This window comes from Lynx rufus, unplaced genomic scaffold (assembly GCF_022079265.1).
Source record: "Lynx rufus isolate CCGP_SWC_20201006 ecotype Redwood Valley unplaced genomic scaffold, mLynRuf1.p SCAF_9, whole genome shotgun sequence".
Classification (NCBI taxonomy): Eukaryota; Metazoa; Chordata; class Mammalia; order Carnivora; family Felidae; genus Lynx; species Lynx rufus.
Genome location: NW_025814897.1, coordinates 5,457,664 through 6,034,379, shown reverse-complemented (window position 1 = coordinate 6,034,379; position 576,716 = coordinate 5,457,664). Strand labels below are relative to the sequence as shown.

General features: G+C 38.9%; 1 protein-coding gene, 1 non-coding gene and 1 pseudogene across 2 annotated transcripts; 2 read left to right on the top strand and 1 right to left on the bottom strand.

Annotated features, from left to right (window-relative positions):
* Positions 1 to 128,589: 128,589 nt before the first annotated feature.
* On the top strand, positions 128,590 to 129,190 carry LOC124505041 (UPF0538 protein C2orf76-like; annotated as a pseudogene).
* Positions 129,191 to 193,546: 64,356 nt separating this feature from the next.
* Positions 193,547 to 528,584, top strand: GUCY1A2 (guanylate cyclase 1 soluble subunit alpha 2). The gene is made up of 8 exons (XM_047072151.1): positions 193,547 to 193,861; positions 230,374 to 230,435; positions 239,169 to 239,290; positions 277,598 to 278,316; positions 402,927 to 403,412; positions 432,155 to 432,298; positions 484,681 to 484,835; positions 528,377 to 528,584. Exons 1-8 carry the CDS (start codon positions 193,547 to 193,549, stop codon positions 528,582 to 528,584), a joined length of 2,211 nt encoding a protein of 736 aa, XP_046928107.1.
* Positions 270,242 to 270,361, bottom strand: LOC124506596 (small Cajal body-specific RNA 7). Its single transcript, XR_006960843.1, has one exon. It is a non-coding gene; the product is annotated as a small Cajal body-specific RNA 7 (non-coding RNA).
* Positions 528,585 to 576,716: the final 48,132 nt, after the last annotated feature.

The window sequence follows — 576,716 nt, the reverse complement described above, 5'->3', positions numbered from 1 at the left end:
TCACTGAAGGGGCTGGTGGAACCTGTACTTCAAGCCGGCCGGAAGTGGGCTAGCTTGCCCGGGAGAGGGGAGTGCTGTCAGGCTGGATAAGAGAGAGCTGGTTAAAATGGGGGAGTCTTTTGTTACTAGCAGTTGATGCCCCCACGTGGAGAGACAGGGCCCTATGCTGCTGTGATGGCTTTTAGAAAAGCTGGAGAAGGTGATGGCTTGTACACAACAAGCGAGTCATTTTCATTGTAGAAAACTTAGGAAAAAAAGTATTAAAAAAAAGTCCCCCTAAATCACTCTTTGTCCTTTGCTCTGAAGATAAGTGCTATTAATATTCTGATATATTCCATCCCATACCTTTTTCTCTGTGCACATGTGAACACTCACACATCAAAAACCCACTATAAATATTGAGATGACACTGTATAGAAAGTGTTTTTAATCCTGTTTTTTAATTTTTAATTTTTATTTATTGTTTTAATTTTTAATGTTTATTTTTGAGAGAGAGAACACGAGCTGGGGAGGAGCAGAGAGAGAGGGAGACACAGAATCTGAAGCAGGCTCCAGGCTCTGAGCTGTCACAACGGAGCCAGACACAGAGCTTGAACCCAGGAACTGTGAGATCATGACCTGAGCCAAAGCTACGAAGTCGAAGCTTAATGGACTAAGCTACCCAGGTGCCCCAATCCTGTTTTGTTTTTTTTTTTAAGAAATTAACATTACATTGTAAGTATATTCCCCCAAACACTAATACTCCTGGAGAATGATACTTTTAATTTTAGCAAAGTATTCCATTATGTGATGTTAGGTTCACCGTGGTTGACTGCCCAACACTTGGTTCAATGAGTTGCAGTTAGAAAGCTTGGGGACTTGACTCCAGCACCAACAATTGGTTCCTGGGTGGGAAGCAGGATGCAATTTGGGCCAGTGAGGCGCAAGGAGAGGTGCATAGGTGGGTTCTGGGTGGGTGGGAAGGGGCATTACTCCTCTGGCAGCTGACTTACGGCATGAGAGGAATCAGAACAAGGAAACAATCTGACATATGGAAATGGGCCAAACCAGGAGAAATACCAGAAATCAAGTCAGAGCCCCAGATAAGGTGTCTAAAGCCCATCCTACTTTTGGGCTTCCAGTTATGTGAGTCAGTAAAACTCATTGTTGGAGCTAGTTTGAGTTATTTTCAGCTGAAAGCATTTAGAGAATACGTATGGAGTCCAGAGTTGGCCTTCAGACTTGCTGACTCAGTTCTGATTTTCGAACACAGCAAACCTAGTTCTGGTAAGTAGAGCTTCATAGTAAAGCTCAGACTTAGGAATCAGAAGTGCATGGGTTTGACTCCTTACTCGGCTACTGACATCTGATCTGGGGCAAGTTATTTGTAGCCTCTGAGTTTCATCATCTGTAAAACAAAAATAGTTATTTCACAGAATCTTCATCTAATGAAACTAATTATTGTTATCAAAGGAAGGTGGAGAGAAGATAAACTCTATCCCTAGCTATAAAAATAGCCTGCAGAGGGGCGCCTGCGTGTCTCAGTTGGTTGGGCATCCGGCTTCAGCTCAGGTCATGATCTCGCGGTTTGTGAGTTCCAGCCCTGCGTTGGGCACTGTGCTGACAGCTCAGAGCCTGGAGCCTGTTTCGGATTCTGTGTCTCCCTCTCTCTCTGCTCCTCCCCTGCTCGTGCTCTGTTTCTCTCTGTCTCTCAAAAACAAATAAACATTAAAAAAAATTTAAAAAAACCAGCCTGCAGACTGCCCTGCCAGTGTGGAGCCTTCTTGGGATACTCTCTCTCCCTCTATCTCTCTGCCCCTCCCCCACATGCTCTGTCTCTCTTAAAAGAAATAAATAAACTTCAAAAAAAAAAATAGCCTGCAAAGGGTCTGTATGGTCTTAGAGTCAGTCTTTTATATTTTATATTTTTATTTTTTATTAAAAATTTTTAAAAAATGTATATTCTTGAAAGAGAGAGAGAGAGAGAGAGAGAGAGCACAAGCAGGTAGGGGCAGAGAGAGACGGACACACAGAATCCGAAGCAGCCTCCAGGCTCTGAGCTGTGAGCACAGAGCCCATCGTGGGGCGTGAGCTCATGAACCATGAGATCATGCCCTGGGCCCAAGTCGATGCTCAACCAACTGAACCACTCAGGTGCCCCTTGGTATTAATATTTGTAAATGGGACATTTTTTCTATAAAAGTAGTAATTTCTTATTTAAAAATTCTGGAAAGTATTGAAAAAGAAAAAAATTACTCATAATCCCACTTTGCTGAGCAACCAGCATAGCAATCAGCCTCCCTGTTAAGCGGTGCCCATAAAGCAGACAACCAGAGTTGTTTGTCTAACTCTGTCTGCGTTACTTCTACAATATCAGCCAAGGCACTCCACCTCTCTGTGCCCTGGGGAATGCCGACTTCCACAGGAGGAAACAAAGAGCTTCCTACCTAATCGTGGAGGGCAGGCATCTAGCAATTTCCCATGTCTACAGGTCTAGAGAGATTTTTTCCCCCTAGAGTGTTTTATGTATACCAGTCCAGGAGAATAGAATCCCGTTTATACAATTAGAACCAATTCATAGGTGTCCAAAGGGAACATAGGCAGGGGCTCACTGCATTAATTTTCAGGCAGGCAGATGAAGTGATCTCTCTCTCTGTCTTTTTCCCTTTGGCTTATTGGTTTGCCAGCAAAATGCAAGCAGTGTCTCCTATTTAATTCTGTGGGAACAATCTGATGCGGGAGGACACACATCCTGACCCTGAATTGTCTGCCTCTGAATGAGAATCCTCGGTGGTTTCAAAAGGCAATTCAATTTGAGGTTGTTCCAGATTTTTAAAGCATAGAAACCAACAAGTACAGATACATATGGAAGAGGCATTCTGGGCATGAATTACCACTTACATGAAAGAGGTGAAGAGACCAGTTATCTGCCAAGGGATCGCAATTCCAGTGAATGGATGGGCACCTTTTCCAGAGCAAAGACCTACTTAATCTCCCAAACATGTTAAATTGAGTACAGAACCAACCTGAACAGCCTGAGTGGCTGTATACCGGAACATTCTCCAAATTAGATATTGCCTTGCCTACCTAGATGGCCTTCTCTTGTACCAATCTCACTTCCTCTTAATCTTACTGGATAGAATTTAACAACCCTCCTCCACACACCCTGTTAACTTTTGTTCTTCCCACATGCTAGTGTTACTACTCTGCCCTAGAATGTTCTTCTTTCCCTTCTTTGCCTTGTCAAATCCTCCCTGATCTTTGAGCTTCATCTTCTGTGTGACAAACACGGTGGGGGCAGCTGTCTCAAGCCCTTCAGACAAGGTTGGATCTTCTGTTTTATATTCCTAGAGCTTCCTGAACTTCCTGTTTGGGAGCATGGTTACACATTTCATCACCTGCCTCAGTGGGAGACTGTCTTTTTAAAAAATATATACACTTGAGGGAAGGGCTATTGAACCCAGAAAGAGCCTTTTTAAAATTTAAAGCAGAAATGATTGAATTGATGTTGAACTGTAAGATTTGGTTTTCTGCCGTTAGTGAAAGTGAGATCTTGGAAACTAAGCAAAGTCCAATGATTAAAAAAAAAAGTAAGTTCTATTCTTGCAAATGGCAGCCCTTCATTACGTGAAAGTCATACTCTGAAAAAATGTTCTCTTTACAACCTGCATGTTTACACATGTTTGTTGTTGGGTATCCAGCAAATGGGTGTTGGTCCTGTGGTTTGTTGTGTTTTTACTGCAGGTGCTGAGAGAGGACTTTGTGACACTAAATGAGAGAACTAGGTCAGGCTGCTTGTTCAGAGTGAATGCCAAGATTAAGTCAGAATTTGGCTTTTCCTTATCCTGAGGCTTTGGAAGGAGAGACAGAAGACACTTTTTTTTTATGGGATTTAGAAACATGATGTACGAATTCTTTCCCCAGGTATCTGTTGTCTTTATCAGTTTTAAGAAAACCTATTACATGAAGAAGAAGGAGAAGGACAGGGAGAAGAAGTCAGACTCTAAGAGGAACAGAAGAAGACAGAGGATTCACAATTTGAATTAGAAGATAATTCTTGGCAGTACAAAAGCAGTTCTTTTCTTTCCTGAAGTTCTCATTTATGGATCATTAGCCACTTGGCAAGAAAGATTGGGAGAAAACAAACTAGCAGCTAAAGCACTAAGGACGAATAGCCATTGGAAGATCAATCATAAATGAAAGAGAGCCTGTTGGTAATTGCCATTCTCTGGGAAAATGTAATTCGATTTACAAAGTTATCGATTTAAATTCATCTTCTGGAGCGTGGCAGGAGGGTGACCTTTCAGTAATACCACATATTTCTTGCTTTGAAATTTCATCCAAAAATGTAGGAAAATCTCTCTACTATGGTAGTCTAGGGATCTGGCAACATCTCCCCAGCTGGCCATGTAACCATCACTTGGTCAGTATCACCCTGGAGATGGAGATATGGAGTTCTACAAGGGTCATATTTGTTATAACTAAGGTTCTGTCCCCCCCTCCATTGAATTGCAGTAATATTTCTGCAGCCTGGAGCTTGTCCCTGTCTTGGGTTTCAGCCGTGTCTTCACGGGTATGGTTCCCAGGTCTTACACTGGTTTCTCTGTGCCCATGTGAGGTGCAGGCTTATGCCACAGTGGAGTTCTGAGGACCCAATGAAACAGCATGCATCACTCACTCTCTCCTCCATCTCCTCCTCCATACTCTCCCTCCCCACAAAGGTGCCTCCACTAAGCAGAAGGCACTTGTCTCTCTGCACGGGGAGACACAACCTCTCCTTCAGGGGGAGCTCAGTCAGAGACCTCAGTGTATTTTGGAAGTCAGAGGAAGGAGTCTGAAGACGAGGGAGACTGAAGGGAGAAGAAAGGAGGCTATTAGTGGAAAAAGTCTTGAAGGAGGTGATGGAGTGGGGAGAGGAAGGGGAGGGGACAGAAGAAGTGTCTAGAACACAGAGGAATGTGTTACCTTTAAATAGGAGAAAGGGTGAATTTTCCCTTTAGATGAGGTGGCCAGTTAAAGAGGGTAGATGTTGGTCTGGGCATTTTGACATGGTGATTGACACAGTGATTTTTACAAAGCTGGAAGACATTTTGATAAATCTCCAAGGACCCAAACTCATTCCTGCTGAATATCACCACCTGTCTGTGTGGGGAGCATAGGGCTCTGCACCTGCCACCATTACTCCACGGGCATTACTGGTCCCACTGACAGACAAAGGCAGTGGCACTTGGAGCCTCTGCTATGACCCAGCTATTGTACAGGTGAACCTCAAGAAAATAAAATGATTTCGGCTCCTTGTTCTAGAGGTAACCTTTAGGTTTATATGGTCTCACTTGTGGGGGGACCATATGGGGTCTCATATGTGAGGGGTTAAGAGTTTTGAAGACATTTTAAAGGACCTTTGGAATCTCATTTGGCAAAATGTACCCAGTGAAATGTGACTCTTTTCAGTCCTAATTATTCTGACTCAATGAAACTTGTCTGCACAAGTTTGAAGAGGAAAATACAGTGCTTCATGACATGGCTTCTCAGGTATGCTGTGCTTGTGGGCACGTGGCTTTGCCCTGGAGAGCCCTAGAGAGGCCCACAGTTCTCAGGCCGGAAGTAGAAGCGGGTAGTGCTAGATTTGCAAATCCAGCTATGTAATGGATGTTGTGATTCTATCTGAGGCATGACAAACTGTGCTTAGATATTTTTCCCTCTGGAAAAAAACTGAATCTACTGAATCAGGAGAGCATGCAAATGCATAGGGATCCAAAAATCTAAACCATAGTATTTGTCAAAGGCAAAATCTGATGGCATTGAAGTCTATTTTGGGGGTGTCTCAATTTGCCTTTCTTGTGTTCCCTTTTTCTTTGCTGGACCCCCACCCCCTACTTCACATCTGGCATCATTTTTTTTTTTTGAGAGACAAAAAAGAGAGCATGAGTGAGGGAGGGGCAGAGAGAGAGGGAGACACAGAATCTGAAACAGGCTGTCAGTACAGAGCCCGACGTGGGGCTTGAATTCATGAACCGTGAGATCATAACCTGAGCTGAGGTTGGACACCCAACGGCCTGAGCCACCCAGGCGCCCCACATCTAGCATCCTTATACTGACACTTTCTGCTCCCTCATCTAATGTTTGCCTTCATAGGCACCATGACTGCAATAATCATATATTTTAGACAAAAATTACACCCCATGGTTTAACAAGAAATTTGCAAATGTATTTATGCGAAAGTCATAAAATTATAATTAATTATAACTATAGTTGTAATAATATATAAATTCTGACTCAAAATGACCTCCCTTCCCATCACCTCCCTCCAACCAGTGACATTCTTCTTCAGTCCACTACTCTCACCTAAAATTGCTTTGGTGAAATAATAGACTTTCAAGTGATGTTGGCTGAAATATACTGATTGTGGATGTTAATGATTTGTGTGTGTGTGTGTGTGTGTGTGTGTGTCCAGGACATCTTTCTTCTTTTGAGAATCTCACTTTCTTCCTGTTAGTGACTCACATCTCTACTCCCCACAGTCACAGGAAATGGATGAGAGTCTATATTTTCTAATGACCCCACCTCCCTGGCAACAGTGATTGGTTCAGGGATAAAATCTAATCTGAACTGGCCAGGATCCTTCGCTAGGAAGTTTTGTTTTTTAAACTACCAGGGAGGTAATAGTCTCTTCCCTGTCTGATTTTTGAGGGTCAAAAGATAGAAGGCAATAACGAGTAGTGTCCCGGTCTTCGGTGGTAGAGACTTCATTCACAATAAACAGCCGACACATTTGAGAGAGTCCTACAGACGTCAAGCCTCTGCTTCATTTTGTCTTGGCCCTACCTCTGCCTTGCTGTTCCTGCAATTGGCTCTTATTACTCAAGAAATGTCTACTCCTCCTTGTCCTTTTCCTCCTCTGTTTTCCTCTTAAATATTAGGAGGAGCTCCGGGGTGCCTGGGTGACTCGGTCGGTGAAGCGTCCGACTTCCACTCCGGTCATGATCTCGCAGTCGGTGGGTTGGAGCCCCCGCGTCAGCCTCTGTGCTGACAGTCAGAGCCTGGAGCCTGTTTCACATTCTGTGTCTTCCTCTTTCTCTCTCCTCCCCCGCTCAGGCTCTGTCTCTCTCTTCTCAATAAATAAATAAATAAATAAATAAATAAACGTTAAACAAAATATTAGGAGGACCTCTATTACCATTCCATAATGAACAAACTCAACCGAGGAAATCTTTACTTTTCAGGAGGACATGGTCACTAGCATTTATAAAGTTCGTCTGGTGGTGGTTCAGGCAGTGTGACAAGTGGAAGGGAAGGGGTTTGGAGCAGAGGGTCTACTTCCAACACACCACTGCTGGTCTGTGCCTCTCACCAAAAATGCTACTTTTGCCATAGAGCTTTTGGGGGGCTTAGAGGTGTCCAGCCACCTCCCGAGTGCTCTGAAACAACCTAGAAAGAGAGAAGGTAAGCCTGCCCTGCGCAGTGCTTCTCCCGTTCTGCCCTGTGATCTGAGCTCTCTAACAGCTATGTCTGCGCTTTGATGCCACTGACTGCATGTGACGGGCGCCTGGGAACAGTCTGCACTGTCATAGAGGATGTGACTGTGGGCCAGCGATGCCGGGGATTTCCTGGGAACCATATGGCTTTTCAGCTGAGCTGAGTAATTTTTTTTTTCTGTTTCTAAAAGGAACCTCAGCTGGCCGGTTGTCCAGAAAATTCTCAAGCTTGGGGCCAAGGTTTCTGGGAACCACAAAATCTCTTTTTGCCCCTGAGTCTTTGAAGTTCTCAGCTTTGGCCCTGGAGGGATGGGAGACAGTTTACTGCTAAGCAGATTCTCTTGGAACCATGTTTAAAATTGTGAAGAGAGTTGGTGAGTATGTTCCTTGATCTTCCTGCCTGAGAGCCTGTTGAGTGTGTCTGCCTTTGAAATATCCTCTGGAGTCTATGTTGACAACACATGGAAGGATATCTGCCTTTGTTCATGGTGGGGACGAGCCTCACGGAGCATAACAAAGAGTCTCCCCAAAGTCCTTGTCAAGCTGTCTAAGAGTGGTCATGGTTGTGGTTATGTTCTCTAGGAGCAGTATAGTGTGCAATTAAAGCTCTCTGTGGGGGTGAAGTGTTAGCGTCCCAGTATTTAGCATGCGTTCCTAAGAGAATAGTAATGGCAATGTACCTTTCATTGAGTACCTGTTATGTGCTAGGTGCTCTTCTACCCATGTTACATGTATGACTCCACTTAATTCTGACAAGAAATCCATCAAGTAAGCACCCTTATCACCTCCATTTTATTGATGGAGAAAATGAAGCACAAAGAATTGAAATAAATGCCCATGGTTACTATGGTAGCTTGTCTCCAAAGTTGAGCCTTCTAATGAACCACGTGCCATGATATCTTGAATCTCTCTTGGCCACCATGACTCACCTTTGACCAAGAAATATGGCACGAGTGATGTTACATGAACTCCAGGGATAGTTCATAAGTAACCTTACAGATTCTACCTAGTTTTTGGGGAACACTTGGTCTTGGGATCTCCCTTTTGGAAACACAAAAGCTAATAATAAATTTTATTTTTTAAATTTATTTTTATATTTAATTAATTTATTTAAAAATATTTATTTTGAGAGAGAGAGAGCTCAAGCGGAGAAGGGGCAGAGAGAGAGGGAGAGAGAATCCCAAGCAGGCTCCACACTGTCAGCACAGAGCCTGATGCAGAGCTCAAACTCATGAACCGTGAGATTGTGACCTGAGCTGAAACCAAGAGCCAGACACTTAACTCACTGATCCACCCAGGCACCTGTATTTTTTTTAATTTTTTAAGTTTATTTATTTACTTTGAGAGTGAGAGAGAGACAGAATATGAACAAAAGGAGCCAAGAGAGAGAGAGGGAGGGAGAGAGAGAATCCCAAGCAGACTTCGTGCTGTCAGTGCACAGCCCAACACAGGGCTTGAACTCATGAACCGCGAGATCATGACCTGAGCCGAAATCAAGAGTTAGACACTTAACCAGCTGAGTCACCCAGGTGACTCTAAATTATTTTTTTAAAACATGAAATTTTAGGGTCGTTTAGTATACAACAATAGACAACCAGAACACTTACAGAGCAGGTAAATGGCAGGGCTGGGATTGAAACCCAGGGAGCTTGGCTTTAGATCCCTTGCTCTCAAGCTGTCTGTCTCTGTTTCCCTCTCTTTCTCCGATGCTTGCCCTTGGGACCCGGGCACCATGTTTTGAGGAAGCACAAGCCACATTTGGGTGTTCCAGCTGATGAAGCTTTCAGCTCTAGCTAGGACCCCAGTTGAAAGCCAGCATGTACTGTCAGACATATGAGTGCTTGAGACTGCAGATGATTCTCGTCCCCTGTCTCACTAAACCTTAAACCAAACTTCGTCTTTTGTACCCCAGAGATTGAAATGTTTGTGTTTGCAGTATTTCCCACTGTACAGCAGACAAATCAAGAACATGGTATGGTCATCGCCTAAGCCAAGACCACACTTGTACACTAATCATGTAGGAGTTAGTGTGTCTCCTGAGAGTCTGATTGTAACAAACGTGGTGACGTTTTTCAACTTTCTACTCAATGCTTCCGTAATTAACCTGAAGGAAACTGTGATGGGAATCCCTGCAAAATTCTCATGTGCAAACAAGCAGTGGAAAGAGAAGACAGGAGAAGTATAGATAGCCAGGGTCCCATTTCACAATTGCTGTATCTCTGTTCTACAGAGAACTTGATTGCTAGAATCCATCGGGACTATCTGTTGCTGTATAGTAAATCACCCCGTACTCTCATAACTTAAAAACAACAATCAAACATTACCACTCATGGCTTCTGTGGCTCAGGAGTTCAGATAAAGCGCAATGAGGATGACAGACCTCTGCTTCACATGTGTGAGGGCTTGGCCAGAACACTTGAAGGCTGGGGACGAGAATCATCTGCAGTCTCAAGCACTCATATGTCTGACAGTACATGCTGGCTTTCAACTGGGGTCCTAGCTAGAGCTGAAAGCTTCATCAGCTGGAACACCCAAATGTGGCTTGTGCTTCCTCAAAACATGGTGCCCGGGTCCCAAGGGCAAGCATCGGAGAAAGAGAGGGAAACAGAGACAGACAGATGGAAGTCATCATGCCTTTTTATGACCTAACCTTAGAAGCCAAGTAGCATCCCTTTTGCCATGTTTGATTGGTTAAGATCAGCCCAAATTTAAGGAGGAGGAAAAGGGGGGTAGGGATAGGTCCTACTTCCCAAAGAAAAGGTGTCAGTGTCACTGTGTAAGAAAAGTATCTGGGGGGCACCTGGGGGGCTCGGTCAGTTAGGCGTCTGACTTCGGCTCAGGTCATGATCTCATGGTTCGTGAGTTTGAGCCCCGCCGTCGGGCTCTGTGCTGACAGCTCAGAACCTGGAGCCTGCTTCGGATTCTGTGTCTCCCTCTCTCTCTGTCCCATGCCTGCTTGAGCTCTGTCTTCCTCTTTCTCTCAAAAATGAATAAACATTTAAAAAAATTTTTAAAAAGACGAGTATTTGGAATGGGATGTGTGTGTGTGTGTGTGTGTGTGTGTGAACGCATATGTGTATGTATATACAGTCTTCTTTGACAAATACCATCTCTCCCCCACCCCCCCACCAAGTTTGAAGTAAGTTTTTTGCTAGGTCCCACAGAAGTACCCTCAAGCCTTATCTGCTTCCAGGGTCTGTCCCATAACACCAGCCTGGATGGCTGAACAGTTGGGGCCACAGCAGCTCAAATGATGGAAGGGGCCAGGTCTCTCAAATCCTGAGCTTTGGCAACAAGCAGAATGTATGAAAGACTGTGTGAACTGAGGGGCACCTGGGTGGCGCAGTCGGTTAAGCGTCCGACTTCAGCCAGGTCACGATCTCGCGGTCTGTGAGTTCGAGCCCCGCGTCGGGCTCTGGGCTGATGGCTCAGAGCCTGGAGCCTGTTTCCGATTCTGTGTCTCCCTCTCTCTCTGCCCCTCCCCCGTTCATGCTCTGTCTCTCTCTGTCCCAAAAAAAATAAATAAACGTTGGAAAAAAAAAAAAAAAGACTGTGTGAACTGAGGGAAGAAAGCATCCAGGATTCAGTACACCAAAAGACAGCATTTCAGTGGCCAAGAGAACTTTTTATCTTCAAAACCAGGGCAGACCTGGAAGATGTCTTTCTAGATCTCTCACAACATTCCCTTTTTCATTTGATCTCCGGCTGGTTAAGGGCCAGAGAGAATGCCCAACTGGATCACAACACAGGAGAGCCTCCAATTTTGGCATATCTAAGAGGATAGGAACGAGTCAGAGGAGCTCACATACATCAAAGTCAAACATGTGATAGATTGGACACTTTGCTTCATTTTTATTTTCTGTTAGCCGTGCATGTGCAGAGAGTGTCCCACACTTTCTAACCACCTGTGCACGAAAACATTTTTAGTTTTGTTGTTAAACTCTTGTTTGAAATCCCCATTTTTAAAAATCCAGTGAAATTTTCTATGAGGTAGGGAAAAGTTGGGGTTGTGAGCTGGACAGAGAGGAGTTTGCATCCTGACTCTGCTCTACATTATCTGCTTGATTTGGGGTAAGCTCTTAAAACTCTCAGGAAGATCAAGAAGAACACGCAAACAAAATACGGATGGTGCCAAAGTCAGACACATAGTTGGAAGCCAGCTGAATGTCACAGAAGTCTCAAGGAAGATGCCAAGAATTATGCTGTGCAGAAGCTGTTGGCATTTGCCCTCCTTGCACTGATGAAGTCGTCTCCAGAAAGTCATCGGTAAATGAAGTGTGCCACAACCTGGGAGGGGCTGAAGGTGGTGTGGGGGGATCCCTCTGGAGGGGGGCGGGGGTTGAATTATGACTCCCTTGCGAGGGTGTCACCACGGATGGCTGAAAGGAGAAAAATGTTGAGACTGACTGAGAACTTCCTGGGCATTGAGCAAGTCCACCGTGCTGCCTGGGGCTGAGCCAGTGTGAATACACTTCGTGTCTCATTGTCCCAGTTGCCTTGCCTCCTGAAGCTGTTGTCACCACTAAGAAAGGGTGTCTTATCTGAAAGATGGGGGGGGGGGACTCTGTATCAATTGGCTGGAACTTTGAGCGGTTTCTAGCAGCCTGACCTTCACTATGCACTGTCCTTGCTGCTGCTGGAGAGGGCATTTCTTGAGGTGGTGGGATGTTGGGAAGTCAACTGTTCTTGGTAACGATGACAATGTGATCACATGAAGAGATTCTTTTTTTAAATTTTTTTTTTATGAGAGAGAGAGAGAGCATGAGCTGGGGAGGGGAAGACACACACACACACACACACACACACACACACACACACAAAATCTTAAGCAGGGTCCACGCTCATCACGGAGCCTGACATGGGGCTTGATCTCACAACCCTGGGATCATGACCTGAGCCAAAATCAGAGTCAGACGCTCAACTTACAGAGCCACCCAGGCACCCCCATCTTGAACTTCATAATTTCTGAGTAGGATGCATGTCTCTTTATTTTCCTAAGCTAAACTTATTATTCCTGCTAGCCATTCGTTTATTCGTGCACTTGTGGTGCTGAGAAAAATTATCCAAAAGTTGGAAATGAGAAAGAAAGAAAATATGAGCACTTAACATTCACAAGATATTCTGGCATTTGCAAGCTAGGCCATGTTACTCTCCAATTAGGTGTAAACAACCTGACAATTTCAACTTCAGACAAGGTCTCTCATAGATAAATGAGACCGAGTTTACTCTGATAAAATGAGACAAAACAGGACCACTTTTTTTTTTTCTTTTGAAGCACAAACACAAGGTCACTGTGCCATTTACAAAAGAGCAAATCTCTCTCTCTTTTTTTTTTTTGATAAAATGAGTGCCTGCTGTTCTTTTACTGATCATAGCTCTATCCTTGTTCTAGTTTCCCTCCCTGTAGATAAGATTTAATGAGACCCCCGATCACAGAATTGCCCCTGCCCAGCAGATGCTCAACCCAAACCCAAATCCCATAAAGGGTTCTTTCTCGTGCCCTATTACTGAGGCACCGCACGGTTGTCCGCGGTGTCCACAGTGAGCATTCTCTCTAGCTGCAACGAGAAATGAACGCTGTTCAACTGTAGATGTGTTCTTGGTGGACTTTGGCTGAAGGGTGTGGATAGAACTGAGGCACAACGGTGATTATGTGAGGTTTTAATACCACACAAAGAGCATTGTCTAGTGGGTCTTAAAATGCCCTTTGGCTCTTCAGGAGCATAAACTCTGCACAATTCATCAAACAGTTCTGCAAACTAGTAAGATACACATGTTAATTTTAGATAACTTCCCCTCCCCCGCTGTGCTGTAGAAAAGAGCGCTGAAGGTTCCGGTTACATTGTGCTGAAGGATGTTAACTGGTTTTGTAGCTGACATGGCTCGTTGGTTCCAGTGTTCTTTCCCACCCCCCACCCCCCACTTATGATAAAAAAAAATCTTAGTTTTTCAAATTCCCTTGGAATCAACTTTGTTATTGTTTTGGTACAGGCATTAATGCTCACTCTCTGTATGAAAATGATGTTTCTAACGTTTTGAGACTTCTATTTTGCCAGTTTGGACCATAAGGTGGAATGTTGAAATATGAGATGTCTTGGGGGGAAACATCTGAAATGTTTCTTGTGCCTCACCTGTCAACACAGGCTTGTGAGGTGGGGAGTGGAGGGGGCCTTGAGGGTGGTAGTGAGACAGAGGAGTTGACTTTTGATGAATTTAAGTGCTCCCTGATCCCATTTAGCAACCCTAGGGCTACATCCCCACTGTGCCCAGCCCGTGGGTCCTGACTCCAGCCCAGTGATTGGATGTCTCATAGGCTGCCACTAAATCACACTTAGACTTTTCTTCTGCGCTCTGAATAATGTAGGAACTCATCAAATATGAATCCACATTTACACATCTGGGACATCGTGCTGAGGTTTTAAAAAATGATTATAGAAATGATGTGACTCACAGTGATTCTTGACCAAAAGCAATAAAATCTCAGATGAGTTGATAATGGAGACAATTTGGAGCTTTATTCCCCAAGGACAGGGTACAGTCCTGGTGTCTTACTATGTAGAACAGGAACGAATCCAAACGCACCATGGCTTCCCTGCAGAAAATAAGTGAGACACACACACACACACACACACACACACACACACACACAGCAGAGGTATAAAACATCCAAGTGCATCCTGAGAAGTTTCACTTAAGAAATGGTTTAGATCTTGTTGTTGTGAAACGAGCAGTTTGTTATTCAGATTAACAACAGAGAAATGCCGTGTAGATTGGATTCATCTGAATGAGTGGCCCCCTTACTTTCCTGTGAATAATGACTCTGTCTAAAGCAGATCTTCTTATCATCCTGGAATTTCAGAGCTGTGTCTCTCATCCGGGAACCTTTATGGTACCGAGGACAAGAGCCCAAAAGCTTTAGGTCCTGAGTCTGAAAAACAAGTTGAAGTTCTTTGTTTCGTGTGTGAGATCTTTTTTTCTTTTTTTCTCTTGTCTGAGTGGGACTGAAACAGATGATCTCATTATAAACCAGGCTGTCGCCATTCTGTATCTTGTATAATTTGCCCGGGTCCTGGAGATAACACAGGCCAGCTGCAGATTGCCGTGAGACACATTGTTATTTGCCTTTTCATTGATTTAACACATGTTTTTTGGACCTCACTATGTGTTAGGCTTTGGGCTAGGTAATGCGAAACATCGGTAACTGAGACTAGCCATTTACCACCCTCTTGGAGATTATGGAGAAATAATGAAGCGGTCCAGGGCACCGACCCAACTCTAGGGACCAATTACCTGGGTTCTTATACCAATTTCACCCCCTCCTGTTGTATGACCTGTGCAAATCACTTAGTCTCTGTGTTGTATTTTTTTTAAATTTATTTATTAGCTATTTTGAGATAGCACGAACAAGGGAGGCACAGAGAGACAGAGAGAGAATCCGAAGCAGGCTCCATGCTGTCAGGACAGAGCCTGATGTGAAACTCGAACTCGTGAACCATGAGATCATGACCTGAGCTGAAATCAAGAGTCAGATGCTTGACCGACTGAGCCACCCAGGCACCCTAGTCTCTGTGTGTTTCAGACCATTTGGGTCAGTATAACAGAACACCACAGACTGGGTGACTTATAGACATCAGAAAAAAATTTCTTTGTCACAGTTCTGGAGGCTGGGAAGTCTAAGATCAAGGCCCCAGAAGATGTGGCACCTGGTGAGGACAGTCCAGCTGGTTCATAGGTGGCTGTCATCTCTCTGTGTGGCCAAATGGTGGAAAGGACATCAGAGCTCACTGGGTCTCTTGTATAGGGCATCAATCCCTCTTTTATATGTCTTTTAAATATCTTTTGTAATCTTTTAAATGTTTATTTATTTTTGAGAAAGAGAGAGAGAGGGAGAGAGAGAGAGAGAGACAGAGCATGATCAGGGGAGGGCAGAGAGAGAGGGAGACACAGAATCCAAAGCAGGTTCCAGGCTCCGAGGCGTCAGCACAGAGCCGGACGTGGAGTTCGGACCCACAAATAGTGAGATCATGACCTGAGCCGAAGCAGTATGCTCAACCTACTGTACCACCCAGGTGCCCCTTTTTTGTAACCTTTACATGGACTCCACTCTCTTGGTTTCATCATCCCAAAGTCCCTCTCCCTGGTACCATCGCGCTGGGAGCTAGGATTTCACCGTATGAATTTGGGGTGACACGGCATTCAGTCCACAACAGCGTATATGAAGGGAGTGATTTGGTGAATTGACCAGAAAGGGGCCGGCGGTGACTGTAATAGCATAAAACAAGGACTTAGGCTTGAGATAGGCATTCAGAGAGGCTTTTTGTAGAAGGCGACGGCAAGGCTGTGTGGTCTGTGGTAACCGTGTGATATCCAGGCCAAGTGGTGGTAAAGAGAGTGGAAGTGAGGCTGTTGGAGTCTGCTAGTTGTCTCTCTGTCCATCTTCCCCTTCTCTTACAGCCACGAAGTGTAGGGTTTTAGCGAAGCACACGCTACCCGAGGCAGAAAATGCGGTTCTTAGCGTCTCTTACAGTCAGATGCCGCCTGTCACCACTTTCTGGTCGATGACTTGTAAGCGCCAGCAGTGGGAGCCTCTTCCAGGAAGTCCTCCTAAAGGAAAGGGACATGCGCTTCTCACCCTCACGTTTCTTGCCTCCTCAGTGCAATGCAGTTGTGATGACTGGAGCTGCAGCAACCCTTTTAGACCTTAGAGGAAACTGAGGCATGGAGGCTGTACAGAGCAGAAGAAGCCCTCCCACCTCATTACTGTTTCCGCAGCAGCTCTCCACGGCGACTTGAATATGTGAGCAGGAAATCAACTGTCACGTGTAAGTCATTGTCGCTGGCGACAGACTCAATTCTAACTAGATGACAGGTAGAAAAGAAAGGCCGTTACAACACCTGAAGGTGAGCGGGAGTGTGGTGCCTTCTCAGAACCAGAAATATTTGAGAATGGCCGAAGCGTAGGGCAGCACTGAGTGCACACAGAGGAAGGGGTGTGGATGGGGAAGGCCTTGTCGGCCTGGATGAGGACAATGGCAGGTACTGTCTTATTCTGAGAATACAAGGTACTGTTGAAGGGGTGCAAGCGGAGAACTGACCTGACCACAGTTATCATCAGGAAGAAAGAGGGGTGCCTGGGTGGCTCAGTCAGTTAAGTGCCAGACTCCCGAATTTGGCTCAGGTCGTGATCTCACGGTTCGAGGGTTCGAGCCCTGCATCAGGCTCTGTGCTGACAGCTCGGAGCCTGGAGCCTGCTTCGGATTCTGTGTCTCCCTTTCTCACTGCCCCTCCCTCACTCTCTTTCTCTTTCAAAATAAATAAATAAACTTAAAAAATAAAAAAATAAAAGGAAGAATGGGTTGGCGGTACTGTGCTGAAGGGATGCCACCCAGGACTCCTGGAGGGCAGTCAGAGCTGGCACAGAAGGGGGGGACAGGCTGGCACAGGTGGGGACCTGCCTTGCTGGCTTGAGGGACAGAACATGGCGGCAGAGGAAGAGAGAACAGGGACCACTGGCCTTTATTCAGTCCCTGTCGCCTCGTCTCCACGTCTCTCCACCTCAAATAAGACTTCATTCATGGATCTGTGGATGTTTCCATTGCCCTTTGTTATGGACCCTCCTTCCCGTCTCTTTACAATTAGAGGGAGGTATTTACGGACTTGAGGAGAATTTCTGTCATCCACCCTCCCCCTCCCGCCCCCTTTTCCTCCGCCAGGTACCCAACTGCACACAATTTAACTCCTACACAATAGCCTGTTCATTACTGTATTCGTTAATTTAACAGTATGATTAGCTTAGAGCCTTGTTCAGTTATTCCAAGCTGGATTCTTACAAAATGGTTGTTTATTTATAACCCCCCCCGACACGGGGCTCGAACCCACACACTGTGAGATCTTGACCTGAGCTAAAGCCAGACGTTTAGCAAGACCAAGGCACCCAGGTGCCCCCAAGGTGGATTTTTAAGAATGACAACTAAAATTTGTGCCGTGTACCCCTTGCTTGTTTGTTCATTTGTTTGTTTGACAGATAGCTGTGGTTATAACTAGTTTTATTAAAAGCACTTTAAGCAGAGCCAAATGACAGGCAGGTGAAGGAGGCAACTGGCTCCTTTTATAAGGGATTAATTTGTTAATTTATAATTTATCAGGGGCAATAATTTATTTACTTATAAGAGATTTATAGGTCCATTTACAGGGGTTACTAAGGTATTACTACAAGTATAGGAGATCGAGCGCAGTAGAAACGTTTAGTCAGAACTTTCCTCAGGTGTGTGTGGTATGCTGTTGGCATTAATTCTTCGTCAAGCTCACTTGGTTGAGGTGGAATAAGCTTCCCCATGTGCTGGCTTGTGATGGTTAGTTTTATATGTCAGGTGGACTGGGCCCGTGGGGTGCCCAGAAGTTTGCTCAAGCGTTGTTCTGTGGGTTTCCGTGAGGGTGTTTGGGGATGAAATCAACATTTAAAACAATAGACTGACTACTGGTTTGCACTCTGGCCCCTGTCCCTGGAGGGAGAGAGACCAAGGGAAGAGGCAGACGCTCCAGGTTGCTGGGAAGCGGGTTTAAGGAGCAAGGAACTGGTCTATGAGGCTTGTCTTGGGTGGTCACAGATGACTAGATCTCTGCACCTGACCACCAGAATCTTAACAAGCCTCTATATAAACAGGTGGTCTCAACAACACCTCGCTCTCTCAAGGTGATTTCTTACAAATGATGCCAGCTGTGGGAACGGTGGGCGGAAAGTACATTCCAGGGACGGGAGCAGGTGAGGAGGCTCCCCTTGCCCAGTCCTGTTCAGGCTCAACCAGCGGTGGTGCCCCTCAACCACCTTCTCCAACGTGGACGGAAGCAGACTGCTCTCTCCCGATCAGCTGAAGGCCCAAACAGAGCGGGAAGACCTTTCCTGTGCAACATAGAATTCTTTCCAGCCTTGATCACTGGCTTTTTTTTACCTGAACTGAAACATTGACTCTTCCTGGATCTCCAGCCTGCTGGCCTTCCAACGGGAACCAAACCTTTGGTTCCTCTGGTTCTCAGGCCTTTGGACTCGGACTGGAACTAACCCATAAGCTCGCCTGGGTCTCTGGCTTGCTGACTCAACTGCAGATTTGGGACCTCATTGCCTCCATCGGTACGTAGGTCCATCCCTAACGCTGTCTCTTTCTCTGTATGCACATACATATACGTATGTCTCCCTGGAGAACCCTGACAGATAAAATACTCAACTGGCCAGAGATGATGCACAAAGTGTCTTCTAAGGATGAGAGGCAGGAGCATTGTTTTGTTGAATAGACCATGTAAACTGGGGCTGGACCCGGAATGTTTGGTATAATAGAGGGAAGACTAGGCTTCTTTTTCTACTTGTATCCGTTCGGATGCTTTAAAAGAAAGTTAGAGAAAGCCTTTCTCAAACTATTTCAAGGAATAATGAAATCTGTCACAGCCCCAGGTCCTCAGGTGGGGTTGGCTTTGCCGTTGGCTGATTTAGTTATCAAGACAGCTGTGGCATCCAGAACCCGGGTTGTTTTCTGCTCCTCAGTCCACCATCCGCAGAGCTGGTGCTGTTGCAAGCACACTTCCTTTCATAGTAATAATGTGGTTCCACTATTAACTACATGCTGCCTATGTCAGAGAGCAAGAGGGTGGGGGTGGGGAAGAGATGGGGGAGGACAAAGAAAGCTATAGGGATGGACGGAGTCACTTTTGGGGCCAATTTAGATCCCGAGCCTAACTCTGGACTCCTAGCTTACACTGGAGAGATGCCCTGAGCTGACTATCTGTGGCTCAGTTCCTGGGGTTGGCAGGGTTGGCACAGACCAGTCGTTCTCATTGAAAGGACACTGTTCACCTCGGGGGAATTTGGAAACGTGTAGGGAAATCTTGTGGTTGCCATAATGATTGGGATGCACATTGGCATTTAGTAGGAAAATGGCAAAAGATGACAAAAATTCTCTAAGTCCAGGATGATTTCTCACGGTGAAAATTGTTTCATATTCCAAGCTATTTTAAATGCCGTGAAACACTAAGTCCACTCTAAATATAACTCTTGGTAGTATTTTTAGTACATATGATGAGCAATTTTTAGCAAAATTACTTGAAATATGAAAAAACAGGTTTTTATGGAGAGAGAAGATTCGATGACGTACAGAACAGCTGAGATGGAGGGGCTTGTGGCAGACAAGTAGTTTCACTGAGAATAACTGAACAAGGTAAAGTGAAGGGAAAACAGTGTGTTTGAAGGCAGTGGAGAGTTGCTGAGGAAGTCAGAATTTGAGGACTTGATCCCAGAAATAAAGTGGGCAGATGTCCTTTATGTCGCTTCTCCCCTCAGACCATTTCCTGATTCTTGGCTTGGGGGCGACAGGCTGGGGATCTGGACAGAAATTGAAGCCCTCTTTCACTGCTTGTGGAAAAAGGATTTCTGGGTTTCCATTATAACCTTAGCTAGTGGGACTCGGGCCTGTCATTTTCTTTCTTCGGTGATCAGTGGCACCTAAGAGCAGCCTACCAACCCCATGCTGCTTAAAATGACCATATATATGACCTGCTGGAGAGGTTGCACAGGCCGGTGTGTGTCCTTGAACCTGTATCCCATCCCACGGACGACAGCCTTCGTAATTGTGATCCTGCAGCATTGTAGACATCACCAAAAGCCCAGCGTGGAGTCTGGGTTGTAATGTGGCCTTGGGTGATCCAGTTCCTGAGGTTCTTCTTAGGAATACTTCTACTACTAAGCGTTTCAGATTTGGTTCCCAACAGTGGGTCTTACTAAGCCATCCATGTTTTCAGCAACTAGAGCTTTATCTCATGGAGAAGCTGTGGAAAAAGAACACAGCACATGTTTTAGTATTATGTCACCAAAGGGGAAGGAGCTGGGTATTTCTGCATCAACTCCTAAGAGTTGTTTGTGGGGAGATACTTCTCTGGGTGGTAATTTCCTCTTCCTTCCGGACTGCCATGCAAATATAGGCAGATCAGCCGGCTGCAGTTCCAGAAAACCTCCTCATGCAGAGAGGAGAGGACGAAGCTAGTTAGAAGTTGGCCAGACAACAGTGACATGGCACAGACAATGTCTGCAACACCTGTGGAAGCCATAGTGGGCACTTAGGCTCTGACTTTAAGATTTGGGTGGGGGGCGCCTGGGTGGCTCAGTCAGTTAAGTGTCCGACTTCAGCTCAGGTCACGATCTCACGGTCCGTGAGTTTGAGCCCCACGTCAGGCTCTGTGCTGACCACTCAGAGCCTGGAGCCTGTTTCCGATTCTGTGTCTCCCTCTCTTTCTGACCCTCCCCCATTCATGCTCTGTCTCTCTCTCAAAAATAAATAAACGTTAAAAGATTTGGGGGGGGGAGAAAAATATGAGTCAGAGTATTCTATCCAAGTTTGTGGGGGTGAGTAATGGGTTTAAAGTGGAATAAAGATACTTCCACACCTTCTTCTCTTAGGAAAACAAAAAAACCCCCCAAAATTTAAGTCAAATCAAGGAAGACAAGAAATGGAGGCATCTGAACCAGCATATGAGGATGAGAGGCAGATGGAGAAAGGGTAAGGAAGGCAGGGAGGAAGTCAAGCTTAGGGGTGGAGAGGACACTGATAAGACTAAGCCAACATGCTCAGGTGGTCCCCAGAAAATCTTGTAATTGGATGCTCCAGGTGCCAAAAATATGTGAGGCTAACAGTAGAGAATGAGTCAGGAGTGGCTATTGGAAAGTAGAGAGTGTAGAGAGTGCGGGTCCTCACTTGGCATAGCGACTGTCTTTTCTCACCCCTCTGCTTAGCTGAGCTTCTGGGACACCAGCTGAGCAGGAACAAGGCATCAGATGTAAAATTGAGGGCTTATATTAAAGTTCAAAACCAGAAAGATAAGGCTCCAGCCTATGTCCCCAGGCAGCTCTGGAACATGAAAGACCAAGTCCAAAATAATAGTAAAAAAGCCAAGAATAGAAGAAGTGATAGGCTATAATTAATAGCTTCAGAGAGATGAGACTTTTTTAAATTCAGTACTCCTAAGTAAGTTTTAGGATGCTATGAGATAATAAAAAAAAACAGGAAAGAACTCTTAAAAATAAAAAGTAACATTTAAAACTTGAACAGATTTCCCAGAGCTGAGACTTAAAAAAAAATCAGAGAATAAACAATAAGGGAGAAGAGTAAAGGAAATTTGAAGAACAATTCCATTTTGGAGTCACAGAAAGGAAAAACGGGGTAACAGGGATGGGACTACCAAAACATGAGAAGTTTCCCAGAACATGGAATAAGAGTCACAATTTCTAGCACAGCTGGTGGATGAGCTGAGCTCTAGAATCAACACGAAAGGCTCCAGAAGACAAGCCAGAGGGAAGAAGGGAGTTCATCTAGTCATGTTACAATTTCTGTAAAACTGAAAGATAGGAATTTGTTGATGGAAAATACCTGTTGAGTACCCAGCAAAATGAATGAAAAGGTGTCACCCCAGGGCATAGAATCATGCCCTTTTGCAACATAGAGATTAAAAGGAGATTCCAGAAACTGGAGAGAGAAGAAAGGAAGGAACACATATACAGGACCAGGAATCAGAATGACATTGCTCAAAACAGAGTCTGAATGTCAGAAGACAGTGGAATAGGTTTTCAACAATGTGAAGGAACATGATTTCCAGCACAGAATTCTTAACCAAGCAAAATGATTAGTCTAGTCCGCAGCAGAATAAAAAGATTTCAGGTACGCATGATTTCACAAATACGTCTGCCAAGAGCTCTATTTAAAGATCCCGGAAGAGGTCCTCTCTTCAATGGAAGGCTAATGCAAGAAAGAGGAAGACAATGGACCCCGAAAACAGAATCCATCACGGGAGAGAGGCCGGGAGGGGTCCAAGTGGACACAGGGGTTGGGGGCCACCCAGTCCAGACTAGATTGGGAAAAAGGAGGACTCCAGGAAGAATGTCTCTGGGAGAGCAATGGACTTAGTAGATTATCTGACAGGTTTGAGCAAGAGGAAATTTGTATTAAGCAGCATTTTACTGAGCTTTCAGAGGAGGTGTAAAAAAAATTAAGAAATGAAGAAAATTAAATTAATCACAAAATGGGGTAATTATTAACTCTAGGAGCAAAAAAAAAAAAGTTGTTCAGAAACAACGATAATCCTAGTTGCTACTTGGCTCAGCATAAACAATTAAAAAAATTTTTTTCAATGTTTATCTTTGAGAGAGAGCATGAGCAGGGGAGGGGCAGAGAGAGAGGGAGACACAGAATCCGAAACAGGCTCCAGGCTCTGAGCTGTCAGCACAGAGCCTGACGTGGGGCCCAAACCCACGAACTGGAAGATCATGACTGAGCTGAAGTCAGACGCTTCACCGACAGAGCCACCCAGGTGTCCCTCAGCACAATTTTAACATAGTCAAATAGTGACTAAAATTTGTGACTCAAAAATATTGAACACATAGTAAGAGAACTTTAGTTTTCTAAGGGCAACACAGTAGACACTATAAGTCAAGAGATAATAGTACACATACGTTAGTTAGGAATATGGTTATAACGTAGTTCACCTGCAGTATTGATTGGATAGGCTGAGAAAGCAGATGATGTGTTCAGGGTTCGCAAACTTGGCCAGCGAAGGCATGGAGACCAGAGTGATCCCTGCTCATTTGGAAGATGTATGGAGACCAAGCTGCTAAGAGGGAGGAGAGCAGCTGGGAGAGGCTAGGCGGGACAGTCAGGTGCGTGGAGTAAAGGCAAAGGCAACTCTCAGTCCTGGCCTGCTGAAAGTGAACAGGATGCGAGAACACGCTTGAACTGCTGGAAAGTCTTCCCGAGTCTGATGCACCCCTATTCCCACGATTCCTGTTGTTAACAGCGATGCTAGACCATGATTGCTTCAACATGGTGGCAGTTCAAGGTGTCTGCTGGAGTGTGACCTGCTCGAGACTGCGCACCCGTTTTCGGGGGAGTTTTGTTCCCGGAAACACCAGCAATCACACTGAAACACCGCTTGCCTTGAGATGGGAACTGTAATGAGGCTTCCGCATAATCCGAGCTGATTTAGCATCTTCTAAAGTATCTCAAACAAGACAGGGTAGCCGAGGCTTGGTGTAGAAGAAACCTTGCTTGACATGTTTATGTTAGAGGTTTTGAAGGCATTTTTTCCAGGGCACACCTTCCTTTTACGTCTTTAGGAAAAGATTTGGAAGGAAAGGCACATGTAAAGACAGGAAATGGAAGGGAGTGACTTGTCACTTCCCAGCCTTTGGTCGTTTATCTGCTCTTAGGGGGTTGTGTGGCCACATTGCGTGTCGTCCTCGCCCGCTTTATGAAACAGTAGAATCTTCTCTTGAAGATTGTACCCCCTTGAAATGAGCATGTGTGAGGCAAGAATTGTTTGGATCCCAAGTTTGCTAAGGAGTATGTAAATACTTAAGGGAAAGTGGTTTCTAATACGTCAGGCCTTGATTCTGTGACTAGTAGACAAAGAACCAATAACAGGAAATCAATGATATTTTCTTGCCATATCAAAAAAATTTTTTTCTTCCATAAACGGAGGCAAACTCTGTCATCAAATCTATGCTTCTTTCTTTATGTCTAGTTATCTTGCAGCAGAAAGAGCTGTCCTGGGTAGTTCTGCCTGGCACATAGTGAGCCCTCACAACATGGTAATTTTATTCTTACAGCTTTGTCAGATTCTAGCCCTGGCTGTTTCCCTGGGGTAGATGAGGGATCACAGAAAGCCTCTTAAGCTCTTTAGACATGAGACTGTTCATCTATAAATGAGGATGTTAGATAAAAATTGTCCTTTTAAATTTATTTATTTATTATTTATTTATTCAGAGAGTGGGGAGGGTAGTGGAAGAGGGGGAGAGAGGGAGAGGGAGAGGAAGGGAGTGAGAGGGGGGAGGGGGAGGGGGAAAAGGAGAGAGGGGGAGAGAGAGAGACAATCTTAAGTAGGCTCCATGCTCAGCGAGGGACCCCATTCCATGACTATGAGATGTTGACCTGAGCCAAAATCAACAGTCAGATACTCATCTGACAGCCACCCAGATGCCCCAGGTAAAAATTGTTCTTAAGATTCCTTCAGCACTAAAGTTTTGTGATTTAATAATGTTAAGAGGCAGAGACTATGGTTTCCGTGGCAAAGATTTTCCAAAGATTATGTCTAATGGCATGAACTTTAACTTCTAGGTATGATAAATATATTGCTTTTTTATGACCGGTAAGTAGGGAAACAGAGTTATGAATTGGAGGTAACTGGCCTTGGTGACAAAATATTCAGCGCTGCACCGATCTGTAATTACTGCCGATCCTGGAGCAGAGTCCAGCTCCCTTGTCCAAACCCTGCCCGTAAGTCCATGGATTGAAAAGACGGGCCTCCTCTCCCTTCACAGCAATTTACTTTGACAGTAGTGAATGAAATCACCTTTTATTAAAATTTTGGTTTTAAGTTTCAAAGTATATATTTGACCCTGTGAATCCAGATACCTAGTTTAATGATATTTTCCCTTTAACAAACATTAGTTAGGCATCTGCTATGCTCTGGGTGTCTCTATGCATTTCCAGAAGAGACTGAGTGTTCTCTATCATTATCTTCACAGGACCTACAGATACAGAGGATGCATGATAGGCAAAACATAGGGAAATCGAACATCCTTTTGAAGAATGTCTAAAGATATTTTCTCAATTCATATTCACGGTAATCCCCATAACTCGTAGGGTCTCTGGTTTATAAAAGCAAAGAGCCAATTTAAAAAAAAAATCAGGCATTCACTTGAGAATTTTAAATATGGCATTTCACTCAGTAATGCCAACTGGCATTTGATGAACCCTTTCTTTATATCACCTCCCGCACTTTCTCTTTTTATCTTCAACACAGGTACTGTTCCCATTTCTGCTTTACAAATTCGGGAACCAACATATGTAACCAAAATGTATAAATGTTAAGTATTTTGTCCAAGACCACACTAGTTAGGGGTGGACTTAGAACTTGAAGCTGGATCTTTTTTTTTTTTATAAAAATTTTTTTAATGTTTATTTATTCTTGAGACAGAGACAGAGCATGTACAGGGGCAGGAGCAGAGAGAGAGGGAGACACAGAATCTGAAACAGGCTCCAGGCTCTGAGCTGTCAGCAGCTGTCTGAAGCTGGGGTCCTGTCCCCAAATTTCTGCTGGTCGCAGTCCCACACAGCTCAGTAGGCATCAGGTGGAACTGTTGAGGCCTTTGGTTCTCTGGTTTCCTAGCATTTGGATGTTCACCCTCAGAGCACAATGGCCTGCAAAGAGTGACAGCTCTTATAAGTGCCACCAGAAACACCTGTATATACAACAATACGTCTCATTGTCAGCCATGCCATCAATTAATCAACAAATGTTGGCTAGGTGCTCAGACACTGCTCATTACTTTTCACTGCCTGTCCTGAGCTTTGAGAATCAGGAACAACCCAGCTACAATATTGTGGTCCCCTTTACTTTGTGTGGTAATCAGGTCTGGCTAAAAGATGTTACCCATTTTATGGAGACTTTTTCTAGTCCTCAGATCTGTAGGCTCTTGGTTCAAAGATACAGAGATAAGGTAAAAGAATAGATAAACTACTTTGTCATTAGGGTTAATGTCCAACTTCTATTTCTTTGCAACTCACTGTCTATGCGATGCTCTTAAGACACTACAATGAATGGAACTTACTCACATGCGAAACATTAGATGTTCAGGCACTATTCTTTTGTTGTATCCAGATGGTATCTAGTTTGCAAACATGCAGTCAATAAGAATTAATATCAGTGCTAAAATTTTGTATAGTTTTTTATGGCATGTAAAATAGATTATAAAATCATTACAAGTCCCCTCTGAAGTGGGGATTATCTCCAATTTTGTAGAGATGGAACAAAGATTCCGAGGAGTTACATCATTAATTAATTATTTATTTAGTAACATGCAGAGTAGCATAGTTTCAGGATCACAGGATTTGGAATCACACCAAACTTTTCATTCAATTTCTGGCCCATTTATTAGCCACGTGATGCTGGCCAAGTTTTCTAGCCCTACTAAACTTCAGCTTTCTTATGTGTGTTTTGGGGCTACTCAAAATATACACTCATAGGGACGCAGTGAGAAATTAAATATGGTAATGCATGTAAAATATGAAACACAGTATTTGGAGCATAGCTGTTGCTCCATAAAAGTGGTGGCCGATGTTGTCATATTAATATGACTGCTTTTTCATCTATGTTCTGGGCACTGTGATAGGTGCTGGAGACAGAACTGTAAAAGATAGTCTGGCGTACTTGCATAAATATTTACAACTAGTAGGTAGAAGAGACTGCACACATTTTCTGCTTCTTAATCTTTAAACCAATTTAGTTTTAATTTTTTTAAACATTTATTCATTTTTGAAAGGCGGAGAGAGACCGAACGCGAATGGGGAAGGGGCAGAGAGAGAGGGAGACACAGAAGCAGAAGCAGGCTCCAGGCTCCCAGCTATCAGCACAGAGTCTGATGTGGGGTTTGAACTCACGGACCGCAAGATCATGACCTGATCCGAAGTCGGCCACTCAGCCGACTGAGCCACCCAGGCGGCCCTAAACCAATTTAGTTTTAAACGCATTAATGCCTTTGGGGTGAAGAAAAGTTAAAAAGTCTGAGAAATGCAAATAAAAGCTAGTTAGGAAAATGCCGTTATCTCATGAGTTGTTCAAAGTAAAGATGTTATCCCTGGGTTCTGGGCAGAAGCCCCTTTCCTGGAAGTGAAGGCCATTCTGATTTGCAGTGTGTGAACCTGGGTGCAGTGGCCAGCTGATTCTTTTCTAATATGGTCCTCACAGATATAGCGTTTTCTCAGCAGATGTTGAAATCCAGATTGAAAAAATTTTTCAAGGATGGATTGCAAAAACTATCATTTCAAATAAGATACCATGTTGCAGACGGTCTTGTTTAACAGGCTTACGGAGTAGTTATGGTTTCCATAGAAACAAGTCTAAATCCTTCCTTTAATACAATCCTGGAGGTCTCAGCAGACCTGCAAAATATGCCATGAACTGTCAAAGCCCTGCTTCTGCTGACACATGGGAGCGGCATTGTTGGTTCGCCAACGCTGTCCCTGCATGGCACGATGCACTGGAAATTTCAGTTAAGATTCTGATTTTTACAAAGGAAACACGTCTTCCTCAAATGTTCTACTTTTTCACTGCAGTGTTCAACAGGACAATAAGACAAAGATTTAAATCCGGACCTCTCTCATATAGTGTGCTTGCAGTTTCTAATAGAAGAGCTCTCACGTGCAGATTCACCTGCTGCAGTTTCCTCATAGTTGACTTGTCATCTCATAGTAATTACACTTTTTCCTCAGCCTACAAGCTAGGTCATGTCACTCAGTTTTGATCTGCTGGAAAGAGACAGCAGACTCTTGGGAATTTTAACCATCACGCTCCCAGAAAGTGCTTGGACTCAATTCATTTATAATTCTTTCATTGTCAAGAAGGGTAAAGATATTGATTGATCCACACCATAGGGAAGCTCTGAAACAGAGAAGTAACTTCAAAGGTTGCAAAAAAAAAATATTTCATGCTTCAGCATTCTGTTTTTAGACCAAGTTGGAAGGGATGATCCATTGGAAATGGTAGATGACTACGGACAAGTAATAATAAATTCTCAGTGATGTGATTATAGTGTGAGACCAGCTCTTACGGTAACCAAAGTGGACATAGAAGGAAGGTAGAGAGATAATCAGCTAGAGAAAGCAGAAATGTTAACAATATGGAATTACAGTATAATTTTCAAAAGTTTATTTGTGTAATAGCCACTTCTGGAGTAGGCCAATGACATCTTTGTGAATATTGTTTCCCTTTTATTACTATTTTTTTCTCTTTACATTTGACCATTTGGCTGTTGGCCATCAAATGAATGTTATTCCCTTTTTTGCTGTTGATAAAGGAAGCACATATGTATTGCCAAAAGATGTAGTGAAATCCAGTAAATTACAAAGAAGAAAGCAAAAGCCAAATGTAATCTGATTAGTAAAAGGCTGTTACCACTTTGGTGGGCATTTTCTCAGAACTTGTTCATATATATTCATCGAAATACATAAACATTTTAAAGACAAAAATAAGTACCATATTGTTTTGTCATCATTTCTCATTTAGTATAAATGGGTTTTTAAATTTTTAAAAAAATTTTTGTAAAAATATTTTTAATTTTTGTTTTGAAAGAGAGAGAGAAACAGAGAGAGAATGAGTGGGGGAGAGGCAGAGAGAGAGGGAGACACAGAATCTGAAGCAGGCTCCAGGCTCTGAGCTGTCAGCACAGAGCCTGATACGGGGCTCGAACTCATGAACTGTGAGATCATGACCTGAGCCGAAGTTGGATGCTTAACTGACTTAGTTGCCCAGGAGCCCATTTATTTGGGTTTCTATATCAATAAATTGGGGCCTATATGTTTTGATGGATAAAAACATTCCATTCATGCAGTCACTCACTTAACAAGTAATTATTGAGTCCCTGGGTAGTCTGAGACACTGTGATAGACAAGAATAAGGATCCCTAACTTATTTAGCCATTCTCTTACCAGTGGCTAATCAGATTGTTCTGCCATCTTTAAATGGACTTTTGTTCTTGTCTGGAACACTTGATAACTGGCAGAGGAATTGGGAAGAGGGTAACTTTCTTTTGGAAAGCTCTCCCAATATTAGGGTTTGGGGCAAAACCTCTAGACGAGCCTTTGCTATCTTTCAGAATATTCAAATAAAATACTGTCTCTCTATATCCGTTACAACAATAATAACAACAGCAGGCACTTCATGAGTGCAGTATAAATTCATTCTGTTGATAGCTTTTAGTCCTCACAACAACCCTATGAAGTAGGTAAAATTAACTGGTTGTATTATGATTCCTACTTTAATAGCTGAAGGAAGAGAGGAGCAGTAAATGCCTAAAATAACAAAGTAAATAAATAGAAGGATGGGGATTTGAGCCTGATGGCCTGACTCCAGAACCTTTACTCTAAGCTCCTCTTATTCATACTGAACTCCAAGCATGTACAGTGCTATAGTAATACACTACATAACTGTGTTATTGAAGCATTGTCTGTGTCATAATTCTTTGTCATGTCTGACTCCTAAATATGAGTGTGAGCTTCTTGACGGTCGAGGTCATGTCTTTAATTTTTTTTTTAATAATTTAACTTTATTTTTTATTTTTAAAACTTACTTCCAAATTAGTATATAGTGAAGCAATGATTTCAGGCGTAGATTCCTTAATGCCCCTTACCCATTTAGCCCATCCCCCCTCCCACAACTCCTCAAGCAACACTCAGTTTGTTCTCCATATTTAGGAGTCTCTTTTGTTTTGTCCCTTTCCCTGTTTTTATATTATTTTTGTTTCCCTTCCCTTATGTTCATCGTGTTGTCTCTTAAAGTCCTTATATGAGTGATGTCATATGATTTTTGCCTTTCTCTGACTGACTAATTTCAATTAGCATAATACCCTCCAGTTCCATCCACATAGTTGTAAATGGCAAGATTTCATTCTTTTTGATTGCCGAGTAATACTCCATTGTGTGTGTGTGTGTGTGTGTGTGTGTGTGTGTGTGTGTGTGTGTATACACACACACATACTTTGGCTATTGTTGATACTGCTGCTATAAACATTGGGGTGCATGTGTCCCTTTGAAACAGCACACCTGTATCCCGTGGATAAATACCTAGCAGTGCAATTGCTGGGTCGTGGGGCAGTTCTATTTTTAGTTTTTTGAGAAACCTCCATACTGTTTTCCAGAGTGGCTGCATCAGCTTGCATTCCCACCAACAATGCAAAAGAGATCCTCTTTCTCCACATCCTCGCCAACATCTGTTGTTGCCTGAGTTGTTCATGTTAGCCATTCTGACAGGTGTGAGGTGGTATCTCATTGTGGTTTTGATTTATATTTCCCTGATGACGAATGATGTTGAGCATGTTTTCATGTGTCAGTTGGCCATCTGGATGTCTTCTTTGGAGAAGTGTCTATTCATGTCTTTTGACCATTTCTTCACTGGATTATTTCTTTTTTTGGGTGTTGAGTTTGATAAGTTCTTTGTAGATTTTGGATACTAACCCTTTATCTGACATGTCATTTTCAAATATCTTCTCCCATTCTGTAGGTTGCCTTTTAGTGTTGTTGATTGTTTCCTTCGCTGTGCAGAAGCTTTTTATTTTGATGAGGTCCCAGTAGTTCATTTTTGCTTTTGTTTCCCTCGCCTCCAGAGATGTATTAAGAAATTGCTGTGGGCAAGATCAAAGAGGTTTTTACCTGCTTTCTCCTCGAGGATTTTGATGGCTTCCTGTCTTACATTGAGGTCTTTCATCCACTTTGAGTTTATTTTTGTGTATGGTGTAAGAAAGTGGTCCAGGTTCATTCTTCTGCATGTCACTGTCCAGTTTTCCCAGCACCACTTGCTGAAAAGACTGTCTTTCTTCCAATGGATATTCTTTCTTGCTTTGTGAAAGATTAGTTGCCCATACATTTGTGGGTCCATCTCTGGGTTCTCTGTTCCATTGATCTGAGTGTCTGTTCTTGTGCCAGTACCATACTGTCTTGATGATTACAGCTTTGTAGTATAGCTTGAAGTCTGGGATTGTGATGCCGCCTGCGTTGGTTTTTTTTTTCAAGATTGCTTTGGCTATTCTGGGTCTTTTCTGGTTCCATACAAATTTTAAGATTGTTTGTTCTAGCTCTGTGAAGAATGCTGGTGTTACTTTGATAGGGATTGCATTGAATATGTAGATTGCTTTGGGTAGTATCGACATTTTAACGATATTTGTTCTTCCTATCCAGGAGCACGGAATCTTTCCATTTCTTTGTGTCTTCTTCAGTTTCTTTCATAAGCTTTCTATAGTTTTCAGTGTATAGATTTTTCACTTCCTTGGTTAGATTTATTCCTAGGTATTTTATGGTTTTTGGTGCAACTGTAAATGGGATTGATTCCTTGATTTCTCTGTTGCTTCATTGTTGGTGTATAGGAATGCAACCGATTTCTGTGCATTGATTTTATATCCTGCAACTTTGCTGAATTCATGAATCAGTTCTAGCAGTTTTTTGGTGGAATCTTTTGGGTTTTCATATAGAGTATCATGTCATCTGTGAAGAGTGAAAGTTTGACTTCCTCCTGGCCAATTTGGACGCCTTTTATCTTTTTGTGTTCTCTGCTGAGGCTAAGATTTCCAATACTATGAACTCCTTGATTATGATATAATGTCCTTCTGCATCTCTTGATACAGTCTTTATTTTAAAGTCTAGCTTGTCTGATATAAGTATGGGTACTCCGGCTTTCTTTTTTTGACCATTAGCATGACAGATGGTTCTCCATCCCCTTACTTTGAATCTGTAGGTGTCTTTAGGTCTAAAGTGGGTCTCTTGTAAACAGATGGGTCTTGTTTTCTTATCCATTCTGTTACCCTATGTCTTTTGATTGGAGCATTGAGTCCATTGATGTTTAGAGTGAGTACTGAAAGATATGAATTTATTGCCATTATGATGCTTGTAGAGTTCGAGTTTGTGGTGGTGGTCTCTGGTCCTTTCTAATCTTTTGTTGCTTTTGGTATATATATATATATATATATATATATATATATATATATATATATATTTTTTTTTTTTTTTTTTTTTTTTTTTTTTTTGGTCATGTTTTCTCCCCTCAGAGAGCCCCCTTAAAATTTCTTGCAGGGCTGGTTTAGTGGTCACAAACTCCTTTAAGTTTTGTTTGTCTGGGAAAATTTTTATCTCTCCTTCTATTGTGAATGACATCCTTGCTGGATAAAGAATTCTTGGCTGCATATTTTTCTGATTCAGCACACTGAATATATCCCACCACTCCTTTCTGGCCTGCCAAGTTTCTGTGGATAGGTCTGCTGCAAACCTGATCTGTCTTCCCTTGTAGGTTAGGGACTTTTTTTTCCCCTTGTTGCTTTCATGATTCTCTCCTTGTCTGACTATTTTGTGAATTTGACTATGATAAGCTTTTTTGATGGTCGGTTTTTGTTGAATCTAATGGGGGTCCTCTGTACTTCCTGGATTTTGATGTCTGTGTCTTTGCCCAGGTTAGTAAAGTTTTCTGCTATGATTTGCTCACATAACCTTTCTACCCCTATTCTCTCTCTTCCTCCTCTGGGACCCCTATGATTCTGATGTTGTTCCTTTTTAATGAGTCACTGATTTCTCTAACTCTTAAATCGTGCTCTTTTGCTTTTATCTCCCTCTTTTATTCTGCTTCTTTATTCTCTATGTTTGTCCTCTGTATCACTGATTCTCTGTTCTGCCTCGTCCATCCTTGCCACGGCTGCATCCATCCGTGATTGCAGCTCAGTTATAGCATTTTTAATTTCATTATGGCCATTTTTTACTTCTTTTATCTCTGCAGAAAGGGATTCTAATCTATTTTTGACTCCAGCTAGTATTCTTATTATCGTGATTTTAAATTCTGGTTCAGACATCTTGCTTGTGTCTGTGTTGATTAAGTCCCTGGCTGTCGTTTCTTTGTGCTCTTTCTTTTGGGGTGAATTCCTTTGTTTTGTCATTTTGAAGGGAGAAAAGGAATTAATGAGGTAGAAAAATTGAAATTAAAAATGAAAATTAAAAAAATATTAAAATTAAAAATTAAACACACACACACATACACAAATCGAATAGATGATGCTAGATCCTAGGTGTGTTTTGGTCTGGGTGTAGAAAGTGGTTTGACAGATTAGAGAAATAAAAGGAAAGGGCGGGAGAGAAAAAAAAAAGGAAATCGTTTGAAAATTTGAAAAAATGAATACACTAAAGTAGACTAAAATACACAAAAGTAGAGAATATAGTAGAAAAAATTATAGAAAAATATTTTTAATAAAAATTAAAAAGAAATGAATTTTTCCTTTTCTGTATTTAAGAAAAAAGAAGCGAAAAAGATAAAAAAGATAAAAAGATAAAAAAAAGAAAAAAGAAAAGACAAAAAAAAGAAATTGCTTGAAAATTTGAAAAAGTGAATACACTGTAGTAGACTGAAATAAAATAATGGGAGTAATATAGAATTTGAAAAAGTTTACATAAAAGCAAAAAATATAGTAATAAAAATTAAATAAAAATATTTTTAAAAGAAATTGAAAGTAAAAATGAAGGTTTTTCTCTTCATTCAAGAAAAAAGAAATGAAAAAGAGAAAAAAAAGAAAAAGGAAAAAAAGGAAATTGAAAATTTGAAAAGGTGACTACAGTGAAGTATACTAAAATAAAATGATGGAAGTAAAGTAGAACTTGAAAAAATTTACACAAAAGTAAAAAATATAGTAATAAAAATTAAAGACAGATATTTTTAATAATAATTGAAAATAAAAATGAGTTTTTTCTCTTTCTGTATTCAAGAAAAAGAAAATTGTGAGAGAAAGGAGAAAGAGAGAGAGAGAAAAAAAAAATTGAATATAGATGAACCTGCTAACAGATTGAAGTAGGAATGAAATTGCTTCATTTTCCCCTAGAAGTCAGTCTATGTAGCTCTTTACAGTCCATAAATTAAGCCGGCAGTGAGGTTTGTGTTCTTGAGGAGCGAAGTTGGCCCAGTTGGGTGGGGCTCGGTGTAACAGCTCCGCTCTCCACTAGATGGCGCTGCTAGCCTACTGGGGTGGATTGTTGCGGTGCTCGTTGGTGCACGTGCGCATGTGCGGGAGCGGTGAAAAATGGCGCTACTTACCCACCCAGTGTGTTCTCCCAGATCAGCAATTGGGCACCCGTCATCGTCTTCAGCTCTCTTTCACTCTCCGTGACCAGGCCCCAGGCAGTACCTCTTTCAAGTTTTGTCTCAGATGCAGCTGTTTTCCCCAGCCCCTTACTTCTGAAGGCCTGCGGCTTTGACCCGTTCCGCCCCTCTGTGGGAGGGTCTCACCGAGCGATGGCCAAATGAGCAATGGCCGAATATCGGCTGTACCCAGGAACGCCCACTGGACCCTGCTGTTGCCGGTGCCCCGAGACTGCGGCCAGGTGCCAGCCCGCCCCCCCAAAAAATCGCGAGACAGTGTAGCCTCAGCGTTTCAGGGACCATGGAAAATCGCAACACACATCTGGCACCAGGCTTCACCCTCAACCACCTTGCCCCAGCACCAGCGAATGTGGCTGCCTTCCGGGGTCTGCTGGGACCAGGTGGCTTCAACAGTCTCTACCAAATGTCCTTCCAGCAGTGGAACCGCTTTTCCCCGTGTGGCCCGAGGACCTCCCGGACCCCACCCTGTTCCTGGGGCTTCGCCCTTCGCACCAGAGCGCGGCCAGGTATCGAGCTGCGGAGTTGCAGCCTTTGTGCTCCCCTTGTTCATAGTCTTAATGGAATTTAAACCCTCTCCTTTTTCCCTTTTTAGTTTAGTCCCTGCGGCTGTTTCCAATTTTCCGCTTTCTCTCCAGCTGCTTTTGGGGAGGGGTGATTTTCCTGTTTTCTCCCCCTCTCCCCAGTCTCAGTCCTCTCTCTGCCAGCAAAAGTGGTTCCCTACCTTTCGGGGCTTCTTGCTCCCCAAGTTCAGCTCTTCGTGTCGCGTACCTGCTGAATCCTGTGGTTCAGGTTGTGCAGATTGTTGTGTTAATCCTCCAATCAGTTTTCTAGGTGTGCAGGATGGTCTAGTGTTGGTCTGGCTGTATTTCATGGATGCGAGACACACAAAAAGCTTCCATGCTGTTCCCCCATCTTGGCTCCTCCCACCCATGTCTTTAATTTTTATGTAACTGGAAGAGTGACTGGTTTGTAAGGGGTACTGAGTAAATTCTGAAGAAGGAAAGAATGAACAAATGAATGAATGCTATCCTGTAAATGTAACATAACTCAAAAGAAGGTAAGGTTATGTTGGTGAATAGGTGTTCAGAAAACATAACAAAAATGTCAACTTCTTACAAAAGCAATCTTTGCATGTATAGGAAGCATATCTAGTCCAGGATCATATGTGTCCTTACCAGCATCAGACTCAGATTTCTACTATGGTTATGTGGCTGTCCATTATCTAGATGTTTGATGAAAGGCCTGTATTAGGAAATACTCAATGTTCCATGTCCTCACAACCCTGGTTTTACTGGGGGAAGTTTTACTTTTCATCCTGAGATTTTCATGCACTATTAACACTTTTTAAAACTTGTTCAGGGCTGATGGATGAAATCAACTTAGAAGTTACAGCAAAAGCACCAACTTGTGGGTGATGTTGAGTGTCTTTCCTTGTGAAATGGAGCCTCTTCCCAAGGATGGCAGAATTAACCTCTCAGTTTCAAAAATGGTTATGGGCAGGCCAGCAAGATCAGTGGTTCTTTACAGAGCCTGGAAGGGCCTTCAGAAAATTCTTGGGAGGATTTGATGGTCACATCTGCTGCTGGCATTGCAGAGATCTGACCCAGGAAAGCTAGACAGCTAGACAAACCCCCATCACATTGGGGGTTTGTACAACAGAGATCTGTCCCACATCCCATTTGATTTTTAAATATTAAAAAGGTATTATTTTATTATAAAATACTTCCTTTGATATATGTGCAGGTGGTATACATAGACAGACTCTCTTTGAATTTCTTTTTTTTGTCTAGAGAGTTAGTGGACTTTAGAGAGCATTTGTTTTAAAAGGGGAGCATCAGGTCTCCAAGAACCACATCACCCACCTCCAGAGGAAAAGCTTTCCGAGTCATTGTAGTATTTCATTTTTCTCAGAATTCAGTTTTTTAGAAATTGAATTCAATGTGAAGTATAGTAGGGCAAGATGTTTTGTAAATATCCAGAGAGTCTTCTTGAGTTAATGCTTGAGACTAGAGTCTACCACACCTTAAGTCTCCACTTCCCCAAGTCCCCCATGTCTGATGTGTTCTCTCCTCTCTCCCCAGTGAACGTGACAGCATCTGGGGTAGGGAGGATTTTTCTAAATGCAATTGGAAGGAAGTGGACTGTGCAGCCTAGAAGCTTCCTCGCTTCATGTCTGATGTGCTCAGATCTTTTCTTGAGAAAGATAAATCCGGCAGCAGGATTTTCAGATAAGAAAAATCACACCTCCCAGACTGGGTCACTCACTCTAGAGGCAAGTAAAAATAAGTAACATTTGTCACATTTCCTTATACTTACAGATCCTTCTTTTTCCCTCTGATTATGCTTCCTCGATTCTCCAGGCTCTTTTCATCTCCTCCTCTGAAATTTCAGAGGAGAGGAATCGGCTGCACACGGGGATTATAGGGGTCACACAGTTGAACAGGTGATTGTCGAGAACGGCCCCCAGTCTTGGCTTATCTTACTTTCTCAACCTGCCCTAGAGAGCGAATATAATCTTGTTTCTTTGCTTTCTGGGCTAACTCCTCTTTGGAGCCTGACTCCTTGGTGCTGTGTGAAAATAAAATTTTATAGCTAGTGACTTCAGGACCTTAACTGTTATCCTATTAGGATGTTTTGGAAACCACTCTCCTTGAGAAGAAGTCAGCCTAAGCTTCACCTTACATCACCTCTGTCCCTTTTTGTTCCCCAAAAGCTATGTCCTATGTTTTCTGTGGAGGAAACTGGGTGGATAACGAATCGATTCTAATTTACTCCTCATTATGTAATAGTTTTCAATAAGCGTGGTATACTTCAGAGTGCTATAATAGGAAAGCTGGGCAAACATGGATCGCATCAATGATTAAAATCCTAAGCTACGCTTCTCTGTCCACAGGGACAGATTCCTCACTGATCTCTTCATGATGTTTGGTCTCCTCTTCGGTCCTGTTTACAGGAAGGTAGACTTTATTTATGAATATGTTTAACAAATGTGTTCCTGTGAATTTTTGTGGTGGCATTTGTTTTGTTTCTGCAAAAGCAAAACCAAACCAAGATCACCACCATGTAGGTGAGAACATTTCGACCATGAGCGGAAGGTCAGAGAGTAGAGGGGGCAGAGGGCTCCCCAGGTGGGTTGGGAATCCAGTGTTAAGTGAAACCAATGTCCCTAATGACCTTTTCTGTCACGTTACAAAACATCTGGAGGCCTCTCAGTATGTTAAGGTTTTAAACCTAGGTGGTTGAGCCCGCGTTAAGCGACCATATGGTTCTACCTCCTGATTTACCATTGGGTCAAAAATTACCTCCGAGGGATGAGAAAAGGTCCACAGGTGAGCGCTGCTGGGAGGACAGGTGGGGTCATCAGGGAACTGCCTGAGGCCCTGACTCTGGGATGGGAGGCAGGAGTACTTGGAAGGCCCCAGGACTAGATGAACAAAGGAGTCATGAAGGGCGCAGGGGTAAACTTCTCCTGTGTGCATGTGCTGGAAATGGCCTGTCCTATAGTCACTGCAGCCTTCCGGGACATGCGACGGATGCTTGGTGCTCTCGGCCCTCCTGGTTGGTCAGCTCTAAGATGCAGGGTGGTGTGGGCACTGCTGTCCTCCCTACTCTGCGTCCCACATGCTGGAGCCTCGGTCCAGGCTGCCTAGCAGCTCCCTGGTTGTGTGTGCCTCAGTGTCACCATCCTCCCTGCCATCTTGCCATCCCCTAACATGAGTTCTTTTTTTAATTTTTAATTTTGTATTTATTTTTATTTTTTTATTTTTAGAGAGCATGAGTGGGGAGAGGGGCAGAGAGAGAGAGAGAGAGAGAGAGAGAGAGAGAGAGAGAGAATCTCAGGCAGGCTCCATGCTCAGCTCAAAGTCCTACGTGGGGCTGGATCCCACCAACCTGTGATCATGACCTGAGTCAAAATCAAGAGTAGAGGCTCACCCAACGAAGCCAGCCACCCAGGTGCCCCCATGCATTCTTGTGTCAGAGCCAGAGACACACTCTTTTTATGATCACTGCACGGAGCTCTGTACGTATTACATAAGCCTGATTTTGCATCAACTTGTCTCAAATATTCTCAGATTATTTTACCCTAAGTGACTTATTCTTGCAAAAAACACCAAGGTTGAAGCTCAGATATTAAAAATAAAGCTGTCTTCCTTAAGAAATGCAGCTTAGAAATCTCCAAAATTTACTTTGGGAGGGCAGTTTCCTGGTGGACCTGCCCAGCCCTCTGTCCTAATTTCACTTCCCTGAGTGGTTCCTTCTCCTGTCGGGCACCAGCTCACCAGATGAGTTTGGATATCCCTGGTACATAATAAACTTAAGATTCAGAGAATCTTTTGACAGTTGATGAGCAAAAAGATGAGAATCCATAAGAGTTCTAATTCCAGATCTCGCCTAAAAGTATTCGTCCACCTTTTGGAAAATCAGTAATTCTCTGAGTCACTAGAAATGGAGACTAACAGTGCTTCCTCTTTCACCCTAAGGGATTTCTCAGAGGACGAGACCAGAGGTGTCTGTTTAAGTGCCTGTTTATGGGTGAGTTGCCCAATGCCCAGGATGGGGAGCTGCAATTTCCCACCCGGGTTGGGTTGAGGCAGAATGGGAAAACACTAGGTTACACTTGGTTTGGGAAGTCTCTGCTCTGTGCAGCCATCTATTTGTATGCTCTTGGACTTTTCTTTGCTTTTCACTTTCCCATTAATTTGGGAGAAGATCCCAACTTGCCTTGCTTCATTAGGCCAAGAGGAAATAATTTTTCTATTCATGCCTCCTAGTCAGTTCTTGGCCACATTCTAGGAAATTGTGGGGATTCATTACCAAAATTCTTTTCTTCTTTAAAAAAAACGTTTTTAATGTTTATTTTTGAAGGGGAGAGAGAGAGAGAGAGAGAGAGAGAGAGAGAGCGAGCATGAGCAGGGGAGGGGCAGAGAGAGAGAGAGGGAGACACAGAATCCAAAGCAGGCTCCAGGCTCTGAGCTGTCGGCACAGAGCCCGATGTGGGGCTTGAACTCAAGAACCGAGAGATCATGATCTGAGCCGAAGTCAGACACTTGACTGAGCCACCTAGTTGCCCTAACAAAACTCTTTTCTTGTGAGTTAAAGCAGTTCTCTTTCCATTCTCCCTCCACCTTCATCTCCCCCCCTCCTCCCCATTGTCTTATTCCTTTTCCTGGGTGTGGGTTAGAATCATAGTCTACACACTTTGGATAATCTCTTGTTTGTAAAATGTAATGGCCCCCTCGTAATGAAAGAGCAAAATGGGAATATTCTGTGGGAGGTGGGAAAGGGTGTTTTTCTTACCAGTTTCTACCATACTGAAAAATAGTATGCACATAACTTAAGAGCCCCTGTGTGGACGAACTTACCCCTTTTCTTCTGGAGGCAGATAAGATAGCACATTTCATTTTGCTTTCTACAAGTGTCCCAGTGGGACTAGGGGCTCTAATTATTAGTTAGCAAAGTGATTCTATAGGGCTCTATTGGAAGCATCTTCTCTTGTGTCATCAGCTTTTAAATTGCTTCTCTTCTGTTACCAGTTTTAAATTGTGTCTTTTCTGTTATCAGTTTTTAATAATCTAGTGAGGGGGCAGGCAGAAATTTATCCAGTGTCAGATTTTGTTATACATTGCAGAAATGTTAACGTTCTGTCCTTTTGATGTGGTGGGTGCATTCTACACAAAACAGGAGTCAACAAGGTAACTTCGGTGGGGCGTGCTTATCAAGATAGAAGAGAAAATCATGTTTACCAATCAAAGAATGGTGAGAAACACTCCAACTGGCCTTGTCCCATTTTCATGAAGAATGCTGGCATTGTCCCAACTTTGTCTGGGTATCATTTTTTTTTTTTTAATTTGTAAGACATGGTATGGAAAGTAACCTGTCTCACACACACACACACACACACCTGGAGAGGGAGGGAGGGAGGGAGGGAGAGAGAGAAAGAGAGAGAGAGAGAGAGAGAGAGAGAGAGAGAGAAATGGGAAAAGCAAGAAAAATCATGTTCAACGAAACAACGTATCACATGGGCTTCAGTTTACCTGGCTTCAGGTTGGCAGAGTCTATCGGCTCTCCTTCTGCCATCTGTTACTGTTGTTTCTGGTGACGTTACCCGGCCAACATTAGCCAGGGAGGCTGGGCAGATACTACATCGTGTGAGGGCAGAGCAAATTGGCACAGCCACGTGGGCTGAGTGAGGTGCAGCTCATTCTTAAATATTTCTTCTTCTTTTGATTTATTTGTTAATCTTTACTTATTTTTGAGAGAGAGAAAAAGAGAGAGAGGGAGAGAGACACAGACAGGGAGACAGGGAATCCAAAGCAGGCTCCAGGCTCTGAGCTGCCCGCACAGAGCCCGACGGGGGGCTCCAACCCACAAACTGTGAGTTCATGACCTGAGCCGAAGTCAGATGCTTAGTGGACTGAGTCACCCAGATGCCCCTACGTGCAGCTCATTCTCGAAGGGCTCTTGTTTCCTGATCCAGGCTCCTCAGTGTTCTGTGGGAGGCAAGACTTTGCTTTTAATGTTTGGCTTCAGCCAGAGCTACTCTCTTTTGTGTGTGTGTTTTACACATTGAGATCCTATAAAATATTTGGTTTGAAGGAAAGGTTTCTGCTCCCAAAACACACATGTCTCCCACTGCTATAGGGAGGAATGTCTAATTTAAAAATAGCATGTAAGTTAATTTGTTTTCTGAAAAGCAACACACTTAAATTCTGGAAGGGAACTCATTATTTCAAGATAACCTCTTTATTCTTCTGAGAAGCAGAGTAGTTTTGTAAGCTTAATGATAATTGCTTTTTTTCCCCCTGAAAATCCAGATCTTTCTTTATATGCTAAATTTGCCTAAAGGAGGTATGTCTTTAAAGGTACAACAGAGAAATTATGTATGTCTCCAACCCTCTTCCTTTTCCCAGGTCTTCATGTTTGTCTACAACTCTAGCCTTTGCTTATGTTCCTCTGATTTTCTGAAATGCTGGTGGACCTCCTCTGTCTTTTCACACCCACCTTTCTTCAGGGGCCAGCTAGAAATCAACTTCTTTAATGAGTATCTCCCACTGACAGTCATCTTTTTGCCTGTCCTTTTTAAATTTGGTTAAACAGTGGATAGTGTGTATGTGAGCTTAAGCCCTTGTTTGTGGCTTCTAGTATACTGTGCTGTTATGTATTACTCAACATCTCCACCCACACAGGGAAGAGAATGAAATCGTCCTCAGAGAGGAAGGAATGAGTCATCAGGGAGGGAGTGCCTCCTCAGCTCTAGGCTGCGTGTTCGATGCCTACCCATGCACGGACTCTGTGCTGGGTACTTTTGTGAACCCTGGGGTTAGAACCTGAGCTTGAAGATTGGCTCTTTGGTGTGCTAGCTCTGTGGCTCTGGACACACTTTTTTGTGTTTTAGTTATTATTTTATCTGTAAATTGGAGCTAATTATAACCTATTTGGTTGTTGTAAGGATTAAGTTAGATTCTAGATGTCTAAGACTTAGAGTACTTGGCATACTGTAAGCCTTCAAAGTATGTTAAATATTTTTGTTTTTTAAAGTTTGCTTATTTATTTATTGAGAGAAAGAGAGAATGCACAGGAGGGGTGAGAGAGAGTGGAGACAGAGAATCTCAAGCAGGCTCCATGCCATCAGTGCAGAGCCTGATGTGGGGCTCGATCCCACAACTGTGAGATCATGACCTGAGCTGAAATCAAGAGTTGGTCGCCCAACTGAGCCACTAATGCACCCCTGTTAAATCTTTTTATTAGCCCAATGAGACATCCTATGAGGTAGACATTCTCTCCATCTTGAGGTGAAAAGCCTGAGGCTGACAGGTTAAAGAAATTGCCTAAATTTATATTCATCCCTGACAGGATCGACATCGGTAAACATACGTCTCTTAACCCAGAGCTCTGGCTAAGAAGATGCTAATGACATCGTTCCCTTCATATTTGTGTAGAATGAACTATGCCCTGTTACTTCTACACGTTCCTCTCGCACTGCCTATAGCAGCCAGCTTAGTGGCAGCATATTGGTAAAGGTCAGTAAATACTTGGCAATTAGATGAAGTCGTGAATGTGAAAGCATCTGGCAAAGTGCTTAAAACTTTCTCTTTCAGACACTGTTAAATACCCTTGCTGGGAAAGGCCCACACAAGCATAATAAACTCGCAGTGCCTGGCACGCTCCTTCCAGTTATGAATAGTACAGTGGGAAAACTGAGGAATTTTCAGAGTGAGATCAGAGGGAAGGAATGTTGAATTATAAGGGATCTAGGTAACTGAGTGGTTTTCAAATATTTTTTAGTCATGGAACCTTGATTTTGGATTACGTTAAATCTTTCCCATAAATCCAATCAATAACAAAATAAGTCAAGGTGAAGTTCTTTTTTCTTTTTTTTCTTTGAGAGAGAGAGAGAGACAGAACATGAGTAGGGGAGGCACAGACAGAGAGGGAGCCACAGAATCAGAAGCAGGCTCCAGGATCTGAGCTGTCAGCACAGAGCCTGATGCAGGGCTCAAACTCACATATCGTCAGATCGTGACTTGAGCCAAAGCCAGACGCTCAACCAACTGAGCCACCTAGCTATCCCCAAGTTGAAGGTCTTCTGATTGGAGCTAAAAGGAGGGACCACATCATTGCTGGGTTTGGTCACCCCCCTCCTCCTTTGAGGTACTGCCTCTGAGTCATGGGGGGTTTCAGGACTCAATCTTCTGTTTTGTGTTTTACTGTGCAGTCAACAGGGCTGAATGAGGTGAAGTTACTGGCCCAAGGCAGGAAGTAATACAAGCCCAAGAACTTGTTTTTTTTCATCCTGTCATTATGCCTCAAGGAGTCATGTGGTCACCTCTTGGACTTTTCCTTGACTAGATTTCTTTGACTGTTCCTGACACTCGGCATAATGGAGAACGAAAGTTCCCTGTCTTCTAACCCCAGTAAGACAACAGAAAGGCCACCTCTACCCACACCTGTCAGAAACAAAGTGCCTCAGACCGTTTGCAGGCACTAAATTACCAACGCCGAAGTTTTCAAAGGAGACCATGTGCTTGAAAGCTTTTCATTTGAATGACTATGTGTATAAAAAATAATAAAATGGATATCTGAATTTTTTCTTTTTAAATAATATAACGCATTTCAAGGATTTGAAGCATAAGCTGGTAGGAATGATAGGGAAGGTGGCTGAGACATCTCAAGTTTTAGTGGTCCACATCTGAGCATTGTACTTCATTCACATTAATCACCTGTTTTTGATGCCACATTTGTAAGAGATTCAAGGATATACAGTAACTTTAAGGGAAAATACAATATAGAAATACCTTGAGATACTTCAGGGTTCCAGACCACCACAGTAAAGCAGAGATCGCAATAAAGCCAGTCAAATGAATCTTTCGTGCACATAAAAGTTACGTTTACTGTAAGTTTACCCTAAGTTACTTAATAGACTATGTTGTAGTCTATTAGGTGGCAATAGCATTATGTCTAAAAAAACAATGTCCACGCCTTAATTTAAGAATACTTGATTGCTAAAAAATTCTAACCAGCACTTGAGCTTTGAGTGAGTGGCAATCATCTTGCTGATGGAGGTCCTGCCTCAGTGTAGATGGCTGCTGACTGATCAGAGTGGCTGTGGCTCAAGGCTGGGGTGGTGGAGACAGTTTGTCAAAATAAGACAATAAAGCTTGCTACATGGATTGATTCCCTTTCAGGAGTGATTGCTCTAAAGCACGCAGTGCTATTTGATAGCATTTTGCCCTCCGTAGATCTTCTTTCGAAACTGGAGTCAATCCTCTCAAACCCTGCTGCTGACTTATCAGCTAAATTTGTCATGTTCTCAACCCTCTTTTGTCATCTACAAAGAGCCTAGCATTGGGGATTTAAAGATGAATAGAATCATGGTCCCTGCCCTGAAAGAGCCCAGTCTCCGATAATACTTGTGTCAGTCTCCAAATTTTACACCCTGGAGATGAAGTGGAAATGCATGATTCGAGCCGACACTAGGGTGCAGGCTTTGGAGAGAGAACGTGTGTGGGCTTGCACAGTGTTGTTGGGGGACACAGTGGAAATGTATGTGAGAAGAAGATGGGGCCTTTGATTGGGGGACTGTGCTCATCCCTTATTGATTTCATGACTTTGGACAACAGGCCTAGCTTCCCTGGGCATCACTTTCCTGGCCTGTAAAACAGGACTAATACTAATACCATTTTTATAAGTTACTGTGGAGACTAATCCGATTATAAATAGGAAAGTGCTGTGTGAACTATTTTAGTCCAGACACCAGTTGGGACTTTTTCAACCTTGCTCTTCAGCAGCCCTTCTAAGTGCCCCTTGTGGCTGCAGCACTGACCCACATGTGTGATGAAATGGAAGGAAATGTCTTGGTGACTTCCTCCCCAAAGAAGTTACCAGCACTGGCATTTCATGTGGTCATGGAGACGGGTCAAAATACACTCTCATAAACATCTGGCCATTTTATTGTTTTTCATCTGCGTGTCCTGGGTTTCTTCTAGGAGCTCCAACTCCTTTGCCTTCGATGACACAAAATAACTTTCTTCATTTTGGGAGATACTGGTGCCAAGCCAACACGAAATTCCCCTCCCAAACAACAAGGCATCTTTCTTCCTCAGATGAATGCAGCTCAGACCCTATAAAGTATTGAAACACATTTTAGTTCTTAACTAAAACAAGTTTTTCCAACAAGGCATCTTTCTTCCTCAGATGAATGCAGCTCAGACCCTATAAAGTATTGAAACACATTTTAGTTCTTAAGGTGTTACAATTTTTATTGTGGCAGAAACACATACCATAAAATTTACCATCTTTACCATTTTTAAGGGTACAGTTTAGCAGTATTGAGTATATTACTGTGAAACCGATCTGCATAACTTTTCATCTTGTAGTGGAACTCTGTACCCATTAAGCTACAACTCTTTCTTTCATCTTTCTCTATCACAGCTATTTAAAAACATTTCAAGGGCACTGGGGATGGTTTAGTCGGTTAAGTGTCCAACTCTTGATCTTGGATCAGGTCATGATCTCACAGTTGGTGAGACAGAGCCCCATGTCAGGCACTGCGCTGATAGCACAGAGCCTTCTTGGGATTCTTTCTCCCTCTCTCTCTGCCCCTCCCCTGCTCACACTCTCTTTCTCAAAATAAATAAACTTAAAAAAAAATTGAGTGCAAGAGCAACACTTGGAATTTCTTTTTAAATAAAAATGATGTGACCAAGCAGGTATGTTAAGTGAGTTTGAGGACGATGTGAAAAGTTGTGAGGTAATAATTTGGATGAATGAATGAGTACATAATGAATGATGCATTCGATTCTTTTCATTTGGATCAGTGCCGTCCCAAGAAGAAATGTAATATGAAGTCAAATGTATTCATTAACACAAGTAATCCGAATGCATAAATTAAACCAGAACCAGATTTCCATGTTACATCCAATTTATAAGTGAATTATGGCAGAATATCTAGTTTCACATTAATCTTTTCTTTAGAGGCAGGTGACCTCTTACAGAAATCAAATGATCCTAGGAATTTTGGATGACAGTTCTCTTACTTGCAAGACATATACATTTACTCCAGAGTCTCTTAATTACAAAAAGAGAACTTGAGCATCTTGTAAGGTTTCTTCCATGAAATAGCTAAGATGCCCTCTGGCAGCTATATTTTACATGGTCCCATAGGCTTATGATCTCTGAAGGAGAGAAATTTCTTCTCAGCCTGTATCAGTGTTCAATAGAGGATCATCATTGTCTAGCTTGAGCCGTGAGCCTACGCTCTGGGCCAATCATTATTTCCAGAAGGATGGGGTACTTAGGTTAGACAGCCTGGGTCTTGACTGAAGGGACAGTCTTCAGTTATGGTGGGGGGCACAGGATAATGGATATTCCTGTCAGGGAGGACTAGGCAGTTCCTTAAATGACAGGGAATGAATAAAAGAAGGAAGAGGTAATAATGCATAGGCAAGAACGGCAGATGTAAGATTTTGTAAAATTTAAAAACCTTTCAATCATTTGAAGGGTTGTAGAGGATGCAGCCGTGGCCCGAATCCTTGGAAATTCCACTCAAGTGCCCAGTACACTCATGAATCCCTACTTTGCTATGTATGTGGAAGTCACACGGCTCTGTTTGACTGAATTTTTTTCTATCACGTGATAAGTTTTGAAAGATCATTATTTTAAAGGATGATGATGATCATTACTATTAATTATAAATAGGAGTTTTGTATTTCAAGCACAGTATCTCTGTCAATGTTTCTTTCCTTTGGGAAGCTCTGGTTCGATGGTGTCCATCAAAGGAGGTTTTAGTATCTAAAAGTATCTCCTGAGTCATCTGCATTTATGAGGGAGATATTAGAGGTTTGGAAAGGAGAATACCTTTGGTTTGTGGCTCTAGCCACAACCCGAACATCTTTATACAGTATCCCCTAAGACCTCCCAAACAGGTCCAGTGTGATTCTCAGGTTCAGTAATTGTTACTCCTCCCTTCCGTCCTAAACCCGGCAGCTTGGACACGGGAGATTTATCAGGTGTATTAAATTAGCCCCAATTAGGTTTTTGCCTCTCCGCTTGTTGATTGTGCTTTATACTGTCAGGCCTGGGGGCGCCTGGGTGGCTCGGTCGGTTAAGCGTCCGACTTCAGCTCAGGTCACGATCTCACAGTCTGTGAGTTCGAGCCCCGCGTTGGGCTCTGGGCCGATGGCCCAGAGCCTGGAGCCTGCTTCCGATTCTGTGTGTCTGCCTCTCCCCCGTTCATGCTCTGTCTCTCTCTGTCTCAAAAATAAATAAACGTTAAAAAATTTTTTATACTGTCAGGCCTGATTCTGATAACTAAATTCAGCCCTGCAGTTCTCTCTGTTCCAGAGTGCCCATTAGAAATTCAAGATTAGTTACCTGAGGGACCAGTTAATTCAGTTTGGAGCTCCAAGCCGCTCAGGCCGTTTGCATGCAGTTTCATCTAAAGCGAAGTGGTTACCAGCTGCTTCTTGCTGCCTGGACACAGACCTGGAAAAGTTAGGCTCTGGTAGGAAGCGTGGCAGGATAAGGGGTATATTCATTGGCTATAATCGGGCACAAGCGCACAGATACATGAACGTGGATTTTCACTAAAACATTGTTTTTAAAAGTCAAAGATTGGAAACAATTTGACAGTTGGAATTTCCAATGGTAGAGGATTGGCTCAGTAAATTACGATAGTGCTGTGTTCACCCAACAAAACCGTTAAAAAGTGAAAAATTAAAAATAAGGAAGTAGATGTGTGTTTAAATATATATCAGCCTAAAATATGATTATTTTTTCTTTTTCTTTTTTAAATATAATTTATTGTCAATTTAGTCAACATGTAGTGTATATAGTCTGTCCTTGGCTTTGGGAGTAGATTCCAGTGATGCATCACTGACATACAACACCCACTGATCATCCCAACAAGTGCCCTCCTCAATGCCCATCACCCGTTTTCCTGCCCCTGCACTCCCTCATCAACCCTCAGTTTGTTCTCTGTATTCCAGAGTCTTGTATGATTTGTCTCCCTCTCTGTTTGAAACTATTTTGTCCCCTTCCCTTCCCCCATGGTCTTCTATTAAGTTTCTCAAGTTCCACATATGAGTGAAAACATGATATTTGTCTTTCTCTGACTGACTTATTTCACTTAGCATAATACCCTCCAGTTCCATACCACTTTGCTGCAAATGGCCATATTTCATTTTTTCTCATTGCCGAGTAGTACTCCATTGTATATATAAACCACATCTTCTTTATCCATTCATCAATTGATGGACATTTGGGCTTCTTCCATACTTTGGCTATCGTAAATAGTGTTGCCTTAAACATTGGGGTACATGGGTTCCTATGAATCAGCACTCCTCTATCCTTTGGATAAATTCCAAGTAGTGCTATTGCTGGGTTGTAGGGTAGTTCTATTTTTAATTTTTTGAGGAGGCTTCACACTGTTTTCCATGTGATTGAGTTATTGATCATCATTAACATAGATAAGGTGATATGTATAATACAACTTCATTTTTATGCAAATGGTTTATTTGTATAAATAGCGTAGAGGTAAGAGGTGATGATATATGGTCAGGTATGCAGGAATGCCAAGTTTCTGCCATGCTGATTGTGTATCTTTCTCAGGTCTTATCAACCAAGCAAGTGCTATTCAAGGAGCAACAGGAGATGGTATTGTTTCCTAATACCTGGATAAGCATTTAGTCCACCTGGGAACTCTGAGTTAAAAGATCAGTAGAAGCACAAGGAGAAAATACTTAAATCCAGAGATCTTTAAGTGAGGCTTTCTGAAGGAAAGATGGCTAATTTAGCTATTTAGTTATAGATAGGACACACACACTAACCCCTTGCAGTCCTTGCTGCTATCATCACAAGTCATAGAAAGAGGTGAGCCAAAGGAGAGAGCTTGTGGTCTTTAAGGTGTTAATAGCTTGGTCCGCTGGTTAAATCTGGCACAATAGCCATCCTGAACTCTGGCCAATAAAATGACGAACTAGGAGATGTTTGAGTGGAGATGTATTTGGAGTTAATAAGATGGGCAGAAGATGTATTTTTACCAGAACGTGTGTGTACAGAAGAAAGACTGGAACCTTTCATATAAAAGGCCATAGCGCTTTTGTTCTGGGTAGGAGGACTGGAAACGATTGTGACTTTTATAAGTTAATGATTGTACTTCCTGGGTTACATGGATTCTTTCTGTGCAGCAAGCACACATAGAACTTTGGCTTTATTGTCATTTTAAGTAAACACTGTACCCCCACCTCGGCCAAACATTCATGTTCTAATTACCAAGGCATTTTGCCTCTAATCATCTGGAGGCATTTTAAAGAAATGGGCCCCTTTCTTTTTCACTGTTAGGTTGCTCAGTGGGTGGCCCATGTTTCACACCAGGCATGGGTGAATTCTCATGAGCTCCAACAGAACCTCTACGAAATGCCCATCACATTGGCTGCCCTGGATATGCCTGAGCTGTAAGCACATTCAAGGAGATTAGAACTTGACTAGAAGCTTCAAAGGAAGGCACTGGGGGAAAGAAAAGCAATAATAATGATGATAATAAAAGTTAACACCGCACTAGGGATTGCTTTGTCCCAAGGTTTGTTAAAAGCCTTAGTTAACCCATTTGGTCCCCACAACTCCTTTAATTAGAAACTATTATAATTCTCATTTTACAGATACAACCCCAAGGGGCCAAATGATTTGCCAAAGCTCACTCAGCTAATGGCTGGCAGAGCTGGGATCCAACCCCAGGCAGTCAGCCACCGTGTCCAGATGTCTGCCACTCTGTAGTACGTTGGTGGTGGCAGGTGGGGAGTCTTACTCTTTGGTGAACTCCTGGTGTTCTTCAGGCTAGCCACAATCCCCTCAACTCAGCTGGGGGGCTCCCAAATTTTATTCATGATGTCTCAAGCATTGTTAAACTGAGTTGTGTTTTCATTTGTTTTTTTTTTTTAAATTTTTTTATTAAAAAAAATTTTTTTTTTCAACGTTTATTTATTTTTGGGACAGAGAGAGACAGAGCATGAACGGGGAAGGGGCAGAGAGAGAGGGAGACACAGAATCGGAAACAGGCTCCAGGCTCTGAGCCATCAGCCCAGAGCCCGTCGCGGGGCTCGAACTCACGCACCGCGAGATCGTGACCTGGCTGAAGTCGGACGCTTCATTTGTTTGTTTTTTAAAGCACTCTCTTCCTTCTTCTAGCCTGTGAGATTCTTGAAGATAGGGTCATGTCTTAGCATTGTCTCCCTGGAAATTACTTTATTGTCTGACTCCTAGAATATGTTCAATCAACATTAGTGAATAGTTGGTTATCCTGGTATCGTGGGCACACAAACTCTACAAAGTGCAAAGTTCCACTGAATATATACCCAAGGGATAGATTAGTTTCTTCCAGTGATGTGACTGTATAGGTAAAGTGTCTTCTTCAGGAACTGTCTCACTGAGTTGCTCATATGCATGGTCCTGGGCTTAGTTACATGGAAAAGTAATTACATGAAACCTCTACTTTCTAATAATTTATAGTCTAGGGAGCCAGATATGAAATTGCCATCATATGTTGTCTATAAAGCCAAAAGCACTTTTGTTCTGGGTTGAATATCGTGCTTGGAATTTTGTGGGCTAGAGAAGGAAATAAGGGAACATAGCCCCAATGTTAAAAAGAAATTATGATGATGATGATTTTTAAATGTTTATTTGAGGGAGAGTGGGGGAGAGGCAGAGAGAGAGGGAGAGAGAGAATCTCAAGCAGTCTCTATGCTGTCAGTGCAGAGCCCGATCAGGGCTTGATCCCACAAACCATGAGATCATGGCCTGAGCCAAAATGAAGAGTCAGATGCTTAACTGACTGAGGCTCAGATACCCCAAGAAATTATGATTATTATGTAAAAAACCCCCATACAGCCGTTGCTTTGCTTTTTTCTTTGTAATTCACTAAATTACACAAAAATGATTTTGTGATTTATGTGATAACAACAGTAATGATTATAGTTAGTATTTCTTGTCAATGATTTTATTAATTTAGCTTATTTATATTTAAATGTATAACATATCTTGCCTTACTTAGTCCTTACAGTAACTCTCTGAGGCAGATACTATTATTATCCCCCATGTTATAGATGTGACTTCAGAGTTTTCCAAAGTACACAATTCATTTATTTTAATGACTTTAATTGACAAAATAATAGGATCATATTTCAGAATTTTGTAAAATAAAATATGGGATAAGTAACTCATTGTATTCCAAATCCATCACAGTAACATATTATTACCAAGTGCATTACTCAGTTTTTCTTTCTACATTTAAACAGTGTGACGTTGTTTCTAAGCACTAAGAAGTTCAGAAGGGGACATTTCTTGGAGGAAATGTCTTTAAGTTAGTCCCTGAAAGATTTTTATTTAAAAGGCAAGTTTAATGTTTTTTTTTTAAAAAAGCTTATTTATTTATTTTTGAGAGAGACAGTGACAGCATGAACAGGGGAGGGGTGAAGAGAGAGGGTGAGAGAGAGAATACCAAACAGGCTCTGCACTGTCAACGCAGAACCTGATGTGGGGCTTGACCCCACTAACTGTGAGATCATGACTTGAGCCGAAAACAAGAGTCAGACACTTAACTGGCTGAGCCACCCAGGCGTCCCGCAAGTTTAATGTTTCTTAAAATACATTTGATTTTCAACTTTTAAAAAGTCTGTTGTTGTACACTCCTTTGTTCCTTCCTCATTGCTGACTACACATGGGCAAAGGATTCTGTGCAAGGGGACTTACTTCTGCATAGGCTATTACATTTATTATTTCCCAAGGTTGTCTTCCATCACTGAGAATCAGGACATCACTCCCACAAATATGGGTTTTATCATGAATCTTCCCTAATACTCTTATTACATACCTAAACATAAAGGCAAAGCAGGTAGAGAATTTGTATTTAGTGACTGTCAGGAGGAGAGGTAGAAAAAAGGAAACATTGAAACACACACTAGTTCTATTACAAGTGATCATTGGGAATTCTAAGGCAATATGGTGCTGTCTTATCCACATTTTCCTTTAAAATATTTTTGAAGATGTACACATTTTTCATTGCTTTGGAAATCAATGGTAAGAGTGTAATATAGGTTAGCATTCAAGGTCAGTGTCTATGAAATGAAAAACTGATTGGGTTCGACTGAGAAATACTTCCTTACATTATGCATGCTGACTCTTCACCTGAGAAGGTTTTGTCTCATTTTGTGTGTCTTCCTCTAGCTCAGGTACAGAAGGGGTATACTAATCAGGCAATTGATCCCCATGCTACATAGGAACTATTTTACCATTGTCCCAGAATTTTCCCTCCCTCTGTAACCCAAACAAGTAAATTATCTCATTCTACATCTGCAGCTTCCAGGACACACGAGGGGAGAGGAAGATGTACATTAATCTTTGCATCCTGGGACATGTATTTAATTAGCTAACATGGAGAGTCTAATAGCAAAGGAGAATATTTTAGAGCCACAAGGGATGAATACTTGGCATATCCCATAAATTGGATTAGGGGTATACTTACTGTGTTCCTAACTTTAGATTTGAAATAAACCATCTAATGTTCCAAATGCCCAACAAAGAGACACTTGAAGACTCACAATTTACCATGTTTTTTGGCAACACTAGATTTTAACAAATCTCAATTCAGTCAATCATACATATTTTAAAAAGGCAAGACAAAAAAGCAAAATAATTTGGTTTATGAACTATTCTATAGCACCAAAAAAGAAATGATGTTAACCTGAAGGTTCAATGCAGGGTAGACCTCTAAATATATTTATGATGAGAAATAGAAGAATATTTAGATAATCTATTTAGTGTTCTCAATGAAAGATTTGAATGTATGACCTTTAAGAAGTACGAGTAACTAATAGTAAAGAGACAATGATCTGAGATAAAGGACAATTTGAAATGGAAGATAGTAGTTATGAGGATAAGAATGCAAGGAATGTAGAAAGGAAATAAAGAGATAGAAAACAAAACAGCAAAAGTTGATAAATGGAGAGTTTAAAAATTTTAAGTGTTTCAAAATAAGATCAAGACATATAGATCACAAAAATTAATACACACTAAAATAGAGGTAGGATTTTTAGTTTTCTCTAAAGGGATAACTGTTTTATATGTAATATTAATAGTAATACATCTATAATGAGGCATGATAGAAGTATTTTTCAATTTCAAGAGTAATGGGGAAAAACTCATGACCATTAAGGGGAAAAATAAAATCTAACTTTTTGCAAAAAGATCACGAAGTGGGCTTACTTCATACTTTTTAAATATTACCATCTTTTAATATTGCCATTAAAAAAAGGGCAACATAAACAGAAAGTACCCAGTAGAACTGCCTTTTGTGATCATACATTAAGGCAACGGGTAGATTTTCAATTCAGTCAGAGCTTTAGAATATGCCAGTTATGTAAGCTGCATGAAGAATAATTACTCAAAGGCATTCTTTGATTGAAAGATTCTTTTGATTATGAGATGAATTATTCAAACCCAGAAATTGAAAAAAATGGAAAAATAATTAGGTGAGTTTTGAAACAGTATAAATATAGAGGTTGGAATCAAAACATTTTAAATAGAATAACAATTCAAATGTTTAAAATTTCTTGAATACTCATAGAAATAAGCAATATTATAATACTCATCTGAAACATGAACACCTTATTATAGGAAATTTGGTTCTAGTCACAAATGAATTATCTAGTATTGGACTTAATATCCTGTAGTAAACAACTATAAAGTGGGAAACACATATGAAACAACATTTTCAAGCATTAAAGAGTGGACAACATGGGGTCACAATCTTTGAGATAATAGAAGCATATGAGGTGAGATCTACATCCACTCAGGCTTCCTTTCAGGGGGCATTTTCCAAAATGCAGCAGTGAAATGGAGCCCAAGCATAGAATATTAACCTCACTGGGCAGAAAAAAAAATGGAGTTTGTGTTTGCTAAAGCAGTTGATTTCAAATGGCAGAGTTCCAGAGAAGAAGATGCAAATAATATTTAGAAATTTGTATAGGGATTCCTTTTGGGTTCTTGACAAATTCTACTAGGACAAGACTCTTGAGGTATAGCAGAGAACAGAGGTTGGGATAGAAGAGAGATCACACAGTACTGAAGAGATATTGGTGTTCTGACACAGCCAGAGTAGGCAGATCTTAGTGTACATCCTGATCACATTTAAGACTTCAGAAAGGTCCTGCTTTAGGAATAGGTATCACATTCTAAGAGTAAGTGTTATTTTAGTTTTGAACTTACATTTAGATGTCCAAGACATCTTAGACATCTAAGTTTAAAACTAAAATATGCCAAACCTAAAAAAAAACCCTAAAATTAAATATCTGTAGGATCAAAGTGATCCCCCAGTTACTTGTTGTCCACCAGACAAGATACCGCCTTCACTCAAGGAAGATAACATAATCCAGAGTGTCTTATTTACAATGCCCATCATACAATAAAAAATCACTAGAGATGCAAAGGGAAGGAAACCGTGGCCCATAACCAAGAGAAAAATCAGTCAATGAAAGAATATCCAGAGATGACCGCAATGTGGAAATTTGCAAAGATTTGAAAATTACCATTGTAGAAACATTATCTAAATGTAATTTAGAACAGATAATAGATAAATATAGTTACACTGATGTGGCATTTTAGTAGAGAGATGGAAACTCTACAAAGAAGCAAACGAAAATTTTAGAACTAAAAAACATTGCAATATCCAAAATAAGCATAAGACACAAAACAGAGGGTGTAGGGCCTGTGGCACAAAACAAATGGTTTAATATATGTGTATTTGGAATCTTATGAGGAGAGAAGGGATATAATGTGGTAGAATAAATGAATACAATTTTTCTACAATTGATAAAAGATATCAACCCCAAAATTCATATCCCGAGCAAAATAACTACAAAGAGAGCCATATTCATCATGTTCTAGATAAACTACTGAAAACCAAAGATAAAGTGAAATTCTGAAAGCAGCCAGAGAAAAGGGATGCAGTGTGTTTAATAAGACAACTGACTTCTAATTAAAAACAAGAAAGATAGAAGGATAGAATGTGATCTTGAAAATCCTGAGAAAAAAATAATATCACCAGAAATTCTACATGATGTAAACATGTTCCTTAAAAATAAAGATAAAATTTAAAAATTTTCAGATAAACAGAAAAACTGGGACAATTCACTGCTATCAGAGACAAACCGCAGGGAATAGAGAAAGAAGTTCTTTAGGCTGAAGAGAAATGATTCCAGATGAAAGCAGAGCACAACAAGTGGTAAATATCTTCATTAAAAAGTCCATTAAAATATTAGAGATTAGTGGGGTGTCTGGGTGGCTCAGTTGGTTGAGTGCTGAACTCTTGATTTTGGCTCAGGTCATGATCCCAGGGCTGTGGGATTGAGCCTTGTATGAGGCTGGATCCTAATTAGGATTTTTTTCTCTCTCTCCCTTTGCACCTCTCCCCTGCTCACACATGCCCTCTCTCTCTCAAAACAAAAGAATTTTGGCTGTTTAAAATAGAAATAATAAAAATGTATGGTAGGGACACTTGGGTGGTTCAGTGGGTTGGGCATCTGACTCTGATTTCGGCTCAGGTCATGATCTCACAGTTCATGGGATTGAGCCACAGGTTGGGCTCTGTGTTGTCAGTGGAGCTGCTTGGGATTCTCTGTCCCTCTTTCTGTGCCCATCCCCTGTTTATGCACTCTCTCTCTCTCTCTCTCTCTCTCTGCCTGTCTCTCTTAAAATAAATAAAATTTAAAAAACGTATGGTAGAGTTTATGGTGTACTTAGACGTAAAATCTGTATGACAAAAGTGACATAGAGGACAAGGAAAATTAAAAGGAATTTTACTGTTAAAGGTTCTTACATTTTATGTAAAGTGGAAGGACATTAATTCAGTGTAAACCATGCACTTTAATTTCCCCTATTGTTTGATTTCTGCCCTTTCTTTTGATTCCTTCTTCTTTCTTTGTATTTAATTTGCTGTTTTTCCTAACTTTTTGAAGTAAATCTCCTATCACATTGTGATTGTGAAAGATTAAAAATTCGCATTACAATATTTAGAGCAATTACCAAAGAAAACACAAAGAGGTATAGATACAAGACTAACAAAAAAGTTAAAGTAGGATACTAAAAGTATTAATTAACCTACCTATATCAGTAATCACATGGAATGTAAATGGATTAACACTCCATGTAAAAGACAGATATCGTCAGACTATATATTTTTTAAAAATCCAATTATTTTTTGTTTGCAAGAATTGTCATCTTAAAAGGACACAGATAAGGTGAACATGAAAAAATGGAAAAAATGAAAAAAACATATATCATTACAAATATTAACCTTAAGAACGATAATGTGGCTTTATTAATTTCAGACAAAATAGATTTCAAGACAAAAGTATTACCAGATAAAAAGACGAATTTTTCGTAATGGTAATATATTAAATTTCATCTAAAAGATATAAAATTTTAGACATCTGATTTTAAAATGTAGCTTCAAAATGCATGAAGAGAAAAATGACAGAACTGAAAGAAGATATAGACAAAATAATTGGAGATTTTAAAACTCCTTTGTCAGTGATTATTTGAACAAGCAGACAAGTCTTTTTTTTAAAACTTCTTTTTACATTTTATTTATTTTTGAGAGAGAGAGAGAGAGAGAGAGAGGAGAGACAGGGAGACACAGAATCTGAAGCCAGCTCCAGGCTCTGAGCTGTCAGCACAGAGCCCGATGTGGGGCTTAAACTCACAAACTGTGAGATCATGACCTGAGCTGAAGTTGGACGCTTAAGCGATTGAGCCACCCAGGCACCCCCAAAGAAGAGTCTTGAGAACATAAATTTAAACACTATAAACTAGCTTGATATAATGAACAATTATAGATAACTATACACCAAATAACCATGCATTATATGTTCTTTTTCAGTGCACATAGATTATTCACCAAAATATGGTCCATATGATGGGGCATAAATAGATTTTAACAAATATCAAAGGATGGAATTTGTACTGCATATGGCCACAGACAACAGTGGAATTTTCTAGAAATCCATATATTAAAAGATAACAAGAAAATCTCCAAATACTTGGAAATTTAATAGCATACATCTAAATAACCCATGGAAATTAACAAACATTTTTACTGTAAACATAATGTATGTGCAACATTTCCAAATTTGTGGGACATAGGTAAATTACTGCTTTATTTTATTGCTTTTATTTATTGCTTTAAGTTTACATATTAGAAGGAAAAGAAAGACTTAAAATCAGTGATAGGAGATTTACTTCAAGAAGTTAGGAAAAATAGGGGCCGCCTGGGTGGCTCAGTCGGTTGAACATATGACTTCAGCTCAGGTCATGATCTCACACTCCATGAGTTGGAGCCCCACGTCAGCTCTGTGCTGACAGCTCAGAACCTGGAGTCTGCTTCAGATTCTGTGTCTCCCCCTCTCTCTGCCCCTCCCCTGCTCATTCTTTGTCTCTCTCTGTCTCAAAAATAAATAAAAACATTAAAAAAAATTAAAAATAAAAAAAAGAAGTTAGGAAAAATAGCAAATTAAATACAAAGAAAGAAGAGGGAATCAAAAGAAAGGGCAGAAATCAAACAATAGGGGAAATTAACAAAGCCCACAATTTCGCCTTTGAAAAGATTTATAAAATTGAAAGAAATAAAACATACAAATCGGTAATGAAAATGAGAACATCCTTATAAATTTTACAGTCCTATAAACAAACTTTAAACCAATAATTTTAACACCTTAGGAAATTCCTTAAAAGACCTAATTTTCCCAAACAGACACAACCAGTATAAAATATGAACACTTGTAGATTTGTTAAGGAAATTGAATTTCTGATTGAAAACCTTCTCTAATCCCAGATTACTTTACTGGTGAATTCTCCCAAAGACTTAAGATATAATATCAATCATATAAAATTTTTCAGAGAAAAGAAAATGAATGCTTTCTAATTCATTTTATAGGACCAACACAATATTGTTTCAATAATCTGACAGATAGCAAATTACAGAACCAGCATCTTTATGAAGCTGCTTTATAGATGCAAAAACACTTATAAAAATTTATATGTATATGAGTGTACTTTTATATTGTTCTCATTATTTATTGTAGTTGTGTTCTGTTAAGTCACTGGATGCTTTGACCTCGCCAAAATTCTGTCATTGTTCCCAGAGGACATACAGGACATACATTCCTGTGAGTCTCTGGTCACAATATTTTCATCAACCAATAAATATATAACTTACTCTTTAAAAAATATATATGGTAGGGGCGCCTGGGTGGCTCAGTCGGTTGAGTGTCCGACTTCAGTTCAGGTCATGGTCTCGGGGTCTGTGAGTTCGAGCCCCGCATCGGGCTCTGCGCTGACAGCTCAGAGCCTGGAGCCTGCTTTGGATTCTGTGTCTCCCTTTCTCTCTGCCCCTTTCCTGCTCATGCTCTGTCTCTCTCTGTCAAAAATAAATAAAACATTTAAAATAAAAAAGTATATATATGGTTGATGTATATGTATATATATGTATATATATGCATATAGCATATATCATATACATATCATTAACACTGACCTAGAGCCAACAGCATTATAATTCATGCCTGAATGAAGCAAACATATTTTCTCCATAAGGGACATTGCAGCCTCTTGTGCTTTGGAACACTTGACAGCACTGCATCACTATGGATGGTGCCATTTTAAACAGAAAAATCCCTGGGTCACCTCGGTGACTGCCTTTGGCTTGGGTCATGATATTGTGGTTTGTGAATCTGAACCCCACCTCAGCCTCTGTGCTGACAGCTCAGAGCCTGGAGCCTGCTTCACATTCTGTGTCTCCCTCTCTCTGCCCCTCCCCTGCTTGTGCTTGCTCTCTCTCTTTCAAAAATAAATAAACATTCAAAAAAACCTTTTAAAGAGTGAAATCCCTGAAAAAAGTACAAAAATGCCAAAAAAAGAAGTGACACAAAATAGACCATAAAAGGGACGCCTTTTCCCAGTTTGAGACTGAAACAGGAGGACACAGAATCTCTTTGTTTGGCCTCAGCTGGGAATGTGTCTCTTGGCACCTTCAAATCAATTTTTTTCCTGCTCTGCACGTGTCTGCCAATGACGATGAAGACACTGGGAGCATGGCTTTGGGGGTTATAAATAAATTTTAGTGAGTAGGTACATTCAGAATCCACGAATAATGAAGATCAGTTCTATCATCTATCTACCTGTCCGTTTTTTTCTTGGCAAATCTCATCAGGAGATCAAAGGCCCTTTTACAAACATGTAGAATGAAGTTCAAAAACAAAATTAGGGATAAGCTCTAAGAAAGGTAAAATATTGGAATTATATTACTTTGCAGTGATACTTTTCATAATCTTGAAGGAACTGATCATTTTCTGGTAAAATATAAAACACTGAAATTGACTCAGAAGTGGAACAGCTGAATAACCATGAAATACATTGAAAGTGTTTCCAAAGGCTTACACCCCTAAAGTTTTTTAAGCAAGATGACTTTGTCTCTTCCTATGTCAAAAATCTTCCTGGGGCGCCTGGGTGGCGCAGTCGGTTAAGCGTCCGACTTCAGCCAGGTCACGATCTCGCGGTCCGTGAGTTCGAGCCCCGCATCGGGCTCTGGGCTAATGGCTCAGAGCCTGGAGCCTGTTTCCGATTCTGTGTCTCCCTCTCTCTCTGCCCCTCCCCCGTTCATGCTCTGTCTCTCTCTGTCCCAAAAATAAAATAAACGTTGAAAAAAAAATTAAAAAAAAAAGTTTTCATTAAATTTAATAATAGTTTCTGATTTTCAAAATAAACTCTTGGAAATTGGGCATATATATTTCTGTGGAACGAGATCATGAACTTAAAGTCAATAGTATGTTTAGTCATGAAATATTACAGGCATTGCTGTGTAGGTGAGAAGCAAACTAAGAATGCTGATTGTTACAACACATGCTAAAAATATCTTTGAATTTCTAGTCAATTTAAGATGACCTGAAACAGACTATGCATATACATATATGAAAAGAGAAGACAGAATTATTAGAATTTCCAGATAATATTTGTACATCTTATTTGGAAATCCAAGAGAATCAACCTAGAAATTATTAAACTAAAAAAGTTTTTTTTTTCCCCTGGCCCCACACTAAAAAACTTTTTGAGGTAGTTATGTATAAAATAAATATTAAGAAATCCTTCAATTTTCTTATACCAGAAAAAAATTATGTTAACATGTAAAAATGATGCCACAAAAATGGAATAATATAAGAAAATTAGGTATGATGTAAATGAAGAAAAACATGAGATTTTATTGAGTGGCACACAAAAAATCCAAATTGAGTTGGAAGACTGAATATTTTAGCCGTCGTTTTAATCCAAAGTAATCTAAGGGTTTGATGCAATTGGATCTCTTTTTTAACTTTCTCAATTTTCTGAAGTTAATTTTGAAGAATAAATAAATAAGAATACCTAAGATAATAATGAAATAAGTAATGAAAATTGATGAGTAGCTGAGATGCAATTCCTCATGTTGACTAGATGCATAGAACTTCTGCTAAAGCAGCCTCACAAGTCAGTGGGGAAAGGAGAAATTATTCAAGAAGTGGTGCTGGGCAGTTAATACTGATTTTCACCTCATACTGCATTTCATAACTTGAGGTTTAGAAAGAGCCAATTTTACAAATTAAAAAATAATAGGAGACCAGAATACAGAAAGAGTACTTATAATTTAATGATGTAGCAATAAGCAGAGGACCTGATTGTTTTTCAAAAATGGTAAGATATTTGAATAGACCCTTCATTATGAAGACATATGAATGGAAAATGAGCAAAGGAAGAGATGCTCAACCACATTAATTATCTGCAAAATGCAAATTTAAATGATAGGGAGAGAACTCTACCTACACACTAATGCGTACTCAGTGGAAAGATCAGAAGACTGGTCTGAGAACAGCATAAAATCAGTGGGGTTTTACAGGTTGCATTTGTGAGTATGTTCAAGAAGGTAGTAGTTAGGTCAGTACATGCTGAGTCTGGTCCCACAAAGCAGGGTTTGGCAAACCTTGGGCCAAAGGACAAATCTATTTCACAGCCTAATTTTGAGTGGCCTGCAGATCAAGAATTTTTATTTATTACAATTTTAAAGGATTGCAAAAAAATATTACACATACCTAAAAAATACCTTGTCAGAGATCACATGTGGCACACATTGCAGAAAATCTGCAATATTTATTACCTAGTCTTAAAAAAAAAGTATATATTCCTACTTGAAACACGTGAAACTAACTAAAGCAATCTACACTAAGATCCCTGGCCAAGAGGAACTTGTACAAAGTAGAATGTAAATTGAGCAGAAGAACAATAGGAACTAAAGCAAAAGATGGTTTTAGATAAGATTCAAACAGGAGAACATAGCAGGTCTTTGGAAAATGTTAACTGCATATGCATTTTTCAACACTTTGGGGACAACATGAGCAGAGAGATCTGGAACCAAGCATCCAGGAAAGTCATTCTGGACTGCTCTCTCATATTAAAAGTGGAAGAAATTTAAATTAAATGTGAGACCAGAAGAGCAGTGTATTCATTACTATTTAAAGCCATAAAGTTGGGGCGCCTGGGTGGCGCAGTCGGTTAAGCGTCCGACTTCAGCCAGGTCACGATCTCGCGGTCCGTGAGTTCGAGCCCCGCGTCAGGCTCTGGGCTGATGGCTCGGAGCCTGGAGCCTGTTTCCAATTCTGTGTCTCCCTCTCTCTCTGCCCCTCCCCCGTTCATGCTCTGTCTCTCTCTGTCCCAAAAATAAATAAACGTTGAAAAAAAAAATTTAAAGCCATAAAGTTATTTCCAGAAAAAAGTGAGAAACAGAATAAAATTCTTAGAGACAATGCTCATAGAAATAAAGGAAAAATTTTCACCTAATGTTTCAAAGTAAGCTTAAAGGAATTAAGAGATCACGGGAAACTACAAAAGAAAATGATGCAAACTACATTAGAATACAAGAATACAAAAGAAAACAATAAAGCTATAAACTAAAAATAACTCCAAAATGAAGGCTAATCTAGAAGGAACAAAAAGTAAACATACACAATGCATTATGTCCAAACAGCAATGTAAGTTTGAAAAAAAGGAAAAATTTCTGTGGTGCCTGGGTGGCTCAGTTGGTTAAGCGTCTGACTTCAGCTCGGGTCATGATCTCATACTTGGTGATTTCAAGCCCTGCATTTGGCTCTGTGCTGACAGCATGGAGCCTGCTTAGGATGCTGTCTCCCTTTCTCTCTGCCCCTCCCCTGCTTGCTCTCTCTCTCCCTCTCAAAATAAATAAAAAATAAACTAAAAAAATTTTTTTAAAAAAGTAAAAGAAAAAATTTTAAATGAATTAGAATTGAAGAAAGAGATTATATATATTTGAGAGAAAGTAACAGGTAGAGAAGACAAAGACGATCCACAGCTCGAATCCAAACCCTGAAAAATCAGCCAAAGGAATGAAGCAGAAAAAAAAAAAAGTGTGTGTGTGATCATAATAATCCAAGAGAAATTTTCTGAAATAGATTTTTTAAAAAAATTTTTAACGTTTATTTATTTTTGAGATAGAGAGAGACAGAGCACAAGTGGGGGAGAGGCAGAGAGAGAGGGAAACACAGAATCCAAAGCAGGCCCCAGGGTCTGAGCCATCAGCCCAGAGCCTGACGCGGGGCTCGAACTCACGGACCGTGAGATCATGACCTGAGTTGAAGTCGGACGCTTAACTGACTGAGCCACCCAGGCGCCCCTGAAATAGATTTTTAAAAATTAACAAAATAAAGAAAAGATAAAGATTTGTTCTTAGTCAAAACTTAGAAATAGGACAAAATTAGAAATGTAAAGGACAATCATTAATACGTAAAATTACAGAATCAAGAGTATCTTATGAAAATCTGAAAACAGAGAAATTGATAATTTTCTAAAATATACAGTCTTACAAAATTGACTCTTCCTAGAGGCAGAAAGTGAAATAGGCTATTTATGCTATAGAGTAAAAGATCTACTGTGAAGTGTCCACACACACAAAAATATCAGACCAGATATTTTTATAGGGAAATTAACAAATTTTCTTGCTTTTCATGACCCTGACAGTTTTGAGGAGTCTTGGTCAGATATTTTGTAGATGCGCCTCTACTAGAACTTCTCTCATGTTTTTCCTCATGATTAGAATAGAATTATGGGTTTGGGGGAAGAAGATCACAGAGATAAAGTGCCATTTTCATCACTTCACATCTAGGATTTATGGCATAATTTAATTTACTGCTGCCTATGTTAAAAATTTTTTTTAATGTTTATTATTTTTGAGAGAGAGAGAGAGACAGAGAGCAAGCAGGGAAGGGGCAGAGAGAGAGGGAGACAGAATTGGAATCAGGCTCCAGGCTCTGAGCTGTCAGCACAGAGCCAGATGCGGGGCTTGAACCCACAGACTGTGAGATTGTGACCTGAGCTGTAGTGGGCTGCCCAACCGACTGAGCCACCCAGGTACCCCTACTGCTGCCTATGTTGACCTTGACCATTACTTGCCTAAAGTAGTGTTTCTCAGGTTTCTTCACTATGAAGTTACTCTTTCTGCCCATTTCTACAGAATATTCTTTGGAAGGAAATGGCTACACACTGCCCACGCTTAAGGAGTTGGGAGTTATGCTCCATTTTTTTAAAAAGCAGAGTATCTGGGGCGCCTGGGTGGCGCAGTCGGTTGAGCGTCCGACTTCAGCCAGGTCACGATCTCGCGGTCCGTGAGTTCGAGCCCCACGTCAGGCTCTGGGCTGATGGCTCAGAGCCTGGAGCCTGCTTCCAGTTCTGTGTCTCCCTCTCTCTCTCTGCCCCTCCCCCGTTCATGCTCTGTCTCTCTCTGTCCCAAAAATAAATAAACGTTGAAAAAAAAATTAAAAAAAAAAAAAGCAGAGTATCAACATAAATGATTTGGAATTCTTCTGTATGAGAGATTTGTCTCTTTCCCCCAATTTATCTACTTTTAATATCAATATAGATGCATAGATATTTTATACTTCAGGTTATAATCTAATACTATATTTTGTTGCTCAAATTGTTCTAGGTTTGGCCATTAGGAGCTCTTTGAGTTATGTCCCTTTGACATACTTACTACCATAAATGGTAATTAAAATTTTTTTTATTACAGTGGCACTATAAGTTGCTCCAATCTCATCTTGTATATTTTCTGCTCTAATGTAGTCCTGGAATCAGCCATTTTCCAAGGAACCCTGGTTACTTTTATTGGACAATAGTATTAGAAGCCAAGATGTGAGCACTAACTGGACTCACTGTTACTGAGGTATTCCTCTTTTAGGCTCTCTCAGCTGACCTAACAAGGAATTAGACACGTGTATACTAACACATGTATGTACACATATCTATAAATATTTTTATTTATTGATTAGATGTTTATTTATTTTGAGTGACAGCACACAAGAGTGGGGGAGGGGCGGAGGGAGAGGAAGAGAGGGAATCCCAAGCAGGCTCTGTGATGTCAGTGCAGAGCTTGACACGGGGTCCATCTCATGAATCATGAGATCATGACCTGAGCTGAAATCAAGAGTTGGACGTTTAACTGACTGAGCCACCCAAGCACCCCAGTAATATTTTTTGATGTGACTATTTGTATATATATTAAGAAAAATAAGAGTTTATTCTGCCATTTCCAACTCTAATCCATTACTCCAGCCTCCTCTCCCTGCTGTCTGTAAATTCCTAATTCAGCAGTGGGAAGCCTGACTCCCATCATCTACCCTCCATTTACTCAATTCCGGTATATCTTAGAACAGTATCACAATTGTTAAGCCACATCATCGTGGAGAATAACCTCATCAGGTAGAATACAGTTCCTGTGAGCAATTACTTTTGACTTTTGTCTTTTAGAATCCACTGAATTCCAAAGTTACTTAGGTCAGCATCATTTCCCCATCCAGTGAGGTGGATTTATACATTTGTTACACAGTTAGGTTCTCTTGTCGCTGTCTGCATTCCTTTCTGGGATCCTCTGACTTCCTAAATGATTTTCAAAAGTTTGCATACCTTAACATTGAAGCTCTTTATGCTCTAAAGTTTTATGGGTTTGACAAATGCAAAATGTCACATACCTCCCATTTACTGATAATTGGTAGGTAAGAAGGGAAGAATACTGCATGTCACCTCTGAACAGACAGTTTTACGTTAAAAAAAATTTTTTTTAATGTTATTTATTTTTGAGAGAGAGACAAAGTGCAAACAGGAGAGGGGCAGAGAGAGAGGGAGACACAGAATCTGAAGCAGGCTCCAGGCTCTGAGCTGTCAGCACAGAGCCCGACGCGGGGCTTGAACCCATGAACCATGAGATCATGACCAGAGCCGAAGTCGGACACTCAACTGACTGAGCCACCCAGGCGCCCCTGAACAGTTTTATTTTTTCTTCCTAATCTGTATGTAGGAAACACTGAGATTAAAAGTATTTTTCCAGAAATGGCAGGAACCATCTTTGTCGTACTTATCAATTGCGGTTTTCTTTGGTTTTATCATACGCTGTTCCCTTCCCTTTTCTGTGTCCCAAAAGTTTCAAAGAGAAGATTTTTGTTTTTCAGCATAAAGTGGATTTTGTTACAAAAGAAGTCCATTTGGAACAATAAAACTCTCTTTCAGATCCACTATTTAAGAAGGGGAAAACCCCCTCAAATCCCATCCTTTTAGTTCAGCCTCATATGGTTGAATAATGGACATAACGCAATCCTGTGGTGAAATTTGGGATTTCCAGGTGAGAAATTGGCTAGTGTCACTGACGATTAATATACCACAGGAAAAGGTCACAGTCACCATAAACAGGGTCTTTGTCTTTGACGAATCCAAGGATCAGTGAGTACATGATTCTGAGTTTGTAAAGGGTGTTCTATCTCAGATGTTTTGCCCCTACAGAAGAGCAAAGAAGAAAACTTCCTACCCAGGCAGAGCTTGGGTTTGTCAGGTGTGATTTATGGCTATTTATTTTAGTTGCTATATGAGTAATCATTTTTTTCCCTTGACAGTCTATTCTACTATTTAGTTTTGCCAAGTTTTTAATAATGAAAAGAACTAGATTTGAAAATTGAAATGCCTCCAGCAGTATATGTGAATGTGCCCGGAAAGATATAAAGGAAAGGAAGGGAGTTCTATGAAGGAGGTGGTTGTGTCTGTTTTGACTTTGTATTTCCCTTGAGGCATAATAAGTGCTGAAAAAATGCCATTCGATAAGTGAAAGAGTACATCACCTGGTGTCATTTTTGCAGAATGGTACTGGGAATGGAGATGCACCAATACATACCCATCGCAATTATTTGATAATTCAGAAATGGGATCATTGGAGGTCTCACAACTTTTCTACCCCGATAATAGCTCTTCTCTCTGCAAACTCAGGGTTCTTTGGTTGTAGGTGGCAAAAACATGTTCATTGTAGGCAAAAAAGTAGATTAGTTACTGCTGTGGACTGAATGTTTGTGTACCCCCCAAATTTATATGTTGAAGCCATAAAACTCAGTGGGACCGTATGTAGAGATAGAGCTTTTGTAAAAGTAATTAACTCATAAGGGTAGGGCTCCGATCTGATAGGATGAGTGTCCTTATAAGAAGAGGAAGAAAGGCCAGGTCTCACCCTCTCTCTGCATGCAAGGAGGAAAGACCATGTGAACACACAGTGAGCAGGCAGCTCCCTGTTCCAAGCCAGGAAGAGAGATCTCACCAGAAACCAGACTGGCCTGTAGCTTGATCTTAAACCTCCAGCCTCTAGAGCTATGGAAAATAAATTTCTGTTGTTTTCAAGCCTCTCAGTCTATGGAATTACGTTATAGCAGCCCAAGCAGATGAATACAGCCACTCATCTGATAGAATAGATAATGGCATAACTCACAGGCTTAAAGGAAGAGATGTCTAGGAAGGAAGGAAGGAAGGAAGTCTAGCCTCAGGGAGAGCCACCAACACTTGCTCACTCATGCTCTCCCTCTTTTGTGTGTGCTTTTGTCCGCTTGACTGATTTGAAAGACTTTTCCTGTTGAAAGACTCTTCACGTGCAGAAAAAACCACTCACACTCAGATTTACACTCTCGTAGTGCAGCAACCTAAACGGGAAGTTCTGTTTTTCATGTCTGAAAATCAGCCCTGGAGAAGGACTCTGATTGGCCCTGTTTATAACACAGGCTCACACCTTAGGGTAAATCTCTCTTATTGGGAAGATAATTAGTTATCATTGACAAGGTCGCATGCCCATTACTGTCACCGTGAAGAAGAGAAGAGCCAGGTGCCACCCCATAAAAACCACGCTTAATGGGTTAATGGTGATTCTTTAAAGGAGAGGATGCATTAATATGAAGGACATATGCTCCCTCCATAGAGGCTGGGCATATCTGTGATTTGGGGAAATTTAAGCATCTCAAAATTAATACTCAGAGATTCAGAATCAAGCCATATTTTGACTCGTACAGCTCTGATGGTACTAAAATGGTGTTTCTCATTTTCAGAAATTAGGCTTCTTTCTAGTTCCTGAGACCAAGCTGTTGCCAAGTCCTTGGGTTCTGAGTATTTTAACACTGTTTTGTCCCTATTTCCACAGGCTACGCCATGATATAATCTCTAGCATTTCTAGTTCCTCTTGACCTGAAATTAGTCAGGAAGTAGATAACTCTGTGGTTGGATCTACTCCTTTGAGATCAATTTTCTCCCTTTTCGATTCCCAAACGTTATTTGCTTCTGGATTTTATATTGCCATGCTATGTCTACAGTGTGCTTATTATAAAAACCCATTTTCCTCATGTTAGACTCTGTGAGGTTGGTTGATATCCTGGAGTAATGCTTACTACCTATATCTGACCAGGCTGGAGGAGGACTCTGGAAGTAGTCCGGTGGCAGTCCTCCTGCTCTTCTTACAGACCACTGTCAGTGGGTGCAGACTTCAGTTTCCTCCCCTATGATAGCTTTACCTGAGAGAGAAGGCATACCATTTACAGCTTTTACATTATATATACCATAACTTTTGATATTCACATTTTATGTAGTTTCCTCTGGTATTAATTCTGGGCTTTGGCCAATGGGACACGAGCAAACATGACACAAGCAGAGGTTTGAAAATCACTTGCATACTGGGGTGTTGTACTCTTAGAATGTTCAATCTTGGACTCCTGAGGCACTAAGTAAAGATGTCTGGCTGCACTATTGGAGAGACCATGTGGAGAGAGGGAGAGAGGGAAAGAGGGAGAGAGGCAGAGAAAGAGAAAGAGTAAGAGAAAGAGAAAGAAAGGCTAGGAACAGCTCCAATGGTTCCATCCATCCTAACTAAGGTACCATACAGGTGAAAGAAGTTATCTTGGATAATCCAGCCCCACTAGAAGAAATGCCAAGTAAAGCTTACCTAGACTGCGAAATTGTGAGAAATAATGAAGCATTATTATTTTAAGCCACCAAGTCTTGCCAATGGTTTGTCATCCATAATAGATAATGAAACACACTACTTTTTGTCAAATTCGGAGGTGCCATCAATGTTTTGTCCTTGCACAGCCTTGCTTCCAGTCCAGAAGTCAATGTGAGTGCTTAGTTATCAGGAGATGTTCCTGCCCCATTTCTGGTTCAGTAAGAAGGTAGCATGTCAATCTATCAAGAACCTTCACTCTGCAGTGGAGCTGGGAAAATCCCAGTCTGTTTTCTGTCCAGTGGTGGTGATGTGTGTGCATGATGTTTTGTAAGCTGAGAGGTGTTGGCTTTTACATCTTTAGTTCTTTCATATGGTGGCTGAGAGAATTTAATGTATATACAGCATCAGGCTAAGACTTGATAATCCATCCATAGCAGCTGTCATGCTTATCAATCTTTCTTCTTTCTTCTCAGGTTTCATAGACTGTTGAATTTTCTCTGTGGCCTCCAGAATGCAGATTCTTGACAAGGGGTTTGCAGTTGTAATGAGGCTCCATCTCTAACTTACTGGAAATTTCAGTCTTCTGTGTCTCACTTTGAGTGCACAATATTTCTAGAAGGATTTGTCAAGGAAACTATTTTCTTTCCACCTAATTTCTCTCCACACTTCTGAAACCACACTCCCAGTATGTTCTCATGGATGCACTCTTCCCTTAGGCTTCCACTGCCTGTTCAGTAATCAAAGTGAATCCCTGATTCCCATGTCTGGACTTCATCTTTTATTAGCCAACAAATCATTACCATGTGGTTTTGGCTATTTTCCCAGCTTTACTTGTTTAGCTAGGGCTGTGACAGTCAGCCATATGACAAGTTACCCATGGAAATTGATTATGTCATTCAACGGCCTAACTCTCATTTAAAATATAATTTTTGACAGATCCATCCATAGCTCTGAAATATGTTGTGGAAAGATAATTGGCTAATGCCCATGTAATAGCTATCTCTTCTTTGGGGATTAGGCATTGAGAATATTTGAAAGAAATGAGCTGGCTAATGCACAGTATTATTAAACTTTTCTCCAAAGGTTATACTAGTTGAATACGCAATCTCAAATAGTATTTAATTAAAAGTTAGAATTTCTAGTTCATGGTTTTTGGAGCAGCAGAATTTTTAATTAAACTTATCTTTGCACTGGTATATCTTATTTTTTTTTTAAAGTTTACTTATTTTGAGAAAGAGAGATGGTGGGGGCAGGGAAGAGAGTGAGTGCATGCAAGCAGGGAAGGGGCAGAGAGGGAAACTCAAGCAGGCTCTATACTGTCAGCATGGAGCCTGAAGTGGGGCTCGACGTGGGGGCTTGAACCCATGAACTGTGAGATCATGACCTGAGCCGAAATCAAGAGTTGGTTACTCAATTCACACAAGAGCCCCTGCACTTGTATAACTCAAGGGATATTAACCAACAATACAATTTTTAAAAAACCTGATTTTTCAATCAAGACACTAACATTGTGCCTTTAAATAGGTCATTTAACTTCTCTGAGCTTCAGTCTTATCACTTAGAAAAGAATAGGTTACATATACCCATACATTTGGATAAAATCCTAAAAAATTAAAACTTAAAAAGAAAGCCTTGATACTTTTATAACCATCATATTTGTCTGCTGAGGGTTCTATAACAAAATACCATAGACTGGGTTGGTTAAACAACAGAAATTAATTTTCTCAAAATTCTGGAGGCTGGGAAGTCCATGTTAAAAGTGCTGGACAGTTTGGTTCCCAGGAAGAATCCTTCCTGGCTTGCAGATAGCTGCTTTCCCACTGTATTTTCACATGGCACAAAAAAAGAGGTAGCTGTCTAGCAGCTCTTACAAGAACACATCCTTTAGGATGAGAGTTCCATCCTTATGACATCATTTAACCCTGATTACTTCCTTACTCCAAATACAGGCACACTGGTGGCTAGGTCTTTTCAACATATACATTTGGAGCAGATATAATTCACTTCATAGCAATTATTAAATAAATCACCAGGACCTTTTCATTAAGAAAACAGAAGGAAAATATGGTTTCTGTGAAACTTTAAATGAAAAGATCATTAAAAAAATTTTTTTAATGTTTATTTTTGACAGAGAGAGAGAGAGAGAGATAGAGCATGAGCAGGGGGAGGGGCAGAGAAAGAGGGAGACACAGAATCCAAAGCAAGCTCCAGGCTCAGAGCTGTCAGTACAGAGCCCAATGCAGGGCTCGAACTCCTGGACCACGAGATCGTGCCCTGAGTTGAAGTCGGACGCTCAACCTACCAAGGCGCCCCTAAATGAAAAGTTCATTTAAAACTTACAGGAACTCTTTCAGAGTCTAGATAAGGAGTGAATATTTCCCAAATCATTTTATGCAGCTAAATAGAACCTTGATTGCAAAACCAACTGAGGACAACCTGAGCAAAAAAATTACCTGCAAATCTCCCTTGTGAATATAAATGTATAAATTGTAAAAGAAAATTATTAGCAAACCAAATCGAACAGTATATGATCATAAACAAGTTTAGTTTAATACTGAAATCCAAGAATAGTTTACTGTCGGAAAATCTACAAATGTTATTTATCTCATTAACAGATGAAAGGAGAAAGATAATATATAATCACCTGAAAAGATGCAGATAACTTATTTTTTAAAAATCAGCATCCTTTCATGAGAAATACTTTTAGTGAAATATGACTATAAACAAACTTTCTTAACTTAATACAATATATCTAGCAAAATTCAGTGCAAATATTATTCATGGAAAATTGTTGGAAATATTTATTTTAAAACTAGGAATAAGACACAAATGCCCATATCATCTTTTCTGGAGGGCCTACCTAGAATAACAAAATCTATTGGACAAACTACCTGAGAATTGGAACTAACAAACCTGTCAATACACAGAGTTGCTCTGATTGAATACATAGAAAATGCAAAAGAATCTATAGTGAAATTATTAAAAGCAATGCAGGTGTTGATCTAAAAGTAGAATCTGAGAAAGGAACTAGGATGCATGGCTTTTATTTGAGAGGTTAGCTCAGAGAAGTAGCAGTGAGGTGGCTGGAAGAATGGGACAGGGAGTAAGAAAAGCCAATCCATGATGTGTTATTGAGTTGGTTACTGCCAAGGGCATCTGCAGTTTAGTACCACTGGTGACTTTGTGAAGGTCTGTGTAGATAGAATGTGGCTTAGAACTGTCCCTCCAAACATGGGACACTGGGGAAGAGGCACCAAAGCATATACTTGAGGAGGACACTGGCAGTATGTACATCAAATGCCCACCACTGTTGTGCTAAAATTGGAAGTAGGGTGACAAAATGTGGTGCAGGGCATCTGAGCATCTGCTGCAGTGACTGGATATAAGACCACTATAAAAATAAAATGAATTTCTATATACCAGAAATAAACAGAAAACATAATTTAAAAAATGTGTTAGACATGTATGGAGAAAGTTATAAAAATTATACACTTCCTTGGAAGTCATTATATATGGCTAAATAAGTGGAAAGATTTACCATTTTCATGGAAAATAAGTCAGTGTATTGTAAAGTTATAAATTCTCCCCAAATTTATTCCTAGAAGTGAAATCCAATCAATATCATCTTTGAGTTTTTCTAAAAATACTTCATATGGATTTTTCTCGTCTTCCCAAGAATAATGAATGACAAGGAATTTATATCAAAGCAACGTGATAAGGTGGAAAGAACATGCACTTTGGAGTAAAGCTAAACATTATTTTTAATGCTGTTTTGAGAAAATACTTAACCTCAGAGAAATCATTTCTTTAATTTTATGCAAGAAGGGTAATGCCTAAACTCAAAGAATTATGAGGACTAAATGAAAAAAAAAAACAGCAATTAAGTGAGAATGTAAAGAAAGTGCCTGGCACATAGTAGGTATTCAGGAAGTGTTCATTCTCTTCTTTTTTCCTTGAAGACAGCCTTCCACTTTTATTTATTTATTTATTTTTAAAATTAAATTTATTTTTTAAATTTACATCCAAATTAGTTAGCATATAGTGCAACAATGATTTCAGGGGTAGATTCCTTAATGACTGTTACCCATTTAGCCCGCCCCCCCCAACACTTCCAGGAACCCTCTGTTTGTTCTCCATATTTAAGAGTCTCTTATGTTCTGTCCCCCTCCCTGTTTTTGTATTATTTATGCTTCCTTTCCCTTATTTTCATCTGTTTTGTATCTTAAAGTTCTCATATGTGTGAAGTCATGTGATACTTGTCTTTCTCTGACTGATTTCACTTAGCATAATACCCTCTACTTCCATCCACGTAGTTGCAAATGGCAAGATTTCATTCTTTTTGGTTGCCAAGTAATACTCCATTGTATATATATATATCACATCTTATTTATGCATTCATCCATTGATGGACATTTGGGTTCTTTCCATACTTTGGCTATTGTTGATAGTGCTGCTATAAACATTGTGGTGCAAGTGTCCCTTCGAAAGAGCACATCTGTATCCCTTGGATAAATAACTAGTAGTGCAATTGCTGGGTCATAAGGTAGTTCTATTTTCAGTTTTGTGAGGAACCTACATGCTGTTTTCCAGAGTGGCTGCACCAGTTTGCATTCCCACCAGCAGTGCAAAAGAGATCCTCTTTCTCCACATCCTTGCCAACCTCTATTGTTGCCTGAGTGGTTAAGATTAGCCATTCTGACAGGTGTGAGGTGGTATCTCATTGTGGTTTTGATTGTATTTCCTGGATGATGAGTGATGTTGAGCAGTTTTTCATGTGTCAGTTGGCCATCTGGATGTCTTCTTTGGAGAAGTGTCTATTCATGTCTTTGGCCCATTTCTTCACTGGATTATTTGTCTTTTGGTTGTTGAGTTTGATAAGTTCTTTATACATTTTGGATACTAACCCTTTATCTGATGTGTAGTTTGCAAATATCCTCTCCCATTCTGATGGTTGCCTTTTAGTTTTGCTGATTGTTTCCTTTGACATGCAACAGATTTTTATTTTGATGAAGTTCTAATAGTTGATTTTTGCTTTTTTTTCCCTGGCCTCCGGGGACATATTGAGTAAGAATTTGCTGAGGCCAAGGTCAGAGAGGTTTTTGCCCACTTTCTCCTTGAGGATTTTGATGGCTTCCTAGCTTACATTTAGGTCTTTCATCCATTAAAAAAATTTTTTTTTCAACGTTTATTTATTTTTGGGACAGAGAGAGACAGAGCATGAACGGGGGAGGGGCAGAGAGAGAGGGAGACACAGAATCGGAAACAGGCTCCAGGCTCTGAGCCATCAGCCCAGAGCCTGACGCGGGGCTCGAACTCCCGGACTGCGAGATCGTGACCTGGCTGAAGTCGGACGCTTAACCGACTGCGCCACCCAGGCGCCCCCTTTCATCCATTTTGAGTGTCTTTTTGTGTATGGTGTGAGAAAGTGGTCCAGGCTCATTCTTCTGCATGTTGCTATCCGTTTTCCCAGCACCACTTGCTGAAGAGACTGTCTTTAATCCATTGGAAATTCTTTCCTGCTTTGTCAAAGATTAGTTGGCCATATGTCTGTGGGTCCATTTCTGGGTTCTCTATTCTGGTCCATTGATCTGAGTGTCTGTTCTTGTGCCAGTACCATACTGTCTTGATGATTACAGCTTTGTAATACAGCTTGAAGTCCGTGATTGTGATGCCTCCTGCTTTGGTTTTCTTTTTCAAGATTGCTTTGGCTATTCAGAGTCTTTTCTGGTTGCATACACATTGTAGGATGGTTTGTTGTAGCTCTGTGAAGAATGCTTGTGTTATTTTGATAGGGATTGCATTGAATATGTAGATTGCTTTGGGTACTCTTGACATTTTAACAATATTTGTTCTTCCTATCCAGGAACATGGAATCTTTTCCATTTTTTTGTGTCTTCTTCAATTTCTTTCATAAGCTTTCCATATTGTTCAGTGCAAGGATTTTTCACCTCTTTGGTTAGATTTATTCCTAGGTATTTTATGGTTTTGGTGCAATTGTAAATGGAATTAATTGATTCCTTGATTTCTCTTTCTGTTGCTTCATTGTTGGTGAATAGGAAAGCAACAGATTTCTGTGCATTGATTTTATATCCACTTTGCTGAATTCATGGATCAGTTCTAGCAGTTTTTTGGTGGAATCTTTTGGGTTTTCCATTTAGAGTTTCATGCCATCTGCGAAGAGTAAAAATTTGACTTCCTCCTGGCCAATTTGGATGCCTTTTATTTCTTTGTGTTGTCTGATTGCAGAGGCTAAGACTTCCAATACTATGTTGAATAACAGTGGCAAGAGTGGTCATCCCTGTCTTCATCCTGACCTTAGTGGGAAAGCTCTCAGTTTATCCCCATTGAGGATGACATTAGCTTCGGGTCTTTCGTATATGGCTTTTATTTTCTCAAGGTATAATCCTTGTATCCCTACCTTCTTGAGGGTTTTTATCAAGAAAGGATGCTGTATTTTGTCAAATGCTTTCCCTGCATTTATTGAGAGGATCGTGTGGGTCTTGTTCTTTCTTTTATTGATGTGATGAACCATGTTGATTGTTTTGTGGATTTTGGACCAGCCCTGCATCCCAGGTATAAATCCCACTTGGTGGTGGTGAATAATTTTCTTAATGTATTGTTGGATGTGGTTGGCTAATACCTTGTTGAGGATTTTTGCATCCATGTTCATCAGGGAAATTGGTCTATAGTTCTGTTTTCTGGTGGGGTCTTTGTCTGGTTTTGGAATCATGGTAATTCTGGCCTCATAGAAAGAGTTTGGAAATTTTCCTTCCATTTCTATTTTTTGGAACAGCTTCAAGAGAATAGGTGTTAACTCTTCCTTAAATGTTTGGTAGAATTCCCTTGGAAATCCATCTGGCCCTGGACTCTTTTCTGGGGGGGAGATTTTTGATTACTAATTGAATTTCTTTACTGATTATGAGTCTGTTCAAATTTTCTATTTCTTTCAGTTTTCAGTTTTGGTAGTGTATATGTTTCTAGGAATTTGTCCGTTTATTGCAGATTACCCATTTCACTGGCATATAATTGCTCATAATATTCTCTTATTATTGTTTTTATTTCTGCTGTGTTGGTTGTGATCTCTCCTCTTTCATTCTTGATTTTATTTATTTGCATCCTTTCCTTTTTCTTTTTGATCAAACTGGCTAGTGGTTTATCAAGTGAGTTGATTCTTTTAAAGAACCAGCTTCTGGTTTCTTTGATCTATTGTACTTTTTTTTTTCCTCTTGGTTTCAATAGCATTGCTTCCTGCTCTAATCTTTATTGTTTCCTGTCTTCTGCTGGTTTTGTGTTTTATTTGCTTTTCTTTTTCCAGCTCTTTAAGGTTTAAGGTTAGGTTGTGTATCTGAGACCTTTCTTCCTTCTTTAGGAAGGCCTGGAGTGCTATATACTTTCCTCTTATGACTGCCTTTCCTGCATCCCAGGGGTTTTGGATTGTGGTGTTATCATTTTCATTGGCTTCCATGTCCTTTTTAATGTCTTTAATTTCTTGGTTATCTCATTCATTCTTTAGTAGAATTCTCTTTAGTCTCCAAATATGTGTTACCTTTCCAAATTTTTTCTTGTGATTGGCTTCAAGTTTCATAGCATTGTGGTCTGAAAATATGCACAGTATGATCTTGATCTTTTTGTACTTGTCGAGGGCTGATTTGTGTCTCAGTATGTGATCTATTCTGGAGAATATTCCATGTGCACTGGGGAGGAATGTATATTCAGCTGCTTTAGGATGAAATATTCTGAATATATCTGTTAGGTCCATCTGGTCTGGTGTGTCATTCAAAGCTACTGTTCCCTTGTTTATTTTCTGTTTAGATTATCTTTGCATTGTTTAAATTGGGAGTTGAAATCCCCCACTATTATGGTATTACTATCGATGAGTTTCTTGATGTTTGTGATTAATTGATTTATATATTTGGGTGCTGTCACATTTGGTGCACAAATGTTTACAATTGTTAGGTCTTCCTGGTGGATAGACCCCTTAATTATGATATAACGCCCTTCTCCGTCTCTTGTTACAGTCTTTATTTTAAAGTCTAGATTGTCTGATATAAGTATGGCTACTCTGGCTCTCTTTTGCTGACCATTAGCATGATAGATAGTTCTTCATCCCCTTACTTTCAATCTGAAGGTGTCTTTAGGTCTAAAGTGGGTCTCTTGTAAACAGAATATAGATGGATCTTGTTTTCTTATCCATTCTGTTACCTTATGTCTTTTGATTGGAGTGTTTAGTCCATTGATGTTTAGAGTGAGTACTGAAAGATATGAATTTAGTACCATTATGTGTCTTGTAGAGTTGGAGTTTCTGGTGTGTTCGCTGGTCCTTTCTAATCTTTGTTGCTTTTGGTATTTTTTTCCCTTCTTTTCTCCCCTCAGAGAGACCCCCTTAGAATTTCTTGCAGGGCTGGTTCAGTGGTCATGAATTTCTTTAATTCTTGTTTGGGAAACTTAATCTCCCCTATTTTCAATGACAGCCTTGCTGGATAAAGAATTCTTGGCTGCATATTTTTCCAACTCAGCACAATGAATATATCCTGCGACTCCTTTCTGGCCTGCCAAGTTTCTCTGGATAGGTCTGCTGCAAACCTGATCTGTCTTCCTTTGTAGGTTAAGGAGTTTTTTTCCCTTGCTGTTTTCATGATTTCTTCCTTGCCTGAGTACATGGCATATCATAGTCAAATTCACAAAGTACTCAAATCTAATGGGAATCCTCTCTGCTTCCTGGATTTTGATGTCTATGTCTTTCTCCAGGTTAGGAAAGCTTTCCTCTATGATTTGCTCACATAACCCTTCTACCGCTTTTTCTCTCTCTTCATCTTCTGGGACCCCTGTGATTCTGATGTTGTTCCTTTTTAATGAGTTACTGATTTCTCTAATTCTTAAATCATGCTCTTTTGCCTTAGTCTCTGTCTTTTTTTCCTGCTTCTTTTTTCTCCATAAATTTGTCCTCTGTATTGCTAAGTCTCTTCTCTACCTCATCCATTTGAGATTGCAGCTCAGTTATAGCTTTTTTTATTTCATCCTGCCTAGATTTTACTTCTTTTATCTCTGCAGAAAGGGATTCTAATCTATTTTGGACTCCAGCTAGTATTCTTATTATCATGATTCTAAATTTTGGTTCAGACATCTTGCTTGTATCTTTGTTGATTAAGCCCCTGGCTGTCATTTTTCCTGCTCTTTATTTTGGAGTGAATTCCTTTGTTTCATCATTTTGAAGCAAGAAAAGGAATTAATAAGGTAAAAAAAATTAAAATTAAAAAATTAAGAATAACACACACACACACACACACACACACAAATCAAATAAACGATGCCAGATCCTAGGTGTGTTTTGATCTGGGTGTTGAAAGGAGCTTGATAGGTTAGAGAAAAAAGGTGGGGGGGGGGGGAAGGAAAACGTTTGAAAATTTGAAAACAATGAATACATTTACATATAATGAAATGATTGAGGTAAAATAGAATTTGAAAAATTTACAAAAAAGTAAAAAATATAGTAGAAAAAAATTAAAGAATATTTTTAATAATCGACAATAAAAATATATTTTTCTTTTATTCAAGGAAAGGAAAATAAATGAAAAAGAAACAAAAAGCAAATTGAACAGATGGAGCAGTGAACAGACTGAAATACAATTGAAATTACATCGTCTTCCCCTAGAAGTCAAACTATGAAGCGCTTTATAGTCTGTAAGCTAAGCAGGTGGAGAGACTTGTGTTATTCCTGAAGAGTGAGGTTGGCATAGTTGGGCAGAGCTTAGTGTAACAGCTCTGTTCTCCACTAGATGGTGCTGCTTAGCTTGCTGGGGTAAATCATTATGGCGCTTGTAGGTGTGTATGTGCATGTGCGGGAGGGGTGAAAATAGCGTCACACAGCTACCCAGTCTTTAGTATCAGAACTCTGTTCTCCCCAATCAGCAATTGCCCACCTATCCTTGGTCTCTGACTTCCATCCACTCCTACTTTTACACTATCTGTGACCAAGCCATCAGGTTGCCAGGAAGCACCTCCCTCCTGAGTTTTATCTGAGATGTGGCTGTGTTTCCCAACCCCTCATTTCTGAGGGACTGTGGCTTTGACCTGTTCTGGGTCACCAAGCAATGGCTGGGTGCCAGCTGTGCCCAGGAACATTCACGGGATCATGCTGCTGCCGATGCCCAGATACTGTGGCTGGGTACCAACCTGCCCCAGAAAAAGTTCACGTGATTGTGTAGCAGCAATGTTTCAGGGATTATGGAAAATCACAACACACATCTGGCACAAGGCTTCACCCTTAATGACCTTGTTCCAGCACCAGTGAGTGTGGTTGTTCTCTGGGGTCCACTGGGGACTTTGCCTGTGGCGGGGGCGAGGGGGCGGGCACACAGCCTGTATCCGACATCCGATGTCCTCCCAGCAGTGGAACTGCCTCTTCCCGTGTGGTCCGAAGACTCCCAGACTTCACTCTACTCCTGGGGATTTGCCCTTTCCACCAGAGCACTGCCAGGTATCGAGCTGCAGAGTTGCAGACTCTGTGCTCCCCCTGTTTATAGAGTCTTAATGGAATTTAAACCTTCTCCTTTATCCCTTTCAGTCCCTGTGGCTATTTCCACTTTTCCACTTTCTCCCCAGCTACTTTTGGTGGGTTGCTTTTCCTGTACTTTCACCCTGTCTCCATCCTCTCTGCACAAGCAAAAACAGCTCCCTGCCCTCCATGGTTTCTCTCTCCCCCAGTTCACCTCTCTGTGCCATGTACCTGCTGAGTTCTATGGTTCAGGTTGTGCAGATTGTTTTGTTAATCCTCAAATCAGTTTTCTAGGTGTGCGGAATTGTTTAGTGTCGATCTGGCTGTATTTCATGGATGCGAGACACACAAAAAAACTTACATGCAGTTCTGCCATCTTGGATGGTTTGATAGGCTTCCAGTTTTAAAGATTTTAGTATTTCCATTCTGTGATCTTTGAACTCACAAAAGAAGAATAGAATGTTATCAGCTGTTAAACTTTTTGGAGAATAGAGAAATACACATCAAGTGAAAAAGTATTAGTTTGAAATGTCAGTATTCCTTTGACAAATGGACCTCTTTTTCTTCTTTTACTACCATCTAAATCACTGTTGTTCCTCACTTTCTTTATGATGTTTTTTTAGACATTCTTGATTTTAAAGTAACCAATTCCAGCAATATTTTTTTAAATTTTTAATGTTTATTTTTGAGAAAGAGAGAGATAGACAGAGTGTGATTGCGGTGGGGGGGGGGGTGTGGAGAGAGAGGGAGAATCTGAAGCAGACTCCAGACTCTGAGCTTTCAGCACAGAGCCCGACATGGGGCTCGAACCCACAAGCCATGAGATCATGACCTGAGCTGAAGTCAGATGCTTAACTGAGTGAGCCACCCAGTTGCCACCTAGCAATTTTTTTCTTATGCTTAGTGCCTTTTTGTTTCTTATTCAATAAATATATTAATTATTATAGCTTTATAACAAATTTTGATGTGTAGGAGAACAAGTCTCCTGTATTATTCTTCTCAAACACACTTGGGCCTTGGTTCTTTCCTGCTAATTTTTTAATCAGTTTATGAAATTGCTCAACTAACTATGTTTGGATTTTGATTGATATTACATTATTCTCTAGATTAAGTTGAATTTACATTTTTTAGAATATTGAGCTTTTCTGTGAATACAGAACATATCTAATTTATTCAGTCTTATTTAACTTTTTTTTTCACTTTTATTTTTTTAAAAGTTGAGTGTTTAGTTCGTGGGTGTGAATTTGGGATTATGCTTCATAACTTAAATATATGCATTATGTATCCAACATAACATAATCTTTTTAAAAATGTGGAAATATGCTTTAAGTGGAATATAGCTATTCAAAGTGATGGTACAATTACTGATATGAAAAGATCCAGCACCTTAATAAGTCATGCCTTTTTCATAATAGCATATGTTTAGGTAAATGCCATTCATTTAAATGCATGTGAAAGTATGAGTGTAGAATAAAGAGAGATATTTGAAAATCTACTAAAAATGCAGAATTGAGTGCAAGAGTCAGATAGAGGAGCACTTCTAGGATGGTGGAGTAAGAACCCCTGAAAATCCCCTCCTCTTTGTAGAAAAGCAACAAGAACACTGACAAAAAATGTCAAAATTAAAATGTTCAGAACTCTGGAAGCTACAGGATTGCAACATTTGAGGAGCATCTGTTCAAGAAAGTCAGCTGGATCATGGTAAGAACATTGAGCTCTGTGGTGTCGTAAGTTGCTATCATCTCTTGCTATTTTTTTAGATCTGTAGTAACCTTGAACACTGACACTTTGACAACTACCGTAGCTGTAATAACCAGCAAACTAGTGGCTATTGGAGGGCCTGGTATGGTTTTGGAGCTCTCTAAAATCCCACAACCCAGACATGTGACATTATTTGACCCGTTTGGTAGCTCACTAAAGATTTCCATTCCCAGGCTTGTCTTTATTTGACTTCAGAACTCACTCTGTGTCAATAGCCCTATCCCTGGAGAATTTGTCAAAAATAATTGTTTAACCCTGCTGAGTGTAGTAAGGGTGAAAAAAGGCAGACTATACCACTTAAAAGGAAAAAGCTGGGAATGAGATGTCTGCATGGAGCTTTGAAAAGCTCCAACATATCCTGGGAATTTAGAAGGCCACATGCATGTACACGGATGTGCACATGCCTAGGAAAGGCCTGAAAAGTCTCTAAACTCTCTGTGACCTTGAGGCTGTTGCAAGCAGGACCTGAGGCCTAAGAAAGAGTTATAAACAGCCTGCCAGAGCATTGAAGGTGTTCCCCAATACCCACACAGAGCCCCTCAGAAAAGACTGAGACACTTACTGGTTCAAGGAATTTACAAAAATCTCTGTCCAGTCTTTAGCTGATCATTAAGTTGATCAATCAGAGACTTTAGGGGCCATATACAACAAAGAATACAGACTTAACAGTATTAATTCATAAAAGTAACTAAACAACAACATCAACAAACCTTGGGAAGGAGAATCAGATTTTTATTAAGTTAAGGAAGTATATCATTTAAACAAGTTTTTAATGAAAATTAAGATACATTCATAGAAATAAGCATGACCTATAAACAGAAAAAAATGTAGTCACTAGATGCTACCCCTAGAAAAACCAAACATACTCACTACACAAAAAATTTAAATAAATTATTTTAAATATGTTCAAAGAGCCAAAGGGACAAATGATAATGAGGTCTTGCCAAATAGTGAATATCAATAAAGGGAGAGAAAGTATCAAAAAGAACCAAATAGAAATTCTGCAGTTGAATAGTACAATAAATGAAATGTTAAATTCACTGCAGGGGTTCCATAGCATATTGAATAGGAAGAAGAATGAAGCAGAGAACTTGAAGATAGATAGGTAGAGATTATGTAGTCTGAGCAACAGAAAGTACAAAAGAATGAAGAAAAATGAACAGACCTTCAGAGGTGTGTGTGACACCACCATATACATAATGGAAGCCCCCAAAAGAGAGAAGAGACAGAATGGGAAAGAAAGAATTTTTGAAGAAACAATGATTAAAAACTGTCAAGCTTCTGAAATCCAAAAAACAGAGAAGCCTGAAAGCATTAGGAGAAGAGTGATTCATCACGTATGAAGCATTATCAATAATAGTATCAGCTGATTTTTTCTCCTCAGAAACCATGGACACCAGAAAGCAGTGTAATGACATATTTAAGTCCTCAGAGAAAAAAGACTGTTAACCAAGATTTCAATATCCAGCAACACTGTGATTCAAAAATGAAGGATAAATTAAGGCATTTCCAGATAAACAAAAGCTGAATTTGTTGCTAGCAGATCTTTCCTACAACAAATACTAAAGAGTGTACATCAGACTGAAACAAAAGCATAATAGATTGTATTATGAAATTAACAAGAATTAACAAGAGTTGTAAATTAACAAGAATATATAAAGAATACAAGTAAAGATAACCATGTAGGTAAATATAAAAGATAGTATAAGTGTATTTGTAATTCCTTTTTTTCTCCTATTGGATTTTAAAAAGAACTGCATATTGAGTTTCTCAGGATCCACATACGAGTGAAACCATATGGTATCTGTCTTTCTCTGTATGGCTTATTTCACTTAGCCTCACACTCTCCAGTTCCATCCACGCTGCTACAAAAGGCCATATTTCATTTTTTCTCATTGCCACGTAGTATTCCATTGTGTATATAAACCACAATTTCTTTATCCATTCATCAGTTGATGGACATTTAGGCTCTTTCCATAATTTGGCTATTGTTGAGAGTGCTGCTATGAACATTGGGTATTGAGGAGGGCACCTTTTGGGATGAGCACTGGGTGTTGTATGGAAACCAATTTGTCAATAAATTTCATATACTTAAAAAAAAAGAACTGCATAAAGCAATAATTATAATATTGTGTTGATGGGCTTATAACGCATAAAGATGTAGTTTGTGTGGCAATAACAGCACAAAGGAAATGAGGTAAAAGCTCTGTTGCAGCAAAGCTTTTGTATACTATGGAAATGAAGTTGTGCGTATCTAATAGAAGCTTTTAAGTTGAGAACTTAATTTTAGCACTCCAGGTTACCCGCTAATATCACTCAAAAAATCATAAAAGAAACAAGAGAATTGAAATGGTATACTAGAAAAATATCTGTTAAACAAAGTAGAAGCAGTGATGGTGGAAAAAAAGACAGACTTACAGGAAACAAATAGTAAAATGACAGAAACGTATCTTGCCTCATCAATAAGTATATTAAATGTAAGTGGACTAAACACTCCAGTCAAAAGTCACAGGTTGGCAGAAATGAATAAAAATATAATCCAGCTGTCATCTCTGTATAAGAGGCACACTTTGGGCATTAGTATCAAACAGATTGAAAATAAGAGCATAAGAAAAGATAGCATGCAAACAGTTCCCAAAAGGTAGTTGAAGGGCCTTATACTAATACCAGCAAAATAAATTTTAACAACAGAAAAATGCGACTAGGGAAAAGAAGTTTGCCTTATTGCCCTTTATAAGAGGGAAAGTCCATACTAAAATCATTGGAGTGCAGGAAAATCAGTGCTTAAATGAATTTATAGGTTTGAGTGTAAATTTATAGCTAAAAATTAATAAATGAGTCAGCAATGTGGCAGGGTATAATATCAGCATAGAGAAATCAACCGTATTTCTATACACCAGCAATGAATAATTCAAAACAAAATTAAGAAAAGCAATGAAGATATAAGAAAATGAAGGCTATTCCATTTACAATAGAATAAAAAAGAATGAAATCCTTAGGAATAAATTTAACAAAAGAAGTATAGGGTTTAAGAATATATTTTTTCTTTCTTTTTTTTTTTTTTTTGTAACTGTATGAGATGATGGATGGTAACTAAACTTACTATGGTCGTCATTTCACAATACATGTAAGTCAAATGATTCATTTCACAATACACGTAAGTCAAATGATTACATTGTACACCTTATCCCTGTACAGTGCTGTATGTCCATTATATTTCAATAAAACTAGAAAAAAGCAGTCTAACACAAATACATTGTAAACCGGAAGTATTGTTATAAGAAGTATTGGTGAGAATGTGGAGAAATTGCAATCCTCATACATTGAAAAATAGTTTGTAGTTCCTCAAAAAGTTAAATATATGATTACCATATTATCTAGCAATCCCACTTCTAAGTATATATCAAAGAGCATTGAAACATATATCCATACTAACTTGTACACAAGTGTTCATACCTGGGTTATAACACTAAACATACGGCAACAATTCCTATGAATGGAGGAACACAATGTTTTATATTCATACAAAGGAATATTATTCAGCTGTAGAAACAAAGTACTGATACCACGTGGATAAGCCTTGAAGGCATTAGGGTCAGTGAAAAAAAAGCCAGTCATAAATGCATATTATATTGTATAACATTGGTTAGTCCCCATTTATATGAAATGTCCAGAGTATGCAAATTCTTAGAGACATAAGGTACATTAGTTGTTTCCATGGGCTGGAGAGAGAGGAACACAAGGAATGGCTGAGAGGTATAGGGTTTCTTTTGGGGTTGGTTAAATTTTCTTGAATTAGATAGTGGTGATGGTTGCACGACTCTGTGGATGTACTAAAAACCACTGACTTGTACATATGAAAAAGTTGAATTTTGTGTTACATAAATTTTGTCTTAATAAATTTGTGATTAAAAAAAGCAATGCATTCCAAGGTCCTTTTCAGTTCTGATACTTTCTTTTAAGGCACACAACTGAATCATAACAAGTAGCTATAGCAAACCTAAAAAATCACAGACTCATCCCTGAAAGGACTGTTTTTCCTTAGTGCCGTACCCACAGAGAATTCTTTGCAGATATTTCACCTGTACACAACCTGTTTGAGAGTGGCTCAAAGGGAAGTCCCCCACTGCCAAACCGGGCCAAGGGAGTGACTGCACTTGGTGGACCTGTCTCATTACATGGTCCCAGATTTGGAAAATCACCTTCTCTGCCTGGTAGAAGTGAGAGTGTTGCCTCGTCTTAAAAAATGTACAGATTCCATATCCCTCATTATGCTGAAGTTCACCTCTGCTCAACCGGGCAGCTTCCTGTGGTCGCATCTGCCAGCTCAGGATCCTAGGCTGCCTGGTCTACTGAACAGGGGACAGTTCTTTTTTTATAAATTTTTTTTTTCAACGTTTATTTATTTTTGGGACAGAGAGACACAGAGCATGAACGGGGGAGGGGCAGAGAGAGAGGGAGACACAGAATCGGAAACAGGCTCCAGGCTCCGAGCCATCAGCCCAGAGCCCGACGCGGGGCTCGAACTCACGGACCGCGAGATCGTGACCTGGCTGAAGTCAGACGCTTAACCGACTGCGCCACCCAGGCGCCCCGAACAGGGGACAGTTCTTACAGGAAAGCATCAGAAACTTAAATGATGCAATATGAAAATGTACAGTCTTTTAAAACAGCAATTGATTATATTAAAATTTATTATTTTAATTATATTTAATTATATATAATATATATCATATATAGTGGTTATATATTATATATAATATATGGTATATGTTACATATATATGATAAATTTAATTATATTAAAAATTATGTGGGGGTACCTGGATGTCTCAGTCGGTTAATCATCGGACTCTTGATTTTGGCTCAAGTCACGATCTCATAGTTCGCAGGTTTGAGCCCCGCATTGGGCTCTGTGCTGGTAGTGTGGAGCCAGCTTGGGATTCTGTCCCTCTCTGCCCTTCCACTGCTCACCTTTCCTCTGTCTCTCAAAATAAATAAATAAACATTAAAAAATTTATTATGTTGAAAATTATATGTGTACTTAAAAAAAAATGTTGATTCATTTTCTGGGCGGTGGGGGGGTGGAAGTGCAGAGAGAGAAGGAAGCACAGATTCTGAAGCAGGCTCCAGGCTCTGAGTTGTCAGCACAGAGCCTGAGGCAGGACTTGAACTGATCAACCGTGATATCATGACCTGAGCCGAGGTCCAACGCTGAGGGGTCCACCCAGGGGCCCCAATATGTCTACTTTTAAGAATATTCAACAAGAACAGAAGAAGAGTCTTCCTTTGTCACCAAACCCACATATCACTCCCAAGAGGTAACCACAGTGAAGGAGCTAGTATGTTATTCTGCCGATCATCTGTGTATTTGCCCTCAGATCCTGTCTCTCCTCTGTTCTGTGTTACCAAGAACTCACTTCCCATCCTCTGCTTTATCCTCAGGTTTCCAGGAAGGTTCAGTTGATGGAATACACTGGTGGGAGACTGAATGGTACTGTGGCATTTCTAAGGCAAGTGTATCTCATCTGTGACCCCGTGTCCCTCTCCGGGGCCCATCATGGTTCATGTTTCTCTTGCGTGGCTCCAGCACCTGGGATTTGGTGACACTGCCTCCCTGTGTTCTTCCAGCCGAGGGATCTTAGTGACTTCCTGATTTTGCTAAATTCTGTGGACGCCTCAGGTTTTTCTTCGTCTGTTCCACAGCTGTGTTAAGTTCTTCTTTTTGAAATATCTAGGGTAGTGTGTTCTCTGTCTTGACACTGACTGATAAGCAATGTTCTTCTGGAAATTTTCTGTGATTATATATTCATATACATAAATATTCTTTTTTATGTAAGTGAGATTTTAATATTTATATGTTGCCTTTCTATTTTATGATATAGCCTGGAGATCTTTCCTATTAGCCTGTGTAGATTGACAGCTGTATGTTAAATAGCTGCATATTATTCCATCCTAGGGACGTACCATGGTGTATTTGTTGACCAGTGTTCTATTGGTGGAACTTGAAGTTGCCTCCAGTTTTATGTATTAATAACACTGACACATAGATAAGTCTTTGTATATATGGGAACTTTTGGAAAGTTGAGAGAAATTGCCAGATTGGTTTTTGAAGAGATTATTCAAATTTCTACTCCAAGCCAATGTATATAAGTACTTGTTTCCTCATATTCTTATTCATTCCGTGTATTATCAAACCTTCAATTCTTTCCAATGTGATAGAGGCAGAAAAGGCAATATCTCATTGTTTTAAGGGCAGTTTTCAAATAATGGACATGATTAAGAGGACCAGTGTCCTTCTGTAGAGAAGTCCCGGGGCATGACCTGGAAATCAGAGATTGAAAAAAGGAAGAGACTGTCATAGCCAGCATAAAAATGGGAAGCCAGAGCTAGGGCCTGTGCAGAGGATAGAGATAATCTTTCTTCAGTCTGGGTCTAGAGCAAACTGATTCTCAGGACAAATGCCTGTCTTATGGATGGATGATGTAGGGTGCGTGCTGGTGTGTTGGCATGCTTCTGTTGTATGGGATTTAATGTTTATTACCTAGAACACAAGGAAGAGCCTTCATCTGACACCTCACACTGACCTGCACAGTCAAAGCCCACCCTAGACCTTCTTCTTGAAGATTTTCTGTGGAGTCAGCCTTAAGTAGCTTAGACTTCCAGAAGAATCAACTGCTGAAGATTAACTCCTAGAACAACATCCCCTAAGTAAGACTGTGGTTTTTAGGGACCCAATCAGTGGGGTTTTTCTTTATGGGATTGAGAGCCCCATACTGAAGCCTCATTGAAGGAGTTACTGTCTCAAAGGAGAGTAGGTGCCAGGAAAGGAGACCAAGACTTGGACTGGACTTGTGGCCCAAGAGTTCCAGGTTGTGCCTGGTAATGAAGTGGGCAGTGGAGGGTGGATGTAGGGGTAGAAGAGCTTGGAATGCAGGGAAGAAGTTTCCAGAAGGACAATCCAGAAGTAGATGTTGGGGAAAGAATCTACTTGAGGGAGGCTGATCTATGCCACCCCAACATAGCCTTTTCCACTGGTGGTGCCCCCACAGGTAGATTGGCCAGAGGAGGGAGACAACAATCAAGTAAAGATGGAAGGGTAATTTTCTGAAGTTTACAGTTGCCCACTTCATAGATTTACCCTTGCTCCTGCAACAGGACCCTTTTAGTGTTTCTCCATTTTACGTTTTTTTTTTTTTTTGTTTTGTTTTTTTTTAACGTCTTAGCACAGAGTTCATTCTTTGCCTTATGCGTGCTCCTCCAGTTAGCTTAAATGGGGGTGGGGCGGGGAGGAAGGGGGAAGAGACTGGAAAAAAGAAGAGGTGTGGGTGGTAGGGAAAGAGGAAGGAGAGGAAGAGAAGGTGGAGGAACTAACGCCCCCATGGGTCTCTTACCTAAGGTTAACCCCTATCTAATTATTTTTCAATCTATTTCCCTGTCAGTCCAAGTCATGTAGATGGGGTCTCTTTTATTCCTCAGCTACTGTTCATCTTAAGCGGTCTCTGATTTTGGGCAAAACTCTCTTTCCTGGGTGTTAAAAGTGGAATTGCTTCTTTGTTGTCTACATAGATAAAACTGTTCCTGAATATCTAAAATCTATGCATTCGGAGAGAAACTGCTACTTTCCCAAGCACTCTCTCCCCCTTACGGAATTAACTAACTATGAAAACTGCCCAGCTTTTCAAGAGGTGCCCACTGGTCTTGGACTGTCCATTGACCTTGGAGTTTTGGAAGCCGGAGGTAAACAGCCCCCCTCATCACCTTTACTCCACAAGGATCTTGCAGGAGGGAAGCATTCATAGCTTGCTAAATGGAACAGGCTAAAACTGGAAAGGAAATAAATGGTATTTTCCTGCTTCTAGGAGCATATTACAAAAATAGAAGCTGAAAGTAAAAAAAAAAAAAAGAAAAGGAAGAAGAACAAGAATTCTCAGCTGTACTGTGATGCACAGAATTGAAATTCCCTTAAGAATTTTGGTTTAGGAAAAGCATTCCTGCAACTTTTCACAACATTCTGAGTGTGGGATATTAAGATCCTTAATAAATATCATTGTTAATTTAGGAAAGCTGAGTCAACAAATGTGACTATCACTCATGATTTACTCCTCCTTGCCATCTTGTAAGAGGAATTTTTAGCGAGGCCCCCTGAAAATGGGGGCAATTGCCTTGGTCTCTGCTAGATATTGCCTGACTGGATAGCATGCCATTTCAAATATTTTGCATACACGCCTACAAGTTATTCACAAATAAAAGCATTCAAACAAGCCAACCTATGACCCCTGCTATTGCTAGGAGAAAACACAGCTGCTGTGGGAAGCACATGAATTTCCATCTATGCCATTTTCACGGGTGCAAGAAACAGCGAATTTCCCTGCTGGAGCTGGGACCAGTCAGACACGAGGAAGTTTGACTGTCAGGGATTCAGAGGTAATAGGATGGCTGAGAAGCAGGGACATGCTCCTCATGCCAGGGGACTGTGTGCAGCTGGAGTTAACACACATCAGATGAGATGTCACACTTTTGGGAGCACTGGAGAGGCATTTAACTCAGGCCAGATCTCTGCTGTGTGAGCTCCCTTTCCCCAGTTGGCATGCTGTGTGTAAGAGCTGAATTTATAAAACACCACAGTGAAGCTGGCAGGCTGACAGCCAGTGGGAATTGGAAAGAGAATAGGTGAGATTGTCTGTGTTATTGGGACCTGGTGGACGTGAGTTTGGCTTCATCTTCCCATTGCATTAAGGTAATGTGTTAGGACGGAAGTACTCAGGACTTTGATTACTCAGTGTTGCCTGTATGCAGAGAGGGTCCTGTGGCTGGCTCTGAGCAAAACATAGACTACAAAGATGCTAAAAGGCTAGATATCCCTGGATACCATGTTTTAACAGTGGGCTTTCAAAGGTACTCTTTATAGGTTTGCTGCCCAGCCTGGAAAGTGACACATAGTGGAGATTTCAGGCAAGAAAATACAGGATACGATATTCACGCAGAGAGAGATAATTGACCAGGCCCCCAGTTTTGTCGTTCTTGTGGCCTCCATTGCTCTCTGTAGGGTAATCCTTTATCACTTGCTTTACTATCACAATAACCATTAAACTTGTTCCTGTCTCAGGTTTTTCCTTATTCCATGCTCCCTGCTGCATGTGGCACACACAGTGCTCTGTGCTGGGGATACATATAGAGATGCATTCTCTTTCCTTAAGGGTTTATGGTGTGTGGGGAAACAACCAGGCAAGAGACCAATTAAGTGCAATTCTAGAAGAGTTGCCAAAGACAAAGAACAAAGTTCTGGGAGAGTGTCAAGCATTTTTTTTTTCTTTCTGGAAAGCCCCTTAAGGTTATTAACTGTTGATTTTTAAATAAAGAAAGGTAGTTTCTGTCTCCGCAAATAGCCAGTTACAGTCTTTCGGTAGGAAAAGTGGGGTTTATGGTCACCCATAGACAGTGGTAAATAAAAATAGTCCTCTCTAATTTATAAACTGGAAGCAAGGCATTCAAGTTCATGTATCAAAAAAGAAATCATAAATGTACAAGCATGTATCACTCACCATAAACAAATACATTTCCAGAGCTTAATAGAGGAATTCTAACTTAAAATTTCTTTTAAACCTTTCTATTTAGACTAATATCAAGTCAATTCTTGCCTTAGACTCATGGTTCCCTTAAACTTAACACATATCTACTAACTATGTACTAGGTGCAAATTTCCATGCCAGGCACCAGCAGCAAATGGAAGAGAGAGGGAGAACAGGCCAGGAGGACCCGTGGCTGCTTAGCTGTGGCGAGGAAACCAGAGCTTCAGTTTTGATGTTGGTCAGTTCTCATTCTAGCCTTTCTATTAGGATCTGATGAATCCTTTAAATGCATTTTTCATCAGACACCCAGATAACCAGAAGACATATGGTGCTAACGTTTCACTGGCATTTATGAACAGAAGCAGCTGGTAAGCAGATTGGAAAAATTTTAAAAAAGGAACAAGTGAGCCTAAGGGGATCAAAATTGTTATCAATCAGCCCTGAGTTCTTCGGCATTCATGTGTGTCTTTAACTAGCCAGAAGGGGTTGAAAGAATACACGAACTGGCTTTGCTTTGAAGAGCCTGGTTGGGAATGTGTCACCTGTGACAGGAACAGATGTGATCCTCTTCGGGCCCATGGGCCTCCATCATGACAAGAGATATGAACAGGTCCTGTTTCCAGAGGCATAGAGCCGTCCAGGCGGCTCCAGGGAAGATGGAGGGAGGCTCACTGGCCGTGTAGGTCCTGGGACAGGGTGGTGGAGGCTGGTAGGGATTTCTCAGACTGCCCTTGTGTTGCTTTCTTCGTTCTCATTTGTAAATTAAAACCACAATGTCTAAATTTTGGAATAAGCCCAATCAACCAGCCAGAATGAATCACATTCTCCTTAAGAGTTCGTTTGTTTCTCAACCAACTAACTTCAAATTATTAGACTCCATTTCTATACCTTATTTTCCTCCCATTTTAGGGAAAATTTTCAAAGACTGATGGGACCATCGCTGCTTTATTTGAATCCCATATTATGATAAACATATTGTTTATTGAATGTTGAGCATGTACTAAGTGTTGCGTTGGGTGTTTGGCATTCACTGTCCAATCTGACTTGGAAAGAACATACGGCCCTTCCAGAGATAAGGAAAGTAAGACTCAGAGGAGGTAAACAATCTGCCTGAAGATTTGCCAAGCCAATAGGTAGCAGAACCAGGATTCTAATCCCCATTTCTCTCTCTCCAAAGCCATTCTCTGACTCTTGCCATTCAGTACTAGAGAAGTCACAATTGCTGGGGTCTTTCCATGACCCCAATGTGATGGTCCACAAAGATCACCAGAGATGGTGTATTCCAATGCTGAAAAGGAAGAGGATGAATTGTATAAAGGGTTATGTAACCCTCAAAGGATTCAGTGTGAGCTTTGACCTGAATTTTGTGTCTTTGGCAGTGGGGAGTCAGGGTAACGCTGGCTTAGGGCTCCTGAAAGTTTGGCTGCCGGGAACAAGGGCACAGACACCAAGGCTGGCTTGGAGTACATTCTTTGACTTGAGTTCTGCAGCGAAATGAGGAAACTTACTGCCAAAGCTCCATGTCCTCCATGCTCTGGAAAATGTTTCATTCTCCTCAAAGCTAGATTTTAAACATGAGGTGAGTGGTCCCAAAGAGGAAGATACAGCAAACGTTCTTTAGAAAGGAATGAAGATTTCAACATCCACTGACAAAAATATGCTTCATTAAGTAGCTGAGATAAATACAACTGTCAGCTGATTTCCTTATAAATTGTTCAAGACAGCGCTGCCATCTTGGTGCTCTTCATCTAAAGGTCCAGACGTCACGATCTCGCGGTCCGTGAGTTCGAGCCCCGCGTCAGGCTCTGGGCTGATGGCTCGGAGCCTGGAGCCTGTTTCCGATTCTGTGTCTCCCTCTCTCTCTGCCCCTCCCCCGTTCATGCTCTGTCTCTCTCTGTCCCAAAATAAATTTAAAAAAACGTTGAAAAAAAAATTAAAAAAAATAAATAAATAAAGGTCCAGACGAGCAACCCTGCTTCATTTCCCAGTATTTCCTAGGAGGAGAGGAGATTAACAGGAGTGATGCCCATCAGAAGCAGGGGAAAGAGTCCCACTCTCCCAAGCCCTGTCTTTAAAAGTGCAGGTTTAGACCTATAGTCTCTACATTTCCTGCTACTTGACTTTGAGAACAAGTCACCCTGCTGACAACATCTGACACACTTTGTCCATTCATGGAAGCGATCACAGGGCTTTTTTCTTGCTGAGGGTCCAGTTTCCCGTGATGACTCACGTCTCACCCCTTTATATTCCCATGTCTCTAAATGCTTCCAAGCGCACTATCTCATTAATTCCTCACATTTGCTCCACAGGGTAGATGTTATCATCCTCAGATGTTGAAACTAAGGCTCAAGGTCATAGAGCTTGTAAGAGGCAGAGCTGGACTGCAAACTCAGGACTATCTGTCCCCAAAGCCTGGGCCTCCTAACCATTATGCTATGCTTGTCTTTTACAGAGATGGGAATTGGGGCTTGGAAAGATGTGGCAGCCTGCTTAGGGCAGAACCAGTAAGAAGACACACAACCAGTTCTTGTTTTTCGTTACAACTCTCTGCCTTAAAAAAGAAGGTGATTGATTGATGATTGATTCCTTTCAAACATAACCTTATTTTTTAATAGAAGTTCTAGATATACAGAAAAATTATGAAGATGATACAGAGAATTCCTGAATACCTGTTGCCCAGTTTCCCCCATTATTAACATTTTATGAGTATGGCACATTTGTTACCACTGATGAGCAAATATTGGTGCGTTAGCATTAACTGATGTCTGTATTTTATTCAGGTTTCCTTAGTTTTTACCTAATGTCCTTTTTTCCATTTCAGGATCTCACCAAGATACCATATTACCTTCACTTACCATGACTCTGTAGGCTCCTCTTGGCTGTGATGGTTTCCTAGACTTTCCTTGGTTTTGATGACCTTGACGATTTTGAGGAATGCTGGTCAGGTGTGTTGTAGGATGTCTTTCTGTTTGGATTTGTCTGATGTTTTTCTCAGACTAGTCTGTTATGGATTTTTGGAAGGAAGGCCACCAAAATAAAGTGCCATTGTCATCACATCATATCAGGGATAGATACTTTCAATATAAATTATTGCTGTGGATATTGATTTTTATCACCTGGCTGAGGTGGTTTATGTCAGTTTTCTCCATTGTAAAGTAATTCTTTCTCCCCCCTTATTGTACTCTTTACAAAGAAGTCACTGCACAGCCCATGTTTAAAGGGGTGAGGGGTTAAGTTCCATTTCTTTGAAGGTGGAATATCTACAAAAATAATTTGAAATTTTTCTGTGCAGGGGATTTGTCCCCCGCCCCCCCCCATTTATTTATTTATATCAGTATAGATCTATGGATATGCATTTATTTTTGACATTAAAGTTTATCTAGTCTACTGCAACAATAAGAAAGTAATTTAGGACAGCCCCTATTGCTCTAGTTAAGTAGTAAAAGTTTCTGTTTATTCTAAAGAGGTAGTGGTGTATCTGGAGGCATAGTCTATCTGTAGGCTGTTTATTGACTCTTGAAATGTTGGTGCTGGAATGTATCGTTGGTATCCTTTATTTACTGATTAGGAAATGTCCTATAACTACTATGACACCAATGGCCCAGTTTATTTCTCACCCTACTCCATCTATACCCATTCCACCCCCACCCCCACCCCCTGGGCCAGATACCAAGGGAGCCTAGTAGCTTCTCTGTGACTCAGAGAGCTGTGTCCATTCCTAACCTCAGTTAAGAAGAGCAGTTTAGGGGCGCCTGGGTGGCGCAGTCGGTTGAGCGTCCGGCTTCAGCCAGGTCACGATCTCGCGGTCCGTGAGTTCGAGCCCCGCATCGGGCTCTGGGCTGATGGCTCGGAGCCTGGAGCCTGTTTCTGATTCTGTGTCTCCCTCTCTCTCTGCCTCTCCCCCGTTCATGCTCTGTCTCTGTCTGTCCCAAAAATAAATAAACGTTGAAAAAAAAAAAAAAAAAAGAAGAGCAGTTTACACCTCACAGCACCTACCCCAGTGAGAGTGCTGTCAATTTTGCAACATACGGAGGACAAGCAAGCCAACATCTTTGCTTTTCAAGCACAGAGGAAAGAACTAGGTAATCTTTGATGTCTTGAATCTCCTTGAGGAGTGAGAAGGATATGGTATTTTTGTTTTCCCTTAAGTACTTATTGGGTTTTGTAGAGCCCATTTTGGTAAGAGGAGCCAGATATACCTGGGCAGTAAACTTTAGTGTGTTTTGTGCAGATCTTCAAATTGAAATGATAAAACCTCGAAATTTGCACCAGCCCAGCATGGAAGAAACCAATTAGTAAACCTTGGTAGCAGGAGTGACCTATTATCCACCTACCCATGACGTCCATATTAATCATCTCTGCCACATACTGTCAAGAACGAAGGTCTCCTCAGCATGCCCTGACACTTACCAGCACAGGGTGGAGTGGAACACTTCCCTTCTCTGTCTCCCAAGGCTTTAGCAGAGAAAAGTAGTTAGAAACAGGCTGCCTCTCCTTTGGAAAATCTCCATATGTATGTAATTCTTTTTTTTTTTTTTTAATTTTTTTTTCAACGTTTATTTATTTTTGGGACAGAGAGAGACAGAGCATGAACGGGGGAGGGGCAGAGAGAGAGGGAGACACAGAATCGGAAACAGGCTCCAGGCTCTGAGCCATCAGCCCAGAGCCTGACGCGGGGCTCGAACTCCCGGACCGCGAGATCGTGACCTGGCTGAAGTCGGACGCTTAACCGACTGCGCCACCCAGGCGCCCCAGTATGTAATTCTTACAAGAGTAGTCTTGGCTTTCAAGCATCATCATTTGCGTAAGCTCACCCTGCTGACCTGGAGCTTCCCTAGGATGTCAGAGATTCCAACCATATTTCCTTTCTTGCCTGGTGTGCTCCACGAGTGAAATTGTTTTGTATCTTTATTTAAATGACATGCTCTCCCTTTCTGGGACACAAAAAGTACAGTCTGGTCCAGTGATGCAGTCAGTCCTGTAGAGGCAGAAAGCTGGCAAATAATACTTGGTCTCTTGGTGAAAGGCTGACCTTCAAAGAATGACCTGGGGCTACCTCAGTCAACATGCCCACGGGGAATGGATGGCAGTGTAGACTGACATATAAATCAAAGAAATTTGAGTTGCAATTCTGCTCTGTCCCTTATCAGCCAAATGACCTTGGGCAGTACTTAACCTCTGAGAACTTCTGTTTTGAAATACCTGCCTTGTGTGATTTCTATGTGGATTACATGAGACAAGGTATATCAAGGACCTGAAGCATAGTAGGGAACCATATATGATACTTGTCATTCTCATCATCAAATTGTTGATGCTATATTCTCTATGATTATAATTCCAAGATTCTGAAGTCTCCATGCATATTCCAACTCCTCTCACTTTGGGCTTGGCTTTAATAAGAAATTTCACAAAGGAAAATGTCTCTTCTGACGTATCACTACAGCATCATTTTGAATTATTTTCCACGGTAGGCTAATTTGTTCAGACACATTCTCTCCCTCTCCCTTTCCTGATTTTATGTTCAGCAATGAACATCTATAAGATCACTGGCCCTGGGTATGATGTATTCACAGCTCAAATAAAGAAATGGGTATTGGTACCAGGGAGTGAAACCAGGACTGTGACTTCACAACTTGGAGCACAGCTAAATGATCATTGCAGGTATTGGCTTGTGCTGGCAGAATGCCTCTGAGCCTCTAGAAGGTTCACTTACTTTCACACCTTGGTGTGCTTCCTTTTCCTCCGTCTCCCCATGAGCAAAACAAACTCACGTGTTCTTACTGATGTATCATTTCTATTGGACAGAGGTCAAAACAGTTTGAAGGTCCTACCTGATACATACATACAACCACAGACTCTCAAGGCTAGTCAAGAGCTCACTAGTACTTCAGTCCTAACCGGCCCTATAATAATTTGGGGATCACATGTGGCCGGCCTGGTATGTTTCTACCTTTCTGCTGGGTTAGGCTACATGCCATACAAATGTTTTTGACTTTCATCTAACACAACATTTCTTACCAGCTTCTTCATATTTCTGGCTAGGGGCCTTCACGTCATGAAAACTTTTCTTTGACCTCCAAACTTTTCAAGCGAGTAGACACTCTGCTTGTTCACTCCTATGCCATCCACACACTGCCTCTTGTCTGCACCATGATTCTGAAGTTGCTCACTGTGGGGCCACATTCTTAGTTGTCTCCTGGTGCCCCAGCAAATTCCCTCCCCCAAGCCCATCTTGCTTCCTGGTGTATGTGAAACTCTGCATCATCCTTCTCTTCCTGCAATGGCTTGCCCGACTTCTAATATTTTCTGCTACTTGTCAGATTGTTCCTCTGTCTGCTAGGCTGATGTTTCCTTCTTTGCCCACCTTAGAAATGTAGGCATTCCCCAAAGGCCTGTTCTTACCTGTGTTATTTCATCTTCCTGCCCACCCCTTTTCTCAATCATCTTGTCCACTACCACGGCCTCAAATACACCTTCTCGCCAATGGCTCTCAAATCTTAATCCACATCTTAACTCTCTCCCAATCTCCTGTTCTCTGTTCACTTGCTTGTTGTTTTCACCTGTGGATCTTTGGGTACCTCAAAAGCAAAATATCTAATCTGAATTTATCATTCATAGGTTTTTTTTTTTAGTTTTATTTTAATTGTTTTATTAATTATTTTAATGTTTGTTTATTTTTTAGAGAGAGAGAGTGTGTGTGCGAGTGGGGAAGGGTCAGAGAGAGGCAGAGACACAGAATCTGAAGCAGGCTCCAGGCTCTGAGCTGTCAGCACAGAGCCCGACATGGGGCTCAAACTCAGGAACTGTGAGATCATGACCTAAGCCGAAGTCAGATGCTTAACCAACTGAGCCACCCAGGTGCCCCAGTTTTATTTTAATTTAAAAAAATTTTAATTCCAGTGTATTTAATATACAGTGTTACATTTACTTCAACTGTACAATATAGTGATTCAACAATCCCATCATAGGTTTTTGAGTTGGGTTTTCCTGATCCCTAGGGTTCATGAAAATGCCTTACATGCTAACTGGAGGTAGGGCTAGTGGCCATGAGAATGAGGGCCCCAGTTCTCCGGTTCAACTAACTGAAGCACTTTTTGTTCTTCTCTTTGATATGTGGGACCTCCAAATGTGATTTCATTTTTCTCAAGAGTTATGACGTTGAAAAAGTGTTTGGAAACCACTAAGTTACCCTGAGCTAGTTAGTATCCTGAGCTACTTCCTTCTACTCGTGGCTTATTAATTTCCATTGTTGTTACTAGGACCTACAAACATATGTCTACAGGGGCCAGGTACAAAATGTAAATGAGTGAAATTCCCTGAGTCGAAGACAAAAGAGAGTAGTGGCAATTGTGATGTTCTGAAGATAACATAACCATGACTAAAATCCTTCTAAGCAAAAAGTTAACTCAGAGTAGGAGCCACAAAATCCTTATCTGTAAGTGACACTTTCCCAGGGGTTATACATTACTAGTATCCTAGTTACCCAGGCTGGACATCTTGGAGGAGTTTCTGTCCTTCCCTCCCCCTGCCCCCTACCCCCTACCCCCATCATTAATTTTCTTCCTGTCATTTCATTCGTGACCAAATGTAAGGCTTCTTCTGTCTCAGTAGTTTCCTCTTCCGTCCGTTTTCATCTTATTCTTATTGATCTTGTTTTAGATCCCTTACCAGATTATTCATGGACTATTTCTTTGCTCCTTCCTCTGAGCTCTTCTGCATCGTCTGTTCAAAACGTGTCCACATTGTCTATAGTGAGAAGCCAAATACCTCAGCTTAGTTTTTGAGGCCATTTACCTTTCTGCCTTATCTTTGCCTTTCCAAGAAGCTAGTTATAGTCACCCTCTGATATTTTCTGATTTCTGTATCTTCTATCTTTTACTATAGTTATTTATATGTATGTTTCATTCATCCTGCTAGATTGTGAACTTCTACTATTTTATTTAATGTAGGCATGCATTCTTTAGTAACTATCATCTCAAACAGGTACTGTTTTCGGTGCTTTGGACATAGTCTTTATCGTCAAAGATGAGGCATGAAGACAGTCATGCAAACAAATAATTAAAATATGAAATAATTAAGGCATGTAGTAAAGATCTGTCCAAAATGGTATGGGAATGCAGAAAGGGGACTAGTTAATTCTGAAGGAGTTGTAGGTTAAGTGAAGGATCCTGGAGGGTGACACACATGCAGGACTTAGAACGAGGTCTCCTTGATGTAGGAGATACCAGGATGGAGAAAAGACCAGGAAAAATAACTGTAGACATTCCACATGGCTGAAACAGAATCTTGGAAGTAATGTAATATAAGGAAATGTGGGAGGTATTAGTGCTGTTTGCCTGGAGAACATTTGAAGAGAAAATGGACTCTTCCCTAGGAAATAATAAGGACTAATATGTGGAATTTATAGAAAGAAATTTTGGATTCAATGTGATAAAGATCTTTTCTGTAATTAAAGGCCCTGACCTTGGGCATGGGTTGGTCCCGTAGTATACTCTGTGTCAGGTGGAGGCTGAATGAGCATCAGAAACTATAGAAGGATGGATTACAAAATGGAAAGTTTGACCACAGTATACTTTTAAAATATGTTTTAAGGGTGTTTTTGTATCAGCCAGTGTGACTATTTTGGCCAAACTGATTACAGCATTATCAGATGAATTAAATGTATTGGTTCTGTCTACACTGCTTAGCACAGGAAAGGCTCTTTATAAATGTGGAATCAAATCCAAGTGGATGAATAAACTATCTGTGATCAATAGACTGGCTTCTAAATAGGAGCTTTGTAGAATATTTTCAGTGACTCTGCTTTCAAAAACTTTCTGCAGGCCATTGGGAAATGGGCACTTTTTTCCTCTGCTTCTGGAAATAGCAATTAGCACCACCTTTCTGCAGGGTAATTTGGCTTTACACATAAAGAGCTTCAGCACATTCCTATCTTTTGACCTAATACTTCTACGTGAAGTAGCTCCCACTAAGGCAATTAGTATAGATTGTCAAAGTTTTACCTATAAAAATGCTCATCACAGAAGTATTAATAATAGGAAAAATTGGAAATAATTAAATGTGCATCACTGTGTAATTGGATAAATCATGGTACATCTGTTCAATGAAATATTATTCACCCACTGAAAATAACATTATAAAAGAACACTTAACAAGGACAACACCTTCACAACCATTTGTTAACTTTTTAAAATTTTATTTATGTATTTATTTATTTATTTATTTATTTATTTATTTATTTATTTATTTTAGAGAGAAAGAGAGAGCAGGGGAGAGGGACAGAGAGAGAAGGAATCCCAGGCAGGCTTCATGCTCAGTGTAGAGCCCACCATGGGGCTTGATCCCACAACCTTAGTGTCATGACCTGAGCCAAATTCAAGACTTGGATGCTCGACCAAGTGAGCCAACCAGTTTCCCCCTTTTTGTTAACTTTGAAAAGCAAATTTCCTAAGTACTATAATTCTACTTTTATCTTCCATATACATTGATTACTGAGTTGTGTGGTTATGGAAGATTTTAATTTTTTCTGCTTACTTATTTGTAGTAAACATTTTTCTACAATAAAAATATGCTTGTGTAATCATTTAAAAGGGCATTTTTTTTTGAGAGGGAGACAGAGCATGAGCAGGGGAGGGGCAGAGGGAGAAGGAGAGAGAGGATCCCAAGCAGGCTCCATGTCCAGTGTGGAGCCTGACACGGGACTGAATTTCATGAGCTGAAATCAAGAGTCTGAGGCTTAACTGGCTGAACTACCGAGGTGCCCCTAAAAGGGTATTTTCAAAAAGCCCTCAAACCTGTGTACGTGGCTGTCCTTGCTCCCTTGGAGTTAAAACCATCACACCTACAATATGGAAGCCACAGGCGTGTAAAACCCAGAAACCAGGCCAAGCTGGAGGGGCAGAGGGGTCCTCAAGTTGGGTTCAGTGTCTCTGGCCAGGAGGATGGATACCCCCTCTCTTGAGCATCAAAGGCTGTCTTCCTCCTCTGCATTGTACTGGCCACAAATTCAAATGAGGAATTGTCCTTTGTTTCAACTTTTCCCCCTACAAGACTTACCTCATTTGCACTTCCTGAAGCCTTTCTGTGCTTTCCCTCTTCTACTCTTCTCACAAGTCCTGGTTGTCTCACTGTGTCCAGTGCTAGGCAGTAATTGAATGAACAGATAATTAAAGAAGGCACTCTCATGGGATAAATGTAAAGAATAACCCATTTGCTCTCTTGGGGGTCAGGACCTGAGCTTCTATAGCTTTTCCTACTGAAGTGAGCCTTCTGGCTTCAGACCTTTGTACCTGCTGTCTCACGGATGTAGGAAGGGACAAGAGTGTCACACAGGAACAAGTGCCTGGTGTGAGAAGATGAATTGGGCCCCCATCTGCCTCCATGAGAAGGTGACAAGCACATAGAGGCCTGCCGGGACAAGCTAAGGTGGTTTCATTCTTTTCCTGGTGGCTGAGATTTGGACAATGTTACTTCCCTGCCCTGAGTTTATGTGATTTCCTGGTGATTATGTTCTTTTCTCCTTTACTGGAAACAGAGGTCACAGTCAATATAAATGACTTTATTTTAACTTTAACACTACATTCAGGGAGGAACTTCAGTTTTGGGATCACATGTTTGTTGGTGTATTTATTTATTTAAAATATGAACCACATAATGGGCCATGGTGGCATGCTAGGGCAGCAGCAGCAAAGAGCCTCAGAGCTTATAGGAAAGATGCTGTGTGGCAACTGTTCCGACATTTATTCAACAAAAATCTACACAGGCACTTTTGGGCCATGGGAAGACAACGAAGATGGAGTCATCATTTCTTCCCATAAGTAGAGGAAAGAGGCGTTTCTAGATGATTCAAGATTATTACAGTCTGTGTGAAATGCAGGGGCAGAGGAATGCACGCAACTTGCAGGAGTGTGGGGTGCTGGTGGAGGAAGAAGGGTAAGGTTTGGGGACGAGGGAAGGCCTGAACTGATTGTACAGGATGAAAGGAAATAGGCAAACCCAGAGGAACGTGGGAGATGTTCCAGACAGAACGCCACATGAACAAAGGAACAAGGTGTGAAAATGCGTAATGTGTTCAGGGATTAGAACGTGACATGATGAAGTCTTTGGGAAGGACGTGAGACTGCAGACCTGAACATAACCAGGTATTAGAGGACTTTGTGTGCTTTTTGTTGTGCATCTGGACTTATTTTGTAGGCAGTGGGGAACCATTACTGAGTTTTAAGCAAGGAAGCGCTATAATTGTATTTGAGCTTGAAAAAGCTCATTTGGTTGAAATGGCGTTCAGTGGAAGGAGAGAGGATTAAGGGCCACTTAGGAAGTAGTTGTTATAGCTCAGGGCGGGATGGAAAAGAAAAGCTTTAATGAAGGCAAAGGTGGCTAGTAGTTTGGAGAAATATTGAGGAAATAAAACTAACAGGATTTGGGAATTAATTGGATATGTATGCATGATAGCACAAAATTGGGAATCAAAGAAACAACCTGCATTTCAGGTGACCATTGCTGTGTGGAATGACAGTCACATGCTTCTGTGGGCTCCATTTTGCAATGGGCAGTTATTCCAGTCACAGTCTGTCTGGGTGTCCGTCTGTTTGGCTTGATATTAGGATAGAATGATTGAAGGCATTTTCTTGAAAGAATATGAGGCAAACATTTTTCATCTGAATTTTGTCTTTCTTTCTTTTTTTAAATGAAGGTTGGGGGAAAATAAAAAGGGAGAAAAAGAATCCCTAATTTTTTATGAAAAGAGATACATTAAAGAGGTTTTTTTTTGAATAGAATTATAGTCTCCTTGGTATCAAAGTATTAGGGATTAATGGTCCAGATCAGCTTTAATTTTGGATGTGAAGAATTAAATTGTTGGCAAGCAAAATATCTGTTACCAGAGGAGCAATTTGAATGCCTAAATAGGTAAAACCCAAGGTAGTTAATCAGACTAAGTACTGCTGGGGACGGCTTTCCTTCAGAGTATTGCCAGGAAGGATGATTAAGGATTTAGAAAAATTAATTTTGCATCCAGGGGAAGGTGAAAGACACCCAATGATTCATCCAGTGGCTGTTAAGGACGATCTGGCATCTGAGCTATAAAACAAAATGCTGTCTTTGTGTGAATTATGTTTCCCTAGTGCTTCCCTGGTGGACACTGCTATGCCCAGGGCTTACCTTTCTGTCCACGTGTTCTTTCAGTGTCAGGGTGGAGGGGATGTAGGGGGAAGGATTTCAGATAAATGAGAAAGGGCTGGGGAAGCTGTACTTATTTTAGGGATCTCTTTGGAGGGTAATACCCCCTTTTTCCTTAATGGTGCTTTACATCATCATGAGATCATGCTCCTAATATCTTCATTTTTCTCCTTTTTCCTTTCTGTTCTCACCTCTCTCCTCTATATCCTCTCCTTCAACCTCTTTCCCCTCTTTTTCCATAAACTCAAATACTGTCTTATAAACTCAACACATTGAACAGTACAAAAACCAATTTATTGTACAATTATACAAGGTAAAGGGGGCACAATCTGGCAGTTTGGGGCTCAAGAGCCCTGTGTACTTAGCTATGCACCTTTCAGCAAGGTAATTTTTTCTCTTAAATTCAGGGAGTTCTGACAATATTTTTTTGTTACTAAACCAAAATGTCTGTGTGGTTATGCTTGTTATATGTTAACTTTACAAAGATATTGAAAAGTACCCTAGAGAGTAAGCTCACATTGATAACTTCTGACTGTAAAAGTAGAATGTTTACTGTTTCAAATTCTCATGATTTCGGAGTAATTTCTCTAAACAAATGCAATTAGAAAATGATACTAATATGTCAACAGGACAATAGGTCTTTGAGTTCAGAAAAACTGCAACACCACGACAGTGTCAGTGTTTAGTTCACAAACACATTTCCGATGCCTCTGAATGCCAATTAGTGTGATGTAGGAATTGGTGATGCGTATGAGGGGTGTAAATGTCAACATCATTAATTACCTCTAGCTGTTAATTACCCAGTAGATGCATTACTAGAAAAACTCAGAATGTCCTAAATCTGTTAAATGGATGTTAAATAAGCTTTCATGTCCCCATTTTGATTTAGTAGTGGAACTGCCAGTGAAAAGACACAATGGTTCAAAGGAACAGAAATTTTATTATTTTTTTCTCTATGGATCCAATTAGTCATTTTGTTATTTTGGTTGACTAATATCCATTTCCCTTACCTAAAAGCATCCTAATTTACTTTTAGAAAATAACCTCATTTTCATTGGATATAATTTGATTGTAATGTTAAACTTGTGCCTTGACCTTTCTAGCCAGAAAACTAGGCATTTGACATTTAAGTCTGTGATCTATTTTGAATTAATTACTGTGAAGGAGGGAAGAATGTTTGCATGCAGATGTCCAGTTGTTCCTGCACCATTTGCTGAAAAGACTATCTTTTCTCCATTGTATTGCCTTTAGCTTTTGTCAAAGATTAGTTGACTGTATTTATGTGGGTCTACTTCTGAGCTCTCTGTTCTGCTCCATTGATTTATTCATCTATTCTTTCACCAGTATCACACTGTCTTGATTACTGTAGCTTTAAGGTAAGTCTTTTTAAAAAATTTATTTATTTATTTTGAGAGTGAGCATGAGCGAGGGAGGGGCAGAGAGAGAGGGAGTGAGAGAATCCCAAGCAGGGTCTGCACATCAGTGGCGCAGCCTGATGTGGGGCTCGATCTCATGAACCATGACATCATGCCTAGAGCCAAAATCAAGTCATACACTTAACTGACTGAGCCACCCAGGCAACCCTTTGGTAAGTCTTGAAGTTGGGCAGTGTCAGTCGTCCACCTTTTTTCTTCTCCTTCACTACTGTGTTTGCTACTCTGGGTCTTTTGTCACCCCCACCCAAAGCCCCTCAAGTCTTAACCCGTCACAGCAACAACTTTTACTACATTTTATTACATTGATTCTCAGTTCTCCTGGTTTAAGCCACCATCATTTCTTGCCTGGATTATTGCCGTATGTCCTTACTGGGTTCTTCACTTCTGCCATTGCATCTGTGAAATTGATCCAGAACACAGCATCCAGAACGTTTTTTTAAAAATGTTAAATCAGATCACATCTCAAAATTCTCCGCTGGTTTCCCATCTCATTCTCTAAAAAAATTGAATTCGTATAACTCTCCTCTTACTACAATATTTGGCTCCTGTTACCACTGTGACCCCCTCTCCTCTTACTCTCCCCCTTACCTTCTCTACTACAGTCCTACTGGTCTCTTTGTTGTTCTGTAGCATTCTGTGAACACTTGTGTGCTCAAATGTATTGGTCAAGGAGGAAGAACAGTCAGCCTCCAGTATTGACTATACTGCACTAGCTTGCATCTCTGGTCATTGCCTCATCTTCAGAGAGGTTGTCCTTGACCATCCCGTAAAAATTAACCCATGTCCCAATCGCCCTTTTCCCCATTAACTTATTTTGCTTTTTTTCTTCATTGCATTTACTACTATCTGCTATTATCTCATGTAATTCTGTTTTCTCTCTCCACTGTCAGAAAAGTAAGCTTTGTAGTGGCAGGTTTCTTTCTTTCTTTCTTTCTTTCTTTCTTTCTTTCTTTCTTTCTCTCTCTCTCTCTCTCTCTCTCTCTCTCCCTCTATTTCTTTCCCCTCCTTCTCTACCTTCGCCTTCCTCCCTCTCTTTCTTTCCTCCTCCTTCTTCTTATTCTCCTCCTTTTCCTCCTCCTCCCCCTCCTCCCTTCCCTCCCTCCCTCCCTCCCTTCCTCCTTCTCCTCCACTTCCTCCTCCTCCTTCTTCTTCTCTATCCCTTCCTCCCTCCTTGTATTACAAGCATCTAGAATAATAGGTGGCACACAAAAGGTACTCAGTAAACATTTGCTGCATGAATACCTACACATTATGTGATTGAATTCCACAATCATTTACCTACAATTACATATCTGCTGATATATTTAGTCTTTTGCCATTAACATCCTTGTTCATTTATCTTGGCACAAATGTGCAAACCTGGTGTTAGGGACAATTCTTAAGGAATATGTGCTTTGGAAATTGTAAAAGATATTACCAAATTTTCTTCAAAGAGGTTGCAATGATTACATCCCCCTAATAATACATGAAAATTTTCAGTTTTCCATACCTTAAACTACATAGAATGATCTTTACAATCGATAGGTAAAAAATTATTTGTTATTTTAGTTTATACTTCTTTTTTATATTAAATATAATTTATTGTCAGATTGGTTTCCATACAACACCCAGTGCTCATCCCAGCAGGTGCCCTCCTCAATGACCATCACCCACTTTCCCCTCTCCCCCACACCCCATCAACCCTCAATTTGTTCTCAGTATTTAAGTCTCTTATAATTTCCCTCCCTCCCTCTCTGTAACTTCCCCGCCCTTCCCTCCCCTATAGTTCTCTGTTAAGTTTCTCAGGATCCGCATATGAGTGAAAACTTATGGTAACTGCCTTTCTCTGCCTGACGAATGGATAAAGAAGATGTGGTTTATATATAATGGAATACTACTTGGCAATGAGAAAGAATGAAATCTGGCCATTTGTAGTTTATACTTCTTTAATTACGGATGAGGTTGGAGACATCTTCATGTCCATATATTCTTAAATCATTTTGACTTATTTTTTCTGTGTGGGGTTGTTGGCATTTTTCTTTATTCATCAAAGGTTTTTGAGAGTGTTATGTTCTAGACACTTTTTGAAGTGCTAAAAGTATAGCAGAGAACAAAAGAGACCAAAAATTTGCCCTCACAAAGCTTGCACTCTAGCGGGGAGAAGCAGATATATAAGTAAATATACATACCAGGTGAACAAAAAGGAGGAAAGAAAGACAGGAGGTACTGGGAGTAGGGTATGTTTGTGATTTTAAACAAGAATAATCAGGGAAGGCCTTACTGAAAAGGCATTTGAACACAGGCTTAAAGAAGGTGAGAGCACAATCCATAAGGTATTTTGAGAGACAGAACACCAGACAGGGACGGCAAATACAGAGGTGACATATGCCGGTGAAGTTCAAGACCAGCAATTAGACCAATGTGGCTCGAGCAGAGTGAGTAAGGGAAGTAGGAGATATGGAAGCCATATTGTTTAGGGACTCAAACCATTTTCTTTTTATTCTGAAAAAAGATATGAAAACCATTTGAATGAGAAGCCTTTGGAGACTTGTGAGAAGAAGAGCGAATTGACACAGTTTTAACTGGATCACATTAGCTACTGTTTGAGAATAGTTTGAAAGGAAGCAAGGGCAGAGAGAGAGAAACACTAGCTGGGGGGATGTTGCAATCATCCAGGTGAGCTATGATGGTGACAGGACATGGATGCCACCATGCAGGTAATGAGAAATGCTCAGATGCCAGCTGTATGTTGGAAGTAGAGCCAACAGGGTTTGGTAACACATTTGATATGGAATTTGAAAGTTATTTCTATAATAAAATCAAGTCTTTGTCAAATGTGTTGGCTATTTTTATAGTATGTTGTTATATATTTCTTATTTTTCACCATTAACACATTTCAAATTTTTATGTGGTCTATTTGATTAATTTCTTCCTTTGTGATTTTGGGTTGTGTGTGCTGTCTGTAAAAGCTACCCTCTTTTTCAAATCACATAAAATATCCACTCTTTTTATTCCATCTGGGATTTAATATAGTGTTGGGAGTTAATACTGTATTTTTAATTCCTCCTTAAATGGTCATCGTAACCATCCACTGAACAATCATATATTTACCCAATTAGATGTGATTGCCTACCACCTTACACCTGTAAGAATGGCTAACATTAACAACTCAGGCAACAACAAATGTTGGCGAGGATGCGGAGAAAGACGATCTCTTTTGCATTGTTGGTGAGAATGCAAGCTGGTGCACCCACTCTGGAAAATAGTATGGAGGTTCCTCAAAAAACTAAAAATAGAACTACCCTATGACCCAGCAATCGCACTACTAGGTATTTATCCAAGGGATATGGGTGTGCTGTTTCGAAGGGACACATGTACCCCTATGTTTATGGCAGTACTATCAACAATAGCCAAAGTATGGAAAGAGCCCAAATGTTCACCAATGGATGAATGGATAAAGAAGATGTGGTGTATATATACAATGGAGTATTACTCAGCAATCAAAAAGAATGAAATCTTGCCATTTGCAACTACGTGGATGGAACTGGAGGGTATTATGCTAAGAAAAATTAGTAGAGAAAGACAAATATCATATGACTTCACTCATATGAGGACTTTAAGAGACAAAACAGGTGAACATAATGGAAGGGAAACAAAAGTAATATAAAAAAAGGGAGGGGGACAAAGCATAAGAGACTCATAAATATGGAGAACAAACAGAGGGTTACTGGAGGGGGTGTGGGAGGGGGGATGGGCTAAATGTGTAAGCGGCATTAAGGAATCTACTCCTGAAATCGTTGCACTGTATGCTAACTAATTTGGATGTAAATTTAAAAAATTAAAATTATAAAATAAAAAAGAAAGAAATGTAAGAGAGGGGCACCTTGGTGGCTCAGTTTGTTGAGCATCCGACTTAGGCTCAGGTCATGATCTCACGGCTTGTGGGTTCGAGCTCCACATCGGGCTCTGTGCTGACAGCTCAGAGACTGGAGACTGCTTTAGATTCTGTGTCTCCCTCTCTCTCTGCCCCTCCACAGTTTGCTTTGTCTCTCTCACAAAAATAAATAAACATTAAAAAAAGAAATGTAATAGAAAAATAATTATAAAGATAAAAGTAAATTGAAGCCATAAAAAGGAGAATAGATATAGTTAGGTCCAGCACATGGTGAACAATATTGTAAAATAGATGAAAGTGAAATTTAAAATTATTTAATATAATAAATAAAGAATACATATATAAGCCAGCAAATGCCTAGTGGGTGTTCCTGAAGACAAGAATAGAATAAATGGAACACAAAATAAAATATTCAAGGATACAATAGCAGGAAACTTTTCTGAAATAAATGAAAACTTGAATCTGCTGATTGAAAGGACATACCGTGGCTAATGTAAGAGGGAGCAAATTAAACAGAAAAGTATATAGCAAGATATTTCTGAGTTAAGAAAATTATTGGACTTCAACTTTAAAATTTAATATTTAGGGGACTTCTTAGCAACATATAAGCAAGAAGATGGTGAAAGAATATCTTTAAAATCTTCTGTTAAAATAATCCAACCTTTTACTTTTTAAAGTATAAATGCAGTAATATTCCAGGAGAAATGTTGTGATGAGGTATTCTTTTAAAAAAATTATTCAGTTATGAAATCCAGCCATCCAAAAGATGGATGGAGAAACAAATGTAAAGGGATTGATGGGAACACCTATGTCTGCCCAAGACAGAAGAGGCTGGATTTATTCTCCCTTTTCAGGGAAAAAACCCAAAAGGACAAAATATATGAAACAGTTTTCATGTCACTAGACATCAAGTAATAAAAGGCAGTAATCCCTTAGAAAAAAAGAAACAAATAAAACCTACAATTGTCCTAGTGTAATGCCTAAAAGGTCCAGGTTACTGTGCAAGGATAGAGAACACAGATGGAGGCAGAAGATGCTGTATGTTGAGGAGATGGGACTGAGAGTACAGGAGATTAAAACAACTGGTGTGTGTAAGACAAAGAATGAAAGGAGAAATTGTTGGAGAGAGAGAGAGAGCCCCAGACAACTACACTAGATCCGTCTCTAATATTCAACAGAATGCTGATAGAGCATTCACGTAATGAAACTACCTGAAGCCCAGGAAAATTATCCAACATATTACAGAACAGTGCCTGATTCTCACATGGGACCCAGAATAGTGCTATTTTATAGCAAGATTGGAAGAAAAAAAAACCCTCATACTCACAAGATAATATTAGGTAAAATCCTCAGGGAGGTCTTGCCTCGATAGTAGGGAATAATTAATTCTAGCTTGAGTACAACCCCAGACCTACAAAACACATCATTCAAAAAAGATACAGAAGAATCACACTATTTCCAAGTAAATTAACTGCATCATGGGACAAAGACGAGAATATTTATGAGAATTAAAACATCTATCAACCAACAAAATAAAATTCACGTGTTTTACTTCTAAGTGAATATTACCAGGCATGCAAAAAAGCAGAAAAGCATGATCCATAATGAGAAAAATTAATCAAAACTCACTAGGCACTGTCACAGTTATTAAAATTAGCAGACAAGGACATTAAATCTTAATTATCGTACATTAAGATATGATAATATATTACCCTTGCTTCCACCATAAGAAAGTAGAAAAAGAAGAGTAAATTAAAGCCAAAGTAAGAAGAAGAAAATAATATAGGTAAAATAATGAATGAAATATAAAGTAGAAAAACTATATGAGAAATCAACAAAACCATAGTTGATTCTTTGAGAAGATCAGTAAAATTGGTAAACTTTTGGCCATACTGTTAGGAAAAAAAAGACAAACTACCAATATCAAGAATGAGAAGGATGACATCACTATAGACTCTACAGAAATTAAAAGGATATGGGACTACAGTGCCTAAGCATTTAAAAACTTTGACGAAATGGGAAAATTCTTTGAAAGGCAAAACTCACTTAAGAATAAATATACAACATGAATAGCCCTATATCTAGTAATTATATTTGTAATTAAAAGCTTCTCCACAAAGAAAACTCCAGGCCCAGATGATTTCACTGGTAACTACACCAAACACTTAAAGAATATAAGTTTTCATAAACTCTTTCAGAAAGTTGAAAAAAAAGAGGAAACTTTTCATTCATTGAGTCAAACATTTGCCTGATATCAAAACTAAACACATTACCAAAAACAAAGAAAAAACTCTAAGCCAATAGGCCTTATGAATATAACTGCATTTTTAAAAATTTTAGCAAATCTAATTATACAAAATATTGAATAATGTAGGGTTGGTTTGACATTAGAAAATGAACTAATGCAATGTAAAACTGTAAAATGTAAAACCAATGTAAAAACGGCAGTATCATCTCAATAGATGGAGAAAAAAGCATTTAAGAAAATCCTGTATCTATCCCTCATAGAATCTCTTAGCGAACTAGAAATATGAAGGAACTTCATCAACCTGATGAAGGTGATCTATAAATAATGGCTTATATCATACTTAATGATAAAAGACTAAATGCTTTCCCCTTTAGATCATGAACAGGACAAGAATGTCCACCCTTATCACTCTTATTCAACATTGTACTGGAGTTTCTGGTTGTGCAATCAGCAAGAAAAGGAAGTAAAAGGCATCCATATTAGAGAGGAGAAAACTATTTGCAGATGACATGTTAAGTTTATGTAGAAAAGTCAATGGAATCTAAAAAAGAAGCTACAGGGGCACATGGATGGCTCAGTTGGTTGAACATCTGACAATTTCACCTCAGGCCATGATCCCAAAGTTGTGGGATCAAGCCCCACATTGAGTTCCAGGCTGCTGAGCATGGAGCCTGCTTAAGATTCTCTTTTTCTCTCCTTCTGCCCCTCTCCTCTGCCTATGCTTTCTTTCCTATAAAAATAAAATAAGCACAAAAACAGACACATAGGTCAACAAAACAGAATAGAGAACCCAGAAATGAACCCAGAAATGTATGGCCAACAAATCTTTGACAAAGCAGGAAAGAGTATCCAACGGAAAAAAGATAGTCTCTTTAGCAAATGATGCTGGGAAAACTGGACAGCGACATGCAGAAGAATGAACCTGGACCCCTTTCTTACACCATATACAAGAATAAACACAAAATGGATGAAAGACCTAAATGTAAGACAGGAAGCCATCAAAATCCTAGAAGAGAAAACAGGCAACAACCTCTTTGATGTCAGGTGCAGCAACTTCTTACTAGAAATGTCTTCAGAGGCAAGGGAAACAAAAGCAAAAATGAACTATTGGGACCTCATCAAAATAAAAAGCTTCTGCACAGTGAAGGAAACAATCAACAAAACTAAAAGGCAACCGATGAAATGGGAAAAGATATCTGCAAATGACATATCAGATAAAGAGTTAGTATCCAAAATATATAAAGAACGTATCAAATTCAACACCCAAAAGACAAATAATCCAGTGAAGAAATGAGCAAAAGACATGAACAGACACTTTTCCAAAGAAGACATGCAGATGGTAACAGACACATAAAAAAATGCTCAGCATCTCTCATCATCAGGAAAATACAAGTCAAAACCACATTGAGATGCTACCTCACACCTGTCAGAATGGCTAAAATTAACAACTAGGGAAACAACAGACATTGGCAGGAATGAGGAGAAAGGGGAACCTTTTGCACTGCTGGTGGGAATGTAAACTGGCTCAGCCAGTCTGGAAAACAGTATGGAGGTCCTTCAAACCTCCAACCTATGACCCAGCAATTACACTACTAAATAGTTATCCAAAGGCCACAAAAATGCTGATTTGAAAAGTCACATGCACACCAGTGTATATAGCAGCACTATCAACAATAGCCAAATTTTGGAAAGAAGCCAAATGTCCAACAACTGACAAATAGATAAGATGTGGTATATACATACAATGGAATATTACTTGGTGATCAAAAAGAATGAAATATTGCCATTTGCAACAAAGTGAATGAAACTAAAATGTATTATGCTAAGCAAAATAAGTAAGGCAGAGGAAGATTAGTATATGAGCTCACTCATATGTGGAATTAAAAAAACCCAAAACAGATGAAAAGACAGGAAGGGAAGGAAAAATCAAGATAAAAACAGAGAGGGAGGCAAACCATAAGATCCTCTTAACTACAGAGAACAAACGGAGGGCTGCTGAAGGGGTGTTGGGTGGGGGAATGGACTAAATGGGTGATGGACATTAAAGAGGACACTTGTTAGGATGAGCACTAGGCGTTGTACATAAGTGATGAATCACTGGATTCTACTCCTGAAACCATTATTACACTATATGTTAACTAATTTGAATTTACATAAACAATTTTTAAAAGATTAAATCAAAACAGAAAAGTATAAACAAATAAAATAAATTAATAAGCTACAGAATTAATAAGTGAATTTAGTAAAGTTTCAGGATAGAAGATAAATATACGACCATGTAATGTATTTCTATATACTAGCAATAAAAAATCAGAAATTGAAATTAAGTAAATAAGCCCACTTAAGCATCCAAATTGCAAATCCTTATGAATAAATCTCCCAAAGACATGTAAAACTTATATACTGAAAACATGTACATAAATGAATCTCAAATAATTATATGTTGAATGATGGGAAATAGACACGACTATCTACTGAATGGTTTAATTTATTTAAAATTCTAGAAAATGCACACTAATTTATAGTGCCAGGAAGCAGATGAGTAGTTGACTGCAGATGCTGGGGTGGGGGATGTGGGAGCAGGCCATAAAAAGAAGAATTTATAAAAAGTCTTGAGGGAATTTTAGGAGTAATGAATATATTAACTTGACTGTGGCTATGGTTTCAGGTATATATCATATGTCAATACTTATCAAATTATATGCTTTAAATAGATGGACTTTATTGGAATAACATACCTCTATAAATTGGAGAAAAGAAGAGATATGCTGGGTATGTGGCTTTTAAAGTTTGTAAAACATATTTTAGATAATTTTATAAACAGCTAAAATATAATATTTTGATAACTCATTACTATATGTATAGTTGCTCATTTCAGATGCAAGAGAATTCATTGCAAATATTTTATTTTCCTCTCTCCTCTTTTTGCCTTGGATTAAGCCCTGTTTGACATGCCTATAAAAATTCAGAGTAACTTCTGGTCGTTGAGATAAGTTTTATAATTAGTGATCTCCGCTGCAGCTGTTTATGACAATCTGAATTAAACAGAAGAACTTCTGACAATTTCAAAATCTAAAGCCAACACAAATTCTCATTTTTTCCAAAATACAACAGCCCAAGATCACATATATGTCATAATGAAAATGAGAAAAACTGAACTATTAAAGGGATAACACTGTCAAGACTGGGTCCCCAGAAAGTCTGATATTTTCTGTCCATAAGAAATACATTTGCAGCAAAGTTATTTAGAAAGTTTTTAAGTTTTTAAAAAGTGGGCCGAATATTATGAGGAAAACACACATACACACTAGCACACAAGCAAACTGGATATTAATACAGGATTAGTTAGATGTTAGAATCACACAGGGTTAAAAAATGAATAAAGAAGGGCAATTGATAAAGCATAAATTTTTATAAATTTTGTTGCATCAAATATCATAGTATCATTTCAAAATGCCAACCAAAACAACTATAACAAAAAGAATAATATTAAGGTAATTTTCATCCACCTCTCTCAGCTCATAAAAAATTAACCCTATGACCCAGCAACCTATGACCCATAGGGTTAAAAAATTAACCCTATGACCCAGCAGTAGCACTGGTAGGAATTTACCAGGGATACAGGAGTACTGATGCATAGGGGCACTTGTACACCTATGTTTATAGCAGCACTCTCAACAATAGCCAAATTATGGAAAGAGCCTAAATGTCCATCAACTGATGAATGGATAAAGAAATTGTGGTTTATATACACAATAGAGTACTACGTGGCAATGAGAAAGAATGAAATAAGGCCCTTTGTAGCAACGTGGATGGAACTGGAGAGTGTGATGCTAAGTGAAATAAGCCATACAGAGAAAGACAGATACCATATGGTTTCACTCGTATGTGGATCCTGAGAAACTTAACAGAAACCCATGGGGGAGAGGAAGGAAAAAAAAAAAAAGAGGTTAGAGTGGGAGAGAGCCAAAGCATAAGAGACTCTTAAAAACTGAGAACAAACTGAGGGTTGATGGGGGGTGAGAGGGAGGGGAGGGTGGGTGATGGGTATTGAGGAGGGCACCTTTTGGGATGAGCACTGGGTGTTGTATGGAAACCAACTTGGCAATAAATTTCATATATTAAAAAAATAAAAAAAATTAAGTGCATAATACAAATAAGTAACAATATAGAGAAGACTTTCTCTGAGTATGTTCCAAGGATTACTTGCAGCAAACTCTGCCAGGAATCTTATAAAATAGAGTATATTCCAAGACCCTACTCCACCATACAGCCTTAGACTAATATATTGATGTATAGATATACACTAAACAGAATATACAATTTGTAATCAAATGACCACAGAGTATTTACAAAAATTAACCAGAAAGTGCCATGAAATAAAAAATATATATATAGAAACAATAAGAACACACTTCTTTCAAGAATTAAAAAATAGAAAAGCTAGAAATTAATGTTTTTGAAAGAGAAATTACATCTTGACTAGTTGAAAATTTAAAACTCTCTCTCAAACAATGTGAGCCAAAGAGAAATATCTAAATATTGCAGAAAGTTGACAAAGTAAAATGATAACGGTGTACACATCAGAACCTATGGAATACAATTTAAAAGAGTTTGAGAGATATTCACATCCCAAAATGCTTAATTACTGAGCAAGATAGAAAAATGATAAATAGGTAGTTCCTCTCAAAAATTAGAAGTGTAAAAAAAAATACAGTCAATGAAAAGAGAAGTAATTAATACAAATAGTTAATGGATTGAATATGAATCCTACTATACATAACACATAATAAACACTAGATTTGTTTCTTAAAAGTAATAAAATAAATACTGAATATATTAATAAATAAAAATGAAAATAAATAATCAAAAACAAAAGGTTACATATAATTCCATTTATAAGAAATTTATAGAAAAGGCAAAACTATAGAAACAGCACATCAATTATTCCCTGAAACTGGAGGTGGGCACAGGAATTGATGGCAAATGGGCATGAGGGAACTTTGTGGGGTCATGACTGCACAAAGTATAAATCTATTAAAAATCAAACTGTATACTTACAATGAATAAATTTTATGTTTAATGTTACAGTTATGCTTTAATAAAAGTGCTAAAAAATATGTTGATAAAATATCTCACTTACTGTAGCAATTGAAAAACGGAATACCTGAAAACATGAAGGTAGTATTTTTTGAGGGAAATTAACTAAGACTTAGATGAATAAAGAGATATGATTTGTTCTTGGAAAAACAAAGGATGTAAAATATGCCTGAATTTATCTACACATTTAACTCAATCTCAACAAAAATATAAAACTGTAGTTAGACAATCCCATTATTTTTTTATTTGGAAAAATGTCATTTTTTAAAAATTTATTTTCTTTAAAAATTTTTTTTCTTTTTTTAAGAAATTTACATCCAAATTAGTAAGCATATAGTGCAACAATGATTTCAGGAGTAGATTCCTTAATGCCGCTTACACATTTAGCCCATCCCCCCTCCCACACGCCCTCCAGTAACCCTCTGTTTTTTTCTCCATATTTTTGAGTCTCTTATGTTCTGTCCCTCTCCCTGTTTTTATATTATTTTTGTTTCCCTTCCCTTATGTTCATCTGTTTTGTCTCTTAAAGTCCTCATATGAGTGAAGTCATATTTGTCTTTCTTTGACTAATTTTGCTTAGCATAATACCCTCCAGTTCCATCCACGTAGTTGCAAATGGCAAGATTTCATTCTTTTTGATTGCTGAGTAATACTCCATTGTATATATACACCACATCTTCTTTATCCATTCATCCATTGGTGAACATTTGGGCTCTTTCCATACTTTGGCTATTGTTGATAGTGCTTCTATAAACATTGGGGGTGTATGTGTCCCTTCGAAAGAGCACACCCATATCCCTTGGATAAATACCTAGCAGTGCAGTTGCTGGGACAAAGGGTAGTTCTATTTTTAGTTTTTTGAGGAACCTCCATACTGTTTTCCAGAGTGGATGCACCAGCTTGCATTCCCACCAACAATGCACAAGAGATCCTCTTTCTCTGCATCCTCGACAACTTCTGTTGTCGTTTGCAAATATCGTCTCCCATTCTGTCAGTTGCCATTTAATTTTGCTGATTGTTTATTTCGCTGTGCAGAAGCCTTTTATTTTGATGAGGTCCCAATAGTTCATTTTTGCTTTTGTTTCCCTTGCTTCTGGAGACGTGTTGACTAAGAAATTGCTGCGGCCAAGATCGTAGAGGTTTTTGTCTGCTTTCTCCTCAAGGATTTTGGTGGCTTCCCATCTTACATTTAGATCTTTCATCCATTTTGAGTTTATTTTTGTGTATGGTGTAAGAAAGTGGTCCAGGCTCATTCTTCTGCATGTCGCTGTCCAGTGTTCCCAGCACCACTTGCTGAAGACACTGTCTTTATTCCATTGGATATTCTTTCCTGCTTTGTCAAAGATTAGTTGGCCATACAGTTGTGGGTCCATTTCTGGGTTCTCTATTCTGTTCCATTGATCTGAGTGTCTGTTCTTGTGCCAGTACCATACTGTCTTGATGATTACAGCTTTGTAATACAGCTTGAAGTCCGTGATTGTGATGCTTCCTGCTTTGGTTTACTTTTTCAAGATCGCTTTGGCTATTCAGGGTCTTTTCTAGTTCCATACAAATTTTAGGATTGTTCTAGCTCTGTGAAGAATGCTGGTGTTACTTTGATAGGAATTGCATTGAATATGTAGATTACTTTGGGTAGTATCAACATTTTAACAATATGTGTTCTTCCTATCCAGGGGCATGGAATCTTTTTCCATTTTTTTGTGTCTTCTTCAATTTCTTTCATAAACTTTCTATAGATTTCAGTGTATAGATTTTCCACCTCTTTGGTTAGATTTATTCCTAGGTATTTTATGGGTTTTGGTACAATTGTAAATGAAATTGATTCCTTGATTTCTCTTTCTGTTGCTTCATTGTTGGTGAATAGGAATGCAACAGATTTCTGTGCATTGATTTTATCTCCTGCCACTTTGCTGAATTCATGGATCAGTTCTAGCAGTTTTTTGGTGGAATCTTTTGGGTTTTCCATATAGAGTTTCATACCATCTGCGAGGAGTGAAAGTTTGACCTCCTTCTGGCCGATTTGGATGCCTTTTATTTCTTTGTGTTGTCTGATTGCAGAGGCTAAGACTTCCAATACTATGTTGAATAACAGTGACAAGAGTGGACATCCCTGTCTTGTTTCTGACCTTAGGGGGACAGCTCTCAGTTTTTGTCCATTGAGGATGGTTTTAGTGTCTAGTCATTCATATATGGCTTTTATGATCTTGAGGTGTGATCCTTCTATCCCTACCTTCTTGGGGTTTTTATCAAGAAAGGATGCTGTACTTTGTCAAATGCTTTCTCTGCATCTATTGAGAGGATCATATGGTTCTTGTCCTTTATTTTATTGATGTGATGAATCATATTAATTGTTTTGTGGATATTGAACCAGCCCTGCATCCCAGGTATAAATCCCACTTGGTGGTAGTGAATAAGTTAAAAAAATTTTTTTAAAATGTTTATTTATTTTTGACAGAGAGAGAGACAGAGCATGAGTGGGGGAAAGGCAGAGAGAGAGAGGGAGACACAGAATCCGAATCAGGCTCCAGGCTCTGAGCTGTCAGCACACAGCCCGATGCAGGGCTCAAACCCACAGACTGCGAGATCATGACCTGAGCTGAAGTCAGATACTCAACCACCTGAGCCACCCAGGCGCCCCGGTAGTGAATAATTTTTTTAATGTATTGTTGGATGCGGTTGGCTAATATCTTGTTGAGGATTTTTGCATCCATGTTCATCAGGGAAATTGGGCAATAGTTCTCCTTTTTAGTGGGGTCTCTGTCTGGTTTTGGAATCAAGGTAATTCTGGCTTCATAGAGTTTGGAAGTTTTCCTTCTATTTCTATTTTTTGGGACAGCTTCAAGAGAATAGGTGTTAACTCTTCCTTAAATGTTTGATAGAATTCCCCTGGAAATCCATCTGGCCCTGGACTCTTTTTTGGGGGGGGGAGATTTTTGATTACTAATTCAATTTATTTACTGGTTATGGGTCTGTTCAAATTTTCTTTATCTTCCCGTTTCAATTTTGGTAGTGTATATGTTTGTAGGAATTTGTCCATTTCTTCCAGGTTGCCCATTTTGTTGGTGTATAATTCCTCATAATACTCTCTTATTATTGTTTTTATTTCTGCTATGTTGGTTGTGATCTCTCCTCTTCATTCTTGATTTTATTTATTTGGATCCTTTCCTTTTTCTTTTTGATCAAACTGGCTAGTGTTTTATCAATTTTGTTAATTCTTTCAAAAAACCAGCTTCTGGTTTCGTTGATCTGCTCTCCTTTTTTTTTTTTTTTTTTTTTTGGTTGATAACATTAATGCCTGCTCTAATCTTTATTATTTCCTATCTTCTTCTGGTTTTGGGTTTTATTTGCTGTTCTTTTTCCAGCTCTTTAAGGAATAAGGTGTGTCTGAGACCTTTCTTCCTTCTTTAGGAAGGCTAGAGTGCTATATATTTTCCTCTTATGACCGCCTTTGTTTTGTCCCAGAGGTTTTGGGTTGTGGTGTTATCATTTTCACTGGCTTCCCTATACTTTTTAATTTCCTGTTTAATTTCTTGGTATCCCATTCATTCTTTAGTTGAATTCTCTTTAGTCTCCAAGTATTTGTTACCTTTCCATATTTTTTCTTGTGGTTGATTTGGAGTTTCATAGCATTGTGGTCTGAAAATATGCACGGTATGATGTCAATCTTTTTGTACTTGCTGAGGGCTGATTTGTGTCCCAGTATGTGGTGTATTCTGGAGAACGTTCCGTGTGTACTGGAGAAGAATGTATATTCTGCTGCTTTAGGATGAAATGTTCTGAATATATCTGTTAAGTCCATCTGGTCCAGTGTGTCATTCAAAGCCATTGTTTCCTTGTTGATTTTTTGATTAGATGATCTGTCCATTGCTGTGAGTGGGGTGTTGAAGTCTCCTACTATGATGGTATTACTATCAATGAGTTTCTTGATGTTTGTGATTAATTGATTTATATATTTGGGTGCTCTCCCATTTGGCACATAAATGTTTACAATTGTTAGGTCTTCTTGGTCTATAGACCCCTTGATTATGATATAATGCCCTTCTGCATCTCTTGATACAGTCTTTATTTTAAAGTCTAGATTGTCTGATATAAGTATGGCTACTCTGGCTTTCTTTTGTTGGCCATTAGCATGATAGATGGTTCTCCATCCCCTTATTTTCAATCTGTAGGTGTCTTTAGGTCTAAAGTGGGTCTCTTGTAAACAGAACATAGATGGATCTTGTTTTCTTATCCATTCTGTTACCTTATGTCTTTTGATTGGAGCATTGAGTCCATTGATGTTTAGAGTGAGTAGTGAAAGATATGAATTTATTGCCATAATGTTTCTTGTAGAGTTGGAGTTTCTGGTGTGTTCTCTGGTCCTTTCTAATCTTTGTTGCTTTTGGTATTTATTCACTCATTCATTCATTCATTCATTCATTCATCTTTTCTCCCCTCAGAGAGTCCCCCTTAAAATTTCTTGCAGGGCTGGCTTAGTGGTCACAAACTCCTTTAATTTTTATTTATCTGGGAAACTTTTTATTTCTTCTTCTATTTTGAATGACAGCCTTGCTGGATAAAGAATTCTTGGATGCCTATTTTTTCCAACTCAGAACATTGAATATATCCTGCCACTCCTTTCTGGCCTGCCAAGTTTCTGTGGATAGGTCTGCTGCAAACCTGATCTGTCTTCCCTTGTAGGTTAAGGACTTTTTTTTCCCTTTCTGCTTTTATGATTCTCTCCTTTCCTGAGAATTTTGTGAATTTGACCAAGATATGCCTTGTTGATGGTCAGTTTTTTTAATATAACTGGAGTCCTCTGTGCTTCCTGGATTTTGATGTCTGTCTTTTCCCAGGTTAGTAAAGTTTTCTGCTATGATTTGCTCACATAACACTTCTACCTCTATTTCTCTCTCTTCCTCTTCTGGGACCCCTATGATTCTGCTGTTGTTCCTTTTTAATGCATCACTGATTTCTCTAATTTTCAAATTGTTCTCTTTTGCCTTAGCCTCCCTCTTTTTTTCTGCTTCATTGTTCTCCATAAGTTTGTCCTCTATATTGTTGGTTCTCTGTTCTGCCTCATCCATCCTTGCCACCACAGCATCCATTCGAGATTACAGCTCAGTTATAGCATTTTTTATTTCATCCTGACAAGCTTTTACTTCTTTTGTCTCCACAGAAAGGGATTCTAATCTATTTTTGACTCCAGATAATATTCTTATTATTGTGATTCTAAATTCTTGTTCAGACATGTTGCTTGTATCTGTGTTGGTTACGTTCCTGGCTGTCGTTTCTTCTGCTCTTTTGGGGTGAATTACTTCATTTTGTCATTTTGAAGGGAGAAAAGGAATTAATGAAGGAGAAAAAAATAAATTAAAAAAATTAAAGTTAAAAAATTAAAACAAACACACACACACAAATTGAGTAAATGATGCTAGATACTAGATATCTTTTGGTCTGGGTGTTGAAAGTGGCTTGATAGAGAAAAAAGGGGGGAAAAAGAAAAAAAAAGAAAATCCTTTGAAAATTTGAAAAACATGAATACACTGAAGTAGACTAAAATGAAATGATGGAAGTAAAATAGAATTTGAAAAAATTTACACAAAAGTAGAAAATATAAGAAAAATTAAAGAAAAATATTTTTAATAAAAATTGAAAATAAAAATGAATTTTTTCTCTTTCTCTATTCAAGAAAAAAAGAGAAAGAAACAAAAAAGAGGAAAAAAAGAAAAAAAAAGAAAATTGAATAGTTGGACCAGCTAACAGACTGACATAAGACTGAAATTACTTTGATTTCCCCTAGAAGTCAAACTATGAATTACTTTATATTCCATAAACTAAGCAGGTGGTGAGACTTGGGTTCTTGAAGAGTGAAGTTGGCCCAGTTGGGCAGGACTTAGTGTAATGGCTCCATTCTCCAATAGATGGAGCTCCTAGCCTACTAGGGTGGATTGTTGTGGCGCATGTAGGTGTGCATGCGCGGGAGCGGTGAAAATGGTGGCACCCAGCTACCTGGTCTCTAGTGTCAGACCTCTGTTCTCCCCGATCAACAATCATGCACCTATCCTTTGTCTTGGCTTCTGTCCACTCCCCACTTCCACACTGTCCGTAACCAAGCCCCAGGTAGTACCTCTCTCCTGAGTTTTTTCTCAGATGTGGCTGCCTTCCCCTGCCCCCCACTTCTGAGGGACTGTGGCTTTGACCTGCTCCGCCCCTCTGCAGAGGGTCTCTTGGAGCAATGGCGGGGTGCTGGCTGCACCCAGGAGCATTCGTGGGATGGTGCTGCTGCCGATGCATCACAACACATATCTGGCACCAGGCTTTACCCACAATGACCTTATTCCAGCACCAACAAATGTGGCCATTCTCTGGGGTCTGCTGGGCCCAGGTGGCCTCACAGCCTCTACCAAATGTGCTTCCAGCAGTGGAACCGCTTCTCCCCATGTGTCCCGAGAACCTCCTGGACCCCACTCTGCTCTTGGGGATTTGCTCTTCCCACCAGAGCACACCCAGGTGTCCAGCTGTGGAGTTTCAGACTGCACTCCCCCTGTTTACCGTCTGAATGGAATCTAAACCCTCTCCTTTCTCCCTTTTTAGTCCAGTCACTGTGGCTGTTTCCAATTTTCCACTTTCTCTCCAGCTGCTTTTATGGAGGGGTGCTTTTCCTGTATTCTCCTCTCTGTCCCTGTCTCCATCTTCACTCTGCATGCAAAAGTGGTTCCTTGCCCTCTGCAGCTTCTCTCTCCCCAAGTTCACCTCTCCACGCTGTGTACCTGCTGAATTCTATGGTTCAGGTTGTGCAGATTGTTGTGTTAATCCTCAGATCAGTTTTCTAGGTGTGCAGGATGGTTTACTATTGGTCTGGCTGTATTTCATGGATGTGAGACACACAAAAAACTTCCATGCTGTTCTGCCATCTTGGCTTCTCCCCTCTTACATTTCTTATTCGAGTTTATAGCATCTCACTTTGAATCTACTTTGATAGATTATTATCTCTTTGAAATCTTTTTTCCAGAAAGACAGTGTTTTGTTTAATTCATGGGAGATGGTTATGCAAAGTTTTTCTATCTTTTTAATACTTTTAACTTTTGCTTATTTTTATCTCTTTGCTTTTATTTTCTTAAATATTTCTTATACTATATATGTTAAAATATGTATTATTTCTTTTTCCATGTTTCAGACATCAATGATCTTTAAACAGGGGCCACTTTTTCTATGCCTGATATTTAAAGAAAAACAATGTAAGGGAAAGATTAAAGGAAAAATCTAGAGCAGAAAGCAACTTTAATTATTAGGTGCATTGGTGTTGAGGTCTCTCAGTTACATCTCTGCTCTGACTGACCAGATCTGCCTGGCTAATAGCAAAACTATGCATCTTATCAGCCCTTGATATATCAGACAGTTGGGCACTGCCTTCTCTATACATTGCAGGACTGATTGCCACTCACTCCTCTTCAACTCTGTCTCACTAACAGTATATTTCTTTGAAAGAAGGCAAGTCTGAATGAATCTTCTTTGTGCCTTGTATCTTCTACTGCATGGCTCAGGAACCTTCCATCTTCATAGGCTCCTAGATCTTGCTACTTCAAGCAGTGGATCATTGGTTCATTACATTATTTTTGCCACCCACTTTGGATGGATTTGGGGCACTAACAGAGTTGTACAGAGACATTTCCTTTCTCAGCATCTTTCCTGGACTTAGCTGAAATTATACTGTATGTAGAATATATACCACTCTTCATAGATTGTGACTTGGAGCTGTACCTTTTTTCTAGTTATAACAGAGATGGATCAGTGTTTTTTTGTTTGTTTGTTTTTTGGGGGTTTTATTTTTTCTTTCTTTCTTTCCTTCCTTCCTTCCTTCCTTCCTTCCTTCCTTCCTTCCTTCCTTCTTTTTTCTTTGCTTCTCATTCTTTTTACTACTTTTGGTTTTAGAAAGAACACTGTAAAAAGACAAAGACCAGAAAATAAAACCTTTATTAGTTAACTATAAGATGTTGAAACCATCTTTCTCTCTTCCTGTCTGTGTCAGTGTATGTTTGAGAGATAGGAGGGCTAAGACATAGGAAAAAGACTTTGTTACGAAGAATTTTTCAGGAATCTGTGTTCTACCTGGACGGGCTTTGTCTATGTGGATCCCTGCAAAGATCACCAAACATTACGTCTTGTCAAACAGCTTGTCTCTAAGCTAGCTGAGATAAAGAGGACTACAAATTCCCAAGGAAGATAGACTTACAAAGTTAGAACTGACCAGTTTCCAGGAGCCCTCCTTATTGCAGCTATAATGCAGCAGTGTTCATTGTCCATTTAGCATAGATCATTTCGGGCTCTCATTCTTTATTTATTTTTTTTATATGAAGTTTATTGACAAATTGGTTTCCATACAACACCCAGTGCTCATCCCAAAAGGTGCCCTCCTCAATACCCATCACCCACCCGCCCCTCCCTCCCACCCCCCATCAACCCTCAGTTTGTTCTCAGTTTTTAGTCTTGGTATGGACCTGGTACACATTTGCTTTACAGCACTCCACCTGAGCACCAGCAATTATTTTATATACAGTGTGAAGAAACTGAAGTTCAGAGAGGTTAAGTGACATATTCAAAGACATTAATCAGACATTTCAGAGGTAAGATTAAAACCCACCTTTTCAGACCCCAGGTGCTTTTATTTTATTTTAAAAATCATCATCTCTAGTAACTGTCCTAGGAGGATTTTATTATTTCTGCAGGAACTGCATCAGAGAATACGAGTCACTTGCCTTGGGCCATAGAGATGATAATGGGAGAGCTGATCTGGGACTCAGATCTTCTGACCTACATCCAGGGTACTTTCTACTGCAAAAGGCTGCAGTCTGATTATGCTGATTAATCAGTGTTTTCTTCCTCTCTCAATATAGCAGCTCCAAGCCCACTTCCCTGGCTATATCACTATATTTTAAAGTCTTGTGTATGCTATATGCAACCCTCTAAGAATTTCTTGAATAAGTCAAGATGGAGTAGTTCAGTTTTTTTCTCTATTATGTCCCCAGGCTCTGGAATACTGTGCCTGCTGCCAGTGAGTATTTAAAACTTTTTCCTTTTTGCTCATACTAAGGCAGTTTCAGACTTTGAATGAAGTCAATGGGGGAAATCTGTGCTTATTTATAAATGCTTTATTGATACTGCTCTAAAAAGCCATCAAGGAGTAGAGATTTGGAAAGTTCCCACTGTAACCAGGATGTGTTAATTATCCAGCTGTGAGATACTGAGTTAGAGGCTCCGGAAGTTAATAGTCTTGTGTTGTAAAGATTGCAGTGCTGAGTTTAATTTTCTGAACTTGTTTCAATTTTCGCCCTACCTTGAGAAAGACTGGGTACTACTGGGATGGTAAAATATCCATGAATTATTGGGAGTACTATGCTGTATCCAGTAGGTAGGGAGATTATTTCCTTGAGATCTTTCGAAGGTATCTTTGAGATATTTGGAGATATTAAAAAGATGTTTCATTAATAATGAAATAATATTTCATGAAAGTCAGCTGATTTTAGGTCAGTAGTTGGGACAGATGTCAAACTGTACTAGAGAATATAGGGATGAGCGGTTTAAATAACCATCTTTAAAAAATTTTTAATGTTTTATTTATTCTTAGAGAGAGAGAGAAAGAGAGAGAGAGAGAGCATGAGTGAGGGAGGGGCAGAGTGAGAGACGGACACAGAATCTGAAGCAGACTCCAGGCTCTGAGCTGTCAGCACAGAGCCTGACCTGGGTCTCGAACCCACAAACCATGAGATCATGACCTGAGCTGAAGTTGGACGCTCAACCAACTGAGTCACCCAGGCACCCCTTAAATAACCATCTTAAAGCAAATTCTACCATATTTAGTTAGATAAATCTTGAATCATTCTGTCTAAAGCATCTTCATTTGTTATTTTTACATGTGAGTTGATTTCAGCCTTAAAGGAAGTGTTATTGTTTTTTAATTTCACTTAGAGTTGTATGATTGCAATGTCATTTGGGAAGAATATTATCTTTCTGCTTTTAAAAAAGGAGCACATATGTGGATGGTAACTAGTGATTTTAAAATCTGTAACACATGAATGGCGGATGCAATTTGGCTAAATGTGCTCTTTCTATTCCTGTCTAAACAAGACTCATTTTCCAGAGGGTATACACTAATGGAAAGCCAAAACATTAAGATTCATATCAGATTTTGTGTTTTTGTTTTGTCAAAGCACGAGTGCCTCGTTTAAGTGTGTTTCTGGCCCTGATAGTATTCTGGATTTGTCATGCAGCCTTTCTGGTAACTTCTAGTCTAGTAATGTTTAAAGGGCTTTAGATATCTCTCTAAAACTGAGCACATATAAATGATAAATCAATTGCCTGTGAATGGTGTTTGCCACAGTGTCTGATATTTGATTGTGTCTGTTTTTTTTTTCATTTTGGGTTTCAAACTGGACAATGCATGGAATTACAATTGTTTGCCGTGTCACAATCCCCTTTTGGAAAAGTAACCCCAGGTAGTTGCTTGCTAAGAAATTGTTAGGCTTTGGGGCAAACGATCCTGTTCTCTTGGCCATAACACATTTATTGGAGGATCTGTGCCTTAATCAAAGTAAACATCTGAGTGATTCCTAGCCTGAGGTCTGCAAATGGATTTCAGGGACATTTGTGCAAATATATTTGAAAAGGTCTATAGTTTTAATGCATTTTTGAAGGCAGAATTTCCTAAAATGTAGCTAATGTACAACTCAGAATCCTTGTAAGACTATAGAGCACTTAACAGGCCCTTGGCAATTTTAGAAAAAAGTTCACACAAATACATTATACATGTGAAATGTAAGTTTGATCATATTTGCAGAGAAATACATTATTCTTTATTTTAATCATTATGTCCTTGGAGACACTGAATGATTTAGGACTGCATTCATCAGTCTTTTAAAATATTCATTAATCAAGTTGAAGTTTAAAATGGTTAACCTATTTTTACATCATTTGTATGCTTTTGTTGTACCTGCTGAATTTACCTTTTTGCTGCTATATTATATGAATTGCATTACATAAACAATTCACAAAAGATAAACCTGTATCTCAAATTGACAGTAGTTTAAATATTATAACTTTAAAGAATATTCCAAATGTACAAAGTGAACAAGGCTCCACTGCCAATATGGAGTGTGAAGGTTTATGAGCTTGAATAACAGAATATAGCATGATAACTTTCTTAAGGATTAGAAAAAGAAAAGAGTACAAATAAGGAATTGTCTGAAAGCAGCTGGCCCTGCACCTATCTTACAAAATTTTGAAAAACATCGCATGAACCCTGAGAGGTTTTCATGTCATTTTCAAAGAAAGCACAGCGACCTCTCCAGTAAAATCAAATTTTTCCAAAATAAGAATAACATAATGCTTCCAGTATGAAATTGATACATTTTGATATTAAAGGCAGAGAAGAAGCCAAAACAAAACAATAGATCATAAATGAAGTTATACTCTGCATTCCTTGAAAAGGGATACATGTTTTGGTATGGCCAAGGAAGTTATAAAACAAGCTGCAAATGTAAGTGAAATAATTTTCCCCACACAGTAGAATGAAGCCATATCCCATTTTATGGGATCATCAAGTAACTCCAGGTTTTGAAAAGTAAATTGGAAAAAACTCTCAGCACACCTTCCTTGGAAGTTGAAGTATAGCTTTGTTTTTATTCACCCTCTCAAGAATCCAATAAAGGTAGAAAAAACTCACCCTTAAGAAAAACTTTCTAGCTCATGGAAGACACAGGTATAAGTTTATATTTAATTACACATAATGCAAATATACCAAATTGAGAAACAACATAGAACTACTGAGAAGCTTTCCTCATTTGGTGAAGATGGAGTAATCAGGACAAGATTTATGCTGAAACTTCTGAAAATAGACAAAATATCAGAATCAAAGGTTTTCAAGACACTGGGCATCAGGCAGTTAAGAATGTTGATCTTTTTTTTTTTTAATTTTTTTTTCAACGTTTATTTATTTTTGGGACAGAGAGAGACAGAGCATGAACAGGGGAGGGGCAGAGAGAGAGGGAGACACAGAATCAGAAACAGGCTCCAGGCTCTGAGCCATCAGCCCAGAGCCCGACGCGGGGCTCGAACTCACGGACCGCGAGATCGTGACCTGGCTGAAGTCGGACGCTTAACCGACTGCGCCACCCAGGCGCCCCAAGAATGTTGATCTTTAGATATGAGAAATAAGTTAAGTGAGCCCTATGATTGCCCTAGCTTATTGCCCGGACAAGGCTTAGGGCAGGGAGCCTCCTCCCTAAGTTGAGAGACAGATGTGGTCGTTTGGAGAGGCTAAGACAGCTAGAGTTTACAGGACTGAATAACAGAGAAGAAAACTGCACAGAGACAAGACTTCAGAAATCAGCAGAGACACTCTTTCAAATATGCAGTACAGTAATGATCAGTACATGAATTTGAGGAAATGACTCAAAGTGTGGGGAAGAAATACGCCAAATGAGAGGAGGGAATTACCTAGAAAGTCACATATGACTGGGAATATTGCCAACAGAGTGAAAAACTTAGTAACTAATGATGTCAGTAGTGGGAAAAATTAACTCTAGATTAAATGTTGCTTTGTCCCCATGTAACAAAGCTTAAAAGTCACATCTAAAAGGATAAGTTTTTAAATCACTTAATTATGTTCCAGAATGAAGCTCAAAAATATTTATAGGAATGAAAAAGTACTAGCACCCAACAAGGTATAAAGCACAAGGTCTAGCATCCAAGTGAAATTACCAAACATGCAAAGACATAGGAAAATGCAACCCTTAATGAGAAAAATCAATGCAAATGAAACTAGAAATGACACAAATGGTAAATTTAGTAGAAGGGACATTAAAAGGTTCATTATGATCATATTTTATATGTTCAAAAAGCTGGAGGAAAGACTCAGCAAATCAAACTTCAAATGATAAAATTATGATTTCTGAGATCAAAAATACACTGTATAGGATTACTAGAAGATTAAATAATAAAGCACAAAATACATATTAATAAACTTGAAGACATAGCAATAGAAAATACCCATAATGAAACACAGAGAAAAAAATACTTAAAAATGAAAAAGCATTAGTGACCTTTAAGACAAATTTAAGGAGCTAAATATACAAATAATTAGAGTCCCCTAAGAAGAGGATAGAGAGGGGGAACTTAAAAAACATTTGAAGAAAAAGTAGCTAAAATATATCCAAATTCAGTGAAAATTACAAGCATGTAAATCCAAAAGTTCAAAGAACCTTAGGTACAAGAAAGATGAAGGAAACTATACCAAGTCATTTATTAATCAAATTGCTTAAAACCAGTAATAAAATCTCAAAATCACTTAGAAAATATATTCCTTATGTTCAGAAAAACAAAGGTATAGATGACAGATTTCTCACTAGAAACAATAGAAGAAAAAAATAGAGGTGCAACATCTTTAAAGTATTGAAAGAAAAAAAAATATATCAGTCTAGAATAACTTTACCATCAAAAATATTCTTCAAATAGAAGAATATTGGAGGTGTCTGGGTGGCTCAGTTAGTTAAGCGTCAAGGTCTCAGTTTCACCTCAGGTCATGATCTTGTGGTTTTGTGAGTTTGAGCCCCGTGTCGGTGTCTGTGCTGAAGGTGCGGATCCTGCTTGGGATTCTCTCTCTTCTCCCTCTCTCTCTGCTCTTCCCCTGCTCATGCTGTCTCTGTCTCTCTCTAAATAAATAAATAAACTTAAAAAAAAAAAAGAATATTGGGATACCAATTTTGACTAATCACAGGCTTCACTTGCCGAATGTCCAGTAAAACCAAATGGGCAAAATATATTAGCAGAGTTTTCCTTGTTTTTGTATGTGAGAGATTCCCTAGGGAGCCTACATGTGAAAAAAATTTTGGATCAAAAGAATTTCTTCACATGATTTCTGGAGAGGTGACCATTATAGTTTGCCTCATTTCATTCATTTGAGCATTATAATTACAAACCTGTAGTATATCATGGAATTAATTTGGACCAAACTGTAGAGAAATTTATAGTATTTCTTTTTTTAAATAAAAAAAAAGTTTCATTATTTGTTTTTGAGAGAGTGAGAGAGCACAGGAGAGGGGCAGAGAGAGAGGGAGACACAAAATCCAAAGCAAGCTTCAGGCTCTGAGCATCAACACATAGCCTGATACAGGGCTCGAACTCACAAACTGTGAGATCATGACCTGAGCTGAAGTGGGACACTTGACCAACTGAGCCACCCAGTCCCCCTGTTGTATTTCTAAAGCAAGAGGTCTCTTTAAGGGCCAGTCTGACACCACCATTCATTAATTATACATATGACAAACTGAAGGTAATTCATCAAGCTCATAAATCAAACGCAAATAAACTTGTGTTGAATTTGGAAACTGGGAGACCCCTGGTAAAAGAAGGTAGCATTCTGGAAGCTGCTAGAATTAGCAATGAAACTGAAATTGCATCCTTCCATGAAGAGGATTATGAGAACTGCAAAGCTAATCCCATTTCATCCTAGTGAAAACCTCATGGGGTTTCCTTTTTTGTGTGCCTGTATTAAATTCTTTTATTCCACTAGTGAGGTTTTTGAAATTAACAAACTTAAAAATTTTTTTAAAAGACTTGTTTTGGAAAATTACATTTTCTTCATGCATACACAAGTTGCAATGATTCTTAACACAGAGACCTGCAGTGCGAGACGTGTTAAGAGAAGTCCTTCACGTAGATGTAAATTATATCATATAGAAACCTTGATCTACACACAGAAAGGGAAAACAACAGAAACTAACTACACGGGTAAATATAAGAACTTTCCTTTTTTACTTTGAACAATTTTCTTGAAAATATAATTAACTCTTTAAAAATTTTTTTTGACATTTATTTATTTTTGAGAGACAGAGAGAGACAGAGCATGAGCAGGGGAGGGGCAGAGAGAAAGGGAGACACAGAATCTGAAGCAGGCTCCAGGCTCTGAGCTGTCAGCACAGAGCCCAACACGAGGCTTGAACCCACGAAATGTGAGATCATGACCTGAGCCAAAGTCAGACGCTTAACCGACTGAGCCACCCAGGCACCCCTAAAAAATATAATTAACTCTTAAATAAAAAGTGATAATGTGTTGGAATTATAACATTCATAAATAAAATGTATGAAAGAAAAGCATAAAACCTTGTGGAAGAGAATTAGAACTTCTCCTTTAAATAAATTTTGTAAAGAAATTCTGTAATTTTCTTATAAAAGAATTGATAAAGTATCATCTAAAAGCAAACTGTGATAAATTTTTAAAGAGTATGATATATACCCTAAAGTAACAACTAAAATAGCATAACAAGAATTTGTAGCTGTTAAACCAAAAAGGAGATAAAATGAAATAATAAAAAAATGCTCATTTAGTCTCAAGGCAGAAAAAGAGGAAAAGGCAATCAAAGAACAGATGGAGTATATAGAACAAAACTAACAAGATGGTCTGTTTAAACCCAAAGATATTTAAAAAATCACATTAAATATAAGTGGTCTAAACAGCCTAATCAAAAAGTACAGATTGTCAAATTAAAATTTGTTTAATGTTTATTTATTTTTGAGAGAGCGAGCAGGGGAGGGGCAGAGAGAGAGAGAGAGAGAGAGAGAACAGAATTCCAAGCAGGCTCTGTGCCTTTTGCACAGAGCTGGATGTGGGGCTTGAACCCACAAACCATGAGATCATGACCTGAGACGAAACCAAGAGTTGGATGCTTAACCAACTGAGCCACCCAGGCGTCCCCAGGTTGTCAAATTAGATTAAAAGAAAAGCAGTATATTATTATATGCTGCCTATAAGAAACTTGCAAGAAACTTGAAAGACACAGCTAGGTTAAAAATGAAAGGATGGCTATAATATATATGCCATAATAACTTCAAGCAAAAGCAAGCTGGGGTGGTTATTTTCATTTTAGACAAAATAGATTTCATAGCAAAGAATATAACCTGGGATAAAGAGGATAATTTCATAATGTTACAAAGGATAAATTTATCAAGAGGAAATAAGATTTCTAAGCATTTGTGTACCTAATAACAGAGTTCTAAAATAAAGCAAAACTGATAGAAAATATTTGGCAAATCCACAGTTATTGAATATTTTAATACCGTATCTCAATAACTAATGAAACCAGTAGACAGAAAATAAGTAAGTATATAAAGACTTGAACAGTAGTGTTGACCAACTTGATCTGTGTCATTTATAAAATTTCCCACCAAACAACAGGTACTTTTTAAGTGAATAAGTAAAAGTAAGCATTTATTAAGATAGACCACATTTTTGGCCATCAAAAAAATCTGAATACAATTTAAAGGAGTCAAGTCAAACTACATAATGTTCTTTGAACAAAATTAAATTTTAAGTAAGTAGCCAATAACAAAGATATCAGGAAAAACCACAATATTTAAAAACTAAAAAAAAAATCAGATTAAAAATCTAAAAAAAAAAAACAAACAAAAACCAGAGCTCATGGGTGTAAAGAGCAGAATGAGGTGGCTGCCTGAGGTGGAGAGTGGAGGACGGGCAAAATGGGTGTGAGGGTTTCAAAAGGTACAAATTTCCAATTGCAAAATGTATAAATCATGGGGATCTATAGTGTGGTGACTATAGTTAAGAATACTGTATTGCATATTTGAAAGTAGCTAGGAGAATGGATGTTGAAAGTTCTCATGAGAAAAAAAAATTGTAATTATGTATGGTGATGGATATTAATGGGACTTACTATGGTGGTCATTTTGCAGCATATACAAATATCAGTATGTTGTACACCTGAACTAATATAACATTATGTCCATTATACCTCAATTAAAAAATTAACATACTTATAATCCAAGATTTAAGGAAACATTAAAAAATTGAAAATGTGTTGAACTACATGGAAATTAACTTATCAAAATATGTGGGATGTGGCTAAAATAGTAGTTCAGAAGATAATAAAATTGTGAAATAAAATCTCTAGCCAAAATAGTCAGGAAACAGAAAACACACAAATCATTATGATGAGAAATGAGATAGGTGACATAATTACAGATTCTACAAATATTAAAGATATTAAGGGAATATATAATAAACTTAATGACAATGAATATGACAAATTGATCATATTCCTGAAAACACAAACTTTCACAGCTCACAAAAGGAAAAAAACCCCCATAAAACCGGAATAGCTCTCTTTATATTGAATAAATTAAATTTTGGTTAAAATCTTCAGTTAACCTTTCTGTAGACATCCAGTTTCCACTCGGACATGTACTGAGCATGGAAGTTACCATTCCCATTCTCAGAAAAAGCTGGACAAATGGAAAATTAACAACTTGTCTTGCACCTTGTAGCAAGGTAAAATCTCGGGGCAAACTGCTACCTTTAAATATGGAGAGACGGCACCCGAAAAACAAATAACCCAGTGAAGAAATGGGCAGAAAACATGAATAGACACTTCTCTAAAGAAGACATCCGGATGGCCAACAGGCACATGAAAAGATGCTCAACATCGCTCCTTATCAGGGTAATACAAATCAAAACCACACTCAGATATCACCTCACGCCAGTCAGAGTGGCCAAAGTGAACAAATCAGGAGACTATAGATGCTGGAGAGGATGTGGAGAAACGGGAACCCTCTTGCACTGTTGGTGGGAATGCAAATTGGCGCAGCCACTCTGGAAAACAGTGTGGAGGTTCCTCAAAAAATTAAAAATAGACCTACCCTATGACCCAGCAATAGCACTGCTAGGAATTTACCCAAGGGATGCAGGAGTACTGATGCATAGAGGCACTTGTACCCCAATGTTTATAGCAGCACTCTCAACAATAGCCAAATTATGGAAAGAGCCTAAATGTCCATCAACTGATGAATGGATAAAGAAATTGTGGTTTATATACACAATGGAGTACTACGTGGCAATGAGAAAGAATGAGATATGCCCTTTGTAGCTTCGTGGATGGAACTGGAGAGTGTGATGCTAAGTGAAATAAGCCATACAGAGAAAGACAGATACCATATGGTTTCACTCTTATGCGGATCCTGAGAAACTTAACAGAAACCCATGGGGGAGGGGAAGGAAAAAAAAAAAGAGGTTAGAGTGGGAGAGAGCCAAAGCATAAGAGACTCTTAAAAACTGAGAACAAACTGAGGGCTGATGGGGGGTGGGAGGGAGGGGAGGGTGGGTGATGGGTATTGAGGAGGACACCTTTTGGGACGAGCACTGGGTGTTGTATGGAAACCAATTTGACAATAAATTTCATATATTGAAAATAAAATAGAATAAAATATATAAAAAAAAATAAATGTGGAGAGACGGACATGTCCAGAGAGATACAGAAATCAAAATCTGCTTACCCGGAGAAGAAACCACTAGAGCCTTCAACTCTGATAGAAACACTTGCATGTAATTTTGATGGGTTGCTGAGACTGTGTGACTTGAGTAAGAGGAAGAAATTCTTGGGGTCACAGCAGTAGGGGTTCTCCATGCTTATAGTTAGTCCTTTGGGAAATGGAAATTAGAACCACAATAGGATACATGATACAGTTATTAGGCTTTCTATAATTAAAATGAATTGATGAATATGTGAGTAAATTGGAACCATTATAAACTGTTAGCAAGGATGTATAATTGTACAACCACTTGGAAAACAGGTTGGAAATTTAAAAAAAATGTAGATATATGCCTTCTATATTACCTCAACACTTCATTCCTAATATTTTGTTCAATGTAAGAATCAAATCAACAAAGAGTACATAATTTATTATTCCATTTGTACAAGGATCTAGAAAATGCAAACTAATCTATCGTGGTGGAGACAGCTCAGTGGTTACGTGGGGAGGAGGAGGTGGGATGCAGTGTGGGTCAGGAGAAATGGATTACAAATGGCACCAGAAACTCTTTTAGGTGATGAATATGTTAACAATTTTGATTACAGTAATAATTTCGTGAGTGCCTAAATATGTCAAAATTTATCATATTGTATACTTTATTCATGTAGATTTTATTTTTATGTCAATTATACTTATATGTCAATTATAATTATATGTCAATTATACCTGTTAAAAATTGCTAATCTAGGACTAGTGAAACCTTTGGGGCTTTTGCAGTAGAAATGCAGAACTTTAGTGTGGCTGCTTTTCTACAATCCAGAATACTTGTCCAGGACAAAACAGCCCTACAAGCACAGCTCACAATAACAAAACAATTATAAACCACTCTGTATGTTGTATGGAAGTGTTGACTCGCTAATATTACACTGTATGTTAACTAACTAGAATGTAAATTAAAAAAAAGAGTGACTATATTAAGCAGTAAATTAGATATAATTAAACAGAGAATTAAGGTAAAAATGACACTAAAAGAAGTCATTTAGAGAACAGAATAAAGTGACTGAAAGTATTAAAGAGTGATTGAGAGACATGGAAAACATTTTGGAATAAATACAAGAGAGATAATATAGAATGAAGAAATGGGTAAGAGTGTTCCAGAAAGCAAGAATTCATTAGATAAAGAAAAATAAATAGAAACCTGGGCACATAGTGAACTTGCATTACCTCAAGGAACAAGATACTATTTAAAAAGCTACCAGAGGGGCACCTGGGTGGCTCAGTTGGTTGAGCGTCCAACTTCGGCTCAGGTCATGATCTTGTGGTTTGTGGTTTGAGTCCCACGTCAGGCTCTGTCGCTCTCTCTTTCAAAAATAAATAAACATTAAAAAATAAGTAAAAAGCCACCAGAAAAAAGACAAGTCATCTGAAAGGAGTACCGGTTAGACTGACAGTAGTTGTTATCAGAAACAAGAGTGGCATAATGGAATTAGGCATAATTAGGCATATTTAGGGCATAGTAGAGTAATATATTGAAGATGCTGAGCATAAAATAACTATCAACTGTGGACTCTGTATATGTCTATACTACTTTCAAGAATAATAGTGAAAAAAGACAAAAACTGAGAGCTTACTAATCACAGATTAATCATCATTGAAAAATCCATTAAAAGTGTACCTCAGGGGCTCCTGGGTGTCTCAGTTGGTTAAGTGTCTGACTTTGGCTCAGGTCATGATCTCATGTCTCATGGGTTCAAGCCCCTCATCGGGCTCTGTGCTGACAGCTCAGAGCCTGGAGGCTGCTTTGGACCCTGTGTCTCCCTCTCTCTGCCCCTCCCCTACTCACACTCAGTCAGTCTCTCTCTCTCTCTCTCTCTCAAAAATAAACATAAAAAAAAAGTTTACCTCAGGATGAAGAAAATTGAATCAAGAAAGGAATACAAAAGTTTCCAGGTGAGTAAAGAAATTAATCAAAATATGGTTAAGACTAAATTAACACTGTGGAAAACAATCTTTAATACCGATTAATTAGAGAATTTTAAACATAAGGTAGAGATAAAATTCTGGACAAATATAACATGGAATTTTTGGAGCAGCAAAGCAAGAATTTCAATGTCAGAAAAATTTATTTTATTTGCCTAGTTTAACCACATGAAAGAAGAAAAATTATGACTGTTTCAGTGGATACAGGCATTTTATTTTTTATTTGTAAAAATATTTTTTAATGCTTATTTTTGAGAGTGTGTGCAGAAAGTCTGAGCAAGGGTGGGGCAGAGAGAGAGAAGGAGACACAGAATCCGAAGCAGGTTCCATGTTCTGAGCTGTCAGCACAGAGCCTGATGTGGGGCTTGAACTCACAAACTGTGAGATCATAACCTGAGCCTAAGTCGGACACTTAACTGACTAAGACACCCAGACACCCCATCATCATTTAAAAACTCAAATTAATATCTTCTGGAATCCACAGTTTCTGAGTCCATATTCCATCTTAAGAGACAAAATTATCTGGAAAAGAAAGGCACTACGCACTCCCTGCTATTCCCGGTATTATTTGGAGTTTGTATTTTTAATTTTGTAGAAGCAAAAACTAAGAAAAGAAACTTCCTGGGTAAGAAACAACCCATGGTGCATGCTCTCAGTGGTCTGTATAAAAACATATTATCTCACCTTTTACTGAAACAAACTAATATTATTAGTATCATAATATTAATATATAAAAAGTTATGCTTTCATTATTTAAATGTATTATGATTCTCATACATTTTTTTTTACCTAAAGTTGTTATTGGAGGCATATATACAAATGTCCATCTAATGACCCAAAGATATTACAATTTTGAGAAACATTCTTTTGGTTTCTTGTGGCCCATGAGAGAGTAAGATCCACTCAACTGAAGATTGTGTTAAAGGTCTACAGGGTGTCTTGATGGAAGAATTGTCCTCAGTAGGGTGTACCATCATGGATGAAGACATTCTTACCCACTACGACTCTGTCCTTGGGGAAGGTGAAGTCCACACAGAGGAAAGGCAACAGGCAGTGTTAGATGCAGGGATAGCTGGCAGTAGAAGTGAGCACACACAGAGAAAAAGATAAAACTATGACACAGAGCAGAAACACCAGGATATGGAGTAACCGCTTGTTCCTGACAAATGACACGTTCACTGGGGCAGAGCTCTGTAGGCTCACCAGAGTGATCTAGGTGTTCTGAGGGATATTGAATGATGTTCTCTTCCCACTGCCCCGTCCCCCGCAGTCGAGAGCACGAGTGCTGGAATGGCTTCTTGTCTTACGGTTGTGACTTTATGAAATTAACATCTGTAGACTAGAGCCCCGGTGTATCTCATGGATTTAACAAAGGGCCACAGGGGAATTAAAATAGAGAAGTTTATTACTCCCAAGTCCTGGAGGAGGTACAGGGTGTGCCTGGAGGGATCACACGGGGAGGTCAAGGCAGCACGCAGGCAGTGAGAGCCCAGCAGGATCTGGAGTTCGTGCCTTTATGACAGTCCAAGAGTGAGGGGCTTTCGGGTTCCCTGGCTGAGGCCAGAGTGGCCAATACAAACCAAAAAGTGCTGGCTTTTGGTGAACTGCTCAGGGGTCTTCTCTATGGGGCACACCAAGGGAAGGCCCTAGGAGACAGGGAGAATGCTTTTTTTGGGGGCCTCAGGGGAGGTCACTTCAGGAGATCACATTTGCTCGTGACTCTGTGGGCATGTTCTGGGGGCAGGGAGCAGACGGTGTCAGTTCTGCCGGCCCCCCTTGCCCACACAGAATGGAGGCCCAGGCGGCAACAGGTACGGAGCCTTTTAGCTAAATTCTCAACATTCGATTCACCGTTTAACATCTCAGTATTCCCATTACTTGAGAGTGGCTGCTCCTTGCAATTAAATAAAGCCTACTTGATACAGAATAACTCTGACGATTAAAGTCGTTCTCTTAAAATCGTCATCTTGTGATGAAGCATGCCATATTTGCAAACTTCGTTTTCTTCCCATTTTTTCATTCCTCATTAATAATGTTCAGAATTTCACTTTTATCCAGTAAAATCACTTGTCATTCTAGTGAGCTAGGGAAGCGCTGAATTTATCTAAAATTAAAGATTGGAGTTTAAACAAACAGCTGAGGAACCTGAATCCAAAGGAGATTTTGTACAGAACAATGCTATGAATTAGCCTGTGTCGGATTAACCACATTCCTGTGTAAAATGGCCCAGGGCAGAAGATGGATAGACTTAAAACATCATGAGCTAATAAGACATTGCCATTTATAACAATAAATATATTATGTCTAGTTTGCTATGGAAGGAGTTTTAGAGCAAGGTGCTGTTATCAGACCTGATCTTTGATCAGAATGTGAAAGCTGAAAGCAATTATTAAAAGCTACATACTTGCGTCCTTTCCCTTTGTGAACTCAGCTTGGAGATAACTCACAGACACATTACAATGTAAACAATATATGAAAGGTGCCATTCCAGAGTAATGTGAGTTTCGGAGGAGAAATATTTTCTTTTTCCCAGTATGATTTCCAGAAATACTGGAAGCACAACAAAGCGACCCGAGACACTTTGAGGCTCTTCGCGGATCGGGCTGTTTTGGGAAGAAGTAAAATGCTGTCTTCTCACGGAAGCCACAAGTCAAACATTTCTGACATGTATTCAGATCGTCACTTCCTGGCCTTCCCATCACAGAAAAACACTTAGGGAAACCCCCACCCTAGACAAGAAGAAGATCGGAGATAGATGATTCAGTGCCCAGGAACAACTCTGGGCAACATGGAGCCCTTTGTTAGAGGGGTCTCATGTCACAGGAAATATAGAGAGTGAAACCATCAAGCAAAACTTGGGTTTACCAAAGACATGGGAGACGATGTTGTAGGTTCATACGAATTTAAGACACATCTTTGGGAGGGGGAGAAGGGAACTTACATCTCTTGGCTACTTGCTTTCTGTATCCTATCACATGTAACATCCAGGTTCCCTGTTTTCCATATGATGACAGGTGACGGTTTTGGCTTAGCTGCCCTAAGGAAATTTGGTCTTCACAAAGCATCAAAGACTTGCTAGTAATCACGAATGATTATGCTCATAACCGTTTACATGCTCATCTCCTGGGCTACACTGTTTAGCTCTTTTTACAGTCAGAGCCATGATGTGTTTTCACTGTGGTATTCAATAATTTTGCAAGTTGTCTGATACAAAGCATTCATTTAGTAAATGTATGCTGAAAGACTGAACATACAGGAAAGCGGGCTGCCTCAGGTGGTGATGATGTTTATTATCAACCTGTCAAATTATCCGTACGGGGATTCCTCCCGCAGTAGAATATTTGGGTCTACTATTAGAGAAAGCCAGATCACTCCACCAACCTAGGAGATGGTTATTATTTTTTTTTTTGAATTTTTTTTCAACATTTATTTATTTTTGGGACAGAGAGAGACAGAGCATGAACGGGGGAGGGGCAGAGAGAGAGGGAGACACAGAATCGGAAACAGGCTCCAGGCTCCGAGCCATCCGCCCAGAGCCCGACGCGGGGCTCGAACTCACGGACCGCGAGATCGTGACCTGGCTGAAGTCGGACGCTTAACCGACTGCGCCACCCAGGCGCCCCGTAGGAGATGGTAATTATTATCCATCTTTTGTAGATGAGGAAACCCACCTGCAGAAGGGGAAAGACATTTTCCCAAGGCAACTCAATCACTAGTAAGTGATTGAGCTAGGATTCAATTGAAGCCTTCCATTGTATTCTTTGGCTTCTTGAAATTTGAACTCCTAAGGCCTCTCAAGGAACCGTTTTCCAGATTGGGGGTAGGGTGTGGGGGCACAGGCAGTGAGTGCTGTTTCTGTTGTGTGTAAGGATAAACACCACCCAGATCTTTGGGAACTTTCCTGTCCTCCGGGAACAAAACGCCTCTCTGAGTTACTTCGTTAATATCAGCCTTTGATCCAGATACAAGTTCTTTTTGGCCTTCTCTGCAGTTCTCATTTGCCAGGACAGAATACTCCAGAAACTGCACTTTGGGATTCAGAATTTGTTTTTCGAATTGTGTTGTTTTGCCATTGTCTTCAGCTCCTGAGTCCCAGTGTAATGCGGGCTCTTCTCTGCCCCTAAGAGGCAGGTCACTGAAGGCCAGCATTTCCGAGTTGCATTCTTCTCCACAACTGACTTCAAGCACAGGGTTCCTCTCGTCCATCGCTGTCATGTCAGGAGTGTGAGAAGAAATATGGAGAATTATTCTCGTGGTTCCCACAATTCCAGCTTCTTCCCTTTATTTCCCAGTCATGCCAGAGCTACTTCCTGTATTTGCTTACTTCCAGGTTATCTTTGGTCACTTTCTGCCTTTCCACTTCTTCAGTGCCTAACTGATCATTCTCTACATTAAATTCTCTCCGTTTAAGTAACTGGCGTGGGTTTTGTCTCATGACTGAATACTGACTCACACAAGGATTCAGCAGCGGCAGATTATGGACCTCCTTCTTTTTCATCTAGAGGAGAGCTATCACAGTTATCAGAAACTTTGTGACCCTGCGTTTTATTTTTTCATGTGTTCAGGACAGACTGACTGATGTGTGTCAGGGGTCTACTCTGGGATCAGTCAACTTTGGTAAATAGGAAAGAATCATGTAGTTAAAACATGTTTCACTGGGGGCAGTGCCTGGGTGGCTCAGTTGGTTAAGCATCCGACGCTTGGTTTCAGCTCAGGTCATGATCTCACAGTTCATTAATTTGAGACCCACATTGGGCTCTGATGCTGATGGTGAAGAGCCTGCTTGGTATTTTCTCTCTCCCTCTCTCTCTCTGCCCCTCCCCTCCTCATGTGTGCTCCCTCTCCCCACAAAATAAATAAATCTGTCCTCTCTCTCTCAAAATAAATAAATTAAAAAAAATGTTTCACTAGGACCAGAGAAAGAGGAACTGAACAAAGGGCATCCACTATATAATTATCATTTTGGGTTACTTAACAGTCCTAAGGGACTCAGAGTCCTTCTAAATCACAAAAGGAAGACAATGGTATTTTCTGCTGACTTAATATTACTTCTGTTACACCATGTTCTATTTTTTTAATTGATAATATATGTAACAACATAGTCATTGACAGGAAGAAATTGTAGAGAAAGAAAGAGGAGGATGCGAGGAGGAAGGGAGAGAGAGAGGGAACATGAACAATTTAGTTAAGAGAAACTTGGTTTTTGTTTTAATGTGTGTATTTTCAGGACACAAAGAAACCATGAGTAACTCATGGATTTTACTCACAAACAATTATCTCTGCAGTGCTCACACTCAGAAATGTAGTCATACTGCTACCTAGTGAGTTCTTTGAAGGGAAAATTTACAGGAAGTCTTGGAATGCATTAGTCCAAAGTCATAGAACTTGAAAGCTGGAAAAAATCTTATGATTTAGGTCAATTCCTTCATTTCAAAAATAGAAAAACTGTTATTTGAAAAAGTTAGCTGGCTTAAGGCCATCCAATTTGCTGGTGGGGATGAAAGATGACATAGAATCTTGTCAAAGTAAGCTGAACATTTGATAAATATTTGTTTTGCCTTGTGCTGTATCTATTTAAAAACATTAATGATATTTCAAAAACGTAAATGCAGAGAGAATAGCCTACTGAACACTTTTGTGCCTATCACCCACCTTCAATAACACATGCTCATTATAATTCATAAATAGCCCTTTATTCTTTCTTGAGTGAGTTTTGGTAGTTGGTATATTTCAAGGAATTTGTCTTTTTTTCCTCTTATTCTTTGACTAGATGGAAGATCCATAGTGATGTATCTCTCATTCCTGGTATTGGTAATGTGTGAATTCTCTCTCTCTCTCTCTCTCTCACTATATTGATCTCACTAGAGATTTATCTGTTTTTATTGATCTTTTCAAAGTATGAGTCCTCCAACTTTGTTCTTCTTTTTCAATATTGTTTGGCTATCCTGGGTCCCATGCATTTCCATCTAAATTTTAGGATAAGCATTTTTGTTTTATGCCAGCTGGGCAACTGATTTCTTTATGTTGATTTTGTATCCTGCAGCTTTACTAAATTTGTTTTTGGTAGAGCCTTTAGGATTTTGTATATGTGAGATCATATCATCTGCAAATAAAGACGGTTTTACTTCTAGCTTTCTGATCTGGATGTCTTATATTTCTTTTTCTTTCCTGATTGCTCTGGCTGGGACTTCTGTGTCAAACAGGAGTTGTGAGAGTGGACACCCTTGTTTTGTTTCTGATCTTAGAGGAAAACCTCTGCATCTTTCACCACTGAGTATGTTAGCTGTGAGCTTGTCATATGTGCTCTTTGTTATGCTGAGATATGTTCTTTCTACACACAATTTGTTGAGAGTTTTTTATCATGAGAGGGTGTTGTGTTTTGTCAAATTCTTTTTCTGCATTCATTGAGTTTATCATATGGTTTTTATCTTTTCTTCTATTAATGTGGTGAATCACATTTATTGATTTATGTATGTTAAACATTCTTGCATCCCAGTGATAAATCATGCTTGATCATGGTGATGACCCTCTTAATGCGATGTTGAATTCAGTTTGCTAATATTTTGTTGCAAATTTTTGCATCTGTGGTCATCAGAGACATTGGCCTGTACTTTTCTTTTCCAGCCGTGTCCTTATCTGGCTTTGTTATTTGAGTAATGATGGCCTCAAAAAAGGTTTGTGAGTATTCTCCCCTCTTAAAGTTTTTGGAAGAGTTGGAGAAGGATTGGTGCTAATTCTTTATTTTCTCTTAAATGCTTATATTTATTTATTTTGAGAGAGAAAGATAGAGTGTGAGCCAGGAGGGGCAGAGAGAGAGGGAGACAGAGAACCCCCAACAGATTCTGTGCTTTCAGCACAGAGCTCAGTGTGGGACCTCAACCCATGAACCATGAGATCATGACCTGAGCCAAGATCAAGAGTCTGACGCTTAATCGACTGAGCCACCCAGGTACCCAGTGGTAACTCTTTAAATGTTAGGAACAAAAGTTTTAAACAGTGGGAAGAGACTTAGGGTACTAATTAGAATCAATCTTATAATAGGGCCTATGCTCCTGGCTGACCTCGGACCTTGCAGAGGCAGTGTGAGCAAGAGAGCTGGCCACAAGGTGAAAGGGGATAGGGGAGCCAAAGGGAGTTGGTGCAAAGGGATTTTGTGGGTGTCTGTTCACTCACCTGTCATATCTGTGTAACTGCCTGCTCCATATTATCACAATTTCTCCTTTATTCTTAAATCTGATTCCTCCAACCCTTTATTTTTACCACTGTGTCCAAATACTTTCCAATTTTCTCTTCCATATGCATTCTCCACTCTGTCTTTGCCCCAGAATGCTGACCCATAGCAACAGGCTTCCTGTTCCTCAAACATCAAGCTGGACTTGGCTGAAGGAGAATCGCAGGAGTTGGGGTGGTGGTGAAGTCAGGGTATTTATTCCCCTGGTTCCCTCTCTCCAGGGTCACCTTGGGCTTGTTGCTTCCTCCTTGAATGATGAAAGGCCATAGTGACTTCCACGTGAAACCCTCCTCACAGTTCTGTTTCCAGGTTCTAGCTACGTCTCCATCCCTCACCATCATCATTCTTCATGACTTCCCTGATACCTGCTCAAACCTTTGTACATGATCTGTTTTTTTAAACCCTCTTCAGATTCTTCCATGTGAGCGTGCCGACTGTTTCCTGCTGGGGCCCTGGCTAATCACTTTGCTCACCATATTCCCATCTTCCTCATTCTATTAGCCGTTCTTTATTTGAAGGAAACAGAGGTTGAATGCCTTTTCCTTACAACAGCATATGTTTTAGTTAGGTTTTTTGTTGTTGTTGTTGGCTTGTTTTTAGGTTTCAAGGAGTTGAGACACACTCATGCTCCCTTAAATAATGAGTTTATTATGAAGACATCAACAGAAATAAATAAAATAGTAATTTCTATCATGAAATTAGACTTTAAGAAGAGCTGATATTGCACAAAACTAGATCTCAAGGCAACTAGCAGGCAGTCCAGTTTCTTTTAGGTCAAAATCCTGACAGAGCATAAGGGAGTTCTATACACATTTTTCTAGGTTCTCTCTTGATCTTAACTCTCTTTTGTAGGTCCAGGGTTCATACTCATACCCTTTGGAACCAATAAATTCAAGGCCATACTCTTAGTGGCTAGGTGTTCTGGATCTAGCATCTGGTGTCCCTGGCTTGAGTTTTGACTTTACTAACTGGCTGTGTGCCTTGGGGCAAGCTGCTTCATATTTTCTTAGGCTCAGTTAGGCCACGTGTAAAATGGGAATAATGACCAATCTTTATTTGGTTCTTGGGACAATTCAATCCTAAGAAAGATGGGCTGGGTAAAGAATAAGTGCGCACTGAATGTAAGGGCCTGCTACTATCATTTTCATTAGCAGCAAAATTGTTTTGCCAACAACTTACGGGAAAAATCACTGAACCTCTAGGTGAGCTATCAGCTCAAGGCAATAGATAAACCTCTGGTGCTTGCGTGTTGTGATCAAAGGAGTTGTGTGGATAAGGACTGTGTACAAAGTTGCTGAAATGGCATAACCAGGGTCAAGATCAACTCTTGTTAGGATGCCTTGGGAGACTTGTTACAGCATCAGCTGAACAGTGAGCACTGGTTAACCTTGTGTCTCAGTGCTAGCTGGGGCTCATTAACTCCTCCCTGGAGTTGAATTGGAATAGTCTTTCAGTTCCAGAGAGCAGATCTTCTCATTCATCTCTCATGGCAGGGATTCTAGGTTCTCTCCTTTAGTGTGATAGCAGCCTCTCACTTTGCTATATTCTGGGTGTCGTAGGTTAGCCCCTGGGCCTTCCATTCTGAATGTCTCATGATTGGACTCTCTCAGACAAATACGTGATCGCTACAGGTGGTTATGATCCTCTCTGCTGGGAAAAATTTTCTTGTTAACTTATCTCATGGGCCCAGGGATACCTGTGGACTGGCTGCCTTTGGGTCTGGGGTCCATTCTTTATTAAATGAGCTAATTCATAATTTGTGGTGTAATGTGACGGTAGCATGGTGACTTGTGTGAAAGTAGTTAAGAAGGAGCCCTTAGACAGGAGTCCCTGAGAAGGAGCTTTGCGCCTAATAGTTCTTTCAGAGATTTGGCCCACCTAGTAAAGAATTAAATTCTACCACCCAGATGAATATTATGTCATGTAAATTATACCCACATAAAGCTGTTTGATGGGAGTGGAGCAGAAAAGACAGATGATGCTGAGTGGAGTGTGTGCAATGACTGTTCAGGGCATCATCAACACCAAATATTTGTTGACATGTACTATGTGTCAAATACCATACTAGCTGTTGAATATAAAATTTAAATAGATCTATTCCCTGCTTTTGTTGAAATAATACTTGGGTATTATACTAGGGTATTAATATTTCACTTCAAGGTAGAATTACAGTGTAGATGGCACTGTGGTATAGATTTTGTTTCTCAGGGCATAGACAAAAAGCCCTATTTCTGTATCTTGTCTGTTAAGTACAAAAATATTTATGGAGTGACACAGAGTGCCTCATGGAAAATTATGTTTCTGATCAGGCAAACTTTTTATCTGAGCCATCACTTCAGATATTGAGTAGAATTATAATTTTGGTAACTCAATATCTAACTGACAATATGAAACTAACCGTACATATTTTTTTCATTTCCTGGAGACATCAAAAAATAGTTCTTACCCTCATGACAATGGAAATAATTTTAAAGCTGCTATTGTCATAGGTATATAACATAATTATTTTCATGGTCTTGAAGCAATCTGTCTAGCCTACGATTCTCCATGTCTCCTTCCTACCTCCCCCCCCTCCCCTCCCTTTCTCCCTCCTTCCCTCCCTACTTTCCTTTCCTCCCTCCTTCCTTCCCTTCCTTCAGATCTGAGTAGGAAATGGTTGGAGAACATATAAGAAATGGCTGTTTGGTTTTCCTAAAGGAGAATTTCCAGCTCCCACTGTCAAGCAAAGATAGTCATTATCTCTTTTTCCTTATACAGGTGTACATAATTGATACTTTACCATATTTACACATTGCTTAACAGCGATTCATTTATCTGCTCAGCAAACATGTTTTTAGTACTTTCTTTGTGTCAGGCTGTGGTCTTGCTACTGGATATAAAATGCAAACTATTGTCTTTTATAAAAAGAAATGACTGGGGCGCCTGGGTGGCTCAGTCGTGAAGCCTCTGACTTTGTCTTAGGTCATAATCTCGTGGTTCAAGAGTTTGAGCCCTGAGTCGGGCTCTGTGCTGGCAGCTGAGATCCTGGAGCCTGCTTCGGATTCTGTGTGTCCCTCTCTCTCTGCCCCTCCCCCTTTCGTGCTCTGTCTCTCTCAAAACAAAAACAAAACCAAAAAGACATGACTGTCCATTGAGTGGCAGACAGCATCCTGAAAGTGGTCTTCCCTTTAAATGTTCTCAATACCTATGTGTCACAGTGTTTCAAAACGGGGAAATAAAAATTTAATTCACAAAAATCAGTCACTCTTTCACAAAGAGTATTCACTGTCCTAGGAAACTTATCACCCTGCTTGAGTTTATGACATACCAGACTCAGCTGTTTCCTCACTATGGTACTTTAGATCCAGAAACTCAGGGACAAAAAGTATCAGAGTTAAATTTTGGTAGGTTATGTCAAATTGTCCCCCAATACTATTATAATAATTTGTATTCTTCCTTACAGTGCACACTTCTCATAAACTTGCCAATCCTGGATATTATCAGTTTTGTGTGACATTTTAAGCTAAGCTCACTGTGCACAACAGATGTAGGCTGTGAGCTGTGACTGAAATGAAATCCCGGTTGGGGAGGGCCACCGCCCTGTCTAGTCAGCTTCCCCTCTCCCTGCCCTGGGGGTCCTCAGTGGCATCTCTCAGGAATTGCAGAACTCCATTAAACATGGTTTGAAAATCATGGTTTATGAGTTTGCCTTCATTGCTCTATTTGGTTGGTATTTGGCTTTCAAATTAACAGTGTGTTTCTTTTGTTGGTAATCTTTGAGTTGTAGTAGTATTTAAATATTATTTCTAGTTCTCTAGACACAAAATAGTCATTGTGGGCCTGTTCGTTGTTTGAAAAAACTACTAACCAAGATTTCAGTAGGATGCCAATATAAAGAGCTTTATTATCATCAGTGTTCAAGTGGTACCCTCATTACAAGATAAGCTGTGTATGTCACATTAACTCTTTCAGGTCACAAGAGAAATGTTTAGCAAACTCCAAGAGTAGCAGCTCTAAATTTAATGCATTAGTGTATTCCATTGTGGCCTGAAAGACTTTCCAAAGGATTGAACTAAAGTCTTTGTAAGTATTCAGGCTTAGGTTGGAAGGCTTATGATACCAGGACAGTCCATGGAATGCATAGGGTTTTAACCGCACTGCATTAGTTTGGTGAAGGGTGGGATTTGGAAAGATATGCTGGTGAGAGTGATTCTTTTGGATCATGTTCCCCACTTCGTTTTTCTGTGAAGGCATGCTCTGAAACTGCATTAAGCATGCATTGGCTATAAACATGGTCTGAAGTGGGGTGCCTGGGTGGCTCAGTCGGTTGAGCATCCGACTTCGGCTCAGGTCATGATCTCACGTTCCGTGAGTTCGAGCCCCGCGTCGGGCTCTGTGCTGACAGCTCAGAGCCTGGAGCCAGTTTCAGATTCTGTGTCTCCCTCTCTCCGACCCTCCCCTGTTCATGCTCTGTCTCTCCCTGTCTCAAAAATAAATAAAACATTAAAAAAATTTTTAAACATGGTCTGAAGCACCAGGATGTATTTACTGGATGGGGACTCTCCTAAAAGGGGGTGGGTTTCCAGTTCTTCCATACTTGGAAGAAAAATAGAGGAGAGAGCCATGTTGTCCTGCCAATTCAGGAACTCAACAAAGTGGCTCCCGTCACAGAGGAGTCAGCTAGACTTGTTTTCAGCAATTGTGTCAGTGACTACATGGGAGGTAGCTCCCAGTGACCCCTGCTGCTGGGCCTTTATACCACTGTGTCATTTCCGCTCAGGGACTGCGGGCTGGACTGAGGGACTTAGTTCTAATGAACAGAGTATGGCAGATTGTGAGCTGTCTTCTGTGAGATGAGGTTGTAAAAAGACTGCACTTCTACCTTGGGTACTCTCTCTCTTTTTCTCCCTCTTAGATTGCTTGTCCTGGGGAATAGCCCTCGTGGTGAAAGACAGCCTTCTCAATAATTAGGTGAATGGGATTGGAAGTGGACTCCCTCAGTCATTTTCCCATCAAGTGTTCAGATCAGATCACAGCCTCAGTTTACTGTTTGAGAAGCCCTGAGACAGAGGGCCCCCAGCTAAGCTCTTCCTGGATTTCCCAACCCAAACAAATTGCTTTGTTGTTGCTATTTTAAGCTTTCATATTTTTGTGTTCATTTTTACATGGCAATTAACAAATGGATTGTTTAAAAAATACAAATTCATTGTACAACATCTTGAACAGCGTAAAAGTAAAGAAAGGTCTGTGCTAAGTGGTCCTCTGTTAGTAAAACTTCAGGTACCTTATCTTTGATGATAACTCATCGAACAGAGAGGCAATTCACTTGGTCAATGGCATTGTTAGCCCACATTTCAGTACAGCCACCATGACTGCTGATTTTACACATGTTTAACTGACATTGTCCTAAGTCATATTTAAGACCAGGGTCCCAGGAGGTCACCTAGAGATTTACAACTTCCTCTGGTTTAGAGTTTAGACGCTGGTAGCACCGTACTAGGGATGTCCTACACACTAGACTATTTCACCTTCACAGGAACAGTGTGAAAGAAGTATCCTCACCATTATTTTAAAGATGAGGCAAATTCAGAGATGTTAATAGGCCGATCAAGGAATCATAGGTAGAAAACACTGCAGAGAGATTTGGGATTCGGGGCTGCCTGGTTCCAAAGCCAGAGCCCTTTCCACTTTCTTATTCCTCCTTCACATGCCGGTTTAAAGCCTAAGGTGAGAAGGACAAACATGGAAAAGGTTATTACAGATGTGGAGGACCCTGAAGAGGTGTGCAGATTTGAGCTGACGTGTGGTGCTGGAACCCAAGAGGCCTGCGGGAGGGAAGCATGCACTTCAAGAGAGACAGGATGGAGCACTGGGAATTCATGGGTCCTGTTAAGAAAGGAAGTCAACCGAATCCATTGCTCATATGCTCTGACACAGCTCGGCTAAGATAAAATGAACTGCCACCTGTTCTCAGGTGGCCTCTTACTATTCCTAATTTATTGTCCCCAAGGAGGGGCCCTGTGAAGCAGAAAGTTGTCACAAATCTAAAAATACAGCATTTTTATGGAAAACCATTCATTTACACTAAATGCACTTACGTACAGGGTGTAGCCCATTCTAGTTTGTTGCATTTTGTTAGCCAAAATTATCAGTGACAGTTCTCGTAATTATTTTCCTTTTTTTCCCCCAAGCAGTTACAATCTTTATGAAATTGGATTTAAATAATTACATCCTTCTGGGATTTCTTTTTTAAAACGCGTTGTGTGTAAGGCTAAATTTGGGATGCTTCATTTAACATTGCTGAAGGAAAGAACAGATACTAAAATATTTTGAGCTGGAGCTTTACATAGACAAAGAGAAACTTCAAATACTGATTGCTAATGACATTTGTATTTTGCACACCAAAACGCAGGAGCAGTTGCAAATATATTTGACAAGTTTCAAACTGTGGCAGTAACTCCCTTGTAGAATTTTTAAAATTTGAAGCTGATTTTGGGGGTGGGGTGGGTAGTAAGAGTCCCAGCAGGTGAATCCCAGTCTGACAGTCTCGATGGCAGTTGGATGTGTCTGATTTCATATCATGGATATTTCATGATCTTAAAAACAGCCTTCAGCTTCCATCTTGTGCTGTCACTAAGAGGTGCCTGCAGATGCTCACACTATCATTCCATCCAGACCCTTCCCCTACCTCTGCCCATGGCATCACTGTAGATAGCCTGTCTTTGACTTTCACCCCAGTCTCAGGACATGACTCCTATCTCCCCAGGAGGAGGGAGGGCTCCTTTTCACATGTAGTACTTTGTATTAAAAAAAACCCCAAAACTATAATTGCTTATTTCTTAGGGTCACGTTAAAATGTAAAAATGTGGCTCTGTCACATTGGCTTGCGAGAACATCGTGTATCTGCAGCTGCTAAGAAAAGGCTCTCATGTGTCAGTACAGGGTGCACAGGCAGCACCGAGAAAGCCAAATGGTTTCCCAGGGAGAGTGAGTCATTGATTGTCACCTCTCCCCCCACCTTCCCTCACTCCCTCCCCCATACCCCACATCACCACGTGAGGTTGGTGTGGGAGTCGTGCTGGTCCCTTGTGGAGGCGTGGGATGAAAACAGAGAGAGTCTGGAAGGGGCTAACATTTGTTGAATATGGAATGTATGCAGGTGCACATGCTAGTTGCTATTTGAGTCCCGCTTAATCCTTGCAAGACCCCACCTGTTCCATTGGCATTGACCTCATTTGGAAAGATTAAAATGGAGGGAGAAAGACTAAATAATTTTGTGATTATTGTGTGAGCCTAGTTTAAACTTGGGTTCATCCAACTCATGCTTATCGTCTCAGAATTTGTGAAGGGATATGGCTGTCCCCTGGAAATGTTTGGGCATCCTTGATTTCCAGGAATCATGCTCTTACAGGCTACCTTTTTCTTTTTTAAAGTTTTTATTTAATTTTTTTGAAAGAGAGACAAATCACGAGCAGGGGAGGGGCAGAGAAAGAGGAAGCAGAGAGGATCCCAAGCAGGCTCCCCACCATCGGCATGGAGCTGGACGTGGAGCTCAAACCCACAAATCATGAGATCATTACCTGAGGTGAGGTCAGACGCTTAACCAACTGAGCCACCCTTGTAGCCAGCCAAAGGCTCCCCTTGTAGGCTACCTTATATTCTGTGTGTGTGTGTGTGTGTGTGTGTGTGTGTTTGGATGCACATGCATGTGTAATAGGTTTGATAAATAGAGCTCCGGTGTATTGTAGGGGGCTGAGTTCTTTAATATGATCATGTCAGATATGTACTGATTTGTAATCTATTCTGGTTGAACAGTAGAAAATAAAATCGATGCTCATTAACTTAGTTATCACAACTTAAAGGGTAATTGGCACTGTATTTAACTGCTTTCTGATTTCTGACTTGAGAAAGCCCTGCTCTAAGTCAGGAATGTTTCATTGAGGACTGTTTGCATGGTATTATTTTTCAGTCAAGTGCAGTAAAAGGGTAGTGATTAGAATGGAGGAGAATTATACTTTGAGGTAGATCATATAGATTAGTTAGCTGAACTAAATTTGAAGGCCAACCCCAAAGGAAAACTAGAACTCTTGTCACTGTTGCTCACGTACAGCAAGAACGCGAAACAACAGCCCGAAGGGAGGAGAGGAGGAGATCAGGAAACAACTTCTGAAAACAAATTCTAATAGTTGCTTATTTTGAGCAGTCTCTCCTTTTCTGACAGATCTTTAAGCTTTTCAGTATTAATAGTCATTCATGCAGTTTTCAAAATGTGTCCTTAATAGGGTAAACATATTTCTAAGTTTTTTAGGATTCTCCTGGTTATACTTGTGAGTGTGGAAAAATTTTTAGGCTCCCCCCTTCTTTCTCACAAGCGTCCCTGCTTGAGTGATCAGTTCCATGGTTACTCTGCGGAACACCCACCATATGGTAGGATCTGGAGAGAGACACAGAAGCAAACAAAACAAACATGGTTCCCTATTTTCAAGGAGCTAATGTTCTAGTGGAAGGGCCATCCCACCCCTCAAAAAAAAAAAAAAAAAGAGTCACAGAAAAGGTAAGCAAAAATTTACAGAGTAATGTGAAGGAATCAAACCAGGACCTGAGATAATAATTGCAAACGAGAGACCATCCTTAGAGAAACTAGAAAAAGAACTTCTGAAGAGGTATCATTTAGGCCAGGACCTAAGAGATGAGGAGTTAGCCATACAAAGCCAGGGGCAGAATATCTCTGGCAGATGCAAAGGCCCTGAGACTTTGTACTATGGCATATTTGAGAAATTGAAAGAATGCAGTGAGGATGTTGTTTAATATCAGAGAAGAGTAGTACACAAGGCTCAGATCATGAGCCTCACGAACTGTGATACCATGACCTGAGCTGAAGTTGGACGCTTAACTGACTGAGCTACCCAGGTGCCCCAAAAGTTTTGTTTTTATACATTTAAATATATAGGCATATATGTTTCTCTCTCTTACTCTGATGCTCTTGTCCTTTCCTCAAGGACAGTCGCTATTAAAATGTCTTGTGTTTCCTTCAAAATTTTATTCAAATACCTGAATATTTGTATGTTTGAAAAACAAAGGGATCATGTTTACATCATGTTCTGTACTTATCTTTTCACTGAATAATATATCGACACCTCGAAAACCTCATTCTTATAAAAAGCTACATAATATTCTGGCTTATGAATTCATGGTCTTTTTTTTTCACCAATTACTTATCGATAGATATTTTTGTAGCTTTCCTTTCATTTTTGTTTTGTCATAGCAAACAATACTTCCCTCAGAATCTTTGATCATAAATCTTGGAGCTCTTTTGCAAGCTTAATTATTAAGTAACATTACTATGTGCTTTTCAACTTTTGAAAGATAGTGCTGAATTGTCCTTCCAGAATGATTTCACCAATTTAAAACAGCTCCCTTCAAATATATGAGTGTGCCTGTTTTCCTACACCTTCCTGAACACTGGATAATATTAAGTTTTTAAGCAATTTTTTTCATGTTTATGTATTTGAGACACGGAGAGAGTGCAAGCAGGGAGGGGCAGAGAGAGAGGAAGAGAGAGAATCCAAAGTAGGCTCCACACTGTCAGTGCAGAGCTTGACACAGGGCTTAAACTACAAACTGTGAGATCATGACCTGAGCTGAAATCAAGAGTCCAATGCTCAACCGACTGAGCCACCCAGCACCCCTATCATTAAATATTTTTATTTTAAGTTTTGCCTACTTGGTAAGTAGGAAATGGTATCTCCATGTCTTTTGAATTTTTTTTTTTCAACGTTTATTTATTTTTAGGACAGAGAGAGACAGAGCATGAACGGGGGAGGGGCAGAGAGAGAGGGAGACACAGAATCGGAAACAGGCTCCAGGCTCTGAGCCATCAGCCCAGAGCCCGACGCGGGGCTCGAACTCACGGACCGCGAGATCGTGACCTGGCTGAAGTCGGACGCTTAACCGACTGCACCACCCAGGCGCCCCTCTCCATGTCTTTTGAAATGACATTTTAAAAATCATGAATAGAATTGAGTTTTTCTTATGTCTATAAGTTTTTCATGTTTGTGTCTTTTCATACATTTTAATCACCTTTCTCGTGGGTCCTTCTTTTCATTATGGATTTATTTGAGTTCCTTGTGAAATAATTAATTTGTAATTGAGGAAAGGATGCCTGGTGATACTGTAACAAATATATTTTCCTAGCTTGATATTTTGCGATCCCGAGTTTTGATTTTTGAGCAGTCAAGTTTGTCAAGTTGTTCTTTATGGTGCCTAGATTTAAACCATGTTTAAAAGAATTTTTCCACTTCCAGATCATAAATACATTACAGATAAATTCAACTGTATTTTCATCTGCAACTATCATTTTGAATAGTTTCAAGCAAGCTGGTGATATATTTTGATTTGTATTTTAGTTTTAATATGTAATTAATTAATTAATTAATTTTTAAAGTTTATTTACTTAGAGAGAGAGAGAGAGAGAATCCCAAGCACTGACAGTGCAGAGCCTGATATGGGGCTTGAACTCATGAACTGTGAGATCATGACCTGAGCTGAAATCAAGAGTTGGACCCTCAACCAACTGGCCCACCCAGGCGCCCCTTGATTTGTATCTTAAAAGCTCATTTTTGGTGCTGTGTGGTGTGTGGACTGGAGGAGAGCAGGGGTGGGTATGGAGAGATGAGCTGGGTGGCCGATGGGTGGAAGGAGATTGTGAAGGCTGGCTTAATGGGGTAGTGGGAGAGCTCTAGGGAAGAGGAACAGCAAGATAATTTTGGAGATCATGTTGATAGGACTTAATTATGTACTGGATATGTGCACTGCTGGATAAGGAAGAATCTGGACCAGCTTCTAGGGTTTTTGACTTCTGAAGTTGGGTGGATGTCATATTACTCACTGAAATGACGATGGTTGGTGTTGGCATAAGGGGTGTTTTGGGAGACAAAAGTCTCATTCTAGTTTCGGCATGTAAAGTTTGACATCTCTGAGCGACGTCCGGCTAGCTGTAGCTTTTCACTGTTAGGTGGGTAACTGAACCATTGGGAGCTGAGAGGTAAGGTGTTTTTCACATGGTGTTTCAGTCACTGAGATTCAGCAGGGATGAATCAGAGAAGCTCTGACTCAGGTCAGGATAAAGGGCAAAGAGCCAACAAAGGAGTCTGGGAAGGGATGGCTGGAAAGAGAGGGGAAAATCCTGGAAGGAATGATATTGCTGAAGCCAAGAGAGGGGTTCTGTGAGGTAGGGAGAAGTCAAGTCTACAAACTGCTAGTGAGAGCGGGCACACGAGGACTGGATTTGGCCCACGGGCATCACTGGCCATCTTCAGGGAAACTCCCAGCAGGATTTGGGGCAGAAGCTTGATTGGATGGATTAAATTGGATGGTGAGTATATACTGATTGTATGTCCATCGTCCAGCCTTCCCCGTGTCATCACAGCACTCCTTGCTCTTCATGTATAGGAATAACCTTCTGATGAGGACTATCCATGTCACGTCTTTATTAGGGCCCTGGTTCCCTGTTGTGTTCTTATTCTTGTTCTCAGATTATCGTAACTACCTGTGCATCTCCTATTACACACTTGCTTCTCCTGCCTCTTCAACTCCTCAATTCCTTCCACTGCACCCTCTGGAAATCACAATGTGTTGTTTCCAGAAGTCTCTGTATCTTAGTCATTTCTCTGAACACCCCTCTTTGCTTGCTGCTCTCACTGACATCTGGCCTCTCCAAGGGTCCTGCTTTCCCTACAGCGATCCCCAGTGGTAGTTGCTTTTGCTCTCATTGCCTTAACAACCTGGCGATGGGAAGGAGCCCTGTTTGCCCTCCACTTTTGTTTGCAGACCATGCTCACTCTTCCCCTTCTACAGAAGTCCATCTTGGAGTCTCACAACATTGGATTATTTTACCCACCACCACTCACGGTTCCTTTGCTCTTCCTTCTCCTGAAGCATTTCCCTTACATTTCCCATCATTTTAGCTCCTGCCTAACTGGAACTGTCTCGTATGGCTTATCATAATTCTTGTTTTTTCTTCAATATTTTTTAAATACTCATTCCCTGCACACTCATTCCTTGAAGTTATCTCCTCCAAGGCTCTGGCCTCTGTACTGAGCAGCTTGTTTTTCAAGTGCATGACCTGGAGCTTGTGAACAGTGGTAGCTGCAACCCCTCCCTCATTTTTCTTTCTGCTTCACTGCTGTTAGTACTCCAAGTCCAGCAATTGGTTAGTCCCACTAAGATCACCAATTTGTTGCTTGATTTTTACCTCCTTTTCAGGTGAACCCCCCCACCTTTGTTTTTTTTTTTTTTTTTTTTGAGAGAGAGAGAGAGAGAGAGAGAGAGAGAGAGAGAGAGAATCATAAGAAGACTCCATGCTCAGTGTGGAGCCTGAGATGGGGCTCAATCTCATGATCCTAGGATTATGACCTGAGCCAAAATCAAGAGTCAGATGCTCAACCAGCTCAGCCACCCGCATGCCCTGATCTTCACCCCCTTGAGGTCCTCTTTCCCCCCTCTTTGCTCAGCTTACGCTTTATGGTCAGTTGTTATAATCACTCCCTTCTGTGCTCGTTGACTCTCAACACTCTTGTTAAACTCACATCCAGCAACCCCAAGCATTCCCTTAGTGCTGCTCCACACTCTTTCCCCTCTATACTGCCACCTTCATACTCTTTAGACAATTATTTCAGACCTTTTCTCTACTTAAACATCCAACGTCATCTTCTCCAAACTACCCTAAGCTTATGAAATTTCCCACTTCCCTGAAAAATGAAAGCACTCAGACAGGATCTTACCCTAACTACCATTCCCACATTTATCCCCCCTCCCTAAACCTGCATCCACGTTTTCTGTTCTGTGCCTTGTTACCATCCATGGCCTAGTCATAGTCTTATTGAAAATCAGTCTTGCCATTTGATGACTACTGTCCTCCCCTCTCACCTACTCAGAGATACTACTCCAGCAACTCCCCTTCTTTCCTACATGATGAACTGTCTCCTGCACCAGAACATTCTCATCAGCATGCAAACATATTGCTATTTCTTCTTTCATAAAAGAACTGGAAAGGAAACAGAACACCTCTTCAGACTTACTTATTTACAACTCCTTCCTAGGAACTCCTCACGATATTTGTTTGCACTCACAATTTCTGCTATTTGTTTGTTTCTTTTTAATGTTTGTTTGTTGGTATTTATTTATTTATTTATTTATTTATTTATTTATTTATTGTTGAATTGGTTTCCATACAACGCCCAGTGTTCATCCCAAAAGGTGCCCTCCTCAATACCCATCACCCACTTTCCCCTCCCCCCCACTCCCCATCAACCCTCAGTTTATTCTCAGTTTTTAAGAATCTCTTATGATTTGGCTTCCCCCCTTTCTAAGTTTTTTTCCCTCTCCCCCATGGTCTTCTGTTAAGTTTCTCAGGATCCACATAAGAGTGAAAACATATGGTATCTGTCTTTGTATGATTTATTTCACTTAGCATAACACTCTCCAGTTCCATCCACATTGCTGCAAATGGCCATATTTCATTCTTTCTCATTGTCAAGTAGTATTCCATTGTGTATATAAACCACATCTTCTTTATCCATTCATCAGTTGATGGACATTTAGGCTCTTTCCATAATTTGGCTATTGTTGAAAGTGCTCCTATAAACATTGGGGTACAAGTGCCCCTATGCATCAGTGCTCCTGTATCCCTTGGGTAAATTCCGAGCAGTGCTATTGCTGGGTCATAGGGTAGATCTATTTTTTAATTTTTTGAGGAACCTCCACACTGTTTCCAGAGTAACTACACCAGTTTGCATTCCCACCAACAGTGCAAGAGGGTTCCCGTTTCTCCACATCCTCTCCAGCATCTATAGTCTCCTGATTTGTTCATTTTAACCACTCTGACTGGCATGAGGTGGTATCTTAGTGTGGTTTTGATTTGTATTTCCCTGATGAGGAGTGACGTTGGCCATCTGGATGTCTTTGTTAGAGAAGTGTGTATTCATGTCCTCTGCCCATTTCTTCACTGGATTATTTGTTTTTCGGGTGTGGAGTTTGGTGAACTCTTTATAGATTTTGGGTACTAGCCCTTTGTCTGATATGTCATTTGCAAATACCTTTTCCCATTCCGTTGGCTGCCTTTTAGTTTTGTTCATTGTTTCCTTTGCAGTACAGAAGCTTTTTATCTTCATGAGATCCCAATAGTTCATTGTTGCTTTTAATTCCCTTGCCTTTGGAGATGTGTCAAGTAAGAGATTGCTGCGGCTGAGGTCAGAGAGGTTTTTTTCCTGCTTTCTCCTCTAGGGTTTTGATGGTTTCTTGTCTCACATTCAGGTCCTTTATCCATTTTGAGTTTATTTTTGTGAGTGGTATAAGAAAGTGGTCTAGTTTCATTCTTCTGCCTGTTGCTGTCCAGTTCTCCCAGCACCATTTGTTAAAGAGACTGTCCTTTTTCCATTGGATATTCTTTCTTGGTTTGTCAAAGATTAGTTCACCATACTTTTGTAAGTCCAATTCTGGAGTCTCTATTCTATTCCATTGGTCTATGTGTCTATTTTTGTGCCACTACTATGCTGTCTTGATGATTACAGCTTTGTAGTAGAGGCTAAAGTCTGGGATTATGATGCTTCTTGCTTTGGTCTTCTTCAATATTACTTTGGCTATTCGGGGTCTTTTGTGGTTCCATATAAATTTTAGGATTGCTTGTTCTATCTTCGAGAAGAATGCTGGTGCGATTTTGATTGGAATTGCATTGAATGTGTAGATAGCTTTGGGTAGTACTGACTTTTGAAGGAGAGAGAGACAGAGTGTGAGCAGGGGAGGGGCAGAGGGAGGGAGACAGAATCCAAAGCAGGCTCCAGGCTCTGAGCTGTCAGCACAGAGCCCAACGTGGGGCTCAAACCCATGAACCGTGAGATCATGACCTGAGTTGAAGTCAGATGCTTAACCAACAGAACCACTCAGGCACCCAAATTTCCACTGTTTCCAGTTACTCTCTTTGTCTCTTAAGCCAATTGCAATTATTCTTTCACCTTCACTACTTTGCTTCAGTTACTCTTGTCAGTGTCACCAACAACCTTCATGTTGATGATTTCAGTGGCCTATTCTCAGTCCTCATTTTAGCTGAATTTTTATCAGCACTTGGAATTGTTCACTCTGTTCTGTGTGCAAAGCACACACCTTGTTTGGCCTCTAGCACAATGCACTGTCCTGGTTTTCTTTCTACCTTGAAAGTCACTCCTTTTTTTTTTTTTTAATGTTTGTTTGTTTTTGAGAGAGAGACAGAATGCAAGCAGAGGAGGGGCAGAGAGAGAGGGAGCCACAGAATCCTTAGCAGACTCCAATCTCTGAGCTGTCAGCACAGAGCCGGACCCAGGGCTTGAGCTCACGAACCTTGAGATCATGACCTGAGCCGAAGCTGGATGTTTAACCTACTGAGCCACCCAGGCACCCCTCAAGTCACTCCTTTATAGTGTTTGTGGAATCGTCCTTTACTTCTTCACCTCTTAATATTGGACTCTGTTGTGGCTTATGTCCTCTTTATTTTCCTTCATGCAATGACTCCTTTGGTGACCACTTCATGACAGTGATTTACAACTGTGTACCTCCATCCTAGGCTCCTCCCAAACTCCAGACGAATGTATCCAACTACCTTAGAGACCTCCAATTCAGTGTGACCCTAAACCAAGCTGTCCTCCCGAAACTGCTCCACCTTAAACATTTCCCTTTTCAACTGGTGGCCACAATATTTTTTCATGCAGCTACTCAAGCCAGATGGAGTTATTCATGATTCTTTTCTTCCTCTTAACCCCCATATCCAATCTCTCAGATAATCTTTTTGATTCTACCTTCAAAATACATTTGAGATTAGACTGTATCTCCCTATCCCTAGTGCTGTTACTTTTGTGTTTCTGCAGATTATTGAAATATTCTCCTAACAGATCTGTTTCCATTCATCCCAGTCCCCTCCCCCAGTCCATCCTTAAAACAGAACCCAAAGTAATCCTTCCCAACATTAGTCAGATTGTCACTCCTCTGTGCAAAAGCATACATTGAGCCATTCTGTCACTATTTTACCCAGATATAATTCATAATGTCTTCCAAGACCCTACATGATCTGTACACCCAACTACCCCTCTACCTTTTTGTTGCCCTTTCCTTACTGCGTGGCACTGAGCTCACACTAACTGAAATGGTTTCTTTGATGTTCCTTGAACTTCCAGACATGGCTAAATCTCTCACCTCGTTCACTTTTTTGTTTGAATGTCAATAAAGCCTACCCCAACCACTCTATTAAAATGAAAACCCCCTCATCTTACTATCCCTCTTATCCTACTCTATATTTTCTCCCCCCATTACACTCAAGACTCTAACATGCCATGGATAGTTTTCTCTTTATTTTAACTATTATTTATTTTCTCTTCCCATTAGAATATAAGCTCCAAAAAGATTTTAGATCTTTACTGGATCTCAAGCACATAAATGGTGCCTAGAGCATTGTCAATACTCAGTAAATATTTTTGAATGATTGAATAACATGTTTGGGTGAACAAATAAATAGTTCCAAAGTTACTAGTCACTTGGCAGAGTGAGTGTCCCATCCTTTCAGGCTGGTACTCTGTAGGCTGACCTCTTTCTTATTCAGCCAGTTTCACTTTCTTTCAAAGCCTGTATGAGACAGAGGAGATGTTGCATGTACAAAGGCAAAGGAAATTGGCTCAGACACTTATTACTCTCTAAGACATGACCAAATGGGCCTACTTATCATTCATAAAATCTCTAAAATCTATTAGGCTCTCTAGGGTCTGTTTACTGAAATCAATACGACAAACCACATTATTAAAGAATTATGATGGCAAAATTGAGTGCTTGAGTGCTTTTGGTATACAGCCAAAGATATAGGCAAGCGAAGCCAGAAGAATACTCACTGTCTGCCTTTAATCTTTATGACTGGTTAAGTGTGATTAGGGAATGCGAGTTCTTCCTAAAATATTTTGTTAACTAGGAAGGGAGAAAAATGCATGGTGTCCAACACTGTGAGTCTGTGATTGAACTGCCCCAAATGGTTCTGGACGGTTATGTAGACTAGATGATACTCTTTTCTACTTACCTTTCAAGAGGTAATGATGATGATAGTGACAAGGAAAGTGACAACTATATTAATAGCTATTAAGGAATAATTCAGTTCTTCTTTTTAGTTAGGTATCTAGATACAATGGAATATTTAACTACTTCTCACTGCCAAGAAAGACTGTTTTCTTTCCACACTGTCCTTGTAGATTAGACAGTGATTTGTTATTATAAAAACAAATTTGGCCACATTTTAGAAATGGACAACTTTTCCAAATTAATTCCTAAGATTCTAATCCCTCTTCTTCGAACAACGTGGGTGGGTGTGTATTTCTGTGTGATGGAGGATGTGGCATATGGGTGGGTGGTATCCGTTGATTGTCGAATACACTTGCTATCATCCTTTTTCCAAAATACCTGATGATCCACTAATTAATATTTATGAATTCATATGCTCCTCTGTGGGTAAATTTTTGGTAGTTTTTCACAGTATACTTGCCCTTACTGAGATATTCACCTAGCTGGAGGGCTGAAAGGCTGTGTGTGTGTGTGTGTGTGTGTGTTCATGTGTGTGTGCAGGTGTGTGGGGGAAAAGATGTTGAAGCTCATGTTTGGGACTTAGAACATCTCAGGGAGAAGAAATCTGGATGAAGCCCTATAAATAGGTCTTTAAAATCACCCTAAGATTAGCTGGTGGTATTGGGAGGGGGTGCCAGTGATGGAAGGTTCTAGAGTTTTGGATGTGGGAAAGGAAGAAAGAAAAGATGTTTAATAAATATGTGTTGAATAGTTTGTGTATCAATAAAAGAATGAGTGATTGGATGTTCTCTGAGTCCAGAAGGTGATAATAAAAATTATCTGACACATTTCACAGGCTGTTTGTGGGTGTTTCAGAGATCACTGGTGATCAAAGAGTCTCTTTTGGGGAGTGAACAGAGCATTTTCAAAAACGTAGGTTTGCCTCTTTTCTTCACCCTCAAGTCTAACAGAAACCATTTTGCTTGTTCTTATGGCTTTTCCCTGAAGAGAATTTCTCTTTGATAAAACTTTCAAACTTTTCCTTCTTCCTGACTTGTGAATCAGAAAGACAGACGGCCAAGACCTAGTCATTTTAAGTTGACCTTCCTTGCAGGCAGTAGAGAGGAAAGAAGATGACTTTAAAGCACCCCCCTCTCTAGGTTTTAAAAAGTTGTTCCTTGTCTTTACCAAAGGTGACTTGGTGCTTTGAGGCTCCTTATAGAACCAATTTAGTGTTTTTTCCTCTCTGGATGTGGACATTTTAAAACGTTGCTTCTAGTTAATGTTTATGTTGGTATTGTGGGTTTTCTCTTTCTCTCTTGTTCTCTCACGTATGTGTGCTGTCTCTCTCTCTCTCAAACTGAGAACCAAATATACTTGCTACCATCCCTTTTCTAAAATACCTCATAATCCACTAATTAATATTTAAGAATTCACATATGTATGTGTGTGTAAATATAGATATAGATTAGATATAGATATAGATATAGATATGGATACATTTTTTAACCTCTGCTGTTCCACTGGGATAGGGAATGGGGATAAATTCTTAAGGTTTGTTCCTGAAGAAAGCAAAGACCAGGGCTTACTCAGTTTGTTGCTTTGAACAACTTCCAAAGCTGAGGTTTATCTTAGAATATTCATGAGCTTGTGTCTGGTTATGACACTCCATTTGAAATATTTTGAGGGCCTTGCTATGGGTAAAATGAAATGGAAGCCTGGAACTTGAATAGAACTCCATCAAATCCTGACAAATCTACCATGGTTCTTTTTCAGGGCTCTTGATGCATCCAGAACCTTACTGACCCCAGAACTGTGGCATTCTATTTCCATCTTAGTTACCAATACCACTGCTTCTTCAATAAGGCAGATTTCAGTTTACATTTGAGGACGTTTCAATCTGTTTTACAAAGCATCTTGACGGAAGGGTGTATTAGTCAGGGTTTTCCAGAGAAACAGAACCAGTAGAGTGTGCGTATATATTTTTACATATATAAAGAAATTTGTTTTAAAGAAGTAGCTCATGTAATTATGGAGGCTGACAAATTGCAAGATGCACATTTGGCAAGCTGGAGACTCAGGACAGCTGACGGTATAATTCCGGTCTGAAAGTGGGCAGGTTTGAGACACAGGAGGAGCAGATGTTACATTTCAAGTCTGAAGGCAGGAAAAAAAAAAAAGTGTCTAAGCTTGAAGTCAGTCAGACAAGAGGAATTGCCCTTTCTTTTCAGAAGAGGGTCAGCTTTTTGTTCTATTCAGGCCTTCACCTGATTGGATGGGGCCCACCTACATTAGGAAAGGCAATCTGCATACTCAGTTCACCAAATTACATGTTAAACTCATCCAAAAACATCATTAGAGAAACATTCAGAATAATGTTTGACCAAATATCTGGGCATTCAGCAGCCCCAATTTGGCACCCATACACCTGTCCTTAAACCATACTTAATCTCCAGGCACAGATAATAGCAAGGTCATAATTCTGCCTAACACAATACAACCATCCTGCATATGGATGAAATGTTATGGACTGAATCCACATGTTAAATCCCCATCTCCAGCATGGCTATATTTGAGAGTAGGGCTTCTAATGAAGTAATTAAGGTGAAACGAAGTCCTAAGGGTGGTGCCTTGATCTGATAGGATTAGTGTCCTTAGTAGAAGAGGCACTAGATTGCTCTCTTGAGCTCTGTCTCTCTGAATGCACACACCAAGGAAAGGCTGTGTGAGCAGATAGCAAGAAGCCGGCCATCCACAGGCTAGGAAATGGCCCTCACTAGAAACCAAATGGGTGAGAACCTTGATCTTGGACTGTCAGCCTCTGGAGCTGTAACAAGTTCAATTTCTGTTGTTTAGGCTACCCGGTCTTTGGTATTTTGTTATGGCAGCCTGAGCACAGTAAGGCACAGGAAAACTTGTGGACAGAGTAAATCTGTTCTTCAGGCTTCTTGCTATCAGGGACTTTTTTTTTTTTAAGACAACATTCACTGCTGGATTTATGACACGTTAGGAAATGACGGAAGTCATTACGACTCAGAAATGAGGAATCGAGAGATCTTTTTGAGAAGTGTTGTTGCTGCTGTACTTTGAACAAAATAGTAAGTTATAAACATTTCTTGGATAAATGAGCGAATCATCGAAAATGAATATTGAGCATTTATAAATAAAATGATTCACATGAAAGCATTAAAAGTTACATTCTTATATATGTTTCTTACATTACTCTAAAGAAGGATACTGCAGAAACAACTTTAATTGTCTACCAGAAGAGGGGAGTTCCATAATTTATGGCTCATCTACTCAGTGGAATCTTATATGATAATCAAATGTGATCATTGTGAATCCCACTTGGGAAAATGGTTATCATATGTGTTAATGAAAAATAGAAAATGCATTCTACTATATTATACTTAAAATTATGCATGCATATGGACAAGACCGCTCTTTTGTTTGTTTTATAGTAATTCTATATGACAATAATGTTTAAAAGGATGGATATTTATTTAATGACAGAAGTGCCCCAGAGCTGCCCATATCTGTCATGCTGTGCAGCCTTCCTCACATCTGCATGGGACAGACATCCTCTGGCTTGGATGAGCCAGATGGCATACAAACAGCAGAGAGAACTGAGCTCGACATCCATTTGAGTCACACTAAATGTGTGTTTGGTACATGTTTTTCTTTCTGGAAGTCATTCGCATTAAGTACTCTCCAAAGAGCACAGCTTTCCTTTTTCCCTCCACAGAGGGACAGGTTCTCTTGAGGGAGAAAGACTGCAGACTAAAATGGTTAAGGCATCCAGGTGGGAGAAAGCTTTGAAGAGTTGAAACTATATTTGGAATCACAATCCTTATTGTTTAAGGGACAGTTTTCAACTTTAGCATTAGATTTTTGCTTTTTACCAAATGGTTCCCCCCACACTACCCTTCATCCTGACTCACAGTTTCTTTTAAGGGGTTCTAAATGGCTCACCATGTTCTTTGAGTTTATAGACTGCAGTATTTAAAAGGGGCTGACGTATCTTTTACGGCCATTCTAGACCCTTCTCACATGCCTTGTTCTTAATGTTCATTTATTTTTGAGAGAGAGAGAGAGAGAGAGAGAGAGAGAGAGAGAATGAATGAATGAATGAGTGGGGGAGAGGCAGAGAGAGAGGGAGACTCAGAATCAGAAGCAAGCTCCAGGCTCAGCCCTCTCAGCACAGAGCCCGATGCAGGGCTGGAACTCATGAACTGTGAGATCAAGACCTGACGCTCAGCTACCCAGGCACCTCTTGTCACATGCCTTCTGTGACTTTCTCAACCAGGAGGTGACTTGCCTCCTGACACTGGCTTCAGGCCGCTGTTGCCACAGGGATCTTTGGGATAAAGCTGAGGGAGGTGTGCTTGTCTGACTGGACGTGGAGCTTGGGTTGGAGGGTTAGAGAGGACACAACTCTACACGAATTCAGCTCGTGAATGTGCCAAGTACACATTGATCTTATGGTCTTTAATGTTTGTTTTATGTAACCAGAAAATATTCCGCATGCCTAAAAACGAAGCTGGAAAGTCCCTGAAGGAAAAGGTCAAGAATTTTTGGCCTCACTGCTCAGAATTTTCATAATTTCTATAAGATATTGGTTATCAAAACTATGAAGGTTTCTGACCTATTTTTTTTTTTTTTGGCAAAATTTCCTCATCGGGAACATTCTCTTTCAGATATTCTGACTTTTCTCTATTGGACATTCATTCAGTTGATCATTCAGAGTTCAGTGAAGATCCCTTACTGACAGTTGCTAGGTACTAATCTAGGCCTGGAAAGAATAGGTAACAACCCCTCTTTGCAGAACATACATGTTTTCATGGATTACATAGATAATTTAATCCTCAGGAAAGACCTATTAAGTCATCATTATTATCTACATTTTATAAAGAGGGAACCAAGGCTGTGAGAGATTAAGTACTCTGCAGCAAGGTCATGTAGTTGGAAGAACCAAGATTCAGTCCTCAGTCTGAGGAGGGGTCTTTTTTGCGCTTGGCCTGCACAGGAGTTTTCAGTGCCTGAAATGGTGAAGAGTTGCATGGATGGCCTTCCTGAGAGCAGCTAATACGAAGATCAATGAGCATCAATGCAACCAATGTCTAATAAAATTCTATTATGTTCCAGGCACTGCACTAGAGCTGGGGACGCAGTGATGGGCATGACAAGACAGGACCAGATTGCAGGGGTGGGGAGGAATGCAAACAAGAAACAAAGGAACATGTGCATTTTATTATAATGTGTTATAACATGTGACGTAATTTTAGGTAGTGATGAAGACTGTAAAAAGTAAGTAAGGTACAGGGACATCCACTGACATGGCGGGAGGTGTTTTTATGTGGATGCAAATAGAAGACCTCTTTAAAAAGGACATATTTGGGCAGACACCTGTATGAAGTATGCAATCAGGCTATGAAATTGCAGGCGGTGGTATTTTGCAGAAGGATCCTCTAATAAAGGTGCTTTTCACCAGGAAACTCTGACCAGCTCCAACTAGATCCTTGCCAGATAACTGAGCCCTTTCCCAAAGTGCTTCCTAGAATAATTGGGAGGTAGCCAATCTCAAAAGCTTTTTCAGGGTTTAATAGAAGAAAACACGACCAAAGGATTGAACAATAAACTTTCCTGAGAGGAAAGTTTGAAGACTTTTTTTCCTGCCACATCAAGACGCAGTTGACATCTATCATTGTAGAAGTGCAAGGTGTACATTGGGATGATTTGACACACTTATATATTGCAAAATGCTTGCCCCCAGAGCATTAGCTAGCATCTCCATCACACCACATCATTACCATTTCTTTTTTGGGATAAGAACATTTAAGGTTTACCTCTTAGCAACTTTCAAGTATGTGACACGGTATTATTAACTATAACCACCAAGCTGTGCAATAGATCCCCAGAACCTATTAATCTCGTAACTGGTAGTTTGTACCCTTTGGCCAATGTCTCCCCGCTTCCCTCACCCCCCCCCCCCCCAGCTGCTGGTAACCACCATGCTGCTCTGTCTCTATAGGTTTGGACTTTTTAGATTCCACATGGAAGTGATATACAGGATTTTTTTTTCTCTGACTTATTTCACTTGGCTTTCTCCTCAAGGTCCGCTTATGTTGTTGCAGATGGCAGGATTTCCTTGTTTCTCATAGCTTTCTCACACCACATCTTCTTTATCCTTTCATGCATTGGTGGAAACTTAGATTATTTCCATAAATAGTGGGGAATAATGCTGCACAGGCTTTAAGTTTTTACTTCCTAATAAAAATGGGAGGAAGTTTCTGCAGGAGCATCTGTGGATAGGCATGGTAGCGAAGCCAGAATGGAATCTTTCCCTTTGTGTGCTGTGCTTGGCCCAATGGTCAGATTCTACGGAGCAAGAGCTCTAAGCAGATGCTACAGAAGCTCTTTCAACAAAGGGATCAAAATGTGGGGATAAAAGCAGTGCTTCTGCCCAGACGGGTGGTATTGGTGCCTAGCTCTGGAGAATTTGGTGAACGCAAGTGTGAATATCCTTGGGGTGCTTTCCAGAGGTATTGCCAGCCTGGGTTGGGGCAACCCGTGATGAAGATTATTGTTGATGTGCTTTCCTCTGGAGGCAGACAGGTGGATGAGACCTGGAAACAATTAAACCTAAGTGAGATACTTCCTCATTTCAACCTCAATTCTAAGGTGTGATACTTACTTATTAACAGCTGCTACAAGGGCTTTAGGGAGGGGCAAGTTCACACCGCCATATTAGATGTTCACACCGCCATATTAGATGTCCACACCAATTTTAAGAGATATCCTGATTTCAGAAACTTGAAAATGTGGAGGAAACACTGTTCCTGAGAGCCAAGCCGGTGAGCCATAGAAGACCGTGTTATGTTATAATGTGGTATACCAAATATAATGGCCTATTTCACTGCGCTAGGCTCCGTTCAGTCACTTTGCAGCAAAAGCTTTGGAGTCAAAGAAACCTGACTTTGTATCTTGGCTCTTCAACTGCTGTAAGTTACTTAAGGATTTATTTAAGCTCCCTGCACCTCACTTTGCTTTCTGGTAAACTGAGGTAATGATTGATTGAGCATCATAAGGGATCATTCTTGTAAAGCACTTAGCATACTGAATGGCACACGTAAGGGATCTATACTCTTGTGATTTATAATAAGAAATATATGTGTGGTCTTTGTTTCTGGCACAGAGCTCCTAAAACCTTTGGCATTTCCTAAGTAATGAGAGCCACAAAGGTGTCTTTTGTTAATTAGTTGACTTCTGGATCCCCTGTAAGGATGAGGCCGACTGCCAGGAAAACCAAGCTCGCAGGCGATTAGAGCATTGGGACTTTGAGCTTCATGCTCACCTCCCCGCCTCCAGAGAGGGGAGAGGCTGGAGGTCAAATCAGTTGCCAATGGCCAGTGACTTCATCAGCCAAACCTATGCAATGAAACCTCCATAAAAACCCACAAGGGATGGGTTCAGAGAGCTTCTGGGTTGATGCCCTTGCAGAGATTTGCAAGGAAGTGGTGTTCCTGGAGGAAGTGGTTGATCATCTCCCTTTCCCCATGACTTGCCCTAGGCATCTTTTATGTCTGACCACCTCTCGGGTATATCCTTTTATAGTAAACTGGCGATCGAGTATGTAACAAAATGTTTCTCCGAGTTCTGGAAGCTGCTCTGGCAAATTAAGGGAACTGAAGGAGGGCGTCGTGAGAACCTCTTGTTTATAGCCAGTCTGCCAGGTAACAACCTAGACTTGCAGCTGGCATCTGGTGGGGGCTTGCTGGAGTCCCCCAGTCTATAGCCAGGTGGTCAGATGCACAGGTGACAGCCTGGGCTTGTGACTGGTGTCTGAAGTCGTGGAGGGCAGTGCTGTAGGAGTGAACCCTCCCCTGTGGCTCCTGATTGCTCTCTGCAGGTGGATACTGTCAGAATTGAGTTGAATTCTCCTTGAACACCTTCTGGCGTCCCTGAACCATTTGTTGGTGTGGTGGGAACCTTGCCTCCCCTACCCCCAAACATTAGAATTGATTCCAGGTACCCAAAAGAGCCTCAAAAAAGGGTGGTTATTGTTACTGTTTTGTTTTTGTATAGTAGAAAAGTAAAGTTTTACAAAATATCAAATCACAATTTAAAAGGAACATTAATGTTTGTAGAAAGATAGCCAGGCTGGGGAAGGACCTGTTAACCAAATAAGACAAATAATTGTTGAGAAAGTGGGAATGATTTGCTGTGAATTAAGCAGGAGGTGGACTGGTAAAGAAAAAAAGCCTAATTGTTAGCTGCAAAGGTGAAGAATTGTCATATATGTAAAATGGAGAACAGATCCGTGGTGTAAAAATCTAGGTGTTGAGAAGATAAGCACTCTTGTGCATTAATGGCTGGGAATTGTAAAAATGTACCAAACTTTCTGTGTTCTTACTCAGACCAGGCCCTGTTGGCTTAGGTCTGGTCACTGCTGCTTTTTCGGGCAGAACATACACTACTCCTATTTGCTCTTACTTATTTTCAGCTTTGGTCTGTATGGCTTGGGGCAATAGTAAGGCCATCTGAGGTCAGTGCCTTGGACATTTGAAACTGTCGTAAGGGCAGAATGATTAGCGCCTTGGTGGTTTCACTGGCTTTTCTCAGTCTTTTGTGTTGGGCCTTTTATGTAGTGACAGTTTGGGAGGAGGTTGAGGGGGTCTCTGGAAGACAACACTGAGTGGTGGCCAAAAGACCGGCTGAGTTTTCATTCTTGTGTTCACCACAAATAGAAGCTGAGAAAATTCCCTCTATTCTCTCACACTCCAAGCTCCTTGTGTGTAGAAAGAAATGTCTAAAACACAGTGCTAGGGACTCCTGTGAAAGAGCTGTTTTCAGGTAAGTCTTAGGAGTTCGCCTCGCATTCCTACACGAGTAGCCGTGAAGGAGGACACCCTGGAGCTCGAGTGTGCATGTCCTGGTGCGAAGATTACTGGTGTCTCTCACGTGGCCTTCAGCGTAGAGTTACCACTCGTGATGGGGTGACGGCCCGTGAATACTGAATCTCACTCTTCAAATGCAAACCACGGGCCTGCACATGCTCTGTGGCAGAGCTCTGACTCAGTTTGCCTCTTTCATTAAGCCTGGCCCAAATGAGGCATTAATAAAGTGTTCTCTGTGAAACTGACCGAGAGTAGTTTCCAGATAGTTGTGTGTCCCCCTCGATCACATTAACGATCACGTTAATGACTACGTTCAGTCAGTAGGCTGGTATGTAGGTATTGCATTCCTGTGTTGGGAACAGGTGCAGGTTTAAGGAGCTTGCAGAACAAAAACAAAGGCAAACACAAAAGCGAGAGAGAAGCATTACCAACCTCGAGCCCGGGGCCGGGAAGCTTCACTGTCAAATCCACGGCCCTGCTTCTGTGTTTTTGGCCAGGCGAATTTCATTGCTATTGGCAAGTAGCTAGATCATTCTGTGGTGGGTGTTTGTTCCATTGCTGACCTGTCACGTTTGCAGGAGCGCAAGGACGCATAATGCGGATGAGGGGCTGAGGGTGATTTTGTATGTGCCAGATGGGAGCCTGTGATATGGTCTCCCCTGATGGTGGAAGCAACTGGCTTAGAATGTTCTTGAGCTGCAAAAGCATCTCCTCATTACTGTGTACAATTAATTACATGCCACCAGCTTATTGTTTGCTATAAATAGCCACACATTTGTCTTCATTTACATTTTAGAAGGCGTACTCTCTGCCCAACAAAGCATCACTTTTCACAGGAGCCTGTTGGAGAGATGTCTAAGGGAGATGTGGCAAACCCCTGGTGGGTCTCCAGTATTTTTAAAATAGTAACTCTAGAGGGGTGCCTGGGTGGCTCAGTGGGTTGAGTATCCGACTTTGGCTCAGGTCACAATCTCACAGTTTGTGGGTTTGAGCCCCGTGTTGGGCTCTGTGCTGATAGCTCAGAGCCTGGAACCTGCTTCAGATTCTGTGTCTCCCACCCTTTCCGCGCCTCCCTAACTCACAGTCTGTCTCTGTCTCTGTCTCTCTCAAAAATAAATAAAAACATAAAAAAAAACCCAGTAACTTGATTATAAAGGGTTTCTTTTATTTTAATCATTAGGAATTGTTTTTATTTCTCGTCTCCATCAAGCATACCATTTTCTGAGAAGTGTTGTCTATCAAACACTTTCTTCCCATTTTAATTAAAAACAGCAGCCATAATTCATAAGTTCTAATCAGGTAATAAAATTATAGCTAAGAAAGAAAAAAAGAGTGATGTTTTAGTTAGGCTTTTGTTGACTTTTTAGAGATAGTAAATGCAATTCCCATTAATTATTCTTTAAAAAATAGTGACAAATAGTGAAATAGTGAAAGCTCTCCAGCTTTTATTAATGCCTTCCTGGGCATGGGGGTCCAGGCATCTTAGACCAGGCAACTCACAATTGCCAGTGTTCTAGCATTACATAGGTGTTATATTATGATTGATGGTCATTACACTTACAATTTATATTTTTATATAAGAATTTTCTTGTATTATTTAAGTAATCAGAGTAGTTCCCTCAGGTAAAATTCTTAAAAATTTGTTTGTTTATTTAGAGAGTTGCAAGCAGGGGAGGGGCAGAGAGAGAGGGAGGGGGAGAATCCCAAGCAGGCTCCACGCTTTCAGCACAGAGCCCAGTGTGGGGCTGGAACTCATAAACTGTGAGATCATGACCTGAGCAGAGACCAGAGTGGGACACTTAACTGACCAAGCCACCCAGGTGCCCCCTTCATGAACCCACAAACCCATGAACCCATGAACCATGAGATCTGGACCTGAGCAGAAGTTGGACGCTTAAGCGACTGAGCCACCCAGGCTCCCCAAAGAAAGGAATTAAAAACAGAGAAGAGAGATGCAGGAAAAGAAAGAATCAGAAGATGGATAAAGAGACAAGAGAGTGGACACAAGGGGCCAGGGGAAAGGAAGAGGGATGTTACTATATATTTAGGGAGGAGGGAACTGTGGAAGTGATAGGGAAATATCTGTTATAGGATGGCCCACAGGGCTGATAGCGCAACTCCAGTCCCTGTCTGAAGACACCCTTGCCGGTTCTCCTTCCCACCTTGCTTGCCACGCGCACCAAATTACCACTAATCAGGAATGCTGAAGTAACAGACTATACACTGTCCCCTCTGCTTATGTTTGGGGTGCAGACCGGTGGAGAATGATCTCCTCTGATCCCACCGGTGTAAAATAAACCTCCTGCCTTCCAAGATCTCCGAGTGCTGCTTGGTTCTTCTGCTGGGTGATCCAGACCAGTTTCCGTAACAAGAAGAATCACACCTACCAGCAAAATGGAAGTCAGTGGGCACACACACACACACACACACACACACACACATACACACACAATTTCAAAAATGCCTAAAATGTATAAATAAAAAGTCTCATTCATTTATTAAAACATGGAAAGCTTTACTTTTTATTGCTTTATTGAAATAAGTCATGTACCGTACGATTCACTTATACTGTTCAGCCCTAAAAGACCTTGTACCCATAAGCAGTCCGTCCCATTGCCCTCCCAACCCCAGTCTTAAGCAATACTAATCTACTTTCTCTCTGTCTAAATTTGCCTGTTTTGGACACTTTCTCTAAATGCATTCATACAATACCTGGTCTTCTGTGATGCGCTTCTTTTTTTCCTTCCCACTCTACTGAGGTTATAATCGACAAGAGAAACTTTGTATATTTAAGGTAATGTTCTGACATGCATATGCATTGTAAAATGATTACCACAATCAAGTTGGTAAACATATCCGTCACCTCACAGAGTTAAGGTTTTCTGTTTGTTTGTTTTGTCACGTGTGACAGGAAAACTTAAGATCAACTCTTGTAGAACATTGCAAGTATATGACACAGTATTATTAGCTATAGTTACCACACTGTTCATCAGATCTCCAGAACAACCCTTAGTCGATCGATTAATCTATGGAAGTGACTGTCCACTAGTATTATGAGGGATAAAATTTAGTGATGAGAAGTTTATGGGAATTATATCATCTAGTGGAAAAGAAGTGTTAGGAGCTGTACAACTTTGTGTTTATGATTTGTCTTGTTTTAAGAAATCCTACAGGGGCGCCTGGGTGGCGCAGTCGGTTAAGCGTCCGACTTCAGCCAGGTCACGATCTCGCGGTGCGTGAGTTCGAGCCCCGCGTCGGGCTCTGGGCTGATGGCTCGGAGCCTGGAGCCTGTTTCCGATTCTGTGTCTCCCTCTCTCTCTGCCCCTCCCCCGTTCATGCTCTGTCTCTCTCTGTCCCAAAAAAAATAAATAAACGTTGAACAAAAAAATTAAAAAAAAAAAAGAAATCCTACAAAGGAAAATGAAATGCATCAAGCTGGTAGAGTAAGAAGAATCTTTATATTCCAAAACTATTCTTTTTTCAGCAAAGTATGTTTGGTGGGTATCTTTTGAAGTAGAGATGCTTGGTACATTTACATGTGAACTGTGATCAGTCAGAAATAAGACATCTGGGAAGATGTGTGATTACATACGTCATTTCGTTCAATATGAAGTTATTACCCAAACTACAAAGTAATTGGGTGTATTTTAAGAACCTATTTTATCAGGGTTAAATGAAAGTATCTCTGCTTCTCCCAAGTTATGTCATTTACAGTTAGCTACATATGTTTCCTTTTAAAGTTAAGTGAGATGAAAAAAAAAAATAAAGTTAAGTGAGATGGTAATATATGAGATGGGTTCTTGGACTGTGTGGTATTATATCCTATCAGTGGTGCAGTAAATCAAGTCTGGGCAATATTACTTGAAGTATGTTCATAATTCACATTATATTCATGCTTGAATTTGCAGGCCACCTTGACACAGATCCAAATATAAATATTTTTGTAAATAACTGAAGTACCTAATTCAATCACATTCACTTAGATGGTCATGTATGAGTAGTTCTCATTCTGATAATTATATATGAGTAATCATGATATTCAGAATCATAGTGTGGTTAACTATCTAAATTAGATAGAAAGAAATATCTATTTTGGACTGTGTAGAACAAGTTTCATTTAGCACTGAAAGGTCAGGCTGAAGACATTTTTAAATGGCACTTCCAAAAACTGCTTTTATTGCCAAAAGACAGCAAAAAATGCATTTCTCCACGTAATTTCGAATGTAAAAAGGAAATCAAAGAAATAAATTTCAGTGTCATCTTTTATCTTTTAGCTGAATGTCACTGATCAGCATGAATCTTTGCCAAAATGTCTTCATTAATAGCTTTGGAAACTGTCATTTACTCCAAAGTTATCATGGTTGTAGAGATGACAGGACAACGTGTTTGCGTTCTTTTTGAATGGTTTCACTTCCCCTGTGGGTTCCCAGAGATGCCTTTTCAGATTTCTGACTTTTGTTTTGCTGAGGTAGAAAACAAAAAGTTACGTGAAGACTTGTTTTGAGAATGCCCTTCTGTGAAAACAGTTACCCTGTGAGAAGTGGTTTGTTTAAGGAACCCACAGTAGTTCATAGACACCTGTGAATGTCTGTATCAAGTAGCTAAGGAGAAGGTACGTAGCTTCAGTCACTGGCCATGTCTGTCTTTTAGCCCAGTTTCTTTTGGCCAAGAAAGGTATTAGCAGAGCTAGGAATAGTATCATTTATGCCTACGGTTTCAAAAACACAATAGGACAGGGAGAGCCTTTAGCCACAGTTTGCTAGACTACCACAAGATGGGGCTAAATTATAAATAAGACAGCTAATTTTGGGACCTATGAGAGCAAGCAGTTACCTAGTTTTATTTTTGCTATTGTTGCTGCTGTTGGGAACGGGCATGAGTTTGTAGCAATATAACGCTTACAAATTTTAGCTAGCATTTGAAATATTTTAAAACAATTCTGGAAGAAGCATTTCTTCTTCCTAAATGATCTTAATTTTAGTGGATGTGTATAATTTTTTCTTGCCAAATAGTGAGTTTGAGTTCTTGCCTTGAATTCTTGTACTGACTATGTATCTGCATGTATAACATAAAATGGTACTTCTAAAGAGATTTTTATAGCATTCCTTAACATACAATAACTCTTCCTAGCCTTCCTTTCTTTCCCCATTCCTTCTCCTTCTCTTTCCTTCTTCTCCCTTCCCATCCCTCCTCCTCCTCCTCCTCCTTCTTTTTCTGTCTCCTTTTCCATCTGTCTCCCATTTTTACCAGATGACTAATATGCTAAGGATGTTTTTTCATTTCCTATATCTCCTCCCACAACTGTGAATGAGAAGGCTAAGCTAGACATGCTTAGATAGAACTGAAGGGATTTTCTGGGTTGTATGTATCCGAAGGATTTGGGATCTGCTCTTATGTGTCAAATGTCGATGAAAATCAAATTGTATCAATAATCATTCATTAATCAACCACCCATCAAACACCAACTCTGAACTAGGTATTATCCTGTATATTAAATATCATTAGTTACTAAGTGTTAAGTGTGTATTACTTAATTATAGCTATTAAGTATACGTTAAGTTAATAAGACAGACATGAATTCTTTAAAATCAAGTTTTTGTAAATGCACAGATAAATTTTCAGTTTGATGGCTTCTGACAAATATATTTACCTATAGGAGTAACCTTCAAGTCCAGATATAAGACATTTTCATCACCCTAGAAAGTCCCCTCACGTCCCTTCCATTGATTTCAAGGCAGTTCCCCCTGAGCACCCCCTACCTGCAGCACCCATTCTGATTTCTATCCCTATAGATTAATCTGGCTTCTTCTTGAACTTCATATAAATAGAATGCGATTTTTTATGTGTGACTTGTTTCACTCAGCATAGCATTTTTGAAGTTTATCCATGTTGTTGGGTGAGTCAATAATGTGGTTTTTTTTATTGTGAGTAATATTCTATCATATAAATGTACCACGAATTGCTTGTGCATTCTACTATTGATGGATGCTTCAGTTGCTTGTATTTGACTACCATGAATAAGGATGCTATGACCATTCTTGTACACATTTTTTGCAGACATATAGTTTCATTTCTTTTGGATATATACCTAAAAATGGAATGGCTGGGTTCTAGTATAGATGTATTTTTAACTCTACAAGGAATTGCCAAATAGTTTTCCAAGGTGTTTATACTATTTTATACTCCTGACAATAATAGAAGAAGTTTCAAGTTGCTCTACATCTTTAGCAACATCTAGTACAGCCAATGGTAGTTTGAAGCATGCTAGGGGTGCAAAGTCGTATTTCATTGTGAAGATGTGCACCTGACTCAGTTGTCAACAATGCCCTGGTAATAGCCCTGGAGGGCATGGTGGGAAAACTTGGGAGATCGGGTGTGAAAAGAGGAATCTTGGAGAGAAAAAAAAACCAAAGTGACATTGGGAAGAGATTTTGTGCTAAAAGCAGACAGGTGATCAGAGGCTTTCATTTTAGCCAGCTAAGTAAGAGAGGTAAGAGCCATTTAAAAGTGCAGGTGGGAGCCCATACCTCAGGTATGCAGTGCATTTAGCTCTGTGCAGCCCAATTGATAGTTGAAACTTTACAAATTGTCTACATGATAGTGGGATGTTGAATTAGAACAGCCCAGAACCTATTCTTGGTCTTATTCTTATGGTACCATAACATACTGGTCATAGTCTGTTAGAGTAATTAAACCCGCTTGTAGAAGGCACTTCATCCTGAAGAGTTTTCTGATATTAAATATACTATTCACACTTCACCCCTTTACAGAGACTCACTTGTGGATGGGATCTTCTCTTTTGAAATCATCTTTTATCATAGCTGGGAAGGGGGCTTTCTGTAGATCTTCTCATGGTAAGGTGAATATAATTTATACTTAAAAGAGAATATAGAATTTATTGCTACCATAGATCATCAAAACATCTTGGTGGACTTTTATTGGTCATAGATATGATGGAACTAGTATATTTAGATCTTGGCATTAAAAAAATCACTCATCACTGTACTTATATTTCACAATCTTAAATGTTAAATTCTGAGTTTTAAAATGTGCCAACCAACTTTATAAAAAATAAACATTTAATTTGGGATAATTTTAGATTTATAGGAAAGTTATGAGGATAACACAAGGGTCCCATACACCCTTCACCCATGTTTCCCTAATGTTAACAATGTACATGGTGCATTTGTTAAAACTAAGAAATAAAAAAAAAAACTAAGAAATAATACTGATATATTACTGCTAATAAACATAAGATTTTATTTGGATTTTGCCAGTTTTTCTACTAACGTCCTTTTTTTTTTTTTTTTTTTGGTTCCAGGACCCAATCCAGGATATCACATTGTACTTAGTTGTCATGTACCCTTAGATACCCTAGATTGGTGACAATTTCTTAATCTTTTCTGGTTTTTCAGGATCTTGATAACTTTGATGAGTCCTGATCAAATGTTTTGTAGAACATCCCTCAATTTGCGTCGTCTGATGCTTTTCAAGTGATTAGACAGGAATTATGGTTTTAGGTTACAAATACCACAGAAGTGGAGGGTCTTCATCATATCTTTTCAGAGATAGATGATATCAACATAACTTATCACTGGTGATATTGAGCTTGGTCACTCGGACAAGATGCTACCTGTCATATTTAACCACATGAAGTTACTGTTTCTCCCTTTTCATTCTCTGTTCTTTGGAAGTGGGTCATTAACTCAGTCCACATTCATCATATGTGTACCTATAGTAGAGGTTGGGGGAGGATGGAGATTGTTTCATGTTTTGGAGCGAGGAAATATCTACTTATATTATTTGGAATTTTTCTGTAAAGAAGATGTATTTTCTATTTATTATCTATCTATCTATCTATCTATCTACCTAACCATCCATCCATCCATCCATGGACTAATGGATATTCATAACTTTATAAACTTTCGGTTATAGTCTAATAATACATTTTTCTTCAAATTCATCTAGTGTTGACCACTGGAAGCTATTTTAGGTTGGCTCCAGTGTTCTTTTGACATACATACCCACTATTTATTTATTTCCTTCCTTTTCAGTGTTTCTTTATTTTTTGGCACTGGAAGATGCTCTAGAGTTGTCTCGTTTTTTCCCTGTGCCAGCCCTAGAATTAGCCCTTTCTCCAAGGATCCCTAGCTCCTTTATTGGAAAATTGTGTATAGAACACCAAGATCAGAGCAGTGAGTGTGCTTATTGATACTGGGGTGTCATTACCTCCAGGCTCTCTCTGAGAACAAAGCTAGGAAATATGTGTACATACACTAAAATATGTATAAACACCTATCCATAATCAGTCTGTCTGTCTGTCTGTCTGTCTGTCTATCTATCTATCTATCTATCTATCTATCTATCTCCATCGATCTATCAATCTATCATCTATCTGTCCATCCATCCGACCATCCAAAACATGAGTTCATACTTGATGTCGCTGACTCTAATCAAGTACCACAGAGTTTAGCTTAGACTCTTCCCCTTGCTGTTTGTAATTTCTTTTTCTGATAGTAAGAAACCTAGATCCTATTTACCTAACATTTATTCACTTAATGTTTTCAATCCTAGTGGACATGTAAAATAATTTCAGAATGTTAACTGATACTCCTATGGGAAACAAATTTACTAACTTGCATACCGTGTTTATACACAGTTCTTTTTGTCTCTAGTCTGATTTTCAGTGAAAACACCATTTTACTGTCACTTAGGTAAACCCCTTTTACCCCTACTACCTTCAGTGAGGTTATTCATACATTTTTATTTTAAATAAATTCATTATGCCAGTCATCTGTGTATCAAAATGCTTATTATTTTATCTGCCGCTATTCTTTTGTTTAGTACTCTGTTATATAGTAGATATGTACCCTTTATATTTTCAAGAGATTTTAGTAGAATAGCTAGATATGAATTTGAGGACTGACTCACCTACTTAAAATTCTCTGTGAAATTTAAGTTGTAATATGGACTTTTTCTTCACAGAAGCAGAATGTTTCACAATGGCTTGGGAAATACCTTGGCTTGAATTACCATGGGAAATGCCAATGTTACGAAAGTCTTGAGATGGATGGGAAATATATACGCTCTGTCCAATCCTCCTGTAGTATTTCTTTCGATGGACATGGGTTCTATGGATTTGGCAAATCATTGAAAGAGCATCGGACTAATTTTTCAAATGACTGAATTATATTTTGATGTTTACCTTTTCAAAATAGAATGTATTACTTTAAAACTTTTTGTTTTATTATTTATTTTGAGAGAGAGCGCGTGAGCAGGGGAGACAGACAGAGGGGAGCAGAGGATCTGAAGCCGGCTCTGCACTGACAGCACGGAATCCGATGCGGGGCTTGAACTCAGGAACTGTGAGATCCTGACCTGAGCTGATGTCAGACACTCAACCGACTGGGCCACCCCGGTGCCCCAGAATTTATTACTTTTAATTTCTCATTCTCCTTCAGTATTTTAAACTGAAAACTACCCCTACCACAAGTACTTCTTCCACGAATGTTTAGGCTCTTCCTAGATTATTTGCCATCTTTTATCTTTTTTTTTTAATGCTTCCGTAATGGACTATTTTAATAAGTCCTAATATTTTCACCACTAAAAAAACTCATAGAATAAAGCTATAACGGAAACCTGACTTACATACTCCAAACTATTTTCCACTTTCCACCAACTACCAATCTACCTGGTTAAACCAGATTATAGTTCCCCGATCTTGCTCTAGCATTGCCTGTTTTCCTCCTGTGATGTTTACTAATGTTGAGGCCTTTGAGACATGCGTTTATTTTTTCCTCTCCTTTCATCATTAACTTTGGGCATCTGGGGGAGGAGGGTTGGTTCTTATTTCCTATCAGTTATTTTTTGTTGTTGTTGCTGGTTAATTTTTTTTCTATGCATTTCTCTATACTGTAGGGCTTTGTTCTTGTTTTTTGTTTTTGCTCTTTCTTCACAGATTCTTATCCTGCACATGTCCAGTGTCCTCTGCCATCCTGTGGTCTCTAACTGGATACCCAGGACCTTTGTTTGTTGAGTATCACTTGCCAGAGTAGTTGGGCGATATACATTTGTCCATATAAAAAAGTTATTAGTAGACCCCTCTGCCATGTTTGACTACATCACCCTCCATTCCTAAAATTCTTTGACTTGACATTCTCCTAATTTTTTCTGGTCCTTTTCTGATCGATTTTCCTCTTTCTCCTCTGAGAGTTGTTCTTAGAATTTGGTGTTGCTCAAATATTTTTGTTTCTATTTTCATGATAGTCTCTCTGTGTGTCGGTTTGCTATTGCTGATGTAATAAATTAACTACAAATTTAGCGCCTTAAAACAGCACAAATTCATTCTCTTGAAGTTCTGGGGGTCAGAAGTCCAAAATCAGTTTCTCTGGACTAAAGCCTAGGTATCATGAGGGCTTGTTCCTTCCGGGGGTTTTTAGGGGAATATATACTCTCTTGTCTCTTCTATCTTCCAGCTGCTACCTGTACTCTTCTGTATTCTTCAGCTTGCAGCCTCTTTGTTCATTTTCAAAGTATATCACTCAAATCTGTGTTCCTGTCATCACTTGGCTTTCTTTCCTAGCTCTGATTCTTCCTGCATTCTTACAAGGACCCCGTGATTACATTGCATTTACCCAGATAATCTAGAATAATCTCCCCTGTCTCAAATTCCTTATCTTAATCACATCTGTAAATTATCTTTTGCCATTTAAAGTAACATAGTCATAAATTCCAGTGATTAGGCTATGGAGGTCCTTGAGGAGGGCATTATTCAGCCTATCACACTTTTATCAGTCTCTCTTATTCTTTTTTTTTAAGTTTATTTGTTTGTTTTTGTTTTTTCTTTTCTTTTCTTTTGAGAGAAAACGAGAGAAAGACGGAGAGAGAGGGGAAGAGAGAATTCCAAGCAGGCTGAATGCTGTCAGTGCAGAGCCTGACGCAGCGCTCAGTCTCACCAAGAGTTAGATCATGGCCTGAGCTAAAATCAAGAGACAAGGCTTAACCACCCAGGCACCCTAAGTCTCCTTTATTCTTATGGTTTTGATTAAAACCCAAATGCTAATAATTTCCGTATCCACATGTCCTATCCAGTTCCCTTTCCTGCATTCAAGGTCCATACATCTCACTGCTTGCTAGACATTTTCATCTGAATCTATTTCAAATTCAATTATAAGAAAGAGACCTTATCATCTTCACCAGACCGTGTCCTTTTCCTGTGTTCTTTATATCAGTTGACAGTCTCCAAAACTGAAACATGGGGTCATTCTTAAATCTCAACTCTCTCTCAGTTCCTGTATTAAATCAGCCACTGTGTCCTCCTAACTTAGATTCTCTACACTTGTCTAATCTTTCTCCTTTAATTTATCTTTATTTTCAATTATCATTTTCCTCATTTGCAAAATGGTGTGATAGTGTATAATTCTTGTAAGCATTATTATGCCAACTTTACAGATAAAGAAATTGAAGCATAGGGAGATGAGGGCCCGTGTATGGTTACCTAGTGAGGGAGTTGGGATTTAACTGTGGTGTCCACTGTGAAACTCAGTTTAGACATCTTTATCTCCAAGAAGGTCTTTGGACCTTCTTTTTGTCCTAAGTTGTATTAGGTACCTCTTTGTAAATCCTGTGTGATCTCCATTATTAAACCTACCATTAAAAGATGTTTATCATAGGGCATCTGGGTGGCTCAGTCGGTTAAGTGTCTGACTTCAGCTCAAGTCATGATCTCAGAGTTGGTGAGTTTGAGCCCCACGTCGGGCTCTGTGCTGACAGCTCAGAGCCTGGAGCCTGCTTTGGATTCTGTGTCTCCCTCTCTTTCTCTACCCCTCCCCTGCTCATTCTCTGTTTCTCTCTGTCTCTCAAAAATAAATACACATTAAAAAAAAATGTTTATCAGTTTGTGTGTCTGTTTCTTCCAAGGGGATTTTTTTTTTTAAAAAAACTGTATTGCTGGGTCCTTGAATAAAAAGACTGTTTTATACTCCTTTTTGTTTACAACACCAAGTACAGTGCATGACACAACGTATTACTCAATAAATGCTTGCAGATGAAGGAATGAATTAGCAAATATATGTTGGTTTTATTATTTTTTCTCAATAAAACCAGAAACATTCTTTGTGTTTTCTGCATGACGCCATTATCTCTAAGTCTTTAAGTAATAATCATAATAGAGGTAATTACCATGCTGGAGAAAAGACAACTTAATTCCATCCTTGATATGGATTCCTGTTTGTGTGAGGAATTGTTTTATACAAAATAATAAAAATAAAATAAATCATGAAATTAATGTTAAATAGAACAATGCTTTCATTACCCTTAAGAAAGCATTTTCTACTTTTTTCCTGGTTTAAGTAAGCTGCAAGTATAATGTAGAGTAAATGTAAAAAATCTTTATTCACATAATTTAAATTCCTCAGAACTAACTAATGGTAGAAATGAATTCTTTTTCTGTTTGTGTTGGTATCCATTCAAGCATGAATGCATCTATAATTTGTTCTCAGTTATCAATTTACGTAACAGGAATATGTCTCTTTTGTAGCTTAGAAACTGGGTAGCAAATACCTTGGAAAAAAAAGATTATTTTTATTTGTGAAAAAAATGTATAGCTTTACCTCAGAACATTGGAACTCACCACAGTAGAACACCAGCGTGTCACTGATTGCTGTATGCCAGTGAATTTGAGTGACAGTCTGACTTTGCCAGTGCTGACGCTTACTTAATTCCCAAGTGTATGAAGACTATTATGATCTCTTTTATAAATTGACACTTTTTTAGTGATTAATATTGAATTCCCTTTAAATCTGGCCAGATTGCACAGAAATTATGTCATTTGTATAATAAGAAAACGTTTTTTTTTTTTTTTTTTTTTTGCTAATGGAAAACTACCAACAGAAAGCAAACAGCAAAAAGCAAAGGTGTTCATTTTCGAAATAGGACACCAAATAGAGCAGGAACAACTGAGGAAGAAATTCTGCTAAGATAACTGGAAATCAAGGACACTGAGAATCTATGACCTCATCAGTCTGGAGACAATTAATTTTATTATGGTTCATTACATAACCTCCTAAAGAAACAACCACCTTATAAACTAAGACAAATGAAGGAGCAGTTGAGAGCTACAGATAGAGAACAAGTTGAACATTTTCCTTTAGTAGCTTTAATGCTATTTTGGTTTTTGCAAATACTTTAGTTATCCTGTGAAAAGAACACTTTAGAAGCAATTAAGTATGATATTTGGATGGGACATTTGCATTTAAACTTTAATCAAATCTTTGAGGCACTTCTGAACAAAGTTACAAATGGTGGTTACTGTCTTATAAAAATGGACAGTGTTTATGGGAAATTTGGGAGATGACTCTTGTTTTCTTGTCAAAGTAGTGAACACTCTCAGTTTTGCTGTCTCTGAGTGAGGATCCCATTTGCTCATTAATGGGTGGCTCAGTCTCTTGAGCATCTGAATCTTGATTTCGGCTCAGGTCATGATCTCATGGTCATGGGATCCAGCCCCACATCAGGCTCTGTGCTCAATGTGGAGCCTGCTTGAGATTCTCTCTATCCTTCTCTCTCTCTCTCTCTCTCTCTCTCTCTCAAAAAGAAAAGTCTGGTAATTTCAGATACCTGTTTGCTCCTGTTTGGTCCATCTTCACTCCTCTTTGGCCAATATTTGTTGTAGAATTGTATATGTTGATCCCATGATATCCTCCTCCTCTCCCCCAGTTATCCTATAGTCACCATGACAATGATCAGTATTCACACAGCCATCTTCCTATCTCTCTCTCTCCTCCTCCCTGCCTCTAGAATCTCCAGGTCCTGGCTGATGGTGCTTCCAAAGTATAATCTGCACTGGCTCGCTAACTGACAAGAAATGCCTGGAAGCCAATCCTTTCAGTTTGTGTGGATGAACATTCGCTTTCAGCTGAGATACCAAAGGGAGCAATCTCACAGTCTTTCTTTCACAGGAAAGGGTGCTGTATTAGATAGAATGTAAGGGTACAATGTATTTGGTATGAGTCAAGGTGAGATGATTTTCTTGACCAAAGTGGTTTAGGATCCTTTTCACTGAGTCAACTGCATGACTGTCTTAGGACACTAAAGGAAGGATTTTTGTGTCTGTCTGTTAAGTACAAGACATACCACTGATCCTAACACACAAGTGGTAATTACTGGGTCTTTGGGGGGGGTTCCATATTTTAAACAAGTGGTTTCTGTAGAAGGTAACTCTTCTTCCTACTGCTTTATTATGACCGATGTGCTTTGCGAATCGGTCATTTTAGACACTAAGAAAGCTGAAATGGAAAGGTGATGTCCTTTATGGATTTGGATTATATTCTTGGATAATATCATAGGCAGATAATACATAGCAAGTATGCCCCAAATTTGAATGAGATTAAAGAAAGTGGTTGTGTGTGTGTATGTGTGTATGTGTGTGTGTGTGTGTGTGTGTGTGTGTGCATGCGGAGGAGGGAACATCATGAAGAGGCAGCATACTGTAGTTTTAATCATATGCAGCCAATTTCTTGGACAACTGAGGCAGTTTTGCTGATTTATGTTCTTGGAAATAATGGGTTGTAGAGATGAAAGGGTAGCTTTTTTCACATGTCTAATACAGTCTTAATGTCACCTGCCAGGTAAAAAAATTAGAATAATTTTTTTTTTCAATGCTTGCCAGAACAATTGGGATAGTAAGGCCTATCCCAATCTGGTCTTTATTTTCTTATTAAACTTCCCACAATCCCTCAGTATTTATTCTTTGACCCTGTTTGGATTGCGTGCACTGTATTTCTGAACACAAAATACCCTCTCTTCCATGTCCAATTTATTCATTTACATCTTTTCAACTATTACCCATTTTTCAAAGGCCCATTTGGGTCTCATTCCCTTCACATGGAAACAGGGTTTATCTTTCTTTATTTTCTAAAATATTACAACTTATTTTCCATAGGACAGCTAATCTGGTGTATTTTGTAGGGCCATTTAGGTATTGATATTATTTAAGTTTTCCTTATGCTTTTTAGAGTGTAAATTCTCCAAAAGTGGAGACCATATTTTGTATTTATAATGTCCACTGTTCTTGGCTTAATAATATACTTTTCAAATATGCATTAAGATGAATGGACATGGATGAATTAATTTCTCCATAATGGTCATGTGTAAGGGGATTAATGCAAGTCTATTCTTACTATCTGAGAAAACAACCAAATAATATTCTTTACAAATAATGAGCTAAACTTTTTTTCCTTTCCCAAGGGAGTCTTTCTTAGAAACAGTATTCTACTATAGAACTATGAAATGAGATTTTGCAGTGCTAAGAGCTCTACCTGTGATTAACTATGTGCCGTTGAACCATGGACAGGTCTTTCAATCTCTGAACGCCTTTGTTTCTCTATCAACAAATGCCATAAAGTTCTTTCTTTCCCCTGCGTGGCAGTAGATGTTATAGGGAATAATGAGCCCTACCTTTGCCTTTCCTGGCCTTATCAACAAAGAATACTTACCAAGATTTCAGGGTCAGTTTTTACAAGAAAAAACATAAAAAAATCTTTAACAAGTATTTCATGAGGTAATACTGTTCTGCTACACTATTGGCATACACAGTCTTTGGTAAAAAAGATTATATGTATAAGAAATATCAAAAGCAAATATTTTATGTGTCTTTCCAAATTATTTAATTTCTTACTAGGCATTCAAAGCTTTAGTTGATAGACAATTAATGAGTTAAACTATGAAACATTTTTAAATCATAGAATAATGCACTGTTAATCATACTTAAGGTAATATTCTGTACACAAATTTATTACATTAGCAAATGGAATTAAAATGCATAACTTTCTTTTTTTTAATATGAAATTTATTGTCAAATTGGTTTCCATACAACACCCAGTGCTCCCTCCAACAGGTGCCCTCCTCAATGTCCATCACCCACTTTTCCCTCTCTTCCCCTCATCTACCCTCAGTTTGTTCTCAGTTTTTAAGAGTCTCCTATGGTTTGGCTCCCTCCCTCTCCAACTTTTTTTTTTCCTTCCCCTCCCCAAGGTCTTCTAAGTTTCTCAGGATCCACATAAGAGTGAAAACATATGGTATCTGTCTTTCATATTTTCATTTTACACTTGTAAGCTCTTAATGTCTATTTACTCAGAGTCTGTAATCAAGATAACGGGCAAGCTTTTTTGAGAACTTTGGAAGGGCTGAGCAACCACGGTCATAGTTCCCAAGTTGTGCAGCAACAGATTCCTGGGATGCTGTTGTGAATGCACAGGGGTGCGGAGACAGAGTTTAAAAACCCAAGGGAAAAATGCCTATACTTAACATCTGTTAAAAACTGACCAGACTGTTAGCTTTAAGTAGTTTACGGTTTTAATACTGGATTGTGCTACATCATTTCGATCACTTCATACATTTGTGAGGCTGGGTTTTTGGGAAGTTGCTGTGATAAAAAAGTGAAAAGCACAGGAAAATCAGTGTGGAACAGGGTATGAGGGTGGCACCGTTGTCTCCTCACTGGGTTTGAGAAGGTGTGCAGTGCTCAACCTCATTTATTAGTTAGTTTAAAAATGAATTAAATAATTAAAATTACTTAAGAAATATTTTTTTGTTCATGTTACACATGTTTTTAAGTGCTACCAGATTGTTAAGATGTGAATGCTTATTAAATTGTTTGGGTGCAGCTACCTTACAAATTGAATTGTTGCGTATTTCTTTTGGTCTAGGGTGCTATTGAAATTACTTAGAAAAGCTAAAAACCAAGAAAATTTGGGACTTCTGTTCTTTGAGATCAAAGTGCAAAGGCTTTTGGATCGAGCAAGGATAGGTCCAGTTTACGTGTGTATAACCTGGACGGAGACACAGAGTCACTTGTGGGGTCTTAGGACAGAGGACGTGTGCATACACAGTTACATGGTTCTTGTTTGGCAACAAGGATTTCTCTGTATTTGGCCCTGATAAGACTTACTGTGAGTTAGAGAAATGGAACGTTTTCTAGTTCACGGTGGTGGTATGGATGCCCATTGATTTTGGTCCACCAAAAAGAGGAATTAATGCAGCCACTCTAAGGCGAACTGTCGGGAATGAGTAAACATATGTTTTATTTGAAAAGTTTCAATTCTTCTGGTGGGGAAGTGTTTGAGAATTATTTTACCACTGTTTTTTATGCTTGAAGTGATCTGTTCATTGCGGAGGTCACTCATTGCAAAATCAACCTTGAAATGTTTTTCAGAAATGATAATAGCATGAGTATAAATTGTGATTTCTTAATTTCTTAAACAGTTTGTTCCTATTAATTATTTTAAGGGATCTAAGTACATTGCCATTTAACCATTGATAGTGATATTTTGCAACTATTTACTTTATATCTTGTGACAAGGGTACAACATTTCATTCTTAATGCTAATACTTTTAAGAATTCTGATATTTATATAAAAATTGGATTTTAAAAGAATAGAGTCTTTGTTTTAAGATACTGATTAAATAACAGATTGCATAATCATGACAAATTGGGCATATTTAAGTAAATGTCTGTTAACATTAACAAGGTTATATCAAGATACTCTTACTGATAATTCATACTTATTATTGCTAGCTGTCAAGCTTAATAAGTTGCAGACAGGAAGATATGATTCCTTTCTATAATATAATAAAGCAGACAGAAGAATTAGGTTATGAAAAGACAGGGAGACGGTGAACATCTAACCAAATACAATTGAGATGAAAATTTTTTTTTATCCATTTAATCCTGTGGACCATGTTCACGGCAGCTTTGTATAAGGAGAAGATCTTAGGCAGTTACGGAAGGGATTTGCTGAGGAATTGCATTCTCAGAAAGCATACAGTGGGGAGGAAGAATAGAAGATGGCCTTATGATGTGCAAGGAGAAATTTTTCTAGGCACAGGGTATGTCTGGAGTGAAAATGAGTAACTACACAAGTAGAAACATTATAAAATACTGGGGATTGATCATAGCCTGGAGAGTTTAATCGAGAGGTGAGGGGTCTGATCCCAGGGAGGTTAAGCAAACTTGCTTGTGGCTAGTTATTAGCAGAGCAGCTTCTAGAACGTGGAGATGCTGCACCCATCAGTGGTTTTCCATGACACTTTGTGCCAGGGAATAATTCCAACATGTTAATTGTGTATGCAGTATTTATTTGTAATGCAATAAACCACTCACATTGTGATTTTAATGCATCAGATTTGTTTTTCTCTGTGTTTTTAGGACATTTGAGGACACTTACAAGAAGCAGTCAGGAAACGTGTTTCAGTAGAGAAAGCACAGGCTTAGGAGTCAGGGCTGGAATTATGACTAATATTTATCAGCTCCATGACCCTGGGGAAGACATTTAAAGTCTCTGTGCAAGAATTTTCATATCTGGGAGTACCTGGGTGGCTCAGTTGGTGAAGTGTCCAGTTTTTGGTTTCGGCTCAGGTCATGATCTCACGGTTCATGAGTTTGGCCCCCGCATTGGGCTTCACCCTGGCAGTGCGCAGCCTGCTTGGGATCTGTCTCTCTTCCCCCCTCCCTTGCTCATGTTCTCTCTCTCTCTCTCTCTCTCTCTCTCTCTCTCTCTCTCTCTGTCTCAAAATAAATAAACTAAAAAAAAAAGAATTTTTATATATGTGAAAGTGGGATGATACATCCTAGTGTGGCACTGAAAAAAATTACATGAAGCTATTGAAGAGATCCTGGTCCTTAACAGGTCCTCAACAAATGTTAATTCACCTTTGCTTATATAGATCTGGAAAGCAAAGGTTTGGAAATAATTTGGAAGGTAAAGGTATGGGTACAAGGTGGAAAGAGGTATTTGGGAAAATTTTTAAAGGCTACAGTGGACCACAATAGAATCATTAGTGAGAAAATATTGCTCTTATTAGACCTATAAGGGCAATACTGTGGTCTACAAAAACATGTAGGCAAGGGCACACTAATCTTAAAATGTAGTCTTCACTTAGTATCTGAAAAAGAATCTCAGCTTAAGTAAAGTGTGCAGAGAGCTAATGGTGCTGAAGACACAGAGGCTGGGAATTATAGGAGGCGTTGACTTATAGGGTCTTTCCTTAGCAGAAGATAGGTTTCTGCAAGGCATGATGGAGAATGCAAAACCACTTAGAGCCACTTAGGAAAGAGAGCGTAGTCTGCCAGAGGCACCAAAAGACACTGCTTTCTTTCCCTTTTCTTGCTTTCTTGGAAATGGTAGCATCAAAAAGTAGCCATCCCACTCATAACTCATGAGTATCTTTCTGGAACAAATTCTACTAAACATTGCATTGATTTTATTTCTTGCCTTCTACCTCCCCCCACTGCACGCCCCCCCTCCCCCACCTTTTCTTTTTTTGAGTATCGAGTGCTTTATCCCTTAGGGATGGTTTCATAATGAAATGGAACCGTAGGATGATGGATTGCATTGTCTTCCATGCGTCTATGTATGAACAAAGCAGATGGTTCTTCTCAATTTGATATTATCCTTAATATTTAGTTTTACTTGCAAAGTTATGCAAAACTATGAAGTATCGTATCTCCACTCTTATTTGTTCACAAACTTGCAAGAAAGTATGTTTGCTCTTTTAAAAAGGAACGTATGAGAAAGTGGGAGGTATAGACAGATCTCATTCAGGAAGATCTGTACCTAGGGTTAAAACTACAGGGATTGAGTGTGTGTGTGTGTGTGTGTGTGTGTGTGTGTGTGTGTGTAATTTTCTAGGTTAGGGATCCAGAAATGCTTGCCCTAGTTAAGAATTCAGCAGCTACTATATTTCATTAGAGAACTTGCTTTAATGTTACATGTACAGTTCCTCTGAGGCACCAGATTTATGTAAAGACCGACTCCAGGGAGAGATTTCATCAGACTTCTGATAGTAGGGAAGAGATCTGCTCCAGGGAACACTTATGCAGATGTTACAGGTTTTCTTGCTGGAGACTTAGATGGATGAAAAGAAATTAAGAAAGAGTTTGAGGTTCAAAAAGCAAAGAATTTGGGGAGCAAGGACTGATTGTAGTTTTTATTTGAATTTGACAGACGTGAGTTTTTAAAAAATTAAAAAAAAATTTTAATGTTTATTAACTTTTGAGGGACAGAGAGAGACAGAGTGTGAACAGGGCAGGGGCAGAGAGAGAGGGAGACACAAGGTCCAAAGCAGGCTCCAGGCTCTAAGCCGTCAGCACAGAGCTGGATGCAGGGCTCAACTCATGAACCTGAGATAATGACCTGGCTGAAGTCAGGTGCTTAACCGACTGAGCCACCCAGGCGCCCCAGATGTGACTTTTTAAAACTACTTCTCTAGGAAGGATGAACATCAAATTAAATGGAAAATGTAAGTGAAAGGAGTTTATAAATGGCAATGCTGTATATGAAGGTAAGGCATACACAACAGTTTTATGTTTAAAGGGGGGAAGAGTCACTATCTTAATTAAGGTGGAGAATCTGCTTGCTTTTAAAAAATATTTTGGAGCATTCTTCCCTTTTTTAAATTGAGGTACAATTTATATATGACATATTAGTTTCAGGGGTACAAGCTAATAATTTGAGTTTTGTATGCATTACAAAGTGATCATCACAATAACTCTAGTTACCATCCATCACCACACATTTGACCCCCTTCACCCATTTTACCCACTCCCACCTACCTCCCCTTCTGATAACCTCCAATCTGTCCTCTGTATCTATGAGATTTGTTCTTTCCCTTTGTTTTGTTTTTTAGATTCCACATATAAGTGAAATGATAAAGTATTTCTCTTTCTTTGTTGGACTTATTTCACTTAGCATAATATCCTCAAGGGCCATTCATGTTGTTGCAAATGGCAAGATTTCATTATTTTTTATGGCAGAGTAGTATTCAAGTATATAACTGTCTATAACTCTATCACATATTCTTTATTCACTCATCCTTTGGTGGACACTTGGGTAGCTCCCATATCTTGGCTATTGTAAATAAAACTGCAGTGAACATAGGGGTGTATGCATCTTTTCATATTAGTATTTTTGTTTTCATTGGATAAATATCCAGAAATGGATTAGCTGGACCATATGGTAATTCTACTTCTGGTTTTTTTGAGGAACCTCCATACTGTTTTCCATAGTGGCTGCAACATTTTGTATTTCCACCAACAGTGTACAAGGGTCTCTTTCTCCAAATCCTCTCCAACACCTGTTGTTTCTTGTCTACTTTGATAATACCCATGCTTAATAACAGGTATGAGGTGATAACTCACTGTGGTTTTGATTTGCATTGTCATGATAATGAGTGATGTTGAGCATCTTTTCATGTGTTGGCCATCTGGACGTCTTCTTTGGGAAAATGGTTCTTTAGGTCCTATGCCCATTTTTAATTGGATTGTTTTGTTTTGGCTATTAGATGCTAATCTCTTGGTAGATATATGATTTACAAATATTTTCTCCCATTTAGTAAGTTGCCTTTTCATTTTGTTGATGGTTTTCTTTGCTCTGAAAAAGGTTTTCAGTTTGATGTAGTCCCACTTGTTTGCTTTTGGTTTTGTTATCCTTGCTTATAGAGTTAGATCCAAAAATTCATTGGTAAGACCCATGTCAAGGAACTCACTGCCTATGTTTACTTTGAAAAGTTTTATGGTTTCAGGTCTTATATTCATGTCTAATCTGTTTAGAGTTAATTGTTGTGTATGGTGTAAGAGAGCAGTCTAGTTTCATTCTTTTGCATGTGGCTGTCCAGTTTTCCCAACACCATTTAAATGTCCATTCCGCATTGTGTATTCTTGCCTCCTCTGTTGTAAATTAGTTGACCAGGAGAATCTGCTTTCTTAAGGAGTGTTTTCCAATGCTTCAATCTGAAACGAGTCCTTGGGTGCCCTCGCCAGCCTCATAAACAAACCAAGTATATTCCTGTATTTCCCTTTCCAACGGGAAATGATGCTTTAAGGAGTTTATTGAAGCACAGTGTATCCAGCAGGACTGGATTTGTGGGTATGAGTCTTTGAAAAAAAATCAGAGCACAAACTCTTCATTTTCAGTAGACTACTCTTTCCTAAAGTGTTTGGATTCCTTACACTAGGCCTAAGCCTTAAAAAACATTTTATGAGAATCGATTATGTTTCCTTTAAAAATGTTAATTCAACTATAGAACACAGAATTCTGAATCCTACTCCTGAACAGAAATACAAAGGAAACTGTTGAAAGTAATGGAGATGATCTATTGTCTATATTTAGGCCTCCATTTGTTTATAGTTTAAAGATCAGTGGGAAAATCATGATGAAAGGCAGGGTAATTTATACAGAAAATCGTAAGACCCCTTCATCTGGCTAGGTTCTGTAAAGAGTCTTTGATTCAAATGGTTCACACAAAGCGGAAATGTTCCAGTGGTTCAAAGTTCTTTCTGGCAATAAACTTGTAAACAGGAAGACTACTTAGGCCTCTTGTGAATTTTAGAAACAGAAGACACTTATTGCTTTGCACCCAGTCATTTTTACTTTGCACCACGAGTTGGAATGTTTAGTAAAAGTTCTGGTTTTAAGTTCAGTGCAAAGGTATTTCCCTTAGCGTAGAAATACGTGTGTGTGTGTGTGTGTGTGTGTGTGTGTGTGTGTGTGTGTGCGCGCACTCGCTCAAAGCAGTACTTGGTTAAAAGAATGAAGGGCATATGCCATTTAGCATCCTTAATGGAAGCTCTAAAATCCTGTGACTCTGAAGAACTGGCCAATTACTTCATTAGTACTAAAGAATTAAGAACTACAACTTGTGCTGTGATGGATACCGCACAGAAGATTATGAAACAGTTTCTCCCAAGTTGGAATAATGTACTTTTCAAAGGCACCATCCGTTGTATTTCATGGGAAAAACAAGGACTAGAGAAGCTTTTTAGCAAAACTGATGACTATTCTTTATGATAGAAGGTATAATTTGTGTCTCATTTCCAGTGGAAACAAATACATATAAGATTAAATGAGGTAATGGGAAAATCAACAGTAGATGCACCACACGATCAAATTAAAAATAATTATATGTAATAATTACTATAATGATAATCATCATTATTGTTTTATTTATTTTTTACCAGTTTTTATTTATATATATTTTGAGAGAGAGAGCATGACTGGGCCAGAGGGGCAGAGAAAGAGAGAGAGAGAGAGGGAGGGCGAAAGAGAAAGAATCTCAAGCAGGCTCCTAGCTGTCAGTGGACAGCCCAATGCAGGGCTTTATCTCGCGATCTCACCAACCTTGAGATCATGACCTGAGCAGAAATCAAGGGTCAGAAGCTTAACCAACTGAGCCACCCAGGCCCATATTATTATTTTAAAAGCAAGACCTGAATTTCCTGTACTAAGATAACCTATGCAGTTAGGAACTTATTCAGCAGGTTCAGAAAGAATACATATATTTTTGAAGGCGAGCATGTGAGAGTACACACTTTTTATAACTTTAACGTCTACTTAAAATCTGAGAAGAAGGGATGTCTCTGAATTAGTTGAGTGGATTTTCCCAAAATATAAAAGGAGACCTTGAATAGCATTTATACTTATTTGGGTCCTCATAAACAACTGGGAAGATTTAGAGTTAAAATCAAATTGGGGTTGGACATATAGCAAAGGTTTTTTTGTCGTGTGTGTGTGTGTGTGTGTGTGTGCCTGTGTGTGTGTTTCAATACACAAACAGCCCACAAATTCATCTGCCTTCACCTCGGAAGGGCCAGTCCTTTAAACAAAAACACCACCAAAAGCACTTTGGCATGTGCACCCTTGAGGAGCTAAAGCTAGAGCCCCCGAACTTTTCTTTCCAGGCGAGTGGAGGTGGGGAGCGTGCTCACCTGCTCTGTCGCACGGGGAAGCACAGCCCGGGACCCCTCTTTTTGGTGACTCTCTTATTTGCCCTTTTTTACCCCCATCTCTTCCCTAATGTCCGAACAAGTCCGACGCTTTTCAGGAGCTAACAAGCAGGCGCAATGGGGCCAGGCTCTGAGGGCGGCTGCTGGTTTGCCACGAGGCAAGCTTTGGAAGGAAACAGCTCCACCGCAAACTCGCGGCAAGAGATGTGCTCGCGCCCTGGCCGGTCTGCTCCTGGGCTTTGAAAGGCCTTTCTCTCCATCCTCCCTCAGCTTTCCGAGCAGCATGCCAAGTGCACAGAGATCGCATGTTTGGCGCAAAGAGCAGGGAGACTGCGGGGCCTGGAATCACTCCCCGGTGTCCCCCGGCCGGGTCCTAGGTAGTGGAGTGTGCAGAAAACTGTCCCCCCGGTCCGCGACGCCGGCGCGCGCGGCTGCAGGTGGCAGGCGGAGCTGTCCAGCACTCGTGCGGAGCCGGCGGGAGCCCGGAGCCCCGCGCGCCCCAGCCCCGCGGACGCGCAGCAACAGGGCTCTCGCCCGGCAGAACCTTGTCCCCGTTAGCTGCCTCCCGGCCCTGGGCCCGCTCCGAGGCCCCGCGGCCTCGACCGAGGCGAGCACTCCGCCCCGCGAGCTGCTCCGGCGGGCTGGGTGCCAGCACGTTGCCCCTTCCCTCCCCTTGGAAGCGTCTTCTCTGGAGCCGGCGGGCTGCGCCGACCGGCCTTTCCCCTTCGCCTCAGAACTTAAATAAACTCGGAGGAAGGCAGGGGAAGGACGGCTCTGGACCCCCGCTCTTCCAGTTGGCGCCCCCAGGCTGCCCCGAGGTGGCTCCACAGGGACGTCTCCCACGCTCGGCCCCCCGCGCGGTCCGTCCGCTCCCGGGCTGGCCCCCCGCGGTCGAGGGCCGGGGGCGCTCGGGGTCTGTCTGGGCCCTGCGGTCCGATCCGGCCCGCCGTGCGCTCCTCCTCGGAGGAGGGGAGGGTGGGAGCGGGGAGGGCGCACAGAGGACGGCGACCAAGTGTCCTCGTTGCTCCTGAAACGTGGCGACGGGCGAGGCTGGGACTCGCAACGAGTATGATGGCGACACGTGATACCGGCGGAGGGAGCGCACGGGGGGGGGGCTGATAAAGGGAGAAGGAGGGAGGCGGGCGGCGAGGGGCGGGCGGAGAGAGGGGAAGGGGGGAGCGATCGGCGCGCGGGCGGCAGAAGCTCAGCCTCCCGGACCGCTCGGGGCCGCAGCGCCGCCGCCCCGCCGCCCGCGGCCGCACTCTCGCAGCCTCCCCGCGAGCGGGAGCGGGAGCGCGGCGCACCGCCAGGCGGCCGGGCGAGCGCAGAGGCGGCGCGGCGCGAGCAGCGGCGGAGGCGGCGGCGGCGGCCCCCTAGCGCAGCCTGGCGTCGCCGCCGCGCCCGGGCCCCAAGTTCCCGCCATGAGCGGCCGCCCGCGCGGGCTCCGCGGCTCCGGGGACTCCCGCCCGGCCGGGCGCGCCCGTACAGCCCCGCGACCCCGACGCGCCTAACGCCGCCGCCCGCGGGTCCCGCCGCCGCCGCCGCCACCGCGGCCGCCGCCCGCGTCCCCGCCGCCGCCGCCGCCGCCTCGGCCGCCGCAGGGCCGCCCGCAGCATGTCTCGGAGGAAGATCTCGTCCGAGTCCTTCAGCTCCCTGGGCTCCGACTACCTGGAGACCAGTCCCGAGGACGAGGGCGAGTGCCCCCTGTCCCGGCTCTGCTGGAACGGCAGCCGGAGCCCGCCCGGGCCGCCCGAGCCCCGCGCGGCCGCCGCCGTCGCCCCGGCCCCTGCCGCCGCCGCCTCCTCCTCAGCCTCAGCCGCCGCCGCCGCCGCCGCCGCCGCCACGGCCGGGGCCCGGAGGGCGCAGCGCCGGAGGCGGGTCAACCTGGACTCGCTGGGCGAGAGCATCAGCCGCCTGACGGCGCCCTCGGTGAGCCCGGGGGGTGGGGGGCGGAGGACCCGGGTGGGGAAAGTTGGCGCCGGGAGAGCGCGGGCGTGCGCGCCGAGCCCGGCCTCTGGGGGGCGAGCCGGCTGCGGTCCCCGGGCCGCCCCCGCCCCCTGCGCCCGGCCGGAGGGGGGCGTCGGCGCGCGCGGCGGCGGGGCGAGGCTTCGCACGTGGGGTGTCGGGGTTCTACGCGGGGGAGGGGGGGGTGTGGTGGCCCGGACGCTCCCCGCCTAGCCGTGCACTCCTGCTCGCTCTCGGTCACCCCGGCGCCCCCTTCACACCCACCTGTTCTGCTCTCCCTAAACTTTCCCAGGCCCAGTGTCGTGCAGCTCCCCTTTCCCGGGCCTGCCTCACTGTTCCCCAGGATCCCAAAGGAGCCCCTGCCCCTTCCAGGAAACTCTTCCTCTCTTTTTTTCCCACACTCTCTTGGGCTCCGCGTGACCTTTTCTGACATCTCTGAATTCCACAGGCTTTCTGCCTTCTGTGTTGCATCCCTTTTCTCAAGAATTTCAGGAACTGGCTGTCAGATGCTTTTCCGAGTTGCCTTCTAATGATCTCTGGTTTTTTTCCCCACCCGCTGCCCTCCCCCTCCCCCCCCCCCCCTTATTCCCTGAGCATTTACTGGCTCAACTTTCTTCTCTGGGGGAGCCTGGTGTCTGCTTTTCTAAACCTCCCTGGTGTTTCTTGCACACCTACCTCAACCTTCACTCCCTTTACCCTGCATTCTTCAGTGCTTTCTCCCTCATTTTGTCCTGGCTGCCTTGTATTGGACGCTTTATACTGATCTGTTGAATTACTAAATGCCTTCCTAGCCTTCTCTTAAACTTGTGCTCACCCGGGATGTCTGCGTCAGCATTTCGGGGTGTGCTCCAGACTCCTCCACGTTCTAGACATTTTTCCAGTGGCTTCTGCCTCATTCCTGTTCAGGCTGTTCAGCTACCCTTGACTTTTACCGACCGCAGGAATGCCAGACCTCTGTTCCAGTCTTTCTGTGACAGATGAGCTAGCTCTGTTTTGAAGGAATCCGCTCCAGTGCAGACGGAATCCTAGGGAGATTCTGTGTCAAATCTCCTGAGAAACCTTTTATTCTCATCCTGGTCTTGGGTGCAGGGGCTTCCACTCGGGACAGAACTTTAAGCTTTGCACCCCTGGGTGCACCCCTGCACTCTTCCTTTTCTCAAAGTTTGTGAAATGAATCTGAACAGCCATCTTATTTGACCATTCTGGAATCTCACTTTTGAAAGCACTCTTGCAAATGATGATAGGAGGCACCTGTGAAAGCGTGGGATCCGGAGGGACAGGGTATTAGTACCAGGCAGTCCTACAAATATCCCTGTGGCCCTGGCATTAGTGAAGAAGGACCTTTTCTGTCTCTGACAACCAAACTACTCCCAGTCCTCTTCCTTTCCTTGAGTATTTTCCCTTCAGCGTCCCTTCCTTCCTTTCACGTCTTCCATTGATAACATACAAACAGATCTCAGAATGGGTTGGCAACTGTTTGCTATTCTTTACTGCAAATACTTCCCAAGACGCATCATCTTAGGAACTATGTGATGTTGCAAATTGTTGAAGTTAGAAGCCTTTATAAAAGGAGGCCAGTAATCTCCAGGTCTGTAGTTTTGTGTTAGTACCTAGAGCAACATTTGTGCATTGTAGTAATTGGTCAGTACAACAGATTTGTATCTGATACAGTGATTTTACTGAAGGAAATGACTAGCTTTGGGGGGTGTTTTTTTTTTTTAATCATTTTGGAGTTTTCTTTTTGCCTTCGAATCAGAATTTACAAATCTCTAAAAAGTCATGGCAATGCCTCCGGTAATGCCGATTTAACTGAAGGCTGTTCTCGACCGCTTAGTTGAGAGGTGCATAAAATAAACTGAACTCAAGTATTTACTGCCAGAATAAGAGGGAAGGAAGGAATAGCTTCTGATTTTTACCTTTATAGGTCAAATTTGAATGACACTAGCTTTCTGATGGATAAAAAGCATGTGCCCAGATAATAGTTTTCAGCAAAGAAATTTGCAAATCATTGCAATGATCATATATAGGTAACAGCTCTGTCTGCTTCCCATGCTACAGTTCTTTTCCATTTGGAAATTAGCCTATTAGCTACAATGCTGACAGCATACAGGTGAGTATGGTATAAATATTTTCAACATCGTAAGGCACATAGGAGCAGATTTTCTTTGGCTAACCATATCACCTGTAGACTTGGTAACACAAAACCAACAGAAAGATTTTATTTCAAAGCGGTGACTTATTTCTGTGTTCTCCACCCTCCCCCCCCCTTTTTTTTTGGCAGTCTAGAACTCTGCTTCAAGAAGTTTCTGTAGATTCATTTTCTTATGTTGTCAGCATTCTAAGTTTCTCTGAAAACACTTGGGGAAACAAATTATGTCTTCTCCATTCTCTTTCATTAGCACCAAGTGACTATTTTTGAAAGAAGTAATTTAATAAAGAGTAGTTATAACCAAAGCATTCTTAGATGGCAGTTTCCAGCTGTTTTGTGTTGGGAACCCTTTTTTATATTCTGTCACAGCGTACCTTAGGAGAAGCTGTCTTTGCTGTGGAAGTTTCTGCCTTCTTCGTGGCCTTGCCATGGAATGTTGTCTCAGCCACAGCGGACTGGCTCTTTATTCAGAATAACTCGCAAGTAGGAAATGAATTTAATAAGCCCAAGGCTATGGCCAAGTGATTCAGCTAGCTGTTGGATCATTGGAATAGTCACACCCAGGTTTTTGACATTTTGATAGGCATTGTTAGATGCATTGATGTTGGCTGTAAATATTGTAATGCTTGACAACCATTTTAATGATAAAAGTAAACTGAATTGGTGAAAGTGAAAAAATTCCAGAATTCATGAGGCCTGGTTCTCATTCACTGGACCTTGGACAACTAACTACTTATCTATCCCTGTGCATGTTACTTTAACCCTTTAGGAGCCCCCTCGTCTGTATGGTGCGACACTTAGGGTTCCCAGGATCCTTCCCTGTTCTTGCAACCTATGAAGACATATTTTCAAGCTTTTGATAAGCTCTTATAAAGGCATGTCAGAGAAAAGCAGGCATCTATAAGTTTTAAAACTTTGAAGAAAGTAGATTACTTTCTGAAGTAGGGACATTTATTCCGCGCGGTTATTTAAAAATATTTGAAATATTTGTGGATCTAGTGTGTGGTAAGTATTGTGCAAAGTACTGGCAATACATATTCCAAACAAAACATTCCCGGTCCTTGACCTCATGGAACTTCTTTAATTATAGCCTTTATTTTAAGGAAGCTGTGCTGAGGGAAAACATAAGAACTCCGATTGTCTCGGAGCTGTCCACGGGAAGTTGATTTACCATTCGCTGTGGATAATTTTGTTCATTGTGAATCTCTGGGGCACAGCCATAGCAATAAAAATAATCCTAAAGACCTGGCTGAAGATGCATAAATCACTTATCACATTATTGATTTTGAAATCATTTACTTGGGAACACATATGGAGAAACAGCTGGGGATTTTACATCAAGGGTGAATTTAGTAACTCATGTATTGCTATTTTGTTCTTATAAATGAGAGTTGTTGAGAACCCTATCACTTAGAACCCTATCACTTACCGGGCTTGGGATTGCTAATGTCAGCCTGTCAGTGAAGATATTCCAAGGGACCTGTTTAAGGTCATGGCTTCGCTGGTTTTCTTGTCGGAGAACTGTTGGCTGTCACAGCATCGCAGGTGGCTCTCAAGGCCCCAGAAGCTTTGGAGAGCCGAGTGGCAGGAAGAAAAGTAACTGGAAGGGTGGCAAATAAGGGGAGGAAAGCTACTGACAGAGAGTAGTCCAAGAAAATGAGAGAACAGCGAGGAAAGGAAATGGAAGGGAAGCCTACATTCAAGCAGAAAAAAAAAAAAAACAAAAAACAAAAAACAAAAATTGCTTCATTATTAGTGGAAAGGAAATTGTATTGGTACATGTCTAGGAAAAAGTGGAAGAACATGAAAAAATACACATTTAGCCTTCCCTGATATTAAATAAAATGAGCTCTCTGCCCTGTGTAAACCCTTAAAAAAAAAAAATCCCTTAGAATGTGACAGTGGTACTAATATGGAAATAATGAAAAATGAGTATGGTATATTCATGAGAGAGGATACTTCATCAATTTATATATCTTATTGATGATTTCAAGATTTGGGGCTCAATTTGGCTAATAAGTTCTGAGCAACACATCCATTAAAATTAAAAAGTTAGACAAAAGGTATTCTAGTAGATCCATATTTTTATATCTGTAGTAATTAGATGCTGGAATCTGAAATCAGAATTTGATGGCCATCTGTCGCATTTCCCTACCTCATCCCTAGTCATTGAGAAGCATCATGGCAGAGCTGAAGGAAGGCGGATTTGGAATTGGACAGCTGTGGGTTTGAGTAACTCCCTGCTGAGCCCCTTACTAAGTGTGGGACCCTGGAAAGGTGACTCCTCCCTTCTCAGAGCCTTGGTTTCCTATTTTGTGAAATAGGAATAATAGCTACCTTGTGGATTTGTTGTGAAAGAGGGCACTATTCTTTGTGACACTCCTGCAACACAGTAAAACATTAGCTTCAGACTGCGATCCATCAATTTCAACTGAATTCGAATGTCTCCAAATGATTGAAAATTTTTCTACATAAAAATTTTCTTTTTTCTTTTACTTTTTTTTTTGCAATAATTACTTGCTAGTAACCTTATTGAAGGAGTTTATGGGTTAACTGATGTCATGTCCTCAGAAAAAAAGGTGATAAGAAGGAATTAATTTTGTTGGCCTTGCCCAGCCAATCCATTAAAAAAATTAAAACTGGAGTCCCTTTTTGGCTTCCCGGCTAGGAAGTGAGCACGAGCATGTGTAATCATCGCAGATTCAAACATTTCCAGCAAACTGCTGAATGCTATGTGGCATTATGAAAACCAGTCTTGTCAATTCTCTAAAAATACAAGGGTGTGTATATTTGGTAGAATGTGGGTATTTTCCAATAAGTCAGTTTTAGATTAAGAAGAAAATTAGAGAGGTGATAGAGAAATTGCTTATTTTTATTGCCTGAGAATTTCAAGCATTCCCCATCTAACTAATTCCCCATTCAAACGAATTTGTACGGCTGTTCAAGGGCTTAGGCTGTGATGTCCAGTAGTTACCCAGCTAGTGGCATTTATGTTTCATGTACAGTGCTCTATCCTTGTTTGGCTACTGGCTCAGTTGTTAAGTCTTTATTTTGAAGTTGATTTTTGACAATGAGAAATGCCATCAGTGATTCTTAGTTTGTAGGCCGAGGTGATAAGTGATTATACATTCCTTTTTAGTATGTGATTTATCTACCTCGAAATACTCTGGGAAATGTGGGGAGAGTACTTGAGTACTGTTACGTGTTTTCCATCTATATCATCATTGCTCTTTTATTTACCTTTTTTTTTTTTTGGACTTGTTCCATCATGTAGAGCTGAAGGTAGAAATTGAAAAAGACACGTATTTCATTGCATATGGTAGTAAAATAAATGCATTGATTGTATCGAGGTATATACATCATTCGCTGTGAGTTAGAAGACAGAATGATCCCTTTTGGAATTTCACACATATCTAGGAAGGAAAAAGGATCAGCTGATATTAGCAGGGAGAATATTTGCTAGGGCTGTCTGGTTTCCCTTACTTGACGCATGAGCTAGTATTTAGCTCAAAATTTAAAGTTCCTCTTTTTAAATTCTGACTCTTACCTTGATACTCTTATGTTGGTCTCATATTTAGCACAGTACCTGGTACCTGATGGGTGATTCAGTAAAATACTCAGAATAAATGAGTGGATGTTCTTTGTTCAGTTGTCAAATTCCATTATTTCTTTTGTGTTTGAGGTTTCTTGTATTATGTGTGGTTCAAACAAAGTATTTATATTTTGTGCCCAGTCTGTGAGAGATACTTTCAAGTATGTGAACCTGTTTGAATTTTACTTACACCTGCCATTAAAATTTTTTTTTAAGTTTATTTATTTATTTGAGAGAGAGAGAGAGAGAGAGAGAGAGCAGAGACAATCCCAAGCAGACGCCACACTATCAGCACAGAGCCCAATGCGGGGCTTGAACCCACAAACCGTGAGATCATGACCCGAGCTGAAACCAAGAGTCAGATGCTTAACTGACTGAGCCACCCAGGCACCCCCTACACCTGCCTTTTAAAGCAAAACTTCAGAATGCAGTCATGTTCAAAGAGAGCAGATGGAGTAGTTTCCTCCTCCTGGAAACTTAGCGAGTGGCCCATTTGTATTTTAAGAAGTTAGGTAAATGTGATGACTCTCCTCCAGTTTCCTTATATTTTCTTAGTTTTTTTTTTATATATATACAATTCCCTCCCAAATGAGAGAAATATGTTTGTCAGCAAGTGGGATCCTGCTGCCAGAAATGCACTCTTAAGAGCTGGAATGACATAATTCTGCTCTTCAAATATCACTTCAGGACGGGCTCTGAAGACCTAGAATTATGTGCTGCAAACTCAGAGTATCTCATAAAATTGACAATTCCAGACTAGAGTGATTTAGGAAGTAGGGGAGCTGGAAATATCTCTGAAGCCGGGAGATCTGTTGAGCTGTGGTGGGGAATTGAGAAAGAGTGAACATTCTTATAAATAGAACAGTGAAAAGTCACTATCAGTACAGGCTTTATCTGAGGCTTATTAAACAGGTCTTCCTTTAAGCTAGTGGTTTATCAGACCTCGTTGAACATAAGAAGTACCTGAAGAAAGTTGTGAAAATGCAGATTCTCGGGCCTCCTCCTCAGAAAGTCTAGTTTGTAGCCCTAGGGAGGGGCATGGGCTCTAACTTTTAAGTCACACTCCAGGTGATTGCTAGGCACACCGAAAGTGACTGAATTCCATACTGTCAGAATCGTGGATCCAGGCTCACTGAGCTCTGCAGACTGAATTTTTTGGACAGAATAGATCTGGAAGTGACTCCTTTGGGGTGAATACATGTCAAGCAATTACTGACCAACAGGGACAGAATAAAGGCGGTGACTTGGAGCCATGTCTCATATGGTATCCTTTGTGTTCAAAATAACCTGGTTGGTTGTGTGGCAGAAGGTGTCTGAGATTTCACTGTTTGTGGTTTCAATTATTTATGACCCTCTTCCCATTTTTGCTGAGGATGCCTTGTTAGCTTCCCGAAGTTTCTGTTCAATAGGTCACATGTCGTTGCCGTCAGTGTTCTGTGGCCTCTTTCCTCTGATTCAAGAAACAGCTATTCAAAAAACGTTGGGGAGAGTAGAGGAGAAGGGAGAAGGGTTGTTGTGAGGGTCCACTTGACATTGCATTCCGAGTTTGGTTTTCAGAGTGAGACTGCCATGGCATTTCTCAAATGTTCCTTCTACTGGTTCCTTTTGGAGCAATGACTTGTTTGTATGCCAATACATTTTTTTTTAAGGTGAAGGGAGAAAGAAACATCTGGATGCCAGAAAAAAATGATCTTCCGAGAAAAGAAGCAATAGGACATTCAGATAGCAGACATGTAGAACCAGCCTTCAAACCCTACCAAAACATGACAAATACAATACCGGTTGCTAATATCTCCATCTGTAGCCAATTAGTCTTTCTCTCATTTTGTGGTTGAGCTGGGTAAGAGTCCAGTTGAACTGTCCAGATAAATGGTGATCCAACATTTAAAGAAATTTGCATTTGCAGAGAACTCTAGAACCATTCTGTCATGAGAGGAGGCTGTCCCTGTGGAAATCCTGATGTTATCTTACTTGTAAGTCCTTGAAGTCACCTTTGCCTCCTTTTCCTTTCACCGTAGTTTGTTATGTGTGAGTCTGCTGTGCCTGGTGGAGGAAATAAAAATGTTCTGGAATATGCTTCCATTTCTTGTTGCTTTATGCCTATACTTCTTCATGCATAAACCCTCCAACTTAATATTGGGAGAGAATGGTTTTTTTAATTGGTATTGTGCACACACAACTAGAGACGGACCGACAGGCAAACATACACACACACACACACACACACACACACACACACACACATCCATCCATCTTGTTTCCGGTCACTGCATTATTTTCCCTATGGACTACTAAGTTATCTTTCACATCTCTAGTATAGTACTTACTGTGTTGTAATGTGATTTTGGTTTATTCTGCCTCCTTAAGGCAGAGATCTATATATGTTCATGCCTAGTAGAAAGTCATTTACCTATTTATTTACTTATTTATTTATTTTAACGTTTATTTATTTCTTTTGAGAGAGACAGAGACAGACAGTGAAAGTGGGGGAAGGGCAGACAGAGAGGGAGACAGAGGATCCCAAGCAGGCTCTGTACTGCCAGCACAGAGCCCAACGTGGGGCTCAAACCCAGGAAACTGTGAGATCATGACCTGAGCCAACACCAAGAGTCAGACACTTAACCGACTGAGCCACCCAGGTGCCCCTAGAAAGTCTGATTTATAAAGACCCTCAGTAAATGTTAGGAGAACAAATAAATGTTGAATAAATCCTTGTGTAAATTGTGGTGTATCTGGTAATGCTTTGTAGGCTCCCATTATTTTATGCTGCCATGTTTCAGTTCTGCTTCATGAAGTGTTCTGTTTGTACCTTTTGCTCAATCACAAATAGGAGTAAGTATAGTTATAACATGTTGTACAGTGCTTTAAAATTTTCACGACACTCTGTATTGGGTATTTTATTGTAGCTTCACAATAATCTATAGATTTTATGCCAATTATCTTTAACTTTGCTTAGTATGATTATCGTAAATGCCTAGAGACACAGTAATGGGGGGGCATATGTATTCTCACTTAGAGGTGTTTGTGTCTTTTCTGCGAAAGGGAGAGATGGTATCCCGCTATGCTCTTTTATTCAGTGTTATCTCAATGTATAAGAAATCCTGTGTTATCAAACATTCTACTAAACAAAATCTTCACAAACTAGCACATCCACAGTGACCATTATAGACATAATAATGGTGCTGGAGGGATGGAGTCTTCAGGAAAGTGGTAAAGTTAGAAATTATTGACTTAAGGAATGGAAAAGAAAACTGACCAGGAATAGGTAGATGTATTATTGGGTAATTTTTGAGGGCCCAGCTGAGGCTGAACATAATGAATTTGTAGCCTAAACTGAGCAGGTGATTACAACTAGGAGAGACAGAAAGTTGTTAAGGTATATGTGTTGTATATTAAAAGGTCTATATGTCAGTTGAGTTTGAGGTGTTTGAGAGCAACCCATTGAAGTAGAGGGTTTTGCCTTGGGAAATAATGAGAATGAATATCACAGGGGGCAGACTAATATTCAAAGGCATTTCTAGTCATCCTCTATTGGACGCAGATCTGATGTTAAGCTTATTTAATTTATATCTCGGTCTTATTGTTTTCGCTATTGAAATCATTCTCTTAGAATAGCTGATTCCCCCAGGTGGCCTTCCCTCTCCACTACACCATCCCCAAACCAGAACTGGTAACTCATAATTAGTGATTGAAAAACTCAGTTCTATCTGCTTGATTAGTATTTACATGATGTTTTCAAAGTTAGAATTAATCCTTGAAAAATATGAGAATATTCAGTTACATCATTCAATGCGCTATTTATGGTCCTTAGTTGTTACACAATGAGGTTTCCTTGGCTCAGACTTGATACACTGCTTCTTGAGTATGAGAAGTAATGTGTATGTGGAGTATGTGGAGTTTAGAGTAATGGTGGCTACCAACATATTTCCTCTTGTATTGGAGAGCACATTTCTTTCTTTCTTCCTTCCTCTCTCTCTCTTTCTCTCTCTTCCCTTCCTCCCTTCCTCCCTTCCTTCTTTCCTTCTTTCTTTCCCTTTCCTTCCTTCCTTCCTTCCTTCCTTCCTTCCTTCCTTCCTTCCTTCCTTCTTTCCTTCCTTCCTTCCTTTTTCCCCAGCAGATATTTTCTTACCTGAAAAGTTAAGAAAATAGTTTTGGGGAACCAAACATTCTAAGTAAACTGTTACATATGCAATATCAATTTGTCAGTGGATGAAATTCAATAAAACACACTTGAGGTTTAAGCAATTTTCGTTGTATTAATCAGTCTTTGATAATCCCAGAGACTGGCTGTGGGTTTCAGTACCTCAGTGTCATCATTATGCGTCATAATTACCACTGTGCTGTAGGTGTGTGGACATTCTCATAAGTGGAATATCTTAGATAATCAGATGCTTATGAACAGGACATTTCTTCTAAATGGAAACACTGAAGAACTATAAGGTTCTTGTGGCCTCAGAGAGTTAATATGCGTTTACTTAGTTTCTCACACTCCAGCAGGAGGCAAGGGGAGGCAAGTTAGGAGTGGATTTTAAAAGAAGTTTTAATTTGGGGTGCCTGGGTGGCTCAGTTGGTTAAGCATCTGACTTTGGCTCAAGTCATGATCTCATGGTTCAGTTCATGAGTTGGAGCCATGTGTCAGGCTCTGTGCTGACAGCTTAGAGTCTGGAGCCTGCTTGGGATTCTGTCTCTCTTTCTCTCTCTCTGCCCCTCCCCCACTCATTCTCTCTCTCGCTGTCTCTCTCTCTCAAAAATAAATGAACATTAAAAAAATTAAAAGAAGTTTTAACTTTTACAGTCCTCTTTATAATTTGGCTAATGTGCATGTGTGTGCCTTGTTTTCTTGAAACATGCCTGTGTGTGTATGTGTGTATGTTTGTGTGTTTGTGCAGAAGCTACAATTCAATACATGCTGCATTCTGATTTTTGTTGTTTTAATTTGACTTTGGGGAAATAACTCCTGTCTCTCTTTCCCCATCTCTGAAATCATATATGATAATACGAATCTCTTACTTAAGTGTAAATATGTAATGAAATGTGAATGGTGAATTGAAGACGTTGTGTTTAACTATTATGGATTACTTCATTGTGCTGCTATGCTGATTTTTTGAGGACCACGGCATTGGTTCAGATTCTTTTGCTCCCTGCACTCTGGGAAGAGAACAGGCTGTGGAGTCAATCACTGACTCTGGCCATTATTTTGTGTGTTCTTGGCTAAGCCTCTTTGAGGCTCAGTTTCTTGTCTATAAAATGAAGGTGATGAGTGGATGGTTAGCTCCGTGGGTTCGAGCCTGGTGCTGATAAGATGAAGGTAATAATTTATAGGATTATGAAAATCAGAAGTATAATGACAGCATAGTATTTTGAATCCAGTAAATAATCCGTGTTGCTGCCTCTACCCAACCCCTTCCTGACGGCCATTTTACCGGTCGGCATATTGTTAATCACATCTCCTGATAACCTTCCTTCCCCTCCAGCCACAAGTTTTGGCAAAACCTGTAGGTGCTCCCCTTTGTTAGAGGGGTATCTTGTTCAGCCTTCTTGTGCTTTTTATGGGAAACATTTCCACCATTTTCTGGGCATGCAACCTTTCAGGGTTATGAACACTTCCAAAAGTTCTGTCCTAGAAATCTAAAAACCACATGTGATTCTGGTCTCTTGTTCATTTGTGCATTCCCCTACCTCTCATTTTCATTCATTCATAGAGCATTTATTTAGCAAATGAGCATTCAGTGATTCATTCAGCACGCGCACCATGTGCCTGAAGCAACATGACTGAAGTAGGACGTTCAGACAGAAATGGGATGTGGTCCTTTTGGATTTAGAAAACGTAAAACCACCTTAAAAAAATTACTGAGTATTGTACATGACAGCTGCTTCTACCCCTCCTTCTGTCTTTCCTCTCCGTCTTACCCCAACTTTTCTTTATTAGGCATGACACTGGGGATATAGGGACAAAAAAGGGTTTGTATGCAAAAGACCTTTTGAAACTGCAACAATAATGACGATGATAGTAATAACAATGGTGTTGATTTATCAAGCCCTCACCATGCCTCAGGCGTCGTGCTAAGTGCTGTACGCATTTTATTTAATGAGCTACTCCTAACAGTAATGGGGAGTGATACCTTACCTTGGTCTACATGACAGGGAAGAGCCTACCTTTCTGACCTCACCTCGTGAGGTCTAACCTACACTCACGGTTCTACAGTAGCTCCCTGAACATTCCAGGCAAGGACCATCTTGCCTCTGGACTTCGGTCCTAATCCCCAGGTCAGAAATGCCCCCTGGCTCCAGTTGTCCACGTGACTGGCCCTTTCTTGGTTTTCACGTTCCAGCTCCTCAATGACACCTTGTTGTGGAAAACCCACCTCTACGTGAAGACAGAGTCTGGGGATAAACAGGGTCAATAGCTTTCTTGCTTTGGGGGACAAAAGAGGCTGCAGGAGGCCTAGGTCTTCAAACTGCAAGCCCACCGAGAGGAAGGAGCTGGGGGTTTTAGCGGGAGATACAGGACCTCATGGGTTTCGGGACAGGGAGTGTGTATGTGCTGCCTTTGTCGTGTTTTTAGGGTGGCGCTGGTTCCTGAAAGAAAGGGCTAAGGAAGGAGGAGGGAAGGTTTGCAGAAGAGACACGAAAGGGGCTACTTAGTGTAACATCGAGCCTCGCTGAAGCATCGGGCAGCCATTTTGTTTTCGCTCAGCCTTCTCCTCTCAGGAGGTTTCAGCCTCAGCAGCAGGCAGCCCTTTGTCACCCAGCCCCTGTCACCTGGCTGTTTACTGCCATCACAGCCCTCACCATCACAAGTTACTCTTTATCTCCTTGTCTTCCTGTGTGTTCTCTGTCTTCCCTGCTGTACTTCCGGCTCCTCCAGGGCAGAGGCCTTGTCCGGGTGCACACGATGGTGTTCGCTGTGCCCAGAGCAGGCCTGGTCGGCACGTGGTGCTCGCTGCATCCTCACTGACTCGATGAGCAAGTGTCATTTTGGAAGAAGTCACAGCACTTGGGAGAGAAAGAGCAGAGTTCTAAACAACAACACCACCAACTTAGAGGGTGGAAGAAGGCAATTAACCTGTGTAAGGCATTTAAATGTTTCCCCAATTGTGTCTGTGACTTTTAAAAATAATCTTATCAGAGATTCAGAGAAGTTGAGCAACTTGCCTAGGATCACAATTCGTTACTGATAGAGATTAGAATTTTGGTGTGTTTAGCTCCAAGCGCTGTATTCCTTCCACCCTGTGGTATATTTTGAGCCTCAGTGCGCATGGTGGACATTGTGATGCAGTGTCTAGATGCCCCTTTAGAAATGAAGGACTTATTCCCCTGGATGCTAGCCATGATGTGAATTCTCACCCTCCATTGTCAGTACCTTGGATGCATTGCCCAGAGTGAAAAGAGCCGCCTTGTACAAGGTCTTGCCCCCTTCCAGTAACTAGTGAGCATGAAGCTATGAAGGCTTGATCTTCTTGCCCTCATCTAGCCAACTCTGAAGGGACATCTTCATGTAGGGTAAACTGAGGCCTCCCCTGAGACTGCATCACCCTCCATCTCCTCCTTTCCTCTTGTTCTGCCTCCTTCTGTGCTGTTTCATGGGTATTGATCCCAAGAATACCCCCTAATAAGCTTTCTACATGCTGATCTTCTCAGAGTGTGCTTCCCAGGGAGCCCAGCCTGTGCCTGCGTTTGAAAACAGTGATAGACACAGGTAGTAATGGGGAGATGGCATGTGGGAGAAATATAATGATAACCTTGTTTGCACTTGGATTAAAAATTTTTTTTAATGCTTATTTATTTTTGAGGGAAAGAGAGAGAGAGAGCGAGAGCGAGCGAGCAAGCAGGGGAAGGGCAGAGATAAAGAGACACAGAATGTGAAGTAGGCTCCAGGTTCTGAGCTGTCAGCCAGAGCCGGATGTGGGCCTCACATTCACGGACCATGAGATCATGACCTGAGCCGAAGTTAGACGCTCAACCAACTGAGCCACCCAGGTGCCCCCTTTTGTAAGAAAATTTTTAATGTTTATTTTTCAGAGAGAGAGAGAGAAAGAAAGAACGAGCAGGGGAAGGGCAGAGAGAAGGAGAAAAAGAATCCAAAGCAGTGGATGTTTTGAATTTAGGTGCAAATGGTTGGCTGTGCCATGTGCATTCTTTCAGGGCTTGGCATGGCTGGATCACCAGCCTCAGCACAGTCAGTGCCTGTCACGTTGCAGGCAATGTACCCAGTAAATGGAGATTTGGGATTGGGTTTTGACAAGAGCTTGTGGACGTAGTCGCTAATATCTTGAAAACTGATGAGCTCTCTGAGTGACAGAGAGAGAGACAAAAATCCTAAGAGAGCATTGAGACTAGCATACAAAGAGAAGCCGAAGAATGTAGGTGCCGGGGTGCTGTTTTGTTTGTCTGCCTGTGGAGGTGGGAGGTGGCTGGGAGCATCTGAGAGCAAGGGCTGCGGTGGTTGACATTTGTGAAATGACCATTTGTGAAATGACAGGAATTTAAGGGTGTGCTCAGTGTGAATGAAGCGGCTGGGGGCCTTAGAAAAGTGATGTCAAACCTGCTTCGGAGATAGAAACCTATTTACAGAGGGAATGTGCGGTGAGTAAACAAAGGATATCATACGCATCAATTTATCACCCGAGACATTTGGCAATAAAAGTAAAAAGCGAGACAGAGCTGACAGGGCCTGTGAGGCCAAATAAAAGTTTATTAAAGAAGTGGAGATTGTGTTTGAAGGTAACAGTCAAAAAAAGTTGGAGATGGATGAGATAAATAGGCTTCAGAAAAAAATGGGATTGATCTAGAGACGGTCTTGAGTCCCTTGGCCAAGCATGAGGATATTTTCTCTGTGCCCAAGGGGAAAGTAATATGGCGCACTAGGGGTGCGATGCAAAGGCAGCTGGCAAAGTTTGGTTTTATTTACACCTGTTTTATTATGATCTCATCCTGATTTTATAACTCTGTGATCGGCCGATAATTTTGTATACCTAATGAGTGTTACGTGTAACTTGTGCTATTTGCAGTTCCCAAGATCTAGTTCAACTGTGGTAGCTGCACTGACCATGGGATGTCAGTTGAGGCCAGAAATGTCACTAATGCATCCTTCAGAAATTTTATACTCAAATCAGGAAGTACATTTAAAATTTTTTTTAATGTTTATTTTTAAGAGAGAGAGAGAGAGAGAGAGCACATGAGCAGGGGAAAGGCAGAGAGAGAGAGGGAGAGACAGAATCTGAAGCAGGCTCCAGGCTCTGAGCTGTCAGCACAGAGCTTGATGTGGGCCTCGAACTCACAAACTGCGAGATCATGATTTGAGCCAAAGTTGGATGCTTAACGGAATGAGCCACCAAGGTGCCCCAGGAAGTACATGTTTTTATTTGTATATTATACTGCATATAACTTTTGGATTGTTTTTATCAGTGTGAACACTTCAGATTTTTTTTTTATCCTTCTAAAGATGGAATTTGGTAAGCCTAATAACATGTGGCGGGAACTGTTTTTTTTGATTTGTGCTTGTATTAGTGTGCTCTCTTTCAGTTTTAAAAGTAATTTGAGATATATATTTTATATATATAACCCCTGTTCTTACCCTTGCCATGTCTGATATGACTTTGTTTAGTGTTAGAGCTCTTTTTGACCCTGATGGAAAGGTCCCTAATGGAAGGAACTCTCCAGGGATTAGGGGCCAAGTGCATGGGACTGTACTTTGTTGTTATATTGAATGTGTTTCACACAGTTGAAAGGAGGTGTGTAAGGTCAGATAAGGCCAGTCAGGGCATACACAATCAAATATAGCTCATTGGCCCTCTCCTTTTCCTTTTCTAGATAAATTTTGCTCAATTTCAACAAGCAAGGATTTTTGTCTCTTTTATATACTGCCAAATACCAAGTTTTTCAGGGTCTAGCACAAAGTAGCTGGTCAATAAATATTTGTCAAATGAATAAATTTAGAGTGAATATAAGAATATTTATTTTCACTATACCATACAAATGTTGTGAGAAAAAAAATGAACTGATAAATGCTAATGTACTTTAGGGTTAAAATCGGTAACAATAGCCAAAACAAAATAAAACATAATATATAGATCTAAGCAATTATTTTGTCCTGCTGTTTTTATTCTTTCATCATATGTTTACTATATGCCCACTGTGCATGCTTGACTTTATTGTGTCATGAGCCAAAACACAAGATCTATGGAGAAGAAAATGGTGCTAGTAATATGCAGAGTTGAAAACCAAAGTGTTGAATTAGACTAGGAAGATGGCGGCGTAGGAGGACGCTGGGCTCACCGCGCGTCCTGCTGATCACTTAGATTCCACCTACACCTGCCTAAATAACCCAGAAAACCGCCAGAGGATTAGCAGAACAGAGTCACCGGACCCAAGTGCAGACGAGAGGCCCACGGAAGAGGGTAGGAAGGGCGGCGAGGCGGTGCGCGCTCCACGGACTGGCGGGAGGGAGCCGGGGCGGAGGGGCGGCTCGCCGGCCAAGCAGAGCCCCCGAGTCCGGCTTGCAAAAGCGGAGGGGCCTGACGGACTGTGTTCCGACAGCAAGCGCGACTTAGCGTCTGGGAGGTCATAAGTTAACAGCTCTGCTCCGAAAGCGGGAAGGCTGGAGGACAAAGGGAGGGTGAGCTGCGGAGCCCCCGGACGACAGAGCTCAGTTTGGCGGGGAACAAAGGCGCTCTCCAGCGCCATCTCCCCCGCCCATCCCCCAGCCAAAATCCCAAAGGAAACCGGCTCCGGCCAGGGAAATTGCTCGCTCCGCGCGAACACCCAACTCTGTGCTTCTGCGGAGCCAAACCTCCGGCAGCGATCTGACTCCCTCCGGCTGCACAGGGCCCCTCCTGAAGTGGACCACCTAAGGAGAAGCGAGCTAAGCCTGCCCCCCCTGCCGCCGTGCACCTTGCCTTCCCACCCCAGCTAATACGCCAGATCCCCAGCATCACAAGCCTGGCAGTGTGCAAGTAGCCCAGACGGGCCACGCCACCCCACAGTGAATCCCGCCCCTAGGAGAGGGGAAGAGAAGGCACACACCAGTCTGACTGTGGCCCCAGCGGTGGGCTGGGGGCAGACATCAGGTCGGACTGCGGCCCCGCCCACCAACTCCAGTTATACACCACAGCACAGGGGAAGTGCCCTGCAGGCCCTCAACACACCAGGGACTATCCAAAATGACCAAGCGGAAGAATTCCCCCCAGAAGAATCTCCAGGAAATAACAACAGCTAATGAGCTGATCAAAAAGGATTTAAATAATATAACAGAAAGTGAATTTAGAATAATAGTTATAAAATTAATCGCTGGGCTGGAAAACAGCATACAGGACAGCAGAGAATCTCTTGCTACAGACATCAGGGGACTAATGAACAGTCACGAGGAGCTGAAAAACGCTTTAAAGGAAATGGAAAACAAAATGCAAACCACCACAGCTCGGATGGAAGAGGCAGAGGAGAGAATAGGTGAACTAGAAGATAAAGTTATGGAAAAAGAGGAAGCTGAGAAAAAGAGAGATAAAAAAATCCAGGAGTATGAGGGGAAAATTAGAGAACTAAGTGATACACTAAAAAGAAATAATTTACGCATAATTGGTATCCCAGAGGAGGAAGAGAGAGGGAAAGGTGCTGAAGGGGTACTTGAAGAAATAATAGCTGAGAACTTCCCTGAACTGGGGAAGGAAAAAGGCATTGAAATCCAAGAGGCACAGAGAACTCCCTTCAGACGTAACTTGAATCGATCTTCTGCACGACATATCATAGTGAAACTGGCAAAATACAAGGATAAAGAGAAAATTCTGAAAGCAGCAAGGGGTAAACGTGCCCTCACATATAAAGGGAGACCTATAAGACTCGTGACTGATCTCTCTTTTGAAACTTGGCAGGCCAGAAAGAATTGGCACGAGATTTTCAGGGTGCTAGACAGCAAAAATATGCAGCCGAGAATCCTTTATCCAGCAAGTCTGTCATTTAGAATAGAAGGAGAGATAAAGGTCTTCCCAAACAAACAAAAACTGAAGGAATTTGTCACCACTAAACCAGCCCTACAAGAGATCCTAAGGGGGACCCTGTGAGACAAAGTACCAGAGACATCACTACAAGCATAAAACATACAGACATCACAATGACTCTAAACCCGTATCTTTCTATAATAACACTGAATGTAAATGGATTAAATGCGCCAACCAAAAGACATAGGGTATCAGAATGGATAAAAAAACAAGACCCATCTATTTGCTGTCTACAAGAGACTCATTTTAGACCTGAGGACACCTTTAGATTGAGAGTGAGGGGATGGAGAACTATTTATCATGCTACTGGAAGCCAGAAGAAAGCTGGAGTAGCCATACTTATATCAGACAAACTAGACTTTAAATTAAAGGCTGTAACAAGAGATGAAGAAGGACATTATATAATAGTTACAGGGTCTATCCATCAGGAAGAGCTAACAATTATAAATGTCTATGCGCCGAATACCGGAGCCCCCAAATATATAAAACAATTACTCATAAACATAAGCAACCTTATTGATAAGAATGTGGTAATTGCTGGGGACTTTAACACCCCACTTACAGAAATGGATAGATCATCTAGACACACGGTCAATAAAGAAACAAGGGCCCTGAATGAGACACTGGATCAGATGGACTTGACAGATATATTTAGAACTCTGCATCCCAAAGCAACAGAATATACTTTCTTCTCGAGTGCACATGGAACATTCTCCAAGATAGATCATATACTGGGTCACAAATCAGCCCTTCATAAGTTTACAAGAATTGAAATTATACCATGCATACTTTCAGACCACAATGCTATGAAGCTTGAAGTCAACCACAGGAAAAAGTCTGGAAAACCTCCAAAAGCATGGAGGTTAAAGAACACCCTACTCACGAATGAGTGGGTCAACCAGGCAATTAGAGAAGAAATCAAAAAATATATGGAAACAAACGAAAATGAAAATACAACAATCCAAACGCTTTGGGACGCAGCGAAGGCAGTCCTGAGAGGAAAATACATCGCAATCCAGGCCTATCTCAAGAAACAAGAAAAATCCCAAATACAAAATCTAACAGCACACCTAAAGGAAATAGAAGCAGAACTGCAAAGGCAGCCTAAACCCAGCAGAAGAAGAGAAATAATAAAGATCAGAGCAGAAATAAACAATATAGAATCTAAAAAAACTGTAGAGCAGATCAACGAAACCAAGAGTTGGTTTTTTGAAAAAATAAACAAAATTGACAAACCTCTAGCCAGGCTTCTCAAAAAGAAAAGGGAGATGACCCAAATAGATAAAATCATGAATGAAAATGGAATTATTACAACCAATCCCTCAGAGATACAAACAATTATCAGGGAATACTATGAAAAATTATATGCCAACAAATTGGACAACCTGGAAGAAATGGACAAATTCCTGAACACCCACACTCTTCCAAAACTCAATCAGGAGGAAATAGAAAGCTTGAACAGACCCATAACCAGCGAAGAAATTGAATCGGTTATCAAAAATCTCCCAACAAATAAGAGTCCAGGACCAGATGGCTTCCCAGGGGAGTTCTACCAGACGTTTAAAGCAGAGATAATACCTATCCTTCTCAAGCTATTCCAAGAAATAGAAAGGGAAGGAAAACTTCCAGACTCATTCTATGAAGCCAGTATTACTTTGATTCCTAAACCAGACAGAGACCCAGTCAAAAAAGAGAACTACAGGCCAATATCCCTGATGAATATGGATGCCAAAATTCTCAATAAGATACTAGCAAATCGAATTCAACAGCATATAAAAAGAATTATTCACCATGATCAAGTGGGATTCATTCCTGGGATGCAGGGCTGGTTCAACATTCGCAAATCAATCAACGTGATACATCACATTAACAAAAAAAAAGAGAAGAACCATATGATCCTGTCAATCGATGCAGAAAAGGCCTTTGATAAAATCCAGCACCCTTTCTTAATAAAAACCCTTGAGAAAGTCGGGATAGAAGGAACATACTTAAAGATCATAAAAGCCATTTATGAAAAGCCCACAGCTAACATCATCCTCAACGGGGAAAAACTGAGAGCTTTTTCCCTGAGATCAGGAACACGACAGGGATGCCCACTCTCACCGTTGTTATTTAACATAGTGCTGGAAGTTCTAGCATCAGCAATCAGACAACAAAAGGAAATCAAAGGCATCAAAATTGGCAAAGATGAAGTCAAGCTTTCGCTTTTTGCAGATGACATGATATTATACATGGAAAATCCGATAGACTCCACCAAAAGTCTGCTAGAACTGATACATGAATTCAGCAAAGTTGCAGGATACAAAATCAATGTACAGAAATCAGTTGCATTCTTATACACTAACAATGAAGCAACAGAAAGACAAATAAAGAAACTGATCCCATTCACAATTGCACCAAAAAGCATAAAATACCTAGGAATAAATCTAACCAAAGATGTAAAGGATCTGTATGCTGAAAACTATAGAAAGCTTATGAAGGTAATTGAAGAAGATTTAAAGAAATGGAAAGACATCCCCTGCTCATGGATTGGAAAAATAAATATTGTCAAAATGTCAATACTACCCAAAGCTATCTACACATTCAATGCAATCCCAATCAAAATTGCACCAGCATTCTTCTCGAAACTAGAACAAGCAATCCTAAAATTCATATGGAACCACAAAAGGCCCCGAATAGCCAAAGGAATTTTGAAGAAGAAGACCAAAGCAGGAGGCATCACAATCCCAGACTTCAGCCTCTACTACAAAGCTGTCATCATCAAGACAGCATGGTATTGGCACAAAAACAGACACACAGACCAATGGAATAGAATAGAAACCCCAGAACTAGACCCACAAACATATGGCCAACTCATCTTTGACAAAGCAGGAAAGAACATCCAATGGAAAAAAGACAGCCTCTTTAACAAATGGTGCTGGGAGAACTGGACAGCAACATGCAGAAGGTTGAAACTAGACCACTTTCTCACACCATTTACAAAAATAAACTCAAAATGGATAAAGGACCTAAATGTGAGACAGGAAACCATCAGAACCTTAGAGGAGAAAGCAGGAAAAGACCTCTCTGACCTCAGCCGTAGCAATCTCTTACTCGACACATCCCCAAAGGCAAGGGAATTAAAAGCAAAAGTGAATTACTGGGACCTTATGAAGATAAAAAGCTTCTGCACAGCAAAGGAAACAACCAACAAAACTAAAAGACAACCAACGGAATGGGAAAAGATATTTGCAAATGACATATCGGACAAAGGGCTAGTATCTAAAATCTATAAAGAGCTCACCAAACTCCACACCCGAAAAACAAATAACCCAGTGAAGAAATGGGCAGAAAACATGAATAGACACTTCTCTAAAGAAGACATCCAGATGGCCAACAGGCACATGAAAAGATGTTCAGCGTCGCTCCTTATCAGGGAAATACAAATCAAAACCACACTCAGGTATCACCTCACGCCAGTCAGAGTGGCCAAAATGAACAAATCAGGAGACTATAGATGCTGGAGAGGATGTGGAGAAACGGGAACCCTCTTGCACTGTTGGTGGGAATGCAAATTGGTGCAGCCGCTCTGGAAAACAGTGTGGAGGTTCCTCAGAAAATTAAAAATAGACCTACCCTATGACCCAGCAATAGCACTGCTAGGAATCTACCCAAGGGATACAGGAGTACTGATGCATAGGGGCACTTGTACCCCAATGTTCATAGCAGCACTCTCAACAATAGCCAAATTATGGAAAGAGCCTAAATGTCCATCAACTGATGAATGGATAAAGAAATTGTGGTTTATATACACAATGGAATACTACGTGGCAATGAGAAAAAATGAAATATGGCCTTTTGTAGCAACGTGGATGGAACTGGAGAGTGTGATGCTAAGTGAAATAAGCCATACAGAGAAAGACAGATACCATATGGTTTCACTCTTATGTGGATCCTGAGAAACTCAACAGGAACCCATGGGGGAGGGGAAGGGAGAAAAAAAAAAAAGACGTTAGAGTGGGAGAGAGCCAAAGCATAAGAGACTGTTAAAAACTGAGAACAAACTGAGGGTTGATGGGGGGTGGGAGGGAGGGGCGGGTGGGTGATGGGTATTGAGGAGGGCACCTTTTGGGATGAGCACTGGGTGTTGTATGGAAACCAATTTGTCAATAAACTTCATAAAAAAAAAAAAAAAAAAAAGAAAACCAAAGTGTTGGGTTTTCCTTAAATACTCTTGTAATCTACTATACCACTCAATTTACATCATGTACAAGGAGGAAGAAATAAGTTTTTGCTATGTGATCAAACCATATTTAAAAAAAAATTCAACTCCAGTTCATTAAACAGATAACCGTTGTTGGCTTTTTCTGTGCCAACAATTGGCTATGTCATAGTTACATGGGAAAAATTACAACCCCCCCTTTCCGACCCCATTTTTTTCTTATGATTCTGTTGCAAACATTTCAGGATTAAAGCATGAAAAAGATTTTATCTTTCTTCCAACCTATTTCTTGTATAAAGTCTTCCCGAGGGAAAGCAAAAACTCTTGGAAGAAAAACTCACATCACCCCAACAGCACATTTAAGGAGAATCTGCCGCTGCCCTGGTGAGAAGCCTGTCATCCTAATTCGTAACCTTATGGAGATCTCAACGAAAGAAAAAGTGTCGTGTTTAAAAATGCCTGTTGACCAGATTCTCCCAGTGCAGGGTCACTCTGTCTTCTAATTTCACATATTCATGTGTGATTGGTTTAATTTGTGTATAAGAGATGTCTTGATTTTCTTTTTTTTTTTTTATAAAAGTTTTTATTTACTTATTTTGAGAGAGAGAGAGACAGAGAGCAAGCAGGGAAGGGACAGAGAGGGGGGAGAGAGAGAATCCCAAGCAGGCTCTGTGCTGTCAGTGCAGATCCTGATGTGGGGCTCTATCACCCGAACTGTGAGATCATGACCTGAGCTGAAATCAAGAGTCAGACGCTTAACTGACTGAACAACCCAGGTGCCTGGAGATGTCTTGATTTTCAAAAGTTGTGTCAGGAAATATTTGGTTTTTAACTTAAGGAATTTATTTCTTTATTTGTTTTTCACTGAGGAAAGGGTTCAGAGATTATTACAAACTGTGTTTTCATCATGGTATTTACATATATAAACATGAGTTTATTTTAATAGCATTTTTGATATTTACCTATTTATCTACGTATATGTCATTCATGTGTGTATGTATGCATGTATCTGTCTTTCTATCTACTGTTGATTATGCAGGGCAGAAAGGAAATGACTCTGTCTTTGGATTCTGAATTAAAAAATGCCACTCAGTAGAAATCTGGAGTAGGTATAATTACTATCATTGTGTTTTTTTAATAATTTGCCACGAGTAGTGAAAATGTCTTTTATCTCCTTAACAAAAGAATCTGCCTCTAAAGGCATTTATTACAAGGAGTGATAATGATGAAGTAACTGTGTTGTAATGGAAATGGAACAAAGATTGGGGGAAAGAGTAAATTGTAGCTACTGACTATTGTGATTCCATCTGAAGCTTCAGACACACAGGAGGGAGTTTCTGGTGTGGATGCTGGAGAAGAGAGGTTTATTGTTTCCTCCTGATAATAGCGATCAATAAGCACTTTGTGGACCTGACAGTGTTTGCAAGCTAGAAAGTCTCCTTTTTTCCCCTCTCTCCCTCTTGTGTAAACTTACTGCCATTATAAACACATTTCAAAGAAAACCAGTCTTTCCTTTTGTTCTGAATGAAATTCTTTCTCTAAGAGTTTGCTTGCAAAAAGTATGAACTCAGCCTTCGTGCTGAAGGAGAATGGCTGGGACCCACAGCTCTCAAGGACCTAACTGTGTAAGTCTGGTATATGAGGCTGCTGCCTGCTGGTATTTTAAGCACTTGGTCAGTTCATTCCTTATTCAACTACATTCTAGGGATGGGAGTAGGGGGAAGATGGAGGAAATCAAATACTAAGTTAAATTGTAAGTGTAATTTTCCACCATTAGCCTTGCATTCTTGACTATTGAGAAAAACCTAGGTCTCAGATATCTAGTTAACACAGATATCCAATTATTTTGATTATAGCAGTGGGATAAATCGTCTTAATCAATAGCATTCATGATGACAGTAATGACAGAAATTACCAATTCCATCGGGTATATAATTGGAAAAAGCATTTTACTACAAGTTACTCCAAGACACATGATAATTTTTCAAAGAAAAATTGAGTAAGACACTTTCAAGTACGGGTCAATAAAAATGTTACCATTGTAGAACTATAACATACGAGGCTTAAAATGTGAATCTAAAAATAAGATCTGACCAATGGTTCTTGGCCATTAAATAAGGTATTCAGCTACTTTCTGTGATTTATAAATCAAATCAAGATACGCCTGCCTGGAAACATCTTAAAAACCTAAAATAACAAAGTTTATTATTTTGTTCTTCCAGAGTCACTAACAGGAATGAAAGCAAGGGTTTATCATGTATGCTTTACGTTAAGAGTATCAAAGTTTCTGCCTTGATGTTAAACTCTCATATGTTATGATTTAAGGTTGAAAAAAAATTGTGAAGCAGGGGACATTTACTTCTGGTTGTCCCTGTTCTCTCTCTCTCTCTCTCTCTTTTCTCTCACTCTCTTTCTCACTGCTGTCACTCTTTATTATCAAAACCTCATGCTGCAAAAATCTGCCATGAGTCTCTCCCATCAGACAAATTGGACTTAACGTTAAATTCTTGGTTGAAAAGTACCTCTCTTGATTTTAAGAACCTTAAAGGAGTGGAAAGTAAGTTTTGGCCGGGGAGGATTGGGAATGGATGGCATGAAGATAGTTCTCTTGGTGCTCCTAAAATCCTGAAATCAAACTTGGTGTCGGTTCCCACAAAGCTCTGACATACATTGATGGCTATAGAAGTGGGTATATCTCGCTGCTTCTCAGGCCACCTTCTAGAGCCCTCTGGAACTGCAGTAAACTATCTAATGTTCTTGGTCTGTAGGAATCAACTATGTGTGTATATATAATATATGGGAGACATAATATGGGATAATATATATTCCTTGGTCTGTAGGTATCAAGTATATATATATATATATTTATATATATATGTATATATATATGTGTGTATGTATGTGTATATACACACATATATGATGGGATATATATAACATAGGAAATATAATATGGGATAATATGTAATATACAGGAGATTATATATAATATATATATACATCTATATAAAACTTTGATTATATGCTGTTACAGTTATTAATTTTGTATCATAAACTATTATGTGTTTTTTAAAGAGCTGTTACTGCTACTTCAGGGTTCATTTGAAATAAAGCTCGCAGGACTGATGTTGTCCTTATGTTTTATAATGCTCAGAGATTCTGGAGATTTGGCTACTGAAATGAGTAAATTTTGGGTTAATATGTATTGTGCCAATTATGGATGCCCTTGCACTGGGTTTGCCTTGGAAACTCCAGTTCAGAGCCCTTGTACGTGCAAGGAAATTAAATTGTTTTTAAAGCTGGAAAGCAGTGGATGATATCCCATCAGGATCTTGTTCCCAAGCATCATTTCATGATAATTCTCTGTTGTTTGGTGTAAATGTGTACATGTGACTTGTGTGGGTCCACATTTGAATGACATTTGTAAAGCTGAGTGGCAGAGTAAGGTATTTAAAACTCATGTAGTATTCTAGGAAGAATGTGAAAAAATAATACTGCACCAGAAACATTTCTCCTCTTCTGTAGGCAGCTTTTCCCAGTATCCCTTTCTTACTCACATCCTTTTACCCCGCCCCTTTTCCCAGTTACTAATTTTCCATTAGGTAATGAGGCAAGCAAATGGCTAAGAATTACCACATAGTTAAAAGTTTGGTTCTAATGTGAGCGAGCTTCGATGGCTTTTGTTGGAATTCATCTCAAATGACCACAACAATTCTTATTATCATGGCCATTTTAGGTGATAAATGGCTTATTTTGATTAGTTTTTAGTGTAAGCCGATTTGAAGAGGAGTTTGAAAAATCAAGGGCTTTTGCTGACTGTATTTTTTTTTTTTTAGCACTCAGGAACACAAAGCCTTAGTGACATTTTTTTTCCCCTTCTTAATTTAACCCCCTTCAGGACTGTGAGGGAATGATGTGCTGACCCACACTTTCCATCCAGAAAAGCCTCTAGCAGTGAGTGCCATCACTGGAGTTTACAAGGCATGTTTCGTGCAGGACGTGTATGACGTAGGCAGGACCACGATTAGTGTTAACTCCAATTTAAGGAAGAGGAAACCAAAGCTCAGAGAAGAGCAGTAACTTGCCCAAAGTGAAGATGCCAGCAACCACCTGCATTTTAGTGTCCAGCCTCCTGTTTGTAGCCCTAGCTCTTTCCATCATGATGTGGACATCTGTCTACCCGGCCACGAATTGTTTCATCCTCCACATACAGTGTAGGCTCCCTGTTTCGTCTCTCACATGTTTCCTAAGTGTGACTTGCTGAGGGATGGCTGGTAGCCACTTCCTGTTGGTTTTCCTGAACCTGACCATTCCTTGCCAGTTGCGTAGTTCCTGACTGTGCTTGGAGTCCCCAGTCGACCTGTGTTAGAAACCACAAGGACTCTTTCTTCATCAGGGCTCTGCCTCCAGGCTGACCTAGTTTGCCTGTCCACTGTCATGTCTGTGTGCTCTGGGCTCCCATAGGCGAGGCAGCTCTGAACAGACTGACAAAAGCCATCATCACTGACAGTAGTTTAGCTTACGCCGCAGTCTGGGAAGAGCAATGATGTTACTTGTGGTTTGGTTTCTGAATGTAAAAGAAGTCATGATTATCATAGAAATAGTTATGTAAGCGAGGGTTTATATTTCTCCTCATAGGTTGCGTATAATTGTGCATACCCAGACATACACAGATCTTGGCGTAATTAAATACTTTGTGGGAAGGAGTGGGGAAACAGTGTAATAATGGAGTGATCCCTAGAGTAAAAAAATGGGCTCACATAGAGTCGAATGAAAGAAAGTAAGGCTTTTCACGTCATGCAGGGTTAGCGTTCTCTTTGCCTGCATGTTTTTTCCAGAATGAAGTGTGATTATTCCATGCCTCAGCCTAGGAACGTGATGCATCATAAACACTGATGACGTAGGTGCCATTATCTGCCTAGTAAGCACGCTTCTGTCTGTCTGGATCATCAGATTGTAGTTAACACTAGATAGGACTATATTTAGGCCCTTGTTGAGTTTTATCTTCCAAGAGAGGTGGGAGCAGCAGAGCTGGGCAGGACCCTGGGTAGGATTTGGACGGTTGTCCATGTTTCAGCAACCGAGACTTTTAAACTGCAGGGACCTGTTCTAGTCAGTATCCTGAAGCCATCAGACCTTCAGCCTCCGACTGACTGAACAAAACAACCTGTGTCACTCTAGGTGTGGCATCTGCATGACAATTTACTTATTGACAGTGAGCAGTAAGTGTGAAGTGAGGCTTATTGCCTGAAGTCTGTGTGGTCAGCACATTTCTTACCTGTTCAGGCTACATGATGAGCCAAGTCATAATTAAAAGTTTGCTTTAGTGGCGTCTGGGTGGCTCAGTCGGTTAAGCGTCTGACTTTGGCTCAGTCCGCGATCTCACGGTTTGTGGGTTCGGACTCCACGTTGCGCTCTGTGCTGACGGCTCAGAGCCTGGAGCCCCCTTCGGATTCTGTGTCTCCCTCTCTCTCTGCCCCTCCCCTGCTTGTGCTCTGTCTGTCTCTGTCTCTCAGAAATAAACATCAACAAAAAAACTTTTTTTAAAGTTTGCTTTAATCCACTTGGAGTCAAAGCAAAATGAAATTTCAAGCCGAGTGATTCACTCCGGTTTAAGGAGCTATTGGGTTCGATCTCGTTAATGAGACCTGATGCCCATGGCTGTTGATAAGAATCCCTCTGGTTAAGGTGGTTGGGCAATTTTTTGTTTAGGAATAATCTTTCTGCATGTGACGGAGGGCAGTCTACCCTGAACGCTGTTAGATGTAATGTTTCATAAACTGTCCCCCTTCCTTCTCTGCCCTGTGGGTTGCTCTCTGTTAACCTCACCTTCTATCCCCATGCCCTGTTTGCATCCTCTCGACCTTTGTTGTATCTGTTGCTCAGTGGCCCATTTTGCCTGGAGCTGTACTTTGGGCTTGATGATTGGAGGTAAATCTCCATCACCCATTTACAAATTATCTTTGAAGCTGGTGCATTTGGAGTTGACAAAACATTTCCCCGTTTTGTGGGTTAATTTTGTAATTTAACTGTCAGGAAATCCTACTTCCCTCATCTCCAGGCTCTTGTTGGGAAAACCCCTTGCTGTGGCTCCCAAGTACTAGAAACAATAGAGAATTCTTTGGGAATGCCCAAGTGCAGGCTGCAAAGAAAAGTAAGGGGCTACAAATGATTTCCTGACACGAGGGCCATTGCTCTCCAGTAGCATATTCAGGAGTTGAAATGATACCAATTAGCTTTGCAGCATCTAATTGGCATCTTTGGGCTGTGAGGCATGTCTGGCAACAGTCCTAGATGTTAGACATGGTCAGTTTAGTTCAATTTAACAATTTTTTGACTACCTCCTCATCAAGAGATTTTTTTTTTATGGAATCATGATATAACACATATATGTATCATATTGTAGTTTAATTTCATTTTGACCTCATAACAACCCTGAGAAGTAGCTATGCTAGAAATTTCTGTTTTATAAAAAAGGAAGCTGAGGTTCAGAAAAATAAAATGCTGTATTCAAAATCACACAATCTAGCCAAGAGTTAATTCCTTTCTTTTTATTATTTATTTATATATTTATTAAATTTTTTTTAATGGTTATTTTTGAGAAAGAGAGAGACAGAGTGTGAGTAAGGGAGGGAAGGCAGAGAGAGGGAGACACAGAATCTGAAGCAGGCTCCAGGCTCTGAGCTGTCAGTACAGAGCCCAATGTGGGGCTCGAACTCATAAGCCATGAGATCATGACTTGAGCCAAAGACGGATGCTTAACCGACTGAGCCACCCAGGTGCCCCGAGAGTCAATTCCTTTCAACTGTAACCTTTTCTGCCTTGAAGATTCAAGAATGTGTTTCAGTGTAGAAAAACAGATTAAAAGCTTGGCCGTTTGGAGGCAGTCACATGTAGAGGAGACACATATGTAGACTTAGACACTTAGTACCTACGTGACTTTGGGCATGTTTTTTAATTTGTCTGGGATTAGTTTTCACATTTATGAAGTAGCATAATACTTCTTCTAGGGTTTCTGTGAGGAGTAAATGAGTTGCTCCACGTAACTACGGTGTTTAATCAGGAAAACTTAGCATTATTTCTCTTCGTAGACTGAGTCAGCCTTGTACCATCTGTGAGATGCTTTTTGGTTGGAGGGTTCAGGACTGGAGCCATATCCTCTAAAGGTTTGTAGTGCAGCATGATCCATTGCCCTGAGAAGATGTCTAGAACCAGTACCGTCCTGTCTCAACATTTTTATTCGGACAGCATTTTTATTCGGACAGCCAAGTTGGCCACGATGGTGCCCAGTGAAGCACGTTTCTCCTAAAGCTTCCCAATTAAGAAGTTAACGATCACACCAGAACTATTTAAATAACAATAACAACATTTATGAATTTGGGGAAACGATTTTACAACATTGTTTTCAAAGCCATTAAAAGTGAATAAAAGGAAATTAGGGATTCCAGTTAGATACATGGAAGGATATTTCAATCCTCAACAGAGTGAAAGCAGCTTGTGGGAGAAAAATTGTAGGAGACCCAAGTCCTTGTCCTGTTGGTGGCTCTTTCCCTCTGGGTAGCTGAGGCAAAGCACTGTGACCTCTCTGGATCTCAGTGTTTGCATCTGTACAACGTGGATAATTACATCGGAGACTCACAAGGTTGTTGTGAATGTCTAATGAGGTGAAAGAAAAGAAAGTGGTAAGCTGTGAAGTGTTTTACAAACTTAAAGTGGTGTTGTTATTCTCCGGAGTTTGTTGAAAACATCCAAAATTCTTGGATAACTTAAATGTATTCTTGCTGGAAGGAAGGATAGGACTAAATAAATCACCTCTTGGATCTCTTTCAGTTTAAGGAACGAGTGCTTCCAGCTTAAATTGGTATTGTTGATATTGGGTCTTGTATTAAATTGGAACTCAATGGGTATATTTGGAAGGGCATTAAAATAAAAACAGAGGGAAATGCTTGGAAAGGAAACGTACTTTGTATAGGAAGACTTAAGTATACCGTTGATTTGGGGCTAAGTATATTCAGTTACAATCAATAATTACAATGATGGTAACCACTGTGCTTTGCTAATTAGAGCATATCTCTAATAAGGCCAAGGTGATCAGTTTGAATCCTTGTATGGGTCAATTAGCATCATGTCAGCCTCCACCCTAAGCTCTCATGGGGTCATTCAGGTGTGTACTTGTGTTCACAAGGAGAATAAAATGGAGATTGGATGAAATCATGCAGATCTTCAACCAGTACAGGGAGAAGAAGCCTACCTTCTAATGCATTCGTAGCTTTATTTATTTATTTTTTTCTTTTAGCACACTTACCTCTTTTGCTTTTTGTGATTAATTATCTGGACTACCACAGTTTTGTTGAGCAAATTACTGGTGTCATCCACTTGAAATGGTACTGCCGAGCTTCCCAAGAGATGGTTGATCTCCGGTCTGGTCCGACCCTCTGTTTTCAAGTGCTTAACTTTGCAATGCTTTACTTCAAATGACCCTGAGAACTAGGAACTTCTTGCAAGTGTTTTTCAGATGGGAAAATGGAAGCATCTTTTTCCCCAAGGTTTCCTACTCCCAGGTGAAGAGATGTTGGCTAATTTTATAAAAAGGTCAGTAGCACAGCTGGGCTTGAAATACAGAGGTCCTGACTCAAAGTTCTATATTTAATTTGCCATCTATTTTCTCTCTCTCTCTTGCTCTCTCTCTCTCTTTTTTTTTTTTTTTTTTGGTTTATATGTAGTAAGTTTAGTCAGAGGCTGGGAAAGTGAATATTTTGTCTTCATATTTAGCAAGATTGATGAATACTGCAATCACATATCTTTCAGAAGCAGTTAAGCTGGTTGTTGGAAGTGACTTATTGTTTTGACTTATTGTTTTGACTAGTTTTATTAATAATATCAATCATATCATTTGGTCCATTGGCGTCTATAGGCTTAGCCGTAAAGATAGGGTATCTCACATTATGATTTTGGTCACGTTAAATGATAGAATTTGGCATATCATGTCCTAGTACATGAAATAATCTTGTGGAGAACATGGAGGTCCCTGTGGTGTGATTTAGAGGATGAGAAGTGGTCTCTGCCCCCAGTTTGTCTCTCACTGATAAGCCTATTTACCACAATTCCACTATTACTGGTCAGACCATATTTTATAATGTAGGGAAGCTCCTTTTTTATCATCCTCTACCTTAGGACCAGGGATCGAGTTTTTGAGGAAATGGAGGTATGACTCCTGAGCACCATCTGAGATGAGAGCACTAAAGGCATTTAAAATTTTGATGAGAAAAGGAAGTAGAATATGCAATGATGATTACTGGAGACGTGTTTAGGGAGTTTACATGATGATGGTAGCGATTGAGCCTATCAGAATGCAGCATGAAGATATTCGATGCCCAGGGTGTGAGGAAGGGGTGAGCCAGAGGAGGACACAGAGTTGAGAGAGGAGGAGTGGAAACGTGTGTCCAAGGCAAGACTTTATTCCTGATTTTGCCTCTGTCTTTCTTTGTCTATACAGGTTTGGTGTCAAGAATTTTAAATGTGTCCTCAAGAAGCAGACAATTTGAATCCACGTGATTCTTTAATTGTGCGTTGACATTAAAAAAATTCTTGCTTACTGGAAACACTTTCTAAGGGGAGAGATGCTCTGTTTGCAAAAGAGGACTTGTAACATCTCTAACTTTGGTTCCTTTTCCGTCAAATGGTGATAATAACACCAGCCTGACTATTTCCCTGGAGGCCCCTGTGACTGGTGGAAGATCCACTGGCACAGCAAGCGTTAAAAAAACATGAATTGTCGGGGCGCCTGGGTGGCGCAGTCGGTGAAGCGTCCGACTTCAGCCAGGTCACGATCTCGCGGTCCGGGAGTTCGAGCCCCGCGTCGGGCTCTGGGCTGATGGCTCGGAGCCTGGAGCCTGTTTCCGATTCTGTGTCTCCCTCTCTCTCTGCCCCTCCCCCGTTCATGCTCTGTCTCTCTCTGTCCCAAAAATAAATAAACGTTGAAAAAAAAAACACCATGAACTGTAAAGTGTGCAACCAGATCCAAAGTCTTAAGTGTAATGTGCAGGGGAGGTTGGAGGCTTTGTGCCTGGACTCTGGCTCAGATTACCTACTCTTCGGTACTGGTTTTGCCTCTTTTTACCTGTGTGACATAGGGCAGCTTCAGTTTTGTGTGTCTCAGTTCTCTTATCTGTAAAATAATAACACCCATGTCTATGTCATGCTGTTGATGTGACGAACAAAGGAGTTCGTGTGCAGGGAGCTTACAGCAGTGCCTCTCATAGAGGGAGGGTCATACTAGCTGTTATGTTGTATGTATGTGTCCCAGCATTGCTGACATAAGTGCCCGGGACTGAGTTATATGGAAATTTTAAACATCCTTTATTTATGCCTCAACCAATATAGCGCTTTGTTTATGTAAGAAATTCACTTTAATTATCAGCCATTAGTGACAGTTAATAAATGGAACTGTGTTGAACTTGGCAGTTAAGTATGAACACCTCCCAGAAGCTTACTTCTCTTGATATTTGAATAAAGAATCTGTTCTCATTAAGGTAGACTTAGTTCAGGTAAGGTTCAAAGAGTATTATTGGTCTTGATCATCAATGTTTATACCATAAACGAAAGGTTTACAACCCATGACTGCACATTAGAAGCACCTGGGTCTCTCAGACCAGTTGAATTGGAAAATTTGGAGGTGGAACTCAGGCATTGGTATTTTTAGAGTTCCCCAAGGTGATTTTAATGTACAGACAGAATAGAAAACCACTGGCCTAGAGAGTTAGTAATTAAGTGTATATCTCTATCATTTAATTGCTGACATTGATATGTAATTTCCTCATATTTAAGTAAATAAAATGACATGGCTATTTACAGATATTTCTTTAAAGGAGGACCTAGGGTTTCCATTAATTCTGTAGCCTATCGGTGTGTGCCGTAAAGCAGAAATGAGAATCTTGTTTTAAAATTATCAAGGTCACCTGGGTGGCTCAGGTGGTTAAGTGTCCTACCTCGGCTCAGGTCATGGTCTCACGGTTTGTGAGTTTGAGCCCCGTGTCAGACTCTGTGCTGACAGCTCAGAGCCTACAACCAGCTTCCTATTCTATGCCTCTCTCTGCCCCTCCCCCACTCATGCTCTGTCTCTGTCTCTCTCTCTCTCTCAAAACTAAATAAACATTAAAAAACAAAAATTAGCTATGAAGTTTTGTTTTTGGAAGGATGAAGTGCTGTCAATATTAGCAAACAATATAGAAATCCCAGAATGTTAAAGATGAGAGGGACCCTCAAGGCATCTCATAGAAAGAGGGGTACACTTTGAAGCCAGTCCTGGCTTTTAGTGGCTTATTCACTTCCTACCTTTGGGATCTTGGGTTCTTTACTTAACCAATCCGAGCCTCAACTTCTTGATCTGTAAAATCGAGGTGAGCATGTGCTTTATATGATGACGAGTGTGTTTCCTGGGCACACACACTCATGTCTTGCTTCCCTGCCTCCTACCTGATCCCTAGATCCATCTGGTGCAGATGTCCATGGCAGGGACTGCGTTGCAGCCTCTGCAGAGCCAGCTGCTGGGAACCGCTTCCTCCCACTCCTCGGGGACCACTTCTCTGGCTCTGTTGGGACTGTTTCATGGCTGGATGTTTGGATCCCATGACCTTAAGTGAGCATAACATTTAGTGTGCAAGGGTCAGTACTGCTGGCGAAGCAGGGTGAAGCTTTTCATGAGACAGGAGATGAAGGAGATCTTGTGGCCATGTGATGGCAGCCTTTGAGTACCTTCTGTCTGCCCCAGTTGATCTGTGTGCAGGACCCAGATGGCTGCCTTGTGTCTCCAACTATATGCTTTTAGCCATTGCTTCTTGGGGTTGAACAGGAACAATGAGAGGTCACTATCTCTATCTTAGCTTGGGGTAAGCACAGAAGAATCATAGACCTCTTTGATTGTTGTGGTTGTTGTTTTTATGATAGGAATACTGGATTTCATCTTTTTCCCCACCCTTGTCTCTCAGATCCTTCAGCATTTGGCTATAAAATGATTAGGCCAACTGGTTCTCCTGTTGCCCATTCTTTGTGTCCTAGGAAGGAGATTCATGGTTTCTTATTCTTTGTAAATTTTAAGGCCTCAGGTCTTGATCTCAACTATGGGGCTTCAGTGTCCTTCCCATTTGTAAGCCTGCTTTCTAGGACTATCCTCAATCTTAATTTTCAGAATTCTGCTTCTATAACCATCTCTGGACTGATACGAAGTTTTCATTGGAAATGAAACTGCCATTTTTCTGTTTCCTTTGTCTACTGGAATCAGCACCCTCTTATGATTAACAGTAGTAGGAGCTGTATTGAATTTTTAGGTGGTAAGGATCTCAAAACATCACACTTGTGGGCTGGGTGGTGTGACTTAAATCTTGTGCCCCTCCACTAGATTATGAGACTATTGAGGGTAGAAGCCATGTTTTACAGCCGAGTATCATTGTAACTATCATTTATTATGTATCTACTGTGCACTGAAGGCTTTTCTTTATTTCAATTAATCTCCATAAAAATAATGTACACATGAGGAATCTTAGAGAGCTTAAGTAAACTGCCCAAGGTCATGTGGCTTGTGAGTGGATTTTTGAACTCACTTTGATATTAAACCCTGTGTTCTAAAATCATGTTTCTAAATTCCCTCTGAAAGGAAGGAGCAGATACAGGTAAGAAGAATGGGATCTTGGCCTATAGAATGTTGGATGACCTCTTGAGTTGGGGTCAGGTATGGAGGTGTATTCTTAGAGGAGGAGAGAAGGTCTGCATATCTTCAAAGCCCCTGTTTTTCCCATTAATGTACTGACCGGCATTGCTGATGTACGTGGACTAAGAATGGACCCTATGACTCTCAAGGCAGAAGTCACCCCCGTGGACGGCTTTGGCCCACACGTGGCTTTTTTATTCAGGTCAAGAGAGACCCCAAGATTACGTGAAGACATCTCTCACTGATAAGAGCCATTGGGTGAGCAATCAGGCAAACTCTGAAGAGGACTCTATGAATCCATGGTGATGAGATGTTCTGTGCTGAAGTCAGCTTTGGCTTGCTGATGATGAGGAGATAGTCTGTAGTCACCTGCTGTGTTTGGAGTTTAGACCATCAGAACGTGCCTACCAGCTCTGGTGAGCGACAGGAAGTATATAAATGCTTTCTGGCATTGGAGCTCTGTCGGATATTCCCAGAGAACGTTTCCCTTTTAATGTATTTGGAAACTATAAATTTAACTCCTGCTGGGGGAAAAAAAAGTAATGGTTTCACAAAAGAAAAAAAGCTCTTTAAAAGGCTTAACTCCTGTCACAAACATGTGCTTTTTAATAAATGGGAAATTCCTGGTGCAGGGAAAAAATGCCCTTTTGTACAAATGAGGTCATTCTGGTCTTAACTGGCCCTATGCACTCTAGTTCCTGCGCTCTGTTCCACGTTTTGTGACCAGAGGTTATTGGAAGGGTAATCCCTGTGTGCATAGTCACTGCTTTTAGGGCATGTTGCCAAAGAGAAAGTTATCTTAGCTCACAAGCTTCCAAGCCAGTGCAAGAGGCCCAGCTCCCAGGGGTACCCGGCCAGTGACTGATAATGACTTGGTTTAGCTTGGCTGTGGGTTGAGTTTTTAAAGCACACTTTTCTTGTGCACTGGGATTTTTGTGTCTGCTGCTTCTTTAGATTTCTCAACAGCTCCATTGCTTCTCGATTCAGGAGTGATTTTTCTTGCTTGGGCACATTCTATCTAGTGTGCTTTCATTCCGTCCCGAAGAAACATCAGTGCCAGATTGAGGCTTCCTGTTCATCTTCTTCACCTGGTGTATATGAAAAACAGCTGTTGAAGGCATTTGCCCTGTACCCATTTCCTTGCACACTTGGAGGCTGATTCCTCCAAAAATTAATTTCTGATTTGGTTCTTACCCCAATTTCTTAATAAAATCTATGGTCAGGGAACTTTGTGGCTACCTGGGTCAGAAACTCCAAGCCTAGGCTCTGTTGCCTAAATAGGTCTAAAAAAATTTTGTTGACCTGGGAGTAAGAAACTATCTTCAGCTCTCCCAGAGAGGCAAGGATTACATGATTCGGCTGGGAACTACTTATGTGTTTGCTGCAGACCCCATTTTGTTGCCCAGAGCACCTGTGGCCCCTCTTGGAGGCCTCAGCATCCTTGCTTGAAATCTCTTGGGTCCTTGAGGAGGTGAGTCTTGATCTGGGCATGGCCCTTGTTTCTTGAGTCCACCTCCCCTCCACTGCCCTCAAGGCCTCGGTTTGTTGTAGACAACCACAATAAATATTGAACCTAAGGGCTGGTGCAAAAGAATTGGAAAAAATATGGCTAGGAAATGCTATCACCCTTGAAATGCTGGGAAATTCGGGGTAATTGCTGAGTGCCTCATATTAGTTCCTCTGGAGAAAATACATGGCAAAATGCATAATGGGTTAATATTATAAAGTGAAAACTCGTAGAAGATAAATCAGAAGCCCCATATCTGCCTCTGATGCTCAGAAGGGGAAAGGCACTGATTTGCTGATAATATATTTTTATTTTTCTTCTTCTCCAGCCTCAGACGATACAGCAGACTCTCCAGAGGACACTGCAGTATTATGAGCACCAAGTTATTGGGTAAGTAAAATAGATTTTGGTCATTATTTGGGGAAAATTAAAGATAATTACTCAAACACAGCTGTTGAGCATGCGCTTTCCTGCCACCCAAGTCAGTCTTTACCAGTGGCTGTGGGGCAGAGATTCCTTGGGACCCCTGGACTGACTTCCTTTGCTTTATTTTTGTGTAATCCTTTTAAATGAAATTCCCTTTTGGTATTGCCTTTCCTTTTCAACTTTTCTTCTTCTTGTGTTCTTTCCATCTTCTCCGCCGAATCTCCTAATTGTGCTTTTTTTTTTTTTTAATTTTTTCAACGTTTTTATTTATTTTTGGGACAGAGAGAGACAGAACATGAATTGGGGAGGGGCAGAGAGAGAGGGAGACACAGAATCGGAAACAGACTCCAGGCTCTGAGCCATCAGCCCAGAGCCTGACGCGGGGCTCGAACTCACGGACCGCGAGATCGTGACCTGGCTGAAGTCGGACGCTTAACCGACTGCGCCACCCAGGCGCCCCCTAATTGTGCTTTAGTAATACAGTCAGGTTTAATGGTACCAACTGAGAGGCTTTAAATGGGATTTTAGAATCCTTTAGGAAAGTCGACTCAGAGTCAATACAAGCCTGATACAGTTCAAGGAGAGGTATTGCTTTAGTTAGTTTAGTTAGTTCTATGTTCCATATTTGTCTTGAATCTTTCTTGACATCATTGGGATATGGTTTAATGTAAGAAGACAAAATCAAGGAACGGGAACTCCAGCCCTCACCAGCACATAGAACTTTAAAGTTACTTTAATCTGTTTTGTAAGGGAGGATGACGATGGTAACAGCTAATTGAAGATTAGATGCTGTGGGTAAATGAGATAATTTCAGTGGGAGTATTCTGTAAATAGAAAGCTCCAGATAAGTGTAAGGTATACTTATGACTGGCTATGGCAGAAAGCAATTGGAAATACAGAAGCCTCAATTCACTTTCTGATGCAGACTACCTTAAAATGAAGAAGTTGAAGTCATTGACACGAGAGGCAGTGCATATTTGTAATTCACATAGTTAATTTCTCTGAGCTGCCATCATTTATTTGTGTAAGATTGTGAGCACTTTTGAGGAGCTAAGATTCAAATCCTAGTACCTTTTGAAAGGCCATCAAGCATCATTTAACATTTGGGGCCAATAGTCATTGCCCTGGGGATCGAGACTATGTTTGTGGCTAGTAGGCTACACTGTGATTATTTTTTTAAACAAAAACAGAAGAAAAGAAGATTTAGTGGAAACATAATCTCGGTACCTAGTACAATGCCATATACTTTAAGTGCTGGATAATTATGTTAATTGTCATTTCAGAGGGAATTGCTTTGAAACTTTGTCACATGAGTCCTCAAAACTGTGGTACTAGGAGAAACATATTATTTAAACTCGTGAGATGGCTTTTAGTTTGAGGCCATTAGTGACTTTAAATGGTTTACCCTAATGGAGGCAAATGATGTCAAATTAATCTCTCCCCACATATTCTAAAATAAAACTTAATCACTCTCATTGGATTTGCTGCTTCCAAAGTGTGGTATTTGGATCAAATTAGTCAATATACTTGGCACGGTTTCTTGTGTGTGGTGAGCACTGCAACCTGTTTGCTCTTGTGTTTAGTGTCATTATTATTTTTTAAATTTTATTTCATTAAAATTTTTTTTAAAGTTTGTCTTTGAGAGGGAGAGAGAGTGTGTGCACGAGCGGGAAAGGGGCAGAGAGAGAGGGAGCATCCAAAGGAGGCTCCAGGCTCTGAGTTGTCAGCACAGATCCTGACACAGGGCTCGAACCCGTGAACCGTGAGATCATGACCTGAGCCAAAGTTGGTCACCTAACCGACTGAGCCACCCAGGCGCCCCTATTTTTAACATTTTATTTATTTATTTATTTATTTATTTATTTATTTATTTATTTAATGAAATTTATTGTCACATTGGTTTCCATACAACACCCAGTGCTCATCCCAACAGGTGCCCTCCTCAATGCCCATCACCCACTTTCCCCGCCCTTCCACCCCCCATCAACCCTCAGTTTATTCTCAGTTTCTAAGTCTCTTATGGTTTGGCTCCCTCCCTCCTTTTTTTTTTTTTTTTCCTTCCCCTCCCCCATGGTCTTCTGTTAAGTTTCTCAGGATCCACATAAGAGTGAAAACATATGGTATCTGACTTTCTCTGTATGGCTTATTTCACTTAGCATCACACTCTCCAGTTCCATCCACGTTGCTACAAAAGGCCATATTTCATTCAAAACCACACTGAGATGTCACCTCACGCCAGTCAGAGTGGCTGAAATGAACAAATCAGGAGACTATAGATGCTGGCGAGGATGTGGAGAAAGGGGAACCCCCTTGCACTGTTGGTGGGAATGCAAACTGGTCCAGCCGCTCTGGAAAACAGTGTGGGCGTTCCTCAAAAAATTAAAAATAGATCTCCCCTATGACCCAGGAATAGCACTGCTAGGAATTTACACCAGGGATACAGGACTGCCGATGCTTAGGGGCACTTGTACCCCAGTGTTTATAGCCACACATTCAACAACGGCCAAATTATGGAAAGAGCCTAAATGTCCATCAAGTGATGAATGGACAAAGAAGGTGTGGTTTATATACACAATGGAATACTACTTGGCAATGAGTATTTTTAATATTTTAAAGACAATACCAGTAACCAAAAAACAAATCATTTCCTGGAATTGCAAATGCCCTCTCTTTTGAAATGAAATGGTGACTGATGAAAGGCTCATTTGTGAACTGAACTTATGTCCTCAGGGCAGATCGGAGCAGGAGTCTTGCAACTGTGATCAGAGTAGTTACCTAGACTATGTTACCGTATTCAGGAGAAAATTCTTTTTTCCATTAGTAAGAGGGAGTTCTCTTTTATATCAGCCATTGCCTCAACTCTCCTGCTCCCTCTTTCCTTGTAGACCTAGCCTGTGGTGATTCTTGGCCTCCAAATAGTCTTTGGTAGTTCTGTTTCTTAGAGACAGTGTAAGGAAAACCGTGCATGTGACTCCGATAAAGAGGCATCCTGATGTCCAGCTGTCTCCAAAGAGACCTGTTAACACATTTTCACCTGAGTGGGGGCTGCCTTTTGAGGACTTGGAAGTACCAGTGCCCACTGCCTTTATTCGTGGGCACGCAAACAGAGAGGAGATGTTGGTGGCAGTATCGTGACATTGGCCTTTCTTGACTTTGTCTTCCCTCTTCCCTTGGCCCCAGTGTCCCCACCCATCTCTCTCTCTTTCTTCCTATTTCTCTTTAATAGTGAAAAAGGAGAGCATCTATTATGACTAACATTTGAATTCAGTATTCACACCTGCCTGTTGTACCTCTTTCAAAGACACAATTAAAGGCTTTTTATCTCTAACTGAAAAGGAGTGTGTTTCTTCCAGTTAAAGGGATTTCAGGCAATTGGTAAAAATTGCTGAGTATTAGTTTACATGTTTCCGGCAGAGGGTGAGGGTGGGAGAGCGATGGTTTTCCAAAACTCTAAAATAGGGCTTTGCCCAAGGTTTGTCTTGAAATAATTCAGCTTTAAGGAGCCTTGAGTTGGGAGGATGAATTGGGATGAATGGTAAGGAGTATAAGCTAGCCCTCCTGGGGTTTCTTTTTTTCAAAATTGTAATTGCAGTGCAGTTAACATACAGTGTTATGTTAGCTTCAGGTGTAGAATATGGTTATTCTTCACTTCCATACATCACCCTGTGCTCATCACAAGTGCACCCTTCACCTGTTTCATTCATCCCCCACCCACCTCCCCTTGGGGGACCACCAGTGTGTCAGAGTATTCTCTGTAGTCAAGAGTCTATTTCTTGGTTTGTCTCTCTTGTTTTTCCTTTTGCTCATTTGTTTTGTTTCTTAAATCCCACATATGAGTGACATGATATAGTATCTGTCTTTCTCTGACTGATTTCATTCAGCATAACTTTCTAGCTCCATCCATGTCGAGAAGGGTCCCAGCCCTTCTGTTGTGAATTTCTTAAGTCCCCTCTAACCACTGGCCTCCCAGCCTCCCTTTCTTGTCCTTTAAAACTGCCCTTGGACCTGCTTTATTTATCAGAACTTCAGGACTGTCTGCTGGTCCTTGATGAATTCTTACAAGTAGTTCACAGAAACTCTCTCAGGCTTTTTAAGTCTCCGAGATGGAGACATGAATGCAGGGAGCAGCTGTTGAAAGGCTCACACAGATGGAGGACGGAAGGGAGGAGCTCGCGAGCCTCTGTCGGGGAGACAGCCTCTCTGTGCCCCAGGAACTTCATCTTCAAACATTTGTTCTAGTCCTCAGCTTGTCCATTCTCTGGTTCACACAGTTATTCACAGAGACCGTTCAGGCTGGAAAAAGGAGGGCGAAAATTATTCATGCCGTGTGGAAAAGCCTCTGCATCCCCACTGTTGCCGTGGCGGCTTCTGGCCTGGACACTTACTCTTGTGCCTCAATGTTGTGTCCACCACAGAAAGGTGACTAATCAGATTAGATTATGTCCCCTTCTCATTTCAGCCCAATGGTTCTCCCTTGTTAAGGTGCATCAGAATCACCTGCGGGCTTGTTAAAACCAAGGGGGCTGGACCTCACCTGCAGGACTCTGACCCTGTGTCTTCCATGCACTCTCGGGGCGTTTCTAGTGAGTTTCCAGATAATTCTGCTGATGCTCCTGGGCCAGATATTAAACTGTGAAATCCTTGCTTTACACCATTTAATGGCTTCCTGTGATAGAGTAAAATCTGAACTTTGCCTGTGATCTGGGCTCTGCTTACCTCTCTGATTCCATCTTCTTCCACTCCCCCTTGTCACTCCCCACCCTCCCTGCCAGACGTCTGTGGGCTTCTCAACTCCTGCTTAGCCTCAGGACCTTTGCGCATACCATCCCACTTTCCTGAAATGGCCTGTCCCCAGATAGGTACATGGATTACTTTTTTTTTTTTTTTTTTTTTTTTTACATGTTCAGGTCTCTTTTTAAACATCGTTATCTTCAGAAAAACGTGCCATGGCCACCCAATCTAGAGAAGCCCTCCATCCCCTCCTTACATCTCCAACCCAGATATTTTGTATTCTATTCCTCTCTGGTATTCCTTTTCATACAATTCATCATAGCCGATGTTATCTTGTTTATTTATCTAAATTACTTTCTTCTATGTTTCTATGCCTTTGTAATTCCTTGGTACATAGGAGGGACTAACATGTTTTTTGGGGGGCTTGGGGAAGTGTGAATAAATGAGAAAGTTGCTCCCTGGAGGTATATACATAGAAGTATGTGTCTAGTGGATAAAAGAGTAGATTATGCTTGGAAGGGGGCTTAAAATGAGGGGTAGAAATAATCTCCAGGGTCGATTACAGTTGTAGTATCCAAGAGCCTTTCCTGCATAGCATAAATTTTACTGATTTATTTGCTTAGTTTCTCCTTTATGCTTAATGCTCTACCTCTGTGTGTCAGGCTGACTTTGTGGTAAGTTTATTTTTAAATTTTTTTGTATAAACTCTGCACAAGCACACTCACCTGTCCATACAGCACAGTCTTCTTCCCTCAATATGAGGAAAAGGGGCACTGAGTGTACATCTTTGTGTTAGTCTTTCTGTAACTCAAGCTTCCAGGGGCTGGACTTGCTTCTTGGACAGTGTGGTGGAAGGAACAATCAGAACCAGAAGGGGTAAGTAGGGGACAGGCCGGGATCGCTGTCAGAATTGAAAGGCACCCCGGATTGAGGAAAGTCTGCTTTGTGATGACTTTCTCCCTCTGATGTCATTGTTGCCATTATGTTGTGTCCCTCCTGGTCTCTGAGCAGAGGGCTGAGAAAATGCTTTGGGAGGAGACCTACCACATACCAGGTTTCCTAGATTTAAAGTGATTCTTTAATCACTTTAAAGTGCTTTAGGGCACATTAGGTAACAAAAACGAGCCTCAGTTTTCTCATTTTTAAACTGGTAACAACATACTGACGTCCAGAGTGCCACTCCCAGACTGTCCTCACGTTTGTGCTTCATGACTCCCCCTGGTCTGTAGCTCACCAAAGTGGATTACCACGACGGTGCAGACAGAGAGTTCTTTAAACCCATGATTGGAAAACACGCGATGATCCATCTTCCTGAGACGGAATGTTCAATCGTTACATATTTTAAAAGCTGAAGCCTGAAGAAATGTATATTCAGAACACTGCCACTCACTTCGAGCCTTTTTTGGCCAGAAGAAGCATCATTGTGCTAATATCGCGGGTGGGGCCACTGCCAAGCTCTTTTATTATTTGGGACAACTTTTCCTATCGTCATCTAAAATTAAATTCTCTCATTCCCTTTATCACTGCAGGCCTCATGTTTGTTTTGTATTGCCAACCTTCTTTCTTCTTTTGACAGTCGAATAGGGATTAATAAACTAAGTAATTTCCATAGAACATTAGAAGTAGGTGAACCCTGGATATTCTGGGACACAAACCTTAATGTTATTACTTAGGCTGTCATGGTGAGATTTTGTGGCTATCCGTCATTATATCTAAAAAGTGATAAAGCTTCCTTTTCATATATTTACAAAGAATATGTGAATGGATAAACACAATGTTAGATAAAAGCTATTATCTTTTCTCGTGGGTGGATGGCCCAGTGCGTTAAGCAATCTACTCATGATTTCAGTTCAGGTCATGATCTCACAGTTCCTGAGTTCGAGCCCTGAGTTGGGCTCTGCACGGACAGTGTGGAGTCTGCTTGGAATTCTGTCTCCTTCCCTCTCCTCCCCTGTCCTGCTCACACACACACTCTCTCTCTCAAAATAAATAAACTTAAAAAAATAAAAAAATAAAAAATAAAAGCTATTATCTATTAATTGATTACTCTTTTTGAGGCTTTACATCTCTTATTTTATGGGATATTGACCATCTGTTTCATAAGATTATTGCATAAAGCTCATTTTGTAGAGGATCAGTCCAATTAAAGTGAGAGAGCCTGATTTTACAAACAATCCTGTATTTGTCTGTTTTTGATGACCGTGTTCCCCATTCTACCTTTTACGAGTGATTCCTGCATCCTGGAAACTGTAATGAGCATTTTGCCAAACTGGTTTGTTGGGATCTGATCTTAGGGAAGTGTGCAAGCCTGAGGCCATCTTATGTTTTCTCTCAGTTGCTTCAAACATGCAAGGATGGGTCCGCTGTGATATTGGGTGGATTGCCCTGATTTTCAAGAACTTCCAGGGAGTCTGTAGTCTACTCCAGATGAGTTCACATGTCAATCCCATATCCATTCTCCCCATTCCATCCCTCTCTGGCTGTGTCAGAATGCAAGTAGAGGGGTATCCTGGGGCATTTCACTCCTGTGGTCCAGGCCAATCCTTTCTACGTCCCTTTCTCTTATGTATCAGGTGGGAGTAAAATGGAAGATAGGGGCAGCCTTTTTAAATTCACTGATGACTGTGACAGTCCTGTCTTGGCTAGGAGACCCTCAGTAAGGTATTTCAGATGCCCCACTCTTGCCCCTGAGAAGTATACTTCATGGTCTTTCTGGTGGGATCTCTCTCCTGCTGGGAGTCTCTGGCTGGGGAAGGCAGTAAGAGGGGACAACCCAAGTGTTCTTCTCTTTCCTGGCATCTCCCCGACCCATGGGAAATGCCTAATTTTTGCCTTGCCAAATGGAGGTATGGTAGGTGGCTCCTATTTTGCCTCTCTTTCTTTTCCCTGTTAATAAGTCTTTCTGGAACCTTCTCCCTCCACTCAGTCAGGCACCAAGGGATGATCAGGAATTATACCACCTCAGCAGACGTTCACAGTGGAATGTGGTACCCAGCGCCCCATCTTGACCAGGGGCGGACCCCTCTCTCCCCAACTGGGCTTCTGCAGAAAACCTGTCCTTTCTCTTTTTCTTGTAGGGCAAGGGAAGAATAACAACAGTGTTCTCCTCCTAGGCCAGTTACTTTTTCTTCCGAGGATTTGCTTTCAATTTTTTTTTTTTTTATTCCTTTGCTTCTGTGAGCTGGCGATGGCGGGGCCTCCAGTCATTTCTTAAGTGCTGAAGGGAATTGCTACTTTTGTGGAATGTGGGAGCATCAGGCCTCTGGTGTCTTCAGCTCTGGTGCCTTCGCTCTAATCTAGAGGCAACTGGAGAAGTTCCAGGCATCACCTGATTACACAGGCATTTTGTAATTCTGTCCTCACGAGAACTCTGGTGGGAGAGCGGATCTCCATTTTAAGAGGGGGGCGAGTTAGACTCAAAGAGATGAAGTTACTTGCTCAAAGCCCCACAGATAGAAAATGGTAAGAGCATGATTCAAATTCTGTCAGACTCCAAATGGTTCGTTAGCTAATTTGTTATCCATGCGCCACACTGCTGCGTCCTGGGCTGTGATAGAGGTTAGGACGTGTTGACTTTTCACAAAGTACCAGTGCACCAAGTAAGTACCATTAATTATTTTTATTGCCAGGCTTCTTCCTTACAGAAACCGATTACCAGCAGCTCTGAAGCACTCAGATAAGGAAACCACTAGCTGTACAAACTGATACATGTTCTGGTTCTCCTCGTGTATTTTTTTTTTCCACACACAGCTGTCTTATTAATGATGGCCTCTGGTTCCTGATGCACACAGCTCATGCTGATGTTAATGGCGGGTTATGCCAGAAGTGGTGTCTGAAACCCTGAGTTATTTTAAAATGCAGTTATTTTTAAAAGCACAGAGTACGTGTGCTTGTGTGTACATATATGAGTGCATTCGCAGATGGTTTAAAAATTTGCTCTGTATGCTAATTTTGTTTTCTTCTTAGTTACAGGGACGCAGAAAGGAATTTCCACAATATCTCTAACAGATGCTCCTATGCAGACCATTCCAACAAAGAGGGTATTGAAGACGTCTCAGGAATCCTTCAATGCACTGCTAATATACTCGGTATATTAACTATATGTTTATAGGTTGAGAGAGAATGAGGGGAGAAGGGAAAGTCAAGTATAAATGTTTCATTTTCTACTGATGGGGGGTTTGGAGACTAAGGCAAATGAAGACTAGGACCTTGTCTTCAAGTGATTTAATTTCGACACTCCTGGAGATGTGTAAGTGCAAATTACGTGCACGCCGTTTCCTTGGAGGTAGAAAAACATTATAATAAGAATACTCACGTGCCAGGGAAACCCAGAATTTGTATGTTGGTATCAGCCTCCTGTAATCCATATTTCTCTGGTTCTTAACTTCGACTGAAGTTGGGGATCTTCCTGTCCAAGCCCACACTCTATTATTGGCATAACAGTATTTGTGAGAGGCCTTGGTGGGAGCTGGAGGGTGGCTCACATGTAGCCATAGTGGACTCTACACTCAGAGGTGGTGGCAGGTCATCTACTGAGGTCTTTGTCCGTGTGTGTGTGTGTGTGTGTGTGTCCACCTTGAAGATGCTAGGAGTATGGCGGCAGGACTGTTTTTGAAGGAGGAGTGTTAGCACACTAAATCATGCTGCCTTCAGGCACCATAAATGAGCCGTGCTCTCTTACTATATGATGTTCTTGGTGTGTGAGAGCTACCTTGTATTATATGCACAGTAGATATCAGAGCAGAAATACTTTTTTTTGCCGTAATGTCTTTTGTAGGGTTGTAGTAAAAAAAATAGCTCTTGGAATTTTTTGGGAATTCTCCTTTTTCCTTACTACTCAGGGATCCATAGAGTGTTGGGGAGGGGTGGTAGGGAACAACAAATCTTAGTGACAGACTCCATATAGAACTCAGAATCTCCTCTCTCTCAGAATCAGATGGATAAAGACTGGGGCAAACTTGTTTGGCTGACTTTGTTTCCTGTTAGAGTAGGTGCTTTCTCTGGAGACATCTGAGTCCCTTCTACAGATAGATTCCAGGTGACCTCAAACCATGACTCTACCAGATTTTTCTAAACATATCTGACTCCCAGAGGTGGATCCGGCTTTTACATTCAAGCTGTGATGCTACCTACCTACTGATAAGATTTTCATCCTAGGTAAACACAGATTATTAAGAACATGGACCTTTTTGTGAGGGGTGCTTTGTCTATTATGCATGTAAGAGAGTGATGGACAGTGAGAAGAACCCAAGGACTGACTGTCCTCAATCTTAGTACAGGTGCAGGGATGTCTTACTACCCCAGTAAACTTAATTATTGTGGAAGAGAAGGGATGAGAATAACTGGGAAGAGGGGCCAGTCATTACCCAAAACCAAACAGTTTTCTGATTTTTTATTTTTAAGAATTGTCCATCAGTTAAAAAAAAACCCAAATAAAGTTGGTGAACTTGGCCAAGTAAGGATAATTTGTTAAAGTGATCATGTTGTAACATCACCGTTTCATAAAAAAGGGACATTTTAACTTTTCCCAAAATAGGAAAGTCTAATCTCCAATAAAAGATGGGCATTTAAATGGAATAAATTTAGCTGGATGACAAAAAAAGAAAAAATCCAACTCCATCAGTAACATTTATTTCTCTTGAGACCTTGTGATTTTCCAGGGGTGGCGTGAGATGATGCCCCACTAAGGGATGTATTAGAGTCTTGGCAAGGGACGTTTATGATTTTGAAAGCTGCTCTTACTCAGTTTCTAAGTAAGGGGCTCTTACTCACGCCCCTCACATTGTCGTGTCATATGCTCCCCACCTTGCCCCTCACGGAGTGAGAGCAGGGAGGAAATGTTGAGGATAAATCTATGCAGGTGCTCAAGGCATGTCAACAGACTTGAAGGTGGGTGTGCCCAAGTCCCACACACTTGAGGTCAGACAGTTTGACAGGGTAACCACCAGGGGGCACTGTTGGCCCAGCACAGCTCAGTTGCTCTCCTGGAGTTGCCTTGAGTTGCAGCTCACGTAGGGCATGAAAAGAGCTGCAGGCAGGATGCTTGCTACCTGAGGATATCAATGACAGAGTGTTTTTAAGTGAGGTGCTTATGATTTAGAAGGTGACTGTACAACAGGGTTTGGATTTCATAAATACCAAGTTTTTCTACACACGAGATACTAGATTTTTTTTCCCTCTTAGTAACAGTGGGTTGTTCTTCAAATCTAAAAATCACAATCTTGTAAAATTTAAATGTCTGAAGAATAAAATGAAATGCCTGCCATCTGTCGACCAGATACTGGCGTGGATCCAACAGGTGATTATGTGTCTAAGACGTAGCTGTTCTCTTTTGGGTAATGTCTTTTCATAACTCTTGCAATACAGGCTATCCGAGGACGAAGGTAACAGCTTTACCTTTACTGGTCAGAGTCAGTGAGAGCTTTGTTTTCAACAGGTCACTTCACTATGACTGGCCTTGGCTTGCTTAGATTTCCTCTTTTTAAATTACATTTAAATTCCACAGTGCAATCATTTTTTAATATTAAATATAATTTATCATCAAATTGGTTTCCATACAACACCTAGTGCTCATCCCAACAGGTGCCCTCCTCAATGTCCATTACCCACTTTCCCCTCTCCCCCATCCCCCATCAACCCTCAGTTTGTTCTCAGTATTTAAGAGTCTCTTAGGGTTCATTTATGAGAATGTAAGAGTTGATCAACTCCTTGAACAGAAAAACACTGTATGAGAAAGGAAGTTATCTTCTGAGTGGGGGAGTTTAGCATGGGAGTGGAGAGTCTCAACCAGGTTCAGAGGAATTTTGATTGCTGGAATCCTCAAATCCTACCAGAGGGCGATTTTCCAACAGTATGATTCATGTTCATTGATTTTGGGGAGCATGGTTAGAATATGGGTGGATTGCGATGGAGAAACACCTACTTCTCTCACCTTCTTAACCAACAAGGACGTTGTGGTAGAGACGAGAAATGTGTTTGTTCGCTCATCTGTAGGTGACTTACACTTCCTCTTCTCAAGAAAGATTTAAATTCCTAGGTCAGAAAATAAGACTAGAGAAGCCAATTTTTCTCCTTTCAAAATAACCCTATCAACTAAGCATGGCCTCCTTTGGATGGTTTGATCATTTGCTGGTTTTTAGGTTGAAGTTTGAGTTGAGTGGTTGGCCTGCAGTAAAAAGAAGGACGTGAGGGGTCTGCAAGATCTTGCTGCAGAAAACCAGTTTGGCCTCTGCCATGCGTTTGTTTCGTCCCTGCTTTCCTAGGACTCCCTGGAAATGCATGTGCATTAGAGAGTGGTTCACGCCCCTACGAGTAATGGGACAGAACTGTTTCCAGATCAACATTTTCTCACTTACTTCTCTTCTCTTGGCTTAGAAACTGGTTGTTGCTGTCTTTTGTCTCATCATTTACAAATTAGGAATATTAAGTACAGGCTGCTCATACTCATCCATCGCCTCATATTGGTGCTCCAGCAGTCCCTGTGCTAATTCAGGACAGCACCCCAAAGGGGCTTTTAAACTCTGAGAAAGGCTCTCCAAAGAAAGATAGTTGTGAACTATGCCCTCCCTGCTGGAGGCTTTTTGTGTTAAATTTACTGCTTTATTTGGAATATGTCTTTTGCTCACCGAAATGATCTAATTTTAGTTGTCTGAAAAATTATGGCTTTTCCAGCCGTAGTCAGCAAGGCCCATTTTTAGCTCCAATTAAGTAGTAAAATGTATTGATATTCTTAGGTGTGGCATTGAGTATTTCTCGGAAATTGGAATGCTTGAATGGTACAAAGGAGCATCTGTGATAAAGCCCTGACTGAGTAGGGAGAGCTAAGGGAGAGGCAGTCTAAATGGCATAACTTCCTCACATAAGGCAATGTAAAATAAATGAGGGTTATGGCTGTTCCAGTTGTTTTTATCCTTTTGGATTTTCCTGATCAACCCAAGCAGAGTCTTGGACATTCAGGCTACCCTTAACGACAGAAGGACGGACACCCAGACTACTCTGTGTGCTCGATTGTTTCCTTACAACAAGGTAACCATCCCTGTTCAGAAGGGCATCCATGGTGTATCTGCCTAAATATGTAGGCTGACCAGTCTTTCATCAAGCCAGAGCAGAGCCTTCCCCACAGCTCCCTTTTAGCTTTGCAGATAGAAAAACAGTGTTAACGTGGCATTAAGTTTGGTCCCATACTTTGGTGTGGCTGTTGCAGCTCTGACCAGTTTTAGTTGTGTTGGGGGGGCTGGGGATGTGTTGGTTGGAGAGCATCTGGTGCCCTGAGGTGGAGGTGATGGTGGTGTCGGAAAAAGTCCTCGCGCAGTAGGATAGAAATCAGAGATGGGCGCTCTAGGGAATTCACTTCCTAACGACCTGGAGCAAACTTGAGGTTGCTGTTTCAGTAAGCACCAGTTATTTACTGGGTGTTCACAAAGTAGAGTTTCATGCTGCTTTTGCTAAGTGCATTTCTTCTCAATATAATCACAAGGACATGAATAGTGAAAGAATATTCGTTTAAGTTGTCTCTCTTTTTATTTTATTTTATTTCATTTTTTTTCATTTTTTTTTTTTTACATTTATTTCTTTTTGAGAGACAGAGAGAGACAGAGGGTGAGCAGGGGAGGGGCAGAGAGAGAGGGAGACACAGAATCAGAAGCAGGCTTCAGGCTCCGAGCTGTCAGCAAAGAGCCCGACGTGGGGCTCAAACCCACGAACCGTGAGATCATGACCTGAGCCAAAGTCGGACGCTTAACCGACTGAGCCACCCAGGTGCCCCAAGTTGTCTCTCTTTTTAAAGGTTGTCTGTTAGAGTGGGGCTTTATTATCTTCACAAAACTTAGCACATGTTAGGTCAGAATCAAAGTGAGGTCATGGGGATATTTGTTGGGAAGGAGCTCATGAGGAGGATGAAGGAGATGGCCTTTGGGGCTTACACATTACAGCTTTTTCTTAATCTTGGGGACTCAGAAATACTCTGAATGCAGAGCTCACTGTAAAGTGCTCCCCATTCCAGAATCATTAGCTGATATGGACCCTTTTATTTTTTATAAGCAATAATTTGTTTATATGTTAACTGTTAGGTTGGTTTTCTTGTGACTCGGAATGTGCGTTTTAGCAGCCTTGCTAATTGACCATAAAACTGTGAAGGATTAGTTAGCCTTACTTAGGGTTAAGATTACTTTGGGGGTTTTCTTGGAATAACTCTTATACATTCTCCCATTCACTGAACAATTCTTTGATTAACATATATGGAATCTTGGAGAACTCGCTGGTGCAATAATCACTTAACATTTTTATTGATGAATTAAGATAGACAGTAACAGATAAATTCTAATATAGTTCTTGTTACTGTCACTTAGTAATGGATAATTTTTCTCTTTCATTAAGTAAGTCATGTCAGTATGTAAAGAAATGGATTAGAAAGAAGGTGGTTGGAGGAGACTTGATTTATTAATTGTTTTAATAATGGTATTCTAATATACTAACGGTTTAGGGCAAAAATAAACCAGACTACTTGGGTTGAACATGCAGCTTACCTACTTAGTGGCTGTGTGAGCCGGAACGAGTTACCCAGCCTTTCTGTACTCTATTGTTCCCCTTTTGTAAAATGATGGTAATATAACCACGTATCTCCTCCAGTTGTTAGGAAGAGTAAACAAGTTAATTTATATAAAGTGCTTGAAGCAGCCTGATGCATGACAAGCGCTACACAAAACAAAAGTTTGCATCAGCCCTGGGAGACTCCATTGCTCGCTCTTGCAGGTGAGGAAATGGATATTTGGAGATGTTAACTTGTTAGGTTCCTTTGTCAGGGACGAAAGGCCACAGGAGCAGGATTTAAAGGCGGGTCAGTCTGATTCGAACCCCAGGGCTTTCTTTCCAGGGCTTTGTGCGGTCTTCCAGAATCCCGACCAAAATGGGCTTTATGTCACTTCTCTAGCGCGAATTGCACAAGTCTCTCTGAATTGTGCGAATTGTACTTAGTTCACCGCTTTTCGCTATGTGCTTGCACGTGACCTGTAGTCTCCACCACGTTCCCCACTGGGGTTGAGGAGAGTGCAGTTTCTTTACAATGTGGACCCTTGTCGGTTTAGGAGCAGTGTTTGTCTAGATTTCAGGTGTTGACAGTGCGAAAGAAGGCTGATGCGTTTGTCCTCAAGACACAGACAAGGCCTCACAGTTAAACTGTAGTGAACGACTTGCCAGTTCCGCTGGCTGCAAGATTTCAAGCCGATCTTGGTATCTTAAGAGGCTTAACTTAGTATGTTAGACATCACTGGTGGGGCACAAAGCCTCTAGAAGTTGTGTTTCTTAGGCCATTGATTGTGTTTTAGTGGGTGCTGCCTATTAAAGTTTAGGAACATGGTCACAGTATCTCACTGGGAAAGTTGTTACATTATCTCATTTAATGACATGAATTAATTAACACAATTTAAAAAAAATTTAAAAAAAAATTTAGCATTTATTTATTTTTGAGAGAGAGAGTACAAGCGGCGAAGGGCAGAGGGAGAGGGAGACACAGAATCTGAAGCAGGCTCCAGGCTCTGAGCTGTCAGCACAGAGCCTGACATGGAGCTCAAACTCACAAACTGTTTACTTTTCTTTTTTCTTTCTTTTTAAACACAGTTTTTAAAAATGTTTAGTTTTGAGAGGAAGAGACTGCACGCAGGGGAGGGGCAGAGAGAGAGGGAGGGACAGAGTCCCAAGCATACTCCTCACAGCACAGAGCTCGACGCAGGGCCCTATCATGACCTGGGCCAGAATCAAGAGTCGGACGCTTAACCGATGGAGCCACCCAGGCGACCCAAATTAATAACACAATTTAATTCCTAACAGAGATCTTGAATAGTGGGTCTATGTAAATTGGAAGGAACCTGTGTTTTTCACTTTCTGCGTGCATACTTTACATGAAGTGATGAGATGTGGCAGGTCGGTCTGAAAAGGAGGAAGACTGCTGAGGGTGGACACTGGCTCCTGCCTGTAAAATAAACACTAATAACTGAATCTTCATTCATGCACATCACTTTTAGAAGATACAGGCGTATCCACAGAGATGGGGAGGCTTTCTCTCTTCCTGTAGATCATCTGTTTTATTTTAGGAACATTTTTTTTCTGTATCTTATAACTGGTCTTTTCCCATTGTCCTGCTGGATTTCTCCATACTTAGCTTCTCTTCCTTACTGGAAAAACCTGACTTGTCATTTTTCTTCCCCCTTTTCTGGGGGGTCTTTGTTTTTCTCTATTACGTTGTCTCATTGTCATCACCAGCTTTCTGTCTGGCACTTCCTTGTATGGGAGGGCAACTTCTCACATCGTGGAGTCCTCCAACTATTGTTCTCTGTCCTGAAATTTTCAGTAGGTAGGTCTTTGGTTTTCTTTTCTAACCTTTATATTTTTAAAAATTCTTAATTTCAGTATAGTTCGATATTTATAGAAGAGTTATCACATATTCCAAACTTCTCTCTTGTATTATTGATGTCTTATATTCATATGGTACTTTGGTCCCAATTAAGGAACTGATATTCATACATTATTAGTGACTAAATTCCACACTTTATTCAGATATCCTTGGCTTTTACCTGTTCGGTTCCGGACTTGCATGTAAGATACTGTATTACACTTAGTTGTTGTATCTCCTTAGACTCCTTCATCTGACAGTTTCTGAGATTTTCATTGTTTTTGATGACTTTAACAGTTTTGAAGAGTACTGGTCAGGTCTTGCAATTGTCTGCTGTGTACTTGGACATATGCCCATCACTGTGTGTGTGTGTGTGTGTGTGTGTGTGTGTGTGTGTGTGTTGAACAGTTCCTCACTTGATAGCACTACAAGATGCTCCAGGCTCATCGTGTGTATTTTCTGCCTCGGGCCTAGAATCAGCTGTTAATCCCAGGAGTCCTTTGATTGGAGAATGGTGTTAGAAACCCAAATCTGGGCCCTCGGAGTACTTACTGCGGTTGGGATATTCTTCCTTTCAGGCCCCCTCAGCTGAAAGAGCAGGAAAATACATATGTGTGTACTAATTCCTGTATATATGCCTCTCTGTCAGTGTTTCTGTGTGCATCATCTCTGTATTATGCTAAATGTGAGTCCATAGTGATCCAACCGCATGGAATGTTTTAGCTCATTCCCCTTGCTTGTCTGTAACCTCTTACTGCAACAGCGGGAAACTTGGCTCTCCTTAGGCATTCCATCCACTTAATTGTTCACTTGCAGCTTACATGTACAGTTGTTTCAGTTGTTTCAGAATTGTTCATACACACTCTTGTGGGGAAAATGTTTTATCAACCAGAGTGTAGTGTTGTGCATTTTTGGAGTATGAAGTTATGTATGGAGTTTTAGACTCTACTCATTTCCCATGTTACTTAGGTCAGCACCTTAACCCCCTACCACCTCCAGTGAGGAGTTTTTCCTCCATTTATAATACAGTTCCATTATTTAATCACATTCTTAATTTTGTCATGTGATTCTTGGATCTGTGTGTGTGTGTGTGTGTGTGTGTGTGCACGTGTGTGTATGTGTGTATTTTTAAATTGGCATGCATTAAAGTTCACATTTCGTGCTGGAAAATCGTATCAGTATTGATAAGTGCAGTGTCATGTATCCACCCACCATCCACCATTACAGTATCATACGGAATACTTTAACTGTTAGAAAAAAAATCCCCTGCACTTCACCCATTCAGCCCTGCCCTCCTCCTTGCACCAAATCCCTGGCAAATACTGATATGTTTGTTTCTCTGTAGTTTTTGTCTGTTTTAGGGTGTCTTCTAAAAGGAATCGCACGAAATTTAACATTTTTACATTTTTTTTTGTTAACAGTATGCATTTAGGATTAATAGATGTCTTTGTGTGCCTCGATAGTTCATTCCTTTTGATCTCTGAAGAGTATTTCATCATACACATAGACCACAGGTGGCATCTCTGTTCATCTCTTGAAGGACAGCTTGGTTGATTCTGTGTTTGGAAATTATGAATAAACCTGCTACAAACATTCAATCACAGGTTTTTGTGGAGACATAAGTTTTCAAACTAGTTAGGTAAATACCCAGGAATGTGATTTCTGCACTTTGTTTAGCTGTGTAAGAAACTACTAAGGTGTCTTCCAAAGTGGCTGTACCATTTGCTACACATCCTATACAGAAATTGGTATTGTTAGATTTTTTAAAAAATTTTATTCCTTCTAATTGATGTGCCTTTTCTCTTGAAGTTTTATTTTTATATTTTAAAAATACTTATTTATTTTGAGCAAGAGAGAGCACGAGCAGGGAAGGGGCAGAGAGAGAGGGAGAGTGAAATCCCAAGCAGGTTCTGCACTGTCAGCACAGAGCCTGATGCAGGGCTTGATCTCATGAACTCTGAGATCATGGCCTGAACTGAGATCAAGAGTCAGATGCCCAACTGACTGAGCCACCAAGGTGCCCCTCCCTTGAAGTTTTAATAAACAAAACCGCCCCTGCTGTCTTCTTACAATTTCAACATCAACAAAAGAGAAAAGAATTTTGCCTCCTGTTTTGTCATCCTTAGTGCTTTTTCAAGATTTTATGACTGAATGGAGAAACTGCTTGGAAATTCTCAATCATAGCAGAAATTGCCCATGGTACTAATGGGTAGACTCTTTATCTTTGCTTTGGTAAAAAATAAGTCTCTAAAATGGAGCTAGCCAGCATTACACAGTGGGAAATGAAATGAAATTAGGAATTTGGGTGTAAATTCTAGGTGACATCACTCGTAATCCTATTCGTTGGAGGTGTTCAAATTTGAAGATACCCACAAGCAGTCTTGATCAATGTCCCTATGCACCCCTAGCCCCCAGAGGGCGGTAATTTGAATTCCTTTCAACACCATCCGGACCAGTGAGTCATTCACTTCACTAAACCTCCTATTACTCTGGTCATTGTTCTGAGCAGGTTTCTCAATCCTCTTCAACAACCTCCCGTCCCTCTTCTCAGGAGATGGTATCACTTCCACTTAATATCTGCAACATTCAAGAAAGGAAGAAAGAAAGAAAGAGGGAGGGAGGAAGAAGGAATGAAGGAAGGAAAGAAAGGAAGGAAAAAATAAAGAACGAAAGAATGAATGAACTGGAGGAAGGAAGATGGAAAGGAAGGAAGAAAAGAAGCTAGGTCTGACTTAGAACAGAAGAAATCACACAGATAGGCCAGGCTGCTTGCAGAGGTTCACACATGAGCTCGTGGGGATGGCGACGCTGAGGCTCACATGTGAGAGTCTCCAGATTTGTTGATTGACCCCTCAACTGCTCTACTGCAAAAGACTAATGGCTATTTTTGTTTTTTTCTCTGAGTTAGAAGGAATTCTGATTCTTTCCTTACTATGTGAGAAAGAGGTGCGTGAGCCTGTATCGTTTCATATGTCAGACTTGGATCTCATTTTTGTGAAGCGAGTTCATCATGATTTGGCACATTTCCTTTTTTAATGTAAATACTATTTTTTGAATCTTTTATTTTTATTTACTTATTTTTAATGTTTATTTTTGATAGAGAGCATGAGAGGGGGGGAGGGGCAGAGAGGGAGGGGGACAGAGGATCTGAAGCAGACTCCATGCTGAGAACAGTAAGCCTGATGCTGGTCTTGAACTCAGGAGCTGTGAGATCATGACCTGAGCCCAAGTCAGATGCTCAACTGACTGAGCAACCCAGGTGCCCCTATTTTTTTGGGTCTTTTAAACTCAAATGAACACACTGCCTCTCCTTCTCTCTTCACTTTTTCCTTTTTATTTGATGACTTTTATTTATCAGATTCATCATTTCTACCTGTAGGTGTACTTTTTCTTTTTTATTTGGTACCTTGTTTTCTGTTTTCATTGCTCTTTGCTACAGAACTCTGACTTTGACTCAACTGTGCATTTTTATAACATGCAATTTAATTATCCTGAAAATTAATGAAAATTGACAAAGATTAGAGTTAAATTCAAGCATCCTAGGTTCTATGCTAGATGAGTTGTCATTCTTATTTGCCATGAGTTCAGATTTTCAGTCAGCTTTAAGTGTTTTTGACAGCATTTCTATCAGCTGTTTAAATTAATTTGGTGAGTAGAGTTTTATGAGTCACAATAAAAATGTTACTTAAATTAGGGCTTTTTATGTATGGCACATTCCTTTTATTATCTCACTGTTAGTCTGTATTCAAAAAGCAAAATATTACTCTCTTGTTTTTCATGAGCCTGCTCAGCTAAAGATTCCCATATGCTCTATTTTCCATGTGGGGATCTAGGGAGGATTCTGTATCCTGGATGAATTCTCTAGATGCTTTAGAATCCTACCTACCTATTTCTGTTACCCCTAATGATAGGTAGTGTGTGTGAGAGGAGATTCATTTCAGACATAGCATGACTGAACCCCAAATTCCAATTTTTTTCCCTATCATGTTTTTTACCCTAGATTTCCACCAACTCTGGTCTTAGCTTTGAAATAAGAAACGGTAATTTCTGGGGATGCCTGGGTGGCTCAGTCAGTTGAACATCGACTTTGGCTCAGGTTGTGATCTCATGGTTCGTGAGTTCGAGTCCTGCCTCGGGCTTTCTGCTGTCAGCCCAGAGCCTGCTTGGGATTCTCCGTACCCCACCTCTACCTCTCCTCCTCTCTCTGCCCCTCCCCCACTCATGTGAGAATGCATTCTCTCTTGCTCTCACTCTCTCTCGCTCTCTCTCTCTCAAAAATAAATATTAAAAGAAATGGTAAATTTTCTGTGTGGAAGGAGAAGATGTAGACCTGGAAATACTAGCAGCCTGTGATACAAGTGAATTTTATTGTAGTCTTCATAGGCAGGTGGTACACTGTTTCCCACCAGTGTGCCGTCTGGATCTGGTTGGGTAGGTTGTTGGGAGAGACAGTGGTTGGGGACATGAAGGATCGGGCTTCACTTACCACACAGAAAATGGGAGTCAGAAGAACCACAGTGGTGAGTCCCCCATGAAAGAGGTGTATCATGGATGGTACGGGTAGAACGTTATTTAAGGTAAGGGAAGTGTTGGTAAAAGATGCAAAAAGGAACCGGTGGAGCCCTGACAGGAGGCAGTTGAAGAAGAAACAGATGTGATTTTCTTTTTTTTTTTTTTTAATTTTTTTTTAACGTTTATTTATTTTTTGAGACAGAGAGAGACAGAGTATGAATGGGGGAGGGTCAGAGAGAGGGAGACACAGAATCCGAAACAGGTTCCAGGCTCTGAGCCATCAGCACAGAGCCCGACGTGGGGCTCGAACTCACGGACCGCGAGGTCATGACCTGAGCTGAAGTCGGCTGCTTAACCGACTGAACCACCCAGGCGCCCCTGTGATTTCCAAACGCAAGGAAGCTGAGGTAATTCCTGACTCAGACACACTGGTCAAGTTGAATATTGTCCAGAGCCAGATGAGGGGAAAAAAGAGGAAAAGCCAACTCCAAAAATTTCTATTTTTATTTTAACATTAATGAATTTATGTTTTCGCCTTTGCTAGGGAGATGTGTTTTGCATTATTGATTTGAATGCTAATCCCACAAGTGATCATTTCTACTCCAGAGTCTAAAACAGTGGATTCTTCTAGTGATGGTTCAGTAGGATCATCTGGAGACGTTAACAAGAACAACAACAACAATAACAATAACAACAACAACAACAACAAAAGACAGAATAAAACCAAACTCAAAAACCAACCTGCAGCCACCATATATTCTGTAAACTAGATACTCTGTAAACAACAGATCCTCTGATTGATCATGTCTAGGATGGGGACCAAGAATTTGTTTAAAAATCAGCTCCCAAGAGAGCCCTGGTGCGCAGGCATGTCTTGATACTTGAATTCCAAGGCTAACCCTGCTCTTGGCCAGGTGTGCTTAGGACAGTTCATTGAATTCATAGGGAATTTGGTACCAAGTTACAATTCTGCTACCCGAGGTTCTAGAATCTGGGATTCTCTTTCTGTCTTCTTTTTGAGAGTGGGTTGCTGCCTTGGACAACTTTCAGTTCCTTTGACTTACTCTACTTCTGCCTATGACTTTCAACTCAGCTTTTGAACCCTAAGCAGGACCTGGGGCCCGGCTTCCCTTCTATGCCCTTTGCCTTCCAGATAAAGGTTTAATGCCTCTTGCTAGATGCTCTCTGCTATAGCCAGGCTTTCTCTTTTCTCTTTGCCAGATATCTTCGATGCTGAGCACTGCTGACTTCGACTGCCCATCTTCATCATACATTTATGATATCATGTTGCTTTTTTTTCCCCGATTTTCTCTCATCCCTGCATAAATGGATATATGAGTTATGGGTCAGTTCTCCCTTTCTCTATCCTATGTCATTAACTTTGCAAAGACATATGGTAGGTGGTTCATCCAACATCAGAAATTGTTGGTCATAGTTTTAGTAAAATGATAGCTTTATTAACATTTTTATCCCCCATAATATCAGGACTGGAATTCTAGTACTCACCAGAGGACAGTTAGCCTAGGGGGAAATTAAGTGGGCAGTAGAGTGAGTTTGCAGTTGCCATGGGAAAGAGAAGTTGATACTGGTCTGTGAGATTTCATTGAACGGAGTGATTTTGGGGTCTTTACAAAGGCGAGACCAAGAGGGATTTCACCCTGAGGACATGCAGAGCACTGAAAAATGATCCTGATTCTTAAGAGTTATTGTACTGACTAGTGCCCAGAAACATTTTGACTGAAAATACCCTTGGTTGCCTTCAATTTTCTTTTTCTTTTTTTTTTTTTTAATATTAAAAACATTTTTTTTTTAATATTTATTTATTTTTGAGACAGAGAGAGACAGAGCATGAACGGGGGAAGGTCACAGAGAGAAGGAGACACAGAATCTGAAACAGGCTCCAGGCTCTGAGCTGTCAGCACAGAGCCCGACACGGGGCTCGAACCCACGGACCGTGAGATCATGACCTGAGCTGAAGTCGGACGCTTAACCGACTGAGCCACCCAGGCGCCCCACTCAGGTTTTCTTTTTAATAAAACATTTTTATTAAGGCAAATGTTTTACAAATATCATTGAAGACATTTCTAATTTCTCTTAAAATATTTACTTATGTGCTTCTCCTAGGGGACACACACACACACAGACACTATGTATGTATGTGTGTATGTATGTATGTATTTATGTATGTAAGCTTCATGCCCAGCGTGGAGCCCAATGCAAGGCTTGAGCTCACAGCCCTGAGATCAAGACCTGAGCCGAAATTAAGAGTCAGATGCTTAACCGACTGAGCCACCTAGGTGCCCCCTCACCAAATATTTTTTTTAACAGTTTTATATTAACAGAAAAGTTGGATAAAAAGTACAGAAACTCCCCACGTAAACCATAACCACCTTTCCCTATTATTAACATCTTACCTGATGGGTCTATTTTCACAATTAATGAATCAATATTAATACAATATATAAAGTCCATTCTTTACTCAGATTCTCTTAGTTTTATCTAATGTTCTTTTTCTGTTCCAGGATCCCATTCAGAATACCACATTATATTTATTTATTTATTTATTTATTTTTTTTTTTATATGAAGTTTATTGACAAATTGGTTTCCATACAACACCCAGTGCTCATCCCAAAAGGTGCCCTCCTCAATACCCATCACCCACCCGCCCCTCCCTCCCACCCCCCATCAACCCTCAGTTTGTTCTCAGTTTTTAACAGTCTCTTATGCTTTGGCTCTCTCCCACTCTAACGTCCTTTTTTTTTTTTTTTTTTCCTTCCCCTCCCCCATGGGTTCCTGTTAAGTTTCTCAGGATTAAAAACATTTTTTTTTAACATTTATTCATTTTTGAGAGACAGAGACAGAGCATGAGTGGGGAAGGGGCAGAGAGAGAGGGAGACACAGAATCCAAAGCAGGCTCCAGGCTCTGAGCTGTCAGCACAGAGACTGATGCGGGGCTCAAACCCACAAACTGCGAGATCATAACCTGAGCCAAAGTCGGACTCTTAACTGACTAAGCCACCCAGGTGCCCCAATTTTCTACTTTTCGTTCTGTTTCTCCACATTCTGTGTACTTCTTGCCACATCTGACCACTGGTCACTTCTTTACTCACGTCTGGGGCTTCATACTCTTGTTCATTTATTTTTATGCTTTCATACCCTTTCTTTTTCACTATTCTGATTCTCAGTCCTACATATCAGTGAAAAGGAATAAGGAAAATCTGCATTTAAAAATTGGCTTCTCTTAGTTTGTCATTACTTTTTGCTTGCGTGCCACATGGAAACTTACTGTTTTAGATGGGGACTGATTAATCAGGAGACCCTAACTTGTTACAAATCTATAAAACTTCTTTAGTTTAAGGTTCTACATGATCATTGGGGTTTTAGTTGTATTAAATACAGGAAACATTTATTAATCTAGTGATATGTGTATTATGTATGTGTGTGTGTGTGTGTGTGTGTGTGTGTGTGTGTGTGTATATATATATATATAATATTGTAGGCAGTGTCTTATAAAAGAATTTTCAAATACTTTGTTCTGTCAGTACAAATATTTACTGAATATCTACTTTCTTGAGGTACCATTCTAGGTGTTGGTGATGAGCAGGGAGATAAACAAATTGGGGAGACAGACAACAAAAAATCACAAATAACAAAAACAGTGACTTGAGAGTGATAGGTACTGAGAAGAAAAATAAGACCATGGAACGTAAAAGCAGGTGGGAAGGGCTTAACTAATTAATTGTGTTAGTGATAATAGTTTTTAATTCTTTTTTTTTTTTTTAATTTTTTTCTCAACGTTTATTTATTTTTGGGACAGAGAGAGACAGAGCATGAACGGGGGAGGGGCAGAGAGAGAGGGAGACACAGAATTGGAAACAGGCTCCAGGCTCCGAGCCATCAGCCCAGAGCCTGACGCGGGGCTCGAACTCCCGGACCGCGAGATCGTGACCTGGCTGAAGTCGGACGCTTAACCGACTGCGCCACCCAGGCGCCCCAGTTTTTAATTCTTTTAAACAATTCTAATGGAATTTCTACAGGACTATGGTGTTTCAATGGTATTTCTGGATTCACAGTTTCAAGAATGAACTTCCTTCTTCCCTTCCTTCTTCCCTTTCTTCTTTCCTTCCTTCCTTCTTTCCTTCCTTCTTCCCTTCCTTCTTTCCTTCCTTCCTTCCTTCCTTCCTTCCTTCCTTCCTTCCTTCCTTCCTTCCTTCCTTCCTTCCTTTTATTATTTACCCTAATGTTGAGGCAGTTGATAAAAGTTCAGGTTTCTCCGCTCATGTCTCAGTAGCGATTGCCTCAAGAAGAAGGCAGTGATGCTGTGTTATGGTATTTTGGACAAGAAAAGGTCCCAACTGGTATTCCCCATACCACAGACATTTGGTGAGTACTCTCAACCTATCAGGCCTCTGCTGGTTCTAGAGATCTGACAGTGACTCAGGCAAACATAATCTCTGCTGTCCTGGCGTTGCTAGTTTTCAGAAGCTCATGGGAAAACCACATGACGTGAAGAATAGAACTTCTGTACTTAATGAGGAGAATGGAAGACAGCCATTTTAAGAGAAGTGGGAACACCATCCCCAAATAGGCTGAGAAATTTGGGATTCAAAATTCCTCTATGTGGTAATCGGGAGAACTGTGTTTTTAAAAAATCCTAAATCAAATGCATCCTTGGCTTTCTCCCTCTCATTCTCATGCTCTGTCTAATGCACACACACACCTATGTACATAAGTATATCTGTGGACGTGTATATAGACACACATCTATAAATTACATAGTGCTTTACTATTTATAAAAACTTGAATGTATATTATTTTGTACTCTGTTAAACATTAACCTCTATGGTTAACTGTTGTCATTCCATTTTATGGATGAACTCATTAAAGCCCACATTGTGACTTACGCAAGATCACTTAGCTAATAAATGATTGAGGCTTGTTTGAATATACTTTTCTAACTATAGAAAAAGAAACATAGTTCTTTTTACCAGGTCACATTTTTTTGTGTCTGAAGATAGTAATTTTAACACATCTCCTATTTAAAAGAACCATCCCTGTTTCTTAAAAAAGAAAAGAAAAGAAAAACCAACTTGGTGTGTGTGCATGTATTACCATAAACTACTGTATGTGTGTGTGCACACACACACACTGTTTGTGTATATACTGTATTATGTACATAAAATACTCCTTATTCATATACATACACACACACACACACACACACACACACACACACACACACACTTTGGCCAGTTCCTTGAACTAAAAGACATTTTACAAATAACTTTTGCTAATGACGATTTTGGCTATACAGGTATTCTATGAAGATAGAAAAAAATAAGGATCTAGAGAGCAAGGGTTTTGAACTGGTAAAGGTGGGAGGAATCTGCTTATCCTTCTATTAAAGCACATTTCATGGTGTGCTTCCTGATTGTCTCCAGGTCTTTCTCTCCACCTTGACTGTGGGTACCTAGTGGTTAGGTGCTGTATTAATCCTTTGTAACCACACCAACAATGCAGGGGGCCTGGAAGAGTAGGTGTCTGAGAAGTACTGTTGGAAGGACAAAGGCTGAGGAACTGTTTCAGAGGAAGGAAAGCTAAAGACACTAGATAAATGCAGCGAATAATCCCATATTGGATCCTGTGCTAGGAAAGAGCCATGAAGAACATTATTGGGCCATTAAACGAATTTGGAATATGGACTGTGGATTAGGTAATATTGTCCAAAGTTAAATTTCCTCATCTTCAAAATTGTACTGTGGTTATGTAAGGGAACATCTTTGTTCTTAGGAAATATGCATTGGAGTATTTAGGGGTAAAGGAAAGGACCTGTGCCACTTAATTCTCAAGTGTGTGTGTGTGTGTGTGTGTGTGTGTGTGTGTGTGTGTGTGAGAGAGAGGGAGGGAGGGAGGGAGGGAGGGAGAGAGAGAGAGAGAGAGAGAATGAGAATAAAACAGATGAGATAAATTGTTAACAAATTGGTGAATCTTTATAAAAGAAAAAGGGAGTTTTGGTACTATTCTTGCAACTTTCCTCTAAGTTTGAGATTATATCAAAATCAAATATTTCTAAAAGCTGTTGAATAAAATTATAATTAAGTTAGATAAGTCCAAAGGGACTTTGTATTTCTACTTGGTTGTAGCCCCAGTTAAAAAAAATCCAAACCCAAACTAAAACACATGAATAAGAGCCTGTAGTCTATTTTTATACTCAAGTGTGTTTTTTCCCCTAACCTCACTCATGAAAGCACCAAATTTTATACATGTAATCAGTGTCCAGAGTAGAGCCCATCTATGGGGTGCATTTCCTCTAGTTCTGGTCTTGCTTATTGACCTAATGTACCACTAAGGACCTTGAAGATGAAATTAGAATAGTGTCTGAACATAATCCTACTCTATTTTTCTAATATTGCAGGGAATTGGTCTCAGAACAGGTGATTCATGCCTCTACGTTCCAGATCATCTTATTGTTTTCCCTGTAGAAAAATATGCAGGAATGAGAGCACGTGTTTCCACACCATGAAAATGATAAAACTGCTGACTGCTTGTATTGCTTGTTAATCTCCTGATGCTCTCGTAAATGACAGGTACACTCCACATACAGCTTCCTTCTTGTAATCCCTTTACTCTTAGGACAGTTTTGGACTTCCCAAATACGTTCATGGAATTCAGAAGCCTCATCAATCATTGACATAATCTCTCCTGTAGACTGTGATTTTTTTGATTGCTTCCCTGACATTTTAAATACCGAGGGTAAATGATTTTTCACAGTCTGTCATCAGTCATTAGATACTATTGCAATGTACTATTAAAGTGTTTCTATGTTTGGGGTGCCTGGGTGGCTCAGTCGGTTGAGCGTCCGACTTCAGCTCAGGTCATGATCTCACGGTCCGTGGGTTCGAGCCCCGCGTCGGGCTCTGTGCTGACAGCTCAGAGCCTGGAGCCTGCTTCAGATTCTGTGTCTCCCTCTCTCTCTTCCCCTCCCCTGCTCATGCTCTGTCTGTCTCTGTCTCAAAAATAAATAAAAACATTAAAAATAATAATAATAAAAAAATAAAGTGTTTCTATGTTTAGTAGCAGTGCTTTCTGCCTCTGTCTATAGCAGTGTGTACAGTTAAACAGAATCTTCACCTTAAGCAGGACATCACGCTAAGTAGCTGTTTAGTATTTCAACTGAGCTAGAAGGAGTTCAAAGTGAACTATTTAGAGGTGATGAAAAACCCTCTGACTGAAACTATATATGGTTAAAATGACCTAGGCTCAGTCGTTGCAATTCCTAGAGGGTCAGAGCATCTGGCACATGCTAGATATACTAATTTTCTTTCTTGTTGTACAGATGAATACTTTTCAAGAACATATCCATTTTTTTTTTAATTTTTTTTTCAACATTTATTTATTTTTGGGACAGACAGAGACAGAGCATGAATGGGGGAGGGGCAGAGAGAGAGGGAGACACAGAATCGGAAACAGGCTCCAGGCTCTGAGCCATCAGCCCAGAGCCCGACGTGGGGCTCGAACTCACGGACCGCGAGATCGTGACCTGGCCGAAGTCGGACGCTTAACCGACTGCGCCACCCAGGCGCCCCCATATCCATTTTTTTAATGTTTATTTTATTTTTGAGAGAGAGAGAGAGAGACAGACAGACAGACAGTATGAATGGGGGAGGGGCAGAGAGAGGGAGACAAAGAATCTGAAGCAGGCTCCAGGCTCTGAGCTGCCAGCACAGAGCCCAACGTGGTTCTCAAACTCAAGAACTGCGAGATCATGACCTGAGCCTAAGTCGGACACTTAACTGACTGAGCCACCCAGGCGCCCAAAGAACCATATCCATTTTAAATGCATGTCTGTGTAATTCTTGAAAACCTTAACTGTTGTATAGAAATAACGGGATTTAAGTGAATTATACTCAAATTTCAAACTTGTTTAGGATCAGAAGCCAACATACAAGGCAGATAAATGTCATTTCATGTCTCCCTACGTATTCTTAATCACCCCCCTCCAATCTGACGTCCAGACATGCATTTTCATGCTGTTACATACTTGACAATCTTGATCCTTAGGGGGCACAATTTTTAATTAAATGGTGGGCTGAATCTAGTTACTGATGGGAGGCAGAAATTTAAGTAACAGCGGTATTCACAAACCGCTGTGGCTGCTTCCACTTTAGTACGCAAGGAAAATAGGGATTTGGGGGATAGATTCTATCTTAGTACTACTGTTACCACAAACAGGCTTGCCTGCCCTTGGTTTCATTCTTGTCTTATTTATCTACATATTTGGATCATTCTGATAAGTGAAACAGGGATGTTAGTAAGCTTCACTGTTGGCTCAGTTCTGCTGGCAGCAGAACTGTAGTTTATTGGTTCACTGTTTTAAAAGAAGATCGCCCATATTGCAAGGTTTGCACTTGGAACAAGGTTACCATGGTCACAAAGCTAAAAAAAAAAAAATCTGTGTCTTTGCCTTCTAGGGCACCAGGCCAACCACTTCATTGTCACTGGGATAGAAAAAGCAAACTCTGTTGACCATTGGCATCCTTCTGGAAGCTAGAAAGGAAATAGCAATATTCTGGCAAGTCCTGGGAATGGACTGAGGAGAGAAAAGCCATTTTTAAAAAATTTTGCTTTTAATTATGAATTTCTCTACCGCGCATTAAAGAAGTGCTTTGGAAAGCATGTGGCATCTTTTGTTGACTGAAAGTTCAAGATCTTACAGCTCTGTAACATCTTCTTCCTGTCAAGTACTAGATTTGGGTGACCTTCGGAAAATGCTTTTTTGTTTGCTTTCGAAGATTAAGAAAGATTTCTCATAGAACCTTTGTTTTCTTTAGGAGTTAAGGAGTGGTAGGGCGGGGATAAATGTTTATATGAGAATGAAGAACTCTGAATCCAGATATTTTTGTTTTACATCTCCTTTGGGTCACGTGGCCCGTAAACTGACCTATTAAGCTGTCTATAAGAAGAAACTAAGCCTTTGGTGTTTTCTTCCTCTTGCACCTTCTTTGTCCCATAGTTTTTCCTCCCTCCCCTCTGTAACAAGTAGAGTGTTTTCTTCTTTGTCCTCCTCTGCTTACTTGTGATGACCGTAGGGAGGGTCTGAGTGATAGGACACCAGTTGGAGAGTAGGACGTGCTCGCAAGGCACTGATGAAGTCAGCCTAATTTGAGAAATGACTCTTGTTCGGACATTTTAAGAGAAGAGAACAGGAGGTGATTCTTAGGTTAAGTCTCCAGGATCTGCCAGCGCATCTCAGAGGTAGACTGTGCTCAGCTTACTGTCTTCATTCCTCATCTGCCCCGAATTTAAAGTTTGGGGTTTTCACTAAAATCCAGTCTTTGGCATTCTTTTGCATGAATTTGTTGTATGTGTCCTATTGTGATAATGACAAACTTGGCTTACTGGTTTTTGGTTGACAGAGTGCTTTTATTAGCAATTATTTTATTCCTCCTTAAATTCTCCTCGTTGGTCCCCCTGCTAAGTTGTGCATAAAAGAGGATCTAACACGTACCCATGTGGGCTCTCCCTGTTACCACCACCACCACTTTTGCTTTGGAATGGGAATAATTTAAGAAGTTAAAGCCACGGACTTATTAGTATCCAGTCCATATTTTCTGCATTATCTACATTTCTATATTAATGAGCCCCCTCATGCTTCAGTTAAAATTTAAAGCAACCTAAATATTCATTTATTCATTCACACATCTACTGAACAAATATATGTTGTACACTGGGTACCTTGTGTAGGCTCTGATTTACTCAGCCAAGTATAATGGAATGCTATATAAGTTCATTATAGAGCATTCTGTTCTCTTTTTCTCTTTGGGCTTCTGAAGCATCCTGTTCCAAGCCTTCGGTCAAAGACACTATAATGCAGAACATAATCTGCCCTGATTCCTTAGTATATCTTCCTATTAGACTTAGTTGTGCCATATAACAACCTATAAACCTTTAGTATCAGTAGATTGAAACCTTCCCATTCTCTTGGTAATGGCCCACACCTTAGATTTTTTTGAAGAAATAATTCAAAACAAGAAGAATCTTTAAATAATGGCTCGATGGTGTTTATTGAATACTCTTTATAATGACAAAATATTGGCAACAACCAACCGTCTTACTGTGAGGAAATGGTCAATTAAAATATGATCTGCTTCCGAGGACATAAAGCAGCTGTTGCAATGAGAACGGTGTAGCAAGATTACACTGTGGCGTGGGAGAATGTTGATGATGTTGTGATAGCCTGATTTCCCCAGGAAACAGACTCAGATGAAGATTTGTGAGGCTCAGGAACCCTTAGTTAGGACCGATGACACACCAGGCAAACCCCTGTAGATATCAAGTCCTGAGAATAACGCTTTGTGGCTCACAATTCCACCCTCCAATCATCCCTTTTTCTGAAAGTTAGGTAGCACGTGTTTACAGCTTTGTAGTTTCACCAGACTACTTTCTTGTGAGGATGTGAAGAAAGGAGAGGGGCTGTCACAGGAAAGGACTCTGCTCAGCTTTTCACAGTTGCCCTCCATGGAGACCAGGAAGCCTCATCTTTGCATTGCAGTGCATGTCTTTGGATGCAGGCTGCCCTGGGGAGGGGACAGGACATTGGGCCAGGCAGTCTTATTTAGCTGAAGGCAATTTCTAGAGCAAGACTTGGTTGAGCACCGACAGCCACAAATAACCCCAGCATCTGTTAGAGATAAATGATTACACAAAAAGAAAAATAGACAGAAACCAAGTGTTTTTGTGTCCATTGTGAATCCAGCTTTGTAAAATATGTGTATGGATATGTACAGAAACTGGAAGGGGACACAGAAAAAAATGAGCACAGCTATGTCACAAAAGCAAAAGAAGTCATCAGGGCATAACTCTTTCCCCAAAGAAACCGTGAATCCAAACAGATCGTAGGTTCCTTTGCAGTAACAGAGGAGCTCAGGTGTATATGGTCTCCTCTCCTGATTTAAAAACATGGCCATTTTTGTTAATTCTTGTGTGTCTCAGGCTTGCCTTTGCGTTCTATTCGTGGAATATGTCCGGATGTGGTGTGACGAACGTAGCTCAGAGTTCCTGTCAGATTCCCGCGGAAATGGTAACACGCATGCACAGTCTCTGTTCATCTGTTCATACAGTGGCCTTACCCATGATGGAGAAGACATAGAGGATATTCATTCAGTCCATGTGTGTGTCATCGGTACTGTTTTTCTATAGTCCTCACTTGCTTCCCTACCTGGCCTAGCATCCTCCATATGTATGATCTAAAGGGAACGGAGTATGAAAAGTGTGGATGGGGTCAGGGCAAATAAATCAAATAGGACACTGGAAAACAGTTTGAAGTGTATACTCTAGTGAGGATGAATAAATACAGACATCTCTTTTCCCCAGTTAGAACACATATACACACAGGGCTGAAACCTGGCGTCAAAGCATCTCGCATTAGCTCCTCTTATCTGAAATAGACCTCCTCTCTTTCTGCTGCTTTCTTGTTCCCTTCCTCCTCATAATTTGTAATGTCCTTCCAAAACACACATGCCCTGTATCTTTTTTCTCATGTACTCTTGCCTTTCACATCCATTTAAGATCATTCTTTTGAGCTGCCTTTAATGGATTTTGAATTAGTTCTTTGAAAATAAGATGAGAAGACAAAGGAGAGCCTGTGAGCTATTTTCAGGGACTTTAAAGGATTTTTGTGGGGGAGAGCAGAGGGTATAATAGAACCAGTGAGCCAAAGTGTTAGGAATAGATTGTTTCTCTGTGGAAGAAGGAAGGAACTATGTGATCACTAGAGATAGTATTGGGAGAGCATGCTTCAGGCATTCCTCATCACGGGTGGTGTAGAAGTAGACGAAGGATGACTATTTATGAGGAATACTATATATTTTTAAGTTTATTTATTTATTTTGAGACAGAGCACAAGCTGGGGAGGAACAGAGAGAGAGAGAGAGAGAGAGAGAGAGAGAGAGAGAGAGAGAGAGATTCCCAAGCAGGCTTCACACTGTCAGTGCAGAGCCTGATGCAGGGCTCGAACCCACGAACCATGAGATCATGACTTGAGCTGAAATCAGTAGTTGGACACGTAACTGACTGAACCACCTAGGTGCCTGAGGACTACTGTATTTTGACAGAGGTTAGACTGGCTAATGCAGTTCCAGGGCATCTGATAACTTCGTGTCACTGATATTGTGTGAAACAGTGTACCTACAAATGCTCTTTTAAATAAACATGCACATAGTCCCATGCTGTTGTCCTCCAGAAGGACATAAGTACTAGGATTGGTTCTTTGTAAATTCTGTAAAGGCTGCCATGTGCTAACTGTAATAGCCACATCATGGATGTATGATGTACTAATTTCTGTCACACTTAAAATCTGATGCTATTGGATAAGGAAACACATAGATTTAGTCTTTGGCTAATTTCTACCTAATTCATTTGGAAAGTGGTAAAAATTTTCAGATTCTCCTCAATTTTATTTCTTTAATGTAACACAACTTTCATTCCAAAACCTAATCGTTCCTGTACAAGTTCGTCAGACACGTAGCTCCCAAGACGTTCAGGAGGGTGAATCACACAGCTGAACAATTGTAGAGGCGTAGCAATCAAAGAGGCATTAGCAGTGATTAATGGCTCCAAGTAAACCCTCTGAGGATCTGTCCTTGTGGAAATGAAACTCTCCTGCCATCGCTACGGTGGCCTCCAATTTGAACAGGGCCAGCCGTCATCAACGGAAGCCAGAGTCCGTGCATATTTGCACTGTGATTCCCTCTCCAACCTTCTTAGCCACCAGGTGAAAGATTGGGAGAGGTACAGGCATGAGAAATGATGAGAGCAGGTCTCTGTGGGAAGATGCCAAAGGCTGTGAGCCATTGCCCTATTTACACAATACAAAAATGCAGGTTTTGGGTTCTGGGCTGAAGCAGGTGCTTGGCCAGCTCCTCTTTGTAATTAGATTGTGTGTGTGTGTGTGTGTATGTGTGTGTGTGTTCTTTGAATCTGCACCACACTGCTGCTGGGCTTTTGGCTTAGTATCTTCCACAGCAGCGTGCCAGGGTGCGGGGGAAGGAAGGCTGGAAAGTGTGAGGAGCCCTTTGTCACCAGACAGGTGGCCCACGAGCATAGCACAGGCTCTGATAAGGCCACTTCATTGATCCATGTGCTGCCCTGAGTCTGTCCATTTCTTAGTTCTCACCTGTGGCTATGTTTTGGTAAAGGAAGAAGAATTCATCAGATAAGCATTTACACCTATTAAACTGGTCATTTGGTAGAACTTTTCCATGCTTGTGTAAAAAGACTGCCATTAAGTATTGAAGGGTCTGAAAAACAGCAAGGGAAAAATTATATATCAACAACATACTCCAGTATACCTACTATATATATTATACAATACATACATCCTATACATTAAACATGAACAGTTACACACAGCTGTATTTGTTAACATATTATTGATTCTTCTGTTTACCCAGAAAATCCACTATGGGCAAGTCAGTGTGCCAGTGATTAGGGTTACAGCCATGGTCTTAGCTTCTCTAAAACTCCGTGTTTCTCTTCCAGGACCTTTACATAATGTTCTTTTGTTCTGGAATGGTTTTCTGTCTGTTCCTTCTTGGCTGCTTAGATGACTTGTATTTATCCTTCACTTTTTAAAGGATGCTTTCTTTGACCCAATAGATTATATTATGTCCCTGTTACATGCCCTCAAGTACTATGCCCTTGTCATTTTAACACTAACATCATGTGTCTTATTTTGGATTATTGTTGTATTACGTGTTCAGTTAGTGGATTATTCATTCTTTCCTGTAGCTCAGTAAGAGTAAGAGCCATGTCTGTTCTCATCAGTAGAGTATTGCCAGTACTCAGCACGGAGACTCAACCAGAGCAGGTGTTCCTTCATTTGCTTTAATTTCTATAAAGCAGTGAATACATGTTAAATAAGATGTAACTCTTGTCTTCAGAGAGGTCAAGTCTGGTGAGGGGGTGCCCAAACCAGCAAGTATCATGGGATAAATTCTGGGGGGTAATCACAGTGTGCTTGAGAAGCCCAAAGATCAGAGGCAGCTCAGCCTGAGTGTCAAGGAAAGCGTTCCAGAGGAATTTTGGTGTGTGGATCTGCAAGGTGACTAGCTAAGCAGATGACTAGCTAAGTGGGTTAGGAGAACAGAATTCCAGTAAAGAAATAAAACAGAACAAAACAGAAAGTGAGCATATGCAGGAGCCTGTACACGAGGGAGAGGTTGTTGAGCATGTTTGGGAAACTCCCAAGTGGTTCCTTCTGGCTTGTGCAGAGATGTGACACGGGGAAATTGGCAAAGGTGAGGACGGACCCAAAGGGAAAGCCGTGTCAAACTTTGCTGGGTTTGTATTTTATTCTAAAGGCAGTGGACAGTCATGGGGGGGAGGGGCTTTAAGCAGAGAAACGATATGGAAGATTTGTGGTTTCGAAGAGTGCATAGAAAATGGATTGCAGAGAGACTGGAAAGCAGAAAAGTTAGTTAGGAAGCTGTTGAAATAATTCTAGACTATTAATCATGGCGGCCTAAACAAAGTGGTATTTAGGGCAGAGAGACTGACAGACTATCGGGAGGTATAGCGTGCACATGCAGACAGACACATGCACACACCCACACGTGAACTTTTACGAAAATAAAATTGTACCTTACACATTATTCTGACAGTTGTATTTATTTTATTAAAATTTTTTTATTTATTTACTTTATTTATTTAAATTTAGATCTTTTACAAACTCAAATACGTCTTGATGTCTGTTTGTATGTTTGCCACTTTTGATTAAGAGATACATGTACTGTCCTAGATTTTCTTCTATAGTATTTATTGTTTTGTCTTTTACATTTTAAGCTTCTAAGTGATCTACAGTTTGCTTTTGTGTGTGATCTGAGATAGGATTTACTTTTGTTTTCCACATGGCTAGTGCCATTTATTAGGTAAACCATTCTTTCCCCCATTGAATTAAAATACTATTTTGTGCTGCATTAAAACTTGTCATATACACAGTTTTACTTCTGAATTCTCTATTCTGACTCAGTGATCTCTCTATTTGTCCCTATGGAAATAACAAATTTAACTGTGGTCTTTTTCATTTATTCTAGTGTCTGTTTGCTCCCCAGTATTCCTATTCAAGGATTCTGCGCTATTCTAGATACTTATTCTTACATAGGAATTTTAAAATTACTATACTGGCAAGAAGTCTTGTTGAGACTATAACTGGAAATGCATTAAACGTCTACATTAATTTTGGGGGAATATATAGTTTCACAATAGTATGTCTTTATATTCTAAAATACAGAATATTTTCCCATTCGTTAGGTTTTGTTTGCTGTGTTAAGATTTAATACTTTTCTTAATATAAGTTCTATGCCTTTCTCATGTAGTCATGTTGACTACGGTTTTTTATTTCTACTTAGAATATTTTCCCATTTCTACTTCTAGTTTCTTATTGCTAATACAGAGAAAAGCTATTGATTCTAAACTTATTTTATATTCAGCTACTTTAGCACAGTTTTAAAATACTAGTCTTTTTTTTTTAATAAAATGTATGTTGTAAAGAAATCTAGTAAGCAAGAAAGAGCCTCCAATCAGAAGACTTTGTACGTCTTCTTCATTAGCAAAAAGATAATTTTACTCTTTTTTCCAGTGTGTATACTCATTATCTCCTAGCATGTGCTGGAAACTCCAACCTACCTTGAATAGCAAAGACGATGCCAAGCCCACTCATCTAATCTCTGACTTTAGTGGACATGTGTTTAGTGTTTTATCCTTTGAACAAAAGTTTTACTTCCAGTTTTTGGAAAGCAGCATTTAATTATATTGGAGCAGTTTCTTTATATCCCAATTTTACTCAAAATTATTAAGACCATTAAATTTCAGACTCATCAGAAACTACTGATAGAATTTTACTGTTTTCTCATTTAATTTTATTCATGTAGATGATATTTTTTTGTTGCTAGATTTTCTGCCATTGATCTGTGTTTTTATTTCTGATATAAATACTATTTGGTCAGAATGTATTATTCTACAAATTTATAGATTCATTTTGCTACTATTCTAGTAAATATTCATAAGAGAAATTGGTTTTACTATACTATGTCAAGTTTTGGTATTACAGTTGTGTGGTCTTTTTTTTTTTTTTTTAATTTTTTTTAACGTTTATTTATTTTTGAGACAGAGAGAGACAGAGCATGAACGGGGGGAGGGGCAGAGAGAGAGGGAGACACAGAATCAGAAACAGGCTCCAGGCTCCGAGCCATCAGCCCAGAGCCTGATGCGGGGCTCGAACTCACGGACCGCGAGATCGTGACCTGGCTGAGGTCGGACGCTTAACCGACTGCGCCACCCAGGCGCCCCAGTTGTGTGGTCTTAATAAAAATAATTGAGTGATTTTAATATTTTTTTCTGTGGCCTGGAAATATTTAAATAACTGGAATTATTTATTTTAACGACTAGTCAGAACTCATATTGCCCATTTCTTGGTGAATTTTGATCATTTCTATTTTGCCATAAAATTATCTATTTAACATTACATTTACACATGCAATTGTATGTGGCAAACATTGCAATTTTTTTTGATTCCTGTGTTTCTTCTTAATATGTGTCTATGTCTTCTTTCTCATTCCTAAATTAGTATATTTTTCTCTCAATTTCTCTTTATAATTTTTCTATATAATTTCTCTTAATTTTTACCTATTAACTTTTTAAAACCTTGGAGCGCCTGATTGGCTCAGTGGGTTAAGCGGTCAACTCTGGTCCAGGTCATGATCTCACGGTTCGTGAGTTCAAGTGCTGTGTTGGGCTCTGTGCTGACAGCTCAGAGCCTGGAGCTGCTTTGGATTCTGTGTCTCCCTCTCTCTCTGCCCCTCCCCTGCTCATGCTCTTTCTATCTCAAAAATAAACTTAAAAAAATTAAAAAAACAACACAGTTTTCTTAATTTCAAAGTTTTTATTTGCTTACTTCTTGCTGGAAACATTGATTACATTTTTGAGTACAGTTTTTGCTGTGCCTCAGGATTTGTATGAAGTAGTCTTCTTTTCATTGCTTTCTACATGTTATAATCCCAATTTTGATTGTCTCTTTAATTCAACAGAGTATTGCTCACCTTCTAAATAGATAGGACTTTTGGTTATCTTTTTATTATTTACAAATATTTATTATTTTTATTACTATTATAAAATGTCATCTGCAAAATCTTTACTTAAAAATATATTATGGGAATTTTCTGACCAAGTATTTGAGGAATTTTTATAATTCTTCCTATGTATGCAAACACATATATGAAAGCACATGCATATATGTGTGTGTGTGTGTGTTTGTGTGTGTATACTTATGCATATATGTGTTTGGTCTTTGCTTGTGTTATTTTAATTTCATTTTTCCATTGACCTTACTTTTTGATCAGTTTTTACTTTTTATTGCTGATATGTATTTAATTAATCATTGACTTTGCTTTTTTAATCTTTGATCTTTTTGATTCTGAAAAAGGCACATTAAAGTTTCCCACTATAATTTTATTTTTATTAAGTTCATTTATTGTTATGCTGTATATGTTATTTAATTTCTCTATGATTTTGCTTTTCTGTTAGATGCATATGATCCTGAGAGATCTATATTAAAGTTTCCCATGAGAATTGTATAGGATTCCTTCTTAATTTTTAAATATATGAGCTTTTTTGAAATATAATTCACATACCTTATAATTTAAACATACCCATTTAAAGTGTATTCTTCAGGGTTTTTAGTTGTACAACCATCACTAAATCAATTTTAAAACATCACTCCATAAAAAAAAAAAATGTATCCATTAGCAATTAGTTCCTAATGGTTTTTACTTTGTGTATTTAACGGCAATGTTGATTGGTTTAAGTCTTCTTTATATTTTGTGGTTTTGTTATATAATGTCTCTCTTTATCCTGATTTACATTTTTAGCTTATATTCTGCCTGGCTTGATATTAATCTTGCTCCTTGCTTATTTTTCTTGTAGTTTTCTGGAAGTCATTGCCTAATGATTTATTTTTAAATCACTTTTTATAAGTGCCCCTCTTGTGGATGAAAAGAGAGTTCCTGCCTTTTGACGGGAGGTTTTGCTTATACTTACAGAAATGCATAATTTACTTGATTTTCTTTCTTCTGTCCTGATTTCTGATTATTTTCCAACCTCTTTCCTTATCATTTTCTGTATTGATGAAGTTGAATCAACATATGTGCAGGGGTGTGTCGGTGGCTCAGTTGTTTGAGTGTCTGACTCGATTTTGGCTCAGGTCATGATCTCACAGTTGGTGAGTATGAGCCCCACATGGGGCTCTGTGCTTACAGCTCAGAGCCTGCTTGGGATTCTGTCTCTCCCTCTTCCTCTCCCTCTCCATCTCCCTGCTTCTCCCCTGCTGGTGTGCATGCTTACTCTTTCTCTCTCTGAAAATAAACTTAAATATAAACATATGTTTTTACCTTCATAATTTGAAAGTTCTACTGTGCTTGCCCATAACTGATTACCTTCATTTGCTGTTACTCAAATTGGACCCACGTTTGTCTCATGGTCTTAAAACAAATTATTACCTGTTTTCCTAGTAAGACTGTATTTTGTCTCTCCTCACCCTGATTCCATTGAGAAGAGACTTTTAGAATGCTGATAATGCCTTTGTTCCCAACCTCCCAACTCCTGGATTTTACTCTGATTGCTTAGCTCCAGATTATGGATAAAATACATCTTGGAGGAGTCAATAGTTTCTCTTTGCCCTTATTTCATGAATTCTTATTTAACACTTATCAATTTGCGGATAATCTGTCATTATCCTGTATCCCATTATCCCGTGTGTTAGTGTGTGTGTGTGTGTGTTTGTGTGCATGCGCGTGTGCCCTTATTAAATCTGGCTGGAACTTGTGCCTTTCCATCTAAAGATTCAGGATTTTCTACAGCTCAGGGGGAAATTCTATTTTGGGTTTATATTTCTTCCTCCATTGGTTTTTTTCTTCTCAGTCTAGATCAGAGGTTGTACTTTTCATGAATTGTCCTACTAAATCTGTTTTACAGTCAACAGAGGAATCCAGACAAATATATATAATACAAGGGGATATCTGGTATTTTATAAGAAAGGCACACAGATAGGCTTTGCTGTTTGAAAGGGAAGAGAAACAACTGATAATATTGGAGTGTAATTTTATGATGCTCTTTTTTTAAAACTTAGATTAATCTCTTAACTTACATATTAAAAATTTCCAATCATACAACATTTGACGCCCAGTTATCTCTATTTCATCATTTCCATAGGATGTGCTGCTTTTTAGATTTAGTTTCTTGGTGAAAAATGTATCCCAGACTGTAAATGTAGCCCAGATTATAGAGTCTGGCTTCACCTCTATTATGCCATATTTCTCACTATTAAAATTTATATCCTATGCATATTTTAAAGTATATCTTAGCATATTCTCCAACTTAAAAACTTTAAACTTAACCATCACAAATGTCCCTGAAGCACTTAATATGCTTTTGATAATACCTACTTCTTTGGGTATTCAGTAATTAATCTTAAATATATTAGAGAGTTCCCTGTTGTTAGCAAATTCTTTGTTAGCTCAGAGGTGTTAAAACCCTATTTTTTTTTTTAAGAATCTGACTGTATGCTCTGTTTTCTTTAAGTGTATCATAAAATTTGAAACAATTAATTTTGGTTCACTTATATTTAAAAGTAAATATATGACATAGTTGTGTTCCTTTTGGAGAGGGGCAGAGATGCCACAAATGCAGTAAAACAAAAATGATTTGCTTCTAAAATAGTAGAAACTCATTGTTTAACTCTTCACAGATTAAGGCCAAGATTGATAAGGATCTTTCTTTTCACTATTATACGTATACTGTTACTTACTTAACTCCAGAATATCCTGAAACTACAAAGGTTTTATATCATCAAACAGAGATTCAAATGAAACTGTATTGATACATCAGATTGAAAACAGTTTTCTTTAAAATTACAATTGAGGCAATGGCACTTCTTTTTTTTTTCTCATGAATATAATTTATTGTCAACTTGGCTTCCATACAGCACCAGTGTTCCTCCCAACAAGTGCCCTCCTCAATGCCCGTCACCCATTTCCCCCTCTCCCCTTGCGCCCCATCCACCCTTAGTTTGTTCTCTGTATTTAATAGTCTCTTGTGGTTTGCCTCCCTCCCTCTCTGTTTGTATCTATTTTTCCCCCTTCCCTTCCCCCATGGTCTTCTGTTCAATTTCTCAAGATCCACATACGAGTGAAAACCTATGATATCTGTCATTCTCTGACTGATTTATTTCCCTCAGCATAATACCTTCCACTTCCAGTGGCATTTCTTTTGAGGCTTTCTCCTTTGTTATTATTTAGACATATGCATATAGTATTTACCGGTAAGCCTCCCCTGGGAGGCCGAGACCAACTTCAGTCATTTCTTTATAGATTGGCAAGACACTAGAATAATATTTTTATTAAAGTGTCATCTGGGTTTCAAACTAGCTGACAAAAACCTTAGGGTCTTCCTGATAAAAGTATTGTTTCTGGACAAATACTATATGCTGTCACTTCTATGTGGAATCTAAAAACTGCCAAATTCACAGAATGGCGATTCCCAGGGTCTGGGAGGTGGGGGATTGGGGAGATGTTAGTCAAAGGGTACAAACTTCCATTTAGAAGATGAATATGTTCTTGGGACCTATTGCACAGCTTTGTGAGCATTGTTAACAATGATGTATTATATGCTTGCATGTTCAGAGAGTAGATCTTAAATGTTCTCACTACCAAAAACAAATAAAAAAAAGTAATTATGTGGCATAATGAAAGTGTTAGCTAACACTATGAGGGTAATCATTTTGCAATATATGAATGTATCAAAAGAACACTTTGTACACCTTAAAGTTATACAATATTATATGTCAGTTATAGTGGAGGAAGGAAAGCTGAAAAAATGGTTTCTCTAAGAGGATGATTATCTCCTTAAAATATTGGAAACTCTTTACGGTTTGGACTGGAGATATAGTTGTGCTTGAGGGACATTATTTAAAATTAGAAAAAATTTTTTTAACGTTTATTTATTTTTGAGACAGAGAGAGACAGAGCTTGAACGGGGGAGGGTCAGAGAGAGGGAGACACAGAATCTGAAACAGGCTCCAGGCTCTGAGCTGTCAGCACAGAGCCCAACGCGGGGCTCAAACTCACGGACCGCAAGATCATGACCTGAGCCTAAGTCGGCCGCTCAACCGACTGAGCCACCCAGGTGCCCCGAGGGACATTACTTAGATGCAAATTTGATGGAGCCTAAATAATTAAAAGATAATTATGGGGCATCTGCAGCTCACAGAAGTGAGTAGCTGGTAGGTATTCACCTCCTCAGTTGATATTTGGTCCACGTAAGGATACACTTGCTGCTTTGGTGTTTTCCTGTGTTAATGGAGACCAGTGCCCTTTCTGGGTGATAAGGATGGTCTCTGGATCTAAAAAAAACACTAATTGCACTCTTTTATTGATACATCTTCCCCTAGAGGATCCAGGACCCCAAATGTACAATGCTGTGTATTTGGTGCTCTCTCTCTCTCTAATTACTTAGTTCTCAACGAAGGTAATATTTCCTTTTCCAAGTATAGTGGTCAGATTTGTTACAGTTTTATTATAAAGGAAGTAATTTTAGCTCTCCAATAATATTAATTCAGCTGAAAACTTTTTGTTTCTTTACTTGTCACACACTCCTTAACCCCTTACACCCAGTAGTCTGCCCCACTCCTCCACTAAAACTGCTGTCAAAGGTCCCCAAAGTGCTGACCAATCCATTTTGCAGTTTTCTGTCTTTCTTTTACTTGACTTCACTGTGACATTTGATAGCTGTTGACTGCTTTTTATAACTGCTTTCTGTTGACTTCAGTGATACATTAATTCATTTGACCATCCAGCTAATATGTATTAAGCATCTCCTAAATGACAGGCAAAATGCTAGGTATTGATTAAATAACAGTGGGCAAGACGTGCATTTCTTCCCTCGCACACATGTTTTCCTCTGTGTTTATTTCACAAGATGTGGTATCAGACAGACTTCACCTTGAGACCTACCTTTGCTACGTATAGTTGTGTGAACTTGGGGAAATGTCTTAACATTTTTCACCTGTAAAATGAAGACAATTAAAAATATCTACTTGATGAGAATTTTTTAAAGTGTAAAGTGATCTATGAAAATATTTGGCACATTGCTTAATATTCTTCTCACTGGGACCTCTCTAGTTCAGTCAATGTAGGCTTTTAAAGACATTATAGCATCTCTCTGGCTGGTGCCTTTGACTCTGGTCTTGGTGCTCAAAAGTCCAGGCTCGGTGTTGCCCATCAGTTAACAGCTCACCCCTCATTCCTATTCCCCAGATGCTATCCACTTACCATTTGCCCATCCCTGACCAGGCTGGGCTCTCCCACTTCTCTGGTTCATTACTGTATTCATTCTCTGTATTCCATTACTGTCCATCTGTCAGCGTGACTGTGCCTTCCTTGTTGGGTTTTTGAACACCCACTTTTATTCAAGTTCTTCTTCAGACACTATCAGAGGCATGGGGCTCAAACCCATGCCTCTAACAGAGGCAAACAGGAAAACCTGTGGAGGAGAGGGTCACACATTCTTTTCTCCATTGTCCGTAAGTATTCCCGTTTGCCTCTGTCACAGCCTAATCACACTGTGACTTAATTATCCCTAGAGGCTCATATCAGAAAAGAAAGTGTCTAGTTGTCTAGGTACCCTTAAATGTGGTACGACTGTGGTTTTAGATACTTTTTAAATTTTTACTTAATTTTTTATTTTTTATGTTTATTTTTGAGAGAGGGAGAGAGAGGAAGGGAAGGAGGGGGAGGGCCAGCGAGAGAGGGAGACAGAGGATCTGAGGCAAGCTCCATGCTGACTGCAGAGAGCCCCAATGTGGGCCTCGAAGTCACAAACCAGGAGATGGTGACCTGAGCCGAAGTCGGACACTTAACCACCTAAGCCACCCAGGTGCCCCAACAGTAATTTAAAATTTTAACTTGTTAATGAAAGCACATTTATTGTAAGTTTTGCCTCTAGAGGAACATATTCTTATAGACCCAAAGGTCAAGCTGTCCTAGCATCTTCTGACATGAACACATGAGCATGGTCTGTATGTTTTATGTGATTTGCTGTAAGTAGGGGGTTTGCATCCTCGTAAGTGGGATATTGGAAGTGAGAACTGTACCACTTGTCTGAGCTGAACTACTTTCTCTGTGCTTTCTGAATTTTGAGATAAGGTTTAAAATGGAACTATTTGTAAAAGTTACAGTGATCTTTCCCTAGTTTTACATGTTTCCAACTTGAAGAACTTCTTTTATGATCCTGTAAAGTTTAATAATTGTGAAAACAAAAGTCTTTTTTTTTTAATGTTTATTGAGAGAGAGACAGAGAGATTGACATGGAGGGGAGGGGCAGAGAGAGAGAGTGAGAATGAGAGAGAGAGAATCCTAAGCAGGCTCTGTGCTGCCATCACAGAGCCTGATGTGGGACTGGAGCCCACAAACCATAAGACCATGACCTGAACCAGAATCAGGAGTTGAACGCTTAACTGACTGTGCTACCCAGGTGCCCCCAAAATCTTAATTAGTTAATTGAGTACTGTGATTTTATAGAATTACCATGTATGGTATTTGGGTGTGATAGTAGAAATATTCTAGCTTTTCTTTATTGGTACAAGTGACTCTAGTGTCCGGGCAGGCCTCGGTGTCTTTATTTGAGAATGAACAGCCCTTGTACCCTCAGGTAGAGAAGTGCTTTGTAAGATAGCAGGGATTCCTAGCAGATAGAACGCTGTACTCACAGAGTAGTTTTTATTTTGTGCTCCTGGTGAATTTACTTGTTATTTTCTGGATGATTTTTTGGGATTCTGGCAATGAAAATAGAACATAAGCTTACTATATTATGTTTAATCTCTGTTCTTAATAACTCTGAGGGCGTTTTCAATGTTATAAAAAAAAGCAAGTTAGAAGAAATTCTTTTTTTCTTTTTTGTGCATAAAGACTCTGAGTCCTTTTAAGATAGAACTCTTCAAAATATAGAAGCAATTCATGGGATGTTTTAGTGACCCATGGAATTTTGTTGTTCAGGGAGTATAATCAGCTTATAGGAATTTTTATTTATTTTGAATTTAGTTTTAATTAGAATGTTGTAATTGAAAAATTTAATAGCAACCAAGAAGGGATAAACATTTGAAGGGATATACATTTAATTTGTATTAGGACTTTTTAGTTATATATCGATGGTGATAAAGAGATTTGGTGTAGGAAGACATTTTAGGGAACGAGTCTTCAGACAGTCAGTAATCAAACCAATGGTATATTTTTAGAAGCCAAGAGAAGGGAGATTTAGGAGGATGAGATGATGAGTACAGTCAGATTAAAAGAAAAACAACAAACCAGGTTAACTAAGGTAGGGATGAAACAGTATGTATTGCTTTAAGCAATTGGAAAAGTAGTTTCAGTGGAGCCATTGGGACAGGAACCAAATTGCAGTGAGTGTCGTCCACCTTTTTTTTCCACACTGGAGCACTGGACAGATAAATGCTATTATCATCAGTTGAGCTGGTCTTACTGCTCGTGGTTGCAGCCTACGTTGAAGGGCAATCTTGTACCATGACCATGTAAGATGTGCGCTCATGTTTTTATCTTGATAGGTGACTTTGTCAGCTTGACTTGAATGTCAAACCTATGAAAGTAAAATTAATATGAAATTCTTCTTAATAAAAGGACTCTTTTTCTCTTAGGTTTTCTACTTTTTTTTCATTTCACGTTGATTTTCACGTTCATTTCACTTTTTTTGTCCAACTGACTACTTCACTTGGCTGTCACAAAGTTTATACTCTCTAATACTCTCTCAAAAAATATTTGATGTCTTTTGACTGTGTTTTTCAAATAGTAGTGTTGACTCTGCTTTGTTCCCTGATTTCTGCATGGGGAGAACCCTTAGGGAATAATAAAGGTAGGAATAGATAGCAAACCGAGCCATAGACAGCCCAGATGGCTCTGCCCTTGGACAGGACACTGGCAGAGTGACCTTCTGTTTTTTTCCCAGTCTGGCCTTATCTTCAGGACCTCCTTATGAGATGGAGTAGACGGGGCAAGAAAATATGAATATATGAACTTACATGTGTTGATTTCAGCCAAAGTCAAAGGAAGCAACAGACTGACTCTGTATAGAAGTTTCCTTTAGTGTACACACTCAATCATACACGGGTGTTGTATCCTTCCTGTATGGACCGTAAATTCCCTCCATATTTTCCCTCAGATCGTCCTTAATGGTGGATCTAACTAGATCACATGTGACTGGTTCTAATTTCTACATAGTGCATTGCATTGTGTGTGTGTGTGTGTGTGTGTGTGTGTGTGTGTGTGTGTGTTTACCATTCATTATCCTCCATTATTATAAGATAGAGTTCCTCTTGCCATGGCAGGTGGGAGTGAATGTGAACTGGGAAGACAAAGACTTTTAACTCTTTCTTTTGAGATTACAGACTCTTGGTTACTCTCAGTTTTGTGGGTGAAAGAATGCAAATCCATCCACCGTTCTGCCATTTTTAGTTTCTTGTTTTGTCCCTCTCTCCCTAGTGTCTCACTTCATTCTTTCTGTTCACACTAGATAATCCATTGCCTTTCTCTGCTCAAGTACGATAAATTCCCTCTCTGGTTGACATTTCCCGCTTAACGTAAGAATTTTGATAAGTCAAATAGTAATAGTGGATGGGCCCGATAGAGAAACAAGCTGATAGCTGCTTCTGAAAAGTTTCTTTACCGATGAGGGAAACCATTAAGAAAAAGATCTTGTCTGTGATAATTATAGCAAATGGAAAACAAACTGTTGCAGCTAAATTAGCAGCATTTAGAAAGTTTGTGCTACAGGGGGTTGAGGTAAGGGGGGAGGCATGAACAGGCAGAGCACAGAGGATTTCTAGAGCAGCAAAACTACTCTGTGTGATGCTGTAATGGTGGACACATATCCCTACACATTTGTCCAAGCCCAAAGACATACAACACCAAGAGTGAACCCTACTGTAAACTAACGACTGAGTGATGGTGTTGTGTCATTATAGTTCATTGACTGTAACAGATGCACCACTGTAGTGCATGTCTGATTGTATGTGTGGGGTGGGGTGGGGAGGTTGTACGTTTGTGGAAAGAGGGTTCTATGGAAAATGTCTGTACTTTGTGCTCACTTTTGCTGTGAATCTCAAACTGCTCTAAAAAATAAAGTCTACTTAAAAACAAAAGCAAACAAACATAAAGGAAGCTTATGCCCATCAACATCTTAGAAGCCCCCAGAAGATGGATTGAAATTTTCTTTCTCTAATTCAAAATGAATTAATCTCTCTGGGAATCTGTGGGCCCAAGGGAAATACCTCTCCAGCTTCACTGCCTAGTTATCTCATTTGATGAGCATTAAAAAAAAAGCTATAAATTCGATTATTTTATTGCACTTGAGTAACATTTGCTTCCCATTTACCTCTAGGTTTGAAGTTCGAGGAACTTCAAGAAAGATTTGGTGAGGAGTTCTTTAATATATGCTTTGATGAGAATGAGAGAGTCCTTCGAGCTGTAGGTGGCACTTTGCAGGACTTTTTTAATGGCTTTGATGCTTTGTTGGAACACATCAGAACTTCCTTTGGGAAACAGGCCACGCTGGAGTCCCCATCGTTCCTGTGCAAGGAGCTCCCCGAGGGTGCCCTTCTGCTTCACTACTTCCGTCCTCACCACGTTGTGGGCTTTGCAATGCTGGGCATGATCAAGGCTGCGGGAAAGAAGATCTACCGGCTGGACGTGAGCGTGGAGCAGGTGGCCAATGAGAAACTGTGCTCCGATGGTTCGAACCCAGGCAACTGTAGCTGTCTTACCTTCCTCATCAAAGAATGTGACAATACTGATGCCATGAAGAACCTTCCCCGGGGAGCCTCCCGAGTCCCTGCCGACCTCAGAATCAGCATCAGCACCTTCTGCAGGGCCTTCCCTTTCCACTTGATGTTCGACGCCCACATGTCCGTCCTGCAGCTGGGGGAAGGCCTGCGGAAGCAGCTGCGTTGCGACAGCCACAAAGTGCTTAGGTTTGAGGACTGCTTCGAGATCGTTTCTCCAAAGGTCAGTGCCGCCTTTGAGAGGGTGCTGTTGCGACTGTCCACCCCGTTTGTGATCAGGACCAAGCCTGAGGCTTCTGGCACTGAAAATAAAGACAAGGTGAGTGGCCATGGGCTTGAGATGGGTGATGGGGACTGGAAGAGTGCATAATTATTTCTGTAAATTACATGCCGGCGGTACTTGTAATTATTTAGGCGAGAGAGCTTAAAGTGCCATTTAGAAAATTACTGGTCCCTGGATGTATGGAAAAGGATTTGGCCTTATTCCCAGCCATTTTGCATAGTGTCTGCCTCTTTCATTAATTTATTTCAGCATATAAAAAGAAGACACTTATTAATACCAGCCACAGTAATTACAAAAATGATAGGACTCACCAAGAACCTGATCCTGTAAACCCATGAATATTTCTACCAACTGAAGGCAAACAGGAGAGAAATGGAAAGGTGGATTCCAACAGTGTGGGGCCTGCTCGCCTTCTCCTTAAATAACTATGGGTGGAAAGCTAGCTCCACTTTGAATATGCTCTGTTCTAAATGTCATAATTTAGGAACGTCTTGGTTGCATCCTATTTTTGTCTCAGTATGCAGAATAATGGATTTTCTAAGAGTTGGAAATTAAGTGGCTACCTCAAGAGTGCTTTTCTCAATAGATTGTAGCATTGACACAGAGACTCATTCCTTTAGAACAGGCTCACTGCTTGGAGAACAGCATCAACACTAGGAATTGTTATTAATTTCTTGGAATCCCTGTTTGGGAAATATGGGTTATTAAGAAATGAAAAGATAAAAGAAGAATCTTAAATAGTTGACACAAATATGTGCCCTCGGGTAAAGCTTCTTTTTTTTTTTTTTTAGAGGAAGTCAACATTAAAATAGAAGTGTGAAGAAAAGTTAGTCATTACTGTTTTAAACACAAAAATAAATGATATAAATGATATTCTTCTGCAGTGGACCTTTGTGTGTATCAACTTCCAGTAGAGCTTTTTGGTATTTTGTGACAAGGAAAGTATGGGGCGCCTGGGTGGCTCAGTCAGTTAAGCATCTGACTTCGGCTCAGGTCATGATCTCGCAGTCCGTGGGTTCAAGCCCTGCATTGGGCTCTGTGCTGACAGTTCAGAGTCTGAGCCTGCTTCAGATTCTGTGTCCCCCCTCACTCTTTGCCCTCCCCTGCTCATGCTCTGTCTCTCTCTCTCTCTCAAAAATAAATAAAATGTTAAAAAAATTTAAAAAAAAAAGTGAACTTCTTCTATGTGATTCAGCTTGTTCACAAGCATTTTAGGGAAAGCTGTTGACTTTTGGAAATGAACAGGCTCCTGTGGGCTAAAGGAAAGATGAGTTGTAGAGACAATTAAAAACTCAGTGAATGAGTACTCACGTATTCTGACATGCCTGCCATGATAAATAAATGAGAGACTAGCCCCCTGAAAGCAGAGCCAAAGACTTCTTTGAGGATTTTCTGTAGCATTCGTTTTAGAACTGCTTTTTATAATTTTGAAATTCAATGGAAACATTTTAAGCAAAACACTTGGGAAATAGGGAAAGATGCCCATTTATTCAGGATAACTGGATCCCATGATTTAGGAAACTCATACAAGCGCTGTTTTCATCATTTAGATTCAGTGATTCGAAAGCTTCTAAGGATAAACTTGAAAATTCCAACTTGGCATGCTTGGGTATTTTAGTCTGAATGAATTGTTATTATTTCTGTTTGATTACACATGGTGTTTTAAATAATATTTTTCACATATATATTATATGTATTTATATGTTCAGTGATTGCTACCCCTTCTTTTTTTTTTTTTTTAAATTTTTTTTTTCAACGTTTATTTATTTTTGGGACAGAGAGAGACAGAGCATGAACGGGGGAGGGGCAGAGAGAGAGGGAGACACAGAATCGGAAACAGGCTCCAGGCTCTGAGCCATCAGCCCAGAGCCTGACGCGGGGCTCGAACTCCCGGACCGCGAGATCGTGACCTGGCTGAAGTCGGACGCTTAACCAACTGCGCCACCCAGGCGCCCCTGATTGCTACCCCTTCTTGAAGCTTGTTGCAAAAGAATGAAGTTGTTTAGTGTATGTTTTTGTCCGTATTTGTAGGTGATTTGAATTTGAAATTATTCTGTCCTTTTAATTTAGAGAATATTAAAACTGTCAGTTCTGTTTTACAGAAGTGAAGTGTTTGGCTAGAAGGGTGTGAGCAGTGTTGGCCTTTAAAATTGAAGTTTATATTTTTGAAAATGTGCCTGCAGTAGAATATGTTATTACCAGTGTTAATTGCTTTATATATTTTGTAGATTTGAGAAAAATTAATTCAATTTATAGTTATTGCTACAGATTTTCCCCCTTTATTTCATCTGGCTTGTATTTATTTCATTTGTGTACCATGGTGAGAAATAGACATAATGAAATGACAACTCACAGGTCAAGGCCCCCTGCCAATCAGTAATAGGAAAATGTGCTCATTGAGAAGATGCCATTGTAACTTAAACATGGCAGTGATAGCTTAAAAATAAAGACTTGCATCTTTAGGTCATTCAAAATAGGGCAGGATTTTTTCTTAGAATAGGACAGCAATCCTCTCATCCTTAGGCTTACAGTTCTGCTTATTCACCTGGGTTTGCCAGAAGGGGTCATTTGGGAAGTTCTTCTTGGCCCCAATTGGAACTGTGGTCAGTAACATTATGTCATGGAGTCTTAACCAGAGGAATAACATTTTTGAATTACTGTTTCCAAATCCCAAGTTTGTATTTTCTTAACACATGGAAAGAGGAAAGAAAACCAAGGTTAAAAATTAGGATTCTCTTGATAAATTTGACCTTATTATTCATTATTTTCCCCATAATAGCTGTTCTTATCAATGAATAACTCCATGTTGTCTAAAGTTTCTAATTTTTTATGGGGCTTTGATAAGAAAGTGCTAGTTTCATTTCTTTTTTACTTATTAAAAAAATTTTTTTAATGTTTTATATATTCTTGAGAGAGAGACCATGAGCCAGGGAGGGGCAGAGTGAGAGAGGGAGACACAGAATCCAAAGCAGGCCCCAGGCTCTGAGCTGTCAGCACAGAGCGTGATGTGGGGCTTTAACTCACAAGCCGTGAGATCATGACCTGAGCCGAAGTCAGATGCTCAACCGACTGAGCCACCCAGGCACCCCAAGAAAGTGCTATTTTAAAATAATTTAGGATATTCCTTGGTCCAACGGTGAAGGCTTTCATGATAATTTAACTGTTTTGGCTGTGCACTTAATACCTGCCATCCAAAAAAACAAAACAAAACGCCAAATACCCGAGAAACGAAAACCAAGAGCTGATTGTGGAGCTGAATGACAGTAAATCGTTTGCGGAATGAATTGTAATGCTTCTGCTAAACAGGATCTTTGTCATTTTGTGTTATCAGTCAGTCACTAGTTAACCATGTGATTAGAGGGAGAACATGCTTGTGAGCAGTTTGGTAAATACTAATGGATCAGAAAGCCATCATCCTAGTTCCAGAGAACTTGTATCATGATTGTGCAGTAATGAGTTATTGAGACCAGAAGGGAGAATGTCACCGAGAGGCATCATATGCAGTCATCAGTGGCAGGCTTCAATTCAGCAGACTTTAGAGGTCAGGAGGGACTCTTCCAGGTGGATTGACCCAACTTTGAGTCCCTCTGTTTGGCTCCATCTGCATCTTCTTCTTCTTCTTTTTTTTTTTTTTTAACATTTATTTACTTTTGAGACAGAGAGAGACAGAGCATGAACAGGGGAGGGTCAGAGAGAGGAAGACACAGAATCTGAAACAGGCTCCAGGCTCTGAGCTGTCAGCACAGAGCCCTATGTGGGGCTCGAACTCACGGACTGCGAGATCATGACCTGAGCCGAAGTCGGCCGCTCAACCGACTGAGCCACCCCATAGTCTCCTCTCTCTCTTTTCTTCTCCTCCCATGTGGCATTTCTGTGTTTTTATCTTTCCTTAAAGCTCACCTTCTTTTCATCACGTTTCTTTATCAGATGTCAGGCATTAAATATGAATGAATTAGTTCATTATTTAAAAAAGAACAGATTCGGCATTGGGAATTAACGGTGAATTATGAATCTCTTAATTTGTACTTGCATCTTTAGGTCATTCAAATCTAACTATTTGGAGAATTTGGAAGTTTGTCACATCAGTCTTTGGAGGCATTGTGGTGAGTTTTAGAGGAAATTTGTTGCAGTACAATGTGCAGCTTGGGGCGTTACATCTAGTCCTATGAATCTAATGTATTGACATAGATTCCAAAGCCTCTTTGTATGGAGGGGCCATGTGTGTAAAGAGGGCTGTTAGAAACTGGACGAATGGCCCATGGCTTCCTTCTCCACGTTATAAGGTGATAGTGTGTGGGAAAGTGGAGGTAGCCTGGGCGAGAGGCGTCTCAGACCCGTGATTTTAGTAAATCCCTGTAATCTGAGCCTCAGGTTAATTCATCTGGACATTAAGAAACCCAGATGAATAATTAGTATTTATACTCCTTATTAAGTCATCTTTAACATGTGTAAATTTATAGGAAGTCCGTGGGTCATGAAAGTTGCTATCATCCCTTTGATTCAATGAATTCAGGCAATTTCAAAGAGAAGCAGAGGGGAATCTGACTTTTCAACCATGAAGAGTCATCCTCTTATCAGGACCGACTTAAAGTAATTCTCTGACAGCTTAGGCTGCCTACCTCAAACACTTTTTTGTAAGGATTAAATGACAATCCATGTAAAATTTTTCTATCTTCAGCTTCAGTGTAAGCCATGATTATTACTTTTGTTCTTCACACTTGTAACCTCCTTCCTATCCATTCTTCTCCTCATTTATGGCTTTAGAAAAGAAGGTACTGGACATTAGTAGGCTTAATAATTTTAGAGAAATATGAAACCTGCTGGTATAACATCTCCCTAAAATATGACTTGGGGATCTGCTCTTTTCTTTATAGACTCTTGTTTTAAAATCCTGAGTCTCCTTTTCAGAGTCACTGGAGTTTGGAATCAAGTTTTTACTACCTGGGTCTACTAATATCTTTTATATACACATGTGATAGTGCTCTGCTGTGCCAATGGCTTCCAAGATAAAACGAACTTGTTAGCTTAGGCACAACCTGAAATAGCAGTGGATTTGAGAAACAATAAATAACATGAGTTCTTTTGATATTTTTTTTCTTAGCAGCAACACTTCAAAGAACTTTAATAATACTGTGGAAGGAGTCCAGGTTTTGAAATACATCATCCCCACAGCAGAGCAATGGCTCTGAGATTGGTTGAAATGGTTACTCATTTTCACTTGTGTTCTCAGAGTTGGAACTGAGGAAAAGCATGAACAATAACAACACATTTCTTTTTCAATCCCTAGAAATATCCCCAGGTCTGTCTTATTCTCCCCCCCGCCCACCCCAGGTCTGTCTTATTAACTAGAAGCCACAAAACAAATGCTAGGAAATAATTTTAAAAGAATACAGAATTAACCTCTGATTTTCTGTGGTCAGATCAGCTTCCAGACTCCTTTATTTTTCCTAGACATGTGCCCATTTTCTCCTGACAACGATGATTGAAAAGTTGAAAATATATTTATTAATCTTACTATGCCATAATGACAGCGTTGAAAGACAAATTTCACCTGGCTGTCAAGAGTACATCATTTGACTTCAACTTCAGTTCAGTTTAGTGTGGGAAAATGTGAGTGTTTTTTCTCTCTTCAGACTGAAACATTCTGCTAGAGAATTATATTGAACGATAATTTTAGTGATGGACAAAATGCCATTAGGGCTTTCTCTATAAATTAGCATTATAGAACATAGTCATAACTCAAGTCACAACTATCTGGAGTTTGCTTTGCTCTTGTAGTTATAAATGAGATGTCTAATTTTTGTGGGTTTTTTTTTTTTGTTTTTGTTTGTTTGTTTGTCTTTTCTCTGGAACTGCTTCCTGACCATAAACTGCCTTTTAAAGTGTGTTGGACAAATTCGGATTCTGACACCAGTATTGCTGAGGCTCATTCCGGGTCTTTCAATCTTTAAATGCCTATAACGTTAAAATGTCTGCATAGTGCTATGCTACCGTCCAGTTACTGTATTCTGTAGAGAGGACAAGGTATTTGTTACTTGGTGAATTATATATTCATTATAGTGACCTCCATGCCTCAAGTGCCCATTTACCACGTTTTTATTTTTGTTAGCAGGAAAGATTGCACCTGAACTAACAAAAGGTGTCTCCTACCATAGATGAGATACCATTGACTGCTAGAGTGGTACCTTCTTGGAGGGGAGGGGGAATTGGCCCTTTGAGTTACAAATTGTTCAGAATCTTTCTTTAATTGATCCTTTTGTTTTAGCTGGTAGCTTTCAGTCTCAGTTAAATTAAAAGCTGAAGAGCTGTTTGGAATTCATTGCCCACCTCCTCAGTTTTAAAGATGCTCTTAATTCATATTAACATTTTTCATAAGTATACAGCATAGTAATTTTTAGTTAGTGTATGTGCAACTATCACAACAGTAGAGTTTTAGAACACTTTATTGCCTCCCCCCGCCCCAAACAAAGTTTCCTGTGCCCATTTGTGGTCAATCTTTGCTCCTACTCCTGATCCCAGGCAACCACTGGCCTACATACATCTATATAGATTTGTCGTTTCTTGACCTTTCTTAAAAACGTAATCATACAAATATGTAGTCTTTTTTGGTTGGCATAATGTTTTTGAAGTTTATCCATGTTGTTGCGTGTATGAGTAATTTGGTCATTTTTAGTTCAGTGTTCCATTGCACATATATACTGTGGTTCTTGTTTTGTTTTTTTCCGTTTACTAGTTGATAGACACTGGAAACAAAGTCTGTTTTCAGACTTTGGCTGTCGTGAATAATGTTGCAATGAACATCTGCATATAAGTGATTGTGTTGGATATATTTCCAGTTCTCCTTGGTAGATTCCTAGCAGAGGAATTGCCATGTCATATACTAAGTATATGTTTCACTTTTTAAAGAATTGCTGTGCTGTTGAACAAAGAGGCTATGTTATCTCACATTTGACCAACATATGAGGCTTCACGCTTCTTCACGTTCTCAGCAACACTAGGTATTGGCATTCTTTTTGATCATGACCATCCTGGTGGATGTAAAGTAGTATCTTGGGTTTTAGTTCACATTTCCCCGATGACTGGTGATGTTAAGCATCTTCTCTTGTGCTTATTAGCCATTGGTATAATTTCTTTGGTTAAATGTCTAATCAAATGTTTTGCCCATATTGGTGTTGTTTGTCTTCCTACTGAATTAAAAAAATATATAAATTCTAGATACTGACTTCAAAAATTACTGTCTTTTGAAGCACAATGGTACTGTGATGGTACCATTATTTTCTTTTAGGAAGCGTGCTTTTAGTATGGTATCTCACAAATCTTTATATAACTGAAGGCCACAGATTTTCTCCTTTGTTTTCTTCTAGATGTTTTATGGTTTTAATCTTAATTTGTGATTCATTTTGAGGTGTATTTTGTGTATGCCACGTGGGCCCAAGTTTTTGTTTTTATTTTTTTATTTTTTTGCAGGTAGATTTCCGGTTGTCTCTGCTCAGTTTTTGAGAAAACGATCTTTTCACCATTGAATTGCCTTTGCAACTTTGTCAAAAATCAATTGACTGTACATTTTTTCTTGCCTTTCTGTTCTTTTTCATTTTTTTTAAAGATACCTAACTGTATGGTGATAACACAGTGTCTTGATTACTGGATCAAAATAAGTTTTGCAATTGGGTATTTTAAGTCTTCCAAGTTTGCTCTTTTTCAAAGTTGTGTTGGCTATTCTTGGTCCTTTGTATTTCCACATAAAGTTTAGGATACCCTTGTCAATTTCCAAAATAGCTTCTAGTATTTTGATAGGGATTTTACTGAATCTGTAGGTTTATTTAGAAAGAAGAGCTGTCTTAAAATACTGAGTCTTCCATTCCATGAAGTTATCTCTCTCAGTTAATTTAGATCTTCTTTAACTTTTGTCAACATTTTGTTTGTTTCTTGATACAACAAAGACAATGTTTTTAAATGGTATTTTTGTATAGAAATACAAATCATTTTTGTATATTGATCTTGAGTCCTATGGTCTTACTAAACTCAGAATAGTTTACTATTACAGAATAGGAAAAATGCTATTTGGGGGGGGAGGGGGGTATTTAGGATTTTTTACATAGGAGGTCATGTAGTCTGAGAGTTAGGATAGTTACCCTTCTTTCTTTTTAATTTGTCTTTCTTTGTCTATCTCCCTCCCTGTATTTCTCCCTCCCTACTTCTTTCTCTCTCTCTCCCTACCTTTGCCCTGGTTAGAACCTTCAGTACAGTGTTGAATAGAAGTGGTGATAGTGGATATCCTTGCCTTTTTCTGAACTTAAAAAGTAAAGCATTCAGTCTTTTACCCTACGTGTGATGTTAGCTGTAGGGTATTTATGTTCTTAACCCAGATGGAGGAAATTCCTTTCTATTCCTAGTTTGTTGAGACTTTTTATCATGAATAGGTGTTAGATTGTGTACCATCTATTTTCTTTTATCTATTGAGATGATCGTGTGGTTTTGCCTTTCTCTTAATATGAGATACTAATTATTTCCAGATGTTGAACTCAAAATCTTGAGATAAATCCCACTTGGTCATATTTATATGTTATAAACCTTTTTATATGTTGCTAAATTTGGTTTGCTGATGTTTTGTTAAGGGTTTTTGCATCTTTGTTCATGAGAGATATTGGTCTTTAGATTTTGTCATTCCTTCCTTCCTTTCTTTCTTTCTTTCTTTCTTTCTTTCTTTCTTTCTTTCTTTCTTTCTTTCTCTTTTTTGCAGTGTCTTTGGCCTCAGAGAATGAGTTGGGAAGTGTTTGCTATTATTCATTTTCTGAAAGACTTAGTGTAGGATAATTAATATTTGTTTTTGAATGTTTCATAAATAGATACTGTTTGCATGGTATATCTTTTTTTTTAATCTTTTCACTTTCAACCTGTGTTTGCCTTTGAATCTGAAGGGTGTTTCTTACAGATAAAGTTGGCTTTCACTTTTTTATACACCCTGAATAATCTCTGCATTTTGACTGGATTGTAGCGTATTCACATTTAATGTAATTGTTGACTTGTTTGGAATTACATCTATGGTTTTGTTTTCTATGTGTCTCATGTTTCTTTGTTCCCATGTTCCTCTTTCAAGAATTCTTTTGCATTAAATGAATATTTTTAGCATGATACTTTAATTCCTTATTGATTTTACAAATATATTTTAAAGTTATTTTATTAGTGGGTGCTCTAGAGATTACAATGCATAATTTAGCTTGTTATAAGCTCTTTCAAATTAATACTGCCCTGGTGTTGGTAGACAGTTCTGTTCTTACACAGTTCCATTCCTTCTCTCCCACCACCTTTTGTGATGCAGTTTACAAGTTATAAACCTAGTTATATGTAATAATTGTGGTTATTATGTATAGGATAATCATTACATATATTATTTGTAACTGTATATTTATTTTTTTAATTAATTAGGAAAAAACATATATTCCAGTGTATTATATACTCTATTTCTTTTTAAAGTTTTAATTTAAATTCCATTTAACATACTGTATAATATTATCTTTAAGTGTACAATATAGTGATTCAACATTTCCATGCATCACTGGGTGCTCATTACAAATGCCTTCCTTCATCCCCATCACCTATTTTACCCCTCCCCCCACCCAATTCCCCTGTGTAAACATCAGTTTGTTCTCTATAGTTAAGAGTATGTTTTTGGTTTGTCTCTTTCTTCCCCCGAATGCTCACTTTTTTTTATTTCTTAAATTCCACATAAGAGTGAAATCATGTGGTATTTGTTCTCTCTCTGACTGACTTATTTCACTACCATAATACACTCTGGCTTCATTCATGTTGTTGTGAATGGCAATATTTCATTCTTTTTTAGGGCTGAGTATTATTCCATTGTGTGTGTGTGTGTGTGTGTGTGTGTGTGTGTGTGTGTGTGTATGTGTGCACACCATATCTTCTTTATGCATTCATCAGTTGATGGACAGTTGGGCTCTCTCCATAGTTTGACCATTGTTGATAATGCTGCTATAAACAATATTGGGGCATCTAGTTTAATTTCTTTCTGTTTTCTTTCTTTCTTTCTTTCTTTCTTTCTTTCTTTCTTTCTTTCTTTCTAACAAAGCTACATATTTTTTGGCTACTGAAGGTTTTTAATCATATTTTTTCAATCTGTTCCTGGAATCTTTTTATTAAGTTCTTTTTTATTATGAAATAATTTATACTTTGAAAAAATGTAGATCATGGGGCGCCTGGGTGGCTCAGTCGGTTAAGCATCTGACTTCGGCTCAGGTCACGATCTCGCGGTCCGGGAGTTCGAGCCCCACGTCAGGCTCTGGGTTGATGGCTCAGAGCCTGGAGCCTGTTTCAGATTCAGTGCCTCCCTCTCTCTCTGACCCTCCCCCATTCATGCTGTCTCTCCCTGTCTCAAAAATAAATAAACGTTAAAAAAATGTAGATCATTAAAAAATCTATTTTATTAGCACTCTGAAGTACTCACTGATAACATTTTGGTATACTTATTTTTAATTTTTCCTATAAATCTTTTTTTATATAGTTTTAGATAATTGGATTTAAAAATTATTTCTCTGATAAAAGAGTAACATGTGCCAATTTAGTCTTTACAGTTTTTTTTTTCAGATTATCATTAGTGCAGTTACTCTTTTGTGTGTCATTTTTTGGTTACTCAGTAACAGTCTAACATACTTTGGCACACCTACTAACTCTATCCCTGTTAGTTCTCATGTAATTGTCTTGTGTGATCGTTTATTTACTCTCCTATAAAAAATAGTTATGGAGAAACTTTGGCCCAGGAACTTCTGTTCTTTGCAAATATAAGTCTAGTCTTTATCAGTCTGCACAATTTGCATATTTCAGTATCTCCTTCTCTTATACTTCATCCTTTTTATAAATAGCATTGGTTGAAATGACAGGTGTATCTCTGAGTATATATATATTTTTTGTGCCCAGGTGGGAACCCAGCAACTGCAGTTGAACCACAAGGCCAGTATGTACCTTTACGTATCCTTTTTTTTTTTTTCTGAGCAGCAACTGAACTTGGTCAGCTGAATACTCCAAGATCATTAGACAAACACTGTTGACATGTCAATGTTGTTATGACTACCATAGAATGTGTCTCGTAAGAGAACACACATTAGTTGTCTAGGCAAGCTTCACCCTGTATTCATCAAAAAAGGACCTCAGAGGCCACCATTTACTGTGTTACTTGTATGGTGGGAAGGCAGCTTAAGTGGTCCTGACTTCCTGAAGATCTCAGAGACATGAAAACACAATATACTAGGTTTTCTTTTCTCCTTTATTCACATCACGTCTTTACTCTTCAAGATTCTGAGAGTTGTTATAATTGAGTTCCAGAACACTGATCACGACTTCTTGACTGTGGAAGCAACTTGTACATCATTCTTTAAACTATATCTTCTTTCTTTTTTCAAGTGGATTTTATGATAGCACGTAATGATTCTGGTTCTGATAGAAACAGTTAGCTCTATGTGTGTCTTGGTTGGACATCCTCCTCCAGAAAGCACAGAAGGGGTGTTGAGAGGCAGTATTTTGTGTGATTAAGAATGTCATCTTTGGACCACAACTTCCCAAATTCCAACTCTTTCTGTCACTTACTTGCTGGATGATCTTGAGCAATTTAACTTTTAAAAACTTGTTTTTCTTGCCAACCTTACGGCCGGTGGGCCTTTCTTGTCCCCTCCCATTTTCCCTGCACAACTATCACATTCTCCTGATGTCTACAAATATGTTTACTACTTACTTCCATTTTACAAATAAACATATCTAACATTTCCTTGGTGGCTTCTCGTATCTTTAATTCTTGGTTTTGACTAAGCCCTGTTCCTTTTCTTAAATTTGAGTGTTACTCATTCTTAATGTGGTTTAATACTTAAATATGAAATATTATATATATTCATTAATTCACGCAAAGCACTCAAAACAGTACCTGGGCTATTGCAAGATATTAAGTGCCTTGCATGAAAATATTCATAAGAAAGATGTAGAAACTTCCTTCAGGTATTTGAATAGTTATCAAATAGAAGAAAGATACTATTTATTCCACTTTATTTCAGAAAGCAAAACCAGGATCAAAGTGCAGATTATAATGGAGTAGATTTGGTTTTAGGATTAAGAGGAACTTTCCAGTCATTAGATACATTTAAAATGGAGTAAGCTGCCGTTCAAGATAGTCAGCTACGCGATACTTGGGAATTCAAAAATATATTAAATGATAACCTCTTAGAAATATTTTATCAAAGATTCAGAGAGGGAATCCCAAAATCTTCAGAGGTAAATAATAGCACATTGTTTTTAAAATGCTATTGTATGGAATAAGAGCAGTACCTATGTTTTTCTTTTTGTCTGTCAGTAACACCAGCTGACATTTGTTGCGCTTACCATTTGACAGGTGGCACTGTGCTGTTTTTTTTTCTTTAATTATTTTGAATACAGTTGACACATGATATTATGTTAGTTTCAGGTGCACAGCATGGTGACATGATGAGTTTGAACATGTCACCAGCTCACCACAGGTGCAGCTACCATCTGACTGGAACACTGCTTCTCCCCATGTCCTCCACCCGTGTTGCCTGCTCCCCTCCCCTCTGGGGACAGGTAGTTCTCAGGGTTTGCAGGCCTGTTTCTGCTTTATATTTGTTGATTTACTTGTTTTGTTTCTTTAGATTCCACATAAGAGTGGAATCGTACAGTATCTTTCTCAGTCTGACTTATTTCACTGAGCCTGAGTAGTTCATATCTGACAGACATTCTGTGCTTTTATGAGGATAAGCTTTGATACCATTTTATTTGCTTTCCTGAACAACTGATGAATTTGTGAAATAGACATTTCTGTAAAAGCTGTAATTTTAGTTATCAATTCTTGTTCTTTTATTTTTTATTTTTTTTAAAGTGTATTTATTTTGAGGGAGAGAGAGAGAGAGAAAATGTGTGACTTGGGGAGTGGCAAAGAGAGAAAATCCCAAGCAGGCTCTGCTGTCAGCACGGAGCCTGATGAGGGGCTCAAACTCAGGAACCGTGAGATCGTAACCCCAGCCGAAATCAAGAGTCAGACGCTTAACCGACTAAGCCATCCACGCATGCCAACAATCCTTGTCTTTTATAATGTAGTCTACAATGTCCTTCAGATTTCAACTCACTAAAGTATCTTTGAAATGCCCCCTATATTTGGGCTCCAAGTTTAGCAGCCAGTTTCCACTCCTCAAAATGCAATGAAAATTTGATTTGTATGAGCTATTTTTTATTATGAATAGTAAAACATAGGAAAAGCTACCTTTACAACATTTTCAGCTTTCAGGAGTACTGTATAAGAAAGTATTTATTTATGCTTTTTAGTATCAAAATGGAACCTCTAGGAAATCCTGAAATAGTAAATAATTCATTAGGATATGAGTCTTTAGTAAGTTTTCTTGAGGCTTTTTAGTTATTAGAAAATAACAGTTTTCATTTTCTAGTGTATTGTTGGTTAAAGACTGATTTTTTTTATCAGGTTGATCTTTTTCTGTCATACATACAAAATATGACCCAGAGCCCTTGGTCATGTTTAATAGTGTTTCCCTATTTTGCAAGAGAATGAGTAGGGTTAACTGGATTGTGTTTTTCTGAAAAGAAAGTATGTTTGAATCACATGATTGTCTTGGTTTATTTTTTTTTTTTTAATTTTTTTTTCAACGTTTTTTATTTATTTTTGGGACAGAGAGAGACAGAGCATGAACGGGTGAGGGGCAGAGAGAGAGGGAGACACAGAATCGGAAACAGGCTCCAGGCTCCGAGCCATCAGCCCAGAGCCCGACGCGGGGCTCGAACTCCCGGACCGCGAGATCGTGACCTGGCTGAAGTCGGACGCTCAACCGACTGCGCCACCCAGGCGCCCCAATTTTTTTTTTTTTGCTTTTCTTTTAAGACAGTGTGCATGTTTTCATAGAGGCTCAGAGGAGTTCAAATCTGATTTGAGTGCCAGAGACAAGCAGATAAAGAAAATTGATCTCCAAACTCTGTCCCTTTGAAGGAGAGATCTAGAACTGTATTTCTTGTCAGGACAGACTAATCTGTGATGTTTGTGACAGACTATGAGTCTCGAGTTCTCTCTTGTCCAGAAAGAGAGTGGATGCAGAATTGAATATGAGAGAGGCTAATGTCCAGGAGGAGATGAGAGCCCTGAACAAGGGTTTCATCTCTGTATTTTTTGAGCTCACAAGATATTACCGACATGGTGAACATGAGGAAAACAAGATCTTACACATGTGAACATGAAGAAAACAATCAGACAGTAATCATTAACTTGTGTGTGTAAGAAGCAAAGGGTCTGGGGGACAAGTGGAGTTTGTGATCAATATACATTGGCGCCAGATGGAAAGTAATTTCCTGCAGGTGTTATAACAGGTTAATCGTGATCCCAGTACAATATCTCACTAGCTCATCTTGGGCATTTTCACCCCTTGGTGGCAGCTTTGCACCCTAAGCATTTTTTCCTAACCCATTTATGTAAGTAGAACCTATTTCCCCACAGTTGTTGATGATTAATATTGAGAATGCTTCTGGTAACATGTAGAATTCGTTAAAAGGATTGAGACTTTAAGTTTTATGCCTCAAAATTATGAGTGAATGAATGAAATAATTCTCTATGGACTGTTGAACGCTAGCTTCAGACATACTTCCCCTTTAGTAAAGATGTCATGGAATCTGTCACTCTCTACATGTATGGAGAATTTTACTATGATTCTAGTACCTTGCATTCCCATATTTTCTAGTTTAGATGGTACTAGAAATGCAATAAAACCTTTAGTACAGAATTTCAGTAAACAAGAGTAAAAAAGAAACTTTTATAAGTATTTTACATTAAAAGGATTCTGTGCTATTCTGATGCATTTCCTAGGTAGGTTATACATTATTTTATTCTTAAAACTTATTTTAGTGTTTATTTATTTTTGAGAGAGAGAGAAACAGAGCATGAGTGGCAAATGGGCAGAAAGAGAGAGGGAGATACAGAATCCAAAGCAGGCTCCAGGCTTTGAGCTGTCAGCACAGAACCCGATATGGGGCTCAAACTCACAAAATGTGAGATCATGACCTGAGCCAAAGTCAGATGCTTATCTGACTGAGCCACCCAGGTGCTCCATACATTATTTTATTCTTAAGGTCTTTCTGAGACTGGTTATAACAACTAATTTTCAGTGATTTAATTACCGTTCAACTCTGGTCTGTAGTTTTTTCCATACTGTGAGTTTATTATTCTGTGAAATAATTTGCATGTTAGTTTATATATAACACTTACAATTTATATAAACTCAAAAGGACAAAGTTTTATGAAGTTAGAATCCTTATTTATTCCCTCCCAATTTACAGATAGAAATAATATCTAATAAATTATTTACAGGTTCTGTTTTCAGTTTCTTTATAATCTTTTTGATTTTATGGGATTATGTATTTCATAGATTTTACATTGCAGTCTGTCAGTTTTTCCATTCGTGAGTAGATACTTTTTTAAAAATTTTGTAGTCGGAACACTTAATATAAGATCAACACTCTAACAGATTTTTAAGTGTACAATACAATATTGTTAACCACAGGGCAGATCTCTAGAACTTACTGCTCTTGTATTATTGAAACTTTATTCCCATGGCTACGCCTTTTTAAACTTGAACCTGTATTACTAAATTACAGAAGAGAATGAATAATTTTGTCTCCATATGCATAAAAGGATTCAATGTTCTGTTCCTGATAGGGATCATTGGGCACTATAAAAATGTGTTTGATTTTCTTAAAGAACATTATCCTGAAGACATTCCATATAGTTTGATATCTTTAGCTTTCCCCAGACATTTCTTTGAAGAGATCAGCAGTTTTGTAGTGTGACTTTGTAAGCGCTGCCAATATTCAATTTATAGGACTGTTTCTCACCCCTATCATATAACCATTTAAAGTAATTTAATTAAAAAAAATGTGTCCTCAGAGTCTTCTCTAAGTCTAAATATAGAGTATATGTAGATCTGCTTTGTTTCCCTTAACCACTAATTGGATAATTTCTAGGGGAAGAAATTATTAAGTGTGTCTGGTATGAAATGTTCTTTATAATTTGAACAAGGCTCTGATCTCATGTTTCCTGGAAGAAAATATTTCTCATAAATTTCAAAATTGTTTTGTTATGTGTACAAGAATTTACTTCAGCGCTTTATTAATATTTTCCTGTTTTTGCCCTTAATAATTCTTGAGTCATAATACCTAAATTACATTTACTTTTACCTATCTTAGTATCAAAGGTGTGAGGATTTTGTGGGTTAACTTTTGGACATGTTCCCTTCACTCCATCTTTTAATTTTTAAAAAAATTAAAAAAATTTTTTAATGTTTGGTTTTGAGAGAGAGAGAGAGAGAGAGAGAGAGGCAGAGCATGAATGCGGGAGAGCAGAGAGAGAGAGGGAAACACAGAATCCAAACCAAGCTCCAGGCTCTGAGCTGTCAGCATAGAGCCCAATTCAGGGCTTGAACCCATGAACAGAATTGTAAGATCATGACCTGAGTTGAAGTTGGTTATTTAACCAACTCAGCTACCCAGGCACACTTCCCTTCACTCTATCTTAATAGTAATTGCTTTTGCCAACATTTATGGTTTATTTAAAACTTTTCAGCTTATTTTATTTGAGATACTCCATTCCCCAATTTGATCTGTCTGCTTTTTCATTGTTTGAATTTAATGTTAGGGTTGGTTTTCTTGGTTTGGCATAGTTGGGTTGACTGTGACACTATTTTTACATATTGTAAGTTTGAGTATATTTTTCAAAAGCACACTTTATGATAGAGAAGAAGCCTTCTAGTGTTGATAGCACTAATGCCAAAAAAGTCAGTTATTAGACCAACCATTGATTTACTTGTGAACTATTATGTATCCTATTGTAGATGTTTCTTTTTACTTTTAGTGTAAAATGCCAAAAATCATTCCAGCCATCCTGTTAAAAATTGGAGTAGACAATTATCTGATTACTTATTTCATGTATTTTCCCAACAGAATTAATCAAGACATTAAAAAAATTATTTTTATTTAACATAAAGTGAGACCTAGAATTCCTGATATATTTACCCTTTCAGAACTAAGGATAATTTACAACAGGTTTCATATCACCTGGTATAGAATTGGTCCATGGTAGGAGAGGCAAGAAAGTAATCTGAAATTCTACCACTGATGATAAACATATAAAACAGGTTGTGTGTGGCAGTTATTGTGAAGGATTAATGAAGTTAATTGAAGTTTAAAACTAACATGAATTTCTTTAAAATTAGTGACTTCCAGTTTCTGGTCACAAATCTTAGTATATTGTAAAACAAAAGATGATCTTTGGGACTAAACCTTTTGGAAACTTTCTCAGGATTTTAATGTACTTTGGGGAAAGAGCTTATAATAGCCCGATGGGTTACTAGCCTGATAGTTGTAATAGCCTGATAGTTTCTTACTACCCTTTCAAAGTCGATGATTATGATGGTAGTGATAATAGGGCATATTGAGTGATTATGATGAGGCCCTCTTCTAAATATTTCCCGTGTATGATCCTGTTTAGCTCCTATAACAACTCTGTGAGGTATAGGTATGTTACTAAGGACCACTTCATAGGTAAGGAAAGTGAAGTCCAAAGATGTGAAAACTTTTCTAAGGTTCTAGACCTAGTCCTTGCCAAAGTCAGTATTTGAACCCAAACAGTCTGTTTCCAGAGCCTTTCCTACAATATGCAGGTCGGAATGAACTTCATCATCATATTCTGCTGAAGGAATATCAAATAGCATATATTTTTTGAGCATTTATTGCAAAAGGGGTGTTACAGGTTCTCATAAGGTTCATATTCTCACAGATCAACTCACAGGGAAATAAGATAAATATTTGCAAAGGTCATAATGAGCACAAAAGATACCTAGAAGTTTTTCAATAACTTAACATCAGTCTGAACTTAGAATACCTTCTTTGAGAGGAGGTAACTTTGTTTTTAAGTATCACATTTAGGTAATTCTTTTGATTGTCCTAGGTGTATAACTGTAGATGATAACAAAGTAATTGTATTATCATTTTTATTAGCAAATTGTGCTAATTTAAGTTTCTTTCTCATCTGTTATAAAATACAGGAAAATCTAATACAGTCTTGATGGCTTTACAGGACATCCTTAAAGTCTTAAGTCTGTCATCCGCCTCCCTGTTTTATTCGGTAGAATTCTGATATATTGCTACCCCCATTTCATATTTTAGTAGTTGCTAAAATAAAAATTTAAAAAAAATGTTGCTTCCCAATGCATCTTTTTTGTCATACATTTTTTAGAAAGTTTCTAAAAGTTTGCATTTTCTGCCCATAGTTAATGTCCTCTTGACAATGGCATGTTTAGGCAAATGTGGCTTTGGGACCTCAAAAGTGCTAGCCTGGGACTACATCTGGGCCAGTCACATATGTATGACCGGGCATCATACCTTGTCCTTTCACTTCACGTGTGAGTCAGGCATGTCGGCTTCCATTCGTGACTCCATCCCCAACCTTGGGCCCCTGTCTGGCATGTCACAGGCACTCAGGAAATGTTTGCTGAGCGAGTGATTGAACAATTTTGTAATTCACTGTGTTTTGTTAAGGCCAAAGTGCGAGGATACATGTGATGGCATTTTGTAAAGTACTGTGGGATTGGGAGGTACTTTTAGATAAAACCAATTCACTCCTTAGTTAGTGGTCATATTTAAACTTTCACTGTTAACATAAAATAATTTGATTACTTAGACAATACTTCTCTGATTTACTATGCCTGGCGTCACAATCTGCCTGGCATAAAATCAGAGGGGAAAAAAAGAATTACAAGTAAAATCCTAAAGTAATTTTCTGATAAGGGCCCCCCATTTATGGATTATTAGTCCAGTTTTAATCATTGCTTAAACAAATAATTCAAGCTTATTATATATTTCTCCTTTGTCAAACATGTTTCTACAGTGCATATTCAGAATTTTGACCTTAAGTCCTTCATCATTTTTCTTTGCCTTCTTTCCTTTCCATTACTGCCTGCATCTCTTCAGTCATGCTTCAGCACAAGACCATTCAGTGAACACTTAGTTCATTTCAAGCCCGTGGAAGTGCATATTTGAATAAGACATATTTCCAGCCCTTAAGGATTCTTATCACTCATTACTCATATTACATATATTTTTTAATTGTTAATTTTTTAACTGTTGTTCTGTGTGTCTCTCTCCTTAAATCATGAGTTTAAGAACACAAACTGTATCTTACACACCTGTATTTCTTTAGAACCCCATACAGTGCCTGGCCTAAAGTAGGCCCTCAGTCATTGATCGAGTGAATAAGCTCACAGAGAGTTTATCCTTTATTAGGAAGGCCCATGTAAAACCATTTCATGCATAAACCTCAATTCACATTCTTCTTTCAGCTCATCAACCTGCAGTAAGAGGGCAGGTCTTTGTTATCACTATCTTATAGTTGAAGAAACAGAAGGGCAGATGATAGAAATGATGTACCACATGCTGTGCTAATCCCAGACTCATTTTCATGAGGAAAGTAACCTATGCAAAAGCTAATTGTTAACAGTGTGGAGAGTTTAGCACTTTTCAAATTTTTATGGAATAAATATGCTTTTGGAGATGCATTGATGGGCACCCGATGACAAGATCCTAACTGGAAAAAGAAATGAACGTCTTTTTATTTTATTTATTTATTTATTTATTTATTTATTTATTTATTTATTTAAAATAATTTTTTAAAATGTTTATTTATTTTTGACACAGAGAAAGAGAGACAGAGCATGAGCGGGGGAGGGGCAGAGAGAGAGGGAGACACAGAATCTGAAGCAGGCTCCAGGCTCTGAGCTGTCAGCACAGAGTCCGATGTGGGGCTCGAACTCACAGACCATGAGATCATGACCTGAGCCGAAGTCGGATGCTCAACTGACTGAGCCACCCAGGAGCCCCTTGCGTGTCTCTCTTAAATTCAGTAACTTGATTAATTCTTGACAATGTACTGTATACTAATCAGCGGGTTGTGCTTGACATTAAGGCCACAGTGATGAATAAGCCATCTGTTGTTAATGAGTTTCCACCCCTGGAGAAGGCAAGACCAAATTCAGTGTGGTAAATAGCCAATACATTGTGGTAATCCTTAAATGGAAGGGGTTGGTTTGTTCTTGGCTTGTCTCCTTGGTGACTGTTTATTAAGTTCTTACTATGAGGAAGGCCTTGGCCTAAACTCTTTATCTTACAGTCTCATTTAATTGTTCCAACAACCCTGTAAGGTCAAACCACTATTCCCATTTTACAGATAAGAAAATTGATTGTGTGAATATTATTTTGTAAGCTCATCAAAGACGGGACAACACATAGAGGAATTGGAGAAGGCAATTGAGAATAGAAGGATGACACGATTATACTGGTCAAGAAAGACCACTGAAAGGTACTGAAAGCATATTCTTAATAAAAGAGTTGCAGTTTAACACCAGAATTGCTCTAGTCTTTTAATGATCCTTGAAGCCATGTTTGGATTGCATTTTGTCTTGAGGATCATATTTCTGGCACGAATCCCTGGGAATATGAAGAAAGGCCATCTTAGAATGTTCCAGTTGGCTATAAATGTGGAAACATCTGAGGGATTTTTCTGGTCAGGTCCAGTAGGAACAGAAGTCATACTGCAAGTTCTAGTCTTGGAGCATTTCAGGATATGGGAAATTGAGTTCAGTGAACATGGAAATAATGATGAGAAATCCATAAACAAGGTTTAAAAATAGGTGACTTCCATGCCCTGTCCCTGGCTTTTCCCATGGTGTCACATAATCACATTACATGGCACATGGACTACGTAAGGCAGGGGATATCACAGTTGGCCTTATAACATGATACTTTACTGGCTTTAGGACATGTTACATGTATTGAATCGATTATAAAATATGAAAAGTAAAATAAAAACTAGCCTTATCATAGGATTCTGAATATAAGGTACATTTCAGAAAAGTGGAGGCTCCATTGTTTTTTATGACTAGAATGTCATTGTGTTTGGGAGTTAATGAAGCACTGAAGTGTCATTATTTGAGCGTAATCGCAATAAGGACAGTCTGAATAAGAACTCATTAAATAGATATATTTTTAATAAATAAATGGAATTTTCTTATGCTCAACTTTATTTGGTGTTGTGAAAGAAACCACCAGGTTAATGTTCTGCTAGTGAGAGGCATCTTGCAGGACTGTTGGAGAGGCTATAAAAGAGTCCTGTGTAATTATATTATACAAATGGCAAACAATTGGAAATATTTAAGCCATTAAACAGGGTTGAGTTCCTTTTAATAGATTAAAATTGCCCCAGAATAGTAATCCTGCTTACACTTTTAATGAGATTTAATAAACTTACACTTCACCCACACTCAGTGATATATATCTTAAATTTTGAATTGGTGCTATGTGGTTTAATGACTTTTTCATTTTATTTTCCAGTGATAGAAATATAGCATTTACTCTGCATTTTTTCTATGCTAATTAATCCAGTTCCACTCTAATCGTGGGTAGATCTGTCTGTCTTGAGTTTCTCTTCTCGTCCTGGGTAAATATGGAACAGCCTGACCTATTCTCAAGTTATCTGTTGAAAGATGGTGAAAATAGGTATAACTCTAAGTCATTTTTTGGAGGGGACTAATTAAGAATTGTTGATTTTTTTAAGCTTTTGCTCGTGTGATATGAGTTTAAGATGTTGCATCCTCCAGTGTGCTCACCAATGGATAGGCTCTCATTTTGCCACTTGGTCCTTAAATGAATGCCATAGTCTAGATGTGATCTGACCTGGAAGGATTGGAAATATTTGAGGTGTAAATGAGGCTTCTTCCATTAATGCAGCTAATGCTTTTTCTTTTTCCCCGCCCCCACCCTGTCCTAGGAAACGTGTGCTTTGGATTGGTAGTCACTTTTCATGCCCAGATCATTTTGTAGTAAACTGTTTTAAATAAGGTCTTTTGTCTGCCTTTGAATTTTGTTTTTGTATAAAGTTTTCACTGTTCAATCTCATCATCTTAAGTTTAGCTCATTGCTCTAGTTATTGGAATATTTTTGCAGACTGATTCTGTCATTAGTGTATTAGGAATTCCTTCTGGAAGGCTGCGTTTTAGCATATCTTTAAGAAGGGAAGGGAAATGGGGGAAGACACAATAGGGAAATCCTATCAAAAACCTATCAAGTGATGGCATTATAAAGGTTTTAACAGTAAATGTTGGTATTTTGTAGTGTTTACTTCCCATTTCCAACACAGTAAAAATCTCCATTCATATGTGCATGTGTTCTAAGATGTAATTACTAACAATAATGCATCATAATTACATGATACATCTATTCAGAATATATACAACATCATTGCTAAATATTTTTTCTTCCTACCAGGGTAACATACCTTCCCTACTTCAATTATTTATCAATATTTTTAAGTGAATTTAGTAAATGCATTTATGTGATTGTAACCATGATTGACAGTTGAAAGCTCTTTTCTATAATTATATTAGTGATGGATTTCATAGTGGTTTTAGTTTTCTTCACAAAATGCTCACACGTTGTCAGTATTTAGCAAGAGATCTACCTTTTTCTCTATAGTCTCTGCTTATATACTCTTGGATTATTATTATTTATTATTATTACTACTGTCTCCTCTAATTTAGTCCCTAGGGCTTTAATGTCTGTTTCCATGGTCTCTGAAGTTCAAGGAAAAGGTTTAAAAAAAGAAACTGCATTGGATTATGTTCCCCATCTTCCAGCCACATAGTGGTGAACACCTAGCTATTTTTCAGTATTCAGTAGTCCCCTCCTCTAAGAAGATTTTCCTGACTCAGGTAAAACTAAACAACCACTCCATCTTTAAATCCCCATATTTTTTTACAGAGTACCAATTTAATAATCACACTCTTAAGTATTCTTGTTATATAGCAGAGTATAAACTTTCTCACCTCGGTTTATGTATAAATTGTCCAGTGTCCCTTCACCGAGTGATGAGTTGTGCCATAGTCCTCTTTTTATGACAGTACAAAGCCCAGTATCGGGTGCAGCATAAACACTCAATAAATGTCATGGAATGAGAAGCCATGAGTGGATGAAATCTGCCTTTGGTCCTTCCCCTGCTCTCCAGTCTCTGTTCTAGAGCTCTGCTCACTTGGACTTACTCCTGGTCTACAAGTTTCCCATGTTTCACCCTGTTTTAATTCAATTTTACCTCATTTTCCAATAGGAGAAAAATTTATTCTCGCTTTTTCTTGATAAATGTGAATCAAAAAGAATAAAGTAATTCTTGTGCCACTATATATATATTTTTGTTAAGAAAAATGTTTTTTCTTTTTCTCTTGAAAAGTTTACATTTGCTTTAAAATGTTACTGGATTGATAAAGTTGGCTAAGAGATATTTGTGGACCTGTGTACACCAGGTGCCCCTGGATGGGTCATTTCTCTAGACCTGTTTCTTTCTAACAAGGATGGTTGGTTATGGAAAGTATTTTTTAATACTTAATAAAGGAATTTTTCACCTTTAAAATAATGTAAACCTCTTAAAGTTTGAACAATAAGCCTGCTGTACACTTCCTGTTTTCAGGAAGGCTTTTACAGTTTTCAGGAGAAAATAGAGACTTCACAGGAGTGAACAGAAGAGGAGGGAACAGAACAGCCAGCTGGCAGAATGCACGTGGTGAGAAACTATGTGAGTGACTTTCTGAGGCACACTTTTGCCCAATAGGCTGGACAGGCACTTGGCTGGGAGAAAGGATCCCCCAACATGTAGCACATTTTAGCAGATAGATGTAAAAGTGGTATTTGCACAAGTTCAGCAGCCTGTGGTGAACAGGTGCAACAAACAGGCAATTTTCAGGGAGCCATGAGGACTCAGCCTGAGGCACTATGGGAATGGTCACCAGAGGAGGTTTATGAGTAACCAGTGAAAGTGTGAGCCTTCTTTTCTGCCCAGGACAATCAGCAGCTGTTTGTTTGAGTCAGCTTTGTAACAAGAGGTAGGTAAGTGGAAGGCTGAGACATAAATAGAAAGGAAAGGGACGGAGGGAATGAAATCCCATTAAAGCACTGCCCCCTGCCAGGACTTTAATTCACTCAATAGGTACTAAATAAGTCCTCTGGGTTAAGAAATGGTAGCTTTACAAAATGTGACTAATTTAATTCTTAAAACATTGGTATGAGGTTTGAAATTTTATTTCTTGGTGAACAAGGAAATTGGAGGTCAAGAAACTAATGTCCTTTCCTCAGGCTTCTGAAGACAGTAAACTGTAGAATTAGGTGTTAGGGCCCTCCTGCTGAAGCCCTCACTCAAAATTGCAGAAGGATTTGCAGGCACTAACACTTATAAGGAATCCTTCTTTAAACTCTAGATGAAGAGGTACTAACAACATGTGTGCTTTACTTTTGAGAGCCAGGAAGGCAGCCAAATATAGTCCTGGCTTGGAAGACTCAGAAGTGCTCATGTTCATCATAAGATCCAGCAATACCACCCGACTGCTGATAATTTCTAGTAATTCAAGGGAACCAAATGGTAGATTTGGTAAAAAAGGACCCCCAATACACTGACAGATCCTCTCATTCTTGTACCAGTGGAAGGTAAATCCCTGACAAAAAGAAAGGAAGTATGAGGAGAAAAGTCAGGCATGGCTGATGGTACTAAGCCCAGGATTAGGTGCCACACACTGTGACTGATGCTATTGGGGGTTGCTGTTGTAGGGAGGTGTAGAGTACAGATCACAGAGACTTCAAAGAATGTGTTTAGTAGTCCACTCAGTGACCTAACCAAGAGGTCTTTTAACTGAGATTTAAGGTGGCAATTAATATGAAGCTTAGACAAGTTTTGGAAAACCTGATGTCAGATAGCACAGAAAGAAAAAATGCCTTCGCATAATAACTGATGGGAAAAAGCAGCAGGGAAGAGGAGTCAAGGGCAATGATTATAGTTTCTGATATGTACACAGTGATACACATTTGATAGGTAATAATAAGTTGAAATAGGAAGTGAAATACATGACTAGCTTCACTGATATTAATAGCACTGTAACTCAGCTGAAAACTAAACTTTGTTTTAGAAAATAGATCTAAGAGAAACAGATTAGCCAAGAGATAGATCTCTATGTAAACCAATCAGTGCATTAAAGGCATAATTAAAAAGAGATACATTGAAGTGGTTTGATGGGAGTGTACTCTACACAGAAGGTGGCCAGAAAATGTGACTGAGGATTTCCGAACAGAAATTGCTAAACTAACATCGAGGTAAGACACATGGAGACACCTCCATTTTGACGGTCCCTTGGCAACATGGCCGAAAGCAGAGCACATGGTGGCAACTGACTTGCTTTGGGGAAAATTCCATCTTTTAGAACATATGTAAGAAATTAGGGAAATGGATGGGTCATTTTTTTTTCATGTTTGTTTATTTTTGAGAGACAGCATGAGTGGGGGAGGGGAAGAGAGAATCTGAAGCAGGCTCCAGGCTCTGAGCTGTCAGCACAGAGCCCGACGAGGAGCTCGAACTCACAAACCATGAGATCGTGACCTGAGCCGAAGTCAATGCTTAACTGACTGAGCCACCCCGGTGCCCCTGGATGGGTCGTTTCTCTAGACTTGTTTCTTTCTAGCAAGGATGGTTGGTTATGGAAATGAGAGTAACCTAATCAGATCATCCTAGAGATTGTAATATCCAAGAAAAGGAACACTGGGTAGAGTAGAACAGTAGAAACCAGAAGTTCTAGAAAAGATGAGTGTTTTCTCATGAAGTAAGATTCTAAAATACTACTCACTGGAAGACAGTTGATCTCTTCCTCCGTCTGTCTTGTTTCACACACACAGATGCTTTCTCCCCGCTGTTAATATTCAGGAAGACTTTACTTAAAGGAAACACTAAATAGTAAATAAAAAGAAAGTAATCAAAAATTATTTGAAAAGTCCTTATACACACTTTATAGTAACTCAAGTTCAGTTGTTACTTTTTCCTGTATTTGTTCATAAATTATAGAGCACCTATTGTGTGCCAGGCATATAAAAATTAAGATGGTCAACTTGTAAAAGTATTTGTTAATAAATTATGAATTAATTATAATCTATTCATTTTAGCTTCCCCAAACTATTGTTAATTTGGAATATAAAGAGTCAATCGAGTTTAAAAACATATATTAAAGTTTAGGAAGTCTTAACAGTTACTAACATACTGTCTTTAAACTGAAGAATTATTTGAGAACTTTGAATTAATTTCATTAATTTGTGTAAGGATTTGCCCTTTGTCTAGAAGTGGGAGTCACTAGATTGATTTCATAAAATTCCCCTGAGCTTTAAAATACTTTGTATGATTTCATTGTTAAATTTGGACTAGATTAACCAAAATCTTGAGTGTGAGGGTTAGATTTTCTCTGAATACAATTAAATGCCACTAGATGTTTTTTTTCTCTTTTTCTCTGTAGTAATTTTTTGGTAAATGATATTTATGCACACAGAATAATATAACATATATATAACATTAATGTAAGTTATGAAGAATAAAAATAACATAATAACCTGTGAATCCACTCCTTAATGTGACAATTAGAACATTTCTGATTTTCTACTGGGCAACTTGCTGAATCTCTTTGCTGTACCGTCTGATCTCACCTCACTCTGCCTGTTAAGAGATAATCATTCTGCGTTCCATGTTATCACTCCCATGTCTTTGGTTTTGTTTTGTTTTTAATGGCCTTATAATAATGTGTGTGTGTGTGTGTGTGTGTGTGTGTGTGTGTGTGTGTATGTTTGAAGTTTTTAAGCTTTAATTTTTGCTAAACAAATATTTTTCCTGCATAATTAAAATGGATAATAAACAGGATTGATGTGACAGCTGCTGTCATTTATGATTTATGAAGTAGTCTAAGTTGAATATATAACTTAAAAAGCAATTTATATGTTTGACTAGGCTGTCAAATGAATATTTTGTCTTTTAAGCTTTAATGAAAGGAATACTTCTTGTGACCAGTGATAGGAAAGCTGATTTCAAAAACATAGTCACAGCTTAAAGTGTTGATCTTGGCATATTTTGATCATGTTCTTTATGTATCTTATGTCCCTGAGTGCCTTTATTCCCCTTTATGTATTTTTGCAATGAGAGTGGTATTAACCATGATAGATAAAAAAATGCTGTGTATGTAGAAGCCCCTCTATTTCAGGTTAGGTTCCAGATTGCCTTTTTTTGTTGTTCATTTGATGAGTCTAGTGTGACTTAAGGGATTTCAGCTTGTAGGGTCAAATGTATTTCACACAAACAGGTGTGAGATTTAAAATGTACAGCTTTGTAATACAGCTCGAAGTCCAGAATTGTGATGCCTCCAGCTTTGGTTTTCTTTTTCAACATCACTTTGGCTATTTGGGGTCTTTTCTGGTTCCATACAGATTTTAGGATTGTTTGTTCTAGCTCTGTGAACAATGCTTATATTATTTTGATAGGGATTGCATTGAATGTGTAGATAGCTTTGGATAGTATGGACATTTTAACAATATTTGTTCTTCTAATCCATGAGCATGTTTTTTTCCTTTCTTTGTGTCTTCAGTTTCTTTCATAAGCTTTCTATATAGTTTTCAGCCTACAGATCTTTTACTTCTTTGATTAGGTTTATTCCTAGGTATTTTATGGTTTTTGGTGCAATTGTAAATGGGATCAATTCTTTGATTTCTCTTTCTGTTGCTTCATTATTGGTGTATAGAAATGCGACCAATTTCTGTATGTTAATTTTATATCCTGCGACTTTGCTGAATTCACATATCACTTATAGCAGTTTTTTGGTAGAGTCTTTTGTTATCAAAACAGTATTTTACTAGCACAAAAACAGACACATAGATCAATGGAACAGAATAGAGAGCCTAGAAATATATGGCCAACTAATCTTTGACAAAGCAGGAAAGAGTATCCAATGGAGAAAAGACAGTCTTTTCAATAAACAGTGCTGGGAGAGTTGGACAGCAACATGAAGAAGAATGAAACTGGACCACTTTCTTACACCATACACAAAATTAGATTCAAAATGGATTAAAGACCTAAATATGAGACAGGAAAACATCAAAATCCTATGGGAGAAAATAGGCCATAACTTCCTACTTGACATTTCTCTGGAGGCAAGGAAAATAAAAGCAAAAATGAACTATTGGGACCTCATCAAGATAAAAAGCTTCTGCATAGTGAAGGAACAATGAACAAAACTAAAAGGCATCCAACAGAATGGGAGAAGATATTTGTGGGTGACCTATCAGATAAATGGTTTGTATCAAATATCTATAAAGAACTTCCCAAACTCAACACCCAAAAAACAAATAATCCAGTGAAGAAATGGGCAGAGACATGAATAGACACTTTTCCAAAGAAGACATCCACATGGCTAACAGACACATGAAAAGATGCTCAACATCACTCATCAGGGACATACAAGTCAAAACCACAATGAGATACCACCTTGTACTTGTCATAATGGCTAAAATGAACATTTCAGGAAATAGCAGATGTTGGTGAGGATGCAGAGAAAGAACGCTTTTGCGCTGTTGGTGGGAATGTAGAGTGGTGCGGCCACTTTGGAAAATGGTATGGAGGTTCCTCAAAAAATTAAAAACAGAACTACCCTGTGACCTAGCAATTGCACTACTAGGTATTTATCCAAAGGGTACAAAAATGCTGATTCAAAGGGGTACATGCTCCCCAATGTTTATAGCAGCGCTATCAACAATAGCCAAATTATGGAGAGTCCAAATGTCCATTGACTGATGAATGGATAAAGATGTGGCATGTGTGTGTATACACACACACACACACACACACACACACACACACACACATTGGAATATTACTTGGCAATGAAAAAGAATGAAGTCTTGCCATTTGCAACAACGTGGATGGAACTAGAGTGTATTATGGTAAGCGAAATAAGTCAGGCACAGAAAGACAAGTATAATATGATCTCGCTCATATGTGGAGTTTAAGAAACAAAACAGATGAACATAGGGGAAGGGAAGGAAAAATAAGATAAAAACAGAGCAGGATGCAAACCATAAGAGACTCTTTAATACAGAGAACAAACTGAGAGTTGCTGCAGGGGAGATGGTGGGGGATGGGCTAGATGGGTGATAGGCATTAAGGAAGGCACTTGCTGGGATGAGCACTGGGTGTGTATGTATTTGATGAATCACTGGGTTCTACTCCAGAAACCAATACTACACTGTATGTTAACTAACTTGAATTTAAATAAATAAATTTAAAAATAATAATAAAAGAAAAAATGTACAATTATTATGAAATCTTAAAATTAGGCATGATCTCTTTTTCACTTGGTTTACCTGGTTTATCTATATTGACATTGGGTTAAATCAAGAAGTCCCCTTTGTGGTCATATCCTGCAGTGACTTAGAAATTTTATAGTGGCTGCTGAATCTCCAGCAAGACCCTCACCCTGTTTCCTTCATGTTCATGAACAAGCATTTAACTTACCCCAGATTAATATTAGGCCCCTCAGTATACAATGTTTTAGTCACATTACTAAAAGATTTTTCATGACAAACTGTTGATTACACAGACATGGCCCTTTCACATTTGTTGTGACTTCCTCTTAGTGGTTGCTTTAGATTTTGCAATATGTGATGACAACTAAACCGAAGTCCACTTTCAAATGATGTTATACTCCTACACGGTAGCATGGATATGTTACAGCAGAGAATATTCCATTCCTTCCTCCCCATCCCTGTAGCACTGATGTCATTCATTGCCCTTATACATGTGCTATAGTTAGTGCACTGTTACTATCATTGTTGTTGTTGTTGTTTTTGAGAGCTAGACAGTGTGTGGAGGGGAGAGGGACAGAGAGGAGACAGAGGATCTGAAGCAGGCTCTGCGCTGAGAGCAGAGAGCACAATGCAGGGCTCAAACTCATGAACCATGAGATCATGACCTGAGCTGAAGTCGGAATGAGTCACCCAGGTGTCTTACTATTATTGTTTGAATACAGTTTACTATTAGATCAATTAAGAAAAAGAGAAATTACTTTACCTTTATTTATTGTTTCTCCATTACTCTTACTTTCTTCATTTAGATCTAATTCTGATCTATGTTATTTTCCTCTTCCATGAAGAACTTCTTTTAACATTTCCCTGTAAGGCAGGCTTACTGGCAATGAATTCCCTCAGTTTTTGTTGATCTCACAGAGTCTTACTGTCTCCTTTACTTTGAAGAATTGCTGGACAGAGAATTCTAGGTTGATATTTTTTTACATGACACTAAATATTTCACCCTACTCCCTTTTTGTTTGCATTATTTGATCTAGTAAAAGTTCTTGATTTTCAGTTTGTTCAGCTTTTTTTCTTGTTGGAAGATGTGATGATAACTTCCAGACTCTTGACATTCTGTGCTGAAACTGGAAGTCCCTTTGTGACTTCCTCTTTGTCCTTCAAAATACTTCTTATTATTGGAAAAATCCAGACCTCATATAATAGTCTTGGTTTTCTCAGAGTTCCAGTTTTTAAAGTGCTATTGTCTTTAATCTCCCTTGTATTTATTTCTCCTTTTATTAGCACTTTTAATATTGTTACTGTATTTGTACTTAATGGTCATGTCATGGCTGGTAATATTTTCAAAATATCTCAAAATCAAACACAGAAATGCCACACCAACTGAAGACTGTTTACTGTATGCTGGGCAATGAAACATGAGCCCAGCGTGTCTGTTGTCAACATTTGTTGATGGCACTGGAGTCGTTCTGCAGCTAAATTTAATGTCTAAAAATTTTGAGTAGAGTCAGTTTCCCATTAATTATGTCAGTCATAGTGGAGCTGTGGATGGATATTTGCTGAGCATAGATATGAGGTGCTGTGATCTAGTAAGTTCCAGGGCATGTCTCTGGAAGCAAACCTGTATAGGTGCTGATGCCCTCAAGGTAAGTTAAGAGCCCCTACTCTCTGCTTCCATAACATTCGGCAGATACTTCCTGCTCTGTGTTTGCTGTTTTACCTGTTTGTCTCCTGCACTGATAGCTTTTTTGTTGATTTGTGTCAACAATTTGATAAACTCAAGTACTCTTCTAGCCTTTATCCAAATTATACACGATGGGCAGTAGTGAATCAGGTTTAGTACTCTTTCTACATTGTGGCTAAGGAATATTTTGGCCATTGAGTATAGGTCATTTTCCCTTACAGGAAATCTTTTGGAAGTTTAATAATAATTTTGTGAGGGGCACTTGGGTGGCTCAGTCTGTTGTGTCTGACTCTTGATTTCACCTCAGGTCATGATCTCACAGTTTGTGAGTTTGAGTCCCACATCAGGCTCTGCGCTAACAGCGTGCAGCCTGCTTGGGATTCTCTCTGCCCCTCCCCCACTCACATGTTCTTGCTCTCTCAAAATCAATAAATAAACTTAAAAAATACTCTAGTGGAATAAACTTCGGTATTTTATTCAAATAATTTTGAGACAAAACAAGTCGTGCCTGTGAGTTTATAGAGTACATTAGGTCTACACCCGTCTAGCCTCACATGGGTACTGGATTTGTATTTTGAAGAGCTGAATTTTGGTGTGTGTGTTTCATAGATGATACAAGTTGTACTGAAACATTTGCTTTTAGTTATGTTAATGTTAAAAAACTATTCTAAGGCATAAGCAAGGCATCAGTTTATTTTTGTAATTGTGTGTAGAATGCTGTGTCTAAAGCCAAAACACGTCCCTAGGTTTGGCAAACATCTTCAGAGTGGGTTTGCCAAATGCATACAGATTGTGTCTATATGATGCAAAAATATTTGGTTATTATGAGAAATGTATTGGTAGAAGTCAGTGTAAGGAAGCAGGCACACCTAAGTCTAGCTGATTGTAATTTTCACTGTTCAGCTGGTTGTTCTAATGCTGTGCAGACCTAACTTGCATCAAACAGGGAAACAACAGGCTTTATTAGTGGGCACAGTTAACAATTTTCTTTTTGCTTTTTCTCTTCATTGGTTGGTATTTGATCTGCATCATTTTAGTATCCCAGTGCTGTTAGGGCTTGGAGAAATCATTTAATCTATTCCTCTGACAGTATGTGCTGAGCTATTTCCCAAGCCTTCATTATGATTGAATATAGAGAATCACAGAGTTAAACCTCATCTTACTGCAGTGATCTCAAATCGAAGAGGAAAGTTTACCATGTGTAGGTAGAAAATACTCTAGAATAGAGATTTACATTGTTCCCTGTCCTTCATAGCTGTTGCAGAGAATATTCTTTTAAACACAAAGAATATCTGGGTTGGAGGTAAAGGCTTAAGTTTAAATGAAATTTTGGCCTTCCTTCCATCAATGTGTTTTCAAGATGGTGGGAAGATTCATGGACCAGTGAATACATCAAGTATTTTTTAAATATTATTTTTTGTGGAGGGCAGCATTATATACACTGTGATGAGAATTGTTTTTGAGAAAGTTTTATTTTAGTGTTTTTGAGATGGATTTGCATTGAAAGCTGGTTGTGAAAAAAGGTGGGAATTGGTGTAGAATTTAGGTATGAATTAAGAACCTGTGAGTCAATGTGAATTATAGGGTATATAGAGAGTGTTCAGGTGACTTACACTATAAAACTTGTATTTTTATTTTTTTCCAGCAGCTAGTTTGCTGGAGGAACAAAGAAATTAGAATAGGAAATTACTATAGAGTAAAAATTTCCTGTGATTTTGGATTTCTACTTAAACTAATTTTTAACAATAAAATCACTTCTTTTAAATATGGATTTAATAATTAGAGCAACTAATTCAGTACATGTGATGAAGTGAAGTACCAGAAATATTAGAATATTTGGTTGCTTTGTCATCTAAAACAAAACCTCAGTTACTATAGAGTAAAACTTAAAATTTTACTTTAGAAACCTCTAAATTCTCAAGCTAATTTTATGCACTTAATTATGCATTGCTTCTAATAGTTTGCTTTAAAATGAACATTTAAAAAATACTTTCAAAGCTTAGTTCATGTTTGTGCAGATAAAAGTCTTCTTGATGGTAAACAAAAATAATAAATGCTGTGCACACAAGTTGATATTATTTTGTGAAACCCTTAGTCGTTATAGCCCCAGGAATTTTTCACATTACAATTTACATGCAAAACCAATGTTTGGGCATTTAAGGGATGATTATTAAATCTGAGGATTATCTAAATCCTGTGCTTTAACTTCTGCTTCTGTTTATCATTTCTTTGCTAATTGGAATCTTCTCTGAGGAAGAGGGAGAGAAAAATAGAACCTTAATACAAATTAGTCAATTTTATGACTGATGGTTAGTTTTTGGAGAAAGAGTTTAAACAGAGTGGTTAAAGTAGGATTCCACATAATCTGTCTTGCTTTCATTTTCCTGGATAGTAAAGAATTTGCTTTTACTTTGGGTTTAGTTTCTTAGTAGTTTTCAGTAGAAGTGGCCATTGTGAGATCTTGAAGTATTTTAAATGTATTTTTATCTTTAGTAGTATATATATTGAGGTTCCCCCAGAAAAACATTTTTTTAAATTGTGCCATTTGTATTCGGTCTGCTAACTCCTTTCCTGAGTGTGCATTTTCCTTCTTCAAGTGCCTTTTCTACCTTTTATTCTTTCCCTTCCTTCATTCCTTCCTTTTTTCTTCCACTCTTCCTACTTTCCCATAACAAATACTTACCGAATGTCATCTGTATGTGATGCACATATGTATGCATATGTCTTAATGGTGGACCTTCTGGAGGAAAATCTTTCTTTTTTTTTTTTTTTTTCCTGGCAAATCAAGGGCACAATCAGTTACCTGTCTCTGGATATAAATAGCTGACTGGCTTCAGTGTGGGTAAAGTCCTCTTCCTTTCGAGACGTTGTGTTGGTTAAGGAAAGCTATATCGCTGTAACAACTATCACCAGTATATAATAGCTCAAGAAAAGTTGAACTCCATCTCAAATAAAGGTTCCTGGCAAATGTTCCAAATCAGAGATTGGGGATCTGTCCTTTATAGTCCCTGAGGGACCCAGGCTGATGCATGGCTTTTGGGTGTTTGCCATTTCAGCCCACGTAAGGGAGAAGAAAGCATGGAATATTGTGCCAGAGAGGTTTAGGGATCAGATCAAGGACAGTGTATATAAATTCTATTCATATTTTGTAGTCACATATTCACACTAAGTGAAAGAAAAACAGAAATGGAATCTAATTTTGAACCTAGAAATAAGTGAGGAATGGATTTTGATCTACAATTAATGGTCATGGATCACAGCCATGGGTGGCCACCTTGAGCCAGAACCAATCAGTAGCTTTCACAATGATACACTCTATAATAATTAGTTCTCAAGTTAAAAACCATAAAAAAAAAATTTCTGGCCTTTTTATTTCCTGTTTACAAAAACTGCTCCTGCACTTTGTAGGAAATTTTCTTTGGATATAAACTATTCAGAAGAATGCTAATTCTGTCCCTAGTCATATAGCTCAGAGAAGCTTATCATAATACTTTTGTATTTCCTTCTCAACTTTTATATACATTTATTTATTAAAATTTTTTTTGAATGTTGTATTTATTTTTGAGACAGAGACAGAGCGTGAGCAGGGGAGGAGCAGAGAGAGAGGGAGACACAGAATCCGAAGCAGGCTCCAGTCTCTGAGCTGTCAGCACAGTGCCCGATGCAGGGCTCGAACTCACAAACCATGAGGTCATGACGTGAGCCAAAGTCGGACACTTAACCGACTGAGCCACCCAGGCGCCCCATCAACTTTTATATACATTTAAAAATGTGATTGTCACACTCAGATATCACCTCACGCCAGTCAGAGTGGCCAAAATGAACAAATCAGGAGACTATAGATGCTGGCGAGGATGTGGAGAAACGGGAACCCTCTTGCACTGTTGGTGGGAATGCAAATTGGTGCAGCCACTCTGGAAACAGTGTGGAGGTTCCTCAGAAAATTAAAAATAGACCTACCCTATGACCCAGCAATAGCACTGCTAGGAATTTACCCAAGGGATGCAGGAGTACTGATGCATAGGGGCACTTGTACCCCAATGTTTATAGCAGCACTCTCAACCATAGCCAAATTATGGAAAGAGCCTAAATGTCCATCAACTGATGAATGGGTAAAGAAATTGTGGTTTATATAACAATGGAGTACTACGTGGCAATGAGAAAGAATGAGATAATGGCCCTTTGTAGCAACATGGATGGAACTGGAGAGTGTTATGCTAAGTGAAATAAGCCATACAGAGAAAGACAGATACCCTATGTTTTCACTTTTATGTGGATCCTGAGAAACTTAACAGAAACCCATGGGGGAGGGGAAGGAAAAAAAAAGAGGTTAGAGTGGAAGAGAGCCAAAGCATAAGAGACTCTTAAAAACTGAGAACAAACTGAGGGTTGATGGGGGTGGGAGATGGGTATTGAGGAGGGCACCTTTTGGGACGAGCACTGGGCGTTGTATAGAAACCAATTTGACAATAAACTTCATATATTGAAAAAAAAATAAAATAAAAATGTGTTTGGGATTATACTACGTATGGTTTAGGTTTCATGTTTTTAATTGAAAATTAATATTTTGAATTTTTTCTCATGACAGTAAAAATACTTGAAAATGTTATTGGCTCTTTAGATGATTAGAAGAATGATCTATGATTTATTTAAGTATTATCTTATTGGTGGAGTTGAGGATATTTCTATTTTTTATTATAAATGTGTCTTTGGTGAATAACTTTTATAGATAAATCCGTGCCTGCATTTCTAATTATTACCATAGTAAACTTGGTGACTCAAAGAGTAGGAATACAATTAAGGTCCTTAATTAATGTTAATTTTTTAAGCAGTTTTTTAAAGTTTATTTATTTGAGAGAGAGAGTGTGTATGTGCACACCAGTGCAGGAGGGGAAGAGAGAAAGGGAGAGAGAGAGAATCCTAAGCAGGCTCTGTGCTGTCAGTGCAGAGCTGGCTGGATGTGGGACTCGAACACATGAACCACGAGATCATGACCTGAGCCAAGTCAAGAGTTGGATGCTCAACTGACTGAGCCCCCGAGGCACCCCAATGCATGTTAATTTATTTTCAAAGAATTATAACAATTTAACTTCCCAAGAGCAATAATAAATGTGCCCACATGATGCATGCAATTACCCAATGACCCAGCAATTATACTCTTGGGTATTATCCCAGAGAAATAAGAACTTATGTTCATGCAAAAACCTATTAGGAATTTTCATAGGAGCATTATTCATAATAGCTAAAAACTGGAAAACCCAGATGTCCTTCAACAAGTGAAAGGTTGAATAACCCATGGTGGATCCCTATCACGGAATACTACTCAATAGTAAAAAGGAAAGAGCTGAATGGATACAGTCAGAATGTAGATGAATCTCCAGAGAATTATGCTGAGTGAACACAAAAAAGTCTCAAAAAATAAAGTGCTCTGTGATTCCATTTATACATATTTTTGAAGTGAGAAAAATAAAGAACAGGTGAGTGGTTTCCATGGGTTAAGGATGGCGGGGAGAGGCATTGGACTGAATGTAGTTAAAAAGGGACAACACAGGCAGTCTCTGTGGGGATGGAACTGTTGTGTATCTTGCCTCGTGATGGATACTCGAACCTACATATGTGATAAAATTGCATAGAATTTCACACACACACACACACACACACACACACACACACACACACACACAGTTGAGCACAAGTAGGGAGATCAGAAAAAGACCAGTACTGGGTCTCCTGGGTGGCTCAGTCAGTTTGACGTCCGACTTCACCTTAGGTCATGATCTCATGGTTTGTGAGTTCAAGCCCCTCATCGGGCTCTGTTCTGACAGCTCAGAGCCTGGGGTCTGCTTCCGATTCTGTGTCTCCCTCTCTCTCTGTCCCTCTCCCACACACACTGTGTCTCTTTCTCTCAAAAATAAACACTCAAAAAATAAAAAGAAATCAGTGGTGGACTGTATTAATGTCAATATTCAGTCTGTGATATTACTTGAAAGTTTTGCCAGATGCTATCATTGGGGAAACTGGGTAAAATGCATAGGAGATCTCTAGTTTTTCTTACCACTACATGTTAATCTATAGTCATCTCAAAATAAAAGGTTTTATTAAAAACAATAATGCCTACAATTTATCATGAGGCTTTAGTACTTGGCAATATAATAAAAGCTCTGTTGTTTGATGTCTGTAAGCTTTGCTGTAAACAGGAAATTGTGCCTTTCTTGCTCATTCCCTATTCTTTCTAGCTGGTAGTTAAACATTCAAAATACAGACGAGTTCTTTTATTGTTTCTTGCTCCTATATTCTTCTTTTACTTGTTAGCATTTTCCCCCCAATATAATTGCAATTCCAAAAATATTCCTTCATTCTGTAGCCCTTTTGGTTGGACATATGATCATAAAGTTTTCACTGATGTGTATTTAGGGTAGCTCTGACTGTAGCCTGATTTTTAAGTTTGTGTTTTTATGTTCTTTAGATACAGAGTAATTGCTAAGAGACTTCTTCAGTGGCACGGGTTGTCTTTGTGCATAAGGAACCAATTGTATCTACTTATATGCTCTCGGTCAATAAGTAATGCTGTTAAAGGAGTTCTTTCATTTTATCAAAATAGAATCTGATTTTGTTCACTTGTTTATTTTGAAAACTGCTCTGAACAGGAGAACTGAGTTAGTGATATTCCTCATATGCTCAGGTTATAACACTTTTCTGTTATCACTCTGTGCCAAGCCCTTTTTTTCATTCTTGATTAATTTGCTTGTTTACATTCCTTCTTTATCACTGGCTCTCACTTCAAAACACCACATCCCACAGTCAGTTTTCTGTTTTATGTATGAATGTTTTCTTGTAAAACCTGTAGATTTTGTGTGTGTTTCACATTTATAGAAATATTGTTGTGCTGTATGACTTATATCTGTTTAAATGATAAGAGTTAGGGGCGTCTGGGTGGCTCAGTCTGTTAAGCTTTCGACTTCGGCTCAGGTCATGATCTTGTGGTTCATGAGTTCGAGCCCTGCCTTGGGCTCTGTACTGACAGCTCAGAGCCTGGAGCCTGCTTCAGATTCTGTGTCTCCCTCTCTCTGCTCCTCCCCTGCTCTCTTTGTGTCTCTGTTTATCTCAAAAAATAAACATTAAAAAAATAAATGATAGGGGCGCCTGGGTGGCGCAGTCGGTTAAGCGTCCGACTTCAGCCAGGTCACGATCTCGCGGTCCGGGAGTTTGAGCCCCGCGTCAGGCTCTGGGCTGATGGCTCAGAGCCTGGAGCCTGTTTCCGATTCTGTGTCTCCCTCTCTCTCTGCCCCTCCCCCGTTCATGCTCTGTCTTTCTCTGTCCCAAAAATAAATAAATGTTGAAAAAAAAAAATTAAAAAAAAAAATAAATGATAGAATTATTTCTGGATGTCTATTTCCTATATATTTGAGTAAATTTATTGAGTTCTTTAAAATATTTAGAATTTTGGTTAGGATTGTACTGTATTTTTAGATTAATTTGAGAAAAATTGAGTTTATCGCTATATTTAGTACATGCCTCATAAAGAAAGGTCTAAATGATAGAGAATACACTTGATAGCGTCTGTTTCTTTTTTAACAAGGGAACCCTAGTGTCATTTGCCTAATGTCTTTTTGATGATGCTTTTAGTATCCAAGCTTGAATTATTTTTGCTGCATTTTGGGTGCCTGTTGCTGTTCATGAACTAACACTTAGGTAATTATCATAACACTAACACATAGGTTTCTGTTAAAATGTTTGTAAATGTTCCCTTACTGTTTTTTTTTATAAATTTTAATTATAGTAGTCTGTCAAAAGGATTTGAAACTCAATTTAAACTTTCTTGAAATTGTGTGAATAAACTTACTTGCGTAAAGATAAAACTTTACAATATTTTAAAGATAAAATTGTTCTGTCTTAACTATAGCTAGAACAAATGGATCTTGGCTTATCTGGACTTCTTTTTTGCTAATGATATGTGGTGGTCTCAATTCTCTAAGTGCTATGGACTGAATTATGTTTCCCCCAAATTCGTGAGTTGAAACCTGCCCTCCCATTCCCCAGTATCTGTGTTGTGGAGAGAGAGCCTTTAAGCAGGTGATTAATGAAGTCACCAGGGCGGAGTCCTGATCCTATCTATATAACCGGGTCACCTGTAAGAACCCACACCAGTGCTCTCTCTGCCATGTGAGCACACAGCGAGAAGGCAGTTGTCTGCAAGCCAGAAAGAGAGCCCTCATCAGCCCTCACCAGCACCTGCCCACGCTGGTGTCCAGATCTCAGACTTCCAGTCTCCAGAACTGGAGAAAATAAATTTCTTCTGTTTAGGCCACCCAGTCTTTGGTATTTTGTTATGGCAGCTTGAGCTAACACTCTACGTCTGACATCGTAATGATTGCCATATTAATTAATGCTCTGGCACATAAGAGTAATGAGTCAGCTTTTGATTAGAAATCATCTTATTATAGTCTATTTTTGTTCCAGCGTGTTTAGGCATTAAAGAAAATAAATGAAGCATTGATTCTATGTGTCCATGTCTGCTGACTCCTCATGAACTGTGTGAAATGGCAACGACATTTTCTAGCCATCTCAGGGCCTTATAACATGTTTAGGCTTTATGCGTCATTTTGTGTCTTTTCTGATACTCCGGCTCTGAAATGATCTTGCTGTCTAATTTACTTAGGTGACCAGAGACACGCTTAGTAACTTAGGCTTCTGAAATGCAAAATAATATTGCTTATGTATCTTTATTTTTTTCAGAGTAGGGTCATTTCAAGAGTCAGAACCACCAAGAAAATTGGATAATTGCACTGTTGTTTTTGATATCAGTTGATATTATACATACTTTTCTCCAAGGGAATATGTCATAACAATCTGACATTTTCTCATATCTACTTCTGAGGCCTCATTCTCATATTGCATATATTAAATTGGTAGTAGGTTTTGGATTTAAATAAAATATGGACTTCGTCATAAGTGTGGTAAAGAAATTTTGTCTTTATTTTATTTTGACATCTTCGGTGCTTGAAATGTGTCAGGACAATGGGTGCATAGTTATTTGTTATACATATAAAAAAAAAATAAAAATATCCCCTTCCTATAAAATCTAATCCACGTGAGAATTTGCAGCATTCTGACTTTGAAGTGCTCCTCAAAGAATAACAGTTATGGCAACTTCTGCAAAGAGGTTTATGTAAACTTCTGAGTTACTGGGGTAGAGATGTTTACTCACAACATCTGACATATGATGATGACATATTCTAAACGTTTAATCAACAGAATGCAGTATTGAGGCAACATGACAGGAATCTAACATGGGAGATCAGGAAAGCAGATAAGGAAACCCCTTGTGAAGAACAGTTTTATGATGTTGCTCACCTCTGTTCTGGATACCACACAGGAACAGTCCTCCGGAGCTGCACTTTGCATTGTGGAAAGCTGCCGAGGCTTTTGCCCTGAGGACAGCACACAGGCAAGTAGGGAATAGTGTGTTTAGCTGGTTTGTTTGAGACTGTTAACATCAATAACTCTGGCTTTGTCCAGCTGGCAAGTAAGTCTCATTGCTTCGAAAGAATCTTAGGGTTAAATAAACTATGATTAACTATGAGTGACTTCAGAGTTTTCTGTTTGGTGAAGACCATAATTCTGGTTACTGAAGTGTCCTTTATGTAGCCACTGTTTGTGGCTTAGGACCTGGATGGAAAAATGCTTCTTTTCCTGTAAGAAAATGTTCTACAATATCCATTTCATTTTTATGCTATTCTCTGAGAATTATGGGGTACTGTGTTGTGAGTATTCCTACAAGAAGGCTTACAAGCAATTAATAGACCATTTTACCCAAGTGTGACCATGCTATCTAGTTTGAAGGTAAATTAGAAGACAGGTAATACTTCACAGAAACCCTTTTGTCTTTTTCTAGCATTTTCCCTGCCCTTGAGGATTTTGTTTCTTTTGCTACTTAGTTGATGACAGATTTCAGAATTTTTATTAAAAAAAAATCTCTCATTCATTGCTTGGGGGAATGCAAAATGGTGTGGTCCTTTGGTTTCTTGCAAAACAGAATGCAATCTTATCATATGATTTATCCAGAAATCACACTCCTTGGTGTTTACTCAAAGGAGTTGAGAACTTAGGTCTACACAAAAGCTTGCACAGGGATGTTTATGGCAGCTTTATTCAGAGTTTCCCAAATTTGGAAGCAGCTAAGATGTCCTTCAGTAGGTGGATGGATAACTAAACTTTGGGGCATCCAGACAGTGGAGTATTTTTGAGCACTAAAAAGAAATGAGCTATGAAGCCATGACAAAGCATGGAGGAACCTTCAAGGTAGATTACTAAGTGAAAGGAGCCAATTTCAAAAGCCTACATATTGTAGAATTCCAACTATAGGACGTTTTGAGAAAAGCAAAACTAGGGAGGCAGTAAAAAGAGCAGTGGTTGCCAGGGGTTTAGGGAGGGAGGAGGGAAGAAGAGGTGGAGCATGGAGGGTTATTAGGGCAGGGAAACTACTCTGTATGATACCATAATGATGGATACATGTCATTATGCATTTGTCAAAACCCATAGAACGGATAGCAGCAAGAGTGAATGGTAGTGTAAACTGACTGTGGGTGATTATGATGGGTCACCGTAAGTTAGTTAGTTATAACAGATGCACCACTTTGGCGGGGGGTGTTAATAATGGGAGAGGCTATACATGTGTGAAGGCAAGGATATATGGAAAACCTCTGTACCTTCCACTTAATTTTGCTGTGAACCTAAAACTGCTCTTTAAAAAGTCTAAAAAAAAATCATGGATCTACATTTGAGTGGTATCTAGCCATACCAAATAGGTAACAAAGTCCTAAAACCTTTGCTCGCCTTTGGGTTGATTAGCTGCAGATTCCATCAGGGTCTGAGGACTATGAATGTTTAAAATAGACCCTGACCAGAGATTCATGGTTTTGTCTGAAGAGGAAGTTTGGTTCTGGTTAAGCTGAAATTGGTTGTGGGAAATTTATAGGAAACAAATACTTCTTTGGTGTGGTAAACTGAAATTTACCAGCCTTCAGGAGAAATGCTGTAAGATTACTAGTGGCCTTGCTTTTATGTTGTGATGCAATGTAATGCCATAATGGGCCATGTGAAGATGAAATGTAATAACAAAGAAATTCCGTATCATTGTTTCTTTAGAGCCAGTTCAGTAAAGGTCAAATATAGATTGAATCAAGATAGGGAAGCAGTGCCTTTGAACTGAAAAAATTGGATATGGCCAGACAACAGTGGAATGAAATTGAATCTAGCTGTAAAAAGCTTCGGAACTTGGTAATGAAATATTTTAAAAATAATTTCAATAGATGTAATAGTTGTTAAATATATTTATTCAAGACTCTCCTGTGTTTGGGACTTTGGTGCCATCTATTTAATGTTCTACAGATTTGTTTTTTGTCTTTTGAAAGTTGACATTCAAAAGAATGAAAGTAGAGTTTGAGGACAGAGTACATCATTGCATATGTGTTTGAGGTTGGGTTAAACTTTTTATATCAGAACAGTCTGCGGGATACACCTTTGTAATCAAGATACGTGTGAGTGCTTTCATGACTCTAATGGAAAACTGGCACTATTGGATGTGTGGCACAGTCTGGGGCCACTGCCTTGATTTGTGTTAAGGTGACAGCAGTGTTATCCATCATTGTTGCACTACCCATGAAAACGTCAACACAGTGAATAAGGCAAATCATGTCTTGGTATTAATTTGAAAACAGTTTTTACCTTGTGGATTCCCTGAAATTGTTTCTAAAAATTCTGGAGGCCTGAGAACCACATTTTAAGTACAGAAGTTCTAGGTCTAGGATCTCCAAGGAGGAAAGAAGGCATACTGTTTATTTTTAGCTATGCCTTCTGTTTGATCTTGAAAGTACAACTCTCTTATTTTAAAAGCCCCTGAATTGCATAGCATCATGAATGTTTATCTTCTATAATGCTTTAAATTTCCAGTTTTCTCCTTTAGAAGAATTGTAATAGCTTTTGGAAAAATAATACTTGCACAGTGTTTTGATTAAGTGTAAGACTAAACAATTATTTTTTTGGTGATGAAAATAAGTTTCATATTTTTTCCTAAAATGTATTGCATTTTGCATTTATATAGGCATCCCATGGGAGATTATAGACTAATTAGAAATATAGATTTAAATTTTTTTTTATTTATTAAACATTTTTTTGATGTTTATTTTTGAAAGAGAGGACTGAGCATGAGCGAGAGAGGGGCAGAAAGAGAGGGAGACACAGAATCTGAGGCAGGCTCCAGGCCCTGAGCTGTCAGCACAGAGCTCAATGCGGGGCTCAAACCCACGAACCGTGAGATCTTGACTTGAGCTGAAGTCCAGTGCTTAACCGTTGGAGTCACCCAGTTGCCCCTAGATTTTTTTTTTAAAGAAGCTTATCCTTAGAAATACCAAGATTCTTCTTCACATTTACTGTAGGTATTATGTGTTTGAGTACAAATATATTATTATTAGGTTTTTTTTTTGGTCCATACAATTATGGCTAATGGATTCATAATTATGCTTGGTTTTTGTTTAAATAATGATAGTGGTTACCATATGCCATACATTGATTCACTACATATATCATAGGTTCTTAATCAAGGACATAAAAATATATTTCAGGGGCTTCTGAATTATTAATCTGCAAAGTTTGGTACATGGTAACTTTTTATAAGGTGAAGACCCTCCAATTTTTGAAAAGTTTTCTTAGAAATACATACTCTTGGCTATTTGATATTGAAGGAAGTGACTACAAATACTTCCATTCTTTGGGGAAGAAAATATGATTTTTAACACAGAATAGATTAAACAACTGGTTGCTTGCATTTTCTCTCTGTAACTGTTGTTTGGCATTATGTAGACAAAGTGCAAGTCCTTTAATTGTGTCTGAATTAATTTACAATACATGAAATTCACCCACACTTTTTCTATTTATTGCTCCATGGAAACAGCATGCTTTGGGCTGCTACTAAATTTCCCACATGGAGGACATTTCCACTTTTATATTTAAAAGTACATTCTTCTAGATTATATTGTTTCATTTAAACTATTTCTGGAGCAGTAAAGCTTAATTATCTTTTAAAAATGCATTTTGAATGACTCAGCTTTTCATTGTATGGATTGATTTCCTTGTCATAACATATTCCAGTATTTTTTGTTCTCGTGATATTTCTTGGTATCTTCTCCTTGCAAAAAAGTTCTCATGTGGGTGTTGTAGACTGTGGGTCTGGAGTTCTCACTTGTCCAGCAAGAGAGCGGATGCAGGATTGAAATGTGAGAGAGGCTAATGTCCAGGAGGAGACAAGAGCTCCGAGTAAGAGTCCTTGCTCCATTTTTATTAGGATCAGAAGACTTACAAACATGATGGACCATCACAAAGAGACAATGAAACCATAAACATTAACTCACGGGCATGGGGGACAGGGGGTTTTGAAGATATGAAGTGTTAGGGGTTCAGGTCAGTGTAAAACAAAATCTGGCACTGGGCAGATGGTGTTTACAGCAGGTAGGAGGTGCCTCCTCTCTTTACCTAAACTTGTCTAGGGGACAAGTAAGCTAGAGCATGCTACCTCAGAGTCAACAGGGCACCTTTCTTTTTCTAATTAGCTCTGGGCAACTTCACCCTTCTGTGGTCTCTAGCCCTATTTACCTATTTTGGTGCTTCCTTCCTGTGAAAGCAGCTTTCTGCTATTATACTGAGTAGGGGGTGCTTTTGCCCTGAATACCTAATCTTCTTTACCTAATCTTGGATGTTTTCATCCTGAGATTTCCTATTCCTATACCTTTGTCCTCTACTGGGGGCCTTTTCCCTGTTTACCTAATCTTGGATGTGTACATCCTGTGGCTTTCTATTTCTTTATGCCTTGTTAACCCATCAGTGCAAACTCAGGGAATTCCTAAACTTATTCCCATCATTAAAAGAGTTTTCTGTGTACATATTCCATGATGTATTTTTGTTCAGGTGTAACTTACATACAGCAAAGCCCAAATTATAAATATGTGGCTTTATGTATTAATTTAATGGCCTGTTTTTGAGAGCAATTTTAGGCTCACAACAAAATCATGTGGAAGGTACAGGTATTTTCTACCCACCTTGTGCCCCTAAACCTACCTAGCCTTCTCCATTAACTGCATCCCCATCAAAGTGGTATTTGTTATAAATGATGAACCTACATTGATACATCATAGTCATCAAAGTCCATGAGTTACATTACCATTCACTCTTGGTATTGTACATGCTATAGGTTTTGGCAAATGTGTAATAACATATATCCCTGATTAGAACATCATACAGAGGAGTTTTGCTGCCCTAAAAATTGTCTGTGCTCTGCTTATTCATCTCTTCATTCCTCTGTACCCCCAGCATCCACTTATCTTTTAACAGTCTTCTTAGTTTTGCCTGTTATGGAGTGTAATACAGCTGGAATTAGAAAATATGTAGCCTTTTCAGATTGGCTCCCTTCTCTCTGTAATATTCCTTTAAGGCTCCAGCATGGCTTGTCATGCCTTGATAGCTCATTTATTTTATAGCACTGAGTAATATTCCATTGTCTGGATGTACCAAAGTTTGTTTATCCATTCACCTGCTGAAGGACATCTTGATTGCTTCTAAATTTGTCCGCTGTGAATGAAGCTGCTGTTTGTGTGCAAGCTTTTGTGTGGACGTAAGTTTTCAATTCATTTCAGTAAATACCAAGGGGTGTGATTGCTGGATCAATCGTATGGTAAGATTATATTTAGTTTTGTAAAAGCCATCAAACTGTCTTCCAAAGAGACTATGCCATTTGCTTTCCCATCAGCAATGAATGAGTTTGTGTTGTGCAACATCCTTGCCAGCATTTGCAGTTGTCAGTGTTCTGAACTTGGACTATGCTAATAGATATGTGGTATCTCAATGTAGTGGTAATTTGCAGTTCCCTCATGTTGTATGATGCGGGTCATCATTTCATATGCTTGTTTGCTATCTGTATATCTTCTTTGGTGAGATGTCCGTTAAGGTCTTGGCCTATTTTTTATCAGATTGTGTTCTTACTGTTAAGTTTTAAGTCATCTTTGCGTATTTTGTATAACAGCCATTATCAGATATGTCTTTATAAGCATTTTCACTGAGACTTTACAGTGTCTTTTGTGGGTTAGAAATTTCTTATTTTAACGAAGTCTAGCTTATTCTTTCTTTCATGGATCCTGCCTTTCATGTTGCATCTAAAGAGTCATCACCAAACACATGGTAATCTAGTCTCCTGTTAATCTTCTAAGAGTGGTATAGTTTTGCACTTTACATTTAGCTCAAATCCATTTTACTAATTTTTTTAAAAGGTGTAATATGCGTGTCTGTTTTAATTTATTTTTTGCACGTCCAATTGTTCCAACACTATTTGTTGGAAAGACATTCTTTTCACCATTGTATTTTCCTTTGTTTGTCAAAGGTCAGTTGACTGTATTTATGAAAGTGAGTTTCTGAGCTCTTACTATGTTTCATTTTTGTTTGTCAATTCTTTTTCTGATACCACACTGTCTCAATTACTGTAGCCTTATAGTAAGTCTTGAAAGTTGGGCTGTGTCTGTCCTCCAACTTTATTGTCTCTTACAATACTGTATTGTCTGTTTTGAGTCTTTTCCTTCTCCATATAAACTTTAGAATTAATTTTTCAATATCCACAAAATAACTTGCTGGGATTTTGATTGGGAATGCATTGAATCTATAGATCAAATTGGGAAGAACTAACATGTTGACAACATTGGGTCTTCCTATCTATGAACATGGAATAGTAGCTCTCCATTTATTTTTTTGATTTCTTTCATCAGATATTTTTAGTTTTCTTCATACATCTCATATGTGTGTGTGTGTGTGTGTGTGTATATATATATATATATATATATATATATATACATATATATGTATATATATATTCTTAGATGTACACCTAATTATTTCATTTTTTTGATGATAATATAAGTGGTATTGTGTTTTTAATTTCAAATTCCACTTGTTTGTTGCTGGTATACCAGAAGGTGATTGACTTGTGTATTAGAAGTATATCTTGCCACTTTGCTATCATTGTTTATTAGTTACAGGAGTATCCTTTTAATTCTTTGAGATTTTCTGCATGAACAATCATGTCATTTGTGAACAAAGACAGTTTTATTTTTTCTGTTCCAATCAGTATAAGTTTTATTTCCTTTTCCTTTCTTCCTTCATTAACTAAGACTTTCAGTATAATGTTGAAAAGAAGTGGTGAGGAGGACATCCTTGCCTTGTTCTTGATCTTCATGGGAAAGCTTTGAATTTTCCACCATTGAGTATGATTTTTTTTTAACTTTTTGTTTGTCTGTTTGTTTTTAAGTAGACTCCATGCCCAATGTAGGGCTTGAACTCACAACCCTGAAATTGAGTTGTCTGCTCTACTCACTGAACCAAGCAGGTACCCCTAATATGATGTTAACTGTATGACTTTTTAAGGTATTCTTTGTTAAGTAAGTTTCTCTCTTTTCTTAGTTTACTGAGAGTTTTTATTATGAATAGGTTTTTGATTCTGTCAGCTGATTTTTCTGCATCTATTGATATGATCTTGTAATTTTTTCTTTTCAACCTGATGATGTGACGGATTACATTAATTGATTTTTGAATGTTGAACCACCTTATGTAACGGGGACAAATCCCATTTGGTTGTGGTGCAAAATTCTTATTATACATTGTTACATGTGAGTTTTTAATATTTGTTCAGAATTCTTGCTCTGTATTTTTTAATATTTGTTCAGAATTCTTTGTTCATGAGAGATACTGGTTTGTGGTTTTATTGCAATATTTTTTATGGTTTTAATATTAGGTATTCATGTACTGAAGCTTCATATAGTGACTTAGGAGTTCCCTTTTCTTCTATCTTCTGAAAGGCATTGTAGAGAACTTGTATAGTTTCTAGTTTAAATGTTTGGTGGATTCATCATTGAACCTTTCTGGGCCTGGTGGTTTCTGTTTTGGAAGGTTGTTAATTGTTCATTCAATTTCTTTAATAGATACAGCCCTCTTCAGATCATGTATTTCTTCTTATCTGAGTTGTGTCTTTCAAGGAATTGGTCCATTTCAACTAGATTATCAAATTTGTGGGCACAGTCTTTTGTAGTATTCCTGCATTATCTTTTTAATGTCCATGGAATCTGTAGTGATGTCCCCTTTTTCATTTTTAATATTAGTATTTTGTATCCTCTGTTTTTCTTAGCTTGGCTAGAGGCTTATCTATTTTGTTAATTTTCTCAAAGAACTAGCTTTTGGTTTTGTTAATTTTCTCTATTTCTTGTTTTCAATTTCATTATTACATATTTATCTCTTTTTTCTTTATTTTATTTTATTTTATTTTTTAAAATTTACATCCAAGTTCATTAGCTTATAGTGCCACAGTGATTTCAGGAGTAAATACCTTAATGCCTCTTACCCATTTAGCCCATCCCCCCTCTCACAACCCCTCCAGTAACCCTCTGTTCTCCATATTCAAGAGTCCCTTATGTTTTGTCCCCCTCCCTGTTTTTATATTATTTTTTCTTCCCTTCCCTTGTGTTCATCTGTTCTGTGTCTTAAAGTCCTCACATGAGTGCAGTCATATGATTTTTGTCTTTCTCTGATGACTAATTTCACTTAGTGTAATACCCTCTAGTTCCATCCATGTAGTTGCAAATGGCAAGATTTCATTCCTTTTGATTGCCAAGTAATACTCCATTATGTGTGTGTGTGTGTGTGTGTGTGTGTGCGTGTGTGTGTGTGTGTGTGTGTACACCACATCTTCTTTATCCATTCATCCATTGATGGGCATTTGGGCTCTTTCCATACTTTAGCTATTGTTGATAGTGCTGCTATAAACATGGGGGTGCATGTGCCCCTTCGAAACAGCATACCTTTATCCCTTGGATAAATACCTGGTAGTGCAATTCCTGGGTCATAGGGTAGTCCTATTTTTAGTTTTTTGAGGAAACTCCATGTAGTTTTCCAGAGTGGCTGCACCAGTTTGCATTCCCTCCAGCAATGCAAAAGAGATCCTCTATCTCCGCACCAACATCTGTTGTTGCTTTTGGTGTTAATGTTAGCCATTCTGACAGGTGTGAGGTGGTATCTCCTTGTGGTTTTGATTTGTATTTCCCTGATGATGAGTGATGTGGAGCATTTTTTCATGTGTCGGTTGGCCATCTGGATGTCTCCTTTGGAGAAGTGTCTATTCATGTCTTTTGCCCATTTCTTCACTGGATTATTTGTTTTTTTGGGTGTTGAGTTTGATAAGTTGTTTATAGGTGTCGGATACTAACTGTTTATTTGATGTGTCACTTGCAAATATCTTCTCCCATTTTGTCAGTTGCCTTTTAGCTTTGCTGATTGTTTCCTTTGCTGTGCTTTTTATTTTGATGAGGTCCCAGTAGTTCATTTTTGCTTTTGTTTCCCTTGCTTCTGGAGACATGTTGAGTAAGAAGCTGCTGTGGCCAAGGTCAAAAAGGTTTTTGCCTGCTTTCTCCTCAAGGGTTTTGATGGCTTCCTGTCTTACATTTAGATCTTTCATCCATTTTGAGTTTGTTTTTGTGTATGGTGTAAGAAAGTGGTCCGGGTTCATTTTTCTGCATGTAGCTGTCCAATTCTCCCAGCTCCACTTGCTAAAGAGACTGTCTTTATTCCATTGGATATTCTCTCCTGCTTTGTCAAAGATTAATTGGCCATATGTTTATAGGTCCATTTCTGGATTCTCTATTCTGTTCCATTGATCTGAGTGTCTGTTTTTGCGCCAGTACCATACTGTCTTAATGATTATAGCTTTGTAATACAGCTTGAAGTCCGTCTCATTTTTATTATTTCATTTCTTCTAGTTGCTCTGCATTTAATTTGCCCTTTTTCCCCCTAGTGTTCTAATGTGGAAACCAGAACTATTCGTTTTAGATCTTTTAGCTCTTTCTTTTTAATATATGCATTCAGTGTTATATGTTTTCCATGCGCTGCTTTCACTGTATCCCACTAATTTTTTGTGTTTTCATATTCATATAATTCAAAATATTTAAAAATTCCTCTATGGTTTTTTTTGTCTCATGTGTTATTTAGAAGTGTTTTTATTGAATATTACAACTATTTTGAGATTTCCTGTTTATCTTTCTATTATTGATCTCTAGTTTAATTATATTTGGTCTGAGAGCTGACATCAATGATTTCTGTTCTTTTAAATTTGTTAAAGTGTGTTTTGTGTCTTCAGAATGTGGTCTATGTTGGTGAATGTTCCATGTGAGCTTGAGAAGAATATGTATCCTGCTATTGGATGAAGTTGTATATACATGTCAGTATATCTAGTTGATGGATAGTGTTGTTAAGTTCAACTGTGTCCTGCTAATCCTGCCTGTGGATAAATCCATTTCTGAAAGAGGGATGTTGAAATTTCCAAGTATAATACTGGAGTCAAGTCTTTTTCTTCCCAATTCTATCAATTTTTGCTTCGTATATTTTGACACTCTGTTGTTAGGTGCATACACATTAAAGATTGTTATGCCTTTTTAGAGAATTAATCCATTTATACTGTAATAATGACCCTCTTTCTCTCTGACAGTTTTCCTGGATATGAAATCTCTTCTTTCTGAAGTTAATATAGCTACTCCTGCTTTCTTTTGATTTATGTTAATATTAAATATGTTTTCCACCCATTTATTTTTAATCTGTTTCTTTGTATTTAAAGTGGGTTTCTTGTAGAAACATATGTTTGAGTCTTATTTTTTTATCCAGTCTGTCAATCTCTGTTTAATTGATGCATTTAGACCCTTGATATTCAAAATGATTATTAATATAGTTGGATTAATATTTATTATATCTGCTACTGTTTTTTATTTGTTGCCCTTGTTATTTGTCTCTGTTTTTCTTCCAGCCTTTTTCTCCCTTTCCTGGTTTTAATTATTTCATACGATTCATTTTCTCTCCTTTCTTAGTATATTAGTTATTCAATTCTATTATTTTATTTTATTTTTTAGAGGTTGTTCTAAAGTTTGCAATATGTTTTATAAGTCCAAATCCACTTTCAGGTAACACTATATTATTGCAAAGGGTAATATGATCACCTTATGATATCAAAATATTTTTAATTCCTCCCTTTCATCCCTTGTATTATAGCTGTTGTTCATTTCACTTATATGTAAGCAAACATAATCAGACACATTGTTCTATTATTACTTTGAAAAAACTGCTATCTGTTAGATCAGTTAAGAATCAGAAATTTAAATTTTTTATTTTGCCTCCATTTATTATCTCTAATGCTTTTCCTTTCTCTATGTAGATCCGAGTTTCTATACCATTTGCCTTCTCTCTAAAGAATTTCTTCTAACATTTCTTGCAAAGCAGGTCTACTGGCGACAAATTATTCCAATTTTTGTTGTTTAACCATTTCAGTCCACTTTCTTCTTTTTTGCTTTGTTTCTGAGAGAAGTCAGATCTAATTTTTCACTTTGCTCCTCTCTGAGTTAAGTCCCCTTCCCTTCCCACTCTGGCTACTTTCAGGAATTTTTCTTTATCTTTGTTTTTTTGTAGTTTGAATATTATCTGCATAGACCTAGTTAATTTTTAAAATTATTATTATTATTATTGTTATTGTTATTTGACATTTATCCTGCTTAGTGTTCTTGGAGCTTCCTGGATCTGTGAATGGCATAAATTCTGTCATTTTTTGTCATATACATATGTGTGTGTGTGTGTGTGTGTGTGTGTGTGTGTGTGTGTATACACACACACACACACACACACACACACACATATATATATAAAATTGTTGTTCCTTTCTCTTTTTGTTTTCCTTCTGGTATTACCATTACTTGTACGTTACATCTTTTGTAGCTCTCCCTCAGTTCTTGGATAATCTTTTTCTTTTTTTTTTTTGGCAGGTTTCCCCCCTCTTTCCTTTCCATTATTGGATATTTCTATTGAGATATTTCCAAGTTCAGATTTTCTTTCGTCAGCTTTGTCTTGACTACTTATAAACCTGTCATAGGCATTCTTCATTTATATTACTGTGTTATTGATCTAGCATTTTTGTTTGTTTTTTCTTGGTATTTCCATGTCTGCTTACATTGTCCATTTGGTCTTAGATGATACCTACTTTATCCGTTAGAACCCTTGGTGTATTAATCAGAATTGCTTTAAATTCCTGGTTGGACAACTCCAAAATCCCTGCCATCTCTGAATCTGGTTCTGATACTTGTTTTGTATGCATAAATTGTGTTTTTTACTCTTTAATATGCATTGTAATTGTTTTCCTGATAGCGAGACGTGATGTACTAAGTAAATAGGCCTTTAGCAAGGTGATGGTAAGGTGTAGGGGAGGGCGGCGTTCTCTGTTCCTATGATCACCTGTCCGTCTTTTCATGACCCTGTGTCTCTAGACAGTGAACTTCACAAGTCTCCATTTCTTTTTTTTTGTCTGTTTTTATTTATTTTGAGAGAGGGAGCATGAGAATGTGAGAGAAGGAGGGAAAGAGACAGAGAGAGAGAAGCCCAAGCTGGCTGTCTCCTGTGAGACCATGACCTAAGCCAAAACTAAGAGCTAGATGCTTAACCCACTCAGCCCCCAGGCACCCCTCTATTTCTGTATGCTCCCCTCCCACCTTAGGTGGAACAAGATGGTTCAGGTAACCTGGAGTTGGCTATTGTCCTTTCTCCACAGGGAAGGCGACAGCTGTCTGGAGTTGAGTATTTCTCTTCCTACAGATCAGTTAGGCTTTGATGAAACCTCTCTTGCTTAGGCTCAGGTAAAGTAATTTCTCCTGTGGGCAGACCTTGTTAAGAAAGGAAAGTTCTGGTGTATTGAAAAATGGTTCTTCTTTCCTTTTCCTCACTGGAAGCACTAGGGAATGTTTCTCTGATACTCACCATGAGAACCTATTAGAGATTCAGGAGGTAGAATTCACAAATTGCCCCCTCCCACCCTTCCCCACAACTGGACTCCCCCATGGTATGTATGTATGTATGTATGCATGCATTTATTTATATTTTAAATATAATTTATTGCCAGATTAGCTAATATACAGTGTATACAGTGTGCTCTTGGCTTTGGGAGTAGGTTCCCATGATTCATTGCTTACATACAACACCCAGTACTTTCCCCTATGGTTTTTAATCTTTCAGACTTTTACACACGAGACTCCAACAGTTCATCAATTATGGATCAGATTTTCCTACACCAATGTTGGTTCTTAGGGAGCTTTCCACTATGGTTTATTGTATTTCTCTGTTTTCACCTGTGTATTTCTCGAGTTTTGTGAGCAGAAATTTGCCCTGTGCACTTCTCTTATGTTTCTAAGAAGAGTTGAATTTTCAGTTTGTTCAGCTTTTTACTTTATGTCAGGGTAGAGTAACAACTTCTAGACAGCTTATATGCTGGCCCAGAAACCATAAGTCACCACCATATATATTAAAAATTTTTTTTAATGTTTATTTTATTTTTGAGAGAGACAGAGCGAGAGAGTGAGCGTGAGTGGGGGAAAGGCATAGAGAGAGGGAGACATAAAATCCGAAGCAGACTCTAGGCTCTGAGCTGTCAGCACAGAGCCCAATGCGGGGCTTGAACTCATGAACCATGAGATCATGATCTGTGCCAAAGTCGGACACTTAACCAACTGAGCCACCCAGGCACCCCACCACCACCATATATTTTTAAGTTAGGTATCTCATGTCGTAATTTACAGTTTTGTATTTCTACTTTTTTTTTATTTTAGAGAGAGTGTGAATGGGGTGGAGGGGTATAGGGAGAGAGAGAGAGAATGAGAGAGAGAGAGAGAGAGAGAGAAAGAGAGAGAGAGAGAGAGAGAGAATGAGAGAGAGAGAGAGAGAGAGAGAGAGAAAGAGAGAGAGAGAGAGAGAGAGAGAGAGAGAGAGAGAATATCTTAAGCAGGCTCCAGGCTCAACATGGAGCTTAATGTGGGGCTTGATCTCAAAACCATGAGATCATGACCTGAACCCAAATCAGAAATTGGACACTCGGGGCGCCTGGGTGGCGCAGTCGGTTAAGCGTCCGACTTCAGCCAGGTCACGATCTCGCGGTCCGGGAGTTCGAGCCCCGCGTCGGGCTCTGGGCTGATGGCTCAGAGCCTGGAGCCTGTTTCCGATTCTGTGTCTCCCTCTCTCTCTGCCCCTCCCCCGTTCATGCTCTGTCTCTCTCTGTCCCAAAAATAAATAAACGTTAAAAAAAATTAAAAAAAAAAAAAAAAAGAAATTGGACACTCAACTGACTAAGCCACCCAGAGGCCTCTGGTTTTGAATTTCAATATAGATGCTCTTTGCATTTGGCTTGGAGCTTACGGCTATGATATGACATAAATAATAGACCAAAAAGAATTGGTTGGAATATTTCTTCCCCCAGATATTGATATATCTTCCCCCAGATATTTCAAGCACCAAATACTTGGTCTTTTACTCTGTGAGAGTTTATATATTTTGTTTGAGTTTAGGCAAATGCCTTTAGCCAATATACTTTTTGATTCAGCATTTATGAATAAATAGATGGTGGTTTCCACTGTCAGATCCCTTTGTGGCTTTGTCTAGAATTGTGTCATTCATGTGATGCTTGCCCCGTGGGACTACAGAAAACTTTAGGAATGTTCTTTAAAGATTATTTATCAGGTTTTCACTTGTATACTTTAAATGTTGAAAAGAACAAATCATTTTAAAGGGACCTTTAAATATTTTCCTTAATATTTTCTAGAGAAGAAGCATCTGATAAGTAAATACCATTGGGAGTGCAAAGCCATATCAATTAAATAAGAAAACATAATTATTCTGCTCTTATTTCAATGTTTAGCTGGCAATCCTGAAAGCAAGAGATGATTGGAAATTTTTCATTATAATCTGGCTAAGATGATGAATGCAAATACATTACCAGCCCAGATTATGAAAGATTTGAAAATGAGAGATCCATTGGTCCTGGGGAAATATCCCGAAATTTGTAGTTATTATTTACTGTGTCACTATGGACTAGTGTATGTGCCACCAGCAAACCAAGGGAAAATCCAACAAATGACTGTAAATAATTTTTAACCCACCAGTTTCACTAGCAATGCATAATATCTAGGAAATACCTAGGATGCCTAAGTGTCTGGGATATCTAAGGACAGAAATGCCTAGGAAAAAATTAATGAAAGACGTATAAGTTTTCTGCACTCAAAACTATAACATTTTGCTAAGAGAAACTAAGGAAGACTTATATGGTGAAATATGTTATATTCATGGATTTGAAAGCTATTATGAAAATATCATCCTATACACATTGATCTACAGGTTCAGGGCATGTCAATCAAAAAACAGCTACTTTTTTTTTTTTTGTAGAAGTAGATGATGCTAAATTTAGATGATGCTAAAATTTATATGAAAATGCAAAATGTTTAGAATAGCTAAGATAGTTTTGAAGGAAAAGAAAAGTTGGAGAACATGCCAGATTCAAGACTTAATACGAAGTGGCAGTAATTATCACAGTGTGGTACTTGCACTATAATAGGTAAATAAATAAAAAGAACAGAATTGAGACTTCAGAAATAAGCCCAAACTTATATATGAGGAGCAGAAGAACTTTCAATGAAGTGGTGTTACAGTAACTGTATATTTTATATGGGAAAAAATGAATCCTCATATCCCTCTTGTATGTAAACAAAAATTAATCCAAGAGGGTCATAAGTGTAAATGGAAATGTGAACATTCTAAAAGTTCTGTAACAAACCACAAAATATTTTCATGATCTTAGGGAATGTGGAGATTTGTTAAGGGCACAGTAAGCACTAACAATAATGGAAAACTGTTTAAATAGGATTTCATCAAAGTTAAAAACATTTATCATCAAATGGCAGAAAGCGAAAAGGCCATCGATAGATTGGGAATGCATAGATATGACAAAGGACTTGTATCTTCAATGTATAAAGAATTCCTATAGCTCAATAATAGACAACTCAGAGAAAACATGAGCAAAAGTCTTGCTCAAATATTTTTATAAATTGAGAAAAAAATATGGAAAAAGTTACTTAAAATTGTTGTCTTCAGGGAAATGTAAACTAAAACTACAATAATATGCCATTATAGAATGAGTCATCATAGAAAGACCAACAATACTGAATGCCGGCAAGGATGGGGAGGTAATACAACTCTACACACACAACAGGAGATGTAATTGGTGTAAGCACTTTGCAAAACTTTTTGGCAATGGCTGATAGTTCAACATATTCCTACCGCTTGGCCTAACAATTTCATTACTGGGAATATACCCAAAGGAAATAAGTACAATGTGCATAAAAGTATTTGCATAGGAATATAGTGCAAGTAGCTTTCTTAATAACTAGTAGCTAGTAGTTTTCTTAATAATTGCCCAAACCTGGAAATGGCCCATATGTTCATTAATAGGTTGTAACATTATAATGTTGCCTTTCTGTAGTTTGTCCAACACTGCTATATGATGGAATTTCAGTGGTTTTTCTAGCCTTAAACTTAAAGAGTTATCTTGATCAGAAGCCTAATGTTCTTTTTTTTTAATTTTTTTTTTCAACGTTTATTTATTTTTGGGACAGAGAGAGACAGAGCATGAACGGGGGAGGGGCAGAGAGACAGGGAGACACAGAATCGGAAACAGACTCCAGGCTCTGAGCCATCAGCCCAGAGCCTGACGCGGGGCTCGAACTCACGGACCGCGAGATCGTGACCTGGCTGAAGTCGGACGCTTAACCGACTGCGCCACCCAGGCGCCCCAGAAGCCTAATGTTCTTCAAATGGTGTTGTTTTACAATGTTTATGCAGTATAGAGGGCTTGGAGACTACAGTTACATGCGAGGTGCTGTTGCAGGTGACTTCACTAGATGAAATTTTGTGTACAATATGATGGCATAGCATACTATCTGAGTGGTGCTGTTCAGTGGTAAGCAAAAAATATAGTGCTCAAGTGTGGGAGGTTAAGGTCATGAACCATCACCTATAGAGGAAATTAGAATCTGGAACTTCCTAGCATAGAGAAGCAGTGTAATGATGGCCATACACTCAGCCTTTTAGATGACTCCAGCTTTCAGTGGAAAGAGTGAAGGGGAGTCAGCCAAAGAGCAAGAACCAGCCTGCTGGAGTATCAGCAGAATGAGAAAGGGTTGTGTGACTGGTGTTGTCTTGGTATTTTTCTTATTAAGGAGTAAGATTGAGAAGCATAGTGAAGAATCACAGGATTTAGTGAGGATAGGTTGCTGGCTATGCAGATACAAATGCATTTGAAACTAGCAAAATGTTTAGTGGAGGGTTGGGTTTTAATGGAATGATAGATAATAAATTAATAAATTTTGTCCTTAAAGACAGAAAAAAGAAAGAGTGGCAGATTTAATGGCAATGAACATCCATCCACTGACAATTTATTATTACTCAAACGGGACTGTTAAAATTAGAAAAGACAGCCTGGGGCAGGTGAGGTTGATTAATTAGGTGAGGATGTTAAAGTATACAATAGAAAGACTATTGGCATATAATTGGAGATGCATCCTTTTAGGAATGTGAGGGTCTGAGAGAGAGAGATGGAGACATTTATTTATATAAGATGTGATCTCAATTTGAAAATTTCTGCAGTCTCATATTTTTTGGTAACTTATGAGTAAAAAAATCCTCAGTAAGAATCCTCTGAAGGTGAGAAATTACATGATGCTAAAAATTAATATGCTTTGTCATGCTGAAGAAGCATTAGTTGTAACATGGTGTCTGTTTCTTTGAACACTTTTCGGTGAGTAATACAGAACCACATGTACAAAATGTCATTGACTGATACCAGGAAATGATGAAATTTTGTTGGGCAGCAAGAGGTAAAGCAGCCAAGACAGACAATAATTTTGCAGACATGTCAAGAGATTTTGAAATGAAAAAAAAATTAGGATGAGTAAAATAAAATCACGTTTCATCTTTGCTCTAAAATTTCTTCAGGTGTCAAAGGTCCTGTAATAAATTATGTCAGTGATAGATTTTTCCTTGGTGCAAGAGTGAACTGTGAGACCATGGACATAGATTTTGAAATGCTTGAGACTCGAGAGGTTGGAGCTTGCCATATGGACTGGATGTAGGCACATCTGAGATTAGAAAGCCAAGATTCTACACCTCTTCAAAAGTTGATAAGAATCTGTTACATGGCCAATTAATTTATTTCCTGCCATCTGATTTTCTAACAGAATTGTCCTTCTTTGAGCTTCTTTCTGGGCCTTTTGAAATGTATGGGAGCTCATCCTAGAGAAAACAAGACAAAACAAAACAAAAAAGATGCCAAAAACATGATTCCTAACCCTTTGTAAAATGTATAATGTGAGAGACAAGAGTTAAAGTACATTTTATCTGGGAAATATTGTTAAGTGCCTTTAAATTATCAAGAAGAATAAGGAATATAAAATGCAAACCAAGAAATATGGCAATGAAAAGACATTCATTCGTAGGACCCAGTTTTCATTTAATTTGTGTGTATTGTGTGTAGAAGAGATATAGTGCATTGCAAATAATTTCTTTTTAGCTGATGCACAATTTGAGAGTCCTTTTTTAAAATAAAGAGTACTGTATTAAAATATAACCTTATATGTTCTACCTTTGAAGAGAGCTTTTCTTGCGGTCTTCAATAGCAATTTTTTTTTTAATTTTTTTTTCCACGTTTTTATTTATTTTTGGGACAGAGAGAGACAGAGCATGAACGGGGGAGGGTCAGAGAGAGAGGGAGACACAGAATCGGAAACAGACTCCAGGCTCTGAGCCATCAGCCCAGAGCCTGACGCAGGGCTCGAACTCACGGACCGCGAGATCGTGACCTGGCTGAAGTCGGACGCTTAACCGACTGCGCCACCCAGGCGCCCCTTCAATAGCAATTTTGTACTATCTATAGTTCATGCTGCTCTTCCTGTACTCAATAAATCTTAAAAGAATTGGTTGTTCTAAAGTAGGGAATGGGCCGGATTCTGGGAAGATGGCGGCGTAGGAGGACGCTGGGCTCACCGCGCGTCCTGCTGATCACTTAGATTCCACCTACACCTGCCTAAATAACCCAGAAAACCGCCAGAGGATTAGCAGAACAGAGTCACCGGACCCAAGTGCAGACGAGAGGCCCACGGAAGAGGGTAGGAAGGGTGGCGAGGCGGTGCGCGCTCCACGGACTGGCGGGAGGGAGCCGGGGCGGAGGGGCGGCTCGCCGGCCAAGCAGAGCCCCCGAGTCCGGCTTGCAAAAGCGGAGGGGCCTGACGGACTGTGTTCCGACAGCAAGCGCGACTTAGCGTCTGGGAGGTCATAAGTTAACAGCTCTGCTCGGAAAGCGGGAAGGCTGGAGGACAAAGGGAGGGTGAGCTGCGGAGCCCCCGGACGACAGAGCTCAGTTTGGCGGGGAACAAAGGCGCTCGCCAGCGCCATCTCCCCCGCCCATCCCCCAGCCAAAATCCCAAAGGGAACCGGTTCCTGCCAGGGAACTTGCTCGCTCGGCGCGAACACCCAACTCTGTGCTTCTGCGGAGCCAAACCTCCGGCAGCGATCTGACTCCTTCCGGCTGCCACAGGGCCCCTCCTGAAGTGGATCACCTAAGGAGAAGCGAGCTAAGCCTGCCCCCCCTGCCGCCGTGCACCTTGCCTTCCCACCCCAGCTAATACGCCAGATCCCCAGCATCACAAGCCTGGCAGTGTGCAAGTAGCCCAGACGGGCCACGCCACCCCACAGTGAATCCCGCCCCTAGGAGAGGGGAAGAGAAGGCACACACCAGTCTGACTGTGGCCCCAGCGGTGGGCTGGGGGCAGACATCAGGTCGGACTGCGGCCCCGCCCACCAACTCCAGTTATACACCACAGCACAGGGGAAGTGCCCTGCAGGCCCTCACCACACCAGGGACTATCCAAAATGACCAAGCGGAAGAATTCCCCTCAGAAGAATCTCCAGGAAATAACAACAGCTAATGAGCTGATCAAAAAGGATTTAAATAATATAACAGAAAGTGAATTTAGAATAATAGTCATAAAATTAATCGCTGGGCTGGAAAACAGCATACAGGACAGCAGAGAATCTCTTGCTACAGACATCAGGGGACTAATGAACAGTCACGAGGAGCTGAAAAACGCTTTAAAGGAAATGGAAAACAAAATGCAAACCACCACGGCTCGGATGGAAGAGGCAGAGGAGAGAATAGGTGAACTAGAAGATAAAGTTATGGAAAAAGAGGAAGCTGAGAAAAAGAGAGATAAAAAAATCCAGGAGTATGAGGGGAAAATTAGAGAACTAAGTGATACACTAAAAAGAAATAATCTACGCATAATTGGTATCCCAGAGGAGGAAGAGAGAGGGAAAGGTGCTGAAGGGGTACTTGAAGAAATAATAGCTGAGAACTTCCCTGAACTGGGGAAGGAAAAAGGCATTGAAATCCAAGAGGCACAGAGAACTCCCTTCAGACGTAACTTGAATCGATCTTCTGCACGACATATCATAGTGAAACTGGCAAAATACAAGGATAAAGAGAAAATTCTGAAAGCAGCAAGGGGTAAACGTGCCCTCACATATAAAGGGAGACCTATAAGACTCGTGACTGATCTCTCTTTTGAAACTTGGCAGGCCAGAAAGAATTGGCACGAGATTTTCAGGGTGCTAGACAGCAAAAATATGCAGCCGAGAATCCTTTATCCAGCAAGTCTGTCATTTAGAATAGAAGGAGAGATAAAGGTCTTCCCAAACAAACAAAAACTGAAGGAATTTGTCACCACTAAACCAGCCCTACAAGAGATCCTAAGGGGGACCCTGTGAGACAAAGTACCAGAGACATCACTACAAGCATAAAACATACAGACATCACAATGACTCTAAACCCGTATCTTTCTATAATAACACTGAATGTAAATGGATTAAATGCGCCAACCAAAAGACACAGGGTATCAGAATGGATAAAAAAACAAGACCCATCTATTTGCTGTCTACAAGAGACTCATTTTAGACCTGAGGACACCTTTAGATTCAGAGTGAGGGGATGGAGAACTATTTATCATGCTACTGGAAGCCAAAAGAAAGCTGGAGTAGCCATACTTATATCAGACAAACTAGACTTTAAATTAAAGGCTGTAACAAGAGATGAAGAAGGACATTATATAATAGTTACAGGGTCTATCCATCAGGAAGAGCTAACAATTATAAATGTCTATGCACCGAATATCGGAGCCCCCAAATATATAAAACAATTACTCATAAACAGAAGCAACCTTATTGATAAGAATGTGGTAATTGCTGGGGACTTTAACACCCCACTTACAGAAATGGATAGATCATCTAGACACACGGTCAATAAAGAAACAAGGGCCCTGAATGAGACACTGGATCAGATGGACTTGACAGATATATTTAGAACTCTGCATCCCAAAGCAACAGAATATACTTTCTTCTCGAGTGCACATGGAACATTCTCCAAGATAGATCATATACTGGGTCACAAAACAGCCCTTCATAAGTTTACAAGAATTGAAATTATACCATGCATACTTTCAGACCACAATGCTATGAAGCTTGAAATCAACCACAGGAAAAAGTCTGGAAAACCTCCAAAAGCGTGGAGGTTAAAGAACACCCTACTAACGAATGAGTGGGTCAACCAGGCAATTAGAGAAGAAATCAAAAAATATATGGAAACAAACGAAAATGAAAATACAACAATCCAAACGCTTTGGGATGCAGCGAAGGCAGTCCTGAGAGGAAAATACATTGCAATCCAGGCCTATCTCAAGAAACAAGAAAAAGCCCAAATACAAAATCTAACAGCACACCTAAAGGAAATAGAAGCAGAACAGCAAAGGCAGCCTAAACCCAGCAGAAGAAGAGAAATAATAAAGATCAGAGCAGAAATAAACAATATAGAATCTAAAAAAACTGTAGAGCAGATCAACGAAACCAAGAGTTGGTTTTTTGAAAAAATAAACAAAATTGACAAACCTCTAGCCAGGCTTCTCAAAAAGAAAAGGGAGATGACCCAAATAGATAAAATCATGAATGAAAATGGAATTATTACAACCAATCCCTCAGAGATACAAACAATTATCAGGGAATACTATGAAAAATTATATGCCAACAAATTGGACAACCTGGAAGAAATGGACAAATTCCTGAACACCCACACTCTTCCAAAACTCAATCAGGAGGAAAGAGAAAGCTTGAACAGACCCATAACCAGCGAAGAAATTGAATCGGTTATCAAAAATCTCCCAACAAATAAGAGTCCAGGACCAGATGGCTTCCCAGGGGAGTTCTACCAGACGTTTAAAGCAGAGATAATACCTATCCTTCTCAAGCTATTCCAAGAAATAGAAAGGGAAGGAAAACTTCCAGACTCATTCTATGAAGCCAGTATTACTTTGATTCCTAAACCAGACAGAGACCCAGTAAAAAAAGAGAACTACAGGCCAATATCCCTGATGAATATGGATGCCAAAATTCTCAATAAGATACTAGCAAATCGAATTCAACAGCATATAAAAAGAATTATTCACCATGATCAAGTGGGATTCATTCCTGGGATGCAGGGCTGGTTCAACATTCGCAAATCAATCAACGGGATACATCACATTAACAAAAAAAAAGAGAAGAACCATATGATCCTGTCAATCGATGCAGAAAAGGCCTTTGACAAAATCCAGCACCCTTTCTTAATAAAAACCCTTGAGAAAGTCGGGATAGAAGGAACATACTTAAAGATCATAAAAGCCATTTATGAAAAGCCCACAGCTAACATCATCCTCAACGGGGAAAAACTGAGAGCTTTTTCCCTGAGATCAGGAACACGACAGGGATGCCCACTCTCACCGTTGTTGTTTAACATAGTGCTGGAAGTGCTAGCATCAGCAATCAGACAACAAAAGGAAATCAAAGGCATCAAAATTGGCAAAGATGAAGTCAAGCTTTCGCTTTTTGCAGATGACATGATATTATACATGGAAAATCCGATAGACTCCACCAAAAGTCTGCTAGAACTGATACATGAATTCAGCAAAGTTGCAGGATACAAAATCAATGTACAGAAATCCGTTGCATTCTTATACACTAACAATGAAGCAACAGAAAGACAAATAAAGAAACTGATCCCATTCACAATTGCACCAAGAAGCATAAAATACCTAGGAATAAATCTAACCAAAGATGTAAAGGATCTGTATGCTGAAAACTATAGAAAGCTTATGAAGGTAATTGAAGAAGATTTAAAGAAATGGAAAGACATTCCCTGCTCATGGATTGGAAAAATAAATATTGTCAAAATGTCAATACTACCCAAAGCTATCTACACATTCAATGCAATCCCAATCAAAATTGCACCAGCATTCTTCTCGAAACTAGAACAAGCAATCCTAAAATTCATATGGAACCACAAAAGGCCCCGAATAGCCAAAGGAATTTTGAAGAAGAAGACCAAAGCAGGAGGCATCACAATCCCAGACTTCAGCCTCTACTACAAAGCTGTCATCATCAAGACAGCATGGTATTGGCACAAAAACAGACACACAGACCAATGGAATAGAATAGAAACCCCAGAACTAGACCCACAAACATATGGCCAACTCATCTTTGACAAAGCAGGAAAGAACATCCAATGGAAAAAAGACAGCCTCTTTAACAAATGGTGCTGGGAGAACTGGACAGCAACATGCAGAAGGTTGAAACTAGACCACTTTCTCACACCATTTACAAAAATAAACTCAAAATGGATAAAGGACCTAAATGTGAGACAGGAAACCATCAGAACCTTAGAGGAGAAAGCAGGAAAAGACCTCTCTGACCTCAGACGTAGCAATCTCTTACTCGACACATCCCCAAAGGCAAGGGAATTAAAAGCAAAAGTGAATTACTGGGACCTTATGAAGATAAAAAGCTTCTGCACAGCAAAGGAAACAACCAACAAAACTAAAAGGCAACCAACGGAATGGGAAAAGATATTTGCAAATGACATATCGGACAAAGGGCTAGTATCTAAAATCTATAAAGAGCTCACCAAACTCCACACCCGAAAAACAAATAACCCAGTGAAGAAATGGGCAGAAAACATGAATAGACACTTCTCTAAAGAAGACATCCAGATGGCCAACAGGCACATGAAAAGATGTTCAGCGTCGCTCCTTATCAGGGAAATACAAATCAAAACCACACTCAGGTATCACCTCACGCCAGTCAGAGTGGCCAAAATGAACAAATCAGGAGACTATAGATGCTGGAGAGGATGTGGAGAAGCGGGAACCCTCTTGCACTGTTGGTGGGAATGCAAATTGGTGCAGCCGCTCTGGAAAGCAGTGTGGAGGTTCCTCAGAAAATTAAAAATAGACCTACCCTATGACCCAGCAATAGCACTGCTAGGAATCTACCCAAGGGATACAGGAGTACTGATGCATAGGGGCACTTGTACCCCAATGTTCATAGCAGCACTCTCAACAATAGCCAAATTATGGAAAGAGCCTAAATGTCCATCAACTGATGAATGGATAAAGAAATTGTGGTTTATATACACAATGGAATACTACGTGGCAATGAGAAAAAATGAAATATGGCCTTTTGTAGCAACGTGGATGGAACTGGAGAGTGTGATGCTAAGTGAAATAAGCCATACAGAAAAAGACAGATACCATATGGTTTCACTCTTATGTGGATCCTGAGAAACTTAACAGGAACCCATGGGGGAGGGGAAGGAAAAAAAAAAAAAAAAAAAAAGGACGTTAGAGTGGGAGAGAGCCAAAGCATAAGAGACTGTTAAAAACTGAGAACAAACTGAGGGTTGATGGGGGGTGGGAGGGAGGGGCGGGTGGGTGATGGGTATTGAGGAGGGCACCTTTTGGGATGAGCACTGGGTGTTGTATGGAAACCAATTTGTCAATAAACTTCATATAAAAAAAAAATAAAAAAAAAAAAAAAAAATAGAGTAGGGAATGGGCCAAAGTAGGAGGATGCATCAAGATGCCAAATTGGAAAGGAAATCAATTGCTTTTCCAATGATCAAAAAGAATATAGCACCAAAGAAATGAACTTTTCTCACTGTTCTTATGGGACAAGCAAAAGATTCCCATAACCATGGTATCTGGCAACCAGAAGTGATGGATTAGATATTTACTAAATCATTATCCTTATTGAGGCACAAACACCTGTTGGCTATAAAGGAAAAGTATAGCCCTTAAACAAAAGCGAAAGGCAAGGGAAATAAAAACAATTGTGTTACTCTCCCAACAGCATGCGGTGATGAATGTCCTGTTCAAAACTTGTGTACTAAAAATAGTTTGCTCATTCAGAATCTGCTCTAGGTCTCAGCATCTTTTAAAGACTTTTTTCGCACAACTTACCTTAGAACATAGTAGTTAGGTAAGGTGACTGTTCATTTTTTTCCCTTCAAAGAGAGACCTTCTCAGGCAACTTAAAAAAATTTTTTTTAATGTTTTATTTTATTTTTGAGAGACACAGAGAGAGTGAACAGGGGAGGGCTAGAGAGAGAGGGAAACAGAATACGAAGCATGCTCCAGGCTCTGAGCTGTCAGCACAGAGCCAGATGTGGGGCTCAAACCCACGACCTGTTAGATCATGACCTGAGCCAAAGTCAGATGCATAATGGACTGAGCCATCCAGGAACCTTCAGGCAACGTTTTTAGTGTTTTATCCAGAATCACTGTGGTAATAACCTTCAGAGGCTGATAAAGAACTTGGTAGGACCATGACCCTGTAGGGGAAAGATGAAAATGATACTATAAATTGTGGCAGTTGACAATCTTTAGCGGAATATTGGGAATATAAGGCTACTATTAATTCTGAGTTGGATGACTTAATTCTATGGCTTTTACTCAATGTAAAGATCTTTGGATAGTTTAGGAAGGCAAAATGACCTGCTTTAGTTTTGATGCCTGTCACTTAACCTAAAAATATTTCTGTCACCAGCTACCTTTTCTTATTCCAGTAGCACCTATCATTGTAAACAAATGATTAATTTGAACCAGGCATAACGATTAGGTAGGTGTGACACAACTCTGAGAGGAATGAGGGTGCTGGGGAACATGATTGAAATGGTTGGGATGAGGTTCAAGCTGGGCAGGAAAGGAGGTAAAGCATGTGGGGTTTAGTGACTGGAGAACAGCATGAAGTCAAGGGAGTGGATGCTTCAGTATATGTTCAGTGGCTAAAAGGATGAATAAGACAGCTTTCAGATTTTGAGATTTAAGATACCTTTGTGGATGATCCTGTCTAAATTGAGGTCATGTAAGTGGAGAAAGGAAGGTCATTGAAATAAGTGAAGTCAGTGAACTATGACAACAAGGGGATGGATGGGTCATCCAGATGAAGAGTAGAGCAGACTTGCAATAATTAATTAGTTAATCAGTTACTGAACATCTGTATGGGGCATTAAGCATGGAAAGAGTTGGAAAATGTACTATTTGCAATTTCTATGACTGGGGGTAACAGATTAGAAAATTCATTACAATAGACTTGATGGTTACAATAGAGATAGATAGTACCTTTCTCTCAGTAGATACTTAAATATTTGTTGAAAGAATAAGCACATGCATGATGTCTTAAGGGAGCCCAAAGGAACTAACCCAGCAAGGACAACAGGGGAATGACTATGCAGGAGAGTCATGGAAAGACATCTAGTGGAGATAAGCTTTGAACTGAATTTTGAGGGATTATTTAGCCATCTGCCAGCTTGGTTTAGAGGCTAGGGATTCCAAACGTGGAAAATGCCTCTCTGTGCAAAAGCAGAGAGGACAGGTGAGGCTGCCTGCAGGAGAGGACTAGAGAGCTTCCTTGGGGAGGTCCTGGATGCCTGCTTTATATTATTGGACTTTATCTTGAAGGAAATAGAGAGCCATTGGAGGATTTCACGATGGGATGTGGTAAAATCAGATTTGGAATTTGAGTATCTAAGGACTCTTTTATTGGCTGTGTTGAGATTATATCGGAGAGATTAATGCTGTAGGCCTTTTGGGGCATTCCACATTTGAAGTGTCTGTTCTACTAGACAGTTGAATAGATATAGTCTTTTGTTTTTGTTTTACATTAAATTAAGTGTGCACAAATATATGTGTATGTATATGTATAAATATTTGTTCTTGTGTTTATGCATAGCTGTGCATATAAATAGAGATAATGTAAGCACACACACTAACATATACAGCATGCAGATAGGATGCAGTGTGCCTGTGAATAGCTGAAGACCTAAAATAGCAAAAAATTATTTCTGTTTCATGTGACAAATGTGTAGTCATTTAGAGTTGGTATTGGTGTATCAGGAATCCAGACAACTTTTATTTTTTGTTCCATTTCCCTCAGCATCTAGGCTCTTCTTTGTGGCCTAGTTGTCAGCGTCATATAAACATTCCAACTAATAGGAAGGAAGAAGGGATGGAAGAAACAGATAACCTTGGCTTTAAGAACCGTTTTACTCTAAGGGCACATTAAACATGATGTTTCAACTTACATCCCATTGACCAGGTTTTAGCCCAACAGCCTCGCTTGACTGCGAGAGAGGCTGTAAAATATTATCTGTTCTGGATGGCAATATGCCCGGTTTACAGTGATGGCTCCCCTATGAGGAAGTAGGGGGAGAAGGAATACAGATGAGAACTAGCAGACCCTGCCATTAAGTGCTTCATTTCTTCCTCCTCCAGTAGCTCTCTCTAGACAAAATGTGAGTGTGTGGATATGAAGTTGACGAGTTCTTAGAAGTCCTCCGTTCGGAAAAACCTAAAATCACATATTTTATGGGCACTAATAACATTTTGCAAGTATAAGCATTTTTCAGAATGATCGTGTTTATGTCGTTGGCTTAGTATATACCACATATGATTGTAGTAAATTGCATTTGTTAAAGATTTTTCAACATTTTTACAAAGTACGTTCACACCTCATGTAGTCTAGCCAGCGTTTCTAAAGTAAATAGGACGATAGCACTATCCACATTTTATTACTGGGGAAATGGAATTAACAGAGGGTGGTGATAGTTGATATTTTAGTTCGGATGAATGCATGCTGGTAATGGCATGGCATTCTTGGCATTTGAGAACTTAGCAGTCAAGAAGTCTGTTTTTTCACTTACATTGAACAGTGGTATCTTGACCATAGTCAGAGCCTCACATTTTCTCATAGGTGTGACTATTTCCTTTTCCCACCAGGACACGTCAATTGTTTGGTGTTGCTCGTTAACACAAACATCTTTCATTTCCCTGCCAGTGCGACACACAAGATGGATCTACATGTTAATTGTTTTTTGACGTGTTCACTGTACAAAATAACCAGCGAATTCAACTATGTTCGTTTTACAGTACCCTGATAAGTGTTATCACCAGAGATGTAAAGTGAGGCAAACACTTTCATAGTGACTGGCTCAAATCCATGTGTTTTGAGCTGATGCCATATATTGCTTAGTAGGATATAGCTTATAATTTCTTGTCCAGTGGTCCTTCCAGTTAATGCAAAGTATGTATTTTTAACCTATTCTCTGTAGGAGTAAACTTTCTGAAGATACCTCTTTCTCGAAAGTGGCAAAGGAGAAAGCAAACTGTTAAGTCACTGACCGGCCCAGGAGTTGAGCCACGTTTTTTGAAAACACTGAATTTTTAGTTAAAAACCTAAGTGACATGGTCTAAACTTAAACTCTCACTTGGTAAGAAGCTGACAACTAATCAAGGGCTAAAACAAGACAATTTGGCATGAAACTCCCTCATTTGTTTTTAATAAGGTTCTATATTGTAGAAACTAGTAATACAGCTTTTTACTAACAGTACCGATCTCCAAGAACATATTTCATTCCTCATCACACCTCTTTGTTTCGTGACATCATCTATTATTAAATTCTGTCTACATCTTGAGACACTTTTTTCCTTTGGTTTCTGTTAACTTTGCCTTTTGTTTGTTTTTCCTCCTTCCAAAGGCTTGCTTGCTCCTTCTTGGTTTACTTTGCAATCATCCTTGTCCACCCAGCCATTGGATGGGGCTTGTTCCAAGCTGTTCCTTCCCAACTCCCTTTTCTCTCTTCTCTTCCTTACCTCAGAGCGTTTGTACCTGGCCTGCTCTTTGCCTGAAATATTCTTCTCTCCAGGATTCACCTGCTTAGTTCCAGTTACATTTTAGATCTAAATGTAACCAACACTTGTTCAGGGAAGACTTCCTTGAGCTGATGAGTAAAAATTCCCATTATACATGTCATAGCATCACTCAGCTCTTCCAGACGTAACAGAATGACATGTCCATGGAGACACAATCCATGTTGTGTTGCTCATGACTTAACCCTCATGTCTGCAATCTTTCTTACACACTAGGTTCACAATAAGTATTTGTTGGCGAATGAATGAGTACGTCTTTTTGGGCATATTCTTTTTGGGAATATCCAGGGGCACCTGGGTGGCACAGTCGGTTAAGCGTCCGACTTCAGCCAGGTCACGATCTCGCGGTCCGTGAGTTCGAGCCCCGCGTCGGGCTCTGGGCTGATGGCTCGGAGCCTGGAGCCTGTTTCCGATTCTGTGTCTCCCTCTCTCTCTGCCCCTCCCCCGTTCATGCTCTGTCTCTCTCTGTCCCCAAAATAAATAAAAACGTTGGAAAAAAAAATTAAAAAAAAAAAAAAAGAATATCCAGAAGTCTACTCACTTGTTGGCTGAGTTGAGATGGATATGTAGTCAAAAAATGAAAGGTGAACATTAAATGATCAGGTCCCAGGGTGAGATGTGTGTTTGTTCTAAGTGTTGTAGGGATTAAAACATTGTAGGCACAGGACAGAATGAGTATAAATGGCTAGATAGTGTCATCGTAACCCCCCTCAATAAGGATTTGTGTTCTCCAAACAGCTTCCATATGTAATATCAAAGGCAAAAATCATTTTTCCTTATCCAACTGCAGGTTTATATACACAGAGAAGACAACACAGAGATATTAGGCAGTCTGCCTGTTAGCTAAATGGTGACCCTCAGTTACTGGGTGTTCACGTGTTTCTCTGATGAGAGTCTGAGGGTTTGAATGAGGGGCAATCATGGGTCAATTTTGTAGTTTGAGTTCAGAACGGATACAGTCTTAACATCACATCTCCAGTCAACACTTGAGACTGCCAAGCATATGGTCGTTTCCTCCTTGAGACAAATTTTATTCTTTTGGGGGTAAATTTCAATAGCAAAAATACATATTTTTGACAAGTGTAACTTTCTGTAAAATGATAGTGGGAAAATTGCAGATACTGTCAAATGAGAATCAACCTCCATGCTCAACCATAGGTCCAAGATGGTTTCTTCTGTAGATTAGATTTATGAAGTCCTAAAGGAGTACTTTGTGCTTGTTTTCACTAAATACTTTAAATCTTATAATACACATTTTGTCTTCACGCAGCCATTAGGAAACTTAGTAATTTAGTTATTGTTTAAACAATACTTTCTCTTCCTCCCCTCAAACCCCCACCTTGTTAAGCTGCTGGTTATAAATCATGACACTGTTGAATTCTTTTTTTGTTACTGTTACTGTTTATTTACTTTTGAGAGAGAGAGAGAGAGAGAGAGACAGATCATGAGTGGGGGAAGGGCAGAAAGAGGGGGAGACACAGAATCTGAAGCACCTTTCCAGGCTCTGAGCTGTCAGCACAGAGCCCGATGCCAGGCTTGAACTCAGGAACCATGAGATCATGACCTGAGCTGAAGTTGGATGCTTAACTGACTGAGCTACCCAGGCGCCCCGTGACCCTGTTAAATTGTTACAACAGTATTGTGGAAACTAGAGCCATTAGAGAAAAGTGAAATGCACAGTTGGCAAATCATCTGAATAATTTGATTCATGTAAAATTCCATTTCGAACAAGGCAGTTCCTATCCTACTCACTGTGTCTTCTCTTTAGCATCTCCACGAATTATGTAATAATCTTTGGCCACTTGGATGATGGTGATGCATCTATGGACCTCCCAACTCCAGGTATTATGTACTGAAATGTAGTGTGAAGAGCTGAGCCAACTTTTGTTTTCTTTTGGCAAATAAATAAGGGAAATGAAGAAAGAGAGAGAGGGGGAGGAGGGAAAGGGAAAGAGAGAAAAGTGCTTGGCAGAAATTTCCAGTGGAGGGAAGTGACTCATCAGGCTTTGCCATTGATAGATCAGGGCAAAGTCTGGGATGTTATGAAGGAGCTTCTGACAGATGCTGTTCTCATATGTTGTGATGACATTTGTATCATTCCTCACTCATTTTCAGGTAACTTATATAACAGTATATAGCAGATACACCCTTATTAGTGATTAACATTACAAAATACCATGAAACAAAATGTTCATGCAGAGAATATTTAAATGAATAAAATAGATCAGAAATTATTCTGGACAATTCTGTAGAATTGGTCGTGATAGTATTTATTTTAGAGCTTTCCATGTTTATTCCTGTGTTGTACTTATTATGAAGTACCATAGATTGCCTCTGAGGAAGAGAGGAGGAAGGTAGTCTGGGAGAGGGGTCCTGAGGGGCTTCATCCATATTGTCAACATTTTATTTCTTTAGATGGATGATGGGCAAATGGGTATATGTAGTCTTATCCCTTCTCATATATAATACATTTTTAATAAGAATAAATACATTTTAAGGCAGACTTAATAGTCCCTAGTTTTGTCACTTTGAGCAAGCACATTGTATGATCATTCTGGATTGTATTGGACTTTATGTAAAAAAAAATATAATAAACATGGTCATTTGTGAAGGCAAGTCAACTGAGATATGGCCATCTCTTAAGGATGACTCCCGTTTTCTAACCAAAAATTGTATCATTTGTAATTTATTCATCCTTTGAACCTTTAGTGAGTAGCTAATGTTTACATGCAGTTGATGCCTTAAGTAACTGTACTTTATATGTACATAGAGTTATTATTAGACTTCTAACATTTAAAGTGGAGGCGACTTGGGGTACCTGGGTGGCTTGGTTGAGCATCCAACTTTGGCTCAGGTCATGATCTCATGGTTCGTGGGTTCAAGCCCCACGTCAGGCTCTGTGCTGACAGCTCAGAGCCTGGAGCCTGCTTCACATTCTGTGTCTCCCTCTCTCTTTGCCCCTTTCCCACTCACGCGCTCTGTCTCTCTCACTCAAGAGTAAACATAAAAAAATAAAATAAAATGGAGGTGACTTTTCTAGAATCAAGTGTAATTGAAAATGAAAGTTGTTCATTGTCTGAACACAGTCCAAACCACTGGATAATTAGATTAATTCTGGGAAAATAGAATCATAGAAGGTTGTCTGGAAGGGACCTCAGAGATGATCTAATTTCCCCCTCCAATTATAATTGGGGAAATGATTACAGTCCACAGAAGCTTTAGTCACTTAGTTATTTAGTAGAAGGACTAGTATTAAAACTAAGATTTCAGGGCTTCCTTACTGTATTGATATTTCGCAAACTGTCATCTCCAAAATTGTTCATATGAATGTAAGTAACAAAGCTAACGAACAGCAACAATAAAACTAGGATTTTGTGGTAAAGTATCTTTTTGATATATTACATTCCTATATCCTCCCCCCCTTTGTGGATTTATAGCACACTTTAGTGTAATAAAGGCTCTGAGAAGCTCTGCATTATTCTATAATTGTTTAATCCACTCTTCCCCACAGTTTTTCATAACACAACCCCTATTGTAGGAAACAGTGCATTTTGAGGAAATTTAACATAAAATTAGTCAAATCACTTTCTGTTATGCCGTCTAATCAAATGAAAGATCAGTTTTTAAAATTAGGGTAACTGATAACGAGGCATATGGATCCACCTTAACATACACAGACATTCTCCCAATAAAGAGGTCAGTGTTCCGTAAGTGCTTGTAAGAGTTTTCATTCATGGCTTAGTGAAGAGAGAGAGTAAGTTTCTCTCTAGTGAAAACTGAACGTGCTAATGAAGATAGTAGTAATTATGGTGTAAATATAGGTGTGAGGCTTTGGCAGTGGAAACAGACAGAAGAGAGAGGAGAGAGGAGAGGAATCAGGCCCGTTTAAGAGTGATAGGGTTCCTAACCCTGTCCTTTGCTCACTGGGGTGATCCTCAAACCAAATAAAAATACCAGAAGGTGTCATGAGGAAGATGTTTCATCTGAGGGCAGTAGATAGGAAGAAAGGACGTCAAACATAGGCGTGCTAAAGATTCAGTAGGACAATATGCCAATTCCTCGATGAGGTTATTTTTGAATCCCGCAAGAAAACTTCCATGTCTCAACTCCTAAAACTCTTCCTTCTTAACTCTGTAATTCTACTTCGCCTGCTCTGGATTCTCATTTAGTTGTTTGCGTATATGCTTTATCCCTCCCCAGACACCATTCTAGAAGACAAGGACAGTAGATGTTCTTTTTAGTAAGTCCCACAGGGGACACATTACTTTGTGTGCATCATACTCTCAGTGAATGTTGGCTGACTGAATACATTACAGGACCAAGAAGTGTGTATGTTACACACAGTGCACAACTACGATTGAGTACGTGATGCATTAGCCCTGGGAATCTCTTCTGTCGATAGGTTTAGAGTTTATTCAAGACACCACACTAAACAAGAACATTCTGTACTGAAAGCCTTGATATAGGACATGTCCATGTAAGACAGAGGTCAGAGAAGGCTTCGTAAAGAATACAGTGTTGAAAATTATTATTTAGTAAAAGGTGGTGTTGCTGGATACATTAAATTAATGTCTGACTGCTGTTGTAAGAAATGATCACAAACTCAAGTATCTTAAAATAGCACCAAGTTAATAGCTTGCAGTTCTAGAAGTCAGTCTTATGAGGCTAAAATTGAACTATCTGTGGGGCTGCATTCCTTCTAGAGGCTCCAAGGAGAGAATCCATTCCTTGCCTTTTCCAGCTTCAAGGGACTGCTTGCATTCTTTGGCTTGTGGCCCTTTATTGTGTTTTTAATGCACATTATCGCAACCTTTGCTTCTGCCCTGGGACCCTCCTGACTCCTTCTTATAAGCACCCTGTGATTATATTGTCCCAACTCTTCATTTTAAGATCCTTTCCATTTTAAGATCTTTAAAATATCTGCACAGTCTCTTTGGTCACATAAGGTAACATAGTCACAGTTTCTGGGGATTAGGAAGTGGAAATCTTTGCGGAGACATTATTCTTACTACCGTATAGTAGGGAATCAACATGAGCAAAGTTCTGGAGGTGGACGAAAGCATGGAGTGTAAAGATGAACAATAAAATGATCAGAACAAAATGTGGAGTACATGTTAAGCAGTGTGGCGAATCGCCTGACTAGTGGGCAGGTTACAAAGGGCTTAAAGATTGAGAACAGGAGATTTAGGTTTGAACCATTTCACATTTTTGGAAAATGGCTAGTGTTGTGAAAATAGTATTTGTAAGAGATTAGTTAGGTAGGATTTGTAGAAGAACCTGGTGGAGAGGACGTTTGAAGCAGTGATTCTGGCAGATGCAGAAATGGATGTGTTTCCTTTCCTGGTTCTTTACATTTGTGGACACTTAATACACATCTGTAGATTATTTGATCACATTCTGTTTTTAAATGTTTATTTTTGAGAGAGAGAGCATGTGCATGAGGAAGGGAGAGGCAGAGGGAGAGGGGAACAGAGGATCGTAAGCAGGCTCTGTGCTAACAGCAGAGAACCTGATGCGGGGCTCAAACTCATGAATCACAAGATCATGGACCTAAACCAAAGTTGGACACTTACCCGACTGAGCCTCTCTGGTGACCCTATTTGATCAAATTCTTGAATTCGAGTGGCAATTGTTAGACTTTCTACAAATCACTGATTTAATCAGGTCTTACCTATGTTTGGAGTATAGTGATGGTTCTTTCTGGACCATGATGGTCTCTGAAGCCAGGCTCTAACTCAGTTTTGGGTCAGTGTTTTTCTCTTATTTTCTCACTGTCTTCTGTTTCCTCCCTTAACATTGGTATTTCAGTGGCTGTTCTGAAGGGGCTCTTTTTCTCGTTGGAGAAATCTCCCTTATTCCTGTGGAAGTAACTTTATGTAAAAAGTGATCAACTACTTCTGATATTGCTATAAATTTTCATTAATTCTTAGCTTTGTAATATTGAATAATTCTTCGCAGATGGAAGGTACTTGTATCAGACTGGGTATTTAAATACATCTTAGCTGAAGTTTTTATTGCTTTTAACTGGAAATGGTCAAGGGTTAGTTGGCTAAGAAGGATTAATCCTTCTAATTATAATAGAATATCTTCTGTGATTTTTTTTTTTGTTTTGTTTTTGCATTGTTACAAAGCCATGGAGCCGAATTGTATTTAACCTGAGTGTGCAGAGCCACATGTGCTTTGGCACCAGGAGGGAAAGGACAACTTGTATAATAGATATTTATTGTTTTTGCTTACCTAGTATGTATGGGTTCTTCTATCCTTTTCCTATTACAGTCCATGAGTCTTGCCCTTTCCCTAACCCCATTCTTGATTGCCAATTATATCAGGTTTATGAGTTCTATGGTTGGCTTTTAATGTAATTTGAGTCAGTGAGGGATAGACCTGAGACTTTGACTAGACTTACTGAGGATGAGGTACCCACTCTCTCTTCTGGGGTGGTTAAGCTGATAGGATCTAAGTCCGGGCTACTGAAAATTGCTATTAGAGACAGCATCCCTTGTAATAAAGGCAATGCAGAGGAGAGAAAAGCCAGTTTAAAAAAAAAATGAAAAGGGCCTTAGTCCTCATGATATTATTTGAGCACTCAATCCAACTGTGACTGAAGCTGAAATTTTTCCTTGCATGTTTGGTGTGTAAACCAGCATATTTTCGTTATTTAAGCTGATTTGAGTCCTATATCTCTGTTTCAATTGGAATTCCAGGCTAATACCATATGCCTACAATACTCAGAATTTCACTGGGGATCCACGTTCTCTTTAAGGTCCTGCTGTGGAATGTTGACCATGGTCTTCAGAGTGTTTGCCCTGCCTGCTCGCTTCGTACTCTCAGGGAGAGGGACCTGGACTTCCTCACTACCTCCTGATAATTTGCAGTCATAAAAGTCAAATTGTCAATAGTAGTACCGATAAAAGTATTTTGGAAAATAGAATTTCATTGTCTCAGTGGGGCCCGGAACCTGGTTAATGAATATTCTTCTTGTGTTTTTCCCATGAACAGAATTAGAATAGGCACCTATATCTGTGTTCAGTTCAGTTAATTTAAATTTAATAACAGTCTAGCACAGTCGTGTGTAAAGGTGCTTAGATATTCCTTCTGTTTTTCTGTGTTATTATTAACCCTTTGTTTTTGAATCATCTGTGAGTTAAACATTCTTTCCCATCAATCTTTGATAAAAATAGACTATTTCAAAGCAAGTATTATAGCATCCTGCAGCAGGGCACTATAGACCGCCTGTTAAGATTGATAATATACAAAATAGGCAATATGCAATATTTTGGGGACTTGGCTAATCAGTTCTTTTTTTTTTATTAACAATTTTTTTTAACATTTTTTTATTTTTGAGAGACAGAGAGAGACAGAGCATGAGCAGGGGAGGGGCAGAGAGAGAGGGAGACAAAGAATCCGAAGCAGGCTCCAGGCTCTGAGCTGTCAGCACAGAGCCCGACGTGGGGTTGAACTCACAAACTGCGAGATCATGACCTGAGCTGAAGTTGGACGCTTAACTGACTGAGCCACCCAGGCGCCCCTTGGCTAATCAGTTCTGAATTCAGCAGAATAGAAATAATGATTATGTTAAATGCTTTTTTAAATCAAAGTACACTACATCTTTGACATTATCCAGATCAAGCAGTGTAATAACCTTAAAGCAAATGGAAATATTGTCAGTTTGGCACCCTTTTTTCTTAATGAACGTATGTTAAGTCTCAGAAATCTCCATTTCATTTTCCATGTGAATGTGACCTTATTTGGAAATTGGATCTTAGCAGTTGTAATCAAGATAAAATAAGTCATTAGAGCGAGCCCTAATCCAGTATAATCAGTGTCCTTATTATAAAAGGAGAAGAGACATACAGCCACACAGAAAAGAATGCCACGTGTCAGTGTCGGCGGAGATTTTGTGATGTGTCTACAATCATAGGAATGCCAAGGATTACCAGTAACGTCAGAAACAAAGAGAAAGACATGGAACAGATCCCCCCCCCTCCCCCAAGCCTTTAGAGAGAGCATGGCTGTGTCAAAACCTTGACTGAGAGCTTCTTGCTTCCAGAGCTATGAGAGAAAAAATTTCTATGCTTTTAGGCCACTTAGTTTGGGATACTTTGTTATGGCAGCCCTTGAAAACTAATACGTGTAGGCATGCGTGTAAGTGTCCAGAATTCACTTGTACCCCTTTTTGACATTAGGCCAATATATGCTCATCCTAATTCCTTTGGTGATGTTTTAATTCTCTGTAATTCTCCAAAGATTAGTGAAGATGGATTAATGACATTTTCAAGATATTTTAATCCTCTAGGATACAGTTTCTCTGGGTGTGTACACATTTCAAGTAGTTAGATCTTCATTGCTCCACTGTTTACTCATTTAAAACTATGGATCACTAATTATGCATTTGGGAATCAGATAGGCACTGGAAATACATATATATTCTTGGACTGGAAGAATTTATGGATAAATAAGGGTGTTATTTATCCATAACAGTTCAAATATCAGTACAATATGGAGCATTTGAGAGAGGATATGAATTTTCCCAGGAGAAAGCTTGAATAGGCTTACCTGGGAAAGTTTACCATAGCTTTGAAATTGAGTTTGAATACAATATGATGTGTGGCAGTAGCCTAAGCCAAAAATAAATAAATAGGTAGATAAATACATTTATTAATTAATTAAAAATAAACCAGAGGAATTGAAAAAGCATTAGATAGCTTGAAGGTAAGAGAGAGCAAGAAGCCTTCTGGGAATTTAGATAAGTAGATATGTTTGGAATGCAGGGTCAACGTCAGGGAAGAGAGGTTGCTGGAGAATGTGGTCAGAAGTAGTTCATGATAGATCTTGGATTTCTTCCTGAAGGTCCTACGCAGCCATTAAAATGACTGTCAGCCTCTCCAAACTTGTATACTAAGTCAAATCTTTCAAAGGAAACAAATGACATTGAAAAACCAAAACAACTTTTGTTCATCTCCAGTTTTGTTGTAACTTCAGTTATGCATAAACATAAAAGTTTTGTGCATATAATTCATATCCAATGAAAATATACTTATAAACAGAATACCAAAACCCCATAAAACTCCTCTATTTCAAATTAGAAATATCGTTATGTGAAAAATAAATGATTTTCTGAAGCTAAATTGCACCTGCTATAATTTTTTTTAAATTTTGAATTAGTGTTTTTATGTGAGTAATGTTTCTTATCCTGTCCATGTGGCATTGGTAAAACCAGTATTCTCTTATGAACCTTTGGATGGAAATTTGGATGCAATCTCCCCTCTGAGATTTTCTGGTTCACCAAAAGTCAAGAGCATATTTAGCAATTTAATACAGTTTCATGAAAATCTATGACAGAAGTACACTTCTTTTGTATTAAAAGATTCATAATGGGACAAGAAGGAATAAAAGCTAACACTGTCCAAGGCAGAGTCTTGATATTTTATAGGAGGGTGTAGAAAAACCTAATAATGCAACCAGCATCATAGCTTTTTTTCCCCCCAATTAAATGCTTTCAAGCCTGTAGTCAAACTAGTAGACAAGCATTATTAGCTCTATGGTAGGTTTATCACCATTTCCAGTGCTAGTTTTTTCTCTTTGAGCCACTGCGAAGCATTCACTGTCACATCCTTTCTGAAACCTTTTGCTTCCTCTTAGCACCAATGTGATTTTTTTTCACCTATCATAGTAAAAAGTGTGCTTCTTAGAGCTAACAATAACACAAATTCAAGTACAAAAACACCTTAGAATTGCTTAATACTTACTGTTTTCTAAATTTTTTAATGTTTGTTTATTTTTGAGAGAGAGAGAGAGTATGTGAGTAGGGGAAGGGCAGAGGGAGAGGGAGACACAGAATCTGAAGCAGGCTCTAGGTTCTGAGCTCTCAGCACAGAGCCTGATGCGGGGCTCAAACTCAGAAGTGGTGAGATCATGACCTGAGCCAAAGTTGAATGCTTAACCAACTGAGCCACCTAGGAGCCCCAAAATTGTTTAGTAAATATTAATTATAACTTAAAATATGTTTATACTAAATGTATACTGTAACACGACATTATGAGTTTTGTTAAAGATATTGTTTGTCAATTGATCCTGTTTGGAAAAATATTGTGTTGCAGCATTTTAAAGCAAGAGATTTTAAAGTAGCATTTTAAACTGGTCTTGTAGGTTTGTTATCAAGTTTGTTCTCTTCTTTACAGTTTGAAGATTATCCACGTGGGTAAAGACAGTAAAATAGGAGCAAAACAGGAGTATTTTTTCTTTTAGCAATTATATATTCATTCACTTATGTAGCAATTACTCAGGCGTTCTGACAATTACTGACGTTATAGTGTTGGGTTAAAAATACCAGTGGTGAGGTAAAAATTCCTGAAGTTTAAGTTTTTATAGGTAATGAGTCAATCACTTTTAGGGCTGAGCTTGACTATTATATTTGGAGAACAGAATTAACATACTTATATAATAAATTATATAAGTTTTCAGTGTAGAGAAGTGCAGTGTCCTATATAATAACTACTGCCACATGGAGCTATTTAATTTTAAATTAATTAAAGTAAAGTAAAAATGAAAATTCAGCTCCTCAGTTATACAAGCCACATTTCAAATGCTTAATAGCCACATGTGGGTAGTGGCTATTGTACTGGATAGAAGTGATATCATAGACTTGATAAAGCATTGTGAACTTATAACTGGACAAAATGGTTAAAATTCATTTTAGTTGACACTAAAGATGACTTTTACTTGAAACTAAACCATGTTCTGTACTCATGGTATTCTAAAGTGCACTGTTTATACTCGGTGCTTTGTTTAATAATGGCTGTGGTTTAATAATGGCTTTAATAATGTCTGTGCTTTATTTTTTGAGACTCTGAAGAATATTATAGTTTTGATAACATAAATTGGATTTCAGATTTTTTTTGAGGTTTAGCTGTTTCAAATATACAATCTTTGCACATAGCCGTAGCTATCCAGATACCAAATCAGAAGGGATTCACATATAAAAGCATTTATGTTAGTGCAATTTTTTTTGAACAGTATTAATATAATAAAATCATTACATTGTAGGAGCTGCAGTAGAAAACTCTTTTTTAGAAATTCTTCCTTAGCAAACCTCAGTGATTCAGACTTTGTAAATAACATAGGATGTTCTTGAGGCAATATTGGAACTGTGGAATTTAAAAAAAAAATTCTTTTTAAAATGTAAAAGAAAATTTTGTTTCAACTCCCTTGGTCTGCTTGGAATCAGATACTTCTCAATGAACTTTATGACCCTTCATTAAATATTTATAATAAGTATAAAGATGTTCTAAAAGCCATCTGTCAATATTATGCTATGTTCACACAGAATTTCAAGGACTGTGTTTATGGTCATCACATTTGTCTTGCAACATCATTGTGTTCCTGAGGGACCTCTACTGATTCTCAAGCAGGCAGTATTTATGATCAAAACTGCATTGCTTGTAAGGTGACATGGGAGGTATAGTTTTCCTTAATTGTAAATCACTCACTGTGATTACTACAAATCACTTTACCTACTCAGTCTTGCCTTTTTCAAATACAGGCATGGCTTTGTAGCTACCAGTTTTTAGATGATGTCCCCTGGCCTGGATTTTGTCCAGTTTTATCCAGTGTTTTCATGGGCCTTGTGAAATAAGCAAATGTATATTTGTGACTCACCTAAGGGACAGAGAGGACTTCCAGGATTTCCTTTTTTGTTTTGTTTTGTTTTGTTTGTTTTTGAGAGAGAGAGTGCCAATGGGGAGGGGCAGAGAGAGAGAAGGGGACAGAGAATTCCAAGTGGGCTCTACATTGATAGTAGCAAGCCCAGTGCTGGACTGGAACCCATGAACCCCAAGATCATGACATGAACTGGAGTCCGACGTCAACCGCGTGAGCCACGCAGGCACCCCAGGATTTCCTTTTAGTTTGCTCTGGGGATTTGTAACCAGACCAGGGAAAGGTTTCTGTTGGGGGAGTGTGGCTAGGACAGGTGGTGAAGGACAATTCTTATATAGATTTGGGAATAAATTGGGAATTCATGTTATTCCATTTGATTCCATTTGCAGACAGGTTAATAAATCATCCTGTGCTCCAGCAGTGAGCTACCATAGGATAGGGAGTAAAAACATTTTAATCCTTCTCCATCACTCTCGTTTCTCTTGTGTTCTGAATGCTTTAAAAATTAGTAAAGGTATGATTTAGATGTGGTGGTTAAACCAATGCATTGATCTCTTAGTCTTTGATATAAAATCAGCTTGATTTATAGTGCTCTACGTTAAACATTCATTTGATCTAACTCTGTTTTGGATGTTTTAACTTATTCTGATTCTATTTAACTTGAATTTTGCTTATAAAGTGTTACACTGACCCTTAGCATTCACATTGGGACCTTGAATCGGGATTTAATTTGTTCCATTTTATGTTAAATATGGTATAATATGCTGGTTAGGTATTTTGAATCTTGAGTAACACAGTACTAAAAATTAGCCAATCTGAATAAATTTTACCTCTAGAGGATTGTGTACACACTGAGAAATTGAAATGACTTCTCAACTGATCTCTAGAAAAGTGGTTATTTTTGTTTTTTTAATTTTTTAATGTTTTATTCTTGAGAGAGAGAGACAGACAGAGCACGAGTGGGGGAGGTGCAGAGTGAGAGAGGGACACAGAATCTGAAGCAGGCTCCAGGCTCTGAGCTGTCAGCACACAGCCCGACGCGGGACTTGAACCCACAAGCCCTGAGATCATGACCTGAGCCGAAGTTGGACGCTTTACCAACTGAGCCACCCAGGCGCCCCGAAAGTGATTCTGTTTTAGTGTGTTTTACATTTAGTGTGTTTTAGTGTGTGCTTTCTCTTCGTAACTGGGGGGACTCTATTGCTCGTAGTTGATGTTAGTGCCTGATATATGTGTCTGTCTCCCAGATCTTGTAGTGTCTTCACACACTTCACACTTACTACACGGTGGTAACGAAGATGATTGAGGTTGTGACTGCAGACTAATGTAGATCGTTGGTTCTTTTATTTCCTCTATCATGTTTACTACATACCATCCTTTGGATGATGTTTCAAAAAAATCATACATTTTTATAGTAAACCAGCTGTAGTGCACGTTGATAATTGCCTCCTTCTGAGAACAGATATCTTAGCTTTCTAAAGGAGTGAGCCCAGTTAGCGCTTTATTTTTAATTCATTCATTAACCAGTTCATTACTTTGGTGGGGGGGACTCAAGTTATGTGTTGAAGTGCATAGGAAGTTTAAAGAAATATTGGTTAACATTTGAGTTTAAGGGAAGGCAGTATTTAGGGCTTGTGGAAATTTAGTGCACAGATAAGATCTAGGCTGTCTTTTAAAATAAATTTCCTGTATTGGAAAAGGTTTTACTACTATCAGCTAGTAGCAACATAATTGATTGCTGGAGGTTGTTACTGCAAGATAAGAGTCTTGTTATCTGCATTTCTGAAAAGGCTGTCTCCTGCTTCATTGCATGGTGAGCTGGGTAGCCACTCGAAGCAATTGGAGTGCACACTCCTGATGCTGTGCATTTTAATAGACTGGTTTGACTCTTCACCTTACGAACTGCAAAAACTAGGAGCTGCAAGGATGCTCAGGTGTTAGCAAATAAAGAGAGCAGTGTCACTGTTATCACAGGCCAAATAAAAGCAAAGGTACAGATGTGCTAACTCAACATAGCAGGACCAACTTGCAGAATGACCTTGGAAATTGGTCATTTTTCAATGGCTCGTCCATATTCTCCTTCTTGCATCTGGCTGGGGTGGCAAATTTCATTCTTGGTCCAAATCGTTTTTAATTCACCAAGATTTGCCTTTAACAGTAACAGCCACTTTCCCATTCTTTGAAGCCATTCACTGACAGGTGTGCTTCCTTAGGGAATTTTCTGTGACTGAATTTTCTCTGATAGAATCACCCTTCCCTCCTCCCTCCCTCCCTCCCTCCCTCCCTCCCTCATCACATATATGGGACTCCATATAGGCGATATATCACATATATAGAACACAATGTCCCTGACAGAACACAAACTGCTTGAGGAAACAGCCTCTGTGTCCTTCACCTGCACATTGACGATAGCACCTTACAAACAGTAAGGTGCTATCCTTCCTTCCTCCTTCTCTCTTTCTTCTGCCTCCCTCCCTCCCTATCTTTCTCTTTCATTTTAGAACTCAAAGTTGAATTAGAGGTAATCCAAGTCAACTTTTTAAATTTGAGGCAACTAGGGTCCAGATCGCTTCAGCGGTGCCAGAGTTAGAACTAAATTTTTCTCATCTAGGCCTTTTTGTACCACACATGTTCCCTCCTTATAATATACATGCTATAAAAGTATGAGCAAATGCTGTAAGTCTTAACACGTATATCCTGAGCACTTACTGTTTGTAAGGTGCTATCGTCAATGTGGAGGTGAAGGACACAGAGTCTGTTTCCTCAAGCAGTTTGTGTTCTGTCAGGCACATTGTGTTCTATATATGTGATATATCACATATATCAGTCCCATATATGTGATAATCCCCCCCTTTTTTTTAATCCTAGGTGAAAAGGATTTAATTTAGGGTCACCTCTTACTTTCTTCTGTTTTTGTCTCTTTAATTTCAAGCTTACCTGGAGGCCCAGGCAGAGAGAGTGGGCAGGCAGACTCAGGGGCCAGCCACATCCATCTCAGACCCTGGCCACAGATGATTCACAAATGCTCCACAGTTGGAAAAATCGCTCTTCCCTTTAGTTTGCAAAGTATAGCATTTTTCAAAAGAGGTATTCTTTAGGAGTCTAAAGAAAAGAGAGAAACTGTAAAAGCATAGAAACAAAGAAGAGTTTGCCCTGACCAAGTTCTTCATCCTCATATATCTGACCATCAAGGCAGAGATGTATTTGATGAGTTTACAGGGCCCCCTCCACACCTTCCTTCTCTAAAATCCAAACCCTCAGAAAGGAACCAGAGAACTTGTTTTTTTTCTTTCAAGTATGAAATTTATTGTCAAATTGGTTTCCATACAACACCCAGTGCTCATCCCAACAGGTGCCCCCCTCAATGCCCATCACCCACCCTCCCCTCCCGCCCACCCCCCATCAACCCTCAGTTTGTTCTCAGTTTTTAAGAGTCTCTTATGCTTTGGCTCAGGAACCAGAGAACTTCTTACCCCAGTTCCCTCCTCCTCCCAAATCATGCTCCAACAAAGGACTGGAACAGAATTTCCAACCAAAACAGTATAGAGCATTAACCTTCTAAGGGGGAAAGTAATGGCTGTCCTTCTCTGGGTTCCCTAGGATGCGAACAAGTCTTAGTCATTTCCTCGCTCTGTCAGTGAGGAACTGATTCGCCCAGTTTTCACAGTAGCGGCTGTTTCTGTGAAGAGTTGCAGGACATTCTGGAGCTGTCCAGAGGGGAGTGAGATGCTCCTGGCTGGGGTCAGGAGGTTGGCTGCGTGCTGACATCATCACCAGCTACCACTTCAGCTCCTTGCTTGCACCAGAAACGAATCTACTGTCTGCGTTTTCTCTATCTTAGTGAATCCTCACAACACTTCTATAAAAGTAGTGCTATTATTTCCATTTTGCCAACGAGAGTTAAGTGACTTCTCTGAGGTCAGTAGGTGATAGTTCTTTGATTCAGACCCATGTCTTCTCTGACCTCAAAGCCCACCCATACCTACTCTTTGCACTACTGGCCTTGCTTCTCTCGAAAAAGAGAGCATTCTAAATCTGTTGATGGGATGGGTGGAGCGTCTCATCTCTCTGCGTTGCTTGCTTAGTGCACTTGAGGACATCTGCGTACACTGTTACAACAGCTTGCTTCCTTTTAGGAGGAAGAAAGAGGCCAACTATGTAATTTCTCAATTTTGGCTTATTGTGCCTTTAAGCACAAATTTTTCTACAGTGCTCAGTGAGGAGGAAATCCAAATAGCGTACTTAACAATCGCTTTTAGGGGCGGCTGGGTGGCTCAGTCTGTTAAGTGTCCGACTTCGGCTCAGGTCGTGATCTCATGGTTCATGGGTTCAAGCCCCGTGCCGGGCTCTGTGCTGACAGTTCGGAGCCTGGAGCCGGCTTCGGATCCTGTGTCTCCCTCTCTCTCTGCCCCTCCCCCACTTGTGCTCTCTTTGTCTCTAAAATAAATAAACATTACAAAATTAAAAGAAAACAGTTGCTTTTAGAGACTTTCCTCTTTTCACTGTCAGATTTATTGTATTGAAAATTTGGTATAAGAAAATGCTTTTCTGTACATACAAGTGGTGATTGTTACTATATGCATATTATACTTCAATTTTTTTAAAGTAGAATAAAAGCTAATTTTAGATAATGACAAGCACTGTTAAGAGAACAGGAAAGTGAGATGGGGAAATGAGAGAACTTAAAAAAACTTACTTGGGAGGTTTCCCTATATTTGTTTTTGAGCATTTATTTTTTAAATGGCTTGTTGATTCAAGAAAAAATTTGCAATTATCAGATCTTCAGCTTGAGTATACAGAGTATAAAAGGAAAGCCCAATTTTAAATGCTCTCCTTTCACACACATCTCTGCCTTCAGAATTAGCGATGTATAATCCCAAGAACATGCCTACAACTTGCTAATGATAGCTATAACAACAGTGCACAGATGATGTAGCCCACACTTGTATCTGAAGTTGGTGCTTCGGGGAGGGGAATTATCTCGGGACTGAAAATTGATGCAGTTGAGGAAACAAATGGCAAGTAAGAGGGTAAGCAACATGTCCTACCGACAAAAAGAAACCCATCCACATCAATAAGGGGAAGAAAAGAAAATGAATTCATTACTCAGTGAACACAGCTGAGTATCTGCAGATAGGTAGCCTACCAGAATAAGGAAGTCAGGGTGACATTTCTTACAAATTATACAGCAGAGTAGGGGAAAATACAAAGATTTCTCTGATTCTCTCTGTTACATCTCAAGAGAGGCTCCCAGATTAACTCTGGAAGTAAATTGACTTTTCAAGGGGGATTGAGGTCCCAACCTTGGCAACATGTTTGCATTATAAAACTAGAGGTTGGATTTATCTAATCCCTGGAGAGATCCATTTTTATTCCCTAGATTAGAGCAAGGACTCAAGTCTCCTTTAGTTTTCAAGGACAGCTTTTCAAGAGGGGGTGAGAAGGCAGCTGCCTCCTTTCCCTTAATAACCAAAGAATATTCTTCATTTTCCTTCTCCTCCTCGTCTCATCTTCCCCCTCCCATTCTCCCTTCTCCTCCTCTTCTGTTTCTTCTCTTTCTCTTTACTCTCCTTCTTAAAAAGGAGAGTATTGTCTTTACAATAGGAGGGATGGACCTTTTCTTTTCTGGCCTATGACCCATCCCTTGGACTAGAGTCCAACTGAAATGAGGGTTGGCAAGGATATTTTTAATTTAAGCTCTTCATGATGGCATTATACATCCAGCGGCAGCTAGAAAATGCACGCTTTTAATATTTGTGGGTTAATTCAGCCATTGTAACAGTCAGTGAAAGCATAGACATTAACACTTTATTATTTACTTAAAAATTTTTTTTGATGTTTGCTTATTTTTGAGAGAGAGAGAGAGAGAGAGAGAGAGAGAGAGAGAATGAGTAGGGGAGAGGCAGAGAGAGACCGGGAGACACAGAATCCGAAGCAGGATCCAGGCTTGGAGCTGTCAGCACAGAGCCCGACGCAGGCTCGAACTCACAAGCCGTGAGATCATGACCTGAGCTGAAGTCAGACACTCAACCACCTGAGCCCCTAGGCGTTAATGCCAGGAACCCCTAGGCGTTAACACTTTAAATGGAGTTGCAGTGTCTGACAACCTCAAGTTTTCTGAATTTATCACAGTATGAGAAGGGGCAAGTAGCTCTGAGAAGTAAGATACAGGCCACATCTCTCACTTTATTGGAGCCCAGTTAGCTTTCAGTCTGTTTTGTCATCTGGTTACTTAACCTATAGCAAATTAGATATAATATGTTGCAACGCACCATGATAGGGGGAGCTGTTTCTAATAACAGCAAGTGTGACTGTGGAAAGCCTATGTCAGGGGAGCTATCATGGAAATGACCTATAATCTGGAAGACAGGAATTCTGATGGTAGGAACATTAAAACATGAACGTCATGTGGACATAATACATACAGTGTTAGGTAAGTACTAGATGCTTAATTCACATTTTCTTTTTTTCCCCCCTCTGAAAACATTATTATATTACGTTGCAGCACAAAAATCAGTGCTCGTAATGTTGCCTTGAGTTTTGAGAGAAGTTTTATGATCAGGGTATCCTATACAAAGTAGCAGAGCACCATCTGAGTATCTCATAAGCTCATTTTAACCTGAAATGTTATCATTGAAACATAGTTTAGTATTTGAAAATAAGAACTTCAGTAATTCATAAAATTCAGACATGCTGAACAGTAATAATAGCTTCTTTTATTGAAAGCTGTTTTGGGTACTTGGCATGTATTAACACATGCTATTTATCATATTTATTCTGAAACAGGTGAAAGTCTTCTTTTCCCATCAGAGCTAGATTATATCACTCTCTACCTTGGATTATTATTAATGACTAATAGCTGAATTTTTTTTATCACACTTTTTGCATAATAGAAGCTTAGTTAAATTTTATGGGTTTAATAATTAAAGCCACTGTAAAATTTCATTGGGCACTCTGTGTCCTTTCTTATAATTTATTTCTTAACAGGCTAGGGATAATATATGTATGAGATTTAGCAGAACAAATACATAAATTAGGCATGGATGGCTAGCTCAAGTTAAGTATGAGACAATATTTATTAGCCTCTCTTGGTTATAAATTATTACTTTTAGGGAAGTTTAAATATTCATACAAAAGAAAAATAAGCCTTTAAAAGAAGACTTAATTCAGATTTAAAGCTGTCAGTTCAGAACAACCTTGGTTCACAATTATGTGTCTGATGATCTAATTTTAGATGTTAGCACATTTACAATTACTGCAATCTTACTGTTCATTTTAATCTGAATTCGTTAATTTTGCATAATGTCACTAGTAGGTCAAATTATCATAACAATAATCTACATTCCCTAAAATCTATGACATCGGAAGCCAAAGGTAATTCTAACATCGACTGTTCAGATTCACAACCTATTTATGCTTCTGTGTGGTCAGGGAAACCTCAACTATTGAGTGGCTGCTGTTTCAGTAGATTATTTTTAAGTCACCTGTTTGCAATTTAAATAGCAGTTACCTACTCAGATGACATGGTAACTCACTAGGTTTCCAGGCTACTTTACAAAAGCCAATTATCTAAATTATCTAAATAAGCCTGGGACTATACTCAACTAAAATTTTGACTTCAAGAAGTAGGGGTGAGGAGGAGCATAATGCTTTTGTTTGGTATTTTTTTAGATTTTTGGACTGGATCGATATTCGATACCAGTGAAGCTTGTCTGAGGAATGGTTTTACCTTTCTGCGTTTTATCCTCATCTATCATATAAGTCCAAGTACTTCTTTTATTTATTTTTTTACATTTATTTATTTTTGAGAGAGAGAGAGAGAGAGAGAGAGAGAGAGAGAGAGAGAGAGAGAGAGAGCACAAGTGGGGGAGGGGCAGAGAGAGAAGGAGCCAAGCTCTAGGCTCTGAGCTGTCAGCAAAGAGCCCGACGCGGGGCTCGAACCCATGAACTGTGAGATCATGACCTGAGCCGAAGTCAGACGCTCAACCCACTGAGCCACCCAGGTCCCCCCGAGTCCTAGTGCTTCCGGTCTTCAGCCTTTAGGTGGCCAGTCATCATAGATGTTTGGAACTGTGATTCTGAGTTCAGGTAGACCTAGGTTTAAATTCTGGTTCTACCTCTTGGTGATGTGTCCTTCGACAAATTACTTACTCTCCCTTTGTCTGAGTTTTCTCACCTATAAAATGAAGATAATAATTGTGCCTATTTCCCAGCGTTGTCAAGGGGCTTCAGTGGAGGAACTCATTTGGAAATGTGCCTCGCACATGCTAAGTACATGATAATTGTTACCATTATAGTGCCCTAAGTCCTTTACTATGGTATTCTGCCAAATCTTTTCAACTTTACAAATTGCTTCTCATTCTAAATGATCTTAATCTACCTTTTGTTTCCTGCCAAATAAAATTATTCATTCTTTCAGTATAATGGATGGAGTTCATGTAGATCTTAGAAGGAAAGCAATTTAATTATATTAATTTTTACTAAGCTGTGAGTCTCTAGGAGCTATAACCCTTCAAGAATTATTTGTGTTTTAAGAAGAGATTTCTTGTTTTCTCCAATATAATTAATTGTTGAAGATGGAGTCAAGGAGATAAATTGAAGTAAAGGCTGTAGATGGTATAGTGAAAAGGTACTTTTGTGATACATTGCCCTTCAGGCTGCTTGGCATTGCTTAGAAGCTTATCAGAAATTTCGGTAATCAGAAAAATTAAACTTTTGTCATATTTGTTTCTTTATTTCTTTTAAAGTATACATTCTTCAAAAACTGTGACTTCTTTGCCAGGTGCAATGAGATGTACCATGGAGGGAAGGGTTGGGAGAATAGGATGTGAGAAACAGTGATGGCTGATTTTACGTAACGTGTAAGTAGGGACTGACTTTATTCTCAAGGTTAGAGAAATAAACATATTAATTCACTTAATGCTGGGTTTTGACGTACAGGTAGATTCGTAGCAGCTCCTTTGGGAATTCTCTAGGTAGGAAATAGTCCATTTTAGGAAAAAAAAATACCAATTATTTGGAGATTGACTTTGTTCCTTAACAGTGAAAAACATTATGGGGTCTTTACAGTTGGGTTTCAGTGAAAAAACAAATATCCAGGAAATAGTTGATTTTCTCATAAAGACCATTTTATTGATGAGTAGGGAACTTGGCATGTCTCTGACTTCCACTTTTGGCAGGATAAGTTTTGAAGGAAAGCCTAGTAGGAACAAAAAGAAGCCAGGTAGTACATTGCCACAGGTTCTCAATTCAGTACAGTGGACATTGTGGTTGTCGTATTTGCCCCAGGGACATAGATGAAGGTGTCAGCCTTGCTTTTCAGATACTTAATGAAAATTTCAACTGTCTACAGATAGCATCGTCCATAGTAGAGCCAAGAAATCCTAAGCAGAATAGGGTATAATAGAATGGCACTTTCTGGTTACAGAAAGCTTTTACATCTATCATTTCACTTAATTTTCAAAAATAATCCTTGAAAATAGATAGAATGGATAGTTTTATCTCTAAATTACAAACATGGAAAATAAGATTGCTCAAAGTTCTAGTTTCTCCGTGGCAGAATCAAGGAATAAAACACGACCTTCTCTAGTCCCTGTGATCCTTTCTATTATATTATTTTTATATAAAGACAATGAAACAAAGCAATGCCTAGACTTCACTGGCAAATTCTACCAAACATTTAAAGAAGAATTAATACCAATACTTACAAGCTCTTGTGAAAGAAGATGAGGGAAAACTGAAATATTTTATGAGGTCAGGATGATTATCTTGATAGGAAAACCAGACAAAGACATAACAATAAAAGTTCAGATTAATATCCCTTACGAATATAGATGCAAAATCATTAGCAAAATACTAGTAAACTGAACATGGCAACATAGAAAAATGATTATACACCATGTCCAAGTGAAATTTATCCCAGGAATGTAGGGTTTAACATCTGAAAATCAATGTAATACACCCAGTTAATGGAATAAAAGATGAAAACTTCATAATCATTTTTATAAATGCAGGGAAAGCATTTGACAACCCTACATCCTTTCCTGTTAGAGATATTCAGCAAGCTAACAATAGAAAGGCATCTTCCTCAACCTGGTAAAGGGAATCTTGCAAAAACCCACAGCTAATGTCATAACTAGGGTGAAAGAGTGCCTGACTTCCCCCTAATTTCAGGAATGCCCCTACTATTATTCAACACCGTTCAGGAAATTCTTACTAGGGCAATTACCTAAGAAAAAGATACAGTAGACACTCAAATTGGGAAAGAAAAAAGTAAAAGTATCTCTATTCTCAGATGATATGATCTTCTCTATAGAAAAACCTCAAGGAATCCACACAAAGTTACAACTAACAAACCGCTTTATCAAGGTTGCAAGATAGAAGATCACTGTATGAAATTACATACGTTATGTATGAACATTATATATATACATTATACATATTATATATACATTATATATGAACATTTTATATATATGTACATTATATATATACATTATATATGAATAATCCAAAAATGAAATAAATTAATTCCACTTATTACAGCATCAAAATAAATAATAAACTTAGGAAAAAGTATAACCAAACAAGTAAAAGACTTGCATATAGAAAACTATAAAGCATTATTGAAAGAAATGAAAGGCCTAAATAATGGAAAGGTGTCTGTGTTAATGGATTGCAAAACTTAATATCGTTAAGATGGCGATACTATGCAAAGTGGCTTACAAAATCAATGTCATCAGAATTCCCCCTGCTTTTTGGGAAGACAGTGACAAGCTCATGCTAAAATTCATGAAACACAAGGGACCTCAGGATCTAAAATGCTTTTGAAATGTGAAGGGTTCACATTTCTTTATTTAAAAACTTATTACAAAGCCATAGTAACCAAGACAGTATGGTTCTGGCATAAGAATGGGCATATAGACCCATGGAATAAAATAGAGCATCGAGAAACAACTCTTACATTTATGGTGGATTGATTTTTTTTTTTTAATTTTTTTTTTCAACGTTTATTTATTTTTGGGACAGAGAGAGACAGAGCATGAACGGGGGAGGGGCAGAGAGAGAGGGAGACACAGAATCGGAAACAGGCTCCAGGCTCCGAGCCATCAGCCCAGAGCCAGACGCGGGGCTCGAACTCACAGACTGCAAGATCGTGACCTGGCTGAAGTCGGACGCTTAACCGACTGCGCCACCCAGGCGCCCCAATGGTGGATTGATTTTTGACAAAGGTACTGAGATAATTCAATGGGGAAAGAATAGTCTCTTTTCAGTGATTAGTATGTGCACTGTAAAAGAATGAGTTTGAACCCCCACCTCACACCATATAAACAAATTAACTTGAAATGGATGTTAGATTGAAATGTTAAGAGCTAAGCCAATAAAATTCTTCAAGGAAACATGGTATATGATTACATTTGTGTCCAGAAATGTCCAGAACAGGCAAATCTATGGAGACAAGAAGTAAATTAGTAGTTGCCTAGGATGGAGGAGGGATGAGTACAAAGTTTTTTTAGGAGGTGATGAAATGAACTAAACTTGATTTGTGGCGATGAGTGTACAACTCTGTGAAATCCACTATAAAATCTACTGGATTATACACTCTAAAGGGGTAAATTTTATAATACATGGATGGTATCTCAATAAAATAGGTAAATATGAAGACAATGGTGTCCGCTCATCTTCTATATCGTGTACTTCAGCCTGTGATTTTTTTCCCCTTAATTTCCTCCAATATTGTGCCTAGATGAGATCGATTACCAGTTCTTTTACTGAAATTTTCAGGTAGATTTGGCTACAACAGGTATTTCTCAAAAGAGAGTCTTATATGGAAGCTGCCTTTCCTTTGAAAAATTTTTAATGTTTATTTATTCTTGAGAGAGAGAGAGAGAGAGAGAGAGAGAGAGAGAGCAAGCAGGGGAGGGCCAGAGAGAGGGAGATGCAGAATCCAAAGCAGGCTCCGGGCTCTGAGCCATCAGCACAGAGCCGGATGCGGGGCTTGAACTCACGAACCGTGAGATCATGACCTGAGCCGAAGTCAGATGCTTAACCCACGGAACCAGCCAGGTGCCCCGAAGCTGCCTTTCCTTTGGAACATGATACAATTATTCTAAAAAATAGTCACAGATATTTGATCAAAGATTTAATTTTCGAGCTGGGAGAAGGATGATTTACGTTTTGTGGCACATGTTTTTCTACTTCATTTCTTAAAATAGAGCCAATCAAACACATTTCCCCTAATAGCCATTTACTAACTTGCAAATACAATGACTAATTTCATGAACCACACTAATTGCTACCCTTTCTGCACTTCTGTGCCTCTCCCAACCCCAGAATTTGTCAGTTAGCATATGTGGGCTTGTATAGACTTAAATATGCATAGGTATATTTACTTATCTGTAATATTTATTTTGTATATATCCTATATGTTCAAGTACATATTAAAATTATAAGTCTGTAGAAGACAGAACTTTAAAAAAATTTTTTTAATGTGTATTTATTTTTGAGACAGAAAGAATGTGAACATGGGAGGGACAGAGAGAGGGGGAGACACAGAAACTGAAGCAGGCTCCAGGCTCTGAGCTGTTAGCACAGAGCCCAATGCAGGGCTCAAACTCATGAACCGCAAGATCGTGACCTGAGCTGAAGTCAGACGCTCAACCAACTGAGCCACCCAGGAGCCCCTGTAAGAAGACAGAACTTTTTAAATTTCTCAGACACCTAACACAGATCTCTACAAATGAGCTAACCAGTAAGTGTTTCAGTTAGTTGTTAAGCCAGTCTCCACACCAGGGATGAGGTGTATTTATCCCTGTGAATGGCCCTTTTGATAATTCAGAAAATTATAGAATGAATAAAAATTAAGGATGCTCTCTACCCTCTTACAAGGTTCATCATTTAGTAGCTAGATTTTTTTATCCTCAAAAAGGGTAACTCTTTGCAAAGTACGTTTGACCTAGAAGACTTTTACTTCCTGGAATTCTAAAGTTCAAAATATAAATTTTTCTTCCCATAAATATTTAAAAGTGAAAATCAAATGCAGACAATACTTCATGTTGTATATGTTCCTATACATAATGCAAGGTGTAATGTGGCAATAAGATGGAATTTTCGATAAATGACCAAACATTCCAACAGGCATCGTTCGTGGCAGGTTTTTGGCCGTCAGCACTCTTTTTTCACTAATGGCGATACTGTGAAAGAATTTTTTAGTTTTTCTCCTGTAATTTCTATGAAAGCCAGTGTGCAAGTTAAATGAGCATGCAATCTTAGTCCTTTTTAATCATATCTGGTTTGCAACCAAAATTCTATTACTCAAGTCAGTCAACTACTTTATTCTAGGCTTAGTTCAGAATCACGTTAGGGTGCTTCCAAAATTATATCTACTGTCAAAGTAGGGAGACATGCTACCAATAACAGTTTTTTAAAATGGATTTTGAGCTCCGTGCCACAACAAATGCTTCTCTTGATTCACTGCCAGGTACATGCTCAGCACTTAGTTAAATTAGTTAAATGTCGCTTGAGTGACTGACTATCATGTGTGTGTTACTTTGTAGTACTTTGGAAAGAATAATACTCATTTAACAATATCTGTATATGTTTCTCAGAAATAAATTATTTCCCATTCACCATATGCACATACTGATTCTGTGCTTGCTGTTTGAACCCTTGTTTTTTTCCGCTCATGAAATGGCTTTCCACCTGTTTATGCTGCCATATGTTCTATTGATTTATCTCCTTCTGCCTAATCATGAAAACAAAATATAAATAATAACTAAAAAACTTGTTCTTATACCTTGTAGAGCTGATGCCTTCAGCTCGTTCTAAATGTCTGCGAAGTGAACATCATCGGGACCAAAGATCTGAATGCATTTGATTAGTTTAAGTAATTAGCATGTGGATCCTTCCCTATTTTATTGTGGTTTCCTGCACTCTTACCGCGCTGGCCGCTGTTGTGGTAATTAGGGCTGACCTTCACAGAGACACAGTTAAAAGATACTGCTGAAAGTCTGTAATTTTCTAGAATCATTTATCATGTTCTTGCCCTCCCCATTTAATAAACTGGTGGCATTTCTCATTTTTAAAAAGTGTTTATTTCTTTTCGTGTCTTTCAAAACTTGTTATTTATTGTTTTGCCTATCTTTTCCTTTAGCCTCTTATTCCACGAAAAATAGACACATTTGCTGAAAAGGAAGAAAATAGAACAGATTTATGTGTCTTTCAAATTTTTCTAGGGCTCTTCTTCCACAGACTCAAATGTTCAATTAACAGTTCATTTTTCTTTTTGCCACTGAAATTTACGAGGGATGTCTGGAACGAAACATCACCTCTTCACCAGCCTGCATTGGTGGGACTCAGCTTAAAGGATCTGTCCTTCCTTTGGGTCCCAAGAGCTCTTTTGGTTTTTTAAACATTTTGCCTTATTACAGTTATATGAGTGCAGTTCTTAGTTGTCCTAAATAATAAAAAAATGACAATGACTATTAATTAAGCATTTCCTTAGAGCCAGAAACTTTGTATATAAGATCCTGTTTAATTCTTATTTTTTAAAAAATGTTTCTTTTAAATTTTTTTAATGTTTATTTTTAAGAGAGAGAGACAGAGTACAAGTGGGGGAGGGGCAGAGAGAGAGGGAGACACAGAATCTGAAGCAGGTTCCAGGCTCTGAGCTGTTGGCACAGAGCCCGACGTGGGCTCTAACCCACGAACTGTGAGATCATGACCTGAGCTGAAGTCGGACACTTAACTGACTGAGCCACCCAGGTACCCCACGATCCTGTTAAATTCTTACAACCACCTTGTGTTAAAAGTATTATGGTCATCTTCATTTTATCTTACACATATGTATATGACTGTATGTGTATGTATAAACCTAGATATTGTATATAAAAATTGTGTATATATAAATATCATATATGAATATTTGTATATTTTATACATTTAAATGTGCATTTAGAAGCATAAATTATATATTGATATGGCATTGTTGTTTTTATAAAAATGATTTCTGTCCATAATGAAAAGTCAAGCACATTATTCTGGGCAAGATAACCTTGGGTCACATTGTTTTCTCCCAAGGAATTTTTTTCTGGGCATCTGATCTTTTACAGGAATTTTTGAAACAAGCCTGGTTTTGACTTCTTGAAGGGATTTGCTTTTTTTTTTTTTTCACTGCTTGAGTCCCTGAAGAACTTTGTTTTTAATCTTGAAGTTTAATAAGCTTTTCCCTTGATACACTGTATGCCACTTCTATCTGAAGATTGAATTCTCTCTTTATTTCACAGAAATGTCCTGTATTATATCTTTGAATAGTTTTACATTTCTTTTGTTTCATTCTCTATTTAAGGAAATTACAAAAATGATTAGACACTCAGTTGGTATTGGACAGTAGAAGGAACGAAGAGTAGGAACAGGTGTAATGCAGAGACTTCAAGATGACTACTGCTGAAGAGGTCAAAATGTCCAGGCAGCCCACCCAAAACACGTCCCCTGAAAACCTCCTCAATGTGTATTAGTCATCAAAGAGTCTTATTAACAGTACAAATAGAATACTGACTTCTTTAATGGTTTTTAAAATTTGTGGGGCACCTGGGTGGCTCAGTCGGTGAGTCTGACTCTCAATTTTGGCTCAGGTCATGATCTTAAGGTCCTGAGATGCAGCTCAGCAGAGAGCCTGCTTAGGATTCTCTCTCTCTCTCTCTCTCTCTCTCTCTCTCTCTCTCTCGGCCTCTGCCTCTCCCCGACCCCCAAAATAAAATTAGTATTTTGTGGTCATTTAGTGTGAATTTATTATGTGCTAAATTTTGCAAAGACATTAATATTCTAATTCAAAATCTGAATCTTTTCCCACCAACTTTTTTGAAAGTTTTAAGCTTCCTAAAAAGTTGGAAACTAGAAAAATGAATTTTTGATATCCAGGCTTACTGATTGTTAAAACTTTACTGCGTTTTTTATGAGTCATTGTGAGTATTGATTTCATAAAACCATAAATCCTTTGTGTCAGAGAAGCAATAATTTACATGTAGTTAGGGTTTCTCATGTAATTAGGATCATTTTTTCCACTCTCTGGTTGACATTATAGTGTTTAAAACGTTTGTTATATATGAAAATAATTCTTTTTACTTCTTTTCTTAAAAATATCTTCTAATCTTCTTAAATATAATTTTATTTTGCTTCTAGTTCCTTTTGAATCGTAGCTAATGGATATATTAGTACTGTGACACTAGGAGTAAAATACAGGTTTTAAAACTAATATTATAGCCTATTGCACCCTTGAGAACAATATTTTCAAATTATTTGGAGTGTTCTATGGCATAGTTAATTTGCTGGAGTTTTGTTTTTGTTTGTTTTTACATGTAGAGTAGACCATTTTTTATATTTTTCCCATATGTCTGTTATGGGCTGACTTGGGCCTTCCCACCCATAATTCATATGTTGAAAACCTAACTTACAGGATCTCAGAATGAGACTATCTTTGTAAATAGGACTTTTTATTTGTTTTTAAAAAATTGTTATTTACTTATTTAAACTAAAACAAAAAAACATTCAGTCATTGCTTCCGCCTCCTCGTACACCCTGTCTCTTGCAAATACCTGTCTGTTCTCTGTATTTATGAGCTTGATGTTTTTGTTTTAAGAGCCCCACATATAAGAGAAATGAGATGATATTTATCTTTTTCTGACTTTTCAGTTAGCATAATGCCTTTGAGGTCCATACATGTTATCACAGATGGCAAGGTTCTGTTCTTTATTAATGGTTGAGTCATATACATATACAACATTCATCTTATATACATACATATAATATATATATATTAATACATATTTTTGAGTGAGTGATTTCATTTTCTTCAGATAAATACTCAGAAGGGGAATTACTAGATTATATTTTAATTTTAATTCTATTTTAATTTTTTAAGGGAACTCCATATTGTTTTCCATAGTGTACCACTTTTTATTCCCACCAACAGTGCACAAGGGTTCCTTTTTCTCCACAACCTCACCAACACTTGTTATTTCTTGTCTTTTTGATAGTAGCCTTTCTAATAGATGTGAAGTGATAGCTCATTGTGGCTTTGATTTGCATTTCCCTGATGACTAGTGATGTTGAGCATCTTTTCATGTACTTGTTGGCCATCTGTGTATCTTTGGGAAAATGTCTATTCAGATCCTCTGCCCATTTTTAAATCAGATTGTTTTTTGTTTTGTTTTGCTTTTGGGTTATATGAGTTCTTCATGTATTTGGGATATTAACACCTGGTCAGATACATGATTTGCAAATATTTTCTCACATTCATTAGATTGCCTTAACATTTTATTGATGGTTTATTTTGTTGTGCACAATGTTTTTAGTTTGATGTAGCCCCACTTGTTTAATTTTGGTTTTGTTGATTTGGCTTTTGGTGTGAGATTCAAAACAGCATTGCCAAGACCGATGTCAAGGAGCATACCTCCTATGTTTTCTTCTAGGAGTTTTATGGTTTTAGGTCTTAAGTTCAAGTCTTTAATCCATTTTGAGTTAATTTTCCTGTGTTGCATAAGATGATAGTCCGGTTTTATTCCTTTGAATGTGGCTGTACAGTTTTCCCAGCACCATTTTCAAAGAGACTATCCTTTCTCCCATTGTGTATTCTTGGCTCCTTTGTCATAAATTAATTGATCGTGTATGTGTGGGTGTGTTTCTGGGCTCTGTGTTTTCTGTTCGATTGATTTATGTGTCTGTTTTTATGCCGATACCCACTGTTTTAATTACTATAGTTTTTTAACAGACATTTTAACATTTTATTTTGAAGGTCATTTTAAAAACAAAGTTAAAGACAATCAGAAAAAATTGCACAGACTGTACTCATTGAATAAGTAGGGTGCTTAAACGAAACTGAGGGAGATATGTTTTCTTCCTCAATTCTGGAAATGGGTTCTGTCATCCTGAAGGTTCTTATACTTACAAAAAGAAGGGACAGGAATCATGGCAATTAAAGCTGACTCATAAGTATGTAAATCTACAGGAGAAAACAATTTTTTCTGTTCTTCCTAATAAGTCAGTTTTGATCTTCAAACTGTGCCTTGTTTCTGAAAAGATTTGTTGCTAGAAATTCCGTGGAATTTGGCGATCTTTCTTCTCCAAGCACAGGAAGTCCCTGTGATGAAATGGGCACAGCTATCTGTTCCAGGTTAGGCACGAGTTGGTAAAATCTGGCGATCCACTTTCTGTTTTGATGACTTTTCTGTATTAATCTCATTGTCTACTATCCTCTCAATATTGTCTGTGAGACTGTGTTCGAAGGGAGGGTTTTCTGCAACCTCCGTCTGTCCTTCTAGCATCTGCTCTGGCTCCCTGGTAGAGCCTTCAAGACCCAATCCCCAGAAACTAGTCCTGGAAAAGAAGAAGAACCGTGAGTTACCCAGGAGATTTCAACAGGAAGATTCCAGAATGGAGTCCAGCCCTTGCCACTGCCCCTGCCCCTCACCCCTACCTGGGTGCGGGAGCATCTGGAGCAGTAGAGGAGCATGGTGGGATGGTCCCAAGACTGGGTGCTTGCATCAGGTCCAGAAGCTCTGCAATAGTCCCAAAAACTTAGAAGAAGGGGGAAAGGGGAAAAGGGAGCTGATTACTTGCATCCAAGATGCTTGTTCTTAAAAGCCCTTTACCGGGCCACCAACTCTTAATTAGTATAGCTTTGTAATAGAGTTTGAAACCAGGGAGCATGATGCCTCTAGCTTTGTTCTTCTTTTTCAAGATGGCTTTGGCTGTTTGCAGTCTTTTTTGGTTCCATACAATTTTAAAGATTGTTTGCTTTATTTCTGGGAAAATGCCATTGGAATTTTGACAGAGATTGCCCTGAATTTGTAGATTACTTTGGGTGTATGGACATTTCAACAATATTAATTCTTCCAGTCCTTAAGCACAGAATATCTTTCCATTTGTGTCCTCTTCAATTTTTTTTATTTGTGTCTGGTAGTTTTTCATATCTAGGCCTTTGCTTTTCTTGGTTAAATTTATTCCTAGGTATTTTATTCTTTTTGGTTGCAGTTGTAAATGGGACTGTTTTCTTAACTTATCCTTCTGATAAAGTGTAAAGAAATAAAACAGATTTTTGTGCATTGATTCTGTATGCTGCAGTTTGACTGAACTTGTTTATTCTGCCAGTTTTTGGATGGAATTTTTAGGGATTTGTATAATATCATGTCATCTGTGAATAATGAGTTTTATTTCTTTAGTTGTTGAAATTCAGTTCCACCACCTAATCCCTAAGATTTCAGTATGTATCTCCTAAGGACAAGATTCATCTATCTACATGGTCATAATACCATTGTCACCTCCCCCAAATTTAACTCTGAAAGTATATTACCTAAAATATAATTTACATTCAAATTTCCCCAGTTGTCCCCAAAATTTTAAGTTTATTCCCCTTAGGATTCACTTGAGCCTTATATGTTATGTTTAGTTTTCACGTTTTTTAGTCACCTTTATTCTAAACAGATTCACACTATTGTTTTGAAGACTTTAACATATTTTCAGAAGTACTTTGATCCGAATTTTTCTGGCTGTTTCCTCATGAATAGGGTTAGGTTAAAGACATTTTGTTTTGTTTTGTTTTGTTAATTATCACGGATTTATTTCTTTAAGGCCAATTAAAGTGCTTTCACAGATTATCTAAGTATATTGAAACCACAGAAGACTCTTTTTTTTCTGTCTTTCTTAAAAATTTATTTTATTTTAATTGCGGTATTGTTAACATACACCGTAATATTATGTCCAGGTATACAATATGCGTATATCACAGGTGCTCATCACAGCATGTGCATCCTTAATCCCATCACCTATTTCACCCATCCCACCCACCTCCCCTCTGGTAACCATCAGTGTGTTCTCTGTAGTCTCTCTTGTCTCTGTCTCTCTGTCTTTGTCTCTCTGTTTCTGTCTCTCTCTCTCTGTCTCTCCTTTAGGTTAAAGGTTTTTGGCGAGAATATTGGATAGGCAATATTGTTTACCTTCTATCACACCAAGAAGTACTTAATCTGTTTATCCTATTCTTTGTAATGTTAACTGAGATCACTTGGTTAAGGTTTTGGCTGCTAGAGCTCTCCATTGAAAAGGTAACTTTTACTTGGTAATTAACAAGTTATTTGTGGGGTGATACTCTGTACCATGTGAACATACCCTGTTCTACAACAAACTTTCACTCAGTGGATTTAATATTTATTAATGATGCTTGCCTGAATCTATAACTACATTGGCGGTGGTGCAATAGCTATTTTCTAATTCTGCCTCCTAGTCTTTTAAGCGTACCTGTGACCTCATTAAGAACTATCTCTGTCTGCCCCAAATATGCTGAGCTGCTTTTTCTGTCTAGTGGATTAGAATGAAATCTCTTTAATAGAAAAGACATGAGTGTTGATAGATGTCTGACAGACACCAGGAACACAGATAAAGTGTACCTATATTAACATGTTTATCTCCCTTCAAGTAAAAAGTAAAGAAATACCCAGTTCCAAATATTAAAGCCATTCCAAAAAATAAGGTGGGCCAATGCCCTAAGGACTCAGAAGTTGAATTGTTGCGGGAAAATGAAGAGTATTTGAGAAAATACTGGCCTCACTTTTTTTTCTTTATTTTGTTTTTTGTTTTGTTTGTTTTGTCTCTTTTGAATAAGAAGAGAACACTGCTTCCATAAAACATGAGCAAGCTCCTTTCTCATTTACTTGCTCTGGGGTGAACCCTGGACAGTGATACTTTAATGTCTTTCCAGGTGATGTTAATGTGCAGCCAGGGTTGAGAACCTTTAGGGGAAGAAGAAGTAACTCCAGCTTGAAAGATGGGTGGGATTCGGACATGTAGAGATTGAGGGAGGTCACTCCATGTTAAGATAAGAGCATGAACAGAGGCTGACCTGATGACAAAGATTGGCTGTTCTTTTTCTTCTGTAAAACCCTTTTTCTTGGCACATTCACGAGAAGGTAGCTTGAAAGATGATGTAATAAAATTCACTCATTTGAAAGATTGAGGCTTAAGTATTGCTGTGACCTTGTTATTCAGAGAAGAATAAGGCTCTGTTCTTGATGATGTTCTGCAGCTTATCATTTGTTGCGTAGCAAGCCCTGTCATGTCAGTCCTGGTAAGCCCATTCATGGAAGGACATTACACCCTTTGCTGGGTGGCAAGATATTAAGCAAAACATGGCTTATTGAAAATAATTTCTGACATGGCAGTGATACTGTAAAAGAACAAAAAAGGGCAAACTTGGGTTTCATGTTTGTGCTTTAGCCACAGGTTTGAAAAGTGAATCTCAAGCTTGGAAATACTGGTTATGAGGCACAAGAAACAGAATGTAAATATCTTGAATGGATATTAATCAAGAGTGGTGAGTCACAGATAGCAGATGAAAAGCATAAAACCAATTGTGGCAAGGCTTCAGCTCAGAGTTAGGCTTCAATTTTGGTATCTGCTGAGAATGGCCAAATGGAAGATGAAAATGAGTAAATGTTGATAATACAAACTATTGAATTTGTCTAGTGATAAATGTTTCTTGGGTTTTGTATAGATTCCTAATGTGAAAATACATATATTGTGTGAAATGCTGGAAAGAAACCCTTTGGAAATATTTTATCTTCCTCTATTATATTTTAATAAAAGAAAAAGTTTTAGAGAATCAGATAAGCAGAATAGCAGACAGTATGGGATCCTAAAGCTAAAAATATTTATGTCCACATATTCCAGAATACAGAGGAAAAGTAATATCACCCAGATTTAAAACATGAGCACTATTTTCTCTTTGCATTTGAAAACATTACCTGGAATAATTATATCCGTAGGAGGAGAGTTACTTTGAGTGGACCTCCAACAGAATTACAAGATGGTGACTCAGTGTTACACCCCATTCCCTGGAAAGTTCTCAGTGCCCCCATATGGGTCCTGTCATACAGGGACTCAACAACTCATGTAGAAATAGATTTTTCTCACAATTTCCAAAGTAATGTGACATTCAAAAATAGAAATAAGAAAAGAGAAGAAAATAAATCAGAGTTGGTAAAGTGGAAAGAATAAATGGCTAAATTTTCATTGTGTCTCTGTCACCAACCAGCTCTGACTTTGGGTAAATCATCTTACCTCTTGACTTCACTTGCAAAGTGAGCATTAGGCTAGTATTTTAATAGTTCATAAACATTTAAAGAAATAACGTCATTTTCCCCTTGGAATGAAATCTTACTTGGAATCATAAAATGTCAAACAATTGAAAGTAAAGATGTAGGAGAGAAGTCCTTTCTCCCAGCCTCCCCCATATTTCTGGAGGCATGATCACAGACATTGACGCTCAAGGGTGTGGTCTGGCAGCATCAGCACCTGGTTGGTGTTGCAGAACCTCAGAAGCTAGCTAGTAAAGGGGAATCTCAAGCCCCAGCTGGACTTACTGAATCTGAGGCTACATTCTAATAGGTACCCCAGCAATATGTTTCACAGTAAAGTTTGAGACGTCCAGCTCTAGAGATCCCTGAAACTCCATTTGAAAACTAACTACTGGACTAGTTAATGTCACCACAGGGATTAAGCATGATTTTTTTTTTTTTTGCCCTCTGATATACCACACTGACCACTTCTCAGCTGGGAGCCCAGTGGGCAGAAAGAACAAGAAGTAGTGGAAGCAATGCCATTTTTAGAGTCTTGGAATCAAGAATGCAAAGGAGTATTTTATTTCACAGAGAGTCCAGTGTTCTATCTGTTCCACAACATCATTTCAAGGAGGGTCTATGGAATGGTCTTTATGTATGTGAATCTATCAGTCATGGCCCAGCAGAAACTTAATGACACTCTCAACCAAGATAATTGACAAGCCTTTTTAAGAGTTGTGGGCAGGGTTAAGAGAACCAATGGTGAAGCACCCAGAGACTTGCAATGGTGGGAACCATTGACACTTCTAATCTTGATGGAGAAAGGAAAGGAAAAGTATCTTGGGAGAGCTTAAACTGTAGGAAGGGCCCATTAAAGGAGCTCTTGCCTTAGGTGAAATGATACAACCACCGCCAAACCACACATTAGGGTGGAGCAAACCAGAAAAATAAATAAACCACACTTTTTCTCCTTTCTTACTCACCTGCTGGTGGCCAAACCCAACTGGAAATCAGAGTGCAACTGGAAAGCCAATGGATAAAGTCCATATAACTGTCTTCTTGGGGCACAGAGGGGGGTACAGAAAGTTAGAGAGTGATTCTGAAGAGCACATTTAGAATTGCTAAAGCAGTGACTAAGATGGTTGGATTTGGCAATAGGACAACAGATAATAAAGTAGAATTTTAATGGAAAGGTTTCTTTTGTTTGCATGTATATTTATACATAGATATACATGAATGAATATATATTACACATTCATGTGTATATATCTACCTATCATGTATATAACATGAACATATGTTAAATTATCAAGGAGACTTTTTTTAAGAAAAAGTAATAGCAGAAGGTATGCTTTAAAGAAGTATTTTTATACTTTCTTCTGCTGTGAAAAGTTTTAAAAAACGGAATGATGTTAAATTGTATTTACTTAATACATTCTCTTTGGTACGTGCTATTAAAAACACTCAGGTACAAAACTTGGACCCCACTTTCAGGCTATGATATAGGTTAAAAGAAAAATGATAAAATACATCTAGAATATACATATGGAATGGAATGATTTATTCAGCCAGTATTTATCAAGCACCTGCTGAATACCAAACAATATCTTTGTGACTAAAGTTTACAAAAATAATGAGTTGAACATAATATGGTCCATATCCACACAGAATTTATAGTCTCGTTGGGAAGATAAATAATAGTTATAGTTCAAGGGTGATAAAAACAGAACATAGCGTTCTTTGGGACTTTATAACAGATACACCTAATTTAAATTGGAGATCCAAAATAAGCCATCCTGAGGCATTTGAGATCTGAAATGGAGATAGGAAGTCAGCCAGGTAATGGAGGGTAGTTACCATGAAGAGCAGTTGAAGGGAGCAGTGGAGGTGAGGGTATGTATATGTGTGGGTGCTGGAGGGAAGGCCATGTGGGGCGCTCCAGCCAGAGCAGATCATATGTTCAGAAGGCTTAGAGAGAGAAGAGACCATGCCATGTTTAACAAACTGACGAGAATCTCTTGCGTGTGGTGCATAAAACTAAGGAAGCGTGGTACCATAAAGCCATGTGAAGTTATTAAGATGTCATGATTAGTGAATCGCTTGATCAAATGGGGGAAATTATGAATATAAAATATTGGACTTAGTGTTGCCACTTCAGGTAAAACTTGAACTTATTGTCTACTGAAATTTCTCTGAAAAATAAGGACAAAAAGGCATGTTTCTCAAAACTTTCCCTAAGTTTTTATTTTTTTCCTTTAATGTAGGAAAATAGCTGAATTGTTCTGAACTTTCTGTCATATGCTGCTATACACCAACCTAATAACTCATTTTCAAAGGAAATTTATGACAGTGTTCCTTATTAACAATCTTATGAAGATAGAAGCATATTTAATTGGTTATTGCTAAAAGTAGCATTACAAAAGTATCATAGAATGGTTGACAATTAGCAAGTAAATTTCATGACTGTGTGTGTGTGTGTGCGCGTATGTATGTGTGTTTTTTGCCATTGTTGAAAATTCTTTTATTTATTTATTTTTGAGAGAGAGAGAGAGAGAGAGAGAGAGAGAGAGAGGAGGAGGGACTGAGAGAGGGAGACACAGAGTTGGAAGCAGGCTCCAGGCTCTGAGCTGTCAGCACAGAGCCCGACGTGGGGCTCGAACAAGGAACCGTGAGAACGTGACCTGAGCCGAAGCCAGACGCCCAACCGGTTGAGCCACCCAGGCGCCCCCATTGTTGAAAATTCTTAATTCTCTTTATCAGTAATAGCACTTATCTTTGAGTTCCTTCATCTGCCACCTTAGGCTGTTGATGCTTCTATGCAGTTTTTGCCTTCTGGAGAAGGTAATTTATGACCAGTATGTATTTCTCTGAATGCTAGCCAAGTGAAAATGACATACAGAGTCTTTCTTGTGCTGGAACCATCTATGCAGACACGATTATTTCATGTGCACATTTATTATCAATATCTACCATGCGAGAACTGTCAGAAGTGTTTGAGATCCTGCCAGTCATCTCTTCCTCTGCCTTATTTTTCCAAGTGTTTCCTTTTATCACTAGAGTAGTCCTGTAGGATTCTAACACAGGAAAATGAATAGTGCAATCAACAACACTTTATTTCTTCCACTGCCAGTATTGTCATTCTTGATGCAGGTGAGAGGTAATATATTATTCTCAGACACATGAAACTGTACATGGATGGACATGATTGAAGGAATGATTTCTTCATTGGTCTCATCTTCTTCTCCTCCTTCTCCTCCTCTTCTCCTCTTCTTCTTCTTCTTCTTCTTCTTCTTCTTCTTCTTCTTCTTCTGCCTCTGCTTCTGGTTCTTCTGTTTCTCCTTCTCTTTCTTCACTATTCAGTGATTTTAACATTATATGCAAAGCTATGACAAACTAGCAAAATCTAGTTTTAGAACATTCCCATTACCCCCCAAAGGTCCCTCATGTTTACCACAATCAATTCCCAGTCCCACCCCAGCCCTGGAAACCATGAATCTGTTTTTCAGCACTACAGATTTTTCTAATCTGTGTAGTTCATGTAAAGGATTTATACAGTATGTGGCCTTTTGTGCCCTGTCTCATTAGTCAGCTTCATGTTTTTGAGGTTCATCCGTGTTGTGGTGAGTACTAGTGCTTTATTCCTTTTTGTAGCTGAATAATATTCCATTGTATGTCTAGACCTTATTTTGTGTATCCATTCTCCAGGTGGTGGACATTTGTGTTGTTTCCACTTGTTGACTATGCGGCTGGGAACATTTGTGTACAGGTTTTTATGTAGACATATGTGTTCAGTTCTCTTGGGTGTATGCCTAGGAGTAGAACTGCTGGGTCATAAGTAACTCTACTTAACCATTTGGAAAACTGCCCAGCTGTTTTCCATGGTGGCTATACCATTTCACATTCCCACTAGCAATGTATGATGGTTTCAGTTTCTCCACAGAAGGAATGATTTCGTAACCAGCTTACAGCATCCTATTTTTCAAGCCTTATGGATTCAATGGCTCATTTTAAATTATTTTAACAAAGATGTTTTTCACATCACGAAGAGGACAGCAAAATTTTTGTATAAGAAGTTCTGATCTTGCCAAATGTTGGATTTCTGTAATACATAGTTTATAATAGATTAGACCATTTGTTCATGGTCTCTCTTTGCTTATCAAGATGGAATATTGTTGGTCCGTTGGTTATTAGTTAAATATAAATGTGAAAATATGATTATAAATGTACATACACAATCTGTAGTTTACAAGTGATTTATCTCTTTCATATTGCTTCTGAAAGCTTATTTGTTTCAGAGATGTTTTCCATTTTCATTTCATTTCATTAATTCCACAAATATGGAAGCCCTACTCTAGGTAAAGCCCCATGCTAGGCTCTGTTTTCAAAGTTTACTCTTAAACAGATCTTAATTTCAATGAGCTTTGAGTCAAGTAGGGAGATGTGAACAGAAATTGTAAGAGCGAATGTGTTAAGTCCTGAAAGAGAGGCTTGAGCAAACCCATGATGCTTCTGAGGTAGGGAAGGTTATTTCTATCTGAGAAGGCAGTCTTGGAGGTCAGGAATAATTCCCTAATGGAAATGACATTTGGAAAGCATCTCTCAGAAAGGATAGGACTGAGCCATGGGAGGATTGGAGAAAAGCACATTTTTATCTGTAAATAAAGTATTAGCATAGAATATGTGCTTAGGGCAGAGTGGCTTGGTTTTGGCAGGAGCACAATGTAAGGAAGCAAAGTGTGGAGTCAGATTGGATCTTGAGAAGTCTTGGAATGGTGCCTAGATCACGTGGTTTGCAACAGGCAAATGACCAAAAACTTACTATTCAACAGAAATAACAGAGATACATTTCTTAGAATCTGATAATGCTCTGGGGATTATTTATGTATTATTTATTTTACAACAAAGAAAGAACTACAGTGTGGCAGTGGCTAATTTTACATGCACTGACTTTTCACTTTGTTTTTCTCTTTCATAGTAACTTACTTTCTTACCTCTGTATGCTGTATAAAATTTTTTCAATTACATCATTATTTCTTAAGCTTGTGCAGTAAGAAATAATCATCTGGGATGATCGTAAAAAAGTAGCATACTACAATTTCTATAAATATTTCAAGTCCTATTCCATAGACAGAATATTGTTTTAGATTTACCTCCTTTTTGTTCACCATGTGTTTTTCCATTGTAGACCATTCTTCTGGGTTTGTTTTCATTTTTTTTTTCTTTTTTCAATAATTACATTTTTGTACGTGTTTTAGTTTACTGTTCCTAAACAGTAGACTGTGAGATAACAATGAGATAAACAATGTTTATCTCTTTAGCATTTTTATTTATTTTTTTCCTCTTTCTTTTTTTGTTTTTTTGTTTTTTTTTAATATATGAAATTTATTGTCAAATTGGTTTCCATAAAACACCCAGTGCTCATCCCAAAAGGTGCCCTCTTCAATACCCATCACCCACCCTCCCCTCCCTCCCACCCCCCATCAGCGCTCAGTTTGTTCTCATTTTTTAAGAGTCTCTTATGCTTTGGCTGTCTCTCCCACGCTAACCTCTTTTTTTTTTTCCTTCCCCTCCCCTATGGGTTCCTGTTAATTTTCTCAGGATTCACATAAGAGTGAAAACATATGGTATCTGTCTTTCTCTGTATGGCTTACTTCACTTGGCATCACACTCTTCAGTTCCAACCACGTTGCTACAAAGGGCCATATTTCATTCTTTCTCATCGCCACGTAGTACTCCATTGTGTATATAAACCACAATTTCTTTTTTTTTCATTTTTAAAATTTTAACTTTTTTTCTCAACATATGAAATTTATTGTCAAATTGGTTTCCATACAACACCCAGTGCTCATCCAAAAAGGTGCCCTCCTCAATACCCATCACCCACCCTCCCTCTCCCTCCCACCCCCCATCAACCCTCAGTTTGTTCTCAGTTTTTAAGAGTCTCTTATGCTTTGGCTCTCTCCCACTCTAACCTCTTTTTTCTAACCTCCCCCATGGGTTTCTGTTAAGTTTCTCAGGATCCACATAAGAGTGAAAACATATGGTATCTGTCTTTCTCTGTATGGCTTACTTCACTTGGCATCACACTCTTCAGTTCCAACCACGTTGCTACAAAGGGCCATATTTCATTCTTTCTCATCGCCACGTAGTACTCCATTGTGTATATAAACCACAATTTCTTTTTTTTTTCATTTTTAAAATTTTAACTTTTTTTCTCAATATATGAAATTTATTGTCAAATTGGTTTCCATACAACACCCAGTGCTCATCCAAAAAGGTGCCCTTCTCAATACCCATCACCCACCCTCCCTCTCCCTCCCACCCCCCATCAACCCTCAGTTTGTTCTCAGTTTTTAAGAATCTCTTATGCTTTGGCTCTCTCCCACTCTAACCTCTTTTTTCTAACCTCCCCCATGGGTTTCTGTTAAGTTTCTCAGGATTCACATAAGAGTGAAACCATATGGTATCTGTCTTTCTCTGTATGGCTTATTTCACTTAGCATCACACTCTCCAGTTCCATCCACGTTGCTACAAAAGGCCATATTTCATTCTTTCTCATTGCCACGTAGTACTCCATTGTGTATATAAACCACAATTTCTTTATCCATTCATCAGTTGATGGACATTTCGGCTCTTTCCATAATTTGGCTATTGTTGAGAGTGCTGCTATAAACATTGGGGTACAAGTGACCCTATCTTTAGCATTTTTATTTATTTATTATTTATTTATTTTTTTAATTAAAAAAATTTTTTTAACGTTTATTTTTGAGACAGAGAGAGACAGAGCATGAAGGGGGGAGGGGCAGAGAGAGAGGGAGACACAGAATCGGAAGCAGGCTCCAGGCTCTGAGCCATCAGCCCAGAGCCCGACGCGGGGCTCGAACTCACAGACCATGAGATATGACCTGAGCTGAAGTCGGATGCTTAACCGACTGAGCCACCCGGGTGCCCCTCTTTAGCATTTTTAATATGTAGCTTCTTCTGAGTGCACCATTGCAGGATGACAGTATTATTTCTCAGCCCATTTAAAATATTACTTTATTGACTCTGACTCCTGTTATGGCTGTCTGCTGTCAGTCTTTCGTTTGCAGGTGATCTTTTCTCTCTGTCTACTCTTAGGATCTTTGTCATGGCTAAATGTCGGGCAGGCTCATTACAAGTGTCTAGTATTGGATTTCCTTGTATTTATATTTCTCAGTGGATACTGTGCTTGTTGGTGTGGATTGATATTTTCCATTCGTCTGGGAAGATTCACAAGCTCCAGAGCTTCAAATATTAACCTTTTCTTCATTTTCCCTATTCTTTGCCTCAGGTACTCTGGTTAGAGTTAGGCTACATTTTTTCATTATTTTTTCTTACATATCACTTGATTTGTCTTCCATATTTCCCACATTTTTATCTCTTTGTGTGACATTTCACAGTATTTTCAGATCTGTACTCTGATTGTAGTTCATCAATTTTTTTTGTTGGTGGTGGCATCTTAATACTTTTTAACCCATCTACCCTTTCATTTTGTTTAAATCTCAACACTTATATTTTTAATTTATAAATTTCTATCCACCCCCCCCCCCCCTTTTGAACGTTCCTAAGTCAGTTTTGGTCACTTCTCACTGTTTGTGTGCTTGTGATGCTATCCTTTATTTCCGTAAGCATTCCATACCTGTTTTGTAGCTCTCAGTCTGAGACCTCAGTATCTGATGTCCTTGGTGGTCTAAATCTACTTTTTGTTTCTTCCAAGTCTCATTTCTAGTGGTTAGTTTCCCTGTATGTTTTGGGATTGTTGCCCGTTGTCTTCTGTTTGACATTATTTTATTGTCAGGAAAATCTTGGAACCTAAATTCAGTGGGTGTTCCACATGAGAGAAGGTTCGTGTGTTTCCACGGGGACTGTGGGGGCATTGCAGACCTGGGACCACTTGAACCTCTTTGAGGGTCTCTGGTACAATCCAAACATATCAGGTTTAGCTCTGCATCCCTGCTGCTAATGGAAAGCTAAGTCTCCAGAACTTGGTGCTAATGTTGGCATTTACCTTCAAGCTACTGTATCTTTAAGTTTGCACATGTGGCTCATGGTTAAGATTTTAGTTCAAGATGATAGGTTTTGTTTTTGCGTAGGCCCTTTGGAGCTTTTCTTTACCTATGTAAAGCTCAGCAATGCTATAAAAATTATGTCATATACAGGATCTACTTTTTTTTTTCTTCTCAAGATTCTCTTTGAGAGTCTCCAGATTGGCCTGCTGCTGGAAGCTGACTAATGATAGATTATTGTAGCACAGTAGCCATATGGGAATTACCAAAATAGTTTGATCAGTATAAGTAAGACAAGCAAGGATATTTTAGAACAAACAAACACTAATTTGGCATCTGATTTGTCCAGTGTAGTTATCTATACCAATTCTTGCTTGTGTGTGCTTTTTGGAGATAACCCAAAATATTGTATTAATAAAATATTTGAAATGTTCCTGTTGAATGAAAGAAGTAACTAAGCCACTAGGAGACTACTGGTATATACCTCTTCTTAAAATGTCTTTTGTCTGGGGCACCTGGGTGGCTTAGTTGCTTGTGGGTCCAACTCTTGATTTTGGTTCAGGTCCTGATCAGGTTATGGGATCAAGCCCTGTGTTGAGTTCTTTGCTGAGCATGGAGCCTGCTTAAGATTCTCTCTCTGTCTCTCTCTCTCTCTATCTGCCTCTCTCCCTTGCTTGTGTGCTTTCTCTCTCTTTAAAATAAATAAATAAATGAATAAATAAATAAATAAATAAACAAATAAATAAATAAATAAAATATCTATTTTCTTTAGTATAATATGCTTTACAATGTTCCAAGGAAGGGAAAAGAGGGAATTGATCCATTAAGCAATCAAAGACCTGTGAAGTAAGACCAAAGGTGTCATTTGTCCATTCTTGCATTAGTTAATAAAATCTTTATCCATTTATGCATGATTACTTTCATATAAATTTGTTTAATTAAAAAAAATATTTGTACAGTGGTCACTATATCGCATGTACTGTTCCATATGGTAGAAAACCTAACAAGGAACAATTAGAAATCTATATGCTTATAGATCTTGCATTATATTATAAAGATAGACATAAACAAGGAAGCATAGTAAAATATTATGGTAGGATGGTAAGTGCTAGGGAGAACAATAAACATTACAAGAGGAATAGACTATGGTGGTGTTAAAGTAACAGATGGGTAGATGGATTTACTGGTTCTAAGCACTTTACTAATGAGCCTTAGAATCTGGTCTAAAATGTCACAGCTGGAACGCTCACATGGTCAGGTAAACAGATTGTTTAGGGAGTTGGCCTTATGGGTTGAATTATGTCCTCCAAAAGAGATGTGTTAGAGACCTAGCCCCTAGTACCTTAGAATGTGACCATATTTGGAGATAGAGTCTTTACAACAGTAATTAAGTTAAAATGGGATCATTAGGGTGGCCCTAATCCAGTATGACTGATGTCCTTATAAAAAGGGGAAAGTTCAGATATAGAGATGGACATACACACAGGGAAGGAGAGCACTGTGAGAAGATTAGGGTCATACTATTATAATCCAAAGCATGATCAGAAGCTAGGAGAGAGGCATTTAGTGTAGAGAGGCTTGATCTTGGACTTTTATCTTCCAGAACTCTGAGACACTCAATTTCTATTGTTTAAGCCATTCATATTTGTGGTACTTTGTTGCAGTAGCCCTAACAAACCAATGCAATCAATAATTCATTGTAATAAAGCTTACCATTGTGTAGGACAATAGGAGATGAGAAGGAAAAAGGCTCTAAAACTGCTGATGGCTTATTATGAAACAAGTGGTGGTTTTATTTAATGAATATATAGTGTCTGTTATATACCAGGGACTATTCTATGTATTTTGTAAATATTAGCCAGTATATATCCCAATAGCAATCCTGCTATAGAGGTTCATCCATTATTGCTATTTAATTAATTAATTTAAAAAAAATTTATTTATTTTTGAGAGAGACAGAGCATGAGCAGGGGAGGGGCAGAGACAGTGGGAGACACAGAATCTGAAGCAGGCTCCAGGCTCTGAGCTGTTAGTACAGATTCCAACACAGGGCTCAAACTCACCAGCCATGAGATCATGCCAGAGCTAAAGTTGGCTGCTTAACCAACTGAGCTACCCAGGTGCCCCCATTATTTCCATTTAAAAGATGTGGACTCACATTTTGGTCATGCATCTACTTCCCAAGAGAAGGAAAACATTTAAACCAACATTACAGGGCACAGAGGTTCTTGGACCTTGTGTAGTAGATTTTCCTTACGGTTTCCTATAATACATGTGAACACGCAATTTTGGAAAGTCCTCTTTTTTGGTGATAGTGGAAGATGGAGGGAAAGGGTATGCTTAAGATGAGGACGCCCATATTCTAGTCCCCCCTGTGTGTTCCTTAACCATTGACCTTGGGCCCATCATTTAGCTGTTTTCAGTCTCAATTCTTACACTTGTTCTTACACTAACTGGATAGCTGTCAAATTAAATCAGAAGATACATTTAAATTTAAAAAGAACAAAAAGAAATAAAGTCTCCAATCCACTGTTTCCCTTGGAGATTTTTATTTTTAGAGGAAACATCTCCTCAGTATCTTCCAAACACTATTCATTTATATGTTCTTTGTAAACATTTAGATCTAAGAAATGTTTTAAATTATTTATGGTATACTTGAAAAGCTTTGATACCATCTCACTGGAATGAAGGAAATACATGTAATCTGGTTGCAAAGAGACGATTGATAGCAAGTTATGATTCACGTTGGGTAAGCATAATACTAAGCATACATTAGTCTTTTACACAAAGCTTTAGATTCATAATTATAGACTGAACTAGGTATTAGTATGAAGAGTCTCAAGACTCTTCTTGTAATTCATTGATGGCATAGAACCTTAGAGTGATATTAACTAGAATGATAGTGAATATATTCAGGTTAGATGGGAAAGACCCATGACTGAGTCTTTTTTTCCAAGGTCTTAGCGTCGAAGTGGTGTGATTCTAGACCACTTGTCAAGTGTGGCCTGGAGATGGGGGAAAGTGACCTTTTACCAAGACCTGGTGTATTAGCCAAGGTAAATAACTCTAGCTGCGGTGACAAACAGTCTTCAAATCTTATTCCCTTGACACAATGAAGTTTGATTTCTTGCTCCCATGATCTGGGGTCGGGGGTCCTGGTTAGGTGTCTAAGCCACTGGGTTGCAAGAGAGACTTTCTTTTTTTTTTTTTTTAATATGAAATTTATTGTCAAGTTGGTTTCCATACAACACCCAGTGCTCATCCCAACAGGTGCCCTCCTCAATACCTGTCACCCAGCCTCCCCTCCCTCCCACCCCCCATCAACCCTCAGTTTATTCTCAGTTTTTAAGAGTCTCTTATGCTTTGGCTCCTCCCTCTCTAACTTTTTTTTTTCCTTCCCTTCCCCCATGGTCTTCTGTTACTCAGGATCCACATAAGAGTGAAACCATATGGTATCTGTCTTTCTCTGTATGACTTATTTCACTTAGCATAACACTCTCCAGTTCCATCCACGCTGCTACAAAAGGCCATATTTCATTCTTTGTCATTGACACGTAGTATTCCATTGTGTATATAAACCACAATTTCTTTATCCATTCATCAGTTGATGGACATTTAGGCTCTTTCTATAATGCAAGAGAGACTTTTGCACCCAGGCTCCTTCTTATTCCACCATCTTGGACATGTGTCCTCTGTGGTTCCAGAAGAGAGAGTAGAGAGAGGACTGGAGAATCACAAGGCCTAGGCACACCTTCTGGTGGTCATGACTCTGTTGTGTATCCTTGAAATGGCTAGACCCTCTGGTCAATTCCCTTTTGCTCTCTGCTTTGATCATTCTGGACCTTCCTGAGTGCCCTCAATGTTCTATACTCTCTTTTTTCTCTGGGATTTTGAACTTGCCATCACTCACCTTGGAACACTTCCCTTGCCATATGCCAACAACTCCTGTGCTTTTCACTCTCAGAAACAGTCTCTAAGGCACGCTTCTTCCGGTAAGTGCCATGATATCGACAAGGAATTCTTACACATTGTTCATGTTCCTGGGGATGTTTACAAAGACAAATACCAATTATGTATGTCTGAGAAATTTTGCCAATGCAAAGTCAACCTTCATTGTGATATTTTAATTATGGTAGCATTTTGTATGATTTGTGAAACTTTCTTTTTAATTGATACGACATAACTCATTTAAGTAGAAATCTATTACAGGTATTTGTTTACTGCCTTTTTTTTACTATTACTAAAAATGCTTCAGTGAATAAAGACATGCATTTTTAAAGTTGATGTATTTATTTTTGGGGGAGAGAGAGAGAGAGAGAGCAAGCACAAGCACGAAGGAGGAAGGGGGGAGAATCCCAAGTAGGTTTTGCTTTGAGAGCACAAACTCATGAACCATGATATGACCTGAGCCAAAAACAAGAGTTGGACGCTCAACCAACTGAGCCACCCAGGCGCCCCAAAGGGTTGTGTTATTTACTTCTATCGCATGCCTATTCAATACAGACAGCTTCATAAAATGTATTATCATCATAATTTCTTCAACAAAATTGCATTATCATTTCTTATTTGTAGTGTGTCTGTAGCACCAGCCAAATCATCATTATCATTGTCATGATGCTTAATAACAAGAGTAACAATAATATAATAATAATTACTGAGCGCATGCATACGTGGGTACTAGTCTCGGCTTTTTATGTATATTACCTCATTTAAATTTAATCCTAATGCTATTGCATTAGAATCATTACTATTCCAATCTTACAGATGAGGTTGCTATCGTCCTGAGGGGCCGTGTGATCTGTCTGTGGTTAATTAGCCAGTTAGTGGTGCAACTAGGCTCTAAACTCACATCATTTATAGTTTCAAAGCTATCGCTCCTTTGATTCATCCCTCCGCATTGTGTATGGAAAGAACATTGGTCAGGGCAGCCTAGCTTCTCTCTGTCCCTGTCAGGGATCCAGCTCAGCATTTCACTTGTTGTTTGCCTATTTGTTTTCTTTGTTTTGATTTGGTTGTTGCATTTTCTGGTGTGTGTATAAGAGAGTGTCTTGGAAACCTCTCCTACCTCTTAAGAGATCACCATTGCCTCAGCAGTATGTTTGTTGTGCAGCAGCAGGGTCCCTCAGCCCTTCTTAACCTGTCCATTCTTTCCCCTTTCTTTCCTTTTTAGGATATATATATATATATATATACATACATATATATATATATATGTATATATATATACATACATATATATGTATATATATATACATACATATATATGGTTCCTCTGTTAGAATTAGAATGTAATAGAATATAAGCTCCTGAAAGGCAGATCATAATGCTTTCTCATACCTTTTATGTGATATTGTTAAAAGCAGAAACATCTCCGTGACCCCAATACTGATTCATTTCTTACCTACAAACAAGTGGAAAATGATACCTGGGTGAAATGATGGATTGAATATTGGAGCCATAAGTTTTGCATGAGCACCATGCTGCCTGATATCTTAGTGAGTAGCCATATGTGGTTCTGTGCATTTTAGTTGAAATTAACGAAAATCAAGTAAAATTTAAAATTTAGTTCTTTGGTCATGCTGTTTTCATCATTACAGAAAGATCTCCTGGGTAAGAATCCTCTGTATAAAAGTTTGAATCTTCTATATAAAAGCTAGATTCTGCAGCTGTCCATATTTGTTTATCCGTGGTATATCCCCTAGACTGAGCAAATGCCCTCTGATCTCATTAGAAAATTCCTTATGCGTGCCAGTGCCCTTAATTCTGCTTGGATTTCCAATGGCTGGGATTCTCAGTATGTAGCATCAGGTTTTGCCAACCTGAGTCTAAGCACAAACCCTAGTTATTTTTTTTAAATGTTTAATGCAATCGAGTCAAAGTGCAAAATGCTGTTTTTATTACTAAAAATAAACAGCCACTGTTAATCTTCCATCCGACCCCTGACTCACAGAAATGAAATGAAGAGTTATGGGAGAACAAATATTTTAACAAAAATGCACACATGCCCACACACACAACACACACATAATAACATAGAATTGGGTAATTGGAAGTTAGGGTTTTTGTTTTGTTTTGAGGCCTTGTCAGAATATTCTCATGATAAATTGGCTGGGTCAAAATGGCCAGTATTTTTTATAATCCAAATTCTTATTTTGTACTCTGTTACTATGAGGAAGCTTTTCCTTCATCCTTGTATAACAATGAGTTAGTGCTTTGTGCAGGGTTATTTTTTATAATATTTCCTTGAAGAGAGTGCAGAATTTCCTTTCCTTGCAGAATCTTTTAGTGGTGGTTCCAAAAATTTACTATAGCTTTCTGAACTCTTTATATAGAAATGTAACCAAAGTCTCCCATGGGACATGTGAGTGGCAGTGTGGGGACAGAGGTGTCCCAGAGGTGTAGGCTAACTGTGGGTGGTAAAGCAAGGCAGACTTTTTAGTGCTATTCCTTAAATGTGTGTGATATGCTGCTGGTGTGAATGTGATGAAAAATACAATCGTTTGCACTCTTTTGGGGAAAAAAAGAGCCATCTCTGGGTGCAAAGTATTAAACACCATGTATCACTTTAATATTCCCCACATTGTGTGAAATTTTCAATAAAAAAATGAATAAAGAATCTAAAAGCAAAACATAAGCCTCTCACATTTGGAAAATTTTCACAACAGAATATGAAATGTTTGCTGATACACTTCTTTCAACTATGAAGCATAAAACTATTTCCTTTAAATATTATATGAATCCTGCTGTAATTTAAAAAGAAAAGTGGCATCTAATCGTGGAACATTAAATGACTTCATTATGTGGTTTACCAGCTTATCTACCAAAACAAAACCTGAATCCATTTTTAGAATGAAGTTTTGAGGTTTGAAGAATAACAATGAAGTAAATACAAATACACGAAGCAGGAGGGAAGCAAGCATTTCTATGCTAAGCATTTCTCTTCTAAGATGAAATGTATGGGGGTTATGTGTTTTTTTGGGGGGTGGGGGGTTGCTGATTTCATCAATAAACAGTATGAATTTTTTTGTATCTCATTTCAACAAAGGCAACATTTCAGTGTACAGAATAAGTATCATAATTAGCCTTAGATGTTAATATTCCCCCAGATACATCCACTTTACTATTGAATTTATTGTTTAGTTCTTTAAAAATGCAAAGATGTTCTGCTTAAATTCCTACATATTTAAAGTGCATAGCATAGCAATGATAGGTCATATATACTAAGTAAATACTTATAAAACAGATGAATAAATAAGAATTCTTTTAATTTTTGTAAAGTATATTAGTGTATTTCACTTAAGAATTTTCGTATTGCCTCTTTAAATAAGAATATTTAATGAAGGATTCTTGCCAGAGAAAATCAAAACAAAATTTACAGTTTTTAAAAATTGTAGCTGTTACAAATACAGAGAGTAGGTTAGAATTACAAAAAACCAATAGCCCTCTGGGAGATAACAGTTTTTATTTCAAAACACTTTATTTCTTTGGATAATTATAGTCTAAGAATCAAAACACAAACAGGTGAATAGAAATAAGCAAACAGGAAAGCAAGCGCTCTATTTTATTAAATGAGAATTTTTTTTCACTTAGTGGAGTTCCTTACAGATTAATCCAAAATTTGGCTTATGTGAGTAGAGTCATCTTTATTTTACTAGATAGTATTCCTCTTTAGGTTTTATCATTCATCCATTGAAATGCATCTGGACTCTTTTCAGTTTTGGCTGTTATGAATACATTTTATGGTGGTTGATGTCTAGTTTTATACCATTTAGAACACATTGTATATAATTCCAAGTCAAAACATTTGTTGGGTTGGTTTTTCTTTTTGCAGCCCAGGATATGGTCTGACTTAGTGTATGTTCCATGAGATCTTGAAAAAATTATGTACATGCTGCTGTTGGGTGGGTCTTCCCATATGTGTCAGTAAGGTCTTATTTGCTAACTTTGCTCTTTCAATCTGTACGGCTGTTGTAACAAATTACTACAAATTTGGTGATGTAAAACAACAGAAACTTATTCTTACACAGTCCTGAAGGTCAGAATTTAAAATCAAAGTGATGAGGGAGCATAAGGCAAGCTGAGGGCAAAGTACAGGCTAATAGCATCCCGCACCCGCAGGTGGGATTTGGGTGCTATTCCTCGGACACTCCTGGCTGCCCAAGAACAAAGGAAAGGAAAGAAAATAAATGGTTTACTGATAGAGATCACAGTCATGCAGGATAGGAGTCTCCTTCAGTTTACAGATAACTTAGTAAACTGCAAGAAAAAGACAATCTTATCCATACTCCAATCTGCAGAAACCTATAGACTCCATTTCCTGGAGCCCTAATATCACCCTCATCAAGATGTAAGGGGGTTTAAGTGTTTGCCATGGTGATGTGGGAACTTAAGACAAATGAAAAATTAAATTCCCTTACTGCCTACAGCCCATTGACAAGTCCTTGAAACAGGCAGAGTGACCTCCCTCTAGGACCTTAGCTGCCTCAATGATGGCAGTGTGCTGGGGCAAAAGGGAATCTTGGCTTAACATTATCCCACCCCACCCCCCACCCCCTGCCTCCCCGGATCCTGTGAGTCTCCTTACTTAAAAATTCCTTTGCAAACCTCCTTTATCTTTAACCCCCAAGTATATGTTGGCAATCATACTTCAACATACGGCTGCTGATACACATCTGAAGGGTCTCATGACTGAGGTTTTACTAAACGGTAATAAATGGAGTTTTCCTAATAGCAGCTAGCCCATCAAGGTCCTGGAAACCTTGCTTCCAAAATTCCTTAGAGACTTCAACTGTCCCTAATCCCCTTTGAACCTGAAGGTATATAATCAGTCACTCTTCGCAACCCCAGTGCAGCTCTTTCTGCCCACAGGTCCTGTGCCCATGCGTTAATAAAATCACCTTTTTGCACCAAAGATGTTTTCAAGAATTCTTTCTTGACTGTCAGCTCTGAACCCCACCGTCACCCCAGAACTGCACCAGAAGTGTGGATAGGGCCATGGACTCTGCAGAGGGTCTGGAGGAGAATCTGTTCTTTGACTCTTCTGGCTTCCGGTGGCTATTGGCACACCTTGGTGTTTCTTGGCTTGTAGTTACATTACTCCACTGTGTCTCTTCCTCCACATCGTTATGTGCGTGCCCGCACGTGTGTTCACACATAATCTCCCTCTGCTTCTCCCTTATAAGCACACTTGGGATGAGAGCAGATGGTGTTATAATTTCTGTTTCAGTCATTATATCTAATTTAGACAACTCAGGAGAAAGATACTCTGTGGTAAGAACCCATATTCCTAGTTTTTCAGTTGTTTTTTCTTCCCCCTTCCTGATACTCTAAGATTCCTTCTCTTACTATCTTTCTGTTTGAAAATTTTTCTTTGCCCAGACTTTAAGGGTAGGTCTGTTAGGACACAGGCTTTTAGTGTCTCTTTAGCTGCAGATGTCTTTACTTTCCCTTCATTCTTCAAGAATAGTTTCCCCAGATAGAGAATTCAGTGGACAAGTCTTTTCTTTTGATATTTAAACAACTGTGCTACTTTCCCCTGGCCTCCATAGTTTCAGATGAGAAACAAACTTCCATGCAAATTAGCATTACCTGTAAGTAATGCATCCTTTCGTTAGGGATACTTTCAAGATCTTTTCTTTGAACTTAGTTTTTAGAAGTTTAATTAAGGTGTGTCTTACAGTGGGTTTCTCTGTGTTTATCCTATTTGAGGCTCACATAGTTTGTCGAACCTGTGGATTTATATTGTTAGTCAAATTTGAGACATTTTCAGCCATTATTTTTCCAGATGCTTTTTCATTCCTGTTCTTTCTCCTTTCCTCCTGGAACTGCCATGATAAAAAGGTCGGATATTGTTGTCGTCATTGTTGTCATTGTTGTTGTTGTTCTGCAGGTCCTTATAGCTCTGTTCATTTTATTTTATTTTTTAGTCTATTTTCTCTCTGTTCATGTTGAGTAAATTCTCTTGAACTATTCTCAAATTCACTGATTCCCTCCTGTGTCATCTTTTTGAGCCCACCCAGCAAATTTTCTATTTTTTGGTGCATTTTTCAGCTCTATAATCAACTTTGGTTATTTTTATATCTTCTGTTGCCTTACTAAGATTTTCTAATTTTTTAGTCCTTTCAAAAGAATTTATAATTTCTTGTTGAAACATTTTACGATGGGTTCTTTAAGATTCTTGACAGATAATTCCCATATCTGATTCATTTCAGTGTTGGCATCAACTCATGGCCTTTTCTCATTCAAGATGTGATTTTCCTGGTTCTTATTATGATGCTTGGCGTCCTATTATGTCCTGGATAGTTTGGCTATTATGTTAGAAGACACCAGATCCTATTTAATTTTTTAAAAATTTTAACAAGCAGTCACTGTGTTTAGGTTTGGCATACAGGTCCTGGCCTACTTTTGTAGATAGTAGTTGCAATGACAGTGTGATTTTCAGAGCTCACATGGTCCTATTTTCATCTGTTGAGTTTATTTTATGCTTCCAGGGTTCCCACTAGGCCTTGTTAATGCTGCTTAAGGGAGAAGAACCAGCTCCCAGAGGAGAGATGTCCTGGTGTCTTCATGCAAAAGAGGTTTTTTTCATTCATGTGGGATATGAATACTTCCTGACTGGGCCCTTGTGGCAAGATCCTTCTTGCTGGTGGCTCCGGCTGGGCAGTGCCTCAGGAGGGGGCTTGAGAGAGGGAGAATCTCAACTCTTGTGAAGATACAGAAGTTTTTCAGGCTGGCCATTTGTTTCCTACTTTTGTTTTTTCCTTCTGGATCTAATCCTTTGAAGTGAATGTTACGCTGTGAGAACAAAGACCTCTGTGGACACCAAGGACATGTCATTTTGTCCGTGCATCCATAAGTTATATCCTAAAGATGAAATCACATATAGAAGTAATTTTTTACTACCCTGCTATCAGTGGATAGGCATACAAGTAACTATTTCATCTATATCAAGAGCAACAACTTCTATCTTTTCTCATGCCTATTGTGAATATCTCAATAAGGTTACTTTGCCATCACATTGGTTTACATGTAGAATTATTATTGTCCCTTCTGGCCTTGCCCAACATCCTTACCCATCATGCTTCTTCAGTGACTTAGAGCATGTCCTCTGGGTTTAAAATGCTGACTTTGCTGTTTATTAGCCTGTGTGTTGTTAGAAAGCCTCCAACCTCCCTAAATCTGTAAAAAAAAAAAAAAAAAAAAAAGGAGAACAGTAATAGGGTACAGTAAAATTTAACAACATGTAGATTAAGTACTCAGCACGGTACCTAGCTGATGGCAAGCACTCAGCAGATGTGTTGAGTTAGCTACAGGCTCATCCTCATCAACATAATTATCATTTCATCTCTATCTTAGACAGAAAGAAACCAAAGCTTTGAAAGTATAAATAACTTAAGTTGGCCCATTTAAATGTCAAGAGAACTGGAATTCAAATCCAGGTCTGATTGTTTCTAAATCCTTCTTTCTTAACCATGCTGTAAGCCTGCTACCAATGATTGTCTTCCTAGACTTGAGTCTCATGGGAGCATTGGTTAGTCCACATTCAGGATATGCGGAAATACAGAAATGTGTAGTGTGCAGTTACATGAGCTATTCAGTTTTCAATCACTTCTTGGTTAGACTGGTAAATGTTAGTACAGAGATATCTGTGCATTAAAATAAAAATGACCCAGGTAGTTTAACAGAACCTGACCGCCAAGATTTCTAAAAGGATGACTTTAACCTTTTGCCCCATCCAATACTCCTTTTTATTATGCTTACCAATTTCTGAAATCTGACAGATTTAAAAGTTTATTTTTCTTATACCTCATGCTCTTTCATTTAAACTTCAGTATAATTTGAGGGGGCACCTGGGTGGTTCAGTTGGTGGAGCGTCCGACTTTGGCTTAGGTCATGATCTTGTGGTTCGTGAGTTTGAGCACCACATTGGGCTCTGTGCTTTCGACTCGGAGCCTGGAGCTACTTCAAATTCTTTGTTTCCCTCTCTCTCTGCCCCTCCCCTGCTTGTGCTCTGTCTCTGTCTCAAAAATAAATAAACATTAAAAAATTAAAAAATAAATTTTAGTATAAGCAGGTATAAAACAACCTGGAAATACTTCTCAGAACAATTATTTTCTCTGTACTCAAACCACAGTCTGCAGTCTTTTGAGAGCCCATGTTGCATGAGGGAGCTAGAAGTGTCTTCTTCATGCTGTTCTCCAGTCCCCTCCACCATACTGTGATAACTTGGAGAAGGGGGATCTTCCTTTACCCTTTTACGCTAATCACCCAGTTCGAGTAAATAGAAAACAACATATATATCAGTGAGTAAATGAGAGGATTATGCTTAAAAGGATGAAATACTGAGCACTAGCAGAAATTTTACACAAGATAAAGCCAACGTTTGATTTCGTGAAAAGTACAGCATCAAGCATGGACTCAATTGTATCTCCTTCCCCATACTAGATCTTGATGAATGGCACAGGGGGAGCAAAGTAAGACATAGCTGCAGGCCTACCACATATTTGTTCTCTGCCTCTAGTTTCATCCACCAGCCTAACTACTTCATGCTATGAAGAGTAATGGAAGATACATTTATTGAGCACATTCCATGGGGCCGTGGAAGGTGACACAGGTTACACGGATGGGCGGTCTCTGCTGGCCAACTGGTATGCTGTTCTTTCTAGGTCATTACAGCCCCTTTCCTCTCCAGGTGTGATCAGAAACCTTATTCTGACCCAAATAACTATATGCATATTGCCGCCTCCTATGTCTACTTCCTTTCCTGCCTCTGCTCCTTTCCTTGCAGTGTTCTGTGGGGCGCTGAGCAGAGATAGCATAAACCTGTGTTCACTGATGAGAAACATCAAACGTCCATTCCCCAACTTCTCCAGTCCAAGAGCACAGAAAGGAGGGATGGATTTAAAGTACTATTTCTTCAGATTCTTTATCTTATTAGGTGCATTCCATTAGTGCTATTCTGATTTGCAGGGTTTATTTTTAGCCTATGTTGAACATGCTAGTTGAGTGATAGTTACTTCCTAGTCATAGTGACTTAATCATATCTAGTATAAATTTCTGCTTTTTAAAAAATGTTTATTTAGTTATTTTGAGAGAGACAGTGTGCGCACAGGGCAGAGAGAGAGAGAGAGAGAGAGAGAGAGAGAAAGAATGAGAGAGAATCCCAAGCAGGCTCCATGCTGTCAGGACAGAGCCCCCATGCTGGGCTTGATTTCAGGACTGTGAGATCATGACCTGAGCTGAAATGAAGAGTCATAGGCTTAACCGACTGAGCCATCCAGGTTCCCCTAAATTTTTATTTTTAAGATCAAGTGGATTATTCCCTAATCCAGTCAGTGCGAGAACCACTACATATTCAAAGGTCTACAAACTGTTTGAAAAATGACTTACGTAAGGCTAAACAATAATTTTGATTTATTTTAATCTTCTGGACTTTTTCCTGAGTCTTATTTTAATGACAATTGAATGTAGTTATTTTGACAGATAGATTTATCCTAATTTTATTATTAAGCAGGTTGAAAGGTTTTCAACTGATTCCTGAGCCCGTTTCATGATGTGCCTGAGTGTAATTTCATCTTGAATAAAAAATGTTTTCCTGCTTCATTTCTCATTGATCTCACTCTTCATGTCACCATTGTCTTTGGAGAGTGGCAGAGTGGGAGATAATAACAAAGATTTCTGTTTAGAACCATGAATTTTTACACTGGCTGCAAACCATATTTAAATATGCTTATACGAATGCAGAAATTCAGCATAGCTACTAGCACATTTCATGTTCCTCCTCTTCATCAGCATCATAAATAAACTTTTTGGTGAATCTACTTGTATGAAGAGCGCTGATGAAAATTTCATGTTAATTTTGCAGGTGATGGAAGTCAAGGGACAGATGATCCATGTTCCAGAGTCAAATTCCATCTTATTCTTGGGCTCTCCATGTGTGGACAAGTTGGATGAACTCATGGGCCGAGGGCTGCATCTCTCAGACATCCCTATCCATGATGCCACCCGAGATGTCATTCTGGTTGGCGAGCAGGCCAAGGCCCAAGATGGCTTGAAGAAGAGGATGGATAAACTAAAGGCGACCTTGGAAAGAACTCACCAGGCCCTGGAAGAAGAGAAAAAGAAAACAGTGGATCTTCTGTATTCGATTTTCCCTGGTGATGTAGCTCAGCAGCTGTGGCAAGGACAGCAGGTGCAGGCCAGAAAGTTTGATGATGTCACCATGCTCTTTTCAGACATTGTTGGCTTCACAGCCATCTGTGCCCAGTGTACCCCCATGCAGGTGATCAGCATGCTGAATGAACTGTATACCAGATTTGACCACCAGTGTGGATTTTTGGATATTTACAAGGTATTTGGGTTTAATTGCTTGTACACAAGTACTTTTTAATAGTAAATTAAATTGCATGGGTATAATTTTCTTTTGGTACTTAAACTTGATAGTAAATGATGGAAATCTCTTTAATTGAGAAATTTTATACCGAGTAACAGGTATTTCTGTTTAATGAGTGAACTTCCATTGTGAGTCAATTCATAGTATTGACATACTATAGGTAACCAAATCATAATATTGCTCAGTAAGGAAAAATTCTACGGATCTAGTTCTCTACATTCATTATTATTACAGAATTTAAGTGCTGAATTCTAGGCAACTTTGCACAACATCATAATTAGTCTTTCTTAGAGAACAGGATTCCAATATAAACTAAGTATTATATTTTGACAGTTAGTAAGAAATAAGTTACGTTAAAATATGCATTGCATTATCAGTTATATGATGATTAATTGGTATTTGGCAGTGCATTGTCAAATAACCCTCTAATTCTAAAGGGATACTTAGAAATGTTCTAGCTATTACCAAATGACCAGTGGTTTTTAGTGGAAGCATCTTAATCTTCCAAGCTAAATAAAGGAAGAGCTTTGAAAATGGGTCACCATTTTTTGGTCTGATTTGGTGAACTCCTTACTATTTTCTTACTAACAACTGCTATCTTGAACAATTCAGAATCATATCTACCTAATGAATAATTCTGTAACTTTATATAGAATTTCACATGGATTACACAATGTCAGGGTATATGGCTTTTTTATATAAAGGACAGAAAGCACTTTTAGTATAATTAACAGTAGTGAACTGTAGGCTTTTATTTTCTTCCTTACTAAACCATCTAGACTGCTACTTTTTTTTTTTCATAGCATGATATGCACATAAGAAGACTTGGAAAGAAACATTGTAGTTTGATATTATTATCCCAGAGGGTGTTTTCACTAAGGTGTCTCTCCTTTGGAGAAAGGTGTTCTTTAGTGCCATTATGTATAATGTGTAGCTGCTGCTAAATATTTTAGTGAGTCTCTTTGGCAAGGTGAATTTTCAGTGTTTGGAATATGTGCAGGATTTGCCTTGTACAGAAGTTCTTATAAATTATCTTCAACTTCCTTATAATTTATTGTTACATAATGTATGGTAGACATAGCCAAATGTCTGATCTTAAACCAGAGAGACACTACAATGAGTTGTCACTGTTACACTCAGTGATTTGCAAAAGGTAGAACAGATTGGCCTGAATTTGCCAGCACATGCCTTTCTCCAGGCTGCGGGCCCTACTGCACTAATCTTAGCAACCACCAATCTCCTTCCTCTATGAACCCCTGATTTGCTGTGTTAGCTTTCTCCAACCAAAGTAGTCATGTTATTTTGGCTCTAAGCTTTTACAACTAAATGAGATACAGATAAATGGTAAACAGATAAACAGATTCTCCTTTGAAAAACCAAGGGAATCCTTGATTTAAATATAAGTGTCAAGGTTTTGAGAAAAGAAGGTATGTGATATCTTCTGAGGGTACCACAACAATTTGAAGGTTTAAAAATAACAGATTTCACAACATCGTGTTTCCTTTCCCTTGAAATAAGCTAGGATACCCCACAGAAAAAAATATGGGAATATTCTGTGTGAGCCTCAAATTTTTCCATATATATATATAAACCATATATATAACCATATATATAATATATTATATATATATATTATATATATATATATAAAACTGCCCGTGGTTAATATATATACATATATATATTAACCACGGGCAGTTCCATACAGTGATAAAAAATTACCAGCAAGTTTTAACTTATAAAATGGATCTACTATTTCTCTGATGCTCAAGACTGGGCTTTCCATCTTTGTGTGTGTGTGTGTGTGTGTGTGTGTGTGTGTGTGTGTGTGTGTTTATATATCTATATATATCTATATAAGAGAGAGAGAGAGAGAGAAACAAACATTCCTGGTTCACAGATTCTCTTAAACTGAACTTGTTTGGAAATTTTAGCAATAAATTATAAAGTGATATTATTTTAAGGCCTGGTGTTTTTAACATGTCTTTGATGCCAGTATGTGTATGTATCTTAAATAGGTATCTAGGGCAGCTTTGATGTCTCCTCAGGTTTATATGGGTTGAATTTAGGGTTCAGACAAGGAAAACATTATGTGCTGAAGCCAGAGTGATGATGTCATGGCCACACAGAGGGAAAGACTAAATAAAGAAAGAATATTAGCCTTGTATAAGATAAAACAACATACATTGTGAGAAACGTGTTAGGAGGAATATAAAGTAGAAATCCTCTTATATACCTAATCTGAGATTTCTCATCATCATAAGCAGATCAGCTTATTTTCTAGAAAATTTACACAGTGCTCTTTTGTATCATGAGCTATCTGCTCATTTTTTAATTACTATTGAAAAAAAATTCCAAAGGTGGTACAGTTCTTAAAGGACCAGATACCTGCTGATTTCATAAAATTAAGACTTTTCGCTGGACTTAAAGTACATGTAGAATTTTTCTGGAATAATCATACCATGAGGAAAAATATGGTGGAATCGACTTTTTTAAATTTTTTTTAATGTTTATTTATCTTTGAGACAGAGACAGGCAGAACATGAATGGGGGAGGGTCAGAGAGAGAGGGAGACACAGAATCCGAAGCAGGCTCCAGGCTCTGAGCTGTCAGCACAGAGCCCGACGCGGGGCTTGAACTCACGAACCATGAGATCATGACCTGAGCCAAAGTTGGAGGCTCAACTGACTGAGCCACCCAGGCGCCCCGTGGAACCCACTTTTATGTTGGAAATGTGAAAGGAAACCAGGTAAATCTGAATACCAAGAAAGACCTAGAGAGAGTGCCCCACAGGGGGGCATTCAAAGCCTGCTATTGCCTAGTGAGACTCTCCTTTCCAAATTGATGGTTGTCCTTTTCTTGATCATGTTATTATTCCATGCTTTCCTATCGTTAGGGAAGATGGTGCAGTGATGGACTCTAATTCCAGGGTTAGGATTCAGCTAAATTAGACCATAATGAGGAGTAAACCTTCTGTAAAGAAGGAGGTATAGGAGGAAGCTAGAGATTTTAATGGGCATATTACTGGCGTTGAGAAAATTAAAGCCTTTACAGTACTTGGCTGCCAAGATGTCCCAGGTGTATGGATACTAAGTAAAAGTTAGGTAAATTGAAGGAAGCATGGGTTATAATTTTGATCCTTTTATGATTAGAAAAGCAAATACTTAGTAAAAAGTTGGCATAAATAATGCACAATATAACATTTTGCTCCTTGGGTTTTATATGGTATAGGGGATGAACAAAGAGCCAGTATCTCTAACTTTTTAAATCATTGGCATATAGATGATGACGATGGTGGTGGTGGTGATGATGGTGATAATGACATTGAATAATGAGGGTTTTGCCTCATTTTATATTTTTATCTCTGGCAAACCCATCACTTAGAAATAAGGGATAAGCAAGGAGGGTAAGTGAACCCTTAGTTCTCCGCTTTCCACTTAGGCAACAGTGCAGCATCCCAGTGCTTTCTTAATGCTCTTCGTAGAGTTCTCATCTTTACACCTGCAGCCACTTTTTAAACTTCACTTTTCTCCATTTCTGTAACCTATAAGGTTCAGATACTAAGTGTGTCTACCTCAGAGTTGTTTTTCAATGAGCTTATCCCTGCAAAATGCTTAGAACAGCAACTGCTCCATAGTAGTAAATGTACATGGTAGCCACCATTGTTAGTTTTCAGACAGGTATATCTGGACATACGGGAATATGCCTCATGTGACTGCTTTGTATGTTTTGGATATACATACCAATAGCGCATCCAGTGTGTATGAGAAAAGAATAAAATATCTAACTGCATCTCCCATGACTAGCATGTGGAGTTGTTTCTCGATCTCCATTTTCAGGTAAGGAAATGGAGTTTTAGAAAGGTTAAAGAATCCAGACAGTGTGACTCAGAAATAAGAATATGAACCACAGCTTGTCTGGTTCTAAAGCCTACAATATTGTCACAAGTCTGGGCTGTGATCTATTCAAAGGTAAAATAATAATAATAATAATAATAATAATAAAGTGGAACTGTTGTTAAAACGATGTTACATGATCATCATGTCAGGTGATGAAGAAAAATCATATGACCACTTTGCCCAAATCTGCCCGATTCCCTTCCAGGAGCAAATAGTTCAGAGCTTTGAGAAGCTGCGTTTAAAAGTTGGGGACTCTTGCCTCTGCCATTCTCCTTTTTTGGTCAGAAACCAGTAGCATCTTCTCTCTTAATTTTATGGATAAATAACATGCCGGAAATGGTACAGTGGGATCAATGATCTCTAGTGTAGGCAAAAGGCAATATAATCTTAAAATAATAAAATTGAATAAAAGCTGATTTTTAAAATCATTTTGACCAGGCATCCCTTAAAAAATACCAGTAATAAAATCCTTTCCTCTTTTGTGGTGGGGGTAGAAGGAGCATTTCTATTGCAAACTGAAAACTTGGTTTGCAGCTGTCAGTGAAGTTAAACATTGAGTAACACTGCCAGGCTTGGGTTGGGGAGAAGGGGTAGAAAGACACGATGCAGCAGCCAGAAAATGCCAGGAGCCGATCTGTTAGGTCAGGGAACCTGATGTTGAGCATCTGAAGAACAACACAAAGTTCATATTGACAAGGGAATGCAAGTAGTTTAAGTTCAAGTGGAAAAGCTGTACAGCAAGGTAGGAAGGAACAGAAATCCAGACTCATTGGGGAACAAAACCTTGGCACAGAGGCTGGATTACAGGAACCAGAAACCAGGCAGTGTGTCCAGGCAGCAAGTATGAAGACAGGCATCAGGCCAAACTGATACAGAACTAGAGTCTTCCCTGACCAGCACCAGCATTAGAGCCAGAGGATGCATAGGACCCCCTTGGTAGAGTCAACAGGTAACCAAATATGGAAACCTCATCACAGGATGTAGAGATGTCCACTGAGCTTTTATAATTTTTTTTAAATTTATTTATTTATTTTGAGAGAGACAGAGACAGCACGAGTTGGGGAGGGGCAGAGAAAGAGGGAGAGAGAGAGCCCTGGTCAGGTTCCGTACTGTTGGAACAGAGCCCCACAGGGAGCTAAACTCACAAGACCACAAGATCGTGACCTAAGCCGAAACCAAGAGTCAGTCATCTGACCCAGGCACCCCCACTGAGCTTTTAAATGCTGAAACAGGAATTAGACCCACAGAGATACTAGAGTTAGCAGGTTAATTCTTTCCATTGTTGAAAGTGAGTAGAACATATTTGGGGACACTCTTGATGTTAATACAATTTGAAAATTGCCAGGTAGCTTGAGTTCTGAAAATCTCTGAAGGCCAATGGAAACACTGTTGACTTTATAACCTCCAAACTTCAGTAAATACAGTACCAATAAAAAGGGCTAGAAAGCCATTAACATGATATACATTTCACATAATTTATATAAATTGTTCAGTCTGTCTATTAATTATACACTCCTTTTAACTGTAACTCCTTAACTACTATGTGGGGAAAAGCCTGTACATTCTAAAAATGGATACAGAATGCAGAAGTGAACAGTGATACATATCCGCAGTAGGAAGGTTTCCTACCCAGTAGCAGACGGTCAGTGGTCAGGTGTGAGTAGGCATGTTGTTAACACCCCAGGGAAACTGAGAGTCATGTATCCCTTCAGATTCAGACGTTCTGGTGAAGACTGCCTCTGCTTTGCATGGGTAAGCTAGCGGTTTGTAAATTGGGCAGGTAGCTGTACCAGACTGGCATCCCCATCTTTAACCTACTTAGTAGGAACTGAAAGCAGACATTTCGCACATGAAGTTACCAGGCCACACAACTCTATGCTCTGAGAATTTTGATATATCTTGTGCCACTATGGAGCTACTAAAGCCTTTGTTCACTGGCCCTGCAGCCAGCTTTCAGAAAATTAAGCAGGAGCTCAAGGCTATCAGTCTAGCGTGAATGTGATTCTGCAGGAAAAAAATACCCAAGTGCCTCCTTTCCCCCTTGTTTTATTTTATGATAAAATAGCCTTTTAAAATGCTTAAGTACTTAGATTATTCTTGGAATTTTATTTATTTTTTTATATATATATGAAATTTATTGACAAATTGGTTTCCATACAATACCCAGTGCTCATCCCAAAAGGTGCCCTCCTCAATACCCATCACCCACCCTCCCCTCCCTCCCACCCCCCATCAACCCTCAGTTTGTTCTCAGTTTTTAACAGTCTCTTATGCTTTGGCTCTCTCCCACTCTAACCTCTTTTTTTTTTTTTTTTCCTTCCCCTCCCCCATGGGTTCCTGTTAAGTTTCTCAGGATCCACCTAAGAGTGAAACCATATGGTATCTGTCTTTCTCTGTATGGCTTATTTCACTTAGCATTACACTCTCCAGTTCCATCCACATTGCTACAAAAGGCCATATTTCATTTTTTCTCATTGCCACTTAGTATTCCATTGTGTATATATACCACAATTTCTTTATCCATTCATCAGTTGATGGACATTTCGGCTCTTTCCATAATTTGGCTATTGTTGAGAGTGCTGCTATGAACATTGGGGTACAAGTGCCCCTATGCATCAGTACTCCTGTATCCCTTGGATAAATTCCTAGCAGTGCTATTGCTGGGTCATAGGGTAGGTCTATTTTTAATTTTCTGAGGAACCTCCACACTGCTTTCCACAGTGGCTGCACCAATTTGCATTCCCACCAACAGTGCAAGAGGGTTCCCGTTTCTCCACATCCTCTCCAGCATCTATAGTCTCCTGATTTGTTCATTTTGGCCACTCTGACTGGCGTGAGGTGATACCTGAGTCTGGTTTTGATTTGTATTTCCCTGATAAGGAGCGACGCTGAACATCTTTTCATGTGCCTGTTGGCCATCTGGATGTCTTCTTTAGAGAAGTGTCTATTCATGTTTTCTGCCCATTTCTTCACTGGGTTATTTGTTTTTCGGGTGTGGAGTTTGGTGAGCTCTTTATAGATTTTGGATACTAGCCCTTTGTCCAATATGTCATTTGCAAATATCTTTTCCCATTCCGTTGGTTGCCTTTTAGTTTTGTTGGTTGTTTCCTTTGCTGTGCAGAAGCTTTTTATCTTCATAAGGTCCCAGTAATTCACTTTTGCTTTTAATTCCCTTGCCTTTGGGGATGTGTCGAGTAAGAGATTGCTACGGCTGAGGTCAGAGAGGTCTTTTCCTGCTTTCTCCTCTAAGGTTATTCTTGGAATTTTAGAAATACATGTATATCATTTTACTCCGTTTCCCAGCACTGAGTGCCAGTTCCATTTAATAAGGAGTGGGTGACTGGTTCATTTCCCACCCCCCCCAACATTTACATATTTTCTGCTTCAACGATCAGTGCATATACTTTTGAAATTAAAAGCTACGAACACTTTATACTAGTTCTTTTCAGTGCTTTGGAGCACATCAGTGCCATTTATTTTTGCTGGAAATGAAGTCACAGTGTCTTCTGGTAAGTCTAGAAAAGAGGAATTTCTGAAGTAAAAAATACATATATTCTCATCATTCATTCACTCATTCAATAAACATGTTTGACTTGCTCGCTTGATAACAGGGTATGACTCCCATAGAAGCCTACAAAAATGTTATGGAAATTAGTATATATTTTTAGCCTGATTTTAATGAGTAGGGAAGAACTAATTTATATGCTTTCTAAGGTAAGGTGAAAGTTGCAGATAAGCGTTCCGTTCTGATATCTTTTCTACTAGGGGGATTGCATTGTCACTTTCAAAATACCATAATGCCCTAGAAATTTCCTGACGAGGGTTTTGCCTTTAAATTTTTGCCTTTGGCAAGCACTGGGGATGGAGATAAGGGAGAAACAAGAAGGAGGTTGGGTGCTTTTGCATGTTCTCGGCATCACAGTCTGCTAAAGTGACTAAATCCCAGTGTTCCCGAAAGTACACTACCTGGAGTTCTGGTCTTTCTACATTTAACTGCTTAGTCAACTGCTCTCCTTCAGTCCCACCGTCTGTTAATAGACCAATTTCATCTTTCTCATAGTTCCATTTTATGAGCTTTTAATTAATTAATAATTATTTTTTTAATGTTTATTTTTGAGAGAGAAAGAGTGTGAGCAGGGGAGGAGCAGAGAGAGAGATAGAGATAGAGAGAGAGAGAGAGAGAAAGAGAGAGAGAGAGAGACAGACAGACAGAATCTGAAGCAGGCTCCAGGCTCTGAATTGTCAGCACAGAGCCTGATGCGGGGCTCAAACCCATGAGCTGTGAGATCATGACCTGAGCCAAAGTCAGACGCTTAACCGACTGAGCCACCCAGACACCCCTCATTTTATGAGCTTTTAAATGAAATACCTGTAAAGTTCTTATTACAGTGTCTGGTCCATAGTAGTGACTGTAAATGTTAACTATCCTTTCTCACATAGGTGTTTCTGGGCATATATGGTGAGTAGAGGGGTGGGTGTTTGATAGGCACATGCTTGGATGTGCATGTGTTTGTACATGAATAACTGTGTGGCCAGTGATTATTAGAAATAGATAAAATGCTCATTTTCTTGGGTTCATTCTTTCTGGTTATTAGAATTACATTGTATGCCAGAGAAAGTCTATGAAGGAAGGGTATGGAGAGAGGTAAAATAAGGGCTAAGAGAGAAGCTCCCAGAAATGCATTATTTGTATGACCTTTACTGGAGCCTCATGGAACCTCATTCCTGAAGACGGGCCCATAGTCTGTCTGCACTTTTATCTGAATAACCCAAGTTACAATATGGCATCTATGAAGATAACAGTGCTTCTTTAAGTAACATTGACTTGTGCAATGTGTGTTACCAACACTATGAAACGGAACTTAAAATGTTTTTTTTATGTTCTCATCTGACATCCTGAATGATTTTCCTTCGATATTCAAACACCGTCTTCTTTTAGTGTTGTGGCAAATTCTGAAATAGAGAGAAGGCTAAGATAACGTGGATTGCCAAGCAGAAATCAAAATTGATGAAGTGTCTTGCTGAATTGATCAAAGTGTTTGGGGGTTGTTCTTTTTATCTCTGTTGATTTTTTAATCACCTCAAGAGTGGTGGACGCTGCTAAGAGATTGGTGGTGGTTGATTTTTATGCTACCAGAAGTCATGGGCTGAATGCTTGTGTCCTCCCCAACTTCTTTTATTGAAACCCTAAGCCCCACTGTGATGGCATTTGGAGGTGGGGCCTTTGGAAGGGGGATCCGGATTAGATGACATGATGAGGAAGGGGCCCTGTGATGGGATCAGTGTCCTTAGAAGAAGAGGAAGAGACCAGAGTTCCTTCTCTTTCTGCCAAGCGAGGACACAGGGAGAAGTCTCTGCAAGCCAGGAGGCCCACCTTCCCCAGTGAACCAAATCAGGCTGCACCTTGGTCTTGGATTTGTGAGCCACCAAAACTGTGAGAAAGAAATTCCTGTTTGTTTGTATTAATTAATTAATTTATCTATTTATTTTGAGGGAGAGCGAGAGAGTGAGCAGGGGAGGGGCAGAGAGAGAGGGAGACAGAGAATCCCAAGCAGGTAGCGCACCATCAGCACAGAGTGTGATGTGGGGCTAGAACTCACGAACCGTGAGATGATGACCTGAGCCCAAATCAAGATTCGGGTGCTCAACCGACTGAGACACCCAGGCGCCCCAAGAAGTTCCTGTGTTTTAAGCCACGTAGCCTATGGTGTTTTGTTATTTGCAGCCTGATTGGAAGAAGACACCAAGGAAAGGCCTATCAATTCTAAAAACAGTCTGGAAATTTATGATAACAAGTCTCTAGCGAGTTTTCTTAGTATATGAACCCACGTTGCTAGAATTTCCTGTATCTACAAGGGTAAATGTTACCTCATGATACAAGTGAAAGATTTTTCACTAGCCTTTATGGGGACTATGTTATTACACAGTGTATGTCTTTTATGTATTAAGCTGTAAGAAGTTAAGCTCTGAGCTCAACAGCATGCTTGCCCTTGTCACTAACACCTTTATCAGAACATTATGAGAAACTAGCTTTTAGTTTGTGTACACTTTGGAATTTTAAGTTTCCCACCTAGTGAGTTACTTCAATATGTTTACTTAAAATTTTCACTTAGGGAAAGCTGGGTGTCTCAGTTCACTGGGCATCTGACTCTTGATTTCAGCTCAGGTCATGATCCCACAGTTCATGGGTTCAAGCCCGTGTCAGGCTCCGTGCTGATGGTGCAGAGCCTGCTTGGGATTCTCTCTCTCTCTTTCTCTCTGCTCCTCCCCTGCTCATGCTCTCTCTCTCTTTCAAAATAAATGAATAAACTTAATTTTTTTCACTTACAGATATCAACTTTTCTTTGTAAAAAATTATTACATTATATAATCGTTTCTGTTACCCTTAGGCCATTTAGCCCAGGATTTCTGGCAAGCTTTAGAATGTGAATATGTCAGTTATATTCCCATCAAGGTTTGTAATACGTGGGTATTGGATGCGTTTACTAAAATGGAAATTGGTCTTCTAGACAGGACAGCTGCCTCTCACTTATCTGATAGGATAGCCTCAGTGCAATCTGCAAATCTTATTGAATCGGATTGATTCCGTTATCTTCCTCACTAACCTTTAATTAATGCTACGTAGCAGAAATGTAATGTGATTCTCCCATTATTTACCACTTAAAAGCCAGTGGTTTAAAAAGTGACTATTTCTTAAAGCAAAGTGGAACTAAAGAAGTGGACTTCACGTATACTAAATATAAGCTGTGTTCTAACACAGTGCTGAATGCCTTAATTGTGGTATTTATTTTCCAGAGGAGCACTGTGTCATAGGTGTTCTTATGTCCCTTTTGAAGATGAGCTGAGTAAGTGGCAGAGATGTTATTTGAATTTGGTTTTGATTCAGCTAAGAGCTCATATTGTAGACAACAGTGGTTGAGATCATTCACATATCAGACAGCCACTGTTCCTAATTAGTTAGATGCAGAACTAGGACCAAAGGTTGTTCTAGCTTTTATATATATATTTCATAATGTGGTATCCTGCATCCAAGTAACTGAAAACCACGAGGCAAATTTCATACCTTTAGAATGAAACAGTGGGTACATCACAGGACTGGTCAGAGAGCAAAAAGAAAGAATATCCAAAGCCCTTTATTATGAACACAAGGCTGAAGGTTGAGTTTGAGTTTTTAAATTGTGATTTGAATTTTAGCCTAGAGTTAAGACTGTAACTAGGTCTCCTTTTTTAAGGCATTCAACAAATATGTACTATTTTTATTTTATTATTATTTTTTAAACGTTTATTCATTTTTGAGAGAGAGAGTGCAAGCGGGGGAAAAGCAGACAGAGAAGTGGACAGAGGATCCAAAGTGGGCTCTGCACTGACAGCAGTGAGCCCAATGTGGGGCTCAAACTTACAAACCATGAGAGATCATGACCTGAGCTAAAGTTGGGCACTCAACCTACAGAGCCACCCAGGTGGCCCTGTACTAGTTTTTAATATGTGTTGGATTTCATAAAGATTTATTCTCTTTGGCTCCAGGAAGCTAAAGAGAATCCTTATGCAGAAGTTAAAAAAAATACTTAAGGCACAGTAGACTATCCTTACGAAAGTTGCTGTTCCCCAAAATGAAATAGATTGGCTAGAGCTATATGCTCTGGTTACTGGAGTAATTCAGACACAGGCTGTGATCTTTTGATGGGATAGATAGAAGAAAATCTCAAAAGATCACATCATTCCACAAGATTCTAAGATTCTAAATACTCAATGTTGGAGCTGTATGTAGTTGGCTGGGAGAATGTTCCTAAAGTGAAAATCAACCTACTGATTCTCTATTACTGGTTATTCAAATATGAAAAATTTGAAATGATTTGGGTTTATTTTTGTAAAGGTTTTTTAAAGTAAAAAAATGAGAATTTAACTTTGTTCTCTTAAATTCAGGTATTTGATTATAAATGTTTGCATATTTTGATGCATTTTTCAAGCTTTGAAATTGTTTCTTTTTCCAATTTGGATGCCTTTTATTTCTTTTTCTTTTTCTTTTTTTTTCATTTTATTTTTTTTTCAATATATGAAATTTATTGTCAAATTGGTTTCCATACAACACCCAGTGCTCATCCCAAAAGGTGCCCTCCTCAATACCCATCACCCACCCTCCCCTCCCTCCCACCCCCCATCAACCCTCAGTTTGTTCTTAGTTTTTAAGAGTCTTTTATGCTTTGGCTCTCTCCCACTCTAACCTCTTTTTTTTTTCCTTCCCCTCCCCCATGGGTTTCTGTTAAGTTTCTCAGGCTCCACATAAGAGTGAAAACATATGGTATCTGTCTGTCTCTGTAAGGCTTATTTCACTTAGCATCCCACTCTCCAGTTCCATCCACGTTGCTACAAAGGGCCATATTTCATTCTTTCTCATTGCCACGTAGTATTCCATTGTGTATATAAACCACAATTTCTTTATCCATTCATCAGTTGATGGACATTTAGGTTCTTTCCATAATTTGGCTATTGTTGAGAGTGGTCAAGCTTTGAAATTGTTAACAGGATTTTTAATAATTTAGAAAACTATGAGAAATCAGCTGAAGCAAAACTCTTGTTGGACTTCTGATCCAGCTCTGTGTGTGTGTGTGTGTGTGCATGCACATGCTTGTGCCAAGATGTTGCAATGTATTAAAGCTGCCTATTAAGATAATACTGTTCTTAATATAGTCCAAAGCAATATTTTTAATTTCCTATTTTCCTTGAGTACTCAAAGTTTGATATATTTTTTTAAGGTTGTTTGTTTGTGTACAGTGAATGTAGGGGAGGGGCACAGAGAGAGGGAGAGAGAGAATCCCAGGCAGGCTCTGAGCTGTCAGTGCAGAGCCAACTTGAGTCTCAATCACATGACCCTCGGATCATGACCCAAGCTGTTGCAATCAAGAGTCAGATGCTCAACCCACTGAGCCACGCAGGTGCCCCTCAAAGTTTGATATTGTATAGATTTTTTTATGCTGTCATGGAAAGGAAACTTTGTGCCTCTCTCTTTTCCCACTTAACCTAATTTCATTGCTCATTTCACTGTCTCATAAACAATAGGGCATTTTTCAGCTGTATGATGAAAGAAATTTCTTTGACCATCACAGGAGGCCTGCTGAGGACTGTTGAATTTGCTCATGTGCAGTGACAATTAAGAGTAGAGGGAAGGGTATTGAACAGAAGCATGGAAAGCTCATTTTAATTCTTTGTTACTTAATTAAGTCATGTAACATATCTGTGCCTACCTTCTGCTTCTGTAAAGTCGGAACAGTAGTATTTACAGAACATTTTGTTGTGGTTGACACATACATTGTGCTCAGCAGATCATTGTTGTTGGGATTTTTTTCTGCCCATAAAAAAGAGAGTGTTACTATTTGGAAAATTCAAAGTTGAATTTTCCACATAATAACACTATCTGCAGTAAATACCTTGTGAATTAATGAACAGTGCAAGCAACTGATTCCACCTCCATCCAATTGAAAGAACAGCAGGGCTAGAAGGAATGTCTTGGGGAATTTGCTATGGAGGGAGGGAAGAAGAGTGTCTGCGTCCATATGGATTGCTATAACAAAAATACCACACCAGGTAGCTTATACACAACAGAAATTTATTCCTCACAGTTTTGGAGGCTGGGAGTTCCAAGATCAAGGTGTCGGCAGATTCACTGTCTAGCGAGGATCCGCTTCCTGGCTCATAGATGGCTGTCTTCTTGCCATGTCCTCACATACTGGAAGGGACAAGGATGTTCACCTTCTGTAGTCTCTTTTATAAGGACTCAAATCTCACTCATGAGTGTAGAACCCTCCCAAAGGTCTCTAATCACCTCCTATATCCCAATATCATCACATTGAGGATTGAGTTTCAACATAGGAATTTGGGGGGACACAAACATTCAATCTATAGTAGACATTGATATTTACCGAACGCCTAATTTAGCTAGGTACCATGCTAAATTCTTTTTATATGCTTATTGATTTATCTTCAACAAATAATTATCACCTACTATGTTCTACCTACTAAGCTAGGCATTGGAGCATAGTGGCATGGTCCATATTGTTTTGTGCTTATAAATTGAGCATTGGGGATAGACATTAAACAAATAATGGCACAGTTAATGATTAATTAATTAAAATTATGGCTATCACTAGAGAGGTATAAAATTTAATCTTTTCATCAGCATTGTAAAATAGATATTATTTGCTTTCTACAGAGGAAGAAAATGAGACTTAAAAAGGTTAAAGAAATAGTCTGAGGTCACAAAGCTAATAGGTTGTGGACTTAACATTGCTTAGGCTTTATCTCTTCCAGAAGGCTGCTTGTGGGGGTCTCAAGGCTCCATGATCTTAAGGAGGTCCACAACTTAACCAACCCCTTTCACCCATTTATCCCTTAAAGGAATGTTTCTGAGCACCTACCACATGTCACCAGCATGCCAACTAGTGAGCAAAATGGACATGATACCTGCCTTCATGGAGTTCATAGTCTAGTGAGGATGACAGAGAATCACTTCTCAAAAAATACATAATTATAAACTACTACAAAATGACTGAGAAAAAATTACATGGTGTTATGAGAGCCTGTGATAGAGACATCCACTTTAGCCTAGGAGTTCAGGAAGGCATCCATGAGGAGGTGACCTTAAAGTAGAGATCTAAGGATGAGGAGGAGCTAACCAGGTAGGAAGAATGGTGGAAACAGAGGATTGTACGCAGGGGGTGGGGGTGGGGGTCAGGATCCACAAAGGCTGTGAGTCAGAAAGGAACATGATTAAGTTGGAACAAGTAAATGAAGATCACTGTGGTCAAACTGAAATAATGGAAGAGTAGCACAAGGTAAAGATAGGTAGGAGCCAGAGCCTGGTGTTTTAGCCTTTTTAAGGAATTTGGTCTTAATCATAGGATCAAAGTGAAGTCATGGAAGGATTTTGGATAGAGGAGTGACACAAGTAGATTTGCTTCATCAAAATCACTTTATCATATAAATCAGTGAAACATGGGCAGGAGACATGAATAGATTCTTTTCCAAAGAAGACATCCAGATAGATGTCACATGAAATAGACACATGAAAAATGCTCAGCATCATTCATCATCAGGGAAATGCCAATCAAAACCACATTGAGATGCCACCTCACACCTGTCACAGAAACTAAAATTAACACAATAACAGATGTTGGTGAGGATATGGACAAAGGAGAACACTCTTGCACTGTTGGTGGGAATTCAAACTGGTGCAACCATTCTGGAAAACAGTATGGAGGTTTTCAAAAAATTAAAAATAGAACTACCCTATGACCCAGCAATTGCACTACTAGGTATTTATCCAAAGGATATAAAAATGCTGATTCAAAGGGACACATGTACCCCAATGTTTATAGCAGCAGTATTGACAATAGCCAAAATATGGAAAAAGCCCAAGTGTCCATTGACAGATGAATGGATAAGGAAGCTGTGGTATATATATTCAATGAAATATTACTTAGACATCAAAAAGAACGGAATCTTGCCTTTTGTGACATTGTGGATGAAACTAGGATGTATTATGCTAAATGAAATAAGTGTGTCCGAGAAAGACAAATATCATATAATTTCACTCATATGTGGAATTTAAGAAACACAACAGATGAACATAAGGGAAGGGAAGCAAAAAAAAGAAATAAAAACAGAGAGGGAGACAAACCATGAGAGACTATTACATACAGAGAAAGAACTGAGGGTTGCTGGAGGAAGGTGGGCGGGGCTGGGCTAGATGGGTGATGGGCATTAAGGAGGGTACTTGTGATGAGCACTGGGTGTCCTATGAAAGTGATGAATCAGTAAATTCTATTCCTGAAATCATTAAAGAAATAAAGAATTAACAAAATCACTTTCTCAGTGGTGTGGGCATAGATCTGAAGTGCAAAAGCAGAACATAAGGATATTATCGCCATCATTCAAGTGAGAAATGATGGTAGCATTACCTGGGCTGGCAGGTGTGTATCAGAGGCTTGAGTCATTGATGGAAACCAGAAGGAAGCAGTTAATTTTGTCTACTTAATGGAAATACTTCCATTCATGCAAATCACCTGCTGATCTGAATATGTTCTTGATTTGGCATTAGGTAGGCTCATCGTGAGTTGATTGTTAATGATGACTTTGATTTTGAAAGTAGTTTATGTATTATCTATATTGACCTAGCTCTTGATAGAGATGTTTATAATACAGTTTGACTCAGTCATAATTCTCTAAGCGTCTACTATTCTAGCGCTCTATTAACCCCTGCAGGACTTAAAAAGATAACTAAGATACTATCCTTGCTTGCAAAAGCAAGTGGCCTAGTAATCTAGACAGGATGATAACAAATCTAGACAGGATGATACACCTAGACAGGAGTGACTGTGGTGTATAACGTGCCGTGCCGCGGCCAAGTTTTATTGCATTTCTTTAAGAAGCAAAGATGACTTTCTACTGAAGGATTTAAAGGATCAGCAAAGATAGAGCATGGAAATGGACTTGGAGGCATGTGACACATTTAACTCATGGAAGAGGGGGTGTGGAAAGCTTAATCTGGGAGGATAAAAGATAGTAATTATATTGATACCTGAAGCCATTAGAATTTTTGGAGATTAGATAATCTTGCTTCAAGAAACAAATTTGTAATGAAACAGTTTCATTTGATTTGCTTATTTGGCTTCACCATGCACTTCTTAAAAGAAGAGTTAATATTTTTAGAGCAGTTTTATGTTTACAATAAAATGGAGAGTAAGGTACCGAAATTTCCCATATATATGCTGGCCCCGTAGCTTTACCCAGTCAGCATCATTCACCAGACTGATTTTTTTACCAAGGATGAACTCACATTGATACATTATAAACACCTCAAGTCCATAGTTTGCTTTAGGATTCATTCTTGTATTGCACATTCTATGGGTTTGATTAAATGTATAACAACATATGTTCATCATTCTAATATCATACAGAGTATTTTCAATGCCTGAAAAATTCTATCCCTAGTCATCCCCCTCCTCAATCGCCAGTAACTGTCAATTACTAGTCTTTTTGCTGTCTCCATAGTGTTACCTTTTCCACAGTGTCGTATAGTTGGAATCATATAGTATGATGCCTTTTCAGATTGGTTTCTTTTACTTACTAATATGCATTTAAGTCTCCAGGTCTTATCACAGTTTGATGGTTCATTTTGTTTTAATGCTGAATAATATCCATTGTTTGTATGGACCGTGTTTATTTGTTCATTTATCTAATTTATCATTTCTCTGATGATATAGGATGTGATGCATCTTTTCATATACTTATTTGCTATCTGTATATCTTTGGTGAGATGTCTATTAAGATGTTTGGCCCATTTTTTAATGGGGTTATTTTCTTACTGGTGAATTTTAAGAGCTCTCTCTATATTTTGGATAAGAGTTCTTTTATCAGATGTGTCTTTTGCAAATATTTTCTCCCAGTCTTTGTCTTGTCTTCTCATTCTCTTGATACTGTCTTTTGTAGAGAAGGTTTTAATTTTAATGAAGTCCAGTGTATCAGTGATTTCTATCATAGATCTTGTCTTCAGTATTGTATGTAAAAAGGCATCACCATATCCCAAGGTCATCTAGGTTTTCTTCTTACAGTAGTTTTATAGTTTTCCATTTTCCATTTAGGTCTGTGAGCCATTTCTAGTTAATTTTTGTGAAGGGTGTAAGGTCTCTGTCTAGATTCATTCTTTTGCATGTGGATATCTACTCGTTCCAGTATCATTTGTTAAAGAAGCTGTCTTTGCTCCACTTTGTTGCCATTGCTTCTTTTTTGTTTGCTTGTTTATTTTGTGTGTGTGAGAGGTAGCACAGCATGCTTGGGGGAGGGGCAGAGAGGGAGGGAGAGACCATATCGGAAACAAGCTCCACCACAAGGTCAGTACAGAGCCTGATGTGAGGCTCAGACTCATGAACCATGATATCATGACCTGAGCTGAAGTCAAGAGTCAGACCTGAGCTAAGAAGTCAAGAGTGGTACACTTGACCAGTTGAGCCACTCAGGTGCCCAGCCTTTCATTATTTGTCAAAGATCAGTTGACTGTATTTCTGAGAATTTATATCTGGGTTCTCTGTTCTGTGCCACTGATATATTTGTCTGTTCCTTCACTAGTATCACAAGGTCTTGATTACTGTAGCATTATCATAAGTCTTGAAATTATTCACTTTTGTGACATTAATTCACTTAATTTTACACTCATTATGTGTTTACTGAAAATATAGCAGACATTCACTGATTTTAGGGGCAATGTTTAAAGTTCTGGCAAATCAGGAATCCCTGGAAAACTTCTCTTGAAAGTGATAGACTCAGTAATTATTTTACAAAGAGTAAATAGTTGATGATTTTAAGTAGAGCAGTAACTCTGAGTATAAACATGGTGGTGGGAGATATGGGAAGTTGGCAAAGAACTTTGTGTTCTTCATTTTGATTGGTGCATAGAGTAAAAGTGGTAGTGGGGGATGAAAGTGGAGAGTTGGAGCCCTATCATTGATGATCCTACAGGATAGCCTGCTGGACAGCAGAAAGAAATTTTCAGTTGCCCACATCTAACTTGAAGATTTAGAAAGAAATTTTGACTGCATGTTTCAATATATTTTTCTTTTTTCACGTGACCCAGTATTCAATAACTTTTATGGTAAATAACCTGGGGCTTGACAGCAGCATTTTCCACATGATTGAGATTCCTGGGAAGAAACTGGAGTTTATATTGTTAGATCTACTGAGCATATTACCAGAAGAGCTTTATTTGATAGGCAGTCATTTGGAATCTATTTTCCCTCATTTGGGAGTAGTTACCAGGCCAAATAACTGTTCTATTTATATCCATGACCTCTTTTCCAGTGCTGTATCAGCTGAGCACTGTAGAGACATCCTTAAAAGAAGTAGTATTTGGGTCAGAAACGTCAACCAAAATGAGTGTAATTAGATTTTTTTTTTAAAGAATGAGGGGTTTTTAAGTGGCTTTATCAGTAAATCCTTAAAGTAGTTTCCATTTGAATTGCTAAGCCATTATACAGCCATTAATTGAACTCAGCAAACTTGCTTTGGATCATTGAATACCTATTGTGCAAAATGACCCTCAGCATTTTGGGTGTGGGGTGGGGGGCTGGGGTGATGCCTGGGCTAGGACTTGTTGAAAGTTCTGGCAAGGAAATCTTTGGAGAAGTTTATTGCCCTATGGGATAGTGTGGAAGACCAAGAAGGAGTATATGGGAATGACTGGAGTTCAAGGGTAGGAGTACTTTTCTTTCTTTTCTTTTTTCTTTTTCTTTTCTTCTCCTTGGGTCTTAAAGAAAAGGTGAATATCTGGGTAAATATTGTAGTGTTGTTAGTTCATGTAATATAAGAGAAGCCCTTCAACTTTGAAAATCACAAACATACCTGAGAACATGTGAAAATGTAGATGGCTGGGCCTTATACCTATATTTTGATTTAGTAGATCTAGGTGTGGGGCCTTTGGGGTCTGATTTTTAACAAGTACCCTCTGGGTGATTTTTATGTAGGTGGTCCTGAGTTTTGAGTTGGAAAACTTTACAATTCCAACCTGTAGAAATCAGACACAATTTAAAGCATTCAGCAAAACTCATAAAAACGATCCTGCTACTGTGCTAGGATCCAGGCATATAAAAAGTAAAGTACATATCTAGTAGGAGGAGAATATAAACATGTGCGTGCACACACACACACACACACACACACACACACACACTCCCAACACCAATGTAATACCATGCTAAAGAGAGAAATTTATCCATTGGGTATTTGTATGCCAGTTAGAGACTCAGAAGTAGGGAAAGAAAACTTGAAAGTGAGGGCTGCCTCTTAAGATAGACTTTGTCTGTCTAGTTTGTAGTGTTAGGAACATGCCCTCCAAGCTGTGTACCCAGTGAGGTAGAAATAGTTCCTCTTCTTTATGAGACATCTCCTTTCAAAATAATGAGCACATCCATGTGGTTTTCAAGGCCTTTAAAAAAGAGTAAATAAACCTGGTTTCAACCTGTTTGCTGATTCAGGATGTCTGGTGGTAATCAGGCTGTGAATTTTAAAGCTGTAGTGGGGAAAACAGTCCATGGGTAAAAATGGGAGCTGACTTTAGGAGAGCGAACTTTTATTTTCCTGAGACTGTGCAAAGAGTCAGTGTTTGTGTACAGACACTCCTCTCTCTGAAGTTCCAGTTAATGACAATGCCAAGTGAGAACTTTCAGTTCCTGTGTGACAAGAGGTAACATCCATAGAAAGTTAGAAGTAATAGGAGGTTACTTTAATGACCCATCACACCTTCGTTCTTATTGCCAATGACCACATAAGGACCAGCACGGAGCACTAGCCTTTGCAACATTAACTCATTAAAACATCAAAATTATTTCCAGAATATCAGCCTTTGACATCATAAAATAGGACCTATAATGAAAGTGCTAATATTGGATTGACTATAAGATGATCTGAAAAAAATTAAAAAGGACAGGGTAACAATTTTGCTTTCTGGTAATCGTTGTATAGGAAGGGGATAAATATGTGGAGGTGGATTCCCAACATAGTGTCTGATGAAAATGAATGTGCTAAGGAGGTGGAGGCTGCTTCTTGGTCCCCCTGTGGGAGATAGAGGCTCTTCTTGCTCAGTTGTTACTGTTCTGTCTAATCCCAGGAACTGGTGTCCTCAGTGGTGTCCCCTCCTTTAGAATTAGGGTGGCAGGGTGTGGCCATATCCAGGCTGCTGCATTCTGCCAGCCATCACCTGTGAAGCCTCAGTTTTCTCCCGTCCCTCTGTTACTGGTGAGTGATCTACTTTCACACCCTGGTAATGCCAGGTGGAATGCCTACAGAGATCTGGTTCACAGTGTCATAGAGATCTCAGGTGATGACTGAAGAGTGTGCCACCTTCTCTCTCAGTGACAGCAGAAGGAAGTAGTGGATGAGGAGCCAGTGGAGAGATGGGAATCCTGGAGAAGAAAAATGAATGAGGAGGTAGAGGAGAAGATGAGGAAGGGATGTTCAGATGCGAGATGGTGCAGGAGAATAAAGTGGTGGAGGTGACGGAAGTGGGGGGAGGCGGCTTGAGCCCTGAACGTGATCTCTTCAGGGACTTTGTTGAGTGTGGAGTTAGAGACCATGGATGCTCAAGTTGGCAGGGCCTTCTCCACCTGAATCCCAAGTTGGGGTGAATGCAGCGGCACTTGGGTGAGGGCGCAAGTTTCATCAACCAAAATATACCCGCATTGTGGGACCTCGCCTTTTGAGCCAACCCCCACCTAACACTTAAGAGATCCAATGCAGATTTGCTAAGCTTTATACCAATTAGGGATGAAAGAGTTCAGACATCCCAGGACAGGCTAGAAGTTCAGGGTCTTCTTTTGGACAGACTCTTACTGCAGAAACAAGGCGATCATTAAAGGTCAGATCTTCTGGACAGGTGTCATTTCTTTCCATTTGAAACATAGGATCAGCACCATTTGCCCCCCCCCGTCCCCCCCCACCCCATCCTTCATCTACAGGAGCAGGACATCACCTGTAGCTTCTTCACCTTCATCACTGCCTCAGACCACAGCCTACCAGAGTCTGGCAAAACAATTGTTATTACTAATGGGGAACTATAGCCCAGTTCATACAGGAGTAACTACCCTGTGAAGGGAAATCAGACCACATTCAGCAGGGCAGTCCATGGAGATACTCAAGCTCTTTGGGTACTCATGTGGTTAACGCCTGCCTTTGGAAATTGTTCTCGCCCCAGATTACCTGCCATCATTTGTCGGACCTCTGTTTGGCCAACTGTGGTGTTGTGCATGTGCTGGTCTCTGTGCTCCATCAGTGCTGTCGTCATCTTTAATGTAGCTTTTGTGGACATGGCCATGATCTGTCTAAGCCAAGGAAATGATACTAAAGACAGCACTGCCTTGATCTCCATTGCTTGAATCTTTGTGTCAAGGCCTTCCCGTCTGCTTCTGATGTAGGTACTTAAGAGTCATATTGGAAGAGGATCATTGTATCTTCAAGCCCCACAACCACAAGAACAATGAAAAGCTAGGTTCATGTTTAATGTCTGGCAAGTTGCTCATCTTCCAGTGGATAACGCCATGGCCCTAAGACCTGTGCTTGGCCATCAACACCTGAATTTTCATCTTTGGCCAGGAGCCCATGTCACCCACCCTGCTGAGTATCTGGAAAAACAGGGACATAAACAGTGGAGAGCTGCTGAACTTGTATGAGGTAAAGGATAAAAGTAAGGGACCTCTAAATCTACCCAAATCCAAAACTTTCCAGTAGCTTTTTTGCTACTGATAAGTCTTCATGAAGGCCTGTGCCATGCTCTACCTTTTCTAGTCAGTCTTTTGGATAATCTGTGTCCAGAGCACCAGCAACCCCATTTTTTGGTTTCTAGGTGACAGGGACCTTCAGAACCACCTGTGGACTCAGGCTCCCTACCAACCACTGGAAACCTCTTCCACCTCCCTTCCTTTCATTGTCACTGAGGAACCATACCTGATGTCAGAGAGGTGATTAGGCTGGCAGGTGTGGCTCTATCCTCTCAACAAGGGTGAATAGGGTGTCCTTTCTGGGAATCACGTGTTCTTAGCCACAGTCAATGAGCTCATGCAGAGTGTGGCATGTTTCTTAGCCCCATTTTGCCTACCTGATCATGACCAGGTGACAAAGTGCTCTGTGAGATTCCAGGAGAGAAAAGACATACTCATTTGTAGACTTCATCTGCCTCCAACTCATTCCAACATCTCTCTTCTCCTTTCTGTGCCTCTCTCAACTTTTCTCTCCTCTTTCTGTTTTTAATGACTTGAGGGACCAAAACCAGAAAGCAAAACAATTAGAAAGCAGACTTTCCAATTTGCTTCTCCTCTTGATGATACCTAGAAGGAGAGAGGGAGGTTGTCCAGTAAAATAGGCTGCCAGAGCTCTCTGACCCTCTGTTTTTATGCCCCCTCCCCCCACTCCACAAGCTTTCTTTTACAAGTCCTAAAGTTCAAAAGAAGACAGACCAAGGATTGTGGGTTTGAAGGACTGAGGTGGGTGTGAATCCATGGGACAGAGATTATTCATTGCCCTGTTATACACAGTATTCTTTTAGGCTAATCCTAGGCCAATATCACCACCACTACCCTTCCCATAACACACACAAACTCCTTTCTCCTTACTGTGCCCAAATTTCTAAGAAACCTTGTAGATATTTCTTGAGCATTAGCCTGGAGGGGATGGAGAAGAATGTTACAGGAGTGAGATCCTATTAAGAACTAAAATAAGCTCTTTTAAATGATTACTTTAAAACTAAAATAACATTGGGGCGCCTGGGTGGCTCAGTCGGTTGGGTGTCCAACTTTGGCTCAGGTCATGACCTCACAGTTCGTGAGTTTGAGCCCTGCATCAGGCTCTGTGCTGACAGCTTGGAGCCTGGCGCCTGCTTCAGATTCTATGTCTCCCTCTCTCTCTGACCCTATCCCACTCAGGCTCTGACTCTGTCTGTCTCTCTCTCAAAAATAAATAAACATTAAAACAATTTTTTTTAACTAAAATAACATAAATGAAAAGGAAGAGTGCACAGCTCTGTGCATTCGTTTATTTCTATACCTCCTTTATTTCTGGGATAATGCGAGGGTTTTTACTATCAAGGGTTGAACAGATGATATACAGAGATGGGTAAATTGTTTTAGTTTGATAAAAGCATCTATAATAATATGTGAGGCAATAGTCATACATAATAATTTTAGTGCAGAAACCTCCTATCTTCAGAAAAGGATGTGAGCAGTCTTTTCCACCTCCATGAGTAGTTTAGCCATCTTTATTCTTATCTAGTACCATTCAAGAACAGGTCAGAGATGTCAAAAATAAATGAAATGCACTACTTTAGGTAGTTGTATTTAAAATTGTATGTAAAAAACACCAAGGCAATTGTAAAGGAATTCAGAACATAGTCAACTTTACAGGCAGTTTTTTTTTTGAAAGTTTACAATTTCCACTTGTTTATCTGGTTTAACTCAAGGAAACATCCTTAGGAGCAAATGTAATTGATATATAATGTTTTCCCTTTTTCTGCTCCCGTGAAGCAAAATTGACTAATGTTTTTGGAGGGAACCCATTAAAATTTGCATATATACTTAATTCTGCTTAACTTGCGTAGATCAGAATTAGATGAAAGGAGAGAAGAATAGAACTTCCATGGAAAGATGCATGGCTAAGGTGGTAGCATTTAGACCAAGATTTTTAGGTTAAGATGCTGAATATATCTGTAAGGAAAGAAAAAAAAAAACATCTGACGGATTTATTACCTGCAGTTTCCAGACATCTAAGTATTTGAAAACTTTAAGCTATTACCTATTCATTCATGTGCATACAAATGCTACTCACCAAATATTTCTGACTCGTGTCTGGGCAGAAGGGTGGTTGAATTTTCCCATCGCCTTTGCACTGATCGTGGTCATGTGACTTGCTTTGGTGGATGAATCTTGAGAAGCTCTATATGTCACATCTGGGACAAAGCTGTAATGGCTAGTGCACGGTTTGTCAGAACCTCTTTATCTCTGCCGTGGCAACCAGCACCAGGTGGGGAGGTTCTATTAGCTTTTGTCCTAGAGTAGAGAGACACAGCACATGTTTCTCCCCTCTCCTCCAATCCCTTAACCCACATGAATTTGTAACATGAATCAAAAACAAGCCGTCGTCATTTTGGGGCATTCAGATTTTGAAGTTGTATTGTTATTGCAACATAATCTAGCCTAGCATGATGAAAACATCTTTTAGATTTTTTCTATATGTTGGGTGTTTATGAATAATTGTGAGTTGCACAACTTGATACAGGCCATTGTTTTTTGATGTCTATTTCTTGCCTAGTTTTTTTCAGTTTATTTATTTATTTATTTTGAGAGAGAGAGAGCATGAGCAAGAGGGGGCAGGGAGGGAGGGAGAGGGAGAGAGAGGGAGAGACAGAGAGAATCCCAAACAGGCTCATTGCCATTAGCTCCAAGCCCAACACAGGGCTGGAACTCATGATTGGTGAGATCATGACCTCAACCAAAATCAAGAGTCAGACACTTATGCAACTGAGCCACTCAGGTGTCCCTTGCCTAATTCTTGATCCTATTGTTTCTGACAGGTAAACAGACTTCAAATATTTGGAAACTAAATACTATAAAAGCTTACATGATCATGTATAGATTTTCATGTGAATTTGTTATATTGTGTACACATTTATCTTGCACTTTCTTAGAATTCTGTGTCATAGCCATTGGCAACTGGTCCATATCCATACTACATTACACACAGCTAAAAGAAAAAGTGCAACATAGAACTAATCTGTATTGTTATGGTACGAATTCTAGGAATACACATTTAGTGGAACTCATTCAACTTTAGCTGAAAAGATAATGAAGATGATGGCTGATGAAGAAGAGGAGGATAGGGATTTCAAGAAGAGATAATGCTTCAGGAACATGCATGTTCACAGTTCACTGTAAAGCAATTCAGTTTGTACAAATAGTTTACTGCCTATGTGTTCTGATATCTGAAAATCAGAATTTAGTTTCAAAGTTCATGGCTCACAACATGTGGTATATACATAGAATGGAATATTTCTCAGCTATAAAAAAGAATGAAATCTTGCCATTTGCAATGATATGGTTGGAGCTAGGGGGTATAATGCTAAGCAAAGTCAGTCAGTTAGAGAAAGACAAATACCATATGATTTCACTCATGTGGGATTTAAGAAACAAACAAGTAAGCCAAGGGGAAAAAGAGAAGCAAACCAAGAAACACACTCTTAACTGCAGAGAATACACTGATGGTTACCAAAGCGGAGGGTGAGTGGGGGGATCAGTGAAATAGGTGACAGGGATGAAGGAGTACACTTGTGATGGGCACTGGGTGTTGTATGAAAGTGTTGAATCACTATATTGTACACCTGAAACTAATATTACACTGTTTGTTAACTGGAATTTATATAAAAACTTAAAAAAAGTATATAGAAGTACAAAAGGATGAAATAAATAGGATTAGCAGAGGACATTGTGTTTCCAGGGGGAAATGGTAAACTGACACATTTTAGACATTCATTATTTACTGGATGTCTTTCTCAGTGGGAATTCTTTGGGGGAAGTATATTTCAGTCCTTGGAGTATAACCTTTCCCAACTCACAATGCATTGTCTTTCTTTTCTTACCATATGATTTTATGTCCATTTCTCTGGCACAAGAAAACAGGTGAAAATGTTGAACTTCATGATAGGTCTAGAGTATTGGGAGTAACTTTAGATGCATATTTTCTGAGAAGATTTTGGTGATCAAGTGATCGTTTTGGCATTCCTCATCTCATGAGCTTAACTCTTCTCATTATATTCCCTAAATAAGTGCCAACAGATTTTATGCAGTACATTTTTTAATACCCTATTGTTAGAATGCACTCACACAAAATCTAATTATGGCTATTATATCTTAACTAATAGCATATTTTATAAGTTTTGGTAATTTATGATAGAAGCATCTCCAATCATTCAGAGGCAATTTTTTTTCTATACACATCTATGTGGTGCTCATGAAATGAGCAGTGAATATGAACACACGATTAGAATGATTTATTATAATCATGATAAACATGGATAAATATGGATAAATCATGATAAACATGATTTATTTGTTTATTCATTTGGTATATATTTACTAAGTAGTTATATTTTAGAAACCACTATAAGCATTAGGGATACAGAGATGAAGAAAACATGGACCCATTCTTAAAGAGCTGCCATCAGACTTGGGGATACATCTTGATTATAACCTATGATGAAAGCCATAGCAAAGAGGTGTGGGAAGTGCTGTGGAAACAGAAGGAATGGTTAGTTGTACTAAGAACCAATGGAGAGACCATGGAGGGATTCATAGAAAAGGTGATATTGGAATTGGACATTTAACATAATATTTTGTCACTTTCCTCTAATTAAAATGTTAGAACTATTGAGGAGTTTACCTCCATATACTTTTTTAAAAATGTTTTTATTTATTTTTGAGACAGAGACAGAGCATGAGTAGGGGAGGGGCAGAGAGAGGGGAAGACACAGAATCTGAAGCAGGCTCCAGGCTCCGAGCTGTCAGCACAGAGCCTGATGCGGGGCTCAAACTCATGGACTGTGAGATCATGACCTGAGCCAAAGTCGGACACTCTACTGATTGAGCCACCCAGGCGCCCCATCTCCATATACTTTTTTAATTTGAGAATGGTTGACACACAATGTTAGATTAGTTGTAGGTGTTCAACTTAGTGATTGGTCAAGTTTATACATTATGCTGTGCTCACCATCACTTGTCCCATTACGTCGCTATTACAATATCATTGACTATATACCGTATGCTCTTTTTACTCCCTTGACTTATTCCATAACTGGAAGCTTCTATCTCCCTCTCCCCTTCATCCATTTTGGCAACACCTCCATCCCCCTCTCCTCTGGTAACCATCAGTTCTCTGTATTTATAGTTCTGATTCTGCTTTTTGTTTGTTTATTAAGATTCCATTTATGAGTGGACTCACATGGTCTTTGTCCTTCTCTGATTGACTTATCTCACTCGGAATAATACCTCCTATGTCCATCTATCTTGTCTCAAATGGCACAATTTCATCTTTTTTTATCTGTTTGTCTGTTGATGGACCCTTAGGTAGCTTTTGTGTCTTGGCTATTGTAAATAATGCTGCAGTAAACATAGAGATGCGTATACCTTTTCTAGTTCATGTTTTTATTTTCCTTCAGTAAATACTGAATAATGGAATTATTGGATCATATGGCATGTCTGTTTTTAATGTTTGAGCAACTGTTTCTTTAAAAAAGTATTATACTTTTTCCATACTCTTTTCCACAATGGCTGCACCAATTTACATTCCCACCTCCTTTTTCTCTACATCCTCACCAATACTTGTTACTTCTTGTCTTTTCAATTTTAGCCCGGATGGGTGTAAGGTGATATCTCATTGTGGTTTTGATTTGGATTTCCCTGATTGTTAGTGATGTTGAGCATCTTTTCATGTGTCTGTTGATCATCTGTATGTCTTCCTTGGAAAAGTGTCTATTCTGGTCCTCTGCCCAGTTTTTAACTGGATTATTTGGTTTCTTTAGTGTTGAGTTATAGGAGTTCTTTATAGTTTTTGGATATTGACCCCTTGTCAGATATATCATTTGCAAATTATCCAAAGTATACCACCATATGCTTTGGATAATTAGAGAACTTTCCTCTGAACATAAGTTATGTATCATGCTATATGCTTTAGAAATTTAAGAATTTTAACCTGGGGTAAATACTTAAAAGATTTAACAAAAGCAATGTCTATTCAGAATGGATGCTGACAATAAAATTAGAATAGGGCCTGAAAAGATTCTGACAGTGTCTGTTACCTCTTTAATTGTAGGGTTATGGATGGGTTTTTGTACATCAGTTTCTCATCTCTCAGATATAAATAATATTGAAAGGTTGAAGGAGACAAGAGGATAGCTTTGTAAAAGGTCATTATTTGAAAATTGTTCACACAAAATACTGGCAGTTCTGTTTTTGTGGAGGATAATTGTTTTATGTTCCAGTTTTCCCCAATTTCAATGATCATCTATGGTGATAACATTGATGAACAGCCCTGGAGTGAGATGTCAGTATTCGACAGCGGCTGTTTGCAAACTCTGCTGTGATTACACTCTGTTGTCTAATTGCTTAATTTATTGATGTTTTGCTGACATGTTTTCAGCAACATTTGTGATTGCAGATAACTCATTTCTCTTCTGGCTCATTATCGTATGTTTGCATTTGGTTTGTCTGATTGCTGCAGGTGGAAACAATAGGTGATGCATACTGTGTTGCCGCAGGACTCCATAGGAAAAGCCTCTGCCACGCTAAGCCCATTGCTCTCATGGCCCTGAAGATGATGGAACTTTCAGAAGAGGTGCTGACACCTGATGGAAGACCAATTCAGGTAACCTTCTCTACAATTTGGTTTGAGTAGTAGCATGCCTTTAACTGAAGGGGGCAAGAAATTCCCTTTTGAATTCTACTTACGTGTCCTACAGATTTAGACAAGTAAGGAGGATGAGGCTTAACTAGAAAAAACTCGTAGAACACCAGGAAAAGAACAAATGGAATAAGATCCAAAATAGGAAAAGGTCTATGAAAGGCTAATTGCCATGGAGAAAACAAAGAGCTAAAGACAGACTAAAGAAACACCCATTGTCAGTTACCAACTCACCAACACCAAGCAAAGATGGTAGTAGGAATCAGGGTCTCAGACATAATCCTCAGGAGAAAATGGAGGACCTGAACACTTACTTTGGGTAGCGTACAGGTAAGTGTTCCTGATAAAACCTCAGCACTCAGGGTTACCTGTGCGTGTTTTTAATGTAGCAGAGCTTGAATGTCGGAGCCCAATAACTAAGAAAATTTAATAGTGGTGGGAAATGTAGCTCCTGGTATGTTGTACTCTTTTTGGTACTGATGCCTCTCTGCAGTCTAACGTCTACCTCTAAGAATGGATGAGATCACCTACCTCTAGTCTTTCCCAGACCCAGTGGATCCCAGAAGTATTGTTACTGTGACTTCTTAGAAACCAGAAATCATGTATTTGGAGAAGTAACCATGAATGTAAGGCAGCCCTTTTATAACAGCTCACCAAATGTGAGTTTAAAATAAATAGAGAAAAAGAAAGCTTCAAAATGTGGTACAATCCTATTCCTGGAGTTAGGGCAAATTAGATATTATGAGTGTCCTTCTGACTAAAATTATTAAAATGCTGTGTTAAAAATATTTTTAAAATATTTAACACTCTTTAAGATTTCTAAAAACTACTAAGCACCTCACTGAACTATTAGGAAAGAAAAAATGTGCCAATAATGTTGCGTGTGTAGATTGACAAAATTTCAGTGGAGAATTTAAATTCATTGCTCTGTCATGAGAAGTGATAGTAGGAAACTAGGAAACTACTTCTTTCTGGAGGAAGTCAACTTCAATCCCTTTTGCAAAGAATATCCATATCTTTGGATATATGAATATCCATATTTGAATATATGGATATCCGTATCTGGGGACTGAGTGACTAATACTAAAAACAAAATAAAACAACCCCTCACCTCCCCCACAAAAAAATAACCCTAAACCCACACGTTCATGAAAGAAATCAAACTATTATAGGTAAGAACCAGTGGGAACAATAGCTAAGAAAACAGTGAAGTGTTATCAGATTATCAAAATTTTCAGACAGAATCAAAATGACAATGTTTAATATAAGTAAGAAAATAAAGAAGAAGCTTAAAAACACGAGACAGGAACAGTAGATGTGAAAAAGAACCAGAGAACCCCTAAGTAATCAACATAATACTTAAGAAAATGGCCGGTAGATGAATTTAAAAGCAGATTAGACAGAGCTGAAGGAAAAATTAGTATACTGAAACTTAAAGCTGAAGAAATTACCCATAATCAGGTCCAGAGAATTAAAAATGTGGAAATATGAATAAGATAATGTAAAATATAAAATATGTGGGAGGAATGGAGGACAGAGTAGGAAAATATATGTTCAGTTGGGGTTTCACATGGAGTTACAGAGGGAATGCAAAACAAGGAATTTTTTTTTCTGGAACAGTAAAAGACATCAATCAGTTCTCTGACCCAGTAATCCTAAGGGATTCTACGAAGCCAAATCATAGGAATTCAAAACTGAACATGTCTTAATAATTCTGTAGTGTGTCTGAGAAAAGAGGGACTTGATACATGACGAAGGTGAAATTGATTTGTGGGGAAAGAATGGGCTATTCCATCAAAGGTTGGAGGACAACTGTTTATCCATGTGGACAAAAGTATTAAAACTGGACCTCTACTTCACGAAGCTGTACAGAATGTAATTCCATCTGGGTTAAATGTGAAGGGCCCCACTATAAGGTCTTAAATTTATAATTTGGGAGTTTTTAACTCAGCACAAGGAACATTTTTTTTTTGTAAACTAGTCAAGTCAAAACTTATCAAATCATACAGGAAAATAGGTGTAAATTTTTCTACACTGAAGTTAAAACCTTCCTGCTTATCAAATAACACCTAAAAAGAGTAAAAAGATAACCACAAACTAGGAGGGTTTTTTGCAACACATTTAACCATTAAAAGTATCTTTGGTTAACCTCATGAGTAACGGGATGACTATATATCGGTAGTACCATCCTGTAGCATTTCTACCTACTAGTTTGGCACAACTTTGAAGCTCTAACACTATCACTGTTGGTGAGGATCTGGAGCAGGGGGAAGTCACACACAGCTGGTGGTAGTGCGCTGTCCCAAGTATGGTATATTCTGTGTGCCTTAGTTTGTGCCTTGCCTACATCCCAGCAACCTCGCCCCTAGACGCTTGCTCAGGGAAGAACGTGTTCAGGTGTAGCACAAGTCACAAGATTATTCACAGCAACACCTTGATAAGAGTTTCAAACTGGAAATAACTCAAATAACCATCTAATAGAAAGGATTGCCTGTAAAAAAAATATGTATATGTACGTGTGTATGTGTAGACACACACACACACGCACACACACACACACACGCACACACCATACACTTGGGAAAATGAATGACTTCAGCTACTGACACCAACAAGGATGAATGTCAAAAACATAATCTTGAGCAAAAGAAGCAAGTCAGAAAAGAAGGCTGTAGTCTTATCCCACTTAATTAAGTCTCAAAACTGGGAAAGTGGGAAAAAATATGTTATTTAGAGATAGCTGCATTGCTGGAAAAAGGGTATAGGAAAAAAAAAAGGGGGTGGTTACTACAAATTCAAGATGGTGCTTAACTCCAAGGGAAAGGAAGAAGATGGATGGGAAGAGAGAGGAGGCAGGAAGGAAAGTGCAGGTAGGATTGTAGTGCAGAATCACCCATTTTACTACTGTTCTTTGATGTTTACTTATGTGTTTACATTTGGCAGTTTTAAAAAGTGGAAAGGGGGCGCTTGGGTGGCTCAGTCGGTTAAGTGTCCGACTTCGGCTCAGGTCACGATCTCGCGGTCCGTGAGTTCGAGCCCCGAGAGTTCGAGCCCCGCGTCGGGCTCTGTGCTGACTGCTCAGAGCCTGGAGCCTGCTTCGGATTCTGTGTCTCCCTCTCTCTCTGCCCCTCCCGTGTTCATGCTCTGTCTCTCTCTCTGTCTCAAAAATAAATAAACGTTAAAAAAAAACAGTGGAAAGAGAAAGGGTTTTCTCACCATTCTCATCAGCAATAAAAATAGGAAAGCATGGAGCATTCAAAAAAATAGAAGTCCCCTCAGGACATAATTATCCAGTTATTCAAGTATAGGAATGGCACTTCCACCACTGCCAGGAAAACAAAGTGATGCTGTCTCAGATCTGCTTCAAACTGCAAATATACATAGTCCAGACTGAGTTCCTATAAGTTCTTAAATTTTCAAGACTACTAGCTGGGCAGTCTTATCACTTGGGATTGTTTTTCTATGTTGGATTTTCTTTTATAGGAGATATCATGTTTGTATTGATTCAGCCTTGTCAAAGCAAACTTAAATTACCCTAGAACAAAACCAGGGAATCATGCGTTACGGTATGCTCCTCCATATTTTTATCTGTGGTATGTAACATTACTCTGTCTTATGAATCAGATAGTCTTATTAAATCAGAAGAGGAAATGTCTATAAAGATTTAATAAGAATGCAGAAAGAGAATTCAAAATCATAAAACCACTTTAATAATTTTAGCTTCATTACTTATATTATTTGCGTGGTTTGAGATTGTTTTTGGCATATTAATTTGACTTTGAATTGGCTTCTAAACTGGTGCCATGGGAACATTTCTAAACTTATTGAAAGAATCTTTTATTAAAAATGCTTGGGTGTGGGGCGCCTCGGTGGCCCAGTCCGGTAAGCTTCTGACTTCGGCTCAGGTCCTGATCTCACGGTTTGTGAGTTCAAGCCCCGCATCGGGCTCTGTGCTGACAGTTCAGAGCCTGGAGCCTGTTTCAGATTCTGTGTCTCCCTCTCTCTCTGACCCTCCCCCGTTCATGCTCTGTCTCTCTCTGTCTCAAAAATAAATAAACGTTAAAAAAAAATGCTTGGGTGTGCAGTAGGGTTGATATGTGATCAGCTGATTGTTTACTTCAAACTATGTAAGTTTAGGATGCTTAAAATTTAAGCTATTTAAGTTGTAATACTTCAAAATAAAGTTCCCTCAAACCTTTCATATTTTGAAAAATTAATTGATAATGTGTACATGATTTTATAAGTATTTCAGGCACCTCTCATTACAGGAAATATGTACCTGAATTATCAGTTATAATTCCTTGAAAGTGATTGGTAATATCCTTGAATCATTAACTGTAAAATTGGTTTAGTTTAAAAAATTTTTAAAGTAACAAAAGAATATAGTATTTCAGTTATTCATTTTATAATATTCACAGAAATTATTTTTTATAAATACTCTAATGAGACTCACCAGCTCATTCCACACTGTAGCTACAAAGCATACACAAATATGGTCCATTTGGAAAAATAATCCCAAAGTGACTTTAATTAAGCCTGCTTTCATAGAGGGAAGCAAACCCTAAGAGACTTAGCCATAGAGAACAGACTGAGGGTTGATGGAGGGCGGTGGGTGGGGGATGGGCTAGATGGGTGATGGGCACTATGGAGGGCACTTGTTGTGATGGGTACTGGGTGTTGTATGTAAGTGATGAATCACTAAATTCTCCTGAAACCAATGCTACACTATATATTAACTAATTCGAATTTAAATAAAAATTTGAAACAAACAAAAAGCTGCTTTTAAAATTAATGATTATAATTTTTAATATTTTCTCAATATGGTGTTTATTCTCCTGGCTGAACTTATAGAAATGTCAACATTATGCTTATTCCACTCCCCCCGTGCAGAGGAAATCTGATTTTTCTTACATCTTAAACTTAACTCTTGAAGGAAAGTACTATCAAATTTATATTCTTTGCCCTGTTTGAGCTACTATATTGTGACTTCACTAGAAAATTGTATGACTTCATGCTGTTCTTTAACCTTGTGACCCTAATCTTACCAAAGTATTTTGAACAGTTTTTAAGGCTGAAAGGCTTTTACTAATAATTTAACCACTGTTTGATTAAAATAACAAAATGTTTATTACTGCTTGTACTTTATTCCTTAGAAATAAAAATGTGGGTAGGAAAGAGAAGCTGCATTGATGGACTAGAGAATGTGATTATACAGATTTTGGAAAGACCAGTGGCATTTTCACGATTTCAGGCTTTTGAAGAAGATTGAGTCAGCGTGTCCAAATATCTAAGTTTTACTTCTGGACTTCAGTTTTTAAAAAATATTTGCATTGAATTTCATCACACAGGCACACAAATTCAAATTCGCTTCATTAGTTCAGAGAACAGTGCATTTTATATAATGAGGCAATTATACAGAGATTGTGAAAGAGAGTTTAAAAAAAGACAATGTGTAATCATGTTGTAATACTAATGTGTTTAGCAATCTTAATTGCAAATCCGGGAAATGCTATGAATCTTCTCTAACCGCCTAGTCCAAAGGCAGGAATATTAACATACAATTTATGTATACTACAATTTGCATGTAATACATTAAATTGTAACTCATGTAAGCTTTGACTGAATCTTCTAATGAGTTTACAGGATTTTTTGAGATTATGAAATAATTATTCTCCAATTAATTTTTAAATACTTGTTATTTATAAAGGAAATCTGATGTTGTTACTTTAATATTTGGAGGGATTTGTTCTCTGCAAATACTGCAGTATTCACTTAACCCCATGAGATTATAGCCCAAGATTGTATTTAGGGAAAAGAAAAACTAATTATTTGGTAATTTGATTCTCTGTGATTCTTTGATAAGTGTTTATGTATAAAATTCTAATTTTATTTTTCACCCTGAAGTGTGTATTGTACTTACCAGAAATATTCTATCTCTAGAACTTAAACCTAAGGACAAAAACCTAAGGGTTCAGAAGAACTACTTGGGCATTATGGGAACTCACTAAGATAGCCCAATTTATTCTCACCTCCTGTGTTTATCCAGTAGACAACGTTTGAAAGTACTTTTAATCTTTTAGGTAATGCAGATAGTTGCAGTTTTGGTAAATTACTGTTTTATTGTAGCAATAATATACAAAGTTACTATTACTGGTTAAATTTATGGCTAAATGTATTTTCTAATACATCACTTCATATAGTGAATTTATATGGTACTAGAAATGTGTTTCTGTGTCTTTAAAGAATATGTTTAGAGTATATTTTCACTGAGAGTTTACCAGTACAGGAGGTTACAATAGGTTCTCTTTTATACTTTGCTTCTGTTTAATTATTAGAACTTTAAAGTCTGTATATTCTCTTCAGCTCTTCTAACTCACTAATACTCCCCTCAATTGGTTATGAAAATCATTCATTAAACCCGCCCCATTGATACTTCACGTTGTCAGAGCAGTTTGTAGTTTTTTTAAGTTTCCGCTCATCTGACAAAACTTTTCATACTGTTTTTATTTCCTTGATGGTATCAGCCATCTTTAAACTCTTTGCTCCATAAATACCTTCTCTAGAGCCTCGTGGTCTATGATATTACCTGTGCTTTCACTTACTTTTTGGTCATGTTACTTGTCTCCTGTGTACCTAATTCTTGTTACTTTTTGTTTGTGTGCTGGAAATTGTGTATGAACAGTTACAGAATCATTTGAGAAGTGGAATGATGTTACCCTCCTGCAGGGAAATTGTATGTGTTCTTCGGGTGGGAGGAATTGCTCGGGGCTCTAGCAATCAGGGTCACATGATTTAATGCCAGGCATCCTTCTCCATGGGGGCCAGTTACTGATTCACCTTATATTTTTGGTATCACCCTTATACCTGGGGTGTTGGCTCCTAGGGTCTCATCTTAAAAGTATGGAGGGTTTACCAAGGTGTCCCCCTTGGCCATCCTCAGACTTGGGTATTTGTCCCTGTAGTTCTGTAGGTACCGTTAGAGTCCCAAAAGCATTTCTCTAACCTCACTCCCTTCTGAAGTCAGAAGATGCCTGTAGCGGACAAGTACCCTCAGATTTAGTAATGACCTCTCACTGAGCTTCATCTTCGCCCCCTCCCCCCCCATCTTGGTGTCATATTCTTTTCATTGCCTTGTGAGCTGACCTGCAGAGGGGTATTCAGATTATATAACCTGCTCTTCCTAGAAATAGAAGTTCAAAGTCATGTACATTTTTTATAAGAGTTTTATTACTAATAATGATTCATCCTCACTAATCTACATTTGTGCCTATTTTCAACCCAAGTCACAGATGATACTATCTGTAAATAGAAAAGGCCAAAACATCCAACTGTGTTTAAACTAGCCACTGCAGAGTAACAATAAATATCTGTTGAAGCACTTGGCAGTGTGCCAGGCAGTCGCCGATCCAAGGACTTGGCATGTGATAGCTCTACTGAGTCTCACGAACCTAGAAGGGCTCTATTGATATTATTTCAATTTTACAGTTGAAGACAAGAGTAAGAAACATTCGTTAACCTGAGCTCCTAATTGCACTCTATAGGGCTTGTTAGATAGAAGTGTGGTAAATAAACTTCATATTGTCACAATTTTCTTACTGTGTGCTGTTATCTGTTAAGTAGACTTTTCATGGCTCTAGTCAAGAAAAGTTAAACTACCGTTAGGTGTCCTCTTGAAGAGAATGGAAATAAGTAATCTATTTAAGAATTATTCCATCCAAAGCGATTAATTTTTTAAATTATGAAATGAGGGAGATAAGTTCCGTGATGTGTGTGTGGGAGGGAATGGCTGTCATTTCATCCTTATTTTGAAAATCACAGTCACCAGCCAGATTGGGTGAATCCTTAGCCACTTCACTTCATTGTTTTTTCTCTGTTCATTGTCCCTTTGGTTATTGTGGATTGTGATGCAGAAGATGTATATTTTAAAATGTCTACATTTTTTCCTAAGATAGTCTTTGGATTTAAACATCGCGTCTTATGTTCTAATTCATTATTTTTATGTTTTGAGCAAGAAATTTGTTCCAGTCATCGAATTGCACTTCTGGCCCGAGATGCTGCAGTTCTGGGCTGTAACAGAGCACGCTTACTGCCTTGCAATCCTTCTGTAAAGTGTTGGCATAATGACTTAATAGACCTTAGTATTTACGCTTTGCGCATGTCAATGAGCTAGAATTCCCTTCCTGGTTTGCTTTAGCTTTTGTCTTTAATCATGACGGATTTGCATATAATATAGTTAGACTGATGATCACCTTTTTCATCTGTGGAAAAAATAGTTTGTCAGGCACACACTTCTGAAAGGGCTGGCCTTATTGAAGAGTTTTGTCATGATATTTGCCAAACGGATTTTCTGAGAAGTCCTTTCGTGAAAGTATTTGCATATTTTTGCTACATGCAAAAAATAGCAGTAATACGTGTGTGAAAGGAAAAACAAAGCCAAGCAACGAAGGGAAAGTTAAATTGTTTGGGTGGAAACTGTGCACATAAAATACAAAATTGCTTAGCCTGGTTTCGTGTACTGGTTTTTACACTTCCGCATTTTCACAAGAGAAATGCACTTCAGTGGGGACACACTTTAAATGTTTTATAAAGTTATGCTGTTAAATCATGTCACGATGGGGTAAACCCTCCTCAAGAAGATACAATCTGTTTCACTTATTTTAGCCTGTCTGAGAGAGGGTCCCTCCCGGGAGTGTTTGTACGATGTCCTAAGAGGAGGCTAGAAATTATATTAGTAAAGGTGCTCCTTTTCGTTTGATTCTTGCATCATGTGCTTTAGAGTGTGAAGCCTCCAAGCAGTTAGGTAGCTCATATTTTTATTTATCTGAGTTTTATGTAAAGAATAAGAATCTCTGTCTGCCAAGTCTTGCTCCTAAAAAGACATTAAGATGTGATTTTACCAACCTATTGTGAGGGCAGTTAGCCCATTATAGTTTAGAATGTGGTCTCTCTGGTGCTATTGACCAAGAAGGCTTTTCTTTTTTTACTGCCAGTTTAACTTACTCTCTTGTAAAGTTAATTGTGACATGTGCACATGCCAAGGCCAGCAGCTTGAATCTTATAATACCACCACTGATGTGAAGATAGCCAGATGGAATAATATGTGAGAGAGGAATGTGCTCTCTGCTTGCTAACTGTACTGTTAGGATTTATGTTTTTGATTTGTCATGCTGTCTTGAAATCTAATATCTAGCGCCAAATAAAAATGTAAAAATCATTTCAAAGTAACTTTATTAGTTTTCCAAAATCACAAAATGTCAAATGACCTCTGAAAAACGACACACGGAAGAAAGTCCCATCACCTGTAATTTACCAACCAACCATCACCACATATTAAATTGTGTCATATATTAGGGCATCTGGGTGGCTCAGTCAGTTAAGTGTCCAACTTTGGCTCAGGTGTTGATCTCACGGTTTGTGAGTTCAAGCCCCACGACGGGCTCTGTGCTGACACCGCACAGCCTGGAGCCTGCTTCAGATTCTGTGTCTCCCTCTCTCTCTCATCCTCCCCCACTCACATCTGTCTCTCTCTCTCAAAAATAAATAAATGTTTAAAAAATTAAAAAAATAGTGTTTATTCTTGAAGGCTTTTTTTCTCCTATGAATATTCAAACACATGGAAATAGAATATACAGACTTGAAGAGTAGATTCTTTTAAAAATCGAGAGGACTTCATTCAATAAAGTGAAATTGTGTGACACTGTATACCATAGATGTACCTAAGCACACTTAGGTGAGACTTGGTAAGTCTTAGGAGGCATCTCTCATTGTTCTTAACTCACTTTGATTTTGCATTTGAATTTTTGAGTCATAGAAAGGCAACTCTTGAATCACCAGAGTTGCAAAAGTGGTAGGAATAATTCAGTGTCATGGGTGCTTTTAAAAGTCTGTTACCCTTTGTGTTGATGTCATGTCAGGCATATGGTAATTGTCTGGGTCACCACTATAATATTCCTTATTTGGAATGTGGTTTCCTAGCAACTCTTGCTTTTTCCTAATGGCTGAATTGATTTCTGTATATTTGTAATGCTTCTCACAGCATCAGAAATTGTCACCCTGTGTGCAAATATTACAAGATCAAATTTACATGTAGATTCGGTTCTAAGAAATTATTCTGCTTTACCGCTTGCGTTTAATGTGCTCATTCAAAGGTTAAACCAACCATAAAAAAATAAATTTCGTAAAATCTGATGAATGCAGATCGCACTCTTTGGTGAAACATGGTAATTTTGACGACAGTGTCCAAAATACGTTTGAGTAGTTTCTAGTGGAAGTCCTGCTGAAGTTGAAGAAATTGACTAATTTTGATGGTCAAATGACCAGAGAATCAGCAGGTGGGTACGAATATTGGCCTGGACTCTGCTTTGAATGTCTCAGGGGACAAAAGACTTTCACTCTGGAGGTAGTTTGCAGTTTGCTGATTCTGGGTAATCCTTGCTGGAGTATTGCCAGGAGTGACTTTTATTCATGTGTTTAACAAATGGAGTTTGAATACTTACCATTTTCTAGACAGTTGGTTAGGCACTGGGGATGTAAGGGTAATTAAACCAGATATGGCCTTGACCCTCCCAGAAATTACAGTCTGGAACCAACACCTATGTCAAGTGGAAAGAGAACGGTGGATTTTTCTCAGTACTGTTTCCATCTTGCTATCAAGTGAGAAATTTGCATTAGGGTTTTGAAAGGACTTGGCAAAGACTTTAAATTCTTCTTGGAATACTCAAGATGTTGCTGTACATTCAGATCTTCATTATTTTGATGTCTTTGTAGATTTTGTCTGTATCTAGGAAAGTGGAGTTGAGAGACATTGCAAACCAGCTATGCACTGGGGTGGTTTGGTAGTTTATATAGCATCTCATTCAGTCTACACAGAAACCCTATGAAGGTACAGATGTAGTTCTAATATATTTTAAAGATCAAGAAATAAAACATCAGGGGTTAAAAAATAAGTGTAAGATCATGGAGAAAATGATATGTATATTATATGTCCTCTGTATGCCAGACTTTGTGTCGAGTGCTTTATACACTTTATGTCTTTTAATCTTGCTCACTCCTCAAAACCCTGCAGAGTAAATTTAATCTTATTATTTCTGTAATCTTATTTTACCTTTAAACAATTGGAGCTTCAGAAGTTTACATAATTTGACCAAGATCATACAGCTAGTCAATTGCAGAACTAAATTTGAACATAGATCTATCTTCTTGAAAAAAAAAAAAATCTTTGAACTTCTGCTATACCAAACTGGCCAGGACCTCACCAGAATGTTCAGAGTAGAATTCTATTACCTGAATATTTAATAAGAATTGCCTTTCATTGAGCACTTATTATGTGCCCAGCATTATGCTAAACTAAAGTGCGTGCATGCTCCCTTTTCCTCTCATCTGTCTGTCCATCTATCTATACACACTCCTATGTACCTACACACATACATATAATTTATTCACACATATGCATGTGTCTTATAAGCATGTCTTCATATTGGTGAAATATATACAGGTATTGAATGTTACCATGTAAGTCCTACAGCAGTCATGGACCATGAATAAGGTATCATCCTTATTTACAAATGAAAAAAACAGGACTCAGACAGGTTAAGGGAGTTATTGTCAAATAAGAGTAAGTAGGTAAGTAAGAGTAGATTCCTAATTGGAATTTAAATCTGTTTGACTTCAAAGTCCCTCTCTCTAACCATCTCCCTAACACTGCCTCCACAATATAATTAGAATGTGTGATTTCTAATCTTAGGACTAAGATAATCACTTTAATCTTCCTTGAAAAAGAATGACTGCTTTTCTCTCTTCCTTAAGAAATGTTCAGATGTATCAGCAGTGCAATGACTTGAAGGCATTCTAATTTGAGACAAACCCTAGTGGCTGTAACTGTGCACAAAGATGTGGAAATGAGGATAATTATGTCTGCATTTAATATAGAGAGTTGAAAATTGGTGGTTTTCTAAAATTTCACAATCTCTGAAGGAAACGTTAAGTTGCAGATAATACTGAAATATAAACTTGTGTATTATTAGCTTCTTAGGAGAAATAGAAGATGTTATCTCTTCTTTGTGGCAATACAATAATCCCAAACTGGGAAAACAGAGATTTCAAACCACAACAGAGAATCCAAAAGAAATATTGTTCTTTAAGACATATTGTTTTCCAGATGGTATCAGTTGATTCTTTTGTATATTAAGTTATCCAGGATCGCTTTTATATTTACAATAACCAAAGCCCTGATGGGAAGTGGGAAAATGTAGTAAAATAGTTTGATCACTCAGCCAGCAAGCATTTACTGAATCTCTCTCATGGACAAAACTACATAATTGAGTTGCAGACTGAACTGCGGGAGTGCCAAATACTAATCTGCTTTTTCTTGGCTCTCATTAAGTAAAAATTCTGTCTACACAATACCACAACATCTGGTCACTTAAATCCATTCAGTCAAAAATGCAATTAGCCACCCAGATTTTCAGACTCTAGGATTCCATTCAACTTGTTTGCTTTAATTATTAGTTTATCTGAAAGCTGTGTCAAACAGTCAGTAGCCTATATTTAGTTATTTCAACATGCTTGGCAAGCACCTTACCTAAGAAAAGGTACAGACATGGAAGAGAAAACCCAAGTCCTGCTTCTCATGGGCCCTCAGTCAAGTGTTTGTACACTTCTCCTATTCTCTGGTGTTCTACTTCTCCTATTCTGTTTACCTTCCCTACACCTAGCCCACCCTAGCCCCAGACCCCACTTACTCCCCTTTCTCTGCCAATTTTATAAAACTGCTTGTCATTTTCCAATGGGCTACCTTAGATTTATTTACACAAAATAATATTATTATAAATAACGCACATAAAACTGTTGATACTGGTTCACTTAGGAGAAGTGGCTTTTTCTACCTTTAACCGTGAAGTTTTATATTTGTTTACATTTTCCAAATATGTGCATGAATTACTTTACATATTCATTTTTCTTTTTTTAAGTGTATTTATTTATTTTGAGAGAGAGAGAGCATGCATAGGAGGAACAGAGAGAGAAGGAGAGACAGAGAATCCCAAGCAGGCTCCACGCTGTCAGTGCACAGCCTGATATTGGGGCTCGAAATCACGAACCGTGAGATCATGACCTGAGCCAAAATCAACAGTCACACGCTTAACTGACTGAACCGCCCAGGTGCCCCCTGCATGTATCAGTAAGAGTATACAGGCAGCACTATCATGGACTTCCATTCTTTCCTTCTTTGTAAGTATCTATAATTTTAAAAACATAAATATATCTTAAAAATGAAGCAAGCACAAACTTTCACCTATGTATTCAGTTCATACAGAGTAATCAGCAGATAATGCTTAAAACTGAACAGGGTCATCAAGATAAAAAAGCTTCTGCACTGCAAAGGAAACAATCAACAAAACTAAAGGCAACTGATGGAATGGGAAAAGATGTTTGCAAATGACATATCGGACAAAGAACTCACCAAACTGCACACCGGAAAAACAAATTATCCAGTGAAAAAATGGGCAAAAGACATGAATACACACTTCTCTAAAGAAGACATCCAGATGGCCAACAGGCACATGAAAAGATGCTCAGCGTCACTCCTCATCAGGGAAATACGAATCAAAACCATACTCATATATCACCTCACGTCAGTCAGAGTGGCTAAAATGAACAAATCAGGAGACTACAGATGTTGGAGAGGATGTGGAGAAACGGGAACCCTCTTGCACTGTTGGTGGGAATGCAAACTGGTGCAGCCACTCTGCAAAATAGTGTAGAGGTTCCTCAAAAAATTAAAAATAGATCTACCCTATGACCCAGCAATAGCACTGCTAGGAATTTCCCCAAGGGATATAGGAGTGCTGATGCATAGGGGCACTTGTACCCCAATGTTTATAGCAGCGCTTTCAACAATAGCCAAATTATGGAAAAAGCCTAAATGTCCATCAACTGATGAATGGATAAAGAAGTTGTGGTTTATATATACAATGGAATACTACTTGGCAATGAGAAAGAATGAAATATAGCCTTTTATAGCAACGTGGATGGAACTGGAGAGTGTTCTGGTAAGTGAAATAAGTCATAAAGAGAAAGACAGATACCATATGTTTTCACTCTTATGTGGATCCTGAGAAACTTAACAGAAGACCATGGGGGAGGGGAAGGAAAACAAAAAGTTACAGAGAGGGAAGGAGGCAAACTATAAGAGACTCTTAAAAACTGAGAATAAACTGAGGGTTGATGGGGGGTGGGGGGGAGGGGAAAGTAGGTAATGGGCATTGAGGAGGGCACCTGTGGGGATGAGCATTGGGTGTTGTATGGAAACCAATGTGACAATAAATTTCATTTAAAAAATAAATACAAAATAAATGCTAAAGAAGAATTTTAAAACATGACCTGGGCTAATAACCATTATCTGCTAATTAATAAACAATTATGTTAATGAACAACAAAAAAAACTGAACAGGGTCAAAAACATTTATTGGCTAAAAATTATTAGGAACATCAAATCTTTTTAACAAAATGGGGCACCAAAGCATTTGGCCAGGAAAACGAGGGTTGGTAGAAATGATGGTCATAAAAGAAAACTACACTAGAAGAAATTAATATAAATAAATATTTGATTACTGAGTCACAAATCATGACTGTAATATTTAAAATGGGTAAGAACTGATGCCATTTAAAATATTTTCAGAGGAACACAACTAGAAATGTAAAATATTAGAATCAGTTTAACTGTGTTATACAGAGAATAGATCAAGGAATTAAATTTACTTAACAGCAGTTCAGAAAATAATTCCTCAGGATAAACTTCAGCATTGGTAAATTTCTGCATTCAATTGAATTCCTTGCTGGGATCCAGATGTCTCAAACTATAACTCTTTTATTAGTTATAGTAATTACCTGATGTTCTAGACATGTATGCTCAATAAATTGAATTAAAATTTACCCAGTGGTGGGAGAAAGGAGAGAATTTAGTTGTTATGACATCGATAGCCATCATATCTTTGCTTATATGTATGTAATTTCTTCTCTCTGATCCTTCATTGTACAAGTAATATGTTTTTATATTTGCCATATTTTTGCCACCATTTACCTGGCGTACCACTAGATACACTGACTTCTGGAGTCTGTATAAATTTATAGTGGTCTCTATTTCCTTTATATTATCTTCTCATATTCTTTTCTCCCTAAATTTGCGTATTTAGAGTCACGTTTTGAAAATTGCTAAACGTATCCCAGTGCTAAATTTACCACTTAAGGCAGAAATTAGTAATTGTGGTACCAAAAGTACAATGAAACTAAGTGGAACTTCATCATACCGATACCGAGAATACATATTGTGACGTTACGATACAGTGTGATGTCTGCATTGTATGCAGTGGGGCATCCTGTGCTATATTGAAATCACTTTGCTCTTTAGCTATGCTATTACAGCATATTATGTGTGTTGAAAGTTTAAGCATAATATAGCTTTTTGTCTTTACTGAACTGGGGCTAAAATGCCCTTCCTTTCCTCCCCACCCCCTTTTGCTCTAGTTTAGCCAGAATAACCAGAGATGATAATTATGTAGGAACTTAGGAAATTCACTTGTATTTAATTAATTTGTATTATAGTTACCTATTGGTAATTGTTAAGATTTTAAAAAATAGAACATTTGGAGGACAGTTCTCTCATTCCACATACAATAAAACAGGTATAAAACATTAGGTAACTCATTGGCAATGGAATCTCAACATTTGAGATTTACCAAGAAAGCTAATGAAGAAGACAAGGCCAGACAGAAGCAGGAGAAATAATTTTATAGTTTCTGTTTTTTCCCAGTAGCTGCTCATTATGATAGAAGAAATATCACTTGGAGTCTTTTTGAGGTTATTATATAAAAGAAGTAGAAAACATTGCACAAAGCTGTGTCAGGAAGTCCAGTTATTTTGACCTCTTGAGTGTCATTTCTCTATTAATAGAATATTACCATTTTTACTGTTTAGTTCTTGTAAATAAACTATTTTCTCCCAATTCCTGAGTCTTCCTTCAGTGAGAGACTCTCATGATTTTGGGGGCAACTGTTCATGTAGAACTTGGTCAAAGTTGACAAGTAGATTTCTTCTTTTAACCTTCAGCTTTTCTGTTAGGGTCAGTCAGTTGTTAGCTTGCAAAAGGGAAAACACCAATATGTCAGTACCCTTCTGTATCCCCATGCCTCTTCCACTGCATCTCTAACAACATGTTTACTTTTGAAAATAGTAGAGTGTCCTGATGTGTCTTCAGGTATGAACATTTTTCATATTTCTTGTATTTGTTGTCATCTTCAAATGTGTGAAAGAAATTGATTATGGAAAAATAATTTTTATTTACACTTTGCCTAAGTATCAAGTTACACATACTATGAATTTATAATAAGAAGCTATTCTAAGGGAAAATTTTGACCTTTAAAAAAATTTATGCTCACGTGCATGATAGTTGTACGTTAACCTGTTGTTCATCCGCCATTTTGTATTCTCCCATTCCCACGGATCTCACTGTGACCTGCAAGCCTAATCCCTTCAGAGGTTTTCAGTCTTTTATTTGTCTTCTGGCTATTTGCCTTCTGTTTGCCAAAGGCACAAACTGAGTGTCTTAAGTGCTAGAATTTTATTGTCTCACGGTTTTGTGGCTAGAAATCTCAGATCAAGGCATTAGCAGGGCCAGGAGGCCCCTCTGAAGGCACCAGGAAAGGGTCTGTCTGTAGTTCTTGATCTGGGGACAGCATAACTTCCAGTCTTCACATGGTGCTCTCCTTGCGTGCATGTCTGTCTCTGTCCAGATTTCTCCTTTTTATAAGGGCATCAGTCTTACTGGATGCATGCACGCATACTCCATTATGACCTCATCTTAACCAGTTCCATGTGCAATGATCCTATTTCCTGCATTATGTTACATTCTGAGGTACTGGAACTTAGAATTTCAACATATGAATTTGGGGGCAACACAATCCAATTCACAACACTTTATCTAGCCTAGATCCCATTGTCTCATATCTGACTCAACACTGTTCCTGAGAGCCCTCTAGTTTTACTCTTTTTTATCTCCTGCCACACTGGACTACCTAAGTAGACCAGTCTGGGTCTGGAATTAATGAGCATTATTGGAGAACATGATGTGATCGTGATAATCAAATTATCTGTTACAAACGCATGCCTTTGAACACAACTGGTCCCTAAATTCTCAGGGGTGTCATTTTACTATCCTCTGGCAGTGACCGTTGCTTAATGTTTTTCACTCTTTAAAAGGGCTTATCTCCTACCCTTGCTACTTCTATTCTCAACAGACTCTTACTTTCCAAAGAAATAAAATGATAGAAGGTATCAATATGAATGACTGCACCTTTTCTTCCACACCACTCTCCTACATAGTCCTTTTTCAGATGTTTTCTCCTTGGCCTCTTTTGTCTCTCCTACTCAGCTGGTCCCCATGTGTCAACAAAATTTCTTCTATTATTAATACAAAATTTTGATAGTCTTTGGAGGCTTTTCTCTCTAACTCATTTTCCTGTCATTTTCCTATTCTATTCATCCTTCTTGGCCAAGTTTCACCGGTGTAAATTCATCACTGACAATCAGACTCTCTTTAGTGGCAATTAATTGCTTCCTCTTAAGGAAATCCATAACTTTTGTACCACATAACTGTTGGTATTTAATATCTCCTATCTTGCAAATAAATCCTTTATGTATATTAGAGCCACCAATGATGGGCTCTGAAGTAAAATATCTTGTTACATAACAAGTTAAAGATAACAAAATTTGCGATTTGCCATTAAAAAGAGGTTATGTATACTTCTTTGTATTACGAATTATACTGGAAGAACTTTTGTATGTTGGATGGTGTCTTCATCTTTGTACATTGTAGTGCAAGCAGCTTATGAATAATTTATTGAATTATATTAAAATTGATACACTAATGCAGAATATTCATTGTGACAAACAGGAGAAAAATGATATCCTGGTATAGTTATTCATTATTTATTCATTTTTTCATACATCACTTTTCCATCCAAAATATTTATCAAGATGGGACGCCTGGGTGGCTCAGTGGGTTGAGCGTCCAACTTCAGCTCAGGTCAGGATCTCACAGTTTGTGAGTTTGAGCCCCACATCGGGCTCTGTGCTGACAGCTCAGAGCCTGGAGACTGCTTCAGATTCTGTGTCTCCCTCTCTCTGCCCCTTCCCCGCTCATGCTGTCTCTCTCTGTCTCTCAAAAATGAATAAACGTTAAATATTAAATATTTAAATACTAAGTATTTTTAAAAAATATTTATCAAGATACTACTGTGTGCTTGATACCAGATACTCAATAGGTATAGAAAACTGCAATTTACTATATAATTTTATTCTATAAATAATTCCATTATGATTGTATTTGGCGAGCATATATGACTTTTTATTTTATTTTATTTATTTTATTAAAAACTTTTTTAATGTTTTACTTATTTTTGAGACAGAGAGAGAGACAGAGCATGAGGAGGGGAGGGGCAGAGAGAGAGGGAGACACAGAATCTGAAACAGGCTCCAGGCTCTGAGCTGTCAGCACAGAGCCCGACACGGGGCTTGAACTCACGAACTGTGAGATCATGACCTGAGCCGAAGTCGGATGCTCAACCGACTGAGCCACCCAGGTGCCCCATGACTTTTTATTTTAAATTAAAACAAAGTTTTATTATTTCCTGTAGACTTGCATCAATTAAATATATTTGTGAACTTTTCTAATTTTATCTTGAACATTTTAATAATTCTTTTGCACACCTCTCTTCCTTCTCCCCCCATCTTTTTCCTCTTAATTTTTTATTCAAGTATAATTAACACACAGTGTTATATTAGTTTCAGGTATATGATACAGTCAAAAATTCTGTACACTACTCAGTGCTCATCATGACAAGTGTATGCCTAACCCCCCTTCACCTGTTTCACCTATCCCCCACTCACCCTTCCCTCTGGAAACCACCATTTCTCTATAGTTCAGAGTCTGTTTTGTTAGTTTGTCTGTTTTTTTTCTTTGTTCATTTGTTTTGTTTTTATTTTTTAGTTTATTTATTTATTTTGAGAGAGACAGAGACAACACAAGTGAGGGAAGGACAGAGAGAGAAGGAGAGAGCAAATCCCAAGCAGGCTCCACACTGTCAGCACAGAGCCCAATGTGGGGCTCATACTCTTGAGCCACACGATTATGACCTGAGCCAAAATCAAGAGTCAGACGCTTAACCAACCGAGCCACCCAGGTGCCCCTGTTTTGTTTCTCAAGTTCTACATATGAGTGAAATCATATGGCATTTGTCTTTATTTTATTTCATTTAGCATAATACCTTCCAGGTATATCCTTGCTGTTGTAAATGGCAAACATTCATTTTTTCATGGCTAAGTAATATTCCATTGTGTATATATACCTCATCTTCCTTATCCATTCATCTATTCATGGACACTTGGGTTGCTTCCATACCTTGGCTACTGTAAATAATGCTGCAGTAAACATAGGGGTGCATATATCTTTTCAAAGTTTATTTTTTAAAATAAATTGGAAAATTTGTGTAATGTCTGCAAATGGTCTATTAATAACCGTAGCTCAGGACCTTGGGTTGTAACATCGTACTACTCTTATCAGTAGTCAGACACATTGGAAACCAGGTCCTTATGTCAAGTCTGAGGATTGGAATCCCTATGGGGCTAGGAAAGTGATATATGGAAGTATTGAATCACTGTATCAAACACCTAAAACTAATGTAATACTGTATGTTAATTAACTAGACTTAAATAAAAATTTTTTAAAAAGAAAAGTGAGGAGCACCTGGGTGGCTCAGTCAGTTAAGCATCCAGCTGTTGATTGGGGCTCAGGTCATTATCTCATGTTTCATGAGTTTGAGCCCCACGCCTGACTTTGTGCTGGCAACACAGAGCCTACTTAGGATTCTCTCTCTCCCTTTCTCTCTGCCTCTCCCCAGCTTGTGCTCTCTCTGTTTCATGCACACACACACACACACACACACACACACACTTGCAGACACACACAGAATAAACTTAATAAAAGAAAAATTTTTAATTTTTTGAAAAAGAAAAGTGATATAATCTAATGACCTGATGAGTGTCACTAACCAAAGGAGAATAAAACCTCATAGAAGAGTTTCATAAACTGGGCTTAATTAAACTGATCATGTCCAATCCTACTGCACATCCTTTTCTGCCCAAGCTGTCGAGACTCTAGAAATAGAGCAGATTCTTCCTTTTGATTTGTGTACATTTTAATGTCTTGAATCTAGAGGCTACTTCTGAAATTCACTGTAGTTACCAAAGATTGAATAATTATCCCTTTCTCTCATTAACTATTATTAGAGTCATTATCAACCCTTTGCAGTGAAAAGTACAAAATTTACCAATGGTTGGGCTATTCAAACATTTTCCAGGGCAACATTATCCTATCAGGACAGTATCCTTAAAGAGGAGATGTGTGAATTAATATGCAGTGGCACATAGAGCGAATTACCCAGGCATCATCTTTTCATTTAAGGAGCATGCACATGATTAAATTTCACAGTTAAAAATTCATCCTTAAAAGTTAAACTGTGGCAGAATAACGGATTTTATTTTATAGCTGTCAACTTGATTGACAAGTAGGACCCATCAGTATTTTTCTATTCTTATAATTCAGGGACACTCCGGAAATATTTCCTAAGAGAAAACAAAGAAATATATGGAGGAAAAAAAGGAAGGAAACAGCCTTTCTGATTAAGAACATACTCAAGATAAAATATAGACATTTTTCTATACCCACTATGGTGCTAAAACCACTAGGCTGGAAAATGCCTTAGTTGTGGGGTGATTGGTATAAATCAAATACTTCATTCTTATGTAGCAACCATTTATCGTACTGCATAACTCATTTAATTTTTGGTAGTGTCATTCTGCATTTTTATGCAATTGGAATTGGTACTTTATTTTGTAATTGCAGGAAAGGCTTATCTTTCCTGTATAAGAATTCAGAATTTTAGCTTTGTAATAGCTTATTGAAATATTCAATATTTTATTATGTTGTTATTATGGTACCTTCAGTGCTCAGTCTTTACACGTGGCTGTGATGTATTGGAGGTCATCTAAGCCATGCGAGTAGATGTGGTTCTCATCTCCCACTTCCACAGTGAGACGGACAGACAGACGGCACTGCAGCCTTGGAGACTGTGTTCTGTGTGGCATTTTACAGCTTCACGACTTCTGTCCTGGTGTAAGAAAGATGGGAGCTTCATTACCCTCTTTTTAAAATGAGATTTGGTTAACATACTATAACATTCACCTTTATAAAGTGTCGTAGACTCTGGGTCTAAAGTTCTCTCTTGTCTAGCAAAACAGTGGGACGCAGTATTGAAAGTGAGAGATGGCTAATGTCCAGAAAAAGGCAAGAGCTCTGAATAAGGGCCCTTGCCCTGTTTTTATTAGGATCAGAAGGCTTACAAACATGGCGATGGACATGCACAAAGGGACAATGAATCTGTGAACATGAACTTGTGGACGTGAGGGAAAGGGGGTCTTGAAGATACTCATAGTTAGGGTTTTGGGTTAATGCAAAAAAAAAAAAAAAATCCAGGCGGCGGGCAGTCGGGAGGAGGGTTGTTTACAATCCACTGGAGGCAGCACCTCTGTTTACCTTAACTAGCCTCAGGGATGAGACAGGGGGAAATAACCTCAGGGTTGACAAGGCACCTTTTCTTTTGTTAACCATCTCCTCTCTGGGCTGCTTTGCCTGCAGCGCAGCGGTCCATAGTCCAATTCACCAATTTACCTAACCTGACCCTATCCTCCTGTGAAAGCAGCTTTTCTGCCATAGTACTAAATTGGAGGTGCTTCCACTCTGAACATCTAATCTTGTCTATTTCATATACCTATACATTGGACACCTTTGTGCCGTACCTATTTTAGGCCTTTGCCCCTCCCTCTCTATTTTGGGGGCTCTGCACCCTCTCTCTATTTTGGGGTGCCTTTGCACCTCCCTAATCCTGGCACCTTTGTGCCTCCCTATTCTCGGGCTGTCTTTGCACCCCCTATTCTTGGGGTGCCAGTCTGGTTTACCCAAACTCAGGTATGAGCGTTTTATGGTTTTGTATTTCTTTATGCCTTGTTAACCCATTGGTGTCAGCCTGGGGGATTCCTAAGGTTATCCCCACAATAAACTGTACAGCTTGGTGGACTTTAGTATATTGAATTAGTATTCAAAGTTGTTTGACCATCACTGTCTAATTCCAGAACATTTTCAACACTTCAGAAAGAAATACTGTACTATTAGCAGTCACTTCCCACTTCCCTTCCCTCTCCATGGCCTCTGACGACTTCCAATCTTTCTCTCTATAGACTGGCCTAATTTGGACATTGCATATTCATGGAGTCATTTATATGATTCCAGCAAGTGGCCTTTTGTGTCTGGCTTCTTGGGCTTAGCATAAAGATCTAAAAGGTCATCCATGTTGTGGTATGTATCAGAACTCCATTCGTTTTTATGGCTGAATGATATTCTATTGTATGGATGTGTGTGCCACGTTTTGCTTATCATTTCCTCAATTGAGTGCCTTTTGGTTTCCTTTTTTTTTTTTTTTTTTGCCACTGTAAATACTGCTGCTCTGAGCATTCATGTACAAGCTTTGATGTGAACATATCTTTTCAGTTCTCTTGAGTACATACCTAGGAAAACATTGCTGGCTCATATTAACTCTGTAGCTTTTTGAGGAACCACCACACTGTTGCCCAGAGCAGCTGCACCACCTTGCATCTGACCAGCAATGGGGGTTCCAATATCTATACATCCTCACCAACACTTGTTATTATTTTCCCTCTTGAATGCCATGTATATTTTTTAATGTTTATTTATTTTTGAGAGAGACAGAGACAGGGCAGGACTGGGGGAGGGGCACAGAGGGAGACAGAATCCGAAGCAGGCACCAGGCTCTGAGCTGTCAGCACAGAGCCCAACGCGGGGCTCGAACTCACGAACTGGGAATCATGACCTGAGCCAAAGTCGGACGCTTAACTGACTGAGCCACCCAGGTGTCCCTTAAATACCATGTCTGAAAGGACAGTGTGCAGTAGTCATCAAATATTTATCATGCACCTTAATTTTTATGGCAACATTCTAGGATACTCTACCTTTCTATGTATTATTGTCACTAACAAGTAGAAATAAGAAAAATATAAAGGAGACTGGAAGATTTGGAAGTGAGTTAATGACCTTGGGGTTACCTTCAACCCATACAGGATGGAGCTAGTGGATATATGCTTTTGCCTGCCTTTCCCTAGACAGAGAGCATTCCCTATACCTTCTAGGAGGAACCACTGGCAAAGTCCAGTCCACACGGCTCACAGGAGTGTGATCTTGAGATGTAACCTTACACTATTCTTTCCTCCTTCTCAGTTTCATTCCCTTTTTCACTCCTGACCCTGGTATCGTCTTCCAAACAAACCACCTACACCTAAGACCTTATCTCAGACTCTAGAGAAAGGCAGACAAAAGCATATATCCACTAGCTCCATCCTATGTGCGTTGAAGGTTACCCCAAGGTTATTAACTGCCTCTCACTTCCAGGCTGCACTAACTCACCCCAGTAAACCCCACAGCATTAGAGAAACTGCAGGGAAAAAAGTCAAACAAACATACAAACACGGATAGGTGAGAAGATAGCAATGCAGACTGAGTCTAAGAGCTTCTAGAACTGTCCACAAAACAATGGCTGAACTCCATGATGGCCCAGAGGCTGCAAAGTGGAGCACTGGAAGGACCTGGTAAGCAAGAGGCATGTAACATGGCTGCTTCCACAGCACAAAGGAAAACCTGACACCCAAATATCACCTAAAACAATGGATTTCAAGTATTTTTTCCCTTATAAACAACAGTAAGAAAAAATATATCATGATTCTATTGGGCATACAGAGACAAAAGTTTATTAAACTATATACCCTTACTGTGTACAAAGCAATAGAATATTTTCTATTCTGTACTGTGCTGTTATTTTGTGCTTAATTTGAAACATGCCATTCATTACTCTCTAAATTATTTTTGAAATTAACCCATAGTTTGGAAAACACTGGCTGAAAAGATAATTAAACTGATTTTCAATAAATTAAAAAATGCTTATTAGTATAATTAAAATCATGTGCTCTGGTGCCCCCTACAAGGAAATTTTTAGACATAAAGGTCATATTCTCAAGGTCACTGAAAAGAGTAGACTGAATTCTTAAGAAATTAGAAAACAGGGTTGCCTGGGTTCATGTTCATGGTTCTGAATTTCATCTGTCAGTGTTTCAGAATCTATAAATGGGTAGAGAACATCTAGCTCCATAAGAGAACGAACAGGGTGGGAACACAGAAGGGCCGAATAATGAGGTGCTGTGTCTCCTGTTTTTCCCTTGGCTTTTTTGTTTCCTGCTGTCCCAATTCATGTGTGGACAGTGAGGACATGTAGTGCACATCTTGTGCATAGGTATATGCATACATTCACAGCCAGGTGTGTGCGGCTTATCCTCAGAGCTGGCTGGTGTAGTATCTCAGGATCCGTTTGCATTTTATGTTTGTTTCAGGGTTATTGTTTTGACAGTTGTCATTTCTAAGCTTCTCTTCTCCTCTTGTAGAGGAAGAGCTTCTGGTCTCTTAAGAGCAGAGCTCTATTATCATAATAACCTTTCAGAAAAGAGAAAATTACCTGTAATTTTTATGCTATGAAGGTGTATCATAATAATTCAACCACCCACCTTACCCTCCAAATCAAATGGTGATTTTTTTTTTTTAAAAGAAACTACTTGTTCTTTCCTATATCTTTTCTTCATGTTCTTCGGAGGAAATGAGAGCTTGAGAATCTGGGAAATCCCACCCAGCTTCTGTGAGCTCTGGCTGCCTCTTGTTACTGTCAGCTATTGTGTTTAAGAATATCATTGTTGGGGTGCCTGTGTGGCTCAGTTGGTTGAGCATCCAACTTGGCTTAGGTCATGATCTTATGGTTTGTGAGTTTGAGCCCCACATGGGGCTCTGTGCTGATAGCTCAGGGCCTGGGGTCTGCTTCGGATTCTGTGTCTCCCTCTCTCTCTGCCCCTCCCCCACTTATGCTCTGTCCTGTCTCTGTCTCTGTCTCTGTCTTTCTCTCTCTGTGTCAAAAATAAACATTAAAAAAAAAAAGAATATCATTGTCACTGGAATCCACAGCACAGCGGTTGTAACACATTCTGATACAAGGGCACTGTTGGGGGTAAATGAACAAGAGAGGGATAGGAACCCTCACATCAGCCACAACCTTTCCATAAGGTCTTTTGCAATTACAAACACCACCTTTGCTAGTATAGACAGCCCCTTCTAAGAGCTCCACCCCCACCTCCCAAGCACTCCTATGAATCTGTCTCATGGGAATGATAACACATGTGTACATGGGCACACACAGACATACATACCACTGAATCTGTAGGTACCCATTAGTATTAAGATCTCACAGAATCCCAGTTGTAATTGAATATCGTCCACTTATTGTAGGAAAAAAACACAGGGACTGCTGGGTTGGGGGAAGCTTCTTTTGCCATCTGTCGCTGGATGTCTCTGCACCTGGGTTCACAACTGTTTCCGAGAAGCGCCTTTAGTAGTAACCCGTAGGTAGCAGTTGCCTTCTTCATGTTACAGTAGAGCTTCTAGGATAACAGTTCTGAAGCTGATTTCATGTGATGTTACATTATTGTCCGTTGAAACTTAAGTTTGGTAATGAGGTAACTTTGGGAAGTGCTGTCCTTATGCATGAGTGCTCGTAAAGCAGGTTAGCATCTTCAAGAGTCTGACAAGTCTCAAGGTTCAGGAATTTAACTTTTCAAACCCAGTATTTCCCACATCTATTCATAAAACATCTTTTAATAGCTTGAAAGACAATGATTATTTTCATAGCTCAGTATGGAAAACAGGGTTCTAACCAGAGTGCCATTTTGTTTTTTTTCCTGGATGACCTTGCCATTGCTTTTTCTATGATGTTTTTTTATTCTTCTAAGTTCCCTTGAAGAACTTTGTCATCCCTTCAAACAACAAACCTTCCCCTCCTGGATAATTTCTTTATTGTACCACCATTGTCTCCTTTAGTGATGTTAGCTGTAAACTACAGGATCATGGCTATTCACATATGCAAATTTAAGAAGTCCCCATATCAATTCTTGATTCTTGTGCTATGATTCACTTGGTGTATAAGTGTGGTTTTTCATATTCCAGAGGAATGAACTCCTCTCCTTTCCTTTGCCCATCTACCAGTTTTGAATCACCATTAAAGAGTTGGAGTTGGGTGCTGGAAGGGTGAGGTGTCTAAACTGGTTGGGAGAAGGAAAACAGAGGATGTAGATGTGCATCTGGTTATTAGCCTACTTCTCTGATTATAATCTTCATTTCTCCATTCAAATATTATCATCTTCATTTTGTTAGTAGGAGGAATAGTAGTTGGTTGAGTGTTCACTTCATGCCAAGCATATGTGAGAACATATGTCAATGTTAATTTTCTTTAGTCCTCTCAGCAACCCCATAATGTATGCCTTGCTTTTCTCACTTTACAAATAGGCGCACATAAATGAACTGACTTGCCCACTCACATGCTAGTAAGTGGCAGAGCCAGAAATCATATGTAGGTCATTTTAGCACAGAACTTTTTTCTCTCACTGGGGCCGCTGCTCCCCAGTTTTGCTCTCCTCTTACAAGCCAGGTGCTGATGTGCTTCCAGATTTCAGGAGCTTCCACTCAGGGTTCTGCTTTACCAGGACTGTGTCTGAACCTTGAGCCAAAAAGAAAACACTTTTGTTCTCAAATCTTAACTGTGGGACTAAAGATGGAAACTCACCATGCATTTCTCTAACAGATGTTGATGATGACTATCAAAATAATTGAAAATATCCAATTTTGAAAACAAAGGACTAAAAAAAGGGTATAACTTGAATTTACATGAGATGGTAAACATATTTCCTAGGCTCAAAATAGATCGCTTTGACTGTTGTTAGTGCAGAACCACAGTAGCATTTAAGGAATGCTTGAGGAACTTATTGGGAAAAGACAGAAATTGTTATCCAAATGCAAGACATCACAGAGACCATGGGGGCAAAATTGCAAATGTAGTTTGTTCTGAGAGTAGCTGTGTTGCATATTAAGACAGTCTTCATGCATGGTTAATTATTATTTATTGAGTATCTGTTGTGTACAAATGGGTAACTTGTTAAGACAGAAGTTGCTATGAAGTAAACACTGATTACTCTTTATGCCATGTCATAAAAAGCATTTTAATATTAAAATTTCAATCCACTGAAATACTGACATGTAGCAACAAGAGGTAATTAAAATAAATATTTGATGGGATTTTATCGTTTAAAAATGGGATGCAACTTAATGAGGGATATAATACACAGTGATATAATAAAATGGCTAATATATAACTACATATTTTTTTGAAGAAGTCAAAAACCAATTAGACAAAACACTTCTCATTTATTTTAAAAAATGTATGTTTGTGGGGTGCCTGGGTGGCTCAGTCGGTTGGGCATCTGTCTTCGGCTCGGGTCATGATCTTGCGGTCTGTGAGTTCAAGCCCCATGTTGGGCTCTGTGCTGACAGCTCAGAGCCTGGAGCCTGCTTCAGATTCTGTCTCTATCTCTCTCTGCCACTCCCCTGTGCTATGTCTCTCTCTCTCAAAAATAAAATAAAAACAAAATTTTTTAAAATGTATGTTTGTGTGTATATGTGTTTATACAACTATCACTATACATTACCCAAGAACTGTTGTGGAGTTTAGTAAGTAAGACTCTTTTAAGTACACATGCCATTAAATAAAAATACAAGAGCTAAATAATTTTTAATTTGAATATTGTGCTGTGGTATTTTCTGGCCCCACTTACTGTGAACTATGTAGAATGAACAAATCTTTGCCAAAGAGGGCAAAGCATCCTCTCCTGTGTACATAGTCTGTTAACATGTGGTGAATTTAACTTATTTTTTTCTCTCTTCCAAATCTAATCATTTTTATTCTTCTCCTTTATGAAACAGTGTTTTAGCATTTTAAATAATTTTATACCAAGGGTTTTACGCGCAGGAACTTAACAAAAACAACAAAAGATTTGGTCGGGGAATCTTTTTGGAAGTGTCAAAGGGGAAACATAATTTAAAATGCAGAGGTATAAGGACAAAGAAAAGTCCATCATTATCCACTTTTGACAACTTAAGTACTCACTAAAATATGGTTTTTGATGAAGTATGTAATTAGCCTCTTTTCCAAGGACCGTAAAATGAGCTCTGCCCCCAACCCCCATCTTCTGTGTGATGACAAGTTACAATCTTTAAATGTTGGGGAAGTCCTAGAAGCCACTGTGTTCACTCAGTGATACAGATTCTCACTTGCTCTTCCAACAGCTCATAAAACAAGATCATTATATGACATGGCAAGGAAAACTCTTCTACTCAATACCTTTCATAAGCATGTCTTTTGGAAATGCTTAAGAAAATATAAGGGTCAAAAAGATAAGGGTGGGGAAAGTGTATACAAAATAAAGTTAAATTTTTCAGGAAGGGTAACAGATCTGACAATTAAAAAATATATATATTCATTTGATGAACACACAGGAAGACATCTGCTAAACGAAAGTTTCCAAAGGTTTTTATACCCTCCTTAACTTGTTTTCAGTGCCCTTTTCAGTTTTGAGTGAAAGCAAACTGTATTCCCTCCGCTTAACACAATAATGGATAATGGCTAGGTATACTCATGATTTAATAACATTGTATATTGTACATGCAAAGTTTTCTTGATAGTTTATTTCTGTCCTAGTTTCTAAATTAGAACATGATTCATCTAAGATTGGGGTGGATTCTTAAACTAAGGACTTTTGAAAGAGGTAACTTTTTAGTTTTCAGAATATTATATTACACTCTGGAATTTTGTATCCAACTCTGGGCATGTTGGTAGACTGAATCCATTTTGACAAACTTAGTGCCTCTTATGTGTGAAACACTCCTCTGAGGAATTAGGTTCTTGAATGGAGAAGATCCTGGCATAAATGATATGATGTGAAGAACTAAAGATTAAAAAAAAATTAACGACTTTCCCTGATCTCAGTGAACTTGTGAGTTCCCACTAGTGGGAGGCACAGAGAAAAATTAGTATGGGGATAATGTATGAAAGATCAGGAGGACCCAAACTCTAGCTAGAGTCAGGAAAAACAAAGGTTCACTGTGAACACAGAGTGAATGGAGGGTAATCAAGGACATGAAGTGAGACAGACTGTGCATCACATTGGGCTTTGTGATTGGGCTAAGGAGTGTGACTTTTTCCAAGCAGGGGAAGGACCCCTCTGGTAGCTCCGTGGCTCGTGAATAGGAAGAGACAAACTGGAGAACAGAGAGATTAATTAGGTTATTGTAGTAGTCCTGTGAGAGACAATGTGAATCTGAACTAAGGAAACAGTATTGGAGGAGATGAAAAAGGGTTCAAAATGACCTATGAATCTGAATTGACAGCAATCGCTATTTGATTAGACAGGGCACACTCGGGAACAGAAGATTGCTCCCAGGATCCTGGTTGGAGGGCAGCATCTTAGTGGTGCCATACTGTCCCCTTAGCGGGAACCTATCAAAGGTCGAAAGACCATTTTTATTTACTTTTCCTTATTATTAAAAACTAAATGTTAGGTTAGCAGACAAATACCAAAGGAAACCATAATTGGTTCTTCATGGAAAGGGTACTTCTGAAGTGCAGAACGTCTTCAACATCCCTTTCCCTATTGAGGCATCAGCTGTCTGAAATTCCGGGTGCCTGGTGTTTTTTCTCCACTTATTACTTGATTTTGTTGAATGTATTTTGATAACATCATGAAGTGTGATAAAACAGCTCAAACGACACTCATTTGGAAGGCTGCAATTGCTAAGTAAGTAAGACTAAGCAGATGTAGTGGGGTCATTTCTTCTTATCAAATAATAAATCTGTTAGCCTGAGGAATGAAACATGAGCAGGCTTCTTACATAGTCAAAGGTCGTAACTGTATTCAGGCTTGTCTGTTTAGCCGTATGCACTATATAGAAATGAATGCTAGTCAAATTCATGAAGCGCCTATCTAGATTAAGAAGTAAAAGGATTCAGTGCACTTGTGACATTTCATTTAATGGTAAAATCCATCATGTTTGCTCTAATTGCTGGTATTTGCACAATGAGAGGTCATGTGCATTTGTTGTCATTACCGTTGTAAATTTTTCTCTCAATGCCTGTATGTGGGTGGTGCTGGAAGGGATACCACATTTTTGCTTAAAAGCATTACATTTCTTCCCTTCAGAATAGTTAGCCAATGGTACAAAACTTTCCACCTTTTATTTTGGTCCCCAAATCCTCCCATTTCCAGTAATTTCTCTGTTTCTACTAATGAAACACTACATCTCATTGTTGAAAGCTTAGTTTCTATGATTACTTTCTGTTTTTCCTTATCCCTTCTCCCATGAGTCACAATGCCAGCACACCTTGCTGATTGTTTCATCGCACGGCCCTTTTCATTTGGTAAAAATATGACATCTGTTTCCTCCTCTTCAAGCTTCAGTAGGTAGGTCTGCAGCTGCCATGTCCAGTATTCTGGTCCTGAGCCACAGTGGCCTGTGGGCACTTTACACATAGCTAGTCTGAACTGAGATGTGATGGAAAAGAAAAATACTAGATTTCAAATACTTCCTATAAAATGAATGGATATAAAAATCTTAATTTTCAGTTTGATCACACTTTGAAATTGTTAAATTTTGGATATATTAGGGTAAGTAAAATATGTGATGAACCGTGTCTTATTTTTATTATGATTACTAGAAAATTCTGTATTTCATATGTGGCCTGCATTGTATTTCTGTTGCACGGCATGGCAATAAATGGCCCTAAAGGAGTCATGCTTCCCGCAACTAGACGCGAGAGGAACTATGATATCATAAGATGGTAAGACCCTCAGAAGGGTGTGAAGAGGAGAGTGAGTCATCCTTTCTGACGAGCACCTGAGGAGGGGTCCACAGGAGAAGTGATATTGGACCATCCTCAGAAGAGGAGGACATTAGCAGTTCAGTAGAGAAAACCACACTGGTAAAGTTTTGGTGACAAGAAAGAGGTTGCCGACGTCATCTCCTCAGATGTTATTTAATCACATCACCCTAGAAGCTAAACACCTGTCAGGAAAGTATTTCAAGGCCTTACCAGTGGCACTCGGCAGCACGTGTGTCACCTGCCCTGCCTTCCTCTGGCAAGGACGAGCCCCGTCAGTGAGGATGGGGAGGCAGTGCCCCTCTGGGGCTATCAGATTGGTGGGGGACCATGTGGGGCTGGCCTCAGGTTGTGGCTCCTGAGGGAGGAAAGCAAGATGTAGCCACCTGACACCTGTGAGAAACCCCAAAGGGGAATGGGAAGGGAAGAGGAGGATTCCTGGGGGTGTGTCTAGTGAGAATCAGGACATCTTATTGTTCACCACAAAGTATTCAGGAGTGAGGAGAGTGAACAAAACAAATGGAGAACGGAATGAAAGAAGTGCGGGTGGGACCAGTTTCCAAAAGGAATGTTTTGTACATGGAGATAAGCCCATAAGGAGAGTAGAGAGAAGAAGTGGGGGTTATACACGAGGTGGTGAAGGATCTTTCGAGGGTTGTAATTAAGGCTCTGGCATACACTGCCTCTTCACTGTGGGCTAGCTGCTTAATCTCCGTGAGTTTCAGTTTCCTGGTCTGTAAAATGTATAACAAAGACTTCCATGCAGGCTAGTAAGAATTAGAGACAACATGACACACAGCATCAGGTACCTTGTAGTATTCAATAAGTGTCAGCTATTGTGTTTGGCCACTCTTGGTTAACTGATTTTGAATATTTGTCTTATTTTGGCTGACTCCCTGGAAGGAATTGGGCGGTTAAGTGTCTTATCCAAATCTGTTCATAAATTTTTTTAAGTTTATTTATTTTGAGAGAGAGCGAGAGCGCGAGAGTGTGAACAGGGGAGAGGCAAATACAGAGGGAGAGAGAGAGAGAATTCCAAGCAGGCTCTGAACTGACAGCGTGGAGCCTGACATGGGGGCTCCACCTCGCAAACCGCAAGATCGTGACCTGAGCTGAAATCAAGAATCGGATGCTTAACCGACTGAGCCACCCAGGCACCCCTGTGACCTATTATTTTTAAAGCGAAAATTAAAAGACAATTCAAGGAAAACATACTTTATTTAAAGAACTTTAAAACACATAGTTTCCCCCACTCCCACCCCATTTAATGTCACTGAACCCAGGGGCTGGGTCATTACAAAGTCAGCCAGACTGAAGTAGTTGTTCCTGACTGTGCATCTGGAGACTCGTTACTTCTGGTGGCTTGTGTACACAAATGCAACCCTAGATATTTCAATCCACAAAACCTCTAAAGATTATTTGAAGAAAGACTATGAGACATAGTGATTGTTTGCAACATTCCTTTGTTCATAGTTTGGTGAAACCCAGACGTCTCATCATTCAGACTTGTTGAATCATGAACCTGTGGTCACAGAGGATGGTGTAGGTGGAAAGCCATGGACGACAGTAATGGGAGTTTGAAAAATGGGTCGTAAGAGTTAGAGTTGGGACACGAGGAACTGTTAGGAATTGCTTCACCAAATTATTTCGCTCATACTTACTTTTACGGGTTCCCAGAGTGAATGTGATAAAAAATTTATCTCTGAATAAGTCTAAAGAAATATTTCAGTATTTGTCAAAGAAAATTCAAAGAGATGTGAAAGCACCATGTTATGGTTTAACTGCTTATGTATTTTTTTACTTTCTTGGTGGTACATAAAATAATCATGGATCTTACAATTTATGGAGTCTTAGAGTTTATGAAATGCAGTATTTTTTCAACCTATTGTGAAAGAGAATATAAATGAACACATGAAGCCCCGAATCATCTCAGATTTACCAGATATTCTTAATGTGACCAAACACCGCGGCAGGCCAAGGGCAAAGCCAGGGAGTAAGGAAAATATATCTTTGATTTTGGTTCCTGTTGTTCTTTCTGAAATGGCAAAACAGTCAGTACAAAGGGCAAAGGATTTGGAGTGCAGACTCAGGTTTTTAGTTCTTCAGTAATTGCTGGATTTGTGAACTTCTGTAGGTCATGGCAGCTCTGGGTTCTCTCTGGCGATAATAATACGCTTGCTTTGTGTTCTTCAGAAGGTGGTTAGTTAAAAAGCACATTGGAAAAGCACTCCAAAATATTAGTTATCCTCCTTTTTCTCGTTTTACAGATAAAAGAAGGGAACTCAGATTTATTTGTGTGGAGGACATGGGGTGGAGGGAGATTCATATACTGGGATCTGTTCACACCCACAGTCATACCCTGTGACTGACCAGTTACAGTCTAGAGTGTACATGTAGCCACGTGCTTCAGTCTCCAGGAGCTGGAGGAATAATCCCGTGGGAGGCATTGGTGAATGCATCCTCAGGAAAAGAGTCACGGTGTTTCTAAGAGATACTTCCTGATGTCCTCTGCTACTCACGTTAGGGCATCCCGAGGTCCCTCCTCCTCCTGGCCCAGCATCCGCACTCTTCGCTTCCGGCTGTTGAGGAGCCCTGGTTCCCTGCCCCAGCTCCCCTTCTTCTACAGTGAGTGCCCCGGGCTGGTCTGCCACTACTCGTCTCTCTCTCATTAGGAAAACATAGTATTTGTGCTCAGCATCTTTATTCCCTCAGAGCCAGTCTTTCTGCGGCTTCTGGCTGTTAAATAACTAAAACTAGACTTTAAAGATCATCTCATTTTAATAAAAACCATTAAGAAATGATCTTGAAGCAGATTTCTTTTTTCAGTCTTTTTTGAAAAACTTTTTAATGTTTGTTTATCTTTGAGAGACAGAGACAGAGCATGAGCAGGGGAGGGGCAGAGAGAGAGGGAGAGACAGAATCCGAGGCAGGGTGCAGGCTCCGAGCTGTCAGCACAGAGCCTGATGCAGGGCTCGAACCCATGGGCTGCGAGATCATGACCTGAGCTGAAGTCGGACGTCCAACCGACTGAGTCACCCAGGTGCCCCACCCCCTTTTTTTAGTCTTATAGGAGGAGCTACAGTTCAAAGGGTATAAACTTTCAGTCGTAAGACTGGTGAATTTGGGGATCTAATGCACAGCATGGGGGTTACAGCTAACTGTCCTGCATCACATACTTGAGTTGTTGCTAACAGAGTGGGTTGGGTCTTCATTGTTCTTAGCACAGAAGAGAAATGGCAACTATGTCTCAGGGGGAGAGAGATGGTAGTTAATACTGTGGTTGTAAATCAAATCAAGGTGTCATACATCTTAAACTTGCAGTGTTCTGTCAGTTGTATCTCAGTAAAACTCCAGGGGGCGCTAATGGTGGGGCTTTAAGGTGAGGTGGAGAGAGAAAGGCACCTTGACCAATGTCGAGAAATTAACTTACTGAGGAAATAGTGAGTGCTTAGGGTCCTCCACGGACGTATTATAGGCATTCATTTACTTCATTTATATCTTGAGTTAATCTTTACTGAGGCAATTCAGACATTTCCATTAAACATTGTTTAGGTCTTTAAAATGACAGCTTTGAAATGGTCTGACTGTAACTCATAATAAATACATTTTACGCCCTGAGCCATAGCACACATGCATGTTCATGTGTGTATATAAGGTACACATAATTAAAAAAACAAGAATAATAAAACAACTCTTATCCTTACAACTCAAAGATTGGAGCCAGCAGTTCAACAAGCACTGATTTAGAAAAATAAGTTCCTTTGGCAAGCTTGACTGGAAAAATGTTCAGTGGGCTATAAGTTACTTTGTTCGAAAATAAGTATTTCAGAAAGCATTTCAGTGCTAAAATGTAACAAATAATCTTAGATTACAGCCATCTGTGACTATTCCAATTCTGAATTTTCCATTACTACCTTATTTTTTTCTCAGGGACTACATTTTTACACATAATTTTATAGCAGGTAAATGATGTAGCGTAAGGATATTGTTTTTTTTATCAAATCTAGTCTGTGTTTTCTACTCTCTTTTTACCCTATCTTGGGCTTCCTTCTTACTTAGCTTTGGTTAAGAAATGATTTCTGTATACATTGGCCTTCTTCACAAATGAGTACACTGTCTCTTACTTTCTGTAAGAGAAAAACTGCCCATCCTTAAGTCAGAGCCTAAAGAATTTTCCTCTCCCAATATTAGTTTTTCACTAACTCTAATCCCATTAAACATTTCATTGTTTGGGATAACATGTCTTTTGCCTTTTAAGGAAGTGCTTCATCATCATTCTTGCCTAAATATGTTGTTGGCAGTATGGAAAGGCAATTATAATATTTGATATTTAACATTTTTAGGTTAAAGATTCATTAAGTATTCCATTTGTCATCATGAACAAATTCAGAAAAGGTGGATAAGAGTCTTTTGAAGCTAACTGTGTGTATGTAAAGTTGAAGAATGTGAATATAAAAATACATCATTTTAATTAAAGGAAGTTGCTTAGCCATTGAAGGAGTGACTTTTCTTCCTTATCACTATAGAATAATATGCTTGGTGAAGCCATTGTAGAAAATAAACTATAATTATTCATTCATTCCATCCATTCCAGAAAGATGACTTCTGGGGATTAAAGATGTACATGGGAACAAGATTATTATCTAGAATAGGAAGCAGGCTTATAAAAGTAATTAGAGTACAATGTGATCAATGAACTAGTTGAAATATATAGAGCACAGTGGTACTAAATGGCATGAGGGAGAAGGGTTCAAAAGATGGGTTCCTTAAGCTGGATATTGGAGGAATGTGGAAGGAAGCTTATTCCAAAGGACAGAATAGTTGTGAGAAGCCATCAAGATGTTTTCAATCTTCCAAGCCCTGCCTTAATTAATTGTTGTGATTCTGACAGGTATGATTTCCTCCAAATTTACAAAAAGAGCTAGTGCATCATTGAAGGAGTCATTTTTCCCCCTGCTGATTTTACAATGATTGGCTGACTTGTGTCATTGTAGAAAATGGTCTCTACTTAAATTACACTGAATTTCTAAAGGGCAGTTACCACTACAAGACTGCGTATTTTTGCCCCCTTTGGTTTTCTCAGCTAAGTCTCTCCCTATGACAAAAGTAAGACTTTTTTACCACTCAGTTTCCTGGCAAAGTTGCTTGTTTGCAAAGTCACACACCCAGCCCAGAGAAATGAAAAATTATTTTAGTCAGTCAGTTGGCAATGCTATTTATACAAATAGGTTAGGAACACTACAAGGATTTGAAAGATAGCCAAAATCTGAAATTGCAAAGCTCAGAGTTTGCATTGTGTAGTGGCAACAGCAGACAACAGACCCGACCAATTCTTTCCTCCTAACTTCAGCTCCCATATCTTTTTACCAGGTATTGAAAAGAACAGAGGTTGGGCACTTGGGTGGCTCAGTCGGTTAAGCATCCCACTTCAGCTTAGGTCATGATTTCACAGTTCATGAGTTCAAGCCCTGTGTTGGGCTCTGTGCTGACAGCTCAGAGCCTGGAGCCTGCTTCGGATTCTGTGTCTCCCTCTCTCCTGCTTGCACTCTGTCTGTCTCTATCTCTTCCCAAAATAAACAAACACTAAAAAAACCTTAAAGAACAGAGTCATTTTTAAAAATATGAATTTGTGGTAGTATGGAGATTTTCATTTATTTGCTTATTGTATTTCCATTAGAATGCAGATGTCTTAAAAGCAGAGACCTCGTCTTATTGTATTTATTCCTGTATCTTCAATACATAGAACAGTGTGAAGCGTATAGTAAGAACTCAACAAATATTTGGTTGGTGAATGAATATGTATTGAAATAAATCAGTACTGAATGAAGTAAATCTTTTCTTCTAGCAATATTACTTTTTATAAACAGGAAGATGTGGTTGCATTCTTCTCAAAACCAGGGAAGCAGGGAATGAGCATTCTGTGATTTTTTTTTTTAAACATTGCAATTTCAGGTATGTGGTTCATTTATTCATTTAAAATTTATTGAACATTTACTATTTCTTACACAAAAATAAATAGACATGGTCTGTCCTTTCATAGAATGTAGATTGAGATGGAGTGGCAAATGTTTAAACAAGTAAGTGCTATAATATTGATCCTTAGTATTTATACAATTTACATTCTTAGTTTGAATAGTTCGCTAGTAAGTACAGAGTAGTTATACACCGTAAATAGTAATTTCACTTAGACATATATTTAAATTGTCCATGAGATAGGAGTTGGGCAGGGAGCTAGTCAGTGGGCTGAGACTGTTTTTCATCATCTGCACATTCATATACACATATGTTTTGTATCCTTCTTAAGAAACATTTTTGGGAGAAATTTATGATGCTCTGGCTTTGTGAATTTAGGGATTTCCGAATTTAGTCTGGATTGCCAAAGAAATGACCTCTTCATCTCTTCAGTAAGATTTTAAGAGTCTACTATTATTTATGCATGCTAAAGTAGAGGAGTGTACAAGAAACCAAGATAGCAGAGGGGATGGGATGATAGACAATGGCCGGTGAAGGGGGGGAAGAGGGAGGTCAAGAAAGCAGGAAGTCTTTATTAAGAGGGAATGTGAGATGAGTGTTGAAGATTAATAGATTGAGTAGGAATTTCTCAGGTAATTAAAGTAGGAGGACAGTACAAGCAGAAGAAATAGCATATCCAAAGCGCAGAAGTGTGAAATTATTCTTTGAATTTAGAAAATGAGAAGGCACATGGTGTTTTAAGAGGAGAAATTATAAGGAGTATCTGATGAAGCAGGGCCATTGGCAAGGAGCCAGGCCATTAAAAAATATGAATTCCTTGCAAAAGGGTCTGGATATTATTCAGGAGGAAGTCAGGAACCATTGAGAGATTTTAGTTGGGGAGAAACTTTTTCAGAAGAATGTCCTAGAACATTTTAGAAAGTACCACCTGGAAGCTATGTATTGGAAGATTGAAGAGGAACCAAGCTAGACACAGGTAGACAAGTTGGTACATCAGGGTGGTACTCGGTAAGAGAGTGACAGCCCCAGCTAAGGTGGGAACAAAGGAAAGGAGAGAAGAGAAGCCAGTTAAAGATTTCTAAGTGATTTCAGTTACTAAACTAAACTAAGTCTAGTTTCTGAACATGCGTTGTCTTCCTTTTTAAGAGATCTGTGATTTTCTTTTTTCAGAAGTGTTACAGTGTTTTTCTTCTGTTGAATTCTTTCTAAATGACTGGGGCAAAGGAGCAATTAAAAAATGTGACCTTAGTGCTGTGTTTAGGAGATTGAAAATTCTTCTGAGGCTTAAGAAATTAAGAGTGTCTGTGGTTTCCTCCCCAGATCAAGGGACTAAAGTCATCTAATTGAGAAGCTCCTGTCCTCATTACATGTTCTCATCTTGCAGATGTGGGAAAATGCCAGTGTCTGGATTCTGTTTGCCAGATTCTGTGAGTCAGGTTCAGGGGACTCTCAGTGGGAAACTCTCCAGATGGGCTGCCTGTCTCGGGACATCTCTCAAATTTGGTCTCCCATTGTCAGGATGGGCCTCTGAGTCTCTGCTTACCGCAACGTGGATGTCCTTTTTGCGTACTTTCTTCTTTCCCCAGAACTTAGGCTTTGTTAAGGGACTGACTCTTGTCCTGATGGGTTTTCTTTATCTTTAAGGTCCCCTTTTTTTCATTGCCTCAAGCTTCCTCACTTGCCTCCTTACGCATCACCTACTTCTTGGTTTTGTCCTGCCGTTTTGCCCTGATCTACAACTCTTACGTGTGTCTGCTCTACAATTTCAGACTGTTGACTTGGCTGTACTTTGATCATGAATCTTTTAAATATTTTTTTCCTCAAAATTATTCACCCAGCTGTTTTTCATTCTTCCCCCATGTTTCACTGGTCAATCTGCCAAAGACACGGCATGTGGAACCACTTCAGAGCTGATTTTTCCCATTCAAATCTAACTCACATTTGACACTCCCTTCCAAATGTTCATCCCACCCAAAGGAATGTATTCTTTCTCCTTTAGCCTTTATTTTGATCCATCACACCTAGCACACTAATCCAGAGTTTTGGGCACCCTCATAATTCTTTTAACCTTACCTGCATTTGGTCACCAAGTCCCATCAATTTGCCACCTAAATCTCTAAGAAGGCTCCTCCTCTCCATCAGCATTACCACTCATATTTCAGTAAGAACTCCTTTAACCTGCCATCTTTGTTGCTCAGCCAAAAGTCTAAAGTCATTTTCCATCCTGTAGCCCACGTCAATACTCTGGATCAAAAATATAATCTGCTAATGTACAACTTAAGTTTTGCTTGTTTACCTAATAAATTTGTGTCAATCACCTATTTACAAGATAGACACGACTGAGTCTCAGCCTCTTGATAGCTTTCTTAATCACATCAAAAGTCCTTAAAATGCTTAAAACCCACAGTCTGTTCTTGCCTGCCTATTGGGGGAAAAAGGGGGAATGATACTGTGTAAGATTTGCTTTTATTTGCTTCTCCCCCCCCAAAAAAGTAATGCATAGTCCATGCATGGCTATATAAAAGGGACAGAAACAATCTGGTGTAGGAAGCTGGAATCCACTGTGGACTGTCACTGGGAAAGTCACTGGAGATTCCAGCACTTAATTAGACAGGCATATGTCTGTTACCGACTACCCTTAAGTTCATAATAAAAATTGGTATCTTACCATTTCTGATGTTTGGTTCAAGGTACTCTGAAACACTTCTAAGTCCTTTCTATGAGAATATACTCTTTATTAATATTGAGACAGAAACAAATTACATATTAAAATGTGTTACTTTATACTAAAGAATGGTAATCTGCCATGGCTTGATTTTCGTTCTAATGATACCCTTCCCTATTTACATTCAAAGTACTTGATATAGTTTTGGTAATTGTAGGATATATATGTTCTGTTCCATATGCCAAATGGATATCACAGCTCGATGTTTTAGTGGCTAGTGTCAAAATGGGGTCAAAACAAATCCGTACACATGAACTGTTCTTGGAGTTCTTTGCATGAAGGGATTCCTTAAAATTAACATTGTGTGTGTGTGACACACACACACACACACACACACACACACACACACACACACAGAATTGGTCTTTGATGACTGCTCTGTATACGTTCTTCATTTATATCTTGTTACCTGTTTGAAGAAAAAGGTTTCCTACTCTTTTTCCCTTTGCTTGCTTAGATGGCATCATCAGGTGTTGTGTTAATTAGAAATAAATATTACAAAGCCTTTCATTTCAAACTTCAGAGCTTTCTCTCAAAGCCCAGGTTAAAAGCAGAGCCCTGGTTAAATCAGATGACTTCTTCTAGTCCATGGACTCATTGATTCCTGAGAATCTATTAGCCTTTTATTCAGTGCTAGAGAATGCCATCGAAAATAAAAACATCACAGCTGGACTGAAGCAGCACTAAAAGAACAATTTTGAGGTTTGAGTTGTAATTTTAGCCCCAGTTGCTAAGGTTTTTATTTTCTTTTTGCAGCCATTAACTAGTTTCTTCTCATTTTTAGCCAGATTTGGGATGATCTAAAGCTACAACTTTATAAAGTTCTGGGATGATGTTCCTTTATCAATTACAGGACTAATATGATAAGCAGTGGCAGGACTGGGTATAAAACCACCAATTCAAGATCCCTTGTTTAAAAGGTGCTTTTCAATCTTAGTTTGCAAATATTGATGAGAGATACATAGATAAATAAGTGTCCAATGACTTGAGTTGTAAAAAAATATAATGTAAGTATTTAGAGGAAGGGAAGGGGTGACATTTGGGCTCAGCATAGAATTTCCTTTCGTTCATTCTTCTCATCAGTTTGTGTATTCAGTTTAACTTTTTAAAATTGTGTATTAAATGCAAAATTTAATGGTAAATATTGAAGATAGGGACATGGTTTGAAACTGAAAGGTATATTAAAATAATGGTTCTCAAATATTGGGGTATCTATGCCTTTGAAAATATGATAAACATGATGGATCCAACATATATGAATATCTTCAGGAAATCTGTAGATGCCTTGAAGTTTGCCTTTGGAGCCCTTGAGATTTATGAATACTACTTAATGATTTCTTAATTTCCGGTTTTGTTCATTGTTTGAATTATTTCCTCCCAACCTAAGGTAATTATTTAAACTTTTTTATGGGGTTAACTTTGTTTTCAAACAATTTACCTTTAAAATTAGTATTGGGCCAAATCTTCCAGAAATATATCCAGTTGAGAGATCTATTGCTGATATTAAGTCAACCGGCTCAGTAAAATGAGCATGAGCGCCATCTAATGCCCAAATGGAATAAATGTTGGTAACAACAGTAATAACACAACATGACTAGGATCTATTAACACTTGTAAAGATTAAAAAAAAAAAAAACTTTGAAAATGTGTCCTTTTATTGGTGGAGGATCAGATGATTTACATTTTAAAATGTAGTTTTTATTTTATAATAGTTTTAGATTTTCAGAATAATTGCAAAGTTGGTACAAGGAGTTCCCAAATAGTCTACATCCACTTTTCTCCAAACAGTAGTATGGCACTTTTGTTATAATTAATAAACCCACATGGATGCATTATTATTAACTAAAATCTATAATTTATTCAGATTTCCTCAACTTTCCTCTACTGTCCTTTTTCTGTTCCAAGATGCCATCAAGGATAGCACATTGCATTTAATAGCCGTGTCTCCTTAGGCTTAGTTATGATGATGGTTGTTGTATTTGAATTTTATTGTAGGCATTAGTTCGCAGAATGTTTTTAAGAATTTTTCAGAAAATAATTTCCCTTGTTTTATTCCTTTGATAATGCTATATAACTAAGCAGATTTTGCGGAGGTTTGTAGAAATACAAATTATCATTGTGCATTTTCATCTCTAGTAATGAAAAAAAAAAGAATTAAGAGAGAGAAATACCAAGATGTTATGGAAGGACCAATTCGGTAGAAACCATAAGAACTAGGTTTGCATTTGGACTCTCATCCTTACTAGCTGCATTCTTTAGGCTATTTACCCTTTGGATTAGGTTTCTATATCTGTGGAATAAGGTCTGTGAACCTGGAAATTCCCCAGCCCTTGTACTATGAGAAGATTAAAAAAATATTTTCCTAGTACAAGTTAATAATCTAATGTTTCATGTTGGATATGAGTCAACACTTAGTATCTACACCTAAGCTGGTACAGTATCTCTATATTATAGATGACACGATGTAGAGAAGTAATTTGCCCAGGATTATTGAGCAAGTAAGTGATGGGTCAGATTCTGGTCTATGACAACTTCCAAAGAGACAACACTGCTTTCAGTATCCATGAGCCTACAGCGCCCTCCATCCCAGCTACCATGCTTGTCCTAGGTTTGCTCTAATGACCAACACTCCCAGATGAGATTCTTTCTCTTGACAGTTCTATTGGCCCTAGTCATGTAGACTCTATAAAATACTATATATGAGCCTGGGTTGCCACCCACCCAAAAATGAGGTCTCAAAGAAACCTCTGTCTCTAACCAACTGAAATGTATGAAGTCTGAGGAGTATTCATAGTTCTACCCAATTTGCTAATATTTTAATTAAACATATATTCTTATTGCCTTCAAAAGTCTTCAACATACAGGAATGTTGTCTTCCAAGAGCAAGAGGGAATACTGTGTTTCCTTCTCAAAACTGAAAGGTATTATGTATGTGTGAATGCATATGAAAGTATTTACACAGCGCTGCTAAAACCATTTGCTGGGAAAGGGCCGGGCTGTTTAAACTACTTGGCTCCGGCAGAAACCGAAATGATGTCCTACACTTGGTGGTTCTCAACTTTGGATGCACGTTAGAAACTCTAGAGGGAGTTACAAGTCCCACGTCTCATTCCAGACTCATTAAATCAAAACCTCTGGAAGTGAGAACCAAAACAGCAATTCTAAATCTCCCCCCCTTGATTCTGATGTGTGGCCAAGAGTTCTACATTGTAACTCAAGAATTTAATTTTGTTACTTTACTTGCATTTGGGGGATAAACTTGTCCATGCTATCCATTCTTATAAAGAAAAAAAAATAATGGCTTATAAAAGAAAGAGGGTAATTATTAATGTTTAATAATTAAACTCATTAAATTTTTTTTACTTACACATCTATCAAGTGCATTGTTTTCTGAGATATAGAACTCTTTCGAGATGTAAAATGAACTCAATTTTCTCTGAAGAAATTTAGTTATCAGCAGTAAGCATGGACATCATTATAATATATGCCATTTTCTCTTAGAGGAACTTTATTTGTTTTAAATAGTATCTAAGTGGAAAATCCTGTATTTGCAAATTTTATTTTCAGTTTTTGTAAAATTGTAAAGTAGTAATGTTATTATCTAAAATCTTGAAAGTGATATTTGTTGACCACATGTATATTTTTTCTTAAGAAATAAGGTTTCTATCTTTCCTTAATTTTGTAAGATTTCAGGTTCCTTGAAGTAAGTGAATAAAGTCTTTCTGTCCTTCCTTTCCTCCACAATGCCTAGTAAGTGTTTGAGATTGAATTGTTACATAATAACCTTCAGAAGGAAAGGAAGGGAAGGAAGCTGAGGGGGAAGGAATGGGCAAACGACAAAGGAGTTCTCACATTTTGCATTGTACATTTCTTTTGAGGGATTTTCTGTTCTTTGAAATTGTGCATTATTATTAAAAGGGCTCAACTTCAGGGTTTTTCTATTGAAAGGAAAGTTATTCTATTGGTTGACTTTGGTGCTTGGTCTTGAGAATAAGTTACAAATAAATAGATAAAAATATTAAAAATATAAAGAAAAACTAATGTAAATTTTTTACTTTAGATGGATTAACTTATAAATTGATGAATACACACTCCTTACTATTAGAATTCTTTGTAAATTCCTTTATGCCATTTCTACATATTTAAGCTTTTATTAAATCATTTTTTGAATCCATAATATTGTAAAGATTCTTTTAGACTAGAAATTTATTCCAGATTACCTGTTGTTAAGATCTGCATTTTGACAGAAGATGATTTTCATTAGTTAACAGAGAGAGAATTGGTCAGTAGCATTATTTTTTAGTGGTAGTCTCAAAACAGAAACTTCTAAGAGCTTTGAAGTTTTAGCAATTAACATACTTGTTGTTAAAAAATGAGCCATTAACAAGGAGTGCCTTTGTGATATTAGTTAGAAGGAAATTTCAATCTGTGCAGTTAAACAATATAGATGTATTTAGTAGAATGATTTGATAAATGTTATAGATGTGATTTGTAAAGTAAGTATTCCCTTAGCATCACAGGTTAGATAACCAAAGATTGGCTGTTTCTTGAGATAAAGGTTTCTTATTCTTTTCTGCATATCAGAGTGAAAAATCAAGTGCTCTTAGAAAATAGTATCAATCATCTTAAATTAAAAAAAAGCTTATCTTTTAATTATGTTATTAATCTTTATTATAATGAGCAGTTCCATATGTGTTTAAAGCATAGCACTATGTTAATGATTTATCAGTGTCTGTATTTCTAGCACAAAATGCTGTGTTTTTCAACTGCTAAATTATATGCTGGTTATTCCCAAATGCACACATATTTAACTCAAGGAGATGAATTGTCTTAAATCAGTTTCTCCCTTTGAAAAACAATTCTTAAAGCATTTTTTTCTGCACAGAGGTAAATTTCAGATTCTACTTCAAGGCGTTAGTAATAACACTCCTACAAATTCAGTCATATTTAAGTGTTTTATTAGCAGCGAATGTATTTAAATCATCACATACATGGTTATCAATACCCTGTGAGAAGGTGACAGTGAAGCTGAACCATAGTGCCCTCCCTTTCCCCTGCAGTCTCTGATAACATTGCCAGTGGTACCTTTTGTAGGATTCCAGGGCATGCCCTCCTAATCATGTTTTTTAAGGTCTTATCCTTCCCCACCCAAACACCATAAACAAGATTACCAACTCACTTTGTCCCCTAACTCTAAAGTACCAATTATTTAAAATGTTACCGTTTTATTTTATAAAAGTCACCATATATCTTGTGTCTGAAATTATATGTTAACATACCGGCAAAGAGAACCATTTTTTTTTTTTTGTCAAGTATTTTCTGTAAATTGAAATTTATCTATGAGTGGTACTTCTGTAATGTTCAGAGTAAATGCAGTGAGACATTTTGCCCAAAGTGCTATTTGTCCAAGCATATTACTTGCGACTATGACATTTTGACACCATCAGTTGGAGGCTGAGTCCCCTGGTAGAAGGAAAAATGCCACATATCTACAGAGATGATTTCTCCCTGCTTTTCCTACACGTGGGGGAAATAAGGAGAAATTGTGAAAAACTACAGAGGTTTTATGAGTTGATTGGATTCTGCCTAAGCATCTTGAGCTTTTAAAATTAGAAGTTAAAACATTAAGTGACATTTTCTTGTCAGGAAAATATTGGTTATTAATAAAATAATGAGACAAAAATGTGAAAATCAATTTAATTTATTTCCTTTTATTAGTGAAAGAAATATTTTTTGGATGAAACTTATAATGCATGCTAATACTGGAAGAAGAATAAAGTACTTGTTTTCTTCCCTGTTTCCTAACAATGTGAGTAACGATTTTAGTCTCCTGGCTATTAAAACAGTTAATTAACTATTTTTTAAATAATTTTTAATATTTATTTATTTTTGAGAGAGAGACAAAGACAGAGCATGAGCGGGAGAGGGGCAGAGAGGGAGTGAGACAGAATCTGAAGCAGGCTCCAGGCTCTGAGCTGTCAGCACAGAGCCCCAGGCGGTGCTTGAACTCCTGAACCCGAGATAATGACCTGAGCCAGTCAGATGCTTAACCCACTGAGCCACCCAGGCGCCCCAATTAACTATTTTTAAAAGCTTAAAATCTCAACTACATGAATCTCAGAATGATACTTAAATGCAAACACGATTACACAGATAACTGGCTCTTTCTACAGAAGTCTTTCTTCTTTTTCCTACTATAGACCTATTTTAATTTGGAAATTCTGTCTTGCTCCAGCAGGACTATTTCAACACAAATTGGTATTTGATTTTCATAACTTGCTAGCTCCTAACTCCTGTTAATCATGGTTTCAGTCTGATTCGGACATTCGGGAATTAGTCCATCTATTTACTGAACTATAAAGGGGTCCTTGCCACATAAGCACCACGATGGGCGCCATGAGGTATGGGAAGGGAACTTGCACGAGCGCCCCCTGCGGGCTAATTGCTCTTTTTCATTGTGCTCCTTTGGACTTGAGTTTATTTGTAAAATGAAGGGCTCAAGTAATGAATCTGTGCTGCTCTCCCAACCCGAAGATTCCTTCTTGATGAAACCAGTTTTGTCTAACTGAGGTCTAACCCTATAAGCCTTCTATTTTTAGGCACCGTGGGAGAAATATTATCTTAAAATGCCCTTGTTTATGTGCCTCAGCAGATGAATAATCATTGAAGTATTAGGAGAACAACTGCATCTTTTGATGAGTGGGGACTCTGGTGTTTCCCAGAGCTTTGCAGTATCTCACACATTTCAGGTAGATAGAGGAGATTGGGTAACAGATATCCTAACCTCAGGATAGATCCAAAAGTTACTGTGTTTTTCAATAAATCCCTAGGGCAAACACTATTTTTTTTTCATAAATGTTCTCTAAAAAGTGAAGTCTAGTGTTACGCATCAAGGCTTTGGTCTGATTAACGCGTTTATTATTTCGTGTGTGTGTTGGTATACTAAGAGCCTATAGGGTGCCAGGAGCCTGTGTAGGGCAGATTCTGCACCATTTCTCAGATTCTGCACCATTTCTTAGATTCTGCACCATTGCTACTTTGGACTGGAAAATTCTCTGTTGTGGGGAAGCTGTCCTAGGCATCTCTAGCTCAACTGAATAGATGAAAAGAATGGAAGCAGCTCCCCATCCCAGTTGTGAAAATAAAAATAATGTCTCAAGACATTGTCAGATGTTCACTGAAGGGCACAAATGTCCCTAGTTAACAACCACTGGTTTAGTGCAAAATGACCTTCTTTAGTGAGGACATACTGGGCAGATGGATGCCAATGTTTCTGAGTGGTTAAATTATTTAAATGATGTTAAATCTTGCTGAAAGGAATCTAAATTCATCATTGAGAGTTGAATGTATCTATTTTGTCTAACTGCTCGATGTTCCTGACATATTCTGAGTAAGGCAATCATTCCCTTCTTTACATAGGCAACACTTCTTGCTATCCTTCCCAATTTTTGGGAAATCTCAGTAAGTTGTCAAAAGAAATGCAGAAGATGGGCGCCTGAGTGGCTCAGTTGGTTAAGCATCTGACTTTGGCTCAGGTCATGATTTCATGAGTTCAAGCCCTACATCAGAATTCAATGCTGACAGTACAGAGCTTGCTTGGGATTCTTTCTCTCTTTCTCTCTCAAAATAAATAAATAATTTAAAAAAAAAGAAATGAAAAGAAAAGAGAGGCTGATGATTCAGTTTATAATTTCTCAATATTATCTCCTTCCAAAATTAAATAATTCTCTGAGTTTTGTTTCATTGTATGATAGACACAATGACAGCAAATTTGTGCTATTTGTGTGGTTATTGATATTTTTGTGCATGTTTGGTGATATTTTGTGCATGATGTTTTGTGCCTTCTAAGAGATAATCGTTTGTTTAAATGACCATTTCTCCATCCACCCTGCCCAAGGATATCAGGGTTTTTATTGCTAGCATTTTTTAGGTTATAATAATTCTAATTCTGATAATTTCATTTAAAAAACCCTCAGGTCTTTTGACAGGAGGCAGCAATGGAACTATACAAGCCTTCTGTGTAGTGTGTGGGGGGTGCAGAGTCTTTTTCTCAAACAAAACACACAGAGTAAAGAGGCTGTGAGATGTATCTTGCCTCCTGCATAAAAAGATCAATACAGTGATCACAGGTCCAAACTGACAGTCTTAGCATCTGAGGTGTTTTTTAGGCAAGCCTTCATTACACAAAGTAATTTAATATAAATGGGCCTCATAAAAGCAAACCCAAGGAAATATAATAATATTGCAAAATGCTTTCTAACTTGAGAGAAGGTGCTTTATAATTATCTTGTTTAAAAGGACTATTGCCATTCAGCAGTTTTCTTTCTCTTTTTCTTTTTTCTTTTTCTTTCTTCTTCTTCTTTCTTCTTCTTTCTTTTTTATTCTTTCTTCTTTCTTCTTCTTCTTCTTTTTCTTTCTTCTTCTTTACCTCAGGTAAAGAAATAGATAATCGCTCATCAGAACCAGGCCTATGGGGCACCTGGGTAGGGTACTTCAGTTAGTTAAGCATCTGACTCTTGATTTTGGTTCAGGTCAAGATCTCGTGGTTGGTGAGATGGAGCCCCATGTCGGACTCCATGATGACAGCACAGAGCCTGCTTGGGATTCTCTCTCTTCCTCTTCCTCTGCCCCTCCCCTACTTGTGTGAGCACCTTTCTCTGTCTCTCAAAAAAAAAAAAAGAAAAAGAAAAAAAATAGGCATACATTTTTCAGACAGGTTTCTTAAAAATAAAAAAGTATGGGGCGCCTGGGTGGCTTAGTCAGTTAAGTGTCTGACTTTGGCTCAGGTCATGGTCTTGCCATCTGTGAGTTTCAGACCTGCATTGGGCTCTGTGCTGACAACTCATAGCCTGGAACCTGCTTCAGATTCTGTCTCCTTCTGTCTCTGCCCTTCCCCACTCATGCTCTGTCTCTGTCTCTGTCTCTATCTCTCAGAAATGAACAAACGTTGACAATTTTTTTTAAAGTACTATCTCTGCTTCGACTTAAAATGGAATAACAGACTGGATTCATACTTCTACCTTAAACAATTAAAAATCCGGAGGAAAAAGTACAATAGAACAGTTTTTATGACACTGGCCACTAGGCAATAGATAACAGTGATCCCTGAGAGATAGGAAACAAATAAGATGAATCATAGGATTTCCCTTGTATGTTGCTTTGGGAACATCCAGACTGTGGTGCAAGGAGAAGCAAATCAGGAGGCATCGAACAAATTCCTGCAGTCAGAGAGGTGGAGCTCAATCTGGGGAGACCAAGGAAGCTGGAGGTCACAGGGAACCAGTAAGGAGAGAGTTGCACAAAGACCACCAGCATTCTTCCAAGGAGCTCCCTGTGTGTTCTGCACAACATTGATTATTATTTCTATGTGAGAAGATTCCCTTGGCTCAACAGGGAAAAACACCTGGAAGGACTAGAGGAAAAAGTTCCTGGGACCCACAAAGGACCTGGAAAAAATTGCCTGTTCCCATCGGGAAGACCTGAGAACCTCATAAATCATGGGCACTGGGTACAGTACTCTGGGTGTTCTTGCCTCAGTAGTGGAGAATAATTAGCCCTACATGAAATACTGCTCAAGACTTGCCTAACAAATCCTAAAAAGCAAGACTTGAAAAGACTGAATTGTTTCCAAGGAACTTGACTACATCCATAGACAGAACTCAAGAATATGTACAAGGATCTAAAAAATATCCCCACTCAACAAAGTCAAATTTGTGATACTGAACATTCAACCAAAAATTACTAGCTTGCAGCAAAGCTGAAAAATATTACCCATAATGATGAAAAAGACCAATCAACACTGAAATAGACTAATAGATGTTAGTATTAGCAGACAAGAGTTTTAAAATAGTTATTTTAACTAAATTCCATATGTTCAAAAGTTAATTTGATGCCTGAAAAAGAAAAATCCCAAATTGAACTTCTACAGAGGAAAATCACAATGTCTGAGATTAAACATGCAGTGGATGGGGTTAGCAAAAGATTAGACATTACAAAGGAAGAAATTAATAAATCTGAAGACGTTATAATAGAAGTTATCCAAAATAAACAGAAAAAGTAATTTAAATGATTAAATTATCTGTCTTCCATGGAAATACTTCAAGTATCCCAATATGCATATAATTGGAGTTACTGGGATAGAGGGGTGTATAGAAAACATATCTGAAGAAGAAATAGCTGAAGTTTTTCCTAATCTGAAGAAAACTACAAACTCACAGATTCAAGAAACTCAACAAATCCCAAACACAAGAAGCATGAAGAAAACATCTAGGAAAATCATAACTAAATTCTGCAGGGGGTGCCTGGGTGGCTCACTTGGTTATGCACCTGACTTTGACTTAGGTCATGATCTCACAGGTCATGAGTTTGAGCCCTACATTGGGTGATCTTGAGCCCTGCTTCAGGTGAGCTTGGGCTCTACACTCTCTGTCCCTCTCTCTCCCTCTCATTCTGCATATTGTGGGATTCTCTCTTTCTGCCCCTCACTCACTTGTGCAGTCTCTGTCTCTCTCTCAAAAAAAAAATAAATATGTTTATTAATTAAAAATTATTTAAATAAATTTTGCAAAACTAGAAAAAGACAGAAAGAGATCTAGTACGTATGAAGGAGTTAATATAAGCACGACAGCAGTGTTCTCATAGGAAACAATATACAGGAGGAGATGATGGAACAACATCACTAAAGCACTAAAAGGAAAGAAAAAGCTGTCAACCTAGAATTCCATACTCAACAAAAATACCTGGATAGGAAGACAAAATAAAAACCTTTCCAAACATACAAAAGCTGAAAGAATTCATCATCAGTGGACCTACAGTTAAAAACATGTTTGAAGAAATCTTTTAGGCAGAAGGAAATTGATAGAAAATGTAAGTCCGGATCTACCCAAAGGAATGAAGAGCACCTTAAATGGTAACATCATGACCCTTCCCTTGAGCTTGCACTATCTATCTTGCCCCATCATGACTTGGAACATGGGAGTGCTCCTGACTCAGCTTCAGGTTTTCCAACAAGGAATATATGATGATGCATGAGGAGGAACACAATGATAAGACCTGTCCCTGACCAAACAGAGCTTCCTGACAATCTGGGTCACTCACCTGGGAACTGTTACTGAGAGACTAATAAAAGTCTATACTTTTTAGGATTTCTGTATTTTAGAGTATTACTTATATTGCACATTGACCTTTACCTTAATTAAAACAATTATTTTTAAAGCTGTAAAGTTGTGCCTTTTAAATTCAGATCTTTACTCTGCTTGAAATTTTTTTCAACATGAAGACACAGTTGATCTGTAGCATCCTAATGGAAATGCCGTCTTTTTTTCACTAATCTGAAATGCCAACTCTATTATATATCAATCACCTGTATATACATGGAAGTCTTCCTTGACTTCCTCTTCTGTTAGTCTGTTTATATATATACTGGTGTATGTTCACACTAATGGGGAAAATTTTTATTACTTATAAATATAAAGTTATTCTTTATAAATATATATAAATATAAAAAAAGAATAAAGAAAAATATTCTTTCACTAGTACTTGATTTCAAAATAAATGTTAGAATCACTTTTTAAAAATTAGATGAAGAGGTTATTAAGAGATGCAGCTATATCACAATGATTTCAGCCTGTCTTATCAATAGTTGATGTATGCAGGAGTCTCCAGTTTTATGACAAAGGTTAGTCTCAGAATGACTTTTTGTCCTCACAACTATAGGGACAGAAGGAGACATGGTAGTGAAGGAGTAACACTTTACTTACATAGTAGCTCCTAGGGATCAGATTGCTTCCCTCTCTTCCACATTCCCCTGGGACTAAGGATCCCATTCCCCACTTGGTCAACATTAGCTTCAGCTATTTTGGTGTAGACCATGTACATGCAACTTCATTGCTGTAATCACACTGAAGTTTATATTGACTTCACACTGAGGACTCCTCCAAGGCATGGGACAGACTAACAGTTATCAGATTCACAGAGTGTAAAATATACAGCCCTTAATTTATTTTTCAGGGTTTTCAATAGATACTTCTTGACTGGCACAAGGGTTAAATTCTCTATAACTCCATTTTAATACAATGTTGAAGAGTTTTGACACTCTTATTCAACTTATTCAACATTTATCACTTATTTTCAACTTATTCAACATTTATCACTTACCATTGAGGGCCTACTTTGCTCTAGGTATAATATTAAGTACTGAATATTCAGCAATAAGAAAAAAGATATGGATACTTCTCTCCTAGGACAACCCAACATTTAAACAAAATAAACAGAAATATACATATTTAATTTATAATTGTGCTTAATTTTATGAAGGAAAAAATAGGGTTGTATGTGAGAGTAAATGGAGGGCAAATAATAAGTTTTTTATGTGTTAGAAAATGTGTACAAATGAAAAGTGATCTGACCTGTAGTATAACCAGATTTCTGTAGCTAATTAAATACAATTTTTTCCTATAATTTATTATTTATTCCATAGTATTCATGTTCACTGCCACTATAATGGTCCAGATACCAGGCTCACAAAAATGACCAAGACCAACTTTCTGTCTTTGAGGAGATCCTAGTTCAGTGGTTCACATAATTAGCAGTAGTACCTCTCCTTAAAAGAATTGCATACCGAAAGAAAAACATAAATATATCCTTTTCATTTTTCTTTCTTTTTCTTTTAGATGAGGATAGGCATTCACTCAGGTTCTGTGCTCGCTGGAGTTGTTGGGGTAAGAATGCCACGATATTGCCTGTTTGGAAATAATGTCACTCTGGCAAGCAAATTCGAATCAGGAAGTCACCCTCGGCGCATCAACGTCAGCCCTACCACTTACCAGTAAGTGTTCTCTGGCCTCCACCTCCTCCTGTCGTTGACATTGCCTTGAGCCGATATCCTGTCATTTGTGAGACGCTGTATTTTTTGTGTTTGATCCTTTCATTCTCTGAGGTAATATGAATAGATGCACCCAGTCTGAAAGATAGCAACTGTGACAAAAACGTTTATTTGCATCATGAGCAAGCACGAAGAGCCTGACTTGGCTGAGAGGAAACACAGGTTTGTCATTTTCCACAGTCATTGTCCTCTGACAAGAGAACAAATGTTAAGTGGCTGCATCACACAAGAAGTCTTCACATTTCCAAAATGTTCCTCAGTATTTATAAAAGCCAAAGGAATGAGATAGAAAAGACATTTTGTCTACATTTATTCTTTGGAATAATTAAGATAAAAACTCTCTAAAGATAAATATATACTGGGCACAGAGTGAAACTGCAAACTCTATTTATTCTTAAAGGTCATATTTGTTAACTCGATACATACAGCTGACAGCTGAACGTATCTGTATTTTGTGCCTGGTAGATGTCCCCTCACCCACTAGATACTAAACTCCACAGGGACAGGGATGATCTCTGCTTCAGCTCATCATTATCTTCCCAGAACTTACAAAACATTTTTTGGCACATAATCACTGTATAAATATTTATTGAATTATTGAAAAATGCATTGATAGGGTGGGCTTCTCTAGAATAAGAAAACATGACTCTCTCCTACATGTTAGACTTTGGATTTACACTAGGCATCTGTGTGCAAACTAATTTAGTGCCATGATTTGGATAACTAAGAAATCGTATTGTAAAACTGTAGAGTGGAAATAGTGGCCATTGATTCTCCTTTATTTTATTGTTTATTGTTTACTGAAGTATAATTAATATACTTCAGTTTCCAATGTGTAACATATTGCTTTGACAATTCTATACATTCCTCAGTGTTCACATGATAAGTGTAGTCAACATAAGTTTTCATAAAATGTTTTTATAGTATTATTGACTATATTCCCTCTGCTGTAGTTTTCATCTCTGTGACTTATCTATTTCACATTGGAAGTTTAATCCTTCTTAATCCTCTTTATTTTACCCATTCCTCCACCCACCTCCTTCTGGCAACTACCAGTTTGGTCTCTGTATTTAAACATCAGTTTGTCTCTTTTCTTTGTTTGCTTTTTAGATTCCACATACAAGTGAAATCCTACGGTATTTGTCCTTCCTTGTCTGACTTGTTTCATTTAGTGTCATACACTCTAGGTCCATTAATGTTATTGCAAATGGCAAAAGCACATTGTTTTTTAATGGCTGAATAATATTCCACTGTATATGTATACCACATACTTATCCATTCATCGCTTGATGGACACTTTAGGTTGCTTCCATATTTTAGCTGTTGTAAATAATGCTGCAGTAAAATAGGGGTGCATATGTCTTTTTGAATTAGTCTTTTCTTTTTCTTTGGGTAAATACCCAGTAGTGGAATTACTGGATCCTATGGTACTTCTGTTTTTAATATTTTTAGGAAACTCCACAGTATCTTCGAGTGGCTGCACCGTTTTACATTCCCACCAGCAGTGCACAAGGGTTCCCTTTTCTCCACATCTTTTCCAACATGTGTTTTTTCTTGTCCTTTTGATACTAGCCATTCTGACTGGTGTGAAGTGATGTCTCATTATTTGTTTTGTTGTTGTTTGGGGGGGGGGTGTTGGTTTTTGTTGTTGTTGTTGTCTTTTTCCTGATGATTAGTGATGTTGAGCATCTTTGCATGTATCTGTTGGCCATCTGCATGTCTATTCAGATCCTCTGCCCATTTTTAATCAGATTGTTATTTGATGTTGAGTTGTATAAGTTCTTTATTTTGGACATTAACCCTTTATCACATAGATCATTTGCAAATATTTTCTTCTATTCAGTGAGTTGCCTTTGCCTTTTTATTTTGCTTTCATTTTGCCACTTCATTGTTTCCTTTGCTGTACAAAAGCTTTTTATTTTGGTGTAGTCAAAGTTTATTTTCACTTTTGTTTCCCTTGCTTCAGGAGACATAGAGAAACATTGCTAAGGCTGATGTCAAAGAGATTGCTGCCTATATTTTCTTGTAGGAGTTTCAGTTCTCATATGTAGGCCTTTAATCCATTTTGAGATTACTTTTGTATTTGGTGTAAGAAATTGTCCAGTTTCGTCCTTTTGCATGTAGCTACCAGATTCCTCAGAAACATTTTTTGAAAATACTCTCTTTTCCCCATTATATATTCTTGCTCCTCTATTGTAGGTTAATCAACCATATATGAGTAGGCTTATTTCTGGGCTCTTTATCCTGTTCCATTGATCTGTGTGTCTCTTTTGATGCCAGTACATCCTGTTTTTATTACTATTGGTCTGCAATATATCTTGAAATCTGAGATTGTGATACCTCTAGTTTTGTTCTCTCTCAAGATGGCTTTGGCTATTTGAGAACTTTTGTGGTTCTTTAAAAATTTTATTTGTTCTAGTTCTGTGATAAATGCTGTTGGTATTTAGAAAGAGATTGCATTTAATCTATATATTGCTTTGGGTAATATGGACATTTTACCAATACTAATTCTTTAAATCCATGAGCATGGTATACTTTTACGTTTGTTGTTTCATCTTCAATTTCTTTCATCAATGTTTTATAATTTTCAGAGATTAGGTCTTTCACCTCCTTGATTAATTATTATATCCTTTCAGCGCAACTGTAAATTGGATTGTGTCCTTAAATTTTCTTTCCGCAACTTTTACATTTCTGTATAGAAATGCAACACATACTTTATATTGATTTTGTAACCTGCAACTTGACTGAATTCATTTATCACTTGTAATAGTTTTTTGTTGGTGCCTTTAGGGTTTTCTATATATAGTAACATGTCATCTATAAAGAGTGACAATTTTACTGCCTCCTTAGCAATTTGGATGCTTTTCATTTCTTTTTCTTGTCTTATTATGATGGCTGGGAGTTCCAGAACTCCACTGAATAAAAGTGGGAGGAGTGGAACCCATATTTTGTTCCTAATGTTAGAGGAAACGCTCCGAGTTTTTCACTATTGAATATGATGTTAGCTATGGATTTGCTGTGTACAGTCTTTATTATGTTGAGATACTTCACTGAGTTTTTATCAGAAAAGGATGTTGAAAGTATCAAATACTATATCTGCATATCTTTACACACGGTTTTTACCCTTTCTCTTGTTAATGTGATGTGTCACACTGATTGACTTGCACATACTGAAACACCCTTACATCCCTAGAATAAAACCCTACTTGATCATGGTCAATGATTAATATATTGTTGAATTAGGCTTGCCAGTCTTTTGAGGATTTTTACCACTATGTTCATCATATATGTTGGCCTGTAGTTGTTTGTTTGTTTTGCATTTTTGTTGTTGTTGTTAGGTTTTTGGTCTGGTTTTGGTGTCACACTAATGCTGGACTTGTATGATGGATTAGGAAGTTGGTTGATTACTAACTCAATTTCATTACTAGTAATTACTCAGTTCACATTTTCTATTTCTTCCCAATACAGTTTTGGAAGGTTATATGTTTCTGTAATTTATCCATTTGACTAAATTGTCCACTATGTTGGCATATCATTTTTCATAATATGCTCTTATCCTTTGTATTTCTCTGGTGTCAGTTGCTATTTCTTCTCCTTCATTTATGATTTTATTTGAAACCTCTCTCATTTTTTCTTGATGAATTTGGCTAAAGTGTTATCAATTTTATTTTTTTAGAAAATTGACTCTTGGTCTCATTGATCTTTTCAATTGTTCTTTTAGTCTCTATTTTGTTATTTTCTGCTCTGGTGTTTATTATTTCTTTTCTTCTTCTAACCTTGGGTTTGTTTGTCCTTTCTTTTCTTCTTAGTTTCTTTAGGTGTAAGGTTAGGTTCTTTGAAAATTTTCTTATTTCTTGAAATAGGCCTGATTACTATAAAATTCCCTCTTACTGCTTTTGCTGTATGCCAAGGTGTTGGACTGTTGTGTTTTCATTTTCATTTGTCTCCAGGTGTTTGTTGATTTCCTCTTTGATTTCTTGGTTGACCCATTCATTGTTGAGTAGCATTTTGTTTCTCCTCCACCACATGCTGGTGTGTTTCTTCCACATTTTTTTCTTATAATTGATTTCTAGTATCATATTGCTGTGGTTGGAAAACATACTTGATATGAGCTCAATATTCTTATATTTACTGAGACTTACTTTATGGCCTATCATCTGTTGTATCCTGGAGAGTCCATGTGCACCTAAAAAGAATATGTATTCTGCTGTTGCGGGATGGAATGTTCTGTATATTTGTCAGCTTCGTCTGATAGAATGTGTGTTTCAAAGCCACTGTTTTCTTGTTGATATTTATCTGGATGATCTATCCATTGATGTAAGTGGGGTGTTAAAGCCCCCTACTACTATTGTATTACTGTCAGTTTCTTCTTATATCTGTTATTATTTGCTTTATGTATTTTGGTGTTCCTATGTTGTGTGAATAGATATTTACAATTATTATATCCTCTTGATGTGTTGTTCCATTTATCATTATATAGTGCTTCATTATCTCTTGCTCTACAGTCTTTGTTTTAAAGCCTATTTTGATATGAGAATTGCTACACTGGCCCTTTGTGCAATTTCATTTGCATGGTATATGTTTTTTTATCTCTTCACCTTTAGTCTGTATGTGTTTACAGGTTTGAAGTGAGATAGCTGTAGGCTGCATATAGATGGGTCTCGTTTTTTTTTTTATCCATTCAGTCATCCGATATGTTTTGATTGGAATATTAAGATCATTTACATTTAAAGTAATGATTAGTAGGTATATACTTGTTTTCTGTTTGTTTGTTTTATAGTTCTTCCCTGTTTCTTCTTCTCTTGATCTTTTCCCTTGTGGTTTGATGGCTTTGCTTAGTGTTATGCTTGACTATTTTTTTAAATTTTTTTTAATGTTTATTTATTTTTGAAGGAGAGAGAGACAGAGTGTGAGTGAGGGAGGGGCAAAGAGAGAGGGAGACACAGAATCCAAAGCAGGCTCCAGGTTCCAAGCTGTCAGCACAGAGCCTGACACGGGGCTTGAACTCACAAACCGCGAGATCGTGACCTGAGCTGAAGTCGGAAGCTCAACTGACTGAGCCACCCAAGCGCCCCTAGACTTCTGTATTTTTCTGTAACTATTATAGGTTTTTGATCTGTTGTTACCATTGTGTTCACATATAACTTCTTTTTTGAATGTTTTTTAATGTTTATTTTTGAGACAGATAGAGAGAGACAGGGTGCAAGTGGGGGAGGGGCAGAGAGAGAGGGAGACCCAGAATCTAAGGCAGGCCCCAGGCTGTGAGCTGTCAGCACAGAGCCTGACAGAAGGCTCAAACCCATGAACTATGAGATCATGACCTGAGCCAAAGTCAGATGTTTAACCAACTGAGCCACCCACACACTACTGTGTTCATTGTAACTTCTTAAGTATCTAGCAGTCTATATTAAGGTGATAGTTTCTTAAGTTCAAACACACTGTAAGCGCTAAATTTTTACTCACCCTCCATGTTTTATGTATATGATGTCACATTTTACATCTTTTTGTTTTGTGTATTTGACTAATTTTTGTAGATACAATTGATTTTTACCACTTTTGTGTTTTAACCTCCATACTGACTTTATTAAGTGCTAAATCTATTTTTTACCATATGTTTGCTTTACATCTCAAAATTTTCCCTTTCATAATTTTCTTATTTCTAATTATATCCTTTCCTTTACACTTAAGGAATTCTCTTTAAAACTTTATATAAGGCTGGTTTAAAGGTGACGAATCCTTTCACTTTTGTTTGGGAAATTATCTTTCCTTCTGTTCTGAATGATAGCCTTGCTGGATCAAGTATTCTTAGTGTAGTTTTGTTTTGTTTTGTTTGTTTGTTTTCTTTTAGCACTTTGTATATATCATGGCACTCCCTTCTGGCCTGCAAAGTTTCTGCTGACAAGTCAGCTGATGGCTTTAGGGAATTTCACTTGTATGGAAACTTTTTTTTTTTATGGCATCTGTTAATATTTTCTCTTTATCATTACTTATTACTCTTTTAATCATTATTTGTCATTTTGTGGGCCTCCTGGGATCTTTGTGCTTCCTGGACCTGGATGTCTGTTTCCTTCCCCAGATTCAGGAAGTTTTCAGCTAGTATTTCTTCTAATAAGTTTTTTTGTCCTTCTTTATCTCTTCTTCTTCTGAGATCCCTATACCATGAATGTTATTACACTTGATGTTGTTGAGTTCCTTTAACCTTTTCTCATTTATTGTTATTTTTTTCCTTTTTGCTGTTCACCTTGGATGCTTCCCATTACATTGTCTTCCAGATTGCTGATCCATTTTTCCGCATCCTCTCATCTGCTACTGATTCTCTATAGTGTATTTTTTATTTTATTAATTGAATTCCTTATCTCTGAGAGGTTATTTTTTCTATTTTCTTCTTGTTGAAATTCTCACTTATTTCATCCACTCTTTTCCAAAATCCACTGAATATCTTTATGACCATTGCTTTGAATTCTTTTTCAGGCATATTGCTTATCTCTGTTTCATCTAGTTTATTTTAATGATAGTATCTTGTTCTTTGATTTGGTACCTATTCCTTCTTCTCATTTCGCACGACTCTTTGTGTTTGTTCCTATGTATTATGTCAGCCGTGTCTCCTGGTCTTTAAAGTAGCGGCCTTGTGTAGAAGAGGGCATGTGGTGTCCTATAGTAATGTCCCCCTGGTCACCAGAACCATTTGCTCCAGGAGTGTCCCCTCTGTGGGCTGCATGCACGTCCCATTTTGGCTGAGCCATGATTGTCTCTATCCAGGCCTGTTGCAATGACTAGGTTTGCCTGCTGTTGGTGTACTATTGTGTGGTGAATGTGGGGGGGGGGTGGTTAGTTTCCTCAATGTTGAGAGGCCCGAGGCCGCTGTGGGCTCATTAGTGGGCAGGGTTAGAAGTCCAGCTGACTGTCTGCAGCTGGGATTTGTGCCAGAACTGCAGGTACATCAAAGGGCAGGGCTTTCTCCCTGCAAGTCTCAGAGACTGTTATTGGTGAATGGGGCCAGTGGTCTACAGTTAGCATCTCTGCCACAGCTACTGGAACACCGAATGGCAGGGCTTACTCCCCCAGCAGACAGCTAAGAGGCCAGGATGCTGGAACTGAGGGCACTGGGGTGTGTGGTTATCTTATCCCTTCCCCAGGGCAGGAGTCACTTTGGAGTGGTACTTGTCCCTGCTGGAGCTGCTTACAGGGTGTTGCAATGCAGGAGCTGCTTTGGAGTGATGTCTGCTAAGTTGAGTGGGTTGGATCAGTGTAGCCGGAAAGGAATGTGAAAGCTGGGTGCACAGGGCTAGCAAGGTAGTGGAGAGTGTTATCATTGGCTCCTGCAAGTTTCCAGCTACCTAGGCTGGGGGAGGAGAAGAAAAATGATGCCCACCAGCGCTCTTCTTCCTCAAGAAATCTCTTGAAGATCTCTGCCCCTCCAGAACACATTCCAAGATTAGTAAATAAATCTCCTTCACATATATCCAAGCTCTTTTAAACTGTTGCTTCTGTGGTGTTTCTCAGGGTTGAGTTACCACACTGAGTTTCCTACTGCCCTCTATGCTTGTGACATACCTTCCATTTATAGTTAGTCTCACTGGAAGTTTGGTTCCCAACTGTAGCTCCACCGCTCCTACCCTTTTCATTCTTCTCTGGGATTAGTTGTGGAGGGTCTGCTCTGCCAGTCTTCAGGCTGTTTCCAGAGTCAGTTGTGCAGACGTGGCCATTATCTTAGCATGTCCTTGGGCTGAGGGGAGCTCAGGGTCCTCTTACTTTGCTATCTTCTCTGAATTTCCCTTGGGTTTTTAAATTGTATCTCAAACAAACACCCTGAGACAGAAAATGTGAATATATAGATAATAATAAACAAAATGGTGATATTTTGAACCTTTTGATATATCTGTAGAGAGAGAGGTTAGTCTTTTAGATGAAAGATATATACGCATATTTCTGATGTGATGAGAAAGGGAACTGAAATTTCAAATATAAACTCAAAAGAAAGTTGCATAAGAACTACCTGTCATTTAAAGGGTATTTATATAAGGGTTTTGCCTCTTTTAAATTTCTTCCATTTTTTTTTTCTAACACAATTCTGGGCATACTACAGATGATTTGACAGTTTCCATCTTAAAATTTTTCTATTTTAAAAAATGACATGTAAAGAATGGATTAACTGTTTGAGGAGTTCGTGCCCTGAGCTGAGACAGGATAGATGTAGCTGGCTTTGTTTACACATAAGCAGTAAAGGAAACCTTGCAAGCCACACAGGATCTGTGCCTTTAGGTGCTGTTTCTATCATAATCTTTTTCACATTGAGTTTGTGATGATCCTTGGTGGTCAATAAGGTCTTCAGGCTTGAATCATTTCAACCAAAACATTTTATTCTGTTATTGTCTACCTCCATCGCCCCACCAAAGAAAACAAGTGGAGCCATGGTCAGACACATTGAGCTGCCATATGGATAGATTCTAAAAGATATTTTTTCTAATTGGGCCCAAATCCTGTCATTCCTACTAATACTTTACGCAAATATTTTTACTTTTATTCTCTTTTACAAAAAAACCCTTTCCTTCCTCTTTCCCCACATTTCCTCCTCCTTCCCTTCTTTCAACAAACATTTGTTGAGAACCTCCTACATTCCAAGCAGTATGATAGGCACTAACATTATAAGGATAAACAGCATAAAAACCATCTCTACCCTCAGGGACAAGATCAGAGACTAGATGATAAATGTACCTGAGCAAAACAAATTAATTTAAACAGACTAGTGCTGAGGTGAAGAAACCCCAATTAGAGTATTGGAGCAAGAGGAGGAGTGGGCTAAAACGAAGCTGCTACATCATGTTAAGAGGTTTCAGCCTAACGCCAAGTGCGAGGAAGTATATTGAAGTCTTTTAAGCAGAGGAGTGACTCGACCAGATTTGTGCTTTAAAAATGACGAAGATGGTGGAAAGGAGAACAGATCAGGTGGTACATAGGGGCAGCACTCCATTGATTGAAAGTGGGTAATCCTACCCCCATTGCATTGCTGGGAGCACAGCTTAGGTATACTGAGGATTCCTAACCTTTGGCTATTTCACCTTGTCTTCCCAAGCTTCAGAAGAGCAGGTGGTCTTAGTGACCTTTGACATCCATGTAAATCTGGGATACCATTAAAAACACTGCACCTGGGGTCCTGGCAATGATCTCAGTATGACTGGGTTTTCAGAGTCTGGATCAGTTGGTTTAGCCTGTGCTACTCCACACAGTTGACTCATGTCTGATTGTTGTGTTCTACACTGCACAAGGTGATTTATGAACGCACAAGTGCGGAGTGTACCTCCCCTTTCCTAGGACACTGAAAGTGAAACACCAGGATTAAATTCTCAGGAATGTTCTCTACAAGGAGGCAAAATTACACTTTTTAGAGCAAATAGGAACTTGTGATATAAAACTCAAAGTTTAGCTCATGAGAGCTTGAAGTTTCTAGTTTTCTTTCCTGAATTCAATCCTGTAGAATGCTCTGTCTGGTTATCTGGAAATCTTCAGAGAGGTTTATGTTCACTTTGTTTTTAGTAAGACTATATGATCATCATAAACACGTGTGAACCATTTGCATATTATGATGAACTGAAATAATTTTCTCAATTATTCATTCCAAACACATTTTACCCAAAATAGTAGTTTTATGAAATCACTGAACTTTTACAAATATTTTGAAGTACTAAAAATTAAAAGGGATAATACTCATGACCCCACCACTTGTTTAATACTTTATTTGCCTCAGATATTAATAAAATAAAACTTTTCCTTTGGAATTTTTACTCCCTTTCATTGTGACAAACACCACCATGAACTTGATATATTTCACAGTTCACTGTTTTATACATTAACTTTCTCAAAAATATCCATAAACAACAGAATTTTATATATTTTTATTTGCATGAGTGATAACACAGTATATGAAAATTTCTCAAACATTGGTTTTTATTTAAAAAATGTCATATATCTAAGATCGATACATGATGGAACATAAGCGCTAGTTCATCTACTGCAACATTCCATTGTATGACTACACTATATTTTAATACTTATTCATCTCCTCCTCTACTGATCAACACCTAATTGTTTTTTCCTAGTTGTTAACTATGACAAAGTGTGTTCCTATGAACATTATGTACCTGTAATTACTTAACTCACTTTACATTTCATGTCATATAAATTGAGTGTCTTATACATATAAGAGTTGGAATTAGAGTACTTCACAATTTTGTAGACATAAGGAATAACACTTTAAAAATCAGAGCTACAAGGTCTATATGGTAATCTTCACTTTTTTAGACTCTTAGTGTGTGAGTCATCTTGTTGCATACAGTAATGGCCAAGAACCGTTCCTTCTTCACCTAGAGCAGTTCATTGCTTGTTTTAGTTCTGGGAAAAAAGGTAGCCAATGAGTTTTTTAAGTTTTCCATATTTGATGTTTTTCCCCTTTTTCTCTAATAAATGTGAAGCTTATACTCATCTTTATTCCCACTCATCCCAGTTTTGAAATAATGCACACATGATAAACACTTGTCTTTTACCATTATGTTACTGATCTTTGGAACTAAAATAATTGATTATATTTAGGATAGTGGAAGCAAATTTTGAGATGGCTTGAATTATCAAATGATTTGCCTGAGCAAAATCCATTTCCTTGCTAATTGCAAACTAAAAATGTGCAAAGACTCTTTAATTCCTGTGATAGAAGTTTTCCTTAACCTTCAAACATTTTTCTTTTCTTATTTTACAGTTGATCTACTTCTGGGCTTTTCAAAATACCTATTTTTCATTCACTGTCAAAGTCCCCTTCTGCTAAAACCCAGTTACCTACTAACTCCTGCTCATCATGTTAGGGGATCTACAGTGGACAAGATGAGGTAGTGGTTGAGTGTACAAATTCCACTATCAGAGTGCCTATGTTGGAATCCAGGCTCTAAATATCTGTATACAGTTTAGCAACTTAATTACTTTGGATCCAGTTTTCTCATCTTAAAAATGGGTACCTATTCCTGATGATTATCATTGGGATTAAACATGTTGTTTATAAATCTCCTAATACTTGGAACACAGTTGGAATTCATTTATTGCTTCATCCCATTCTTTTTTTTATATTATTGTTGACACACAATGCTAGATTAGTTTCAGGTGTACAGCTTAGTGACTCAACAAGTCTATACCTTGTTATGTTCAACACAAGTGTAAGTACCATCCATCACCATACAACATGTTACAATACCACCTACAATATCCTCTATGCTCTATTTTTTATTCCCATGACTTCCCCATTCAATAACCAGAAGCCTGTATCTATCTCCCACTGCCCTTCACCCATCCCCTCCATCCCTAACTCCTTCCCCTCTGGCAATTACTAGTTTGTTCTCCATATTTATGGGCTATTTTTGCTTTTTTTTATTTGCTTGTCTTACTTCTTAGATTCTATGTTTAAGTGAAATCATATGGTATTTGTCTTTCTCTTATTCCCGTCAGCATCATACCCTCCAAGTCTATCCATGTTGTTGCAAATGGCAAGAGCTTATTATTATTATTGTTATTATTACTTTGGTGGCAGAATACTGTTCAGTTGTATATATACCACGTCCTCTTTATCCATTCACCTATGAATGGACACTTGAGTTGGTGCCATACATTAGCTATTGTGAATATTGCTGCCATAAACATGGGGGTGCATATATCTTCTGGAATTAGTATTTTTATTTTCTTTGGATAAACACCCAGTAGTGGAATTACTGGATTCATATGCTTTTTCTAGTTTTAACTTTTGAGGGACCTCCATACTGTTTACCACAGCGGTTACACCAACTTCCATTCCCACCAATAGTGCATGAGGGTTCTCTTTTTCTTAACACCCTCACAAACACTTGCTATTATTTTGTCTTTTGGATAGTAGCCATGATGACAGGTGTAAGGTGATATTTAATTGTGGTTTTTATTTACATCTGCCTGATGATGAGTGATGTTGAGCATCTTTTCATGCGTCTGTTGGCCATACCTGTGTATCTTCTTGGAAGAATGTCCTCTGCCCAGTTTTTAAATCAGATTTTTTGTTTTTGTTTTGTGTTTATTTGTATAAGTTCTTTATTTTGGCTCTTAACCCCTTATCAGATATATCATTTGCAAATACATTCTCCCAGGGAGTAGGCTACCTTTTTTATTGTGCAAAATCTTATTTTGGTGTAGTCCCAATACTTTATTTTTGATTTTTGTCTTCCTTGCCTGAGGAAACATATCTAGAAAACTGTTGCTAAGGTTGATGTCAAAGAGATTAATACCTGCATTTTCTTCTAAAAGTTTTATGGATTTGGGCCTCACATTTAAGTCTTCAGTCAACTGTGAGTTTATTTTTATGTATGGTGTAAGAAAGTGGTCCAGTTTTCCCAGCACTATTTATTGAAGAAACTGTCTTTACCCCATTGTGTATACTTGCCTTCTTTGTTGTGGATCATTTAACCATTTATGTATGGGGGTGTTCCTGGAGTCTCTATCCTGTTCCATCTGATCTGATTTTCGTGCCAGTACCATCCTGTTTTGATTACTATAGCTTTGTAGTATATCTTAAAATCTGTGATTGTGATACCTCTACCTTTGTTCCTTTTCAGCATATTTTGGGTTATTCAAGGTCTTTTGTGGTTCCATACACATTTTAGGATAATTTGTTGCACAAACAAATAAATGGACAAATAAAATGTGTTCCATACACATTTTAGGATAGCATTTTGTGAAACATGCTATTGGTATTTTGATAGGGATTACATTGAATCTTTAGATTGCTTTGGGTAGTGTGGACATTTAACATTAATTCTTCCACTCCATGAGCATTTAATTTTTTTGTGCTTTCTTGAATTTCTTTCATCATTTCTTTTTAATAATTTTCAGAATATAGGATTTAACCTCCTTAGTTCAGTTTATTCCTAGGTATTTTATTCTTTTTGTGCAAATATAAAGGTAATTGTCTTCTTAATTTCTCTTTCTACTACTTTGTTTTTAGTGTCTAGAAATGCAGCTGATTTCTGTGTTAATTTTATATCTTGCCTCTGTATTGATTTCATTTGTCAGTTCTAATAGTTTTGGGTGCTGTCTTTAGGGTTTTCTATATAGTATCATATAATTTACAATAGTGAGAGTTTTACTTCTTCCTTACCAATCTGGATGAGTTTTACTTCTTTTTCTTGCCTGATTGTTTCACTAGGACTTCCATTACTACACTGAGTAAAACTGGCAAGACTGGACATCCTTGTGTTGTTCCTGATCTTAGAGGAAAAGCTGTCAGTTTTTCACCATTGAGTGTGATATTAGCTGTGGGTTCTTCATATATGACCTTTATTAGGTTGAAGTATGTTCCCTCTAAACCTACTTTGTTGAGTTTTATCATGAAAGGATTTAGAATTTTATAAATGTTTTTTCTATATCTACTAAGACGGGAATTCACTTTGTTACTGTGGTGTATTGATTGATTTGTGGATATTGAACCAACTGTACATTCCTAGAATAAATCCCACTTGATTGTGGTGAATGATCCTTTTAATGTATTGTTGAATGAGGCTTGCTAATATTTTCTTGAGGATTTTTACATATACCTTCATCAGAGATATTGGCCTGTAATTTTCTTTTCTGTGGTATCTTTGTCTGGTTTTAGTATTAGGGTAATGCTGTCCTTGTAGAATGTATGTGGAAGTTTTACTTTCTCTTTTATTTTCTTTTTAAAGAGAGAATGAGAGAGAGAGCATGAATGTGCAAGTAGGGAAGAGGCAGAGGGAGAGAGAGAGAAAGAGAGAGAGAGAGAGAGAGAGAGAGAATCTTAAACAAGCTCCATGCCCAGCACAGAATACATTGCAGGGTTCCATCTAATGATTGTGAGATCATGACCTGAGCCAAAATCAAGAGTCAGATGCTTAACCAACTGAATAACCCAGGTACCCCAGAGTCTTCTACTTTTTGGAATAGTTTGAGAAGAGTAGGTATTAACCCTTCTTCAAATATTAGGTAGAATTCATCTGTGAATCTATCTGGTCCTGGACTTTGTTTCTTGTTTTGTTTGTTTGTTTTGATTAGTAAGAAAATTGAATTGGTAATCAGTGTGTTCAGATTTTCTATTTTTTTCTGGTTTAGTTTTTGGAGATTGTATGTATCTAGGAATGTAAGTTGTCCAATTTGTTGGCATATATTTTTTTTTCATAGTATTTTAAAATCCTTTGTGTTTCTGTGGTGTAGGTTGTTATTTTTCCTCTTTTATTTCTGAGTTTCATTATTTTGGCTGTCTCTCTGTTTTACTTGATGAGTCTGGTTAAAGGCTTATCAGTTTTGTTTATCTTTTCGAAGAATTAGCTCTTGGTTTTATTGATCTTTTCTTTTATTCTTCTTACTCTCTATTTCCACTATGATCTTTATTATTTCCTTCCTCCTGTTAAATCTGGGGTTCATTTGTTCTTTTCTTCTCCCTTTAGGTGTAAGGTTAGATTGAGATTTTTCTTGTTTCTTGAGGTAGGCCTATATCACTATAAACTTCCCTCTTAAAAGTGCTTTCACTGTGTCCCAAGGATTTGGGACCATTGTGTTTTCACTTTCGTTTGCCTCCATGTATTTTTAAATTTTCTCTTGCATTTCCTACTGACCTATCGGTTGTTTAATAGCATGAATAGCATGTTGTTTAATCTCCAGGTATTTCTGTTTTGTCCTAGTTTTTTTCTTGTAATTATTTTCTTTTTTGTTGTTGTTATGCTGTTGTTTTTTTTAAACAATGAAACATCTTGTAATTATTTTCTAGTTTTATATTATTGCAGTCAGAAAAGATACTTGATATGATTTCAGTCTTCTTAAATTTATTGAGACTTCGTTTGTGGCTTAACATGCTGTCTATCCTGGAGAATGGTCCATGTGAACTTGAAAAGAATTTTATGTTCTGCTGTTTGTGGATAGAACATTCTGTATATATCTGTCAAGTCCATCTGGTCTAAAATGTCATTTAATGACACTTCTTCTTATTTATTTGCTGCCCAGATGATCTATCCATTGATGTAAACGTGGTGTTAAAGTCCCCTACCATTTCTGGATTATGGTCAGTTTTTGTGTTTATATTTGTTAATATTTGCTTTATGCATTTAGATGCTCTCATGTTAGATGCATAGTTATCTATTTTTAATTTTTTAAATGTTTATTTATTTTTGAGAGACAGAGTGTGTGCAGGGGAGGGGCAGAGAGAGAGGGAGACACAGAGTCCCAAGCAGGCTCCAGGCTCTGAGCTCGCAGCACAGAGCCCAATGCAAGGCTTGAACCCATGAACCGTAAGATCATGACCTGAGCTGATGGGGGAAGGGTGGTGATACTTAACCAAGTGAGCTATGCAAATGCCCTGGGGGCATAGATATTTACATTTGTTATATCCTCTTTTGGACTTATCCTCTAATCATAATGTAGTGCCTTTGTCTCTTAATACAGTCTTTGTTTTGAAGCCTATTTTGTCTGATATAAGTATTGCAGTCCTGGGTATCTTGTTTTCTGTTCTTTTGTGTGTGTGTTGTTTTGTTTTGTTTTGCTCCCATTTCCATGGTATGTATTTTTCCATGTCTTCAAATTCAGTCTGTATGTAGTTTAGGTCTGAAGTGAGTCTGCTGTAGGTAGTATATAGATGGGTCTTGTTTCTTCATCCATTTTATCACACTATATGTTTTATTGGAGCATTTCAACCATTTACATTTAAAGTAATAATTGATAGGTATATACTTATTGGCATCTTGCTAATTGTTTTGTGGTTGTTTTGTAGTTCTTCTCCGTTCCTTTTTCTTCTTTTGTTCTCTTTCCTTGCAATTGGTGACTTTAGTGTTATGCTTGGCTTTATTTTATCTATTATAGGTTTTTGCTTTCTGGCAACTATGAAGTTTATATATAACATTCTAAGTATATAGCATTCTATATTAAATATTGATGGTAACTTAAATTTGAACACATTCTAAAATAATTTCATTTTTACTACCAGCCTCCACATTTCATATACATGTTGTCCTACTTTAACCTTTGTAAGTCCCTTTAACTAATTTTTGATACAATTGATTATACTACCTTTATTTTTTAACCTTAATACTAGCTTTATAAATGATTGATCTACTACTTTTACTGCGTTTACTTGTACTTATGAAATAATTTGCTTTCATAATTTTCTTCTAATTACAGACTTTTCTTTTCTACTTGAATAAGTCCTTTTAACATTGCTTCTAAGGCAGGCTTAGTGATGAAGTCTGTAATTTCTCTTTGCCTAGGAAACTATTTCTTCTTCTATTCTGATTGATAATTTTATGGTGTTGGGTGTAGCGGTGTTTGCTTTTTTATTCAGCACTTTGAATATATCATGCCACTCCCTTTTGGCCTGCAAAGTTTCTCCAGAATAATCAGGCGATAGCCGTAAAGAGTGTTTGTAGTACACAAGTAATTGCTTCTCACTTGCTGATTTTAAATTCTCTCTTTACATTTCATGGTGTGGTCCTCCTTGGGTTCATCTTGTTTGGAATGTTCTGTGTTTCCTGGACCTGGTGGTCTGTATCCCTTTCCAGGTAAGGGAGGTTTTCAGTCTTTCTCTCTCTCTCTCTCTCTCTCTCTCTCTCTCTCTCTTTTCATGTTGGGACCTTCATAATGTAATGTTTGTTTACTTGCTGTCCTAGAGAGCCTTTAACCTATTCTCACTTCTCCTTATTCCTCTTCCTTATTAGGTGATGAAGTGCTTTCCATTAGCCTGTCTTCCAGATCACTGATCCATTCTTCTGCCTCTTCTAATATACAGTTGACCCCCTGTATTTTTCATTTCAGTTATTGTATTTTTCCACTTTAGTTCTTTTTTCTATTTTCTATCTCTTGAAGTTCTGAGTTCATCCATTCTTTCCAGTATGGTGAACATCTTTATGACATCACTTTCAACTCTTTATCAGCTAGATTACTCATCTCCAATATCACTTCTTTTTATTAGGTTTTGTCTTGTTCTTTCATTTGGAACATTTTCCCCCTTTCCTTATTTTGCTTGACTTTCTGTGTTTTTATGAATTAGAAGAAAAATTACTTCTCCCAAACATAAGGGAATGGTCTTGTGTATTGTTGTGCTTTGTGTAGACTGCGTGTGCCTGGTGACTGTGGCAGACAGGGGTTTTGGATGTGATAGACTGGGGATCTTGGAGCACTCCTTGCTGAGGCTTTCCTGAAGGGAAATATGGAGCTATAGTGGGTGCAGGCCAAGGCAGTTCCAGGCTGTCTGTGCAGAGGGTGCCCTGGTAGGACAGCTGCAGTGGAAGTGGTTGCAAGCCAGGGGATCCTGGGAATCTCTGCACAAAGGATACCCAGGTAAGATGTCTAAAGTGGGTTCAAGCCAGAATGTTATGGGGCTTTCCATACAAGGGGTGCCCTAACAAGGCAGCTGGAGCTGAGGTAGACACAGTGCTACAGGGTGTTCTGGACAGGGTGCTCTCCAGGGTGTGCACATAGAAAACACCCTGGTAAGCTGACTGGAGCCTAAGTGAGCATGGGTGGTCCTCTGGTACCCTCTGTTGGGGGTGCCCTGGTATGTCCTTTGGAGCCTAAGTGGTACTGGCCTAGAGCTGTAGTGAGCACTAACCAGGGCTGCTCTCGAGGTGGAGGGGGAACATAAATAGTGATGCTCTTTAGCCCTTCCAAACCAGAGTTCCAGCAGCTCCCCCACCCTCCCAGCCTCCATTACCCCACCATTTGCCAGGCTTCTAGGGCTGGTTCCTTTACTTTCTAGTTGCCCTTTTAAATCAAAACTTTTTTTTACGTGGTCCAAGGTCCCTCAGGGCTATTCATCTCCTGCGGTTTACAGTGTTGGGGTGGGGTTCCCATCCTTACCATGTTGCTATTTCTCTTGCTCTTCTCTCTGTGGTCTACTTTTTGGTGTGCAGAAGCTGTCCAGTCAGCCCTCAGTTCTTCTGCAGGAGGAACTGCTCTGTGAGTAGGTGTAGATTTGGTGTGTTTATGAATAAGGTGAGTTTGGGGTCTTCCCATATCTCCATCTTGGACCAGGACTCTATGCTGTCATTTCCATGAAGGAATAGATCATCTTATTTCTGGACTTAATTCTCATATTTTATAAATTTTTCCATGTTGAATGATGTGTGATAGTTGGATTATAGGCCTCATCTGGAAATCCCAAAGAAACAATGTATTTGGTAATTTGGCCAAAGCCATTTTAAGCCATGACTCAGATCTGAACTAGCAATCAGCTTAATCCTACAAGTTTCTATTAGCAAAGGCCTCTTTCTGATGACTAAGTCATAGTAATGTGATTTTAAAAAACCTACCTATTTCCTTTGCAAATGCCCACATTTAACCAGAGATACATAATTATATACATGTTAATTAGGTTACTACAGACTTTCTGGATTAAATGACACAAGTTTATTATCTTTCCGTTTTGTAGAAAAGAATTCTAACATGGGTGTCACTGGGATAACGTCATTATGACTGCAATCTTTTCTGGAGTTTCTAGTTGATCATCTGTTTTCCTCTCAGCTTCTAGAGGCCACTTGTATTCCTTGGTTCATTGCTTCCCTCCTCCATTATCAAGTCAGGAATATTGCGTCTTTATTATGCTGTTTCTATTCATCACATCCCTTGCTCCCTCTTCCACTTTTGAGGACCTTGTGATTACATTGGGTCCACTGGATAATCCAGCCACCTGAATTCATCTTTGCCAGGTGTCCAAATATAATCCATTTCCAGACATTAGGCCATGGGCTTTTTTTTTTTTTTTTAGCAGCACAGGAACTGTTTATTCTGCATGTAACAAGGGAAAAATCTCAGGACTAAATATGCCTAAAACTATAGCCCTGTCATTTTGTGCTGCTTTAACAAAGTGCCATTGTCTGGGCAGCTTATAGACAACATAAATGTATTTCTCACAGTTGTGGATGCCAGAAGTCCAAGATCACAGTGCCAGCATTGTTGGGATCTGTTGAGAGCTTCCCTATGGCTTTCTGATAGCTTCTCTCTCATTTTGTCTTCACGTAGTAGAAAGAAAGAGTCCCATATGACTCTCATAAGGGCACAAATCTCATTCATGAGGTCTCAACCCTCACAAACTTAACCTAGTTCTAACTCCATCCCAAAGGTCCCACTTCCTAATACCATCACATAGCGGGGTAGGATTTAAACAAATTAATTCATTCCATAACAAGGAATGAATTACACTTTTATATTTAAGAAGTGGAGTCCTTTGCTTGAGAAGGATGTTAAGGAAAAGTTCTAAGAAACATGGAATTTTTATAGAGATGTCTGCAGACATAGTTACCCCCTGAATAATCTCTTAAAAAGTTGGGCACTCATGAGGTTGTAATCCTTAACATCAATAGAAGACCAGCACCAAGCATAAGGCTCCACAAACCACATTGTGCAGGCTTGAGTTTGTTGTAGTGCATAGACCCAGTTCTCCTGTGTTCTGCACTAGGAATCTCATCTTGGTTCAGGGATTACTTTGCTGTGTAATTTTTTTGCAAACAGGATAATGTTTCTGGGTTTGGTCTCTTAATCTCTACAATGAGGTGGTGGTGACCAAGATGGTCTCTAAAATATCTTTTAGCCCATGTGTCTATTTTTCAGGTAAGAGGAAAGTGAGACTTTGGTTAAATAAATCAACAAGAATGCATGGCTAGATAAGTGTGGAGTAAGAATTCAATTCATACTCTAGAGCCTTATGCTGGGCTGCCTGCATTCTTCTCCTTGGCTAAACCATCTCTGCTGGTCAGCAATGAATGATATGGAATGATAATCTCTGAATAGGACTTACCTTGATAAGTGGATTTTCTCTGCAAAAGAGTGGTGCAGAGAGCAAAAGGGAGGAAACCAGAATCAGGAAGGGGATCTTGTTCTTGTTCCTTTCCCATCTCTTGCTACCCTGGAGTTTTCTTCATACTCAGGATGGTGAAGAAGAGGTATGTTCTTCTGAAAGTATTTACTTGGTGTCTCCATACTTCTACCCACATCGGTTTCTCTAACTCTGGATCTGAACACAAGTGTATATTACAATGATGTGTCAAATACAGTTCTCCATGTTAAACAGCAAACTGTCTTTTGTTTATGGGAACCTGTCTCTAATGCATATAATAAAATCACTAATGATATTGGCAATTTTCCAGAATGCACCTTTCTACTGTACTGAGATATGTGTGGAATAATAGAAGAAAGATGGTTACTTGTGTATATTTTTCTGTCCATGTAAGTGTCAGTAGTTATTAACACTAGTTCAGAACACTAGCTGGAAAATTTTCTATGCCTTTTGTTAGTATAATTATTATACAAGAAAGAGTTACTATATTTTAGATACTTAATCTTTATACAGATACTAAATGTAGGGGAAGATTCCCAAAAAGCTTCAGAAAATTCCTATCTAGTAGTTTACCTGTAGTTTTCTGTTTTTTAAAAATCAAAATGCTCATGCACTAGGCATTTGATGTTTAAAGAAAATGAGAAGTATTTGGCCCATTATTTTACACTGTCCTGTTAGTCTTTTAAGTGAATTTATTGATCATCTTATCCATCGTAGAAGCACCAAAACAGTAAACACTGTATTTTACAAAAAAAAAAAAAAAAAATAGTAATAACAATCAGTGAAGACAAATGACTTAATGGTTTTCCTAAAAGGAAAACTTGAGTTGTGCCTCAAGAACTATATTTCTACTTCAACATCACTCATCATAAGGGAAATACAAATCAAAACCAAAATGAGATTCCACCTCACACCTGTCAGAATGGCTAACCTTAACAACTCAGGCAACAACAGATTTTTTTTTCCATATATGAAATTTACTGTCAAATTGGTTTCCATACAACACCCAGTGCTCATCCCAAAAGGTGCCCTCCTCAATACCCATCACCCACCCTCCCCTCTCTCCCACCCCCCATCAACCCTCAGTTTGTTCTCAGTTTTTAAGAGTCTCTTAAGGCAACAACAGATTTTGGCAAGGATGCAGAGAAAGAGGATCTCTTTTGCATCGTTGGTGTAGCCACTCTGGAAATGCAAGCTGGTGCAACCACTCTGGAAAAGAGTATGGAGATTCCTCAAAAAACTAAAAATAGAACTACCCTATGACCCAGCAATTGCACTACTAGGCATTTACCCATGGGATACAGGTATGCCGTTTTGAAGGGGCACATGCACCCCATGTTTATAGCAGCATTATCAACTATAGCCAAAGTATGGAAAGAGCCCAAATGTCCCTCTATGGATGAATGGATAAAGAAAATGTGGTATATATATACAATGGAGTATTACTCAGTAATCAAAAAGGATGAAATCTTGCCATTTGCAACTACGTGGATGGAACTGGAGGGTATTATGCTAAGTGAAATTAGTCAGTCAGAGAAAGACAAAAATTACATGACTTCACTCATATGAGGACTTTAAGAGACCAAACAGATGAACATAAAGGAAGGGAAACAAAAATAATATAAAAACAGGGAGGGGGACAAAACAGAAGAGACTCATAAATATGGAGAACAAACTGAGGGTTGTGGGAGGGGGGATGAGCTAAATGGGTAAGGGGCATTAAGGAATCTACTCCTGAAATCATTGTTTCACTATATGCTAATTTGGATGTAAATTTTAAAAAATAGAAAATTAAAAGGAAAATTATATTTCTACTTTTCTAATTAGAGATAGTAGCATTAATATTACCTTCTTAAATGTGCCAATAAAAGTCTCATCTAGCAAAATTGAATGATATATGAATTCTCTACCTGCACTAAATGTTAGAGACATAAATAAACTTTGAAATGAATTAGATCAAAATCTTTCTTTTTCCACGAGGACATTGAGAACCAGAGAATCTAAGTGATTTAACCAAGGTTATAAGCTAATTTTCTTCTATGTCACCTGGATGGAGGTGGGGTGGGAATGACACTAAAATTTAAGAGGTGAGATTTACATGGTTTATCAGCCTCTTCTCCTGTCTCATCTCTGTTACTGCCTTGCCTTCTGTGGGACTGAAGTCATTAAAACTCTGTGTATATCTCCTTACAGTTTATCTAAGCTACTTCTACATCTGATTGGTTCAAGAATATAAAATATAGAAAACATAGAATTCCTTAAAATTGATTGTGGTCCTAATTTTTAAATAATGAAGTCAACAGAGAATTGTTCATTTTTCAAAATAAATGCGCATATTTTCTTTTTCTACTCTGTCCCTTAATAATGGACTTGTTTTTAAGAAATCATTTTGATCAAAGACATAAAAACATGTGAGACAATTATTTAACTGACACGAGTTGACTACAGTTATCTTTTCAAATCTCTCATTTGACGTATCTTTTTAAAGTTCCATCAATAGACACGGAAAACATTTTAGTGTTTTGAATCTCTTGGTATTTAGTCTGTTGATGGAGTTTTTAGGCTCTTAAAGGTCAGAACTGATAATGTTCACAGAATCCAGTGGGGCAGAATCATGGTTTTGTTTGTTTGTTTGTTTTAAATTCAAGTTAGTTAACATACGTTGTAGTCTTGGTTTTAGGAGTAGAACCCAGTGATTCATCACAAAGTGCCCTCCTTAATGCCCGTCACCCATTTAGCCCATCCCACCCACACCTCTCCTTCAGCAACCCTCAGTTCTCTATAATTAAGAGTCTCTTATGCTTTGCCTCCCTCTGTGTTTTTATCTTATTTTTCCTTCCCTTCTCTTAGAGGTGGAATCATCTTTAGCTATTTAGGATCCTGAAATTCATGAATTTAACAGACATTTGTTTTGCCATTCAAATAGGAAATGCATGCCAGAATGTACCCTCTCGCAAAACACCAGGCATGCAGACTATGGAATCCATAGTAAGCACACTTGGCTGTCAACATGTAACTCGGGATGCCTGCAGAAAAAAATGAGTCACAGCATCAGCATAGGGCTCTCTGCCCTGTATTTTTCAGAGGACATGCAGGAAGAGTATCCCTTTCTGAGGATTAACTTGAATTAAAAACCCATAAATTGATAATTCTACAGAATTGCCACAGAATCTGCAACTTCAAGTGTTTGTGACCTGAAAATGCATACATATTTGGTGAGTTCCTTCTTGCTGTATTTCATAGTGAGCTGGATTCTTACTGTCCTTATTTGGACAAGAGTGTTATTTCCAGAGCATGAATTACTGAGTTTCAAGGGATTTTAGGCTCTCTAGCTGACTCAATGACTATAGTTGCATTGGGCCTGTCTTCAAACCACATCAGATCTCAGAGCAAAGAGCAATGAAGCACAAAGAAAAAATACAGAGACTTCCATTTCTTCCACTGAGTTGGAAAGATGAATAGGAAAAATTCAGGACCTACACAACTCTTTAAAAAAACATAAAGAATCTTGATCATTTTTTATTTTCATTTTTCAGAACTGTCATCTTTCTCCAGCATTCAAAGGCATAGTGTCTAAAGCCACCGTAATAGAGTCCAGATACTTTCCTTATCAAAAAGATATTCAGATGGATAATTAGCAACAGCAGAGACTTCTAATGTAACACAGCAGATAGATGCCTGACTTTATCATTAATATTTTCTCAAACAATAGTAAAATGATAGTAAAGGTGTAAAAGAAGTACAGCCCTCTCCCAACATACAAGGAATGGAAGAGAGCAAGATAGAGAGTGTATACGTAAGTGGTATTTGACTTTGTCCAGAGGACAAAGCTGAAGTCTAGGGTTCTGATAAAAAAGGTACCGGTAAGAGGCAACCATATTCACTCTAAATCTAGATATTGGCCAATTCACTCAAATACACGAACACAGAATGAGAGAAAGGAACTAACAAGAGGGTTAATTTACCAAGTACAACATATAATGGAGAAGATTTCCAGAATAAGTACAGGAAGTAGAAACCACTCCAACTATTTTAAGCAGAAAGAGATTTCATACAATGAATGATGTGTTTACAGAATCAATGAAATGGGACAAAGAGCAGATTCTAAACTGGATATCTCAAAATGATGCCTTACATGCAAAACTGGCTAGTTAGGCAAGCCCCTACCCCTGAGGTTGCCACTAGAGCCATGGCCACTCCCATTGCTGCCTTTGAGCATCAGGAAACTGAAAAGTGGATACATTCCAGTGATTAGGCAATTATGTGAGAAAGTCACCAATAGGTGAGAAAAACCCACTTTATGAGACTTAGGGAACTAGAAGCTGGAGACATCTGCAAAATTCTAATCTTGGCAGTCAGTGTTAACAGTTGCCAAAAGAAAATGGAGTCTACTTCACTTCTTCCATTTAAAATGGGCAAATTCATCTAACTGTAAGAACCTAATAATCACACACAAACAGTGGTAGGGAATTTGGGGAAATCTAGTTTTCTATCTGGGTAATGATGTGCTTACCTGTAACTCCATTACTAAGAAAGAATACAGTTGAGGGGACAAGTAACTTGAGAAGGATATCAGAGGTTTGCATTCCTTGAGATTTTGAAACAAAATTGTTCTATATTTTGGCAAGTGAACATGGGGGAGGGGGGTTAAGTAAAAGTCTACATACTGAACAGTGATATTTCTAGCTGATTTCCTTCCATTCAGCTTTCAAAATGCTGTAAGCTAGGTATAATGCAATTGGCATGTTTGCAACATTAGTACTTGGACAAATTAGCTGAAGGGAAAACCACTAAATATATTTTTTATTTGGGGAGCATAATGACATAGTCAGGGGAGACTCACAATTCCACAGTCTTACTACATTTATGACAAAGCCTCCAATCAGATTTTAATGGCTCACAGTTAAATAGAAGGAGACTTTGAGGAATATTAGTCATTTCTTGAATGCCTTTAATATGAAAGAGAAAGACCAAAACAAACAAGAAAAAAAAGTTATTTAATGTCTGGAGAAGCATAAACAATACAGAGAACAACCACTAAGACCAAAAATCAATAAAAGATTGATTAATATTGTCATAGGTTTCAGATCATAAGAGCACAGCACAGCAAAAAAGAAACAATCCTATAACATGAATGAGCTTTGGAAATTAAAAATGCCGTATGTGAACTTTTAAAATTCTATAGAAGCATGAAAAGGTAATACTGAAAGCAATCTCATAGAAAATACAAGAGAAAAATGAGCAAGTAGATCAGATAGAAAGGAAAACAAGTTGAAGGATCAATTTACCAAGCCCCATGTCTGATTAAGCAGAAATCCAGAAAAAGAACACATACAGGAAAAACATAAGAAATCATCAAAGAATTAACAACAACAATAACAAAATTCCCAGAACTAAAACATCTAACTTTCTATATTAAAACGTTCCACTAGGGGTCATTTTAATGATTAAAAAAGATGCATTGATGGAGTTGTGGTCCAAGATGGTGATGCAGGAAGACCCTAAACTCCCCTCCTCCATGGATGCACCAAACCTACACCTATTTATAGAGCAATTCTCCTGAAGAACTGAGGGATAACTGAACAGTTTCTGCACAACAAGAGGTAGACCACTTAAGAGCAAAAGAAACAGATATAGTAATGAAGGGATTGCCCACCTCCAATACTACCATTCACAGTGGGGAGCGATAGTACTGAAGAAACTGTGAGCATATTTGTCTGCGTTGTGGAAAATAAGAAAAGCTATAGCTTAAAACATAAACTAGAACATAGAGGAAGCAGAACACAACCCAGACCCCTGCCATATGTTGGGGAACTACTGGGACTCTCTCTAGGTCAGAGGGGCTGATGAGGGCCACTGTTTGCATTCTTGCTCTAACTTGTTGGTATGGACAGGACAGAGTCTGAGTGTAATAGCCAACCTGTTGCTTCTGCAAGCCCTGGATCCCTAGCCCACAACAGCCCCAGATATCCTGGGACATTAAAAAAAAAAAGCCATAGTTTCAAATAACAACTAGAATATAAAAGATCCCGCCCTAGAGTATGGCCAGGGGAATTGCTGGAACTCTCTCCAGATGGAAAGGGCTGGCAAATACTATGGTTTATATCCCCACCCCCTCACACACCTTGAGAGCAAAGACAAGAGCACTGTCCTGGCCTCCCTACTAGCCTACAACCTCAGTGACTCCTATGCTCCAAGTCCACACCAGCCTTACCTGTTCTACCTAGGCAACCCCCACATGGCATACAACAGGACACCCGTGGTCCATGATCACTATAGCTCCAGCCATCTCACCAAGGTGACAAAGATGCAAAGCACTCTGTAACATTCTATGTCCACACCATGTTGGTCCCAGACAACTTCCAGGGTGCCCCGTAACCTTCTCATCCATGCCTGTTTTGGCTACAGCCAGCTGGCCAGAGGCCCTTGAGTGGAGTGCCACAGGACCCCCCAACACCTGCCTCTGATCCAACTGTTCTACTAGGTCACCTCCTGTGCAAAGCACTCAGGAAACCACCAGCCCACACCTATCTTGGCTCCAGCTATCCTGCCAGGGTACCCCTAGTGCAAGGCACTCCATGACCCTTGGCTTGTACTCACTTCAGCTTCATGTGTCCTTCCAGGGGCCCTCTGCCTAAAAAGCTCCATGTCTCCCTGGGCAGTGCCCACTTCAGCTCCAGTCATTCCTCCAGGGTGGACCCAATTCAGAAAGCCTTGGGACTCCCAGCCCATGACAGATGCAGTTTCAACCAGCTAGCCAAAGTCAGCAGGCATATATAGTGTTTATAGGAGATGACCATATAAAGATCATTCCTTCAACTTTAGAAGTACCAGTTCAGCCTAATTCATAGAAACAAACACAGAAAGTCAAGGAAAATGAAGAGATAGATGAATATGCTTCACATGAAAGAATAAGACAAAACCACAGAGAAAATAATGAAGTGAAATGGAGATAAGCAATCTGACAAGGAGTTCAATGTCATGTTCATAAAGTTGATTATTGTACTGGAGAGAAGAGTGAATGAGCTCCGTGAGAACAAAGCAATAGAAAATATAAAAAACAACCAGAGTTGAGAAATACAATAACTGAAAGGAAAAATACACTAGAGGCAATCAATAATGATTTAGAGGAGGCAGAAAAGCAGATCAGCAATCTGGAAGACAAGGCAATGGAAAGCCCCCAAGCCAAACAGCAAAAAGCAAAAAAAGAATTTAAAAAATGAAGATATATTAAGGATCTCTTGGGCAACATGAAGTGAAAAAACATTTGTGTTGTAGAGGGTCACAGAGAAGAGAAAAAGGGGCAGAAAACTTTGATGAAATAATAGTGAAAAAAGCATACAGATTTCAAAACAAGATAAACCCAAGGAGGACCACACCATGATTAAAGATAGAAAAGCAACTAGTTATGTACTATGAAAACAATATAAGCCTAACTTCTACATGCCAAGGTTGATTCAGAATACAAACAGAAATAAAGGGTTTCCCAAACAAAACCTAAAGGACTTCATCACTAAACATGCCTTAGCAGAAATGTTAAAAGTGACCTATTTAAATGGAAAAGAAAAGGCCATAATTAGAAATAAGAAAATTGTTGGGGCACCTGGATGGCTCAGTCGGTTCAGTGTCCAACTTTGGCTCAGGTCATGATCTTGCAGTTTGTAAGTTCGAGCCCCGCTTCAGAGCCTGGAGCCTGCGTCAGATTCTGTATCTCCCTCTCTCTCTGCCCCTCCCTGACTCATGCTCTGTCTCTCTCTCTCTCTCTCTCTCTCTCTCTCTCTCTCTCTCAAAAATAAACATTAAGAAAACTAAAAAAAAAAAAAAGAAAATTATGAAAGAAAAAATCCCATGATAAAAGCAAACACACAGTAAAAATAGTAGAACAATCAACTTATAAAGCTATTAGGAGGATTAAAAATGGAAGTACTAAAATCAATTACATCAAAAAAGTTAAGAGGACTCACAAAATAAGATGTAAAATATGACAACGTAGACATGAAATGTGGAGTCAGAGAGTAATCTGCTGGAGAGAATGTAGAAAAGTGGAAAAAGCCACAGGGACTGAATTAAAAAGGGAGAAAGGAGAAAGGAGAGGGTTTAAATTCCATTAAGACTCTATAAACAGGGGGAGCACAGAGTCTGAAACTCTGCAGGTCAATAACTGGTGGTGCTCTGGTGAGAAGGGCAAATCCCCGGAAGCAGTGTGAAGTCCGGAGTCTTTGGGCCACACAAGGAGAAGCAGTTTCCCTGCAGGGAGGACATCTGGTAGAGGCTGTGTGGCCCCCCCCCCATAGGCAAAGGCCCCAGTGGACCCTGGAGAACAACCACATTCCCTGGTGCTGGAACAAGGTCATTAAGGGTGAAGCCTGGTGCCAGATGTGTGTTGTGATTTTCCATAATCCCTGAAACGCTGCTGCTACACATTCATGTGAACTTTTTCTGGGGTGGGCTGGTACCCAGCCGCAGTCTCTAGGCATCAGCAGTGGCATGGTCTCATTAACATTCCTGGGTGCTGCCAGCACCCAGCCATTGCTGGGTGAGACTCTCCCACAGAGGGGCAAAACTGGTCAAAGCCACAGTCCCTCAGAAGTAAGGGGTTGGGAAAAGCAGCTGCATCTGAGATAGAACTCAGGAGGGAGGTGTTGCCTGGAGCTTGGTCACAAACCACGGAAAAGTGGGGAGTGGACAGAAGCCAAGGACAGGTGCATGATTGCTGATCAGGGAGAACAGAGTTCTGATACCAGGGACAGGGTAGCTGGGTGACACCATGTTCACCACTCTCACGCATGCACAGACACACCTGCAAGTGCCTCAACAATCCACCCCAATAAGCTAAGCAGTGCCATCTAGTGGAGAATAGAGCTGTTACACTAAGACCCACCCAACTGGGCCAACTTCGCTCTTCAGGAACACAAGTCTCTCCACCTGCTTAGTTTAAGGGCTATAAATCAATTCATGGCTTGACTTCTAAGGGAAAACGATGTAATTCCAATTGTATTTCAGTCTGTTCCCTGGTCCATCTATTCAATTTTCTTATTTTCTCCTTTTTATTTCCTTTTTCTTGAATACAGACAGAAAAAATATTTTTATTTTAAATTTCTATTAAATATATTTTAAATTTTTTCTACTATATTTTTTACTTTTTTGTAAAATTTTCAAATTATATTTTACATCCATTATTTCATTTTATTCTATTTCAGTGTATTCATTTTTTTCAAATTTTCAAATGATTTCTTTCCCTCCCCCTTTTTCCTCTAATCTATCAAGACCCTTTCAACACCCAGACCAAAACACACCTTGAATCTAGCACCATTTATTTGATTTGTATGTGTGTGTGTTTTAATTTTAATTTATTTTAATTTTAATTTTTCTTTACCTCATTAATTCCTTTTCTTAATTCAAAATATGAAATGAAGGAATTCACCCCAAAAGAAAGAGCATGAAGAAATGACAGCCAGGGACTTAACCAACACAGATACAAGCAAGATGTCTGAAGCAGAATTTAGAATGATGATAGTAAGAATACTAGCTGGAGTTGAAAATAGATTAGAATCCCTTTCTGCAGAGATAAAAGTAGTAAAAGCTAGTCAGGATGAAATTAAAAAAATGCGATAACATAGTTGGCAATCTCGAATGATGCCACAGAGGCAAGGATGGATGAGGCAGAGCAGATGTTCAGCAATATAGAACACAAACTTATGAAGAATAATGAAGCAGAAACAAAGAGGGAGACTAAGGCAAAAGAGCACGATTTAAGAATTAGATAAATCAGTGACTCATTAAAAAGAGAACAATGTCAGGGACTCCTGGTGGCTCTGTCAGTTAAGCGTCTGACTTCAGCTCAGGTCATGATCTCACAGACAATGAGTTCAAGCTCCGCATCAGGCTCTGTGCTGACAGTTCAGAGCCTGGAGCCTGTTTCTGATTCTGTGTCTCCCTGTCTCTCTGATGCTCCCCCGTTCAAGCTCTGTTTCAAGAAAATAAATAAACGTCGGGGCACCTGGGTGGCTCAGTCGGTTAAGCATCTGACTTCGGCTCAGGTCATGATCTCACGGTCCATGAGTTCGAGCCCCGCTTCGGGCTCTGTGCTGACAGCTCAGCGCCTGGAGCCTGCTTCAGATTCTGTGTCTCCCTCTCTCTCTCTGACCCTCCTCTGTTAATGCTGTGTCTCTCTCTGTCTCAAAAATAAATAAACATTAAAAAATAAGTAAATAAACATTAAAAAAAAATTAAAAAAGAAAAAAGGAACAATGTCAGAATCATAAGGTCCCAGAAGATGAAGAGAGGGAAAAAAGGGAGCAAATCATAGTGGAAAACTTTCCTAACCTGGGGAAAGACACAGACATCAAAATCTAGGAAGCACAGAAGACTCCTATTACATTCAACAAAAAACAACCATCAACAAGGCATATCATAGTCAAATTCACAAAATACTCAGGCAAGGAGAGAATCACGAAAGCAGCAAGGGAATAAAAGTCCTTAACCTACAAGGGAAGACAGATCAGGTTTGCAGCAGACCTATCCTCCTCAGAAACTTGGCAGGCCAGAAAGGAGTGGCAGGATATGTCCAATGTGCTGAATCAGAAAAACATGCAGCCAAGTATTCGTTATCCAGCAAGGCTGTCATTCAAAATAGAAGGAGAGATTAATGTTTCCCAGACAAACAAAACTTAAAGGAGTTCACAACCACTAAACCAGCCCTACAAAAAATTTAAAGCGGGAGTCTCTGAGGGAGAAAAGACGAAAATACACACATACATGCCTGCATACATACACACACATACATACATACGTACCAAAAGCAACAAAGACTAGAAAGGACCAGAGACCACCACCAGACACTCCAACTCTACAAGAAACATAATGGCAATAAACTAATATCTTTCAGTACTCACTCTAAACGTCAATGGACTAAATGCTCCAATCAAAAAACAAAGGGTAACAGAATGAATAAGAAAACAAGATCCATCTATATGTTGTTTACAAAAGACCCACTTTAGACCTAAAGACACCTTCAGACTGAAAGGGGATGGAGAACCATCTACCATGCTAATGGTTGCCAAAAGAAAGCTGGAGTAGCCGCACTTATATCAGAAAATCTAGACTTTAAAATAAAGACTGTAACGAGAGATGAAGAAGGGCATTATATCATAATTAAGGGGGTCTATCCGCCAAGGAGACCTAACAATTGTAAACATTTATGCTCCAAATGTGAGAACACACAAATAAATCAATTAATCAACACCCCACTTACAGCAATGCACAGATCATCTAATCAGAAAATCTAGAAGGAAACAATGGTTTTGAATGACACACTGGACCAGATGGACTTAACACATATATTCAGAATATTTCATCCTCAAGCAGTGGTATATACATTCTTCCCAGTGCACATGGAACATTCTCCAGAATAGACCACATTCTGGGACACAAATCAGTCCCCAACAAATACAAAAAGATCAAGATCATACCATGCATATTTTCAGACCACAATGCTATGAAACTCAAAATCAACCACAAGAAAAAATTTGGAAAGACAACAAATACTTGGAGACTAAAGAACATCCTACTAAAGAATGAATTGGTAACCAAGAAGTTAAAGAGGAAATTTAAAAATACATGGAAGCCAATGAAAATGATAACACCACAGCCCAAAACCTCTGTGATGCAGCGAAGACGGTCATAAGAGGAAAATATATGACAATCCAGGCCTTACTAAAGAAGGAAGAAAGGTCTCAGATACACAACCTAACCTTACACCTTAAAGAGCTGGAAAAAGAACAGCAAATAAAACCCCAACCAGCAGAAGACAGGAAATAATAAAGATTAGAGCAGAAATTCATGCTATAGAAACCAAAAACAAAACAAAACAAACAAACAAACCCCAAAAAACCCATTAGAACAGATCAATGAAATCAGAAGCTGGCTCTTTGAAAGAATCAACAAAACTAATAAACCACTCGCCAGTTTGATCAAAAAGAAAGAAGGAAAGGACCCAAATAAATAAAATCAAGAATAAAAGAGGAGAGATCACAACTAACATAGCAGAAATAAAAACAATAATAAGAGATTATTATGAGCAATTATATGCCAATAAAATGGGCAGTCTGGAAATAATGGACAAATTCCTAGAAACATGTAATCTACCTAAACTGAAACAGGAAGAAATAGAAACTTTGAACAGACCCATAACCAGTAAAGAAATTGAATTAGTAATCAAAAATCTCCCCCCCAAAACAGAGTCCAGGGCCAGATGGCTTTCCAGGAAAATTCTACCAAACACTTAAGGAAGAGTTAAAACCCATACTCTTGAAGCTACCCCAAAAAATAGAAATGGAAGGAAAACTTTCAAACACTTTCTATGAAGCCAGCATTGCCTTGATTCCAAACCATAGAAAGACCCTACTAAAAAGGAGAACTATGGACCAATTTCCCTGATGAACATGCATGCAAAAATCCTCAACAAGATACTAGCCAACCAGATCCAACAATACATTAAAAAAATTATTCACCACGACCCAGTAGGATTTATACCTGGGATGTAGGGCTGGTTCAATATCTGCAAAACAATCAATGTGATACATCACATCAATAAAAGAAAGACAAGAACCACACGATCCTCTCAATAGATGCAGAGAAAACATTTGACAAAATACAGCATCCTTTCGTGATAAAAACTCTCAAGAAAGTAGGGATAGAAGGAGCACACCTTAAGATCATAAAAGCCATATATGAATGACCCAATGCTAATATCATCCTCAAAGGGGAAAAACTGAGAGCTTTCCCCCTAAGGTCAGGGACAAGACAGGGATGTCCACTCTCACCACTGTTATTCAACGTAGTATTGGAAGTCTTAGCCTCAGCAATCAGACAACACAAAGAAATAAAAGGCAACCAAATTGGCAAGGAGGTCAAACTTTGACTCTTCACAGGTGATATGATACTCTATATGGAAAACCCAAAAGATTCCACAAAAAACTGCTAGAACTAATACATGAATTCAGCAAAGTTGCAGGATATAATATCAATGCACAGAAATCTATTGCATTCCTATACAGCAACAATGAAGCAACAAAAGAGAAATAAGGGATCAATCCCATTTACAATTGCACCAAAAACCATAAAATACCTAGGAGTAAATCTAACCAAGGAGGTGAAAAATGTATACACTGAAAACTATAGAAAGCTTTTGAAAGAAATTGAGGAAGACACCAAAAAATGGAAAAATATTCCATGCTGCTGGATAGGAAGAACAAATATTGTTACAATGTCAATACTACCACAAGCACTCTACATATTCAATGCTATACCTATCAAAATAACAGAAGCATTTTTCACAGAGCTAGAACAAACTGTCCTAAGATTTGTATGGAACCAGAAAAGACCCCGAATAGCCAAAGCGATCTTGAAAAATAAAACCAAAGCAGGAGGCATCACAATCCTGGACTTCAACTTGTATTACAAAGCTGTAATCATCAAAACAGTATGGTAATGGCACAAGAACAGACACTCAGATCTTTGGAACAGAATAGAGAACCCAGAAATGGACCCAGAAACCTAAGGCCAACTAATCTTTGACAAAGCAGGAAAGAATATCCAGTGGAATAAAGACAATCTCTTCGGCAAGTGGTGCTGGAAACACTGGATAGCGACATGCAGAAGAATGAGCCTGGACCACTTTCTTACACCATACACAAAAATAAACTCAAAATGGATGAAAGACCTCAATGTAAGACAGGAAGCCATCAAAATCATCAAGGAGAAAGCAGGCAAAAACCTCTTTGACCTTGGCCACAGCAACTTCTTACTCAACATCTCTCCAGAGGCAAGGGAAACAAAAGCAAAAATGAACTACTAGGATCTCATCAATTGATGCTAAAAAGCTTCTGCACAGCAAAGGAAACGATCAGCAAAACTAAAAAACAACCAATGGATTGGGAGAAGATATTTGCAAATGAAGTATCAGATAAAGGGTTAGTATCCAAAAATCTATAAAGAACTTATCAAACTCAACACCCAAAAAACAACTAATCCAGTGAAGAAATGGGCAAAAGATATGAATAGACACTTCTCCAAAGAAGACACCCAGGTGGCCAACCAACACATGAAAAGATGCTCAACATCACTCACCATCAGGGAAATACATCAAACCCACAATGAGATACCACCTCACACCTGTCAGAATGGCTAACATGAACAACTCAGGCAACACAAGATGTTGGTGAGGATGCGGAGAAGGAGGATCTCTTTTGCACTGCTGGTGGGAATGCAAACTGGTGCAGCCACTCTGGAAAACAGTATGGAGGTTCCTCAAAAAATTAAAAATAGAACTATCCTACAACCCAGCAATGGCACTATTAGGTATTTACCCAAGGGATACGGGTATGCTGTCTCAAAGGGGGAACATGCACCCTAGTGTTTGTGGCAGCACTGTCAACAGTAGCCAAGTAGGGAAAGAGCTCAAATGTCCATTGATGGATGAATGGATAAAGATGTGGTGTATCCACACACAATGGAGTATTACTTGGCAATTAAAAAGAATGAAATCTTGCCATTTGCAACTATGGAACTAGAGGGTATTATGCTAAGCAAAATTAGTCAGAGAAAGACAAATATCACATGACTTCACTCATATGAGGACTTTAAGGCAGAGAACAGATGAACACAAGGGAAGGGAAGTAAAAATAATATAAAAACAGGGAGGGGGACAAAACATAGGAGACTCTTAAATACGGAACAAACAGAAGGTTATTGGAGGGGTTGTGGGAGGGGGGATGGGCTAAATGGGTAAGGGGCATTAAGGAATCTACTCCTGAAATCATTGTTGCACTATATGCTAACTAACTTGGATATAAATTAAAAACTTATAAAAATTAAAATAAATAGAAAAAATAAACATTAAAAATTAAAAAAAATAAAAGATCAATGAAAACAAGAGTTTGTTTTTTGGGAAGGCCAAATTATCAAAAGTGATAAAGCTTTAGCTTGACTCCTCATGAAAAAAAAAAAAGGGAGAGGAATGAAATAAATCCAAAATGAAGAGAAGAATCTACACCATGGACATACAAAGGATTATAAGAGACTACTATGAAAAATTACATGGTAACAAATTGGACAATTTCAAAGAAATGGCCAAATTCCTAGAAACATGCAATCTTCCAAATGGAATGAGGAAGAAAGAGAAAATCTGAACAGGACCAATTAGTAGTAACAAAATTGAGTTGGTAATAGGAAAACTGCCACAAAAGTCCAGGACCAGATATATTCTCAGGTAAGTTCTTCTCAGGTAATTAAGAAGCATTAATACCAATTTTCCTGAAACTATTCCAAAAAATATAAGACAAAACTTCCAAACACATTTTATGAAGCCAGCATTACTGTGATACCAAAACCAGAAAAGGATAACACAAAAAAGGAATATTATAGGCCAATATCTCTGGTGAACATAGTTGTAAAAATCCTCAGCAAAATATCAGCAAACTGCATTCAACAATACAATAAAAGGATCATTGACCATGATCAAGTAAGATTTATTTTGGGGTATGAGGATGATTTAGTGTCTGCAAAAGAATTGGTACATTATGGTAACAAATGAAGGATAAAAATCAGATGTTCATCTTAGTAGATGCAAAAAAAAAAATCATGTGACAAAATCCAACATGCTTCCATGATAAAAACTCTCAAAGTGGGTTTTTAGACAGAAATACTTCAACCTAGTAAGAGTAAGGTGTGGCAAACCCAAGATAGTATATACTTAATAGGGAAAAACTGACAGCTTTTTATTTTTTTTCCTATGTTTATTTTTGAAGGAGAAAGAGACAACATGAGTGGGGGAGGGACAGAAAGCGAGGGAGACACAGAATCTGAAGCAGGCTCCAGGCTCAGAACTGTCAGCACAAGCTGTGAGATCATGACCTGAGCCAATGTCGGATGCTTAACTGACTAAACCACCCAGGCGCCCCAAGAGCCTTTTCTTTAAGACCAGGAATAACACAAACATGTCCATTCTCATCACTTTTATCCAACATAGTACTGGAAGTTCTAGTCACAACAGTTACATAAGAAAAAGAAATAAAAGGCATCCAAATCGATAAGGAAGGAGTAAAACTGTCACTATTTGCAGATGGCACGATACAGAGAAAATATAGAAAACCCTCAAGTCACTGCCACAACAGTGTTAGAAGTAATAAATTTAATAACATTGCAAGATACCAAACTGAGACATCAGTTGCATTTTTATACAGTAATAATGAAGTAACAGAAAGAGAACCTAAGAAAACAATTCCATTTATAGTGGCACCAAAAACAAATAAAATACCTAGGAATAAATTGAATGAAGGAGTTGACACACCTGTACCCAACAACTCTAAAAGATTAATGAAAGCAATTGAAGAGGACACAAAAGACATATGATGCTCATAGGCTGGAACAATAAATATTGTTGAAATATCCATACTACCCAAAGCATTCTATATTTTTAATCAGTGCCTGTGGAAATACCAATAGCATTTTCCAAAGAACTGAACAAATAACGCAAAAATTTGTATGAAACCACAAAAGACCCTGAATAGCCAAAGCAATCTTGAGAAAGAACAAAGGTGGAAGGATCACAATCTGAGATTTCAAGATATACTCCAAAGCTACAATAATGAAAACTGTATGGCACTAGCACAAAAATAGACACATAGATCAAGGGAACAGAACAGAGTCTAGAAATAAACCCACAGTTATACTGTCAATTAATCTATAACAAAGGAGACAAGAATGTATAATGGGGAAATCTCTTCAGTAAACAGTGTTGGAAAGACTGGATGCTACCTACAATAGGAAACTGGACCACTTTCTTACAGCATACACAAAAACTCAAAATGGAATAGAGACCTAAATGTGGGAGGGACCTGAAATCATAAAACTCTTCGATGAAAACATAGGCAGTAATCTCTTTGGCATGAATATTAGCAACATTTTTTTCTAGATATGTCTCCTCAGGTAAAGGAAACAAAAGCAAAAATAAACTGTTAATGCTACACCAATATAAAAAGCTTTCATGCAGCGAAATAAACTACCAACAAAACAAAAAGGCATCCTACTGAATGGGAGAAGATATTTGCAAATGACATATCCAACAAGGGATTAATCTCCAAAATTTATAAAGACCTCTTATACAACTCAACACCAAAAAAGAAAAAAAAAACAAAAAACAAGCAAACAAACAAAAAAAACAAGCAGTCTGATTAAAAATTGGGCAGGGGACCTGATCTGACAATTTCTTTTTTTTTAAAAGAAAGATAGAGATACCAACAGACATGGAAGATGCTGAACATCACTGATCATCAGGAAAATGCAAATCAAAACCACAATGAGTTATCACCTTATACCTTTGAGAATAGCTAGTTTCACAAAGAGAAGAAATAACAAGAGTTGGTGAAAATGAGGAGATAAAGAACCATGTGCTCTGTTGATGGGAACATAAACTGGTGCAGTCACTGTGAAAATCAGTATAGAGTTTCCTCAAAAAATTAAAACTAGAAATGCTGTATGATCCAATAATTCCACTATTGGGTATTCACCCAAAGGAAAAAAAAAAAAACACAAGCTCATAAAGATATCTTGACCACTATATTTTTGCAGCATTATTTACAGTAGTCAAGTTACAGAAGCACCCTAAGTAGCCATAGATGAAAGGATAAAGAATATATGGTATATTTAAAAAATGGAATATTACTCAGCCATAAAAAAGCATGAGGTCTTGCCATTTGTGACAACAATGAATGCACATAGGTTGCATTATGTTAAGTGAATTCAAGCAGTCAGATAAAGACAAATACCATAGGACTTCAGTTGTATGTGGAATCTAAAAAATGGAATGAACAAAGATAAAAAGCAAAAATAGACTCATAAGTATGGAAAGCCATCTGGTGGTTGCCATAGAGGAGGGGTAGGCAAAAAGGGGTGCAGGTAAGTGGGAGGTACAGACTTTCAGTTATGGAATGAATTGGTCATGGGAGTAAAAGGTACCATATAGGGAATGTAGTCGGTGGCACTGGAATAGTGTTGTACAGTGACAGACTGCAGCTACACTTGAGCTGAGCGCAGCCTAAATTATAGAGTTGTCCAATCACTGTGTTGTACCCTTGAAACAAATGTTACACTGGTCAGCTATACTTCAAACAAACAAACAAACAAACAAACAAACAAAAAACCCGTGCAGTGTATCCTGGGTGTCTCAGTGGGTTAAGTGTCTGATTCTTGGTTTCTATCCAGATCATGACTTCACAGTTTGTGAGATTGAGCCCCAGGTTGGGCTCTGTGCTGACAGTGTGGAGCCTGCTTGGGAATCTCTCTCTCTCTCTCTCTCTCTCTGCTCCTCCCCTGCTCATGCTCTGTCTCTTGCTGCCTCACAATAAGTTAATTAAATAATTTTTTTTTTAAAAAGGTAGAGAAAAAGATACATTGAGATATATTATCCTTAATTTTCCTAACACCAGAGATAGAATGATGATGATGAGAGAGACTGATCAACATCAAGGAGAAAATTCATATCCACTGAAGTAGCAAACAGAATGAAATCTGAGTTTCTAGCAGCAAGTTCTGAGGGGAAAGTAATTTCCAAACAAAAATTTAATGCCTAATGAGAACAATCAAACTGAGAGTTAACTAAAGACATTTCAGACATCCAAAGTCTTTAAAAGGTCATTATCCAGATAATCTTTCAGGCCCTCAGCTCTGAAAGATGCAGCATATATTACCCTGTCTTGCCTCGGTCTTACATCCCCTTTTGGCCAGTGGTAGCATGGTAATTAGTAGACAAGTTAGTGACCACTCTGGTAAGCATTCTGAATGGTCACTATCTCAGAGCTTTCTGCATATCACATGGATCTTTTCAGTTCTTGAAACAAAGGTTTTCTAATCTCACAAGATGACTTCAAACAAGTAGGTCTTAGGTGACTACCTACACTAGTGGGTCACTATTAGAGACTGCAACGACATGTATTAATTTCCTCAAGGCAGGTTCTGTCTGTGGGTGGTCCATGGTGTCCACTCGGCTAAATCAAAACAAAAACATAACCAACCACTTTATAGAAAGATATTTTCAGCAAAAATGAACATTCTTCTCAGTCCTCTCCTGTCCCACAATTAATATGATCAGACGTAGAAATGCACTGGGTCAGCACCCAGCTCATGGAAGGCATTGAATAAAATAACTTTTGACTGGCTGACGGCTGAATTCACTGACCAAAGACTGCATGAAGCCTGGCTCAAGAATTGCACGACTGGTTATTTTTCCTCATAATACAGTCTAGACAATTGCGGGAAATACATAGAGCAAGTGGACATCATTCACAATGAAATCATTGTATGTAATTGGAGAAAAGTATATAGAAGTGGATAGAAGAATGAAAGACCAGATTCTCACCTTATCCTATAGATGGCCAAGCTGTATTTTATAGAAGCCAATTTGCAGAAGTTAATAAATCTTCTGATCTGCAGAAGTTAATAAATCCCGGAATAAGTTGCCTGAAATGTCATTGTTACAATTCTGTTACCTATTAAAAAGCTCTGAGTCCCGTGTTAAAATGTAAATTACATTTAGGTCATTTGGACCTCAGTGCGAATAAGTTTCAGGTCCATTTATAGAACAGAATACAGGATAGAGCACAAAGCTTGGTGTGGTCAGAGATGTGCAAATAAGAACTGAGTGGGTCAGAGATGGCTTAGTTTTCCTAACAGTGAGGGAGCAGCTCCATGGACCCCCATGGTATCCAGCTCCCCTCACATGTTTGGGGGCCATCCAGTGATTCAAAGCAGCGGCGTATTCTCATCTTGAAAATCAATTTGTAGGAAAAGCTTTGTTGAGAGAGGATGAATACTAACAGGCAGGTGAAGTAGGATTTGTGTGCCTTCCCAATACTTATTAAACATGTTGCCAAAACCCCCAGGTTATATATCAACCAGCTGGGGATTATGGCTGGGGATGGATTTAGATTTGTGTGGCATCGAAGCTTCCATATCAGTCCCAAGTTGCTGAAGAAATGGATTCTTAGGCAGAGCTTTAGAGCCAGCCCAGGGACTTGGACTTAATAAAGCATTTCAGAGGGGATCAGAGGTTCTGGAGTGATCAGTGTATAAATTCCTAATCCCTGTATACACATTTGAGCATTTATTCAGCACCACGACTCATCATCGCCAGGCATGCTGTGTGAAATGTTTCCCCTGACCTCCCGCACAGACCCACCAGGAACTCATTCAGATTGTACTACTGGAAGTCATCTCAGTATTCCACTTCAGCATTCATTTATACAAACGCTGCTAAATCCTGGATATCATAGGAGCTTCTGTGAATTTGCTCTTCTGTGCTCTCATTCCTGTTATTGAAGTTTAAAACTGTACTGAGTTTATTAATACCAAAATATTTAGTTGGAGAAGAATAAAGCCCCATAAAAGCTACTGTCTTTGTGATTTTTAGAACATCAAATATGAGACGTATTTAAAAGGTCAAGAGATCAATTCATTGTGAAGTTTCCTACCAAAGTGCAGTGAATTATTTAAAAGCACTGCCTCTAAAGCCGCTAGTGACCCACTTTCAGTCATTTACAAGTACTTTCATAGATGTAAACTCAATGTTATTTTTCAGTGTCAGAACATCTCAATTAAGGCAAAATATGAAGACCTTGGTGACTCAAATAGAGCATAAAAAAAATAGAGGACTTAACATAAATAGAAGAATATAGCTCATGTGGAGTCCTATCTACTGCATGGGCCTTTAAGGAGACTTGTTTGAAAGGCTGGTGTTGTGGCTCAATTTTATAATTGGTAGAGGTGAACTTTATTGCTCCGGCTCTTGACTTTTGTACTAAGATGCACAGTCATCTCTCTAGTAACCATGCAGAATTTCCTTCTTTGGATTTTATTTTATGTGTTACTCAAGACCGCCTTGTATTGCTGCTACTTTGTTCCTGTGAGTATTTCTTGCCTTTTAAATTCTATGTTAAGTCATTCTGGGCATCCCTACTTCTTCTCGTCCATTCAGAAGACCATTACAGCATGTTGCCAGCACTCAACATGCTTGTTGATTGATACCCAAATATTTTCACATCGATGACCATTCTTTTTGAGCTAAGCAAATTATTGTGGAATTCAGTGCTAAACTTAACTACTGTTGAGGGAATCTTACATTTTATTTCAGAAGTGACTGGTTATATATTGTATGTACAGAAAATTGACATCTGTAAAAACAAAAAGAAAGCAAACTACCAACAATTTCATTGTGATTGTCATTAATGCCTTACCTATATCTCAGTTTCATTGTTATCACGGAAAGCTATCTTAGTGTAGTCTTTTTTTTTTTTGTTTTTTGAGAGAGACAGAGAGTGAGCATGAGTTGGGGAGGGGCAGAGAGAGAGAGAATCCTAAGCAGGAATCCAGCACAGAGCCCTATGAAGGGCTTGTACCCACAAACTGTGAGATCATGACCTGAGCTGAAATCAAGAGTCGGGCTTAACCGACTGAGCCCTCCAGGCATCCTATCTTAGTGTAGACTTATTATTTATTGTAGGGTTGAGCTTAATTAGGAGTTAACAAATCTGGATTCTAGTTCCAAGGCCATTGCTGTCTTACTGCTTAAGACGTTAAATTAGAGTGATTGAGCAAATCAGCCTAACTTAATCCAGGCTTGCTTTTACCATAAATTTGTCAGAGAAGAGCATGTAGTTGTCAGAGAAGAGATTCTGCATAGGGTTATGTGGATGAGGATGAAAAAGGGAAAGAATTCTGAAATGTTAGAGCCTCATTTCCTTATATTCCAAGTTAGTATGGTCATTGTATAATATTTTTAAAGAAATGGTGAGTTAAAACTTAAAAATCCTTGGGGTACCTGGGTACCTTGGTCAGTTGAGCGTCCGAGTTTGGCTCAGGTCATGATCTCATGGTTTATGAGTTCTAGCCCTGTGTCGGGATCTGTGCTGACAGCTCAGAGTCTGGAGTCTGCTTCAGATTCTGTGTCTCCCTCTCTCTCGCTTTCCCCCCTACCCCCATCTCTGTCTCTCTCTCAGAAATAAACATTAAAAAGACAACTAAAGCTTAAAAATCCTTTACAAAGCAAAATAGTACCACTCCTGTTGGTAAAAGTAAATATAGACTGCTCCTCCTACTATAAGAATTCTTAGTGCTATCAGCTGTTGTTTTCATATATTTTATCCATTAAACATCAAGGAATGTTTTTTTCCCTCTCAGTGTGGAGATGATTATCAGTGCTTGTGCAATGATCTTTCATTCCCACACGGCCTTTGTCTTCCATGAACTTACTGCGCTTTTTGACCCTGCCTTCTACCACAGCTGGTTCTTGTACCTGACCAGTCTCTTACACTGCATACCTGGTATCTGCTGTCACCATTCACCTGGCTCAGGAAAATGAGCTGTTTTTAGGAAAGGGGTGATGCTGGGTTTGGCTCCACTGTGCCTTCCAAATAAAGCTACATGTTTAGGATTTCAAAGTGTTGTCTTACCCTACTGCTGATGCAGACCCTTCACTGTCTTTCCTCATTATGTAAACATGGTTGGAAATGCATTGATACTGATCACACATTTCCCTATTACTGTGGGCTTTGGTTTTCAGTATTTATTTTCTGCTTCTTTTATTCCATGTTTCCATCTCTGTTGACAAAACTTGGTATTCTACTCACGAGTATATTCACAAGAGTGCCCAGGAGATTTTTCTCAGGCAATAAGAAGCAACCTAGGAGCGCTGTTGAGTTAAATTGAATGGCGGGGCCACACCTTTAGGTCTGGGTATTGAACTTAATGTTTCATGGACCTGGACAAGAGTAAGTCTCTGGTGTTTGTGTACTAGAAAAGAGTAAGTGTGACTGGAAGGGAAGGGTCACACTGTTTGACCAGTAAGTGCTGGAGTTCACAAAACATTGCTAGAGATCAGTGACCAACTATTGAAGACACTTGAAGTCATGAATGTTCTACAATGCTAAATAACTGATATGTTTGACACACAGGACACACATTTAAAGCCTATCAAGAATCTGCAAAACATAAGAGGAGTGCTCCAGAATTTAGGCAGGTTTTAAAACCAGAAAGGGTAAATACTACATATTCAAATAAAGACTTGTGTTATACATGGGGTGCCTGGGTGGCTCACTCAGTTGAGCATCTGACTCTGGATTTTGGCACAGGTCATGATCTCACAGTCGTGTGATTGAGCCCTCAAGTTGGGCTCGTGCTGAGCCTGGAGCCTGCTTGGGTTTCTCAGTCTCCCTGTCTTTGCCCCTTCCCTGCTTGTGTGCATGCACACATGCTCTCAAAATGAATAAGTAAACATTAAAAAAAGAATTTGCATTGTACAGTTTTCTTTTGCCTTTTGTTTAGGAAAAAAATCAAATTTGAAAAATATTTTCAAGTAGGACCAGAAATAGCATTTTTTTTTTTAAAAATTATAACATGAAGGCATCTTTCCTGACAAACAACATTTCCTGGCATTTGGAGCCCTAGGAAGGCCACGTGTTTCACAAGGAAATAGAGGTGTCAACATGAGCTTGGTCGTTGATAGGCTTCCTGAGCCTTTAAATTTTTTGTCTATTTATTCTCCCTTATCCTGCCGATTTGACCTATTTGACTCACATCATCTGTATTTTCTTCTTAGATTATTAAAACGGGAAGAAAGCTTCACATTCATTCCTCGGTCCCGTGAAGAGCTTCCAGATAACTTTCCAAAGGAAATCCCTGGGATCTGCTATTTCCTGGAGGTAAGGACTGGTCCTAAGCAGCCAAAGCCTTCTCTTTCTTCATCAAGAATCAAGAAAGTTTCCTACAACATTGGCACCATGTTCCTCCGGGAGACAAGCCTCTGAGACCTTCAGCAGATCAAAGACTTCTCCACAAAGCACAAGCCCACAACATGGGTCATGAAGGGGGAGTGCAAAGAGATTGTTTCTCTTCCACCGATTTGCTGAGAACAAGCAGCAGAATTTCTGTGTTATGTTAGGCAATAATCCTAGAAAAAGGTGGGTGATGACTGTCAGTAAAAAAGAAACCGGAGGGGGCGGGGCAGAAATAAGAGGTGTCCATCCATAGGAGTGCTTTTAGTCATATATATATTTTAATCACAACTAACCAATAAATAGATTCTGTGTTTTCTTGTTTGTCGCACATACAGGTATCTTTCCCTATATATTTCTATCACTTTTGAGAGCCAGTTTTGATGATCAATTCCTACATTTAGTGAGTTGGTATGTGAGGAATATTTTATAATTTTGTTTCCCCGAACAGACATTTCATACGTACATCATAGCTCTGTGGTTGCCTTCCTGGCAGGAAGAACTATAACTCCACAAAATATTTTAGGGATATTACCTATTTTTATACATCTCTCTTCTGAATAATTCCATTTCACACACAACACTGTTCAATTGTCAGAATCTGCTACTGTGTAGTTGGTATATTATGTAACTAACCTATTAACCAAATGTAGTTTGACATATTTAGACAGATTAGTGCTTGGACTGAGAATACATATAACAGGATTTCAGATGCTGAGAAAGCACCGTAAGTCTGCTTAGTAAACGTATCTTTTAAATTTAATTAATGTAGCATGGAATCCAGAGGAAATCAAATTTGCTAATAACAGATTGCGCTGTAACTAGGATCACAGAAGAGTCTTCTTGCTATCTTCTACCGAATGCCGGTTACAACGAAATGCTTTGCTGCATTGGACCCTTTTCAATTTAGCGCTTCTAAATCTAGGTAGCTTGTGCTCCATGTTCGAGGGCATTGTCATAAGCAGCTTGCTGCTACGGAACTTGTTAGTACTTCCCCCCAACCCCACCTCGCCCAACCACTGATGCCTCCTAAGTCTACCTGCCATTCTTGGGAGCAAATTCCTCAACACTGGCATTAGTGACAAAAGCAGTAGTAGGGACATTTTGCCAAGAATGCTGTTTCCTCTTGGCAAATAAGCCGGGGGTGGGGGGTGGGGGAGGAACCCTGTATTTTATGGCTTTGAGATTTCAAAAAAACAAAAGAGTTTTTCTTCTGCAGTTTCATTGATGTGACTCTTCAGTTGGTGAATCCCCTTGGTGAATGCTGAAGTAGGTCTAGCCTTCAGGCCCAGTAATTGTCATCGTGACAGATAGGCTTCTATTGCACATGGTGCTAACATGGAGAGCTGTTCCCACGAATCAATACTGCATGAAAATATTATCGCAGACTCGCCCTGCAATTAGGAGCACAGCCTGTCCAGAGTTTTTCTCTTTTGGATCAAATATAAAACCCAAGTTTCTATTGAGATTGATGAGCTGGAAACATTGGTTTCCTTGAAACCTTGAAGGGGCTCTTTCTTTTCCTTCAGATGGTATCCTCATAGACCGCTTATGTCTACTGAATGTAATCCATTTCTTGTTCTAGTCAGGCATTTCGGCTGCATTACGATTTGTTTACAACAAAACACAGCTAAGGAGCATATTAACTAGTGTCCAGTGTAACCGTGGGGCTTATGAGTATTTTTAAGTTCTCTAAGTGTGTAGCTAGAAAACATTTATAGATATGCCAAGTATTTGTTAAAATGGTGATCACTTTTGTAATTGCACCCCAAGACTTATGAGGACCCTAGGGCAACACTTAGTGTGGAGACAGGATCTAGACCCTGAGCTCTCTGATAGCTCCCTGTCCCTCTCCTCCCCGGGTCTAGTAGGCCTCTGTTTTGAACAACATGGAGGCCAGAAAGCTTGGACATTTAAGGGGAGGCATATAGACTGAGAACAGGGTGCTGTCATGGAATCTCTTCAGGGGACTGGGAGATTAAACTACTTCCTTAACTGGGAATAAGGAGATTCAGGTGGACAGCAGGTGGCCAGCACAGGCTGGGAGCACCGGAGCCCTCACACTAAAAGCAGTCAGCCCTTGCAATGTGCTCTGTACAGCACAGGAACATGGAGAGAGCACCAAGCTCGCTCAAGTCACGGAAGCTTATGCTGCACAGGAATTTAAGTTGGGTTTATTATGATCATAAGTAAATCAATAAACATTTGGGTGGTAAACAATGTGTTTTGTAACCATAAAGCCGAAAGGGACTTCCAGTAATCATCCAATTCTCTGTTTTTTGTGAAGATTTGTCTGAGCAACTATTCTAGATAGATGATCATTCTCTCTATATTTAAGAATATCTATGGCAAGCATATTTTAAAAGCATCATTAAAAATCCACTTCATTATCCAGTAATTGGTAATAGGGCCCAAGACATGAATTGTATATATATTCAGTTGGTCAAAATAACAAACTCTTTTAGTTTCTATGGTTCTACTTAGAGAAGAAGTAGCCGTATCATTGTCACAAATATCACAACGAAAAAGATACCAGAGATCTATTATATATCACGGACAGGATGTGATTTTTCAAACAATATAATCTAAATGTATCTTTGAAGCTAGAGTCTGAGACAATAGTCTCATCTGTTTCCATTTTGCCAACTTGCAAGCATTGGCTATTAGTTATGCTGTTGCTATGTGTTTGCAAGTTAACTGCATAAAATGGCCTTCATTCTAGCTGCTGTCATAGAATTTAGAAACTGTGAAAAACTCTTACATTTTTATTTCTCTGATATAACACAGTCCACATATTCTCCATTTTGGAATTAAAACTATAACAATGAATCATAGCGAGGATTTCACTTGACTAATATCTATACATTATTCTTACCTAAAAACTGTTGCCGACATGATGCATTTTAGTGTGGCAGATTAAAAGAGAATGTAAATGGGGTGTCTCATTAGATATGTGGTATTAAATTAGGGAAACAGTATTAATCCACTCTCAAAAGGATACATTAAAATATAATTTGGCACATAGAGCTCCTTCAGTTTAGTGTTCTTTTAGGAACCTGTTCTGAAGAAGTCACCTTATGACTAGGCATCAGCAGCAAAGATTCACAATGGCACCAGTATTATTTTGATAGAACATCATTGTTTGCAAATAAATCAGTTATTCAACAAAGTCATATACCCTCATATGTACCCCTAAACACAGTGCACCGTATGTGCTTTGGGAATCTGGATACATAGGTAACATTAGCCATAATCACAAAGATTAATACTCAATGCCCACACAAGACAGTTGGCTGTCTCAGCTATGTAGTGTGATGTCAAGAAGGAAAGAAGATATAGCTCCTATGTAACAGGTGACCAAACTGTCTAAAACCTGCCTTGATATCCATGTCTTCTACTTTATTTTGGAATTCTCTTTTAATATCTGACTGTGTGGAGTCCAATGAGCTATGACCTCTTAGGACTCTGAGATGGGCACTGATGCCTGAGACTTTGAGTCCATGGATTCAGCACTTCAAATGTGAACTCTCATGGTCTCACACTTGGTCTTCTTGTCCAATGACAATAGTATCAGGGACATAGTCTTTTATTGTTAAAGTGCAAAAATGTGCCTCTCCAGGAAACAGTAAAACGAGACAACAGCTTCTACAGAGTCTTACTCCCAAGTGCAGCAGGGTTTTTAATTTTGCAAAATGTTCCAAAGATTTCAAGCAATAAAGCAAAATTAAATTGATGCATGCAAAGAAAAGGCAAAGCCTCAGAGCCTGGAAAACCACCAAGCTCTGTTTTTTTTTTTTTGTTTTTTGTTTTTTGTTTTTTTGTTTTTTTTTGTACAAAAATACTGCTACCAATTGAGATCCTGTATTTGAGTTTGGGAGATATCAAAAAGGAACTCAAGATTACAACTGTCATTACATATATTTCCTGAAAGCGCCTTGGGATCGTGACTTGCTGAGGGCAGGTATAACGGATCATCAGGGCCTATTTACACAGGTAGGTTTCTGTCTTATCATGCGTTTGGAGCATGACCCTGTCTTACTCCATTCTGTCACTGGAAACAAGCTGGCTCCCTCAACCATGGCCCCAACAACCCCATCCTCCTTGTGCCTCTGAACCTAATATGGCCACAGCAAAAGTTGCTGATGTCTGTCTCAGGCAGACAGAAAGACTCACTCCAGGCCCAAGTAACAATGCACTTCTGAAGTGAACTAAGCACTTCAAGTTGTGCTGGGGCATGCCAACATCTGCAGCTTTTCCCTGTGCTTTGTCTTCAAAATAACAATCTGACTCCAAGCACTTGGTGTAACTTCATAGAAAATTCCTTCAAAATGAATGATGTATGACTCTGCATAGGCTTTGGGCAACACCAGATGCCTTTCAGCCAACAATACCTAGAAACTCGAGTCCAAGGACCAAGCCCCATACTGCAGCCTAGGTATTTCTATTATTAAGTTATAGATCTTCAACTACAAAATCTATGTTATATCAGAGGCTTCTATAAGGGTATTTTATGAGATAGAGCTGGAAAAACACAGTATAGGAGAGACTGAGTAATCAGAGGCTAACATATTCCAATCTGAATGATTCCGTATGGGTAGCTCTTGATAGGAATATACTTCATCCACAAGCAGTTGATTTCATATATACATAAGTTGTGTTAACATGACTGAACTTGATTGTTAGATGGATAAATTGGCCCCAGCACTGGACTCAGTATGAGGATCCTTGAGGTGGTGAATGAAGAACAGACTCTGATATTACAAACAGAGTAACATAAATCTTGTCAGAATATACTGAGATAGTGTGCAAAATTCCTTCCTCACACTTGATTCAAACAAATGAAACCTAAGTATTCTTGTCCTGCTGCTTCTCTGTTGCCTTCCTTCCTTTCTTTCCTTCTCCCTTTCATAAAGGTCAGTGCTACAGTCAATCTCACACTATAAAATAGTTACAGTTTTATAATGTAATGAATGCTCTTTGTGTGTTTGTGGGTGTACGTATGCATGCGTGTGTGTGTGTGCTGAATGTAGAGATTAACATGATTAAAAGGAGTGCCATTTTGAAGGACCTACAATGTCAAAAATTAAAGTTTGCATTTTTATTTCCAATATGTTGTGACCAGAGCACAGCACCAGTCAAGTGCTCCACTGCCATCCCATCCTTATTAAGAAATGATCCTGTTCAATGGTTCAACTCATCAGCTTGGTAGTCTCTGACTGCCTACCTAAGAATGACCTAGGAAGCTTTCAGAAATACAAATTACTGAGCTTTACCTGTGTGGCCTAGGAATCTGTACTGAGAAAAAAATCACTCTCGGTAACGTGAATATATAGCCAGATTTGGGAATCATTGAAGAGTATTCAAATCATCCCAATTACTAGGAATAAATACAAGTTGACTAAGGGAGTGGATATTATTTCATGTGTAGATATTTTGAAGAGCTAAGTATTCTGGGCTTTGTGGCATTATTTCCTTCACAAGTCTTAATTTTAGTTTTAGTCTCAAATTTACAGTCTGCTTTTTGAGCATGATATTTCAAACCTATTAGAGAAAGGCGTCAACACTAATAAGCATGAGGAATGAATATTGCTCACTATAGGGCTATTAGGCACAGTAGATATGGTACCATTTTCTTAGTTACCACCAGAGCTGTGCAGGATATCACAGTATTTGCTGATCCTCACCACCAAGATATTAACTATCAACTTTTGAACACAGAAGCAAATGTCGAAGTGACAGCCTGATTTCTGAATGCTTTGATTTTTACGTTATAAGAAATCACCAACTCAATACTTAGTCTCACTCTGTACTTTTCACATTGAATTGTGCATTCATCTAAAAATGATTTCCTAGCAATACTTTATGACAACCTTGCAAGCAATAATTTAAGCCATGGTATGATGCCATATGAAACCTGCACTTTTGTGCACGTCATAGAACCTTTAGGGAAATAGAGACACGTTTTATACAAGCAATAATATAGCTGGCATGGACTCTCAAAAGTTATCCGTGATTCTACTACAGCCAAATGAGCAGCAGCAAGTGATAAGTTGGATGAAAATTAGCTGAGCAAATAATATGGTTCATCTGTCTCAGAAGTTATTCATTTGCACACATGCTATAAAGTAATAGACTCCCATCACATTATTTCTGTTGTATAACTTTTAAATACCTATTGTAATATGATTTCTATTCCTCTCAAGAGATATGTGTATGTAATGTTGCCCAGACTTTCAGATCTTTGTGGAATATAGTAGTAAGGAACAGTTAAGGATGGATAAATGAGTAAAGGTGGAACAGAGGTTGGATGAGTTGGTTGAGAATGTAGGCTTTGCAGAAAGGTAGATAGATGTTAGGACATGTAAATTCAGCTCTTGGATCGATAAGGTCTCAGAAGATGAAAGACAAAAAGAGCTCACAACTACTGTTTTCTATGGTGGCAAATGCTTAGTGAGTACAATAGTATTTTGTCTCCAGAATATGATTGGTTGGATGTCACCTGTAGCATAACTTAAGAAACATCTGAAAATGATTCTGTAGCCATGTTGAAAATAACCTTCCCTTCTCATATATTTTGATGATCGCAGTGAAGCTTGCAAATTTCAAACTGAGGAACTTAAATGTTTAGTCTCAAAATGTAATTTTAATCAAATATGGCATAATCAATAATAATCGGTCCTTTAATACTTAAATTACCCCTCCACCATTTAGCATAACATACTAGGATTATAGCTAAAAGCAACCAGTAAATTTATGTGACACTAAGGAACTTCCAAACATCAGATTATCATTTAGCAAAGTCACATAAGCTTAGGATCCATTCAGAAGCCTCTCAATAAGATTACAGCTCCCATCACTGCCTCGGCCAGTAAGCTCTCTTTTAACCATGAATCTGAATACAGTTGGGATGGTGCATGAGTTTGCTGCTAGATTACCTTCCTGTTACCACTGCAAAAGTTAAGGCAGCATCCTTGTCACAATTTAGAGAAGCCCCCTGCTGAAAATCCAACAGGATTGTTGATTCCCTGAGAAAGCTTTTGACAATTTTCTTTTGATATGTCATTGGATGCTTAATTCTTAGTAAATGTGCTTTTGATTGTTAAGAATGACAAATACTTAATTTGAAAGTGTTAAACTATAGTGAACTTATCCTCTCAGCAAATTCATCTAGTTGGTGAGCAGATCATTCTTAATATTAGACATCAGTACTGTTATTATGGAAAGCAGAAAACTAAATAGCAAGCCTGAGTCGTACCTTGTTTCTGATTCTTTTGATACATATTTTAAAAATAAAGGGATCAGTTCATGTTCAGCCTTCTGTGGCCTTTTCACTATTTGGAGATAAAGAAGAGATTCTTCTGAATATGTTTTTATGGTGGCCTATTAATACAGTCATGTACTAACTGGGGTAAAATCAGAAATGTGCAAAATTGCTTCTTCACACTACCTCCGTTTTTCAAGACACTTCTGCCATTTTGCTGCCTGGCAGTTGTAAGTCAGACTCAGACAGACGGACACGGGATGTGTGGAAAGGGTGGGGATGGGAGGAGCGTGAGAAGAGATTAAGCAAAAAGATTTACTTTTTTTTTTTTCAGGAAGGTATAGATACCCTTAGAGGAGAGGAAGTTTCCATAATAGATACATGTGGTTTCATGAAGCCAAATGACTTATCTGACTGCTGGTCATTCTTATTTTGAAAAGAGAAAAGAAAAAATTCTTCACAAGCCATAGTCTGTTTTCTTAGGAGGTAGTGTCAGCCCCTCAGTAGTGGCACCATCAGTAATGCTGGGATTAGAGCCTCACGGAGATAAATATAGAACCCTTCTGAAGGTGGCAGATAGAACCAGCCGTGGTTTCTGTGATAAAGGTAAATGAAAGTGTCAGAACATCTGGGCTAAAGGAACAAAGGAGGCCAGATACCAGCTCTGCCACCTGTCACACAACAGCCTGCTAAAATTAGCGCAAAAGAACCGACTACCAGAGTGCAAGTGATACTAAAACCTGTTTTCCCCCTTTATAACACGCCTGGCTGAGGTAACATTCAGGGAGAAGAATACAGTCTGATTTTATACATCCTTTTTCTGGGTGTTCTGGCATGATAGCAATGATAGCTTTCCCTTGCTGGGAACTTTGATCACTAAGAATGAAAACTATATTGGGTTCTACAATCAGGAAAATCATTTTTGGAGCTCTGCTCTCCTCCATATTCTTCTTCACCCTGTTCTCCAGGTGGGCTTTGGCTGCCGGCATAACTAGTGCCCAACTGTAGATAGAAGCCTTTCTGACCCCAAGCCCACCCAGCTCCTGCAGGGACACTCCAGAATTGGAGCCAGCCAGAGTCACCCCAGCATCGGACCGTGTGCTGTGGCAGAGAGCAAGAGGCACCCTCAGGCTTCCGAAATTAGAGGCGGTCAGGTAGTCCTTTATCTTCACATCTATGGAACTGGTAATTCGAGCAGAGATTCTTTAGAACAGGAAAATTTTTAAGGAAGGAAACAAATCTGGATAATTGTTAGTCAAAATTATCAGCTAGAAAAAGAATTTAGGACAAAGATTTGCTGTCTTAAAAGACTCAACTTACTTCCATCCCAAAGTTGGAATGCTAGACACTTTTCAAAGTTTTCTAAATGTATCAAGTTCTTCAGCACTAAGAAAAAAAACGTTGTCGCTGCATTTCTTAAGGTTTAACCCCCCAGGGATAACACATAATTATAAGATGCATTTAAATAATTGTTTTCTCCATGTTTCCATTACGTGGCAGAAAATATATAGAGGATGTCACAAAAAAGGTAAACTGACAAATTGCGGCATTAAGCCACGGTTTGCAAATTGGGCAACAACATTCTTTACTTAAAATAATAAACTCATTTTTAATAACATAAGCATTGAGAATAATAGTCAAATAATATTGTGTTAAGACTTGTTCACATTAGGATTATTCATCTTATGATTCTCAAACCAAAATCTAAATCAAAGCTACTGTATATGCAGATCATTTGAACAAATATAAATATCCTACACCACCTCTGACAAACAACAGTCTATATATTTCTGTACCCAATGAGATATCAAATCCTGAACTGTTCTATATTTGTTATCTCCCTAGAAGCATTCCTCGATGCTCAATATCACTAACTTTCAAGGCCAGCAAGAGAAGACAGTTTTCTTCTGAGGGTGGGGTACTCTGGATCAGTACATTTCTGTATAAGCACTTAAAACATTCCCTCTTTCTTTCTTTCTTTCTTTCTTTCTTTCTCTTTCTTTCTCTTTCTTTTTCTTTCTCCCCTTTTGGCTTTTTTCATTCAAATCTCCATGAAGTGAAGCATAATATTGGAACTATCAGGGTGGCCAGAAAGCTTATCAACAACCTGAAACTCCCCCTTCCAAATTTTATTGGTATAAGTTACCATGTTGAAATTAAAACCCAACCTTGGCCTGGAGTCTCAGATGAATTATTTTTATAGTATTTGACTAGAAGGAACTATCAAGAAGAAATTAACTCTTATGGTAGATGTCGTTCTAGCCAGGAAGGTCTCAATAACCTAGATGACTGTGTAACTATCTACATTTATTCAGGGGGGTGTTTTTAAAACTTCTTTAGTCTTTGCGGTTGTTGTGTGAAGATGATTATTCCTGGATGACAGCCAAAACTATTATTGCTATATTCTTCATCTGTTTCAAATGTGTCACCAGGCACTTGTAAAATCCATTCCTTGTTTTGTTATATGACTCCGTGACCTGGGATAATGGGCACTCATTGCTTTTTTTTTTTTTTTTTTGACCCTCAAAAAACTTTTTTTTTTCTATCTAAAAGAATTCTCCTAGCAAAAATGTAAAGAAACACCTGAGTATGGAGGTGTCCCATTTTATGAGCATATATGAAATACTTTGGATTCAGCTAGACTGCAAGAAAGGGAAAGGATAGAAACTGGGAAGATGAAAAGAGACAGAAAAGTCAAACTTTACCTACATTAAGATTATGTCTGTAGCCCAGCCCTGTTCATCCCAAAGACGGCTGAAAAAAGATGAAATGATGATCGATTTTTTAAATACGGTATTCATATTTAATAGAATGTCATAAAATTCATCATGTCAAAACTTTGATAAATGAGAAACTTAAAAATATATGCTCTTCAGAAAGAATCTATTTAACTTTTTTTAACGTTTATTTATTATTGAGAGACAGAGGGAGACAGAGCAGGAGCATGGGAGGGGCAGAGAGAGGGGAGACACAGAATCCGAAGCAGGCTCCAGGTTCTGAGATGTCTGCACAGAGCCCAATGCGGTGCTCAAACTCACAAACCGGGAGATCATGACCTGAGCCAAAGTCAGACGCTCAACTGACTGAGCCAACCAGGCGCCCCAGGATGAATCTATTTAAAAGTACAAGAACTTTTTGCTTCATACATGCCCACCCCAAGAATTTGTGTTGTCTTGGGAAAATGTGGTATTATGTCTTTAAACACTATTTGCCGTATGTCCTAATTAAACATTAGTATAGTCTTAATGAGAAACAGTGAAAGGGTCCCCATATTGAGTGTGGCTGTCGCTTGTGCATCAGTGGAATTTGATATTGTTTCTCAGGAAGACTCTTGGCAAGAGTAAAGTGAATGGCCTGTGTACAGGGATTATGTGCAGTAAACTAATTAAAGATTGCCAGCTTCTCTTTTTATCCTTTTCGTTCTTTCTCTCTCTCCCTCTCTCCCTTCTTCTCTCCTTCTTTCCTTCCTTCCTTCCTTCTTCTCTTTCTTTGTAGCTCTTATGAAAGATGTAAAAATAGTATTTCACTATTGGCTGGGGTTTCTCTTTTTCACTTTCATGCCACTGAGCACAATGTGGATTCAGGAGGTAAGGAAAAGGAGAACATGTTAGATAAAGACTGTTTGGGGAAAGAAAAGGCTGAGATAATTGAGACCTTGGCTTCTCAGTTAACAAAACAGGGGTTTAAAAATATATATGTATGTTGTTCTTTCACAATGAATTTAAACATTTCTCAAGAAGTTATCAGGGTCAATCTTTTTGGACATTTTTGCCCCTACAAGGATCTTCATTTAGAAGAATCCTCTTTACTTCTTTACAAATAGTAATTTTTTACTTGGGTACCAAGCTCTCATTGAAATAGAAAAGAAGATTTCTCCATTTGGAGGGAAATTGTTATTTTTTTTTTAAATTACTTTCCAGTAAGGCAAATACGCCCAAATGCTACTTGATTTTACTGGATTTTTATTTAGAGAGAACTGTTACACTGTCTTGCTTCCTCTGTATACCCCTCTGTAACTCAGTTTGGCATAGCATGATGTTTGGGGTTCTCTTTTGAGGGCCTGAAAACATTTGCTATCAATTTTCTAAGTCTACTGTATTGAAAAAGCAATATACAATGTATTCCCTGTTTCTTAGCTCTATGCCTTTGACATTTAGTATATATTCAGATAGCTATTTATAACCACAATTTCTACTTATTCACCAGAATTAACTAATTACCATGTTCTTAAATACAAAAAGACACAGGTTGGATCATCTACAAATCCCAACCCAAAACCATTTTTTTTTTTCAGGGAAAATTCAATCATTTCTAGCTATTTGATTCTTAAGGGAAAAGAAGTGAATTATTTAAAAGAGTAAAAGCGAGGAAGACAGAATATGCCCTTTCATTTTAGATATCCCCAATACTATAATCATTTGAACAAGTATTGAGTAAGATTTAAAGAATCTTTAATCTCTGGAACGGAAAATGTTATTTTCCTTTTTTGTTACTGTATTAACATTACATTCAAACTATTTATCGTTGTCTCCATGATATAAATGTATTCATTACAGAAAATTTCATAGAAATAATGCAGCCTTTTTTTTCATAGAAAGATGTGCTTCTGTAAGTCCTTTATCTTTGAATTTTCATTCTCACTTCTCATTTAGACTTCTTCTTTATACCCCTCAAGGGTTTTCTATGTTCAGCCAGTCAGGCCAGAGAAAGGATATGAAAACTTGAGAAAAATTTAACACTTTAAAAGAGTAAATTTCTATGTTAATTGACTTTTATTTATTTCATGCTGACCAAACTATTGTGAAATTGTGAAGACACAGGCAGCTACCATATAAATTGAGACTTCAGAAAATCCAAATTACTTTCTTCCCATCATTTCCAGTGTTAAGAAAGCCTGTGTCTCAAAATGATGCACAAGGTCAGTATTTGTTCAAATGAACACACATGACCTTCAGTACCTTTACCGTTTTTATTTCTTGAGGGAAATATGTTTAATAATGATGTAAGAGTAGAAAAAAATTGGTTGAGGGAAACAGAAGAAATTGAGATCAGATGAGAGCAGCTGGGACCCACAGTCCCATTTTCTCCATGTCTTTGCCTCCTGCTGAGTTGGCATATGAGGCCCAGATTGGTATTCTACTAATCACGGTCTCCTTAAAGAATTTGGGTAGAAGCAAAAATTACTCCAACTGCATGGACATTTGTTCACATCATTGCGGCAGGTTTTGACTACTGTGAATACTAGGTTAAGTTCAAATTAAAAAAAAAATGGTCCATGGAGAGAAAGAATTTTTGATTTTTCTTAGAGATGGATAAACAGCTTTTCCCTTATAAAAGAAAAAAATCTTCCTGGGAGTTAGGCCTTGGAAAACCCTGAAGTTTTATAGCATCTGCCTGCAACTACATTATACTTCAGTAATCAAGTGACAGAATCGTCTCATTATGCTTTTAAAATGTACTGATTAAGCGCATTCCAGAAATAATACATATCATTCTTCATCTCAAAATCAACCTACCTAAATTCTGACTCTTCAACTGTGAGTAGCCATTTTACAAAACCAAAGGGTCTCATTTCCCAAACAGTATTTTAGATTAAAAAACTTGCCTGTTCATTTCAGTGGATAACTAGCCAGTGCATTTCCATCAAACATTCTGGCACTATATAATAATCAATAGGTTTCCCAGCTCAATAAAAACACATAGTTATAACGTGCTAGGCCTCCATTTGCTTCCTCTGCATGGGGTAGGTCTTACATAACGAGATACCTGAATTATTTTAATACTTTGGCCAATTCATTTGCTGTAATTTCATGGATCTGAATTTTTGGTTTGGCTTGCGATGTAAATACTATTGTACATCTGCTATTTTGCTATCAGAGTATACTTTGTGAGTCATTTCTTTTAAAAAAATCTAGTTATCACAAACTTGAATTACAATGTCATTAATAATACCAGGTAATATACTAATATATCTGTAAGGCATGGTTAAATTGCATATATTTTGAAATGTCAAGCTATTTTTTTTTTAAAGATGAATGCATCTCTTAAACCTGTACCATTAATTAAAAAGTTTCATTTGGTGTTTCATATTATATTTTCAATATTTTCCTTTACTAGTACAGGTTTAGAGAAACTTTTTCTGAATGAAATGATAAAATATGCCTCATTTCACTAGAATTTTAAGAATACTAGTACCTGTAAAAGTATGTAAGCACTTACAGGATTATAAACTTCCACTCTATCTTCTTTGGTTTTCATGTAACACCACTTTCTACTTGTGTGATTATTTTTATTTGTAATTATTCCAAATCACGCACAGTGTAAATAGCATGTTTCATCATGAAAAATGTCTTTGTATTTATAGACTGCAGAACAAGGTAAATTTGTATATGAAAAATGAGGAAAGCCTTGGATTCTTACAAAACACAGTGGAAATAACAGTTGTGTGTGTTAAATTTACATAATTCATTACAAAATTAAGTCATGCATTTATTTACTTTCTAAGTCCAAACTGTCACTTATAAAATATTTAAATCAATAAATAATACCAAAAAAGATGAGTCTATAGATTCTTTTAAGCATATTTTTTTCACAACGTGAATGACAATGACTAAGAATGTGAATGAGGGCTGCCTGGGTCTCTCAGTCCGTTAAGCATCTAACTCTTGACTTGGGCTCAGAGGTCATGATCTCACAGTTCATGCAATCGAGCCCCATAGGGCTCTGTGCTGGCAGCCCGGAGCCTGCTTGGGATTCTCTCTCTCCCTCTCTCTCTCCCCCTCCCCCACTTACTCTCTCTCTAAATAAACATTTTCTTTAAATGTCAGTTGCATACCCACTGGGTGCCTGTCAGCCCTCATCCAGCAGTTAGATTAGATGCTGCACACACCTAAAAGAAGACCATTTTGATCCCATGTTCCTGTATTTCTGCAGTGAATATATACGAAAGCAAGTCACATTTGTTACTGTGTTGGCCCTCTCCTCCATAACCACTAGGTCTCAACTATACCAATCTATTTCTAGTATTTCTAGCTGTTCCCAAAGTGATAGGGAAAAATCTGTTATAGGATGGCCCACAGGACTGATAGGGGAACTCCAGTCCCTGCCCGAAGACTCCCTTTTCCGGTTTTCCTTCCCACCCCGCTTGCCACGCACAAACAGACTATAAATTGTCCCCGCTGCTTATGTTTGGGGTGCAGACCTCTGGAGAATGATCTCGTCTGAGCCCACCGGTGTAAAATAAACCTCCCGCCTTCCAAGATCTCGAAGTGCCACTTGATCCTTCTGCCTGGTGACCGAGACCAGTTTCCATAACAAAAGAACTGTGTTAAACAGAGCTGTTCTCATTTTCCGCCCTGGTCCTCTTACAGACATCTGCAGTTCTGAAGCCACTGGGAAGTACTTTTCTGACCCTATGACACTGAGGAGGCAGAAGAAAGTAGAGGATGTGTGCACACATGCCTGTGTGGGGCGTGGGAAAACTGCAATTAAAAGGCCCCTCAGGAAATGGACCAAAGTTCCTGGGTGTGGAGCAGGATGGGGTCCTGGTTATGCAGCTCTGGCTACATCTAAAGGGGCATGGGCAATCTTCCTTAGTGGCTTCCATAGCCCCCAAATGCTACACATATTTATAGGTTTAAGCACTGATGGCCAGCAGAGTGAAACATTTCTCCTGGAACCCCCTATGTCTTAAGGCTAATGCTTTGCTACAGGGAAAACAACCTTAGCTTGACAATAGCTACTAGGCCTCCACTCTCTTGGGAATCTTCTTTAGCATATGAAAATCTCACTGGAAACTTCCCCTGGACTTTACCTCCCCCAACCCCGTAGTATATAACCAGTCTCTCATCATGGTCCCAGGGCAGCTCTTCCTGCCCATGGGTCTTGTCCCCTGTGCTTCAATAAAATCACCTTTTTGCACCAAAGACGTTTTCAAGAATTCTTTCTTGGCCATTGGCTAAGGACCTCATGAACCTCACTGTCACCCCCAAAACCTCATCAGTAACTTCACAGGTTTTTCAAGACAGGATCCTTTTTGTCTTTGTTGCTGGACAAGATAATCCCCTTAAAACTTAGAAGGCTTCAGGTGCCTGGGTGGCTAAGTTGGTTGTGTCCAGCTCTTTTTATTTAAACAAATTTTTAAATGTTTTTTCCATTTATTTTTGAGAGAGAGAGCGCACAAGCCCGTGGGTGCACCTGCGAGCGGGGGAGGAGCAGAGAGAGAGGGTGACAGAATTCGAAGCAGGCCCCAGGCTCTGAGCTGTCAGCGCAGAGCCCGACGTGAACTCAAACTCATGAACCTGGAGAAAAAGACCTGAGCCAAAGTCAGATGCTTAACCTACTGAACCACCCAGGCACCTCAAGCATCCAGCTCTTGATCTTGGCTCAGGTCATGATCTCAGTGTTTGTTGGTGGGATCGAGCCCCATTTTGGGGTCTGTGCCTATAGCTTGAAGCCTGCTTGGGATTCTGTCTCTCCCTCCCTTTATGCCCCTCCCCGGTTTGTTCATCCATTCTTCTCTTCTCTTCTCTCTCTCTCTCTCTCAAAATAAGTAAATGTGGGGAACCTGGGTGGCTCAGCCAGTTAAGCATCTGATTTTGGCTCAGGTCATGATCTCAGGGTTCATGAGTTCAAGCCTTGTGTTGGGCTCTATGCTAACAGCTCAGAGCCTGGAGCTTGCTTCTGATTTTGTGTTGTGTCTCCCTCTCTCTCTGCCCCTTCCCTGCTCAAGCTCTCTGTTCAAGCCCTCTCTCTCTAGAAAAAAAAAAAAAAAAAAAAAAAAAAAAAAAAAAACTTCAAGAAAAATAAACAAACTTAAAAAGAAAAAACAACTTAGAAGGCTTCTGATCTATTTATTTGCTTCCAGTCAGTTCCATTTGCTAGCATTCAAACTAAGGTTCTTTCCTAGATACAGTTCTTATTCTTGCCTTATGGTTTTGTTCCCATGATTGTCTCTCAATATAATGGCAGCTATCTGCATGTCACATCCTGGAGGGAAGGAGGCACTCTTAATCTCATCTTTGCCCCAGGCTGTCTGTTTGTCACACCAAGAAGTCTCACTGGGTCTCACTTCAATCTTATCTTTTTCTTAGAATTTCAGTTTTGTCTTTGGTTGCTTGCTTTTCCCCCCACCCCATACAGAAGTCCTTAGCATTGTCCACATTTTGTGTGCAAACCACCCAGTCCTGTCCTAAGCAAAGTTCCGTCTCTTCATACCTTGCCAAATACAGCAAGAAGCAGGCAACAACACATATTAATGGTCTGCCTCCCCACAACCACTTCTGCTGCAGACTGAAGGCATTGGACTCACCCACCAACTTATCCAAGGCTGAGAGTTCTACCTAGTGTTTCGGTCCTAATGAGCACATATCCTCCTCTTTCCAACCTCACGGACCACCTCACCTCTGCACCAGAGCCATGGAGTTTAGGCTTTTGTGATGGTAGCACCTATGTTCCCCATTTACACTGTGCATACTGATTAAGATATAGGATAGGCTGCACTTACAAAGGAATCCCGACAGATAAAGACCTCATGCAATGATTATGTATTTCTCACTCATATATCGGGACAGAAAGTTTCCAAGTTAGAGTAAAGCAATTTCATGCTGCTGTTCAGGGACCTAGTCTGAGGATGGCCCTGCCTGGTGCTATTTTCTAGGCCAGGCCTGGTAGGCATGGACTGCTTTCATCCACATTCCTACCTCTAGACTCAGTCTTGCAGCCACAACTAACTGCAAGAGAGGACAGAAAAAGCAGTCCAACTGTGTACCCAGGAAAAAGAGTAAGGATTTTGAAAACCTAAACTAACTCAGGCTTAATTAAGTCTGCATCTCCCTATTTCAAGCAGAGCTGGAATCTTTCAGAAATGGTGCCTGCAATATTAGCCACGCGGGTATCTTGCTTCTCTAATTCTCAGGGACAGAGACATTCTCAACAAGTCAATGATTAGTATTTGCAAATAAATCCCCCAAATAAAACACAGTGACCAGACCACAGATTCCCACAAGGTTCCCAGATGCCTGTGGAATGGCCTCTACTAGTCAGGAAGGGACTCTACTGCAAAGTGTCATCATCACCATCATCAAATAAGAGGATGGAAGGTGACAATTCTTCAGGAGACAAAGCCCATCCCACCTATGTACCTGGTATATACAAAGTGCTAACAGAGCAGTCCCAACATTCATTCTCATGGAATTACAATGACCAGAACAAGAGAAGTAAGAAACCCCTAATCACTCCAGTGCTGTACAGATTATGCACACTTTTTCTTTTTTCAGGTCTGGACTTCAATCCCAGGACGTTTTCCAGTGTGAACAGGCAATGCCCAGAAGGTTTCAACTTTCAAAATACAGAATTTATATAGAAACACTTCACCAAATTTTGATCTCACTTTATGTCTTTTAGTTGAAAGTTATAATTACAGAAACATGTGCAAAGAAGTACAAGTTATTACTTAAGTGTGTGATATTTGGAATTATACAGATCTGGGACCAACCCCAGTCACGCAAGTTGCTGGCTAGGTAACGATGAAAACAATACTCCTATCCAATTTGACACCTGTGCTTCTGTCAGCCTACATTTCCATGGAAGGAAAATACTTCCTGGCTAAACCTTTCTGCTAAACCCCAACATGAGGAGACCAGCAGGAAATGAGTCCCTCTTTTAAGAAGAGATGAAGCTCTTTTAGAAGAGCTTTATTAATTTCATTTTCACATGTAATTCATCTGATGCTCTCACTTCAAAAAAGGCATTGGCTTCCATTCTTTAAATGTTCTTTGATGATGGCTCCATGACTAACAAGACTTGTCTCTCAATGCAGAATGCTTGAGGGGCCAAGTGAAAATCACACACAGATGAAAGGGGAAGAATGTGTTGATTTCAAGTGAATCGGGTGCAAACATCTTTTGACAACATTTGTGAGTAATTCAGGTGACCACAGTCTGAAGATTCCTCAAGTTTGTTGTTATTGTAACAAAGAGTTAACCATGCACAACTAGAGTGGACCAACCGCATCTCCTTCCAAAGGCTGAATTTACAATATTGGCTGTCTTTAAACTCTAACACCCAAGATTTATTTATGTGGTGCCCTCTATGCAACCAAGTAAGTGGTGGTTAGCAGGAAGTAGCTTGGAGTAAATTCATCAGAACAGAGTTGCACCTCAGGGCTTCTACCTCTTCTGTCTACTCTATCTTATTTGAATCTACCTCTTAATCAAAATTTAAATATAATACATTATCCTACACATACATCATCACACTGTGTTCTTTGGTATAATATGTTAATGCATTTGTGCCAGATAAATGCTAAATGTCCAGTTCGTCAATTATATTAAATATGCTCGAGTATCCCAGCTAACCTTAAGGAGAAATGCGATGAATGAGCCTGGCTATTTGCATGAGCTGATTTATATGAAGAAGTTGATTCAGATACTGAAAAGAAAGAGGAGATGTAAATGGGTTCCGAAGGAAAAGACCAGTGAACATTGGAGAAACAACAGGTTATCTGCTCTCCAGTCTGGCCTCAGGGAATAAGTGTGAGGTCTCATAGGAAGAAGCCCAGAAAGCCAAAGGTGAAGAGGCCATCCTGCTCAGGACCCATGAGATACCTGGAGCACAAAGAGTGCTGCTTCAAAGTCTAGTTGACAAAGTTGACAGCTGGGGGAAGGGACACCCTCCCCACCTTACCTATAATGACCTAATTACACATGTTTGCTGTCACCGAATCCTGAAGTATCTGCCTCAGATACTTCACCCTACCCAAAAGCATCTCCGTTATTGCCCTTATGGACGCTGAACATGCAGTGATCTCGAATCCAGATGAATCCTTCACAATCTGCTTGTCTCTAAGAACTTTCATTGTTAAAAAAAAAGTGGGGAAAATTTTCATGAAGCTAAATCAATTTAATTTGAAAACCTTTTCATTTGGAAATTAACAGAAAAACTAATTTAGATGTATTGAGGGGTAGGTGGTTTTGAGGGTTTTCCTGGCTTGTTTTTACTTTTCCGGAGTACTTGCCTTTTGCCCTGAGCCTCCCACAGAACGTACTCATTCTTTAGAGTGGCTACTCGGATGACATCTTTTATGAAATTCTCCCTATCTGCTTCCCTACACCTTTCACTGCCAGAGTGGGGTACTACTGGAATGAGGTTGTGCCACTTAGAAATCTAAAATAGAATAGAACGATTATGCATTAATAGCCAATGAGTAAAAAACAAGCTCTGTTTATTTAGATGGGTACACCATCAAGGAACAGAAAATTCAAGTCAATGTTTTTTGTTTGTTTTTTAAGGTAAAGGAACCATATTGGCTCCTGAAAGTAGGAATTCAGGATTTAGATGTGGTGAAAGATTGCATTTATGTGTGATTCCACCCTCCCTTTTGTTTTGGCTTGGTCCAGAGAGACTGGCTTCCCTCATGCAAATAAAATGGCTTTGGCAGTACTTTTGTTCAATCACTGAAGGAAGGGAAAACCCTCTCTCTTCCTCTAGATAATGTTCCATGTAGATGTAAAGCCTGAAACAAATATCAAGTAATTACTTTGACCTGAGGATTACTGTGTTCTCACTGTCCTTTAAACCTGCCATGGCTTAAAGAGGGAGCAAATTATATAGTTAGCTTAAGCAATAAGGAAAAATTTTTTGATTGATTATTATCCAAAAGGGAAGGGGTGCAGTGAGTTTGGGGAGGTAGCCATAATAATGCCAAATATTTCAGGGTTATTTAGTCTCCTTATGAAACACCTAGAATATGCAACCTATTGTACACACATCTAGGATCTCAGTATAGCCAATTCAGTGTTTTAGAGATACTTGCATTTGTATTTTCAAAGTAGGAATCAACTGCAATGGTAAGATGTAGTATAGAGGCTAATGTTTCAGGATGAAGGACAGTTTCCAATGTCTTGCAACCACATCATGTAGTCAGCCATCTGCTCTGTGCATGCACAAGGTCAGCTCTGTGAGCTGACATTATATAATGTGTCATTTACTATCACTGCTAAAACACACCACTTTTAAATGACTGCATTGAGGGCAGGGACTTTGGGATAGAACCTACCATGGGACGAGATATTAAAATCTTAACCCAAAGAGAATTTTTTGAAGGTTCTCTTTTTTCCTTCTGCTCATTGTCATTCACCTGGAAGAAGTCCTGCATTCTCTCTCTGGGAGGAGACTCCTGCTCAATGGGATACTGAACTTGTGGGAACAGCTGTCCCTATGTGGCCAGAAGGCTGAGTTTTCTTCAAGATCACAAGTGAAGCACTTCATTATCAAGATGCCTTATTAAGATAATGTAGCTCTGAGCTTATTAGTGCTAATGTGAGAGAGTGAGAGTGATTGAAATACTTGATACTGAGGAACACTTTCAAATATAGAACAAGTTATCAGCCAGTTAAGGAGTGAAATCTTCAAAGAACCTCTGCTGCTCTCCCTGCTTACGCACAATTAAGCAAGACTCCTAGGTAGGAAATATTGCAATGGCCACCTTATCCACCCCCTACCTCTAGTCAGGATGATTCAAACCCACTGGGCATGATCACAGTGGCCCCAGACGAGGTCTTCCAACAGAAGCAGACAAAGCTTTACCAACTTGCTGGTCCGTTCCTGCACACCTTTATCCTCAGGAGGGATTTCTTGAGGATGAGTCTACTTTTCGTCACTGGAGTAAATTCTGTTTTAAAGTTTCCCAGATAAAAGTCTATGGTTATTACTAAATCTGGACTGTCAGCCAGGTCCCATTTTATATTCTTTAATTTACTACCCTCATAGCAACCTTACCAGGTGAGAATTGGTATCAGAAAATAGAGAAAGAGAAAGAGGATGGGCAACATTTCCAAAACCACTTGATAAATTTTAGAGCTAACTTTCAAATTAAGTGCCCTTCCCCATATGTCTCCAACACTTACAGAGGGACACTGTTTTACATTTTTTCCCTTTCCTTCACCTTAAAATCAGCTTCAGTTTTCTTCACCTTACATTACAGAGCCTACATTTTAGCACTTGCAAGCTATATGCTAACTTTTCATCATCCTCAGGGCTCTTCATTCAGTCATCAAATAGTTACTATGCCCAGAACTGTACTGGGTTCTGGGACCATCACGGGTAAACAAAATACACATGTTTTATCTCAAGATGAAGCTGACTTAAATGTGAAGGAGACAAAGATTCATCAGAACTGCATAGTAATTCATAACTAAAAATAGCAAATAATGGAACATGGAACACTTACAAACAGAGCTGGAGAAATACATCACTGAGAATGACATTTCCACCAAGAACTGATGGGTGAGTAAGAATTCCACAAAAAATATTAAGGGAAGATCTCTAGCCCTGTGGTAGAGGAGAAAAGTGGGAACCACTTTTCTAAAAAAAAGAGCTAGAAATGAAAGATAAAGTGGACGGCTTAGGGAAGAAAGTAAGCAGATGAAGTTGAAGCCCAAAGTAAAAGGAATGTGTGAACATTGCTGCAGAAACACAATGGTGGGTACCCTCACATTGGATAAAGCCAGAACTCACATGGGATCTCACTATCGATAAAAAGTGGACCGGCAAGAAAAAAAAAAACAATCACCCTCAGCCAGAAGGTTGCACAGAGGAAGTTCTCTCTCTGTAGTGCTCAGGTAGGACAAGAATTATAGTTTCCCCTAAGAATTGATAACCAGAGGCCACAGTTAGCATTTTCAAATTATATTTTAAATTTAAAAATTGTGCATTTTGACTGTTAAACTACTATAAAAAAATTGACCTGTCCTGGTGAGATCCCTTGTGCCTCTGTCAAGAGAAAACGCAAAACATCATTGGAATGACACTACTTCAACCCACAGTCAGTTAATGCTTTTAAATGAAGCTTTCGCAAATACTAGCTCACAATCTAAATTTTAAAACCTAGAAGCAGGGGTAAATGCCACCAGGAAGGAACAAAACAGAACAACAGGGGGCAAACGTGGAAGGGGATGGTTCTTGACCTCAGTAAACATGACAAAACCATCTTTCACAAGCACAGAACCTAAAAGCAACTTGAGGAAAAAGGCAGATGTCCTACAATGAAATCATAATTAGACAAATAGTATGTGTTCTCAGTAGGCATAGCATAAGCCAGAAACAGTTTGGCATATTTCAGGGTGCTGAGATAAAAAGAATGTGAATTTAGAATTCAGGGATTAAGGCAGAATAAAGGCATTTTTACATACAGGGGAACTCAAGAATTTGGAAGAGCTTAAGAGTATACTTGGGGAAGAACTCAAAGGATCTCAGAAAAAAATTTCTGAGATGTAAGGAGAATAAGGAGAAAAGATATCAGTACATATGCTGGTAAATCCAAACAAGCAATGACCATATAAATAAATAATAACCATAATGCTAATTGAAGAGATTTTTAAACCTCAAGGTGGAAGCAATGTAAAAAGTAAGGTAGGAATAAATGATTCGAGTGAAGTACATTAAGTCTTATATTATCTGAGAGGAGTGTGTGAGTATTAGCATTAGATTTTCTACAGTAGTTATGTCTATCAAAATTGAAGAGTCAACTTGACAGAAAAAGAAGTTGTAAACTGCCAAATATATAAAGAGAAAACAAAAGAGGGGAGAAAAAAAGAAAACTCAATCAATACAAAGAAACAATGCAAAAGCATGGTGAAGAAACATACAAAGTAGAATGTATATAAATCCAAATATCAGAGTAAGGACAGTAATGCAAATCAATACCACCAGTTTGAATAATGAGATTTTCATCCTAGATATTGAAGGAAAATGTTCAATTTATTCAGTTTCTGGAAACATGACAGTTAAAGTGCCTGGGCCCTCCTGTGGAAAACTAAATAAACTGTGATATATATCAATATCATATATATCACATGCATATATGAAATAAAATCATTTTCTTGAATACAGCCAACTTTCCTCTTGAACACATTGTTATTCCCAATGAAAATGAACATGTGTGAGTTGAGGGCTTGTATCATTAGAAAACAGAGGATGGGTCCAGGGCTTTGCTTTACTGTATAAGCTCACACTGCACAGAGCCATACTTTTAATGTAAGGGTGAACTAAAATATGATTTCTTCCCCTGCCACATTTCTACCACCCAGAAAACAGCAAAAACATTTGACTATCTCATTCATTGATATTGACTGGAGGTGGAAATAAAAATCTCATTGAGCAACTAAAACCATATTATGATTCAAACACAAGTAATCAAGCCAAACGGACACTACCTGAGTTGGCCAAATCACCCCAAACCAAGAATTATTATTTTTTCCAAACCAAGAGTTATTTTGGGTCCTCACAGAATGGCTATATCCCAAGCACCTGGGAAGCACATAGAAACATTCTCTAGAGAAACTTACCTTTGCCCTGGCCACAAAAACTTTTGCTCAGATAAGTTTCAAGGAAAGTAGTATCTCACACATAAAAATAACCAAATGTACAAGGAAATAAGACATTATTATGAGAAAGGGGCAGCTGAAAAAAAGGGGCAAAGCTAATACTGCAAAACCTTTTGGATGACGGAGTTAATGCAAAACAATATTAAGTGACTGTATTTAATACATTTCAAGAAATTGAAAGAGGCATTACAGTAAGAATAAACAACAAACAAAATTTAAACAAAGCTAAGAAAAATTTATAGAAATGAATAATATAATAATGTAACTTAAAACTCCATCTTTGACCAAACAGCAGAATGGATACAATTAAAGAATAGTGAAAGGGAAAATCAAGAGAGTAAGGGAAGGTACATCAGAGAAACAAAGAGATGGAAATATAAAGACCAAGGGCTGGAGGACAGAGTTAGAAGAATTAACATGTCTTAAATGGAACGCCACCCAGGGGGAGAATGGGGTGGAAGCAATACAGATAGAAAATATAGATAGAATATAGATAGAAAATGGCTTAGATTTACCAGAAAAATGAGAAGCCAAACAATACCAAAGAAGAATGAATAAGAAGAAATCAAGAGCTAGAGAGAACTTTGGATACAATGATATTTAAATTAAAAAAAAAAAAAAACGGTTTCCTAGAAGGAGTGAAAAGAGGACTAACAGCAAAAATGGAAGTCTCAGGACAATGGATAGTTTCCACCATAGGCAGATGGAAGGTAAATGTCAACTTACTAAATTATATTCACCACAAAGTTTTCTTAAGAAGGAATGTAAAATAAAACCTTTTTATGTGGCAATAGAAAATGGACAAATTTTGTATCTGGCAGAACTTTATTTATTTATTTAAAAAAATTTTTTTAATGTGTGTTTATTTTTGAGAGAGAGAGAGGAAGGGCCAGAGAGAGAGGGAGACACACAATGTGAAGCAGGCTCCAGGCTCCGAGCTGTCAGCACAGAGTCTGAATGTGGGGCTCAAACTCACAAACTGTGAGATCATGACCTGAGCCGAAGTCAGACACTCAACTGACTGAGCCACCCATGTGCCCCTCTGTTACAACTTTATTAAAGACAATTCCAAAGGATGTGCTTCAGGTGAGAGGAAAATAAACCCAGGAAAAAAAAATCTGAGACTCCATGATAAATTAAAAAAAAAAAAAAAAGGAATTGCAAAACTATGGATAAATAGAAACAAACATTTGCCATATAAATCAATTATAATAGTATTTTGAGATTATAAAATATAAAATAAAACCAGAATATCTGACAATGGTGGCATGTAGGTTGGGACAGGTTGATCAGAGATAATATGGAAGATATTTATATACCCTTTAATGTTCTAAAATTAGATCCCTGTGTTATTTGCTAGGAACCAAAAAAAGGTATCGACTAACCTGAGATTTTGGTAAGTTACATATTATTTTTAAATTTATAGGATAACATTAAAATAAGAATAAATGATGAAATAACCAAATTAGCAGATCAAAAATAGAATGAAAAAAGGAAATAATCAAAAACAAGGCAAGAAAATAAAGAAAAAAAATGCTGAGCAAAAGAAAGCACAAAATACTGTTAGAAATATACCTAAATAGGTTAGTAATTATAATAAAGTAAAATGAATTTAAAGGTCAAGTTAAAATAAACCATTGTCAGACTTGGAAAGGATACATCTACGTTATCTATGTGAAATATGTTTATAATATAAAAATGCAGAAAGGTAGAAGTAAAAGGGCAGAAAAAAGATATACTGAGTAAATGCTACACTTAAAAAATACAGCTCATTCTATGTACCACTATGTTTATTGAAGCATTATTTATGATAGTTAAAATATAGAAGAAAGCCAAGTGTCCATCAATATGAGTTAAAAAAAAATGTGACATGTATGTACATGCACACGCACACACACACACGTTAATATTACTCAGCCATAAAAAAGAATGAGAGCCTTGGTTGAGGTCATGATCTCATGGTTTGTGAGTTCTAGCCCCACACTGGGCTCTGTGCTAGCAGCATGGAGCCTGCTTGGGATTCTCTCTCAGTCCCTCTCTCTCTGCCCTTTCCCTGCTTGCACTTTCTCTCTTTCTCAAAATAAGTAAATAACTTAAGAAAAATTTAAAAAGGGTGAGATTCTGCCATTTGCAACAACACGGATGGACTGAGAGGTCCATGCTAAATGAACTAAGACAGAGAAAAAAAATTCCAGGTGATTTCACTTATATGTGAAATCTAAAAAGTAAAACAAATGAATAAACAAACTAGTAGAAACAGACCTATAAAAACAGAAAACAAACTGATGGTTGCCAGAGGGACAGCAATGGAGGGATGGGAAAAAGGGGTGAAAGGGAGGGGAAGGTAAAAGCTTCCAGCTACCGAATGAGATAAAAGGGGTTGTCAGCCAATGTGATTGTAATACACGGGGTAGCCACACTCACAGTGAGCATAACATAGTGTATAGACTTGTTGAATCAGTAAGTTGTACACCTGAAAGTAATGTAATGTTGTGTCAACTGTACTTTAATAAAAAAGGGGTTTTTTAATTAAAAAATTTAAAAATAAGAAAATTTTTTGAAATAAATTGCCAAGTCTAATTTCAACAGAAAGAGCAGCTATAATGATAATATGGTAATTAGCGATTTAGGCAAAACAAAATTACTAGGTGTTGAGAAAGTCTTTTTCATAATTATGAAAAGTTTAGTCACCTCAAAAGAGTAAAACTATAAACTTGCACTTTGTAAAAAAAATAGTGTTATATATGTAATGGGTAAATATAATTATAATTAAATATATAAATATATATACATACATATGTAAATATATATACATATATACATATATGTGTGGGTGTGTATCCCAATAAAAATAGGCAAATCTAAGAGGTAAAACAGGAAAATCAACAATTATAGTGAAACATATTTTTTAGACACTTTGCTCAGTAATGGATGGATTAAGCAGATAAAAGATCCACAAGGACATGAAACATTTAAATAGCTCACTTAACGCCAGGTATAGAACACTTTACCTAATTCCTGCAAAATATTCTTCCTTTTCCAGTGCACAAAATAGATTTGAAATTGTACCACACTGGGCCATTGGATGTCTCAACAAATTGCAAATATTAGCAGGTTTCAGTTTTAAATGGTAGTTAAACTCTCTTATCTTTGTTCTTTGACCCATAAATCATTGAATTTCGTAATTTCAAAACTGTGCAACATTTCTACTGATCCTTCTAACGTTCATTTGAAAAATTTAAATCAGACTTCATATCATACACAACATACATCCCAGGTGGTTTAAAGATTTAAATGTACAAGAAAACACTATAAAACTTTTAGAGGAAAATAGAGCAGAAAATCTGTATGATCTTAGGATTTCCTAATGAGACACAGAAAGTGTTATAGTCATAAAGCAAAATACTGGTACATTCATCTGCATGAAATTCTGTTCATTTTAAAAGTCACAAAGAAAGTGGAAAAGCAAGATCAAACTTAAAGAACACATGTGCATCTCATTTATCTCCAGCATATATTAAAGAACTTTTACACATGAGAAAATAGTAAAAAAAAGGGAAAGGAATTTCATAGAAGGGAGTACAATAGACTCAAACGTTGGAAGAATGTGAAGTCTCACAAATAATTAGAGATACAGTTATAATTAGAGATATACAAATATACAAATCAAAACCACCATGAGATTTTCTATTCTTCAGATGGGCAAAATTTAAAAGTGAAACATCATCAAGTGATGGCTGGAGTATGTGGAGGAAGAGAAATGCTCATCTATTTCTGATGGGAAGATAAAAACAGTATAGCTATTTTGAAAACCAGTTTGACATCACGAATTGAGCTGAAAATATACAACAAACCCAGTAAGACTTATTAACTCCACTATTCTGTGTATAACTTAGAGAATTGTTTTTCCCATATGCACCATAAGCCAGGTTCCAGAATATTTGTGGAAGACTTGTTATAAAGAAATAACGAAACAAAGCAAACCAAAAACCAAAAAAACGGAACTATCCAAATGTCCATCAACAATGGAAAGATTAGTCTGTTATGGTATATTCTTAAAATTATCTAAAACACAGTATGTAAAATTAATGAAATAAAATGCTGCAACATTGATGCATCTCTAAAAGATGATGTTGGCCAAAAGAAATAAGTCTCAAAAAATTCATATAGTATGATTTTAGTTACAAAAGTTTCAAAGGAGATAAATCTAAAACTGTATTGTTTAGGGATGCACAAATATGTGGTTGGGTTCTAAAACTACAAAGGAAAAGCATGGTAATAATTAACAAAGGGAATACAAATGGCCAATAAACACAAGAAAGGTATTCAGTTCACTAATAAACATGGAAATGCAAATTAAGACAGTAAACATATCCTATTTCAAATCCAGATGTTGGCAAAAATTAAAAGGTGTCACAAAACCACAATTTGGCAAGGATATAAAGCCAAGTTAAAGTTTCAGATACGCACATCCACTAAATCCAGCAATCCAAACCTAGGTTTATGTCCAGGAGGAATCCATGCATATGAACACAAGCAGACATGTACAAAAATAAAGGGTGATATACAGTATCATTCTAGTTAGCTAGCACTAGAATTACAAGAATCAGTATGGTTAAATCTCAAATCTGCAATGGTGGCTACCTCTATTGAAAGAAGTTCAGGAATAGATGCCCAGAAAGTATTACTTTATCTGTATGGTTTAATATTTTATTTCAAGAGAGAGTGATGTGAAGCACGTATGGCAAAAATGATGGATGTGATGAAGCTAAATGGTGAGATGGCACATAGTATCCATTATACAGTTCTCTATGTAATTTTATATGTTTGAAATATATATTAATAATAATTATGTATAGACAGCAGGATATGATTTATAGGTATAGCACATTATATGTATAGCACACGGTAGGATACTATTTATAGGCAACAGCACATACTGTTCTGGTGTCCTGGTCTTACCTGAAGTATCATCTCGTTTGTGACCGGTTTCTGAGACGCACACAAAAAAACACTAGCCACCTTCACACAGCTACGCACTATTTATCATGCTGGGTTAAGGATGTGTCATCCATTTGCTTCGAGGGACTATGTCCTCATTGCTTATTCTCCTGGTGTCTAACACAGAGTGGCACAGGAAAGACAACCAATAAACAACTCTTAGTGCAATTGAAAATGATGGGGCTCTATTCTATGAAAAATAGTATGATTTTCAGACCTGGCTTCACATTAAGATCCTAGACCCACTCTAAAGCATATTAGGCAAATTGACTAATATCCCTGGATTCCATTTTATCAATCAAGATATCATGTTGATTGCTTACTTATACCCCAAGACACTGGAGGTAGATCAAAATTTACAGGTCATTTAATAAACCATACATGTATTTTATTTATTATTGGTTGGTATAGCAACATACAGAAAAAAATTAATCCTGGAATCGAAAATGTCTTGAATTATCTGAAGTGTTTTCATTGAAATGTTTCAACATGGTGAGATTAAGTAATATATTTAGAGCTTAATATTAGTAGCATGAGGCTAGGGAAACAGCTTACTGAAGCTGAAAAAAATGTTTAAGCTCAGAAGCACTAAGAGGCAGAGTAAAAACTCAGTGGTATGGTTCAACCTGGTTGTTTAGAACTTGGTACCCATTCTGATGGAGTTTCTGCTGGTGCTGTATTGTTTGTTAAATATTTGGACTACCATTCCTCCTTTGAAACAATATGATTTAATCAAATATTTAGTTAAAAGTAAATTCCAATACATACCACTCAAAAATTACCAGGTTATACATAGGTCAAATGACATCTATTCAGTCCTATAACTTTATCCAAATTAATGCAGATTTTGCTTTTTAACTTTTTGGTGATTCCAACATGTATATTTTTTTTCTTCATTTCTTGAAGTGCTTCAGGGCTATTTAATACAGCCCCTACCTATTTAAGGTAGGCTGACAGTCTGTAAATCATGAACCCAGTGTTAAATGCGTTAAATTATCGTCTTATCCCATATGCACGTGTGAACAGATGGAAGTAGAGATAGAAATAATAGTAAGATTTAACATACTAGCTTTGGCTGAACTCATGTTTCTGTTACATTTTTATAACTTTTTGGTGAGTATACACATGGGTATGTGAAGGAAGGGCAAAAGGACAGCTATCACTAATTCAATGACAGAAAGCTGAGAAATCAGAAAAGTAATTTCTTCTTCTAAAATCTAGAAAAATGACACTTTCCCTGAGGAGCTAGTTTAAGATGAGAATCTGGCATTCTATAAGTAGGAAGGACTGTAGGTCTCCAAAGAGAATCAAAAGGATCAACAGCTTCCCAGAGAGGAGTTCAAGAAAGAGGCTGGAAATGTCAAAAGCATATAAAGGGAAGAGACTGGGGACACTTCTGTTGTGAAAAGTGTTTGGAATATAGTTTGTGACAAGCCTTTGTCACACAATCTCAGATTTTTCTATTCAAATTAAATGTTTTGTACTCAGGTAAATGACTCCTATGAATCCAAGTCCCAATGCCCACTCAACTGGACAGAGTGTACAAAAAGTAATATATTTTGCGGAAGACTAGGCAGAGTCTGTAAACACTGTTCAATCACAGAATTTTCTAGGCTTTCCTGACTTCTGAAGTGCTGAAAGCAAATGGGATAGCTTGAATACCCGGAGTTGGCCTGGAAGGGTGACTGTCTTTCATCACTAACCTCATCAAGCACTGGAATTGTCTGTAAGAAGGAATAGAAGCATGTGAGGGCTGGAACGGGCAGAGGAGAAAATGGAACATGGTATCTTCCACCGCAGCTCTGGAACCTAGATAGAAGAGGTTAGGATTGGCCATCTCCAGGAAGGCAGCGCTCATGGATTTGTTTGGAAGAAGGATTTGTATTCGAGCACACTGGTTTTATGCATTGCTTTTATGGTAGGTAGAGACCTATGCCTTCGAACATTGTTACCTTCATTATCACTGTCAGTGTTTTTATTCCAGGGAATCGTGGTACAGATGGAGATTATGGGGATCACAGTATAGATGGAGATTATGGGACCCGCAAACCACCTGCTGGCATTGACAGGATTCCAGAATTCCAAAAGCTGAATTAGTGTCTAAGAGTTCCCTAGCATTCTTAGGAGACAGTGGAAGGAAAGTTAAATTCTGGATGTTTGGTAATTTGAATACACATTTCTCATCTTCTCTCAAAGGAGATGAGGAATAGCCCACCATTCCATTTTGAAAATTTTGCGTCATTAGTGTTTCATACATATATTAGGTAATGAGAAGTAATAATGACAGTGGGTCTCTTTTAAATGCTTATTTAAATATTTTAAACATACAAAAAACCCCAGAATATAGTAAAATAATACCCCATATTACAGTCAGCCAAATTCAGCCTGTTTTTTCAGAATGGTTTCATCTATAATTTTGTGTTGGCATTTAATTTTTTACATATACTTTATACCCAGTGAAATGTACAGATATTATTGTGTAAAATTACAAAAGGCTTGTTTAATGCATAAACCCATATGATTGTCTTATTAATGGATTGCTATCACCCCAGAGGTTCTCCTGCATCCACTTCTAATCAATTCTCACTACTCATAGGCAACCAGTTCTTTGATTACCATTGCAAAAGATTGCTTTACCTGTTCTAGAATTTATGTAATTGAAACATTCAGTAATTAGCCTATTTATCTCAGTTCTTAGCTCAGAATAGTTGTGAGATTTATCAATATGGTTGCATATATAAGTAATTCATTGTTTTTATTGCTTAATAGAAATTCATTACATGAATGTTTCATTCATTAAATGAATGTATTCATTCCACTAATGAAAACAAAAATTTTTTGAGGTTTTGGCTATTATGAATAAAACAGTTATATAAACATTGTGTAAGTCTTTTTGTGGATATATATTTTCAGTTCTCTAGAAGTGGAATTGCCAGGTGATAGGGTAGAAGTACATTTAAATTGTAAATAGTTTTCTAAGTTGGTTTTTCAGTATTTCATCCCACCAACAATGTATGACCATGCTGACTGTCCTGCACCCCCATCAACACTTGGTGTTGTCAATTTTATTGAAATTAGCCATTTTAGTGTGTGTGTAGTGGTATCTTACTGTGGATTTAATGCATTTTCCTGACAACTAATGATGTTAGAGGCTATTTCATATGATTATTAACCACTCCCTTTGGGAGTATTAATTATTTTTAGTTTTTTAGGAATTTATTATTGAGTTTACGAGTTCCTTGCATATGGTGGATGTTAAGTCTTTGTTACATGTACATATTGTGACTATTTTCTCCCAATTAATGGATGGTCTACTCATTTTCTTGATAGGTTTATTCTTGAACATATTTTAAGTTTAAAAAAGTACAAAGTATATCCCTGTGTCCTAAGAAATCTTTTGCCTGTACCTAAAATTTTAAGATCTTCTCCTTTGCTTTGTTGGAGAAGAATGTTCAGATTTATAATCCACCTCAAATTATTTTTGGAAGTGGGAGTTAAAATTTAGTTTTCCATGTGGATATACAGCCATTCCACGATCTGTTGTTGAGAAGACTTTCATTTTCCATAGTTGCATTTGGTGCTTTTGTCAAAAATCAATAGACTGTATAAGTATGGGTCATTTTCTGGGCCTCTATTCTGTTTCACTGATTTATAATGTTTTTCTTATATCAATAACCCACTGCCTTGATTAATGTTGCTCATAGTAAGTCTTATGAATTACGCGTGTAAGGTAATATAAGTCTTTTGATTTTGTATTTATTTAAAATTGATTTAATCAAGATATTTGAGATCATTTGCATTTCCATTTAGAATCATCTTGAGAATTTCTACAAAACACCTCCTGATACCGTGAATGTGATTGGTATTGCTTTGAATTAATGGGACAACTTGGGAAGAATATAAATCTTAACAATATTAACTCATCTAACCCACAAATACGATATAGCTCTTCATTTATATAATTTTCCTTTATTGTCTATCATCAATATATTCATTAAGTATAAAAATCTCTGATCCTACTGTAAGTGGTATTTTCTAACTTTATTTTCTAAATGTTTGTTGATAGTACATAGAAATGCATTTAATTTTTGTATATTGACTGTATATTGAAATCTTGCTAAATTAGCATATTTATGTTCTAGTAGCTTTTGTGTGTGTGTGTGTATTCTTTACGATTTTCTAAGCACCTAATCATGCCTTCTACAAAAATAATTTTATTTTTATATTTTATAAGATTTTATTATACCTTTATTCCTTTTCCAATATTTGTTTTCTCCTCATGTAGATCTAGGTGTCTGGTCTATATAACTTTCTTTCTGTCTGAAGAATTTCTTTTAACTTTTCTTGCAGAGCAGGTCTGCTGGTAATTCCCTTAGTTTGGGGGGCAGGGACATGGTTGTGAGAAAATCTTTTTATCATCTGCACTTTTGAAGAATTTCACTTGATATACAATTCTAGATTTCTTTTAACACTTTAACTATCTCACTCCATTGTGTTCTTGCTTGCATGATTTTTAAATGAGAAGTCCAACCTAATTCTTACTCCTGCTCTAAAGATAGGCTCTTTTGTTTCTATTATTCATTCCAGATTTTCTCTTTGTCTTTGGTTTTCCACAGATGGAGTATGCTGTGCCTGTGTATAGATTTTGGGTTTTTATCCTCCATGGTGTTCTCTGGACTTCCTCTATCTGTGGTCTGTGGTTTGAGGTCTATTGAGGTCTATCGTTAATCCTGGAAAATTCTCATTCATTATTAATTCACTGTGTATAGATTTTGGGTTTTTATCCTCCATGGTGTTCTCTGGACTTCCTCTATCTGTGGTCTGTGGTTTGAGGTCTAGCGAGGTCTATCGTTAATCCTGGAAAATTCTCATTCATTATTAATTCAATTATTTCTTCTGTTCTGTTCTCTCCTTCTTCTCCTTCTGGTATTCTAATTATGCTTATGTTATACTTTTGGAAATTCTCCCATAATTCTTGGGAATCTGTTATGAGGTTTTTTTCCTTTTTTTTTTTTCCTCTTTGAATTTCGGTTAGGGAATTTTCTTTTTTTTTAAATGTTTATTTATTTTTGAGACAGAGAGACAGAGCATGAACGGGGGAGGGGCAGAGAGAGAGGGAGACACAGAATCGGAAGCAGGCTCCAGGCTCTGAGCCATCAGCCCAGAGCCCGACGCGGGGCTCTAACTCATGGACTGCGAGATCGAGACCTGAGCTGAAGTCAGACGCTTAACCGACTGAGCCACCCAGGCGCCCCATTGGTTAGGGAATTTTCTATTGACTTAGCTCCAAGCCCACTGAATCCCTCTTTGTCTATGGCAGATCTATCCATGTGCCCCTTAAAATCATTCTCCATTTCTGTTAATTATAACTTTTCATTTCTAAATTTTTTATTTGATTCTTAGAGTTTCCATCTCTGCACTTACATTACCCAACTATTCTTACATTATCAAGCATGTTGTCCACTTTTTCCATTAAATCACTGAACATATTAATCGTAGTCATTTTTACTTCTTATTGGATAGTTCTGATATCTGATTCTCGTTCTGGAACTCACTTTGTTACTTCAGATATTTTTCTTGCTTCTCAGCATGCTGTATTATTTTCCTGTAGCTATTGTAAAAATCACAACACATGCAGTGGCTTATACCAACAGAAATTTATTTGCTCACAGTTCTGGTGGCCATAATTCTGAAATCCAGGTGTCCACAGGGATACTTTCTATCTGGAAGCTTCAAGAAAGAATGTGGTTTTCACTGCTTCCACCTTTTGTCAGCTGTTGATTGAAATTCTTGGGACTTGTGGGTGAATTTCTTTATTCTCTACCTCTGTCTTCACAGGGATTTTCTCTCTTCATGTTGTCTTTCTCTGCCTCACTCGTATAGGGACAGTTTCTACTGGATTCAGACTCCACCCAGAAAATCCAGGATGCTTACTTCATCTTAAATTACATTCTTCAAAGATTGCTCTTTTTCTCCAAATGTAACATTTATAGAGTCTGGGAGTTAGGATATGAATATGGAGTTAGGATATTTTGGGAGGTCACCATTAATCCTATTACACATGTCCTATAAATTTGTTGAAAGCTGGACATGATGTATCAGATTACAGGAACTGCAATTCCTATAGACAGGATTGTTTGTGTTACTGGGGTACCTGGGGGGCTCAGTTGGTTAAGTATCTGACTTCAGCTCAAGTCATGATCTCGCAGTTCATGAGTTAGAGCCCTGCATGGGGCTCTGTGATGACAGCTCAGAGCCTGAAACCTGTTTTGGATTCTGTGTCTCCCTCTCTCTCTGCCCCTCCCCTGCTCATGCTCTGTCTCTCTCCCTCTCAAAAACAAATAAAAATTAAAAAAATAACAAACAAACAAATGAAAAACCTGCTCCATGGTTTTATAATAGCATTATTTTTACCCTGAAGGGCATCCGGTGAGCATAGCTGTGATGGTTAATTTTTCCTGTAAACTTAACTGCAACCCAGGGTGCCCAGGTATTTGTTCGAACATCACTCTAGGTGTGTCTGAGAGTGTTTTTGGGTGAGATTAACATTTGAACTGGTAGGTAGATGAAGTAAGGGATTGCTCTTAACAATATGTTCACCCTTCATTCAGTTGGTTGTAGGACTTAATAGAACAAAAACTAAACAAGAACTGGCTTTCTCTTCCTGACAGTCTTGAGCTAGGACAGAGGTCTCATCCTGGCTTTGCACCAAGAATGGAACTCACACTGTTTTCTTTTCTGGTTCTCAGGCCTTTATATTGTAGATTTGGGGACTTTTCAGCCTCCACAATCATCTGAGACTAATACCTATACAAAAATCTTTCTTCTCTCTCTCTAGAAATGATGGGTAAATAAAGCTTTCTAGATTAATCAATCAATCGATCTACCTAACTACATACCTTCTATTTGTTCTGTTTCTCTGAAGAACCCTGACTAAATCGGTAGACCAGCCCCAGATCTTTATATAGCTCAGAAGCACTTGGTTGCACTTCCTGTTTGTGCATATAATTTGATATGGGGAGGGGGGCATAGAGTCAACCACAGGAACTTAAATAACTACTACTAACCATTCTATTTCATGAATATCTGCGACATTAAAGAAGACAATACACTCAGAATGAGATGTTATTTTATATTACAACCACAGGATGTAGTATTTTCAAATGAATCAAGCTTGGTATGGAAGCACATAGATCCAAATGTAGCCACAGGCAGCATTAGCAAGGGATGCAGGCAGGCTGCGCCTGATGTGTTCACAGAGATCCTTTGTTAGCATGGTCTTTCCATAAAAACATTCTTAATTACAAACTCATTAAGGATGCACTAAATTGTCCATTTGTCAATTTGCTATTCTGTGGGGAGAAAATGATATATAATAAATGCTCATTATAACTATTATTGTTATCCCCAAAGCATGTTTCAGGTGTCTGAATGCTATTTTGGGCACAAAACACTGTTGCCTATTTCCACAGAGAGTGCTCACTGCTTCTTATTCTCTCTATTGCCTGATTAAAGAAGAAACAAATACTTTAACCTACATTTACAATCAGCCTGTAATGGGGACAATAAGGGAAATACTGGCTAGCAATGGCTAGCATCAGCACCTGGATGCTACCTGGATGTTTCCTAACGGTTGGACGGCATTTATGTGCTAACAACCTGAGGAAGTCTGTTCCAGGACCACAGGTGCAGACAGGGGTCTGAGAAACTGGGAAGGTATAATTATCTACACATTGGAGAGAGGGAAGGTGAGAAGAACAAAAATATGTGTGACCTTGTCAAAGATTATCACAAGGTTTTTACTTGCCAGGAAGTCATAAATAGAAGGCAAACTTATTTGGGTGAATGTTGTGGATTCTCCTTGGAGAGCCAGTCACCATGTAAGAATGTTTTGGAACCCATACTAGAAAAAACAACAGATTCCAAGGGAGCTGTTTAATCATATATATAGCTCACTTAATACCAGGGTTTCTCAACCTCAACCTAGGTACTGTTAACATTTGGGACTGAGTAGTGTCTTGTCATGGGGGGCTGCCTTGTGTACCTTGGCCTCCAGTCACCCGTGACCCTGAACCCCCCACCCACCCACTGTGTCAACAACAAATGTCTGCAGACATTGCCAAATATCTACTAGGGGAGAAAACCGCTCCCAGTTTTTGTGAACCACTGTTCAACATGGGAAAGATTTCTTCCCTTGAATAGCTAAAATTTTAAAGATTTTTCTGAATTAGCTTTTTTTTTTGTATTTTTTTTATATATGAAATTTATTGTCAAATTGGTTTCCATACAACACCCAGTGCTCATCCCAAAAGGTGCCCTCTTCAATACCCATCACCCACCCTCCCCTCCCTCCCACCCCCCATCAACCCTCAGTTTGTTCTCAGTTTTTAACAGTCTCTTATGCTTTGGCTCTCTCCCACTCTAACCTCTTTTTTTTTTTTTTCCCTTCCCCTCCCCCATGGGTTCCTGTCAAGTTTCTCAGGATCCACATAAGAGTGAAACCATATGGTATCTGTCTTTCTCTGTATGGCTTATTTCACTTAGCATCACACTCTCCAGTTCCATCCACGTTGCTACAAAAGGCCATATTTCATTTTTTCTCATTGCCACGTAGTATTCCATTGTGTATATAAACCACAATTTCTTTATCCATTCATCAGAAAATTAAAAATAGACCTACCCTATGACCCAGCAATAGCACTGCTAGGTATTTATCCAAGGGATACAGGAGTACTGATGCATAGGGGCACTTGTACCCCAATGTTCATAGCAGCACTCTCAACAATAGCCAAATTATGGAAAGAGCCTGAATTAGCTTTTTAATGAGATTTTTTTTTGCATGCCAATGGCCGAAGACTTCTACACATTTTTGCCTTTTTGTAAAAAAAAAATGTTTTAAATTTTTAATTTTCTTAAAAGCTAACTTGACAATATATTAAAATAAGGCTCAACCTTTTTTTTTTCCTCTCTAAAGGGTCACAATTAAATACTTTAAGTTTGATCCACCCTTGCAAAAGCTGAACTGTGCTATTGCAGCATGAAAGTTGCTATGTCACAGATAATATGTAAAAGAATGGGCATGGCTGTGTGTATATACATATATATATATATATATATATATATCTCCATATATATATATATATCCATATATGTATGTGTGTGTGTGCGTGTGTGTGCGTGTGTGTGCGTGTGTGCGTGTGTGCGTGTATATATATATATATATATATATATATATATATATATATATATCCAATGATGGATAGACTGTTTCCCTATCTTGACTATTATACATAATACTGCAGTGAACATGGGGATGCATATATCTTTTTAAGTTAGCATTTTCATGTTCTCAGATAAATATCTAGAAGTCGAATTGCTGGATCATGTAGCAGTTCTATTTTTAAAACTCCATACTGTTTTTCATAGTGGCTGCACTAATTTACATTCACACCAACAGTGCATGAGGGTTCCCTTTTCTCCACATCCTTGCCAATACTTGGTATTTCTTGTCTTTTTGATAATAGCCATTCTGACTGGTGTGAGTTGGTATCTCATTATAATTTTGACTTGCATTTCCCTGATGATGAATGATGTCGAGCATCTTTTCATGTGTCTTTTGGCCATTTGTATGGCTTCTTTGGAAAGATGTTTGTCCATATCCTCTGCCTATTTTCAATTGGATTTTTTTTTTTTGCTATTGAATTTTATAAGTTATTTATATATATTTTAGATATTAGCCCCTTATTGGATATGTGACTTGCAAGTATTTGCTCCCATTCTGTAGGTTGCCTTTTCATTTTTTTGTAGGTTTTCTTTGCTGTGCAGAAGCATTTTATTTTGATGTTATGCAACTTGTTGATTTTTTCTTTTGTTGCCTTTACTTTTGATGACAACTCCCAAAAAACATCAAGACTGATGTCAGGGAGCTTACTGCTTATCTTTTTTTCTAGGACTTTTACATTTTAAGGTCTTACATTCAAGTCAATGATCTGTTATGAGCTAATTTTATGAATGGTATGAGTCTAATTTCATTCTTTTGCATGTGACTATCCAGTTTCCCCGATGCAATATATTAAAGAGACTGCCCTTTCCACACTGTATATTCTTGGCTCCTTTGTCATAGGTTAATTGATCACAGATGCATGGATTTATTTCTATGCTTCCTATTCTGTTCCATTGAACTATGTGTCCATTTTTTATGCCAATACCTTACTATCTTGGTTACTACAACTTTTGTAAGAAGGATGGAAATAAAGGAGCATGATGCCTCCAAACATATGAGATGCAATAAAAGCAGTTCTAAGTGAGAAGTTTACAACAATAAATACCTACTTCAAAAAAGACAAAAAAAAACAAGAAAAATATCAAACAAACAAGGAACTAGAAAAAACAAGCAAAACCCAAAGTTAGTAGGTGAAAGAAAATAACAAAGATGAGAGAAGAAACAGATGACATAGAGAATAAAAAGACAATAGAAAAGATCAATTTTCTTTGAAAAGATAAAAAAAATCAACAAATCTTTATCTGGAATTACCAAGAAAATAAGAGGAACCCCTCCCCAAAACATAGTCAGAAAAAGAAGAGAAGTTACAACTGATATTACAGAAATGCAGAAAATTATAAGGGACTACATGCACAATTTTATGTCACAAATTGAACAATCTAGAGGAAATGGATACATTCTGAAAAGTTACGAACTTCTAAGACTGAATCATGAAGAAGCAGAAAATCTGAACAGACCAGTTGCTAGTAAGGAAATGGAATAAATAATCAAAAGCCTCCCAATAAACACAAGTCCAGAACCAGATGGCTTCACTGATAATCTCTACCAAACATTCAAGGAATAAATGCCAACCTTTTTCAAACTCTTCCATGAACAGAAGAGGAGGGAACACTTCAAACTCATTTTATAAGACTAGCATTATTCTGATACTAAAACCAGACAAAGACATCACACAAAAAAAGGAAGATTAGAGACCAATATTCTTGATGAACACAGATGCAAAAATCCTTAACAAAATATAAACAAACTGAATTTAATGAGACATTAAAAGGATCATACACTTGATCAGGTATGATTTATTCCAGGGATGCAAGGATGCATTGACACGTGCAAATCAGTGAGTGTGATGTACACATTTTAAAAAATGAAGGATAAAAATTATATGATCATCACAGCTGATGCAGAAAAGACATTTGACAAAATTGAATATCCATTTATGATAAAACTCAACAAAATGTATTTAGAGGGAATGTAACTCAACATAATTAAGGTCTTATATGACGTACCCACAGCTAGTATCCTACTCAATGGAGAAAAGTTTTCATTTCCTCTAAGATCAAGAAGACACCGATGTCCACTTTTGCCACTTTTATTTGACATCATATTGGAAGTCCTAGCCAGGGGAATTAGGCAAGAAAAAGAAATAAAATGCATCCAAATTGGAAAGGAAGAAGTAAAATTGTCATGATTTGCAGATAAAATATTATACATGGAAACCCCTAAAGACTCCACCAAACACTGTTAGAACTAATAAATGAATTCTGTAAAGTTCCAGGGTGCAAAATCAGTATGTAGAACTCTATATTTCTTTTTTTTTTTTTTTTTTTGGGACAGAGAGAGACAGAGCATGAACGGGGGAGGGGCAGAGAGAGAGGGAGACACAGAATCAGAAACAGGCTCCAGGCTCCGAGCCATCAGCCCTGAGCCCGACGCGGGGCTCGAACTCACGGACCGCGAGATCGTGACCTGGCTGAAGTCGGACGCTTAACCGACTGCGCCACCCAGGCGCCCCTAGAACTCTATATTTCTATACACCAGTCACACTACGAAGAAAAAATACCTAGGAATATATTTAACGAAGGAGGTGAAAAATCTGTACCCAAAAAAATTATAAGACAGTGATGAAAGAAATTGAAGAGGACACAAAGAAATGGAAAGATATCCTATGCTCATGGAATGGGATAATTATATTAAAATGTCATTCTGTGGGGCGCCTGGGTGGCGCAGTCGGTTAAGCGTCCGACTTCAGCCAGGTCACGATCTCGCGGTCCGGGAGTTCGAGCCCCGCGTCAGGCTCTGGGCTGATGGCTCAGATCCTGGAGCCTGTTTCCGATTCTGTGTCTCCCTCTCTCTCTGCCCCTTCCCCGTTCATGCTCTGTCTCTCTCTGTCCCAAAAATAAATAAACGTTGAAAAAAATAAATAAATAAAATGTCATTCTGTTCAAAGCAAACTACAGATCAATGCAATCCATATAAAAATTCCAATGGCATGGTTTTCACGGGAATAGAACAATTAAAAAAATTTTTTTAACGTTTATGCATTTTTTTCAGAGACAGAGAGAGAGCCTGAATTGGGAAGGTACAGAGAGAGAGGGAGACATAGAATCTGAAGCAGACTCCAGGCTCTGAGTCAGCAGAGAGCCCAATGTGGGACTCGAACTCATGAACCATGAAATCATGACCCAAGCTGAAGTTGGCCACTTAACCGATTGACTCACCCAGGTACTCCGAAATAGAACAATTTTAAAATTTGTATGAAATGATAAAATGTAAAACTTTTCAAGCATCATATTTGGTGGGTATTTTCTGTTAACATATTCACAGTAGAGAACAAAGAGCAGAAGAGATTTAAATTAGACATAATAGAATACTTCTAAATGTAAAACATAGTATAGTAAGAAAAGAATTATTCATTAAGTGACTACTTTATGACATGCACTACGTGAGTATTTTCACACAGATCTTCAACTGTGTGTGGGGGTTATTATCCTTAAATTACATACAAAGATACTGGTTCAGAGAGTTTAAGCTATTTGAGTAAGGTCACACAACTAATAAGTGACAGAGCCCTGATTCAAACACAGATGTTGTGACCTAATTCTTGTGCCCTTTTCTTACATGCCTCATTTCTGCTCTGAAAGACAATGCAGTATGAAATCACTTTCCTTTTAAAAAAGCTGCTGAAAATAGTCTCCTCACCCTGGAATTTTGTAATCTAATAGTACTCCCATAAGGAGAGTGTTTCATAGCAGATGCCAACAGCATCTATTATAACATTTTATTTATTTATTTTTTTAAAATTTTTTTTCAACGTTTATTTATTTTTGGGACAGAGAGAGACAGAGCATGAACGGGGAAGGGGCAGAGAGAGAGGGAGACACAGAATCGGAAACAGGCTCCAGGATCTGAGCCATCAGCCCAGAGCCTGACGCGGGGCTCGAACTCCCGGACCGCGAGATGGTGACCTGGCTGAAGTCGGACGCTTAACCGACTGCGCCACCCAGGCGCCCCTATTATAACATTTTAATAGTCATTTTTTTAAAGTTGCATTAGGGCACTCAGGTTGTTTATTGTAGGACAGGAGTTAAAATACCTACGTGAGACTTTGAGGCTCAAGATGAATGAATGGGGCTTTAATCATTAATTCTCTCAATCGATATTTATTAAGAACATGCAGTACACATTGCCTTGTTCTAAGTGTTGAGGATACTATGAGGAAGAAAGCTGATGAGATCCTTGATCTCATGGTTTTACAGTTCAGTGCAAGAGACAGCCAAACAAACACATGAAAGAAACAAGTCAGCAGGAGCATTTAAATTAGTAATCAATCCCAGTAAGAATAAAATGTAGAGAGATATGGTGTGTATTGCTGCGGTGATGGTGGTACATGACAAATAGTTCTATCAGGAAAGGCATGGATGAATATGGAAATTTTCAGGGGACACCTGAATGGCCAAAAGAAACTAGGCATGAAAATTTATTTCAAGGAGTTTCCAGGTAGAGAGAACAAGTACAAAGTTTTTGAGGTGGGAACAACTATTGGTCTTAAAATGACATGTTACTCTTTGACAAGCTCCATCCATTTCTAGTTAGCATTTTTATTGTCTAATTCTTAAAAATAAATGTACAGCCCAGCATCAGCTGTTATTTGGGGAGAAATTGCAATGTGAAAGAAAAATAACACATATACAGATACACATGGGGGGAAGAAACGACCCTAAGTAAAACAAGAGTTAATTCAAGGCAGGAGAATGTCACTTTAAAGGCAAGTAACTCAAATTAATATTTTTAGGGAGACTAACAGATATTGCACCTATAAATCAAGAACAGGATGCTAGGTAAAGGAATACTCAAAGAGGTCCTGAAAATTACTGCACAGAGTGAAAGTCGGGAAGTATTCACCAGGAGGCCATCTTTGGAATTGAACAACATCGGTCAAAGAGTCATGTAATCCTCACATGTAAAATAAACCCATTGTGTCCCACACAGAAGTTAAAATTCCATTCAAATGAAGCATGGGACGAAGGGCTGGATTCTAGAAAGTTGTCTTCTATATTAGGTCCAGATGTGGCTAATGCTCTTTAGGTAGGAGTCCTCTCAATTAGAAGTCACGTGAACTTAAGTGAGGATGCCTGCCCCCATTCCCATCACCACCAATACAGGGCAATTACACAGGGACAGGAGGGTCACAACAGCCACCTCCCTTCAACAGGAGGAAGAAACAGAAAGCACACAGCAATCACTCATGCCTAACAAATGTGAACTGCAGCCAGGAACACGTTGCCAGTTCCCGATCAAGGTCCATCTTGTTCCTTGGATGGATATCATTCTACATGCATTTTGACTTCAGCCTCTGAGCCATTTTTCATTTTCCGTAAGAAAAAAAAAAACATTCTGTAGCCTTCTCAGCCTTCCAGCTTCCTGTCCTTAAGAATTTAGGGCCCCGAAAGACTTTTGTCATTTTGAATAGCCTCTCACCTTTTCATTCCCAAATGCTGTAATTTCTTTAAAAACTTTGTCAGGTTTCTAGTAATTCAAATGATAATTTGCTCTTTTAGACAAAAGTCATACCCACACATCTATTATAGACAAAGCCCTCTGTACACTGGTTGGAGTGTTAGGATGCTAGGAAACAACACCTTTAAGGTTTTAGAAGTCCCTACATCCAGCTGAGAGAGTCTATGAGAGGCCACCCTAGTTGTTTCTGAGATCTTAAAAGGGATCTTGACCCTAAGATCACATTTTGTTTCTTTTTCTTTTTTTCTTTTTAAAAATTTTTAATGTTTATTTATTTTTGAGAGAGAGAGAGACAGAGACAGAGAGAGCAAGAGAGTACATGAGCAGGGGAGGGGCAGAGAGAGAGAGACACACACACAGAACTTGAAGCAGGCTCCACGCTCCAAGCTGTCAGCACAGAGCCCAACATGGGGCTCTAACCCACGAACTACAAGATCATGACCTGAGCCAAAGTCGGATGCTTAACTGACTGAGTCACCCAGGCGTCCTCCTAAAATCACATTATAACTGAGAAACTCTAGATTTAATATTCCCCCAAAGTCATTTCTTATTTGGAGAGTCTTTTTCCAGGGACCCTGAAGGTTCTGACTTGGAAATGTTTCTTCTGTTTAAAAGTGGGACCCTTTCACTTAGGTTTATCTTTCCCTCTATCCATATTTTATTAAGTAAAGCTAAAGTAATACAGTTGACACTTCTAAAATCAGGCCTGGAAATTCCCTTTGCCAAATATACAAGTTTATGAGGCAGTTTCTATTTCCATGTTGAAGCAGATGCATTACGTTGGTCACCATGATCACAGCCCCCATGGAAAATGTATTTTCTGTCTTTAGAGCCTCCTTGCACAGTAAACATGAGCCCTTCTTGCTTCAGTATGCTGCCCATGCCCAAAGCCAACGCCATGTGTTTAGGTTTTTGTTACAACAGTACCCCACCTACAATTTATGCTTTGGTTATATATTGTTGCTCAACAAACCATCCAAATACTTAGTGACCTAAAGTAATACTTGATTGTCTTTCATGGTTCTGTGGATTAACCACATTCAGTGGCTGGTTCTTGCTTTGGCTCTTCACGTGCTTACAGTCAGATGGCAGCTAATGAGAGTCTCAGGGCCTCTATTCTCCAAGTGGTCTCTCCAGCAGGGTTGCTGATTTGGTATTACCTGTGGTTCAAATCTCAAATGCACAAAAGTAGGAACTGCTAAGCCTTCTTAAAGCTTAGCACTGGGTGTTGTATGGAAACCAATTTGAGAATAAATTTCATATTAAAAACAAACAAAAAAAAGACAAAAAAAAAAAAAAAAACCTAGGCCTAGAACTGGCACATGTCAACTCCACCACATTTATGGGTAAAAATTAGTCATAGGTGAGGCCATATTCACTGATGTAGGTAGCTATGTAAATGTATGGACTCTTAGATCCCTAGTCCATTGGGGGTCATTTTCAGAGAAAGAGAATATACCACAGGTATATTATCTCTTGTGTCTTTGTTCTTTTAATTAAGAATATGTTTGTGATATTCATTTATGTGGTTCCATGTAGTTGGTGTTCAGGGTCTTTTTATGGCCATGCTTTATTTCATTGCATGAATATACCACAATTTATTGTTGAAGTCATTTGGGTTGATTCTAGTTTTTTCTGGTGTGAGTAATGCTTTCAAGAACCTTCTTCTGCCTGTCTTTTCATGGCACATGGTTACAGATTTAGTGTTTGTAGATAAGTAAGTGTGGATATACAGAGTGTAGGATAAGATTATGTTCAACCTTAGTGGATAATGCCAAGCATTATTCCAGAATTACCTGCCTGCTTCAAATCTGCCTCCTTACAATTCACTGTGCACATAGTACCCAGCTTGTATTTTTAAATTTAAGCTTAACTGTGTCTCTACTCTGCTTAAAAACCTTCAAATGATTCACATGACACTTAGAATAAAGCCCACACCTCTTACCCTTGCTTATAAAGCCCTCTATGACCTTGCTTCTTCTTACCTCTGCAAGACTTCATACCTCCTCCCTGCCAATTACTGCATGTGGCTACACTGATCTTTCAATTTCATAAAAATGCCAAGGTCACATCCACCTAAGTTATTTTCTTTAATTGTTCTCTAACTCTGGAATGCTGCTTTTCCTGACTTTTTATAAAGGTGTCTTTTTCAATTCATGCAAGAATTATGTGCTGAACAACTGTTAAATATCAGACAGTACTGTAGATATCAGGATTCATTAATGAACAAAGCAGACAAAAATCATGTTCCTTTTGGAGCTTACATTCTAGCAGAATAGACAAAATGAATAAAATAATTATAAAATCTTTTAGGAGATTAAAAATTCTATGAAAAAAGGAATAAAGGAGAATTAGTGTCATGAGGAAAAATTAGAGAAGGAACAGATACCAAGAGTGAAAGGGATTTTAGAGTTTTAAATGCCAAGTTCATGGTAGGCTTCCTTGAGAAAGTAACATTTGAACAGGGGTTTGAAGGAAGGGAAAGATTTCAGATGTGGATATCTGGGGAAAGAAGGTCCTGGTAGAGGGCAGAGACTGTGCAAAGGCCATAAGGTGGAATTCTGTCTGTTCAGTGAAGACCAAGAAGTCCAGTGTCGATAAAGCAGACTGCAGCAAGTCGGAGGAGAGATGATGTGGTTCGTACTAAGTAAGGGTAGCAATATGCTGGGGTGAAGCATTAGGGACTGTTCAATGTGGAGTCAAGATGTATGTGGAATACAATAGAAATAACGGTTTTGAGGCTGAGCAATTAGAAAGATGTAGACGTCTTCCATTAAGATGGAAAAGTTTGCACGTAGGTTTAGGGGTGATCAGGAGATCAATTTGGTACACATCAAACTAAAATTTGTTAGAAATAAAAGAATAGTTATTTGATAGTCAATGGGATATATGAACCCGGTATTCATATGAGATATAAATTTGGGAATCCACTGTGTTATCAGAATTATTTAAAATCAATGAATATGTGATGAGTAGAAAGGAAAACCAAGGATGTGAATTTGTACAGCAGCTCCAATATTTACTAGAGTTCTGACCTTGAATATGTTACTTAAATTCTCTGTACTTTAGTTCCTTTATCTGTATGATGAGGCACTAAGGTGTGATAGAGAGTAAATGAGTCAATTCAGCATATGTACTTAGCACATGACTAGCAGAATAGGCACTATATAAATATTACTTATTATCTGGTAGAACATAAATCTATTGGTAGTAGGGATTTTTCTTTCTATTTAGTTTATTGCTATATTCCTAGTACTTATGACAGTGTATGATCTTCAGTTGGCACTTAGATATTTAAACATATTTAAACAAATTTAAAAAATATTTATACATATTTTTGGACCTTATTATAATGGTGAAATCCAGATAATTGGTGATATCAGGTGATTAGGGACAATAACTCTTTAGATGTATTACTGTAATGTCAAAAACAGAAATTGTTTCTACATGAGCATTTGTTTCTACTTCAGTTAGAGGTGAGGGAAAGATAGAGGAGAAGAGTCATATCTGAGGTGGGAGTTTTGAACTGGTAAAGACAGGCTAGACAGGGAAATGTGTGAATTTGGAAGATGGTCTGGGACTACAGAGTATTTGCTTAGAATTTTACTCAATTCTCATTTGGAATCTCAATTTAAAGAAAGTCTCTACTTCCCTACTCACTGGTAGGATACCTCTTCAGTAAGCAGACAGACATAGTATTTTAATTCTTGCTGCCACATGCATAACATCAACTCCTCTAAATTTGATATTCTTACATATATTTTTTTTTATTTTGTGAATATGAGGGAGCCTCTTGCTGGAATTTATAATATTGCCTATAATAAAGTAATATCCATGAACTTTCTTTTTTAAATCCCACAGTGCTTAAAGTGACTCTTGGAAATGAATGGATTTTAATAATGCTTCAAATCTGCAGTTTAATACAATTGGTAGACAGAGTCTGTATTGCTGACCAGTCTACTAAGAAGTTATTGGCCTTGGTTTTAGTAATTGAAAGGTAAAGTGCAAAGACTTTTATAAAATAGTAGGTCTGAAATTGTTGGCATTCAAATCAGGACCAAGGTGGAATGTGACTAGAGAGAACACACTAGTGGTCATCAGAAGGAAGCTGGGTGGGGGGATGGGGAAACAGGTGATGGGGATGAAGGAGAGCACTTGCTGTGATGAGCACCAGGTGATGTATGGAAATAATGAATCACTATATTGTACACCTGAAACTAATATTACACTGTATAACTAACAGGAATCTCAATAAAAATAAAAAAATTAGGCCCTGCCCCTCCTTGTGGCCTTCAGGTCTTCCTTCTGGGTTGTGTTGGACTGTGCTTCCTGCCTCTGCCTGGCAGCGTGGACTCTGGGAGTTGCCCTTGGGCTGGAATCTCCTGGTGCTGTCTGGTTTCTGGTTAAGCACATGGCATGTACCTCTCCTGGACCCTGCATGATCTAGGTTGGCTGATTTGTACCTGGTTGTGAATATCTGTGACGTCATGAAGGTCACTGTTTACTCTTCTAGACAAGTAATATCTTAAAGCAAGGGTTACTTCAATAAACAAGCCAAAGCACACTCTGTAGAAGGTCTAAACAACCCACCACTATGAGTAAGGAAGAGCTTTGTAGAAGACTGATCAGTGGCAAAGAGTAGCCAAATATGTACCAAGAGAGTGCACACAACACACTCCAAAAACACTTCCTGAAGTGCCAGGCCCTGGACAATGTAT

What these genes read in the sequence shown, in the direction of transcription:
- GUCY1A2 (XM_047072151.1), top strand. Translation starts at nt 193,547, where the DNA reads ATGTCTCGGAGGAAGATCTCGTCCGAGTCCTTCAGCTCCCTGGGCTCC. An exon ending in TATGAGCACCAAGTTATTGG is followed by an intron (nt 230,436 to 239,168) that starts GTAAGTAAAATA and finishes TTTTCTTCTTAG; the next exon opens with TTACAGGGACGCAGAAAGGA. An exon ending in GATTTTTGGATATTTACAAG is followed by an intron (nt 403,413 to 432,154) that starts GTATTTGGGTTT and finishes TGATTGCTGCAG; the next exon opens with GTGGAAACAATAGGTGATGC.